The sequence below is a fragment of the Myotis myotis genome, unplaced genomic scaffold (genome assembly GCF_014108235.1).
Source record: "Myotis myotis isolate mMyoMyo1 unplaced genomic scaffold, mMyoMyo1.p scaffold_m19_p_13, whole genome shotgun sequence".
In the NCBI taxonomy this organism is placed as follows: domain Eukaryota; kingdom Metazoa; phylum Chordata; class Mammalia; order Chiroptera; family Vespertilionidae; genus Myotis; species Myotis myotis.
This window is the reverse complement of record NW_023416317.1, coordinates 48210691-48725726: the sequence shown is the minus strand read 5'-3', so window position 1 is coordinate 48725726 and position 515036 is coordinate 48210691. Positions and strand designations below refer to the sequence as shown.

The following is a 515036-nucleotide window of genomic DNA, read 5'->3' as shown; positions in this document are numbered from 1 at the left end:
ACCATAGCTTTCAGCTAAGGGAAGGATGCAAAATATATAAGAAAACACAATCCTTGCCTCCAGGAAACCTTTCATTAAGTAGGGGTGTAAGACAGAAACAAATAACTCCAGTGCAAAGAGGAACACACTCAATGCTATGCCTGGTCCAGGAAGGGGGAGTCTGAGAGAGGAAGACTTCATGGAGGAAGTGGCTTTTGAGCAGGTTTATGAAGGAGGAACAGGATTGGAAAGGGAGAGGATTTGGGAGGCACCTTAAGCCAACGAAATGCCCAATACAAAGATGAGAGGGGAGAGCACGAACATGTGTGGATGGAAGGGTGGGCCTGGTGGGCCGGGAAGGGTCATGAATTTCAGGCAAAGCATCTTGGGCTTTGTTGGGAAGGCAAGGGGAGCTAGTAAAAGGTTCTGAGAAAATTATCAACCTGGTGCCTTAGGAATATAAAGAAGGTCATACACAGAGGATGGAGGGGAGGCCACAGAACCATGCAGGAGATAAGTTAGGGGGCAAGTGCAAGTGTGGAGGCAACGAAAGACCAACAGCTGGGAAGAGAGGTGGCAGGAGCACCCAGAGAAGAACTTGGCCAAGAGACAGCATGATGTTAGAGCACCAGGAGTGATATATGGTTGATTGAAGAAAATCAAAGGCCAAGATCATATGTAAGAGAGAGACTTTCATTGAGAAGTAGTGTCTGCCCTTAGGTAATTACAGTGCCAGATAAAGGTGCTTGTTTATATGCTCCCCTGGTCCCTGAAGGCTTTTAGGAGCTTTGTGACCCACAGAAACTGCCCACAATCAAATCATGGCTTCAGGGTGCTCCACTGTGCTCCCCAGCCCAGCACATCTGCACCATCCAGTGTGCTCACTACCAGCAAGGGCAGCTATGAGCACTTGAAATATGGCTAGTGTGTTTGAGGAACTGAAATTTTAATTTTTATTCATTTTTAATTGACTTTTTAGAGAGAGGAAGGGAGAAGGAGGGGGGAGGGAGGAAAGAAAGGATGGGGGTGGGGAGAGAGAGAGAGAGAGAGAGAGAGAGAGAGAGAGAGAGAGAGAGAGGGAGAGAGAGAGACACATCGGTGTGAGAGTGAAACATCAATCAGTTGCCTCTGGCACACCCCTACTGGGGATTGAGCCCACAACCCAAGCATGTCCCTGACCAGAAATAGAACTGGCAACCTTTTGGTGCACAGGACAACGTCCAACCAACTGAGCCACACCAGCCAGGGGAGTTTCTATTCAATTTTAACAATCACGTGAAGCTAGTGGCTGCTTCATGTGGTAAGTAGCGCAGCACTATTCCCTTCAAATTTGCCTCTTCACCTATACTCTACCTACACAACCAGCGTCCTATAGTCAGCACACACATGCCTTGAACACTCTGCCACAGACCAGGAGGAATGCCGGTAATGCAAACAAAATCAAACGGGACCCATTTCTAGAAAACTCACTCATTGTTCAGTGGAAGAGACCCATCTGACTCAAATGACCATAATGAAATGTGACAGGCGACCCAGGGACCCTGCTGCAGAAAACAGAATGAAGACATTTCACAAAGGACACAGAGAGAGTGACATTCTGCTTAGGTTGGGTTCCCCCAAGAGCAGTGCCTGGGCAAGGATAGGAGAGCCGAGGGTTTATTTGGAAAGTACAAGAAACTCCAGCAGGGCATGGGGAAGGAAAAGGAAGATGCCAACAAAGGGTACATCACCAAGCTCCTTCCACGGGGGGCGCCTGGAGCTCAAAACTGCTAGGAAACTCCGAGAAACAGTGTAGGCCACACCTCAGTTATCCCACTCCAGAGGTAAGGGGGTTGGGGTATTTACTTTGCACGCTTGAGGGCTGCTCCTGGGGGATGTTGATTTCCCAGCACTCAGGCCCAGGGCCCTTCCTAGTTTGGGGAAAGCTCCCGGGAAGCGGGTGTTGGAAACACTCAGTTAAGGCTGGAGGGTAGAGCGTCTGTAACATATTCGAACTGGTTTGTGAACCACTTTTTAATGAAGCAAAGGGTGGAAGTGAGGGTGGTGCCCAGGCAGGGGGGTCCACTGGCACCACACAGTGGCCCAAAAGGCACTACACAGATGGTGGAACCATCTGACCTTGACAATGGCAGGTGATCATGAACACACCACAGTGTGGACTTCCTGTTTCTCCTTCTTTGTGTTGAGCATCATACTCTGCTATTAAACAATAAAATAATAATAAAAAAGATGATCTTTTCCCAGTTTGAATTTCTGGGCTTTCTTCAAATTCCAAAACTAAAATTTTAGTCTTGACATCTGAACAAAGCAGGTTCCTCTCTTTCCTAGCCTGTGGGCCAATAACTTTGCTGGGTTTTCTTCTGTTTCTGCCCCTGGGTAAAATCCCAGTACAGGTAGGGCCACCACTCTCTTTCTCTCTGCACAGATCTGATCCAGGGGTGGGTGTAATGTGAGCCACAGGCCACATCCGGCCCGTGCCTGCACCATGAATTCGCTGGAATATGGCCACGCTCAATTGTTCACCAATTGGTTAAGTGGCTTTTGCCCATGACAGAGTTGAGTCATTATGACAAAGACTGCATGGCCCACACATTTTTTGTCCTTTAGAGAAGTTTCTTGACCCTGACAATCCACCTCCCACAAGGTCTGGGGCTCTGATAGTCATACCTTAACCAGGGAGACCAGGTTGTGGGGGAAAGTCAGGATGTGAGGTCTGTAGACAAGTTGCTTAAATCCCCTGGGTAGTTCTACCTTGACCTTGGGTGCAGTTCAAGGCAAACTAAATAGGGTTAAATTGTGAAGTAGAATAATGTTGTGCCAAGGTAGCAAATTGAAAGTTTCCATGGAAGCAGGAGCCCAGAGATCTGGGATGTGCAGAATTTACAAAGGCATTGTAAAAACAGGTGTCCTGACTCTTGAGACCCCTCACCTGTACTGGGGACAAAGAGATTAGACTGATGACAGTTAGGGGGATATTTCTTTGTTGAGGGCTTCTGGTGCCACCTACCCTGGATTTTGGGGGGTAGGGAAGGCATGGTGGGTGCTAGTCTCTCAAGCCCAGTAAGAGCAATGCCAATGTCACTGATGATATAGTTGTCATGTAAGCCTGAGACAGGTCACCATGGCTCAGGAAGCATTGTGCATTGGGGTCTGACTCTCACCCAGGAAATCAGGGGACAAGAGACTGGCCAGTTGGCTGCTTTGGGGGTGAAGTAGAGAAAAACTGCCACTACTTTAGGATGGATCTACTTTCAGATAGTTAGGGCCACCTAACGAGGGTCATGAGAGTTGATTTTGTGGGATTTCTTTTCCATGGACCAGATGAGAGAGTGCTGACTGGAGATTTCTAACCTTGCCCCAGAAGACTGCCCGGATGGAGCTTGTCTGTGGGACCCCATGAGCAAATGTGTGTACAGGGGATGCCAGTCAACAGAAGCTAGTGGGAAGCGGTCAGTCAGGGAAAATGCATTTCTTTAAAATCCCAGAGCTTATGTTAAAAAGTCCCAGGGATGTGTCCAATGACTACAAGGCAGTCTGTGGGAGAAAGAATCAACTCTTAAACACCTGCCCATCCCAAGGGTCACATCATCTTATGCCGGGGCCAGAAACTTTCCTAACCCCGGCTTCCCTTCCCATCCCAGTGCCCACCCAGTCGGAGGTCTAGAAACCACGCTTAGCAAGCTGGGGGGAGGGAAGGAATGCCAGGGAGGGAGAGAGGAAAGAAGGATGGCACCCCCATTTCTCTCTCCTGCAACAGGTTCATCCCTTAGCCGGCTTGGAGCAGGGGTGGAGAGTAAGATGTCAATGTCAAATCAATTTTGATATCCATATGGGGATCGACTCTTCTATTTCTGAATTAAAACTCTGTCCTTCTGTGACCTCAAGTGGTTAGGGGACTCTTAGGATCTAAGTGTGATGACAGAAGTCGTGGGGCTGCCCAAGTTTTCTCTGGGGCTAGAACTTCACCCTCTAATTCAATTGGAAGGGACATGAGACACAATGATAAAGAGTCTTTCTGTTTATACCACATGGGTCCTGTTGGTTCGACACACTGGTGGCAAATTCAAAACCCCAAAATTTCAGCCCTCTCATGTGCACATGGAGCTCACACAAATTTTCAGGACAAGCCTGCAGGGTTTAAAAAGATGTTAGAGACCCAGATCCTGGCTGAGGAATAAGGCAGAGGAGGGAAAAGCAATTATATCAAATATACATAGAGATATAAACAGATGACTTTCTGAACTGAGGAAAGCCTCTCAGTTTTCAGGTAGGACAAGGTTCTTCCTGGCTCAGTTTGTCCTGGCAAATTGGCCTCCAATGGTCCCTTACATGCTAACACGTTTCAGTTACAGTTGCAGTGGGAAATGGGAACACTAGGGGGCCCTCGCTAATGCTGAGCCACAGCAAGCCCTGCGTAGTCAAGAGAAAACCATGTATGAATGGAAAGCATTGAGATAGAGGGAGAATCCATGGGGCTGGGAATATCGGGAAGGATGCAGAGGACCTGGGAAGCCCTGAGCCTCCTGTGCCCTCGGACACGCTGTCTTCTACACCCCTCATTCCCAACGAAGCCGTTTTCCCGATCATGAGAAAGTTCACAGCTCATCCCATGTACCACTCCTCACGCTCAATAGTAAATAGGGTTTGAATTCAACATGGCCCAGAAGATAACATGCAGAATCAGAGCAGGGAAGGCGATTCCGTAAGGAATTATAGGACTTGTTTCATATGTCGTATCAGAAACCCGAGTTTGGATTTTGAGAGTGCTTCATAAAAGAGGGCAGGACAGAATTTTGGATTGGGCTGAATTTATTGGCATGTGCACTCATCAGAAACACTGAACTCAATGGCTAAGGTCTAAGACAGCCGTGGTCAAACTACGGCCCGCGGGCTGGATCCGGCCCGTTTGAAATGAATAAAACTAAAAAAAAAAAAAAAGACCGTACCCTTTTATGTAATGATGTTTACTTTGAATGTATATTAGTTCACACAAACACTCTATCCATGCTTTTGTTCCGGCCCTCCGGTCCAGTTTAAGAACCCATTGTGGCCCTCGAGTCAAAAAGTTTGCCCACCCCTGGAAGAGGTTTCTGATTGGGCTACTACAGATTTGGACCAAATACTGGTCCATGCCAGGTGAACGGGAAAGGCCAGAATCCCTTGGATTAACTTAAAGGAAGATTGGAACACTATATTACCTCTATCACGTGGGTTCTGATCAGTCTCCCTCACTCTCTCTATATGTAGTGAAGAAGACCCTCCTCTCCTTTGTCATGAAGACAAGATTGGAGAGGAAGGTCATTTGGAATGGCGGTGGGAGGAGCTGTAATTCAAATACAATCCTTGATCTTAGTATTTCAGGGGATATACTAAGTGTGGATGTTGGCCAGAAACAGCATAGGTGTGGCCGTTATAAAAGCCGACAGAAAAAGGATGGCGATCAGGGCGCGAGAAGTCACCTGGCATCCAGAAACCCCTGAGTGTGTTCATTCACCATGGCGACCCCAGGAATTCTATCACGACTTACTCAAGAAAATGCTAGGTCTGGCCAAAACCAGGCCTGTCTTGAGTCTCAGAAGTGGGTCATTTCACAACCATGCTTCTTGCTGATAAGGAAACCACACGTCTTTGAGGAAGAGCTTTCCGCTATCACCACTCATGAGAACCCTCACTCCAGCCTTTCCCAAGTGAGCCATCAGCCACTTTTGCTGGAATCACACGCACTGGGAAAAGCGATACTCAAACTTGTTAGGCATCATTGGATGCCAGTTGTAAATTACAGTAATTCTAAAAACAAACAAACAAACAATAAAACAAAAAAAAAACCAGGAGAGAACCTTTGCCAATAAATAGGAGAGTGTTAAAAATAAATAAATATAAATAAGCAAGTAAATAAATAACCCAGGAAATCGTTGAGGTCAGCACAGAGTAGGTGCTTATGAGAGCCAGGTGATAGAGTTTTGATGTGACTTTGTGCCATTATGGACGGAACCAGCCCTGAACCCACCTCGTGATTTTTTTTCATTAGTCCCCAAGTACAGTGCAGGGATAGATAGAGTCAGCGAAGGGTGGGATCCCCACACTGGCTTTCAGGCAGTAGAGAAAAGTTACTCTGAGAGGATCGTCCATGTGGAAGCCATTGGAGACTTCCTGTCCTGCCAATCAAAACAAACACACTATCCCCCAGGGAAAATAGCAGATTGGAGTCCCCTCACAGATGAGAAAGAGGCAGACCTAGAAGCTCCTATCAAACCTCCTTTTTAACTATGTTTCTATTGATTTTAGAGAGAAGGAAGGGAGAGGGAGAGAGAGAGAAACATCAATGGGAGAGAGAAACCTCCTGTACGCCCCCTACTGGAGATCAAGCCCACAACCCGGGCATGTGCCCTGACTGGGCGTCGAACCGGCGCCCTCTTGGTGCGTGGGACGACACTAAACCAAGTGAGCCACACATTACATAAAAAACGGATGGGTCTTGGAGAATAACAGTAGAGTTATTGCAACTAAATCAGAGAGTGATTCAATTGTGTGTGCTCTTCTAAATTTGGTTCCCTTGCTGAAGCAAGTCATTACAGTCCTATATAATTTCCGGGTCAGGAATTCAGTCAGGGCACAATGGGAACAATCAGAAAAGAGGAAAACACTCTTGGAAATTAAAAATATAATATCAGAAATTTTAAAAGAAAAGTTAACACAGGGTTTGAAAGAGAACAATGAGTAGGAAAACAAGAACAGGAAATCAACAAATAATGTGAAAAACTGATTCACTGTGAGGTCGCATGATAAGCATATTACTTAACAACACGGAGGCCAGCACCAGGAGAAATGGCCAAAAGAAATGAAAGTGGTTGCCTTGGACGAGTGGGCAGGGATGGAGCAGGAAATGCTATTTCTAATTGCTTATTATGCTCTATTATAACTGTCATAAAAAGTATCTTTAAAAATGTGATGTTGCTGAAACTGGTTTGGCTCAGTGGATAGAGCGTCGGCCTGCAGACTGAAAGGTCCCAGGTTCGATTCTGGTTAAGGGCACTTCCCCAGTGGGAGATGTGCAGGAGGCAGCTGATCTATGTTTCTAACTCTCTATCTCTCTCCTTTCCTCTCTGTAAAAAATCAATAAAATATATTTTTTAAAAAATGTGATGTTGCCGAAACCGGTTTGGCTCCGGTCAAGGGCATGTACCTGGGTTGCGGGCACATCCCCAGTAGGAGATGTGCAGGAGGCAGCTGATCAATGTTTCTCTCTCATCGATGTTTCTAACTCTCTATCTCTCTCCCTTCCTCTCTGTAAAAAATCAATAAAATATATTTTTTTAAAAAATGTGATGTTATTAGATAAGAGAATAAGAGCAAATAGAAAATAAGAACAGTAGAGTCAGATTAAGCCATAACAGAATTCCTGTTGCATACACTAAGGCCCTGACCATTGAAAGCAGTAAACATGCACTTGACCATGCACTTCTTAGTAACCCAAACAAAGAGCAAACACTGTCCAATACAGTCACTAAATAATGATTAGAACAATATTAAATTAGAGGCCAAGAAACTATATGTTTTAGGTAAATGCTGAGTGGTCCAGTGTTAGCTAAAACTCAGTACCTGGCCACATCTAAGGCCAAGACTGTTGGTCACCATCACAGGAGAAAAAAACGCTGGGATTTAAGAACAATCTGAGATCTCATTTAAACATGCTATGATAACTGCCATGTCATATTAAAAGTGAGCGCTCTCATTTTAAAGTGTGGCATCGCTTCTCAGGACTGTCGGTGTTCAGTGGCTCCTGTGGTCACCTCACACACAGCAGCATGTGTGAGGTACGATATAGTCCCTGGCTTCCAACCGAGGTTGGTGGAGGAGCGGTTTGGGGTTTAGTTGCCAGTTTGGGAAAGTACTCACAGCCAGGTTGGCACTGAGTTACTCAGCTTTCCTTTCTTTATCTCTCATGGTAATCCACTAAGGTGACAGTTGGTCTCCTCCCCAACTCTTGCAATTAAAGATATCATCATTGGTGACAATGCGATTTCCTTGTGTGCTGCTTGAAGAAGACATGACTGTTCTCAGAAGCTGACTATATGGACACCTCTTGGGAGCCACTTCCCATCCCCTTGGCCTTTTCTGCCGTGGGCTCCCGTTGCCTTGCACAGGTGCAGCCTGACGGCAACTGGTCCGGGCTGGGTCATCCTCTCACCGGTCCCAGGACTTCTCCACTGACACTCAGCACCCACAGGTGCAAACTAGACATGCAGGGGACTTGACGTCCACTGGGGCAAAGCTTTGATGAGTGGGAGACTGGAGCTGATGGAGAAATGTGTCCAGCTCCATCCCCAAGATGGACAGTCTGGAGAAGCGTCTCCTAGCTGTCAGTACCCGGGGTAGTGGCCGCAAGGCATCCTTGTCCTGGTCCTTCCTCTTTCCCTGCTTTCTACCCTGTCCCTCACCTCTGCTGCCTGAGATCACATTCCCGGATGAGACTCCAGCACGTGAGCCTGGATCTGGGACTCTGCCTTCTGGGGACTGCAAGCCAAGACACAGGCTCATGGTTACTGCCTTCACTTTCCTTTCATCCATCTCTCCTAGTTTTCCATGCACTTGGGTTTCTATACAAGCACCGGAGAAAAGCTGGTTCTTAAACCTTGAATCTAAGACTGGGCCATGGAGCAACGTGACCGGCATTTGGTGTTTATTAATAAACTGCCCCAGCTGTCACACACACCCCTCTGGGGAGGAAGGAGGGCAGGGTCCTCTCAGCAGCTCTGAGTCAGCAGGACGGTGCTTCCAAGATGACTTCTTCAGTGGGTTCCAGTAAACCAGCTATTTCTTCACAACTGTTGGTTGTTCGCAAGTTCTACTACCCAGTCTTGTCATCAGTAACGTGCATTACACCTTCTTTTCACCAAACAGCCTTTCGAACCCAGCGTGGATGCCGTGCCACTGGGTGACGTGTGTGTGGAAGCAGTTTCGCTATCTCCATGTGTCGCACGGTTTACCTTCTGCTAAAGCCCGAGTGCTACACCTGGCCTTCCGCCCCTTTTGCGTGTGACCAGCATTTCCGCGACGTGATGCCCTGTTGCAGGTGCTTTCGGAAAGCCCCGCTGAAAGGTGCAAACAAAGCACCTCCTGCTGATGATCCGCAAGTCACTTATCACTCCACCATCGCTTTCCATTTTCAATGGCAACTACAGAACATTTCGCCCTATTGATTTTCCATCCGATACATGTTTTTTCTTTCAGATTCACTGTGTTGCTATCTGTTTGAGACCAGAAATCTCTTGATAAGCTGATAAATAAAAGCCTATTGTGTTTCAGTGTGATTCCTCTGTGCTCTCAAACTTTTACAAAAAGAGATACCTGCCCAGCCGGTGTGAGCTTCGTCCCAGGCACCAAGAGGTCACTGGTTCTTTTCCCAGTCAGGACACATGCCTGGGTTGCCAGTTCAATCCCCAGTAGGGGGCGTGCAGGAGGCAACCAATCAATGTTTCTCTCTCATCGATGTTTCTCTCTCTCTCTCTCTCTCTCTCTCTCTCTCTCTCTCTCTCTCTCTCTCTCTCTCTGTCTTTCCCATTTCCCTCTCCCCCCCCCCCCTCTAAAAATCAATAAAACCTATTTTTAGGAAGGGATACCTGGTTGTCTCTGCATGTCCAAACACCAGGTGCACAGGACACAAGACGAGCAGGACCAGCATGTTCAGTATTGTCAGGAACCCTTTTGTGCACACAATCCCGACAGTCAAATGTCTTCTAGAAGGATCTTTGCATCTAGAATTCACAGCCTGGACAAATCTCAAAATCTTTCCATTTCTGAAAAGGGTTGGCAATCTCTAGCAATCATTTTGACAAGGTTTTTTTTAAATTTTAACCTCTATGCTTTCAGTTGTCTTTTGAAGACAAAGGCTGTGTCTTTAAAGGTAAAACATTCTTGTGAAGACGATTGTTTCGAAATTTGATTAGTGAAATAAAATGCTTTGTGGTTTCTCTCTTTCCTCAACAAGTTTTTTTCTTCTTTATGCCTTATATTCTCTTTATGCTGGGTTCAAAGAAGGTTTATCATGGATATTTTTGTACATTCTTCTAGAGTCCTTTTGGGAAATTTTGAGGTGGGACTCCTGTCATTCTGCTTTAAGATGAGAAGAATTCTCACTTAGAAAATTTCCTGGGAAGAGCCTGGCTGAAATGGAATTGACCAACCTAAAAATTAACTATAGTTCTTAAAGGTCATTTTGTTTAATTTTATGAATAATTCTAGCAAGTCAAATAACTGCAAATATGACAATTATATAATTGAGTCCCCATAATCTCTATTCTACCTTTTAATGTTATTTATGTTTATAAATATCTCTCAGCCCAACACTGACACAATCTGCTTCCTATAGCATTCAGATAACATGTACTGTCTCTAATTACTTGTCTTTTTAAAATATATATTTTTATAGATTCTGAGAGGAAGGAAAAGGGAAAGCAAGATAGAAACATCAAAGATGAGAAAGAACCATTGATTGGCTGCCTCCTGCACACCCCCCACAGGGGACCGAATCTTCAACCCGGGCATGTGCTCTGACCAGGAAATGAACCACGACCTCCTGACTCACAGGTCGATGCTCAACCACTGAGTTATGCCTGCCAGGCATCTTATTACTTGTTTTAACGCCACTCTATCTTTTTTATTTATTTAACCATTTGAAGCATCTTAATTTTTGCACATAATATTGACAGCTTATATTGTCAGTAGCTTTGCAGCATCGTACTCTTGCAATATTTAATGTACACTTGTGTTTCAATTGGTTGACAGAATTTCAACATATAAAACACAGAAAGAGATTTTCCACTCTAAGTTACATCCAAATGCTTAGTTACATTTGGAACTGAATTTTCGGTTATTTACAATAAACGTGTGCTTGTGTTACATGCACTGAAATGATGGAAACCTACATGATCACATGACCACCGATCATACATAAGCTCAGAAATCCCCAAAATGATGTTGATGCCGGCATCTAGCGTTTTTGCCCTTCTGATGACTAAGGTCAAAGCTAAAGCCAACATTAGATTCTTTTAACCATATTTTCCCCCTATCTCCTATTACCTCAACCCCCACTTTGTGTAGCAGTGAATTCTTACATGAGTTATATCTCTACTGGGTGCTTGTCAAAAATCCATGTGCTATTTAGTCTCATGACTCATAAGGTGTTAAAAAAGAAAAGAAGAGAGCAATATTAGTGTGGTTATTTCAAGAACTATAGATGTTTCAGGAAGTCTTAGAAGAAGCCTTAAGATGCGTTGGTGGAATGCTTTTCTTTTTCTTAATGCCTAAAAAGTCCATCAATATTTTAAATTATGGAAACATTTAGCTAAGCTACCAGCAGAGACCATCTGGACGATGGCGATGATCTAGCTCCAAACCACAGCCCGGGTGCACAGGGCCAGGGGCCGCAGGTGGAGATAAGTGGGGAGAGGCAGGAGGTAGTGACACACCTCAAGTTCTTACCTAATGATCACAATGTTACTTCCTGTCCTCACACCGCTAAGTTCCACTGTTTTAAAGTTTTAGTGTCCAAGGTACCCCCCAAAGTTCTCCTTAATTGGAAACTGAGAATGCCACCTGACCAACTGCCATTTCCTTACTCAATTAGAGAAATGGCAACAAAAGGAGGGGGCGGGGGGAGAAAAAATATATATATTTCAGAAGCGCGTATACCATATGTGTGAAATGTAGGAAAACATTTTAGGCATCTCCTTGTACTATTCTACCCCAAAGTTGGAGTTAACAGAACTACCACCATCCTATGCAGGCAGGTCTCAGATGACTGAGGAATGAAAGATTGGGCGACCTCATAAGACTCCATCCATGGAGGCGGTGGCCAAAAGAAAGGAAACAGGAAACAGGAGTGGAGGGTGGATCTTGCATTCCTGTTGCAAAATAAGTATGATTATTTCTGTTGGTAATTCTCTTTCGCCTTTACTCCTCCTGTTATTGTGTATAAGTTATGCTGGTTGCAGTTAACTTTAACATTGGTGCATAGCCTGCAGATGATCAATATGAGCTCACAGTGAAAGTCCAATAGAAATTGACCTCACTGGGAGCACATGGACTTGGATGACCGTGAACTCAAGAACTCATTTCTAGGTGCAGCAGTGGTTGATGACTTTGAGTTGCTCTCCACCCACCACCACTACCTCCAGGTCCCCATGGAGGGTCTGAGTGCTTTCACGTTTATCCTGGTATCCCAGGTCACCTTTGGATATTCAGGAAAAAAAGATCAAGTGTATGTTTGTATGTAGCCAAGGGGTGGACTGTGATAAACACCCAGAGAGCTGTCCATCAGCTCACAGAAATTCCCACAGTGACCATGCTCACCCATTCTTCTGCCTGCCTTTGGGGATGACCCACACTGCATGATCAGATTGAAACGTTTCCAATAAAATAGTTTTGAACCTCTCAATGAAAACAGTCTGGAACCAAAAGTAGACAGAACTGAGTTATCTTGAGGCAGGTTTCCAGGGAACAGGTCCAGGAAGACCCACTGCTGAGGTGCCCAAGTTTATAGTCCCTGTTCTGCCTGACACCAGACAGTCCTGCTTATCCTTCCATTCCATAAACGTAGGGCTACTTTAGGGAGTTTGATTTGGTTACACAGGACACCGTGGATGGAACTGGAGAAAGGAGACTCAGAGAAGCTAGTTACGAACTATTCTGAGATAGGCAACCAGGATTTGGTCAAGTGTGCTGCACAGACAAGAGTTCTGAAAGACTGAAAACTTCCTAAGGAACAAGTGTTGAATGGTGTGTGTGTGTGTGTGTGTGTGTGTGTGTGTGTGTGTGTGTGTTGTATTCCAGGGCAGCTGAGACAGAGAATGCAGGCAGCTCCACTCACAGTTTGGCCCCTTCATAGGCATGGCTGAGAGGCCAAATCTTTCTCTCCCCAGGTGGTCTCAGGGCTCCTCACATGGTGTCTCCAGCTGGGCAGCCGGACTTCTTACATAACTGCCCCTCACTCTGGTTCTGCTATTTCAATGGCATTGATTCCCAGGAGTGGGGTTGGTGGGGCGCAAGGCATATACTTTGGATCTGAAAGACCCTACCAGTTTAGCTTCTGAAACAGCACCAACCACTTCTTGTTCACAGACAGTGTCTGAGGAAAGCTCTCGCTTCTCCTGCCCCTCACTAACTCGTCACGCCAGGCGTTCCACTCCTCTACTGTGGTTCCTGTGATGCGCTCAGGGTGACGGCTCACTTTTAGTGGAACTTGTGTGCTGGCGCACGTTTGTATTATTATTATTATTATTATTATTATTATTATTATTTTATTGATTAAGTTATTACATATGTGTCCTTATCCCCACATTACCCCCTCCCATCCCCCCCACCCCCCTACCCCCACCCCCACCCCGCCATTTGTATTATTTTTGTAACCATTTGGATTTGTTCTTCTGGGAACTGCCCATTCATTAGGGATAAGACAGGGGACATATTCACAAATGTGGAAGGGGTGAATAAGAATGGATGAATTCTACATCCATCACTATGGTGACACATTTGAAAACACTGAGGAAATGAAAGATCTAGAAAATTTTAAATGATCAAAATTCATCCAAGAAGAAGTGGCACTACGAATAGATTAATTAACATAGAAAATTAGGAAGGTAAACTAATTTCTACCTTTTAAAAAAGATATCAGAACCAAATGTTTTCACAGCTAAGGTCCACCTTACGTTTAAAGAATAGGTCGTTTCTATGTTATTTAAGTTATTGCAGCTCATAGAAAAAGATGGAAAACTTCCCATCTTATTTTGTGAGGCCAGTCTATTTTAAAGATAGAAGTCAACTATATATCAATGTTACTTATGAGTTCATAAGTCAAAGTCAAAGCATTAGTGAATAAAATCCAGCAGTAGAGCCAAAGAATACTATTCTTTAGTCAATTCATGTTATCTGAACATGAAAAGCAGCCCAAAGTAGGAGTTCTGTTCTCTTAATGCATTAGACCACTGATTTTCAACCAGTGTGCCATGGAAATTTGAAAACATATAGTCAGGGGCACTGACCTCTTTCCCCTTAGTTTGTCAAATGTAAAAAAAATGACAACAGCCGACACAACGATAGTCATAAGATGTGAATGAATCAAAATTATACCAATTTTTTTGTCAGATGGGCAAGAAATATAATATTTTTGGTATGCCACAGAATTATAGTAATTAGTTTATGAGTGCCATGAAATGAAAGAGGTTGAAACTATCTGTGTTAGATTAACAGATTAAAGAACAAAAGTCAAAGGATTGTATTAAGAGCTAGTGAAAAAATTATTTGATAAAATAGCAGCGATGATTTCTAAAAGAGGGGAAATTGTAGAACAATATGTAATGAAATCAATTGCCAAAGTCCTCTAAAAGTATCACCCCAAATGATAAAGTATTAAAACTAAGCCAATTCATTTCAGGAACCATATATAGATGCCGGCCCCCACCATTATAACTTAATATCATCTTAGAGGGTCTAACAGCCACAGTGAGTACAACAAGGAAAAAATCGGTACAACTTTGTATGTTCCTATGTCTTGAAACCCCAAGAGAAAGAAACTTCTGGAACACACAAATATCGATGGCTTTTCCTTAGACTAACAACAGAGACACAGGAATCCAGAGGCTAGAAAAGACAAACATATTTGCTTATATAGATGCTTCAAAATTTTACAGAACAAAATAGACCAAAAATAAACCCAATATAACATGCTGAAAGGCACACCTTGATGAGATAAGGAATAGACTTCATACCGCAGATAGAAGTTTTCCCCTCCAAATGCTTGCTTCTAACAAAGCAAACCGTTCTAGATTAACAACCAGATTACAAGCCTGCTTTCAGCACATTTTCAAAAGTAATCATATAAAGGTGAAAGCATGTGTCCCTCCTTTCAAACCCACCACCTAAAAGAGCATGTCCCCAGATTCTAGCTCGTACCTCGAGCCAGGCTGCCCTCGTGGGGAGGAAAGAGAAACTCCTCACCCCCTTAGGCTCTGGGCAGTGATTTCCAACTCAGGTTTGATAGTAGCCCCTATGGACTCTAGTTCATCTCTGTAGGGCCCTGAAATCCTGCCAAGCTGTGGAAGATGCTGTCCCCCTGCCCTGGCTGTCCTCGGCCTTCCCAATCTGCAGTGTGGCCCTGGAGGACAGATCAGCTGGGTTTTGGATGCTAGTTTAGATGATGTCTGTCCTTTTACCACCAGGCCCCACCCCTGGGGACTGAACGGTTTGAATGGAATCAGGACCCTGGGTCAGGACACCCCATTGGGTGTAGGGTAAGATGCTACATATGCACCTACTCCTCCAGGTGCAATTCCACAGCCCAGCCACTTTCCTGCCCCGAGTCCAGGCCAGTCCCCAGTTTCTCCCGTTGCCAGCCGATCTGCATGTGTTAGTTACGATGACTTGGACACTGCCTGGTGACGTGGGGTAAGGTGACACCATCATAGAGTGATGAGTCCACCAGTCTCTGAGCTATGTCATGGTCCCAGTCCCTGTGTGTGTAGCCCCCATGACCCATGAGCCTGGATTATATGTGGGTCTCCTGCAGAAAGCACAGCAACCCAAGAGCAGCAGCTGCAGCTGTGCGTGGAAACACCAACAAGGAGCTAGGAAGGTGCGGACCGGGGAGGCATCAACCAGTCTCTCTGCCCCAGAGACAAGGTCGATATGACAGAGCAAGGTGGTGGGGAGTCTCTCAGAGAAACTGATGAAGCTACTGACATGTCGCAGGAGTGGGTGGGCTTGGGGGTGAGAAGGGGACAGGAAATGCAGGCTCTGAACAAGCAGGGGAGAGATGAGTCATGCCGATAATTCAAAACCTGCAAGAAGGGAATTACTCTGAGGACTTAAACTCAAAGGTTGCTAGTTTCGGTCCTTCTGCGGAAGCTGAGGCGAAAAGGCAAAAGGACAGGTGAGGAGAGGGGATTTCAACACAGGAATCAAAACTGAGGTGGGGGTGGGAGGCTGAGAGATGGGTGAAGACATTTTCTTCTCTCCAAGTGCCCATGATCTTGACTCCAATCCATGAAGGTCTGAGGAATTAGGGTTTTTTTGGTGGATTTCTGATAGCTCCCATGGTGCCCACCAAACATTTAGAAAGCAGTGCCATGGATGCCGCACTGAGCAAAGAAAGTATTATGGGATGTGCAGGGGAAATGTAAGACCTGGTCTCCACATGAAGCCACAGCGCCAACTGGTCTGATGTGGGCCCCACTGGTCAATGTGAGGTCGGTGGACCAGCAGCATCACATCACCTGGTTACTTATCAGAAAGGCCAAATATCAAGCCCCACCCCAGACATACCCAATCAGAATCTGCACTTTTAGCAAGACCCCCAGAGAACATGTAGGCACATTACAGTTTGAGGAACACTGGTCAAGGCAATGGGGTAGAAGGGGGACGCTGCCTGGAGTCAGGTTGCTACTGGAAGCTTCATGGACAAGCTGGGTCTTGGACAAATCTTGACTATGGATGTGGAGTGGACTTAGGAGTGCTGGGCTGGAAGAACAGGCGAAGCCCTCAAGGCCCATTTCAAATACTTCACACGCAGGAAGTCAGGAGGACATAGCTGTCCCGCCTGCCCTCTGCCCATCAGACTTCCCTGAGATGATCCAACCCAGGACATGGCTCTGCTTACCAGGCATGAAGCTATAATGAGGAGGCTCTTCACAGCAGAGAAAACCCAGCTCCAGCCCATGTATTTCTAGATGACCACGTGTACAGAACAATGCACTGAGATGACAGCACAGACACCGGCCCTTATACCAGGAGTGGCTGTTCCAGTGCCTTCCGGCTGAGTCTCCCCCACCTGTACACAACAGAAACTCAGCCACAGGGGGTGAGGGGCTTGACTAATTATGGCCTTGTCTTACCCACACTGATGCCCCAGCTGCTTCATCCGGCTCTCTGTTCTGCCATCCTAGAGTAAAGCTTTCGTCTCCCTGGTTGCCACATGGGCTCCAGATGGCTGGTCCACGGCCAGCTTCTTATTTGCATTCTAAGCAGGAAGAAAAAAAGAAGAAATCAACTAAGAGGAGGAGGAAGGAGCAGTGACAATACGAGGAAAGAAAAATTTCCCAGGAATCTCCAGTACATATTCACTTTGGTCTCATTGGCCAGAACGGTGCTGCATGGCCACCTCTAGCTACAAGGGAGGCTGTCCTCAACATAATCACAGTTAGTAATGAAGGAGGGGGTATGGGTGTGGGTGATCAGCTGGTGTGATTGCCAGACAGGACCACCCAAATGCCTGAATTGAGTACAAGATGCAGAAAGTACAAGCAGCAGGGGCTGGAAGGGAAGCACCAGGTTGGAGGCATCTAAGGGGGTGCAGTTATCGTTATGCTGCCCCCAAGGTTCCCTTCAGAGCGATGGGTCCATTCCCCTTGGGTCAGGGAGTGCTGCCAACACAGCCTCAGCTGTCAGCCTTTTATTTTTGGAAGCGCTTTGACTAAAAAGAGTCACTTTGCCCAAAGTCACATTCCCTTTCCAGGACAGCCTTCGTCCATTGCTCCCCAAGGACTTTGTTGAGACTGCAGGGCTGCCCAGCTCTTCCCACCTCCTGGTCCTACTTCCTGTCCATCCCTCCCACCAACATTCTCCCTCAACACTCCCAATAGTCACCACAGACTCATTTCCCAGGGGCACAGACTGCACCAGGTTTAACCTAACAGACTTCTGCTGAATGCCTGTGTGCCTGAGCCCTGGGCAGGGCGCTGTGGGGAGGGGCGAGTGAATGCAAACCCAAACCGGCACCAGGAGCTCACAGCCTCGTGCAATGGAGCTGGGGAAACAGGCGGTTAAGGTGCAAGACAAAGTACAAAGCGCAAAGAATACTCTAAGGAGGAAGGAGTTATTGACTGCCTGGACTGGGAGTAGGGAGACAGCAGAAAATCCGGAGGGGCTTCACGGGAGAGGGAGCCTTTGAAATGGCCCCTGAGGATGACGGAGCAGAGCCCATGGCAGAGAAGCACATAAGCAAAGGCACAGAGGGCTGGGGTGTGGGCGGTGTCCAGAGGGTGGCAACAGACCAGTTTGGCCAGAATGGGAAGTGAAATTGAAGTACTAGTTAAGAACATGTGTTTCCAAGTCTGATGGGCCTGGCTCGACTCCCAGCTCTGGCCCCTCTGAGAGAGGGACGTCAGGCATGTTACTCACTTCCCACAACCAAGGCTTTCTCATCTTTAAAATGGTAATTATACATCCCTCTCCCCAAGGGGCAGGTGGGGATCGAGGAGTAAAACTCCATACAGAGGTACCTGAAAGAGCACGAGGCTGAACCCATACTCTCCAGCTGTTAGCACACAAACCGAGACATGGGTGAGCCAGTGGTTCTCAAAGTTAGGTTCCCAGCAGCATCCGATTAACTGGGAACTTGACAAAAAGGCAGACCTGCCGGCTCAGAAATTCTGAACGACACCCAGCCGTGTATTTTCACAAACCCCTCCCGGGGAAGCCGCTGGTGGGAGTCAAGAGAGGACTTTATTTCAAGGACACAAGGGCTCTTCGGGGAATCTGAAGACAGAGGTGCCGCAGGGCCTGGAAGATGGGCAGCCGACAGAGATGGGCGCCGGGGAAATGGGAGTCTCTGCACTCCTTCACTCCCCCCTCCTCTCTCACCTCTGCCTTTCGCTTCCTGGGCTCAAATGAGCTTTCTTTGTTTCTACTTCCACAGGCTGAGGGCGTCTGCCATACAGAGCTGCCAGACCCAGAGGCGGAACTCTTGCAGTTTCAACTCCAAATTCCCCTGGAAGAGGCTCATTGGCCCCACTAGTTTCAGGCGCCCACACCTGCACCCACTAATTGTGCTTTGGGGGCTGAGGCTCCCAGTCTGATCACAGGTGCCCTTCCCCTATCCCAAGTGGATGGAAGTGAGGTGCTGATTCAATGGGGTCTCCTGCGCTCAGCAAGCCAGTCAGGCACATGGGAAAGAGGTTGTGGTGAGAGTAGGACATTCAGGAGTCACAAGCTTTGAGCCTGGTCCCATAGAGCCGTGGTCGGCAAACTGCGGCTCGGGAGCCACATGCGGCTCTTTGGTCCCTTGAGTGTGGCTCTTCCTGAGCCTTAGGAGCACCCTAATTAAGTTAATAACAATGTACCTACCTACATAGTTTAAGTTTAAAAAATTTGACTCTCAAAAGAAATTTCAATCGTTGTACTGTTGATATTTGGCTCTGTGGACTAATTAGAGTTTGCCGACCCCTGGCTAGGGCATCAAGGGGGAGTCATTTAATTCATTCGACCTGGAGGACAGAACAGTGAACAACACAGTGAACCATGGCATAGAGCCTTGGTTCTCAAAGCATGATGCCCAGACCAGCAGTACCAGCGACATGTGGATAGAAAAGCCGTCTCGGGCCCCACCCACCCAGACCTACTGAGGCAGAAGCTCTCTAGGGGGGCTTGTCAGTCTGGGCGTCAGCCAGGACGAGCTGGAGACCACCCTCAGGGAGGGCTCAGAAGCAGTGCAAAAACCCCCCATTTGACGAGGGAGACAATCATTTTTGTAACCCTGCCGTCTTTCACTCCACTTCCGTCGAGTCATAATGAAATAGGCAAAAGAGACGTCAGAGAAAAAAGCATGCAGGGTGGTGGCTCCTGGCTGCGTTTCTTTCTTTAACGCAGGATGCATAGCAAGAGACAACTTCTCAATTCCATGGGCTGTTGGAGCTGGGAGAGAGTCTGATCCTCCCTCTTCACTTTTGGGGAAACTGAGGCCCTACAGGGTCACAAGCCAAGGCCAGTGTCTCCCATTCATTAGAGGAGTCAGGGCTGAAGCCGAGGCCTCTCAGTGTCAAGCTATCATGAGAAAAAATGGAACTTTTGCCCGGCTGGTGTGGCTCAGAGGGATGAGCATTGTCCCATGCACCAAGAGGTCACCGGTTCGATTCCCACTCAGGGTACATGCCCGGGTTACAGGCTCAATCCCCAGTGGGGGGCATGCAGGAGGCAGCCGATTGATGTTTCTCTCTCATCAATGTTTCTATCTCTCTCCCTCTCCCTTCCTCTCTCTCTAAAATAATCAATAAAAACATATATTTTTTTAATGGAACTTTTGTAGGTCAAAGAGAAAGAAACTGAGAACATGCAGCAAAATGAAACCATATAACAGCCGTGTGAGTAATTCAGACCAACTCGGAATCAGCCAGTGGAGTTAGGGACCATAAGAGTTGCATCGACAATGTCTTTTTGTTGAATCCCCAGTCAAATCATCAAACCCGACATCCCACCTGATTATCATTAGTCAGAGCTGTTCATATGCACCAAACCAGGCAAGCCTAAAACCACCGCTACTTTACAATTAGCATACAGTGGGGCCTTGACTTACGAGTTTAATTCGTTCGGAGACCCAGCTTGTTAAGGAGCTCATTAAGGAGCTCGTTAACTCAAATTACTCTATCAACTCAATGCAAAAAACCAGCTGAGAGACAGCTGGTATCTCAAAAAACTCGCTAGTCGGGACACTCCTAAGTCAAGGCCCCACTGTATTCATACGGCTCTACTAAGAAAGGGAAGGAGAAAGAGGAGAGGACGAAGACAGGACATTTTATAGAGCCGGAGCAAAAGAAAGCCACAGCCCCTAAGTTCTCATATTTCAATGGATCTGGGAAGTATCCAACAGGGGGAAATTGCTAAACCATTGCATACAGAATTATGAAAAGTATGAACGTTAAGAGCCTGAACTTTGTAGAACTACAAAAAGAAAGATGCTCATGGTGGTTAATGTGTCAGTCTTAAGAAAAGGAAGTGGCGAGTCCAGGCTGAGCTGGGTGGGTGTATGTGGCCTGTGTGAGATACAGAAAGGTGAACAGACAGCAAAAAACGTTAATATGGCTTTATTTTAAAAAGAGGAACCAGACCGAACCAAAACAAAGCCATCTTTGCTCCTAGCTCTGGGTTTTACCAACATGCGGATTGGAGGAAGGTGGGCAAGGACAGTTGTGCAGGTCGTGCCCTGACAAGGGTGCTGCCCCTGCCCACGGGGCAGGTGACCCTTGATGACAGCAATCCACCTGGTGGCAGCTCACACAGCCCTGCTCAGCCCAGCCAGGGTGGGGCCTGCTCCTCACCTCACAAGGCTGAATGGCAGCTGGTTTGCTAGTAGTGCTTATTTGTGCTTTTTCACTTGTTTTTCCTTCATCCATTTGGCTAGAGGTGGAATAGTGAAGAGTGTATGTAGCCTCACCTCAGGCTTTGCCACCGAAGGAGTTATGGACAAAGGTTTCCGTTTTCAGAGCCTTTGGGGTTTCAGAATTGTGGACTATGGGTGATGGATCTCGTTTTTCACTTTCATTCGCTCCAATTGCTTTGTGATTTTTGTTCTGCTTTCCCTTTAACTCATAAGGCATTTAGAAATCGACTTTTCAGTCTCACAACCATTTTTTGTTTTGTTTTTATGGAAATAAAAATTATCTTTCATTTCATAAATTATGGTCAGAGAATGTGGTCTGTGTGATACCATTTCTTTCCTATTTGCTAATAACTCTATTATGAACTTGGACACAGTCAGCTTTTATCAAAGGTCTCTGTAGATTCTTGTTTTCAGAATTTCTCCGTTGGCGGGTGAGCCATGAATGCACTTAGGTGTGTGGTAACACGTTGATTTGTTCAGCCCTCAGGTCAGCCGGGCCCGGCAGGGCCTTATCATGAGCAACCTCATCTGAGCTCCTAGAGGGCAGCCCTTCACTCAGGAAGCTCGCCTGGTAGCCCCCTTAGGCAGCGATCGCTCGACCTGCATCCAGCCCTTGTGTCTGTACTAAGGAGCTAAGCCCAGCCAAGGAGGCATCTCTTGGTGGACACCAACGTCACCAGCCAGCGGCAGAGCTCACGGTTGCCCGTGAAGGACAAGGGGCCTGTGGCCTTGTAGAAGGAGTTCACTCGTGCTCCAGGTGCCCACGGAATGAAGCAAGGCCAAGGCCTCTGGTGGAGGTTGGGGGCCAGGGAGGCTCAGGGGGAGCTCCTGGCAGACATAGCCCCAGGCAGCAGCGCCCGCTCTCTGCTTTGTGTATTTCAGCCACTTCTGTCCACCTGTGGCTGATGTGCCCTGTTCGTGGCATCCAAATCAGCTGCCGGGGTGACTGCGCTAACGATGATGTGTGAGTTGTAAAGGAGAGCTGCCTCATTTTTAAAATTTAATATAAAACATTTGATTGCCTTTGATATGCTTTTGTATTTTGATATGATAAGAAATGTCAACATCACATTTGTTAATGAAAGAGAAAGAAGAACTATTAGATTCTCCAATATCATTTCAACTATTGCAACATTTTGTACAGCTGCACATATTTTGCTTTAATTTTTACCACCTACTTATGTGACTAAAGTTTCTCACTGGTGGTGATGATCAAAAACTTGAAATTATTATCATTAAAAATCTTGATCTGAAATGTATCCAGCAATTTCCAGCATTATATACAATAAAGGTTTATGTCTGTGGGTGCAACCTCATTTATCATCTTAAAAAATGGGAAACTATTTTATTTGTGAAATTTATTTAAAAGTCAGTGTGTGATATTTTACATTTCTTATTTTAACTATAATATTAACAAAATGAAAATTACTTTCTTAATAGATCATTCCTTTACTATTATGTCATTTTTCTCATTCTTAAATTAAGCGTTTTTCCTTAAATTCTACTTCGATTTTACTGTATAACCCAGTATTCTTTGGGTTAATATTTTTTCCAGAATACCTCTTTCCATCTCTTTATTTTCAATCTATGTGGCTTTCTTATAGGAGTTCTTGTGAAAGCAGTAAATGGTAATTTGCCTTTTAACAGATGATGTTAATCCATTTACATTTACCTTTTTTTGTGATTACTGATATAATCAGACTTATTTTAGCCATCTTGGTTTTTTTTCTGTTTATCATGTGTGTGTTTTTTCTTAAATCTCTTTTCCTGTCTTTGGTCCTCCCCACCCTCACCCTGCTATTTTAGAAGCTATAGATTGCAGTCAATTCTCTTTGCATTTATTCTTACTTTTTAGCATATTTAATGACACGTTTTTCTAACAGATCCTGAAGTTTTTTACTATTTATATTTTCCTCCTAAACACAAACTGATTTTTTCATATTTCACCCATTGAATAGCCTTTCCTACCATCTAGTCATCACTGCTTTGAGTTTGTTTTGTTTTTACATTTTCAACAACAACAACAACAAAGTTTTCCTCCATTAGAAGTTAAATTTACCAAGACACTTTATCAGGTTTTATCCTTACAGCTGTTTTTTGTGGGGTTTTTTTTTTGTTCGTTTGTTTTTGTTTTTTGTGTCCCATGATTTCCTTCTGGGTTTCTTTTTCTTCTTGTTGAGGCACATTTTTTAACCATTCTATTACTGAGTGCCAATAGACAGTAATATTCCCTAATCTATCCTTCTTAAGATCTCTAATTTGTCTTCACTCTTGAATGATAAATCAGCAGGGTATAAATTCTCCAGGTTGGCAGTCATTTTTTAAAATGCTTTGATGATATTCCTCCTTTGTCATCTGGCATAAAACTAATCTTTTCTCTCTGACAGTTTTGAAGTGTGTATATGGCTGATGTGCTACAGAATAGATATATGTTTAGAGATATCTTGGCTCCATTTAAGATATGCTTACACATATTATGTGAATTACTAAATACAGTTGCCATAAAGCCCTTTTTGTTGCTGTTGTTAATCCTCACCCAAGGGTATTTTTTCCATTAATTTTTAGAGAGAGTGGAAGGGGGGGAGGGGGGCAGACAGAGAGAAACAGCAATGTGAGAGAGACACATTGATTGATTGCCTCCTGCACGCATCCTGACTGCAGCCAAGGATCAAGCCTGCAACCAAGATATGTGCTCTTGACCAGAATCAAACCTGAGAACCTTCAGTCCGGGGGCTCAATGCTCTAACCACTGAGTAACTGGCTAGGGCACCATAAAGTCTTTTCTCAATTAATTAATAATTTCACTTGGAGTAAATTTGAATCATTATGATTTTAGACACAACTAACAGAAAAGTCAACTAATGACTAAAACAATAAGAGTTATCCTATATAATAAAAGGCTAATATGCAAATTGTCCCCTCAACCGGGAGTTGGGGGGGGGGGAGGGAGAAGGGGGAGAGCCAGCTGGCCAACCTCCCTCTGCCCCTTGCCCAGGCCGGCTCCACCCCCAATTGGCCACCCTGACCCTGATTGGGGGCAGGGCTGGCCTGCCAACCACCCCTGGCCCCTCCCCCCGGCCAGCCCAGCCCAATCGGCCTCAATCAGGGCAGGCTGGACAGACCCCACCCATGCACAAATTTGTGCACCAGGCCTCTAGTATCATATAACAAGAGGCCCAGAAGTAAGATAATGACATGACAAAATCAATCATATACAATGTTTTAAGATGAGATCTACCATGTAATTAGTTTATATTACCTTATACATTTTTATAGCTAATAAGGAAATCATACAGGCCCTTTTTATTACAAGTATTTATACCTTCAGAAATCAGAAAAGAAAAAAAAACCAGTTTGAATATTATTGCAAATATTTTCTCCATTCTGTAACTTGTCTTTTCACCCTTTTTTTTTTTTTTAAATATATTTTATTGATTTTTTACAGAGAGGAAGGGAGAGAGATAGAGAGTTAGAAACATCGATGAGAGAGAAACATCGATCAGCTGCCTCCTGCACACTCCCCACTGGGGATGTGCCCGCAACCCAGGTACATGCCCTTGGCCGGAATCGAACCTGGGACCTTTCAGTCCGCAGGCCGACGCTCTATCCACTGAGCCAAACCGGCTTCAGCTTTTCACCCTCTTGAGAGAATCTTTTGCAGACCCAAAAATTTTAATTTAGAAAAAGTTTAATTTATTAATTTTTTCCTTCTATGAATGATGCTTTTGGTGTCAAACCTAAGAGCTCTCTCTGCCTAACCTTAGATCCCAAAGGTTTTCTTTGTGTTTTTTTTTTTTTAATAAAAGTTGTATTGTTTATATTTAATGTTGAAGTTCATGACCCATTTTGAGTTGAGTTTTGTATAAGGTATGAAGGGTTTTTTTGTTTGGTTTGGGGGTTTTATGTTTGTTTGTTTATATGTTTGCTTGTTTGCCTGGGAGGGTTATTTGCTTTCTATTTATTAAAAAGCTTATTCTTCCTCCATTGAGTAGCTTTTGTGCCTTTGTCAACAATCACTTGGCCATATTTGTGTGGGTCTGTTTCTGGATTCTCTGTTCTGTTCTATTTATCTATGTGAGTATATTTCCACTAATTCCATACAATTTTGGTTACTATAGCTATATAATAAGTCTTGAAATATAGTAGACTAGTTTCTCTTACTTTATTCTTCATTTTCAAAATTGTTATAGCTATCTAGTTCCTTTGCCTTCTCATATAAATTAAACAATAATCTTGTTTATATCTACAAATATATATATCATCCCTTGCTGGGATTTTTAAAAGGAATTGCATTAAACCTGTATATCAGTTGGGGGATAAATGATATCATTACTATGTTGAGCTTTCTAATCCATGAGCACAATAAGTCTCTTCATTTGCAAAGATCTTTGATTCCTTTCATTAGCATATGTAGTTTTCTTATGTTTGTTTTACATAGGATGATCAGGGTTTTAATCATACCAGTGGGGGGAATAAAAAACACTACTTTCACTCTTCATCTTTCTGAAAGTTTCTATTTGTTTACTTTTATGCCCTTTTCCCACAGCTAGAATATAAGAGCCGTATCTCATTTATTTATCACAACAATTTCAGGAACTGGTCCAATGCCCAGGTGACTGGGGGCATTCAATAATAAACACATTAAGAAAAAAAAACACTGAAAAGAAATAAAGCTAAATCTCTATAGTGCACATAGATTTTTGATGGTAGAACTATAGATATACTCTCCTCTATATATGTTAATAAATTGTTCCAAAATGTATCACCTTTATAATGAAAGAAATAAACTTTTTAATAGAAGAAATTAAAGCCCAAGATAGATGAAATATATTGAAAACACCCATTCCCCCCCCCCAAAAAAAGCTTTATTCTTTTTATTTATTTATTTAAAATATATTTTTATTAATTTCAGAGCGGAAGGGAGAGGGAGAGAGAGATTGAAACATTATTGATGAGAGAGAATCATTGATTGGCTGCCTCCTGCGTACCCCCTACTGGGGATCGAGCCTGCAACCTGGCATGTGCCCTTGACCAGAGTCGAACCCCGGAACCTTCAGTCTGCAGGCTAATGCTCTATCCACTGAACCAAGCTGGCTAAGGTCCAAAAGAGCTTTATTCAAATAAATCATATTAGAGTTATAGAAGAATTTGCAGGTATGACTGGAAAATTGTTGCCAATAATATTTGAAGAATAAGAGAGAAGGCAAAAGACTGGTGTTGGGTAAATTTTCTTGTTCAGTTCTGGCATATTAACTTATGCTAGAAATTGGCATTGAACTTTCACAAAGGCTGGCAGAATAATGAAATGCTAATTTATGAATATTAAAAGACATAATCATAGCTCAGCCAGCATGGCTCAGTGGTTGAGCGTCAACCTATGAACCAGGAGGTCAAGATTCAATTCCCAGTCAGGGCACATGCCTGGGTTTTGGGCTCGATCCCTAATGAGGGGGTATGCAGGAGGCAGCCAATCAATGATTCTCTCTCATCATTGATGTTTCTATCTCTTTCTCCCTCTTTCTTCCTCTCTGAAATCAATAACTATATATATATTTTTAAAAGACTTAATCATCAAGGGTCAGCCGTGCCAAGGGGCAAGTGGTAAGGTGGGCCTCAGACATGATAAGGATGGAGGGTAGGGACAGAAAGCGGTGGAGGATTTATGAAACAAATGCTTACTCATTAATTCTGGTAAACTCAATGTCTAAAGTTCATGAGCTTATTGAATATCACTCTTTTATTTCCACCCCCCAATCTCTGACCTAAATTTCTCTGCAATAAGTTGACTATGCTTAGGAACTTCTGGTTTATCCCTTCTCATGCTCCTTAAGCAACTTCTCAGTTCCACCTCACTTGTCCACCCCCAGTTTTGTTGTTGCTTAATCCCTTGGCCTTGTGCCACCCAACTCCCCTCACAGAGCAACTAACTCTTCCACTACAGGACAACATAAATCCACTCATGACAATGTATGCCATACCAACCACATTTCCCTTTTTTAACAAAGTTACCCAATTGGTAAATCCAGGAATGCCTGAGGAAGCTCATTAACAACAAGGAATTGGCAGACTCTCTGTTGCCTAGTATATATCTTGGCATTTGGAACTCAAATAACGAGAAATAAATGTGATTGGATTGTACTGAATGATACTTAAAGGAGAATGAAGACCGGTTCAACAATGGTACTAAGAATAATTGATTCACGGGTTCATATTAGGGGAAAGCTAACATGCACCACATTGAACTCTTTTCTATCACTAATTTAAATGAGAACTAAAGCTATGCCTTACTGTTATGTGTACTGGCAAGAAATCGAGAGTGATGCCTAAAAATACATCTTAAAAATGTCAAATGATGATAATAGTTAATGTTTGTAAGTTTACAATGAACATGACAAACACATTCTATTTCAGGTCCATGACCTTACTACTGAGCTTGTTACAAGAACAATTGCAGCTGTAGACACATGAAATGAATCCTACCAGCCGAACTTTTCTCACAATCCTGACTTTAACCACGTAGTTCTGAACCTTAACATCAAAGCAGAGAGGGGCCAGAGGAAGTGACCCATTTCTGTTCGAAGTGAGTTGCAGGCTTCTAATGAGGAAAAGCAAGAGGCACATCTCCCTTCTCTGGTGTGCAAAGCCTACGTCTCCTATATGGATTTGCAATATCAAGCATTGGAGCTGTTTGCAGACAACAATGGTGGTATCATTGGCCATGGAATGTCAAACAAGGATGAAACCCTGTAAAGGTTAAATATCAAAACCCTACCTCCCTCCAGTTTCCTGTGATATGGATTATGATCATGGATGGGACGTAATTGGGATGGAGCAGGAGAAAATCTTATCATTTAGGCACTTAAAAATATTTGTGAGAGCTAGCTTCCTCAAATGAGAACCTGTCTGATTTCCATGGTGACCCACTAGGCATCAATTTCAAGAATCTGTGAGTCAGAAGAGTCCTTGTCTTCTCTGAGTTATTATCCAGGACTCCAAGGAACCCCAACAAGCTAACCTTTTCAGATTCCTTCTTTGTGACTAGCCTAAGAGTTTCTAGTGGACATAACTCTGTTTTATTCATCTTTGTAACCTAGCAACTGGCCCAGAATAGCCATTTTATGGGTCATGAATGCTTGTTTTACTCTATTTCTTCCAGAGTATGAACTCCAGGTACTGATAACTGTATTCCAGTGACCTGTTTAGCATCTGTCTCCCCACTAAACTGTAAACTTCTTGAGGGCGGAATTCATGTCTGACTTATCTCTGTGCTCCCATGAGCCCTGCGTTCAAACCATGCCTAAGTCCATACATTTGTTGAGTGACCGGATACATAAATGAATGTATGAACAAAAATGAGCCTCCCTAGCTTTTGTCAATCATACCTCAATGAAACTAGGGGAGGGGGAAGCAAGTCTCCCTATTTATGACCAGTAGATCAGTTGCTTTGCTCTTCTCCTGCAGCCTAGACCTTACTACCTAGAGCATCTAAAGTTACCTATTAGTGCAGTGGTTCTCAAACCTTGATATATATCAGAATCATCTAGAAGACCAGGGTTTCTGATGTAGGATGGGGTGAGGCCCTTTGTAGATTTACCAAGTTTTCTAGGTGATTCTGATACCTACCCAGACCAGAGAACCAATGCTTTTGTCCAGTATGTCTCAATTATTCTCGTGTTGTACCATCATAGAAAATGCCGCATTCAGTATATTGGCCTAAACAAGATGAAGCTACTGGCGGCTGGGGGCTCAACCTGTTGGCCCACCCTCGATCCTTTCATTCACTGGCAACACCACTTGGAAAGCTCTGCAGAACCTTGATCTTCACACAGTGGGCTGGGGCCCTGCAGCTTCAGCATCAACCAAGAGCTTTTTATAAATGCAAATCTCAGGCTTTCCCCAGGCCCGCAGGAGCAGAATCCACATCCTAACAAGGTCTCCAGAGGACTCGTGTGCACATCGAAGACTGAGAAGCACTGGTTTCAACACCCCTAACTTTGAAACTCCAACTCCTCTCTGACCTACAGAAAAATTGTGTGTGTCCAGGAAAAGGCATGACTCAGAGAAGCAGGGGAAGTGGGGCAGAAATCTGCTGAGCTCAGCTACAATCACTGTTTACACCTCAGGGTGTGTGTGTCTATGTTCTAGTACATGTTCCGCTCCTGCCAGCACCACAGGGCCAGAGTGTAATGAGCACGGTCTCAGTTGTTAGAAAAAAAAAAGTTAAAATTCTAAGAGGCCAAAGTTAAAATTCTAAAAGATGCCAAAGGAAAATTTTGCACTGACCCTTGAGCTCACTGTCTGCGGTTGAGATGAAATCCAGGACAAAGTTTTGCACTCTATTTCTGCTATCTAGTTCATTGATTCACTTATTCATTTATTGAGCATCTATTTTGTACGAGGCACCACATTAGGCACCAGAAATACAAATAAGAAACAACCCTTACAATCCTCACTCAACCCTCTGCCCACAGCCTCTTCTCCTCCCAATTCGTATAACCTCACCTTCTTAGAACGCGCATGTCATGTGGCACTCCCCCAGACCAGATCTTGCCATGGTGCCAACCTTCTTATTTTCTGGCTTCTCTCCCATTTTCCTGCATAAACCCACCAATATCTGAGGCTGGTCATTCACTGTCCCCCTGATGTGCCATACACTTTGCTGCTGGAATCTGATTCAGCAGGTATAAGGAGAGGCCTGGACATCTGCATTGCTATCAAGTCCCTTGACTGGGGCTGGCACACGGCCATGACCGAGAACAGCTTGTTAATAAGATCAGAGACTTGGACCCTGTCCTCTGGATACTCATGGTCCAGCAATGCAGGGGACAAAGGCAATAATAGTGGGAGGTGGGAGCAGTGTTACTCGGTACAGTGTTGGCATCACCATGGGCGGGGCTGATCCTGGACAGGGCATCCCTGAGGCTGCCTGGAGGAGAGGACACTTGAAATGGTGTCTTGCAGATCGCTGAGAGAAGGAAAGGCATTCAGGCAGGGGACAGTGTGAAGCTGGGTGACACCTTCGGAGAACGAGAGAGAGTTTGCTGTGGTTGGAGCTCACGTTGGGTAGCAGCAGGAGGAGAGGGCGGGGAGGCAGGGAGGCAGATCTCAGAAGGTCTGCTAGGCCACACTAGAGAATTTAATCTTCATTACATCACGGGCACGGGGAGTGGCATGGGAGATTTTAATCAAGGGAATACACATCTGAACTTCAATCTCAAATGAGCAGTCCGGAGGTTTTGCAGGGGATGTGTGATAAGATGGGGGTCGGGCTGGGGGCAGGAGAGTCAAGGGCAAGATGGCCAGTTGGGGAAGCCACGTGGGAGTTTAGTGCAGCGCAATAGAAAGAAGACCGACACATCGTGGCTGTGCCACTCGTGGTTATGCAGCCTCGACCAAGTCAGGCCATTGCTCAGGGCTCCGTCTCTGCAGCTGTAACACGGGTGGTTTGCCCCGATAACCAGCAAGATCACGCCCAGCTCTACAAGCCCATGATATGATGAAATTCAGTCAAAGAGATGTTTTGTTTTTTTTAATTGTGGTAAAATATGTAGAACATAACACTTATCATTTTAACCATTTTAAGTGTACATTTCAGTTGTGCAACCATCACCACCATCTACCTCTGTTTTATCTTGCTCAACTGAAATTCTGTGTCCATTAAACATGAACTCCCCATCCCCGCCCCCCTCCCCCCCAGCCCTTGGCAACCTCTGTGCCACTTTCTGTATCTATGAATTTGACTACTCTAGGAACCTCATGTAACTGGATTCACATAGTTGTCCCTTTGTGACTGGCTTTTTCACTTTGCACGTCTTTAAGGTTCATCCATGGTGTAGCAGGCGTCAGAATTTCCTTCCCTTTTAAGGCTGGATAATATTCCAGTGTGGATGTACCACATTGTGCTGATCTGTCCATCTGCTGATGAGCACTCTGGTTACTTCTACCTTTGGCTGTTGTGAATAATGCTGCTATAACCATAGGTGTACAAACACCTGTTTGGGAGGGAGTCCTGCTTTTAATTCTTGAAGTAGAATTGCTGGATCATAAGGTAATTTATATTTAACTCTTTGAGGAACTGCCAGACTGTTTTTCCACAATGACTATAGCATTTTACATTCCTATCAGCAAAGCAAAGTTTTCCAATTTATCCACACTCATCAACACTTGTTATTTTCTGAGTTTTTAAAAATAATATCATTCCCATGGGTGGGGAATGGTATCTGCATTTTGATTTGCTTTTCTCTAAAGATAAGTGATGTAAGATAGCTTTGCATGAGCTTTGCATTTTCTTCTTTGGAGATGTATCTATTCAAGTCCTTTGCCCATTTTTAAATTGGATTGTTTGGGGGTTTGTTGTTGAATTGTAGGAGTTCTTTATATATTTTTGATACTAACTTCTTATCTGATACATGATTTATAATTTTTCAATTCAGTGGGTTGCCTTTTCATTCTGTTATAGTGTTCTTTGATGAAGAAAAGTTTTAATTTTGATAAAATCTAATTTATCAATTTGTTTTCTTTTGTTGCCTGCACATTGGTGTCAGATCCAAGAAGTCACTGCCCAATTCAATGTCAATAAAGTTTTTCCCCTATGTTTTCTCCTAAGATTTTTATAGTTTAATTTTTTTAAATCCTCACCCAAGGATATTTTTTCATTGATTTTAGAGAGAGAGAGAGTGGAAGAGAGAGGGAAAGACAGAGAGAAACATCGATGTGAGAGAAACACATCGATTGGTTGCCTCCTGCATGCACCCCGACCAGGCCCGGGCCAGGGAGGAGCCTGCAACCTAGGTACGTACCCTTGACCAGAATCGAACCTGGGACCCTTTGGTCTACAGGCCAGCACTCTATCCACTGAGCAAAACCAGCCAGGGCAAAGATTTTTAAAGTTTTAGCTCTGGAATTTATATCTTCGATTCATTTTGAATTAAAATGTTTTATGTCATGTGAGGTAATGGTTCGGTTTTATTCCTTTCATGTGGATATCCCCAACACCCTGTTAAAAGTACTGGTCTTACATACATGCAAAAAAAAGAAAGAAAGAAACTAGACCACCAACTTACACCATACACAAAAATAAACTCAAAATGGATAAGAGACTTAAACATAAGACAGGAAACCATAAAAGTATTTGAGGAATCCACATGCAGCAAAATCTCAGTCGTATGTCGAAGCAATATCTTCACCGATACAGCTCCTAGGGCAATGGAAACTAAAGAGAAAATAAACAAATGAGACTACATCAAAATAAAAAGCTTCTGTAAAACAAAAGAAACCATCAAAGAAACAAGAAAGCCCCCTGCATGGGAGAACATATTTGCCAATGTTATCACTGATAAGGGTTTAATCTCCAACATTTACAGGGAACTCATACAACTTAACAAAAGAAAGATAAATAACCCAATCAAAAAATGGGCAATGGACCTAAATAGACACGTTTCAAAAGAGGACATCCAGAAAGCCAAGAGACATATGAAAACATGCTCAAAGTCACTAATTATATGAGAGATGCAAATCAAAATGGCAATGCAGTACCATCTCACACCTGTCAGAATGGCTATCATCAATAAGTCAACAAGCGACAAGTGCTGGCGAGGATGCAGAGAAAAAGGAACCCTCATGCACTGCTGGTGGGAATGCAGACTGGTGCAGCCACTGTGGAGAACAGTATGGAGTTTCCTCAAGAAACTAAAAATGGAACTCCCATTTGACCCAGTGATTCCACTTCTAGGAACATATCCCAAGAAACCAGAAACACCAATCAGAAAGGATATATGCACCCCTATGTTCATAGCAGCACAATTTACCATAGCTAAGAGTTGGAAACAGCCTAAGTGCCCATCAGCAGATGAGTGGATTAAAAAACTGTGATACATCTACACAATGGAATACTACACTGTGGTAAAAAAGCAGGAATTCTTACCATTTGCAACAGAATGGATGAAACTGGAGAGCATTATGCTAAGCAAAATATGCCAGTCAGAGAAAGATAAATATCACATGATCTCACTCATTTGTGGAATATAATTAACAACATAAACTGATAAACAAAAACAGATCCAGAGACAGAGAAGCATCGATCAGACCATGAAACCTCAGAAAGAAGGTAGGGAAGGATGGGGATAAGAGAGAGATCAACCAAAGGACTTGTATGCATGCATATAAGCCTAACCAATGGACACAGACACCAGGGGGATGAGGGCATGAGTGGAGGGGTGGGCGGTAGAGGGGACAATGGAGGGATAAGGACACATATGTAATACCGTAATCAATAAAGAAAAAGAAAGTACTGGTCTTGGTGCCCTGGTTGAAAGTCATTTGACCATACACATGATGGTTTATTTCTGAGCTCTCTATTCTATTCCATTGGTCTATATGTCATCTTTATGCCAAAACCACTGTTTTGATCATCGTAGCTTTATATACTAGTAAGTTAGAAATTAAGAAATGTGAGACCTCCAATTTTGTTCCCTGTCAAAGTTATTTTGGCTAGTTAGGGTCCTTTGAAATTCCATATGAATTTTAGGGTGGATTTTTATATTTTTGCAAAAAAATGAGATTTTTGATGAGGATTGCGTAGAATCTCTAAATCACTTTAGTTAGTATTAGCATCTTAACACAATATTAAGTCTTTCAATACATGAACATGGTTTGTGTTTCCATTTATTTTTGTCCTCTTTAAGTGTTTTATAGTTCTAGTGTACCTCTTTGGTTAAGCTTATTCCTAAGTATTTTTACTTTTTTGTGTGCTATTGTAAATAAAATTGTTTTCTTAACTTTCTTTTTGGTTTGCTCATTTACTATATAGAAATTTAACTAATTTTTGTGTGTTATTTTGTATTCTGCCCCTTTGCTGAATTCATTTAGTAGTTCTAATAGGTGCTTTTTTGTGTGTGGAATGTTTAGGGTTTTCTACATACAATATCATGTCATCTGCAACAGAAATCATCTTACTTCTTTCCAGTTTTGATGTCTTCTTTTTCCTTTCCTTGCCTAATTGCTCTGGCTATGACTTCTAGTACTATGTTGAATAGAAGTAGTAAAATCAGGCATCCTTATCTTTTCCTAACTTTCAGTTTTTCATGGTCTGAAAGATTTTTTAATCTATTCTCAGGATTAAAGAAATTCAGGCATTTGCTAAGTAAGAGACCATTTTATTAACCTCATGGCCAATAATATTGAGAGATCAGAAAAAAAAAAAAAGAGGGAGAAAGAAGTATCTGGTGAGCATAATGTATTGTGCTGCATATACTTCTATTTTCCCAAAGGTGTTCAATAGATCATAAAAGAAGGAAAAAAAGAAGGTACTAGAAGAGGCAAAAAGGTCTTGATCGGAGTTGACTGAGCATCACTGAATGAAATGGCTTTGCCTTTACTCCCATTAGTGACTTCCCAGGAAGACTCCAGCCCTCCAGCTTTGAGTGCAAGCTTCAAAACCAAAAACACTTAAAGCCAGATGCCTTGAGGAAATGGAGAGAGAATTTGAGGACCCACTTCATGTCTCTTCCAAACAGGGTCTTCCTCCGGGGTCCTGCCCCCTGAAGAGCTATGCAAAAAGAACCCTTGCACATCTGTTGAAAGATGGAAAGTTGGTCTAAAAATACAAAAGAAGGAACTGAAACATTTCAGAAAAGGCAGGGCTCAGGACCAAGAAACAAAAAGAGGAAGATAAAATTTTAGTAAAAAAAAAAAAAGAGGAATGGAAATTGAATTTTTTTACAAAGAAAGTCCAGAAGCTTCCCCCTCTTCCCTGACTGCTCCATCAAAAAAGGGGAAAACAGTCAATGGGAAACAGCCCTGAGAAAATTAAGTGTCTGCACTGTGACAGTGGAGAATTCAAACAATCTGAACTGAAGAGTTGGGCAATTTCTTGACTAAAGGTATGTGGAAGCTGAAAGAGCTTTTCTCAAAAAAGTCCACCCCTCCCACCTCAGAGAGGAACGCTGAGGCTGAATGGCCGCTGAGCTCTCTCGGGGTCACAGAGCTATCGAGGGTCAGAGACAGGCCAGAAAGTCATTTCCTGACATCTGTCCTGTGCTCTTTCCAGTGGACTCCCATATCAATATGATGTATCCATTGCACTGAATTGGCATCTCTCCTTGGAGGTTTCCTCAGTACCGGGTTGACATCCCAGTCCATGGTTCTCAGAGCGAGGTCCCCAGGCAACAGCAGCACCTGGGAACTTGTCAGAAATTCATATTCTCTGCCCAACCCCAGGCCTATGGAATCAGAAACCCCAGGCGGCAGAGGCCAGTCTTAACAAGCCTACCAGAGAGTTCTGTGCACTGAGGTTGGGGGATTACTAATGCAAGAATATCCCTTTATGCATTATATTAGCAGGATAATAACGAGCATGTACATCAGGATTTACAAAGGAGCTCTTACTTTGCATTTTTTATCGGTGAGGGAAGGGCGGAGTTCTCTTAATATCTCTGAGAGTAGAAAGTCAGGTACTGATATACCTATTTGATGACCTCCAAGATGAGGTTCAAGGAGGGTAACCAATTGCTGGGTTGGTAGGTCTAGAGAGAAAGGGCCAGCACTGCAACTGAGTCTTCTGCCTTGAAAATCAGCATAGTTACCCCCAAGGAACTCCTAGATAAGACTTAGCACTTGTCACTTGCAGATAAAATAGTGTCAACTAGGGCAACCTTTGAGAGCATTCTCAGAAGCATGGAATGCTAGGTCCATTGTGTCATTGTGCAGATAAGGAAATAATAGTAGGAGCTCCCATTTTTTGAGGCCTTACTATGATCTCACCAGGTGGGCCTGGAAGAGCTGCAATCAGAATGTATGCTGTCTGTCTCCAGGACCTGCCTACCCAGGAAGGCTGCATGGGTTGTGCTTGGTCATCCAGATCATTAGGGGGCAGCACTGAACCCGTACTCAATGTTCACTGCAGATCGAGTGCACTTTCTACTACAGAAAACCTCTTTTTTCTCGACCAATGGTTTTCTAACAAGCTCCAGGGTGTTTGAGTAGCGAGGCTCTAAAATCCCTAATTTGAAGACTGCTCAAGCTGATGTGGAATAAGAAGCTAATGTCTTCACTTCTGCTCCTAATTAGTAACACACACAATCCTACCCATTCTCCCTTTGGCTCTCTCATCTGTACCCACCTATCTTTTCCCCTCCATTGCCTTCCTTTCAGTTACCTCACACCAGGCAATTCTTGTAATGGCCTCCGAGCTCATCCATCTAGTAGGTTTCTTCGGTCTCGGTCTATACTGCCCTCTCCATCAGATTTACCTTATCAAAGCACCAATTCATTTAAGGCAGGTTTGGGATTCAAAATCTTCTTTTCCTCCTCATTGCCTAAGACTCTTGAACTTATCACTCAAGGTCATCCATGACTTCCATGACCCAACCTAGCCTTTTAGCCTTACCCCCAATAAATACAATGGCTTTGGCATATATTAGCCTAGAGAAATTCTGCTAAGTATCTAAAGAGGGCTTGTTGTTGCATTATTTAAATAGTGAAAAACTGAAATCAATTAACATATCCATCAGCAGGAGAACTTTTCTTAAAATTGTGGTTTACTCATGCAATGAAAACTTTCATGAAGTGATTGGGGTTTCATTTCACCAGATGGAAACCTTTTGCACCAGAACCGTTACAATCATGGTCGGATTCCTGGGCTTTTCTCTATTGTGCATAAAAGTTTAAGGTGAACATATTCTTCGATACCGTACTCCTACTTTTAGCAATTTGCCTCAAAGAGGCAATAATACGAGTGAGATAAATCTTAAAAATCATGGAGTTACAGAAGACACAAGCTGTATATCACTCTTTATTTTAAAACACATAAAACAGGCCCTGGCGGGCTAGCTAAGTTGGTTACAGCATTGTCCTGATATGCCAAGGTTTCGGGTTTGATCCCTGGTCAGGCACATACTAGAAACAGCCAATGAAGCATAAATAAGTGGAATAATAAAGCTATTTCTTAACCTCTTTCTTTCTTTCTTTCTTTCTTTCTTTCTTTCTTTCTTTCTTTCTTCCTTTCTTTCTCTCTTTCTCTCTGAAATCAATCAACAAATAAATAAATTAAAAATAAATAAAACAGTACTACAAATGTAGGAAAATAAATAAATTGTGCATAAGAACGAGGAAGTTGACCCTGGAAAGGAAAAGATTGAGAAAGATAAATGGAGACTGGGGGAAGGTACACAGATTAATTTCAGTTTTAGCTCTAAATTTTTGCTTTTTACAAATAGAGTGAATATGTCAAAATAAGACTGTTAAAGTTGGGCAGTAGGTACACAACCATTCTGTCATTATTCTTTAAATATTTCTGTATATTTAAATAGTCCATTTAAAAAATAAGAATCACACATGCATAATTTTCCTAACTAGCTCTTTTCTACTTTCTGGCCTTCACCTGTGTCTCCCTCTGCCTGGATTCTTTAAGAGAGGAGGTGTAGAGCCAGACAGATTATCTCAGCACTGAGTTGACCTCAGGAGCACTGAATCTCTTCGTGCTTCGGTTTCTTTTGCAAAAATTGGGTATAATAATAATAATATTGAGCTCATAGAATTGTTATAAGGATTAAATGTTATAAGGATTAAATGGTCTCAATATGTGAACCACAAAACAGTACCTATATAAGCATTTAATAAATGTCTGCCATACCATCATCACCATCAGTATCCCCACCATCACCATCATCACCATCAATGTCCCTATCAACACCATTATCACTATCAACATCACCATCAATATCTCCATCATCACCACCATCATTATTATATCACCTTGTATATTAAACTCCTATTTGTTCTTCATATTTTAAATATCAGTTAAAATATTACTTTTCAAATAAGTCTACCCTGACTCTCTGATATAAGCTAGATTTCATACAATCCTGTCCTTTTTTGTCCCTGTATGTATACGAGTTTGTAGTTTTATATTAATGTGTTTTTTGTTGTTGTTGCTTAACATCCTTCTACTACATTTGAATGCAGAAGTTTCTTGAGGGCCAAGGATGGGTATATTTCAATTAATTTTTTATATCCATTGTCCAGCCTAACCTGGTACAGACTCTGGATATTCATTTGTTGAATGAATGAATGAATGAATGAATGAATGAATGAATAAATAAATACATAAACCATTTTATCATTTAACCAGAATGCAGCCATTACAATTATGTTTATAAAGAATTTGCAACATGGAAAAAAATTGGCTTGTTTAGTGGAAAGATGAAAAGGTACAAAATTACATATACATATATGAATATGGCTTCAATGCCATATAAATAATAACAACAAAAAAACCTATAAATCGAGGGGCCATAGGGGAGACGTGCATTCACAATGTTGTGCAACCACCACGCTATCAACGTTCAAACCATTTTCATCACCCCAAAATAAAACCCTGTATCCATTAAGCTGGTGCTCCTCTCTCTCTCCTCCCCCAGCCCCAGCAACCACCAGTTTGCTTTCTGACGCTACCTATTCTGGATACTCCATAGAAACAGAGTCACACAATGTGCAACTCTTTATGTCTGGTTTCCTTCACTTAGCATGATGTTTTTGAGGCTCACATATTGCATCATGTATCAGTACATTCCATTTCATGGATAACTGTATGCACAGACCAAAATTTCCTTCTCCATTCATCCGGGATGAACATTTGGGTTGTTTCCATCTTTGGGTTATTGTAAATTGTGTTGTTATGAACATTGGTGTAGCCGTATTTGATTGTTTTCAGTTTTGGAGGGTACATATCTAGGACTGGAATTTCAAAGTCATATGATAATTCTATGTTTCTTTTTTTTTTTTAAGGAACTGTCAAACTGTTTTCTAAATCTGACGCACCATTTTACATTCCCACCAGCAACATAGAGAGTTTCTCCACACCCTTGTCAAAACTTGTTATTTTCTTAAAAAAAAAAAAATTCTAGGTATGAAGTAGTATCTCATTTTGGTTTTGTGTTTCCCCTAATGACAAATGAGGTTGAGTATCTCTTCATGTGCTTGTTGGTCATTTGCATATCTTCTGTGGAGAAATGGGTCTTCAAGTGCTTTGCCCTTTTTTAAATTGGGTTGTTTGCCCTTTTGTTGTTGAGATAGTCTTTATATTGTCTGGACACTAAACCCTTAGCAATTACATGATTTAAAAATATTTTCTTCTCACTTTATTGGTAATGTCTTTTGATGCACAACGGTTTCTAATTTTAATGCAGTCCAATTTATTTTTTTTCCTGTTAATCATGCTTTTTTTTTTTTTTTTTTTTTTTTTTTTTTTTTTTTTTTTTACAGAGAGGAAGGGAGAGGGATAGAGAGCTAGAAACATCGATGAGAGAGAAACATCGATCAGCTGCCTCCTGCACACCCCACACCGGGGATGTGCCCACAACCAAGGTACATGACCTTGACTGGAATCAAACCCAGGACCCTTCAGTCCACAGGCCAATGCTCTATCCACTGAGCCAAACCAGTCAGGCTAATCATGCTTTTGATGTCATACCTAAAAATTTATTTCAAATCAAAGGTCTTAAAGATTTACCTCTATGTTTTTTCTAAGAATTTTATTGTTTTAGCTCTTATATTTCCATCATTGATTCATTTTGAGTTAATATTTGTAAATGATGTGAATAATGGGTCCAGCACATGGATATCCAGTTGTCCCAGAACCATTTGTTGAAGAGACTATTCTTTCCCCATTCAATGGTCTTGACATCCTTGTTGAAAGTCAATTGGCAATAGATGTATGAGCTTATTTCTGGTCTGTCAATTCTATTTCATTGATCTATATGTCCATTCTTACTGTAGATTTGTAGTAAGTTTTGAAATCAGGAAGTTCAAGTACTCTGAAGTTTCTCTTTTTGTTGTTGTTGTTTTTAAGACTTTTGGCTATTCAAGGTTCCATGAAATTTCATATGAATTCAAGGATCAGCTTTTCTATTTCTGCAAAAGATAATTGGAATTTTGATAGGGATTGCATTAAATCTTTAGATAGATTTGGGCAATATTGCCATCTCAACCATTTTAAGTCTTCCAGTATATGAACATGTGCTGTTCTTTCAGCTATGTGTTATAGGTTTAGTATACAAGTCTTTCACCTCTTTGATTAAATTCAGTCCTAGTATTTAATTCTTTTAGATGTTATTGTGAATGGAATTATTTTCTTAATTTCCTTTTCTGATTGTTTGTTCCGATTGTTTCCAATCAGTTGTGCACAAGACCACAACTGATTTTTGTGTATTGGTTTTGTTATCTGTAACTTTGCTGAATTAGTTAGTTTTAGTAAGTTTTTGTGGATTCTTGGGGTTTTCTACATATAGGATCATATCATCTGTGAATAGAGATGGTTTTACTTCTTCCTTTCTCATTTGGATGCCTTGTATTTCCTTCCCTTGCCTGATTGCTCTGGCTACAACTTCCAGTACAGTGCTGACTAGCTGTGGTGAAAGTGGACATCTTTATCTTGTTCCTGATCTTAGAATCCTGAAAAGGTTTCGTCTTTTACGATTGAATCTGATGCTACCTATGGAGTTTCACAAATGCCCTTTATCACTTTAAGGAAGGTTCCTCACATTCCTACTTTTTTAAGTGCTTTGGTGATGAAAGGGTGTTGGATTTTGTTAAATGCTTCTTCTATGTCAATTGAAATGATCATATTTTTTCCTTCATTCTGTTACTGTTGCGTAATTACATTGGTTGATTTTTGCATATTGAACCATCCTTGAATTCTTTAGATAAATTCCACTTGGCCATAGTATATAATCCTTTTAATATGCTGTTTGATTCGGTTTGCTAGCATTTTGTTGAGCGTTTTTCATCTGTATTTATAAGGAATATTGGTCTGCCGTTCTCTTTGTCTGAATTTCCTATCATGGTGATGCTGGTTTCATAGAATGAGTTAGAAAATGTTCCCTCCTCTTCTATTTTTAGGATGATTTTGAGAGGGACTGATGTTAACTTTTCTTTAAATGTTTGGTAGAACTCACCAGTAAAGCCACCTGGTCCTGGATGTTTTCCTGTTGGGAGGTTTTTAATTTCTGATTCAATCTCTTTATTTTTTACAGATTTTTTTCAGATTTTCTATTTCTTCTTGAGTCAATTCTTGGTAATTTATTTGTTTCTAGGAATTTGCCATTTTATTTATGTTATTTAATTGGTTGGTAAACATTGTTTGTAGTATTCTCTTATCTTTTTTATTTCTGTAAAGTCAGTAGTAATATCCCCACTTATATCCGAGTTTAGTTACTTATATCTTTTCTTTTTTCTTAATGTAGGTAGAGGTTTGTCAACTTTGTTGATCTTGTAAAATAAACAAAAAACTTTGGCTTTTAGCATATACTACTTTAGAACATACACATTATATTTGCATTATAATAGACCTGAGTTGCATTACAAATTAATTGTTCTTCCTAATCCTTTCCTCCCCCCCTCTTTATTCCTCCCCCCTCCCCCCAGGTGCATTACAAGGGAATTGTTCTTCCTAAATTTGTCCTTTCCCCACCACCAAATATTTATGGTTTCTGCAAAGCCAGCAGCAGTTGGGTACATCTCCAACTAGCCACACTTAGTTAAGGTCTCTCCCACTGCCCACCAAGTGCAAGGCCTCAGTCATGTCCTCCAGCTACAATCTCTGCCACATCTAGCTTTGTGGATTTCTCTCATGACAGCTATACCCAAATAAAGAGCACTATTTGGGTTGCTTGCAGTTGGCTACAGCATTGTGCCCCTTCCTGGGACATCTCAGAAGCCACACTCAAATGGTAGGTGATGTCAGTATCTATGGCCCCCTGTGCCATGTATGAAACCGCATCCTGCAGGCACTCACCCCATCCTCCTCCTACGCACCATGCCTTGGGCGGGGGAAGGGAAAGGAATGGTATGTAATGGTGGTAAGAATGAATTCTAGCTTCTCATCCCCCAAAACAGCCCCAGCCCACTGTTATCATGTCTGAGGCATGTAAACTAAGATCTAAGTCTAGTTACAGAACAGTTTAAAACATCTGGGCTATAGAAGAACACAAGATTCTCTTCCTAGTACAGGGTTCCAGTGGCACCCCCTAAGTCACTTGAGAAGGCTTTTCAGGAAGTGAATGTATTAAAAATCCTGACTTCACCTCTATTTTCCCAAAGTTCATTGGGCCTGAAAGTATAGAAACATCCAATCTGCTACCACTACACTCTAAGTTAAAAAAGATATAAATAACCATTGTTGATAACATTTTAATTTCTATTTTTCATTACATATTCTTGTCTATTTTTGGTTCACTTGGAGATGGTGATGAACTTGGAGACATTCATACCTGACCTCTGTTACTTAATACTTCCTTTTCAAAAATCGTTTGCATTTTCTGGGTTTTCTTGCTGTGACTATATGCCCTATTATGTTATTTTATCACATGCAATAATAATAGTGATAATAATTTGTATTATTTTTGTAGTATTCTTTATAATTGTGCTTTTTCTATGGGCATTATATTAGTCCAGATCATTGTCTTAAACCAAAATTGAAGATGTAAAATCCTAGAACTCACTAATCTATTTTAGTAGGTCACAGGAAGTATGCAAACCATAGAAACCACAGTCATCAAAAGCATCTGTATTGAAAAAAAAAAAAGTAAGAATTTATCTTCTAAAGGTGTCAACAAATCATCACAGTAAAGAAGTTACAAGGAGGCATAGAAGTACCCTCAGGCTGTTGTAAACCTTGCCTGTCTTCTTGTTGGAGCAATAATTCTCTCCAACCATGCTCTTTCCCATGTTTTTATTTGAGTACTATCATTCATGGAAAGGCAGAGAGATTCTTAGAACAAACCTAACTTTCAGCTTCAGTAATCTAACCCTCAACTCTGCTGCTACAAATAAACAAGAATGTTAAACTTCCCATGGCCAGTGTAGGTCTGGTTCTTCCCTCTTCTTTGGAGAAGCATGAACTATTTTTATTTCATTGGTTTATGGAAGAATTGAGTGTCTCCTCATCCCTGTCCCAGATCATCCTGAGTTGATCACGGCCATGACTTTCATGTGATCCTGCTTGGTCAGCAGGCAAACCAGAAATAGGAGGCTAGTGACATGCTTTCCCCAAAGTCTGCTCAAAGCGCTACCCTCCTCTTCTAGACTGAGAATTTCAGAAACCATGTGCCACAGGTAGATATGGGAGTCTCAAACCTAAGGAAAAGCATCTTTCCTAACTCTTTCCATGTGTATGAAGAATTCTAAGGTATACTTACTCAGGTTCCCAGTTTTCTGACTATCTACATGGACCAGGTGAGAACAAATGGACAAAAAAAAAAGTTTGGCCTGATAGTTGTGTGGTTATTTACCATTCTCCCCAGATCCACTCTGAGCCCCTGCAAGAAACATTTATGGGCTACATCACCTAGATTCCCCATTTATCCCTCTGTCTGGTGCATTCAGGCACTTGTAGGCACTAGCAGGAGATCAGAGTAGAAACCAAAGGTTAGGGTACTTTCTGCTCCTGCTCTTCTCCTGAGTTGCCAATGTCCTAGTATGGCTGCATCCTTTGACTTTCAACTCAACTCCAGAATATTGTTTATCCTATAACCCTTCAAGTATAGGCCTAAAAGCTCCACTGCTGCTAGTCACTGGGCACCTCACTACCCTGGGTATTTCTTGCAGGGCAGGCCTATTGGTAACAAGTTCTATCAGTTTTTATGTATTGTGGAATGCCCTGATTTCTCCCTCACTCTTGGACAATTTTGCCAGATATAGCACTATGTTTCTGATGAGGAATCTGCTACTAATCTTAATGAGGATTCCCTGTATGTGATGAGTTATTTCTCCTTGCTGCTTCAAGATTATCTGTGTGTCTTTGTCTCTTAAAAGTTTGATTATAATGTGTCTTGGTGTGAGTCTCTTTGAATTTATCTTATTTGGAGCTTATGAGCTTCTTGAATGTTTATAGTCATGTCTTTCTTCAAGTTTGGGAAAATTTCAGCCATTATTTCTTCAAATATTCTCTCTGCTCCTTTCTCTCTCCCTCTTTGCCCCTGGAACTCCCACAGGTTCCTTAACCTATGTTCATGTTTCTTCAACGTTTTTTCTATTCCTCAGACTCACTAATGTCCATTATCCTATCTAAAAGTTTGTTGGTTCTTTCTTCTGCCTGCTCAAATCTGTTTTTGAATCCCTATAATTAATTTTTTATTTCAGTTATTATATTTTTCAGCTCCAGAATTTTTTGGTCTTATTTTTTAGGGTTTTCTCTATTTATATTTACATTTTGTTCTTTCATAGTCTTCTTGACTTCCTCCATATCTTCCTTTAGTTCTTTGAGCATCTTTAAGATACTATTTTAAAGTCTTTGTCTAGTAAATTTGCCATCAGATCTTTTTCAGGAACAGTTTCCGTTGATTTTTTTCCTTCGAATGGATCATACTTTCATGTTTCTTGCATGACTTATGATTTTGCTATTGTTGTTGAAAACTGGGCATTTGATTCTAATAATGTGACAACTCTTCTCCAGGGTTTGATGGTTTCTGTTATATTTTTAAATTGCTGTAAGTTGTGTCTGTGCCAAGGATTAGCCTGAGGTGTGAAATTAAGGCTTCTTCGGTCTCTTCTGAGCCTGTGCCTCTCCTTGGGTATGTATGGGTCACTTTCTAATTTTCCCCAGAATTGCAGTTGCTTTTAAATCTCCTGGTCTTTAATGTCTGGCTTCCAAACGAGGAAAAAGAGAAAAATAAAGGACACTGGCCCTTTAAATCTCCTAAAAGTCACTTCAGTCAGAGGAGGATGGGCTTGCAGCAATGGGGGGAAATGCAACGGCAATGACTATCTGCCTCTGTGCACCTCTGAGATCAGAATCAGCAGCCAGTGATCTGAGCACAGATTCCCTCATATCTGGAGAGCAGAGTCCAATTTTTGCCCGCCCTGGCTCCTGCAAGTTGTGTGCCAAGGCCACCTGGAACATGTGCAAGGCCACCTGGAACATGTGCAGGGAGATGAGCAGCTGCCATTGTGTTAGGAGCTGAAATTGACCAAAGCTAACTGCGATTGACCAGGCAAGTCTACTCCTGAAAGTTATCAACAGACTCAAGGGTTCCCAAAGAGTTAAATCAGACTGATTCTCCCAGGAAAATTGTTGTCTAGGTGGGGAGAGAGATTCCTGGTGCTTCCTCCTCCACCATTTCCATAGAATCTCAATGATGTTTTAACAAAACTTCTGAGTAGTAAGACCTATCACCGAGACCCTTCTTACTAAGGATATCTCTGACACAAAAGACCATGGAGCATTTCCTTTCATTAAAAAGCTCTCTTTAATGAAATTTCTAACCTGATCTTAAATCCATGATGCCACTGAAACCAGGGCACTTTGCACATAAAACCTCATTATATTTCCTCCACCATCATCAACAGCCCTGGCTAGCATGTATCCTCATGAAGCTCTCTTTAGCTCGTTTCATGCAAATTATCACTGGCAGGAGAGAGAGTAAGAGATTTCTAGATATAGAGACCCACAAAATAAAGAAGCTCTGAGTCGTTAGACACAGGAGCAGACGTACAGGGTGTGTCTGACTTACTCTCAAGGTTGCATAAGCAAGATTTCAAAATCAATCCTACTCTGGAGACCTCAACCTAGCGGACACTGTTCCCGGCTGGCAAAGAAGAACTGCATGACTCTTCTTGTTTTCTTCAAACCTTTACCCTTACTCTTGTATCCCCGCCTTCTCCTCTGCAGGAAACTTTATTTCCTACTTCTGCACACCAAGTTCCTACCTCCAGATCTGCTTGGGTCAGTTGCTGAGAAACCTGACAGACCAGTGCCACTTGGAAGAAGCCATCCCCTGGTGAGTCGTGCATTTTCCATCACTTTGTGGATCATGGGCTCCGAGCATCTCAGCTCTGGAGATGCAGGGACTGGGAGCTCTCTGAGGGTCAGCACAGCCCAGGAACATGGGGGTGAGAAAAGTGGAAAGAGAGGGGGGAGGGTGGCATCTGCCCCAGAATGTTGAGCGAGACCATGGTGACAATGAGGAAGTGCAAAGCAGGGGGAGACCACCCCTCAGGGCCCAGGTGATTCAGAGAGCTGTGCTGAAAAAAGAACAATCAAGAAAGTGAGGACAGCCAGGCATTTCAACGACTGCTCCTCTCACTCTGTCCCTCCCAACTCCCAAGGGCTTTGAAGAGCTGGAACTTTCTACCCAGAATTTTCTCCCCCTCTAGTCCAGGCTCCAAACCAAAATGTGCCTCTTGCCTTAAACCAGGAGGCCCACAGAGGCCGAAGTGAGGGGCTTACTTTTCTGAGAGGCAGCTTTTCATTGGTTCTGGGTGACGTGTCCTGACACTTGACAATGACACCTCGGCCAGTGCATTCCAGCCACCTCGCTAAGTGTCTGCTGCGGTAGGAGCTAAGTTGCTGGGGTGACAGGAGAAAGCTGGCAGGCAGGCGGCTGGCCTTTGAGAGGCCAGTGCAGGTAGACAACAAAGTGCAGAGAACACACGGTGGAAGGGGTTGAGGCAAGTCACCCCCTCGTATTCCCTCACCCTGATCTGGATCATCAGAGCGAGGGTCTGGGCTAGATAATTCTAACGGCCAGACTTCCTGTGTGATACTGGAGTGCGGCATTGAGTACCACTGCTTCAGTCCACACTTTCCCATATAAAAGAGGAAACTAAACCCTGATTAAATATAGAGCCGCCCAAGAGCTTGCTGCACTTAGGGGCGTGGGTCCCCAGTATACTCATTTTTCAAAGGTCTCTCGCTGGATTACCTGGGCATCTTGTCCTCGGTGGAGCATTTGTTGCTCAGTCACTTGCAGCCTGCTAGTTCTGTTAACCACTTACTCCACGGATATTTATTTAGTAGCAACTATGTGCTGGGTTGGGTTCTGGGACACTGTGATACTTCATGGCAAAGCCGAAGATCTCTGCCCTCATGGAGCCTGTGCTCTGGTGGGAGTGGGGGGGGGGGGTGCAAGGTAAGGAGGGAGGGCATGCTTGTACATGCACGGGTGGACATGCTCATGTGGTGAGTGTGGATTCTCAGGCATGGGGAAATACCTAGAAAATCTGTTACCTGTTCTTCTACACCCATCTCTGCTCTCAGAGCCTGGAAATGAGATGAAAGCCCTGAGCCCTTTGAAATTGAACAGCCCAGGGTCCCAGTTCCAGCCCAGCCACTGCTTGCTTTGTGGGTTTGGGAAAGTCATTTAATCCACCCATGCTTGCATTTCTTCACTTGTAAAATGCATCATTATCTCACACATTTGTTGCCATGAATAAATTAATTAATGCCTGAAAAGTTTTAGCATAGAACCTGGAGCTTAACAGAGGACTAGCAGGCTGCAAGTGATTACAGTTTTAATTCTTTGGATGGATGCACTTGATCAGAGATGTTGGGTAGATGCTGCAGATTTCAAGAATCTGGCTCAGTGATATGAAATGCAAGATCTGTGAAATGTACCAATCACAGGAGGAATTAGAGAATGTATAAACATATAAAAAGATAAGATGTGTATGGAGATACAAACAAATTCAAAGTCACTGCCAGGAAAGAAAGAATAGTCCTGAGAATCAAGCCTGATGATGTTCAATGTCATACTTTTTATTGGTGCCTCCGTTAGCCAGGCGCCATCATAAGAGCTGGAGACAGAAACATGATCTAGGTCTTGCCCTCAAGGCGCTCACAGTGTGTAGAAGATAAGGTGATATGGGCTTACTTAGAGGCATGCAACAATAAAGGAGGAGGCTTCAGAGAAGGGGAATTTGAGCAGGAGGTAGTGGAGGATGAATGGGAGGGAGCTCACCAGCCATTTTAGGCAGAAGGGCCAGTATGTGCAAACCATGGAAGCCTGAAGGAAATGATGAGTCTGGGGAAATGGAGAGAAGAGAGCTACGTCTGGAGCAGAGGGCCTGGCATTTGAGGAGGGATTGGAGGTGAAGCTGAGAAGTGAGTTTAGAAAAAGCGTGATGAGTAGTCTGGGCATGGCCTTTGCAGTCCCATCACATACACATCATGGGGCCACGGGAGGTTTTAAGCTGAGAAGGGCACGATCCAGTTTCAGTTTGAGAGAAGGCAGAGTGAAGGGAGCATGGCCAGGAATAACCTTGAGCAAACGAGAGACCACAACAAAGGCAAGAGTGAGAAGCATCTGAGGCAAGGAAGTGGCCATTGAAAGAGGCTCAGAGGGATGAATCTCAGAGGTAGAAGTTTATGAGGGAGAAGTCATGTGGCATCATCATAACAACACAGAGCGTGTCTCCACACCAGGTGCTGCACTGAGTCCTTGCCTCCAGTCATCTTCATGACAGCCCAGCCTAGTTAATATTTTATACTAGTTTCTTTTATAAAGAAACTGATAGTTAAAGAAGTAATTAACCCCAAGTTACACAACGTGTCAAATCTAGGTCTGTCTGACTCCTAAGACCTGGTTCCTAAGAGCCCAATTCTGCTTCTTGGGTAGTGTAGTCAAGGACAACAGCCAAATAAGAATCCACAGGTCAGAGCAAGTTTCCAGGGCTGTGCAGTGTGGGCGAAGTGGAATTTGAGGTGCCTGTATGATACCCACTTTGCCCACTGCTGTAGCTCTAATGCCTAAACCAGAGCATGGCTCCTAAGAGGCGCTCAATAGATAAGTCCAAGGGGAGATACGCAGTAGACAGTGGAAAATTCCACTCCGAGGTATAGAAGTTGAAAGATGAGACTGGAAGACAGAGCTTTGGGAAGCACTAGCATTCAGGGGACTTAGAACCCTGAGATTAGGTGACACGATTCAGGAAGAACACTGGAGAGAGAATGGAGAGGAAAAAGGTAAAGAGGTGAGAGCCAAGAATGGTGCCTGGGGACTCTTACAGTGTGGGCAAGGGGAGGAGACACCAATGAAGAAAATTCACAAGAAGTGGTGAGAGGAGCTAACCTGTTTTACTCGGAAGGAGTTATCAAAAGGATTGACGGCTCAGTGAGGATGAAACTGAAATGAAGCCAGGGCATTTAAATATCGGGTTGTCATGGCAACCTTAGCAAGAGTCATTTTGGCAAAATGATGAAGGCAGAAAGTTGAGAAGATTATCAGTTAGAATACTTTGGGCTGCAGGTCACAGAAAAGGCAACTCATCACGGCTTAAACACAGGGCCTCACTTTTCTCAGATAACAAGCGTGGGTTTGGGACTTGGGGACGCTGCTTAGATTTACTCCACTTCTCTGGGTCCGTCAGTCTTGGTCTTAAGCACCAACACAAGCTACAAGAGGGGAAGGTCAGGCCGAGGTTTCTCTTGCGCCCCTCTTATCGGAGAAGAGTGCTTGCAGGAGCCTTCAAGCAGAGTCTCCTGGATTATCATCCCGGAATGGGCCACCTGCAGAGGAGGGAGAGAGCAAGTGTGCAGCGTATTCGCCTTATAATGAGAGTCGGGCTCTCTGGGGTGGCCAGTGGTGTTAGCAAAGAGCGGTTGGGGAAGATGACGAGCTTCTCTACTAGGAATAAAGGGAAGTGGCACACTAGCACGCATGCTTTCAAGGAGATGACTTTGAAGCAAAGACAAAGACTGGATGCTGCTTAAGGGGCAAGAATACTTTTAAGACGGAGAATTGGAGCAGTTACGTTGTGTTATCTTGTTCTCTGCTTGCAGGACCGAGGAGGATGGGAAGCAATGACACGTTGATCCAGCTCGGCCACAACATGCTGACCACATCTCACTCTCTGCTTACAACAAACATCCGGGTGGACGGTGCAGACCCCACCACCGTCTTTGACTATGGGGACGACAGCGCACCCTGCGTGAAGGACGACGTGAAACAGATCGCAGGCAGGCTGCTGCCTCCGCTCTACTCGCTGGTGTTCATCTTCGGGTTTGTGGGCAACCTGCTGGTCGTCCTCATCCTGATCAACTGCAAAAAGCTGAAGAGCATGACTGACATCTACCTGCTCAACCTGGCCCTCTCCGACCTGCTCTTCCTTCTGACGTTCCCAGTGTGGATTCATTCCGCTGCGAATTGGTGGGCCCTGGGGAACGTGATGTGTAAAGTCTTCACAGGGATGTACCACATTGGTTATTTTGGAGGCATCTTCTTCATCATCCTCTTGACCATTGACAGGTACCTGGCGATCGTCCATGCTGTGTTTGCTTTAAAAGCCAGGACGGTCACGTTTGGGGTGGTGACCAGTGGGGTCACCTGGGTGGTGGCTGTGTTCGCCTCTCTCCCAGGAATCATCTTCACCGAATCCCAAGCTGACGAGTCTGTTTACTCCTGCGGCCCTTACTTCCCAGTCGGCTGGAAGAATTTCCAAACGATAATGAGGACCCTGTTGGGCCTGGTCCTGCCCCTGCTGGTCATGGTCGTCTGCTACTCGGGAATCCTGAAGACCCTGCTTCGGTGTCGCAACGAGAAGAAGAGGCACAAGGCCGTGAGGCTCATCTTCGTGATCATGATCGTCTACTTCCTTTTCTGGGCTCCCTACAACCTCGTCCTGCTCCTGGACACCTTCCAGGAGTTCTTTGACTTGAGTACCTGCAAGAGGACCAGCCAGCTGGACCGAGCCATGCAGGTGACGGAGACCCTGGGCATGACCCACTGCTGCATCAACCCCATCATCTATGCCTTCGTCGGGGAGAAGTTCAGACGGTACCTCTCCGTGTTCTTCCGAAAGCACATCGCCAAGCACCTCTGCAAACAATGCCCAATTTTCTACCGGGAGACCGCCGATCGCGTGAGCTCCACCTACACCCCTTCCACGGGAGAGCAGGACGTCTCAGTGGGTTTGTAAATGAGCAGCAATTTGCTTGTTACTTTCAAGGGAGATAGCCATCATCTAGGATAATAAGCCTCAGGGGTTTTGAACTACACAGACCTGCAGATCTCTAAAGTGTGTGCCCAGGAACCTCAGGGTTGCGTGTACCGAGACAGACTTATGTCACTCCTTGTACAGCCAGTGTGTACTCAGGGCATATTCCAGAAGCGCTGTGGGTAGAGACTGACTGCAGCCAGCTCGTCTCAGTTCCTGGAAAATGCCTCATTGCCGATGCTTACGCTCTTGCCCCCGCCTTCACCATTTCTTCACTCGCTCTGATTCTATCAGTCTCTTTAATCAAGTGCCCAGTGAGACAACTGTGGGTGAGTGGGCTCGGCCACGTGCAGGGGGAGGGAGGCGTGAGAATGGCTGGGCCTGGGTGGGGATGCAGGCAAGGAGTTTGCTCGCTCAACCGGGCAGGGAGTGGCCCGGAGCCCCACCTCCCACCTCTATTTGACTTTGAAGTCTTCCCAGGTCCTGAGCTAAGGGACTGTACTCACTTTTTGACAGCTTTGCTTGGGTCCCATGATCCTCTTCTGTGTAAGTGCATGGCACATCCTCACTTTATTCTGTTCTATCTACAACAACCAGGCACCCTTCCTTTGAAATCTGTTAAACCTATTGTCCCACTGCCCCCATGTTTCTTGGGCCACACCGCCCTCTATAAAAATGTGCACAGATGTTTGTTTGTGAAATATGCACCTTCCCTAATGAGATGAAAAATAAAGCCCTCGCTTGGTCTTGCCAGGGAAAGGGGAGGGTGGGAGGCAATGATTAGGAAAAAGGGTGGGGACCAGTGAGTTCCCCCATCAGGGGTGCAGGGCCATAGCAAGAGTGAGACCACCCCAGGAAGGTTTCCAGCATCGGCTGAGGGGGAGGCCAGAAAGGACCCTCAGCACCTCCCGAGGCCTTGCGTTGCAGACCTGACGGTGCAGCTTCTGCTGCCTCTGCCTCTCCAGGCCTTCCCCAAAGCCCTTCTCACACCCCCTGCCGGTGGGGCGAGCCTACTTCAAAGGCCAGTCTGTGGAGGGTCCAGGAGAATAAACCTGGGAGACCCTGAAGGCAACTGTACAGCAAGGACCCCTCAGTGGCCGGGAAGCGGGAAGACAGTGGGTGGGAGCCCTGGGCTGGGTCCTCAGGACGGAGAAGGGGCCTGGGCACAGGACAGAGGCCCCCGCACTGCCAATCACACAACAGCCATGTGTCTGTGTCTCCAGACCAGCAGGCAGGGCGGCCTCGATGAAGATGACTTTGTATTGGGGGGTGGAGATACAAATGTTTTCCACGGGGATGGAGGTAGAGTTGGGGGGTGAGATTAACCGGGGAATTTATATGCCTATGCATAGCCCATGGACCCAGACAATAGTGTGGCAAAGGCTTGGGAGGTGCGGGTGTGGGGAGGAGGGGGTCAGTGGGGGGAAAAAACAACAATAGATTAAAAAAGAAAGTTAAAGATGAAAACTGCAACTTGTGAATGTGCTAACCTACAGTTTAAGAGTTATTATTGCGCCCAGCCTGAAAGTGCTGTATTCATCATGGAGACAATTCTGATTTTGAGCTTACAGTCTTGGGCTGCAGCTCAGCAGACACAGCTGTAGGTCAGGGGGGTGGCGGTCTGCGATGCCCAGGCATCCGACCTAAATAGCAGCAGCTGATCCCAGCGCTCCCCACAGCGGGCAGCCCAGCCCAGCCCAGCCCTGTCTTCATTCTCTGACTTGCTGCCAGGCATCTTGTTTTGCAGCAGTTAGTCTAGGAAGGCATAGATGTAATCATATTTGAATGCTTCCAGCTTTGTCCATGTCCATGTCCGTGTTGATGCTTGGATTGTCCCCTTTGGCCAGTGGGAATTCCTAAATCAAGCTGACCCCTAGGCAAAGCTTTAACCTTCTTTGTAAAGAAGGGGATTAGTTCACCTAAGTCAGCAAAGACCTTGTCTCGGGTGAGCCGGGTTAAGAATGTGCATCCGCGGTACCCGGTGCACGTCTGATCTGATGCAAGAAACACGGGCTTTCGGAACCTGGCTCTCAGGAGCTGGGAGCTACTGTGGTTTTGCTTTCTTGTTTCATGGCTAGAGACGGGGGGCGGGGGGGGGGGGTGTCTTTCTCCTTCCGGTATGTGTATTATCCCAATGAATGCATTCAATTCTGTTTTGGTGATGAAATGTAGGTATTGTTATGACTCTGAAAATGAGTCAATGCTCTAATCATATTGTTTTAAAAAAACATGTTGGTTAAAAACTCCATTTCCTCCTCCCCCCAACTCTGGCAACCACCACTCCCTCCATTTCACCTATGAGTCTGACTACTTTAAATATCTCCTGTAAGTGGCATCGGGCAGTGCCTGTCCTTCTGTGCCTGGCATATTTCACTTAATATAATGCCCTCCGGTTCTCCCATGTTACAGGCTTTTCTTCTCTCCTGAGGCTGAAGAATATTCCGCTCTGTACATATCACATTTCCTTTACCCATTTAGCAACATGTGTAAAATTTCAGTTATACAAGATGAGTAAGTTCTAAATGTCTGCTTTACAACATCATGCCTATAAATAACCATCCTGTATTGTACACTAAAAAATCCTTTAAGAGGGTAGGCCTCGTGTTAAGGGCTCTTACCACAATAAAAAATTTAAAAAAAAAAAACTGCCTGCTTTGTTGTTCTGTGGTGTGATGATTGCAACTTTTCCCTCCTTCCCCGTGTGATTACACAAGCCTGTCCTTGCTGTGTGACCTGCAGGCGGGACCCCCCCCCCCCCCACACACACACACATACACACAGGTGGCCCAGCCGGTGGTAAGTGAGCGGAAGGGACATGGGCCGTTGTGAACAGTGGTTGGGCTGAGCCTTTAACTGTCCCTGCTCAGCCACAGACAGGACGTCCCAGACCAGGACTCCTTCCGCCCAGGCATCCTGGGGACCAAACGAGAAGACACAGGGAGCAGAGCACGGCGGCCACACGTCCCCGCAGCAAGAGGTCTGTGTTAAGCCCCTGAGTTGTGGGGGTTGTTTGCTAAGCAGCACCAAAGCCAATTAATACGTATGATAGATAGAGGCTTCCTAAATGAAATCCAATGTGACAAACACACCCGGGGATCTACGAGGTGCCAGATATGAATGCCTGTGCCCTTTCCATTCTATTTTTTAAAATATGTTTTTATTGATTTTAGAAAGAGAGGAAGGGAGATGGAGAGAGAGGGAAACATTGATGAGACAAAAACATCAATGGGCTGCCTCCCACACTGGGGATGGAGCCCACAACCTGGGCATGTGCCCTGACTGGGAATGGTGCCTAGGACGACACTCAATCCACTGAGCCACACCGGCTGGGCAATGTCTGTGCCCTTTGACCTCACTGCTGAAGGGGGGAGCGGGGGAGAGAGTGGGGTGATTTATAAATCACAATGCTCACTGCAGGGCACAGAAACACGTAGATGTGAACATTTCTGGGAGCCCAGAGGAGAAAGTGACTGACAACGATAGACCTGCATCGCAGTAATAACAGCTCCGGCAGGATTTATCCCCACCAAGGAGAGTGCAGTGTGAAAGTACCGACACCTCCAGTTCTGAAGTGGGCACCGCCAGGCTCCTTTCTCCCGGGGGGAGCATGTGAGCGGGCTGATGGAGTTCAGCGGATGCCAGGGAGGGGCAGCATTCCTCGGGATGGGTATCCTGAGACTTTTAGTGGCGTCGGGGGCTTGACACAGCCCGCCCCACGCCATCTTCCTGGTGTGGGCAGCTGGAGGCATGTGAGCCCGCAGCCTCCTGGGAAGAAGCCGTCCAGACCCCATCTTTCCCCCTGGCTTTCTCCCATTATGAAAACGTCCCTGACACATTGAAGTGGCCTCGGGTGAGAGTCCCCAGCAGCAAAGGCCACCAACGGGCACCTTGCAGGACAGAAGAGTGTCTGGGCGGGTGATTGGCCTCTGCAGGGTGACTGACCTCTGCAAGGCAGCCCGTAATCTCCTGGTTCATAGGTCGATGCTCAATCACAGAACTCAGGGGGGTGGGGGGCCTGGGTGTGGTGAGTGACTGTGGTTGGAAACTTCTTGAGACGCTGCTGCGTTGGCAGCAGGTTTGAACTTGACCCTGGGTGCTCTCACATCCTTGGGATGTCCTTGCTGCCCCAGTGCCACGCCCTGTCTCCCCTGCCACTTCTCTCCAGCGCCCTCTGCCCTTGCTCGGCTGGTCTGCTGCCTAGTGGACCCCCTTCAAGAATGTGGGGCCCATCGCTTCTATAGCAGAAAAAGGGTCAGTGACCTTAAGGTTAGTGAAGGCCGTGGAGTCTGTTGATGGCTTCCAGGACTGGGGCTTTATGTAGGAGCCAGTCAATAAACATTCTTGTTGCCCTGACTGGTTTGGCTGAGTGGATAGAGCATCAGCCTGCGGACTGAAGGGTCCCAGGTTCGATTCCGGTCAAGGGCATGTACCTTGGTTGCAGGCACATCCCCAGTGGGAGGTGTGCAGGAGGCAGCTGATTGATGTTTCTCTCTCATCAATGTTTCTAACTCTCTATCTCTCTCCCTTCCTCTCTGTAAAAAAAAAATAAAAAAATCAATAAAATATATTTAATAAAATAAATAAATAAACATTCTTGTTACTCAAAAAAAAAAAAAAAGAAAAAAAAGAAAATGTGGGGCTGGCCTCCCCTTCCTCATATAATTCTCTGGGAGCTCCCTCCTTGGTTCCCCTCACACCTCCCCATCAATCCCACCCACTTCTACCACCCTTTTCTGCCACCAGTTTTCTCCTTATAGGGACAGGAGTGGGGGGGTTGACATGGTGGGCGGCGGGGGGCGGGGCAGGGCTGGTTCTGTCACTCAGCCCTGGGGAAGGTGTGTGACCAGGTGTCAGTGGTTTTCTTAGAACTGCAGGGTACTTAACACCTCCTCGCCCTCAGCCTCAGGGTACAGCCGCCAGTTCTGGGGCAATGGGCAAAGTCCCACCTAATATCCTGTTATGCACAGAGTTGCATAGAGAGCAGATCACAGCGAGCCTACCATGCTCCTGGATCGGCACATTAGCCTCTGTCACTGCACCTACCTTCTGTCACTGCACCTACCTTCTGTCACTGCACCTACCTTCTGTCACTGCACCTACCTTCTGTCACTGCACCTAAGGCCGCATCCACCCCAGGTCTGGACAGTGATTTGAAAAAAATACCCAACTGGTAAAAATAAGTTTTAGCCATTGCAATTAGACAAGAAGAAGAAATAAAAAGCATCAAAATTGGAAAAGAAGAAGTAAAACTGTCCTTATTTGCAGATGACATGATATTATACATAAAAAACCCTAAAGACTCCATCAAAAAACTCTTAGACTTAATAAATGAATTTGGCAATGTAGCAGGATACAAAATTAATGCCAAGAATTCTATGGCATTTCTATACACCAATAGTGAACTTACAGAAAGAGAGACTAAAAAAAAAAATCCCATTTACCATCGCACCAAAAAAATTAAGATACCTAGGAATAAACTTAACTAAAGAGGTAAAAGACCTCTACTCAGATAACTACAGGACGTTGAAAAAAGAGATAGAAGAAGACATAAACAGATGGAAGAACATATCATGTTCTTGGGTTGGTAGAATCAACATCATTAAAATGTCCATACTACCCAAAGCAATCTATAAATTCAACGCACTTCCCATTAAAATACCAATGGCATATTTCACAGACCTAGAACAAACTCTCCAAAAATTCATCTGGAATTAAAAAAGACCCCGAATAGCTGCAGCAATCCTGAGAAAGAACAAAGTAGGTGGGATCTCAATACCAGATATCAAGCTGTATTATAAAGCCACTGTTCTCAAAACTGCCTCATACTGGCACAAGAACAGACATATAGATCAATGGAATAGAATAGAGAGCCCAGAAATCGACCCGAACCAATATCTTCAATTAATATTTGACAAAGGAGGCAAGAACATACAACGGAGTCAAGATAGTCTCTTCAATAAATGGTGTGGGGAAAATTGGACAGATACATGCAAAAAAATGAAACTAGACCACCAACTTACACCATACACAAAAATAAACTCAAAATGGATAAAGGACTTAAATGTACGATGGGAAACCATAAAAATTCTAGAAGAATCCAAAGGCAACAAAATCTCAGACATATGCCGAAGCAATTTCTTCACTGATACAGCTCCTAGGGCATTGGAAACTAAAGAGAAAATAAACAAATGGGACTACATCAAAATAAAAAGCTTCTGCACAGCAAAAGAAACCATCAACAAAACAACAAGAAAGCCCACTGCATGGGAGAACATATTTGCCAATGTTATCACCGATAAGGGTTTAATCTCCAACATTTATAGGGAACTCATACAACTTAACAAAAGGAAGATAAACAATCCAATCAAAAAATGGGCAATGGACCTAAATAGACACTTTTCAAAAGAGGACTTTCAGAAAGCCAAGAGATATATGAAAACATGCTCAAAGTCACTAATCATCCAAGAAATGCAAATCAAAACAACAATGAGGTACCATCTCACACCTGTCAGAATGGCTATCATCAACAAATCAACAAACGACAAGTGCTGGAGAAGATGTGGAGAAAAAGGAACCCTCATGCACTGCTGGTGGGAATGCAGACTGGTGCAGCCACTATGGAAGACAGTATGGAGTTTCCTCAAAAAACTAAAAATGGAACTCCCATTTAACCCCATGATCCCACTTCTAGGAATATATCCCAAGAAACCAGAAACACCAATCAGAAAGGATATATGCACCCCTATGTTCATAGCAGCACAATTCACCATAGCTAAGAGTTGGAAACAGCCTAAGTGCCCATCAGTAGATGAATGGATTAGAAAACTGTGGTACAACTACACGATGGAATACTATGCTGCTGTAAAAAGAAGGAATTCTTACCATTTGCAACAGCATGGATGGAACTGGAGAGCATTATGCTAAGTGAAATAAGCCAGTCAATGAAGGAAAAATACCACATGATCTCACTCATTTATGGATAATAAAGACCATTATAAACTTATGAACAGAAATAGATACAGAGGCAGAGCAGCCTAGAAAAGACTGTCAAACTACAGCGGGAAGGCCGGGGAGGGTTGCGGGGCAGGAGGGGAGGGTAAGAGATCAACCAAAGGATTTGTCGCATACATAAAAGCATAACCAATGGACATAAGACACTGGGGGGTAGGGGAGGCCAGGGGATTGTCAAGGGTGGGGAAAAAAAGGAGACATATGTAACACTCTTTGTAATACTTTAAGCAATAAAACAATTAAAAAAGAAAGAAAGAAAAAAATACCCCAAATCCAAGAGCAGACTTTTCAGGGGAGTTAGGGGGTTTCCACCTTGTCTAACCAAGGGGTGAGGTGGACAGTCTGCACGTGCCTATGTGGCTTGATGATTTACCAGGGCATCGGGGGCATGGTGCGTGGGCTGGAGGACGGGGTTATCCTAGAAAAGGTCTGGAGGACAGAGACAGCGGGAATAGAGGACACCATGGTGCCCTCCCAACCCCTCTTCAGGACGGGTGTCTGAGGCAGAGGGTGAAGGGCGATGGGAGTCACAGGACGCCAGCATCATTGCTGAGGCACACCGGTGACACAGTGTGGCCCTGGCTGGGGTGTGTGTCTGTGCATGTTGTGGGGCGGGGGCGGGGGGGAGTGGGTTCTCCCTTTTTCTTCGAGGACTATAGGGACTCTGGCTCTCCTGGTGAAGGTGGCTTCGGGGACACCCGGAGTGTCTTCCTTGGTGGGGAGATCAGAGACTGACAGCAACATCCAAACAAGCTGTCCATACCAGTGACCAGTGGAAACGCCCAGCTGTCTACTTACAGGGCTCTGTTGGACAAAAGAAGCCGACAGGAAGGAGGCCAGAGTCTGGGATCCAGTTAGAGGAGGTTAAAGGACAGACACATCGAATCCCTGACGATAGAAGTCAGAGTGCGCTGGTCTCTGGGCAGGGCACAAGGGCGCCTTCAGGGTGACAGGGCCATTTCCTGTCATCTCGATCTGGGTGGTGGTTGTGTGGTGCCTCTCCCAGCTGTCCGCCTACGGCTGGTGCACTAGGCCGTATGTCAGTTACACCTCAATAAAAATAACAGCTAAAGAACTATATAAGACCGGGGTCCTCAAACTTTTTAAACAGGGGGCCAGTTCACTGTCCCTCAGACCGTTGGAGGGCCGGACTACAGTTTAAAAAAAACTATGAACAAATTCCTATGCACACTGCACATATCTTATTTTGAAGTAAAAAAAACAAAATGGGAACAAATACAATATTTGTATTTGCATGTGGCCCGCGGGCCGTAGTTTGAGGACCCTTGATATAAGACGTTGAATAATGTGAGCCAGTGCCTACAAAGTCATCTTTAGTCTGATAAGAAAAAGAGCAGCACCCGGAACTGGTACACATGGGAGGGCAATTAACCAAAAAAGTACACATAAGAAAAGGTCTGGATTAAAACACAATGTATGTTGAGAGGGACTGTTTTGAGATTGTGAGAATATGCCTAATTTCCTCCCACTTCCCATTTTCCTGTTTTTCCCAACTTCATACAATGAGCATGTGTTGGATTTATAATTAGACATTTGTTTAAAAAAACTAAAGGATGCGTTTGCTATTTTTACAGCCTATCTCTGTTGACTGACACTGACCTACAGTCCATTTGAGCCCCAGGTATGTTCATGTGAGCTGCTTGTGGCAGGTTTGAGCTCCCTGTGCTCAAGCAGGTGACCTCTCAAACCCCAGGAGAAGACCGATGTTCTCCTCATCCTGTGGACGATGCTCTGAGTACATGGTCCAGAGATGGCCTGGGTATGGAGCGTGAAGCAACTCTTGGAACTTGGGGGCAATGACCAGATGTAGAGCAGCTGTTTAAGGACTGGCCTGAGACACCCTCCAATACGGACATCATACGGAGGCGAGTGGCAGAGCAGTCAAAAGACTGTTTCTGGCGGGAAGTCTGAATGCCCTGCCTCTGAGGATGGGAGCCTTGGAGAGTGGGAGGGACCGAGTGACAAGGGAAGCAGAGACCAGGAAACAAAATCACAGGATACACTGCTCATTTGTTGTCATTGTTATATCCAGAACAGTGTTTCGCTGATGAAATGCTGAAGAAGTTCCCTTCCCACTGGTTCTCACTCCCTTGTGCATCTTGGGACGGACCCCTATCGCAGGCGCTGACCTGAACTCACCTCTGGACCCAGAAACCTGGGAGGGGGTCAGGCACCCTGCTAAGCTGTGATTCCTTGTCTCCACCTTATTCCCATCTAATGTGTATTTTCCAAACCACCGTGGTCCGGAGTCATTCACTATTTAAGTGGGGAGCTGCCTTCCCGGCCCCCAGGCCTAAGACATCACTGGACAGATGAGGAAATGGAAGCCTAGAGAGGAAGTCTCTTGGCCGAGAGCACAGGGTGAGTGGGCACCACAGTGTGGGCGAGGGAGCCTGCTCCTTGCTCCACACTACCCTCTAGGGGTGAGCACGCCATCAGGTCCTCAGCCACCCCAGTGACCGACACGGAGCAAAGCCCCAGCTCCATGTGAGAAAGTCTGAAACAACCACTGTCTCCTGCAGAAACGCAGGGTATGTCCAGCAGCATCTGAGATCCTCGCCAGTGTATTAGCAGGAAACACCAGAACCAAAGCTGCACCTGCCTTCTGTGACATTTTACATCCATTTCTTTGCTACCCGTTTTGTGAACTCTTTCTAAAGCACCTTTATAGTTCACTGCTTAACTAACCCACAGAGGACAGGCATCTGCAAAAGGATCTATACTCGTCACATCATTTGATATCCCCTCCCCCCCACCCACCCGGCACAGAATAAGCACAATAGAAGCGATAGACGTTAACATTATTTTCCTAAGCCCTGCTGAGAAACCACAGGCCACCTAGAATATTCCCTCCCTTGTTTAATTCATGTCCCCACCCAGCTCCTTGGGCAGCCAGTAGCTCGTTCTCTGTGTCTATGGGTCTGTGTATCACTCGATCTTGACCACAGACCTATCGAGTAGGTTTGTGTGTTTGATTTGTTGCCCCATTTCCCAGATAAGAAAACTGAGGCCTGGAGAGTTTCCGTAACTTGCTCAGGTCGCATAATAAATAGCGCTGGGGTTGAAATCCAGCAACATGACTGCGGGGTATGGTTCCTAGTCGTTGCCGCTTGAATGACACACAGGATGAACGGGGGGACATTTTCCTTATGGCTCCCTGTCCTGGTTAGGGTGACCAGCCATTGGGCTCTGTGGTCACACAAACATATGTACCCATGTGGGGCGGTTCTGGATTGGGGGGCTATCCCTGTGCTTTCCCGGCTTCCCCTGGTCTCCAGGCACCAGGCATCAGCTTCACTCTTTCAGCTTCTCATTTGCTGATACTAAGCAGCTCTAAACTAGTACAAGGATCCCAGAGAACCACTCTATCTATCTATCTATCTATCATCTATCTTTGTTGATTTCAGAGAGGAAGGAAGAGGGAAAGAGAGAGAGAGAAACATCAATGATGAGAGAGAATCATTGATTGGCTGCCTCCTGCACACCCCGCCTTTGGGGATCAAGCCCGCAACCCGGCATGACTGGGAATCGAACCGTAATCTCCTGGTTCATAGGTCGATGCTCAATCACTGAGCCAAGCTGGGCGGGCAACAATTGAGGCTTTTAGATAAGTCACCTACCACCAAGAAAGCTTGATGTGACTGCCTAGTATTGTCATCTAGTCCTGAATTCGACCCTATTCTTCTGGCATTTGTTGCCCATTTCATGTTGAAAAGTTCTCACAGCTCCAGATAGATCATATTCTGGGAGTGGGAACTCCGCCGCCGCTATACCTGGCACAGTACACGCACCCACCAATGCCCTCGGGGCCGGAGGGCTGCAAAACAGTGAAGAGGTAGAGTGAAAACTCGTACTGACGTGCCCCTCTAGATACCCCAGAGAAAGGCGGGCAGTGGGGTTCGCTCACAGGTGAGCCTACAGTTAAAATGCTTTAGGTAACCAGTTGTTTTCGTTTACAGAGAAAAACCGTTTAGGGTGCTGAGTGCGTGTGTAAGTTGCAGTAGGCAAGGCGGTGGGGAGACGGGCGGGTGAAGGGGGGCAGGGGGTTACTATGAAGGATTCCCCTCTCAATTTCAAGTCGTTTTGAGTTGGCTTCATTGACAACAAATGGGAAGAGGATGGGGATCTCTCGGCCTTTGGGCCTCACGCTGACAAGCCCTGAGGCCTTGCACACATCATTTGCCCCTTGGACAGCAGGGATTTTGTTTTTGTTTTTCAGTAAAGCAAGGGCTTTTCACTAGATACGTGTGAATATTCTAGTTCCAATATCCTACCGTTCCTTCTGTTTCCTAACAGACGCTGTGTAGTTGGATGAGCAGGGAACCTGAAGAAAACAGTGTAACTAGGGAAGCCTACGTTACAGACCAGAAATCTACTCCCCAGCCTATTTAAAGCTCAAGTGAAAAAGGAAAAGAAAAAGGAGAACTGTTTACTGATTTTTTTTTTTTTTTTGCCCTGCAATATACGTAGGCATTACAACTCCACCCCCCCTTTAAGTAGAAGCTGCTTAAGTTTCCTGTGTGTCTGCTGCTATATGTTTGATTTGCACAGCTCAGCTGGTCAGAAGAGCTAAGACATCCGTCCCCACCAGAAACTTCCCGGTAAGTCACCTCTCAGTCACTTTGCCTATGAGTTAGCTCAGCTTCTGTGATGAGCACAAGCCTTTACAGGAAACCCATAGGGGACATTAGACAAGCACCAGGTGCTCAAAGGACTATCTTAAACGATCATCTCGACGATCAGGAAAGGCTTAGAATTTAGAATGAATTTCAGACGGTGATAACATCGAAGATACAAAACACGATTATGAATGAAAAATTCTAAAGGAAACAGTATTATTTCTTTGGAAGCCCCGACCTTTCAAAAGAAAGCTTTGTCAGAGAGGGGATTCTTGGCGAAATCTGGGTAGCGATTACCTTCTGATCAGGACAAAACCCCCCGGCAGGATGCCCTCTGAACATGCCCCCCACCAGAAGTTGCATCTCAGTCTGGTTCTTTTGGTGTGGTTTTTTTTTTTTTCCCCCAGAAGAGAGGAAGGCTGAAAATTGCCCAAATTAATATCATTACAAATATCAAAGTCTCCCTTTAACATATGAGTCTCACAGCACAGGTTCGTGTGTGCTCCTTTTTCTGGCTCAGAACTTTAAAGGGAGATGTTCTTCCCCAGCTGCCCAGGATTAGAGAGACTTCTCAGGCCAGAAGTGGAACGTGGGGAGCTGGGGCAAGCCGGAGGGTTGCGAAGGAACGGAGCTATGGCAGGAAGGGTGGTGGCAGATGGAACATTTCCCACTTGGCCATTCCTTGTGGATGTGGAGACCTCTTACTCATCGCAACTCAGGAACTATAAACACAAACTTCAGAGGAAAGGGGACATGTTACAAACTTCAGAGGAAAGGGGACAAATGTATGTTACAATTGGATGTTGGCTCTTAGGACCTTCTTGGGGACCCAGCATCCGCAAGCCCATTTTGTTTTGGCAAGAGAGAGAGAGAGAGAGAGAGAGAGAGAGAGAGAGAGAGAGAGAGACCAAGCTGATGGCCCGGCCCGTTGGTTCTCTCACCAAGGAGTGAGGGACAGGATGACATGGTGGGTGAGTGTAGGTTGCCTGGGTTCCGAATCAGTTGCTCCCCAGCCGTGTGTCTTTGGGTAAGTCCTGCCTCCTCTCTGGACTTGGAGATTCTCGTCTGCAACAAGGGAACAGTCACGTGACCTGCCTCCCTGGGTCACCTTGAGGATTAGTTGCCTCAGGGAAGCATAGTGGGTGGCATGCCTGGCACCCTGGGAAACCTAATGACCAGAGCACGCCCGAGGCGATGCTCACGGAAGCCCACTCCAGGGAATGGCAGCTTCGCTGTAGATTGCAAGGCAGTGTTGGACTGATGGTGCCCGACTCCATTTCTTGAAATTGTTATTAAAGTTTCAGCCACTCCATGTGGCTATGGGTCCTTTCATGAGTTTCCCCAACAGAGCGAATAAGCAAGGAAGCTAGTGGCAAGCTTTCCCTTTATTTTCAGAGTTCATTCTGTGCCGTCCCCCCCGCCCCCCCTGCCAAAAAAAAAGGAGCTCAGTTAAATGTAGAAATTTATGTATCCATGTTAGGGCCCCCTTCATGTGTAAAAGCGTTTGCAGTCATGGTGGGCCCCTCGGTGCCTTCTGGGGCTTGATCAGTGATCACTGCTTCTGTATCCACAGGGCTGAGCACAATGGATCACATGCCAACCACGATGGATCAAGTGCCAACCACATTCGATTACATTGATTACAGCATGTCAGAGCCCTGCCAGAAAACCAACGTGAGGCACATCGCGGCCAGGCTGCTGCCTCCGCTCTACTCGCTGGTGTTCATCTTCGGGTTTGTGGGCAACCTGCTGGTCGTCCTCATCCTGATCAACTATAAAAAGCTGAAGAGCATGACTGACATCTACCTGCTCAACCTGGCCCTCTCCGACCTGCTCTTCCTTCTCACCATGCCCTTCTGGGCTCATTACGCAGCTGGCCAGTGGGTCTTCGGGAACACCATGTGCCGGCTTCTGACGGGCCTCTATTTTATCGGCTTCTTCTCCGGAATTTTCTTCATCATCCTCTTGACCATTGACAGGTACCTGGCAATCGTCCATGCTGTGTTTGCTATAAAAGCCAGGACGGTCACGTTTGGGGTGGTGACCAGTGGGGTCACCTGGGTGGTGGCCGTGTTGGCCTCTCTCCCAGGAATCATCTTCACCAAATCCCAACAAGAGGTGTCTCGTTGCACCTGCAGCCCTCACTACCCAACCAGTCAGTATCGTTTCTGGAAGAATTTCCAGACCTTGAAGATGGTCATCTTGGGCTTGGTCCTGCCCCTGCTGGTCATGGTCGTCTGCTACTCGGGAATCCTGAAGACCCTGCTTCGGTGTCGCAACGAGAAGAAGAGGCACAAGGCCGTGAGGCTCATCTTCACGATCATGATCGTCTACTTCCTTTTCTGGGCTCCCTACAACCTCGTCCTGCTCTTGAACACCTTCCAGGAGTTCTTCGGCCTGAACAACTGCACTAGCTCCAATCGGCTGGACCAAGCCATGCAGGTGACGGAGACCCTGGGCATGACCCACTGCTGCATCAACCCCATCATCTACGCCTTCGTCGGGGAGAAGTTCAGAAACTACCTGTCAGGCTTCTTCCAAAAGCACGTCGCCCGCCACCTCTTCAAACGCTGCCCCATCTTCCAGCGAGAGGCCCCTGAGCGCGGGGGCTCTGTCTACACACGCTCCACGGGGGAGCAGGACATCTCTGTTGGCTTGTGACCTGCACTCGGTTTTTAGCCCCAGGCTGGGGGTGGGAGCAGTTATTTCAGAAAGGAAGTGGCTGTCGTAGAAGGCCAAAGATCCACCCATCTATTTGGCATCTGCCCTTCCATTCTGGAAGCAAAACAAGTGGGTGAAATAGCCACCTTGTCATCTGCCCTCCACGGACCTCAGCAATCGATGAATGCTCCCTTCCCTGCAAAAGTTTATTATAAAAAATTGTCCCCCAAGAATTGCTGATGCTTGAGTTTGGTTGCCTGACCAGGCACAACAAAATGAATCAAGACGCGTGCTGTGTAGCTTCTTGCCTGCACAAGGCAGTGGACAGGTTGCAAGTGTGTGTAGAACAGTCCTTGTCTCATGTGGGGAGGAGAGACTTGAACGTGGTCAGTTATGAAAGGCTGTCTCCTCGTGGGACCTCCCTCCAAGGAGGGCAGTAAGTTCCCCGGCACTCAGGCCCAGGTGAGAGTCCATGGCCGGGGGACCCACTGCTGGTGGAAGAGAGGGATGCTGAGCCCCAAGCTGCAGGCGCTGCACGCAAGGGCAGAGCTGTGTGACTGGTTGGGAGGAAGGTGTGGGCTGGGGTGTGAAGAACCTGACAGTAGAGCAGGGGCCTTGGCCAGCGTTGCAGAGGTTCATCCGGTGCCCTGAGGAGGACTTGGGGAGGTGAGCATTTAGGGCAGGGGGACCAGCAATATGCAGGTCAGGGTGAGGAGGCCTCCGCTGAGGTCACAGGCAGGGGTGGGGTGGAGGCGAGTACATTCACAGCATTTAGGGTAAGAGTCAGCAGAGCTGGGCAGATTGGGGTGGGGGCTAAGGGGCACAGAGAGACCCTAGGTTTCAACATGCAGACTGGAGATGCCCCAAAAGAGGCTTCCAGGAGGTTTAGGTGAAAAGCAGGAGGGGGAGGTGGGAGAGGAGGGGTGGGTCTTGTGAGCTTGCACGCCGCCTGGTGCGGACAGACTCTGGCTGTCTCTCATTGATTCACCAGCTCTCAGAGCATCCTTCCCGCCCCAGCGCAGTCACCAGGCATCTCCCGGAGGCTTTGAAGCAACAGGTGTGTGAATGCGTGTGCCTGAGGCCCAGGAACACTGCCAGCTCAGATAGGCAACCTACATAGTCCATGAAAGCCCAGAGCTTTATAAGCATTGAGCCAAGAGGTGAGGGAAGCCCAAGTGACTAAGAGTCTGCCTGCCACGCTCACACACACACCCCACCCCACCCTCCTCCCCCACACTGTCTAAGCATCGTCTTCCGGATTTAACCCTAATAGGCGGAGAGGAGAAGACACACATTCATTTGGAAACAGGCTGCCCCCAGCTGCATAAGCCACAAAAAGTACCATTGATCAACCTCTGTGTTTCGGGCTGCGTGTGGGGCCTTTAGATACTCTTTAACGATGCCTCCTCCAGACAACGCGTACCCAAACTCTAAGAGAGTTACCCATTTGGAAGGGAGAACTATGGGGCTTTTTTTCCTCGCTGCAGTTGCTACTTTTCCTACTTAGCACATGCCTGAGGGTGTTTTGAATTGCGGTAGCTAGGACCATGGTAGTCAACAGTAGGTGAGGAAGCATACAGGAGTGAGAATCACCCGGGAGAGTGTGTCAGAAAAATAGGAGGTGTTAATGATTTTTTCTCAAACTCTGAAACCTGAACCTTGTGGGTTGTGGTTGTGGACAGGAAGTGACTGAAGTACCTAATCTTTCCCTCTTAAGGCAGTTGAGGGGGCATAAGTAGCATCTGATTCCAGCCTCTGGCTTGATTCAGACATTCTGATATCTTTGTATCTATCTATCTATCTATCATCTATCTATATCTATATCTATATATAGATATCTATCATCTATCTATATCTATATCTATCTAGATAGATGATAGATAGATATAGATATATGGTCTTTGTATGTATATAGAAAGTTACAAATTGCTTGGAAGAAAATGTGTCTAATAAAATCACCATCTAAAATAATAAATGATATTCTTGTTCTTTCAGTGAAGAGTCCATTTAGACACTAGCACTTAAATTGTGATAGCATTTTGTAAGTAACTGGGAGAATTTCACACATGTATTAAGAATTGTATTTTTTTAAAATAGTATGAATAGTTTAAAAAGTTGACCCGGTACCTGGGTCAAATTTCCAGAATAATTTGTATTTAACAATGTTACCTCCGGGATGGAGTTTCTGAGCAGCTGACCCTGGAAATGGTTCAATTTCCAATTTAATTCTATGACTCAAATAAAAGAGTTGACACGTTGTTGTTGTTGTTGTTGTTGTTGTTGTTGTTGTTTTAAAAAAAGCACCCCATGTGTGTTGAAGCATTCGGCAGCTGTGTGTGTTTGCAAATGAGCGCGCTAGATAACGGCAAGGCCTCATGGGCCTGCAGTCCTGAGTTGAAGGCAATGGGAGGAGGAGGTTGGTTGCCATAAAGGTTGCTTTTTGTTCACTTACAGTCTCTCTCAAACACCTGGCTGCATGATGGCAAGGATGCCCACGTGGATTTCTGTGTACGCGACCCATCCGCAGAGAGCACAGGTGGGCCAGGTAGAGGTGACGTCTGTGCACACTCACGGTTGAGAACACACTGGTTTCCAGGTTTGCAGCCTGCTGTGCTGTCACCTTCCAGCAGGTGGCAGCAGAGCCAGCAGCCATCCTACTCGGACGTGGGTGAAATGCGCAGAAGACAAGGACAGCTGGAGCTGGCTCTTAAGACAACTTCGCCCAAACAGCATTGAAGGGCTGCCTTCCATCTCCTAGGCCTAGAGGAGGCATGAGCCCAGGAAGGCCAACAGGGGCCTGAAGTTAGAGTAGAGGGACGGGGTCAGGGACAAGGGAGACGATGAAGGCAGCTGTTTGGGCAGGTTGGAAGGTGTCAACTTTTAGGGCTGATGTACATCACTTCTTATCTCCTTTCCATCTTAATAAGTGACTCCGGAATGAACATAAAGAAATAGCTGCCCGAGGTGTCTGCAGCTTTACCAGGGCCCGCCCCCATGAGCTCCTTCCGCCCATTTCCTCACTTCTCCTTGGCCTAGACCAGGGGTGGGCAAACTTTTTGACTCGAGGGCCACAATGGGTTCTTAAACTGGACCGGAGGGCTGGAACAAAAGCATGGATGGAGTGTTTGTGTGAACTAATATAAATTCAAAATAAACATCATTACATAAAAGGATACGGTCCTTTTTTTTTTTTTTAGTTTTATTCATTTCAAACCGGCCGTAGTTTGCCCACGGCTGGCCTAGACCCTACACTGCCTACTCTTCTCAGGAGTTCTGACTCCATTCACCATCCCCTGGGGGAAGGGACCCTGCTCCTCCACCCAGGGGCCCCTGCCAAGGAGGGCACTGCGTACATGCCGTGCATAAAGTCCTTAGCAGGGAGGAATAAGGTACAAATTCATAAATTAGAATTCCGTTTACACCTGTATTCCAAGGGTTCTCAAGTTTAAACAGCTCTTAGTTAAAATGCATTGGCATTTCCACTGCTACGATTACATTTACAAGTCGTTTGTTTTCTATCGGAGGGAAGAACAGACAACCAAACATGAACACCAACCTTTCTGATGGAGGTATTCGACTTGCCACCAGCTACCCCGGAGGCTAGAAGTGGAGATGGAAGCGGAGCATAAGGTGGGCTATCTAACTGCCCTCCCTACTAGTCTAACCTGTCGGCGTACAGTGGCAATGCGAGAGCTTCCCCAACCATCCTGGCCAGGAGGGACAGAAAAGGCAAAACCGAAACGCATTTCCATAGCTCCTTCGCGTTTCAATAAAATCCACTGCAGAAACCTTGCTTGTGTTTTTTCCGAAACATCGCCAAACCTTAATACGTTAAATTATACAGGTCATAATTGTGCCGAATTTTTCTTCAAGCATTTTTACAACTCTTCTTTACGTTTGGCCCCATATTCTTGCTCTTTAATTTGATGGTAAGTTCTGTGTCATTGCAATTCTGTCATGTTTCAGGAATTTATTTTTGCTTCTTTTTCTGAAGGTGGTAACTAGGTTTGTTAAGTATATGTGTAGAAAGAAGTCTTTTTCGAACGTGGTTCAATGGAAAGGCCTTCGTTAAGAACGCTGTGCTATACTGCCCCCTTGTGGCCACGTTAGCAATCAACAAGGGCATCCCCCAACCACCTGGGCCACAGAGAATGAAGATGGAGCCTTTTTCCCTTCAGCGGTTTAAAGCTTGTCTGCTGGCACTCTTGTTTTTCTGAAGAACAAGAGGAGTGTGGACGGGGTCGCAGGTTGGTGCCTGCGGTGAGATAAAAGCCCCAACTGCCCCTGCCAATCTCTGCAGATCGCTGAACTCACGATCTTGCAACAAGGTCCAAAAATGTCTTGTGACAAAGCTTTCTCATAGCCCCTCCCACATTTCTCTTGCAGGTACCAAGTGTTTGTAGGTGGGTTTCTTTTACATCCACACCCTCCGGTCTCCCTTATGGATAGCACCTCGCTTTGATCACTTACGGCGTCATGGAATTTGAAACCGGAAAGGTTGCGAAGATCAGCCAGTCCAACCCCCTCGTTATAGAGAGGAGGGCCCGAGCCCACCTCCAGCCCCAGAGATTCTGGGGTAGTGTTGTAGTGTACCCTGCGAATCACACAAGGACGCCTCAAGACGTCGAATTAAGGAGCCACATTTATGTCAAAGCCGGGACTACGAGAGGGCAATTTGCTCTCCAAATCTCGTAGGGCCCTCTTGGCCGAAACATCAGACTTATGTAGGCAAATATCACAAAGGTATTGATTACATCTCGAGGTTTGGAATGAGGAACCTGGTTTGCGAAAATCAGTTTGTTACAGACGCTTCGATCGAGCAAGTTAGTTACAAAGATTAATTACAGTTTCGGGTCTTGGGACCACTGAGTCAACGGAAGCACATTATCTGGAGCCACTGAGGCCATTTAGAGTAATCGTGCTGTCCTGGTCTCCAGGTGCAGAGGAATGTGTTTCGAAAGACCAGTAAGATCACTATCCCTGAGGGTATTCAAACCACAATCAGTGGAGTGTTCAATCGAATGGGATAACTGATATAAGTTCAGAAAATCGAAATAACTTTTCTATTATTTTAGCAAGCAGATCATTACAGAAGCCAAGTCAGCAGGGTGAAAATAGTAAGCAGCAATTTTTACCCAAGCTTGGTTGCCACCATGCTTCAGTAGCAGATCTGGGCGGGCCAGCGCAGAGGTGTGTTTTCGGTCACGGTGCTTCCCCACCACGCTTGGGCAGCCAGCAGGGAGCCACTGAGTAGGACGGGTGGGAGCAGGGGAGGTGGGTCTGGGATTCAGGGGGGCCGTGCTTCATCTAGCCTGCGCATGGTAGTCACTTGGAGAGCTTTACAAATAGTGACAGCTGACTCCCACCCCCAGGGGCCCTGATTGGGAGGGTGTACAATGCAGCCTGTGGATTTTTGACTTTTAGAAGTTCCTGGTGATTCTCAGTGTGGCCGAGTTTGACAACCTCTGCCTACAGCCTGTCCTGCTGAGCATGCTGGAGCCAGGGCTGCAGTCCCCGGAAGACACCCCCTGCCCTATGGCTGCAAGTGGGGGACACAAAGGCCAGGGAGAGTCTGGATTCAGCTCCAGATTTTCATAACAGAACGTTAGCACTGTCTTCAGCAAGCTGGTTTTTAAAGCATAGGAATCTAGACTTCAGTGGCAGCATAAAGTATCTACAAGAGGCCCTGAGTATTTCACGGTCATTGCTGGTTTGAGATTATGCTTTGACTCATCCATTCCAAGTGAAAAGTAAATAAAAGTGGGATGTCTGGCACCCATGCTGAGCTTGCAGCTGCAAATGCCGGAGAGACTGTCTCTCGTGCAGAAAGGGGGCTGCTGTGTGAGAAGTTTCACAAGTGAATATAGATTTCACTTTGTTGGTGAAAGAATTCCCCCCTGCCCCGCCCTCCCTCCTGGGAACAATTCCTTTAACTCTCCAGTAAAACATCATCCCTACAAAGCTGGAAAACTCTGGAAGTCCGCGTCAGCCTGGAGACGGCAATGATAATTCTGCAGTTAACTTTTCACTTACAGTTGAGATGCGATAGTATATGAATTTCAGGCATATAGCATAGAGGGTTAGACATTTAAATAATGTATGAATTGATCCCGCTTCTAAGTCTAGTACCCCTCTGAGACCACACATGGTTATTACAATATTATTGATTATATTCCCTAAATTGTACTTCACTATTTTGTAATTGCCAATTTGTACTTCTTAATCCCTTTCCCTTTTTCACCCAGCCCTTCAACCCTCCTGAATGGATAAAGAAGATGTGAAATGAAATATTACTCAGCCATAAAAAAAAAGAATGAAGTCTTACCACTTGTGACAACATGGGTGGATGTAGAGGGCATTGAGCTAAGTGAAATTGGTTGGAAAGAGAAAGACAAATCCTATATAATAAAAGCCTAATATGCAAATTGACTGAACAGTGGAACAACCAGTAGAATGACCGGTCACTATGATGTGCACTGACCACCAGGGGGCAGACACTCAATGCAGGAGCTGCTCCCAGTCCGCAGGTCCCAGGCCAGCCAAGGCAAGTGCCAGTGGGGGTCCCCGATCATCCCACCAGTTGCCCCACAGATCGGCCCTGATCACCAGCCAGGCCTAGGGACCCTATCTGTGCACGAATTTCGTGCACTGGGCCTCTAGTACCATATAATTTCACTCACAGGTGGGATCCAAAAAACAAAACAAAAGAACAAACAAGAAAGAAACAAACTCATAGATTCAGAGAACAATCTCTGTGCTCTGTATTTTCTTTGATCTTGCAGTTAATCAGCTGCAGAAATGATTCCTTGGCAAGACCCCTCTGTGGGTGAGGACTTTCCATTGCTCCATATCGCCTGGGCGGGGGCAGGGTGGCCGCACTGTCACCATTACTGTGATATGAACATTGATCAGTGGGTTCTGAGGCTATCAGTCAGATCAGTTACAGAGTCCCCATCAGCCTCTGATGATCATTCAAGGGCCACTGCAGTGACACAAATTAGAGAGGCCACCTGCCTATCATGAAATCCAGGTTAGCCAGACAACTTCTTACTCCCAGAAATCATGTCCATGACCGAGTCCCACAGTGGCTTGCAGTGCCCTGGAGAGAAGACTCATGACCACCTGGGAGAGATGACCCAACACACCCGGACAGAGTAAATAACAGAGTGCAGTGGAAAGTGTCATGAATTCAGGGGAGTTGCATTTTAAATAAATCCTTATTCACCCAATACCTATTGAGAAGCTACTGAGCTGGTGCTAGGGTTACCACAGGCCCCAGTTCCTGTGTTCAAGGAATGATGTAAGAGTCTAAAGACAGAGCCCAGAGGTAAACAGACAACCACAACGTGCCTGGGGTGAGGCCCGCTCCCAACGCCGAGGAGGGCGGCAGCGCTGGGAGGTCAGACTGGCTTCCTGGCAGGGACAAAGGCTCGGCTGGAGCCTAGACCAAGGGGCAGCCTTCTGGCGTCTCATGTTTATATCAGGCCCCGACTCAGAAGCACAAATGAGACCATGTTATAACCAAACACACCCTTCCTCATTTGGGGCCGCATCTGCTTAGAACCCAGACCCATTTCATCTGTGCCCGCCTGTTCAGTGCAACCCCGGGATTGCTCAGTCAGTTTCAAGATGCATAGAATTTGTTTTCTGTTGGGCACGCCACTGCTGAAATATTTTCCCTTTTCTCCCATGCCCACAGTTGATTCTTCTGGGGTAGTGGATCTCAACCACAGGACCATTTTCCTCCGGGAGCCACCTGACCACGTCTGGAGACATTGAGGTTGTCACAATTTGGGAAAGAGGCCAGGGATGCTGCTCAATACCCTCAACACATAGGACAATCCCCCACAAGAAAAACGTGTCCAGTCCCACATGTCAGCAGTGCTTTGTTTGAGAAACCCTGTCCCATCCTCATCCAGGAGGACCCAGGTCTGTGGTGGGCTGTTGGGATCCCAGGCAAGATTGCTGCAGCTTCCTCCAGACTGATGGAACGTTCTGGATTCTTGGCATGGCCACAGGAGACACAACTGTCCCTGGGCACTCTATCATCATCCACCCATCATCTCACTCTACCACTTTGGTCTCGGCCCTCTGTCAGTCCTGTTTTTCCCATCAGATCCTTCTCCTTCCCACAAAACAGCACCCCCTAACACTTTGGATTCTGAATCTACTTTGACCCAGCAGACCACCGACCTCCACCCCCTTATGCGCCCCCTCCCTCACCTGCAGTAGAGTCCTAAAACCCAGACCCTCCTAACCAGCAACCACCTTTTCCCCAGGCCCCTGAGAGCCCAAATCCTGAGAATTTGAGTCCCAATACAGTCTTTCCCCACCTAACCCTCGCTCTCAGGCCACCAAAGACTGCCTTCCTCAATAGCCACTTCTATTCCCATGCCCGTTCTACCCCTGAGAGAGAGAGCAGGAACCAAGGGCATAGTCTGGGTACACATACCATTCTCTATGTCTGACCTTTCCCAGATTGGGAAAGGATTAGGTTCTTTTTCCACCAACCCGACCATTTTTATTAAGGAATTTGAGTACCTGACTCAGTCCTATGCCCTGACCTGACACGACATCTATGTCATCCTGTCCTCCTCTCTCACCCCAGAGAAGAAGGAGCACGTCTGGCTAGCAGCTCAGTACCATTCCCTCCATAGACAGGACGTGGCAGCCAACCCGGTTGGAACTGACCCAAGATGGGACTATCAGGTTAATTCTCCAGGGCGCCGGCTCTGTAGCCAAATAATCACCTGTCTCATTGCCAGACTCAAAAGGCTGCCCATAAGGCAGTCAACTATGACAAACTTAATGAAATCACTCAGGGCCCTGACAAAAACCCAGCTCTCTTCCCCCCCTCCTCACAGAGGCCTGACAGAAATTTACCCCCCTGGCCCCCATCTTCCCAGAGGGGCCCTTTCTTCTGAACACCCATGTTATAGCCCAATCAGCCCCCAACATACACCACAAACTTCGAACAACAGACACAGGTCCACACACCCCTCAAAGAGACCTTGTTAACCTGGCCTTTGAGGTCTTTAATAATAGAGACCATAAGACCCAAATCCAAAAACAAAGGCGAGATCAGGCCAGGGCTGAGGCCCAGGAGGCCTTTCAGCTCCTAGCCACCCCATGCACATACCCCAAACGAAGTGCCGGTCCTCCAACAAGCGTGAGTCAGGGCTGAGCCTCCTCCGGGCCTGTGCTTCAAGTGTAACAAGGAAGGACACTGGGCCAGGTCCTGCCCAAACTTGAGACCCTCACCTGGGCCCTGCCCAAGGTGCAGAAGGGGAGGCCACTGGAAATCAGATTGTAGTCTGGCCCCTCCAGGTCAGACCTCAGCCACTACAGCAAGGCCACCCTCTGGACCCAGTGTGCAGCTCCCAGACCTCCTGGGACTGGAGCTGCCCAGGCCCCGACAAGGACCCACAGACTTACATCAGCAGGACAGAGCCTCGGGGAATGATTGTGGGGGCAGGTAAGCCGATCGCCTTTTTAACTGACACTGGGGCCACTGATTCTGCCCTCCCCAAGTTTGCTGGGACCCTTGTCCCCTCCTAAGGCTCTATTATGGGGTTTGAGGGATTAGTCTCACAGCCATTAGCCACTTCACCTCTACACAGCATCTTAATAGACACCCCCTTCATCCACTCTTTTCTCGTTCTACCTCTGTGTCCGACTGGGGCCACCACGCATCCCCTCATAAAGCTCAGTTGTCCCGAACCACAGTCGCCTACCTTGGTTTCACTCTGACTCTGCACAGCTGAGCCATTACCTTAGACCGTAAATGCCTTATCTCCTCCATGGCTGTCCCCTCAGTTATGGCTGCCTCAGGACCAGTTTTTACCTCCCAAATCACTCAACAGGTTTCCTCAGCCTTGGGTATCACATAGAACTCCACCTGGCATCCTAATCAAACACTGACTAGAATGAATGATCTAGGCATGTGCTAGGGATTTTTTTTCTGCATCCCTTCTTAGCAGGAGACAGAGTTCTACTCAAAACTGGGATGATCAACTGGACAGGAACCTGTACTCTAGTCTCTCACCCAACGTAGACGTAGCCTTCCCCCCCCCCCTCCCCGTCCCCCAATAACTAGTCTTTACCTGTCTCCAGATAATCCATCTCCTCATAACCCTCAGTATCTTGGCAGGTGTCGGGACTGGCACAAGGGGCTTAACCAGGGCTCTATCATATTTTGCAAATTCATGGGACTACTGGCTAAAAAATATAAATTGGTATCTACCTTCCTTCATAGGACCATTAACATCCCTATTCCTCATTCCTATTCCTCATCCATGTTTTTGACCCCTGTATTCTGCACCATTTTTCACCTTTCCTTCAGGACCACCTTCAAGCCTTCACCAACCAGTCTCTCGGGGAATCATGCTGCTGCAACCCCTCGCTCCAGCCAGGAGGCATCTGTACAGTGTTCCAGCCGACTGCTATCAAAGTCCATCCCCATATGATCTCGACGTCCCCTCTCAGCAGAAAATAACTATGGAGGAAATGACCTCTGTCCCTATTCCATAAAACAAAAAGGCTGGAATGTTAGGCCTGATCAAATAATCGAATCAGTACCCTCTCCCCCTGGGAAACTGACATTTAGATCATTTCGCAAGCGACATTCCCTTTCGCTTAGACCACATTGTATTTGCAAAGACCATTAACTTTCCCTTCAGGGCTTGCCCAGAATCTGGACCCGCCCAGAGAATTCCACACAGAAAACGTCTCCCAGAATCTGTTAAAATCTCTGATTCCCCATCCCTGGTTGCTCGGCCCATCTGGTTTCCAGATAACCTAATAAATTTTAATTCTTTATCACTGTCGGCCTCATGTGTACCTTCTGCAGGGACCCTAACAGAAACAAGCCGGCACAGGAGGAGGCAACTTCAGGGAATGGTGAGTAGTTTCATGAGAGAGTGAGAAGGGAGTAGAAACAGGTGGGACAGGAAGCTGGTGAGTAGAGGGAAACTGAGGAGAGACCCCAGGCAGAGTTTTGGCAGTGCTCCTCTGGGGACACAACGGAGGCCTCTGCCACGGTTAAGAGCTCTGAGTGGCGAGTAGCTAATACATTTGAAAGCTTCCAGGGGAGCCCAGCTGGCGTGGCTCAGTGGTTGCGTGTCGACGTATGGACCAGGAGGTCATAGTTTGATTCCTGGTCAGGCACATGCCTGGGTTGCAGGCTCCATCCCCAGTGTGGGGCATGCAGGAGGCAGTTGATCAATGAGATTCCCTCATCATTGATATTTCTCTCTCTCTCTCTCCCTCTCCTTTCCTCTCTAAAATCAATTAAAAAATACATATACTATAGTATTTTTTAAAAGAAAGAAAGCTACCAGGGGAATGACTCATTAGGACTTGGATTTAGGCAGGGAGGGAGGTCAAGGCTGGGGCCCCGGATATGAGATGAGGGATTCAGTGTTCAGGACAGTTGAGTTAGAAATTCATGCAGCTGGCAGTGTCGGGAGAAGCTGGATGTGCTGGCCTTGGACCCAGCAGAGCACAGGGGTTGGGGGGCACATCGGGGGCCCCAGCAGTGGACACATGGCTCAGCACAGAACCCTGAGGAGTGCAGACAAGAAGGAGCCCCCAAGGAGAAGAAGAAGGTGTGTGGGACAGGCAGAGCCCTGCTGAGGCCAGAGCTCTGGGAGGAAGAGGAAGTGTCAACGGTGTCCCGGAGACACCAAGCAAGATAAGAGCGGAAAAAACATCCACGGGGTCTGTGATGCAATCCAAAAAGCAAGATAACCTACCAGCGCCTGCCTGGTCTCCTCCTGCACTGACTCACAGCAAAGGGACAGAGAACCATATTTCCCCTTTGCCCCTAGAAAAGCACAACTTTGTCCCCAAGTTCTGGGCTCTCCGGAGGGGACAGGACCAGCCTTTGTGGTTCGAAGGCCTTGGTTTGCTGGGAGAAGGAGGGACCTTTCCCGAGGATCCTTTCCAGAGGGTATGGCTGAATATGTGAGATGGGAAAGAGGTGGGTACCTCAGACTCCGGTGCACAGATAGCAGCCAGCTCAAACCACGTCCTTGGAGTCTATAGGAAAGGCTCCGGGGGGCCTCAGGGACCCTCCCTGGAGGAGTACTGGGTAGACAGGGAGCACAGCTTCAGTCCCCCTGGGCCTTGACCCCAGGAGGACCCAGAGTACCCACCCAGGCTGAGGACCAGGGCCCAGCCCCGTCTTGTACAGTTAAAATCTGTCACGATTTAATGTTGTTAAAGGGAATATTTTTAAAGTGAGGATGCTACTTGGTTGATTACCTTTTACCTCTGTTCATAAGAAAAGATTTCTTAACTCTTCACAGAATGGTTAATATTGGACCAGGGACTGTTCAATCTTCCCGACCCTCCAAAGCAAGCATGTCAAACTCAGCCCACGGGCCACATGCAGCCCACAATGAATATTTTTGCAGTCCAGCCAATATAATGGTATGTAAGAAACATTTTAATTAAAATTTCACAACTTAATTTTTACAATATCCTGTTACACATAATTATTAATAACAAACTACAGCGTTCGCTAATGACTGATTACTATAATCATGTTGCATTCATTTCCCTTTACGCGCCTTACGTGCAGGCGCACCATTTCTTTCCACTAATACCAGCAGCGAATATTTTAGCAGCCAATTGCCACATCATTAGTCTTGTACTGACTTGTTTGGTGTGTGCAACAGGAAATATTTTGCTTTTGGAGAACAAGAAAAATAGGTTTATTTGTGTTACGCTTATTAATTTGTGCAGTTATTCAGTGTCTAGTAAGTTAATGTTCAAGAAAAAATATTAATTTTTATTAAAATGTTCTATTATTTTTTGTTAATGATTACTCATTTATTTCAGCCCTCTGCATTTAGCATGTCTCTATTGAAACAACCTACGTTTCTATGAAAATTGAAGTTTTTGTTTTTTTGTGGCCCACATAAACTTAAACCTTGTTTATTTAGTCCGTGTTAGCCTTTGAGTTTGATATGCTTGCTCCAAAGGCTAGAGTGTGGCCCATGAAATAAGGAAGGAGAAAGAGGAAAACTGGAGGGTGGTGTGGGGATGGGGACGTTTCAGTTCTCCTGCCACGCTGCGAGCCCTGATGACCACGGTGAGTCAAGAGGGGTAAGTGGACAACGGTCACGTGACTCCTCCTACACAACCACAGCGTGGGCACATGGTCTTATGACATAGTAGTTTTTTACACTTCAGTTTCTGTTTCTTATCTTAGGGAAAATAAAATGTGCAGGGAAGCCAGAGCCCTCAGCATGTGCAGTTGTGGGTTGTGCCCTGATGCCCTCTTTAGGGCCAATGCACTCACTCTCCCAGCTGCTGGGGCTGGGGCTGGGGCAGCTGCACGCCTCCTTGGGAACCACCCTCAGCTGCTGGGACCTGCCTGCCAGGCTATGTCCCCTCCCAGGAGACGGTTGAGGCCGTGCCCTCTTCCCTCAGTGTGGGACAGCGCTTCAGGGCCAGCCCAGCCCAAAGCTCCTCACGGGATCAGCTGAGGCCTCCGTTGGAACTCCCTTGCTGGGTCCCACCTCAGTTGGGTCCCTTCCAGGTTGTCTCCTGGGAGCCCTTTAGATCAACAAGACCACTGCCTGCAACGCCCTCGCTGAGAGCCCTGCATTCCTGGGAGTGCCGTCTCAAATAGTCAAGTTCTTGGCTCCAATTTTCTCTGCCACCAATACTCAGTCACAGGCGCCAATGACTAATAAAATGTCTCCACCCTGCCTTATGTTACTTTCACTTCCCTTGTCCCGTCTCTGAGATACAAGTAAATGGTCCCTCAAGGATCTGAAAAAAGAAGACATTGGGAGGAACAGGGAGGAGAAGAGGCCTGTGCACTCCTCGCCTGGCTAACGCCCACTCGGGCTTTCAGCTTAGATGACAGCTACCCTGGGACACCTCCCCTGGGCCCTCTGGGCTGGCTGCCCCATAGCTCCCATGTGATTCCCAGGCTATCACATGACTCCCTGGGTTATAATCAGTTATGTACCTGACCATATCCCTCTAGATCAGTGGTTCTCAACCTTCTGGCCCTTTAAATACAGTTCCTCATGTTGGGACCCAACCATAAAATTATTTTCGTTGCTACTTCATAACTGTACTGTTGCTACTGTCATGAATCATAATGTAAATATCTGATATGCAGGATGGTCTTAGGCGACCCCTGTGAAAGGGTCGTTCGACCTCCAAAGGAGTCGCGACCCACAGGTTGAGAACCGCTGCTCTAGATGGTCATGTCAATGCCATGAGGGCAGGGAATGGGCATACTTTGCTCATCATTTTCTCCCAGGGCAAAGGTCCTGGCTCTCGGGAGATGTGTCCTGCGATCTTGCTAGAAAACATGTGGCACACTCCAGTGGGGCAACTGAGGGGAGTCTGGTGAGAGGGCTGTTTACAAAGATTGAGACAGGGGATGGGGAACTCAGCACACAGTGCAGGGCTCAGTGCTGGTGAGAGTGGGCCGCCTTTCCCACCGCAGGCCAAGAGGAGGGTGCTGTCTGGGAAGAGCTGCCCCACCAAGAGGGAGACTCGACCAGGAAAGAGCCTCCAGTCTCCTACCTGAAACTCCCCATTGGCCAAACCCAGCGGAAAATCTTAGGCTAAGGGGGGTCTGCTATTACTAGTAATAAGATCAGTCTCTCTGGACATAAAGCAGGGTAGAGGAGAGTGGACAGAGGCGGAGAAAGGAAGGCTTACAGGACAGTTGGCACGAAATACCTGTGAAATGAATAAACGAATGGCACTTTTCAACAAATGCTCATTGAAACACTACTCAATGGATATTTATCCTGTTGATCACCACTGGTGTGGACAAATCAAAGGCCACGTGCATAAAAAGGCCACTAACTGTGACTCCAACATGGGGCAGACGGCAAAGCCTGGGGCTACGTGAGATGGGGAGCTGGAACCGAGATGTCCTGGCATAAAGCTAGGAAAAGGTGGACTAGAAGAGATGCACCCCCACAGGCAGAAGACAATGAGACAGTGGACCAGTCCTTGCCTAGGCTCTAAGCCAGTGATTCTCAACCTTCTGGCCCTTTAAATACAGTTCCTCATGTTGTGACCCAACCATAAAATTATTTTCGTTGCTACTTCATAACTGTACTGTTGCTACTGTTATGAATCGTAATGTAAATATCTGATATGCAGGATGGTCTTAGGCGACCCCTGTGAAAGGGTCGTTCGACCTCCAAAGGGGTCGCGACCCACAGGTTGAGAGCCGCTGCCCTAAGCAGTAGAGGGAAGAATCTCCTCTGGGAATCCGAAACCTGTGCCTCATGCAAATGTGAGGTTCCATTCTACAACACCCTCAGCACAGGAGACCACAAAAGCAGACCAAGAAAACTCATCTCAGGCCATTGATGCCCCTAGTGCTTCCGGCTCAAACAAATGCAAAACTGCCCCCAGAAGGGAGTGCTCCCCCTTCAGGCCACACAAAGCTGATGCAGATAAAATAATCCCCAATAAATTTGAACTCACATGGAGACTACAAATATCCAAGGAAGTGGATCACCAGGAGAGACAGTGGGTAGGCTTCCCAAACCACAGATAAACCCTGACTGGTGTGAGTAAATCATGATTTGATTAAAAATTTTATAAGGAATCAAGATCCTTAAAAAGGAGAGCAAAATATTATTAGCAGAACTCACTCAATGTAGACAAGGGTCTATTCCATTCTTGTGGGTTCCATTCTTTGTCGTATTGCCCTAAGTCAGCACTTGGTCTTAGAATATGAAAAGCCCTAGAAACCCTTCTGGATATGGGAGTTTTTACTCAGTGGGTATTTTTCCTTTTTTTTTCCTAGAAAAGTCTCTGGAAGCGAGTTGAGACAGGAGACGGTAAGCTAGTGATGGATCTTGTCTTCGTGGCTCAATGGTGTTAACCAGCTGGTCTTAGAAACACATACTCAAAGAAAGAATGGAGGGGAGGAGTGGGTTGGTTTAACCGGGGCTTCCAGGGAGGTCAGGGAACGGACCAGTGGATAAGCAGAATGCTAGGAATCAAGCCAAAACAAAATAATACTGAAAGCGAAGGCGCTGCTAATTCCAGGAAGTGAGTGTGATCCTGAATATACACAACAGTGGTTTTTCTTGGGAAACTTCCAGTTTCACACAATCCCGTGACACGTTCGAGGTGCCTGCCTGCAATTTCCCTCCACTTAACCGCATCATGTGCAGGGCGTGTACTCACGGGGTTTTTCAAGTCTCAGCGTTGGACTTGACTCTCATCCCCGGGCCTGCAATCGACCAGTGGGCATCCGGCAATAGAGTAGCAAGAGCCGCCATCACCTTCTCACTCCAGGTTCTGGGGAGGTGGGGGGCAGGTGGGGGGCTGGTGAGCCTCCAAATAGCCCGGCCACAGGAGATGGAGCCCCTGGAGGAAGGGTGGCCTCTGCTGGTCCCAGGGCCGCAGCCAGCACCACTGGACAGAGCTTCCCAGGGCACAGTGACCCTCACTCACAGGAGCCCATGGTGGGGGCGGGGGGGGCGGGGGGACTGGCTGGGAAACGGTCACAGCCCCGGTTCCCACCAGCACCAACCCTTGCTCAGGGAGGAGCAGCCTGCGTCGCCCTTTGAGTTAAATTTAATGCTGGATCACATGTTCGTCTGGGTCCTTCTTGTGTTTGTTTTTCCTTCCTTTAAATGCTTTCCTTATTTCTATTTTAACAGGCCCACGTTCTGGATCGAATGCTACCCCGAACCCCTCTGTGGCGTTAACAGGGTGCCATCTGACCAGCAACATACATGCTAACCAATCCACAAGGAGGGTCCCCCCGGAGGCCGGTCACAGGTGCAAAGGCTGGAGCTGGGAGTTCAGACAGACTGCTCAGTCCTGTCAAGTTCCTCTTCCCAGTTCAGTTTTCTTCCCAACCCTCCCCGTCCTCCCTCCGCCCCAACCGCCCACCACCTTCGCCCACCGCTCCAAATTTGGGCTCTTGTCTCAGCTTCCTCTCTCCGGCCTCGAACCCTGCCTCGTCCCTGCCTTGTCTGGGGTTGAACTTGTCACCCTCACATTCTCTGCCTCCGTGTCCTCACCGTGGAATGTTCCTGCGCTGGGTTCTCCCTCCAGGAGCAGGGTCAGCTCCTAACAGCTCGCCTGACCCCTCGGCTCCCATGGAGTGGGGCTGTCGGTGCTCACGGCAGCCCCACGCTCCCTGCACTGACACCCCACGTCTGCACCCCCTTCCCAAGGGATATATCCCTGTGGCTGCCACTACCGGGGAAATCCTCTCTTGAGACCCCATCCCTCAGCCAAAAGTGACAAGAAACACCCAGCACGGTCCCTGGGGTCCTCACTACAAGTTCTGGGAGCCCCGGGTGGGTTCCAGGTGTGGGCTCTGCAGATGCTAAGAAGCCGCTGCAGGTGGCCATCAGGCCCCTGGGTCTGCAGGCGCCACCGTGACACTTGGCTGCAGCTGGTCCCTGCTCAGTGACACATGTCAGACGGTCCTTCCTAGCCCTCCCTCCGTATCGCCAACCAGCAGCCAAACGCAGTTCCCTTATCTGGGGCAGCCAGGAGGCCCGGGAAATCAGAGGCGGGTCCAGGGGGAGGTGGAGGACTCGACAACTTCCTGGTTTCCCCCGGAGGCTGCGACACAGCCTGGGGGGTCGGGGGGAGCTTTCACGGGGCTTTATTTCAGTTAATCCCGGAGCCCCGGGACTGGGGGGCAGAGCTATCAGGGACACACCGTGGCTTCTCTCACCCCTAAAGGTCAGGACCGCCTACTGGGCTGGAAGGAAGCCGGTGTCTCCCGTCCCAGGCCCGTCCCAGCAGCTTGGCCGGCCGAGGGTAAGTCATCTGTGTATTTTGCCAGCGAGACCATGTGGGGCGGAGGATGCTTTCGCTTTTGCCGACATTTGCTCCTGTCCTTCGAGAGCAGAACTCGGAGCTCCCAGCCTGTCACAGGAAGCTGCCGGGGGTGAGCCAGCTTCCCAGACAGGGAGGAACGAGGACCCACGCCGATCCCGCCACCCTGGCTCTGGGTTCTCTCGCGTGGGAGCTCCTCTCTCTTTCCTACCTATTGCCTTCAGGCGGGCTCCTGTTTCTACCCAGAGAATGAATGAAGTTCTTAGAAGCCGCTTACCTGAGTTCGCCCGGGGTGTCAGCGTCGGGTGCAGCAGCCCAGGCGGGAAGGAGGGACGGGTCAAGAAATGTCTGTTTTCACTCTCTGAGCCGCAGGCGTCCTCTGGCCCCCCGCGTGCTGCCTGGGCCCTCACCTGTTTGCTGTTCCCTCCAGGGCCGTGCAGCTGGCTGCAATAACATCATCTCTCCTTTCTCTGTGCCGGCAGCCGGGCGATGGCTAATCACACCGACGAGGATTATGACGTCCTCATCGACCCTCTGTTTGACAACGAGACTCTCATAAAGGACAGCGCCGAGCCATGCCCCTCCTACGACCCCACCGTCCTCTCGGCCCAGCTGCTGCCCCAGCTCTACACCGCCGTGTCCCTGCTGGGCCTCCTGGACAACATCTTGGTGGTGTTTATCCTGGTCAAATGCCAAAGACTCCGGCACGTGGAACACATCTACCTCCTAAACTTGGCCGTGTCTAATCTGTGTTTCTCGCTCACCTTGCCGTTCCGGGCCCACACTGCCTCCCACGGGGGGACCCTGGGCCATCCCACGTGTACCGTTCTGGTGGCACTGTCCTCCGTGGGCCTGCACAGCGAGGTATTGTTCAACGCCCTCCTGACCCTGCAGAGCTACCTGGTGTGTTTCCACGTGAGAAGCTTGTCCCCAGCGGCCAGGAGGAGGGCCTGTGGCGTCCTCGCCAGTGGCCTGGCCTGGCTGGTGGCTGCTCTGCTGGCTCTGCCCGAGGTCCTGCAGTGCACGGCTCAGGAGGACAGCCGGGGGGACAGGTGCCCCTGCAGCAGGCCTCACTTCCTGCCGGGCCAGGGGACGGCCTGGCAGCCCTTGCTGACCTTGAAGGTGAACGTGGTGGGCCTTCTGGTCCCACTGCTGGTTTTTATCGTTTGCCTTGTGCGACTGGGGAAAATGCTCAGGAAGTCTGACCTTTCCCAGCTGGTTTTCGCCATCATGGTCGTTTTCCTTCTGATGTGGGGACCCTACAATGTGGTGCTGTTCCTGTCTGCATTCAAGGACTCCTTCTTGCTGGGGGACTGCGGGAGCCGCTACCACCTGGACAGGAGCGTCCAGGTGACGGCCATCATTGCCAGCACCCACTGCTGCGTGAACCCGCTCCTCTACGCACTCTTCGACAAGGCGTGTCGGAGGTGCCTCTGCTCTCGCTGCTGTCCACTTCCGTCCACCGAGGACCCTGCACAAGATACGCCATGGGAAGAGCATGACCACTCCACTCAACTGTAAGCCGGCTTCCATCAAGCTGGACAAATAAACATCGCTTTTGTTTCCTGGATGCCTGGTTTTATATATGTTTTGGCTATGGATGAACTGTGCGCTCCCCCCCGTCCCCCACCCCAACCCCAATTTATATGTTGAAGCCCTAACCCTGTTATTTGGGCATAGGAGCGTTGGGAGGTCATTAGGGTTAGATGAGGTTATGAGGGTGGGGCCCTCGAGATGGGATTAGTGCCCTCAGAGGAAGAGACACCAGAGAGCTTCCTCATTGTTTTACAGGTGTGTCTATGAAATCCACACAGTTGAGAAAGGGGGAAGTGAGCAATGGATTTGTCTCAGGTGCTGAGCTAGGCTCCTTATGAGCATAAGCTCCTTCATACCTCACTTCCCAGCCGTGGTGTGGGTGGAATTAGTCTCATATCTCTGAGGAGGAAATGGAGGCTCGGAAATATCTCTAAGATCACACAGCTACAGAGTGGCCGGGCTGGGAAACAAACCTCGGTGTCATTTGCTCCAGAGCCCGTGCTGTGTCCAGCGTGCCAAACTTCCAAATACTGGGCAAGAAAACACACGAGATGAACATGTACTTTCAAAACCAATTGGACTGAATTTCAAATGCGAAGCAACCTGTTTATACAGAAGCCATTTTTTAGACACATTTTCTTGCAAATCATTGAAAGAATGGCTAGCTGGAGGCGCTGGGTAGAGGTGAAGGGACACGTTCTGTGGGAATTCCCTAGGTTTTCTTGGCCGCTCCAGACATCGCCAACCTGTGAGCCTCCCATGTTTCTACTGCTGCTTTCTACTTTCACAATAGTACATATACGATGAGGTTTAGAAATGTTTAGCACAGTGTATGTTTTGTCCTTTTCAGTGAAACAAACACCTCAGGCCTCACCAGCCTGTGACTAACACATCAGAAGTGTTTGCCTGGGGAAACCCAGTGCCTGTGTTTCTGTTACATGGCCCAAGTAGAGATGACAGAGGAAATGCAGATGCCCATGGACCACAACCTTTCACCTCCATCACTGAGGAGGGAGGAAGAGCAGGTGACACTTGGGGAGACCCCATAGGAACGCAGTTTATAGCAAGCACTGGCTCTTCCACATCGTAGTGGGGGGCTATGGATGAACTTTGCCCCCCCATTTATATGTTAAAGCCCTAACCCCCAATGTGATGTTATTTGGACATAGGGACTTTAAGAGGTCATTAGGGTTAGATGAGTTAATGTGGGTGGGGCCCTTGAGATGGGATTAGTGCCCTCATAGGAAGAGATACCAAAAAGCTGCCATATTCTCTCTCCCCACCACGTGAGGACACAGTGAGAAGGTGGATATCTGCAAGCCAGGAAGAGTACTCTCACCAGAACCTGCCCATCCTGACACCCTGACCTTGGACTTCCCAGCCTCCAGGCCTGTGAGAAATCAATTTCTATTGTTTAAGCCCACTCAGTCCATGGTATTCTGCATGGCAGCCCAAGCAGACTAGGACAAGGTTCCTCCAGAATGAAGTTAAATCGCAAATAAAAACACCAAGAGATGTCAAAAGGGAGACCTTGGAAGAAAGTGTCCGAGCAGATATAAAAGAGGGTTATGATCCTGAAGAAGAGGAGAAGGAAAGGGACAGAGACAGTTCCACTAATTGAGACAAGTGGGTCTGGGCTCTCCACCCACCTCTACCACATGCAGGAGAGAATTCAGAGAAAATGACATCATTTGCAGATGTTTGCAGGTGCAGCGATGAACTCAGAGAACAAATCCTGTCGGAATTTTCAGAATGAAAACGTAGAGTGTACAGAGAATAAGGATCTACACTCTGACAGTGACTGAGGGTGAAATGGTTACTAAAAATCAATGCAACAGCCCACACACATAAGTAGTGAGAATGTTAAAAATTCAGTGAGGTCTTCCTCCCATGTCAGACAGTTACCCTAAAGGTTAAAAGAACACATGGCCCTAGCCGGTTTGGCTCAGTGGATAGAGCATTGGACTGCAGACCAAAGGGTCCCTGGTTCGATGCTGGTCAAGGGCATGTACGTTGGTTGCAGGCTCCTCCCTGGGCCGGGGCCAGGTCAGGGCAGGTGCAGGAGGCAACCAACCGATGTGTTTCTCTCACATTGATGTTTCTCTCTCTCTCCCACTCTCTCTAAAAATCAGTGGGAAAAATATCCTCGGGTAAGGATTAACCCAAACAAATAAAAATAAAACAATAACACATGCTTCTCTACAAGCTACCGCATTAGCTAGCAACCAGTGAAAAGAGAAGGTGGCTAATGTATTCAGGATAAGCTGGCAGTGTTTCTGTTCTGACTATAAATTATTTCCTAATGCAAAAAAGTTCCTACCAGCTCCAGGTCATTCTGACTTGGGAGAATAATTGAAATCTCATGAACAACCCCTCTATTCAACTCAATTCTACTTATTTGTGGGCACAAATGGAACACATTTGAAAACAGGCAACAGGATTACTATTGTGAACAAAAAAGCAGTAACATTTGAAGTTGAAAAAAAAATAAGGCTGCCCAGTTAAATTTTAATTTCCATTTCACAACAAATAATCTTGTCTTTTCCTTTTTTTTTTCAAATGTGACGCAGGGACCACCCTTCCCTGGCCGGAGGCTCCCACCCGCAGCCTGAATTTCAGTAGAGCTTTCGCCTCTACAAAGTGCCTCCTCAGACATCTCATCGGCACCACAGATCAGACTTGCAGGGAAAACCGAGGGTCATCGGCCTCATTTTAGAAAAGTGGAAACTGAGGCTTCAATGGCACAGCTGCCGCGTCACAGTCCGGGCTTGTCACTGTCTGACATCAGTGCTCTTTCCTCTCCGGCCCCCCCGCCCCCCCACCCCCCCCCCCCCCCCCCCGCCCTGTACTTCCTCACGTGTCTGCAGCGCCCCGTGAGTTCCTGAATGTCACCACGCTGGATTTTTCACAATAAGTTACAAATCCAGAGGATTGGGGGAAGGCGGGTCCTCAGCTGCCCATTTATAGACCCTGAGAAAAACAAACTTCTCCAAAGCACTGTCTCTGGCACATCTAACAGAAGAACGTCTTTGATCCAAATGTTAGGCTCTGAGCCCCTTGATGTTGCCCTGGGAGTTGGCCTTTAGCTACTTCCCGGGAGGCCATGCTCAGGAGGGGCTGGGAAAGGGGGTGTGTGTCTTCCTGTGGGACTTAACAGAAGCCATCTGGCCTCCCCGAGCCTCCGACAACTGGGGTAAGGCCCGGCCCTCTCAAGGCTGCTGGCAATTGGATGGTCATTGGAGATTTACCTCGGGTCTGTCTCACGGTGGGTCCAGAGGGTCCCTGAAGCCATCCAATAGCTATGTCCCCAGTTACAGGACAAACACACTCAGCAACGGACAGAATCCCTGCATTGATTCTCTGTGGAGTGAGGGCAGCCATGGGGGGAAAGGCCAACTGGAAGCCATTGGAACTGCTCTTCCTGGTAAAATGCTAAACAAACACGACCGCATGTGCAGAGGAATTCCCGCAAGGACTGGGAAGATGCAGGAGGGCACCCCATCCAAATGGCGGAGTTGGTTTGTGCAGGGCCAGATGGGTCTTGGAGAATGCCCAGGGACCACTGGGAACTTAACCAGGCGGGGACTGAGTTGCAGGGCCGTTTCAGCTGTGGTTTCATTGCTGGGCCAAATCGGCATTTCGCCCCTGGACCTGGTGTGCAGTCAACTTTTTTCTTCTTCTTCTCCACCCACCCCCACTCCCCGCCCTCAATCCTGTCAGCAAAGACCATCAGAAGCTGTTTGTTTCCAGATGGCAAGGCCAGTAACACACCCGCAAGGGAGAGCACTCTTCGCCTCAGACCCCACCAAATGCCTGCAACATGGGAGGGCTGGGCGCTCCCGGACCAGGTCAAGGCCCTTCCCAGCAGTTGCTGTAGGAGCTGCCCACATGCTGTGTCTCTGGGCTGGAGAACCAACTAGCCAGCACCTCACAGACCTGCTCGCGCCCTCTCCGCACGGTTTTTTTGTTTTTACCACAGGTATTCATAAGTCAAACATGGTGTTGTTTTCAATGGTTTTAGAGGTTATATAAATAGTCTCATTCTCATACTGCAAGAACTTCTGTTACCAGCTCCTTTTGCATGGCACCAGGCTGTAAGCAAAGTAAGTTTCTGAATGGCCAAGCGAGGAAAGCCATGTAACTAGGCTGAACTAATGGAATTATGTTTGACTGAAGCAATTTTTTAAAATGTGTCCAGAGAAGAAAAACTCATTAATCTGTTAAGCTTTCCACTGATGACAGTTGCTTGAAGAGCTGAGGACATTGGGAACAATACCAATAGTCAATTTTTAAAAATGATGCAAATGATTTTGAGGGGTTTTCCTTTGGCTTTTGATGGGTCGACAGATGTTACAGCTGCTATCAACTGAGTCAATGGTGAGTTTGAAGTGAGTGAAGAATTAGCCTCCAAAAACAGTCTGCAGGCAGTAACTACAGGCAAAAATATTTTCTAAGAAATTGAGAAAATACTAATTCAGAACAATCCAAAGTGAAGTCTGCAAAGATGTTGTTACAACTGATCGTGGTTAAAATATGTGTTAAGCAGAACAAGGCTTAGGTGGACACATTTACAAAGCTTTTGCAAATGGAAGGTGTTTATTTAAAGTCTGTGATTTTTCATTTGTGGTACTTTGTGGAAAGTATGTTAATTCATTGTGTGCATTAAACCACTAGTATCAACATGAACTTCATTGGCTCTCATGGACTTAAAACCACCATCAGTTCTGTGGATTTCTTTTTCCAGAAATAAAAATTTAATATCCTGCTCTGACTGGTTTGGCTCAGTGGATAGAGTGCCTGCGGACTGAAGGGTCCCGGGTTCAATTCCAGTCAAGGGCATGTACGTTGGTTGCAGGCACATCCCCAGTGGGGGGTGTGCAGGAGGCAGCTGGTCGATGTTTCTCCCTCATCAATGTTTCTAACTCTCTATCCCTCTCCCTTCCTCTCTGTAAAAAAATCAATAAAATATATTTTTTAAAAATTTTATATCCTGACTCACCCCACCATACAGCAGTCTGGTGGCTTAGCACTGGGAAGCCATTTTATGATGATATTTAGAGGTCAAGGCCAGGATTGACATTTTTTTGAACAAGAAGGACTGTCCTTATCTACCTTGCAGGACACTGAATGGCTCTGAAAATTAGATTTTTCTGTGAAATGGATTCTGTTTCTTGACTCAACCCAGGATAACAAGGCAAAAGTCGCACTTACGTGTGAAACAGATACGGCATTAAAGTGACTTGACGACTAATGTTTGAATCACAAGAAATGTCAGGCCACACTTCCGGTACAATAAAAGTTCAAAGGTCAAACTACTGGCCCGGGGTTTTGCAGAACTCAGTGCAAGGCCAATAGAGATTGCCATAACTCAGAGTCAGTCTGTGCACCTGAAGCGCATCCATCTAGTCTCCAGTTGGAAGCGGTGTGCCATCAAATGACATGGCAGCTCAAAGGCAAACATCGAGAGAGAAGGGTCTAATGCAAGGCAGTAAATTTCTTCCAGGTGGTAAACATGCACAATTAAAATCATATGCTTGCAGACCGATAGCAGTATTGGGCAGCACCTATCAGAAAAGACATCTTCAAGAATGAAATGTGTACAATTTCACCACAGATCAGTATTAATTGATGAACATTTGCAATCTATTTTAATAATCTATTTTAATAATAAGGAATACTCATTTTGAACCCCAATTAAGCAAAACTTTACCCTCCAAAGAATTTCATTTTTCTCATTAGTTGACCTGTATTACCAAAAATAAACAATTAAAAAAATTGTACCCAGATCATGAGTCTACACTAATACTTCCCATGGCAGTTCAGCCTTGCTTTCCCCATTACATATTTCCATCTCCCTTCCTTCTCTCAGTTACTCCAGGTCCCAGAAACATCAACACATTTACTCACGTTCTCAACCCTGCACACACATCAGAGGCTTCAGAATTGTTATGCCCATACCACTGGGAGTTCCCATGAGACAGATGGAAAAGTGATGAGGACATGTACCCAAACTCGTCCTAGAGACGTGGCCTGGAGTCGGGGCATGACGTCATTGCTGGGCCAGGGAGAGTTTCTGGTGATACAAGGTAAAGCCATGGCCCAGCCGGTGCGGCTCAGTGGGTGAGTGTTGATATGTGACACATGCCTGAGTGGAGGGCTTGATTCCCACTGTGGGGCGTGCAGGAGGCAGCCGATCAATGATTCTCTCATCATTGATGTTTCTATTTCTCTCTCCCTCTCCCTTCCTCTCTGAAATCAATAATAGATATAGATATAGATATAGATATAGATATAGATATAGATATAGATATAGATATAGATATAGATATAGATATAGATATAGATATAGATATAGATATAGATATAGATTTTTTTTTAAATATAAAGCTGTGGCCTGACTGGAGGATGTCTGAGATGAACCGGGAATGACTCCCCAGGGGAGCCCTGTGGTGGAAGCTGCTGCATGGTGCTCTGTATGGGGAAGTAGCATCAATACGAGAGAAGTTGTGAAATATGCAGAAGTCATTGGGAGAGGGAAGGAGGGGTTGGGGCTACCCTGTTGCTGGTCAGTGTTGTGTCTCTGTGGTGGCCGTGCAGCTGTGCAGGTCGAACCCTGCCTACAGCATCCAGATGAGTGAGGGGAACACAGTGGCCGTAATCCAACCCACATGGCTCCCCAGGCCGCCATCCCTGGAAGGAGCTGTACATACCCCGGGAAAGGGGCACCTCCCTTGGACTTTGCCCAGGGGCCCTCTGTGGCCGGGCAGGGCCATCCTCTGACTGCTCTCGGACCAGCCACCATGAAGGGCTTTGCAGCCACTTCTCCTAACACCTTTCCCCTGCACCGCCGCCCTGCCCCGTCCTGCCTGGGCGTCCTGTGTGGGAGTCTCAGTGGGTCGGTTTGTCTGAAGACTCTTGACCTCTATGGAAGGTCAATTCCACCTCAGGGAAGATGAGGAAGGTGGACTTCCTCTGACCAGGTCAGACGCAGTAAAGAGGAGGTGCCTCTACACCATCTGAGGCTTTCTTCTCAGTTCTGTGCAGCAGGGCTAGGCCACCATCCCAGGAGGCGGAGGTGGCGAGAAGAAGGGCAGTGCGGGAGAGGCTCGTCCTGCCTGTGTTTGCTTCTGCTTGTCCATGTCCCTTGGAGCAAAGCCTGCTGGGACAAGAGTGGTCTCACCCTGAAGGTCATATTCGCTTTGCCTGGTCTTCCTCCCCCCCCACTCCCCACCCCCCACCCCCACCCCCTGGTAGAAGAGGATAGAGGAGAAACACTGGAGCAGACCAGGAAATGACCCCCGGCGGCTCTCTCCCCACCCAGTGAGGAGGAAACAGAAAGTTAAGGCTGTTTATTGGATTTTGGTTTTGTTTGTTTCTGTACTTTGCAGTTAAAGTAGCACAACCAGGCTCGAGAAAATTCAACATCTTAGACAAAGGGCCTGGAGCAGAACATTGGCCCGAGAGCACTTCATTCTGGGATTCTGAGGCCTAAGGGCCAACAACCAGGAGGTCAGATTACATTCCTGAGTCTGTGGGACGTCCTCCCCACGGGGACAGTGGGAGGAGGCAGCATCTCCCTGGAACCACTCCTGGCAAAGGCAGTTGCAGGGGGAAGGCCTAGATGGTCTGGTGCATCCTATGGCCCTGCCTGGGCAGAGAAGGGAGACGGGAGCAGACTGCGTGGAATGCAGGCACGAGCTCCCCTTGAAGTCGGTAAGGAACTTGGGGTTGAAGATGCGAGAGCGCAGCCTGCACTCAGTCCAGCGTGAGAAGGAAAGACTGCAGGGCCGAGGGTCTGGTGGGGGGTCAGGGGTTTGAACTGCGTGGCCTGGACAGGGAGGGCCCGAGAAAGTAGCATCTGAGTGGCTTGAGGGCTCTGCACCCGCATCTCCAGCCTTCGCAGGAGCATGAACTGGACTGAGAGCTGTCACTGTGGATGTGGTGTCTAGTACCCCCCCACACCCCGGCCCCCAGGCTATGACATAGATCTCAGCAGCCTTTCAGAGAGACCCTTCTCCTGCTAAGACCAAGCCCACACGCTGGGCCCTGCAATGACTGGAAACTTTCACTGCTGCCCCGGGGAAGCTGAAGCTGAGGAAATGCGCTTTGCCCTTCTTCTCCATCTCTCCCTGCCTTACCCAAGCGTCTCCATGTCCTCTAACCTTCTCCTTTAAAATTCCAATAACACCCCCCAGCATCCATCTCCTGTGCTGCCCAAGGCTCAGGGTCCTCCTTGAAATCCCATGGGCTCAGCCTCCCCTCCCCCAGGATGACTCACGACCACCTCCCAGCTGATCACTACCTCCCTTTCCTTGCTCTCTCCATCCGCCTCCCGCCATGCAAATGCTGCCCTGGATGCCTGTCTGAGGGTGGCTGACCTGGTGACTAACCTGAGGGAGCAGCTCCCTGGGCCCCGCTGGACCCCACGCCCCCAGTGAGGGGACTCTGACTCTGGGCATTTGTAGCCAAAACCCAAACATTTGGTTCTCCCCTAATTCCCTTCTGTGGCATCAAAACAGTGTGTCAGAAACAAAACTCTGGAGAAGAAAATCATGGAGGACACACTTGCAGGACCCCCCAAAATGCAGAAAAGGAGGTGAGATAGGAGGAGGCACGGAAGCCGAGGGAACAGGGTTTCAAGAAGGAGCGGGTGGCCCAGCCGGCGTGGCTCAGAATTGATCATTGACCTATGAACCATGAGATCACAGTTCAGTTCCCAGCAGAGCACATGCCCAGGTTTCGGGCTCATCCCCAGTAGGGGGCGTGCAGAAAGCAGCCAATCAATGATTCTCTCTCATCATTGATGTTCCTATCTCTCTCCCTCTCCCTTCCTCTCTGAAATCAATAAAAATATGTTTTAAAAAAGAAAGAAGAAGGAGCAGGTGGTCAGCAGGATCAGAAACAGTGAAGCGCTCAGAGGGGAGATGGAAAGGCTCCTAGGCTGGGCTGGGGGGCAGGGGAGTCCTTTTCTGGAACCAGGCAGGAGAATGAACAGGTTAAAATAGAAGCACAGAAAAGGCAGGAGCGGCCCACCCACCCCAATGAAGACACTGAAGGCAGCCGCTCAGACTGGTGTAAAGAGGTTGGCTGGGGAAAGGGGTGGGGGGATTAGTGCCCAGAGGTTACCTGGAGAAGGAGGGCCAGTAAGGCCAAGGGTTAGAAGTATTTCACCTTTTCCCATGAAGCCTACACTTGTATATTTACTATACCTGCTGCTATTTACTTAAAATACCAGCTACTCATCATTCTTCTTAATATCCAGTTTCTTCCACTGATCCCTGGATTCCTATTCGCTACTCTCTCCCCCTGCCCTAGAAACACACATGTACTCACTCCACTCATACGCGCACACATGTGCACACACTCTCACACACATGCACAGACACACACCGAGACAGCCAAGTCAATGTCCAGCCACACGTCGGTGGGGAGAACAGTTTCTGGCCTGAGACTCCAGACCATCTGGCATCGCACCCAAAACTGCAGGAGAGAGGAGGCTCAGGACCTGAACAACTTGGAAGCCAAGGTCCAGGCAGGCAGGTGTTGGGTCAGACACAAGATTTCAGCATAAAATTCTAAAAAAGATGAACGATGTTTAATAAGGAATGAAAATCAACAGCATTTCTGGTTTTATTTCTTGGGAGGATGACAGCAGGGAATTGTGGAAACAGGTGTGACTAGCACACTGCCGGGGGAAGGGAGAAGAGGACCCGGGAGCCTGGGGATGCGGGGGGGGGGGGGGGGGGTGCCAGCGAGGGCCGAGGCTCCCTGTGGGACTGGGCCATCTTCTTGGGTTTTACCTCCTCAGGAAGGCACAGGCTTCCAGAAGTGCTGTGGGCACAAAAAAGCAGGAGATTCAGACACTGATTTCTTTTGTAATCAAGACATCAATCAAGGAGGATACTAAAACAGAGGCTTTCTTCCGCCCTTTTCCCACCACCGTTAGTCATGCTTGCTCTGCTCACATTTCCCCACGGCCCACGGCAGCACATGGCAGCTGTGGCCTCTCCAGCCTGGGCCATTCCCTGCTCTGGCCTGAGTGACATGACTCCCACCCAGCTTGTCTCTCACCGACATTGATGGTTCCCTGACTGCAGGAACGTGCATCCTCTGTGTGCAGATTGTGCAATAGAGTGCACTGCTCATTCACTCATTCACTCATTCACTCACACATGAGCCACCGTGCTAAGTGCCGAGGGTTCAGCCTGGACAGACCGGCCCTGCCCTCGGGGGGTGCAGTCTATGCCACCGTGAGCTGGCTGCTCACATGAACGGCCCTCCCACTGGGTTTCTCCGAATGTTGCCTACAAACACGGGCAGCACAGTTCAGTTCCCCGAGACCTCGGCTGAGCGAGAGCAGGGCTCTCCTCCGTGGCACCCGATTTGCAGCCGGGACTTCTGTTGTGAGGGTTGTTCTATGCTCTTTAGTAGCGTCCCTGGCTTCTACCCACAGGTACCAGCAGCGCCTCTAAGTTATGAGAATCAAAAATATCTCCAGGCATTGCCAAGTGTCCCCTCAAGGGCAAAATCTCTCGAGTTGAGAGCCACTAATAAGGAGATTCTTGGTCCTACACCCCACCCGTGGGCCACCACCCCTCCCCCATCGGATGCCTCTGACTCTGGATGACCTGGGGCCACAGAATCTCAGCATCATCGCCTGGAGCCTCACAGTGCTCTGCGGTGTCTTCTTAATGTTTTTAAAGGATTGAATTGTTGTCAGTACATATTTCTGGCTAAAATGCTATTTTGAGCATTTGTATTCTCTATAGTTGGTATTTGGGGTAACTGTCTAGACACCGGAATTTGCCCTTTCTCAATACATATGTGTCTATATACATACATACACACACATTTCATTTTACTGAATAAAATGGTCAGTTTCTAAAAACTGCATGGCCGTCACTATCAGAATGATAAAATTCAGCATATTATCTCCTGCTTTATTTTAGTCTCCATTTCTTTCACCTCATCAATGAGATTGTAACTTGCTGAGGCATAGAGGCATTCCGTTGCCTTAACATTTTTATACCCATCTTCCCTCCAAGGGTCCTGCTTGGCCCGCCAACCTTGACCTTCCCCCATGGTGGTTTCTGGGAGATGCCACTGACAGTCCACTTACGGGAGGTGGAGCATTGTCTCAGATTCCCAACAGCCGTGACGTACTCCGCTCCCAAATATTTCTCATACGTCGTTTTGCCTTGGAGGTTGGCCAGACACTCGGTGTTGTCATTGAAAAGAAGGTTTTTGGTTTCCGACTGGAACAAGCAAAACGTGCCTGGGCAGTCACGTCCATTTCTTCCAAACTTAGCCTGTGTCAAAGGGCAGACAGCACGTGAGGAGCCGAGGACAGCAGGTGAGTATCTGCATTAGGGAGACCAAGGACACCCTTCCCGCCAGGATCAGCCTTGGGACAAACATGGCCAAAAGGAGCTCAGTTCTGGACTTGTTCCCTGCCCCACGTCCTCCTGCTGCCCAGGCCCCAGGTGGCAGACCCACCCAGGGCAGCTCCCAGGCCTTCGACCTCTCAGATCTCACCTCCTGCCACCTCTCCTTCCTTCCTAATCTATGACTAAGTGACAGCTGAGGGTTTGGGGGATCTGCTCCAAATGTCGGTCCCCAGCAGCCTTCTAACTGGCCAGCTCTCCCGGAGAGGCAGTCTGCACTGGACATCATCTGCCCCCCACAGGCCATTGCCTTGGCAGGGCACTTGGCCTCCCTGGGCCACAGTTCCTCCTCCACGCCCAGACCTCCCACAGGGCTGAGCTGGGATACCGAGCACCTCATCGACAGCAGACCTCTTACCAGCACCAGTGCGGGCGCCACCATGAGGGCTCCATAATGCCTCTTATTATGCCTATGGGTACCATTTCAGGGCCCCTATCTTTAAAGTGCACCTGGAGATGCGATGGGTGTTTTGTTTGTTTGTTTGTTTTGGGGTTTTTTTTGGTGTTTTTTTTTTTTAGAGAGAAAGGGAGAGGGAGAGGCAGATAGAAACATCAACAATAAAAGAGAATCATTGATTGGCTGCCTCTGCACGCCTCCCACTGGGGATCAAGCCTGCAACCTGGCCATGGGCCCTGACCTGGAATCAAACCATGACCTCCTGGTTCATAGGACAACACTCAACCACTGAGCCACACTGGTTGGGCATGATGTTTTAAAACGAAACTAGGAGTTCTAATAGAGATGGCAGACTGTAAGGAAGTGGTAGAATTTCCTTCACACCACTCTCAGAGACGGCCTCAAGGCTACCGAAGTTCTGGGGGAGCTGCTTATGGAGATGACAAATGCAGTGGCCTTGTCTAGACATTGCTCAGTTGGCCCAGATTTGGGGAGCGTTGAGTAAGCCACTCTACCTAGTTGTGGGAGGAAGGCTCAGCCACGGTCTTTGCCTGAAGAACTAAAGAAGGGACTGAGCAGGGCAGGCAGTGAGCTCAAGGCCAGGGGCAGGAGACTGAGGGCAGAAGTTAGGTCGGTCCTAGAAATCCCGGGACAGTTCTCACTGAGACTCTGGGCAGCCCCGTGGCCTGAAGCAAATACTCTCACCAGCTTCAGGCAGGGGGATTGGAGAGAAAGGCTTGGCATGGGCTGGTTGACCCACCTGACAGAGCCCATGCAACCGAGAGAGGGCAGAGGGCCCTGGCAGTGCGTACCTGCTGGTCGAGCAGCACCTGCTCCAGGTGCTCCACCTTATCTTTCCGAGATACCACAGCATGATTTGGGGCCTTGGCCAGGTAGCAGCTCTTAGCCTCAGTCACAGGCTTCCGGGTGCCGTTGAGGCACAAGAGCTCGAAGTCCTCCAGCCTCAAATCCTTAGCCCAATCCTCAGTGCCCTTTCCTGGGGAAAGAAGAAGGTGGCATCAGTCCAAGGGGCCTTCTGGATGGGTGTCACCATCCACTGGCCTCTTGAAATGCACCCACTGGGCTTGTGGTGATGTGAAGGGGAGAGAAGAAAGCGTTGTCAAACACATATTAATGCTGTGTCCATACAATGAAATAGAAGTCAGCCATGAAAAGGAGGGAAGTACTGATACACATCAATACATGCATGAACCTTGAAAGTAGCCAGTCACAAAAGGCCACATATTGTAGGATGAAATTTATGTGAAATGTCCAGAATAGGCCAATCTAGGGAGACAGAACGTGGACGGGTGCTGCCAGCTCTGAGAGAGAGAGGGGGGAAGTGACTGCACTGGAGACCACTGAACTGTCCACTCTGAACGGGTAGGTTTATAGTATGTGAATTGTATGTCAATAAAGCTGTTAAATGTTTTTAAATATTGTTTATTGTTTATTGATTTCAGAAAGGAAGGGGAGGGAGAGAGAGATAGAAACATAAATGATGAGAGAGAATCATCAGTTGGCTGCCTCCTGCATGTCCCCTACTGGGAATCGAGCCTGCAACCGGGCATGTGCCCTGACTGGGAATTGAACCATGATCTGCTGGTTCATAGGTCAACACTCAGCCACGGAACCATGCCAGCCGGACAAAGCTGTTAATTTATTTATTTATTTTTTTAGTTTCTAAGAAGAAAACCCTCTATCTGTGCCATATTTCCCAGTGAGTTCCAGAAAAAGAATAGCTGGTTTATGTTCAAGAACAAATTGTTTCCTCTTTCCTTTCATATTCAAATGCTCTTAGTGTAGCCTGAGAAAAGAAGGAATGTCTAAGGGTTTCTCAAATATATTTGGTCAGTCCCAATAAAATACAGTTGTAAAATCCTACAGAAGTTTAAAATTAAACCTGACATCCGATCCCTGGAGACCACTTAGATGAATGGTTCATAAATTCTAAATGGAGTCACATGCATGTCTGTGTGCATGCAAGTGTGGGTTCATGTTCAGGCCTCTGCTACTCTCCTGCCATCCCCCCTCAAGAAAACACTCCATCCATTCTCTTGTCTTTGTCCATTTGATATTGGGTCATTCTAAGTTTACATGTCTGGCCTTGACCCCTCTCCCAAGCGATGTGAGGAGGAAGGAGCGGCTGTGACTGTTGATGTCTTCGAAGGAGGAGGGCAGAAAGCTGGGGCTGTTCTTTCTCAGGGGACGAAATGGGAAGGCACCTGCTGAGCAGGAGGGGAGGGGTGGGGAAGCTGAGTGGGACTGAGGAGAGGGGTGCACTCTGGAGTCTCGAATTTGGTCATTACGCTTTTCATCTAGAGATCAGGAGAGTGATTATTCAACGTCATCTGATAGACTATCCTCTGGCATCTGCATCTGCCTGTGATTTTGTCCCCATTTACTCCCAAGGAGTTTCCAGACAGTGACTCACATGGGGCTGAATGAAGGTCCCTACTTCCTTGTATGAAGGGAAGTTTCATTTGCATATGTTTGATTTTTTTTTTTTTTTTGTAGTATCATCCACATTCAGTCTCCCATAGCCTGGGACAGGCAGATGGTGTGTTTCTGTGGATGTCTAGAGAAAGCCAGGAGACATTAGCTACTGAGCATTGCTGGTGTGTGTGTGTGTGTGTGTGTGTGTGTGTGTGTGTGTGTGTGTGTGAGAGAGAGAGAGAGAGAGAGAGAGAGAGAGAGAGAGAGAGAGAGAGATTGAGAGAGAGAGAGGTGTGGGGGGTTAAAATCAATGTGGCATGCCCTAACCGGTTTGGCTCAGTAGATAGAGTGTCAGCCTGCTGACTCAAGGGTCCCAGGTTCAATTCCGGTTAAGGGCGTGTACCTTGGTTTCAGGCACATCCCTAGTAGGGGGTGTGCAGGAGGCAGCTGATCGATGTTTCTCTCTCATCGATGTTTCTAACTCTCTATCCCTCTCCCTTCCTCTCTGTAAAAAAAAAATCGATAAAATATATTTTAAAAAATCAATGTGACACCTCTAGACATTACCAAAGTAAAAAATTTCCAAGTTAACTTAAGTCTGGAAACCTGTACATCTTCCAGCTGCAAATATGACCAGTAGGAGGCGCTGTGATGCCAGAGACTCTGCTCCGAAGGGGAAAGGGAAACTCCGCTTACCATTCGTGTTCTCCAGGACAGTGGCATCTTTCACAAACGCAACGTCTCCCGCATTCTCCGCCAGGCACCTAACATGGTCCAGGAAAGAAAGTCAGTGCCGGAGAAGAGAAACTATCAGAGTTTTCATAAATATTTGCAATATACATTTCGAAACATTGAAGTAAACATAGAAAAGATAAAGACAAAATATTTCCAGGAACTTTAGGTTTAAAATAAAAGATTGAACACATATGTGTAGCTTCCCACCTCCTAACGTCCCAATAAAATGATATTTATGAGATTTTTTTTTTAAGTTTTAAGCTGACAGGAGAGAGGAGCACAAGGAGAGAAAGAGAGAAGATAATGACAACATTTGGAAGTTAGAGAGCAAGTGGGTGAGCAGTAATTGACCCAGCAGAGCAATAAACAGCTGTAACATAAGTTGGAAGCGGGGGAAGCCCAGAAAAAAAGCTGATGTGAATGGCGAACTCCCGAAAGGCTTGACAACCAGAAACACCATTGAAAGGGACCGAGAACAAGAGTGGAGAGAGCCGACATAGGTGCAGGGTAGGCGCCCTCCTAGCCCGTGCAGCTCCTCCTCGCCCTGGCAAGAGACTGAAGGTTTGTTCACAGGGAGATTGAACCTGAACAACACTATGGACTAGAGAACCAAACCCAGTTGAAGGCAGAGGCCCAATGCTGAAATCATGGAATGGAGTGAAAACTATATCTTGGAAGGTTCATTCATAGCCGCTTACCTCTCCCAGGCTCCCAAGGAAAACCTGATCAACTCAAAGAAGATGCCTATGGGATCTGATACTTAGATGTCCCACAGTGAAATGACACAAACCAACTGCCCGACAGTGAGGCCCATACTCGCCAAGATGTGGCAGCTGATGCAGAGCTAACTGTCAGCTCTGGCGCTTCTCTCTGTAAATACGGACAAGCAGCCACAGGGCACTGCAGATCTGGAGAAATGTCAGGAGGTATGGAGACCGATGCAATCACACCCGGGGGTACGGAGACAATATAGTAAAAGCTACTTTTATATCCTCCCATCCCTGGAGAGAATGCTACTGAATTTATACTAAAAAGTTCCGATACCACCCTTTGACCCATGTTGCTCGCAGATGCATGATGCCACCTGCTGGTGAAATATATTATTGGAGAATGGAGAGAGGGACTGGGCCCTCCAAATCCCTAATGTAGTAAGTGCCACTGAGAATCCTCACAAATGGGATTACAAAAGGTGGGTTGTGGATCATCACTGTAAATAACTAAGTGGTTATCATTCTGAAAACTTTTTTTTTGTTTTGTTATTTTCCACTTAACTAGTGGAGAATAGCCCTGCAATGCTGCTTTTTCTCTTTGCCATCTCTCAGGCCAAAATCAAAGAGAAAAGTGAAATGGGAAGCATGAGGATCTAGCGTGGGGGAGAGAGTGGTGGCTATGAAAAATGATTCTTCCCCATAAATTCGAACTGTAGATAGGACTTAAGGTCTCACGGGCTCTATCCATTTGACTTTGAGGATGAGGCCATTGAGGGCCCCTGAGGTTGACTTTGGCTCCAGGCCACAAGGAGGAGCCCAGCAGAGCTGAGGACAGACTGCCCAGTGCCAGCCCCCACTTCTGGGGTGGTGAGTGTGGGGGAACAGCCCATCAGCAGACCCCCAAGGTAGCCCCTGGCTCTGCTGTGACAGGCCACATGTGGCCCCTTAGAACTCAATGCCCAGATGCTGGAGGCACAGGCCCTCTCCGGGGGGCACTCACCGGAAAGCCCCAGTGTAGCCGTAGTATCTCTCATTGCTATTGGGGGCACACTTGTTCTGGCGCGCTTCGTTGCCAATACACAGCGCGCAGAGGTTGGAGTTCGGGTCGGACCCGGGGGCACAGCTCTGACTGAAGAATTCATCTGTGGGGAAGGCACATGGGAAGTCAGCTCTTCCTACCTGACTTCACACCCACACTTTACCTAGCAGGGGATGCAGCCTGGGTCAGGCTCATTCTAGTGCCCAGGACAGAGAGAACACAGCCATTGTCACAAGCAGTGACGTGTCACCACCAATCCAAGGCCCACCGGAAATCGGGAAAGGCTTCAGACTGCAGGCATTGGCAGGAAATCTGCCTGGGGCTGGGGAGGAGTCTTTGATGGGACCCACAGAGGGTCCCATGGCCAAGCCTTGAGCTGGGGACTGCACTGATGAACTTGGCCATGTGCAGAGAAACGGACTGAGAGTCCAGTGAGTTACCTCGGAGTGGGGTGAGCAGGGCAGGTGTGCAGAGAACCATTCAACGCATCCGGACTGCGAGGCAGCCACGCGAAGAACTTGCTGACACCCATACAGGCTGTGGGCCTGCCAATCCCCACCCTCTCCCTCCCTGAGATTCCTGTGGAACCTTCCACGCCCACCCCAGGGTGGCCCGCCCTCCTCCCTCCGGACTCCTTACCAAATTTGCAGGAGCCTGTCTGGTTGAAGAGCAGACCCATGGGGATGTTCCAGCCTGCAGTCCTGCCCACAGCGGTGTGGCAGGACTTCTTGCCTTTCAGAGAATTCCAGGTGAAGCCAGCATTTGATTTCTTGACAACCGCCACGGCTCGATACCCTTGGACGACAGAAGAGCAAGTCTTCATCTCCAGGGGCCTGGCAGATGGACGCTGGTGCAGCTGTCCGCACCTCAGACCGAAGCTGGTCAAGAAGCACCATCAGCAATGCTTCCTCCCCCTCCCCCGCAGGTACCGCATTGTTAGGTGGGCCACAAGGCTTACGCTGCTGTCCTTGGGGCTATGAAACGAGATAGTAAGAAAAGCTGATTCTTTCCGTGATTGCTGGGGACATCCTTGACCAGCCACACCCTGTCCCTGAGTTATAAACCAGAAACTCACCTTTAACTGTGAGCTACTAAAGCAACAAACACTGAACGTCTAGCACAGCGATTCTCAACCTGTGGGTCGCGACCCCTTTGGCAGTCAAACAACCCTTTCACAGGGGTTGCCTAAGACCATCCTGCATATCAGATATTTACATTACAATTTACAACAGTAGCAACATTACAGTTATGAAGTAGCAACGAAAATAATTTTATGGTTGGATCACAACATGAGGAACTGTATTTAAAGGGCCAGAAGGTTGAGAACCACTGGTCTAGCGTGACCCCAATGGTACATAAATCACCAACTGCACTATGCACTGGGCCAGAGCGATGGCGACCACCAGGCTAAGTGCTGTCTGGACCGCCCGGTGCTGAGTCCTGCGCTGCCAGTCCTCCTCCTGCCAGGGTGCACCTGACAGACTCCCACTGTGGGCAGCGCACAGCTCCTCCGAAGCTGAGCCAGCACCAGCTCTGGGCGGGCAGGTGGGGCTGGTGTGCAGAGCAGGGCATTAGCACAAGGGACGGGAGCTGCCACAGCATCAATGTCCAGGCCTGGCGTGAGATCAGGAGACTCTCTGAGCCACTGTTCCTCATCCATAGGAGATGAAGATGGAACACCTCACCTCCCACGTGGCCAGGACGCAATGAGAAACTCTGCAAGGTCTCTGCCAAGTGCAAAGGTCAATCTAACATCCGTTGTAATTGTCTACGAATTACTTGCATCTTCACAAGAACTTTGGCTGCGTTTCTTTCTGCGAGTTTTTTAAAGTACCTGCCACCTCTTCCTCCAGCAACAAGAACTTACCCTTGACCCTGAAAATGACCGATTCCAACTCACCTTCCACTGGTCTATTCACACAATCCGAGTTACCGCTCTCTTCGGATTCTGAAAGAAGAAAGACAAGCAAAAACGTCATGAAACGCTCCGATTTATTGAGAAGTCGCAAACTTTTAAATCTCAACAGTGCGGACTCGAATTTGAAGACTGTCCCAGTGGCTCCAGGCAGCAGAGCTGCACCCATGTGTTCACCACAGACACAGACTCGGATGTTCCCAAGCAGCGCTATTCACAGGCGCCACCCCCGGGAATGGCCCAGGTGGATAAATAGCAGCGGTAGAGCCACACAATAGACTACCATGCAAGGCTGAATAGTCTACACCACGCACCACAAGGAGGAACAGCACAAGCATAACACTGAGCAAGAGATAAAACAGCATGCGCCGTGCAGCTCCTTGTACATGAAGTTCAAAAATAAATGAACTGATCTGTGCGCTGGGAGGTCAGGAGTCGATACCCTTGCTGGAGTAGGGGGCTGGTGACAGGAGGGCACACAGGGGCTTGTGAAACTTGCTGTGTCTCGATCTGGGCACTAGCGCCGGGGGACGCACCAGTGTGAAATGCCATGGAGTTGTGCACTTATGTGCACTTTTCTGTATGCATATTATACTCTCCTGGAATATTTCCGAAAACGTTGCTCTGTATGCATATTATACTTTCCTGGAATATTTCCAAAACGTTGCTCTGTATGCATATTATACTTTCCTGGAATATTTCCAAAAACGTTGCTCTGTATGCATATTATACTTTCCTGGAATATTTCCAAAAACGTTGCTCTGTATGCATATTATACTTTCCTGGAATATTTCCAAAAACGTTGCTCGCTAAGGCCAGTGCCAGCTCCAGCCGAAGGAGAAGGGCTAAGTGAAGAGGTCTCTATACCACAGCTCATAAAAAGCAGACTGCCTGCAAACCCACTCGTGGTAAAGCACCTAGGAAGCAACTGGCTACCAAAGCTGCTGGTGAGAGTGCGCCCTCTACTGGTGTGGTGAAGAAACTGCATCGTTACAGGCCTGGTCCCCCAGCACTCAGTGCGATTGGACGTTATCAGAAGAAATTGCTCCGGACTTCAAACCAGATCTGTGCTCCCAGGGTGCAGCTGTTGGTGCTCTGCAGGAGGCATGAGGTCTACCTGATTGGGCTTTTTGAAGACACCAACCTGTGTGCTATCCATGTGCCAAAAGACATCCACCCTAGCACACCACATACGAAGAGGATAGGAGCAGACTAAAGGGTCCCGGGTTCGATTCCAGTCAAGGGCACATACCTTGGTTGCAGGTTCCCTAGCCATGGAGGGTATAGGAGACAACCAATCGATGTGTCTTTCTCACACTGATGTTTCTCTCTGTCTCTCTCTCTCTCCCTTCCACTCTCTCTAAAAGTAAATGGAAAAATATCCTTGGGTGAGGATTAACAAAACAAAACAAAACAAAACAAAAGAATATGCTATGATAAAAAAAAAACATTTCATTCTTTAAAAAATTTTTCTCTTTTTCCTGTTATTGGTAGTTCTGAATGTTACATTCTCTGCCATTCCCCTATGGGGTCAAAAGGTACCTAAGTAAAATACTGCAAGTGGAAAACAGGGGACAGAAATTAGGTATTGCAGTTTTTCTATTTTCATTTATGTGCAAATTTCTTAAATATAAAGTGGGGACATAAAGCATTAATGCATGTAAAAATGCTTCAGTAAACAAGTTTCAGCAGTTCAACTTTATAACAATATAAATAAGCCTGTTAAATTTTTCTGGACAATGCCAGCATTTGGATTTTTTTAAAAAACAAGTTCATTTCTTACTGATGGGCAGTAGATCCCATCCATTCACTATACTTTCTGACTGATTGCCCTACATGCAAGTATGTGCTTTTAATGTTGTCTCTTTTCTGTGATGTTCCTGTAAGTTTGCTATTAAAATACATTAAACTAATTTTTTAATAGATTTCAGAGAGGAAGGGAGAGGGAGAGAGAGAGAAAAACATTAATGATGAGAGAATCATGGATTGGCTGCCTCCCGCACCCCCCTTACTGGGGATCCAGCCCAAAACCCAGGCATGTGCCCTGACCAGGAATTGAATCATGACCTCCTGGTTCATAGGTCGACACTCAACTTATACTTAGGCACCTTTTGACCCCACGGGGGAATTACTGGGCCACATTGTAATTTTTGAATTACGAAGAGGAACCTTTGCTCTGTGGAGAACACACAGCCCTTGTGTTCACTCTTCCCCTGATTCTCCTGTTTGAACGTATCCATCCTTCTCAGTGCCTCCACCTGGACCCACAGAGTGGGGTGACTCCTCCACCCCCCAGCCCATGGCCCAGGGGAATAAACCAGAGAGGACACCCCCACACGCACACTTACTTTGGCTCTCTGCCAGCACAGGCACCAAACCACATTTGCCTGCGATGTAGATGAATCCTCCGTCCAAGCTCATGGCGTCAGCTTCTCCTTTCTGCAAAGACAAACAACTCTGCGGCATCAGGGCGAGGCCACTCGTGTCCCGCCTGGCTGGGCCGCTCTCAGAGAGAACGGCTTGATGGCAGCTGTCCCAGGAAAGCAGCAGAAAGAGGCGGGAGTGTTTGAACCCAGCACCAAAGGGCACGCCGTAAGCGCTGCTAATCCTCAGCCAGCCACCGGCCTTTCCTGCTGTCATTTCCACTGGAAAGAGCCTGCACAGGCCGCACTCGCCCTCTGTCCCCTGAACAAGCCCTCTGTGCCCTGGAGTGCCCTTGGGACACCCTCCTGCACAGCCTCACTCCCTCAGGAGACAGATGGGACCAGCTGACTACACTCCAAGGGCTGCACCGAAGTTGATGGACAAATGAGCTGCGATTTCTAATTACATTGGCTCCCGGCAGGAGGAATGTGCGCGGGAGCAGGGAGTCATCAGGGTCCCACGCGCCCTCTTTGGCCCAGTATTAATTTTCTTGTGACAATATTAAAAGTAACTGGAGCCCTAACCGGTTTGGCTCAGTGAATAGAGCGTCAGCCTGCGGACTCAAGGATCCCAGGTTTGATTCCAGTCAAGGGCATGTACCTTGGTTACAGGCACATCCCCAGTAGGGAGTGTGCAGGAGGCAGCTGATCGATGTTTCTCTCTCATCGATGTTTCTAACTCTCTATCCCTCTCCCTTCCTCTCTGTAAAAAATCAATATATTTTTAAAAATTAAAAAAAAAGTAACTGGAGATGTGTATGAAGATTTCTATTCAAGGAAAGGCATCACAGGGTTATTGTAACAACAAAATAAAGGGACAAAGAGGAATAGGGTCACGACCAAGCCACATCCCCATAAGAGATACCCTGAAGTCATTTCTTTCAGAAGTGTTTTCAAAGACTATATATTCACGTGACGTGGCTGGGATATACCATTAAGTGAACAGGACGCAAGTAGCACCTGACAGGTATGAGGCGGTGCTGTGGCCAGCCCAGGCATTGGGGCCCCGGAAGTCCTGGGTGGGAAAGTACCCCAACTTCAGCGGTGGTGTCTCTCTGTGTGAGTCACAGCTGGTTTCTCTTTAATTATTTTACATCACACCTTTCTATCTTTTCCAAACTACCTGCAATGATCGTGCGTTGTTTTTATCATCGGAAGAGTGGCAACCCCACAAAATACAGTTTTCTGACAGAAAGCTGTGTCTGTTTGCACTCTGTGTGCTGGGCTGGAGGAAACCCCCGCCCCGGGTCCCCCCTGCCTACCCTCACCATAGTGCCTCTTAGCGCCCAATCATTTCTAAGCAGATGCCCACGACCTGGGGAATCCTCCGGAGCCCGCTGCCCCACCCACAGGCCACACAGGCTCCCGCAGCAGCAGCCTTACCAGGACCAGGGCAATGCAGTCCTCGGTGGTGGCGGCGGTGGCACAGGCCACTGTCCCATTGCTCTGGCTGCTCCACTGCTGGCACTTGCGCTGCTCCTCGGGGCCCACCGCACACCACACGACCCGTGCGCGCCGTGCCTCCACCTCTGCGGACGCTGCCCAGAGGGACACAGCATCAACAGGGGCCCTGAGCCTGGCCAAGGACACCCCACGCTGCCAACCTCCCTGTAGCCCGGGCTACGCTCTGAGCACCCTTCCTGCTTGGCCTTCCCGTGGGTGCGGCCTAATCCTACTTCCAGATGGAAGAGTCTCCGGGCATCTGCCTCGCCCCCTCCACTGTCAGCGCCCAGCCCCTTCCCAGGGTGGTTCCCTCCTCACCTTGTTTCTCCGTCCCATTCCTCTCCTGGCTTCTAATCCACCCTTCACTCCTTAGTGTAACGACTTGCCTAATATCTCAGTCCCACAGGATAAAAGCTCCAGAACTCAGAGATAGGGACAGCTCCCCAGAGATGGCATAGGGGACCCTGAACCAGCTCTGACCTCGCCTAAGGCTGGCAGTCATCTCTGGGTTCACCCACACTCCACGCCAAGCCCCCCCGTGGGGGAAGAACCACGACTGAGCGGGCCCACTGTGGTCTCCCCAGCCAGGCCCAGAGCCCAGGCACAGGGCAGTGTGCACCAGGCCTCCGGCTTCACCCCAGGGGGGCCCGGCTCTCTTGTCCCGTGTGCAGTTTGCTCACCCCATAGGAGGCAGACTGACTTTTCTGTCAGGGCTGGGGAGGCTGACATGCACAGGGACACGTGGCAGCATTAATCACGGGCTGACACGTTCTCTCGGAGTCACTCCCACACATTGAAACGCTCGCACTTGGTTGGCAGAGACACTCGCACTTGCATCAAACCTACCACGGCGGAGACCTCCAGTGGCTGGGACATGGGGCAGTGACCGCTCTAGGACAGGGCCCCGCCGCCTGTGCTCCAGGGGGTGTGAGGTGCTCTCCCCAGGGACTCAGCTGTGGCTCCCCACCCGCACCAGCCAGCCCTCACTCACTTTCCTTCAGGCCCTTGAGGGCAGTGACGTAGTTGGAACCGAGGTACAGCCCAGCGTCTATCTTCGAGGGGATCCTCAAAAACCCGAGCGCATTATCTTTGAACAGGAGGTCCTTCTGCCCACGCGGGGAGCTGAAGAGCTGGAATGCCGATGATTTGCCTTTTCCAAACTTCTCCTAGTTAAGGACAACATAGAATTGCTGATGTCGCAGTAAATAAGAAAGAAACAAAACCACAACGGTGAAAAAGAGTATCTGGAACTTAGGGGTGATTCTGAGAGCGGGAGGCTTGGTTGCCCTCCTCCTGTAAGGGGCTCAGGCCATTTCTGTGACGTAGCTCAGTCACGGCTTATTCTTTAGGGTGTTGCTGGGGTCCAAGCACCTTGGGGTCCTGAGAATGTTGCATTGTCCTCCCAGCTTTGTCCCAGCCCATGAGACACTGTTAGTCAGTAATGCTGGAGGGGCTTCATAGCTGCTGCTGTCCAGAGGGCAGCCTAGGCAAGCAGCCCACTGGACACGCCTGGCCAGTGAGGCTACAGAGGGGCTTCTAGAAGGGGAGGAAGGAACCTCTGGCATCAAATCCCAGCAGGAGTGTGGATACCTGTGCCTTGTTGAGAAGCCTCCAGATCAAGTCCTCCTTGCCATCCCCACTTCGGGCCACAACAGCATGAGAAGGAACCTGGGCCAGGTGGCACTCCTTGAAGTCATCCACTGACTTCCGAGTATTGTCTAGGCAGAGCAGCTCATACTGGTCTCTCTCAGCCTTGTCTGGCAGGTTCTCTGGGGAAAAGAGGAGAGGAGGGGGTTGGAGGACCCAGAGGAGCCTACTCCAGGCAGAATCATGAGCCCCAATTCCTCTCCCCTCATGGAATTTGAGCTGGAAGAGATATCTTACACAGTTGAAAAAATTAGGGGTTCTGAAAGAAAGACAGTGGATTGCTCTAGATTCTAGAGTCTAGAACACTCAGAAAGGTAAAGACAGTGCCCAGCGAGCCTTAGGGCCCGGCCCAGTGATGCTCTGAGTGGATCATATGGGCTGTGCTGGTGCTGGTGAGCCAAGGAAGCTGAGTCAGACATCATCTGTTTCCATGGCAACCCCACCTAGAAAAGGGTCATGTGGTGGAGACAAACCAAGGGACCAGCCAGGGGGTGCTGCCTTACCCACATCTCTAGAAAGAATAAAAATGGATGGAATGCGGTGGGCCTGTTTCTGGAGGTCCTGGGTGAGTGTGACGGGCCTGTCTCCTGAGGTCCTGAGTGAGTGTAGTGTGTCTATCTCAGGAGATCTTGGAGAGAATGTCAAGGGTCTGTCCCCAGTGTTTCTGGGTAGAATGAGTCATTTGTGCATACCCAGCTACTGTGCTTCAGTGTGTGCTCTCTCAGGGCACTCTCTAACTGATGTTAGTCTATCCTACCTGGGCCGCCCCCCTGCACCCCCCTCCCCACCTTCCGCCCCTCTAACAAGACAGTAAGAGGACACACATAAAGGCATGAGTCGCGGAGCTCTCTGTGGTAAAGGGAAGGAAAGGATGACCCAGGCCATCACTAAGGTGATAGATAAGAAACCCTGGTGGACGGGTTCCATGGAGCATCCACCAGCAGTTAGAACCACTAAACTAGGCATTTGTGCAACAGCATAGAGAAATGTCTAGACCAAAGTGCTAGATGGGAAACCTTGGCAGCAGCATGACTTCTAATGCTCAGTAATGAGGGTTCTTGTGCTCAATAAAACATCTGTGAGCTTAGAACCCAGGAACCCAAACGGGCCCTGGACATTTACAAGACCACGTACATCTGGGAGGGCACATATCAAGCTCCTTGGCATGGAGTGTGTGAGGGGAAGAGAAAGGCAGAAGACACTGATCTAAAGAAAACTGATTGTATAAACTATGAAATTACATAAAATAAGAGCTGTGCCCTGTGGGGAACCTTAATAAGAGTGTGCCATGAGCCCAGCCAATGTGGCTCAGTGGTTGAGCGTGGACCTATGAACCAGGAGGTCACAGTCAATTCCAGGTCAGGGCACATGCCCAGATTGCGGACTCAATCCCCAGTGTGGGGTATGCAGGAGGCAGCTGGTCAATGATTCTTTCCCATCATTGATGTTTCTCTTTCTCTCTCCCTCTCCCTTCCTCTCTGAAATCAATAAATATATATATATATATATATATATATATATATATATATATATATATATATATATATTTTAAAACAGTGTGCCAGGAATTGAGGAATCTAATTAGCTTAGTGTTTAGAATTATCTATCTATATAAAAAGCTAATATGCAAAGTGTCCCCTCGGGAGTTCAACCAGGAGACCGGGAGTTCAATTGCTAGCTATGATGTGCGCTGACCCCCAGGGGGCGACGCGGAACATGGCAGGCGACCAGCAGCAGTGGGGCACTGAGGGAGTGAGGAAAGGAAGAGGGGGGGGGAGGGATGGCGCAGGAGGCAGGGAACCTGATCGCCCTGATCACAGGTCAGGCCTAGGGACCCTGCCCATGCACAAATTTCATGCACTGGGCCTCTAGTGATAAGATAAAAGAAAAGGAGGCAGCACCGCAGCTCCTCTCTCTGCTCTTACCGAACAGTGTACTGTCCTTGACAAAAGCCACGTCTCCAGCCCCATCTTTCAGACACCTGTGAAATGAGAAGGCACGGGAGGGTCAGCCCAGAGCGGCTTCTTCCTCGTGCCCCTAAAACAGGGCTTTCTTCATGGGTGCTGCTCCTTGGAGGGCAGGGCTCGGGGGTTGTGGGGCACCCTGACTGAGAAGGCAGCAGGGGCCCCCTCCAGGTAGAATCTGAGGAGGAAGGACTCAGGTACTGGCCAGAGGCTCCCACTGTTTGCCTTAAGAACCGAGAGGGCAGCCGAAGCCGGTTTGGCTCAGTGGATAGAGCGTCGGCCTGCGGACTGAAGGGTCCCGGGTTCGATTCCGGTCAAGGGCATGTGCCTGGGTTACGGGCACATCCCCAGTGGGGGATGTGCAGGAGGCAGCTGATCGGTGTTTCTCTCTCATCGATGTTTCTGGCTCTCTATCTCTCTCCCTTCCTCTCTGTGAAAAATCAATAAAATATTTAAAAAAAAAAAAAAAAAGAACCGAGAGGGCAAAACCTTGTTTTTCTCCATAAAAGAGAATTTTGAAGCCTGTACACCAGAGGACAAAGTCTCAGTATCCTTGGCCATGTGGTTCTTTCTCCCAAGACTGAGTGGGCAAGTGAGCCCTGGTCAGTACAGAGGCAGGGAGGCCTCCCTCTGCAAAACTGCCTGAGTCCCAGAGGCTGGGGGAGGGCGGGGGGGCTGTCAGTGTCAGCCTCAGCATGGGGGCAGAAAGGCACAGGGAGCCCATTGGGCAGGGCTCGCTGTCTCCAAGCTTTGGGGGGGATGCAGGAGGGTGGGGCCCAGGTAAAATAGACTAACATCAGCCCGGACAGCCCGCCATCCTGCACAGCAGGGAGCCTGGGACTGGCTGCTGTCTCATGATAACACTCCTTCAGCCCATCCATCCGTCCGTGGGAGAGGACAGAAGTCAGCAGGCGGAACCCAGGACGACACAAGGTCAAAGCCAGATTCACAGTTCTCTGGAGAGACCAGGCGGCCACTGCTGAGGACTGTTTGCTCCCCGGCTGGAGTAGGGGTGAGGGGAGCACGCGCTGGGCAAAGTCAGCACCCTCCTTGTACACCGTTTCTCTGTCTGCACTGCACCTCCTCTCCGGTCCCCATGGCAGGCTGAGCTCTACCTGGGGCCACAGAAAAGGCCTCCTGGCCTGAGGACCTGTGGCACTAGGGCCACTGGGGAGAAGAAGAGAGTCTCACTCACTTGAAGGCACCGGAGTAGCCAAAGTAGGGCTCCTCGGAGGAACAGGCACATTTGTTCTGCCCTGTCCCCGCGCACAGGCGACACAGGTTGGGGTACTGAGTCCCGTCCGCACAGGGCACACAGCTGGCCGAGAAGAAATTGGCCGCGGCTGTGGACACAGAGAAACGGACCAGTGTGGGAGGCAGCCCTGGCCACAGCCAGCCTCCCCTCCCGTGTGCTCCTTATGGGCAGCCCCTCCCTCCACCCCTGTGGACCTGTCGCCTCTGTTGTGAGGTTCTGAGTTCAGACACCAGTTCCCCAGGGCAGCTGGGGCAGGGAGCCCGCCAGGTTAACCTTGGAGTCATCTGCACACTCACCCATGTGGTCCCAAAGTGGCTGTGTGTGTGTAGAGACCCCTCCCTGCCTGCGATCACCCCCAGCCCCCAGCCACCTCACCTTCCTGAAGGGGCGTGGGGGGGCCTTCCCAGTTCAGGAACGGACAAAGCACGCCCATGGGGATGTTCCAGCCGGCGGACCTGTTCAGGCCGGTGTGGCAGGACTTCACGCCTCCCATCTGGTTCAGCTGGAAGTTGCTGCCCTTCTTCACTACGGCCACAGCGTAATAGTGGGTCTGGGGCTCTGCGAAGGGCCAGGGAGAATGGAATGCTCATGGCCAGGACCCAAGGGAGAGGAGCCACTGGTGGGAGGGGCCTGGAGCTGCAGTTTCTCTGGGTGCAGAGCTACCCAAAGCCTGTCCTGACCCCCAAGAAGCAACCGGTGTCCTCCCGCAATGGGTCACCTCTGGCCCCAAGCACCCAGGGACTCTGTGCCTTCAAGTGTGATGCTGCCCAAGGCCCCACCTAGGTCACTCATCCACTCTGACTCCACAGAGCTCAGGGCCAAGGCCACGGCCACCCCAGCTCTGGGTTCCAGGGGGAACTCACTCTCTTCCGTCCCATAGACCTCGGCTGCTACAGGCCGCAGCTTGTAGGGTTCCAGGCCGGCCTCATACACCAGCCCGCCGTCCAGGGTCACAGCATCCGCCTTGTTTGCCTGAAAGCAAAGCGGCCAGAAGGTTCTGGGGCTGGAAGGATCTTCTGAAGCGTCAGGTGGCATGAGCCGAGAGGCCCTCTTTTGGGACAAATGGGCACCAGCCCAACTGCTTTAACCCTTGAGGCTGGCACGCTGCCTCTTTCTCAGGTGCCCACCCACCTGTACAGGGTGGGGCAAACGTAGGTTTACAGTTGTGAGTCATGAGACACAGAGTTTATTCTTGTGTTGTTATTTATTAACTATTGGATTCTGTTCCGTATGAACAACTGTAAACCTACGTTTGCCGCACCCTGCATAACTCTGGTGAGCACACCCCTCACAGTGCTTTATACATTTTAATTAAAGAGAGACACAGGAACAATTTATGCTGAGACCCCAGGTTCCCCACACACATGGTCTCTCCACTTTAGAATGTGGATCTCTGCATTCAAAATAGTGCCGTGTCCTATGAGAGAGGCCCACGCCCCACTGACAAGCGCCCAGGAAGAAAAGCAGAGGGAGGAGGGGAGAGCACAGCTTCTCATTTTATCCCATGCTCTTCCCTCCCCTCGCCTGCCCTCCCCTCCCCTCTCCTCCCCTTCCCTTCCATTAATCTGGTCTCACCCAGCATACGGCCCGGACTTACCGCGATGGCCCGGATACACTCCGTGTAGGAGGTTTTCCTTACGCAGGAGATGGAGGGCCCACGCACTCTTCTCAGATTCCGCTGGAATGCGAAGCATTTTGTTGTCTCGGCTGGTGAGATGGTGCACCATCGAACGCTCTTCCTAGGGGCGGCCAGACACAGTCCTGGGAGAAAGGCCAAGGTTCAGCCACTGCCCACGGAAGAGGCTGCCCTACCCTCCGATGGACTTTTCCAGACTCTGCCATCTCTCCCGCTCCGCCCCTTCCCTCTCCACTCTGCCTCTAAGGCAGGCCTCTCGCCTCCGCCTCCGGTGGAGGCATCTCCCTGGCCTAGTAAGCGCGCTGTCCTGGCCAGAGAGAGGGCTGTTGCTCGGTGAACTCAAGGAGACCTTCAGAAGCTCTGGGTTCTTTCCTTCCTGTGACTGACGCGTTTCCCACCCTAGAAAAGTGATGATGAACCCTTGCGTCCGTGGGTGGGGTTCTCCCACCTGCCTGGTCCCACCGGCACTTGTGAGGTGGACAGGCAGGGATTCCTGCTCCTCGTGTGGAAACCGGCTCTTGGCTGGCTGCTCAGCAGCGGCCAAGTCCAGCCTAGAATCCAGGTCCCTCTAGAGCAGCAGTTCTCAACCTTTCACAGGGGTCGCCTAAGACCATCCTGCATATCAGATATTTACATGACGATTCATAACAGTAGCAACATTACAGTTATGAAGTAGCAACAAAAATAATCTTGTGGTTGGGGGTCACAACATGAGGAACTGTATTTAAAGGGCCAGAAGGTTGAGAACCACTGCTCTAGAGTGTCATGTCTATAAGCATCTCCCCAGGGATGCCCAGGGAGCTAAGGATAAGACACCTGACTCCTTGGCAGTAGCTGCAGTAAATGGTGGACCAAATGGGTCGGGGTGCCCCCATTGAGGCTGCTTCTCCTGCCAGCCTGCCTTGGTGGCTACCATCTATGCAACTGGGGAGAAGGCTGCACCAGGTTTGCTCACAGCTCTTACAAGCCACCCAGGTCCCTGGCCGGGTAGCTCAGTTGGCTAGAGCGTTAGCCCAATACATTCCCCAAAGAAATGAAAACAGATGTTCACATAAAGACTCCTGCATGAATATTCAAAGCAGCATTATCCAGAAGAGCCAAAAAGTGAAAACAACCTGGATGTCCACATCCATAGTATGGAATTGGCAATAAAAAGGAATGACTGAGTCTGAACTGGTTTGGCTCAGTGGACAGAGCGTTGGCCTGCAGACTGAAGGGTCCCAGGTTCAATTCCAGTCAGGGGCATGTACCCTGGTTGCGGGCATATCCCCAGTAGGGAGTGTGCAGGAGGCAGCTGATCGATGTTTCTCTCTCATCGATGTTTCTAACTCTATCCCTCTCCCCTTCTCTCTGTAAAAAATTCAATAAAATATATTTTAAAACAAAAACAAAAAAGGAGTAACTGATGGGTACAATATCAATGTGCCTGGTTTATGCTATGTGGAAGGTTCCAGACACAGGAGACCACCTATTGCATGATGCCACTCGTAGGAACCATCCATAAAAGGCAAGTGTATAGAAACAGAAAGTAGGCTAGTGGCCGCCTGATGCCGGGGTGGGAATGAGGATGAACGGTCATGAGGAAGGGATAGAAATGTTCTCATCGGGTTTACAGTGATGGTTCCCCCACTCAGTAGCACTGCTAACAATCACTGAGATAGGAGAATTTTGTGCGATGTAAAATGCACCCAGTAAAGCTGTTAGAAACAAAAACACCTGGTTGCATAAGCCCCTTCCCCTTTGGATGTGCCCTCTGCCTCCCCCACTCGTGAGCCAGCCCTGCACAGTCAGCCCCGAGGTGTTTGAGGCACCGGGGAGGGCGTGTAGGAGACTTGTGGCTCCCAGGGCTCAGGGGCCAAGACAACCAAAGATTCCAGTGACAATGGGTGCAACTCTGAGCCAAAGCCTGGCCTGTGGCCCATGGCCACATCCGGGAAAGCAAGGCTTCCTGCCTCTCGGCCTCTCCAGGGCGCTGCTCCCCTCCCCACCCCCCCGTCAGTCCCCAGCAGGCCACAGGTCAGGGAGCAGAAGGGAGTTGGCCCTGAGCAGCTGGTCCTGGCCCGGCCCAATCCCACCTTAGAGAAGAGAGGGATGCCTAGCACTCATGGGAAGGAGTGTGGAGAAGGGGACCAGAAGGCAGGGACAGGGGGCACCGTGCTCCCTAGGTTGGGGACATAAGTTCACTGCTGCTAACTACTCTTCCCAGCAGATGTCCCAGAGGAGGCTGCATTGGGCTGGCATGGAACTGGGGGCTTTCCCTCTGACCCTCCCACTCACAGCCTCAGTGCTGCCCATCACAGCCCTTTCTGCTGCTGTCTGGAGCCTCCCCTTCACTGAGGAAGCCCTGCCCCTCAGACAGGACATTACTAATGTCCATCACTGGCCTGTGCCCTCAGACACCCCAGAAATTGCTTCAGATGTTTAGGTACAGAGCTAACAATTATTTCATCCCTTCTATGTCGTCCCTTCTAGTCTGGGCACATCTAAAACCAGAAATCTATCTCTCTGCCTCTGAGAAAGGTCTCCTCAGGAGGTCTGGGCCACCACCCCTGCCCCCGGATGGGGGGAGGTGCCTGCCACTGAGCAGGTGGCACCCTGCTGCTGCCCCTCACAGCTGTGTGGGAAGATGTTTGGCCCATTCTTCACATGAAGAAACTGATGCTCAGAAGGGCTCTGCCTCGCCCAAGTCAGCACAGCCCTCGCAGGAGCTGGGATCTTGAGCCCCAGGTCTGCTGTGTATCTTGGGCAAGTCACTCATCCACTCTGAGTCTCATTTGCCTCCCATGTAACTGCCTGTAACAGTACCTTGGGTACCAAAGGTCCTAGTAGGACAAAATGGGACAGGGTTCAGGAAGACCACTCCCAGCAGACTTCCTGGAGGAGGCTGCACTAGGCTGGAATAGAGCTGGGGAAGCTCTGCACAGCTCTAGGCTGCCCGGGACCAGTTTAGAAGTGCTAGCTCCGGCTCCTCCCCAAGGAGCCCTGCACCACCAGTGACTGCAGGCTCTGGGTGCCAACCCCGCAGGATGCAGGGACCAGGACACCCAGCTGGGGGTGCACAGTGACGGGGGCTCCCACCTCATGGGGCACAGAGACCAGGATGCCCACTCGTTGGGGCTCGCCCCCAGGACCCTGCACTCACCAAGGGCCAGGAGGGACAGCAGGGCAGAGAAGATGAGCTTCATGCCTGGGGTCCTGAGGTGGCTCCAGCGAAGGCTCTGCCACCTGCGCCTGCTCGGCAGCCCTTTATGTAGGGCTTGCTGACATCATGGGTTTGTCCTGTGGCCCAATAGGTGCCCCCTGGCTGCCCCACCCCCTGACCAAGTTCCTGGAGACAGAGAAACCCAGGGGGGGAGGGGACAAGGGGGCAAGGGAGAAGGAAAGATGCCTGGGCAGGGCTTGGCACCAGGAGAAGGAGGAAGCCCAGCCCACTGCCACCTGGCAAGTGTGCCCAGGTGCTGCCTCCCACTGATGACTGATGACTCCCCTGGGGAGTCGCAGCCCCTGAGTTTGGTCCTCCCTCTGGTCTCAGTGCCTCCTAGAGCCGGGGTCCCAGGGTGAACATTTGTGGATCATCTTGACTGTGACGCAGACCCACTCAAGTCTTTGAGGCTCTCCAGGAAGCTTTGGGGCCTCCGCCCTGGCGGGGAGCCTGCCACAGATAGTGGGTCTGATCAGGGATCCTGCTCTCCGGGCACAGAGGAGGGCCGGGGTTTGGCACTGGAATCACCAGCTGGGTTTCTGGTGACAGGTCCAGGGTCTCTCACTGTTTGGAAACACAGTATCGCAACACTAAGGATGGCTTTCATCAATAATTGCAATAATCTCTTTCAAAAATAGTGAAGAAATACAAAATTGGCTAATTCTCAGTAACGCTGAAGCACTTTTGTACCTAAGGTAGCAGCTCCACTTTACCAACCCATGATCATAGAAGAATTAAGAAATGTCACAACCCATGTCTCTATCTCTGAGTGCAAATTAGGAAAAGGATGGTTTGGGAGGTCAGAGGCTTCCAGACTCTCTTGTCTGGCACAGCATTGGCAGGAACACAGATCACCCGGGGCCACAACCAAGAGGCTGAACTCAAGGTGTGCCCTGGAGGCAGGACTGGGATTGGCAACAGGGCAGACTCTTTCTGCTGTGTCTGCAGGAGATGGCTCAGCCCCAGGCCAGGGCTGTGCTCAGCTAGACACACGCAGAACAGCCCTCTAGGCCCATCTGCAGAGGAAGCAGATGTAAGGGTAGGTATGCCCAGAAAATGAAGTTCAAACCATCTATTATTAACATTCATTCATTTGTTCATGCCAGAATTGGTGGGGACCATGAGGGACACAGAAGGGGGGTTCATCTTTGCCATCAGGAGCACATGGCACAAGGGGACACAGGTTAGACACTCCTATCAGACCACCTGGGAAAAGCAAGGCAGGTGGGACCCAAAGGAGGAAAGACCAGCCAGTTCCCATCATGAGGGTTCCAGAAGAGTTTGAAGAAGAGCCTTTGACCTGGGTGCCTGAAGGAAGGAGTAGGGCTTCTACAGAGAGAGTATTCAGGCAGAGGAAATAGCCAAGCAAAGGCTTGAAGCACAGACTCAGTGACCAGTGACCCATTACCTGGGCATGAGGGACAACCAAAGGTCACGGTAAGCTTTCTGGCCTAGAACTCTTGTTGGAAAGATTAACATCATCTCCTCTACTTTAAGCTCCATCTCTATATTGGACAGCTCCTCATGCAGGTTCTACGGGCACCTAAATGCAATGCATCTAAAATAGGACTCACCCACTTCCTCCAGCCCTGCATCTTCTCTCATCTTCCTACCACTTTCCACCAGACCCATCAAATGAAGAGCCTCAGGGTCATCCTCAAGTCCTCTGGCCAGCTAGCCCTGTATGTGTGATGGGCACTTGATGGTCAATATTGGTAGAACAAATGAATGAGTGAGGAGGAAGAACCTTTGCCTAGGAAGTGGGCAAAGGCTCCTGCTTGCTACGTGTCAAATTTGAAAAACAGTGAGGCCAGGACTGGCTAGGCCAGGCTTCCCAGAGCCTGTGTACAAGCAGGAGCTGGATCAGATCTTGAAGAGCTTTGAGGGAGGTAGAATACAGGTTTCCAAGTGCTAAGACAGTGGTATGGTGTAAATATAGAGTACAGAGAAGGTGGCCATGCTACAACCAATCACATAATGACAGGAGCTGGTTCACAGGCAGGTGAGGAATGGTCACTCTCTTCTCCCACTCCCTCTCCACCCCTGAAATTCACCCAGTGACCCTCTATCACCTCAAGGACTGGCCCACACTAAGCCCTCCTAACTGATGGGCAGTAAGCCCTACACCCTGCCCGATAGGGAGGCCTCTAGCTTCCAATCCCAGGAGGAGTTGGGAAGGAAGTGTGGGATCTGGGCAGAACCGGCTCCAGGTAGAACAAAGGAGATCTGCCCACTGACCCCTGACCCCTATCCAGTGATCTCTATTGTTACTGATCATTCCTTTGCTGACCACCCTGAAGAGAGGGCAGAGAGTGAAAAAGAATAAGGAAGAGATGGACAGAGGGCTCCCTGCTTCCTGGCCAATGTGATAACCATGATTTCCAGAGCGAGGCCTTCACATTGGCTCCCATGCATAGAGCCAAAGGTGCTGGACAGTCTTTGGGTGTGTCTGTGGGTAGGAGGAGTGGGTGCCACCAGGAGAGAGCTCAGCTGACGGGCAGCAGGCAGGAAAACGGTGGCTTTATTAACTAATATGCCTAGTTGCCAAATGTTGCCCCATTTACAAAGAACCCATAGAGACAAAGAGCGTCTATCTCCTTGGACAGCTCTCTTCCTCCTCCTCCCCCTCTTCACCTACCCACCCTAATCATATCCCAGGTTTCCCATTTGCCAGACTTCAGTTCTCTTGGCCAGGGTAGCACTCCATGCCCCTGGCAGAAAGCTAATCTCCATGGGCATCTAATCACCACAGCCACTGAGATGAGAATGTGCAGCAGGCATGGCCGGGGGAGCTTCCGGGACGGTGCCAGCCAAAGGCACCCTGTATGGTGGAGTGTCTGGCACAGGGCCAGCCATGCAAATTTCTTCCCAGAAAGAATGAGGTCTCTGTTCAGGGAAACCCCCAGGTGGAAGCACTGGCCCTGGGCCCCTTTAGCTGCCCCTCCCCTGGGGCTGCAGTCTGGCAGGGAGGGGGCCTGCTCTGCTGCCTTCTGCATCCCGGCCTATGGGGGAAGGTCAGGTGGTCTTCAATGAGAAGGAGCTTGATCTGGGTCCTCAGAGGGGCAAGGAGCCACCCTCTTTCTCTATTTCCATGGATGAGGCTGGGACACTGACCCAGGGTATCCTGTCCACTCCTCCTTAAGTTCCTGTGTGTTCACTGGCCGGTGTAACCCAGTTGGCTGGGTATCATCCCATACACCAAAAGGTTGCCAGTTTGATCCCCAGTAGGGGGTGTGTAGGAGACAGCTGATTGATGTCTCACTCTCACATTGATGTTTCTCTCTCTCTTTCTCCCTTCCTCTCTCTCTAAAAATCAATTTAAAATCTTTTCTTTTTTTTTTTTTAAGAAAGTGAGTAGGTGGGTGAGGGCCTGTGCTCAGGGGGGAGTAGGCGGGGAGAGGTCAATGGTGGGGAAAGGAGACATGTGTGATACTTTCAACAATAAAGATTTTAAATTTTAAAAAAAAGAAAGTGAGAGGAGGGGCAAAGACTTGGAGCAGGTGCCCCCTTTTCTTGATCCACCGAGCAGATCTTGATCCTGAGCAAAGTCTTTCTCCAAAGAGTATTAATTTCAAGAAAAATCCATTTGGGAAAAGACTCTAAAAGTTTGGCCACCTGGTTGACCCTCTTGAACAGAGACTTGAAGTCCCTGGAGCATTTGGTGTTTGTGGGGGATTAGGAGGAAGCTGAGGGGTTAGGGGGAATGGCTCTGAATCAATAGTGCTGTTGCCCAATGTTGCCCCATTTGTAAGGGAAACTCAGCAAAGGGCTTTTCTCTGCTTGTCCTTCCTGCCCCTTCTTCATGTCTTCCTCTTCCCTCTCTGAACCTCTGATCCTCCTCATAGTCTTCTCCTCACCCCTGTCTGGCAGGGGTAGGCCCAGGCTCTCAGTCGCTGTAGGTCCATATCTTTGTGTCCTTTCCAGTTGCCCCTTCTCCTTCACTCATGACATGCAATCTGGTGCCCAAAATACTATCTTCCTTCATCCTGCCTCTTGTACCCTCGTATCCCTTCTCATCCCATGGTCATGAGATGGCCCTGGACCCCTGATCACTCTCCTGCCACTGCAGTCCATCCCTCGGGGAATCTTTCAAGACCACAGGCTAACAGTGGCCCCAAAGAATTGCTCCATGCCCCTCCTCTCTTCTCCTACACTCTGTCTTTGAGGAATTTCATCCTCCTCCCTCCTCTGGAATAAACTAAGGCTCTCCCAATGAGCCAGATCCACACATCGACCACCATTCACTCTAGTCTAGTTTCTGTTTGGTTTTATTATAGACTGTGTTTATTTAGTAGAATTACTACTCAATTAGAATATTGCCTATTGAAAAAAGAAAAAAGAATAAGAGAAGAAAAGAGGAGCATGAGTTCCTCCCAAGACTCTAAAACCATGACTTTGAATAAGCACCCAGCTAAGCCAAGCCAACTTATTTGAGAAATGCAGATATAAGTGTGTGTGTTTGGGGAGGGTGAGGGGGGGGAGAGGAGAGAAGACCCATTGTTCTTTGGGTAAACTCCCTGTGAGAAAAGATCACTTTCTTCTTGTTCTCCCTCCCACACCTCTCCTTGTCTTCTCACCCCTGCTGTCCTGAATCACGTGGCTCTTTTGATCTGGCTACAGACAACTGACCATTATGGATCACCTAACTCAAGCTGCCCAAATAATATTTTTTCAAAAAATTTCTAAATGACTCTCATACAGAAAAGTGTAAAAACATTCATGTACAATGCAATAAGTTATCTCAAATAAAACACGCATGCAACCACCACCAGGTTAAAAGAGGAAACATTGCCAATGTCCAAAAAGCCTCTGCTCAAACCAGCACCTTCTCCCATCCCCAAAATTAACTACTATCCTAATTTCTAAAGCTATAGTTTATTCTTGCCTATATTCAGACTTCATATAAAGGGAATTATACAATATGAATTCTTTGTATCTGATTTCTTTCATTCAACGTTTGTCAGATCATCTACTTTTTTCATCATCTGACTTCTATTTCATTTTCTAATAATTTATAGTATTAGAAATACAATCTATTTTTGTATATTATCCTTATATCTGGCAACCTCGTTAAATTCACTTATTAATTCTAATTATTTGGGAATTTCCACAAACAGTAATGAGAGCTTCATTACTCCCCCCATCCCCTACCATTTTGTATGGGAAAGACTCTGAGAACAATGTTGAATAGATATGGAGAAAATGGCATCCAGGTTGGAAAGTTTTCAACATTTCCCCCACTAAATATTTATAAATTAAAGCATTTCCCTTCTTTCTAGTTTTTAACATAAATGAATGTTGAATTTTAGCATCTATTGAGCTAGTCATTTGATTTTTCCCTTTTGTGATGAATTGCACTGATTTATTTCTGAATGCCAAACCAACTATGTATATATAATTAGATAGATATAGATATAGATATAGATATAGATATAGATATAGATATAGATATATCCCAGTCTGGTAATATTCAGTTTTTAAAAGTAAACTTTTTTTTAAAATGAAACTTACATAATATAACAAATGCACATATCATAAGTATACAGTTTGATGGATTTTAAAAATCTGAACACCTCTCTAGAGAACAGCTCCCAATTCAAGGAACAGAATAGCACCAGCCCCCAGAAGCCCTACACAGGCCTCTTTCCAGTCACTACCCCAAGGGGTGACCACTATCCTAACGTATCACACAATGTGTTAGTTTTGAGTGTTTAAGGTTTTTTGCCACCCGACTCTCAGGTCCTTCCTCTACTGCACAACATGTCTCTCCCACCTCTAAGGTTCTCTGGGCTGCAGGGGAAGCCTTCCCAGAACCCATGTGAACACTTGGTCACTTCTCCGAGAACTGAAGGTCACTGTATTGGTGACTAAGGACAGGTGATGTGCTTTGCCTATCAGCAGGCATTGGCAGGGGCCATGGAGCATGCACATGAACTCCAACGGAGGCTAAGCTTTGCTCTGTACAGTCATGTCTCCTGCAGAGCCTGCCTCTGCACATTTCACAACTCCGACTTATTTGTGGTTGGTATTGACCACATCGTGGCCTCTCCGTGAGAAAAGGATCAGGAAATGTTTAGCCTGGCTGCAGGGAGAACAATGGGCACGTTCACAAGCCTCAGAAGGGTTTGTGTGCGTTTTGCACAATGTTTATTATTTTACAGATCACTCTGTTGCCGACAAATGTCAGCGCACCAAATAATTCATTGAGATTGGACCTGAGCAGTGACGTGTAAGATGTGACAATCAAACCTGTGAGAGACCGAGCTGGTTCTTGGCCATCATCCCCTGGCTGTCTGGGAAGGTACAGCTTAACGGGGAAGCAGCAGGTGCAGGCTGCCAGGGGACCGAGAGGAGGCTATGAAAGCAGAAGATGGCTCGTAGGATGAGGAACTGGTCGGCAAAGCCTGGGGACCTGGAAGATGAAGCAGAACCCAATGGCTATTTAGAAATGAAGCAAAGTGTCAAGGAAGTGAGCAATTTCCAGGATATTTAGAAATACTCTGGCTTGAGGTTGCTCCTATGAAATAATTTGACCCCCAAAATCAGACGGTCTCAGAGCTGAATGTTTCCTTTGATGCCATTTTACAAGTGGGGTCTCCAAGCCCAAAGGGGGCAGGTGGCCTACTCAGATCTGCCCTGGAAGGGCTAAACAGAATCAGGCTCCTTGCCAGGTTGGGAAAGGGGGTGTCGCTTCAGTTGAAACCATCCTCGGGTGGGGGCTGGCTTTAGCTCAGATGTTCTTTCGAGTCAAGCTGTCGCTTAACATCCACTCTTGCTTGCAAGGGTTCTTCGAGACCCATGGGCACCCTCTATAAACTAACCAATGAGAATGCACCAAGTGCTACTACCTGCTCCGACTGGCTGGATCATCCCACAGATAGATTCCTGAACAGAAGAGGACGGACACAAGGAGCACCTCCCACCTGACTACCTGACCGCATTTATAGGGAGCTCAAGAGCAGGTCCAATGAGCCTATGATGTCACCAGATAGGAGAGGTAACTTTGGGGATGGGGACAGGAAAGTGATAGACAGGGCAAAAGCGGCCCTTCAGGGAGCTGGTAACATGGCGTTTTTCTTTCTTTCTTTTTTTAAATCGATTTCAGATAGGGAGCAAGAGATAGAAACATCAATGATGAGAGAGAATTACTGACCAGCTGCCTCCTGCATGCCCACTACTGGGGATTGAGCCCACAACCCAAGCATATACCCTGACCAGGAATTGAGCCATGACCTCCTGGTTCATAGATCAACGCTCAACCAATGAGCCATGCTAGCTGGGTGACACAGGGTTTTTCTTGACTCGGGTGGTGATTGAATGAAGGTTCATTTTGTGATGACTCCCCTAGCCCTGCAAATCTTAACCCACTTTCTACATGTACGTTACACTCCAGTAAAAAGTTTGTTTTAAAAGGCACCGGCATGGAGGTATGCATATGACTGCAGCTCTCTGGGTAGTCTCCTCAGCAGCCCCCAACATACTGTTCTTGCTTGGGAGGTGTCAGAAATGCTCTTCTGGGGGGCCCCCCTGCAACCCGCAGAACAAAGCTTTTCTGGAAAAACAACCTCCCTCAAACACCAGCCCTTCTCAGTGGCTGAAGAGAGAAGGGAGGAGAGAGGAGGATGAGTATTTGTAAATGGACAAAAGTTTTGGTGCCCAAGCCGACAGTAGGACCCAGGAGCTGTTCTCTCCTGGCCACACCCCACCACTGCGCCTTAGAAAAGGAAGGGACTGTGGTGTCCCTGCTGGGAAGGCAGTGCCCAGAAGGAATGTTCTGCCCCAGAATGTCCTGCCAATGTCCTGCCAATGTTCCCACACTTGCACCGAGCCCTGTCACCTGAGGGCCCCAGCACATACATGGCTGCCCATCAGAATTAGCTGTGGTCGATGAAGCAGGGACATCAAAGGAGCCACAGGGGGAATAAGGAAACAAATGAAAAATGGATTTCTCAGCCAGTGCTGATACTTAAGCTGTGCTATTTGTCTCATGTCACATCCCCACCCTGCCCACCCCCAGCCAGGCAGGGCAAGAGCCCGCCACCCTGGGGCAGAGAGGCCAATTCTCCACACCCTGGGGTCTGCGGAGTGAGCTCAGACTGGAGCTCATGCCCTGTGGGCCCAGCCCCTGAGGCCACTTCCTCCCTGGCCCGCCTCCAGCTCTCCCAAGCCTCTGCCAACTCCCGGAGGAGCAAGCCTTCTTCCTTTCTTTTTGTTGATTAAATTCTGGATCAGGTCAGACCTCAGTCCAGGGTCCAGCTGGAAAAAAGGGGTCTGAAGCTGGCATCAGAAAGTTCAGGGTGCAGCCTGGCTGAACCAGAGCAAGTGGCCTAAAGGTGGTGTGAGGTCTGCTGGCTGGGCTCTGCTGTGCTCTGGGCCCAGACCAGCTCTGAGGGCAATACTGCCCCCTGAGAGGGAAGCAGAGCTCCCTGCTAGGGAGTAACAGTGGGTAGGAACAGGGCTTCTGGGACAAAGAAGCAAATTGTGGCACAGGATGCCCACCCCCAGGTCCCGTGACAGCTGCTGGTGGCAATGGCAAACCGTGTGCTTGCTTAATGTCAATCCTGGGGATGCTGAGGTCACAGGCCAAGGTTGGCAGAGTATGGGGCCTCCTCTAAGGGAAGAGTTGCAGGAGGTGCCTGTCACCTAGAAGGCCCTCCAGCCACATGCTCGCTCCCCTGGGCCCAGCCCTCTCTGCACAGCCCTCTCCTGCTGACTAGCTCCTCTACTTCCTACAGGTATTGGCCATCACACAAATAGTCGCTACCTTTTGCTATGCATAGAAACGAATGACCAGTTAGGACCATTGTCACTGGGGCCAAGGCCTCCAATGGAGTTGGGGTGTGTGCTGTGGCCCCTTTGGTCAAATGTGTGAGGTGGGCTCCAGTCCATGTGCTGGGCTCACATCTCCCTGAACCAAAAGCAGTTGGGTTTTTATAGTGAAGACAGGGAAGCTGAGCAAGGAAGTCATTTCATTGGCTGTAGCTGCAGCAGTTGCCTTATTTAGGAAAGACCAGTGGGCTGTTTGTGATTGGTGGCTCATGAGTTTCATTTTCTCAGTTCCACACATGAACTCTGGCTTCGGTTGGCTTGGCTAGGCTACCAAGGCATTAGAGCCCCTCTGCTACTTGCCTCTTTAATTACCTTAACAGAAGCAAGACTGAAAAAAAATACATACAGTTTGATTTAATATAGTTTAAAGACAAAATTAAAATGTAGGGCCGAGTTGCATACACAAGTGGTAGTTATTACAGCAGAGTTAGCAGAGTGGTTACTTCTAGAGAAGAGGAGAGAAACTGATAGGAAGGGACACTTGGGAGGGGGGCTTCTAGAATAATGACAATATTCTATTTTTTAATTTGGTGGTATTTGATTTATAATTATTCATTATGTGAGTATATGTGTTTTATCCACTATTCTGTCTGTATGTTGCATGAAACATTTTTGAAAAAAGAAAGTCAGGTCTTAAAAACCAGAATAGACATGGGATGCAGAGGTAGCCCCATGCATTTGGGGACAGACCTGTGAGGCAAACAGATACAGACAAATGCAAAGGGAAAGTCATTCCAGCCATGAGAGCAACCTACCTTATCCTTCACTGGTCAAGCAAGGACTGTCCTTCACTGGTCAAGCAAGGCACCAGGAAACATCAGTTGCCGGGGTCCAACCCCAGCAGGTCCAGGGGTCCCCAAAGGCGTAGATGGAGTCGGCGAAGAAGGAAGGACACGGAGACAGTGTTCAGTTGATCAGCAGCCTAGCCAGGATCTCCAGCCAAGTTCTGGTCTGGATCTCCAGAGAGGTTCTGCTTCAGATCTCCAGCCAGTTTCTGTGTCCATGTTCTCTTGCTAGGTTCCCCAGCCAGGTTCTGTAGTCATGTTCCCTCGCTAGGTTCTCCAGCCAGGTTCTGTCCAGGTTCTCCAGCCAGGTTCAGTCACCAGGTTCTAGTCAGGTTCTCTTGCCAATTTCTGCAGTCAGGTTCAGTCCAGGATCTTTTGCCATGTTCCCTCCAGCGAAGTTCTTCTGTCTCTAGGTTCTGTGTAGGTTCTGTCTTCTAAGTTCTGTGTGTAGGTTCTGTCTTCTCTTGGTTCTGTCTTCTAAGTTCTGTCTTCTAAGTTCTGTGTGTGTTACATCTGTATTTATACCAGTTGATTCCAATCCTATCAATCTCTATTCGAAAGGTTAGGGTGTTTCTTATCTCCATTCCAGGGAGTAAAGATTATGTAGCTTAAGCATGATTGTTCGTAGTTAAAGTGATTAATTACCCGCCTGGTACTTAGTTAAGAGGTTTTATTCCCTCCCTAACTTCAGGGGAAAATCCCTACCTGGGGAAACAACCTTTCTCAGAGACCTTGGTTAAAACACATAGTGCCAAGAAGGTGAGCAAACATATTAAGAACAGTATGCCATATATGCCAGGTCCCTTGAAACAGCAAGCATGGACCGGTTCCCGGCAATCAGTAACATAAAGAAAAAAAATTAACAGAACTACCACCTCCAGAGAAAGCAGAGCTGTAGGATAAAGAAGAAGAAAATTATTTTTAACACTGTAATTAGTATCTTCAGAAAGATTTAAGAGTAAGTTTCATTCAAAGACTATTTGGTTAAAAGGTTAATATTGAATTGATCAGCATCACAAATGTAGAACCATGATTAAGTTCAGCTTAAAAATCTCATTATTGCCCTAACCAGTTTGGCTCAGTGGATAGAGCGTCGGCCTGCGGACTGAAGGGTCCCAGGTTCGATTCCAGTCAGGGGCATGTGCCTTGGTTGTGGGCACGTCCCCAGTGGGGAGCGTGCAGGAGGTAGCTGGTCGATGTTTCTCTCTCATCGATGTTTCTGGCTCTCTATCCCTCTCTCTTCCTCTCTGTGGAAAATCAATAAAATATATTTTTTTAAAAAAATCTCATTATTCTGATTATACTTTAAAAGAGGTTTTTTTTAACTTCATAAAAATCCCTTTAATATTTGAAATTGTTGCATTAATAAATATATCATATTGATTTCCTTTGTAAGTATTCATGTATTTACCTGACTCAAAAAACCTTCCAATTACTTCTGCAAGTCCCTATTTACCGAAGGTTGATAAATTTAACCGATTAAACTTATAAATAACACGTATGCTAAATATTCCAATATTGTTTATAAACAATAAATGTTCAGTTTAAGATGACAAATCTAAATAAATTCTTCAATCATAACTTTTAAAATGAATCCACTAAAAAAAAAAACACCACAAACACTCAAAGGTTGAGCTTCCCGAACCTGAGCAACCTTGGCCTCTCACCTTCCTCCCTGAACATGAGCTTCAGCGCCCACTCCAGCTTCTCCAGCACCCAACTCCCGGGCCTGGGCTCCCTGCAGTCACACAGCCACCGGCCCAGCCCCGATGGCCAGCAGCGTGGCCAACATATCCACAGGCGCCAGGGACTCGGGCTCCAGGATCTCCGTGTCCCACTTCAGAGCGGCTGGGATTCCCGGGGCTTGGCTGTGGGGGGTGGCCCGGGGTCTAGCAGGCATAAGGGGCATCCAGAGCAAGAATGAGACTGGGTGCTCTAACCGGCTCAGTGGATAGTGCATCGGCCTGCGGACTCAAGGGTCCCAGGTTCAATTCCGGTCAAGGGCATGTACCTTGGTTGCGGGCACATCCCCAGTAGGTGTGCAGGAGGCGGCTGATCGATGTTTTTCTCTCTTCGATGTTTCTAACTCTCTAACCCTTTCCCTTCCTCTCTGTCAAAAATCAATAAAATATATTAAAAATAAAAATAACAGAAAAAAGAATGAGACTAGGAAGGCCTGAATGACGACCTGGCCTCCTGCCTGGAGAGGGTGAGGAGCCTGGGGCCGGTGACCAGAGACTGGAGAGTAAAATCCAGAACACCTGGAGGAGATGAGACCCTGAATCAGAGACATTCATAGTTGTGATGGCAAACAGGTTTGATGTCATGTGTGAACTCAACCGATTGGCAGTGGCTGCAGAGTACTGAGTTGAGAAGTGTTTCCGTAAGTTGTTTGCATTGAAGGGTCTCACATGTTCACCGCCTCGGTGAATTCACATGTGTGATGTTTGAACACTTTAAAGAATGTAACAACATCCACAAAACCTAACTAAAGAGGGTCTCAAATGAAGGCAGGAGGAAACTGTTATACAAGAGATGGTGTGAATCTCCCCAGCCCTGAGTTCCGAGTTTGGCCCAGGTTCTGACAGAAGCAGAATGCTGGCAGGTTGCCATTTCTGCCCTGGCATCTGTACCGTCACCATGAGGTGATGTTCACATGTGTGGTGTTTGAACACTTCTAAAGAATGTAACAACATCCACAAAACCTAACTAAAGGGATCCCAAATGAGGGCAGGAGGAAACTGTTATAAAAGGGGGACGGGAGGAATGCACCTGCAGCTGCACCCACCCATCCTCCATGGAAAGTATGCGTTAGGCACGGCTATTCCATTTGCCTTTGACATCTCACATTTGGGTGAAGCCCAGTTTTGAAATGTAGTGTCCTCAGAGTGTACTGGCTGGGAGTGTTCACCCATGCGTCACATCTCTGGAATGTTAGAGAAAACGATGCCAGGCAAGCTAGGACACAGCAATCTGAAATGTGTCCATGTGTTTGGCCCCAAAGGCAGTTGAGAGAAAGGCTGGTCCTGAAATGTATTTTCTAGAGTGTTGACAATGTGGACAGTAAAACCAACATGGAGTACCGAATAAAGGGACACATGACTAAATGTTCAACAATGGAGAAAGGGGTCAAACGATGGCATATACATAGGATAAAGTATTACACAGCAATTAAAAAGTTTAAAGGAAATTTTGATGGCCAACAATATAATAGACATATAAATGTAGGCATGTTTGCGCGCGCGCACACACACACACACACACACACACACACACACTTCTTCCATATAGCTATTCATTCTCATTAGAAAAAAATACTCCATTATTAAATGCACCAAAGCAACACTGGTAATAGTTTTAAATCTTTTAAAAATTTTTATTGAATTTATTGGAGTGACATTGGTTAATAAAATTACATAGGTGTACAATTCTATAACACAGTGGGTAATATTTTGGTGGGGGATTCTGGAGGATTGTTTTTTAAATATATATCCTCCAAATCAACTACAATGAGCCCAAATTTCTTCCTCTTTCTCTAAAAATTAAAAGTATTTTTTTTTAAATGTCCCAGACAGATCTGAGACCCCAGCACTGAACACAATGTAAGGCTTTGTCCTTTTTGCCGGAAAAGTAGCAGGAGAGAGTATCACCACTATTCTTAGTCATGCCTGCACTGAGGAAAATGAGCAACTCCTGTTCACTCCTGCCCCCCTCGGTGTCTAAAATCCAGTTTGTGCACTTTCTCAGGTGTGGGCTGTGGGAAGACCCCTGGTCACCCACCCACACAAGCCCCCCACTCTTTATCACAATACGATACACAGCAAGACGAAGGTCCAGACTGTCTGGAAACTGAGATTCCACCCTGAGGCAGAGGTTAGATAACACCTAGAAACTGAACACTGTATTTGCTAGAATATAAAGTGTTTGAAACCCTCTGAACAGTTCCATCTCGTGGTGTCCACAAATGTCTCTCTCACTAAGTTTAAAAGAAATCAGAGGATGGCCTAGTCCAGGAAGAGAAAGCGTCTCCAGGTTGGCAGATCTCTAGCAAATACCATCCGTGGCCATGCTAATTGTGAACATAAAAAAACTTTCCAAATACTCATCTTGACAAATAGTTCATTATATTCACCCAGATAGAAAATAAGTTCTTAACTATTTTGAAGTAGATTTCAACATAGAAAAAAAAAAGCATAATCAGAACATTTTATATAGTAAATAAACTTTATTTATCTGGTTTTCCGAGATGACATTGCCAAGTCACAGATTTGCATACAATAGTTATGTGTTGACTATTTACAATTTACAGTAGTATTTTTTCCTCTGAAAAATATAAGTACAAAAGCTAAGTAAACAATGAGGTACTGCAGTTTGGATTTCTCATATGTCATAACTTAAAGAACTAGTCTTTAGTAAATATTCAACAAATCAATCTGGATAAAATAGTAAATTAAATGCTCTAATTTATCAGAAAAACCCCCACTAAGTTTCACCTCAAAATGTATTGCACAAGTCTTTTTTTAAAAATCACTCTAAAAATAAATAGAAAAGGCAAGCAGTTCTTTTAAAAGAGAGACAAAAAGAATGGAAGAAAGGAACATTAAGTGAGTCCATAAATCAGGTTTAGTTATTTTAAAAATTTTAAACAACATAAAACTCTTCCCAGGAGAAAAAAGAAGAAAGAAAAAACTAACACCATTTCCCACTGATACGACCTATTTTAAAGGCTAACCGTGGGCCAATGCCAGATTTTTCAGGAAGAGCCCTGAACAACAGCTTTTCTCAAAGAGCAGCAATGTGCAGCCTTCCAACCTTGCCCAACACGATTCTCCTCATTTCTTCAAGATGAAGACCGAAGCCATGACTGTAAAAGGAAAAGAGGATAAAGAAAAACACACCTTTAAAGCCAGCCCTTTGGGAGATTAGTTGTTTCAAGTTAAAATTAAATTATCTTCTATGGCCTGGGATTGAAGTAGAAATTTTCTAAGAATTAAGTCGTACAGAAATCTTCTAAAAATCAATGACCTTGGAATGATCTGACCTGGAGTCAGCAATCCTGACAAAGAGTGTTTGTAAGTGACACTGAAGCTCTTGCCCTTCACCACATATTGAATGCTACCAGGTCATAGATAGAGAAAGCCGAGTCACCATGCTGACTCAGCAGTCTCTCTGGGATGCAGCAATTCAGACTGCATTACAGAGGAGAGAGTTCCTCCTTTGCCCTAATGTGTGGTTTTCCTACATACTGCAGTTCTCAGGGATGGCATGCATGGCAGCAAAGGACAAACAGCATTTTGGTGTAAAAGCTATGCCTCACCTGAAATTAACAAACCTAACTTTAAAAATGTAAAATGTTATGAGAAATAATGCCAAACCTTCCTAGTAAGTTGCCTTAAAATGCTAAAATCTCATAGATCAAATATGAGGTTTAAAAAAAGCCATAAAAATAAATTACCAAGCCCTAACCGGTTTGGCTCAGTGGATAGAGCATTGGCCTGAGGACTGAAGGGTCCCAGGTTCGATTCCGGTCAAGGGCATGTGCCTTGGTTGCGGGCACATCCCCAGTGAGAGGTGTGCAGGAGGCGGCTGATCGATGTTTCTCCCTCATCGGTGTTTCTAACTCTCTCTCCCTCCCCCTTCCTCTGTGTAAAAAAATCAATATATAAATAAATAAATTACCAAATAAGATTTAGTAAATGAGACAAACTTTCATATATATTTAGTGGAAAGAGAAAGTTTTAAAGTCTTCTCAATCTGTAAATGAACAATATAATCCACTACTTATGATGTACTTAAAATAGCATCATATTCTTTATAAAACTAGCTCAATGATCATGTTGGCCCTAGAAATCTAGACAAGATAAGAAAAAAAACCTTCTGACTTATATGCATGCATATAAGCATAACCAATGGACATAAGACACTGGGGGGGGGGGGGAGATAAGGGCATATGCAGGGGATAGGGGAGGCCAGGGGAAGGTCAATGGAGAAAAAAGGAGACATATGTACTACTATTTATAATACTTTAAACAAGAAAATAAATTTTTTTTTTTTAAAAAAAACCCTTCTGTTATATTTAAATTCCCATGTCAGTTATTATTTCAAAATCTCAGGTTGAGCTGTTGCAGGAAGAAATTCATGCATGACCCAAAAATGAATGTCAGTATCATGAAAGACAAAATGGCTGGGAGGAGTTCTCTAATTTAAAGGAGAGACTAGAAAAACATGACAATAAACGGCAATATGCAATCTCTGAATGGATCCTGGAATTTAAAAAATTATGAAAGATATTCTTTCAGAAACTGGAAAAATGTAAGTATTACTATATACTAGATAACAGTACTATGTTAATATTAAATTTCCTGAGAGTGATTATTGTATTATGAGTATGTAAGAAAAGCCCTTGTTCTTAAAGATATTTGTTAAAATGTGTAGTTTATGTTTGCAAGCAACTGTCAAATGTTACAGAGGGGAACTACACATGGAGAGAAAGAGCGAGAATGAGATCAAGTGAAAAAATTTGGCAAAATGTTAATAATTGGTGAATACAGGTGAGGGTATATAAGTGTTTATTGTACCATTTTGCAAATCAAACTAAAAGCTGAGATAGTCAATCAATTAATCAGTCAGTAGAAATGCTACACAGTAATCATTTCCAGTGATTAATGACAGTACTTAAATGCAATAATGTAATAAGCATGATGCGATATTTATATTGTTTAAAAAGAAAAATTTGCCCTAGCAGGTTTGGCTCAGTGGGTAGAGTGTTGGCATGTGGACTAAGAGCCCAGGGTTTGATTTGATTCTGATCAAGGGCACACGCCCAGGATGAGGGCTCAATCCCCAGTGGGGGGCGTGCAGGAGGCAGCCAATCAATTATTCTCTCTCATCATTGATATTTCTATCTCTCTCTCTCCCTTTCCATTACTCTCTGAAATATATATATGAAAATTTAAGATGTACTGAGTTTGATATGGGATTTACATGACCAATATAATTCTAGGTAATCACTAAGGCAAGTTACTTGATATATATTAAAATCAAAATGAGCTTCAAATGTAGGCAAAAAGAATTTTTAAAGCTAAACAGTTTTTTTAAATGCTGTATATTCACATTTTAAACCTTGATACTGTTAGCTGAATACTAGCCAAATTAACAATCAGAGGCTTTAATTATAATTAAGTTTATTAATTATGATCAGGTTATTTGTGATTTGTAAAAACTCTAGCAAAGTTTGAGGTAAAAATGTTCTCTAAATTTTTAGGGGGTGCTAAATCAAGCTAATTGCATGAATAATATGTGGAGGTAATTGAAAGGGTATTTAAATAGTGAAGACAGTTAACTGCTTTGAAATATTTTAGATGCCTCCACTTCACTATAATAACATGAAATCTACATAATAAAAGCCTAAGCGACCATTACAGTGGAAAGACCAGAACAACAGGTCGCTATGATGCGCACTGACCACCCGATGCGCACCAGATGCTCAACACAGGAGCTGCCCCCTAGTGGTCAGTGCGTTCCCACAGGGGGTGCACCACTCAGCCAGTACCCGGGCTTACGGCTAGCCAGAGCAGCAGCGGTGACGGGAGCTTCTCCTGCCTCCGTGGCAGCACTAAGGAGCAGCAAGCTGAGCGATAAGGCGTAGCAAGCAGGTGGGCAGCAAGGAGCAAGGGGTCCCGGACTGTGAGAGGGCACAGGCCGGGCTGAGGGAGCCACCCTCCCACTATACAAATTTCATGCACCGGGCCTCTAACTAGAAATAGCCATCTTCAATTAAAGCAGGCTGCCTAAGGGTCTCTACAGGACAAATGTGTTATTTTGTTGATCCCAGGAAGTAATAAAACTGCATTTATTTTTAAATCAACTTCACTAATTTTCATTATTTCAGACTAGCCTTGACTCTAAGTAAGCTTTACAATATTTTAATTTCTGGATTTGTGAAATATATCACTTCATTTTTCATTTCTTTCTTACAATCTTTATTGACTTCAAAGAACATTCTTGGGAATTAAAAAAACTAAAAGGAATATAGAATGCATAAGTACTTTTTTGGATTCTTTAACAAAATTTCAAAAGAGCAATTCTGAAACTTTCAAGTAATATTTAAAGAACTAAAACTCACTAAAATAATATAATCTTACTGATAGAGGTGATTGTTAATCTATTAAACAGAATTAATGGAAAACACCTATATTAACCCATAGCAAAATCATATATTCATTAAACAAAAAAGCAAAAGAATTCCAGAGAAATGGTTAGTATCATGCAACACAGAAGACACAAGACATTATTCTTCACTCACCACATGCTAACTAAGCACAGACTGATGGTTTACTCAGAAGATACCACTGCGAGGTGAAGTATACTACAAAGCCAGGGAGAAAAAAAAGCTTATTGGGTTAGTTTTAAGACTTAATATAACACATGGGTTATATGTGTATATGAGCTTTAAATGATTAAACAGATTCTACTTAAATGTTTCTTAAATCTCCTCAAATCAAGGAAGTATAGGCAAAGTATAAGGAATCTGTAATACCTCCCTCCTATAACACTACGTAGCTGAGATTTTCACTTGTAACTTTAATTTGAAAATTTAAACATAATTAAAAATGTACTTCCCACTTACTCAGTGGATATAGTGTCGGCCTGTGGACTAAAGGGTCCCGGGTTTGATTCTGGTAAAGGGCACATGCCCAGGTTGCGGGCTCGATCCCTAGTGGGGGGCATGCAGGAGGCAGCTGATCAATGATTCTCTCTCATCAATGATGTTTTTCTCTTTCTCTCCCTCTCCCTTCCTCTCTGAAATCAATAAAAATATATATATTTTTTAAAACACATAAAAAAAAGGGACCCAATTTCAAACATAGTTTTAATGCAGCAACTTTCTGCAGTAAATTCTATGTCCTGTTTTAAGATGGTCATAATCCAAGATTATTAACTAGCTTCCTGATTTGCTTTAAAACAGCAACAGGAAAAAACAGGTGTTGTTTATAAGATCTGAGTCTATTCTTGGATAATGTGACCAACCTTATAAGTACCACTTTACTTATTTATTTATATTTAATGTGAAGTTAGTAAAAAGCAGCAAAATCAAAAGGAAAACTAGAAAATAATATTTGCAACACACACAACACAATAAGGTTAATATCCTATTGGAAAACTTGCAAAATATATGTATATAGATGCTCCCCTGGGTCTATGCTCGTAAGTATTGAAAAACTGGACACCAACTAAGTGTCCATGAATAGGAAACTAGTGAATTAAATTGTAGGACATCCGCCCTGACCAGTTTGGCTCAGTGGATAGAGCATCAGCCTGTGGACTGAAGGGTCCCAGGTTCAATTCCGGTCAAGGGCATGTACCTGGGTTGCGGGCATATCCCCAGTAAGGGATGTGCAGGAGGCAGCTGATCGATGTTTCTCTCTCATCGATGTTTCTAACTCTCTATCCCTCTCTCTTCCTCTCTGTAAAAAAAATCAATAAAATATATTTAAAAAATAAATAAAGTGTAGGACGTCCATCTATATATATAAAAGCCTAAGCGACCTTTAGGCTTGACTGGTTGACTAGTCACTATGACATGCACTGGCCACCAAGGGGCAGATGCTCAATGCAGAAGCTGCCCCCTGGTGGTCAGTGCACTCCCACAGCCAACCTTCCACGGCCCCTCCCTCCCCCTGGCTGGCCAGCCCTTCATCCCCCCCGCACCCCACCCCTCCCCGAATAGGCCTGGATCACCAGCCAGGCCAAGGAACCCCACTCATGCATAAATTCGTGCACAGGGCCTCTAGTATAATCATAAAATCAGCCATTAAAAAGAATGAGGTAAAACTATTTGTAATGAGGTGGCATAATATAAAAATAGAGTAAGTGGAAAAAGCAAGCTGCTGCCTACTCTCATTTTTATGAAATAATTAAGTGATGAAGGAGTAATTAATAACATATTAATAAAGCTTAGAAAATCTGGGACAGTCACCACACTATAAACAATGATGGTCTTGGCATGGTGAAACAGCTGGGAGGCTGAAGATCATGAAGATTTCCCCTTCTGTGTAATGCTTCTGAATTGTTTACAATGTGTTTTGACAATGATAACTTATTACATAATTCTTTTAAAAATCAAGAGTCAAAACTACTTTTAAGATTATAAATAAATATTTTACACATGCAGTATCTTTCACTATGCATCAATTTTATGGGTTAGAACCAGAACAAATTGCTGACCACTACAGAAAGGGAGATTTGGGATCAAGGTAAACAAGAACTTTTCTAAGACACACACAGTCTGTCTAGACAAGATGGAATGCTTTGGGAGATAATTACTTATTGGTTTAGTCCTTCTTTCTGGAGATACTCAAATATAGGCTAACCCATCACTAAGGAGAAGATCTTTTCGTGCTTCAGTGAGGAGAGAATAAAAGAGAAGAGTAGTACTGAGATCATGAAACAGGGCAAAAAGAAGTTAGGCATGGAGAATTTTGCATAACTTATGAAATGTGTGTTAGTTCCGATTTAATCACAGCTGACTTCACACAAGGATTTCTAATAATTTCGTTATCTACATTTCCCTTGTAGGACATGTCACAAGCTCAAAAATGCTTAAATTCATGCAGTCAGTTTGGTTCAGTAGTTGAGTGTTGACCTATGAACCATGAGATCATGGTTCAATTCCCAGTTTCGGGCTCGATCCTCAGTATGGAGTGTGCAGGAGGCAGCCGATTGATGATTCTCTCTCATCACTGATATTTTTTTCTCCCTCTCCCTCTCCCGTCCTCTCTCTGAAATCAATAAAAACATATTTTTAAATTCTTTCACTTAGAATTACTGTATATTTGAAAATCAACTAAAATAGAATAAATAACTGCAATCTGTAAAACATCATTATATAATTAATAGTTATACCAGAAAAATGGCTTTTCTATCCTTCCCATAAATAGCCCTAATTCTGGAAATTCAATATAGCATATATGGGCATCAACCTCATATATGTTATTAAATAAGACAGTTCTTTCCTTGAAAACACCCATTCACATATCTGTCCTAAATTAAACTTTCTTATTGTGGATTCACTCTCATTTTTCAGGCTATAGTATAATAAAAAAAAAAAATTTATTTCTTTTACCAACTCAAAGTCTTTGTAAATAAGACAGAATAGAATGTAAGTATATAAGACAAAGTCATCTTCTATTAGTAACCTACTTTTAAAGCTTACCATTGGTCGAGCATCTTCTCTTTCCAAAATTTTCTGAGTCTGATCATCAGGAAACTTCAGTACAGTGGTTATAACTTTTGCCATGGTCTACAAGAAAAGCAAGAGATGATCACTAATAGATGTAGAGCAGAAGTCTTGGCCCGTTCTGACATGTTCTGCTGGTGAGATTCTTAAGTGCTCTCAATGGAAGCCACGACCAAAGAAGTATGATGTGAAGGTATCAATCAAGGAAATAACAGCCAACACTAGAACTTCAATTTGAAAGGACTCCTCACAATGTCTGGCTGACATTATTTTAAGAAGATGCAATTACAATAGCACGAAGCTATATAAAGTTCTAATGCTCTTGGCCCTTTGTCTTATTAACATACAACTTTATTACTCATTCATTTTATGAGGCTTTTTATTTGTAGAAATCTATCTAGTAAGTGATGTATTGTCAATACATATGCTCTAAATAATCAGAATTAGATACTCCCAAGTTCAGCTTAACTAAATCACATCATATATCTCATAAACATGGGCTACTGCATGAACATGAACATGCTTAGTAGGTATTTTAAAACATGCAGCACATCAACCTAATAGAAATACAAATTACATTTTAAATAAACACAAGATGTTTTGTTTGGTAGAAAACATGACGAATCAAACAGTACACATGGTGGCTTGCAAAACAAGATAATAAATTGTGCAGATCTAAATAAATATACCGTAAGTCAGACTGTCACCCATAAGCTCGTGGAAAATTCTCCTCAAAGGTTGAAATTCCCTATTTTGTATCAAGATGAGATGTTTTGAGGGAGACAGAGAGGAAAGAAGATACCACTTATGAAATAAGTAGGACAACAAGTTTAGACCTTACATACAGATTCAGGTGCTAGGGCTCTCCTGAGGATTCCTACAGAGAAGGGGAGGATCACCCAGAGAACTGACTCTAACATTCCTTGTTCACTGCTACACAGACTAAGTGTGTGTGTGGGGAGACGGGGGGGAGACAGGGGGAGGTTGGGGGTGGAGGAGATAGACTAGATTTCACTGAGGAAAAGATGACGTAATGGAATTAACCAAAAATTTTGGAAACTCACATCATTACAAAAAAAGTATAATTATTTCCAGGAAGGAAAGAAACTAACATTTTAAAACTTCCTATTATGTGCTAAAGCCTAGGCAAGGCACTTTACATATTTCTAATACTTATTTCAACTAAGAGATCAACTAATAACACAAACCCCAACACAGCAACATTTTAGTTTCAGCCTCCTTCTTTCTTTTTATTTTGCCTCTGCCATTTTGATGATAAAAAAAAAAAAAAATACCACTTCAAACAACTTAGTTCTTGGAGAATTCCAAAGGCATTTTACAAAATTCCTCATCCTTTAAATTATATTGGTAAACTGCAGTCTAGAAACGAAGCATAAATGTGGCAGGAAATGGCAAGAGAAATATTAAGTAGTAACTATTTTAATATTCTTTTTATTAATACTCTGAAGCAATTTTAAATGTTTTCTGGTATATTAACTATGAAGGCTATTTTTAAGAAATAATAAAAATTTTAAATTCAGGAATTACAGTTACAAGAATTTCTTTAATTTCAATAGCTTATTAAGTTCAAAGTACCCAAAAGTCCATTTATATTCATTATGAAACCACACATACAAGGATACACAAGCATGTCTGTCAAAAAAATAAAAAAGCTTTCGCTAGTGTGTCTTCACATTTCTAAGTATTGGGAAATGGGAAATCCACCTCTAAATTTGTAAGCAATTTCCTCAGAATTTGCAGCTGATCACCCAATAAAGGCTTCAAGCTCTTCCCTTCAAGCCAGAAAACACTACTGGAGAAGCCCACCTCTCTGCCATACCTCGGGAAAGAAGCCCAACTATCTACTCTCTGTACAGTATCCTCAGGCCCTGGGAGTAAAGTTCAAATGAGCCACCTGGTTTGGAAGTGGACTCTAGCCAGGTTTGCTTTAGGGAGAGACTCCAATAAAAGTTACAATGAGAAACAATTTCTATTGAAAAGGAGAACAGGTTGAATTTTAGTGTCAATAGTAGCGCAAAGGATCAAACCCAAGAAAAAGAAAGTGTAACAACAGAAGAAAGAGGGAGCATACTTAACTTCATACTATAAGAAAGTGTGTCTTACATGTGGTCTTAAAAAAATCACCTGCCTCATGAAATCAGAGACACTGTGTGCAAAGGCAGATGAAGAAACAAGTGGGGTGACAGATCCTGCTGGACAAGAAACAACTGCAGATGAAAATCAAATTGCAGAGGCCACTGCAATAAACCAGAGGATTCTCTGGTCTCCATAATCTGGTCTCCATTTCAAATTATTTATTAATGTGTAAAAATTGGAAAAATCAGCCAAAAAGATGTCTAAAACAACTCTGATCTTGTCAACCCCTACTCACAAAAATTTCCAGGGCTACCCCCCAATACCTCCAGGTAAAATCTGAAAGCATTCCAGGCCCTCCACACTGGGCAGCCTTAAGCAGATCACTGCCACCTCACAGATCCAGTGGTTTAGTTGGACCAGACTACATGTTTGCCAAAACCCACCCTCAATTTCCTGCCTTGGACATCCTGTCTAGGTTTTCCCTCCTCTCTGAGCTCATCTATCAAAATCTAAGCCACCGTTTAAAGCCCAGTAGGCACACCTGCTTCTTCATGACATTTTCCTTGGCCTTCGCACACTGTGCTTATCTCATTCTGCATTACATTATGCTTCACTGAGAACAGCTCCCCTTTCCTAGGACTGACGGTCCCTGACTTATAATGATTTGACCTAAATTTTTCAACTTTATGATGGTGCAAAAGCAACATGCATAATTACATCAACACTTTATTATAAAATAGACTTTGTGTTAGATGATTTTGCCCAACTGTAGGCTAATGTAAATGCTCTGAGCATGTTGCTATGATATTCAGTAGGTTAGGTGTCTTAAATACATTTTAGACATGATATTTTTGACTTGTGACAGTTTATCAGGAAGTAACAATAAGTCAAGGAGCATCTGTATATGGTAACCTCCTTAAAATTAGGGATGTCGTCAAATTTCACCTCCCTATCCATCCTGGCGATAAACAAAGGGCTACAGGTAGTAAGTGCTGAATAAATATGCAGTAAATTAAGTCGAAAATCTACTACCAATTTTCAATATTTACCTCTAAAATGTGAATGCAGAATGATAGACTACTCAGCACTTTTAGTGACTAAAAAATGCCCTGTATGCTGAAGATGAAGAGTAGAGAGAGTACTCCTCGACAGGGATTCCCAGCCAGGTACTAGATGGGGCAGGCCATCCCTTTCAGCTGTCTCCCAAGTCACAATCTACAACTACCTGCAAAGCCCTGAAAACACAAGCTTAGACATGGCTGAACTGGCCCTGCCCCAGAATATGCCTTATGTCTGTGCTGGGTCTTTCTTCAGGATTTAAACGCTGTAGAGATTTCATCCCACATATATTCTCAACCTCTAAAAGAAACAGGCTGGGGCCATCAGTCTCTTCATGGCACAGGCCAAGAAAAGGTTAAACAGTTTATTTAGCCACAACACTGGGATCATAATTTTAAATTCACAAATGACCTAAGTTGCTAAAGTTCTGAGAAGCTTTTTGTAAAAAAAACATGCCTTTCCCCTTTCCCTGCAATAATAACAAGACAACATAAACTGTCCTCCTCACCTCAAACACAGGCTACTATCCAATAAAGACGTAATAAGAGAAAGTTATATTTCATTAGCTTTGTTTTAATAAGGAGAAAATTGGTTTTAGCTACCCTTTGAATTAAAAAAAAAAAAAGTCTTAGGAAACAAAGACACTGAATCACTATGAATTAATATATACCTCCAGTGATACATTTCAGACTCACACTAGTTATTATTTTAATTTGAAACTATTTGATACAATGAAATGAGATTTCTATAGGTATTAAGGACTCAGAGGACTTCCAGCCCTGTAACTCCTAGTGTTTAGCTGAATCTACAATCCATAAATTCATAATATTCTTTTAAGAGTTTTTCTTATGCCCTTACATTTCAGGTTTTTAAATATATTTCAAATCAATCCCTAAACTGGCTTAGCAACCTATGACTCAATAAACCCCACAGACCTATAAATTAAAACAAGGATTGCTTCTAAGAATAGCGAACTCACTGTTCCATTCTCGGCCAAGGTATATAGACAATGTAAAAGTTCATGTAAGTAAAAACTTGAAACAATATCAGAAAAATAAATTGCTTTAAATGGAAAATTTTGTTTGAGAAAAGACTCATAAATTTTCCTAAATGCATTCAATTCAATTCAAGATATATTTACCAAAAGTCCAATATAAGGTTATTTTAAATGCATTATAGAGGAAATAAATATGCTCAAAGACCCTACACTAAATTTAACATTCTAAAAAACAAATTAGTCAAGCATTATTACTCATATGATGTGGTAATTTTTAAATGATCAATATTCCTTATATGAAGGAATGATTTTTTTTAGTGATTAATGTAAAATATTTGTAAATATCCCTAAGCAGTCATTCTTAATTATGATCATTTCCAATACTTCCACACTATCCTTAAGTCACCCTGAAAATGAAATCTGTTATTCTAACTTTAAGATCCTAAGTCAAAAATAAAAATAGCCACATGCTTCACAAAGTATTAAGTTAATGAAATCTTAATTTTTAGTATTTAACATCATCCAACAGTATTTTTTAAATTAATATCTTATAAATGTAAGAAATATAAGCAAAATCTGCCAATTAACTTCTGTAAATTAAGAGCAATAACACAAGGTACCTGTCACCCACTATTAGCATGAATGGTCTGTTAATAGTAAACATATGGAATTAATATGTATATTAAAAATGTATTTCCTTTTAAATTAAACCACATGCCAAATATGATTTATACCTTAGTCTCTCGACCCATCATATACTCAAAAAGCACTTTTCGCAAATACTCAAACTCAGTAGGTTCTCCAAAGAGTGAGACATCAGTACGGTACAAATTGCCACCTGTCAAATAAAAAACAGGTCAAATTATAAAGACAAAACCAGATAAACTTACAAAACAGACAAACTAAAAAAAAACCAAAAAAACCACACACACACACACAATTGAACAAAGAGATGCACATTCTTGTATTAATTATATTGTATTGCATGGTATTGTATTGTGTATACATGAAGCATTTCAATTGGTATTCTTCCCTTGTAAGATAAAACAAAAATTATTATAGCAACCTTATTTCTCACATTTTTCCTCTTCCATCTCCTCCTCCTCTTTCTTTTGGTATGAAAATTGTAAAAGACTATATAAAAATTTTTTAAGCCTGAAGTATTATGTGTTGGCTTCAGATATTCTACAATGACGATTAAAATTTAAAGTTAACAATCACTTTTATTTTATTAAGAGTTTAGTATCTAAGAATAGTATTCTAGTTTTCCTAGTATTCCAAACCAAAAAGCACTAAGTTTAAATCAAGTTTTCAAAACTGTTTTGAAACACAGGATAAATAAAATAAGTTGAGAATGCATGCAACATTAATGCCATTATAATGATTTTCAAATATTTTGATTCAACATCTTAAAAAGACTACTATAAAGTTATAGTTCATTTGTTAAGCTCTATTTCAATCTAAAAGTAAAGAACAGATATAGTTCAGATATATAAAATCATACTATGACAAACTTTAATCTGATAAATTCATAATTATGCATTATATAAAGTCTATACTTGCATCAACTTCCAGTAGTATGGCACACTAGATAGTAGATAGTCTGAAAGGCACTCTGCCACAAGGAACATCTAAATGCTGTATGAAAACATTCTAAGGTCATAGGAAATCCCTACAGGGATAGAGGAACACAGGAAAATAAAACCACAGAATTAATGGGAAGGCAGATGGGAATGTGAGGATGCCTGGACAGTAAAAGCCCATGTTAAGAACTTTATCAAGAAGCCAGAGACTAGGGAAAATGTCCTTATGCTATATATAGTAACAGTCATGCCCTTGAGAAAGAACAAAGAGACAGGAGATTACAGAGCAGCACAAGGCGCCTCAGAGGTACGGCAATGTTCCAGATGGCAGCTTCCTAGGTGTTAACTAGTCTTCCTACTTAATATTTACATCACATGGATGTGTATGTTTGGAATACTTCATTTTTAAAATTAAATTCATTGGGGTGACATTGGTTAATAGGATCATATAGGATTCAAGTGTACATTTCTATGACACAAGATCTGTATACTGCACTGTGTGCCAACCACCCAAAGTCAAACCATCTTCCATCACTATATATTAGGCCCCTCCCCTCCCCACCACCCCTTCATTTTTAAAAAGTATATATTTTTAGAAGACCCAATTCACTCAAACCACACTTTACCTAAGAACTAAATAATAATACACTGTTTTCTCTTCAAAAAATAATGTGTTTCATCCTTCTAGATCAGTGATTTTCAACCTTTTTCATCTCATGGCATACATAAACTAATTCCTAAAATTCTGCAGCATAGAATTTTTGCCCATCTGACCAAAAAAAAAAAAAAAGTATAATTTTGATTCATTCACACTGGACAGCTATTGTCGTGTTGGCTGTTGTCATTTTTTTAATCGACAGACTAAGGGAAAAGAGGTAAGTGCTCCTGACAAAATAGTCGGGTACTGCATGTTTTAAAAATTCTTGCAGCACATGGGCTGAAAACTGCTGCTCTAGATCAACAAAATGTAAGAGTTTACAATGTTTTTCACTTTTCAGAAAAGAACTGATTTTATTGTTTTAAACATCAAATTGCTTATTTATAGCTATTTTCCTGGAGAAGCAATTAATACTTTTCCTGCACAGTGGGTGCTCATTTTGCTCTTGCTCTTCAAAGACTCAGCATGGTGAACAGATGAATGTGCATATTCAACCAGACACCTGGGTTGTTGAGAGGATTAAATGAGTTGACACACAAAACCTATCTTATAACAGTGTTTGGCACTTAGTGTTATACCTATATGTGTTGGTTATTAAACAAACTATGTATGATCATCTTATAACTTAAACTGAGAAAAAAATTATGTATGAAATCCTTAAGTTGAAACTACCAAAGAGAAGCTGTCCTGTTTCTCTGCACTGCTGAGCATTGACTTAGCTGTAGCAACTAATCTTTGTAGCAGGAGTCTTCTCTGCAATGAGCCATAAGAAACTTCCAAACTGGTTTTCCCTTGTTTTTAAAAAAGCATTTTAGAAAGAATCCAAAGCAAGTCATTATTTAATCTAATTAAAAATTGTGTTCTATTTCCTTAAATCCTGATTTAAAATTTAGTAATTATATCTTTATTGTAACAGTAAAAAACAGAAGCATGTAAAATATATAACTGTGTATGCCTGCATGTAGTGGATTACATAAATGCTTGCACATGTACAGAAGAGTCTGGAAAAATATACATCAATTGTCAACTAGGTCCATTTGGAGAATGGAGAAAAAAGTAGGAACTTGCAGTTTTACTTATACAGTACTACACTGAATTTGAATTTTTAAACAAGTATGCATTAATTTTGTTTTAGACTGTGCTATTCTTTCCTTAAAACCAGCTGTTATTGGTGAATCACAAAAGTAAATATATTCGTTGTAAAAAATTAGATTGGCAAAGACAAAAATAAAAATCATCCATAAATATACCAACAACATGGTAACATCATATGAGAGAGCTCATTCTTACCTTTGTAAGGTGTCCCCACAGTTGTTGCATATACGTTCTTTTCATATTTCTTCAAACGGTCTTCTAAATTGTGAATCTAAAAATAACAAATATTTTAATCACATCATAAAATTCACATGGAAACCATATGTAAATAAATAAATAAATAAATAAATAAATATGACTGCTGTAGCCACTAGATTTTTTTTAATCCCAAAAACAGAATATAGAGAGATAAAATACAAATGGTTTCTTAGATGACACCAAAAGCACAGACAAATATATATATATTGGACTTGAACAAAAGTAAAACTTTTGTGCCTCAAAGAACCTTATCAAGAAAGGGAAAAGACATTCTACAGAATGGGAGAAAATACTTGCAAATCATGTATTTGATAAGGGACTTGTATCCAGAATATATAAAGAACACTTAAAACTCAACAACAAAAACAAATAACCCAACTAAAAACTGAGCTAGGGACTTGAATACACTTTGCTCTAAAGAAGATACGCAGCAGATGATAAGATACTCAACACTATTAGAAAAATGCCAATTTTGTTGTTGTTGTTGTTAAGCTTCACCTGAAGATAATTTTTCCATTGATTTTTAGAAAGGGAGAGGGACAGAGAGAAGAAGAGAGAGAAACACCGATATGAGAGAGACACATCAATTCGCTGCCTCCTGCAGGGGCCCTGGTGGGGGCTCAGGGCTGGAACCTGCAACCCTTCAGTGCATGGGCTGACATTCTAAAGGTCACACCAGCCTGGGCAGGAAAATGCCAATTAAAACCATAATGAGATACCACTTCATACTAGGAGGGCTATAATAAAAAAACTGGTTGTGAGAATGTGGAGAAATTAGAGTCCTTATACTTTACTGGTGGGAAAGTAAAATAGTTTGGTGGTTCCTCAAAAAGTTAAACCATATGATCTAGCAATTCCACTCCTGAGAATATACCCCAAAGAACTGGGAACAGGTGTTCAAATAAAAATTGTACACAATGTTCCTAGTAGCAATATTCACAACAGCCAAAAGGTAAAACCACCCAAATATCCATCAACTGATGAATGGATAAAGAAATATGGTATATTTATACAACAGAATATTACTCAGCCATAAAAAGGAATGTAGTACTGATACATGCTACAACATGGATGAATCTTAAAAACATCACGCTAACTGAAAGAAGCCCGATAAAAAAGACCATGTAGTATATGATTTTATTTATAGTAAATAGTCAGAACAGGCAAACCCATAGACCCAGAAAGCAGACTAGAGGTTGCCGGGGGCTGAGGGAAAAGGTACTGAAGAGTGACTGCTAAATGGATAAGGGGCTTCTTTTTGGGGTGATGAAATGAATGGTGTTGTGAATGAACTAAATGTCAATGAATTATGTGCTTTTAAAAATGGTTCAAGTGGCCCTGGTCAGTTTTTCTCGGTGGTTAGAGCGTCAGCCCTTGGACCGAAGGGTTGTGGATTCAATTCCTGGTCAAGGGCACGTATCTCCATCAGTTCCCCACCCCTTGTTGGGGCAAGTGTGGGAGGCAACCAATCAATGTGTCTCTCTCACATTGATGTTTGTCTCTCCCCCACCCCCCATCCTCCCATCTCTCTCTCCCCTCCTCCTTCCTTTCCACTCTCTAGAAGTCTACAGAAAAAATATCCTCGGGTCAGGACTTAAAAAAAATGGTTCAAATGGTCAATTCTGTTATATGTATTTTATCACTATAAAAATAATACAAAAACTGTTATGTTAGGACAGTTTGAAGATGTGAGAATGGTAAAGAAGAGACATTTAAAGCAATAAACTTGAGAATAGATGAGAAAAGTTACAACACTAAGAACTAGAAGAAAATAGAGTAAAACTGGAACTGAGTCCTCAAATAGTGTTGTTTCATTCAACTTCTTGTTATAGCATTGATGAGGGGGAAAATTCAATTCCCAGCGGGGCCCACTGTCTGTGTGGAGTTTACATATTCTCTCCATGTCTGTGTGGGTTTTCTAAGGGTACTTAGGTTTCCTCCCACATCCCAAAGATGTGCACAGTAGGAATGTCTACATTGTCCCAGTCTGAGTGAGGATGGGTGTGGGTGTGGGTGTGGGTGTGTTCTGTGATGGAAGGGCATGCTGTCCAGGTTGGTTCCCACATTGGACAGGCTCCAGCCACCCACGACCGTGAACTGGAATAAGAGGGTTGGAAAAGGATTTTATTTGTTTTTATTAATCTACCTTAAATATATGTATAGCTCACATTTATTTCAATTTTCATTATTTGAAGTATTTTGGGTCTTTAGAAGTTTGGTAATATTTTTGTGATCAGAAATATGCCACAGCAACTTAACTCTGATTAAATCAGCCTATGGTAAAACTGGTTTCACTAAATGTCGTTTTGCTTAAAGTTGCACGAGAACCCATTGAAAATGTTAAGTGATGACTTACTGTACCTATCCTTATAAATTTAAAAATGTATATTATGAAAATTTTCAAACATATTCAATACAGAAAGCATAGTACAATTAATGCCCATATATCCATCCATCACCTAGTTCCAATAATTATCAAGATTTTTATATGTTTGATTTTTAAGAAAACTGGAATATCCTTAGAGATTTAGCCTTCAAACTTAGCCTGCTGACCTGACTCACTATTCCTCCAGTTTGGAAAAAGACCACTAAAGATCATGCACCACAGATACACATATAGTGGTGTTTCTATGTTCTGTGCATCCTTCTAGGTGTACACTCATGGTCCTATTTAACTCAAATTACTGGATAACATGTGGACAAATCATAGTAAGTCAAGATAATCTAGCTACTAGAAAAAAGTAATGAAGATTGATGTTAGTATGTTTTCCCTCTGATAAAAGCAAAAATAACTTTTTCAGAACTTGTTATTACAAATTAAACAAACACAAATTTGTATCCGAAATGTTAAGCATTAGAAATAAGATGCAAACGATCTTGTTTAAGTATATATAATCATGAATTTAGAGAAATATCCTCTATAAATGTAAAACAAAATTGCAAAGCCAACTATTAAATCAGTTCTTTTTTAATTAGTTAAAAGAGATCCAAGTACATGCTAACATAAATTAAGGAAGGTAGTTCAAATAAAAGGCACCAATTAGACCTGTACCTGTTCTCTGAACTCCTGCTCTTTCAACTTTGAGTCACTGATCAGACTAGTCTTCTGTGCTAGTTGTGTCTGAAAGAACAAAAGATCATATATGAAATGTGTATGTATGGGTTTCATCACTGTCTAGACACTTTTTGTACTGCTTGGGAATTTTAAAAAATTAAAAATAGTCTCTTCATGTTTTCACTTAAAACACAGAATGCTCCTGAAAATGCACTACCTTCAGTGCAATTCAATGAAGATTTAGTCTTACCTGTAGCTCCAATATTGTTGCCTGAAAATGGAAAAGAAAAAAATGAATGTATACAATGACATTTTTTAAGAAACAATAAAATAGAGTAATATGAAATTACAAGGAAAAAAGAATTCAGTGTTATAGGCTTAAGAGAGTGGTCAGATTTTAATGAGATGACCTTATATATTTACTTTTAAACCTGGTCTATTTTGCTATACAAATTATTATATTGTGGATATACACAAACATTGGTAAACACAAGAAAAAAACTGAAAGGCCACTCACAGAACTTCTAACCATGATTACTACTTGGCAGGGGAGGTGTATTATCTGACTCTTTAACAACAAGAATATATTCATGTATTTGTTTATATAATTTGTAAAAATTAAACATATTAACATCTATTTAAAGCATATAGGCCCTTTAAGGAAATGTCTAAACAACTATTTATGGGAATCCACTCTGAGCTATAATCACAAATTATTTTTCATTGAACTCAATACTCATATGCAATTCAAGATATCATAGAAACAACAAAAGATGCTTGAGAAGGAAGAGGATAAAAATTTATGAAGAATAAAATTTTAAAAAGGTGTTTCTTAAGAGTAGGAATAAAAATTAAGGCTATTTTATCTCCTTTTTTATGACACAAGGTAAAGGACTCAGAAAACCTGAATATTAATCTCATAATCTTTCCATATTCTATGGCATCCCACCACAAATCAAACTGTCACTATATGTAACATGAATACTTATTTTGATACCAAGGAAAAGAACATGTATTCTTCTCATAGGAAGTAATATTTTATAGTACCTGGTTTATTCACATTATGATCAAGTAGGAAAAAACAAACAAACAACTAAAATAACTTAGTAGCTATTAAAGAAACACAGGTACCAAATGGCTCAGAATAGCAAAGCCCTTTATCCAGGCTTCTTTCCAGTTTTGGAAGGTTATCCATGTAAATGGTGTCTGGAAAATTGTTACCTGGTAACTAACATTCTGTAATGAATTCTCTGTAACTCTCAACAATGAACACATGAACAGTGCCCACCTACTTTCTCAAGACCCTCATGAGAGTGCTATGAAAAGACCACACTGGATGAGTGAGAATATTTTCGGAAGTAGAATGGTATACTTACAGGATTCTCAAACTCAAGCCCACATGCCCTGTGAGTGTACACTTATTGGGGTGCACAGTGGGACAGAAAGCCACAGGGTAAATATGGCTCATCTTTCATAGATCAACTTAACTTAAAGACAGGGATTGCCCAGCCAGAGTGGCTCAGCTGGTTGACCATCGTCTGGTAAACCAAAAGGTTGCAGGTTCAATTCCTGGTCAGGGCACATGCCTGCGTTGTGGGCTCAATCTCACGGTCATGGCATGTGTATGAGACAGCAGATCAATGTTTCTCTCTTTCCTTCTCACTTCCTCTCTCTAAGCATGTCCTCGAAAGAGGTTTAAAAAAAAAAAAGATTCGCCAAAACCGGTTTGGCTCAGTGGATAGAGCGTCGGCCTGCAGACTGGAAGGTCTCAGGTTTGATTCCAGTCAAGGGCATGTACCTGGGTTGCAGGCACATCTCCGGTGGGGGATGTGCAGGAGGCAGCTGATCGATGTTCCTCTCTCATCGATGTTTCTGACTCTCTATCTCTCTCCCTTCCTCTCTGTAAAAAATCAATAAAATATTAAAAAAAAAAAAAGATTGGAATTATAAAATGCCTTGATACACAGTACCAGATCTCTTTGAATTCAGTCCAATATTTCAAAATAATCCTATTACATTTGTATCTGACCCAATAACCAAGGAGAAAAATAGAAATTGTTTTTCTTTTTGTAGAACTCACCCAAGGATATGTTTTTATTGATACTTAGAGAAACAGAAACATCAATGTGAGAAATAAACAGCAATCAGTTGCCTCCCATACATACCCCAATGGGTATGTGCCCTGACTGGAAATTGAACCTGACATCTTTTTGGTGTCCCAGAAGATACTCCAAACAACAGAGACACCCAGCCAGGGCAGGAATTGTTTTTCTTAGAGGTATATAACTAAAAAAAGTTCTAAGTGACTACAAAGCTATATTACAGAGTAGCATTAAAATTCACATGAATTTTTAACACAAAAATATAAACACTTAAAATTATCACACTTTCTATAGAGCATTTTAGCTATGCCTCTGGACTATGGGGTTCACTTTCCTCTGCTGCTTTTTCCATGGAACAGGCTGAGAAGTACTAATATAACCAAAATGGCTAGGCTTTAAAGTCTGGCAGGTTGAGTTTAAATTCCCAATATAACATTGTGTGAGCTTGGACATTTTATTTAACCCCCTTGAGCCTTAGTTTCACTGTCTATAAAATAAAGGCCAGGTTTTTGTTAGGATTAAAGGAGGGAGGTATGTGTGTTAGGAAGGGAGTCAAAAACTGGAAATGACATTTTCAAGAAACGTGTGACACAAAGACCTGTTCCACTCACTTTATCATTGCCAGGGTTTTCTTCCTGCTGCAGCCTTTGCTGGCATTTCTTCTGCAGCTCCTCAAGTTGAGTCTGCAGGTCCATTACTTTTGCAGTCATTTCTTCTTCACGAGCCTTTAGAATTAAAAAATGTGTTGATAAACATTAAAAAGAACACAGAGAGACAACACGGTACAGAGAAAACTACCTCTGTAGGAAAAAACAAAAACAAAAAACACCTAAACATTTTTTGAGTCACATCTGTGCTAAGAGAACATTTGAAATTGCAATACTGATCAAATTTAAGTAATGACAACAGGACAAATGTCTGCTAAATAAGAGTCTAAACAGGAAAAACAACCATAAATAGGTTTCTGACTTAACAGATGCTGACTTGCCAGAACCAAGTAACAGTCTCAAAAACAAACAAAACCAGATAGGCCCCATGGCACAAAATAAGGCAATGAACCACCATGGGATACATGGAAAATCTAATTTTAAATACCACTTGTCATGAACTTAGACCACCTGAAAAAGAACGAACCCCTTCTCTCAACAGAAGCAAAGTAGGGAATCTCCTTTAACATCTCCCCAGAGGCACACTTTAACCTAGTCACCATCCCTAAAATACTTGGGTTTCTGTTTTTATTCTGCCATTGCATATCCTGTGTGGATGTCTTTGTCAATGTGGCTTAGCTTTGTTTGAAAGGATCATCTCTTAGCTACTTAATCAGTTAGGCCCAGACTTTAATATGACAATTAGCTATTCCTGACATTTCCTTTGACAGTTACGGGATACCAATCTAAAGCAAGCCCACTAAGAATTACAAAATAATCCTTAATGTGTTATTTCTAACTTAAGAAACAGTTCTGTATATTTCCTTTGTAAAAGCTTCCTAGTCTTCTTGAAGGACAAAAAGTATTGCTTGCTTGGAAATAACAAGAAAATCTAGTTGGACTGAATATTTATGCACATAAGTGGAAATTATGTTTTAAAGACTAGTTATTATGCCAAAGCCAAATCACTAAAATACAATCACTGTCAAAAAGAAACCCAGTTTGTAGCCAATGCAGCTTTAGGAGCTACTTCCTCCTAGTGAAATTGCTCTGAGGTTGGGACTAAGCCATTAGGTAAGCTCTTTTACTGGGGCCTCTCAACCCCTCCTTTGAGAGGTCACCACCTCTCTTCCCAAATAAACTCTTCCCTGCCCTACTATGTGTCATCTCCTTCAAATTTACCCAGTGTCTAGTATGAGCCAAGCATTTGGCTAGGTCCTCAAGACTTGAGATGATAATAAAATCCCTGCCCACAAGATACTTATAGTCTAGGGGAGAGGACTGATACATTAATATATTTACACATGTATATATGCATATATGACAAAAATCAGGTTAAAAGTGAAATAATAAATTTAGATGAGCACCAAAGAAAACAGATGCAACTAATTCCATTTAAGGGGCTTGCAAAACATACTATAAGTGAAAAGTATATTTTATGCAGGAAAGTATACATTACGCAGAAAAATATATTTTAAAAAGCTAACCTTAGGTGGGAAAGAAAAAATAAGAATGTTTCAGTTTGCATAATGAAATACTAGAATATTACACAAGAAACTAATGGTTATCTGTGGAGGAAGAAGGGGCACAGGACATGGAAAACAGAGAACAGGAATAGAAACAATTTTCATTATAGACCATCTCCAACTTTACTGTTTCATATTATTTTGATCTTTTTTATTTTTTTGAATACATTCCATTCAAAAAAAATTTTCTAAGTGAAACAATTTTTAAGCTTTTTTGAAAAGTAAAAAGAGAGATGGTAACAGATGCAATAATGCATGAAGTTTGGGAGCATGCTCTTTAGGCACACAGAAAAGCATAAGCATTGGCTTGAAATATGAACAAGATAATGCTCAGTGTGGATGGAACACTGACTGAACTGGAGGAGGTATCACTGGAATAATGGGAAGCCAATGGAGGCATTTAGGAGGGAAGTGATATGCTCACATGTTTGTTTCAAGATAGAAAATAATGCTGACAGGAAGAGATGAATACCTTAGGGGAAAAAAGATCAGCAGCAAGATCAGGTGGGACATTAATACAGCAGACCAGACCATATGAAAGATGGCAGCCCAGATCAAGGCAGTAGCCATGGACTTAAGAGGAGAGGAACACGAAATGTAACTCAATGAAAAAATCCATCCTAAGAGCCTGCATATGTTGAATACTGTGTTGGAGACACACAACTAAAGGGAGACAGAGGATTTCTTTGCCTAGTAAGTCAGAGAACATAAGCAGATTTCATATCCTAAAGGTGTATGAAAATATACATACATGTGAGGGGCTGAGGAAGGAAGGTAGAAGGTGTGACTCAAGGATGACAAAAGTTCCTAGTTCCTTCACATGGGAGAAGGAATGCTAAGAATGCTTCTAGATAGTAAAGGCAGGAAAATGAAAATGTTTCTGTGCTCCATTTTGCTATTAACAACATCACAGAATTATTTTCATGATGGCAAAAATATAGCATTTTATAATGTCATCATTAAGACTAATCATCAATCTGGATAACAGCTTGAGGGGGGGAGGTGGACAGCACTACATAATACATACAATTCCCATATAAAACTCCAATTCCAGAAATTTCTAAATGGGAACAATGATAACAGAGTATGTCTCAGAATCAAAGCAATATGGTGTTGCTGAGAATTATTAATATCCTCTTCTAGTAATGTTTACATTTTTACAAAGAAATTCTTCAAGACAGAGTATGTAGTTGGGGCGTTTAGATGAGAACTACCTGTTTAATCTCAAAGTCAACCCTAGACCTCGCAGTTGAAAGTCTGGGGCCACACTGTCCAACACAGTAGCTACTAGATATCTTAGAACAGTGGCCAAGGGCACCTGAAATGTGGCTAGTCCAAACTGAGGTGGGCAGTAAATATGAAAACATATTGATATCAAAATTTAATTCACATGTAATTTTTATACTGATTACATGTTGACAAGATAACATTTTTTTAAATAATTAGTTAATTAAAATATTTAAATTAAATTCATCTGCTTCTTATTTTTTTAATGTAGCTACTAAAAACGTCTAATTACATATGTGGCTCACATTTGTGGCTTGCATTATATTTCCAATGGACAGTGCTGGTCTAAGACACAGGAAGGGCTTGGGGGAGAGTGAACCCAATTCCTTTGCCACCCTCCACTTCCTGCCCACTTGCTTTGCTACTCTAAGCCCAAAGCTTGAAGGACCATTCCCTTAATTTTCTGTAGTAAAGAGCAGATTTTCAAGGATTAACCATACCAGAGGCTAACTTCTCTCCCTGCTCCCTCATCCCTCATCCCTCTACCTACACATTTGTTATGACCTCGGAAAATCTATTATCTGCTACCCCACACATTTAGAAACAGAGAAGTTCACAAAGGGAACTCTACAGATGTGGTACAGTTTACCCCTGCAAAGTGCTCTATGGGAGTATAAGAAAATGTGAAATTATTCAAATCTTTTCATAATGAGATCTAAAGCTCAAAAAATATAAAAAGGTGGCATTTATATGCATGTGTCATACCCTGGAATTCCAGCCTTTCAATTACATTTAAAATTATTAGAATCTATTCCTGACTGAGACTTCTATTGCTGCCATAGTCAGTTGAGGCATGATTCTCTGATTTATGCATTCTTAATCATCAAATGGTTCATCAAATAAGGCTTGGAGTAACTAAATAATCTGCAACCCAAAGAATAATAATGTACATTGTTTTACATTTTAAAATGTTCTGGAGTCCCTCACTAGCATTCATAGCTTATCTTCACACACAAAAATAACAATGATAATCCACCATTGGTGGAATAAGTACACTGAAGTATTCTTCCACTAAATATAAAAAATCTGGCTGATGCATTCCATTTTCCCCCCATCTTTTTTGTCCCTTGAAACCAACAAAAAACCATGTAAATTGGGTAGAGATGAAATAAAGCTAACTGGCTCCTCTGGGAAGATCCCAGCCTAGCTAAGTAGCCAAACGAAAACATACATTTACACTTTATCCAAGCACAAGCTCTCATTGCTTAGTATAGTTCTCTCACAATTTAGCCTGACTTTGGGAGAAAGACAAATAAGAAAATAAATTCCTTCTTTAGCAACTCTATTGCTCGAATACCTGCCAACGGGGCTGTACTTCCTAGTTAGCAGAATCTGATCAGGAACTACAGTCTTGGCAGAAATCAATTAGACTCCTTATAAATCTGCATACAGTGTAGAAACATAAATTTGGATAATATTAAACCAAGAAAACAAATAAAAAACCTCTACATTAAACACACACACACGCAACAGGAAATCTGACAGCCCAAGCCCAATCTTCTTTAGCACTACCATGAAATCTCTTACAGCTAAATTTCAAAATAGAGAAAATAAGGTACATCAAGGATTTCTTCATATCTTTTAGCTGTTCTTTTTAGATCATCTTCTTTGTCTGCAATTTTTTTATATAACTGATTTGTCTCTTCTTGATGATTTTCCAAAAGTTCAGCCTCCACTTCCTGGGCTTTATCTAATAAATAAAAAATGGACACACACAAAAAAAACACATTAGGTAAGAATTAATACCTATGTCCCAATTTCAGTAAGAATCCATGTGTTCCAAATAAAATTTTATAAAAATCAACAGATCAATGCGCCCTTCTCACAGAGCAGATGTGTCTTTACAAGGCAATTAATTTGCTAATGCTTTCAGGTTCATTTACCTGCTTCTCCTCTCGGTAAGGCAAGCCATGGCCAGGCAATGAAAGCTCCCTTTACAGAACTATCTTGGGCAAGAATAAATTTTCTTCAATTTAATTACTTAAAGCACTTAGCACAGTGTGAAAAGACTGAGCTTAAATGACAAATAATCTCTGCTGATACTGATTTGTTCTTTATTGAATTTAAAATTTTCCTTACCTATGGTTTCTTTTAGAGTGGTTTCCAGCTCCTGGTCCTTTTGTGCCAGCTGTGTATGGAACTCCCTCATCAGCTGTTTCAATGTGGAATTGTGCTTCAATTCAAGATCTTCCTGTTCCTGCCTGGATAACAAAAATAGAAAGTTAACTAATGCCATACAAAAAAATAAGCTGTAAAGAGTTGACTTTTTCCTTCATAACAGTGCATACAATCTGAGCTCAGTAGGACACACGAGTGAGTGAGTCTGTGTATGCGTGTGTCAGCATGTGTGTCAGTATGTGAGTGCAAGTGTGTGTATGAGTGTGCGTGTGTGTCTAGACACATTAAACTTTGGAAGGATATGTAAACTATGATTACCTCTACAGAATGGTCATGGGGATTAGAAAATTTTTCTGTTCCACTTAAAATTCCTTGGATGTGTACCTAATAACCTTGACCTTACAAGAAAAATAAAGTTTTTCCCCCTAAATGGACATGGGGAAACACTGCCTCTGCCTGGAATTGTTCTTATTTCTCCTCAGTATTTAACTTATTAGATTTATTAATACTTCAGGTAGGTGAAACTTAACTGTATTAGGCACAAAACAGGGGCTTAATTAAGGACTGCCTTAAAAATATTCATGCTTTAAAAAAAACTTACTTGATTTTCTCTTCCATTTCTTGTTCATATTCTTTCCTTGTTATATCCAATTCTTGCTGATGCTCCTTCCGCAACATTCGAAGATCTTTCTTCAACTTCACAATCTCCTTGCTCAGCTTCTGCTTCTCCTGCTCTGCCGCTGCTAATTTAAACTCCAGGTCATTGTGCTCAGTCTCCATGTTACTAAGGGGTTTGGGTTGGACCACATGAGATTTGGACTTTTCTTCAGCACTTTCTTCCAAAATTTCTGTGGCTTTATTTTTTCCATACCTCTGTTGTTGTAAAGCCTGTAGTTTTTCATATTTTGAGGTCAACGCTTCCATTTCAACTCTATGTTCTTCCTTCTCTCGTAATAAGTGGGAATCCAGCTCTTTTATCTTTTGCTCCAAAACCTGACAGGTTAGTTCCTTCTCCTGGAGGGTTTTCTGAACATTGTCAAGTACATTTTCCAAGTTTTGCTTTACCCCTGTGTTATGTGTACCTCCTTCTTCTTCCATGTGCTGGGATACTATCAAGGAATATTTGCTTTTTCCTTCAAGTTCTTCTTGAAGATGATTAATCAGAACTTGATCCTCGCGTTGCTTTGCTTCAGCATGCTCTAACTTTATTAAGAGCTCCTGGTATTTGCACTGCATTTCAGAATGAGAAGAAATAGTCTCTTTTTTGTCCTGCTCTAGCCTCTGCAATAGCTTTCCTTTTTCGATTAAATTTCTTTGTAAAACACTGATCTTTTCCTCACATGCCTTCTGCACACAGCCTTGGGAATCTGCTGCTTCTTGCTCAGTACATGCTGCCACATTTTCTGCTGATCTGGGTACAACCGGTGTTTCCGACTGTGGTGAACTTTCCACTGATTTAAGTTTTTCTTCCAATGTGTGAATTTCTTTTTCTCTTTCCTGCAATTTTGTATTTAGCTCACTCATATGGCTTTCCATATCTTTTTTATACTGCTGTTCTTTCTCTTCCATTTGAGATAATAACTGCTTCTTGATGGAAGCAATTTTTTGTTCAGCTTTCTTCTTCAGTTCTGCTAATTTTGCAGCACTCTCTAACTCAAGTCTATCTTCCAATGCTTTTAACGCCTCTTCTTTGCTTTTCACACTTGAATTCACATGTTCCAATTCTTTCTTCTTATCTTCAAGTTCAGATTTCATGAAAGCCACTTGCTTTTCAAATTTTAAGACCTTTTCTTCAGCTTCTTTGACCCTGTTGTCCTTTTCTTCTCCTAGCTCTTGAATTTGCTTAAGTTTCTGAACCATTTCGTTCTGTTCAACATCCTTTTGTTGATTATAATTTTTAAGAACTTCATTTAAGGACTCAATTTCATTTGTTTTCTTAGTAATATGCTCCTCTAATTCCACAATTCTTGCTGTTTGAATTTTTAACTCAGTCTCTAAATTACACTCCTTTTTCTCCATCTTGTTATTCTTATCTTCCATTTCACCCTTTAAACATTCAAATCTTTTATTTTGTTGATCAAGGTCTTCCTTCAATAAAGTTATCTGCTCATCCTTTTCACTGGCTTCCTTTGTTTTTAACTCAATCTGCATCTGTAATTCTTTAATAGTATTTTGATACTGTGTAAATTTTGACTGTGCTTTTTTCTTCCATTCTGAGAATTTGTTAGACAAGTGATCCACCTGTTCAAGAGCAGAAATTTTCTCTTTACTCAGAGTTTCAACTTTCAAAGATAAATCTTGCACCCGATCCAGCAATTCACGCTGTTCCTCATCATGTCGCTCACTTAGTGATGAGATGGCTGCATCTTTCTCAGTTAGACTGACACTATTCTGAAGTTGAGCATTCAAATCAGTTAGCTGTTTATTAAGACTATTGATCTCAGATTTTTTTTCTTTAAGCTCTTCCTTCATCAATGTGACAGCATTGATGTTTTCTGATAACTCTTTCTTCAACTGTGTGATACAAGACTCTTTTTCAGAGGCAGCCTGCTGCTGACTACCGCCCTCTCTCTGTAAGGCTTCTTTTTCTGTTACAAGACCTTCAATATCGGCCTTCATGCTCTTAATTTGATTTTCTTTTTCTTCTAACTGATGGGTAGCCTGTTGAAAAGAACTGTTGAGTGTATTCTGTTCTTCTGTTAGCTGTCTAAGCTGTGCTTCTAGTTCAGAAACTTTGCAAGTTTTAATTCGTAGTGCCTCCTTAACTTTAGTTGTGTGGTGTTGACAATGGGAAATTCTAGAGAGAACCACATTAATCTTACTATTGCTGAGGTTGATTAGTTCATTTGTTTTAGCTTGTAGTAAGGCTTCAGTTTTCTTAGCATAAATATCCAGCTGAACTGCTATTTCCTCAGACAGGTTTTTGAATTCCAAGCTTTTGTCTTCTAGGCTTTTCTTACTTCTTTCATGTAAAGATTTTAAACTCTGAAATTCTTCATTTGTGGCTTTCAATTTGTTAGTCAACTCGGACACCTTAAGCTTATCTTCTTCTGACAGTGTCTTCAGTTCAACTACATGCTCCTGAAGAGAAGTATTTTCCATCAGAGAATGCTTCAAGTCACCTTCCAGCTTTTCAAGTTGCGCTTTCAGCTTCATTTCATTTTGTGAGAGAGAATTTGTATGAGCAGACTTCTGGCGGACTTGTTCCTGTAACTCCTTTATTACTGTATCCTGCTTACCACCTTCCTCCTTCAGCCATGCTACCTCCTTGCTCATCTCTTCCTTTTCACACCCAATTATGAGGATCTTTTGCTTCAGTTCTACTACCTCTTGTTCTTTTTCCTGTAACTGGATTTCATGCTTTTCCTGAAGTTCTTCAGCTTGCTGATGAAGCTTCTTCTCCCAGACTGAGATCACATCATTGAGTTCTTGCCTATGCACCTCAGTAAGACTTTCTATTTGCTCCCTTTGGTTTGTTTCCAGTCTTGACACTGCATCATTGATTCCAGCTGAGTTAGCCTGTGCCATTTCCAAAATTTTGGCATTGAACTGTTTTTCTTTCTGACTGTGCTCTAGAGCAGTATTTTCAAGCTCTTTTTTATGCTTGGCTTCCTGATCCAACAATTTCTTCTTTAACGTTTCTTGCATCTCCTTTGCTTTCTGCTTAATTTTTTCCATCTTTTTTTCTTGATTTTTAAATTTGGTTTCATATTCCTCATGCAAAACACTAATACTGTCCTCCTTGGCTGATAATTTCTGTTTGAGTGTTTCAATTTCTTTGCTCTGTCCTTCTCTCATTTGTAAAATTACATTTTCTTTTTCCATCAAGATTTGCTTTGTCTGTTCCTGCTCTATGTTACTATCTTTAAGTTGGGACTCATAGAGTTGGGTTAAAGATTTTACTTTTTCCTCCATTTCACTATTCTGTTTTTCAAGTTGCTGCCTTAAATCTTGCACCTGGATTTTGTGAATGTCTAACTCAGTACAAACATCTTTCTTTTGGGTTTCAACTTCAGCTACCTGTTTTGTAAGAAGAAGTCTTTCTGCTTCCAAATTCAACAACTTCTGCTGCAACTGGGCCAACTGCTCCTCATATGCTTTTGCCTGCTCATGTGTGGTGCTCTGGTGTGACTGAAAAAGATCCAGCTTATTAGAGGCCTGCTGGAGTTCCCTTTCTGACTTTTTAATATCTGCCTCTAAACTTTCCACATGAGCCTGATGCTCTTTCAAATGCTTATCTTTTTCCTTCAGAAGAAGCCCAAGTTGATTAATTTCATCTTTTAATGCCTTCTCAGTTCTCTGGATGGACATCTCTTGCTCTTTAATAATATTGTCAACTTGTTGCTGGTGATGATTTTTCTGTTCATCCAACTTGGCCTCCAATTCCTGCTTCACTTTATCTGCTTGATTCTTTAGTATAGAAAGTTCCTCTTCTAGCTTGTCACGGGCTTTTAATACTTCTGACAGTTCAGAAGACAATGATTCCAATTCTGTTTGCTTCACATCTAGCTTTTCTAATGTCCTTTCATTCATCTCTTCTATGTGGGCCTGGAAGAGACTCTCTTTGTCTTTCAACAATGTTTCTTTTTCTTGTTCATACTTTTCTCTAAGTTTTTCCATTTCAGTCTGATGCTGTTGCCTTAAGTCTTGGAGTTTTTCAGTCCAAAGGTTATCCTGCTGATGCTGAAGGCTTTCCAATTCGGTCTTGTGTTTTTCAACCATGATTGTCATTTCTTCATTGTGCTTATTTTTTTCAGCTTCCAAATGAATAGCCAAATCTTTTGATTGAATTTTGCTTTCTTGTAAGCTTTTTTCCAAACAACTTTCTAACTCAAGAATTCTCTGTTAATAAAAACAGATGTATTTTTATTAAGTACAGTCTTGTTTATTAGTAACAATAGACATGACCTGATGTCTACACCTATTTAAAGATTAAAATTTAGATAAATAACTCTACATATCACACCAAACACTAGAAAGGACAAAGAATCTGTCCCCAATTCCTAAATGGATTACATAACAAAGAAAATATTCTATTTTGAGCACAACTCATAATTCCAGACGCTTTCTATCTACATGGATAACTATTTCAACTACCTATATTTCAAGAATATTTTGAATGGATAGTCAATAAGAAATAAATTATAAAGTAGATAACAATAACTATTGGTAGAAAGATGGGTATTTTTTCTGTGCTTTTTAAAGGCCTAAAATAATATTCTATTGCTTACATAACTTAATTTTGGAAGATAAATAACGTATATGATTTTTCAACCCCAAAAATTATTATTCAGGAGATAACTTGAAAAAAGAAGAAACTTACACAAATTTTACCAAAGATTACTATTGCTTCATAAAAAATATCAATCCTGACTCTGAAGGAAAAGGAGCTAAATAAGGCAGAGCCACAGAATGTCAGAGAAGGTCTTTGGGAATTACCAAATCCAATCTCTTCATGTAACAAGAAAATTAAGGTAAAATTAATTTGCAAAGCTAGCAATTGGAAGATCTAGGCTTGAGTAACCATTCCCCTCCATCATGTCATCTTACATAAATGTTGGAAATGGGAAAATAAAGCAGTTTAGAATTACAGGTAAGTGTGACTGTTTCACTATTTAAATCAGAATATAAAGTCTGAATAAATGACATCAATTTATTCAAAACAAGGTGTACATTTCATATACTCCTGAGGGATGGGCCCAAGGGCCTTAAAAATGTACACATTGAGACACATATACAAATATGTTTATTATAAGGCTATGTTTAATATGGGAAAAACTTAAATGTAAAAGTGGGGCATTGAAATAATCAAAATGTCATACAAAGAATAAAATATGTCCAGATAAAGCTGGACAGGCAGGAAGGTACCTCCAAAGTGAGGCCAATTCCTAAGGGCCAGGGTGAGTACGCAATGGAGTGGAGATGCTAACAGAGTGTGAGTGCAAAGAATCAGTGTAAGTGGCTGACAATACTGCAGCCAGTTATAGGCAGAGTCAGGAGCACCCTGCAGCAAACACCAAACCTCTCCCATTAATAGCTATTACTATAAAAAATGAAGTGCATGTATATGCAAATCTAACTCAGTAAAACAAAGCTTCTCTACAAGTGGAGAGAGAACATAGTTCTCATATTCAACCAATTTGAGCTCTGGAACCTGAATATTATATAAACTTACAGTTCTGTAAGTCTCTGCTTCTTGCTGAATGTCCTGAAGTTTATTTTCACTCTCTGTGAGGATTGCTTTTTTCTGCAACTCTAACTCTTCCAGGGCCAGAGATTCTTGCTGTTCTTTTTCTTGGGTGATTCTCAAATGTTCTGATTGACATTTTTCCTGTGCCAAAAGCAATACCACCTTAGACCCACATAAATCTTCAGCATTCCCAAAGTACTTCTATAGCAGTGGTTCTCAACCTTCTGGCCCTTTAAATACAGTTCCTCATGTTGTGACCCAATCATAAAATTATTTTCATTGCTACTTCATAACTGTAATGTTGCTACTGTTATGAATCGTAATGTAAATATCTGATATGCAGGATGGTCTTAGGCGACCCCTATGAAAGGGTCGTTCAACTGCCAAAGGGTTCGCGACCCACGGGTTGAGAACCGCTGTTCTATAGGAATCATACATTTCATTTGATCTGCACAGCAGCCCTGTGAGGTAGGCAGTATCATCACCTCTCTCTTCCCATGCTCTAGTCTACAGGGACAAGACACTGTGCCTTTTACAGTGTGGTCTGGCCAGTCTTTGCCACAATTACTATTGATATGAAAAATCTTATTCCAGTAACCCCACTACATCTACTATTTTTCCACTACTTAAAATGGTGTGGAAAACACTGCTGATGTGAAAGGTCACACAATTGCCACTACCTCTTCCCTGCACTCCAGAGTTTCCTTTTTAAACTCTAGGCAGAGAAACTAGATTATAAATTTATGTAATTTGTGAGAAACAACTCTTTATAATAGAAAGCCCCACATGGAAAACCAGTCAAAATCAGTGGATTACATAAGAATACATGAATTTGCTCTAGCTGGTTTGGCTCAGTGGACAGAGCATTGGCCTGCAAACTGAAGGGTCCCAGCTTCAATTCCAGTCAAGGGCACATGCCCGGGTTGCAGGCTCGATCCCCAGTAAGGGACACGCAGGAGGCAACCAATCAATGATTCTCTCTATAATTGATGTTTCTATCTCCCTCTCCCTTCCACTCTGAAATCAATAAAAATATGTTTAATAAAAAAAGAATACATAAATTCAATCCATAAATTCCTACAAAATTATTACATAATTTTACATAATTATTTTCAATGATCTGGGCTCTTTTACTGTCCCATCAATCCTAAAAAGCTTCTTCTTTGATTGACCTTATTATTTGTCAACATTCATCATTTGAAAAGCTCTGACAGTCCCTTTTCTGCCTCCATCCTATCCCTTCTTGACTCAAAGATCAATGCTGCCAGCAGTCTGACCCTGGAAGTTAGGGGTGAGGAGATGACAACTTATAATGCTGTGAAGTTGACCTATAGCAAAAACAAAATACTTACAAGAGCTGCTTTCATTTGCTCCTGAAATTCCCTTTCTTGGGTCTGAAACTTCTTAGTCATCTCCTGCTCTTTGCTGGCCAACTCTTCTTCATGAAGCTTCTGTAGTTTAGCAATTTGTTCTGAGGATTTCTAAAAATGAGCCAGATAGTTAAAGTGAAACATCCAGAATAAAATATGTAACTCTACAATCAAATAATACTGCTACAGTTCAATTTTCAAGCTACAGCTTTTTAAGAGGAAAAAACAAAAAAAAAAATATTTCCCACATAAGTCAAGTCACCAAAGTCAAAAGTTCAAAGAAAAATCAGTAAAGTATTGCTCATTTAATACTGCTGCTGCAGTAGTCAGTCCTGTGGGGTCGATGCCTCTTTTCCACATCTTGCAGGGATTCCCTTACCAATCAGGTTTGGGAAGTACAGTAGAGGAAATAAGGATAATCACAGAGAGGGCGCTCCACTATGGTCAAGCTGCCCAATCTGCACCCATCTAATTATGTCTAGCTTTCCAGGAATGCACTATTTATCAAAAACTATTGACCTTGCCCTGGCTGTTGTGGCTCAGTTGGTTAGAACATGGTCCCATACACCAAAAGGTTGTGGGTTCAATTCCTGGTCAGGGCACATACCCAGGTTGCAGGTTTGATCCCTGGTTGGGGGCAATCAATCAATGTCTCTCTCATATCCATGTTTCTTTCTCTCTCTCTCTCTCTCTCTCTCTCTCTCTCTCTCTCTCTCTCTCTCCCTCCCTCCCTCCCTCCCTCCCTCTTTCTCTCCCTCTCCCTCTTATTGAAATCAATATTTTTACAAGCTACTGACCTTGTTCTTTCTGACAGAAAGACTTAATCTTATACAAATGTCAAACCTCCCTAAATAAATATAAAATTTTGCCCTGATCGGTTTGGCTCAGTGGATAGAGCGTCAGCCTGCGGACTCAAGGGTCCCGGGTTCGATTCCGGTCAAGGGCATGTACCTTGGTTGTGGGTGCATCCCCAGTAGGGGGTGTGCAGGAGGCAGCTAATCGATATTTCTGATTCTCTGTCCCTCTCCCATCCTCTCTGTAAAAAATCAATAAAATATATTTTTTTTAAAAAAGAAGGCAAAATATAGAACAGTATATATAACATGCTATCTTTTGTAATTAAAAATTAAAGAGAAGATTTTAAAACATAAAAGAGAAATTATATGCAGAGACTACCTCTGGGAAGTATATATAAAAAGATACAAGCATTTCTCATCAAAGTGCTTTTTTCCTATATCTTGAACATCATGAAATGGTCAAGTTCTAAAATACAAAATAACTCTTCTTTATACTCAAATATTGTCAGAATAGTATAAGACTCAAGTTTTCAAATTACTGTAGCCCATTTCAATCTAGGATTATTCTTACTTTCGTTATATCAACAACCTCCTGTTTCACCCGACTTAATTCTTGTTGAAGACTGATGCGTTCCTCCTCACTTGTTTTTTCAAGAGCTTTTATTTGTTCATCCATTTCTGCCTTCATTTTTCTCCGTGATTCTTCTGTTTTTTGGGCTGTACTCAAAGCTTTTTCAAGTTCCTCAAAAGCTATAATGAAAACAGCAGAAAACAAGTATCTCAAGAAATACTATCATTGAGCTAAAGTGTTTTAATTTAATTCAATTTAAAGAACTAAGAGCAGCAGTAGCAGGACAGGTTAAAAAACTCATCAGTGTTTAAGCCAGGAGATACTTCTAAGTGGTTCAACAAAGCCACAAGAAATGTTCAGTCACTGAATCCAATTTGTTATTGAGTTCTGAATTAGGATGTACAATGCGTATACGAACTGAAGCTCAGAAGCCTGAAACAAATATTTAATTACTAATGGTTTCCCACTCTACCCACAATTGCCCTTAGGGATAAGAAACTCAATGTCTTATACCTACTTCTGTACTATGTAATTTTAATTGCTTTTTTGTTTGATATGCAGTTATCTATTATCAATAATTAGTTAATATTATTTATTCACTAGGACATTTTTAATGTAAAAGTTATTCTTTGACTAATCTTACTTTTAAAAACCTGTTAACCATGTAGTAAAAGAACAGATGTTGTTGTTTTTAACATTTACTGACTGAACCACATAATTAAACAATGTATTTTGAAATGAAACCTACTTCCTGTATAAATTTTGAGCTAGGACTGTTAACTGGAAAACTTTATCTAATTCATCGGTGTATAGAAGTACTACCAGCAGGGAATTCTTAGATAAAATAAGTAAAAATCAGGGCCTACAAAAAACAAACATCTAGAGTATTATGATCTTGAAGGAGGCCAAACAGCTCACCCAGATGAAACAAAATTAGATGTGTTGGGTGCAACAGCTGGGTAACTTGGCACCAAAAATATGTATGCATGTATGTTTATGTATATTTGTGTGTACATCTATATGTGTGTTTGTGTAGTGCATGCCCATGTGCAATGTATATGTATGTTTATGTACATGCACACACACTCTCTACTGGCATAATGATACCCTGTAAAAACCTACTGTTTTTATCATTCTAGATTATTTTCTCTAGCCCTCATAGAATAGAAGACATCAGACTTCTCTTTGCCACTGAGATGGACTATAAATAAAACATCAATTATTAAGACAGGTTTTTAATCCTATCAAGAAATGTATGTCAGGGGGGATAGTTCATTGACATATATAGGGCATTTTCACTCCCGGTGGTCTAAGAAATGTGGAACTTTAACCTATGGTATCTCGGGGGGGAAAACGCTTTTATTAACCACACCGTGGCTTAACGGAGAGTTGTTTAAGCACAGCAAGTTCATACCTAAAGGCAGAATCTGTTCTAAAGCATTTTCTTAATAGCAAATTGCATTAGTACAGAAAAAGGCAAGAAAGGCTGAATTCTACTAACAACTGGGAAACATAATTTACATTGCTTAACATTTAAACAAAAACTTCTCTGGACAACCATGTAACTTTGATATAAAAACAAATCTATCTGATTTATTCACTTTATATGTCCAGAGCATAAAACTAATGCTGACACTCTAAATTTCAAAGAAACATTAATTAGCTGAAATTATTTTTAAAGATTCCTATACTGGTTTTACTGGTATTTGTCTGCCAACAACAAGATGGTAACTCTTAGATATAAATATGTTAGAAAATAAAGTATTTAAAAGACAATGTTGTCTTTGTTTAATTTAGATATTCCTTTACTATAAATTCTAGTGCTGCCCTGGCCGGTGTGGATCAGTTAGAGCGTTGTCCTGTACACCACAAGGTTGCAGGTTTGATTCCTGGTCAGGGCACGTACCTAGGTTGCAGGTTCGATCCCTGGTTGGGCATGTTTCTCTCTCACAATTGAAGTTTCTCCCTCCCTCCCCTCTCTCTCTCTTTCTGCCTTCCTCTCTTTAAAAATCAACAAACATATCCTCCCCTGAGAAATTTTTTTTTTTCAAATTCTCATGTCAAACTTAAAAAAAATATCTCACTACTAACAAGAAATTTCATTTCCTAATTTCTTAGAAATCAAGTAAAGTGATCAATTATGGGAAAGAGATTCTGTAAGGGTGCTTACTGCTTAGTTTGTGCTAATGGTTTAAATGTGGAAAAGGAAAACATGGAAAAAGGAATGATAACATTTTTAATGCTTGGATGTCATCAGCATCTTTGCATTACTGTCATTATTCAGCATGTAAAATTATAACTTAGCATTTCGAAGCACTTCTCAGAAATATTTTAAATCAGGCTCTGGAGAACCTGAAGATACTTTTTATATTCTTTCAGCAAAATAGAGTTTTAAATGAAAAACTTTTGTCAATTAAGCAAAATAAAACAAGACTGTATACAGTCAATTCCAAGTGAATTTTCCTTGTTTTTATTTTTAAAATTCCAGAATCCAGTACAATATAAAAACAGATGTAGTGCTCTCACTTTTTCAAACAAAAAAATCCATGCCACGAAGTTTAGATATAATCTTCCAATAATGAAGTTTTCTAACCACAACCAGAAAATTTTAGAATATTCTCCTGCATTAGATTTTAATTTTAGTGTTTAATCCACTGTTCTTAAGTCATTTGATTATCCATCATAATAATTAAATTAGATCTGGTTCCTCAGTTCTTTCCATCTAAATTTAATCTTCTCTCCCATCTTCTGCTACCATGTCAGAGAACCGTATAATTTTACTAGAGGCCTGATGCATGAATTCATGCAAGAATAGGCCTTCCTTCCCCAGTTGCTGGCACTGGCTTCCCTCTGTCACCTGGGACCCGGGCTTCCCTCATAGGCCCGGCTTCATCCAGAAGGTCATCCGGAAGGAAATCAGATCTAATTAACATATTATGCTTTTATTATTATAGATACGTAGAGATCTTTTTTTTTTAAGTTTTTATTTATTTCAGAGAGAGGAAGGGAGAGAGAAAGATAGAAACACTGGCCGAAACCGGTTTGGCTCAGTGGATAGAGCGTTGGCCTACGGACTGAAAGGTCCCAGGTTCGATTCCGGTCAAGGGCATGTACCTTGGTTGCGGGCACATCCCCAGTGGGGAGTGTGCAGGAGGCAGCTGATCGATGTTTCTCTCTCATCGATGTTTCTAACTCTCTATCTCTCTCCTTTCCTCTCTGTAAAAACTCAATAAAATATATTTAAAAAAAAAAAAAAAAAAAAAAAGATAGAAACACTGATCGGCTGCCTCCTCCTGCACGCCCCCTACTGGGGATTGAGCCTGCAATCCGGGCATGTGCCCTGACTGGGAATTGAACCAGCGACCTCCTGGTGCATGGGACAACGTTCAACCACTGAGCCACACCGGCCAGGCTACCTAGAGATCTTTTAATTCAATGTCCTTATTCAAATGCAAGAACTGAGGCACCCAGTTTTTTCCTCAGATGATAAATCAACTTGAATATATAGGCTTGATGATAAAACTTAAAATTGTATTTAACAAACAACTCTTACCTTGCATTATTTTTAAAAACTAAGAATGCTGACATTGATCAAGTTCAAGTGAGCAATAATATATCTTATTAAACCAGAATTTTTGGACCATGCAATTACTGATGGCTTCTAACTCAACAAAATGTAGCATGTTATACCTCAGACAGACATAAAAAAACTCAACTGCTTTCCATTCTCATCTTCCTTTACAAAAATGCTAAATACAAAAAAAGGCATTAAAACACATTGCATATATCCACACATAGGAAACGTACTTCAAACCCATTCAGGATTCTACACTGTACCACAAATGAAGCAACCTCCTTACAGGAAGTCTGTCTTCAATAATGAGTCCCATTTCAATGCTGAAGAGGATACACTGAGAGTTTACTTACTAACCAGAAACATCTCACTTTCTGATGTTGCAAAAACCAGGTACAGTAAATTGGTGTCCCAAATGAAACTATGCTAGGATCTTAATGTGAGTACTAAAGAAGTATGTTCTGAACAACTACATAGTTTATCTTGCAATTACCAATGAAGGACAAGTGAGTGGGGAGAATGAAAGCATACATCAGCACAGCTGACAAGTCTCTGCCAACATGCAAGAGTGCTCGGGAAAACCACGGTCACAGCACACACCAACGGGACGCTAAGCACAAACTGCCACCGAATGTTGCAAGAACACACTGTGTTCTTCCAAAGCAAAATTCAATGTATCTCAGGCAATTTTTATTTAAAAAAAAACTTTGAAAATATTTCTAGGCAAAAATTTAACAGTCCTCCGCCAAAAGTAAAATATGGAGGCCTTTTATTGCTAGCTCCTCACTTTCCACTTCGGATAAGGTTCATTCGCATCTATGGGAACTATAAAAGGGACAAATGCTCATTGCAAGAATTAAATGAGAAATGTTGGCAACAGCTCAATAATCCAACCATTCATTCATCATATATTTTGGATGTCTGCCATATGCAAGGTACTGGGTGACATAAAGAAAAATTTTCCACACACACACAAAAGTTGAAGTAGTAAGAAGGAGAGAGAAATAGAAGAATTAATCCTTAGGTAAAGGTAGGAAGAATGTGGCATTTGCTTTTGCCACTTCACCACCTTTTCCTGTCCTTATCCTTAATGCCCTTACTAATCGTATAACAAAAGCCAGAATTCTGAAATTCCAAGTAGCATTACGGGTTTGTTGCACTGTTCCAGAGGACATGTTACTATAAGAATAACAAGACCCACTTCTACTCCCACTACAGACAATAAACAAACATGCAGAAATGTGGGAAGGTTGCCAGTCCCTCAATGAAATGTTGATCCTAAGAAGCTGATTGAAAACATCAAAATATGAATAAGTAAGCTAGCGCCTAAGTCTTTATTCCAGCAAAAAAAAAAAAGCTGCAAAATGCATGTGATATTAAATTAAAACACAGGTTATACTACAAAATGAATAAAATGCAAATCAATAGAAAAAGCAACCAAAAGAATTTTTATCAGAATTCCCATCTAATCATCAACACTTGTGAATAAAAGCAAATCTAGTGGCAGTTTTCAAAGTGTGATCCAAAGATCCATGGGTCCTGAGACCCTTACAAAGGGCCTGTCAGGTCCTCCCTTTCCAAATACATATCTACATGAGGGGAGATTTTCTTCATATATTTCAACCGAAACAACATATCACAACAGATTAAATGCAAAAACAGATATAAAATCCAGCTATCTTCTATTACACTAAACAATGAGATTAGCAAAAATATAAAACAAGGCCACTCTGCACACAAAATTGTGTTTTGGAAAATACAGGTAATTTTCATAAAAGTATTTAACTAATACTATGTAATAGGCTTATAACTGTTATTTTTAAATGAACTAAACAAACATTTTTAAATTTTTAATACAATAAATATCACTACATATAACCCACATAAACAAAAGCTCTTTGTAATCCTCAGTAAATTGTAAGAGTATAGAGAGGTCCATAAGACCAAAAAATTTTGAAAACCACTCATCTAGAGTTTAAGTGAAAATAAAGTAATACTACCACCCAGTGGCACAAACCAGACACTGCAATATTTACATATAAATTGGGGCCTTCGGATATTTAATAAACATCACATGTACCATGGAGATCTACTTTTTAAACTACTTTCCAAAATGCATAAGAAAATTCATTTTGTAGATCAATTATGCTTTGACTTTTTAAAATGTATAGATCTATCCAAAATTTCATGTACTTTATATTAACCATATAGATTTATCTATTAAAAAACCTTAAAAACATCAATCTGATCTTGGAAAATATTAGGCTAAAGCTGAGTAGATGAAGGTATGATTCTGTAGAAATGTGTTCTTCTGCTTGCTGATGTTTTCCAGAACAGTGACAGTGCCATAAACAAGTGCAGGGTAGCAATGACTACCTAGATATATGGGTGCATAGCTACTACTGTAGCAATGTGTTGAGCACCTACAAATACATGACTATTAAATAAACAATCTATAATGAATAAAACTCTAATTCTATTTAAAATAATACATTTTCCATCAGCTATTCATTTAGTGCCAAAATATGTAACTTATCTAACATGGCAGACTTAACTATACTTTAAAGCATATTTTTTTTTTCTTTTTGCCTGAGAAACATGGAATTTTCTTTGTAAGGCTTATCCTAAGCACCATGATAAGAAAACAAATAGCCCTTACCCCAGTCCTGTTCATACAAGGCTTGGGAAAGGCACCATGATTCACTTATTGGCATGTGTGGATGCACAAAAATAAGATGTTTTGTGAGACTTAAGACTCCAAGAAAACTCTGTTACATAAATTATCAACAACTAACATAGCACTTAAATATACCTGTGATTTTTGTTTATTATATAAATATGCATAAATCTTATACTTTATTTAAATATATAAACTCTTTTAAAGGGTCTTTCAAACATCAAATAAATACATTCTACTGAATGTCTTTGGTGTATCAAACCTATACTATACAAATTAATAAAAAAAACTTATTTCCTCCACAAACACAACATGGCAATAAAAAAGCAAAGAATGTCATAAGCTAATCTAAGTTTTTAAATGCAGCCAGTCATATAAAACACATAACTTCAGCAAAGACAGGGTGCATGAGGGGAAACAGAGCTTGTTACAAAGATAGTGCACTCTGGAAACTTTCCTAATCCAAGCAGAATATTTTATTCATCTTGCATACTTGTAGGCAAGGACATTTTAAAGGAGGGGGTAGGAGTTAACATTCTAACGTGAGTTCTCTTTTTATATTGGCTTTATTTAAATCACTTAAAGGTAACTAACAAAAAAGACTAAAAGTCTATAGGTAAGAATTTACCCTGAGAAAAAATTCAAATATGAAATGGGTTGTATCTCAGGATTGTTATAGTATTATTCATAATAGTGGAAATATAAAATAATCTAGACATTAATCTGTAGGGAAATGGTTAAGTAAATGATGTGCATGCATTCTGACACAGCCATTAAAATGTTAGTACTTTAGCAACGTGTAAAAGTATTCCTAATATAATATTAATATTAAATGGAGAAAAAAGGAGCATGCAAATCTGTATATACAATATGGTAAAATATTATTTACAATAATGTAAAAATAAGAACTAGAAAAAAGACTAAATGGAAGTGTACTAAAACAACAGTGATATACTTTCAATTTTTTCTTTTTCCCAGTGTTTTTTGTAATATCCTGCATTAATAACTAGCCAACTACTCTCACCTCATATCCTCATTGAAACACACACACACACACACACACACACAGACACACACGACCTAGTGTGAATATTAGTAGCATTAACTTTCTATTACTGGTACTGTATTTAAGAGATAATATTCTAGACAATTAGCAATAATACCTAGCACCCATAAAATACAGTATTATGCACTTAAGCTAAATCACCAGATTTTTAAGTTTAAAAATCTGTTTACTTAAAGATATGACTATCTGTTCTTAAGTGGTGTCTAGAAAGAAATACTGTCAACAGTTGTAGTAAAATGATTATAACAAATGTATTTATTTGGCTTTTTTTACCAAATAAAATAAATAATTTTAACAAGGCAAGAATGATATAGTATGATACTTTAAAAACATGCCTAACAATTCCACTAGAAAGTAGAATAAGTACGATAGGTTGATATAGCATCCTAAATTAGGCATGTCACCATGTTCACATAGTCTCAATATTTTATGATAAAACTGTCCTTTTGAAAAATAATAAACATTCCAATTTCCTTTGTCCTCCAACATATGGGCGGCACCACAGTTCATCTAGAAAAACTAAGAAGAGCAGTGCAATAGACTGTTTTCCATTAAAAGTATGGGGAATGTAGTTGAACCAATTTTGACCTCCAGAATAAGCAAGCCAAAGAAATACATGTCAAAAATGATTAAATATATCAGAGTTAAACTTTTTACAGTTGAAAATACATTAGGAGAGTTTGTATTCTTTGGTAATTATTTTATGTAGATACTAAAGGCCCGGTGCACAAATTAATGTATGGGTGGGGTCCAGCGGGCCCGCCCAATCAGAGGGGGGTAGGGGAGCCCAGGGGCGGGACCAGTCGAGGGGAGGGGCCATGGGGGGTTGGCCAGCCAGCCCTGCCCCCTGGTTGAACTCCCAGTCAAACTCCCAGTAGAGGGACAATTTGCATATTAGCCTTTTATTATACAGGACAATTTACTTCTAAAAATCTTAACAACTGCAAGCTTTAATATTATTAATGTTTCCTTCACATGGCCAGCTCTTATGTACAGTAGGTCCTCGGGTTACGTCAGAGATCCGTTCCTACGGCGTGACATAACGCGATTTTCACTGTAAGTCGGAACCCACCTACATAAACACCTACATCACTCACATGGAGCACATACATAGCAGTAATGACGTGAAACAGTAAAAAAAATTTAAAAGAAAGATAACAATTCCTGACCTTTACTTGTGGTAAATAAATAATAAAAAACATAAAGCTCATATGTACATCCGTCGAAATGACGGAACTTTTCTTTTTTATCAATAAATGGGAGATGGCGACATAACCACAAAACGACGTACAGTTGAGTCCAATGTAACCCGAGGACTGCCTGTATTTAGCCTTTGAATTTTAACTCTAAGAAAAAAACAAATATTTAACAGAGCAATTGAATTCTCCAAGAACCAGATGATGTTCACATACTATTTATGGAAACTCTACTTCCTTTCAAAGACCTTTTCTTATGTTTAGCAATAAGTTGGAATTTTTTTTGTCAGTTGGCATATCCACTTTATATGTGAACTGTCTAAGAATCATTTTATATATGAACAGTTCAGTTCAGACTCAATTATGACCATTAGATGAAATGCAGTTGGTGTCCAAAACTAGTTCCCATAATAGACTTAAAAGGCAGTATCTTCAGTGTGAATGAGTTACAACTTCCTATCACAGCCCTCAATAATTATGACCCAAAATAAAATTTTAAATATCTATAAAAGCACTTAAAACTGTAATCCAAAGACTTTCCAAAGGGAATGTATATTAAATAACTTTAAGTCTTAATCCTACCTTTATTAATTTTTAATATTCTGACAGTACTATTAACAGAAAATTTTCTCAATTTACAGGCTATCAATTATTTATAAAAATATAGTCTTATGTAAATCATATTTAAAGACAAAACACATCTGAATTTTGAAGAAGCAAGAGGAGGAAGACTATTATTAAAGAGGTGACTAGAATAGTTATCTGGGAAATTTTTATCCCACATGTGAATTAACTACAATCTAGTTTCTACATTTCTGAAACTGCATCCTGGGAATCAAATCCTCACCAAATTCAAAGACCTTTTTTTTAAGTTTTCAGCCTATCTCCCCCACTTCTGGAAATGCCTCTGATATTCCCCCCAAAAAGTATAACTTTCCATAATTCCTATGACTTCTTGGTGCCTTTTTAATTGATTTCTCTCTGTTAAACTCATCCCTCTGGTTAAGAGCAGACTCTGGACTCAAAATGCCTGGACTCAAAACCTGACTATACACTTACTCTCTGTGCATGAATGTAGGTAAGTTATTTACCTTCTATGTTCTTGGGTTTTCTTATTTGTAAAATGAAAATAATAATACCTACTTCATAGGAATTGTGATGATTAAATATAAGTACACACACAAGTAAATACAAGTGAGGCATTTATAATAGAGCCTTGCATAAAATAACTGCTAGCTATCAGTAGGAGCAGCAGCAGCAGTGCATACATAGTGGGCATATTAATCAACTGAAAATCATTCTGCCACTGGTTTTACTACTGCCAATGCCATTACTACAACTGTAAAATCTCATCTTTTAGAGAAATCAGTCTCTCCTACAGATTGAATCATAGGCTTCGACCTTAAGCTAATGACTCCTGAAAGTTGCTCCATTTTTTTATTTCAAAACTAGAGGCCTGGTGCACAAAATTTGTGCACGGGGGTGGGGGGGAGAAGGGGGTCCCCTCAGTCCAGGACATCCCTCTCACAGTCTAGGACCCCTCAAGGGATGTAGCAGTGTGCCAAGTGGCAGGCAGCCAGGGAGGAGCTCGAATCGAGGACGGTGCCACGCCGCTCGCACTTATCCCAGGCCGCTGCGCCTGCTGTTGCTGCTCAGTAGTGCTGCCGCGGAGTCGGGAGAGGCTCCTGCCGTGGCAGCTGCGCTCACCAGCTGTGAGACCGGCTTCTGGCTGAGCGGCGCTCCCCTTGTGGGAGCACACTGACCACCAGTGAGCAGCTCCTGCATTGAGCGAATGGCCCCGGTGGTCAGTGCACATCATAACGACTGGTTGTTCCAGTAGTTCCACCTTAACAGTCGCTTGGGCTTTTATTATATAGACTAGAGGCCTGGTGCACGAAATCCATGCTCGGAGTGGGGAGGTCTCTCAGCCCAGCCTGCACCCTCTCACAATCCGGGACCGCTGGCTCCTAACTGCTCACCTGCCTGCCTGATCGCCCCTAACCCCTCTGCCTGCCTGCCAGATTGCTCCTAACCATTCTGCCTGCCTGCCAGATCACCCCTAACTGCCTCTGCCTGCCTGCCTGCCTGCCTGCCTGCCTGAAAGCCCCTAACCACTCTGCCTGCCTGCCTGATAGCCCCTAACCACCACTTCCTCAGCCCCTGCCACCACAGCTTCATCCGGAAGGACATCCAGAAGGTCATTCAGCTGTGCAGTCTAATTACACTTTTATTATTAAAGATTCCTACAAGTCAATTCTATTTGAAAAGCTCATGATTGGCTCAAATTAAAAGCATTTAATAAGCAAACTCATCATTTCACCCCATTCCTCAATTTCCCCATTTAGATGTCCTATTCTGATTTCACACTATTAATTCAGTTTCCTAAGCTGAAAATTTGGAGTCATCCTAGATCCCTCCTTTTCTTCTGCCCCTTGGAGTTGATGAAATACCAAATTCTGCAGACTGTACACGTCCTCCTTCCCAGGCCACAATCCTAGTTGAGGTGGCCCAAAGCACTTAGTCCCTCAAACCTGGGTTTCTACCTTTGCTTGTAAGTTTGACTTCCCTTCATTTCTTTTCTACGTAAAACACTAGCTTCCATACATTATACTTTCCTACTACTGGTTTCTTTTTGCCTACACAACAAATCTAAACTCAGCTACTCACCTTTTAAGATTTTAACACGTGAAGCGCCTAGCCTGTTTTGTCTTCCGGACGGAAAGTATAGTGTCAGTCACCGGTGACTGACTGGGCACTTAATGTGTTAATAGTTCCTTCATAATCCAACTTTGTTCCCCACTTCAGCAGCAATAGTTTTCAGTTGATTTACACACCCACTAAGGTCCCTGTGCCTGTTCATGGTCTTGTAGCCTCTGAAAATGTGTGCTGCCCCACCTCACTCTTTAGGCCCATCCTATTCATTTGAAGCCCAACTCAAAACTCACATCCTCACTAACCTAAAGGCACCAGTTCATTCTGCCATCTCCACTTTCTAATGCCTCTCCCTTCTTTCCTAGCATTACTCAGTATTGTATGAGAGGGCTGGTTGGGTCAAAATACTATGCTGGTCCCTACACTTTACAACCTAGCATTTATTATGTCAAAACATAATGCTATTATGTATAACACTGGATTATTCATTATTCCTTTAAAAAGCAGACAAGAGCCTTGGCCGGTATTGCTCAGTGGTTAGAGTGTCAGCCTGGCCAGTTTAGGAGCACATACCTGGGTTTCTGGTTCTAACCCGGCCCTCATCAGGGCACGTGCGGAGGCAAGCAATCAATGTGTCTCTCTCACTTTAATGTTTCTCTCTCCCTCCTTCCCTTCTATTCTCTCTAAAAAAATAAAAAATAAAATAAATGGAAAAAATATCTTCAGGTGAGGATGAAAAAATAAAAAGCGAACTATATCTTATATTTTGTTTACTCTAAAGCTGTAAGATAGCAGTTATTTAAGGCAGTGATCAGCAAACATTTTCTATAAAGAGCAAGACAGTAAATATTTTAGGCTTTGCAGGACACATATGGTCTCTGTCACATATTCTTCTGCCTTTATCCAACTACTTGAAAATGTAAAAATCATTACCAGCTGAGAACCCTACATAAATAGGCCATAGTTTACCGTCCCCTGCCTCCTCTGAGGAACAGTCCAGTGTCTTATACAGAGTCTCTACAGTTAAGCATTTCTATCAATCTTTAATTTTTCTAAATTGGTTGGAAAAGTTGCACTTTACATGACTTTTGAGCTCTAACATAAAATGAGTAACCCCTGAGTTCTTACCAGCTCTTTCAGACTTTTCTTTCTGTTCCCGTAATTCCTCTCCCTGGGTAGTCATCTGTTTGATGCGACTGCGAAGTTGAGCAATTTCTTCTTCTTTCATCTCCAGGGTTTCATGCATCTGCCGTTTTGTCTCTGCTATTACCATTCCCTAAACAGAAGGGAAGACTCTAAAGTGTTTGCATAACAAAACTGCATCATCAATAGCATGTATCAAACTTACTTTAAAAGGCAGAAAACAAAATACTTCTTAGTAAATACAGCATAAGAATTTTTTCATTATTTTATAAACTGAAATCTGTGTTTTTCACTATATACTACACTGTCTACTGTAATAACCTTGGTTATCTGACTTGTCAGTGTATTTTTTATTTACTGATATCAAAATAGTAAGCTTAATCTTTTAAGTATTAAAAACATATTTTAGTTTAAAAACTTATAATCTTTTTATGAATGTTTGCCATATTTCCCCCATCTTAGTAAACAGTTTATAATGAACAAAATACAGCCTTTTGTATTTGGCTCAGACCCTTCATGAACTATAATTATGAATCTGCGCTGTAACGTGGCGAAAGCCTCAGAGGCTCCTGAGAGTGTAAGGTTCTTCTGCCACACTGGGTGGACCAAGACCGTGGGGAAGATCTACCTGTTTTTCTCTTTCCCCTTGTGAAAGTCTATGTATGCACCACTAATTCTTATTATGTCAGTGAGGCACCTCCATTCCTCCAATTTTCTAATTGCTACTGTCTTCCTACTCTCAAATAACCTACACAAGAAATGAAGGCCACCAAGTCAGTCATTCATGACTAACAAAAAAATGGGGTGGTTTAACTTGTCCTTGAAAAGTAAGATTTTGTGACAGCTATTACCTTAAGAATAGCTTTCAGGGTTTATAAACCCCTGCTTTAATGTATGACTCTTTCAGATGGCTAATTAAATGAACAGATAAAAACTGGGTAAGTGAGGCATTATTATATAAAATTTCAAAACAAAATCATGGCCTTCAGTTTCCCCAAAATACCAAATCACAATAGAAAAAGGAAAGAGAAAAAGAGGGCAGTGAAACCTATAGATTAAAAGAAGTTTTAACAGTCATATCAATCACTTGCAATGAAAGAATTTTATTTGAATCCTGATTCATAAAAATGGAAAAATAATGTCTGAGACAAAAGGGAAATCTGAAACTAACTAGATAGTTGATTGTACTAAGATTAAATTTTTTATGTGATCATGATTATGTGGTTATATTTTTATAAAAAACAGAGTCCTTTACTTTAAAGATACATTAAAATACTTGTGGAAGAAATGATAAGATTTCTTGCATTGTTCCAAAGGGTTGAGGATAATGGGGGTTGGGAATGTACAAATGAGATAAGATTAGCCGTGCGATGTAAACTGTTGAAGCTGGGTGATGGGTTCATAGGAATTCATAACATTAATCTTTCTACTTTTGTGTTTTAAGTTTTTCATAATAAAAAGGCTTTTTTTTAAGTGGGCCTTCATACATTGTATAGAGTAGAACCTAGCAAAATGATACTATAGAATGAAAAGATTGCCAATACATTTCAATACAATGGCTTGACATGTTCTTAATTGCATGGCTACTGTAGCTATAAAGTAGCATATTAAAGAAAATGGTGGATGGTGTATATCCAACTGGGAGCTGCTTTTTAAAAAGGACCCAAGAACTTGGAACTGAAAGAGTTAAGTCAAAACTATTTGCCCATGAATGTTTCAGTTGTCATTGCTGCCACAGATACAGCTGCAGCTCTAACTCTACACTACCAATCTCTTTCTATTTATGCTTGTCTATTTTTTAGGCAATTTATCTAAAAGATTCTGTTTCCATTTTATTTGAAAGATAATACTTTTATCATCCATATTTAGCAATGCCTTAATTATAAATAACTTTTCTCTGAAGCATGTTATATACTATAAACAGATTTCTTTTACAAGTTATTCTAATCTATAAATCAAGAAATCAGAGAATCAGCTTCACATGACACAAAACTAATGCTAACAGTTATATAAATCTAGAAATTAAAACAAAAATATTTTTCATGGAAGCAGCTGCAATAATTTTGGAAAGCAGAAGTCTGAATGCTTCCAATTGCTTCCAAAAGTGAATTCAGTATCATAAGTATTGTTTTACCTTATCTTGTTCAAGCTGTTCAATTAAGTTCTTTGCATCACGTAATTGAGTGATAAGTTTAGTCTTCTCAGCCATATGAAGCTCCTAAAAATTTTAAAAATTTTAAAAATTCATTTCCATCTCTAATAAAGCTTCTCCTCATATGAGAACTCTAAACATTTTATCTAATTTGGATACTTCTCATAGTCTAGAACAGTACACAGGATGTCTCAAAAGTATTGTAACTGATATGAAGCCCAGAGCACTTGGGTGCCCTCTCCACGCTGTCTACAGGGGAAGGAAGAAGGCTTTGCAGAGGAGGTGCAGGCCACGCTGGGGCCTGTGCATCTAGCTTGATGGGGCTACATTAAACAAAACGCATTTGCTCTTTACCTTAATCTTTTCTAGCTCTTGAAGTCTTTCATCTAGTTGTTCCTGCAGTGCTTCTTTTTCGCTGGTTAACAGTGTACATTGTTCCTTACGTGACTGAATTGTTTCCTTACAACGCTGCAGTAGGTTCTCTTGACGCTTAACTCTTTGCTGAAGTATTTCCAGTGAGTTAGCAGAAGCTCCATCTCCAACTAGTAACAATAAAGCAGCACAAGCAGGGGCAGTCAGTGAGGAATATAAGGGCTTCATGAGAATAGTTAATTCTGTTAGTACATAGGACTGTCCCAACACTCTGCTATACTCTAAAACAGATCAGCAAGAGAGGGCACCCTTCCTTTGTCTTAGCTCCCATCCCAAAGGATTAATAAAGTATTCCTTCCAATGTATTCTAATCTGTCCCAGGAAAGAGTTCTGGTAAGTACACCTTTATCCATCTCCTTACATTTATGAGTGAAGTTTTCACCCCTCAGGGGAATTTCAGGGCCCTTACAAGATGGTTGCTCAGACAGACAGCTACTGTGGCTCTGGCTAGACCAAAAGTTTATCATAAATCTCTTGGAGACAAAGAGCTTGTAAATAAAAAGTAGAAATTTCATTGAATATGCACCTCAAAGAATAGGGAGGACTATACATGGATTTTAAGAAAAGAATTAACTACTCTTTTCCAGTTAGATAGCAAATAATAGGGCAAGAACAGACACCTTTGAATGCAGAAACATGTAAGTAATATTACTTAAAAACTTATAAACAAACAATTACATATTCATTAATCTCGAGTAGAACTATCCTGTTTATATGAAAACTATTGCTATCAATAAAACAGTATAAAAATTTTTTAAAAGTATAATATATTTATTTCAATTATAATGAAAATGAGGTGCTACTACTCACAGATTGTCAAGTCTTAAAACAATTACTTACTTTCTCCTGAATAACGACAACAAAGAACTAAAAAAACAACAAAAACTCTTGCATCTTCCTGGAAATGTTAGGATCAAGAACACTTTACACGTCTATCTTGGCCCGTATCTATTAGCTCATATCCTAGAGTCTCTCAACAGCCTCCTCTGGTTTTTAAATTAACGTTTTGACAAGATGAAGCTCACCTACTGCCACTACATCACTCTCTGTGTTTTCTTCAGTGACACCTTCGGCCTGTGGTTCCATTTGAGGGAGTGGTTTTGTTAAATCAATATTCATTGGGCCATTTCGTAGCCGTTGTTTCAGCAGAGAAACCTAAGAAAAATGTGCTTCATTAGAAAAAAAAATGATTCAAAAGAAAATATAGCAGTAGTACTTTCTTTACAACAGAGAGGACAGAGTAAAAGATACTTGTTGCTATACCGAGGGAAACAATTAAAATAAAAGTTTACTCCCATGCAGTTGATTTTTTATTTGTTACTTTCAATTATATCACAGTTAGCCAAAGGATAATAAATCAACAATTATCCTTAAAATTAACTGAGGAAAAGCAAAGTGTTTTAAAAATACCCCATTTTTAAAAACATTTGGAACCTATTACATATCCCATCAAAACTCCTTTTATTTTTCTCTATCCAAAAATTTCACACTTTTAATCTCTTACCTGAGTCTGGAGAACACTGATATATTGATCTTTTTCTTCTAAAGATGCATCAAACTCCTCTTGGAGATGTTTCTTTGCTTGCTGGTCCATTTGGAGCTCCTAACACATAAAGGATTTTTATAGGTAGTTTTTAGCATAAAACAAAAAATACAGACTTGAAGTTTTCAAATTTAAAAACATAATCTGGATTTGCATTCCTCTTAAGATAAGGTATCAGCAACAATAATTAAGAGATAATCAGTATTTAAAACATTAGTATTTTAAAAAAACATTAATATTTACACCAGCAAATAAGTTTTGATCCTTCAAGAATATGAAGATCCAAGAATAATATTTTGTAGTTGTAATGAATGCTGAATTGAGGATAAAAAAAATTCCTGAGAATAAAAAAAATTCCTGAAACTTCTACTCAAAATGCTGCTTTCTTTAGGTCCTTAATGAGCCTTCCTAACTGAGTCCAATGATCTTTAACTCTGTGCTATAGCAGTCACCATAATGATCTCCTCAATGTACCTGCTACCTGCTTTCCATGGCTTCAGGGCTCCCGTCTGTATTCCTCTAACAATTTCCTCTCTGCCCTTCCCTGATTCCATTGGCCTCTATCCCTCTGGGCTCAGTCCTGTGGCCTTGGTGCTTTTCCCTTACACTTATTCCTCTGGCATGCTAGAAACAAACTTCTAGAACATTTTAGATATCCCATCAAAACACCTCTATTTTTCTGGGATTCCTACTTTTCTTACCTGAAGTCTTCCTCTGACTTGATCCATCCCTCACACATTTGCTAAAAATTTTCCTCAAACAATATTTTCAAGGACTTATAAGCAACGCCCTCTTCTTACACTGTTTCAAATTTACTAATTCTCAAAACACTGAGGCACTAACTGTCCTCTGTTCCCCATCACGCCCACATTGCCCAAGATCTCTAAGTTCATCTACTGGTTTTTTCACTAAAGACTCCTAGCTTGACTTTCCCTCACAGTAGTAGTTTCCTAATGATGGTCTTCCAGAACATGTCCAGGATGAAGTTTTCATGAATCCATGGTGAAATAAGAAACAGAGGTCAATGTAGAGAGTTTTTCTTAGATTCAAATCTTTTATTTAAACAGCTGTACTTTATTCTAAAAATATGTCTTTCCTAAGACATAGTCTATTGCTAAGACTCCTATTTCACTAATTCCACCAACAATATACAGGCTGTAACAAAAAATGTATACACACTTTAACAGCTGATAGCCCAATTTTGAAAATGAAATACATTTTAATAAACACTGCCTATATAATTATTGAAGGTGTGTATACATTTTGGGGGGCACCCTATATAGCTGAGGAAAACCACGCAAACAAAAACTGTAAGAATTGGCCCCTGGTTTTGTAGGTTGGGCTGGTTAGTTATTGCTATAACTACTGAAGTACATATGAAACTATCCCAGCATGTACAATAGTTCTGATAAAAACAAGAGATTTAATTACTATTCTGAAAGTACTAGTCACTACAACTTACCTCTCTTAATTCTGAAATTCTCCGAAGTGCTTTATCCTGGCTCTGACTTAATATACCCTATAATTAAAAATAAAAATATAAAGTTGGGTCAAACAACTGCATGACATAGTAATACAAAGCAAGTCAAAAAGAATTATTTTTACAATATTACAACTGTTTATCTAAAAATAACCTGAGGATGGAGAGCTGGACTGAAAATCTTAAGGTATAACCATGTTGAAAATCTGTTAAACAAAGTTAAATCATGATGCGACAGAACTGTTCTGCATCTGGCTGTGGTAATGATTACACAAATCACATGCAAACCACAAAGTCAATTCTACTATATGTTAATTTTAAAAATAAAAAAAGTTAATTAAATCAAATCCCTAATGCAATTCAATTTATATCATTGCACCCTATACGTCAATTACCAATCTGTTTAAACGGGGTTTTTTGTAATTTAAAAACAAGACAGTCCTTTTCTATATTAAAAAAAAGAAAAGCCTGGCCAGTGTGGTTCAGCAGTTGAGCATTGACGCATGAACCAAGAGGTAACCAGTTCAATTCCCAGTCAGGGAACATGCCTGGGTTGCAGACTCGGTCCCTAGTAGGGGGCGTTGCAGGAGGCAGCTGATCAATGATGTTTCTCTCTCACCGATGTTTCCATCCATCTACCCCTCTCCCTTCCCCTCTCTCTAAAAATCAATTTTAAAAACATTAAAAAAGAAAAGTCCAGGAGAAAACCACAAAGAGAACTATAGATTGCTAAATTAGTAATCATATATTAAACTCAAGAAGCTAAAAGAGTAATAATGAAAGATGAAGTGATTCATCCTTTCCTGCAAGGGGAGAAAGGGAGTGTGAACAGGAGACAGGTGCTTTTCACTAAATTGAAAATTAAACCTGAAAAGTTATGGTCTGTGGAAACAAAGTAACTATATTCTTGCACAATATATAGTGAGGTAAAGAAATGGGGTAAATTTGGAGCTTTGCTGGTCTGTGTAGGTTAACAACAACAAAAAACAGAGAGATACAGGTAGGCAAATGGTTTGCTTATATGGTCCAGAAGAGTATGACTGGGTTCTATTTGTGGGGCCTGGTAAATGAATAAAACAAAAACCAAAGGCTTTCTCCCATAAAGCCATGAACACAGGTTTTATTTGATTTGGTATAACATAAAAATTTTAAATGCAGGAAAATGCAGTGCTGAGAGCGATGAAAATTGCAGTGCGTTATTTACAAGCACCCGCTCTGCCGTCTAACTGCCAGGAAGGGATCCCAGCTCTCCTCCCTATCTCTTACAAACTGTGCAACAATAAACAAGTCATTATTCCTCATTTCCTCACAGAAGAGATTTAAGGACTAAATACACCATAATGCCTGGCACCCAGTAAGAACTAAATAAATGTTAGATAGTATGAACAGTACTGATAATAGTGTTGGCAGTACTTACAATTTTAATTCCATTGGGTCTACTGAAAGGATGTTTATCAATTTAATAAAGAGGTTTCTAGGCATGCCAATATGGGCATGTACAGCGATGTAGGAAAAAAAAGCAAAAGTTATTGCATTTTATCTCCAACACCCTTTATATTTGGGACTATGCAACCACAATTCTCTACAGCCACTTAGTGATAGAAATACTACACCTAGAAATAAAAATCCATAGACAATTCATAGAAACACAGAATTTGGGAATAAGATGACCTTTTGAGAATGAATTTATGTAATATTAATAATACAATGAATTAAATCAGAACCACCACCCCACCCCCCACCCCCGCCGCCGCCACTTCGATAAAACTCACGTTTAAGAAAATATTCTTAAAAAACTAAAAGCCTGGCCAGTGTGGCTCAGTGGTTGAGCATCAATCCATGAACTAGGAGATCACAGTTCAATTCCCGGTCAGGGCACATGATTCCTAGTAAGGGGCATGTAGGAGGCAGCCAATCTATGTTTTTCTCTCCCCCTCTCCTTTCCTCTCACTCTAAAATCAATAAGAACATATCTAAAATAAAAATTTTAAAAGATGCAACCTGCAAACTAAGACATTAGGAAACATGTCTAAAAGAGCAAAACATGCCTTAAAACGAAACCTCTTAAGCACTTTAGGGATCACAAACTGAAAGACACCCATCCCTACCATTTAAAATCTCTGGGATACCTCCCTTTTTCTCTTTATCAAATCTCCAGTAATAGTAAAGCAGATTACTGCTTTACTATTACTGCTTTACTATATGTAATAATCATATGATTATTACAAGTGAGGATAGAACTATTTTACTATGAGATTCTTTCTAATTTTAACATTATGTATGAATCAATATCATAGCCAACAAATCACTTACTTGTAGCTTTTTCTTCTCTCTCTGAACAGTCTGATAAGCTGTTACAAGCTAAAATAAAGAAAAGGTCATCAATAACATGTCATTCCTAAATAAATGCAATTAATTATTCTAAACTCCACTAAAGCATCTTGTTATGAAAGTCAAAAAAATAAATCATAAGAATTCTCTTATATAACAATTCAACCTCGTTAGATGCATATACAGCCAAACTAAATAAAATAGGAAATAAAGTTCTAAAAAATAAAAGGAGAACTCAACTCTATAAAAAAAGATATTAAATCTCCTTTTGATTTAACCTTAGACATGTACTTCTTTAAGTATCAGGACCTAATTCATAGATAGGAATTAGAGCCAACTCGCCTAAAGGCAGAAGACAGCTCAAACAATAATCATTGACCAGTACCATCAGCAACAGCATCACCTGGGAGCTTGCTAGAAAATGAAATTCTTGGGCCGCACCCCAAACTAACTGAACAGGAATTGGGGGAGGAAGAGCAGGGAAACACAGGAATGTGTGTTTTAACAAGCTCTCCAGGTGATTTTTTGCTTGACTATGTAATTAATCTCTAAAATTTCCTTTTGGTTATAGGACCTGTGACTATGGCTGTGTAAAAATCTGATGAAAAGAACTCATAACCAACAGTTGAAAACTGGTTCCTAAAGAAATGTTTAACCACGTAATCTAACTAGGATATTTACTAGTAAACATTCTAGCACAACTTGGTGAAATTATGTATTGATAAATCTTTTAAACCTGTAAACCAAGCATGTCAAACTCACAACCACAGGCTATATGCCTCATTTATTTGGCCCGTGTTAGCCTTTGAGTTTCACATGCTTGCTATAAACTATATAGCACTACTCATCTGAAAGCTAAGCACGTGGCCTCAATTTAGACCTTACTTTAGAAGTGCTAGTGGCCTGTGAAGAAATAGGCTGCAGCTTTAGGAGGAAGAACTCCCCTATTCTGAACCTTGCCATTTTCCTTGGAAGGCTACTCTGTGCCCCTACATGCCTCTACTGAAATCTTGAGTGAAGAGGCAGATAGCAATGGAAAGTGCATTGGCAACAGAGATTATGAACACAAAAGAACACACAAAATTCTATCTAAGACTAGGACCCTCCCTTTCTTATTACCTTAAGACCAGATAGGGTAGAAAAGGTAAAGACAAAGTCTATAGGCTCTTTTCCCTAATGAGTTGCATAACTCTGCAGTAGCACAAATATCAGAACAACAGAAAGACATAGAATCAAATAGGACTCTGTCAACTGCTACCTATGTGACAGTAAGCAAGTTACTTAATGTCTAAGATTAAGTCTCTATGAGTCTCTAACCCCTATTCTACAAATGAGAGTTAATTGATATCTACTTCACAGAGATGATGCAAAATTAAATGGCACCATAAATATCAAATGCATAGTGTCTTACACACTTAAATATTAATTTTACTGTTGCCCCAGCTTCAAACTTAAAAGCCATAACTAAGCTAGTGAAAATAACATAAATTTAAATAAAAGTAAATACCATTATTAACTCTGATAGAAATAAAAAATAAATTTTAAAGGACAAAGTTGCCTGATTTCACAAGTGCCTCCTGAGATACATGGCTTTCCTGCCCTGTTTACATCTCTGGGTTCCAGCCAGCCTCTAGCTTTTAGCCTAATAATTCCTTTCTAGTTTGCCAGCATTCTATAGTTTAAAAAAAAATACTTTATATATTTCATCTAGGGGTTTTTGTTCTTTTTGGCTGCAGGTTAAAACTATCCATATTGTAGCCATAATTGGAAATAGAAGCTATGGCTAACTTTACATACTAACTTTGAATTTTATTATTCATTAGTTAAAATTAACTATAATGCTGATTTACAAACTGCTAAGACAATAAACTGTTAGGCATTGTAAAAAAAAATATAATAAGCCATAGGCAACTTGCTGTAGAAAGGTTTTCCTTAGGAAAGATCGTTTCAACTGCACAAGATGGGGAGAACTAATAAAATTCAACCTGAAGGGAAGATGCTGAAAAGAGAGATGGGCAGCACTACTTCCTCACTTAGACCTGAGAGTGTCATCCTCAGAGGGATAGAAGTTAAAAGAGTCATTTGAGGCAAAATTTAAATGTAGGTACAATGAAAGTGAAACAAATGTGTCAGAAAATCAAACTACTTAAAACATAATTGGGGTCTGTAATAATGAAAATCTGATTAGCAGAAGAGGTCATGTTGAAGCCACAGCACTTAGATAAACAAGGGAGAGGATGTGAGGAGGCAAGGTGATGAACTCTGCACTGGGTGTCCAAGCAGAAAGGCAGAGTGTGAGAACTAGAAGGCTACAGACAATAAGCTCCAAAACTTTACTAAGAGTCTTGCCACAAAAGACCTGAAACACTGAAAGTCTTTAACGAGATATTGCCAGAGATTACCCATCATTAGTAGCCAGTATATCTAAGGAATTGAGAGTTTTGCCAACCACAGGTATAAAAGCCACACCGTAACATGAATTAGAGAACAAAGGGAAGAAATTTTCCTTTAGGCAGAAAAGGCATGCTCCTACCTCAGAACATTTCCCTTTGTAGCTATTCAACCTTCGTTCCATTCTTCGCAACCACTGAATCAACTGTTCTTTGTTGAGGCTGTCCAAATTCCCTAGCGAATCTTCAGTCTCGCTCTCCATATCAGAGGGTGGATCAACAGTGGCAGCAGAGAGGTCCAGGTCAAGTCGATTCAGGGATTCTCTGGAAGATGTTCGTACCAAAGACTCTTTTGAAGAAGATCGGAATAAAGATTCCTTTATTGGACTTCGAAACAAAGACTCCATGGAAGACACCCGGAGCTGGAGTTTCTGTGCAAAAGTCTGTGTGTCACCTGACTGTAACCAAAAACCACAGAATATGTGGGTTAAAAATACACCTTTAGACTTCTATTATTCCCTATCACCAGCAATAACCTATTAAAAGCTCTAACATATTCAATTAAAATCCCTGACATTTAACATAATACATTGTTTTATGAAAAATAAGAGACACCTGGTTATTTCTGAAAAAGTGCTGGACCTGGAATCAGAGGACTGGGGTGTAGGTCCCAGGTCTGTCACCGAGCAGTGGAATGACCTTCACTAAGTCACTTCCTTTCAGTCTGCACATCTGTAAAAAAGGAAGCCTTCTGTTCTCTTGTCTCAAATCTCTTACCTACAAATCTGCCCCTGTCACACTGTCACCAGCCTGATGGTTGCAATAAGGGAGAGGGTGAGAAGATGGGTGAAAAAGGTGAAGGGGAATATAGTCAATATATTGTACACAACAGTTTAAGTGAACTGAACTTTTCTCAAGACTGAGACTGGTTTAATGAGATATATAACAATTTACCAAACCAACTCCAGGGAAGTTTCAGAAGAGGGAACTATGGGGATTCAGAATGAGTCACCCCAAGATGCGCCTCTGTGCCTCTGGGGTATGCCGAATGTTTTGAGCTAAAGGCAACTTTAACAACAGCACAAGAGAAAATTCTGCCTCTCCCTTAACTACCTAGAACAGTGGTCGGCAAACCTCGGCTCGCGAGCCACATGCGGCTCTTTGGCCTCCCGAGTGTTGCTCTTCCACAAAATACCACGTGCGGGTGCGCACATACAGTGTGATTGAAACTTCGTGGCCCATGAGCAGAAGTCGGTTTTCGGCCTGGGCGAGTCTATTTTGAAGAAGTGGCATTAGAAGAAGTGAGGGGTGTCGGTCGGTTGGGCGACGGGAGACAGACGTGGCGCAGGCGGGCCACGGGATACGCAGCACAGGGGAGGTACATTGCTTTGAGGTACTGAGGTACGTTCCCTGAGGTTGACCCCTTCCAACTCTCCCATCCACACTCGTCTATCTGAAACAAGTATACAAGACAAGTGTGGATGGGAGAGTTGGAAGGGGTCGACCTCAGCGAACTTACCTCAATCAGATTGAGGATGTTTTTAGCAAAGGCCAGCTTAGGAGTACCCTAATTAAGTTAATAACAATGTACCTACCTATATAGTTTAAGTTTAAAAAATTTGGCTCTCAAAAGAAATTTCAATCGTTGTACTGCTTATATTTGGCTCTGTTGACTAATGCGTTTGCCGACCACTGACCTGGAAGAACTTTAATTAGGGGTCTTGCCCATAAGAGATTATCAGATAACCTCTTTTGACCTATCCATAGGGCAGGACAAACTCCTGTTTACTAAGCATCTTCTCTTCTTCTCAACCTGCAATGACCCTTTGAAGTCCTCCAGAGCCCCCTACCTCATTCCTAGCTCAGGATGTCTTATAAGACCATGTTTCCTTTCTATCTCTGAACCTGATGTGAGGTCTCGGGCTCTCTCATGTACATGGATTCTCAACCATATGTATGTATTACATTTGGTCATTTTCTCTTACTAAAAATAAATTTAAAAAATAAAATAGTATTGTGGTAAGTTTGCATTGGGACAGATGTTATTAGACTTAGTGTGGTGATCACATTAAAAAATATATAAATGTTGAATCACTATATTATACACCTGAAATATATACCAACTACAAATAAATAAATAAACAGCATTCCACCTCTTAAAAACAAAAAACAAAAAGTAAATATTGAGAGACAGATAGAGGCATGTATACATAGGTAGGTTTGTGATAAAATAAGTACAGTGAAGTATCAGTGATAAAATCTAGGTGGAGGAACAAAACAAAAAAAGAAAAAAGAATCTAGGTGGAGGGTATATAGTTATTCACTTTAAAGTTCTTCCAACTCATATATATTTGAAAATTTTCATAATAAACTATTGAAAAATAAACGGGCAGTACTCAAAAATAGCAACAAAAATTTAAAATGCAACGTTAATACTGTAATTTATTTTATATTTAAAAATTCACACATGAATTTTTAAATATAAAATAATTTTCCCAATAATTAAAAAAACAACATATGAGAACTGCCATTTAAATCCCTGTATTTTGCTCTACTGAATTTAATCAATTCAGTTCTCATTCTGTTTTAATAGCATACAAATTCAAATGAGGCAATACATGGTAAAAAAACATAGCTGGAGTGATGTTTTGTGTCTAGCAATGATAATTCCATAGTACTATCAGTAACTAGCCACTGGTCGTTGGGCAAATAATTTAAACTTTCATGCCTGATATCTCATCTATACAATAAGTAATACTAAATCCTAGATTCCTCCTAAATTGCTAAAATACTAACACTATGATTCAATAAAACCATTTTACAGCTTCTCAGAAAAATGCTCAAATATTACCTGCTGTTTTGAAAAAATGTATTTTTCTCTATTGTGTGGTGGCATGTACTAATTATTTTCAGAGATCTGAGTTTTATAAGTCTGTTTGAAGTAAAAGGTCAGCTCTCCGCATTCTCTTTTGGAGATAAATGAATCAATTTCATTAGCTGAGTATTATGAACTGCATTAAACAACTTAAAATTTAATAGTATTTAATAGAAATTTTTCTAAAATACACACTTTTCTGCCTTCTTAAATAAGGACAATGAGTAAACCTTTAAAATGATGTCCATGCCACAATTATTATATTGTGTGCCAAAATTATTAATTTACACAAGATGTCCAACCCAGTTTTAAGAGGGTCATAGACAGCTATGCCTTATGAACTCCTGGGCTTGCTTTTACCATCTCTTCTAGCGTGGTATAAACTCTGATTTCCTGCGGCTGTCAAGATGCCCAACCATAATAAGCATTCTACCCCTTCATCAACATACACTGTTACTAATTTGCTAACAACCAATACCCAATTTGTCAGAAATCTGTTTAAAGGTAAACAGACTCTAAGTGAAAACATCTCCTTGTTATGAGAATTAAATGAGATCATATATATAAAATGGTTAATAATGCCTGACAACAGAGTAAATACTCAGTAAATGCTATCTTTTTTTTTTTTTAGGAAAATATTTGTTGTTTTTTAAGGAAGTTCAAAGCCTTTAGTGAGCCTTACTTCCTGAATATCACCCATGTTTATTATTTAACTTAATTAAAACTTAAGTCTCTCTCAAATAGTTATCTTTCATTTTATTTTTTGCATTTGTAACTATATTTAGTCTTTTTAAACTATTCTATAAGAGAAGGAAAAAAGTATTCCAAAAAATATTCTTTAATAATATTCCTTAAAGATCATTGGATCTGTCCAGTACCATTTAGATTTGGTGCCTCTCAATTTTTACCCTTACCTCATGGCACCTATAGAAAATGATGTATTTGTAGAAGACTTGGGATTTATTGGGGATGCTGCTCAAGGCCCGAGTCAACAAGCCCAGGGACTCGGATTATGGCCAGAGCCTTATCAGCCTCCCCCAAAGGATCTCAGATCACAGGTGACCTTTTCATGGAGTTTGGGAAACTGTAATTTATACATTTGCTAGACAATATTTTAGGATTTTTAGTCTACATAATTTAGTTCATAAATCATTTAGGTCATAATTTGTATACATTCATGCTCCAGGTTCACAAAATTAGAAATGTTATTTCCCTACAAAAGAGACAGCTGAAAATAGCCAGGTTAATGATAATAATCATCACTAAAGCCAAAGTAAACAAATGTTCACTTCCGACACTGCCATCATCATGTTTTTCATGAATTTTTTCTTTCTTTTTTGGAAGGAGTCAAAAGAATGTCACTTAGCCCCAATCACAAATAACTTTTGAGTATCAAAGATAACCTAAATTCTCTGCATTAGCACATTTAAGAGCAAACTTTAAAATAAATTTCATTTCTTTCATAATCCCCTTTCAAATTATTTAACGTAACGTCTTTCAATATGACTTTCTCTATTTTCTTTACAACTATAAAGTCGTATTTCTTTTTTCAAAACATTTTCTCTTTACCACCATTAATTTTTTAAATGAGTAATAATAGAATCTTACATGACTGGTGTATATATAAAAATCACAGTTTTTTTCCAAGAAATCATCAACAAACCTAGATTTACCATACATACTGTATCAAATGTTTGGACATCACTGTTCCAATGTAAAGTCAAATGCTACTATTATAGATTGACCAACACTCTGAAAGGACTTGCCATTTTTTTAAATAAAATGAATAACATACCTGAGGAGTCATCAGTTCACTTCCATTAATACTGTCCGGAGATTTTGTGGCTTGGAGAGATATATTCTAAAAAGAACAAAGAGATATTGTAAAGAAAAGGAAAAAAAGACTAAAGTTTTAAAACTGTTAAGAACAAAGGCCAAGTACCAAGCCCTATTAGATACATTTATCAAACAAAATTAGTAATTGTTCATTTATTAGAATGTCTTCATGCAAGGCAAAACTAGTATGGTAAGTATTTTAGAAAATTCATTTTGCTGCAATATATATAACTAAATAGCGAAGATTAGTATGTAGCAAAACTTATTTCAAGCTAATCACATACCTTTCCCATTATAATGTCCCCAGTTTTTCCCCCACAACAAAATTAACATAAGGGTTTCTATTAGCTAAACTCATCCAAACAGGAATCTATCCAGAAAAAGAAATAATATCAATAGTTCCCTATAATAAAAGAATATTCAAATTAAAGATATTTGGGCTAAGCTCTGAAAATTATCTTGGCAACAAGAAATACAAATGCCTCATTCGTTCGAAGCCAACAGTATAAATGACATTGCTGTGACAATTTTCAGAAAAACGTATAATTAAAAATAATCTTATTCCACATGTGAAAGTTTTAATCTTATCCTATTCATATGACAAATGCTCCAAATTAAGCAACATTCTGCTGATTACCTCATAGTAGCATAGGTTCTATGATAATGGATGAGATTCTTTGATATTCAAAATTCTATATTGCATTCATAATACACTAAGTATCTAACTGAAATTACAGCTTTAGAAGTAGCTCATGATAAAATAATCTCAATTTTGTTAACAAAAGCATTTGACCAAATACTAGCCACTACCAGTATGTTTCAGTAACTTGGTCTTTAAATAGCACATTTCCCCTACAATTCTACAGCTGACCAAGAAAAGGTCAAATATCTGACCTTACTTATTCTAAAATACAAGTGAAGGCACTCAGCTTTGCAAAAGTATTCTCAAATTTTTGAGCTCTCATTAGGTATTTGATACTAAGAAATTGTTAATTTTTAGGTATGATAAATGTATAGTGGGTCTATATTTTGTCTTTATCTTTTAGAAATATATACCAAAATATTTAGATACAATAGTAGTTCTGAAATTTGCTTCAAATAATCCAGTGAGGATGAGGTGGGGGTAAGCTGCATGTATGGAAAGGGTGGTAGTGGTATGGTTAGGGAAGTGGGAAGGGATCCTAATAAGATGGGCATGAGTTAATTGTTGACACTGGTAATGGATACTATAGGAGGAAAAGAATTCTTATACCACTATTGCTACTATTTCCACTTTTGTAATATGTTTAAATTTTTCCCTAATAAAAATGTAAATACCTTCTCCCTCTAATATAAAAAGAGTTATCAAATTTTATTAGTCAAAGACATTTTTTTAAAGTTAGACAGGAGAGAAAGGTTTGAGGAACACAGTAATTAACTTTTATCTTCCTGTTCTCTGCCATTTCAAAGAATTAAAAAGTTGCATACATGGCATATATTTGTGTAACATCATAAGTAATGTTTCTAGCCCTAAATATATACTACAAACTATAAAATAAAAAAACATTTTATAGGGATCAACAAATCTCTCAGCCAATCAGTACAGTGAAAAGCAATAATTAAATTATGCAAAAAGGAATGAAAGAACTCCATAAGATATATAGGTTAGAAGGAATAGTGGCAAGAGAGTCCCTATTCTATTTTAAGTAAATTACTTGACACATGATTGTAGTCCACACAAAAAAGCTATTCTACGATTGCTTGAAATATCACCCTATCAAACACAGCATAACATTTAAAAACCTTTCCTCCCTGTGTAATATTTCAGTTTATATGTTATACCATATACGTATCTAAATATATGCAAGACAACTAAGGGAAGTATTGGCCTATGTTTCCCTGAAATTTAAATTAGGAACCTTTAGAAGCAAAATTAGAGATTTTGTCACTACGTGTAATGCCTTCTCTATTTCTGTCCAACAAATGCCCTTTTTTAATGAAGTTTCATTTAACTTGCCTGAAGGACTAACACATTCCCTACATCTGTATTTTCTTCTATTAAGCCTTAATTCCTGTGTATAGTATGTTGATATTTTTATCTTCATATAAACTTATAAAATCTTGGAGAGCAGAAAACCTTGCATTTTCGTCTTGGTCCCAGGACCTAACATCTTGAGGACTGGTAGTACAGGCTCAGTAAATGCTTGTTAAATCCTATACAATTATTTCCTTCAGTGAAAGAAGACCTCTGAAGGCCTTCTCCCACACAGAAGCCTAAAGAACTAGCTCAATACAAGTCAATACTCAACAGTACCAATACTCTCTCCTTGGAGGCAATTCCTAGATACAGGAAAACTCTTCTAAAGTGCATTTAATTTAAAAGCACACACAGGTTCCCTGCCACACTTGTGTTCAATTATGTTTTGTTCAATCTTTGTTCAATATTTATTGGTTGCTGAGCACTAAGGATACAGTAATTTTTAGAATTACAGGTAAAGATACATATTTTTCAAAAAAAAAACTAAATTAAGGAAAAATCAGCAGCTGGTGATTCCCTAATGTAATGAATTAGGCCCTCTCTAAATGTTTATTCTACTATAGGTTATGCTATAGTTTCCCTTTGTTATGTGGGGAAAAATAAGTTTTTATTTGAACAAAACTCAATTTAAATAATATTATAAAGACTTTTAATCTACTTAAATTATTTCTAATGCCTTCATTTAAAATTTTTTAGCATTTCTTTCATGATACACTAGGACTCCATACAAATTACTTTTATATATATATATATTTATTTTTTTTTTATTGATTTTTTACAGAGAGGAAGGGAGAGAGATAGAGAGCCAGAAACATCGATGAGAGAGAAACATCGATCAGCCACCTCCTGCACATCCCCTACTGGGGATGTGCCCGCAACCCAGGCACATGCCCTTGACTGGAATCGAACCTGAGACCCGTCAGTCCGCAGGCCAACGCTCTATCCACTGAGCCAAACCGGCCTCGGCCAAATTACTTTTATATACTTACTAAAGGCCCAGTGCACAAATTCGTGCACAGGTGGGATCCCTCGGCCTGGCCAGCGATTGGGGCCAATCAGGGCCAATCGGGGACGTGAGCAGTTGGCCCGCAGGGGGAGGGGCCATGGGAGGTTGGCTGGCTGTGGGGAGGGGCTGCGGGAGTTTGGCTGTGGGAGTGCACTGACCACCGGGGGCAACTCCTGCGTTGAGCCTCTGCCCCTGGTGGTCAGTGTGTATCATAGCGACCAGTCGACCGGTCATTTGGTCATTCAGTTGTTTGGATGCTTAGGCTTTTGTATATATAGATGGAAGTGGGCCTAGGAGAAGTTCTTCTTTTTTTTTTAAAAAAAAAAAAAAGTCTCTATTGCAGTATCATTTTATTTTTAAACTAGAGGCCTGGTGCACAAGATTTGTGCACTGTGGGGGAGGGGTGTCCCTCAGCCCAGCCTGCTCTCTCGCAGTCCAGGAGCCCTCGGGGGATGTCCGATTGACGGCTTAGGCCTGCTCCCCTAAGCCGGCAGTCAGACATCCTTAGCGCTGCCATGGAGGCAGGAGAGGCTCCCGCCACCGCCACTACACTCACCAGCCGTGAGCCCGGCTTTTAGCTGAGCACCGCTCCCCCTGTGTCAGCGCACTACCACCAGGGCGCAGCTCCTGCGTTGAGCATCTGCCCCCTGATGGGCAGTGCATGTCATAGCAACCAGTCATTCTGCCATTTGGTCGATTTGCATATTAGCCTTTTATTATATAGGATAAGTTGGTAATTTATCTTTAACTGGGATTCCTGTGTCCCTCTCAAACCAGTTTTGAAAATAGTGAGGTGTTATTTGTAACCAGAACCAAGGAAAGGCCTCTTTCCCTGAGACCCAAGCAAAGACATCACCAGAACTCTGAGCTGCTTTCTTTTCTAAAACCAAGGTTAGAATGTACTTTAGGATTGCTAGTGGCTATATACAGACCAAGTCTTTACTGGCTGCAGGGATTAATACAGAAATGTTCCAATTTCATCACCAGCCTAATAAATTAGTTCAACCAATTCTCATTCTTTAAAAAAGCAAAAACAAAAAAAATCAATCCCAGTTCAATGTCCAATTTAACACCAAAAGCTACCTTACTGAGCAAATACCTCTAAATTTTAATTTGCTAAATTAAGAAATTAGATACCTAAAGAAAAAATTCCACTTTCCCAAAATTACATACAAGATTCAAAATTATATGACTTCAGTCAGTTGAAAAATAATGAGATCATTATTTCTTTTCAGATATTTAATAATACACAGAAAACTTGTCCTCTCCCAAAATAAGATGCAATTATTTGTTACTGTAAAATCAACCTACCTACTCAATGTTATTTAATTATGGATTTACACAAAATGCATTTTTCCCCTAAAAATGTGAGTCACATTTCAAAATATTCTTGGCCTACTACCAGGGTTTTCTAACAATGCATACCTTTTTTTAGTCAATGAACAAACATTCCCTAGAAAGAAAACTTAAGAGTTTAGACCAAGTGAAGGTAATCTTCATTACATTAATGAAAAGTGTTATTTTGTTGCTGTTAAAGTGTTACCAGAAAACACACCAGCCATCAGAATTCAGCAATTTACTATGATTTTTTAAAGCAGGGTTAGCAGGGCACTGAAGATGCTTTGAGAGATGGTAAGTGACAAGCAACATGAGATTTGCTTCTAGAATTACCGAATTACTTAGCTTCCCCACAAAGGGAATGCAGAAAGCGGTGGAAGGACTCACCACACTGTCAGCCTGTGTTTTAGGCTGTTTGGAGGAATCCAAAGCAAAGATAGTATACTCAGAGAGAAAAGCAGGCTCTGCTATCATCCCGGCTAGTAGCTGTCTCATTCAGTGTAACAAGCAGATGTATAAAAATAAAACAAATGATGAAAAACAAATCATAAGGGCATGTTGCAAAGTGTTCTCACCACACAGCATGCACAACACTATAATGGCCTTGCAGCACCACTACTACCACCGTCGTTCCACCCCCAAAATAATAAGTTGCTGGGAAAGGTCAGAAATGGAAGAGTTGAACTATTTAGGATCTCAAAGCCCAACTTTAAACAACTTGCTTATTGGCATATAAATAATATATACAACAGGCACCACAGCACAAAATATGTCAGTTGGTATAAGAGTCTATACCAGTGGTTCTCAACCTTCTGGCCCTTTAAATACAGTTCCTCATGTTGCGACCCAACCATAAAATTATTTTCGTTGCTACTCATAACTGTAATGTTGCTACTGTTATGAATCGTAGTGTAAATACCTCTATACAGGATGGTCTTAGGCAACCCCTGTGAAAGTCGTTTGACCGCCAAAGGGGTCACGACCCACAGGTTGAGAACCACTGGTCTATACCAATTGGAACAATACATGATAAAGAACAGAAGCTTTAGCATAAAACAAATACTGTGCCATTCATTTTTATACATTCAAAAACACAGCATGGAAATTTATGGGACGATAAGACACATAAAACTTTGATTTTTTTTTATTTTGATTTTTTTTTTGAGAGAAACACTAATTTCTTGTTCTACTCATCCATGCATTCATTGGTTAATACTGGTTAATTCTTATATGTGCCCTGACTCAGGATCAAAACTGCAATCTTGGTATATCGGGACAATGCTCAAACCAGATGAGCTACCCAGCCAGGGCCAAGACATATAACACTTTAAGTAATCATTTATCTGTACTTATATTCAAAAAAGTTTTCTCCAAGCCTTGGCCAAGTAGGTCAGTTGGTTAGAGCATCGGCCTGCGGGAATCGGGCCGAAACCGGCAGTCCAACATCTGCCAAGGGGTCCCGAGAGGGCGCATGCCAGGCCGAGGGACCCCACCTGTGCACAAATCCATGCACCAGGCCTTTAATGATACATATAAAACTGGTGAAATCTGAATAAGCTCTATGGATGTAAATAATTTACCAATGTCAATTTCCTTGTTTTCACAGTGTTACAAGGTGTTACCTTTGGGAGAAACTGGGTGAAGGGTACACAGGGTCTACCTAAAAAAATTTTTGTAAACTCCTGTGAATCTATGATTATTTCAAAATACATTTTAAAAAATCCTTTGAAACATTAATTTAGCAGTTAATGTGTGTTGTATTATCTATTATGTGATATATAATAAAGAACTTACATCAGAAAATAAATATCTACAGCAGAGTGGAGGGGATCAATGGGGGAAAACAGGGAAACATCTGTAATACTTTCAACAATAAAGATAAATTTTTTAAAAAATAAAATATACAAAAGGAAAAATATAAATATCTGCAAAAGCTTAAGAGCTTACACTTCTCATCTCAGTACTGTAGAGTTATGGGTACTAACTAGAGCCTTTACTAACTCTTCATCTGGTCCTATAATACGAGACCATCTAATAGATAGGGCAAACGTTTTTTAAGGCATTTTTTGTGTGTGTTTATGTTAACTGGTACTCCTTGGGTAGGATTCAAGAACTGACTTTATACTAAATCCTAAAATTTAGTATTAGTACTAAAATATACTATTATGCCTGTTTGGCTCTAGAGAATCATCCAATCCAAGTTTATACTCTTGCTAAAAGTCTACTCCCCTGGGAACTCAACAAGCTTTGAATGAATGTTATTTAAGTTAAAGGCTTATACAAATTTAATTTTTTAAGCTTCCATAATTCATTTTGAAATGAAGTCACTCTTTCCCACACAAGGAAATAATTGCAAATTTAAGAGTATATTGGAAATTTTAAGAGAAAAACACAAAAGCTAATTAATACCCAGTAGAGAAAAACATGTTGACCAAACATTTCAAAAGGTGCTGCCAAACAATTTACACTCTGGCCCCATAGAAAAGCAAAGTACATTAAAATTAGTTCCCACTGACAGCTACATCCCTCCACTTGTCCTTGTCAATTGCTTCTTATGTTCATGAAAGTCCCACCAGCATCAATTCTCAAATATTCCTCCCAATAAAATTCAATCTCAACTCCATCTCTAATTGTTCAAATTCTGATCAAATTGTCCTAAGAATTTAATTTGGCTCTTTCTCACTGAAGCCAACAGTTGAAGTTAGTGACTGAAGTTGTACGTGCCTAAACATTCATGAAGCTACCTAAACACTCATATTAGATGTGTGTTGAAAGCTTTTAATCTATTTCCCATGGCTCTTGCTCTTAGGGGGAAAAAAATTTTTTTCTTTATCTCTATCTCTGTGTTTTGAGTGGGATTATTTAGTATTCTTTTAGAATTCCCTACTTTTCTCTTGAACTGGGACTAATGTGAGTTTTATTTTTACTTATATTTTTACATAATTTTTCTTTCATTAGTAGCATTTCTACTTAGTTCTTTTTCACATCTATCTAGTCCAGTTTTATTTTGGCCTATTTTTCCCCCACAATTTTCTGTTCTTAAGAAAAGTATTAATTCATCTATCTTATTAAAGATACTTGTTTTAAAGTCTTTCCAAATTGCCCTATTTTTTTAATATATTTTTATTAAATTCAGAGAGGATAGGAAGAGGGAGAGAGAGACAGAAACGTCAATGATGAGAGAGAATCACTGATTGGCTGCCTCCTGCATGCTGCCAACTGGGTATCAAGTCGGCAACCCAGGTATGTGCCCTTGACTGGAATCGAACCTGGGACCCTTCAGTCCACAGGCCAACGCTCTATCCACTGAGCCAAACCAGCTAGGGCCAAATTGCTCTATTATTCTAATTTCACCTAGAGTAAATTTATATCCCAATTCCTGTTTTTATTGGCTGCCTTTTTAGCATTTGTTTTAGAATTTTCATTTACAGGCTCATTTTGAGAAAGTATTGTATTTCTCCTTCCTTCTATGCTCATCCTTCCTTATTCCTCAGTCAATCTGATTCCCTAGGCCCCACTTTGGGTGTCCTAACCTATCACAATATACAGGTTATCACAGACTCAATCACTAAGCCTCGATGAGGTTTGGTTCAGTTCTTGATCATGAGGCCTCCCTAGGGACAGAAGCTTCTTATAATAGGCCACAGAGAGCTCTAGGCATCGGTCAGCAAAAGTTTTTTCAACCTCCTTTCACCAGTGCTGGGAGCCCCACTTTAGCCTCTAGCACAGTGATGGCGAACCTATGACACGTGTGTCAGAGGTGACACACGAACTCATTTTTTTGGTTGATTTTTCTTTGTTAAATGGCACTTAAATATATAAAATAAATATCAAAAATATAAGTCTTTGTTTTACTATGGCTGCAAATATCAAAAAATTTCTATATGTGACACGGCACCAGAGTTAAGTTAGGGTTTTTCAAAATGCTGACATGCCGAGTTCAAAAGGTTCGCCATCACTGCTCTAGCATGTAGCCCTAAATCTAACTCTGGCAGCATAGAACCCTTCCATCCTTCTTAACCAGAGTTCAAAGAGAAAATTAAGTCCTAATGCCTGTTTTAAGGCATCTGCTAGCATCCACTGTATATAATGAATTAATGTGTCTCCTATGAATTAATGTCTCCTAGTAGGTAAGGGACCCTAAAAAATTTAGTAGCTCAGGAAGTATATATCTCTCTGCCTTAAAGAGGAGGTTCTGTTTCTGTCTTCCAAACATTGGTATATATATAGCTGCTAGTTTCAGCATTTACTATTTTTTTAATATATTTTTATTGATTTCAGAGAGGAAGGGAGAAAGAGAGAGAGAGAGAAATATAAATGATGAGAGAGCATCATCAACTGGCTGCCTTCTGAACTCCCCTTGATGGAGCCCCCAACCCAGGCATGTATCCTGACCAGGAATCGAATTGTGTGTGACCTCCTGGTTCACAGGTTGACACTCAACCACTGAGCCACACCAGCCGGGCCGGATGCTATTTCTTGAGTTAGACTTACAACTCAAGAATTTGAGTACAAAATTTTTAGTATTAAAATTTAGAAATGAGAGATAAATTTTTTTAAAACTTTAAAACAAACAAAAACATAACCTATTGTAAAGAATGATCAAATATCCCTTTCAGAAAGGATTATTTTGTAAAAGATATATTCACTTAAAACATTTTAAAGCATTCTGATAAATCCTTTTTTAAAATAGTAGTAATCAAGTTATTTTCAGGGTTTCAACTGTACTGTATGTAAATCAATAAACTACTATATTATCAACCAATATCCTGGGTATAAGAATGATACCATTAACACTGATGGTAAAAACAGTATTGGTACTGCAACTTTCATTCACATTGGTTACATCTATAAACTTAAACTAAGTTCAATACCATTAAACTTAAAATCATAAAGAAATGCAAATTTGCAAGTAATGCACAAAAAATGAGATCTCAAAGAAAACTATGCACACTTTATACTTTTTAAAAATATGTTTTTATTAATTATAGAATGAGAGGAAGGGAGTGGGATAGAGAGATAGAAACATCAATCAGCTGCCTCCTGCATGCCCCCTACTGGGATTCGAGCTTGCAACCCAGACATGTACCTTGACTGGGAATCGATCTGGTGACTTCTTGGTTCATGGGTCAATGCTCAACCACTGAACTACACTGACTGGGCCATACTTTATACTTTTATACATCTTTGTCAGATCATTTCAATATATGCACCAATATATGCACAGTATATATGTCATTAAGTTTTAATGCAAAAACTATATTATCAAGTGTTTATTTTGCTATCAACATATACTAAATAAAAGTTTTAAAATATTTGTTTTGAAGTAACCTTCAAGACAATATCTTTCCAATTTTTAAATTTGCCTATGACCTAGCTATCCCATTCTTAGAAATCTATCCTACAGAATAATAGCATTATAAATGTGTGTGTAAAATGCTCAGTACAGTACTACCTCTAATAACTAAGATATTCAAGAGAACAAAGTAAGCGCTATGGACTGAATGTTTGTTCCCCCAAAAATTGATAATTGAAGCCCTAATCCTCAATGTAATGGTAGAGCCTTTGGGAGGTAGGGATAGATGCTGTCAAAAATTCCTCATGATGGAAAAATGCCCTGGCCGGTTTGGCTCAGTTAATAGAGCGTCCACCTTGGGACTGAAGGGTCCCAGGTTCGATTCTGGTCAAGGACACATGCCCAGGTTTCGGGCTCGATCCCCAGTAGGGGGAGTGCAGGAGGCACCCGATCAATGATTTTCTCGCATCACTGATGTTTTTATATCTCTCATTCTCTCCCTTCCTCTCTAAAATCAATAAAAAATAAATAAAAAAGAAAGAAAGAGACATGAGCTGCCCCTCTCCCAATTCTCCCACACCTCCACCTTTCCCTGGGTACATGCACCAAGGAAAGGTCATGCTAGGATATAATAATAAGATAGCTGTCTGCAAACCAGAAAGAGGGCCCTCACCACAGAATCTGCTGGCACCTTGATCTTGGACTACCCAGGGGCACGTGCAGGAGGCAACCAATCAATGTGTCTCTCTCACATCAATCTTTCTCTCTCCCCTTCCTCCCTTCCTTCTACTCTTTCTGAAAAGCAATGGAAAAAATATCCTCATGTAAGGATGAACAACAAAAACAAAACAAAAAAAACATACAATAGAAAGTACACGTAAGTGGTACTATAAAGAGAAGGAAAGAAGCAAATACCAAAAAGTCAGTAATCTTTTTGGGGGAAAGCACTGTAGCTGACACTGTCCTTTTCTAGACCTGAGGGGTGGTTACATGGGGATTTACTTTGTAATAATTCATTGATTTGTGCATTTATGATTTACCTTTTCTGTTATCTGTGTCAAACTTCACAAAAAGTTAAAAGGTTGAAAAAAATCTAAGCTGAGCTATGGTGCCAGGTGCAAGTCACATGGAATGAGTAAAGTTACTTTCACAGTTTCCAATCACTAGCTTGAAACTATAGGACTCTTCCCCATATAATGCAATTGAACGAATTGTTATCAAATTATTCTAAAAACTTCAAATATTAAATTTAGAGCATATTATACTCTCTAATTAAGATTCTCAAAAGAAAAAAAACATTCTCAAAGAAAACACACTTTACAAAAACCTAACTACTATTTGCAAAAAAAGAATACCGCCCGGCTAATGTGGGTCAGTGGTTGAGCACTGACCCAGGAACCAAGAGGTCACCAATTCGATTCCTGGTCAGGGCACATGCCCCGGTTGTGGGCTTAATGCCCAGTGGGGGCCATGCAGGAGGCAGCCAATCAATGACTTCCTCTCTCATCAATGTTTCTATCTCTCTATCCCTCTCCCTTCCTCTCTCTCTAAAAATCAATAAAAATATATTTTTTAAAAATAAAAAAGAATATGCCTCAGAATTAAAAATTGAACTGTCAAAATAATTTTGTTATCAACAGTAGCATTACATTTTAAATTAATAAGCTTCTTGTGAGAGATTTATTAAAGAAGAAACTTAAGACTTACCTCTCTATTGGGTGTACCTTCATCAAATTGCTCTGTAAATGAAGACGTCCTGCTCCTGGTTCCTGTTGGTGTTGAAGAATTGGAGGAAGCCTAGATTTAAAAATTATTGCACAAATTAGAAAGACATTGACTGGTACACTATGTGCTGAGTAGACATTCTCTCAATCCATGATCAAAGAACCCAGGAAAAGGAAAAGAGCAAAAACATGAAAACAGGAAAGGATAACTAACACATACCAACTAAGAAACCCAGGCTACCTACTGGGTCCTTGGTCTGACTCTGCTAGCAACTAGAATTATGATCTTAGCTAAATTAGCTTTTTCAGGGATATATGTACTCATCTGTAAAATAAGGTTGTGATGGTAAAATAAGATGGTAGTATTAAAGGAAACTAAAACCAGTTGAGGAGTATATGAATACTCTCTGTATTATCTTTGCAACTTTCCTATAAGTTAAAATTATTCCAAAACAAAAGGTTCATTTAGCCCTGGCCCATGTGGCTCAGCTGGTTGGGAGTTGTCCGGTGCACCAGGAGGTTGTCAGTTAGATCTCCAGTCAGGGCTCATGCCCCATTGTGGGCTCCATCCCCGGTGCCAGTGCCGGGTCGGGGGCATACAGGAGGCAGCCCATATTTCACTCTCTCCGTCTCCCTTCCTCTCTCTCTCTTTAAAAATCAATAAAATTATTCTTTAAAAAAAAAAAGTTCATTAAAAAAAAATGAGATTGTCAATTCCATCTTTAAAGTGCCTTCCAGCTCTAATATGCAATACTATGCAATGCACAGGTAAGCATCTCTCTGGTAAAGGGCCTTGCTTTGAGCCTACCTTACACACCACAGCTAGATACTGAGAGGCCAGTCCATTTATTTTTTTTCACTAACTAAAAAGTTATTTTTTTATTTTTTTTTATCATTATTGTTGAAATGATTACATGCCCTCTATTTCCCCAATTGACCTCTTCTACTCCGTCACCCCACCTCAGGCCTTCATCACTCTACTGTCAGTGTCCCTAAGAGCCTGTATATGCATACAAGTTCTTTATCTGATCTCTTCCCACCTACCCATCCTCCCCTGCTTTCCTTATGAGGTTCCACAGTCTGTTCTGTGCTTCTATGTCTCTGCTCAGAATGTCCACAAGAGGGTACTATTGCAACTCCAAATTAATTTCTATAATAAAAGCATAATATGCTAATTAGACCGTATGTCCTTCCAGACGACCTTCCAAACGAAGCCGCACCAGCAGGGCCAAAGTAGAGGCAGCTGCCGCTGCCGTGGTGGGGGCCGAGACCCTTGCACAAATTTCATGCATCGGGCCTCTAGTACAAAATAATATTGAATGTAAACAGTAATTGCAAGATAAAATTTTAAAATAAGTAAATTTTTTTAAAAGACAGGTGTCCAGCCCTAACCGGTTTGGCTCAGTGGATGGAGCCTTGGCCTTCGGACTGAAGGGTCCCGGGTTCAATTCTGGCCAATGGCATGTACCTTGGTTGCGAGCACATCCCCAGTGGGGTGTGCAGGAGGCAGCTGATCGATGTTTCTAACTCTCTATCCCTCTCCCTTCCTCTCTGTAAAAAATCAATAAAATATTAAAAAAAAAAAAGACAGCTGTCCAATAAATGGTGTTGGGACAAATGACCATCTATATGACGGGAGAGAGACACCAATCAGATCCTCACTATATTTTTGAGGGCTATGTGTCCTCATCTATAAAATATTAAGCTATATTAAAGCTTTAAATGATCTTTAAAGATTAAAATATAAAAGAATATGTGAGTATATTTCTATAATCTCTGAATAGGACAAAGATTTTTATGTCAAAAGCAGAAATCAAAAAGAACAGTTTAATTGGGAGGAGTGGGAAACTATAAAAAAAAATGACAAAAATTTAATATCCTTTTTTTTCCTAAACAGCTCTTATAACTCCCTAAGTTAAAACTCAGAAAACCACTGACCCAGTCTTCTTTGCATAGAGGGCAGGTGATCTGGGCCAGACTCCACCGAAAAACACACCCACATGAGTCATAAGTGAGTGATGTGAGGAAATAAACATTCAAAACTAAAGTTCACCAGCTGAAGAATATGGGGACGGCTTCATGTAGTTGTACACAGGAGCTGTGCAGTGGAAGACTCAATGCTGCTGCCCAGCTGAGGCAGCTGCAACATTCTTCTTAGTGCAGTCCCCACGTACAGCTGGACACAGCAATCAGCCCAGACTTTCAGGCCATCCTGGAAATCTGTAAGCTACCAAATATTCTTTAATAAATTCCTTTCTGCTTAACTAGCTTACAACTAAATATTCCAACACACACACTTTCTAAAAGATGAACAACAACAAAATCAACAAGTGATAGATGAAATTAGCTATATGCAGAAGTTACCTTAAGAAATAAGATATCCTTTCCCAGGATAAAAACTGAAACAGTAACATCTTAACATTTTAAACAAGAAAATGTTTGAATGTGAAATGAAGCTAAAGCCTAACCAATGTCTTAAATGTCTAGAAAATGTATGACTAGAAATCAATATTGTGCTTAGAAAATGGGAATGGAAAGCAGTCACTGGATAGTGTTTACCCAGGACTGAGACTAAAATGAAAATGTTCAGAGCACTTCAGAAATAGTTTTCACTGAAATTGAGAGAAATTCAATAAATCCTTCCTACACCCAGAGCCATAAATTTCAAATCATGCCCACTTCAAAGGCTGTGGATACTTCAAAGGCTGCCACTATGAGAGGGAGGAGCTCCATTTCTATCTACTTTTAAATGGTCATATCTAATATCTCCTTTAATAAAAGGACCACTGAGGGGGGAGACAAAAAGAGAGGAAAATAACTAGAAAATTACTACAAGACTAGAAGGAATAGCTCTTAACTTCTCTGCTGTGATCCCATCATCTCCAAGTAATCTTTGCCTTAATAATTCAGCTTTCCAATTGCCCAGGTGCCAGAAAGGGCTACTCCAGACAGTGACCTCCCAATCACTTGAAAAGTATACCACCACTGTGAGTTTTAAAAAATTGGCACTAATACCTTAACTAATAAAGAATTTTTAAAAAAAATTTTTTTAAAAATTGGCACTATGTCTTTTTACCATGGCCACATGTGAGCCTAATCAGTAACTGAGAGCCTCTTCAGCTCTGGATAAACTAGCAAAATCAAATGTTGGGATTTATAAATTTGAAGACAAGGCTCTAAAATACACTAGCCTCAGAAAAGTAGTACCACCTGGCAAAGTTTGGCCTGATAACTTGTAAGTCTTCCTCTGGAGTTGCAAGAGTACAGATCACATGAAAGAATGGATGTGACTACAAAGTATAAAACATGCATGAAAAACTAACTGTACTTGAGCATTTATCCCAAGGTCCTGGATCCTTAATGGGTTATCCTCACTTCAAAATATAAAAGGATTTAGATTCGTTCAAAATAAATTTGGTCTAATTAGTTTTATAACCATGAGAAATTTGACCACAAATTTCTAGGCTATTTGTCAAGAAGCCTGATGGTTATATACAAGCTCACAATTAATATTTGTATTGCCAACTGACTATTATTATTATTATAACTAAGGCCCCAACTTCAGTATAAGAAAAACCATTTTAGTCTGCAGTACGTAGAATTCTAAGATGATCCCAAATGACCCTTGCAATGTGAGTCTGATGAGATATCATTCCCCTGATTATCTGACCCTACATAGCAAAAGGGATTTTATAGGTATATTTAAGGTTATCAATCAGTTGACTTTGAATTAATTAAAAGAAGATTATCTTGATGGGCCCAACCTAATCACACAAATCCTTCAAGTATGAGTCCAGAGTGCAAAGGCAGAGGCAGAAAGCAGAGAGATGCAATCCTGCTGTCCTGGAGAAAGCAAATGCCTATGGGGGCCAAATGGCAAGGAACTTTGGGCAGCTCTTAGCAACTGAAAGTGGTCCCCTTCAACAATCAGCAAAAAATAAGGACCTCAGTCCTACAACCACAAAGGACTAAATTCTACCACAACCATCTGAGCATGGAAGAGGACCCGAAACTCCAGATGAGAACACAGTCTGGACGACACCCTGATTTAGCCTTGTGAGATCCAGAGAACCGGGTCAGACTATGCCAGACTTCTGACATACAGAATGTGAAATAATAACTGGGTTATTAGACACTACGGTTGTAATTTGTTGGGCAACATTAGAAAACTAATAGTCACCTTTAGAAATAATAAGGCTTAAATGCCTTGTCAGTATATACTATGACTTTTCATTATCCATCAAGACTCTACTCAGATGTCACCATGACTGACCCTTTCCCAAAATGCCTTCTTACTAGTATACGCTGCCACAACAGCCTGTGAACACTACCACCATGCTAGGAGTACATGTCCCTCAATCCCATGGTAGAGAAACTACATCTATCCTTCAAGGCAAATGTAACACCCAGCATAGCACCTTAGCAGGCTCTAGTAAATAACTAAGTGCTCTATAATTACAAAAGCTTCCAAATACTTATATCTTTTGATCCTCACAACCAATCTGAAAGGTAAGTGGGGCAGATAGTATCTCATCCCCAATTCCTGATGAGAAAATAAGAAGTCAGAATGCTTATGTGGCTTGTCCACGGTGCATACTGCAAGATCTGGGTTAGCACACAGGTCTTCTGATACCCTTATCCACTTCCCCGGTATTCTATAGATCAGTTTCTCAATTTTTTCCCCACTGGGACTCACAGTTAAAATTTTTAACAAATTAAAAAGAAACCACTCCACACAGACACCTCTAAAACAAAAGTTTTATAGAACCTTAATCTTTATGATATAAGATGCCATATTTTCTGACCTAATTTATTCCTTCATTAAAATAGAAAAAAGCTAATCCCAACCCACTTGAACTGCTTTTACCTTTTTATAAAAAGGATATACCAAAATATTTCTCCAGAAATACTAAGATTCAGCCCGGCCAGCATGGCTCTCAGTGGTTGAGCATCGACCTATGAACCAGTATGTCACGGTTCCATTAGTTCAGGGCACATGCCTGAGTTGCAAGCAATCCCCAGCAGGGACGGTGTGCAGGAGGCAGCCAATCGATGATTCTCTCTCATCACTGATGTTTCTATCTCTCCCTCTCCCTTCCTCTCTGAAATCAATTTTTAAAAAGTGTGTTTTTTTAAGTAAAATAATAAAAATGGAAAGACTAGAAATTTTCTAAAATCAAGGGAAAATGAGAATATTCAAAGATCTGTTTAACTAACAATGAATAAAGGTTTGGAATTAGACACAGATTAGGGAGAAATACATTCAACCCCACCTGAGGGAAAATTTTCAACCTAGACCAGTAACAAATAAATCCTCTTGAGTGGAAAAAAAGGCCTTTCACACCCTATTAAATTCTTGAGGGCATGGTGCCTTCAACACAAAATAATTTATAGCCAAAAATGAAGAAATGATAATATACAAATTCAAGAGCCTTTGCTTAAGAAAACAAGAATTTGTGTAATCTGCTGCAAAAGGACTGTCATCAAAAAAGGTTTTTTGTTTTCTTTTTCAATTCATGCATGCAATAAATTCTTAACTCTAAAAACAATAATCCAGAACTACTCATCTTAAAGGGTTCTGAATAGATAAAAATCTGAGGCCAGAACAGAATCCAATTTCTATCAGTAGTTGATCAGTAATGATTTCCTTTTGCAGTTTGGAGATTATATATATTATCAAATGGGAATGTTTTCAATCTTTTGTACACAAAATGATTTTATTTGATCCTGATGCACCATCTCATCAGAGGCAGCAATCTATGGAAACTGGAAACTCTAACATGTTAGCTTGAAACTAGCTTTTTTACTACTATTCTAAAAACAACCACTTTTTACTACAGCATAAAAGCAATTAATTTTCATAAAGAAAAACTAACATTACAAATAAGAAAAAGAATACTTATCTCACCAGCACCTTTGCGCATATCCTTCCTAAACTATTGTCACTGTTTGTATGTAAATATACTTATATACATATTTTTCCCCACAAAACTGGGATCATATGTTGCTTTTTTTTTTTAATCCTCACCCGAGGATATTTTCCATTGATTTTTAGAGAGAGTTTAAAGAGAGGTAAAGACAGAGAGGAATATCGATGTGAGAAAGACACATCGACTGGATGCTTCCTGCAGGAGCCCAAACCAGGGCTTGGGCTGGGAGGAGCCTGCAACCAAGGTATGTGCCCTTAATCGAAATTGAACCCAGGACCCTTTGGTCCACAGGGAGACACTCTATCCACTGAGCCAAACCAGCTAGGGCAGGGGTGGGCAAGCTTTTTGACTCGAGGGCCACAATGGGTTCTTAAACTGGACCGGAGGGCCGGAACAAAAGCATGGATGGAGTGTTTGTGTGAACTAATATAAATTCAAAGTAAACATCATTACATAAAAGGGTACGGTCTTTTTTTTTTTTAGTTTTATTCATTTCAAACAGGCCGGATCTGGCCCACGGGGCGTAGTTTGCCCACGGCTGAGCTAGGGCCATATGTTGCTCTTTAATCTGTCTCTTAAAACAAGTATCTCTGCATGTTAATACTTTTCTGTAGGCTCTCACACTAGCTGTGTGATATTGGGCAACTTACCTCTTTGGGTCTCACTCCTTCATCTATAAAAGATTATCTTCCTCATAGGTTTATGAACAATTAAATAAAATAATCCGTGTGCTGCCGAAACCGGTTTGGCTCAGTGGATAGAGCGTCGGCCTGTGGACTGAAAGGTCCCAGGTTCGATTCCGGTCAAGGGCATGTACCTGGGTTGCGGGCACATCCCCAGTAGGAGGTGTGCGGGAGGCAGCTGACCGATGTTTCTCTCTCATCGATGTTTCTAACTCTCTATCTCTCTCCCTTCCTCTCTGTAAAAAATCAATAAAATATATTAAAAAATAAAATAAAATAATCCGTGTAAAATAGTAAACAAAATGCTTGGCACATAGTAAGAACCCAATAAATGTAGGTATTTTTAAAGGCTGCATAACTGACTAACTGATACAACTTTCTATTTCTACTGAACAGTTTCAGCCAATTTTTATGTATTAAAAAATTGAAATGAAAATCCATGTGGCTAAATCTTTAGCCCATCCTAAATTTTCTTGGACTAAATTTCTAGAGATGGAATCCTGGATCAATGATATTTTACACTTTCCCAAATGTAAACACCTCGTGACATTCACTAACATGACCACTTCCCTACATTCTTCATTGTTTCTTTTTTTTTTCTTTTTTTTTTTTAAATATATATTTTATTGATTTTTTTACAGAGAGGAAGGGAGAGGGAGAGAGAGTTAGAAATATCGATGAGAGAGAAACATCAATCAGCTGCCTCCTGCACACTCCCCACTGGGGATGTGCCCGCAACCCAGGTACATGCCCTTGACCGGAATCGAACCTGGGACCCCTGAGTCCGCAGGCCGACGCTCCATCCACCGAGCCAAACCAGCTAGGGCCATTGTTTCTTAAGTAACTGTGTTTTGTAAAGTCAGAAAAGGCCGCAGTACATGGTACTACTTAAATTTTAGTCACTATGTACATTTTACATGAGAATGAACAAGCCATCACTGTCCTGCTGGCCTGTTCCAATGTGTTTCAAGCACTGTTTTACCCTACACAAGCCTTAAATTTAAGAGAACATCAACTTCATAGTTCAGAACAAACTCAATGCAATACATAGTAGTGCCTAGTTGTTTGATTTAACAGCTGTTAGCTACATAAGATACATGTTATACGTGTATTATAAATGCCGAATTCGTCAAAACTCAGTCTTCCTTGCAAAAATTAAAATTGAGAGAGAAATTTGCTCCATCTGTTGAGCTTCAGAAAGGCTGGGGAGAAATTTTAGCAGAAGCGGCTCCTCTTCACTGTGGAGACCAGGTTCCCTTGGTGCTAAGGGGATGGTTCCTTTCGATTAACACGCCCCCCTTTTCCGGGAAGCTGTCACCTCAAACCGAAGCCACAGCCTTCGTGAAAAATAAACGTAACAAGACGCTCGAAGCAGCAGCAGCAGCAGCCAGGCGGTGGCCAGGCACCAGCCCGGCCGGGCCTCCGGGTCAGCCCCTCCGCCCGCCCGGGATCAACCAAGTTATGCGAAGTGACTAACTCGTGACCGCACCGGGCGCTGGAGCCCGGCCACGCCGCCGCCTCGCTCGGGTCCCGGCGCTCCTGCAAGCAGCCTGGCCCGGAGTGGCCGGACCCCTGGCCCTCACCCCGGCCCCGGGTTGGGGAATCACACTTCCATCTCGGGTCAGGAGTCCTGCGGGATCCTGGCCCCTCGGAGAGGGGACTTCAGCCCAGAGGTCAGCGACGGCAAAGGGGCCAGGGTTTCCCACGCCGCCCTCGCCCCTGCGACGGGTCTCGGCTGGGTGGGGGCACCTTGGAGATGGGTTCAAACTCCTGCAAGTCCAGAGCCCCTCTCGCTTATTCTCAGGCCGGGGGCGGGCATGGGGGACGGGAAGGGGGGTAACTCTAACAGAGGTCAGCGATCGGGACGGATCCGGCCACCCCTACCCACTCTCCTGAACCGAGACCCGGGTCAGGAATCATTCCCAGTCCCGGGTGGGCAGGGGGCGGGGGAGGGGGACATCCTCGGGTTAGAGGTCAAGGGTCACAGAAGAACCGCGCCTCCTGTCAGCCCGGAGCCGGTGTCGAGGGGTATGGGCACGGGGGGAGCGAGGCAGCCATAGTACCTGAGTGAAGGCCAGCGCCTGCTGGGACTGCTGCTGCTCCTCGCTGACCTTTTGCTTCAGTTTCTTGAACATGGCGCAGCGTGGGGGTGGTCCTGAGTGTGAATGAGACCTGAGGGGCGAGTGCCCAGGAAGACCCAGCCGCGGCAGCGACGCCGGCTTCTCTACACGCGGGACCGCGGGGGCCGGGCCTGGCCGCCTACTCCCTGGGCTCGGGGCCGGTTCGGACTCTCGTCCTGCGGGTGTTGGCGTCGCCGCCGCCGCGTGTCTTTCTTCTGGGTGCCCCTGGCTGGCCTCGGCCCCCCATCCAGCCCCGACAGCGGCGGCGGCGGCGGCGACAACGGCAGCAGGTGAACTGGGTGCCCAAGGCGCCTGCGCGGCCGACGTGGAGCTCGCCCGGGGAGCGTGTACGGAGCGCCATAGGGGACAAGCACAGGCGCGCTCGGGTGTCGCTCCGAACGCGGGAGCGTGTTCGCGGGAGAACCCGGGTTCGGTGCGGCCACCGCCAATGCGCGTGGAGATGCGCTCAGAGCGGGGCCTGGGCGCGCACCGGGTTGGGCGGAGCGGGCGCTACTTGTGTCCTTGAGCGGGGCTGGCGGGCCCGCGGCTGCGAACCACGTGTGTGAGCGTTGAGGTGGGAGAGGGGCGATCGGGGAACCTGCTGCGGGCTCTGAAGGACAGTGCACTTGTGTTCCGTATTCATGGTTAGGATTTTGTGTCTTCGGTGCCTAGTACTCCTCCTGTTCCCCAGAAAACTATTCTGCAAACACTGAATTTCACTGTGTAAGGAAGTCTTAAACAAAAATTTAAAACCTGAGGTTCAGAGAAGTTAAGAATCTCACTGAAAGTAGCACAGCTTGGACATAGTAGAGGCAGCATTTGAACCCAGAACCTTCGCGGCTTTAGAGCCCATAGCCACCCCACCACCACGCTGCCTCTGGGTCCCTTACTGCAGAGGCAGAGACTCGCATTAATATTGTTTCTCTATTTTTCAACTCTCCGCTCCCAAACGATCTACCGATTGATAGCATTGATTCTTTCTTGATTGCAAAAAATATATATATATATGTATTTTATTTTCTACCTATATAATCAGAGGGTTATCCTCAAATGTGGAAGTGCTACAGCTGTGTTGTTCATATGCCAGATTTGCCAACATTTGTATAGGATGGGACACACACACACACACACACACACACACACACACACGGGCTGTAACAAGTACCAGAGATCCAGAATAGATAGAAATATTTGTATTACTACATACACTGTGTTAATGTACTTCATTAGAACAATTTAAAACATATTATGTTTTTGTATTTACTTTTGCAAAAGAACACACTATGGCATATAAATTAAAGTTATAAAACCATTGGAAACCTCCCATGAAAGAAAGATCTGCGCCGAAACCAGTTTGGCTCAGTGGATGGAGCGTCGGCCTGCGGACTGAAGGGTCCCGGGTTCGATTCCGGTCAGGGGCATGTGCCTGGGTTGCGGGCACATCCCCGGTGGGAGATGTGCAGGGGGCAGCTGATCGATGTTTCTCTCTCGTCGATGGCTCTGGCTCTCTATCTCTCTCCCTTCCAGTCTGTAAAAAAGCAATAAAATATATTTAAAAAAAAAAAAAAAGAAAGAAAGATCTGCACATCAGTGCCTAAACTTAGATGATGACTCTCCCAGGAGTTTAGCCAATTTTTCAGCCTGAGGCTTTTTTTTTTTTTTTGCCTTCTGTTAACAGGTTTATTTTTTTATTTTTTTTATTGCTTAAAATATTACAAAGAGAAGTACATTTGTCTCCTTTTTTTCCCCCTTGACCTTCCCCTAGTCTCCCCTGCCCCCCAGTGTCTTGTGTCCATTGGTTATACTTATATACATGCATACAAGTCCTTTGGTTGATCTCTTACCACCACCCCACAACCCTCCCCAGGCTTCCCATTGTAGTTTGACAGTCTGTTTAATGCTGCTCTGCCTCTGTATCTATTTTTGTTCATCAGTTTACAATGGTCTTTAAATAATTTTTTATATCTTTGTATATATATAAATATATATATAATTGATTTCAGAGAGGGAGAGAGATAGAAACATCAATGATGACAGAGAATCATTGATCGGCTGCCTCCTACATGCCTCCCACTGGGGATCGAGCCCACAACCCAGGCATGTGCTCTTAACTGGAATCAAACCTGGAACCCTTCATTCCACAGGCCCACGCTCTATCCACTGAGCCAAACCACCTAGAGGTCTATCTTTGTTTTCTATTGAATACCCCTTGTAGGCAGAAAGTAAGCAAACTAGGGGAAAGTGAAGGGCTGCATTATTATTGCTATTGCCCATGGTACGCACAAAGTAAAAGAGCAAAAAATGACTTTCCCAGAGTCATCTGATCCGTGGCAGAACTGGAAGCCAACCTGAGACCTTCTTGCCCTTTTCCTGGCCTCCAACTGAAATATATTTAACACTCCCTTTTCTTCTGAGACATGCCCTGCTTAATTTTTTAACAGTTTTATGATTGTTTACATGACAAGCCTAGGGCTGTTTACACAGCTGATGACAACAGTTTAATGAGAAAAATCATTTGAAGGGAAAACCCAACACTGGGCTGAGAAAAAAAAATCTAATTTCAAGAATGAGGCTTCTGGAAAACTACAAGGTTGATGAAATGGAGGGAGAAGGTGTCAAATTCCTTGCTCCTTACTAAGGACTTGATAATCAGATTCCTGAATAAACAAACATTTGAATAGAGTGTTTGTGTTGTTAAAAAATAAAACAAAACAGCACTTGCCTCATATTCAAGATGTGTGGGTGGGTTCCCCCAAAGTGGAAAGACTGGGTAGTGGAATGAATAAGCACATACACATTAAACTCATCTGCCTGCGTGCAAATCCCGGTTTTGCCATTTATTATTTCTGAGATGGGGGAAATCACTTAACTTCGTCATATTTCAGTTTCATCTGCAAAAAGAAGACATGTCATTGTATCCATCGTAAACTTCCTGTGAGGATTAAATGAGCATTTGGTTAATAAGTTGGTATCATGGAAGAAAAAAAAAGTTGAAGTAATTTCTCACACCTGAAAAATTACTAGAAGAAAACATGGGAGGATTTACTTTATAATCTTAGGTGCTCAGGGCCCTTCTAAGTATAATACAAACTCCAGAAACCATTACAAAGAACATAGTTCAATTCATTATCTAATCTAAATGTTTTTTTAATTCTGCGTGTCAAAAATGCTATAAATATAATGAAATATTGTGCAATTCATTGCTCTATTGTAATCACATGACAACAGGAATAAATGTGGGAGCAAAAATGGCAAGCAAAAGAAAGTATACTACATGATTTCATGTAGGCAAAATTAGTGGAAGTGTTAGAAGTCAAGGAAAATATTGTCTTGATGTATAGGGAAGGCATAGAAATGGGGATGGGGATTGAGGGTACCTGCCAGTAGGTAGTATTGTGTCTTACTGCCAATTGTATTCTGTCTTTGTCATTGGTGGTGATTACAAAGATATGTTTGAAATATTTATTTCCTGATTGTGGTAGTAGGTATACAGACCCAAACATGTGTTAAAACTCACAGATCTGTACATGGGAAGTAAGATTTATTTTTACTGTATGTAAATTGTAAAGTAATAGTTTACCATGAAAACAAAGAAATAGGCACAAAATACAAAAAAGAATGCATTAGCTCTATGCATACAAATATAGGGAAATCTCAAGATTTTTTGTTAAGAGAGAAATCAAATGCAGTGTATATAGCATGCTACTGTTAGTGTGATTAAAAATGCTGATTTTTTTAACTTTAAAAATGGCAATTTCATATGGTTCAATAAATGTACCTTCTAGTATATAATGCTTTCAACAATAAAGATTTTTAAAAAATCAAAAAATGTATGTATGTAGATTTGTAAACACACAGATATTACAGAATATATCTAGAAAAACACATAAGAAACCAGTGAAGTGGTTGCATCAGTGAAGGGCACTAGGCCGCTGGAAGTATCAGCATTGAGATTCACTTTTGTGTCCTTTTTATCTTTTTAATTTGTTGGAGAGGAGAATTCCCCCCCTCTCTACCCTGCTTTAGTTCTTACGGCTGGACTAATCATAAAACAATAAGATTGATACAAGACTACATTAACAGGGGGGAAAAAACAATTCAATACGTGTGCATAGGAGAATCACAATAGATTGCTCAGATCCTAAGATGAGGCGTCTTTTTATACTTTTTAGGCAAAGAAACAATAAGTTTGTGAAGAATTGACAGGACAAAGAGGGGGGGAAAGTTAGTGCTCATTAGAAAGGACTGTAAGCAAGGTTTGGGTATGTGTTAATGAGAAATTTAAACAAAGCAGTAAATTAGAAAAGAGGCAACAAGTCTTGTTTATACAGACTGTTTGGCTCTGAGTTGCTTAACTCTAGCAATAAGAGCTGTCCTCCAGGTGCACGGAGGACACTTGTCACATGAAAGATTTATTTCCTGCTCTCAAAGGACAAGGGAGGGTCAAGGTGCTTTTCTGGCACCAGCTGCTTGTCAGGTAACTTGAATTCAAAGCCATCAATATGCCATTGTGGGCTATTCCCGGTGGCCTGCCTTGGGCCCCAACAAAGTCACATCCCTAGCATGTATTAACTATCCTAAAAATGTTAACATGTTGAAGAAGTAGGCAATGGAGCATTACCTTCAAAATGTTATAGAAAAATTGTTTTCCACCTCAAATTCTTTTTGAGCCAAATAATCAATCTTGTATGTGTCCATAAGGACTTAGGAAAATTTCAAAGGAGACACACCAAACTATTAGTTATGGATAGGTCAACCCTGAGTAGTTTAATTAAACTGTGGGAGTACAAATTTCACTTTTCATTTTGTGATTTTCTTTATGTTTTCAGTATTTGAAATCCTATATTAAAAGCCTAATATGCAAATTGTTCGACCAGGAGCTCTACTGCTCACTATGATGTGCGCTGGCCACCAGGGGGCAGTGTGGAACATGGCAGACGTCGGAGATGAGGCGCTGGCAGCGGGTGGCAGTATAGGCGCTGCGGGCCCCAATGGGCCCCCTTGGGCCCCAACGATCATGGGACCGCGGCAGGATGGTGAAGCAGGCGAGCAGGCGGAGCCAGGCCAAGGTGGGTGCAAGGTGATTGATCCGCCAATCATCCCACAGACAGTGAGCAGCGGTGGTGGTAGGGGGCAGGACCGCCACCTGGTTCCCAGGTGCTGAGGAAGCCGGGCAGGGGGAGTCCGCCCACCCCCCATCCCCCGCCCCAATGGATGGCCCTGCAGGCAGGATGGTGGAGCAGGTGAGGGGATGGTGGAGCAGATGAGGGGACGGTGCCAGGCCACTGAGGGTGCCAGGCAGGGCTCCGGGGCTGGGAGGCTGGGGGTGTGAACTGAGGCTGCGAGCCTGGGGGCACGAGCTGGAGTTTGATCCCCGTAGGCCACCCCGAGGGACCCCACCCATGCACATACTCATGCACCAGGCCTCTAGTCTGTATATAACACTTTTACAGAACCAAGATGTGGCTGAACCCCAGAGGTAGGTGCTGCCCCCTCCCACCTCCATCTCAGGACAGGATAGTACTTTGACTTTCCAAAGGAAAACAGGCTCCCTTGTACAATCGAGAAATACGGATATTTTACTCCAGAGTCTAAAATTTCTAGAGTCTAGATTTTTTAGGGGGAACAAAAGTCATGATTTCCATTGTCTAGTGCGCAGTACTTTACTCCAACTCATCTTATTAAACCTACCTTTTCTACCAAACAAACCACCTACTCACTGACTTAGGGTCGCCATCAGTCTCCCCATGCAGATATCAGCCTTGTTTGGCTCAGCCTTTTCCACCTGGTCCAGGGTGGTCCAGGGCCTCTGGCATCGCTGTGTCTCCTCCCCTGAATCACAGCCTCCTCTGCACGCCTCTCCAATCTTGCTGTCTCATATCTATCTCTTCACTCCATCCTCCTGGGCAGGAAAGGCCATTGTTACAGGGAAGCTGCATTCGCACTCAGCAAACCAAGGATCCTCTGGTTACTAGGCACCGCCTTCTTAGGAGGAAGAAAAGGAATTGTAAACAATAAGTCTTTTTCCAGCATCAATCATTATTTAAAGAATCCCACTTGTAATTTAAAAAAATTAGAGCTAAAAAATAAAGCCTTTTCCTGACCTTTTCCTAACCATAGAAATTTGTTAACACATGAGCTAAGGATCTTTACTGAACAAGGGTTTCCAGGCACTAGGTTCCTATAGGAATAGATGAAGACAATTAAAGTGGATGAGGCATATTAAAAGAATCAGGCTTCGCTTTTCAACCCAGGAACAAGAGGACAAGTGTTGCACATTTGTAAGGGTCTGGGATGCTTGTGGCTGCACCTTTTAGACCCTCAGAGAATGAGCGTGTGTGCCCACCTTGTACGAGGAGCAATTACCCACCAGTTGCTTTCCTTGGTTGCCATGGCAGCCAGAAGAGTCTTGGGTCACTCTCTCCTCACTCCAGGCAGACAATGGGGCCTCTAGTCTCAGCCAAAAGCCCCACCCACCCCGCCTCCAGCAGCTTGTGAAAGGTGGAGAAGCATTCCTTTCCGGAGAGTGCTTTCAACTTGGACAACTCCCCCAACACCAATTCCACAGCTCCCCAAGGGGCACACCCCAGTTCCAGATTCAACCTCCAGAGAAACCAGAGACACCTACCCTGCACTCTGCTTCAGGATCGTCTACCGGGGAGGCCCAGTACAATGCTGATCATCTGACAGCTGAAAGGTGATGGACTTTAACAAACACTCATACGATATTCTGAAAAAGTACATTTTCTTTGTTTTGGATGTTAAGGCTTACATCTCATTACAGAACCAGCCTGCAAAATTCACACTTGGTAAACTGTCCCAGAATTCTGTTCTTGCTCCATTTGAAAGGGCCTTATTCAGAGTGAACTGGCCCCCTACGTGAACAGTCTTTGAGGGGAAAAGACAGTCTCCCTTGTCTTTGCCCACTGTGTATGAAAGAATTGCCTGTCCTCCTGGGCCAAGGGTCAGATGCCAAGGCGAGCTATAGCTCAGCAGTGTGGGATGACTGTGAAAATATTGACATTTGACAATAGGCCCCAACCACCAACTGTGACAATTCAGTAACTGCCCCACCCCAGACAGGTGAGGGATGCAGCCAAAACAAGTTGTTGCCAGAGAAGAGGTTTCTGTTGTGGGACGAATCCTCTGACCTCCATCGTAGGCAGCTGCACAATAACACTGACTTGTTTGTGACTTACTGACAACCAGAGAGAATCAAACGCTGCCATGCAGGGAGCTGGGTTGTCCTCAGTAACCTGCCCTTTTCTCTATTTACACAACTTTCCCACCAGAGTGGAGGACATCAGCTTTCAAAGGAAAGTGCTATTAGATGCCTCCTGGTCTCCATTACTTTCCCTGATGTGCCTTGACTTCAAGGTAGTCTACCAAGTCAAGTAGTGTTGGCCTAGTGCTCAAATGTTCTCTCTCCTCCAACTCCCATTTTCTGATATCTCCATGTAACAGCCAAGATCCACTCAGGAAAACATACCAGGTATGGGGACCTAGTTAGACAGCTATTGGGAAAACCAAAAAGCCAAACAAAGGACAGTGAGGCAACCTAGAGCTTAGTAAGAGCAGGGAGCTGCTCTCATCCCTAGGGCTGGAGGCCCTAGGGCAGGAGGCGGTGTTAACAGAGTCCAGGACAGGACCAGAACCACAGAGGTGGAGCCACCTCAACGCAGACACTCCGGCTCCTCCCACCCTCAGTCATCCCAGAGTTTTCCACTGGCAGCACCCACTTGGCAAAGGAGCCTGGGAACTGTTGTTGTAGGGTCAGCCCCTTTCAATTGCAGGAGTGGAGAGAAGAGCTGCGAACAAACAGAAAATGACTGTCACTCTCTGAAAATGTCATTTCTACAACAGATAAAAGCTCAACATCTTCTACAAGTGGATTCTGCACTCTTAGATTAGTGCAAAATTCATAGAGCAGACCGGCCGGTGTGGTTCAGTGGTTGAGCATCGACCTATGAACCAGGAGGTCACGGTTAAATTCCCAATCAGGGCACATGCCAGGGTTGCAGGCTCAAGCCCCAGTAGGAGGTATTCAGAAGGCAGCAAATCAATGATTCTCATCAGTGATGTTTCTATCTCTCTCTTTCCCTTCCTCTCTGTAATAAAAATTATATATGTTTTTGTTTTGTTTTTATTCACTGAGCAAGAGAGTCAGGCACCAAGATGGAACCAATGACTTGCCCATTGTTAACCAAGGAGATTCTTGGAAAACTAGTTTGGGGAAATTTTAGCAGTTGCAGGAGGGAGGGAGAAAGTGAAAGAATCTGAGAAAACTGGGGTGTTTTTAGCAGAGATTAGATAAGACCTGATTTGCATTTTTACAAGAGAAACCTGGTTGTGATTTAGAGCAAGTTTTCTAAAGCTTTAATGCGCATGCATCACCTGGGATCTTGTTGAACTGCAGGTAACAGCAGGTGGGGCTGGAGCCTGAGATTCTGCATTTCTATCAGGCTCCTAGGTGAAGTCGATACTGCTGGTCCATTGACCACACTGAAAGCAAGGATTGAGAGAGAGACTTGAGTTTATGTAAATGCTGACTGGAAAGGTCCAGGAGGGAGAAAGTGTTGATGCAGAAAGAGGTAAAGATGAAAGACTCCTGAGAATGGGGGAGGGAATATGATGCTGGGCATAGATGAAGGGACTGATCCTCTATGAAAACAGGAGGGAACAGAGATGTGTGTAGAAGCAGGAGGTTTAGTGGGAGGTTGATCAATGTTAAGCAGATTTCAGATCATGTAGGTTTCTTAACTAAGGTTCCTTTCAGGACCTTTACTATATTAAGGTGTATTATGAATCAATCAGAGGTTTCCTAATCATGATTTACAGCAGAACCCCTTTTCATGGATCATCAAGGGGACTTGTGCTCTGGAAAACATACCTTGGAAAACCCTGACCTGCCTAATATATGCCTGAACTTTCCTAGCCATTAAATGGAGACAGTAAGATCTTATCTGACAACCAGAGGCCCGGTGCACGAAAATTCGTGCACTCAGGGGGACAGGGAGGGTCCCTCAACCCGGGCTGCACCCTCTCGCAGTGCGGGACCCCTCAGGGGATGTCCACCTGCCAGCTTAGGCCCGCACCCCTGGGGGATCGGGCCTAAGCTGGCAGTCAGACATCCCTCTGGCAGGCTGGGAGCCCTCGGGGGATGTCTGAATGACGGCTTAGGCCCGCTCCCCACAGGCCTAAGCTGTCAGTCGGACATCCTTAACGCTACCACAGAGGCAGAAGAGGCTCCCACCACCGCCACTGCGTTGGCCAGCCATGAACTGGCTTCTGGCTGAGTGGCGCTCCCCCTATGGAAGTGCACTGACCACCAGGGGGAAGCTCCTGTGTTGAGTGTCTTCCCCCTGGTGGTCAGTGTGCATCATAGCAACCGGTTGCTCCACCGTTGGGGTCAATTTGCATGTTACCCTTTTATTATATAGGATTACTTCATAACAATGTTGTGAAGGTAAGTTTGAAACATATAGATTTCATAGTTAAGGTCTTAGTGTAGAGATTCAAGTAGGGAAAGGCATGTTTCATCAATAGTATAGTCCAGGTGGTCATCTGAGGAAGCAGAGATGGCTGTGGTCCAGGAGGGCATTAATTACCTTGCTGAATTCACCAGAGCTCTCCATCTTGCAGGCTCAGAGACTGTTTCCTCAACACACTGAAAGGAGACAGCTCTCAGAAGCTAGTACACATGAGCTAGTGTCTCAAGATAGAGACATAGAGTGTATTAATCTACAACAATGAGGGCTATCTCTATCACATGGGCCTTTATAACCTTATTCATTCATTCATTCAAGAGTATTTATTTTTATTGATTTCAGAGAAAGGAAGGGAGAGGGAGAGAGAGAATCATTGATTGGCTGCCTCCTGCATGCCCCCTACAACCTGGTCATGTGCCCTGGCCAGGAATTGAACCAGCAACCTCCTGGTTCATGAATGTACACTCAATCACTGAGCCACACTGGCTGGGCAAGAGTATTTATTAATTGCCTGTTATATGCTGGGCTATGAAATGGCAAAAGATCTCAGCAGCATAAATCTGTGTCCTTCATGGGAAATGACAGACAGATCTCATTCCAATGACATGAGAAGCTTGAGAGGCTGCCGGGGGATTAAAGGTGTTGTAAAGGACTGCCTGCAGAGAGAATGAGATGAACATGCAACGAGAAGTGGGGGCAAACTACTTTGAGAACTGGATGGAGAGAGAGTCCTGTTGACAATGAGTCCATGGTTCCTGTCCCTGAGACACTTGGTTCTTTGGCTTTTCCTCCCACCTTCTAAGTTCACCCTCGAACTGATAAATTCTCTCTGCGTAAGCTGGTTTTCGTCAGGTCCCTCTGTAACTGACAGAATCCTGATCTGTATGCGGGGAATGTAACGTGACTGGATCTGGCTACATTTGAAGCCATTTGGAGCAGCTGGTGTTCCCTCATGATTCACGAACATTAACAGAGAAGATGAGAGATACAAGCCAGGCAGGAGGGCTTTCCAGGCTAACATCTGCAAGATCTGAGGAAGGAGACTAAAGAATGGCATTGTCCTCTCTGTGTCTTGACAAAGGACAGTGTTGCCTCTTTACAAACAAGAAGGGTAGACTTGAGCTAGTATTTTATTTTACTTTATGTTATTTGTTAATAATTTTTTTATTTTCAAGAAAAACGGTTTTAAATATAATAATGTTACATGCAATAAACATTCATATTTCAAGAAAAACTATTTTAAATACAAAGTATTACATGCAATAAAAATTAATATTTCAATTGAGCTAGTCTTTTAAATATTTGGTCGTTGAATCCATCAGTACCAGCCTGTTGCCTTAGTAAGGCTTAGCCATTGGTTCTCTCTTGTCCACAGCTGCAACCCAGGTTCACTCATAGCCTGTTAAAGGAGGCATCTGACTAGCTCCGCCCCCCAGGCTATGCATCAGCTCAGATGGTGTTACCTCATTCTGGCTGCGGTGACCCAGGTCTGATAACTGAGCTCTGGTCTCATCAACAGGATCACATCTCCAATGTTCTGATTATTCATTTGGCTTTTGCTTTTCTCCGTTCCTGAATTCTTATTCTAGTATGTCACCTAGCATCTCATTCTCCTTCCTCCTCCTCTATGGACCATAGCCTTGCTCCTTCCCTAAGGCCAGTGACTAGCAGTTTGCCACCCACTGTCCCATCTCCCTGGATTCAGCTCATTCTGAGTTCCTATCTTCCTACCATACTCATTGTAATGATCTCAGGAGGCTCAATTAATAACCTGCTACTCTCCTTTCAGGTTCTGAGCCAACTGAGAGATAAACACAGGAGTCAGGCAGATGGAGGACAAAGTATCAGCTTTATAACTAATGAGAGTGATCAAATGTAAGAGGCATGGAGTGTGCCTCACACCCTTGTTAATAAGCTTCACTCCAGAACTAAACGAACTCTTCAGCAGAGGAGGAGGCATGGCATTCTACTCCAGCCTCTGCGCCCCGATGATGGTGGCAGGGCTTGAGCTGGGCAGCTGCCAGAACTATGTCCATATCACCCAGTTCCTAGTGACAACTGCCCTGGTGGGCTTTACCTGATGTCTTCATTGGGTTCCCCCAGAAGCAGATGCTGAGACAATGACTCAGTGCAAGTCATTCATTTGGGAACTAAAGAAACACCAGGAGGAGGGGAAGTGAAACAGTATGGGAAAGGCAGACAGAAATGGGGACATTATCCAGCCATCTACCCTGGGGACGACTGGAGCTCGGTTGTGATCCTGCGAGCCAGTGTAGACTCACACTCAGGTATCCCACCCAAGGGAGAGGAGCTTTGGTATTTTTATACACTAACTTCCATGAGTCACTGGTTGAAGGCTAGTGGGGATGAAGCAAGGGGAGGGACAGTAATTCTTGGACACCTGCAGCCTGCCACGCAGGTGAGCGAAGTGGGCTTCAGTGGCCAGAGAACTGCCCTCAGACAGAGTGGCAGCAGCTGGCAGTTGGAAGTTGGGCTGCTGTGGGGAAATGGATAAAACACCCCCTCTTTTTTTGGCCTCTGGATTCTATCTCTGACTCCCAGGAGGAGAATCTGAACTCCTCCTGCTTCCTGTTCAGGAATGACTATGACTCAGACTCATGCCACCTCCTCCTGCACCACCAGCACTGGCAGCACCTCCCCACCCCACCCCCAGGGCAGTGAGCATCTGACTGGAGCAGGACCAGCCCCTTTGACAGCAGCTGTTGGAAGGCCAATGAGAGTGCAATCACACGGCTGTTATCAGAGGACTTTCCCCCAGATGAGAAGTAACCTGTAATTGAGAAGCTGAGGAGGAAGGTAGAGATGTGTCATTTCCCATACAAGCTCTGAAGCAAAAAGAAATGTTTCTAAAGTAGCAATAATTAAAAAAACAAACAAACACTAATTTTGATCAACCATGCAAGAGGAAAGACTGAATTACTTCTATTCTCTTTATAGAACACTAGAGGCCTGGTGCACGGATTTATGCACCAGTGGGGTCCTTCAGCCTGGCCTACTGGGATCAGGCTGAAACCAGCCCTCTTACATCCCCCAAGGGGTCCCGGATTGTGAGAGGGTGATTCTCAGATGATGCACCCCAGAATCAGGCTCCCTCCTCTCTGGTTCTGAGTGCACCACCCGAGAACCGCAGCTGCCAAATCACTGCAGCTTGGTAGCTCCTGCATTGAGCATCTGCCCCCTGGTGGTCATTGTGCATCACAGCTACTGGTCGGATGGTCAGGTGGTCACTTAGGCTTTTATATATATAAATGGCGTTATAAAATTGGTGTCATAGGAAGAGGTAACCAAAGAGTAGACAGTCATAAAACAGGAAAATCTACTTATAGTAGCATACTGAGCTCTTAACAATCATTTATATCTTCAGCTTCTTTCTAATAGGACGCAGAAGCTGGATGAGACAGCCCTGGCAGCTGCTCCATGCTCTGCCCAGTGTCACCACCACTCTTTGGCATTCAGGCACTTTATCTAGGTCTTACTCACTGGGCCATTTCCCTTTCTCATTGTCCCCCCGTGAAATCCTAGTATCTTTGGAGTGACCCACCCATCAGATATGTTTATCCAGTTGATATTTGTCTGAACTATAGGGACAGATAGGGATCCAAGGTGCTCCCAGAGAGATTCTGAATTTGAAATGTGGATCAGTGGGAAGGGGTGCTGCCCAATCACCCTGCCAAAAGCACTGCACCCCAGCTCATGCCCGGTGACACCACGATAGTAGTTGCCGTTGGTACTCCACCCAGATCTTTTCACCCAGTGCTGAATTTGGAGCTTTGTGGGTTCTGTGACCTCCTGTGCTCTGCCCTCGGGAATGGCCCCTGACTGACAGGAGCCACCTCTCTGGATCTCCCTGTGAGGTTATTTCCACTCCCCACAGGGCAGCCGATGACTGACCATCACTGGAATGCAAACGCATCAGGGCAGGGCATCTCTGTGTTATGATTTACACTTTACAACGCTGTCCAGTATACTTTCCTGTGCTGATGGAAACACTTGTCTGCTCTGTTCAATATGGTAGCCACTGGCTCTATGTGGCTATCAAGTACTTGACATGAGACTAAAGAAATGAATTTTAAATGTGTATTCATCTTAATTAATTTTAATTTAAATAGCTACACGTGGTTAGTGGCTACCATATTTGACAATGCAGATCCGGAACCTCACATGTATCAGGCTAAGGACAGAGTTTGCCTGAGACCACCTCCTTATTCATCTCTTCCCCTTTTCCTATCCTATTTCACTCCCTCTTTTACTGGCTTCTCATGAGAGCACAACCTCAACCAATCATGTGCACTTGAATCCCTATTTCAGTATTTCCTTCTAGGGAATCTACCTGAGATATTATGTTACATTTTTTAAATAGCAAATCACAGAAAGCTTAAACCCTGAATCAAATGTGCATACATGGCCCTGGCTGGTGTGGCTCAGTTGGTTGGAGCATCGTCCCGTACACCAAAAGGTCTTAGGTTTGATACCTGGTCAGGGCACATACCTAGGTTGCAGGTTTGGTCCCCAGTTAGATTGCATATGAGAGGCAACCGATTGATCTCTCTCTCTCTCTCTCTCTCTCTCTCTCTCTCTCTCTGTCTCTCTCTCTCTCTCCCTTCCTTTCTCTAAAATCAATACTAGGTAAGGATTTAAATATATATGTTTTTTTAAGTGCACATACAAATTCAGTACCAGTCATAATATTTTAGCAGAAAGTATAAAACAATCTCAAGTTCATTGGGTTAAACAACAAGGAAATGGATTATCCCGCATCTGAAAGTTCAAGGAAAGGACAGCTCCAGGGCTGGATAACTAGGTAGCTCAACAACATCCTCAACATTCTTCCCATCTGGTCACCCTGTCACCCTGGTGGACAGCCTTCATTTTTGGACTAGTCTCTCCCTCGCTGTCACAAGGTGGCTGCCCCAGTGCCAGCCTTCACATCTAGATACATCCATGTCCGGGGGAAGGGGCGGGGGAGGTGGGGAATGACCATCTTTTCCAGTGTGTCTCTTTTTGGGAGCAATCTTTCCGGAAGCCTCCTACAGATGTCCCCTCCGTTTCTCTGGTCAGAACTGCATCACATGGCCACCTCCAAACAAATCCTGGCAAAGGGGAATGGGAAAACTATGACTGCCACAGAACAAACAGGACCTGCCCTATGGGTCTGTGGCCAGCCTTTCCCGAAGCACACGGCTGAGCAGAGAAGGGTGAATACCTAAATACAACACAGCACCTGCGTGTATGGGTTAGGAGCTGGTAAAACGGATGTTACAGGATCACTGTCTCCATTACAGGTTTCCTTATGCCAGCTCCTCCTGCAATGTGTTCTGTGAACCAACTACCTGGAAAGCATTTAGAGGGCTTGTTAATATGCAGATTCCTAGGCCCAAGGCACTGCCTGAAACATGGCAGGCGCTTAAGAGACATTTGTTGGAAGGAAGAGGGGGAGGGAGAGACAGAGGCCTATTGCGTAAGAATCATCCTCAGGTGGCTTTTCTGCTCACTAACCCTGGAGACACACTAACCTAAAGCTGGAAACGAAAGCTTCACCTCTGGTCCCTTCTTCATTACCAATCTCCCGGCAGAAGGGAGGCAGCTGTGAACCATGTTGCCACCTGGTGCCTCTTTGCTCTAACACATTCAGTGATGTTACAATGACAAGAGTGCCTATCCGTTGTACTTAGCGTGCATTATTAACACGGCTTTCAGCTTCGCTCGCTGAACCCACGATTCCTGTTACCACGCTTCATGAAACATAAATGAGTGTGATAATGGCTTCCACTTTGTGGACTAATATATTGAGAAACATCTAAGAAGACTTAAGGTTTGTGAAAAGCAGTATCTGGGACTATTTTTTTAATGCAATAAAAGAGCTCATGGGAACCCAGCTAGTGTGGCTCAGTGGTTGAGTGTCAGCCTATGAATCAGGAGGTCACAGTTCGATTCCCAGTCAGGGCACCTGCCTGGGTTGTGGCTCAATCCCCAGTGTGGGGCGTGCAGGAGGCAGCCGATCAATGATTCTCATCATTGGTGTTTCTCTCTCTCTCTCTCTCTGAAATCAATACAAATATATTTTTTTAAAAAAGAGCTCAGGGGTGATTTTGGCACCTGGAAAGCAGCTGCCCCACCAGTAAACTATTTATCTCCTGAATGACTCTAAATCAAGCATGTCAAACTCAAAGCCTAACATGGACCAAATAAACAAGGTTTAAGTTTATGTGGGCCGCAAAAAACCCCAAAAGCTTCAATTTTCATAGAACATAGGTTTATTTCAATAGAGACATGCTGAACACAAATGCCTGAAATAAATGAGTAATCGTTAACATAAAATAATAGAACATTTAAGTAAAAATTAAGTTTTTCTTGAACATTAACTTACCAGACACTGAATAACTGCGCAAATTAATAAGCATAACGCAAATAAACCTATTTTTCTTGTTCTCCAAAAGCAAAATATTCCCTGTTGTGCACACCAAACAAGTCAGTCCAAGACTAATGAGGTGAAAAACGGCTGCTAAAATACTCGCTGTTGGTATTAGTGGAGAGAAATGGTGCGCCTGTGTGTAAGGTATGTAAGGGAAATGAATGCAACGCGATTATAGTAATCAGTCATTAGCGAACATTGTAGTTCATTATTAATAATTATGTATAACAGGATATTGTAAAAATTAAGCTACGAAATTTTAATTAAAATGTTTCTTACATACCGTTATATTGGCTGGGCTGCAAAAATATTCGTTATGGGCCGCATGTGGCCCACGGGCCACGAGTTGGACATGCTTGCTCTAAATGGAGTCCAATACAATGCTCAATCACCAGTTAACCAGCACCCATCACCAGGGCAAAGACACCTGCTCTTTCTTAAAGTTACCACCTCCATTTCACCAATTGTGAATAATTGGACACTTTTTGCCAAGTGCCTGCTTACCTTCTTCATTGGATGTCTAAGAATCATTTCAAATGTAATAGATCCGAAATAAAATTCTTGATAATACCTTCACTGCTAATGTTCCTGTTGGTTTTTCTCCCTTTCTTGTTTCACTGTTTCCACTCTTTTACTTCTGCTCCCCAATCACCTCCCTAATACTAAACTGTTTGCACCTAAGCGCACCCTTGCTTCAGTCTCTGGTTTTGAGGAAACCCAAACTAAAACAGGCGATAGGAAAGGAGAGAGGATTTCTTTAAATATTATTACAACACTATTTCTTCTTCTTTTTTTTTAATCGTTTTTTAAAATTCTCACCTGAGGTTATTTTTCCATTGATTTTTTAGAGAGAGTGGAAAGGAAGGGGAGAGACAAAGAGAGAGAAACATCAATGTGAGAGAGACACATCAATTGGTTGCCTCCTGCCCACACCCCAAACAGGGCCGGGGATTGAGCCCGCAACCGAGGTACGTGCCCTTGACCGGAATGGAACCCCGGTCCCTTCAGTTTGCAGGCCGGCGTCTTATCCACTGAGCCAGACTGGCTAGGGCTAGAAAGCTGTTTTCAAAGGAATGATGAATGTAGCATGCACACAGCACAACTGACATCTACTTGGAAGGACAGACATGATTAAAGAGGCACAGAAACTGGTAACTGGGAGGGGATAGCAAGGGAACTTACTCTTCACGGTGACCTTTTCTAACTTGAATGCTTTTGCCTAGTTAGCGATACTTCCCTATTTTAAATGTCGACAGACACTGTGACTCTGAAACCCAGGGTGAGCCAGCCCAGCAGGGAAATTGCCTAGTGCCTACATTGGGGGGCATGCTTTCCTTCGCCCTGGAATCTGCTTAATGCCAGAACCACAATTTAAATGGCCTTGTAAAGGAGCCCAAATACGGAAAAGGCCTACTGAACTTGGTGGACAGAGTAACAAATAAAAGAGGATTTAGCTTATGTAAATAAAGCTCTATGGCTCTAACTGGGGAAGGAGAGGGAGTGCATTTCATAGTCCCTAGGTAGTTAATGGAATAGGCTGCTACTGTGGTTCCCAACCCATATGCAGTCTCATTACCCTCAAGGTTTTTAGGGGTTTGGTCTGGAAGTGATGGAGACGATGGGAGGATGGAATCTCCATGGAATAATCAGATGATACTTTACTTCAGAATGTCTGCTACAAGCCAGTGTTTCCCAAAGGGTGGGCGGGACACACGTATCTCTGGAGTCCAGGAGGTGACATTAGGTGGTCCTGACCCTCCTTCATGTCCTTTGGGGAGAAAGGGCTTGCCAGTGCTAGACGAGGCTGGCAGAGGGAAATATGGGTGAGCTGGCTCCCTCTGCCGAGGGAGGCCTGGCTCAGAGAGAAGGCTGTGCCCATCACCTCAATCAGGTTTAGAAATGGGGTGGGGGAGGGGCGACCTCCTCCATCCCAGCTACCGGATGGAGGCAGGGAGAGAGCATCATGCGGCCTACCTTCTCTGGGTCTCATACTGAAAGTGGTGCTGTAGTTGGATACACAGGAAACATTATCCCAGAGGATGGAGGAGGGTAACTATCAAGGGTAAGTCTCTAGAAATTATAAAGTTCAAAGCAATCATAGTCCACTCTGGATCTTAGTTAAATACATTCCTGCATTATTCTCAGACACCTCCCCCACCTTCTGCCAAGCTACTAGAAGGCCAAGACTACTATGCTGGTACTCTCGAGTTTTTAGTATTGGTCACCCAGCATTGCTGCCTTAGCTCCCTGGGTTCCAGGCTGTCCTTTGTTGTTGTTTTTTTAATCTTTATTGTTGAGAGTATTACAGATGTCCTCCTTTTTCCTTCCATTGCGCCCCTCTACCTGGTTCCTGCCCTGCCCTAGGCCTTCACCACCCTCAGCCACAATGCCCCTGGTTTTTACAGCCCGAAGTTACAGGGACTTCTCTTCCCAGCTCTGGAACCCTGGACTAGGGGTCTGGTGTGAGGCTGGGACCTCTTGCTTCTCAAAGGAGGCCCCCACAGTGGAGCTATCCCTCCAATTAAAAACACCCTACACGTGGGTGTCAGAACAGCCCGGTCTGCGCCTCTGCCCCTCCTTCCAGGCTTGTGTGCTGTCTTCTTTACTTCTGCAGTTGTAGGACTTCCTTCCAGCCAGCTTTCAGGCAGTGCTGAATGATGGTTGTTCTGCATTTCAGTTGTAATTTTGATGTGGTTGTGGGAGGCGTTTACCTGCATTGCCATCTTCATTCTCCCCCAAGCTGTCTTCTTATCTCAGACTGGGGTTTCTGTTAGACCTCGGCTGACTCTCTCGATCCTGGGCCTCAGGCATTTTAACCAGAGTTCAAAGGGGATGCTAAATGGACTTCAGCAACAGAAAAGCCGTGTGGCATGGCGGGAGCAATGAGCCAGACCTCAGCAGAGCTAGATGTTAAGAGATGAGCAGCCATTAGATGTCAAGAACAGACAAGAAAGTTGAAAGTCACCAAACAGAGACCCTTAAAAGTCTGCAGGTAACAGCAGAGAGTGTTGGTTAGACAACAAAATCCAGATTCAAAGAGCACTCAGGTGGCTAGAATGTGAAATCAAAACAGCAACATGGCATTTTAACATCATAAAAGTGCTTTTGCTTTTGGTATCACCATGCCAGGAGATGTGATGGAAGACTCTTGGGTTGGGAACAATTTTATGTGAAAAACATCTCAGGGTTTAGATTCGCACAGCCTCAAGGTGAGCCTACACTGTTAATGCTGAGCTTCGGAGACTGAGATTTAATGGTTCCCTTGAATTCTACACGTCAGACCACATCTGAGACATGTGGGTGCTGGTCTGGGTGTAACGACTGAGATGAGATCTTACCAGAAGGCACACAGTTCCCCTTTCCTGAGCAGCCATTCTGCACACACTGTGACTGCTGGCTGCTGACAACTCACAGCTGTACCCTGCTCCTAGAAGTCCCTTGCCCAACCCAGCCAGTGGGGCTCAGTGGTCGACCTATGAATCAGGAGGGCACATACCCGGGTTTCAGGCTCCATCCCCAGTATGGGGCATGCAGGAGGCAGCTGATCGATAATTCTCTCTCATGATGGAGGTTCCTATCTCTCTTCCTCTCCCTTCCTCTCTGAAATTATATATATATATATATATATATATATATATATATATATATATATTTTTTTTTTTTTTTAAAGAAGCCCCTTGCCCAAATGGGAAGCACTGTGCTTTGAAGGTTACCCTGATCCCCAAACTCTCAGAGCCAATGACTGAGGGACACACAGTACAAAAGGCTGAGCCACATGTCTCAAGGTGGGATAACTCTGGGGTACCCTTCAGGCTTCAGAGCTGGCCTGCATGAGGCTCATCTCCAGCTGAAACCACATCCTTGCTCTGCTCTGTTCCCTGCCCCATCCTGTATCCCTTATGCGCGCGCGCACACACACACACACACACACACACACACACCTGGAAATCGCTTGCACTAGAATCCTGATCTCAGACTGCTTCTAGGGACTCTGACCTGAGAGAGAAGCACAGAATGAGGGCTCTGAGAATCATATCCTGTAAAGAGATGGAAAGGAGCTAAAATATTTAGTCAAGAAAAAAAAAAGTGGAAATACGATACTAGTAAAACAGCTGCCCTCAAATATTAAAAGAAATAAAAATCAGACAATAGAAAAAGGACAGGTTGGATAGAAATTAGACCAAGGCAGAATTTGGCTCAGCATCAGAAAGAACTCCCTAATAATCAGAGCTTTACAACATAGGTGTAGACTGCCTTAAACACTGGCAAGTTGCATGGGAAGTAGTCACCCAGCATCCAGACGACCATTGGTTAGTTAGAGGACCATAGGGCAGTATGATCCTTAATGGCCATTTGTAAGCTTTCTGCTACAGGAGGACAAAGACCAGGAAAACCGTGCTGGACACCAGGAATCAGACCATATAAGGAACTGAAACTGTCCTACAGACACCTGATCGCACACCCGCATTCCATCCGCATTCCAAACCCACTGATAAGAGCTTTCTGCCAGTGACTGCCTATAAGGATGAAACTCCAGTTCCTGATGCTGTGCAGGCCTTTCCTTTGGATATGCCATCCTCCACCCCCTTTCCTCAAATGAATTCAATTTTTCGTTATCCACCATCTGCGATGGCTATTTAGTCTGCCCGGCACCATGTGAACCTTTCCGGATGGTGCAGGAGGAGGAACTGTGGAATGGCCTGGTGGAGGATTTCATTGGACCAAAGGCATCACTCTAGTTGTCATTACTCTATGTGGCCACGAGAGGGCAGCAACAGAATTCGCCGAGAGGTGATTACATAGAAAACTAGTTGCACAGATTTAACTCACATCTTCAGACGTTATAGGCGGTGGTGTGTATACCATCATATTTATGACACACAAACCTGCAAAGTAATAACATTTCCCCCAAACCTTCTATTTTACTTATTGGCAAAAATGGAATCGTAAAGGTAGAAAGAGGTAATAAACCCTGATCATTCAGGCTACCCTGAGTCAGGGTAAATACACTTCTTTTATTCTGAGAATGATGCTACTTCTATCTTGTTACACGGGTTTCTAGGTCAAGCCATTGTGTACTTTCCAAGGGGTCTGTGTTTGAAATACGCTCCACAATAGGGCTCCGTGTTAGGCCTCAGCCTGTGGTCTATGGTCCTCAGAAAAACATCTCCCTGTGACTCAAAGTCTACAGGAGGGGGTGCTGGCACAGAGGGCCTGACTAACAACTCGGTGGGGAGCCCAAATATACCTGGGATTTCATGAAGCATATCAGAGTCCTGTTTGCAACCCCGAGGCCAATTAACCTCACCAGGCCTACAACCCTGCCATGTCTGGTCCCAATTGTGGTTGCCAGCCTCCAAGATGAACACCCCCCCGCCCGCCCCCCCGCCCCCCCAGTGCTCCTTTTGTCCTGGCATCTATGCGCTGCCATCCACACTGAATCATGGCTGTTCTGTGTGAATAACAGGACACTGTGGAGGTGATGGTGTATGTCTTCTGAACTCAGTGACGGCGAACCTTTTGAGCTCGGCGTGTCAGCATTTTGAAAAACCCTAACTTAACTCTGGTGCCGTGTCACATATAGAAATTTTTTGATATTTGAACCATAGTAAAACAAAGATTTATATTTTTGATATTTATTTTACATATTTAAATGCCATTTAACAAAGAAAAATCAACCAAAAAAATGAGTTCGCGTGTCACCTCTGACACGCGTGTCATAGGTTCGCCATCACTGGACTAGGTCATAAAAGACACTGCATCTCCCACTCTGGATCACCCACTCTGGAAGAAACCAGTTGCCCTATTGTTAGAATATTCTAGAATATTTGTGGCAAGCTCCTCGTGGAACGGCCTTAGGCCTCCTGCCAACAGCCAGCACTGACATGAGCGAGCCGCCTTGCTCGCTAGGTCTCTTAGCCTTAGTTAATGCTACAGGTGACCACGGCCTGGCCAACATCTTCATGGCACCTCATGAGAGACTCCAGGTCTGAACGACCCAGCTGGGCTGCTCCTGAATTCCTGACCCACAGAAGCTAGGAGATAATAATGTTGTTGTTGTTTTAATGACTGTTTACTGTTGTTCTAAGCTACTAGTTTTGCAGTAATTAGCTATGTAGATAACGAATAGCACTCCCCAAATGCCAGCTTCCTCTCTATACTCTGGCTGCTGTTCTCCCCACTCAGGCTAAGTAGCAATAACCTGCTAACTTGGAGATGCAGCAGACACGTTCCAAGCCTTGCATTACTGAGACTCTGCTTTATCCTGCAGCGGGGATCTCCCTGAGAAGTCCTACTCCCTGGCTTCCAGGACAGCGTAGCATACGATTGGTGCTAGTGATGTTCTCTTTGGCGTCTTCTGTCCCCTTCAAAGAGGCTTCTTTCTCACATGGCAGGTAAATGCTGGTGCTGCGTTAGAACCTATCCTTTGTGCCCTTCCTTTGACCCTGAACCAACTCTGTGTGTCATCTTGCTGCTCCCCTGGCTCCAATGACTAGCACTCTGCAGAGGACCATCAAATCCATTTCTCCAGCCCACATCCCACTGTGAGCTTAATACCCTCCCATCCAGCAGCCTGCGGGCAGAGGTGCGCTGGAGCCCACTCACAGCGACTCTCAAGAGCCAACTAACTGTACAGCCTCTCTTCCCAACTCGATATTTAGCAATGCCACATTGGTAGGCTGAAACCAGCCAGGATGGTAGGAGTATTTACACCATGGCATTCAATAAATGCTACCAACCAGGGCTTAGTCAAGGACCAGTGAATAAACACGTTTTAGCACATAGCTGTTCAACCAGATGCTTCTGCCTTCTGTGCTACAGCCACCTGTCCTCCTTCCCTTTCCTTGCACACATTAGGAATACTTCTGCCTCAGGGCCTTTGCTCTGGCTCCTTTGTCTGCCCACATAACCCATGGTTCAGTTGCTGATCTTTGAGTCTTTGCTCAAATGTCACTTTCTCAGTGAGACTTCCCTGACATCTCCATTTAAAATTGCAACTCTTGCTGGGCTGGTGTGGCTCAATGGTTGAACCAGGAGGTCACAGTTCAATTCTCAGTCAGGGCACATGTCCGGATTGCCCGCTCTATCCCCAGTAGGGGGCATGCAGGAGGCAGCCGATCAATGATTCTTTCTCATCATTGATGTTTCTATCTCTCTTTCCCTCTCCCTTCCTCTTTGAAATCAATAAAAATATACCTTAAAAAAACAAAACTCAGAAATCCTGGGAGCATCTGGATGAGGTGGGGAAGGAATGAGATTAGGGGGATTCAGACAGAGTGGTCTGTATTCACTTTTCATATGTCCAATAGACCCTCTGTGGACTGCAGGACCTCTAACTCCCAGATTAACACTTTCTCTATCACTCCACGAGTGACCCATTTTCAGATCTAGTTCCTTGAAAGCACCAAATACTTCATGGACCATCACACTCCTGTCCAAGAAGCATGGGCTGTATCTGTATCTAGTTTTCAAGAATCCCATCAAAACAGAAAGTAGCCCATGTTATTGTACCAACTCTACCAGTCATCTGGGTCCCTGTCCCTTCTATAGCTCAGTGTTGCATTTCCCTTTCAACATAAAGGGAGAAGTTGATGCCTGTTGGATCTTTCCTTTTATGACATCTCATTGGTTGTGTCTCAGGTATATTATTCTGTAATTTCAGGCTGGGCCCTAAGGGTATTTCTGAAGTATAATGGTGTGGTTTGTGGGTGGGTGGGTATGCATGCAGGGATGGTCTGTGGCTTTGAATCTGAAGTTTAACTGGTAATAATAATAACTGTTAATAAACAACTTGGATTAATATCATCACATTTTATTGATAAAAATAATAACACTAAGGTATCATTACTGAGTGCTTGTTTTTTGCAAGCCACTAAATTAAATTGAGGTAAGGAGCATGCAAGGGTAAGGAAATCAATCACAGAAAGTTAGTGATAGAGCCAGGATTCAAACCTGGGCAGACTGACTCAAGAGTCCATTCTGTTCTTTACAAACAATCTTGCATCCTCATATTCTCCCCTTTCCATAGCTCTTGTTTCTCTTCAGTAATGGTTCCCAATTCTTTGCTGCCTCAGCTCACCAGATGGATGATACTTCCAAGCCCATTCCCAGTTTCTCAAGTGCCCTGCATACTTCTCTGTTGGCTTGACTCCAAGCCCATCTGCAGCCCTGGTTATGGCCCAGAAGTGTGTCCAACAACATCACTCTCAGAGAAAGGCCATGTACCTTCAGACAAGTAAAAGGGGACTTCCCCATCTTCTACCTCATTTCTCACACTTCTTTGAAGTCTCCCCTTGAGCCAGGCCAAGCAGAGTTCTTGAGGGGTTTTGCTAATAATGTCCTTCTCACCTGGAACAAGCCACTCATCCTTCCCAGCTATTCATGTAAGGCTCACTCACATCTCACATATTCCAGGGAGTTTTTGTACCAGGCAGGATTCTCAGGTTGCCAGCAATAGAAGCTGACCTTTAAAAGACCGCATTGGAATGATATGGGAAAGCTCACAGAATTTAGAGAATTTGACCTGTCCGGCCCCTCAAAGAAGAGAAATAAGGGTAGTCTAGGTAGCAGGAGTGAGTAGGCAGTCTCTTTAAGGAGCCTACATTGGGATAGATTTCCTACCTTTATGTACCTGTGTTCAAGACTCAGATTTCTAGAAGAAAGAACGTGAAGAGCTTGGTTTGGGTTACTGTCACACATACCCCTTGGCCATTTCCAGCCACTTGAAGGTAAGAAGCCTTCAACAGCTCTCGTGGCTTTTTCAGAGCTAAAATTCTAGAATAATATATGAAGAAACAATAAGGGAAAAAATTGTCTATATCTTGTTCAAGGCAAAGGGGTATCAATATACCTTAAGAGGAAAAGCAGCAATGCCTGACACATCATGAAAACACCTAATAACTGGGTGGATGAATCACTGGGAAAGGGTAAGGAGAGTTAAAGAGTGATTAGGAGAGAGAATTTCCTCACTGATGTTAGGCCCTCACATACACTTCTCTCTCTCCTATCTTGGGAATACTGCTCCTTCAACTTAGCCCCTTCTGTCAGTCCCCTACCTTCTCAGGCATTTGGATCCAAGTGGGGTCCAGGTCTGAAAGTCCAGAACGAACTGGGATCTGTTTCTTCCTGCTCTCCATGATGCTAAGAATAGCCCTGGCTTATTATTGACTCTAATTGGCCTCTCCTTCCCCTAGAGGAAATCTTCCCCTCTTAGTCTTTCTGTTTCTTCCTCAGATAGGAGACTAACACAACCTTCCATGATGGGTTTAGGCCTGGTGCACACAGGAGCACACAGAAAGAAGCCAGGCAGGTAATGTCAGCTGTGATAGACAATAAGGAATGCTGGGAACTGTGGTAAATTGGAAAGCTGAGCCCTATGTGGCCAAAATTATACTTTAGAAAAGTACTGTGTGGGCCAATCGAACCTCATCGGTGGGTGCTCTACAAACAGTGGACCATCAGTTATTAGGAACCTTCCAGTTCCTTTGGCAACTACCAGTTATTAGGAACAAGCCAGAAAGACTTGTCAACTTTTTACTCTTCACTCGGTAGCATGTCTGCCCTGAGACTGGCTACTCGAATGGACGGAGGGGAAGAGGAGGACATGCCCACTGGAAATCAGAATGTAGGCTCATATCTAAAAATATATTCTGGCTATCTCTACCTTTGGCTCAGGTGGAAACTTGTCTTGGGCTAAACTACATGAAACTGGCGTAGAGGCACGATTACTGGCTCTGACAAAAGCTGCCTTTGACTATTGAGAGGAGAGAGTCTGGGTCAGAAGGATCTATTTTCTGAGGAATCAGTGAATAATTATGAGTGGAACTCATCAGGCTTGTGTGGTGTCGCCCTTTCTTTACAACCCTTCACATACTTCAGTGATGTGAAATCTGACCACCCTCCTGTGACTTCCCCACCACCTCCTCCTTCTGCTCTTGTAACATGTACACAAACTTCCTGCATATGGGTGCACACACATGCTCACAAAGAGAACAAGATGTAGAAAAGCAGATTTTAGTGATAAGAAGCCCCAGAGAGATTCTGGAGCCTTCCTGAACAGGACTGGAAACAAAGAGATACACCAGAGGACGATGACCAGTGGAAGGAATTTAGCTCTCCTTGCCTCCAGGGAACCAGAAAGGTCTCAGGGAAACACAACCCTGGGTAACAAATGAGCTCCTAGCAAGGCGAATTCCTGAAGGATTAAAGGATGGGAAGCATTCCCAGCAACACTTCTAGTTACTTATGCCAAAGAAACAGGAGAGTAATCAATTAGCTTTTCCCTGAGGATTCCAACTGATGTTATCCCACCAAGCACTGGGTCATATCTCCAAAGCTATGTTAAGTCAGGCCTGAATCACCCATCTTATTAGTGAAGGTTATATTGGTTTCAGGGAAGAAAATGGACTTGGGCTGACCTAAACCAAAACAAGGGGGATTATTGGAAAGCTCCTGGGGGCTTTTATGAAATCAAAGGAAAGCTGGCAAGGGAAGAAACGGAGCTCCGGAAATTCATGGTTGTGTTGCTATTGACTTGATGCTCTCAGCGTGTCCAGGCTCTCTTTCTTTGGGAAAAAGGATCTTATGATCCCTTTGACTTTGCTTAGATTCCGTAGAAGCAGATAGATTCTGGTGCAAGTGATTTATGGGGGAGTGCTCTCAGTGAGGGAAACAGGATGCAGAAGAAAACAGAACTAAGCAAGTCTAGCCTCAGCCTGATCCCACAGTGAGGTCTAGAGAGTGAGGACATTGTAGTTATCGCATCTTGAAGCAATGAGCCTGCCCTTTGTACCCCTATGACCATCAGTTATTAGCTGAGGGCTTAGTTTCTCAAACATATTGGGGCAAGGCGATTACAGAGAAGAGAGCAGCTGTGAGCTGCTAGCAGCCAATACTCACAGCAGCTAGGAGATGGTGCACTCCCCTTCAAGGAGACCTGGACAGAGTACCAACTGTATCATTGGCACTTGACATGGGTAAGGTGTCTATCCAAGAGCAAGCAGCCACTGAGAGGTAGAGGCAGGACCTTGAACTCTAGACATGGAGGCAGAACAAAAGAGTGAAGGGCGGATATGCCAACGGGGTCCAGTGTATACACTTAAACCACTGCCACTAAAAATGCCCTTCTGGCCAGCAGTTAATACTACTTGCCTGATCCCTCTCTCTGTATGTATTTGAACTTGTGATCCCAGGACTACACCCGTTAAAGAGAAGTTAGGTGCCTAGGTAAGCACCTGAAAGTGGAACCTATAGGTCATAGGGTATGAGTGTGTTCAGCTTTAGTAGATGTTACCAAAGAGCTTTTCCAGAATGGTTGAGTCAATTTTTAATGGACTCACTTGACTCAAATCTAGTCATTGCATATTAAAGCATAACTGTTAATTTCTGTTATTGCATATGCATAAGTTGAATCCATATAATCCAGGTTTATTTATCCTAAGAGATAGCTAGCAACCTACTTTTTAAAAAATGTCTGTCCCTTTGAAGCCTCTAATCTAGGGATAGGCAAGCTCTTCTGTGAAGGACCAGAAAGTAAACATTTCAGGCTTTGTGGACCATATGGTTCCTCTCACAACTACTCAACTGGCCGTAGCAGCGGTAGTCAGTACATAAACAAAACGGGTGTGGCCGAGTTGCAATAAATAGACACTGAAGTTTAAATTTCATATAATTTTCTTGTGTCCTAAAATATTGTTCTTTTGATTTAAAACAAAACTAGTTCAAAATGTCAAAAATAATTCTAAGTTTGCAAGCCATACCAAAGTAGGTGGTGACCAGATTTGTTCCATGGGCAATAGAACAGTTTGGCAACTGTGCTCTAGAAGTTCCCAATTGAAATAGAGGAAATATTGACTTATGAAATTCAGATTATAAAAGAGTAATAGGCATTATTTATGGAATATATGGTAACTTATTTGTCTCTTCAGTTGATGAGAATGTATTCGAGGATGTAACTACTAAGTATTAACTGGATAAGATTTTTGTTATTTCCAGGAATTCCTATGTAACATAGGAGAATTCAGGAAGATCACACTATATGCTACACTTCTCTGTATTTGCTTCTCACTGTCTAATTTTATAATGTACTAATTACACATTCATTGTTAACATAGAATAACAGGAAATAAGGGGCTTTTAGATATAAATCACCTAGTCCCTTAGAGTAGTAATGATGCCTAACATTTGTATAGCGTGTGATAATTCACAAAAATTATAGTTCGATATTTTATCTCTTAAGATCCTCACAACAACCCTGGAGGCAAAAAGGCAAGGTATTTATTAACCTAATTTAGAGAAGAGCAACCTGCCCAAGATTACACAAGGGACAAGGGAGGAGGAAGAATACTCTGGGGCACACCTCTGAATCATAATCAGAGTTAGTAGTTCCCATAAACTGTAATAATACAATTGTGTAATTCAAGAACTGGGTAATGAGTAAATCCTGTTTTACCAACTGAAGAACGTACAACGTCTCACCACAGGGAGGTCTCTGGTTTGTCAGCACAAACCCACAGGTCTAGATCAGTGGGAAATCTAGACCTCCTTTTCTCTCCTTGCTCTACCCTCTTCCCTCACGTGAGGAGCCACAGTGATCACAGTCAAGGCTGACTGCTCTGGAAGGTGTTACCCTAGCTCAATGGTCGGCAAACTGTGGCTCGCAAGCCACATGCGGCTCTTTGGCCCCTTGAGTGTGGCTCTTCCTAAGCCTTAGGAGTACTCTAATTAAGTTAATAACAATGTACCTACCTATATAGTGAACAGAGAGCTTTTTGGACAGGAGGAGAGAGCAGAGAGAGCTTTGGGGACAGGAGGAGAGAGCAGAGAGCTTTGGGGACAGGAGGAGAGAGCAGAGAGCTTTGGGGACAGGAGGAGAGAGTAGAGAGAGCGTTGGGGACAGGAGGAGAGAGCAGAGAGCTTTGGGGACAGGAGGAGAGAGCAGAGAGCTTTGGGGACAGGAGGAGAGAGCAGAGGGCTTTGGGGACAGGAGGAGAGAGCAGAGAGCTTTGGGGACAGGAGGAGAGAGCAGAGAGCTTTGGGGATAGGAGGAGAGAGCAGAGAGCTTTGGGGACAGGAGGAGAGAGCAGAGAGCTTTGGGGACAGGAGGAGAGAGCAGAGAGCTTTGGGGACAGGAGGAGAGAGCAGAGAGAGCGTTGGGGACAGGAGGAGAGAGCAGAGAGCTTTGGGGACAGGAGGAGAGCAGAGAGCTTTGGGGACAGGAGGAGAGAGCAGAGAGCTTTGGGGACAGGAGGAGAGAGCAGAGAGCTTTGGGGACAGGAGGAGAGCAGAGAGCTTTGGGGACAGGAGGAGAGAGCAGAGAGCTTTGGGGACAGGAGGAGAGAGAGCTTGGGGACAGAGGAGAGAGCGAGAGCTTTGGGGACAGGAGGAGAGAGCAGAGGGCTTTGGGCAGGAGAGAGAGCAGAGGCTTGGGGAGGGAGGAGAGAGCAGAGAGCTTTGGGGACAGGAGGAGAGAGCAGAGAGAGCTTTGGGGACAGGAGGAGAGCAGAGAGCTTTGGGGACAGGAGGAGAGAGCAGAGAGGTTTGGGGACAGGAGGAGAGAGAGCAGAGAGCTTTGGGGACAGGAGGAGAGCAGAGAGCTTTGGGGACAGGAGGAGAGAGCAGAGAGCTTTGGGGACAGGAGGAGAGCAGAGAGCTTTGGGGACAGGAGGAGAGAGCAGAGAGCTTTGGGGACAGGAGGAGAGAGCAGAGAGCTTTGGGGACAGGAGGAGAGAGCAGAGGGCTTTGGGGACAGGAGGAGAGCAGAGAGCTTTGGGGACAGGAGGAGAGAGCAGAGAGCTTTGGGGACAGGAGGAGAGAGCAGAGAGCTTTTGGGGACAGGAGGAGAGAGCAGAGAGCTTTGGGACAGGAGGAGAGAGCAGAGAGCTTTGGGGAACAGGAGGAGAGAGCAGAGAGCTTTGGGGAAGGAGGAGAGGGCAGAGAGCTTGGGGACAGGAGGAGAGAGCAGAGAGCTTTGGGGACAGAGGAGAGAGCAGAGAGCTTTGGGGACAGGAGGAGAGAGCAGAGAGCTTTGGGGAGCAGAGGTTGGGAGGGAGCAGAGAGCTTTGGGACAGGAGGAGAGAGCAGAGAGCTTTGGGGACAGGAGGAGAGAGCAGAGAGCTTTGGACAGGACGAGAGAGGAAGGCGAGAGAAGGCTTGGGGACAGGAGGAGAGAGCAGAGAGCTTTGGGGACAGGAGGAGAGAGCAGAGAGCTTTGGGGACAGGAGGAGAGAGCAGAGAGAGCTTTGGGGACAGGAGGAGAGAGCAGAGAGCTTTGGGGACAGGAGGAGAGAGCAGAGAGCTTTGGGGACAGGAGGAGAGAGCAGAGAGCTTTGGGGACAGGAGGAGAGAGCAGAGAGAGCTTTGGGGACAGGAGGAGAGCAGAGAGCTTTGGGGACAGGAGGAGAGAGCAGAGAGCTTTGGGGACAGGAGGAGAGAGCATGCCTATCCCCTCATGTGCCTATTACTAAGCATTAAAACTTATCAGCCCATTTCACCTAATCTTGTTTCATCTGTCCTAACACTCCCCCCATTCCCTATGAAGCATTTTGCAGGAAACTCTGGAGGTCACAGAATTTCATAGTGTATATGTCTAATAGACAAAAGACTGTTTTCAAAAACACAATTACAGTATGACACAGACAAAATGATTAACCCTTATTTAATAATAATTCCTTTCTATCATTTAATATCCAGTCTATGGTCAAATTTCCTTATTGTCTCAAAAATGTCTGTTAATAACTGGTTAGTCAAATCAGGATCCACGAGCTATATTTGGTTGTTAGGTCTCTTATGTATCTTTTAAATTTATTAAGGTAATTATATATTAAAGAAATCCTGTCATTTGTCCTGCAGAACTTTTCATATTATGGATCTAGTTAATTAATTCCATCTTCTTGGTGTTGACACTTTCCTCTATTGTTCATTCTCTTCCTTGTCAAAAATGGATATTTACATGTACAGGCTTGACTGGATTCAAACTCAAAGTATTTTGGGATGAGCAAAAATACTTCACAGGTGATTCGATATATGATTCTGTACTGCATATGATGCATATGATGTACAGCTGTTTGACTTCTAGCGATGTTAAAATTGATTGGTGGGTCCAGGTGCTGCCAACCCAACCCATCCATTATAAATTCTATCCATCAACCTTTCACCTAATGGTTTTATTAGCCATTGATGATTGTTATTTAAATCTATTATTTTATTAGATATTTCTAAAATGGTGATTTAAAAATTTTATCATTTCGTTTATATTTGTTAGTTGAAAATATTTGATACAAAAGGACTTTTCCTTATTAGCTCTTTGGCTATTCTAAAATACAACATGTATAAAAGGGCAGATTAAATATCTTATTCTTCCTCTTCATTTACCAATTACCATTACCATATAATAAAAGGCTAATATGCAAATTGACCAAATGGCGGAATGACCAGTCACTATGATGTGCACTGACCATCAGGGGGCAGACTCTCAACACAGGGGGAGTGCCGCTCAGCCAGAAGCTGGGTTCATGGCTGGCGAGCACAACGGCAGTGGCGGGAATCTCTCCCGCCTCTGCAGCAGCTCTAAGGATGTTCAACTGCCAGCTTAGGCCCACTCCCATGAAGAGCAGGCCTAAGCCGTCAGTTGGACATGCCCCAAGGGCTCCTGGACTGCAAGAGGGCATAGGCAGGGCTGAGGGACCTCCCCCCCACAAGTGCACAAATTTCGTGCACCCGGCCTCTAGTTACCATTTAATGTAGTAACTTAACCATAGCAACTTTTATAGGTGACCTGTAACTTTTCTCAGTATCACTATAAACTTTTCCATGTTAACAATATTGGTGTGATAAATGATTTAGGACATATTCTGTAGGCAGTGGTGAGCCACCACAGGCAGTTTCCAACATTCAAACATAAAGTATACCTTAAAAAATATCTAAAAAGCGAACAATAAACTTACATGTTTTAGGAAGAATATTTCCCTGAAGAACTGAAAAGATCAAAGTCTCTGAATACACCTAAAATTTTAGGTACAACCTTTAATAGTAAATTTTTCTGGGATTATGTTTTTGTTCTCTCATTTCTTCTTTTCCTTCACATAATTTACTGGCCTCATTTCATGCATATCTGGTTATCTGATTGAGGCTAAAAATTTACTGCTTCTGGCACGCCTAATGGTTTCCATCTTTATATCATTCAAATTACATTGATAAGAACTACATTTCCCATGACTAGTATTTACACTTTTGTTTTTATGAAATAAGAGCAAATAAATACTCAAGTAACTGAACACTAACAATTGAACACTATTATGTGAACAAGGATGGGATGTGGCTCAAACTGAAGCACTAAGAGCGAGCACCACTGTGTGGAAGCTCAACGTTCTTGTCAGCTGATAAACCAAAGCCAGATCTGATGTGTAAAAGGAGGGTTAGGTGTTCTGATGCAGAATGCACAAAACTCTGTTATCAGCTGTGACATGCTGGATTGTTCTTGCATCTCCACTAGACAGTTTTAGGAGGGCAGGAGCCACACCTGTATTGTTCATTTACTCCCAGCATCCAGTACATAGTTTTGTTTTGTTTTTTTAAATGAAAGAACAAATGATGTATGCAAGGTAGGAGAAAAAATCTACAATGGTTTTGAGCCGTGAGAATCATAATAGATCTACTTTGTAGTTATATCTTTTGTATATTTTGGTGGGGTATTGGTATTATAAGCTACTTTTCTTTAAAAATTAATTTATCTGAGTACAGATGGAATACATTTCATCTAGGAATATTTGGAAAAGTAAACAATCAAATCAAATCAAATCAAATCACTGATCATTCCATTTCTTAAGGTTAACATTTGGGTGTTTTCTCCATTATTTGCCTATGTCTGTATAATATTAAACAATATTGGCATCATCTAGAACAGTGGTTCTCAACCTGTGGGTCGCAACACCCTTGGCGGTCGAATGACCCTTTCACAGGGGTCGCCTAAGACCATCCTGCATATCAGATATTTACATTACGATTCATAACAGAAGCAACATTACAGTTATGAAGTAGCAACGAAAATAATTTTATGGTTGGGTCATACCATGAGGAACTGTATTTAAAGGGCCAGAAGGTTGAGAACCACTGATCTAGAACATATTGTTTAGTAATGTACTTTTTACATTTAAATGCATAGTTGACACTATCTTATGCTACCTTCTCCTACAATAGGAATTTTAATGGTTATATGCCATTATATTTACTTTTTTTATAATATTAAAAATTCATTGATTGGTTTTTATTTTTATTTTTAAAAATATATATTTTATTGATTTTTTTATCAGAGAGGACAGGAGAGGGATAGAGAATTAGAAACACTGATGAGAGAGAAACACCGATCAGCTGCCTCCTGCACATCTCCTACTGGGGATGTGCCTGCAACCAAGGTACATGCCCCTGACCGGAATCGAACCTGGGACCCCTCAGTCGGCAGGCCGACGCTCTATCCACTAAGCCAAACTGGTTAGGGCCATTGATTGGTTTTTAGAGAGAGGGAAGCAGAGAAAGGTAGAGAGAGAAAGAGAAATATTGATTTGTTGTTCAACTTATTTATGCATTCATTGGTTGATTCTTATATGTGCCCTAACCGAGACTTGAACCCACAATCTCAATGTATCAGGATGACACTCTCACCAACTGAACTACCTGGCCAGGGTTCATTGTATTTAAGGTAACCAGACCCAAATCCAATTTCCAAAACCCAAATTTTGGTGAACAGGACCACAGGACAGTGATTACGATCAGTATTGTGTTTGTTAATGAAAGCTGGCTATTCCAGGGCTTGCGACAGCTCCAGGGGGTGAGATTAACTTCAACAACTACCCATTTAGCTTGGTTTGATTTTCTGCCAGTCTCATCACCAACTTGAAGCAGGTCCTACAACAGAGAATGCAATGTTGTGTCCAGGGAAGCAGCAAACCAGAGGAACCACCCCAAATTCCAGAATAGAGCCAACATTCTCTTTTCACCAAAGTTATCAATTTTCTGCAGCAAAATTTGAACTAAAATGTAAAAATGCCATACAATTCAGATCAGACATCTTGTAGGGTAAGTAACCTGTTAGTATAGAAAGGAATGAAAATGGTGAAGCTGAAACGAAGCTTAAGAGAAAACATATTATTTGTAGATACATTTTGCTTTTAAGATTCCACAGTGTGGGAGAAACTAAGATGGCGGCATAGATAAACACCGGGAAATTGTCGCCTCCCACAACAATTGAAAAATACCGCAAAGGACAGAGCAGACATCATCCAGAACAACAGGAAGCCTGGCTGAGTGTAAATTCTACAACTAGAAGGAAAGAAAAGCACACTGAGAGCCAGAGGAGCTGCGGAGGTGAAGTGCAGAGGTACGGCGGCTCGTGCGCGCGCAGAAAGGGGGTGGCACCTGAGGACGCGGCTGTCTTTTTGAATCACAAGCTCCCGACTGCTCTGAACTCCGGTTCTGGGAAGTCTCTGGGGACCCAGGACTCATGCGGGGAGAGGCTGGACTGTCGGGCAGCGGGCGAGCTTGAGTGCGGCTTTCCCTCAGAGGTGCTTGCAGCAATTGTCGGGTCACTGAGACGCGCGACTCCTTAGGAGAATCAGCCATAGCTGCTTTCTCCACCCTTTGACTCCCCGAGACCCCGCCCCACCCAGGCTGCGGCAGAGGCTTTTGCATGTGAATGTACCTAACTGCAGCCCAACCAGGCAGACCCGGAACTTCCAAGAGAAGGCCCAAGGCCCCGCAGCGGCTTGCATTGCTTCACAGCTGAGTCTCTTCATGGCTCCTGCTGTGTGGCCTCAGGCAGAGGCTGAATTAGCACCTCCTTAGATCCAGGAGCCACTGTACCCAGTGGTCAGAGGGGGACCATCCAGATTGCAACTCCTCAGATCCATAAGGGACACACTCAGGGAGCAGACTCAGTGAGCACCAAAGCCCCACTGAAGCAAGTCTTGCCCCAGAAGGGTGTCTTCAGCACAGAAGTTCTCCCACTTCAGACACAGCTGATTCTCACAGCCAATTGGCCTGGAGGTCAATTCCTCCCAGTGATCCTACAACAACCAAGGCACCAAGAGTGCACCAAGAGTGTCCACCTCAGGTAATTGGGGAGGCTGAGCTACTGGGCCCTACAGGACACCTGGCGCGCAGGGCCACTCTATCAACACAGGGAAGCAGCCAAAATGCGGAGACAAAGAAACAGGTCACAAATGGCAGAAATGGAGGAAAGCAAACGACTGGATATAGAGTTCAAGGCCACGTTTATAAGGTTTTTCAAGAATTTTATGGAAACCGCCGATAAATTTAATGAATCCCTCAATAAGTATAGTGAGACCATGGAGGACATGAAAAAGGACCAACTAGAAATTAAGCATGCACTGACTGAAATAAAGAATAATTTACAGAGATCCAACAGCAGACAAGAGGATCCCAAGAATCAAGTCAAAGATTTAAAATACAAAGAAACAAAAAATACCCAACCGAAAAAGAAAAAAGATAAGAGATTCCAAAAATATGAAGATAGTGTAAGGAACCTCTGGGACAACTTCAAGCGTACCAACATCAGAATTATAGGGGTACCAGAAGGAAAGAGAGGGCAAGATATTGAAAACCTTTTTGAAGAAATAATGACAGAAAACTTCCCCTACCTGGTGAAAGAAATGGACTTACAAGTCCAGGAAGCGCAGAGAACCCCAAACAAAAGGAATCCAAAGAGGACCACACCAAGACACATCATAATTAAAATGCCAAGAGCAAAAGATAAAGAGAGAATCTTAAAAGCAGCAAGAGAAAGACAGTCAGTTACCTACAAGGGAGTACCCATACGACTGTCAGCTGATTTCTCAACAGAAACCATGCAGGCCAGAAGGGAGTGGCAAGAAATATTCAAAGTGATGAATAGCAAGAACCTGCAACCAAGATTACTTTATCCAGCAAAGCTATCATTCAGAATTGAAGGTCAGATAAAGAGCTTCACGGATAAGAAAAGGCTAAAGGAGTTCATCACCACCAAACCAGCATTATATGAAATGCTGAAAGGTATTCTTTAAGAAGAGGAAGAAGAAAAAGGAACTCTTACCATTTGTCACAGCATGGATGGAACTGGAGAGCGGATAAATACCACAGGATCTCACTCATTTGTGGAATATAATGAACAACATAAACTGATGAACAAGGACTGATCCAGAGACGGAGAGGCATTGATTGGACTGTCGGGCCTTGGAGGGAAGGTAGGGGAGGGTGGGGGTAAGGGGGAAAGATCAACCAAAGGACTTATATGCAAGCATATAGGCCTAACCAATGGACACGGACAACGGGGGGGTGAGGGCATGAGCGGCGGGGGGGGGGGGGGGGGGGGGTAGAGGGTAACGTGGGGACAAGGACACATATGTAATATCTTAATCAATAAAAAATATATTAAAAAAAAAAAGATTCCACAGTGTGTAAATGTCCTTCTAGAACAGCGGTTTCTCAACCTGTGGGTCAAACGACCCTTTCACAGGGGTCGCCTAAGACCATCGGAAAACACATATATAATTACATATTGTTTTTGTGATTAATCGCTATGCTTTATGTTCAATTTGTAACAATGAAAATACATCCTTCATATCAGATATTTACATGACGATTCATAACAGTAGCAAAATTACAGTTATGAAGTAGCAACAAAAACAATTTTATGATTGGGGGTCACCACAACATGAGGAACTGTATTAAAGGGTCGCGACATTAGGAAGGTTGAGAACCACTGTTCTAGAAGATAAACTTGAGCGGATGGATCTTCACTGGCTTCTGTAGTGGTTTCCCAGGCATCTTAGCTAGCAGCCACCCTGGCCCCAGGGTATTGAGTGCAAATAAATGTTTCAGGTGACTGACAGTAGGAAAGAATTGTAGGACAAGAAACTACCTGCCATACCTGTGCTGAAATACTGACCCTTCCAGCTGGTTAAGTTCTATACTCAGTCATTTCCTTTTTGTGACGTTCACTCATCAATGACAAGTTAATATTTTCACCTGGTGATTCAGGGGTAAGTGCAGTATTGTGTATGAAATTGGAAGGGAGTCAAAGTGAGTGTCATGACATTATGAACTTCTTTTAAAAACTTACAGGAGGAACAAAGCCTAGGCCTTTGCGTTACTTGGCGTAGTTACTTGACCTTTAGTATTCATTTTCTTATTTTGCTGACAGTACTTCACTTATTTTCTGGGCAACCACCCTCTCCTATAGTCTATGTTCTTCTTTGGGTGAACCAGACGTGAAGCATATGACTCATAACTGGCCAATCACAGCACAGAATTTTTCCAGCTCCAGCTAATTTCTTTAGGGATGGGCGGGTCATCACTTTGGTTCCATTAGTGAATCCAGGAACTACTGGGAAGGATCTCTTTCATGCTGGACTGAAATCTTGCTGGGCATGAAGTCTGAGTCTACTGCCAAAATGGAGGAAGAGAGCTGAGTTTTTTTTTTTTTTTGATAAGAAAATTTCTTTTGTCTGACTTGAAATGAGCACGGGTGGCAAAAGATCAAAAATTCTAACTCTATCCTTATTTTCCCAGGACAGCTAGAAGTGTCTAAATTAAAAATTTGTAAGAAAATCGATGCTTGCCCTAACCGGTTTGGCTCAGTGGATAGAGCGTTGGCCTGAGGACTGAGCGGTCCCAGGTTCGATTCCGGTTAAGGGCATGTACCTTGGTTGCGGGCACATCCCCAGTGGGGGTGTGCAGGAGGCAGCCGATTGATGTTTCTCTCTCATTGATGTTTCTAACTCTCTATCCCTCTCCCTTCCTCTCTGTAAAAAATTAATAAAATATAGTTAAAAAAAAACATACCACCTACTATAAAATATTCTTGCCAAAACTAATTGAACGGATGAATGAATGAATCTGATTAAGCTCTAGCGCCAATTTACTAAAATGCCGAGGAAACTACCCTTCAGTGATGTAGCCAGCAAAATCTGGATGGGGAAAACTAAAGGACAAACAACCCAGTTTCCTCAATAAATACATTGCAAAAGAAAAAAGAGAGAGAGAAAGGGGAAACTTATATAAAAAAAGAAAAAAAAAGAAAATTGATGCTTTATAACACAAAAGAAATAAAACAAAACAAAACAACACAACAACTCTACATTAGACTAGTTTATTATATGAGCATTATAAAATACCTTCCAGGGATATGGCATTGTAAGATCTTTTCTTACGAAATGTGTAATCTGCTTGGGAAGACCCAACATTAAAAGTCTAAACTCTTTAGAATACAAGTGAATTGCAGACGGAAATGCATATAAACATTCTGAAAGGCAGTATAAAGTAACTGATAACTATCTACAAACAAAGCCAGCCTAGAACAAAAGCATGGGTAAGAGGCTTTAGGCTAAACTCTGGGTATTTCTAATTGATTCTCCAGGTATGGTTACTTGTATTCCTATTCTTTATATAGATTCATACATTTCCTACCTGGATATTTTCTCTGAATTACTGACTTTCATATTCAATTGCCTCTTTGATATCTCTGCTTAGATGTCCAATGGGTATTGCAAACTCACCTGTTTCCAAACCTGCTTCAGGGGTCAGAGGCTATATAAAACACACACATACACAGGTTGTCTAAATTTATAGGTTTATTATGACATGGAATAGTGTAAGCAGAAAAAAAGCAAAAATCTTACAAATGAATAATTTTTAAGCATGTTGACCTCCAGAATTTTTTAGTCAACTTGTAATTCCAGATGAGTACCATAGCAAGCTTATTGATGGTAGTTTACTATCTAGGAAAGGGAGAAGAGCCAAATCAAGTACAATAGAAATGAATTGTGGCAAATGGTAATTTTTTGATATAATGAAACAAAAACAAACGAAAAATTTAAAGAAGATAGGCAGATGTCAATTTCCTAGTTTTAGTAATCTATTATTAGAGGTATGTAAGAGGCTACCAATGGGGAAACTGGACAAAGGACACACAGGACCTCTCTACTATTTTTGTAACTTCTTGTGAGTCCACGATTATTTTCAAATCAAAAGTAAAAGAATAAATAGTAAGTCTAGATAAGAAGGAATTTTTAGAAAGAGAATATTTGTTACATTTAAAACAAATATACACAGTTGTAAGGAGTTAACCAAAATTTTGAAAATGCTTTCAACACACACACACACTCTTTACAAATAAAAATATCAGGCTCTGAAATGTGGTAATTATTTTTAATGTTTGAACTAACAATGTTTATCAGAGATGGATATAGAGGGAAACACAGTATTATGCTTGCAAAATACAACTCAATTTTGTGAAAACCATGAAAATGAGAGTTTGCTCTTGAAAAAGGAAAATTTGTTTCCTGACATCATCAAAGAAAAATGTGAAGGACCTGATATGAAAGGAACAAAAACGTACAAATCCTACTACCTCATTCCTCAGAACTGTATAAACACTTCCAAAATTTTCCTTCATCTATTAATTTTTCCCTAAAGCAGCCAGCCCACACAGACTTGAGGGCATACACATGTCAGAATATTCCATCAAGATATGGGAACACATATTTTTGGCAGGAAGGTCCTAAATGTGCAGGGAAAGACTGCCTGTGAAATAATTCAGAGTGATGCATTTAGTCAGAACCCCCTTGCAATAACAAAATGTTAGCATCATCTATAAAAATAAAAGTGTAATATGCTAATTAGACCAGACAGCTGAACGGCCTTCCACATGTCATTCCGGACGAAGCCGCAGCGGCAGGGGCTGAGGCAGAGGCGGTTAGGGGAGATCAGGCAGGCAGGCGAGCAGTTAGGGGCGATCAGGCAGGCAGGCAGGTGGTTAGGGGCGATCGGGCAGCCAGGCGAGTGGTTAGCGGTGATAAGGCAGGCAGGCAGAGGGGTTGGGGCGATCAGGCAGGCAGGCAGAGGCGGTTAGGGGAGATCAGGCAGGCAGGTGAGAGGTTAGCGGCGATGAGGCAGGCAGGTAGAGTGGTTGGGGTAATCAGGCAGGCAGGCAGAGTGGTTAGGACCCCTGAGGGATCCCGGATTGCGAGAGGGTGCAGGCCAGGCTGAGGGACCCCCTCCCCCACCCCGTGCATGAATTTTGTGCTCTGGGCCTCTAGTACTTTATAACATTGTTCGGAATGTTCAAAAGACACATGACAGTATAAACTCATAAAACAAGTGGAATAGTTTTTTGTTTTTTTTGGAATAGTTTTTATGGTGCCAAATAGAAAGCAAGTATCCTATAAGGGGAGAAGTAAAACACAGAGAAGTACCAAAATTGCCTCATGTATAGTCTATGTAAAAGCATATTTCATAATAAAATTCTAAAAGCAACATAGAAATCTGCTTGGCTGGACACTTTGCTTATATTGCCCTCTTAAATAAATACTAAAGTACAGCAACATGGTGTGAAGGGAATCAGGGCCAGAAGATCTGAGTTCAAATTTTAGTTCTTCCATCTACTAGTTTTGTTAACTTAGGCAAGGCACAATCTCTCTGAATCTCAATGTCTTTGTTACTAAAATGGGTATAGTAACCCCCATATCTGAAGGTTGGTCCAGTACTGAAAGGGATATTTAAGTGCTTTCACAATGCTGTGCAAATCACAGGTACTCAATAAGTGTGAGCTCCCTCCCAGATTTCCCAGAAGACACAACAAAATATTTCTCGGTTAGTTTGGTCTGAGCCAAAACAAGTGGTTAGAATAAAGTAAAAAGGGCAAGAGAGTTTCATCGTAATATTATCCAAACAATCTTTGGGTTAATTATGCAGTTATATAAACTGATATTTAATAAACATTGAGGCCCATCATTGTGGCTCAGTGGTTGAGCATCATCCTATGAACCAGGAGGTCACGGTTGGATTCTAGTCAGGGCACTTGTCCGGGTTGCAGGCTTGGTCCCCAGTAGGGGGCGTGCAAGAGGCAGCTGATCAATGATTCTCTCATCATTGATGTTTCTATCTCTCCTCCTCTCCTTTCCTCTGAAATCAATAAAAATATGTAATTTAAAATTATATTAAAAAAAGAAAAAAATCGCCGTAACTGGTTTGGCTCAGTGGATAGAGTGTCAGCCTGCGGACTGAAGGGTCCCAGGTTCGATTCCAGTCAAGGGCATGTACCTTGGTTGCGGGCACATCCCCAGTAGGGGGTGTGCAGGAGGCAGCTGATCGATGTTTCTCTCTCATCGATGTTTCTAACTCTCTATCCCTCTTCCCTCCTCTCTGTAAAAAAATCAATAAAATATATGTCTTTTAAAAAAAGAAAAAAATCATTGAGTTTATTGATATTATTCAGGTAATGCATTATTACCTGAATAGGTGCTCTTTCTTGCAAATCAGCTTTTAATTTTGTCTTTTAACTGATTCAGCAAAATATGTCATTCATCCTTTATTCAGAGCATAAAATAGTATGCTCTTTTGGCAAGATTAATCTCCTCTTGATCCCAGGTAAAAGTTATTTTGCTCACAGATCTGAGAAAAAGTGACACGGAAAGAGAAACCGTGAAAGGTTAATGAAATCGTCTTTCAAGGCCGAGAGTATCATGCAATGAAGCATGTGTTGAGGTCTCACTGTCTGCAGACCAAAGTTCCCTACTTCATGCCTTGAACCTCTCCTATCAATGATGTAGTCCAAACCCCCATGAAATCTACAGGGCGAGCAGGCCTCCTGAAACTACAGAAGCACAGAAACAGCCCCTAGAAGGCTTTGGGGACAGGTTCTTAACATAGAATCCGTGGGCTTTTATCCAGGGGGTTCTAGAACCAACCCTGTAGGTAAAGTTGTGTCTACGTGTATTTCCTTCTTTTTCTCAGGAGGCTGCTCAACTGCCACTTCCCTCTAGTGGTCTCGTCCAGCCATTCTATCCTGCCAAAGGGTACATAATCTCTCTCATCACTGTTGTGTCATTTCCTGCAGAGCCTTACACAATCTGCCATTACCTTGCTTGCTTGTTTAAATCGGTCTACCACACAGAGAGCAGGGTCCTGGTCTTCCTCCAGTGCCTTGGACCTTGTGGGTCTGCAGAGGTGCTTCTGCAATGAATGACAGGTCCGTGTCTAGCAGGTATCTAATGGACTCTGTGTGCATTCCTCCTCCCCACTCCCCACCAGTCTTCTCGGGAAACGATTTTTAAAATCACGCGTTTTCATTTTGGACATCGGGCTGCTAGCATTTCAACCGCACCCACTCACCCTCTCACCCCCGTTTCCTACAGTCGGAACGGCCACCCCGGCCCACTTACCCAAGCCCGTGAGGGTGGACAGTATAGAGGCGACCAGGACAGGTGCAGCCTTGAACAGAGGCGCGCATCCATTCACATCCCTGGCCCTGGTCGAAGACCCGGAGGAACCATCTCTAGGCCGCCCGGGCCTCGCCTACCGGCGGTCGCACTCCGCCCCCTCCGTCCGGCGGGGTCCCCGCATCTCGCGAGGTGGGGCGGGGTGGCCGGAGCCTCGCTCCCCCCCCCCGCCCCTCCCCCCCGGCGGCGCGCCGCTCGTCGCGGGGCAGCCGGGCGCACACGGCTCCGCCGGGATCAAGCCCAGCCATCGCGCGCGCGGCCGCAGCCGCGGCCACAACTACTTCCGGGTGAGCGGGTCGCCGACCCCGTGGCCCCGCCCCTCCGCCGCCTCCGCCTGCCGCTCGGGCTGCGGCTCCTCCCGGGGGCTGGTTCCCGCTGCCTGAGCCGCGGCGCCCCGGGGACACCGGCGTGACTGGCTGACCGGCCGCCGGCACCTGGAGCTGCCGTGTCCAGCCCGGCCCGCCTGGCCGGGGACCTGGGACCGAGGCCGCCTCCGCGCCCCTCGCCCTTTGCTCCCCGCTCTTCGCCCCGGCGGGCTCCCGGCGGGCGGGCCGCGCTCCGGCCCTTCCCGGGCGGCGCCGCCGCAGCCGCTGCCCGCGTCCAGGGACAGGTAAGGGCTGCTCTTCCCCGCGGTCCGGGGGAGAGCGGGGACCGGGACCCCCTTTCCCGGCCTCTGCAGCCCGGGGTCCGCGCCGCCGCTGACCCCTGCTGGGGGCCGGGCTCCGCTGGAGCTGGCCGCGTCCCCTGGCGGGCTCCGGGGTCAGGGTCGCCCTCCGCCTCCCGCGGTGCCCGGCTTCTCGTCTGATGCCGAACGCGCACCCTGCGTCCTCGCGGGGGAAGGTGTTGCTCGCCTTGGAGCTGCTGAGCGGGCTGCTGTCCCTCTGCCCCGGGTGCCCGTGGCGCCTTCCCCTCCTTCCCGGACGCGGCACTCTCGGGTCTGTCCCAGCCGGTCCACCCAGGGAACGGTGTCGGGCCGGTGGAGGGCGTAGCATTCTTTTTTTTTTTTTTTTTTTTTTTTTTTTTAGTGGCCTTTTTTTTTTTCTTCCTCCTTGACCCGAACTGAAGTGCAGGCATAACTGGCGCTGGCTAGGAGCGTCAGGCTTCATGCTTGACTAATAGGGGGTGTTATGCACACCCGGATTATTAAGTTATATAGTCCAGCCAGGCCTGCTTCTCCTGCCTGGGAAGATCCTGTGGGAAGCAGGAAGACCTACGGAAACCCACCTTGTTTCCTTTATTATGGGGGGCAGAGCGGGATGAGCGGGGGGGGGGGGGGGGGGGGGAGCGGAAAAGTTCAGGGGTTGGCTCTACTTTTTTTCACTGCGGGAGATACAAATAGTCAGGCTGCTGCGATGTGGCGAGGGAAATATTTTTATCCTACACTTTAATTTGTAGCTCGTTTTCTTTGAGTTTCCATTTAATGACTCAGCATTTCTGCCATAAATAGGGAAAAAAAAACACCTGTCGAGTAGGTTAATTGACTCAAAGGTGTGTGAGGATAACAGAGTGGCCATTCCTTTTTTTAATCCAGGAAAGGAAGAGAGTGTGGATACAGTGATGGCATCTGAGAGGGAGAGGCAGAGGCAGGGGATGGATGGCTGGTTTTCTTAATGTTTAAAATAACATTTTTTCAAGATAACATTTTATTTTGGGGATAAATCTGTTTTTGGAGGAGGCACAGTGTTGCAGATAAGAGTGAGTTGGCCGGGATTGGAGGCTTGCTGTGGTTTGACAGTCTTGCAGAATTAACCCTGTTTTACCAACATCATGTTCTGTTTAGCAAATACAGAAGATGATGATCTAGTATTCTAGGGATGTAGAATAAGAATTTTGGAAAGGGTGATTCATATAGGAAGTTAGGTCACTACTTGGTGAATCATTGATTTGGATCTTAAAATTGGAGTAGAGGAAAGCTAGGCATTTGTTGCTGCCTGTTTTATTAGGTGCCTTCACTCATTTTATAGAAAGTGTTGTATCACACTTGGTTAAGTTTGTAGCTGGATATTTATTGTCATGAAGTGTGGTAAGGAAATAAAAATTGAACTTTTGCAGAATGTTTGGGTGTCGAATTGTTTGTTAGTTCCTAGGTGGATTGTTGTGATTTTTACCCATATTTTGCTCAATGTGGAAGATAAATGAAGGGCTCCAGAAACAACATCAGTGAAAAGGAGAGCTACCATCCTTAAGGCAGGGACAAGTTCACTGAAAGAACCTGCAGTATACGAAATAGTCTTGAGTGAAAGGTTTCACCCATTTTGCCAATCTATCTTTAAAAATGTGGAATGAGCCGAAACCGGTTTGGCTCAGTGGATAGAGCGTCGGCCTGCGGACTGAAAGGTCCCAGGTTCGATTCCGGTCAAGGGCATGTACCTGGGTTGCGGGCATATCCCCAGTAGGAGATGTGCAGGGAGCAGCTGATCGATGTTTCTGGCTATCTCTCTCCTTTCCTCTCTGTAAAAAAATCAATAAAATATATTTAAAAAAAAAACGTGGAATGAGACTATATCTAGTGACTTCTTTACTTAAGTTCTGGTGTAGAAGAAAGTGTGTACTGAAGTTGTCATTTATTATTGGAATGAATTCATTTAAAACTAGAAATAACTTTTTTATGCTGAAATGTAACTTGATCCTTTTGGCTTTTAAAATGTTTAGCAAAATAACTTTGAATCACAGAGTTCTTGATACTCTTAGACTGTTTTCCTTTTCTTCTTTCTGGAATTCAGCTTATTTTACCTTGATTCTCATTTATAAAGAACTTCAATTATCTGTGATAAAGTAATGGTAAGTTTACCCTGTTGGTCTTGCTTACCAAATTCCTTTAATTCTTTGACTAAATTTTGGCATCTTGTTTCCTAGATTATTGATTCTTAATTCAGAATGTTCCCTAATGCTGCTTTTGGTTTTTGTCCAGCCAATAGTGACATAAGAGTTTCAGTTCCCCGTGATCAGAGATCCCCTTTTGGAAAATCCCCCATGGAAACCACCGTTACCATGCTGATGGTCTGGACAGGTAGAAACTGAAGTGAAGCCTCCTTAGGTCAGGATTTAAGCCTCTCTGCAATGAAAGAAAAAGTGATAGGGAGAATATATTTGACAAAGTAGATTCTTTATCTCTGAAAACAAAAACAACAGATCTTTCCTAGAAATGACAGGGAGGGAGCAGTTTATTGCAAAGCTCTTTATGAACTGGTTACCCTGCTCTTGGTGTAAAAAGGAACAGAATTGATGATGGATAGAAAAAAAATCTCTCTGCAGTGTGCTGGGAATGTTGATGAGGGTCACTTAGGAGGAAATAAATTCTTCAGTCCGCACCATATGATCACTGCACCTACAAAAGGCCCTTTCATAACCTTTTCCTTTTAGATAGTTGCTTTCTCTCTGGAGACTCTGAATGGAGAGATGGTCCTTTAACCAGGAAAACATACTACCGTGTCCAGTTTGCAAGTAACGAGTAGACTTTATGACCATCATTTCAGAACTCTTAAACTTCAGAAGGAAGAAATTATGCAAATTTACCCTGTGAGTAAAATAACTGTCCATTTCCTCCATTTTCCCCTTTAAGATGATAGATAGGACACCTGTGGAAATAATTAAAATATTTTTTTAAAATTTATTGACTTTAGAGAGAAAGAAGAAGGGGGACAAAAAGGGGAGGAACATCAATTTGTTGTTCCACCCATTTATGTAGTCATTGGTTGTTTCTTGTGTGTGCCCTGACTGGGGATCGAACCCGAAACCGTGGCATATCCAGATGATGCTCTAACCAACTGAGCTACCTGAGCAGGGCAAAATGATTTTGTGTGTGTGTTGCCCATTGCACTTTTAAAACTTATTGGCCTATAGTGAATTGGGCCAGAGTTAAAAGGAATCAAACAATGGGCTAAAAACTGGGTTTATCATGTTATACTTTTTCATTTGTTCTATTATTTCTTTATTTTGGTGGGAGACAGAATTCTATTTCTTTTAAAAAAATTAAAAAAATAGATTTGTATTGATTTCAGAGAGGCAGAAGAAGAGACAGATAGGAACATCAGTGATGAAACAGAATCATTGATCGGCTGCCTACTGCACGCCCCTTACTGGGGATCAACGCTGGCATGTGCCCTGACTGGGAACCGTGATCTCCTGGTTCATAGGTTGATGCTCAACCACTGAGCAACACTGGCCAGGTTATTGTATTTCTTGAAGAAACTCTGAGATTTGTTGCATATGCATGCTTTTGTTTTGGTCTAGTGGTAGGGACAGCAGTAGATAAGAGAAGTGGTTAAGAAGAGGGAAAAAATGGCATACATGGAAGGAGAATGCTCACATTATGGATTCAGTAGATTTTTGTAGGACATTTTAAAATTGATAAAACATTTAAAAAGAAAACGTTATATAGTGAAAAGGAAAACTCCTTTCTATGCTAAACTTTTCTCACTCCCCCACCCTCTAATCCAAGCAACCACTGTTAATGGTTTCCTGTGTACCCTTCTCCAAATTTTCTATTACATATGTAATCACATATGTTTAGGAGAAATGTCCTATTCCTTTCATTCTTACCCTTGATATGCTTTAGAGCTCTTTCTATATTAGTATATAAGTCCATCTGATTGTTTAAAACTTTTTAATTGAATTTATTGGGGTGACATTGGCTAATAAAATTGTATAAGTTTTGGGTGTACAATTCTATAATGCAACATCTGTACATTGTATTGTGTGTTCACTACTCTAATTCAAGTCTCCTTCCATCACCATTTATCCCTCCTATATCCTCTTCTACTTCTGCTGAACCACTTTCCCATCTGATTTTTTTTTTTTTTATTGATTTTTTACAGAGAGGAAGGGAGAGAGATAGAGAGCTAGAAACATCGATGAGAGAGAAACATCGATCAGCTGCCTCCTGCACATCCCCCACTGGGGAAGTGCCCGCAACCCAGGTACATGCCCTTGACCGGAATCGAACCCGGGACCTTTCAGTCCGCAGGCCAACGCTCTATCCACTGAGCCAAACCGGTTTCGGCTCCCATCTGATTTTTTAAAAAGACTGGATGTCCTGCCTAATGTAGATGAACCATAATTTATTCATTTTTCGTAATTTGTTTTGCCATTTCCTATTAATAGGCATTTAGATTGTTTGTAGTTTTATACAAATGCTGCTATAGTGAACAACTCATTTATAAGTCTTTGTACTAGTCCATGAGTATGTGTATGGAATGTATTTCTGAAAGTGTGATTGCAGTATTGTGAAATCTAAAAATTTATTTCAATCTTATGTTTGGCTTTATTTTATAATAGAAGTTAACTTATTTCTTAACCTTGCAGAAAGAGAAAGGAGCTCTTAATTACTTGTATTAATTATTCTTTCCATTTAAAAAAATACTGCAACTGTATTTTAAGACAATTTAAAACATTTTAGAGTAACAGGTAGTTAATTTTATTTGTCCTGGTCAGGATAAATATATTGTAGCTTAAGGACTGGTACTATTATGGACAAATCACTTCATTTATAATTGGTAATAGTTAAATGAATACCTTTTGTAGTAGGTTGATTGTTTTAGAACTTTATGACCAATATTGATTAAAAACATTGTATATCGTTTAACTTCTTGCCCTGCTGAAGTCTGCTACTATGTTATTAGTCATGAGGGAAATAAATAACCCAAGTCTCTTTTTCCTTTATCTTCTTCATCCCACTCTATTCATAATAAAATAAACCTCTGTGGAGTTTGAGATCTAAAAATCCTTTTGCAAACCAGAGTGCTATTGATGGGTTAATTTCCCAAGGCAGGAGGTAGGCACAGATTCAGTCTTTACTTTGCAGAGTGTGGTGAGCAGGATAAAGGAGGTTTAAAATTTTTAATTTCTATCTTATGGAGCTCACTCATGACTAGAGGAGATTCAGGAATCTTTGCCCTTTTAACATGAGAAAGACTAGAGAAAAATAAGTGCTACGGGGCTAATGTGTTACGATGAAGTTGGAACTTGTGAGTGGCAGTTTCCCTGGCTGGTGCCCAGGGTCTATTTTGAGGCCTTGTCAAAGCTTGCCTGACAGAACCTACCACATAACTGTAATCTGTCCTGGTCCTGCTGTGAATCCGGAAGGCCTGCGGTTTAGGGAAAGTGGCATCCACAGAAGAGGGAGCCTGTAAAGGACATTTGCCTTCAGAAGATTAAGGCTACATTTTGGGGTGAAAATCTGCTTAGCATGCATACCCTAGGATCCAGTGTTTTGTCTTCCTTTTTAAAGGAAAGAGCATGATCAAGGAAAACTAATGAGGAAAGTGTTTTAGGAAAATGTGCACACACAAGAGCACAGGACTGTATCAGTATTGATATTACATTCTGTTTCTGAGAGTGTTTGCCAAGAATCAGCCACATGTTTTACAACAGGGGAAAAGCATTACTATTACTGGCATAGGGAGGCCATGCCCCTAGTTGAAATAGTTTAATTGAGAGACCGTCACATTTGTCATTGGGATCAAAAGGATGAGCTGTTTTGCAGGATTATTTTGAGTTCATACAGAAATTAGCTTCTGCCCAAATTCTCATTCTCTTCTTCCCATAGAGCTGTTAACAGTGCAATATCATGAAGTTATCTCTTTAAACTCTTGGTTATTATCAGATGGTAGCTCCCAGCATAGCTGCCTGTACCATGTGCTTCTCATAAAAACCTTGGTGTTTCCTATACTTAGACAATGAAGCACTCGAGTTTAAAGTTCTTTAACTGATCTCACTTGTTAGACTAGAAAGCTGTAAAAGAGCTTAGGGCTCCACCCTTTGGACCAAGGTTCATGTCATCATTTTTAATTGTAACCTGTATTGCAGTAAAGATTGTTTGAGGAGTTTGGCATATAGACTTAATTTACAGATGCAAAGCCTGTCCTTTCCTTTACTTTAGGTTAGGTTGTGACTTCAGGAAATTAGTTTTTTCTTGCCCTTGGAAATTTGGTTGGTAGCATTTGATAATGAAGATGTTTTTAGTATTCAGTGTGAGAAGAAAAAAATAAACTGCAGTGTTTTTGGTTTTTACGCTTCTCTATTCCTATTACCTGATTTATTCCTGTTATCTTCCTTCCCTGTTTCAGCCTTTTACTCCCTCTCCCTTCCCCCCCCAAAAAAGTGAGGTTAGAGCAGAGCAGAGGTGAGACGGTGGACAAGAGGTTGGGAAAGCCTCAGAGTACAAGCTTTACTTGTACAAAGCATGCATATGAGCATGTTTTGATTTTCAGAAGTGGGATATTAAAACCTTTTTAAAAGAATCATAGTTCATCTTTTCCATTGTTTTCACTTTGAACTCTGTATATCTTGGTTTTCCTTCATTATGAACACCAACATTTTAACTAGTTGGTTTTTTTTTTCTTCACACAAGGACATGTTCATTGACTTTTAAGGGAGGGGGTGAGGAGAGAGAGAGAGAGAGAGAGAGAGAGAGAGAGAGAGATCAATTGGTTGCTTCTCCTACACGCCCCAAATGGGATCAAACCCACAAATCCTAGGTATGTGCCCTGACCAGGAATTGAACCTGAGACCTTTTGATGTATAGGACAACACTCCAACCAACAGAGCCACACAGGCCAGGGCTTAACAACTTTTGCTATAAATTATACCTACTGCTTTAGGAAACAAATTAAATTTTTTTAAAGTGTGTTTTTATTGATTTTTAGAGAGAGAGAAAGGGATAGGGAAAGAGAAGAAGAGAGAGGGAGGGAGAGAAATGTCTGTGAGAGCGTTGCCTCCTGCACACCCCCTACTGGGGATTGAGCCTGCAACCTGGGCATGTGCCCTGACTTGCAATTGAATTGGTGACCTCTTAGTGCATGGGTGGATGCTCAACCCCTGAGCCACATAGGCTGGGCAACAAGTTTAATTTTTAAGTTACTTGTTCTGATCGCTTTGTTATTCTTTCAACACCCCCCACTTTTTTTAAGTGGAAACATTTTACCAGCTAGGAGCAATCTTTTGGCTCTCTGTTTTCTAAGTTAAAGAGAGTACAGTATACTGTATGCAGAGGATTAGGATGTTTAAATATTTATTTTCCTGTTAAATGGTTTAAATCATTAATAATAACAAACACTACAGTTAGTAAGCATACATCTTGTTGCTTTAAAAAAAAATTCAGTTAAGTGACCCAAGGATTATAAGACTAAAGAAAGAAATGGGGGGGTGGTGGTTGGGGGGATCAGTTTTGGAGTAGATGTTTCTTCTCCTGTCACGGATATTACTATATCTAAGCGGACCGTCAAGGAAATGAGATAGTCACTGTTAACCTCTGTTACCAAACTCACCTTTGTTACCCATCCCAAGTTGTTGTTTTTTTTCCTAAATTGTGGTAAAATATACATGACAAAATTTACCATTTAAGCCATTGTTTAAAAGTATTTTTTTTTGTTGTTGATTCAGAGAGGAAGGGAGAGGGAGAGAGAGATAGAAACATCAGTGATGAGAGAGAATCATTGATTGGCTGCCTCTTGTACACCCCACACTGGGGATCAATCCCGCAACCTGGTCATGTGCTCTGACTGGAGATCTAACTGACGTCCTGGTTCATAGGTTGATGCTCAACCACTGAGCCATGATGGGCAGGCATTTTCTCTCTATTCTTATAAAAAGGAACCGAGTGTTGGTATTAGGACTTTTATGAGTAGAAGTAAGTGCAACTTAAAGGGAACTCATTGTATATATCGCTGGATTGGAGTGGCACTTGGATTAGCTACTCTCACAGCTGTGCTGTTTGTTAGCTCTGCTCTTCTCTGCAATCATTCCCCATGAACATTATACTTATATTGCATTATGTCTCCTTGTTGCCTTCTGGTATCTTGCCTACCATTCAGGATATTTGTTTGCCCTTTCTATCTAAGGAAGGTTTAAGCTACACAAAGCTGACCGACAAGCATGGCTCCAAAGAGGGAAAATGTTGACATCTTCCTTTCTCATGTAAAAACTAGAGGCCTGGTGCACAACATTCGCAGTCCAGGACCCCTCGGTGGACATCCCTCTCGCAGTCCAGAGCTCTTGCAGTCTGGGACTCCTCGCTCCTTACCGGCTTCTGGCTGAGCAGTGCTCCCCCTGTGGGAGCACACTGACCATCAGGAGGCAGCTCCTGCGTCTGCCCCCTGGTGATCAGTGTGTGTCATAGCGACCAGTCGTTCCGCTATTTGGTCGATTTGCATATTAGGGTTTTATTATATAGGATTCCTTTCTCATATAAAAATATCTCATGTTGCTATTATTTTTTCCCCCCAGTGAGTGAGCTACAGGGGGTGGAAGGAATCATAGAGGCCTTCAGGGAAACCTGAAAATTTCAAATAATTTTTCCCTGATAATAAAAACTTGTAGACTTAAAAATTGATGTGTTTTTTTCCCAGAACTTTGAGGACATTAGTGGTTGCTTTTTTGTTCTAATTTGACCTTTTGATTTGAGTCAGATTTTTAATTTTAAAGGTTAATTCAATGTTTATTCTGCTTAAAATTAGCAATGTGTTTTTCATTTACTTCGAATTTCATTATGTCTCTAAGAGTGATGGTTAATGTTAAATCTGGTAGAAAATTATGGTTTTACCAGAGATGACCAACATTAGTTTTTAGTCCTATTTTGTTTATTGAAAACCAAAAAATATTGTGGAATGAAATTAAGAAAATATTCTTTATTGCAGTTCTCAGTTCCTGTGACTATTGTTTACTTAGTTGTCTACCTTCTCATCCAGTTAGTTTTCCCTCCAACATAAAAATTTTCAAACACACAGGAACGTTGAAAGAGTTCTGTGAACATGCATGTACCTGCTATCTGGATTCCACTATAATGTTTTATTATACTTTATCACCTATCTATACTCTATGTTCATTCTTCTTATCCATTATTTCTACTTTTTTGGATGCATTTCAAAATAAGTAGCAGATATCAGTATACTTCAACCCTAAATATTTCAGTATGTGCATCATTGACTAGAGTTCAATATTTGCTTTGAGGTCTTTTTCTTTTGAAGTAAAAAAAATTGTATAGACTGGCTAGGTAGTTCATTTACACCAAGTCCCGATACACCAAGGTTGCAGGTACGATCACCAGTCAAGGCACAACCAATGAATGCATAAATAAGTGGAACAACAAATTGATGTTTCTCTCTTTCTCTCTCAAATAAATAAATAAATAAATAAATATTTTTAAAATTACATAGAAAGGTATGCATAGATCTTAAGTGTACCATTTAATGACCTCTATCTTCTATTTTCTTCTAAGTCAAGTGTTCAAATAAGGCTATTAATAACACCCATTATAAGGTCACAGTCCCAAAACCTGTGTATTCATTTAGATTTTCAAAAATAGACTGAAGACCACAAAGTACCTTAAACATTTTTAAATTTCATTATGTAAATATACTGAATAGTATAATGATTATACTATAGGCATTTTTATTTTTTTAAGGCATTTTTATTTTTTCCAGATTGTTCCATGCTTTAGCAAAATTTCTTACCATGGCTAATGATATCATCTAATGCATGGTGTAGGAAATAACTTGAAGATATTTTTGGTTAGTTAAAAGTATGAAATTGTAAAGAAAGGCAAGGATTGCCCTTTTATCAGCTTTATAAACTAAATATGTAAAAGAGGTAGTTAATTCAAGATACTTTAAACAATTATGGTGCTTTATAAGTTTATTAAGTGATTGCACTTAATGTCTTTGAGCCTCACATTAACCATGTTAAATAGTGGGACAGTTGTTTATGCTCTACAGATGAAGAAACCAAGGCTCAGGCAGTAGGAAGGACAGTGCAGCAGTTGCTTGTGCAATCAGATGAACTCACACCCTCTCACTTGAAATCCCGTTCAGTGGGAACAACTGCAGTCACACTGCCTTTAGTTCAGGTGCCATTCCAGATACCGTGAATTGCTTATGAATAACTACCAAGTGTTTCATTGTGCAGACCAGAGTTATCTGTAATGACAACTCTGATGCAGAGTTGTTACCATGCCAATGTTTTGAGTTTTCCATGATGAAATGCTTAGATATGAGGGAACTGCAACTATCAGTATCCAGACAGAACTAAGTGTGCTGTATTTAGAATGTGACATACTGACATTACATACACATTCTGTTCTCACAAAAGGGAACAATCTCATGATTGAAGTGCCACTTAATGTGGCAAAACGCCTGTTTTTCAGAAATGTGTTATATGAGAAGATCATTGGGGAAGAGAAAGCCTTCCTGATGTATCTATTTTGGAAGGTTTATATTCCACAGCATTCTGAAGGTACTTCCCTTCTTTACCTTAGATCAGTGGTTCTCAACCCTCTGGCCCTTTAAATACAGTTCCTCATGTTGTGACCCAGCCATAAAATTATTTTCATTGCTACTTCATAACTATAATTTTGCTACTGTTATGAATCGTAATGTAAATATCTGATATGCAGGATGGTCTTAGGCGACCCCTGTGAAAGGGTCATTCGACCGCCAAAGGGGTCGCGACCCACAGGTTGAGAACCGCTGCCTTAGATAGCCCAATACGTAATGACAAAACCATCTGGAAAAAATCAGCTTGACATTGTCTGGGTAAAGGACTGGACAAAATGCAGGCCTTTTGTTTTTGTTGGTATAAAGGTTTAGCTCTTGGTCATTGAGAGCTTGTTTGGAGGTTCTAGCAGGGGAGCGCAGCTACTCGTATACCCTTGACCGAAGACTGGTCCTCTCCTCGGGGGGAAGGTCGTCCTCTTCGACCGAGCACGCAGCTTCGGGAGGGACGCACATGGATCTGTGAGGGAGGAGGAGGACACCCGCCTAGCCAGCCAGATCAGCCGAATCAACCCTGGCGATCAATGGGGTGACAGATGTCGCAGCCAGATCGCCCTCACATCCCAAGGTTTAGCTCTTGGTGTAGTCGATACCACTAAGGAAAAGCTGGGAGAGAGTAGCATGGCTCCTCAGGAAAGTGCCCTTTGGGATAGAAACTTACTGAAAGTCCTTTTAGGATAAGAAACAGAAATAATATATTTGAGTTTTTATCCTTATTTTTATCATTTTGTTGAAAAGCAGTTTTCCATTGCCTATGCCAGAAATATTTCTTCTAAGGTTTTCTCCTATCACTGATATAGAATGTTCTGGAGTTATTAGAAGATAGATTGCATAGGAGCTGAACACCTTTAAGGATGCCTGCCTACAGAGTACAAATAATATAATTCTTCAAAAGCACTCGATTGTTTTAATTTTATATTTTATTGATTTCAAAGAGGAAGGGAGGGGGGGAGAGATACAGAGACATCAATGATGAGAGAGAATCATTGATCCACTGCATCCTGCATGCCCCACCCTGGGGATCAAGCCTCAACCCTGACCGTGCCTGGGAATCGAACCATGACCTCCTGGTTTATAAGTCAACCATGGAGCCACACCGGCCCGAAGCACTGGATTGTTTTATTAAATTGGTAATGGTTGGTCTGCCTCTTGTGCAGTTGAAAAAGGTGATAAGACCTGGCCAATCACATAAAAACCTAGATACCCTCTGTAGGTAGGACAAGGAATACAGGCAAGAACTTATTCCCATTTCCTGTTTATTCTCTTCCGCTGTCCCTTCCTTTTGTCATCTTACTCTCCAAACTGGTTAGCCTGAAGCTTGTTGAAACAGTTTTGTTTTGAGGCATTTGTAAGAAAAGATAATTTAAAATTTTTTATTGATTCTTTTAGAGTTAGAGAGAGAGAGAGAGAGAGAGAGAGAGAGAGAGAGAGAGAGATTTGTTCCACTTATTTATGTATTCATTGGTTGATTCTTGTATGTTCCCTGACCTGTGATCGAACCTGAAACCTTGGCATGTCAGGACAATGCTCTAAACAACTGAGCCACCCGGCCAGGGCCAAGGTAATTCTTTATGTAAATCTGTGTGCTGGGCATATCCTGGCAGGTCTAAAGTCTATGGCAGTACTAGTTAAGAAAGAAGCAAAATGGATTCTGGGGAAAGAGAAGAAAAAAGTGTATTCAAAAGTGTACCATCATCATTGGCTTCAGGTAGTATGCCTCAGCTGTATAGTATATTGTGCCTAATTTGGTTGTGATCCACTTTGAGGCCAATTTATTCTTTGAGCCTTGGATTTGAATGTTTTAATTTTTAAAAAATGCATGTATCTTTCTCCAGTGCTATTGAAATTTTAGAGAATCAAGAAAAAGCAAAAAAAAAAAGCATCCATAATCCTATCCTCCTAATGAAACTACTGTTGCATATACTTTCAGCAACATCTTTTTTCTTCTGTAATTATTTTTGTGTGTCTAGAATTAGAAAATGCCTACGTTTTTGTCTCATGCTTCTGTGAAATGTCTTTCAGTGTGTCCTTGAAAAGCTGGCTGAAGGACAATAATTGGATGATACCCAGTAGTATGTTAGCTAAATTGTCATTCTAGTCTGAAAAGGAACTTTGTATTGCCTGCTGCTTTTTTTTCTCAGTAGGTGATTAATATTTGTGCACCATTACTATTAAGTAAGCTATGAACGATCTTTAAAATTATGCTGAGGATGAAGAGGATGGGAGACTAATGAGAAAGTTGTGTTTTTCAGAAATTCTCCTGATTAGTAGCTCAGATTTATCGGCTGCTACTTTTAGACATTCATTCTTTTGTTTGTTTCCATTTAAATGAGTTCTTTTCTTATATCCAGATATATTTTCTATGGCAGAGTAATAAACTATCATCACTCTTCATTCTGATTGACAAACATAAGGGGAATAAGAAATGATGCCAGATAAAATGAGAATGGCTGGAATTTTCCTTGGAGAATACTTTTTTGGAAGAGTGGATAGATTGATGGAGTGGTTTTGTTTTGTTTTGCCTGAATCAAGTAAATTCCAGTACATTAAAGTCACTTATAGTTTTAATATAGTTTATTCTGTTAGGACAAATTTACTTGAGAATTCTTTTGTGACTCACAGTGTAATGAAGTTTTGCAAATTTATTGTGTTAAAATTAGAAAAATTTTAAGTTAATGGGTGTTTAGCTACATGAGCTGTATTTCTCAAGAAGTGGAAGTTCATACAAATTGGGATGCAACTCCCATGAGAATCTTTAATTTCAAATATGTACCTTGTGTTAGAAAGGCAGTTAGATGGTCTTTTTTGTAATCATCTTTGTTATTTAATCTTGAAGGATTAATTTTTCTTCTCTTCTATTTTCTTCTAAAAATAGACCTATAATACTTACAACAATAATGGATCCATAAATATATTCTTAATCATCGGCCTACTTCAGTTTTGTTTATCACTATATTTGGTACCTCCATACTACCTGGCAATAGCAGGGACTCAGATATTTGTTGATGGACAATGTTGGTTATTGTTACTTGCAATAAAATAAACCTTCATTTGACCTTTATGTGGTAATGGGTTAATTGGAATTTTCTAAAATTACACTAAAAAGCCAAGTTACCTTTGTAACTTTAAGGCCTACATTAAAATATTTTGAATGTGTTCTCTCAAAGCTTTAGGCTGAAGGACTTTTCTGAAATTCCTCTCTGCCCTCCCTCTAGCCTCTAGAATGGAAATAGATTTTAGAAATAGCTGTAGTAATTTTAAACAAGTAAAATGACTGTTGACTGCAGTTTTCTGAGGCTAATGTAATAACACGTTCTCATAGGTTGCCATGGGTAGTATGGTAAAAAAGTTTTGAGAGGTTCAGTAATTAGTATAAAATTAAATATTCTAAATATAATTGGAATAATTTGATAATGAGAAAAAGTATTTCATGATTAATTTTAATTTATATGTATATACATAAATATTTCTCTTTTTAAAAAGTGAATGTATATGCCGAAACCGGTTTGGCTCAGTGGATAGAGCGTCGGCCTGCGGACTGAAGGGTCCCAGGTTCGATTCCGGTCAAGGGCATGTACCTGGGTTGCGGGCGCATCCCCAGTGGGAGATGTGCAGGAGGCGGCTGATCGATGTTTCTCTCTCATCGATGTTTCTGGCTCTCTATCTCTCTCCCTTCCTCTCTGTAAAAAATCAATAAAATATATTTAAAAAAAAAAGTGAATGTATAAATGAATGTTAAAACTGCACAAAGAGAAATATCCTAAATTATTCTATTTCTGTTTATTTCAGGGCTGAAAACAGACTGAATTATCTTTCAGAGTTAAAAGACCATCAAGACAAGATGGGGACTCCTGGTTCTGGAAGGAAAAGGACACCTGTGAAAGACCGATTTTCTGCAGAAGATGAAGCTCTGAGTAACATTGCCAGAGAGGTGTGTGTGGAAAACCCCCTCTCAACACTGACATGTACAGATGAGAATGTTGTAAAAATGCTGGGGTTAGAGAGTTATAGACGTTCATTCATTGAGCTAGTTTCAGAATGTTTGCTATAAATAATGTATTTGACTTCTGAAATACTGTATTAGAATAAAATATAGTTGCCATCTCTTTACTTGGATATTTATTCAACTCATTTAAATTAATTTTTCATTTTCTTTTTGTGGATAATGTGAGTTCTAGGTACTAGAACTAATATATTGATGTTTATAATTATAATTATATCCTAATATATTGAAATTTAAAATTAATCTTCATATTGAAACTTAAGGTAATTAGAATCTTGAAAATATGATAACTAGATTATAGATGTCATTGGGCTATATACAGTTAATATGTATATTACACAGGAGGCACTGTATAAATGTTGATAGAAATAATCCTTATTTGGTATCTGCTCAGATTCAGTGTCTTAGCTGTTTTTTTAAATATTGCAGTGGAATTTTTATGTTTAATTTTTAGGTAGTAGCAGGGCTTCTGGAGCATTTCTGTTTCATTTTGTTGACAACTCAGAAAAAGAAAAAAAAAAGGAAGGGGTGTCACCTGTTGAATCACTAGCAACATTTCCTGTTGCATATTAGAAATTTAAGATAACTCCTAGCTGTGATTTCTTAGTGAGGTGCCAACTTTATTTCAGACTCTGACTCTATCTATAACTGCAGACCTGCTCATAAACTAATGTAGTATTTGAATTGTTTAGAGTACTGCATTATTAAATTATATTTTTTTTGTGAGATTTAATCCCTCATCACTTCCTCTTAGTTATTCTTAGTAAATAACTCATTTCGAACTAGTGCTATTTCCTTTTGACATATTACACAGTCTTTTTTGGCCAGTTCATTGTTACATTTTTCCTCTTTTAAGCTACTCAGATAGCTTTTGAATTAGAAGTCAAATTCTGTAGGAGAATATTTGAAGCAAAGAAAAGTAATCTAAAAATTGATGACAAAATTTTTATTACTTTAACAAAATTTAAAAATCAGATATTTTTAAATAAAAAGGTAAAGGATATTTTAAAATGAAATAAAGTAGCTATTACTCTACAACCATATTAAATATTTGCATAAGTAAAGTATTTTGGAAGCCTTGTAGTTTTAGTTGAAAATTGAAACGATGTAAAATGTTTACTTCCAAAATTGGAGGCATATACTCAAATTTCTGAAAGGGGAGAGGATACCAGCACCTGCTAGGCTCTTTTTGTACTGTCAGTAAGTATTTGAACTCTTTTTGAGGGTACGATGCTTCATTTACAAAATTGTTATAAAGTTCTAACATCTAACATTTGAGTACTTATTCTGTGACAAACACTATTCTAACTATTAATGCATTAATTAATTCAATCCTCACAAAATTCTGAGATTGGCTTTATTATTATTTTCATTTTACAGATGAAGAAACCATTGCACAGAAAAGTTAAGTAACTTTTCTAAGGTCGTCACATAGCTAGGAAATAGTAGAGCTTAGATTCAAACAAATGAACTCTGGCTCCAAAGTCTGAGCATACAACCACTCACTCTGCTATACTGGATCTGAATCTTCTCCAGCTCCTTCATTAATTGTTTGTTTTCTATAACTTTTCATGATTTTGAAAGTGCTTCCATATCTTGGTTCTCACAATAACCTTGTGAGTTAGGTAGGGTAGGTTTTATTATTAGTAGCCTTATTTGTAGATAAGGAAACAGATGAAGCTGAGAGATAAATGTCAAAAAGGTTGTTTCCATATTTTGGCTATTGTAAATAATACTGCAATGAAGATGGGGGTGTATATATCTTTTTGAGTTAGTGTTGTTGTTTTTTGTTTGTTTTCATTAGATAAATACCCAGAAATGGAATTGCTGGACCATAAAGTAGTTCTATTTAAAATTTTTTGAAGAACCTCTGTGTTGTTTTCTATAGTGGCTGCACCAATTTTTATTTCACCAGTTCACAGTAGTTCCCTTTTCTCCACATCCTTGCCAACACTTATTATTTCTTGTTCTCTTGATGAGAGCCTTTCTAACAGGTGTTTGGCAGTATCTTATTGTGGTTTTGATTTGCATTTTCCTGATGATTAGTGATATTGAACACCTTTTCATGTATCTGTTGGCAATCACTATGTCTTCTTTGGAAAAATAGCTATTCAGATCTTCTACCCAGTTTTTAATTGTATTGTTGTGCTCTTTTCCACAGCACATATACATAATAAAATTCAGTTGTTTGTTCTAATTCTATGAAATATGCCATTGGTATTTTGATAGGAATTGCATTCAATCTATACATTGCTTTGGATAGTATGGACATTTTAGTTTTTTAAAAATATTTTTATTGACTTCAGAGAGGAAGGGAGAGGGGGAGAGAGAGAGATGGAATTGGTGATGAGAGAATCATTGATTGACTGCCTCCTGCATGCCCCCTACTGGGGATCAAGCCTGCAACCTGGGCATGTGCCCTGACTCGGAATTGAGCCATTACCTCTTGGTTCATGCTCAACCACTGAACCATGCTGGCTGGGCTCTTTTTTTTTTTTTAAATAAATCCTTTCTCCAGGATATGGTTTTCACTGATTCTAAAGAGAGAGAAAGGAGGAGGGAGAGAGAGAGGCATTGATGTGAGAAAGAAACATCAATCAGTTGCCTCCTGTATGCACCATAAAAGGGGATCAAACCTGCAATCTGGTGACCTGACTGGGAATTAAACCCACCAACTTTTGGTGTACGGAACAGTGCTCCAGTCAACTGAGCCCACAGGCCAGGGCAGTCTTCCCTCTTCTTGAATTTTTTTGGAATAGTTTGAGAAGGATAGGTGCTAGTTCTTCTCTGAACCTTTGGTAAAATTCACCTGTGAAGCCATTTGGTCCAGGACTTTTGTTTGTTGGGAACATTTTGATTATAGCTTCAGTTTCATTAGATGTAATCAGTTCATTCAGATTTTCTGTTTCTCCTTGAATCAGTGTTGAGAGATTGTTGTTTCTAGGAATTTATCCATTTTTCCCAGATTGTCCCATTTGTTGGCATATAGTTGTTCGTAATATTTTCTTACAGTCCTTTCTATTTCTGTGGTGTCAGCTGTTACTTCTCCTCTTTCATTTCTGATTTTATTCATTTGGGTCCTCTCTTTTTCTTGACGAATTTGGTTAAAAGTTTATTAATCTAGTCTTCTCTTTTCAAAGAACCAGCTCTTCTTGGTTCAGTGATCTTTTGTATTTTATAAAGACTATTTTGGGTTGTTTTTTTTTGCTCTGATTTTTATTATTTCTTTCCACTTACTTTAGGCTTTGTTTTTTGTTTTTGTTTGTTTGTTTTTTAAATATATATTTTTATTGATTTCAGAGAAGAAGGGAGAGAGAGAGAGAGAGAGAGAGAGAGAGAGACATTGACAGAATGATGAGAGAGAAGCATTTATCGGCTACCTTCTGCATGCCACCTACCAGTGATCAAGCCCGCAACCTGAGCATGTGGTCACAGGTTGACACTCAACCACTGAGCCACACTGGCCATGTTGTTATTCTTTTTCTAGTTACTTTAGGTGTAAGGTTAGATTGTTTATTTGAGATTTATTGTGTTTCTTGAGGTAGACCTGCAATGCTAGGAATTTCCCTCTTAGGACTACTTTCCCTGTGTCCCTCAGATTTTGGCTTGTTGTGTTCTCCTTTTCATTTGTTTCAGGATATCTTTTTATTTCTTCCTTGATCTCATTGTTAACTCATTTTTTATTTAGTAACATGTTATTTATCCTCAATGTGTTTGTGTGTTTTTCAGATTTTTTCTTGTGATTGATATCTAGTTTCATATAATCATGGTCAGAGAAGATGCTTGATATTTGATTTCAATCTTCTTAAATTTATTGAGACTTGTTTTGTGTCCTAACATGTGGTCTATCCTAGAAAAGGTTCCATGTGCACTTGAAAAGAATGTATATTCTGCTGCATTGGGGTGAAATGCTCTGAAGATATTAATGAAATCCATCTAATCTAGTGTGTCATTTAAGGCTGCTCTTTCCTTGTTGATTTTCTGTCTGGAAGATATATTCATTTATGTCAGTGGGGTATTTATACAGTTGTGAGTATGTGAAACACAGAGTTTATTCTTGTATTTTTATTATTTACTAGAAGCCTATTGCACGAAGATTCACACAATAGGCCTTCCTTCCCCTGGCTGCTGGCACTGGTTTTCCTCCGGCACCTGGGACCCAGGCCTTTGGTCCGGCCGCAGTGAGGCCTGGCTTCTCCGCTGCAGCTGCAGCAGAGAAGCCAAGCCTCTTCAGTCTTCACTCTTCACTCTTCACTTTTCACTCCAGCTGGAGCCTTCAGTCTTCGCTCCATGCCTGCATATGCAAATTAACCACCATCTTTGTTGGCTTAATTTGCATAGTCGCTCTGATTGGCTGGTGGGCATAGTGGAGTGACACCAATTTGCGTGTTTCTCTTTTATTAGTGTATATTTTTATATTATTACTTATTGTTTTATTTTCCATATGGACAACTGTAAACCTGCTTTGCCTCCCTCTGTAAATGGGTCTTGTTCTCTTATCCATTCAGCTGTCTTCTGTCTTTTGGCTGGAGCATTTAAATCATTTACATTTAAAGTGATTATTGATAAGTACATATTTATTGGCATTCTATTCTTCATAACTGTGTTTCTCTTTTTTCCTCTTTCTTCTTCTTAATGAAGACGCTTCAGCATTTCTTGAAATACTGGTTTGGTGGTGATGAACTCTTTTAGTGTTTTGTTGCCTGGAAATATCTTTATTTCACCTTCAATTTTTAAATGATAGCCTTGCTGGTAAGGTAATCTTGGTTATAGGCCCTTGCTTTTCATCACTGAATATTTCATGCCAATCCCTTCTGGTCTGATATGTTTTGTTGAGAAATCAGCTGACAGTCTTATGGGAGGCTAGCTGTCTTTTTCTTGCTGCTTTTAAGATTCTGTCTTTGTCTTTGACCCTTGGAATTTTAATTATGATGTGTTTGGTATAGGCCTCTTTGTGTTCATCTTACTTAGGACTCACTGTGCTTCCTGGACTTGTATGTCTTTTTCCTTCATCAGGTTAGGGAAATTTTCAGTCATTAGTTCTTCAAATAGGTTCTCAATTTCTTGCTCTCATTATTCTTCTAATATCCCCATGGTGAGGATGTCATTATACTTAATGTTGTCTATAAGTTCTCTTAAACTATTCTCATTTTTTTAAGTGACCAGTGGCACAATCTCCTTGATCACCTTAGCTGGGTGCTCCAGAAATGTCCCTGGTGTGGGTTATGTGAGTCCTCCTGTTGTAATTGAGTCTTGATTGCTAATAGCCTGTTCATGTGTGGGGTTGACCCTCAGGTTGGCTGATTGAGGATTGACCCTGACCACAATGTATCAGCTGCTGTGAGGTGTAAACCACACTTAGTGGAATTTGCCTCAGCAAGGTTCAGTAACTAACTGCTGAGGTCTCCCTTTGGATGTGCCTCTTGTGTAGCTAATTGGATCCTTCTCTGATGTTGACTGAGGCTTGCCAATGTATGTGTCTGTTCTGGGACTCTTGGGAGGGACTTTGGTGCAAATCAGTGTCAGATGCTGTCTGTGTCTGGTCCTGGGCAACCTGTTTGGAGCTAGAAAGTGATCCACGGTTTGTGGCTGCCTCTGCTGTGCCTGGGTGTACGTGAGACGGACCAAGCTGCACATCAAGGCTGGTTTCCACCAGCACTAAGTCCAGGGGCAGGTCAGCAAGGCACCCCCGAGATCCGCCTAATGGCTGCCTGTTAGGCTCAGTCACTGAAAGAGCCTCTGGTAGTACTTGAGTTGCAAGAGGTAGGTTCTCAGTGAATCACAGAGGTAGGGGTGAGCGATGTTGACTAGATTGATACAGTCTTAAACTTGGTGCCAGTGCTGGATTTGAGGCCACTTAGCAAAAGTCCCAGGGTACATGAAGGCTTGCTGCCATCCGCTGGGTTTCCCCAGACTTTTATGGTGGGACAAGGTCTCATGGAATTGTCAGGGTAAGGGCAGCAGAGTTTATCGGGCCCAAACAGACCAAGATTTGGCCGTGTGAAGGAAGGGCTCTAAAGGGTCAAAGGGATTGAATGTGCAAGGGAAAAATAGCCCCTGTGCTAGAACCACACCAATCAGTCTGGCCTGGATTTTACCTAGACCTCCTGGAGAGCTTGAGCTCAGCAGGGCCGGGCTGTGGGGAATCCACAGGGTGGGGCTAGTGGATCTCTGGTGAGGGGGAGGCACTCCTCAGGCACTCAGCAAGGTGGGGGGAATGGCTTATGTTCCAGAACCACATCTCAGTTTGTTCTGGATTTTGCCTGGATCTCTTGGAGTGCTTTATCTCAGCAAGGTGATCTGCCAGGAATCAGGAGAGAGGGTTTTCTGGGAGTCCAGAGGGTGGGGCTGCTGCGAGTTTGATGGGTGGGACTAGTGCATCTTTGTGAAGGGGAGCCACTGGTAAGGTTCTTGGCAAGATGGGAGAAATAGTTCCCACCCTAGAGCCACACTACTCAGTCTTTGATATCCTCTGAGTCTGCCCAGACCTCTACACCTTGGGCCCAGACAGGTGACTCCCTCAGCAGGGTATGAGTTCAGGTTGAGTGGCTGCAAACAAGATTTTGTGTATTGGCCCTTTAAGAGGATGCTGAGCCCAGCTGGTGTGGCTCATCAGTTGAGCATTGACCCAAGAACCAAGAGGTACCGGTTTGATTCCCTATCAGGGCACAGGTCTGGGTTGTGGGCTTCATCTCAATAGTGGGGTGTGCAGGAGGCAGCCCACTGATGATGTTTCTCTCTCATTGATGTTTTTATCTCTCTCATTGATGTTTTTTTCTCTCTCTGCCTCCCTCCCTTCCTCTCTCTAAAAATCAATAAAATTTTTTTTTTTTTTTTTAAAAAGAAGGTGCCTAGGTTTCAAGCAGACTCCTATCTCCCTGGCGGACAGAATGCCAACTGAACTCCATAGCCAGATGTTATGTGGGTGCTTCTTCCTGGCTCTGGCACTCTGGGCAGCAGAGCCTGGCATGGCGTTGACACCCCCTCGCTCCTAAGGGGGAACCTTGGCAGCTGAGGGATCTTTCCAGATTCTCAGCCACCATCTGTGAGAGTGGGGCCAGCCCACTTCTCATCTCTTCCTTCCTACCAGTTTCCATGTGGCTTCTGTAAATCCTTGGTTATAAGACTTCTGTTCAGCTAGTCTTCAGTTTGGTTATTCAGGTTGATTGTTCTATATTTTAGTTGTAATTCCAGTTTGGTCCTGAGAGGAGGTGAGTGCAACTTCCACCTACTCCGCCACCATCTTGGATCTCTCTCTTTTAGTTTTTGGATGAGCTGAGAATCCTTCCAGCTCTGAAATTCTGTGATTTCTTTCAAGATCCATGACCTAAAGAAAATTAATGCTCATAATGCACAGTTCTTTTAATTCTAAAAAAATCAGTGAGAGGCATAGAAATTGAACATGTTTTATAGGAGTTAGAGTCTAGCAAATAGTGTTTAGAGACATTTTTGTTGAGCAGAATTTACACGTGTACATATTTGGTGCATAAACCTACTTGTAATAATAAGGAGGAAAGAAAGCTCTATGGCTGTTTAACATTTGTGCTGCTAGAACTTTAGGATTTCATTTTTTAATAGCTTAATGAGATATAATTCACATAACATAATTCACCCATTGGAAGTATGTAATTCAAATATACCAATGGTTTTGGTATATTACATTATTAGTTATTTAAAGTTGTTAAAATACATATAACAAAATTTGCCATTTTAACCATTTTTAAGTCTACAGTTTAGTGCCATTAATTACATTCACTCTGTTGTGTAACCATCACCACTATCTTTCTAAAATCTTTTCATCACTCTACACAGAAATTCTGTAACCATTAAGCAATAACTTTCTACTTCCCTCTCTCCCAGCCCCTGGTAACTTTTTTTTTTAAGCATTCATTTTATTTTATTTTTTAAAAATATGTTTGTACTGATTTCAGAAACAGGAAGGCAAGGAAGGGAGAGGGAGAGAGAAATAGAAACATCAGTGATGAGAATCATTGATCGGCTGCCTCCTGCCTGCCCTCTACTGGTGATTGAGCCTGCAATCCAGACATGTGCCCTGACAGGGAATCGAACCATGACCTCCTGGTTCATAGGTATCTGGTGCTCAACCATTGAGCCACACCAGCCAGGCAGACTTTTAATTTACTATAAGTCTCTTGCATTTGACTTTTCTAGATATTTTATAAGTGGAATTATATAGTATTTGTCCTTTTGTGTCTGGCTTATTTCACTTATCATCCTGTCTTCAAAATTTACCCATGTTCTAGCATGTATCAGAATTTCATTCCTGCACCCCCCTTTAAGTGACTTAATTCCTTTATATGACGGAATAATATTTCATTGTATGTATATCCTAAATATGGTTTATCTATTTATTTGTTAATGGACACCGATTAGATTTCATTTTGCTGCCTAAGGAGGTAATAGCCATTGTCGGCATCCAGTAATGGGAACCAAAAATTTGTGGTTTCGCAGCCTGAGAAAGATACAAAAGGAACATTTGTGCTTAGTTTAAAAGATATTGTTCATTGTTATTGTTGTATGGAATGATAGTCTTGATTGCTCAGTAGAGCTAATGATCTTTTCATCGTTATCTTGCTATTTTATTTGAATAATTTATTCATTTTTAGGTCTTGGCAAGTTAAGGATAAAATACAGCAGGGATACCAGCTTTATTATTATTGTTGTTGTTGTTAATCCTCACCCTAGGATATTTTTTCCATTGATTTTCAGAGAGAGTAGAAGGGAGGGGAGGAACCAAAAGGAGGAGGGGGGAAAGAGAGAGAGAGAAGCATTGATTTGAGAGAGACATATTGATTGGTTGCCTCCCACACGCACCCTGATGGGGTGGGGTTCGAATTTGCAACCCATGTATGTGCCCTTGACTGGGAATTGAACCTATGGGAATAGGTACTCGTGCCTATGCTCTAACCACTGAGTCACACCTACCAGGGCAAGGATACTAGCTTTTAAAAATGCAAAGACTCACCCTGGCTTGTGTGGCTCAATTGATCTCTAAAAATCAATAAAAATATTTTTAAAGAATGCAGAGAAGAATTATAATCAGCAGTAATTAAGAACATTAATGCCATGTTTTATTTGAGAATAGGGTGGTTGTTCTTTATTCTTTACCTTAGGATGTTTATTGGTTTGAGGGAGGGAGGGATTGAGGGAGGAGGAGAAAGAGAGAGAGAGAGAGAGAGAGAGAGAGAGAGAGAGAGAGAGAGAGAGATCGGTTTTCTCCTGTACACCCCCTGACCAGGGACTGAACCCGCAACCTAGGTGTGTGCCACGACCAGGAACTGAACCCACAACCTTTTTGGTATACAAGGTGACACTCCAGTCAATTGAGTCACCTGGCTGGGAGAGAATAGAGGTTTTTTTGTTTTGTTTTGTTTGTTTATTCCAACATGGCCTGGCCCTAGCAGGTTTGCTCAGTGGTTAGAGTGTTGGCCCTAAGACAGAAGGGTCTCAGGTTTGATTCTGGTCAACAACATGTACCTAGGTTGTCTCTCTCACATCAGTGTTTCTCTCTCTCTCTGTCCCCCCCCCCCCCCCCTTCCACTCTCTCTAAGAATTAATGGAAAAAATATCCTCGGGTGAGAATTAAAAACATGGTCCTGGCCGGTGTGGCTCAGTTGATTGGGTGTCATCCCGTGCACTGAAAGATTACTGGTTTGATTCCCAGTCAGGGCACATGCCTGGGTTGTGGGTTCCATCCCAGCAGGGGTCGTGAAGGAGGTGGCTGATTGATGTTTTGCACTCACATTGATGTTCTTCTCTTTCTCCTCCCTTCTGCTCTCTCTAAAAATAAAAAAATCTTAAAAACAAATAAACAGCCATGAATTCTGAACGTCATTCATTCAGTAAATGTTTATTGAGCATCTACTCTTCACAGATGGTGTGTCAGGTACAGAGGATATGGGATGGAAAGGGCTAACATGTCATTTCCCTTATGTAGCTTAGAGTCTAGAAAAGATAATAGACATAAAGCAAGTAATTACCTAATGGACTGGTTCCTCAATTTTCAGCTCCTTTTTTCTTTCATAATTAACGTCTACATTTAGTATGGTGATTTCTTTTCTGAAATCGAAAGCTGTGATTGTCAGTGTATGTCAGTATATGTCACAATCAGTGGTATTCTTGGAATTGAGAGAACAATTTAACTGTGTCAAGTGCTTTGCGTGAATAGTAAATGGTTTTATTATAGAGTGTGTGACAGGACAACTCAGGTTTTGGGAAGGCATTCTTGAGAAATGATTTCAAATAGTTTTTGAAGGATGAGTGCAATTATTTAGGTGGTGGGGCAGGGGTGTGGGTGGGAAGGGAATTGTCAGATGTTGGGAAGAGCTTTCCAGTCAGAGGGAACTCTAAGGGACAAGTTTTTGAGCTGAAAGAATATTGAGAATTCAGATAACAAAAATAACAGCTGACATTACTGAGCTCTTGTTATAAGCCAGGCACTGTTCTAAGTACTTTAAATGTATTTAATCCTCATACCTCTGTTGAGTCTACTATTCTCATTTATCAAGGATGAATCCAATGCATGGAGAAGGGAAGTAATTTGCAGTTACTAGAAAGAGGTAGAGCTGAAATTTACATTTGGGCTTCTGCACTCTGATCTGTTGTGCCTCACATAATATCACTGTCAATAACCTAGACAGCAAAAAGGAGAGTAGCCAGAGGTTAGTTACAGGTGCCAGAACATGCAGGCCAGTGGTTCTCAACCAAGGGTCATTTTGTCCCCCAGGGGACATTTAGCAGTGTGGAGATATTTTTGCCTGTCACAAGGGGTGTGGAAGGAGAGACAAGGGGGTGTGCTCCTGACATTTGTGGGTAGAGGCCAGGGATACTGCTAAAACATCCTACAGTGTATAGTAAACCTTCCCCACCACCCCCAAATGAAAAATTAACTGGCCTAATTGTCAATAGGGCAAGGTTGAGAACCCTGATAGGAACTTACAGAATCTGTTTAGGATTTTGGTCTATCATGAGAGCAGTGGAAAAACATTGAAGGATTTTAAGTAGTGGTACGACATGATCAAATTTGTGCCATATGAGGATGACTTTACTGTAAGTTTGATATTATAGCAGAAAGAGGCATCATTAGATGAGGGAGAGGACTCCTAAGACTTGTAGAGGCAGTGGTGGCTTGGCCTAGAGTGATGACAGTGGGGATGATGAGAGGTGGTTGGAAGGAAGAGGTAAGTAGTTGGACAGTCAGTGTGTGACTATGGTTGTATAGCAGCCAGGGGAAGTTTTGGCTTGTGCATCTGGGTGGGTAGTAGGGAACATTAGAGTGGGGAGGAGGTTTGGGGAAGGAAGATCATGTATTTGTGTTGGCATGTGTTGAGTTAAGGTGCCTGTGAGGCATGTAAGTGGAGATTTTGAAGAGGTAGTTTTGGGAATGTCGACCAAGAGGTCAAAGGAGAGGTTTGTGCTGAAGATAGATCTTTTGAGACTTGTCAGCATGTAGAAGGTAATTGAAATCAAGAGGGTGGATGAAATTTCCTAGGGAGAAGGTGTAGAGTTGAAGAAAATCACTCCTCAAGTAGAGCCCTAAAGAGCTAAGATTTCAAAGTCCAGTCTCGAGTCTTTCTTAATTCTGACACTTTTTAAAAATATATATTTTATTTATTTATTTTTACAGAGAGGAAGGGGGAGGGATAGAGAGTTAGAAACATTGATCAGCTGCCTCCTGCACACTCCCTACTGGGGATGTGCCCACAACCAAGGTACATGCCCTTGACCGGAATCGAACCTGGGACCTTTCAGTCCGCAGGCTGACGTTCTATCCATTGAGCCATTGAGCTCTGACACTTTTTTGATCATTGTGTGTTTGGTTCAGATTGCTCCATGCAAATTGGATTCGTCTGAAAAAGTAACTCCACAGGAGGCAGAATTGCTCTTATTTAAAATACCTTTAAATGTTCTCAGTGATGGTACACAAAAATTTTTAAGAGATTCTAAAATGTGAGTTACTTTTTCAGAGTTCTAAAAAGTATATGTTTTTCTTTCCATTTCTACTCAGTTAAAAAATAAATAAAATATCCCCCTCTTTGTACTTATTGATTTTATTAGACAAATACTTTGAAAGTGTAAATCTAAGTTGTTCTTCAGTCATTTGGGATTCCTTTTGTCGGTATTAGTGCATGAATTCAGCCAATGCCCATCAAGGGCAGATCTCTCTTTATTCCATCCAGTGTTACTCTCAAATCTCTCTGTCCCTTGATTTGTCCCTCTAACCAGAATGAAGGGAGGATTATTAAAAGCAAAGACTTAGTTTTGTGTCATTATGATTGGAAAAATATTTGGTATAATGTTCAATGTCATAATCTTCACCATTCCTGTGACTTAGAGGAATTTGGGGGTAAAATTCAAATAACATAGTATCATTAACCTAAATGTGAAGACAATACACTGTACTAGCAAAACCTCCCCTCTACCCCCAGTATATCTGCTAGAACTGATTCATATTTTCTCCTTCGGTTAGATATGTCATTGTAGATTAAAAGTTTCAGTTTTCCTGTACTATCTTTTTATTGGGTTGTACTTAGACCTCAGTACTAAAGTCTATAATCTTAAATTTCCTCTTTGATTCCAAAAGAATATTTTGCTATCAAAAGGTCTTTGAATAAAAGGCAGATATAGTTTGACAGCAGAAGAAAATGGGTTAAAGCTTTTAAAAAGGTGGTGCAATGTAATTATATTGTAAGATCTAAGAAAAATGCAACCTAAGATTTTCTACTAAAGGGATGTTGCTAGGAAATTGAGTGATGATTTTTATTTGTTAATTTGGAAACCATAGCAACACAATAAATATTATGTCTCTTAATTTGACTTTCAGGGTTCTTTGGCATGAGTGCCATGGAAGAATAAACAAAATTAAACACAGTAAACTCTGAGTCTTAGCTACCTGAATTAGTCATTTTCCATGAATGTTTTACTTCTTAGAATTTTGTGTTTCAGATTCCTTGAAATTTAAGCATAGTCTGTAAAGGTCCAGATTATACCTATAACTCATGCCAGTTGCATGGGTTTTATATTATGGATATACATGTAGGCTGACAATTACAGACATGGTTCAGTCAGTGCATTATGAAATTTAATTTGCCTTTCTTTAAAACTGTTACATGATCACAGTAGGCAAAAGCTTTAAAACTAGAGGTTTCCCTTTTTAAAATATATATATATATTTTATTGGTTTTTTACAGAGAGGAAGGGAGTGGGATAGAGAGTTAGAAACATTGATGAGAGAGAAACATCGATCAGCTGCCTCCTGCACACTCCCTACTGGGGATGTGCCCGCAACGAAGGTACATGCCCTTGACTGGAATCGAACCTGGGACCCTTCAGTCTGCAGGTTGATGCTCTATCCACTGAGCCAAACTGATCAGGGCAAGGTTTCCCCCCCTTTTTTTTTTTTTGGATTTTTTTAAATTTTTTTTTTAAATAAATATATATATTTTTTATTGTTTAAGATATTACATATGTGTCCTTATCCCCACGTTACCCCCTTTTTATAAAGATACAGGAGTGTATGTTTTGATGTATTATTCTCTCTGGAAAAATAGTAAATGCTGAAAGGTTTTGATGATAATATATGTGTCCATGAGTCCACCACCCTATATTAACTGATACCAACATTTTATGACAGTTGTTTCTGATCTTTTCTTTACAAAGAGGCAGGAAGAGAGAAAGAAGACATTATAAACCAAGTTCAGGACCCTTTGTTTCACTCCCCACTCCCAGGCCTATCTCCCCACCACAACAGGGGAACACTTTAATAAAATAATAATATATTCTTCCTGTTCATTTTCTAAAAGTTCTAATATAGCCCTGGCTGGTGTGGTTCGGTTGGGCATTGTCCCACGTACTAAAAAGTTGCTGGTTTGATTCCCGGTCAAGGCATATGCCCAGGTGGGGGGCTCAATCCCCGGTAGAGAGCATGCATCGCTCTCACACATCAATGCTTCTCTCTCTCTCTCCCTCTCCCTTCCTTTCTGTTTCTCTAAATTTCAATAATATTCTTTAAAAATAAATAAAAGTTCTCCCTTGTTTTATGGATTTTTGTGTATTGTTTCCTAAGCACTTTACAGGCACAGGGGTATGAAACAACTAGAACCATGTGAGAAACTACCAGAATAATAGTGCAGTATGGTTGGAGAGAGGTAGGGGAATGGGACACACAGCCCCAGTGTTTAAGAGCCAGTTTGATCAGGGACTGTGGAAGAAAGGCTGGTTTGGACATAAAGATTTGCAAACTACCAATATTACTCAGGCCGGGAACATGGAGTGAAAAAAGTGAGATCAGGCCTGGAAGCTTTTATTATATTAAATTTAAGGAGCTAGCAGGGGAAAATGAACCTATATATGAATGATTCTGAGGAAGAGAGGTCAGAGAGTCAAAAGGAAAACCAGGAAAGACTGGTATTGCAGAAAGCCAGGAGGTGAGATTTTAAAGAAGGAATTGAGTGATCATTGATGTTTGAAGTCAGATAGGACAAGTGAGATAAGAATAGAAAAATTTTACTAGGTTTGGTAGTTAGCGGTCATTAGTTACTTTTGCATGAGCAATTTCAATAAAGTGATTTGGACAGAAGCCAGAATGCAGTCATTTGATGCGAGTGAGAATTAAGGAGGGAGGTGCCAGTAGAAAAGTTAGTTATAAAGAGAAGACAAGGTGGAATTTAACCAGATGGTATTTTTCGTTTGTTTTTTTAAAGATAAGAGAACCTACTTATGATGAGAGGAACAAACCAATAGAGTGGGAAAATAAAGACAGAAGAGAGATCAGATAGTTGGGCAAATTCCCTGGGGAGGATGGGCTTTATGTTAGATAACAATATATAAATTTATTAGTTTATTGTTATATAACATAATTCTAAACATAGCTTTTTTCCCCCCAATAATACTCCCAAATGAAATTTGACTTGTGGATTATATTCCAAGGAAACAGTAAGCACTGTCCAGTGGATTGGATAGATCCTGCCTTACTTGTAGACCTACTGGACAAATGGAAGCATTATAATAGGATTGGCCTTAGTTGAGCTTATTTGCAGTACTCCTGGGAACTACAGCAAATTTACTTTAGTTCTGTGTTTATCTGAAGCAGTAACAGAATTCACATTTAAAATTCAGAAAGTATAAGGATGCTTTTGCATATTGGGCATCATAAAATATATTATGGCTAATCAGATTTTACTTTAGGATGTTTTATTTCGATTGTTTCTTGGTGTTGCAGGCAGATTAATTCAACAATTTATAGTATGGAATATCAAGGGCGGAGGAGAGTTGAAATGGATAAAGGGAAGTTGGAATTAGGAAACAGAATGCTTAGAAGAGGAAAAGTGTTGGAATGGAAATGAAAGATTGGATTCCAGGGACCTTGAACAGGAAGATTTGGTTAGGAAGTAGGAGGCCCCGAGAACTTGTGTTTGGAACAAATGTAACACGGGTTTCATTTCTGTAGATTGGAAAATAGAGAAGCAAGCCCTCTTCACTGGGGGAAAAGGAGTTTGCTTTTATTCACTCTAAGTTTATTAATAAGAGACCCACTAGACAGAAATGTTGACTTTGATTTTGGTCAGAGGTTGAGATGTTGGATTTGAGTCATTCTCATTGGCTGGTAAGTGAAAATATGGAATAAGAAGATGAAAGGCTGTGCAGCAAAGGAGATTACCTACGTTGGGGGTAGTAAAGTCATGGTCAAAGAAATAAGAACCAGAATGGTACTATTTCTCTGAAAAGAAAGAATTTATGTTAAGTTGAAAAATCTTAGGATAATTTAACCAAAGTAAACCTTTATTATTTGTCTAAGGATATGCTCTTTCTTATACTTTGGGTTTAAAGATACAAGTGTGGCAACATGGTTAAGAGTGTTAACTAGAGTCAGATTCTTAGGATGTGAATCTCAGCTCCAGTACTTGCTGGCCAAGGACTGTTGGGCAAGTTACTGAACCTTTCCGTACCTCAAGGAGTTAGTTTGTGGATTAAAGACAAATAAGCATCTAGCTTTGCCTAGGTAACTGCTGAAACGGTAGTAGTTATATTATCTTCCATATTATTTTGAAAGTTTGGGTTTTGATTATGAGATTATTCTGATAACGTTAATTTAATTGTATAAATCAGTGGTTCTCAACCTTCCTAATGCCGCGACCCTTTAATACAGTTCCTCATGTTGTGGTGACCCCCAACCATAAAATTATTTTCGTTGCTACTTCATAACTGTAATTTTGCTACTGTTATGAATCGTAATGTAAATATCTGATATGCAGGATGTATTTTCATTGTTACAAATTGAACATAATTAAAGCATAGTGATTAGTCACAAAAACAATATGTAATTATATATGTGTTTTCCGATGGTCTTAGGCGACCCCTGTGAAAGGGTCGTTCGACCCCAAAGGGGTCGCGACCCACAGGTTGAGAACCTCTGGTAGAAATATTAAAATCAGAGGTAAGGTTACCCCTTAACAGAATTTAGTATAGTTTGAATTGGATTCTGGTATACTGCCATTAAGTTTAATCATTATTTCCCACATGTGTTCCTTGGAATACAATCCTTGAAGAATTACTTAGGGTTTATTTCGTAGTGTGGTCATGTAAGTCTGAAAAATGCTTTATTATTTTATCCCTGTCTTGGAAATTCATAAAGACTGATTAAAAAAAAAGTGTAAGTTGGCATTTTCCAAATGTACTAGATCACTAGATAGATTTCTTTTCTCCTGTTTTATTTATTGAATTTTATATACTGAAATGTTGCATATTTTACTATTAGTTTATCTTCGGCATTGTATTTTTTTTATGTACCCAGTACTCTTTGCTAAAAATTTTAAAATTGAGATATAAGTTAAATATCATAACATTTGTTATTTTAGAGTATACAATTTCAGTGGTGTTTAGTCCATTCACAAGGATGTGCAGCACTCACCACTTTCTAATTGCAGAATGTTTTATCAGCACAAAAAGAAAACCCATAACAATTAGCAATCACTCTCCATGTTCCCCATGTCCCAGCCTCTGGATTTGTCTATTCTGCACATTTTATATAAATAGAATTATGCAGTGTGTCTTTTTGTGTCTGGCTTTTATCACTTAGCATGTTTTTAAGGTCATCCATGTTGTAGCCTGCCTCTATCAGTTTTTCTTTTTATAGCTGAATAATATTCCATTGTATGGATAAGACCACATTTTGTTTACCCATTCATCAGGTGATGAACATTTGGCTTGTTTTAATTTTTTTAGACTATTGTGAATAATGCTGCTAATGAACATTCATGTACAAGATTTTGTGTGGACATATGTTCTTAGGTGCATATCTGGAGGTGGTTGCTGGATATTATTGTCAATGTTTAATGTTTTGAGGAACTGCTAAGCTGTTTTCAGTAGAGGCTGCACTTGTTTTAGCATGTGTCAAGTTTCTTTTTTTGTAAGGCCAAATAATATTTTATGTGTCTGTATAGCTGTGTAAAAACACTCAAACTATGGGAAATTTTTGAGTTTGAGTCAAAACTAATAACATATGCTAGAGAGCAAGATTTCAATGCTCCCCAGAATAACAGTTTCGGTTTCTTTTACGCATTTAGAATTTAAGGAGGGAATGTAAGGAAGATTATGTGAAGGCGGAAGAAAGCAAGGTGGGATTGGATTACATGATAGTTAACCAGATTATGTGCTTTCTTGAGCGTGGTTACACGCCTTGGAGGGTATTACTTCTGGCATTTCAAAGTTATGTTCACCTTGATGCGCAAGAACAATAGATAGGGTTTGCTTAAAAACTTTTCACTAAAGAAGTTACAGGTCTGGGGCCTGACTACCCACCATGGCATGACCTGTACAGTAAAGAATTTATGGTTTATTACTGCACCCTTTTCCATACACATGTATAACTCACGTTGTTTATCCATTCATCTGTTGATGGACAGTTGGGTTGTTTCCACCTTTGGACTCTTATTAATGATGCTGCTTATGAATATTGGTTTACAAATATTTGTTTGAATCTTTGCTTTCAATTCTTTGGTCTATGTATTCAGAAGTGGAATTATTGGATCAAATGGTAATTCTTTGTTTAACTTTTTATCCAACTTTGTTTTGTACTTGGGTGAATTTTTGTGGCCTTTTATTGTGATGTCCCATTTATTTTACATTTGTGAGGTAGTGTTAAATCTGTAGCAGCTCTTTCATGTCATTGTATTCTGAGGGGAGAATTCTAGTGTTACTACCCAGGAGTATGCTTTGTGTAGCTATAATTGGTCTGTATAAAAATGTATCTTTATAAGCAGCAATTTTCTTTTTGTTTTGTTTTGTTGGTTTTTTGTTTGTTTTTCTTTTTATAAGCAGCAATTTTCAACTGGTGTGCTGCAAGAATTTTTAAAACTTACAATACCTGACTATTTAGTCAGGGGCACTGACCTCTTTTCCTTAGATTGTCAAATAAAAAATGCCAACACAACAATGAATGAATCAAAATTATACCTATTTTTTTGTCACGTTGGCAAAATATATATTTTTTGGTGTGCTGCAGAATTTAAAAATTAGTTTATGTGTGCCATGAGAAAGAAGAGGTTAAAATCACTGAGTATAAGTATAGAGCACGCATTTTGTCTGCTAGATTGGTCTCTCCTATCCGCGCTGCCTTAGGCATCTGGTAGCAGTGTATCTAAAGAACCAGCTTGTCCAGGGGCCTTCCTTCTTCAGGACTATGTCCAAGGGAAGTAACATCTGAGTTTTGATCAAGTTGACTAAGTGACAAAGGGAGGGAAAGGGTGTTTTTGTGACTCAGAAATCCACGTTCTTTCTGTTACACAGTAGTCATGGTTCCTCTCCCTTTTGTTGTAAAAGAAGTTTTGTTCGAGAATAGATTTCAATGATCTATAATTTCGGTTTGATGAGGGAAGTCCCATTTTAGTATCTATTGTGCAGAAGTGGCTACAGATATTAGAAGAATGAAATTGGCCTTCTTGATAAATTTCTAAGGGAGGCTACAAGTACAAAGCTAATTAATATACATGGAGATGAGAACTCCTACACATTGTTATGGCTTTCTTAAATTAAAAAAAGAGGTTTGAAAAATTTTCCCAGGAAATTGATACTTTGTAATTTAAAAATGTATTTGCTCTCTAACTTAGACTTGTAGTCTTTTTCTGTAAATCCAAACTCTACTAATAAAGTGGTGCTTAGTCATAGAGGGATAGAGAAGGCAGAGCATACTTAAAAAAAATAAAGGAAAGTGGGGGTATAGTCTTTTTTATTTTTATTTTTAATTGATCTTAGAGGAAGTCAGGGAAAGAGAGAAACATCGATGTGAGAAAAACATTGATTGGTTGCCTCCCACTTTCCCTCTGACAGAGGATTGAACCTGCAACCTGGGTATGTGCCCTGACTGGGGATCGAACCTACAACCTTTTGTTACACAGATGACCCTCCAACCAACTGAGCCACACTGGCCAGGGTGGGGATATAGGTTTTTAAAAGATAGAGGCCAGTGTAAAATTTATGTCAGTGTTTAGAGCTGGAGGTTGGTAGACTACAGTAACTTCCTAGGGTTTTTGCTACTGAAAGGCCAATTAAGCTGACTGGGAAATTTCCAAAATTGGGTAGTTGAATAAATGTTAACTATTAAACTGTCTCCTCCTCTTAGAAGCCTGCTATGACCTTGCCAGGCATAACTTAATTGCTCCCTCTTGCATGCTTCCCTCCTTGTAAACATTGTGTTTCTGTCTCCCTCAATTAGATTGTGAACTTGTTTAGGGCAGAGATGTCATATCTTATTCTGTATTTTTAGCATCTAGCATAATAGCTTACACACAGTAGACCCTTTCAAACATTGGCTGAACCACTTCTTAGTATAAGGCTTGGGCACGGATATAACAAATGAGAAGAAACAACTGCTGTAGATATCAGAAGGGGAGATTGAAATCAGAGTTAGGATGTGGCCAAGAACAGAGGAAACCACTACAAGATAGAAACCAGAGAGAAGATTTTTGTTTCATGTGGTGTATCAAGCTATTTCCTGGTCTCATTTCCTTGAGACTTCGGCTGGTGGCTTGAAATTCTTTTGTTTACTTAGCAGACATTGAGGCATGCAAGTTGTGGGGTGACAGAGCATGTCACTTCAATGCAGCGTAGTGAAGCCACAGTAGAGGCATGTGCATACAGCATTACTCAATGAAAGAGGGAATCGGGCCTTCATAGAAGGTAATATTTTAGCTGAATAAGAGAGAATACTTCTGCCAAGCAAACAGACTGAAGAGAGCTTAATAGAGCACAGTAGAGCCCAGGAATGGCCGCAGATGGGAGCAACTGGTACACGTGGGCAAATACTGGAATTAGTAGTGATAGTTGTGCAACCCTGTGAATATACTAAAAAAACCACAGAACCAAACTTTTAATTGGTGAGTTTGATAATATGTGAATTGTATCTCAATTTAAAGAGAGAGACATATGAAGAGTTCCTGAAACAAGCAGAAATAAAAAAGGCCAGGATAGGTTTGTGAGAAACTCAGTGGTAGAGAACTGATAATACTTGGGAACTGGACATTGGCAATGTGCAAAATGAAATAGAGGTTTGTTCTGATGTTTCTAATTTGTATGATTCAATTGCTAGGGAAAGACATTCTGGAAAAGCAAGTTTGGAGAGAGACATAATGAATTGTGTGAAATGTTTTGAATGAGTAATCAAGGCAAGCAGTTAAAGGTGAAGGCCTGGATTTCAGGAGAGACTCTGGGACTGGAGAGAGAAATGAGTATATAAGGAGTTGACTGAAGTCAGTCGAACTGCTGATAGAGGATATCTTGCCCTCCCCAGTCTCCACCCCATGGAAGGTCGTGTCTTATTTGTTCCTTATTCTCCCCCCGGGGTAGAGGTAGTGGTGGTAGCTCTTTTTAAACAAAGCTTAACCTTTATATTATTTTTCAGGCAGAGGCAAGGCTGGCAGCAAAACGGGCTGCCCGGGCAGAAGCAAGAGATATACGCATGAGAGAACTGGAACGACAGCAAAAAGAGGTAATTGAGGGGAATAACCCTAATTTCATGCTAGTCTCAAAAAACATATTTGGCTAGTTTACTTCTGAAGTAGATCTAGTTCCCTTTGAAACACTGGGAAGAGTGTAACCTGTTGTTTGTATCTTAATCCATTATACGTCAGCAAGTTAAATGTGAAATTTGTTTTAAATAATAACGGCAAACACATATAACTCTTGCTATGTTATTTACTATAGTTCTAAATGTCTTAGAATTTCAGTTAATTATATTATGATATCTACACAGTAAAGCACTGTGACGTTACTCAACCTTATAGTTTTTAAGCATATTTAATAACGGCAGAAAATATTCGTGTAAGAAAATGAAAAACAACAATAGCAACAAACTGTAAGATTTGTCAGACTCCAATTTTGTGTTACAAAGCCTGGTACCCATATATAGGATCAAAAACTACTAGAAAGAAGCGGTTACTATCAATACTTTGTCTATGTTGGAATTATGATTAATTGTACTTATACTTTTCTGTAGTTAATAAATTTCAGTATTCTTTTATCACCAGAAAGAAAAGCAAATCAAATTTTAAAAATAGGTATATTGAGATTTGGCTCCTTAAAAATGAAGCAAATGCTCTTTTTTTTTTTAACCTTTCCTCTGATATTGACCTAACTCTGAAAATTCCCATAAACATATTTATGATGCTGTATTAATATAAAGGGGGAAAACCTGCAGGGTAGTACTAAGCGCTTTATTTTGACATTGGTGGTATATCTTCTGCTAATGTAATAAGAGAAGTGTATAGTTTCCATATTGTTATAGCTAAAAACAAAAAGAAAGATCGTTAATATGTTGTAATATTTTTTAAAATATATTTTATTGATTTTTTACAGAGAGGTAGGGAGAGGGATAGAGAGTTAGAAACATCGATGAGAGAGAAACATCCATCAGCTGCCTCTTGCACACCCGCTACTGGGGATGTGCCCGCAACCAAGGTACATGCCCTTGACCGGAATCAAACCTAGGACCCTTGAGTCCATAGGCTGACGCTCTCTTCACTGAGCCAAACTGGTTAGGGCTGTTGTAATATTTTTTAACCTCATATATAGTTTTAAATATTGAATGCAGTTCTTGACTTGAAACGAAAACGTTGCAATGCATTTTCTTTTATACTCCTGAAGTTATAGTAAATTATAAGGAGATAATTATTAAATATAACTTCTATTTATGGTTCTCTAAACTACAGAGAACCATATGTCTCTTATTATTGAACATATTTAGCTTAGTAATTTTCTGTATTTTGAATGTGTAACTTTGAGTCAACAATCTGCACTTCAGGGCAAATATATACAATTAATTTAAGACTTTTCAGAGAATGTAACTCTTGGAAACTCTTTAGTTTATGAAACTTTTGCATTTGTAGCATTCTCATCATTCCTTTGATCGGAAGTGGGGACAGATTCACAAGTGGCTGGTAGGCCAGGATTGCCTGTCCTGCATGTTGTGATCACTTGCTGAAATAATGCAATCTTGAAGTAAAACATTGACTAATAGTTTGCAAAGTAGAAGTGGTTGGCATGTTTGAACATAAAGGTCAGAGATTCTCTCTTCTGTCTTTAGTGATCAAAATTTGTACTTAGAGTCCAACCATTTCTGTTGTAGTCTACAACCTCACACTCATCTAAGGAATACTTCTGACCAAGAAAGATTTTAGTAGATGAGTATTTTTTCTTTCTATGGGTTTGTTCTTCTTTCCCTTCAATTTGTTCCTCTCTCCCTTTCTCCTCCTCTCCCCCTGACTCTTGCTCCCTTTTCCCTCCTTCCCTGCCCTCCTCCTCCTCCTCCTCCTCCTCCTCCTCCTCTTCTTCTTTCTTTCTCTCTCTCTCTCTCTCCCTCCCTCCCTCCCTCCTACTTCTCTCTCTCTCTCTCTCTCTCTCTCTCTCTCTCTCTCTCACACACACACACACACACACACACACACACACTAAATTAGCAGGGTCTTCATTGAGAGTCATTCTTCCATCTCCTCTGAAAATTACTCTTAATTTTTCAGTAATCCCATTTCCTTTTCAAGTCTTCTACCACAACTCCCAAATTAGTTAACTACAAGAGCAAATTGTGAATATTAGTTACTGTGAATCATTCCTAACTTTGAATTTAGTTACTGTGAATCATTCCTAACTTTGAATTTTTTCCAATGTTGATGAGCTTCCCAGTTGTCTCCTATTGTAGGGGTTCTTAACTTGGTATGTGAATAGGCTTGGGACATGAAGTCATAAAATGTCACACAAAATTTTGAAAAAAATATATACATATACACTAGTGTACGTATGTGTGTGTGTGTGGAGATTATATATATATATATATATATATATATATATATATATATATATATATAATCCCCATGTGTATTTTTAGCAACAGATACTCAAAGGACTGTGTGATCCCTAAAGGGTTAAAAACTACTGTCTAATTATTGCTAAGTCAGCAACTTTTATAAGAAAATCCCTTCTATAGCAGCATTTTAGGGTACAACCAGAATTAAAATATTTATGACTATATTGACCTATAAATTTAAAACTTTGTCATACTTCTCCTTGTGCTATTTTAGAGAAGAGAGAAAATACATGTTTGATTATTTGGGAATGGAATCTGTAAAGTATCTTCTGCATGTAACTGGATTAATATTACTAATGGTGCATTGAGAATGTTTTGTGTGAATAAAAGAAATCGCTTTTGCTTGCAATTTTCTATGGAAATATTAGTTTAATTTCTTCTTTTAATTATGTATTATAGTTCTAAAATTAAATTGCCTAAGATTTTAATATCTTAGGGTCAACCAAAACATTATAAGCAAAAAGCCTATATTAAAAGTTTAATATTTGATTCTCATACTCAGAGGCCATGAAGATAAACGTAGTTTCGTCTCTGTGAAATGTGTGCAGTTCAGGCAATGAGTGCGCTAGATTTTCATGGAAGGGGGACAATTTGGGTTAGAGGCTTAGATGCAGGTGTCAGCTAACCCAAGTTCTGAATGATAGCTCAGACTTGGGCATGCAGAGAAGATGGGGTTTAGTTTCAGATAGGAATAATTATCACTTCTAACCTCTTCTGACACTTGCTTTTACTCCTTTCAAACTGATATTTCATCTTACTTTTTATCTTATTCTAGTCTCTTTAGCTACTTTCTGTCAATGAGCGTATAATAGAAGTTGGCATGTGATACTCACCATATGAAATATAAATTACTAATAAATTTATAATAAAATAAATAATGTATATACAAACAATAGGATTATCAGTTATTAAAAGGAGAATCTTCCCATATGAAAAAAATTTCTGAATTCTTTTTGTGTGTGCTGGGGTGGGATGTTGGAATGTGAATAGGGAAAGCAAGGGCATGAGGCTCAGGAATGAAGCTTACTTTGAGTGTTCTGTATGTGAACATTGTCCTAATGTTTTTACATATGTTTTCATTTCACATTATAAGATAGGTATCACTGTCTCCACTTTATAGATAAGATGATACAGGATTGGTGAAATAAACAACTTGCTTAGTCATTGGCAGAGCCAGAATTTGAAGGTATGGGAGAGTACCACATTTGCTAACGGATTGCAAGATGAAAATGTTATCATAGGCCAGGGGTGGGGAATGTCTGGGCCATATTAGGCCTACAAAATAATTTGGTCTGGCCCTGCCAAGGCATTAGGGGTGAGTTAATTAAATATTTGACCAAATATAGCAGGCTCATTTTTAAGTTGATAATTTTGTATGGTCCATGAATGATGTTATAAATATCCAAACAGCCCTTTGGCAGAAAAAGGTTCCACCATCCCTGCCATAGACTGGGAGCCCAGTGAGTGCCAGGGTGTCGCCCTCATTGGCCAAGATGGTGCAGGGGGAGGCTCTTAAACTGAGCATGCCAAAAGCTAGAAAGATAATTGGGTAGATAAAAAAGCCCTGCCTATAAGAACTATAGGCTTGAGCAGGAAGGCGAGATGGTCTTTGAGACAGCAGTCCACCAGTCTCCCAGGTTGCAGCACCCGAATAAACCTCTTTCCTTTTGCTCTAACCACCTGTCTTATGAGTTTGGTTTTTGTTGTGGCAGGCAGCCGAATCTGTGTTTTTCTGTTACAAAAGGACCTACAAGAAAGGCCTAAGTCTTTCTGAGCCTTCAAACATATAATCTTTAGTTTAGCCAATGATTCTCCTTTTAAACAGGCTGTCTTAATCAGTAGCATGCAGCTTAAAAGTGAGTGAATGGCTCCAGCCTGCCTTAAGTGTTATTTCTTGACAGAGAAGATGGCCATGTGTATTCACCGGGCTTTTGGTTTTTAAACAATAAAACCATGTTATTCTCACTTCAAGTGAACTTTTAAAAATAAGAATATGTTTCATTTCCATTAGTTTAATTTAAATGTATCAAAGAGTAATTTCCAGAAAACCTTAAAGAAATATACATCAATTTTTAAGGCATTGACCTATAAGTTCAGCCTAGGTTCCTTTATACTAATAAGGACTCCCAGGACAATGAATACATACTGTTTTCCTGACTTAGAAGAACTGGATATTCTGCCTTGTAATTGGCACGTAAAAAACCCCACAGTTTGCTGAATTTTTTTTTCTGCAGGGCCCTGGTTCTGTTAATTCAAGAAAAGCCAACTGGCAATTTAAATACTACTGTAGACTCCGTCCAGTGTGGCTCAGTGGTTGAGTGTTGACCTATGAACCAGTGGGTCATCCGTTGATTCCCGGTTAGGGCACATGCCCGGGTTGTGGGCTTGATCCAATCCAGTATAGGGCGTGCAGGAGGCAGCTGACCAATGATTCTCTCTCATCATTGATGTTTCTATCTCTTCCTCTCCCTTCCTCCCTCTCTAAAAATTAATAAAAACATTTTAAAATATAAAAATAAATACTACTATAACTGGGAAATGAAACTGTTCTTTCAGATAAGGAGAACTCTCTGAGTATAAATCAGGATACATTGCTATTTTCTTAATGTTCTTTCTATGTAACCAGTATAGAGTTTCCCAGTGTAGGATGGAATCTATATGGTTCAGTTGTCTGGTGAGTAAAAGAACTGAATGCTGGTCCCAGCTTTATAACTTTGAAGGGATCAGACTGTTTGATCATCAAGGACCCTTCTAGCTTCTATGGTGGTGCTAGGGTCTTTTCTTTTATGCAAGGGTCTCCTTCTGTTTGCTTCATATTTACCACTTTGCAGAAGTATTCAAGGTAGAGGGAGTAGTTAAAAACTACCTAAATACCTGTCTTTTTATGTAAGAGTAGTGCTGTGTGGCAGACTCTTAGTAAACTATGTGTATTGGGTCTTTTTGGTGTAATAAAAAGTAGCTTTGAACTTGCCTTACTGTTTGTACAGTAACCACTAGCCATATATGTGTAATTACATTTAGGTTTAAATTGATTAATATTAAAAATTTAGTTTCTCAGTTGCACTTCTAGCATTTCAAATACTCAATAGCCATGTGTGGCTAGTGGCTACTCTATTAGACAGTACAAACAGAACATTTTCATTGTTATAGAGAGTTCTATTGGACAGTACTGGTTTACAGTATAGTTTATGACTAAAATAAGCTATATTCTCTCATTTCAAATTAGCTGGCTTGTATGGGGTTTACATTGTATTCTGTAGTCTTTTAAAGTCTTTTTAGGACATTTTCCAAAAGTGGCTAAAAAGAAAAGCTGTTTAATATAGCAGTATATCAATATGTAATAACGTATTTTTATTTAGGATTATTTTTAATAGATATAATTGAAAATAAATATGAATTCATCTTTAGTGGGATGTGCTTTTTAGAGGTAGGCTTTTAAAAAGTGCTCTTGTGTGGTAGGTGGAATGAAAAGAAAGGACAGAATAAAAAAGGAAGGCTGAATATTAAACCATGTATGTCACTCTAGTATCCCAAATAATATTGAGAGGGGGCATGTAGAATTAATTTGCCTTTGTAGCACAGGCTCTTTAAACTAACCAAGCTAACTAGCCTAGAACTAGCCACCACTTAATAAACTGTACCTCTACTGCTGGGCTAATGCATCTGCCCCCAAAACTTTTGTGGTATCTCCTGATAGTTGAAGAAAGGGAAGAATTTTGCTTGGCTTCTTACAGATTACCTGTTTCTATTATATAACAGAAATGTAAATCAATGATGAATTTTCTTAAAGATAAGAATATCCTGTTGGATATTAAGAGATATTATTGAATCATACGGTTGCTTATGAGTAGACTTCTGAACAGATTTGATCAAATGTGTCAATGTACACAGCAGATGACACACAGGAGTTTTTTGCAATTATACTCGAAGTCATGACTAAACTAAGGCATTAAGTGTGGTGTTTTAGTTGAATTCCTATTTCTGTATTTGAAATGAGTCATCAGACATAGCCACATCTATTTGTTATACCTGCATAATGATCATGCTGTATGGCCACGGGGTGTTGGAGATATTGATTCATCACTGTTATCCACTGTGACCCCATTTGGACCAATTGTATATAGACGTTAGTCAATGCAAATCACTTTAATATTTTGGACTTTGAAAATCTGAAAGATCAGAAGTTTCTTACTGTTTCAGTTGGTTAGGTTCTAGGGACTAGTTATTTGATTTCACATGACTCAAGACTTAATGCTCCAATGCTAATAACTGAATGGAAAAGTTGAGAATTGCATTTAATTTAGTCAACTGTTAGGTTGTGGCCAGTTTTCTTTGCAATCTTCATAAGGCATACCTGTTATTAACTTTATCAATTCTAAAATGTTTATTTAATTGTAATTATAAGTAGTTTTTCATATTAACAATACACACACAGGGGCTATTTCATTTAGCTATTCTTTTCCAGAAAAGGAAAAAAAGAAATTCTTTGTAGTGAGCAGAAAATTGTGACCCAAATCTTTTAAAAGCAATACACTGTCTCTTTATTACATCTCTAACAAAGTAAACATTTCTTGCCTTGCATAAACTAACATTCACAATGAAAAAAAAATAAAAAGTCTACTTTTTAATGCTAAACTCAATTTCTAAGAATACTTTCTTATTTTTATCTTGGTATATTGAGCTGTCTTTGTCATATATAGATTACATTCTTCAAATGGTCAGACATACATAAACTTGTTAAAATAAAACATTTCCAAGATGAGCTCTACTTTCTTTCCCACTGAAGCATGTGGCTGCCCCAGACTCAGCTTTTGAAACCGAATTGTCAATACCTGCTTGCTGTAAGGAATGTGCGGCTGTGCTCTGAACTGACCTGCCTTCGCCCAGTTGTTCCGATAGACAACCCTCTGTTCAGTGATTAATTCTCCATGTACTTTCTCCTTTCCCAGGAAGATTCAGAAAGGGCCAGGTATTCCCACCGGTCCAGTCATCACCGTCCATCTCTGGTTTGTAATAACCTATAAACTTGCCTCTAATACGTTTTCCTCACTAACTTAATGCAGTCACTCACAAACTTTTGTTTTTATTTTTATCAGGGAGTTGAGGATGCATTGTCCATTCGAAGTCTTGGCAGTCACAGGGTTGGTATTTTGTTTACACAATAGCAAAGCTTACCGTATGTGTCTGAGCTTTCTGCAGCACCATAGCTAAGCAATCAGATAATGCTCATATATTCCTTTGCCTTTTTTTCCCCCTTTGCCTTTTTTTTTTTTAAAGAAAATATTGGCAAAGTTCTTTCATTGGAAACTGATGCTTTCTCTCAAATTATTGCTGTAAGTAAATCAATGCTAAAAATCATAAATATGTTCATCTATTTTTTATAAAAGGACCTTTGATTTTAAAAAATTATTGCAAAATAATAAGATTGATTTTATAGAATGACATCTGCATGGTTCTTTCCGATTTTTCCTACTTTCATATTTAAAAAAAAATTTTCCCCTTGCTCCAAAAACCATTTAGTACGTTGTCCTCGGAAAGAGGATATGTGAGATGTTAAACTTGATAAGAACAGATGCCTATGTTTGATCTTAGCCAAAAGGCCAAGAAGTGATTAATATATTTTTAAAATAATTTATTAAATGATAAATGTTTTGAAGTTTGGGTGACTAATTATAGTTTTATTACATGGAAAAATTGAGCTACTGATTTGAAAAATTCCTGCTTGTCATGTTTATAGAAATTATCATGCTTCAACATTTTGATTAACATTTGGTAGTATGTCTCAAGTTTTTAACGTGCATTGTTGTATATTAAGATAAATGGGAAATGTTTGTTAAAAACGCTTGCATATTGTGCTAAGACACTGACCTCTCTGAAAGATTTGTGCTTTAAACGTTAAAGCAATTCTTTTAATGTGCACATTGGTATACTTACACAAAGATGTTTCATCAGTAAAATGATCTATCATGTTAAGGTCTATATTTGTTTATTTCCCCCTAAGTCTAGTTTTCTTCCCATCTTATATAATGTCTAAAAATATACTGTAATGAACTGAGTATCTTCCAGTATGTTGGTTATTGATGTGTTTGTATTCTTAAATAATTCTTTACTCTGGTTATATTACTTTTGGTGAGTATAATCTGTCTTTTTAGAGTAAGATAGTAAGCCAGTTTTTGAATCAAATATTTTGGTTAATTATGAAAGTTTAGGTTTATAATAATATTAACAAGCCTTTATACAAATCTAATCAGCAGCTTCAGAATTATTTTATAGGAGAAAAACTTTAAGGTAATAAGTTTTTCATCTTTCTCCCTGGAGATACGTGTGTGTGTGTGTGTGTGTGTGTGTGTGTATACACACACACATATTTGTATATGTGCACACACATACTTTGAGAAGAATCACACAGGGAGTTAGTCAACAAAAGATTAGAAGTTGAATGTCTTTGAGGGCTTTGAAAATAATCCCTTTTCTCCTCCTTTTTAAAAATGTCTGGCTTTTTCCTTTGCTTTCCATTATAATGTTGATTGATGAAGTTTCACACAGTTATTATCAAGCTGGTTATTTGTAAATTTGTATGGGTTCTTTAGGGAAAGTTGACTATTGTATATTAGCTTAAACCTCTGATAAAATCATCCAAGTTTGACCTAATTTGGGAGCCTTTAAAATAAATCTGCAAATAAAAAAGAAATTTTAAAGTAAACTGATAGGGAATTATTTACACAGAGTGTCTATAAAGTAATGAGTTGATTTTCTTTTTATGGAAATTATATTATTAAGTACATTTAAGTTATAGCTAGAACTCTCATAGTATTTTATTCATTATTGTAATTACGAAAAATTTGTTACTGCGGGAAAAAGAGTAAAGTTCCAATTTAAAAAAATTCAGTGTGCCAACTTAAATATAAATAAAAATTGTAGCCCCAGCTGGTTTGGCTCAGTGTATAGAGTGTCAGCCCGTGGACTGAAGGGTCTCAGGTTTGATTTCAGTCAAGGGTGTGTACCAAGATTGCAGGCTCCATCCCTAACCCTGGTTAGGGTGCGTGCAGGAGGCAACTAGTCGATGTGTCTCTCTCACATTGATGTGTCTTTCGCTGTCTCTCCCCCTCCCTTCAACGCTCTCTAAAAATCAATGGAAAAATATCCTTGGGTGAGAATTAATAAAAAATAATAATAAATAAAAATTAAAATTTAGACTGTAGGAGATTTTAGTACTATACTGTTTGTGTGTACATTCAGCACTTTTTTTTTTTTACTTCAGAGAGGAAGGTAGAGGGAGAGAGAGCTAGAAACATCATTGATGGGAAAGAACCATTGATCGGCTGCCTTCTTCATGCCCCCTACTGGGGATCCAGTTTGCAACCTGGGCATGTGCTCTTGACTGGAATTGAACCCAGGACCCTTCAGTCCACAAGCTGATGCTCTATCCACTGAGCCAAACCAGCCAGGGCATCAACACATTTTAAATATTACACAATAAATCTGAAAGCTCACTAATAACATTGTTTAAAAGAAATATAATTGAGATTAGTTTTTCCTTTTAACTAGATAATATTATAAGTTCTAAGTTTTCATCAGATTTGCTTTTTAAATTATCTTTACCATCTACATTAAGCTGAATGTGTTTTAAATTTTATTCTCTGTAAAAATAAATGTGATGATCTAAAGCACTGACCTAACTTTTATTGGAGTTTGCTTAAATTTTTGGGTTTTGGTATTTCTCTGTCTATCTTTTAAAACATATTTTTCTTATGAGCCGTATATTTAAATGTCTAACATTTTTGGACTTTGTATTTGATGTATGAATGTTAGAAGTACCTGGATGTGAAGCAGATGTGGTTATGTTGTATTTTTAGGACTTTGATGTTTCCTATTGCACAATTAACTTTCAGTAACTACCTTCTTGTAAGGTGGCCTGCCAGAAGCTGTTTGGGTTGAAAATGGTGTCAGTGCTATAAGCGTTCTGTATAAAAATGAAAAGAGCAAACCTAATTCAAAACCCTGGGTGGTAGGTTTAGGTGAGGGAGGATTAAATGAAAACCCTGAGTTTAGAAATGAAACAGTGTGTTGCTTTAAAAAACATCTTGGTCATTGCTTTATATACTGAAATACTGTAAGGTAGACAGCCAAAATTAGAAAGTGAAGTGATCTTGAATTAGGGCTGTAGGGACACATTGGTATTTCTCACCGTGGAGATTTTTACTGTTGTATGTATTAGTTCCTGGTTATGTGTCAGTGACCTCAGTATAATTTTAATACGCTTGCAATCTGTGTGTTTTCATTTACTGTTACACTTTAATTCCTTTGAAGAGCCCATCGAAGGACATACCGGGGACACATTGGAGCAGAGCCAGTATACCCAAAAGGAAAGACATCATGGTGTGTAGCCCAGAAAAATGTGCAGTGTTAGTATTATGCATTCACTGTTGCTCTCAGAGTTCTGGGGGCTTGAGTATTGGTACGTTCTTATAGAAATTGACACTTACTGAACTTTGTTTCTACCGTCATTTTGCTATACTTTCTTTTGATCTTTTTTTTTCGTTTTTCCAAAATGAAAACCTTCAGACAAGTATCGCAGGTTAAAAAAGACTTTTTATGATAGCTTATAATAGCAGATTTGGAACGTTTTAGCTAGACCTTCATATTTTCAGTATTCCCTCCTTTGTGAAATATTATGTTTTTAAGCAATATAAATACAAACTGTCACTTATTAGGGGGATTCTTATTTTACCCAGTTGTTCTTATAGCAATTAAGGTGCCCAAATTATGGATTTCCCTACCAGATATATTCAGCAATCTCTTTAAACCAGCTGAATGAACTCTGCATTATATTTTGGAAAGGGAAAATTGAAGTAGGTTAGTTTCAATTCAGCTTGTTAAGTCCTATGCCTTTGGAAAATGCCATTGGTGCTACAGAGAGAATGAGAAGAAATAAGACATGACTGTTCTCTTCAGCGAACTTATCTGGTTGGGAGGATGGAATAGTTTATATGCTAGGATGTGTGGCTTGAGTAATACATGTTTTAGTCATGGTATTTTTTAAAACAAAAAGAATATTTTGTTGACTGAGAAGAGAAGTAAATGAAATTTCTTTTGAGAAGGAACTTTATTTTTAGGGATATGTCGCCATACAGTGACATTTTACTATTGCACATCATTTACTAGGTGCACACATTTATCTTGGCCTGTGTGGCTGTGTGGTTGAGCATTGACCTATGAACCAGGAGGTCACGGTTCAATTCCTAGGCAGGGCACATGACCAGGTTGCTGGCTTGATCCCCAGTAGGAGGCATGCAGGATCAATGATTCTCTCTCATTGTTGATGTTTCTCTCTCTCCCTTTCCTTCCTCTCTGAAATCAGTTAAACACACACACACACACACACACACACACACATTAAATGCACACCTTTAGACATTTTAGAAAATTTTGGATAAATAAGATTTTTCACATATGTAATAACACTCTATTGCTTGCCTTCTGTGTTAGTTTCAGAGTAATATAAGAAAAGCATTGCTGCCGAAACCGGTTTGGCTCAGTGGATGGAGCATCGGCCTGCGGACTGAAAGGTCCCAGGTTCGATTCCGGTCAAGGGCATGTACCTGGGTTGTGGGCACATCCCCAGTAGGAGATGTGCGGGAGGCAGCTGATCGATGTTTCTCTCTCATCAATGTTTCTAACTCTCTATATCTCTCTCCCTTCCTCTCTGTAAAAAAATCAATAAAATATATTTAAAAAAAAAAAAGAAAAGCATTGCAAATGCAGATATTTTGATACTTTTTGGTATTTATTACAATACCATTTTCACTGAATTTATACCATTGGTAAAATTGTATCACTTAGCCTTATACTATTGAAATACATATTTTGGGAGGTTTTTTTTCGATATCTTTTTGTAAATGACCATGTCATTGGGCATTAAGGGAGGACCTTGTTTTTTGGTTTTTTTTGAACTCTTACTGTACTGCCTTATTAGAGCTAGAATTTGCAATTCTGTCCTCTACAGTATTTCAAACTGCAACCTCTACAACAAATACATTTTATACCGAAATCCAGTATACACATGCAGATAAGTGTCTGTGTGTTTGTATACAAAACATATTGAAAATTTACAAAATAATATTCTTACTGTGCATGATAAACTCTATTTTCTATTTCATCTTTAAAAAATGCTGGTTGAACCCATAAATTGATTTCATGACCCACTAATTAGTAGCAACCTACACTTACGAAAACTTTACTTTAGATCAGTTTTCAGTCTTGTTCCCTAAAATCTTAACTTGGTAGAAGAGTTGCAAAAGAAAGATATTTTATTATTTTATTTTATTTTATTTTTTTATTTTATTTTATTTTATTTTTATTGATTTCAGAGAGGAAGGGAGAGGGAGAGATAGAAACATCAACAATGAGAGAGAATCATTGATCAACTGCCTCCTGCATGTCCCACACTGGCAATCAAGTTTGCAACCCAGGCATGTGCCTTGACCCGGAATCGAATCATGACCTTCTGGTTCATAGTTTGATGCTTAACCACTGAGCCATGCTGGCCGGAAGAAAGATATATTTACCAAAATACCTGAGGAACTTACTCGTTGCTTTTTTTTTTTTTTTTAAATATGCATTGTTCTTCTGGTAAGATTGCTTAAAAAATATAAACTAGAATGCTTAACAAAAGAATGGTAGGAAACCACAAATCTTTGGATTTGAAATTTTTGGATTTCAAATGCGGTGGTACTCACATTATCTTTTCTTTTTTAAAAAAATCCTCATCCAAGGGTATGTTCTTATTGATTTGCGAGAGATAGGAAAGGGGAAAGAGAGAGAGAAACATCGATAGGTTGCCTCCCATATGCGCCCTACTGGGGATAGAACCCACAAACTCTAGGTATGTGCCCTGACTGGGAGTTGAACCCACAACCTTGTGGTGTGGGACAACACTCCTACCAACTGAGCCACCTGGTCAGGACATCTTATTTTCTTAAAGATTATACATGAAATATAGTTTTCTGATCTTATAAATTTTACATATTTTTCTTTGGTTTATATTTAATGCCACAATTATATGTTTACTGTGCATTCCATGCTGTGCACTCACCAACTTTCTAGTTTGTTTCAGTATTTTTAATAGGGAAGGTTCTTGAGGAGGCAAGTTTCTCAAGAGGGTGTCCATGAGCAGGTCTAGGGGAATTCCCCTTATTTTGGTGCTGCCATTGCTTTTTGTAAGTGTGATTAGTGATATGCTCTTGCCTCATTGCCTGTCCATGTTTTGTTTTTGCCTTGTTCAAAGGATGGGAAATGATGGTAACAGTCACAGTGATACAAAGTAAAACATCTTTTGACTTCCGAATGCTTAATTCCTGCATTAAAGCCTTCCTTACTGATTATGAACTCTCTATTTGAAAGAGAAATGCAACTTTACATATTAGTAATAACTTATACTAGGAAAGAGTTTGTGGGGGACTATTCTTTCATTCACATTTAATAGCCTTTATGTTTAATAATTTTGGACTTTTGTTTAATAATTTTGGAGTTTAATAAGTTTCAAATGTTAATTCCCCCCCCCCCTTTTTATAATTCTGATTTTGGAAATGCAACTTTCATCTTTTTCTGAAATCCAGTATGATCCTCTCAAGGACAGATCATCCAGACTTTCATCATTAGTATGTAGTGCATGACTTTTTGTTAAATGTAATTTTACTTTATAAACCCCTGATGATGCTAATAATGGATTGTGACTAACTTGCACAGGTTTGTTATGATGTTTGGGGGGAAACATGTGACTCACAAAGCAAAACTGTTGTTTTGCAATTTTGGCATACTTAACGTTTGAATAATTTTTTTCTTTTAGAATTTTAAGATCAGATAAAAATTATTTGCTTCCCTCTTCAATATTATGATTGGTAGTAATATATTTTCTTAAAATGATGGACTATTTAGCTGGCATGTGCTCATTGCCCTAATAGACATGTTTTGATAGACGCTGAGCTGTGGTAGCACAGGCTTCAGTGTGCTTAGTGCTAGGTGTCACAGCTAGCAGGTGACAGAACGCCCAGCAGTGATGATGACTCCTGAAACATCAGTTATGTACACTAATTTTTTCTTGATTTGGTTTGTTTTTTATGGCATGTCATTTTCGCCAAGTATAGCATGTTTTTATTTGGTTAATATTATGTCAATAGATTGTCTGAGTTTCTAAATATGTAAGACATCTTTTAAAATGTCCAAGGAATTGTATGAAAGGAAAAGTACACATATTCAAAAAAGAGAAATGAATGTATAATAACTGGTTCGTTATCAACTGTGCATGTCAGTAGGTTTGCCTCGAGCAGACTGTTGGTAGGTAGGACACTTTAGCTGCACTTGCTCATTTCCGGTGAGCAGTGCATATCTAGATTGGCTTTCTTGTCTACAAATTGACCTGTTTAGTACTGTTGCTGTCCTATATCCCACATACACCCTTGGCTCTGTACTCCTAGGGGAAGTTCTGTATCAAGACAGTGCTATCTTCCAAGGACTCACAGAAGGTTGTTATCTAATAATGCTGCTGCTACGCAGGACAGCCGTACCATCTGGCTCTGTACCCCTCAGCAGTGCATGCTGTGGGGCCACTCACTGGGGTTAAGAGTACTATCTGGGGCAATGCAATATCATGTTCTTTGTTATCTCAGTCTTATTTTTGTTGGCCCAAAGAACGATTCTTGTCACCTATACCTTCATAACGAAGATAGAGGGACTCAAATGAGGTGTGGGGTGAAGGTCCTCACAAACATCCTCCCTGGCTGGGTGTCCTAATTAAGTTTTTGTTTTTGTTTTTTGGCTGGGCACTGAGCTGGATGGCATGGGGTATGGGAGGGGAAATGCCCATGTGTAGAGAGGTGGTATACCTTAGCCAGTCAAGTTCAGTGGATCACTTACTAACAGATGGAATTGCATGTAGATTACTCTGTATCTCATATGAACCTGTCTATAACTTTATTAAATTATTTTCAAACTTCATTGTATGATCATTAATCTTCAAATATTTAACTTAAAAAATGTATTTCCAGAATCATTCTTACAGTCACTCTTATGGAATGAAGAAGAGATCTTCTGGTTCCCATAAAGACCCACTGGTTAGTTCTGTTTTGTCTCCTGTCACAGTATGTTGTGCTGCTGTAAAGTTTACTGCTTACTTTTAGGGAACTTAAGAATTATGACTGCTTTGGTGTGCTCCTAAGGCATCATTGAAATTTGATAATATACTGAAACATGGTTTATCAGAACCTTATTTAAAAATAAATTTGTTTAAATTTATAAGAATTAATATTAAGTTAATATATGTTAACCTCAGGGACTAGAGTGAGGAAGGTGTTCATCACAAGAAGTTCATTAACAGCATATTTTCATTTATGATCTGTCCTTTGGAATATATCTCACGAATAAGTTTAGTGAGATTCTTATCCTTATTTTAGAAATTTAAATTGATTTAGTTGTGGTACTATAGGCAGTACCAAACTCAAAAATAGGTTTCATTCCGAAAGTTTGTTAGTAGGTCAGATTTTGGGAAGTTGGAATGAATTTTCTGGTAGAAACATTAAGGCATGTGATGGCAGAGTTCCCGTGCTGTCTTGCAGAAAACTTTTAACTTACAATATAATTAAATTGCATAACTAATAGTGCTCTCCATTCCAGCCACATTGCTGAGCAACATTTGTGTGTGTGTGTTGGGGGGGGGGGGGGGGCGGCGTAATCCAGAATGCCCATTTGGGGTGCTAGGAACACTTCTTTTCCTGTTAGGCTGCACAGTACTGCCGGAGGAAGTGTAGTTCCAAGCTCCCTGCTCTGACCGTTCCTGGGGTGGAGAGAGGGTCAGGAGACCTTGGCTGGTAGAAAGGAGAGGGAGGAAGGAATTTAGTGGAGAGGACTTTATTGAGAAGCCCTGGAGGGTGGAGTATTGGGAGCTCTGGGGAGAGGTGAGTCATGGGGCCTCCCTGAGGGGGTGGTACAGGAAGGTAGGGCCAGGAGTGGCAGGGGTGGGGAAGGAGTCAGGGATTGCCTAAATTTCCTTAACCTTGGACAAAAAAGATGGCTGGAGAAGTTAGAAAGAGAATTTTTTCCCTTTCAAGTCACCACAATACATAAAATTACTGTTTTGTATAGTGTATCGAAAATTAACCTCCTTAGATGGTTTAGAGACCAAACCATGTTTAGTGTGCTCTCTCTTTCTCTCTGATAATTTAATTTGATCAGTTTATTTTGACAAATAATGGGACTAGGAGAAGCTTGGAAAAAATGACTGTTTAATAATACCTGTGTCATTGCCAAGTGGATTTAAAAAGTGGTAATTATTCAGTTGTCCTGGGTTTTTCAAGGACATTCCTGAGGATGACATGAGAATATATCACATATTCCATTCAGTTTTGCCTGTGGGTTTATAATCTTGTTTTTACAGTAAAAAATGAGTAAGTACTTGGTTTGCAAACAGTAAACCTTAAGTCATGGTTTTGGAGATACAGGGTTTGGCAATATCAGATTTTGCCTTTCTGTGTTGTTAAATTAACAACATTTAACTTAAGAAAAATGTGTTTAATTTGGTTTTTGCAGAGCGGCCTCTACTTTGACCAGAGAAACTATAGCAGTCTTAGACATAGCAAACCCAGCTCTGCCTACTACACTCGGGTTTGTCCACAGTTTTTTGTCTTCATGTATTTTATCCAACTTTAACACATTTGTAATCTTCTATTTTGCATTTTGACTAGTTAAAACTAACCTGTGAATGGTTGTGTATACTAGTTTGTAGTAACTGAATTCATATAGTTTGTGTGAGTGTAAATTTAAACTGTGGGAACTATTGAATCACTATGCTAGCAAATGAGTACCATTTTTCCCCAATTTTTTTCTAATGAAAAATATTTAACACACAAAAAAGTTCACAGAATTATGTAGTAACCACTTAGTAACTACCATTTAGATTCTACATTAACATTTTACTCTATTTCCTTTATCATATAATTATCTCACTGTCCTATTCATTCATCCATTAATTCAGTTTTTTGGTGGATGCATTTCAGAATAAGTTGTAGGCATCAGTACACATGTGGATGCCCTTTTAGTAACAGCTTACATGTGAAAATTTACACTATAAATGGAATGGGAAGAATGTGATTATTTGTTCAATATTAGAATCTTTTTTTTTTTTTTCAGGGCATTTGGCACACCATACGTTTAAAACACCTCAAATTCATAGCACACGGTACATTTAAAATACTTCAGTTGTCCAAGCCTGCACACACAACTTAGATACTCTTATTTTCCATGTCTGTTTAGGCTTGGTAAAAAAGAACTGAAAATTGTGTCTTCAAATGACATCAGGAAAAGAGAGATTTAATTCCTTTTTAAGAAATGCTGTGCCTTGGTAGTGTATGGATTCATTGTGACCAGTACACTTAACTGATTAAACTAAGGCACTTTGTCCATGGCTTGTTTTGAAATATACGTTTTTCTAATCTTTTCCAAACACTTGGAAAAGAGTGTTTATAGCGATAACTCAGAGTTCATTTTTCTGGTTCCCCAATAAAAAGGCTAAGGCCATTTGGCATGTGTCATGAGATCACTGAAAATATCCCAGGAGCTGCTGGTGGCTGAAATGTGGCCAGTTTGCCACGTGCCCTGTGCCATGGCCCTCGTTCCCCGAGACTTTTCTTAGTGTGCTGTCCCATCTCCTAACATTCATGTTCAGAGACCAATGGGACTTAAACACATTCATAGAAGACAATTCCCAGTGTTTTTCTTTCCTATCCCTTAAAATTCCTATTTGAAACAATTACTAATGATTACGTTTTTCTCACTTTATACATTAAGTACTTTAAGCACTCAGGAGTTGCTAATGAATTATGGAGTATGAAGTAAACATAAGTTTTCTGCTCTCATGATGGTGAGAGCAATTCATTCTCTCTCTGTTTCTGTATAAGGCCATACACTTAAACCTTAATTATTTCGTTTTGTTTCTGTTTCTTAGCAGTCTTCTTCCCTGTACAGTGACCCTCTGGCGACGTCTAAGAGTACCAGGGTTAGTACTTTCTGAGGAGTGTGTTGCCTTCAAAGCTTCCAGCTGCTTTTCTTTGGGTTAAATCATATGCTTTTTTCATAGGCCTCCCCTATTGCAAATTTTGGTCTGCTGAAAAGTGCCAGTCTGGTTTGTATCTTCCTCTTCCAACCTGTGTATTCCTGGTAGGGCCGCTGCCATAGTGCTGACTCTGGCTTGCCATCTTTCCTCCAGAATAGTGAAGGACACATGGCTTTAATGTGATGTGCACTGCAGAATGTGCGGCTTCTGCTTAAAATACAAAACTTCAGGGGAGTAAAAATAAGCATATTCTCTTCACAATGGTAGATACTGCTGGTGTTAGTAGGTTCTTGCTTAGGATTGGTTTCCTATTGAGAAGATAGATTTGCATGAGCCCATTACATTTGCCTACTTTTGTGAGATGGCCGTCCGTGCCTGGGACGTCATAGTTCTCTTTGGGACAGCTGTGGCCTTGGCCACATTAGTACTAGACTCTAATAAAGCAAGCTGACTGAAAAGCAAAACATTAGCTCTGTAATATGCGAGCTATGAGTTGGTCGCTTTCAAGCTGTTGTTTGTTGTGTATGGCTTGTTCTAGTGGGCTGGGTATCTGAGGCTTTATAACTTAATTTTATTGTGACGGGACAAAATGCTTTGGACCTCACCTTTTTTGCTCTGTGTCCTCTTTTAAAAGGATAAATTCATAAATGCTAGTTCTCTTAGTTTCATGACATGATGATTAAAGGAAATACCGTAACCAGTGTGCTTTTTAAATGAAGTGTGAGCTTAAAGTTTTAATGAGACTTGTTTTAATGCAGGAATTTATGCATGAAAACGTATGTTATCACCTTCACAGTCTTCACCTTGGGAGGCTGTACACTTACACCATTCTTCAAAACTTTTTTGGAACCGAGTACTGCAGAGAAGTTAGGACATTTTCCAAATAACTTTGATGCTGAATAGATACATGGTATTTCCTTTGTTCTTTAGGTGTCCTTGTATGATGGTGGACTATATAACCCTTATGGTTCTCGAACTGTAAGTCTAACCGGGGGGAGGTGGTGAGGAGAGTGATGTGTAGGTGGGCACAGTTTACTTACAAAGAAAAGGTCATTTAATCTGAACTGTAATTACTCTATAAGCTACGATCCATCAGCTAGCCAATTGTGACTCTCACCTAAGCTGTGAGAAAGTGCCTGTTGGAAATCATCTTAAAGTGTGAGGGATATAAATAGAGAACCTCTTTTCTTGTTCATCAGTTCCTCAGGAAGAGGATGAGAGTGGTGCTTCTCAGGGCACCCCACCCCCTCTTCCCTCCTGCCTTGGGTTAGCAGATCTTGAGGGTGGGAGTGAGGTGGAATCCCAGACCAGGGAATAACGGTAGCCTTAACCCTGAGAGCCAGGAGCTAGTTAGGTCCAAGGTCACTAATACATTCCCAGCAGGACAAGGAGCTGATCATTATTATAAACCTTTCTTCTTGGAAACTTTATAGCCATCTGAATACAGTAATTACTCATCAAGAACAAGTTCAGCCCGAAGCAGTCCTGTGGTGAGCACTTGGCCTCTTTGCATGCTTTGTAGAGACCTTTGGTTAATCTGTACTCACAGTTTAGAATATTGAGGATGTGGTGTGTTTCACTCTCTGATGCATGGATTGTCGTTTTCCTGCAGTACACAAACTCAAGTACTAATTTGTCCTAATTGGTGGTTTCTGTATGAATGTGACTTAGCATGTAATTTCTTAAATGAGTCTGGAATCAGTGTCATTAGAGTTTTTCTAAATTTATATTTAATTGTCATTTGTGTGGAACTTCTTGTGTCTTCGGTGGTCATAGTTTAGTATCTGAGTCGGCTACCCTCTGTTTCTCTTTGCATCTCTGTTTCCTGCATTGACCCGTTTCACTTGCTTGCCAGCGCTTTAATCGGCAGGCTGGGAGAAGAAATAAAACCAGTCAGCTTTTAAGAATTGTTTCATAAAAGACAAAACTGCAACAATTCTAATCATCTAATTGTTCTGCAATATTAAAGGTTTTTTTCTTAATTTGTAAAAGTAATATTAGCTCAAGAAAAGCCCTAAGTAAAAGCCCCCTCACCTTTCCCCTCTATTTCCATTCCTCAAACACAGCCTCTGTACTTGTATGTCCTTTCAAAGATATTTTATGCATATGTGGGTATTCTTTATTTGAACAGTATGTACATAGACTCACATATACTTGCTCCTCATTTGTTTTATTTATTTAAAGTATCTTTGTATTAATACATAGAATCATTTCATTTTTTTTTTAATTTAAAAGATTTTTTTAAAAAGTAAACCACTTTCCTTAATTTTTCACTGAATGCCTCTTAGAGTTAATTTTATGTCAGGACATTCTTTCCTTTTTTAAAAAAATTGATTTCAGAGAGGAAGGGAGAGGTGAGAGAGATAGAAACATCGATGATGAGAATCATTGATTGGCTGCCTCCTGCACACCCCCTACTGAGAATTGAACCTACAATCTGAACATGTGCCCTTGACTGGAATCGAATCTGGGCCAACGCTCTATCCACTGAGCAAAACTGGCTGGAGCCAGCACATTCTTTTTAATGGTGATATATTATTTTATTAGTGCATGGGCTGTACATTTAAAAAATTATTTTTCCTAATGTTGACAATTCAGGCTGTGAGATTTTTGCTACTATAGACACTTGTACAATGAACATTCTTACATATTTTTGTGTACTTCTATGAGTAGATCTTCAGGGTAAATTGCTAATCATGAAATGGGGAGATCAAAGAGTATATGCATTTAATTATGTATCGTGCCATATTGCCCACCAAAAAGACTGTACTAACTTACAGTTCCAATAGCTAATTATGAATTTAAGAGCTACTTTGTTTTTCTTGGCAGTGTCAAAATTGAAGAAATTACTAAAGCAGTTTGTTAATGGTCAACACATGTTACTTTGTTGAGTGGAATATATGAGCTATGTGGGCTTTCTTACACATATATGTTTGGCTCAATCCTCCTGCCGTTTCCAAGTGGCACTTCTCAAGAATTCTACTCCAAAACGCACAAAAAATTACTCAGAGATATTTAAGGAGATAAAAGCCTTTTCACATAGGAAGGAAGTGTACTTTTAATCCACCCTCTAATAAAATTCTACTTGGCAGTTCTTGGGCCTGGTAGCATTTTTAATGTCTCAAGTATGATGGCCTCTTGCAAACAAAGTTATTATAAATAAGTTTTCATCAAGTATAGAATCTTGTCCTTGTGTGCTGGCTAGATACTGTTTCATTTGCAAGTTGGGTTCAGAGTTATTATCTTAGTGATACCAGAATGGTTTCTTAGTGATGTCAGAATGGAGATAACCTACACATACTGAGCATGAGTCTTGTACTGCTGGTGAAACAGGAAGAAGAGTGTAGGGTGATGATAGAAATGTCTTCACTAGTTGGCTTAGGAATGAATAAAGGAAAATAAGAACATCATTTCAGTGTAATACTGGTAGGAAATTCTGTCTTTGACTTATATTAGTTCATTTGAAAATATTTTTTAAAGTTCTCAAACTAAAACAGTAAATATTTCTATTGATCCTAATGGGATCCCAAAGAGCCTAAAGGTTTTAAAAGCATGAAAGCTGGATTTGGCTGGTTTACACATGCCTCCCACTCCCTTTTTCTTTAACTTAAATAAAAGATAAAGTACTATTTTATTCTTTGTGCATATTGGAAATGTTTTTTATTTTTAATGATCATTCATTATATCTTGAAACAGCTTGTTTATTTAATGGTGCACAGTAGGTGGTGCCAACTATAATGCTCATAGAGAGTGTGTGAATGCTTCCCAAAACCTTACCTAATATACTCACAATCATGTAAGACCTGTAGTGAAATTGCATCTTTTTCATTATCTGCATTTAATATCTATAGTTTATCGACGACACTGCAAGTATTGCATCTTCTGGTTGTTCCAGTCGCCGGCGAAGGGAGAGTGCGGTGAGCGTGGTTTGCATGCAAACACACACAAATTTTAAAATCGCGCCATTGTGGATCACGTGACATCTGTGGGAAAATGAAATTTGTATTTGACAAAATGAGCATTTTCTTCTGATTTAACTTATCTGAATAAGTTGCCTTCAAAAATGTGTTTCTGACAGTACATATTCTCTGGCTACATAACCTTTCATTACTAACTTGCTTCTTCACACCTCTTCTGTGTTAGTCATTGTATATTTGAAAGATTTTCTCTTTTTATTCTTTGTTGCTGTTTTATGCATATTTATATGCACATTGAACCAAAAACAAAATTTCTCAAGCAAAATTAATGTTTCCACATTGTATAAAACTCATAACTATGGAATATAAAGCATGTGGCCATCAGCCTCTTTCTTTGTTGTGTATTTAACCATTGTTTATACATCTTTTAAGACCCGTGAACTTTGTAAGAGATTCTGATGGCAAAATTTTAAAATTCTGGTCTTAGAATTCAATTAGCGTAATAATTGTAAAGACAAAAAAATAGCTGTGTTAAAATAATTATATAATTTCAGGTTACTCTCTTAATAAAGCTGGAAGTTTTATGGAGCTGATGACATTTTTGCTTTATTTAATAATTAATTTGAAAAGTACATTGGTGAGGATGATGTGTCAGCTTAGAGTTAGAAAAAAGAGCCCAATAACTAAGAGGCTAGAATTCCCTAAAGAAAAATAGAATAAGGCCATTTAATGAGTTGTGTTTTATGAAAGATTGTAAACTTGAAGTTTCATAGAGAAGGAAACACCAAGTGTTTGTGAGATTTGTTGTCAAAAACAAAACAAAACAAAACAACAGCGGTCTAGCCCTAGCCGGTTTGGCTCAGTGGATAGAGTGTTGACCTGCAGACTGAAGGTTCCCCGGTTTGATTCCAGTCAAGGGCATGTACCTAGGTTGCAGGCTCCTCCCCAGGCCAGGCCTGGTCGGGTGCATGCAAGAGACAACCAATCAGTGTGTCTCTCTCACATCGATGTTTCTCTCTCTATATCTCACCCCCTCCCACTCTCTAAAAATCAATGAAAAATATCCTTGGGTGAGGATTAAAAAAACACACACACACACACAAAACCCAGCAGTCTAATTAAAGGCAGTCCTGGTCCATTAGCAAGCCAATTTAGTGCTCACACTCAAAGCTGAAGGAGAAAGAAAAGTCCAAAACATCTATCTGAAAGCACCTCAAAAAGTGATGGGGTAGAAAGTCAGGGATTTTATTATTTTTTATAATAAAATTATTTTTTAAATTTTCAATTACAGTTGCCACTGTTTCAGGTGTACAACATAGTGATTAGACATTTATATACTTTATGAATTGATCACCCCAAAAGGTCTAGTACCCATCTGACACTATACATAGGTACTAAAATATTATTAACAATATTCCCTATGCTGTACTTTATATCCCAATGACTATTTTTATAATTGTATTTTTTTAAATAATACGTTTTTATTGATATTTAGAGAGAGAGGAAAAGACAAGGATAGAGAGATAGAAACATCTATGAAAAGCATCATCAATCGGCTGCCTCCTACATGCCCCTTACTGGGGATCGAACCCGCAACCTGGGCATGTGCCCTGATTTGTACTTCTTAATAGAAAGAGAGGGACTTTAAAATAATGGTGCCTGGGCCTGAACCACTTTTACAACTTATTAGTGTGTTAATGTCAGTTTCTTCTCTTTTTTAAAATATATTTTTATTGATTTCAGAGAATAAGGGAGAGGGAGAGAGAGAGAATCATTGATTGACTGCCTCTGCATGCCCCACATTGGGGATCGAGCCTACAACCTGGGCATGTGCCCTGACAGGGAATCGAACAGTGACCTCCTGGTTCATAAGGTTGACACTCAGCCACTGAGCCACACTGGCTGGGGTAATGTCAATTTTTTTATTTTTACAGTGGATGTTAATATCTTTGTAGGTAGGCTTAATATATGGATTAAATGAATTACTATATAGAAAATAACTCAAAATTCTGAGACAGTAGGTACAAATAAAATATTAGGTATTTGCAAATCAAACAAGTATTACTGTTACTATGAATAAAGTTATTACTGCTTGATCATATAACCCTTGGCAAAACTTTATAGTTATAAGCCTTCTTTGTCTCTGTGGATGGGCTTCCATATTTCTTTCCTGGAAGGGAAGAGGTTGTTTTGTTTTGTTTTTTTTCCTCTGTAAGACCATTTATCTTTCTTTGCATTATTTATAATATATACTTATAGTGGGCCCGGCTGCTGGTGGCCCAGCGAGGGCAGCAGAGGGCTCGGGGGCACTGGGTCCCCAGAGAATGGAAGAGTTTTTAAGCAAGGTGATCCAAGCTGAGGTAAGGAATAGCTGATGAGTGAGGGAAAAACTGTCATTTATTAATTCAACAAATGTTTATGAAGTACCTATTATATGCAAGGCACTGTGTTAAGTGCTGGGAATAAGGATAAGCCAGCCCAGATTTCTGACTTCATGGAGCTTATAGCCTAGTGAAAGAAATAGAAAATAAACTAGTAAAGAAAGGAACAGAAAGAAAGCAGCCCTGGGACTGTGAAGAGAACAAGCAGGTGATAAGATAGGCAACACTGGGGGTGTCGGTGTATGTGTGTCTGTGTCCCTTTGGATAGAGAAGGGTTCTCTGGGGGAAGTGACCTTTGAGCTGAGACGTGAAATGTGAGACGCCGGCTGCTTGAAGAACTGGAAGAGCTTTCCCAGTCAGTGCCAGAGTCTAAGGTGGGAAATGACTGGGTGTTTGGGGAACCTAAGGAGGCCATGTACTTCTTTCATTATTGTGTTCTGCAGTTCCAGGTCTTTAGAGGGAACTGTGGAAATGGGGTAATGCAAAAATAATTTTGCATTCAGCATATATGTGCTTAACAGAGTTGATAGTTATAATGGATAATAAATGTGTGAAATGTAGTAGAGGCTTTAGGTAGATATTATACTAGAATCCTCCTGGAGATACATGTCTTAAACACAGGAGAGTGTGCTGGCCTCAGGCAGCAGCATGTGATCTTTATAGAACTCCAGTTGGGATGAATAAAGCTTATTTGAGGGAGCTGGGATTTTATTTAGGAAGCCCTTTACATTTCCTTTTTACTTTTTAGATTAGGCTAATTGCAGTAGTTTTCTTCGTTTCATTTCATTTCATTTCATTTCATGATACTTTATCACACACCAAAAAGACTTCCCCCCATGTGCCAGTGTTCTTATTCTTTTCTCTCTTTTCTTAACTTCTAAAGCATCTCATTTTTTCCTGACTGAAAGGTTTCTGCTGCTGATTATTTCAGTCGCTCCAATCGCAGGGGGAGCTTTGTCTCTGAGGTGGATGATGCCAGTGTCCTGGATTTGAGCAGCGTGAGTGGATTGCATGGGGTGCTTATGTTGTCTCAGGCGTGTAACTAAAGTGTAATATGTTAGCTGTTTTAAAACTAGGAACTCAATTTACTGCCCAGGAAATATTTATTTGAACACACTAGCATGAAATACAGTTACTTGTTTTGTTTTGGAATGTATATATTGATATGTTCTGATTTTTAAAAAACTTTTCTGTTGAAAATTTCCCCCATAAAAAGAAAACCCATCAGCAACTGCAGCAGTTACCAGTATTTTGCCAATTTTGTTTCGTCTTTTTCTTCCCCTTGCCCTTCTTTCCCCCCTGAATTATATTAAAGCAAATCCCATTCATCGTGTCTATTTATTGGGATAAATAGTTCAGTATGTCTCTCTACTGAACTTTTGAGAAGTTTTTTCATACTCACTATACCGTTATTTTACCTAATGAAATTTAAAAGAATTCCTTAAAACCATCTAATACCTAGCCCATATTTAGATATTTCTGATCGATCTTAAAATTTTTCTTCCCTTTTTGCTTTCATGCATCTATAAAGTTCTGGGTGAACTTTAGAGGTTGAACAATAAAATATACTACTTAGTAAAGTGTCACTAATTTATAGTAATTGGGAAGAATCTGAATAGATCTTAAACATTTGGATTATAGCATTGCTGTGAAGAAATGCCTATCCACTGCTTTCACATTCATCATGGACTGACTTTAGGGAAGACTGTCCAGTAGATGCTGTGGGGCACTCGTCTTAATGAAGGACCACCACCCCCCCCCCCCCGCCCCCCCAGCAGCTCTCCACTTGCCTGGTTTATCTAACAGCCTATTACCCCTTATTACCCCTGTCGCTGCTTTAGTGTTGCTTTGCCCTTGGACCAGCACACTCCTGATTGTCAAGCACTTTGAAGCAGAGGAGAGGCAGTGTTTCTTCACAGGAAAGTTAGTTTTTTAATGGAGAGATAATTATTTATGTTCAGAACATCACGGATTGTATTTAAATAGCTATTTCTGAGTGACTTTAATCACAGAAAGTAATTTTCAGTGTAGTCTGTAAGTATTCTGCATTGTTGGCTCTCAAACCTGGCTGTGTAACACTCCCATCTCACCCTGGGTCAGATCAAGGAATCTCTGCATATTAGAAGACTGAAATAATGCCCTTTTCTGATTCTCCTGAAGTAATGCCTTTTCCTGGTTCCCCTGAAATAATGCCTTTTCCTGATTCCCCTGAAATAATGCCTTTTTCTGATTCACGTAGTACCTTCCCTGTTTTTATCAAGATGTAAACAAATTTAATTGATTGTGTTTACTTTATCTCTTAAAAACTTTTAATTCTATTAGTCTCTAATTTGTGATGTCTGAATTAGTGGTCATGTAGTTCTTACATGTATTTCGTGGCAATTTATTTTAGTGCCTGCACAGAAGTGAAAATGTTGACAATTTTAAAAAAATCTCTCCTTGCCCCTACTAATTAAATATAACTTTTCTTTCCCCGGGTAGTTATTTTGATTTATTTACAAGTTTTAAAATAACAATTGTACATATTTAAGGTGTATAATACGATGACTTGATATACATACACACAATATACATGGCTTGTATGTATAGCAAATCATGCTATATACCTAATCACATAAGCAAAAGATTCTCTAGAGCAGGTTGCATATTGGGTCAGCTTCTTGTAATTTTAAAGCTTGTGAGTCAATGGTATATATGTGTATATATATTTTTCATCACTACAGCTAAAATGCTCTGTTTTCATTCAAAAAGTTTCAATTTATTGTGGATTTTATATTTTTAAATGTTTATCTAAGAACCTATACATATAATATCCTTAATTTTGCCTCTTGGCAAAGCCTAAACTATTTGCTGGTCATCTTTCTAGATAAAAAAAAAAAAAAAATTGTCTCTAATATTTCTTTTAAAGGGTATCCTATAGTTCATCTCATTGTAGACAAATAAAAAGTGTACTTAATGTTGGTAAGCTTATTCCCACTCCCAACACACACAGAATTTTTAAAAAGATAAGCTGGAAATAGGCATTTTTATGTGAAATATCCAGATTTTAAAATGTTGACCATAAGTTCAAAAATTTAAAAGGTATTTTCTGGCTTCTCCATTGTGGATCAGATATATGTATATAGTCAGCTAGTTAATGACCGCTAGCTAGGACGCGCTAAAAGAGTGCCAGGCCCTGATTTATACCGTATTATGTTATTCCAACCTCTTGTCTTTTCTTCTACATTGTGTTCCTTTCTGTCCTGTAGGTCAGGCTAGATTAAAGGAAAAGAATGTAAATGTGCTCATCTCAGTTTTACTGATTATTAATAATAAACCATTTCTGGAAAAAAAATAATTAAACCATTTCCGAATGGAATCCTTGGCCTGTTTTCTTTCAGGAGAGTATTAAATTAATTGTTCCCTTCACTCTTTTTTTTTTTTAATTTTGTTTTATTGTTTAAAGTATTACAAAGAGTATTACATATGTCTCCTTTTTTTTCTCCCTTAACATTTCCCCGGCCTCCCCTACCCCCCAGTGTCTTGTGTTCATTGGTTATGCTTAAATGCATGCATACAAGTCCTTCGGTTGATCTCTTACCTACCCCCCGCCCCCCAACCTTCCCTGTTCCCTTCACTCTTACACTTGGAGAATCAGATCTTTTTCTTTTTCCCCAAACAGAATTTCTGAATAGTATTATCAAGTCAGTATATGGAAATTAGAAGTTAACAAAGAATTATAATCTAATGATTATATTAAACAAACTATAGTATAAATACTTTAAATTTTCTGTAAAACTAAGTAGCCATAGGTTAAAGTAAAGTTTAAAGGTCCTCTTAATCTTTGAAGAAGAAGCAGAGTTTCAAAGATTTAACAACATATATACTCTTTTTTATTTTTTTGTTAATACTAACCTGAGGATATTTTTTCTATTGCTTTTCAGAGAGAATGGGAGAGAGGGAGAGAGGGAGAGAGGAAGAGAGGAAGAGAGGAAGAGGGAGAGAGAGAGGGAGAGAGAGAGGGAGGGGGAGAGAGAGAGAGAGAGAGAGAGGGGGGGGGGGGGTTGAGGTTGTTTTCCTCCTGCACATGCCCTGACTGGGAATGGGGATGGAACCTGCAATCCAGGTATGTGTCCTTGACCAGGAGTCGAACCCGCAACTCTTTGGTGTGTAGGTCAGTGCTCTAACCATTGTAGACACTGGCCAGGGCAAGATAAATATTCTAAGAAATATTTCTCACATGTGCTAATTTTAACAAATCATCAAGGAATTTAGATTTCAAGAGAAACAATCTATATAATGTCAAGAGCAAAGCATTTTCAGATGTCCCAGACATACATATTTATCACTGAAATATGGGAAAGATATTTAAGATTTTGTTTACTACTTGATAATTTGAAATTCTTTAAGAAAATATTACTTTTGAACTTTAAAATTGCAATATAAAGTTTGCCATCATGTACACTCGTTTTTTGTACATTAATACTAATATGAAATATTACAAGCCTGTTAGTTGACTCTCTATTTACAACCATTAAGGAGAAAAGTGCCCTTTTCTTGATGGGAAAATTACCTATTTAATTATTTAAGAGCACAGTGGCATAATGTTTACTTGAAATTTTTTGAGACTAGTCGGCTATAGTTAATATTGAACAAGTCCTCAAGGCCTTACTAGGGCAAAATAAAAGCTTTGCTTAGTTTTTTTTTTCTTAGCAATTTGATTATTTTCATTAATTTTCACTATTGCAGTTTAACTTGCTTGTTTTACAGAATTGTGATCATATAGTGCATACAGCCTTTGTTTTCTGATTTCTTACTAATCTACGGTCATTTTTCATATGAGTGCATATTCTTTTTTTCCATGTTACTTACATACAATTTTTAAAATCAGCTGTAGTTGCCATGTTTTACATTAGATCTTCAGAGCTTATTCATCTTATAGCTGAAGATTTGTACCCTTTTTTCAACCCTTCCCTATTTTATACTTTAATACAGTAAACACAATTACATTTTTTTCCTTTAAAAAGCCTTTCAGGATCTGGCATACTCTTTGGGAAATGCAGCTGTGTAGACCTCCTCTCCTGGCTGTTAGAGCACCGGGCTTTAGAATACCACGTTTCAGCTAGCATGTTGTTGAAACGCAGTGCAGCACATAATATAGCACAAGGGCTGAGCACAGAACTGAAGAGTCTCTGGCCAAGTCACTGCAGCCAAAATAACTGGACTGCGGCATGGCTGCTCTAGGCATTTTTTGCTGGCTTTACAATCCCTGAGGTTTGGCACATCACCAGTTTATGTTGCGACAATTGGGATCTGTCAGAAGACAGTGAAAGCAGTAGAATCAACGTTGCGATGGACTAGGTCAGTGATGCAACCTCCAAAATGTAAGTTTATTCCAAGTTGACTATTAAAAAATGGGAGGGTTGGGGGCAATTTTTGTGAGAGGGGAGATATGAGACAGGATTTCAAATCAGCCTAGAAAAATGTTTCTGAATGCTCTGTTTTTCTCCTTAGTTCATTAGTAGAAGAGGGTTGGAAGGTTCTCTGAGGAAAATAAGGCAGTTTATTTAGGTATAGTATTTCTTTCACTCTAAAGAACAACATATTAAATATTAGGCAATGTATTTTACTAGTATAGATGTAATGGAAGATTATTCCTTTTTTATGGCAAAAAATGCCAATATAAAAACTGTCATTGCCTGATTGTTATAAAACATTTCATATGTAGTTTTAAAAAATCAGCGTAAACTGAAATCAATTTCTTCTTAGAGAATTACAGCAAGAAGTAGCAAAAAGAGTTCAAAGTCTAAGGTAGTACTAATATTATTGATATATAGTACTCATAATAAAAGGTATTTACTGAGAAAATGAATGCAATAATGTAATGAAAAAGAACAGAAAAACTTGAAAATATGAGGAAGTTAGAGTGAAGTGGTCTGAAAAGAGCCAGAAATAATGACGTTTTGTATTTTAATAATTAACTAAGAAAGAAGGTTTTTAAATCTCTTCTCTAGATTGGGCTGGGAGGGTTGGTTTGGTAGCTGGAGTCTGGGTATATTTTTATTTAGTTAAATCTCTATGTGACTTTTTCGCACCAGTTGTAATTGGGACAGTATATAGAAGTAAATATGAATACTTGGACTAAAATTCACAAAACAGATCTGGATTCAGATCTGGCATTTTGTAGTTGTTCAACCTTTCACCTCTGAATTTCTCTTTCCTCAGCTGTAAAGTCAGAGTTTTTGACTAAACCTTTAAGGTACCTCACTTCTTTAATATATATGTGTATATATATATATTTTTTAATTGATTTCAGAGAGGAAGGGAGAGGGAGACATAGAAAGATCAATGAGGAGAATCATTGATTGGTTGCCTCCTGCACGCCCCCTACTGGGGATCGAGCCCGCAACCTGGGCATGTGCCCTTGACCAGAATCAAAACCAGACCCTGCAGTCCACAGGCCGATGCTCTATCCACTGAGCCAAACCGACTAGGGCGAGGTACCTCACTTCTTGAAACACTGTCTCCCTAAAACAGCCTGAAAACCTATCAGCATATTAGTGCATATACAACTGTTAAAATAGAGGTCAGTTTACAAGTATAGATGGTGTAAGAGTAATTTTTCATTCATCCAACAAATTTTGAGTTCTATATGCCAGGTGCTATTCTTGGTGTTAGGATTGCAGAAAAAAACACAGACATAGAGCTTATGTCAAAGAGAGAAACATAAGTAAATTATTTAATATCAGTCAGGAAGCAATAAATGCTATGAAGAAAAATGAAGTACTTTCCCTAATCTTTGAAACTTGATAAGGGAAAAAAGAAGATATAGAATGAATTTGGGACAGCTATTGTTAGAATTTTTTTTAAAGACTTGGGAGATGGTTGCTCTTGGATTGAGAATTGGAGGTCAGGATATGATGTAGTAGGGGAAAGGCTTATTTTGAATACTCTTTTGTTGTGCTCTTTGATTTAAAAAAAAAAATGTTTGTATGTATGACCAAAAAAAACACCACAAAACAACAAAAAAAAACACGCCACCCCAAAACAAAATAGAACAAAAAGACAAACAACTGAATCCTTAATGCTGTGGGGAAATTGTTTTTGATGATATATTTAACATGCTTTAGTCCAATCGGAACTTTTTTGGCTAAGTTTACTAGTCTTATCTATGTGTCCTATGTCCTAATAATGTTTAGATAATAAAGTTTTTAGCTTTTGGTTGTATCACACTTTTCCTGTGGATGTGTACACATTTTTTTGTATTAACATTTGCAATACTAAAATTTAAGTTTATGTATAGTTTTCCTTAATGTGTTCAAATTCCATGAAAAGAAAATCTATTTAAAAGTTGTAAACTTGCTAAAGAAGAGCTTGCTTGCTTGCTTGCTTAATGTCTTCCTTATGGTAAGAATTTAAGTTCTTGACATTTTGTCTTATATATTTCAACTTTTATTTCAGTTTTAGCATGTTTACTTTTAGGTTCCAAACATCAGTTGAACTTGGAGAACTCAAATGAGGTCACTTCTTTTTTCCCCCTAAAAAAATCAACATGCCTAAGCATCTTCCCTGATTTTTATCTCTGTTCTTTTCTAGTTGGATGAGAAATCTGACAAACAGTATGCTGAAAATTACACAAGAGTGAGTATATAAAGTCCTAAGGGAATGAAACTCAAGGTCAATTACAGTTACTTTCATTCTTGATTTTACTACAGTTGAGCTGATGGAGCTCCTCTTCCTCTCTTCATCTATTTCCTGTCCTTGACCCCCAAATTCCTCTGAGGTTGAATCATGTGAAGCACTGGGAAGAGAAAAGACACTGCATTTTATTTCCCTGAAAGTCACCTCCTAAGCTTTTGGCTGTTGTTTTGATTTTCATTCCTCTAGAATTTGGTCCTGAAAAGAAGGACCAAAGACACTGCAAATGAAGTGTCTTTAGGAATGGTGGTGACACTCGCTGAGATTTTTTTTCCCCTTTCAGATAAATTATTTCTTTGAAGTAAAATAACTTTTTTTTCTGGGAGTTGCTTTGTGTCAAAGTCCCTAACTTTCTTCCAGAAGTATTTTTTGATAGTCATCTTAAGGAAATTATTAGTATTACTTTTATGCTGTATCCAAAAAAGATATACCAGTTCTGTCCAGTTGAAATATAGTGCAAGCCACCAATGTAAGTAAGCCACATGTGTGTAAGTTTGAATTTTCTAGTAGCTACATTAAAACAGTAAAAGAAAGAGGTAAAATTAATTTAAATAATATATTTTATTTAGCCCAAATATCAAAAATATTTTCACCATAATCAATATGAAAATTTATTGAGATATTTTACATTGTTTTTTTTCTGCACTAAGCCTTTGGAATCTGGTATATATTTTGCACTTTTAAAAAAATCTCCTCTTGGACTAATCACATTTCAGGTGCTCAATAGCTACACTGGGCTTGTGGCTACTGTTTTGGACAGCACAGATCTATGCCATTTTTTAATCCAACAGTGTAATCGCCCATTTCAACTAATTGTGGGAAGAGCAGTCTAAATCATAGTGATGCATAATGTTGTTGTTCTCAGCTGCAAATAGCATCTCCAACTCTAACAAAATATTACAAAAAGAAAAGATCCTAAAGAAGCAGCTTCAGGGAAATAAATAAGAGGACTGCTAATTATCATACCAATTACAAAACTCTAAATCTAAAAATTAACCTGATGTGTTCACCCCAGTATTGTTCACAGTGTAGCAAAGATAAACTTAGAAAACAAACAACTCTTACACAACTATTTCCTTCTTAGTTATCATGAATTCTAGATTCCTTTAAAATGTTTTGAGTGACAGGAGTTATGCTTATAGTGCCTGAGCCCTTCTCTGGGTGCCCCTCCCCAAAGCCAACCTGAACTGCTTGTGGGTGGCACTTTGGTAAGTTCTCTGTCCACACTGTTAGATCTCCTTCACCACCCTGCCTTTTTTCGTTTCTACAGCAAACATTTTTAAAGAAGCAAGACTTAGAAGTCTCATATTTCTTTTCTCTAGCCTTCATCTCGAAATTCTGCCTCAGCAACAACCCCTCTAAGTGGAAACTCATCCAGACGAGGAAGCGGGGACACCAGCAGTTTAATAGATCCAGACACCTCATTAAGTGAATTGCGGGTAAACCTCAATTTTTGGTGGCTTTTTAGAAACAATTTTTTGGCTTCTTTGCAGAATACTAGTATACTGAAACTAACATTTAATGTGATGCAGTAGAAAGAAAAGGAGTATGAGTTCTTTAAGAGAAAATTATTAATACAGTTTGAGAATGTGACTTTGGTCTGAAAGGAAAGAGAGTGGCTAATTTTTCTGTTCTCTTTCCAGCCTCAGACTTTGCTTGTGCTTGCTCTTTACTTGTATTTCTTCGAGAGAATGATTTCCTTGAAGTGAGATTTTTGTAATTGGCTCCTATCAGAGCCTCAATAAATGTCTGTTGAATGAATCAATGAATAAAAGACAGACAAACCCACTGAGGAGGGAATGAATGGGGCAGAGGAAGTACAATACAGAAACTGTGTATATTGGCCTTGGATAATTGTTCCTGCCTATAATTACAGAATTGTATTTAAGGCCCTGAGTCAGTTATTTCCCACCTAAATCAAGCATCCACAGCAGGGCCAGGACTAAGAGAAACAGTATTTTCCATTTAAAATGCAACCTGCTTCACTTTCCTTATAAGGATTATGGTAACATTTGGAGGAAATGCTTGGGGTCCTTAGGATACTCTCATTTGACATTGTGTTGAAAAGTTTTATGTTTAACTTCCCTCCATTTACTTTCTTTCTCCAAAATTAATTGTGATCAGTAACCAAGTTATTGAAAGAAAACTTTGTTGATATCCATTTATTACATTTTAAAAAGCTTCTGCATGAGTCAGTAAAATTTGCTGCTTAGAATTAATTTACTACATATTTTACTAGTTCTAGCTAAAGATTATGCTAAATATTTGTGATTTATAAAATTCTAAAATTTATGTTAAAATGTTATAATTTATGTAGTTTTCTCTTTTCTATATCCAGCCCACCCCCATTTGCTAATGCTGTTTCAACATGGGTTAATGCCAAGAAAATGTTTAACTCCTTAGATACATTCTCCAGACCTTCTCCAGCCCCGCTGTCACCTGATCTGCTTGCCCTTAGTAGTGGTTGGGAATGGCAGTTACGTTTGTGTACTCTGATTTTTTTGGCTTTTATTCTGGAATATTCCATTGCAATTCACATTTTCATCTGAATTCTTTGAGACTTAAGATATGTTTGTGGATGGTTTTATGCAACGGTTCATTCCTATGTCCTGCAGGATATCTATGACCTTAAGGACCAGATACAGGATGTAGAAGGGAGATACATGCAGGGGCTTAAAGAACTAAAGGTATCAGGGCCCATTCTGCAGCCGAAGCATGCTGTCTGTACGCAGAAGTGTTGGTAATGGTGGCTTCACGAGTTCTATTAACCCCACTGCACATAGCTTCACTAACAGTGTTCGTCTTTCAAGCATGTGCTTAGCTTGTAATGCATAGGAAAGGCGAACTTCCAATCTCTGCTTATGTTTAAATGTTTAGTATATGATTTTTGGACTATTAAATAACATTATACCTTACAGTTTTTAAACCTTGTAAAATAGTGTCTTAGCCATACAAAATTGAATTGGGCAAACACCTAAAAAGTATTGTAAGAATTTTTTTTATTTATTTATTTTTATTTTTTTTTTTACTGTGAATTGACCTTAAAATTCTTCCAAGGTAAATGAGAGAGTATTGCCTGTGTCTGTCACCGAATTCTGTTAAAGGCAGAGGGAAGAAGGATCTAAGACAGCCGTGGGCAAACTACTGCCCGCAGGCCGAATCTGGCCTGTTTGAAATGAATAAAACTAAAAAATAAAAGACCGTACCCTTTTATATAATGATGTTTACTTTGAATTTATATTAGTTCACACAAACACTCCATCCATGCTTTTGTTCCGGCCCTCCGGTCCAGTTTAAGAACTCATTGTGGCCCTCAAGTCAAAAAGTTTGCCCACCCCTGATCTAAGAGCATTGTTATAAATATTCCCTCTGGAGGAAGGACTCTGAAGCATGAGGCCTGTGCTTTCTTTCTTTGTTGTTTTTAACCTATAGGTCAAAAAGGATGACTCAGATTCAGTGCCTTAACGAATTTGGAGATCAGTGTAATTGGGCCTTACCTTGTCCAAGCAAGGATGGCTGCCAGTTTTCAGTGCAAGTGATCATGTGAGGCAGACACTTTGGTTGTAAATGGCACTTGGTTATCTTCCCTATGTTTTATTATGAAGTTCAAGCTTAATATGAGGAAATTAAGTTTCTCTGAACATATGCATATCCCTGTTTAAAACCGAAAACACAGCAGGCCTCTAAAAAAGCATAAGCAGGGCATTCAGAAAGCTGACTCTGGATAATGGGCCAGGGTTTCATCTGCCTCCCTGGTGTGATTTGAAGTAGCCCGGCTACCAGCCAAAATCTTCATGCAGGTGATTATTGTTCATAAGGAACTTATAGGTGAGACTCAGATCAGAAAGCGTGGGAAGGGAAGTCCTATGGAGACTGCCCTTGAGGGAAGCCTGGGAGCTGCTGGTGTGACAGTGATGTTGTCAGTAAACATGAGGAGAACTAGGGTTAGAACGCCGCTGTGCTCAGTTAGTCTTATTGCTCTAATTTTCAGGATTTAATCTGCCCCTGCTTTCAAGGTTTTAGATACGACTTTTGGAAATATCTTGGATCAAGGGGAAAAAGCCAGCACATTAAATAAATACATTCATATTAAATCTTGTGTGTAATATAATGTATCAGGAAAGCAAGCAAGCCACTCAGGCATTTTTACTTGTTTATTTATTTTATTTAAAACATTTTTTCTTACCTTAGATCTACCATTTATTGCATTTTTTGAAGGCTACAAAAGAACAGATTAAATTTATCTGAGACTTTAAACAGATAAGATCACTTTTCTTAATTTATGGTCAGTGTATAATTGAACTTCAGGTTGTATTTATCTTGAAATGACTTTTAAGTGGGAGAAAACTCATTTAAAATACCTGATTGAAGCACAGGATGTGATGTATCTGTATCCTATTAAAAAGGATGCTGGGTCATTTGTTCATGACTTTGTTCTTTAAGTATGTCTGCCTTTGGGTGCTTTTCCCCACTTTCCCCCACCCAGAATTATCTGAGTCTTTTTAAAACACAGGTTGCCGGACTCTACTCCCAGATTTTCTTATTTAATGTGTCTGGGATGGCGGTTAAAATTTGCATTTTTATTCAAGTCCCAGATAATGCTATTGTTGCTCCTTCAGAACCTACACTTTGAAAATCACTGCCTTAGGTGTATTTAAGTAAAACTAATTCTAAATGTGTATCCCTGTGTGAGCTAGATCAAAATCACTGCTACTTTGATACTTACATTTGAAACAGTTGTCTGTGATCTTGTTTAAAGGGGAGTACATTACATAAGTTTTATGTCAGATTTCTTGTGTTACATATTGCATCTTGCATTTGCTGCTTGAACTAGCTTAGATTCCAGTGTTCATGCAGTTATGCTTCATTTTATATGGACTGAGTTGTGAGGAGAACTTTGGATGCTATTAGCCTTTAAGATGGATCAGAATCATCCTAAACTCTCCATTATATTAAGATATTACCATATTTAAATTACTATACAGTTGACTTTGCTTATATTTTTTATTTGGATTATATTTGTTCCCAGTTCTAGAATAAATGTTGCCTGTTAATACAATCCTAGTTTATTGAACTTCATTAAGTGTGTGTGTATCTTTACTGAGATATAATTCACATACCATAAAATTTACTCATTGACAGTGTACAAAATTCAGTGTTTTTTGGCAGAGCCACAGAGTAATATGACTATCACTACAACCCAATTTTAGAACATTTTTATTTTCCCAAAAAGAAACCTCTATCAGTCATTTCCCACTTCTTATCTCCCACTCATACACTCAGCCCTGGGTAGTCACTAATTTACTTTCTGTCTCTGTGGACTTGCCTATTCTGACATTTTATATAAATGGAATCATACCATATGTTGTCTTTTGTGATTGACTTTTCATTTAGCTTAATATTTTCAAGATTCATCCATGTTGTAACATGTATCTGTGGTGTCTGTGTGTATTTTTTTTTAATGTGTGTGGGTAGTATTTCATTGTTGGATTTACCACATTTTATCTGTCAGTTGATGTACATTTGGGTTGTTTCCAATTTTTGGCTATTTTGAATAATGCTGATTTGAATATTTTTGTGTACACGTTTTTATATGCACATATCTTCTCATTTCTCCTGGGTAGAATCCTAGGAATAGAGTTGCTGGGTCATATGATAATTCCGTATTTACCATTTGGAGAATCTGCCAAACTATTTTCCAAAGTAGCTGCACGTTCTCACCAGCAATGTATGAGGGTTCTAGTTTTTCCATATCCTCACTGATACTTGGTTTTAGTTTTGCTTTGTTTTGTTTTTGTTTATTATAGCCATGTAGGTTATAGCCATCCTGGTAGCTCTGAAGTGGTTTTAATGTGCATCTCTCTAATTACTAATGATTTTGAGCATGTTTTCATGTGCTTATTGTACATTTAGAGAAATATCTATTCAAATCTTTGCCCATTTTTAAATTGAGTTATGTATCTTTTTTATTATTGACCTGTAAGAATCCTTTATATAGTCTGGATACAAGTCCTTTATCAGACAAGATTTATAAATATTTCCTCCCATTCTATGGGTTGTTTTTTTACTTTCTTAATGGTATTGTTTGTAGCACAAACATTTAAAATTTTTTATGTTCTATTTTTTCTTTTATTGATAGTGCTTTTGTTGTCATGTCTAAGAAAATATTGCCTACTCCAGGTTTATGAATATTTACAGCTATGTTTTCTTTTAAGAGTTTTATAGTTTTAGCTCTTACATTGAGGTCTTTCATTCATTTTGAGTTTATTTTTGTGTATGATATGAGATGGCAGTCCAGCTTCATTCTTTCGCATGTGGATATTCAATTGTCCCAGAACCATTTGTTGAAAACATTATTCTTTTTTCCATCGAGTTGTCTTAGTACTCTTGTCAAAAATCAGTTGATCATAAATATAAGTGTTCTGGACTCTCATTTCAATAGCATTGATCTTGATTTGATAAATATTTGCACTAGTTATTTATTTCCAATAATGATGACTTTTTCTATGTGACATATTTCTTTCTTTTTAGCTTTGAAAAAGTTTCTAGGCATTAGTAACTTAGACATAGTCATTAAAGAAGAGACTTATAAGCTATTTTACGCAGAAAACAGAATATAAAATTTCAGGCATTTTCTGGTAGTTCTTTTTAAAAAACTTTTTTTATTGATTTTAGAGAGAAGGGGGAGAGAGAGAGAGAGAGAGAGAGAGAGAGAGAGAGAGAGAGAGACATTCATTGGTTGCCCCCAGACATGCCCCAATCTGGGAGCAAACCCAAAACCTGGGTATGTGCCCTGACCGGGAATTGAACGTACCACCTTGGATGATGCTCTAACCAACTTAGCCATACCGGCCGGCCAGAGCGTGGTAGTTCTTTTATTAGTAATCATTTTTTTATTGTTTACTTATTTTGATATGACTAAAAGTTGAATAATTGCTATAAATCAATGTTTATACATTTACATTAGCATCATTATGCAGTCCAGGAAAGTACTGAAAACAAATGTCCAGGAAGTAGCAAAATTATAATGAGTACGAAGTTAACTTATATAAAGTGAGGCTGTATTCTATTATATCATTGCATTCTGAATACCAAATAGCTTGTTGTTAAAACTGTAAGAGTAACATTTCTGAAAACCTTGGTGATTCTTCATTTTGTTACTCTGACAAATACAAGTTGTGTACACATCTTTTCATCTTTCAGAGGCGACATTTCTGCTTGATTTTCTTGCCTTGGATAGCAGAGGGCATATAAAGTTCTTACGTTGGCCTTTTTGGCTTATCATCCTCCTGTTGTATGTGCATGTTACTAAACAAGGAGTTCCCCAAACTGCTTGTATTTTGCAAAAGTGCATCTTCATGTGTTTGTGCCAGTGCTATCTTTTCCTGTTATATATTCTATATCGTATATGTATGTGAACATGGTATTTTAGGTATCAGGCTGATGACTTGGACTTTTTTTTAGGAGTCTTTGTCTGAAGTGGAAGAAAAATACAAGAAAGCCATGGTTTCTAATGCACAGTTAGACAATGAGAAGAACAATTTGATCTACCAGGTAGATACCCTCAAGGATGTTATTGAAGAACAAGAGGAACAGATGGCAGAATTTTATAGAGAAAATGAAGAAAAATCAAAGGTAACTGCTCATCTTGTATTACACCTTTCTCTTGGATCAGAAAATTAAAATCTGCCATTTAAAAAATGCTGGGCTTAATGGAAAAAATGTAGCATACTGGGAATGATGTTTCAGTCAAACCAATTGGTCCAAGGAAATTGACAGAACATAACAGGTCCTAAATATTTTTCTTTTTAAATTTTTATAAGATTTATTTTATTAAAGAGAAGCTTGTAACCTTCTTTAGTTTCTGAAAATAGAATAGAACTCAAATTTTATCTTTATTTTCTATCTCTTAATTGGGACAGTTATAGTTAATTACTTATTTCTTCCTGTTTTGACTGGCTAGAACTCCACAAAGCTTCAAAGACTTGCAATGCAATGGTTCAGTTTCTTCTTTTTCTTCTCCCCTCCCCCATTTTTCAAGAAAAGCTGTTTTCTAAATGATTGGAGAGAATTTTTAATCAGTAATTTAGAAACAGCATTGTGGAGACATGGGTCAGAAATCGACATATGTTTTCATTAGAGCTCTATAAACGATGTTCTTAAAATTGCAGAGGAAAATTAAAGTGTAACTCCATCTTTAAAGAGAAATGTCCCCTCATCTCTTACTAATCAGGTGAGACAGTTTAATAGGAAGGGCAAGATAAAGACTTGATTCTTTTACTTTATGAATTTTCAAAATAAGGAATTGGTTGTTTATCATTCTTTTATAGTCATACCTATGAAGTCAAGTATTCAAACATTTGATGATTTTAATCAATTATAGATTTTACTAGAGGCTCAGTGCATGAAATTAGTGCATGGGTAGGGTCCCTAGTGGCTGCTGGTTGCCGGCCGGGGCCTCCCTTCCCCAGCTGCAGGCCTCTGGCTGGGGCCTTCCTTCATTCTGCACTACCCCCTGGTGGTCAGCACGCCTCATAGTGAGCGATCGAACTCCCAGTTGGTCAAACTCGCGAGGGGACACTTTGCATATTGGGTTTTTATATATATAGATTCTAACTGATTTTCAAATTGTCCAACCTTTAACTAATGTGAACCTCTTCAGGTTGATTCCCAAGTTTTGACAAGAGTCTATTTAAAAAAAAATTTTTTTATTGTTGAAAATATTACATATATCCCCTTTTCCCCCTCATCAACCCCCTTCAGTCCGCCGCACCCCTCCCCCCACCGCCTCCTGCCTCCCGCCTCAGGCCCTTACCTCCGGGCATGTTCCCTTGACTGGAATTGAACCCAGACCCTTCAGTCCGCAGGCTGACGCTCTATCCACTGAGCCAAACCAGCTAGGGCTCAAGAGTCTATTTTTGATAGCTTCTTTGCTATCTAGCACAGAAGGTGTTCCAGGCTCACCTGGTACATTTCCTGTACAGATCTGGAATCAGCTGTTTGTCCATACTTCTCTTTTAGTGAAATTAAATTTTCCCTCTGCACATTTTAACAATATAGCTTACTATGATTGCTAGGGTTGCACTTGCCACCAAGTTCGTCACTGTTTTATAAGCTTTTTTAGCATCAGGTGAACATGTATGTGGGATAGTTTTAAAAATAATTAAAAAACAAAAGTTTTTAAAGTCAAAATATGAGTATATGCTTATGGTTCTAGTTCATGTTCAGGAGTCTAGGGTTTTTACTTAGAGTCTTCCTTATATATATGTACATCTCTTTTTTCCCCACACTACCACTTTCAGTTCTTAAAGTCACTGAGGATGACAGTAATTACGTTACATTCTATGCTCATTGCATTATCCCACAGTACCCAGAATAGCAATACCAACGTTACCACCAACAATATAATTACTTAAAATAGTTATGTTTTCGTTTTGTTCTGTTTGGTTGTTATTTGACTGCTAGGCTACGCATAATCCAACTATTGTTTTTAAAAGTTACTTGAAATAGTTTCTGTCCCTCTGCTTATATTGCTAACTGGTTATATAGTTCCCTGCATTTTATTTCAATATTTAGAAATTGCTTTTTTACTTTTTATTTTTAAATTATTTTTACTTTTCATTGTGGTAAAAAAAACATATAACAAAATTTACCACCTTAACCATTTTGGAGTGTACAGTTCTGGACTGTTAAGTATATTCACATTGTTGTAAAACAGATGTCCAAAACTTTTTCATCTTGTAACACTGAAACCTTGTACTTAGTAAATATCTCCCCATTTTCTCCTCCCCCCAGTTCCTGGCAACCACCATTCTCCTTTCTGTCTCTATGAGTTGTATTACTCTAGATACCTCATATAAGTAGACTCATATATTTGTCTTTTCATGACTGACTTATTTCTCTAGCATAATGCTCTCAAGCAAGGTTCGTCTGCACCGGCAGTTCAGGGGTGTTTCTGGAGGTCAAGCTTAGCCTCTATGTTGTTATATTGTAGATGTTCAGGTTTGTTGTGTGCCGTTATCTGTGTAAACTGTATCTTTTGCTTAATAACAGGAGCTAGAAAGGCAGAAACATATGTGTAGTGTGCTGCAGCATAAAATGGATGAACTTAAAGAAGGCCTTCGACAAAGAGATGAGCTTATTGAGGTACGTACATGAACTGAGGAAATATTTAATTTTGAAAAAATGCATTGAATGGGATGAGGGGTATGCATTGGGAGGGAAAGGAGTTAAAATACTACAAAGAGTTTACTACTTGTCTATTCATATTTGGCTGTACCCTACAATTTTACAAACGTGAAACATAAAGGCTTAAACAATTAATACTATGAACCTTATAAACAGTCCCCCTTTTAATAATAGAAGCTTTTGTAATTGTCTTTTATTCCTAAGCACATTCTTTCCTACAGACATCTTAAGAAATGGGCAAAGGAAAGATTACAGAGTACATCATTCTTTGGAATGTAGTGAATGCTGTCTTTTGGAACATGATTCTGGGGGAATAAGAAGCTTGATCCTCACTGAGGTAGATGCATTTCTGAGGTGGCTAAATGAAAATAAAAAATTGTGGAGGCACCTTATATACAAAAAGGCAAAGGCTGGACAGTGCTGAGTTCAACTTTCTCCTGGTGGAGGGACTCTGAGCATCAGTGTTGGCAACCCTTTTAGGAATGGGAAGCAGTGTGGTCCACTAAAAGATCTTTGAAAGCATTTATCATCCTTCTGTGTCTACTACCTCACATGCCATTTCTGTTTTTCTCTAATTGCGGTTTTTCCTTTTGAGTTTGTCGTTTTTTGTAACTTGGTAAGGGATCCTGCCCATTAATCTTAGTGTGTTTACCAAAGAGCTCTAATGTTAACTTAGTATTGACGACATGTGACTGATAGCAGGAAGGCCATCTCTTAATGATCTCTAGGAGATGCCTCACTTACCACACTCACTCATCCACATCCCAGGGCACTCAGACACCTTCACCTCCACCCACACCCACCTCCCACCCCCTTTCCCTCCTTCACCTAGGTACCTGCCTCACTTAATCTCTCTCCCTGTACATGACTTAAAAAAACAACAACATTTATGCCCGGCTGGTGTGGCACAGTTGTTGAGCATTGACCCATGAACTAGGACAGTGATGGCGAACCTTTTGAGCTCGGCGTGTCAGCATTTTGAAAAACCCTAACTTAACTCTGGTGCCGTGTCACGTTTAGAAATTTTTTGATATTTGCAACCATAGTAAAACAAAGATTTATATTTTTGATATTTATTTTACATATTTAAATGCCATTTAACAAAGAAAAATCAACCAAAAAAATGAGTTCGCATGTCACCTCTGACATGCGTGTCTTAGGTTCGCCATCATTGAACTAGGAGGTCATGGTTCTATTCCCAGTCAGGGCACTGCCCAGGTTGCTGGCTCGATTCCCAGGAGGGGGTGTGCAGGAGGTAGCCGATCACGATTCTCTCTCATCATTGATGTTTCTATCCCTCTCTCCCTTTCCCTTCCTCTCTCTGAAATCAGTATAAAACTATTTTAAATAAATAACCATTTAATAGATGAAAAGAAATGACTATTTTTCTGTTTGTGCGTTTGTGTTCTTTTTCTTCATTTTTGAGAATAATTGAATTGAAACTAGCCTACTGAAAGCAAGGAAAATTTGACTATTCTAAATGCAGACACAGATAACTTTTAAAAATATAAAATTACATGGAAATTAGTTTTCTTAGTTTTTCCATATATGGCAAGAAGTATGTTATCCAAATTCTATTTCCTGCTGGTATTTTTGAAAATGTGAATCCTCTCCCTTTTTGTTCTTTTGTATTTTTGTGTGTCGTTGTGCCAGCCACTTGTTACTTCTGTTTCTAAATTAAGATATATACTTTTCCCCTTTTATGATTTAAAAATAGTAATAACGCTGCTTCTCAAATTCAGTAGCTTAGAAATAGTTAAGTATTCTAGTTTTTAATTTGATGATGGCATTCAAGAGGAATTGTAATGCATGATTTCTATAATTTTTCATTGTTGTTTCTTTAAAAACTCGGTGCTGGGTATACAAACTTTAAAAATATTAAATTAATTTTAGGTGTTTCTTATTTTTAGAATTAACATCTCTTAGATATTACTAACCATGTTTATGTATAACTGAAAAATCTTGAGTATGACAAAACAATGCTTTTTGGTCTGCAGAATCGCATGGTAAAATATATAAGAAATGTGTGACTAAGGAAAGTAGGAGATCATAATTTACCAATAATGCATAAAAGAAAACCTTTTAAACATAAAAGGCTAATTGAGCATCATTGCCTAAACAGAAGAGTTGTTTAAGAATTACTAAATACTGATTTCTAGTTTTTCTAAACATTGATGTATTCATTTATAATGCATGATATTCTTTCTAGCATAGATTCTAACAAAAATTAAAATGACGAAGCTGAGATATGTCTCGTATTTTTTTTAGTTCTGCTTAAGAAAATAAAATTTAAAACTGCTGGTTGTTCTTTATGATAAGGATCATAAGCAAATCTGAATTTCCCTCTTTAGAAATGTAAGTTTTCCATGTTTGGAAAAGGCAGTTCTCAGGAAGAGTCCACATGTGGAGCTGGATGCACAAGCCGTAGCTGGCTTGCTGCCACATCGCTGTGGTTGGAACGCTTATTCCCAGCCCCCTTCCTTACTGTTACAGCGGTGAGCCACCGAGAGGCCTGTCTCCACGACGGGTGTCATCCTTCCTTTCAGCGAGCGGCTCCTGCTTTCCCTGTTCCTCGCAGACCTTCCCTTTACCTTTGTTAAGCCAGCTTTCTTTTTGTTCTGTTTTCCTCCGCTCACCCCTCCCTTGTTTCTTTCTGCTCTTTCACTGCTTCTCTCCCCTCTTCCTCTGCAGGAGAATCAGCGTATGCAGCAGAAAGTAGACACCATGACAAAAGAGGTGTTTGAGCTCCAGGAGACACTTCTTTGGAAAGATAAAAGCATTAGGGTATGAAGTGAAATTGGGCTTTGCTCCCAAGCTCATCGACGAGGAATAGACCAATATAATTTACCTTAGAGATTCCAAAAGATCTGTCCTTTTGACTCTCTTTAAGCATTTAGTCAGTGTGAAATATAAGCAGATGACAGAAACTTCTAGAGGAAAACCTGATAGCATGCATGGAAAGAACTCTACTTTCTCGCTGCCTCTGGGCTTGTGAAACCTACGAGTAGGAACTTTCTAAGGAAGTTGTTCTTTATTTCTTCAGGATTCTTATCCAGAAGCAGCCACAGGCATTTAATTCAAACTCTGTGGGTAGCTTTATATCCTGACATTGCAAGAATTCGGATAAGGAGCAAGAGGAAAAGGAGTGGGGCTGGGGGAAAGGTTATTAGCATTCCATAAATCCTTGGTAAGTAAAATAGGAAGAGATTAAATCAGTTTAATTACAGGAGTGGATAAGAATGTCAGATTTGCTAGAGCTGCCAAATTATGACATCATCTCTAATTATAACCTCATAACTCCCCAAAGCAGGGGCCCAGATAAGGAAAAAGTCTTCAGTGCTTTTTTGTTAAACCCTTTAGGCTGAAAAGATTTCCACCAGCTCATCCCGTGTGCCCTTTGACTGGCAGCCCCATCTCATGGCACGAGCTATCTGTACCGCAATTGGGGGACCACATAGCCATAGTGGCCAGAGGCTTACCTTCTCAGGGAAGGGCTGTGGTGCGGGGGCGGGGGGGACAGGTTAGGTGGGTTAAGGAAAGGTAGCAAAGATCCCCAAGAGCACTTGTGACAGATATAACCCTGTGGATCACACCCTCCATTGTTAGGGACGGTCTGTTTAGTATCCAGTTCTTTTCACACTTCCAGTCACCCTATCCTGTCACTAATGAGCACCTGGGAAACAGAATGACTTCTGAAGAGTTTGGTAGACCAAAAGCTTTAAAGCAGTGGTTCTCAACCTTCCTAATGCTGCGACCCTTTAATACAGTTCCTCATGTTGTGGTGACCCCCAATTTCATTGTTACAAATTGAACATAATTAAAGCATAGTGATTAATCACAGAAACAATATGTGATTATATATGTGTGTTCCGATGGTCTTAGGCGACCCCTGTGAAAGGGTCGTTCAACCCCCAAAGGGGTCGCGACCCACAGGTTGAAAAATGCTGCTTTAAAGAAATAAAGCTACCTTTTAGAGTTTCTAATACTTATACCACGTTTCTAAAATTCTACCCAAAACTAGAAGAGCCTTCTGGAGTATAAATTAACAACTCTGTTAACAGTTTTAAAATTGTACGCTACTGATTTTATTTAAATTTTTACTTGGGAAATTTAAAATGAGATGTGAAAAATGTATAGCACAAAGTACGTAATTTAAAAGTTTAAAATCTGGTCCCTGTCTAGAATGGGGTTTTTTTTAGGACCTTACATAATTTTCTTTAGCACCTATTGGCAAGCCTGTGGTTCCTATTTTGCATAATTATCTCAGTATTTTAAACTGATTATTTTGGTCTGGCCAAGGAAAAATTCCAAAACTCTCAGTCCAATAAAATAGCTCTTTAAAATAAAACAATTTTTTTCTTACCAAAAAGCTGAGCTGATGGTTAAGATATAAATTACTTTTTAATTTTCTTGGCATTATTAAATATGGGGTATCTTCCTTCTATGTGGTATATAATAATGTGTTCCTTTGGATTTAAAAAAATTAACTTTTAAAACATTTTTGAGATAATTGTAGATTCATATGCAATTGTAAAAAATATACAAAGAGATCTTGTATGTACTTTACCTAGTTTTCCCCAAATGCAACATCTTGCAAAACAATAGTACAGTACCACATCCAGGATATTGACTTTGAAATAGTCAAGATACAGAACATTTTCATCACTGTTACAAGGCTCCCTCCTGTTGCCCTTTTATAGCCATATCTACTATCTCCCCTACTCTGTCCCAAGCCCTGGCAACCACTAATCTGTTCTCCTTTTCTATAATTTCGCCATTTAAGAATGTTATATAAATGGAATTATACAGTATATAACTTTTTGGGATTACCTTCTTTCACTCAGCATAATTCCCTTGAGATTCATCCAAATTGTTGCATGTGTCAGTAGTTTGTCATTTAAAAAAAAAACTGTGATAAAGTACAAATAACATAAAATTTACTACTTTTAAGTGTAGAGTTAGTTGTGGTATTAAGTACATTCACATTGCCGTGCTTCCATCGCCACCATCTATCTACAGAACTCTTTTCATCTTATTTACAACTCCCAATCTCCTCCGCTCCCCACCCCCTCCCAATTCCCATTCTACTTTCTGTCTCTAAGACTGACTCAAGGCAGCTCATATGAGTGGAATCATTAGTATTTGTCTTTTTGTAACTGACTTATTTCACTTAGCATATGTCCTAAAGGTTCATCATATTGTAGCATGTGTCAGATGTCCCTTTTTAAGATAATAATATTCCATTGTGTGTATCTACCACATTTTGTTTATCCTATCATCTGTTGATAGGCACTTGGTTTGCTTTTCACCTTTTGACTGTTTTGAATAATGCTGCTGTGAACATGAGTTTGTAAATATCTTTTTGTGACCCTTCTTTTATCTCTTTTGGGTATGTACCCATGAGTGGAATTGATGCATAAATGGCAATTCCAGGTTTAATTTTTTGAGGAACTGCCATATTGTTTTCCATGGCAGCTGCACCAACATTGCCATCAACTCTGCACAAGTGTCCCAGTTTCTCTACATCCTTACCAACATGTTTCCTGTTTTGTTGATAGTGGCCATCCTAATACGTGTGATGTGGTCCTCCCTTGACTTACAACATTTTCAACATGGCCAATGACTACCTAATGTATCACTCATCTCTCACTTCATTTTCAAGATTTAAATTTAGTAACTTTATGGAAGAGTATGACCATTATTCTCTTGTTAAAGTTCAGTTTTCTTTAGTTCCTCACTGACCCTAGTGCTCATGTCTTTATCCCCAAGGCTGTTCCAAGCACCAGGTGGCCATGTGCAATATATATATAAAGTACTTATATATCCATATATCCCAATATAAGACTCACTCCCATTCTGACTACCCTGTGCAATTATATGGAGAGTTAACCTGATGCCCAAAGACACTAGAATTTGAGGTTAGGTCAGGGATAAAGAATTATTTAGATTGTCACAAGCATGTACTTTTTACCCTAAAAAAATGCACTGTAGGAACTATTATTGAATGTAGACACAAGGGTAGTGGTTAGATGGTCAGGTAATACAGAGGATTTCAGATCCAGCATGAATACATGTGGTCTAATTATACGGTATTTCAGTCCTCTTGAAACTTTGTGGTGAAGTGGGAGCACTTACAGGATGTATTTTATTTTCCCATCCATAATTATGGGAAGACAAAATTAAAAAGTCCAAAAGTAAAGATAAAATTCGCTGCTGTAAGATGTGGAAGAGGTGCAAAGGGCATATTCGAGCATTTGCTAGAATTCCTAGTTTCAAATTGGTCTGTTCCTAAGAGATCATTTCTGTCCGGTGGTGGTGTTTATATAGAGCATGTTGTGATAGTGATCACTAACTCAGTACATGTGCTGATGCACGGCCTAACTGTGCACGCAGACACCCATAACCACAACTGTCTAACCCAGCAGACAACACCAGCTGTCAACAAGGGTAGAGTATTGCCTGTGCTTTGCTGTCTTGGTGTTACGTTTGGTATTAATGTAGTGGAGTGTTAATGCCTTATGATTTTAGAAAATCATTATTAATTCACAGGCAGACTCCAGACATGTCATACAGTGTGAATTGTTGAAAGGAAGTTAGATTTTGATGTTGCAGTTTGATTGAGGAGTAGGACTTGCCCTGTGGACCACTTTTCTAGCAGCATCTGGACGACAGCAAGGAAACAGAATTGTGGCCTTCATGGTGCTGTCATACAGAAAAAGTATGCAAGAGCTTCAGAACCAGAAAGGACTGGATTCATTTTCTAGCTTTGCCACTTACTGTGACATTGAGCAAAAAAATATAACTTCTCTGAGCCTCAATTTTCTGATTTGTGAAATGGGCATAAGACAAAATACAGGGTATGTAAGGGGGAAATTATATAGATATACTTATTTATATGTGTAGATAACACTGTCTATATAGTTGGAGTTACGCAAATTGTAGTTTGGGCTGTGTAAATCGTAGCTGCTCTTATCCCTTACTTACTCCCAGTTTGGTTGCAGAATAGGATTATAATGTCTTTAAAGATTGTCCAGCTCTTGAGTAACCAGTCACTAAGCAGTTGACCACTTCTAAACCCAATAAACTAAGAAGAAAGTGGCCTGTTGTAGTTTACTCAGATGAATGGGAATGCTGGCAGAAAATGTTAAATATATGAACGAATGGATGGAGAAAGGCTTTTTCAAATAGCCCAGCTGTCAGGCCCCTGAATAGACTGCCTAACGTGGGTATGTTTTGAGGCCCGAGGATCAAAGTGTGTTCCTGCTTCTGCACTGTCCTCAGTTCTGACAGCCATGAGATTCAGGCAGTGGCAGGACAATGCAAATGGAAACAGCAGCTGGCTCCCCTGAGCCCTCCCGTCTCATGCATGGCAGGCGGGGCTTTACACCGAGGCCTCTTGAAGCCTGTGCCCACCCCATGGGAGCTGAGGTTACCCCTGCCCCTTTTTCAGATGAGGAAACTGAGGCAAAGATAAGTTAGTATGTGCCAGGACTCAAAAGCCAGGTTCCTAAATCCGTATTTGCTACCCTCTGTAGGTGGGCTGTATTTATTTTGTTAGTGTGTTATTTTTGTTTTTCACATTTTGAAGGTATATCAGAAAACCAAATTACTCTTAATTGTATTTAATTAAATTAATAAAGTAGGTTCTCAAGAATCCTTTTGGAGATTAGCCATTTTTAATTAAGTGGTATTTGAGGAATATTTTGCCACACTACTTGGAGAAAAATCACTACAGCCTACATTTAATTAAAATACCTTGTGCATACTGGTCATTTTTCTTCCAGAATTTTTTTTTAAATCAAGTATATTCTTGAATAAACTCTTTTAGTTGAAATCTGGGGGTTTTGTTTGATTGATTCGCCAAATGAAAATGTACTAGGAGATCAGTAAGGCCAACTTTATTTCACTATTACTGCTGCCTTCGTTTTCCATTTCCTGTTTGTTCATGAACTGGAAAAGAAAGATTCGTTTTCTTGCCTGATGTGATAAGCATGTTTTGTCGAATTTATGCATGATTTACCAGTTGCTATTAAAACTCCCTTCTGGAGATATATATCCATCTAACTTTGTATTTCCTCCCATCTCTCACTGCTGTTTCCAAGCTCCTAATGTTGCCTTGTCTTTTATGCCTTTATCTTTATTTGATTCGGGTACTTCTCTGCTCCCTTTCACTTGCTTTTTTTTCTGTGCCATTCTGTCCCTCGCTACCCTGTCTAAAACCAGGCCCTAGAGAAGCAGAAGGAATACATTGCCTGCCTTAGGAATGAGCGAGATACGCTCAGAGAGGAGCTGGCTGACCTGAAGGAGACGGTGAAGACAGGAGAGGTATGTTAGCATCAGCCTGCAGCTCATGTCCCTCAGCGCTTTCTTCTTCCTTCCTTTCATTCTGTCATCTTTCCTGGCATGAGTACAAACCACAGTGATCGTTCTTCAGTCCATATTTGGTAGGCTTAAGTCATTTCTTCTACAGAGCTGTATTCCATGTAACTAGCTCTACCCGGTTTTACCTGTGGCAACCTGTTGTCAGTCACCTCACAGAGCATGCCCCCTCCATGTGGGCCATCCTTTGATGCTGGGTTTTTTCTTCCCCACAGAAACATGGCTTAGTTATAATCCCCGACGGCACTCCCAATGGTGATGTCAATCACGAACCAGTGGTTGGAGCCATCACTGTGGTGTCTCAGGAAGCTGCTCAGGTCTTGGAGTCCGCAGGAGAGGGTCCTCTAGGTAAGATACTGGTTGCTACCTTGACTTGGGTTAAGGTGACCCTGTTAGACTTCCAGCTTGTTAATTCCCATTTTGGAAAACATAAACTACACAAAGACTGTCTGAGCCTTATCTAGATCCTTAATGGGAAGAAATCTGGGCACATTATTTTCAGACATCCTTGACCGTGGGAGACCAGCATTTGGTCATTGAAGTCCCCCAGCTGGAAGCACTGTGGGTATACACACATTGCTTTTTCACTTAGAGGTAGCCCATTGCTTTTTCAATTAAATATAAACCTTCTGGTCCCAGGGAACCAGTGGGCCGGTAGGCGACTTTCCAAGTGTATTTTCTTCCTAGAGCATCTGGTTCTGTGTTCTGCTTATCCCAGGGCTCTTGCAGCTCTTGCCGCCTCATTTCTTAAGGCAAGAAACAGATGACCAAGAAGGCAGATATCAGTGTTATTTCTAGAGCAGGGCTTCTGAGCCTCTTAAAGTCCAAGCCTCTTCAATTTAACCCTTTGAGAATCTAGTGACACCTCGCTCAGGAAACCACACAGATGCTACCAATTATCTCCACTAAGAATCCTGCTCTACAGGAAGAAATGACCCAGATAGATACTGTATCATCAGCCTCCTTTTACTTATTTAAAAAATGATCTCTTTTTCATGTTTTCATAGATGTGTAGGTTACCTAGAAAAGTGGGCTATAAGAGTGGGGGAAGTAAAAAAACTCTTCTAAAGTTAGTGAGCACAGTCTCGAATGTACAGACTTTCAGAAATGTGATTGTAGGGCACTTTGATGAATCAGAAGATGCTAGGAGAGAGAGCTGCTCTAGAGAATGGACTGAGGGTATGATCCAGAGCGTTTCCTCTGCTTGTTTGGAAGGTGCTGAAGAAACCGAACACAGTTAGCTGGGATCCTGATTGGTTGTAGGAGGTGCTGGCTAGGTGTCAGCTGCTGCTTTTATTCATCTGTGGGTATCCCCTCAGCCCAAGGGGCCTGTAGTAATATATGTGCTCCTCCCTCCAGGCCAGGAGCAGTCCCAGTGATCCTGCTACAGAGCCTGATAAGCCCTTGATGGCCTGCATTTTAGAGCTGGGCCCATCCTCCCCCCACTTGCTGTTGTGGGCCTTTGCTTCTTCCAGCATTGTGTTCCTCTGTTTTTGTTTTTGTTTTTTTTGTTCCAGCTTCTCTTCTCAGTCCCACTCTTGACCCCTGTCTCCTATCCCATATTTTGTTTTTTCCTGCTAAGGGCTTAATTAAGCTTGTGGGAGCACTCTTAGCATTTGAGTTGTCTACTAGGGAGAGCTTGCAAAGTTTTGAAACAAGGAAATGATCTTTGTACTTCAGTTTGTCTTTAAGTGGAAAATCACTGCTCTAGGGAGCACGTGTATTTAGTGCCCTGATAAATATCAGTTGTGTGGAAATATGTGTTGAATAATGAAGTATTTTTCCTTAACACCATCAAGCCTTCATGTCTTGATAGAGCTGTAAATTGTTTATCAGGTAACATTTGCTCTTTCATAATTTGTAGAATTATTTTTAATTGTTCATATACTACATCATTACAAATTTAAGTTTACAACCTTTTTTGTTTGTTTTAGATGTAAGGCTACGAAAACTTGCTGGAGAGAAGGAAGAGCTACTATCACAGGTAATATTAATTGTAACTAAGTCACATGGTAAAATGTTAGCAAACTGTTGTACACTAGAAAGAGATGTGCTTATTTTAAATATCAGCACTCAAGTCAGATTTGAAGGATAAAAAGATAATTCATATTTTACCTCTTTGTTATTTCCTGTTTTTTAAAAATAACTTATAGGATACATAGTTTGAGGGTGAAACAGTTCTACAAACTTTGTTATGAAGCCGGAAGTGCTCTGCCCTGCCCCCCACCCTTACCCCAAACCATTCCTGCTTGGTGCTTTTACCTGATTCTTTGGTGTATACCATTCTTGTCTATTTGTATACTAGAGGCCCGGTGCACAAAAATTTGTGCACTCAGGGGGAAGGCTGGTTCCTCAGCCTGGCCTGTGCCCTCTCGCAGTCTGGGACCCCTCAGGAGATAACGCCCTGCTGGCTTAGGCCTGCCTCCGGGTGGCAGAGGTCAGGCCCAATCCCTAGGTGCAGCCCCTGGTCGGGCTCAGAGCAGGGCCAATTGGGGAGTTGGGGCGCCGCCCCCTGTCATGCACAGAGCAGGGCGGATTGGGAGGTTGCGATGCCACCCTCAGTCACGCTCAGGGTAGGGCCGATTGGGGGGTTGGGGCACCGCCCCCTGTCACACTCAAGGCAGGGTCGATGGGGAGGTTGTGGCGCCACCCCCCGTCACGCACAGAGCAGGGCCAATCCGGGCGTTGGGGCGCTGCCCCCGTCACGCACAGAGCAGGGCCCATCAGGGGGGTTGGGGCTCCTTACCCTGTTACGCACAGAGCAGGGCCCATCAGGGGGGTTGGGGAGCTCCCCCCTGTCATGCACAGAGCAGGGCCCATCAGGGGGTTGAGGAGCTCCCCCCTGTCACTCACAGAGTAGGGCCGATAGGGGAGTTGGGGCACCGCCCCCTGTCACACACAGAGCAGGGTGGATCAGGGGGTTGGGGCGCTGCCCTCTATCACCCACAGAGCAGGGCCGACCAGGGGGTTGGGGTGCCGCCACTGTCACACTCAGGGCAGGGCTGATGGGGAGGTTATGGCTCTACCTCGTCACACAGAGCAGGGCCCGTTTGTGGGGGGTGGGGGGGGTTGGGGCGCCGCACCCTGTCACACACAGAGCAGGGCCGATCAGGGGGTTGGGGTGCCGCACCCTGTCACACACACAGCCGCAGGGCGATCAGGGGGTTGGGGAGCTCCCCCGTATCAGGCACAGAGCGGTGCCAATCAGGAGGTTGGGGCACCTTCCCCTGTCACGAACAGAGCAGGGCGGATAGGGAGGTTGTGGCCCCGCCCCCTGTCACACACAGAGCCGCAGGGCGATCAGGGGGTTTGGGCGCTGCCCCCTGTCACGCTGATCCCAGTGCCGGGAGGCCTCACGGCTCCGCTGATCCCGGTGCTGGGAGGCATATTACCCTTTTACTATATAGGATAGAGGCCTGGTGCATGGGTGGGGCTGGCTGGTTTGCCCTGAAGAGTGTCCTGGATCAGGGTGGGGGTCCCCACTGGGGTACCTGGCCAGCCTGGGTGAGGGGATGATGACTGTTTGCAGCTGGTCACACACTCTTCAGGGTGTGGGTCCCCACTGGGGTGCCTGGCCAGTCTGGGTGAGGGGCTGAGGGCTGAAGCTCCCAACTTCTTTTTTTTTTTTTTTTATATTCTCGGCCAGCTTTAGCTCTGGCTCCAGCTCTTAGGCCTCTGCTGCTGAAAGCAGGTATCTGGTTTGTTTGGGTTCTATAATCGAAACAATGTATAACTCCAGCTCTGAGATCCCGCTCGCTGAAAGCAGGTTTCTGGGGTTTTGTTTAGCTTCTATATTTGTTACAATGTTTCAGACTGCAGGCTCAGAGGCCGGCAAGGCAGGCGGGGAACGTTGGTTTCCTCCGTCACTGAAGCAAGCAAGCCTCATGTTAGTTTCAAACTGCCTGGCTGCCGGCCGCCATCTTGGCTGGCAGTTAATTTGCATATCTCCCTGATTAGCCAATGGGAAGGGTAGCAGTCATACGCTAATTACCATGTTTCTCTTTTATTAGATAGGATAACATGCTTATATTGCTTCTCGATTGTTCTGTTTTTGGCATTTTCTATTGCCATCCATCTGTGGAAGGTGAGCATTTAGCTTTCTTTCATCCCCTGTTCCTACAACACATGTATACCTCCCATCCCCACATCCACCTAATAAGGGAACAGTGTCTTTCCAGTCCTTTCATGTTATTAGACTCTGTCAATACTCCTCACAGTGGAGCCTTGTAGCATCTAGGACTGCCTCTCATCTCTTCCACAGCTCTTCATTTCCCCCAAAGCAGATATTGTTCTTTTCCTTTCACTTGCTTTTCTATATGTTTATTACTAATTTAGCTGTAGACTTTCCAACGATAGGTTAAATCCATTATTTAGTAGGCGCTATTCTAGGCATTTGAGATATTTCAGTGAACAAATTAGTTTAAAAAAAAAAATTACTGCCTCAGTGGACCAAACATTCTAGTGGTAGGAGACCAAGCAATAAATAAGAAATATAATTAACTAGAGAGGACTGGTGCACAAACTCATGCACCGGTGGGGTCCAGTGGCCTGGCCTGCGGGGATCAGGTCAAAACTGGCTCTCTGATATTCCCCAAGGGGTCCCAGGTTACAAGAGGGCAGCTCTGAGGTGACACACCCCGGAATCGGGCTCCCTCCTTTCTGGTTCTGGGTGTGTCACCCATGAACCTTAGCTGCCAAGTGACCACAGCTCGGCAGTTCCTGCGTTGAGCATCTGCCCCCTGGTGGTCAGTGCCCATTATAGCTATTGGCTGGTTGGCTTGTTGGCTGGTTGCTTAGGATTATATATATAAATAGCAGATTATGTGTTATATTAGAGATTTGTGTGAATGCATTTATTGTGTTTCTCCAGCCACATTAAGCTTTATTGGTGCAGGCATGGAGTAGGCAGTTAGCTTTTATCAGATGAGTATAATAGGCAGAGGAGGCAAGGGTGTGTGCAACAGAGTGGTGATGGACCTAGAAATTAAACTGAGTAAGGAGGTTTGAGAGGACATCCAGGAAGATCAAGGCACACTGGAAAGAAATGGAAGCAATGGATTACAGTGCCAGTGGGATCCAATGATTTTTGGAGTTGGGGTCCCGAGACAATGAGCTGGAAAGATTTGGAGTAGCGGTTAGAGAGGAGATACGTGGATTGGATGTATGTAGAGATTGCAGTTATCTAAATCAGCGGTTGCCAGCCTTTCGGACCTCACGTACCACCAGTGGTCTGCAGACCACCGGTTGGTGACCACTGATCTAAATGGTGAGCTATAGTACATGACTGTGGGAGTGAGTGGCTGAGGGCAAGAAGGGACAGATGCCAAGATCCTTAGAGAGGAGGTGTTCCGGAAACTGAGATATCAGTTGTAGGAGAAATCCATTACTTAGATGTATTTTGAAACTGCCAAAAATTAAGACAGGAATAGTTTTGAGGGAGTGTGAGACAGGAGCTAAAACAGCGAAGAAAGAGTGGGATGATGGCAATGTTGAGGGGTAGTGAGTATAATTGGAAGAGATAAGATTAGGAGTTTTAGGGAGGTTAGAGGGAGAATAGTTTGGCAACAGCAAAAAAAATAAGAGGACACCCATTCCATTCTCAGGCCCAGCAATGGGAGGGCTGTGGGAGAAATACAGGGCTGTGGGAGTACTTAGAGGGCTGCAGAGGAAGCAGGATCCTGTTAGAGCACTGGGGTAAAGGGAGTGCTCAGAGCAGAGATGGAGGACCAGGAGGCATTGCTGATAATAGAATGGTAATCCAGAGGCACAATGGAAGAGTTTCAGGCTTTGGGAAAGATTAGGAGGTGAAGACAGAAAGAGCTGTACAGAGCCTTTGGGGGAAGAGTGTAGAAGTATGACCCTTTTTGAGATGGACATAAACATAGTGTTGGGGATATTGAGATTAGTCTTGGCTCACTCAAGGCAGATAGTGGTGACCCTGTGTGTGTTGCAAGGGCAGAGGTGTCTGGGAAGCATGAATTTAGTCCCAGTGCAGCGCTCGCCCGCCCTTTCCCCGTTAGGGGAGTGGCGAACTTGTTCCTGGTGCTCAGGCTTCCCCTTGACCCCTGCTGATGGAGTTGAGGACACAGTTGGCAAGGCCACCTGGAACTGAGCATGCAGATTCACCTTGAGTGACCCTTGAAGGACGAAGAGGCATGGGAGGCTTTGTCCCTTTGTCCCAGAGGTACCTCCCCTTGTGTGTGGGCGTGGGTAGACTGCTCTGGATTGTGCTTGTGTGATGGTAAGAGTTGTAGGCATTTGGGGAAACATGACTGGTTTCCGAAGGAGGGAGACAGACTCGGGCACTGATGCTCTGACTTCTTGTTTCTCTCCTGTTTTTCCACCTCGCTTTTTGTCTCTTGCTTTACTTTTTAAAAGTTTCTCAACTTTATCTTCTAATACTTTTGTTGAGTTTCTATTTCTGCAGTCATTTCAAGGACGCAGATATTTTCACTAATCTCGGAGGATATCGGCCAACTGGTTGCTTGGTTTTCTGCTGTCTGCAGTTTGTTTCCTTCAGATGCTCTTAGCATGTTTATTTGGTCTTCAGTGTAAGAGTGGGGAACCAGAAAGCTGATGGGCAACTCTGAGGTAATGGGTGAGGCTTGCCCAAGCTTTTGTGAAGATTGATGTGGCTGGGTGTTTGGTTGGGAGCCTGCAGTGTGGAAAGGTCGGTCTTTCATTTTAGGCTAGTCAGAGCTCAAAGAGAGCCTCCGTCTTCTGCCACAGGTACGGCCCAGCTGTCTGGCATTGTGGAGCCTGAGTGTGGTCCAGAAGCCTCAGAATCCAATACATTTCTGTTCCCTTGATCTCCTTGTTTTCCACAAGTGGCACTCCTTTCTCCACTGAGCCTTGCTTTTTTTCTCCAACCCAGAGTCCCTTTTAATTTTAATTTTTAGTTTATTTTGCAAATTTTAAAACTTCAGCTTTACTAGGGTATAATTGGTGTAGAATAGGCTGCACATAAAGTATACAAATGTGCATACCTGTATTACTGTATAGGGCTGTCATAACAAACCGCCACAAACTGGGTGGTTAGAACAATGGAAATGCATTGTCTCAACAGTTCTGGAGATGAGAGGCTAACATGGGATTAGCCCTGCGTTGGTTCCTCCTGAGGCCTGGAAGGGCCATCTGCCCCCTGCTTCTCTTCTGGCTCCTGGGGTTTGCTGGTCATCTTTGGCATTCCTTGGCTTATAGATGGCATTCGTCACATCGTCTTCCCTCTGAATGTGTATCTCTTCATCTGGAATTCTTTTTATAAGACACCAGCCATATTGGCTTAGGGGTCCTCCCTGTTGCAATATAAACTCATCTCAGCTTAACTCCGTGCATCTGCAATGGCTCTATTTCCAAATGAGATCGTATTCTGAGGATTTCAACAGATGAACTTGGGGGGGTGACAGTATTCATAATGTGTCAAAGTTCCTGCACCCTCGGTAAACCTTCCTTCCTGCACCCTCTTCCCTCCCCCTTTCCAGGCAACCACTGATCTGCTTTCTGTCACTCTAGATGAGTTTGCTCTTTATGGAGTTATATAATTGGAATACACTTTTCATACACTTATTTTGAGATTCAGCCGTGTTGTTGCCTGTCAATTGTACTTTCCCCTTTTTTGGCTGAGTTTAGATGTATCACACTCCATTGTGCAGATGCACCACAATTTGTTTATCCTCCTGTTGATGGGCATGTGGATTATTTTCAGTTTTGGCTATCATGAATAAGCTACTCTGAACGTCCTTTATTAATGTATTTCTGTGTATAGAAAATTTTCTAAGTAAGAATATTTAACCTAACTCTAAAACAAAAGAAAAATATCTAACTGCCCATAGAATTTCCATTTTGAATAAAAGTAACAAATAATACTGAAAAGTGATGTTCCAAAACCCTACACAAATAATAAAATAGAGCTATTTTTATGGGTGCTGGTCCTGGCGCTCGCCCCTCTCGATGTTTGCTCACAGCTTCTCCTAGCACCGTTAGGAGTGTGTCCCCTTGGTGGGCACTCAAGGAAATTGCTCCTGAATGATGTTTGTGGCTGACGAGGATCTGCCTCCTTTGACAAACTGGATTTTGCTGACATGCCCATGATTCTCCTGCAGGTTAGAAAACTGAAGCTGCAGTTAGAGGAGGAGCGGCAGAAGTGCTCCAGGGGCGACGGCACGGCGGCTGGTGACCTGGCCGGGCTGCAGAACGGCTCGGACTTGCAGTTCATCGAAATGCAGAGTAAGTGCAGTCGGCCTGGGCTGTGTCCTAGAAGCGGGATTGTAAACTGGCTGCCAGTGTCATGTAATTCACATTTCTCAAGAAGAGCTCTTACAGATTGGTTCGTCCTCAGGTTGTCCAGAAGAGCAGTCAGGGCAGTAATGGGGCCGAACAGAAGCTTCTGCTCACCTGCGAGCTTCAGGATGATGAGAGCACTTCCCTTCTAGGCAGAGTGATTTGTAGGAGCATTTTGCAAATAGTTGCATCCTGACACTGTCCTCTTCCATACCCTCATCAGCTTGAAGCTCCCAAGCAGCACCCTACCTAATGTTGTGGAATTCATCTTGGAATAATTGGAGGGATATATTTGGAACTAACTAACACTAATATTGACTAGTTCCAGAACTTTCTGTTTTCTTGTTAACTCTAATTTTTATTAGATGGAATTTAAAGCAAGGCCACAATGTAAACCTACTCCATTTACCTACTCCAGTTTTTCTCCCTTTCTACTCTTGACCCCATATTATTATAAATGCCTACTGTAGTCAGAGTCATTCCCATGGTAGGGACTGTTCAGAAGCTGTTCTTATGTAGATACTATATAATTCACTAGCAGGGATACTTTTCTTTTCCTATTCAAATAGCATTTCTGAGAACTTATTTTAAAATATTGGTTATTCCATGGCTTTTTCACCTAAATGTTCTGAATTAGGCCAAATAGAAAAGAGTTCTTGGATTAAGGCTTATTAATACTGTTAATACCAACCTTTGAGGTTAGGGATATATCCTTTCTTGGATATCAGTTACAACCCTTGTGATACTTCCTGGTGAATATTTTGTTCCTGAAATGTCGTTTTGGCATGGAGGGTAGATGAAGACTGGGATGTGACAAGAGGTAGGCTGATTGATTAGGAGGTTGTGATGATGAGCTAAACCACTATAATGATTGTCAACAGTCTTAGAGAGGGGACTGGAATAGATTTGGAAGAGATTGGCCTAAAGCAGCAAAATCAAAAGGAATCATCCTGAGGGGGAATGTACTAGACTTATGTGTGAATGCGTCCTAGTGTGGGTAGGCGGTCGCCGGTATTTGCGGAAGGTGGGGAGAAGTACCACCTGCAGCTATACATGGAGGTGAGCTGAGAAGGATGGGCAGGCTGGGCTTGCTGGAAAAGACAAAAGCAGGCAGTACCCTTGCACCAGAAAACCAGGAAAAGGACCCTGTGACTCTTGGGTCTGGACACTGCCTTGACTGTAAAGTATGATGTTGTGGAATGGAATTTCAAAACACAGATGAAATGGCTGAGACAACAGAGTTAGACTTTGGAAAACAGGAAGGAATGGGTGGTTTGGAGAGTGAGAAGGAAGCAGCACATTTTGATAACAAGTTGCTGAATTAGAGAACTAGATCGTGAAGCTTCTGTTTTAGAGCCCAGAATAGGGCTCTGACTCCCAAGGGTGGCTTTTTGGGAGAGGGTTTTATGACCCCATTACTTTTAAGGTGACAGTAACTGTCTACTTAGAACAGCTGTTTGCATTGAGGATATATAGGAAGTTATTTATAATTTATAACCTTAGCTATGTGGAACAGCACAGAAGTTCTTGAGTTAGGTAGATTATATTTGGTTTTCTCCTGTAAGCCTTATAATTCTTACCCTATAATCATTTCAGAGGGATATTTTTATTAAATTTGGCTTGTTGGAGGGATTTTTTTCTCCCCCGTCATTTATAAACTTATTAAATGACTTACTTCTTAGGTCAAATGTATAGCTATTGATTTATATAGCTCTACCCATACCACATTATCATATGTATGGAAAAGCATTTGTTTCAGCAAATATTTATTAAGCATCCACTGTGCAAAGCATTTAGCTAGATACAGAGGTGGATTCAAGAAGGCTAGACAGGGCCTCTCTCCTTACAAATAAATGTTAGGAAAGCATGGTAACTATTATAAAAGAACACAGGCAAAATGCAACAAGAGAAGTTAGGGTTATTTTAAGAGTCATGCAGGAGGTGAAAATTGAGCATAACCTTGGAGGTCAGTTAAGACTTAAGTCGGGGGTGGGGAGCAAGGGGCACTAGAGGTATGGGGGAGCAGAAGGACAGCGGTGGGAAGGTGCAGGGCTGGGGTCCGGGAAAATGGAGGGCCTAGCCTGTGAGCACCGAGGCTCCCTGGGCCATAGGACTGCAGAGAAACTGGCTGACAGGGCTCCTTGCTCAACGCTCTACCTACACGCATCATGGGGCGAAGAGTGAATTTTCCTCTAACTCCTGATCTGAGGGATACTGTTGTAGCATAAGTGCTAGAGCTTCTGTAGTGTCCACAGTTCCAGGGGCTGGGTTGCCGGAGGTGCCATGGTCGCCCTGTGTGCATTTGGTTTGTCTTCTTAGACCGCACGGCCCTCTCCTGTGCTACAGAGGGAGTCATTGCCTGGTGGGTCACACCTTCACCCCTCAGAGGTGACTGATTTTTCTCTTCTGTTCTAGGAGATGCTAATAGACAAATTAGTGAATACAAGTTTAAGCTTTCAAAAGCAGAACAGGATATAACCACCTTGGAGCAAAGTGTAAGTACTTCGAATGGTGCCAAGTGATTTAAAGTCCCTTAAAACACATCTGCCTCCTGCATCTAAATGGCTAACCCATGCATGCCTTTGGGCGGCCATTACACTTGGATCTCTAGAAAAGCTCTATATTAAAGTGGGAAAGCCAGCAGAGAACATCTGGCAAGGAACATCCGCCTTCTGTTTCCTGTAAAAATATAGAAAACTGTAGCTGTAATTCTAGTTGTAGATATTGCATGAGAATTCAGAGAGATCATAGTTTATAACAAAATGCTTTATTGCACATTTCAAAATGTCCAAAAACTTTTCCATTCAGTGAGTCTCCTTCTGTGATGTTACTTTGGCACTTAAACACTATGGTCATCATAAAACTTAACATGGGAAATTGGCTTATAATGACTCTACAGCTGTAATCCTTTGGGGACATTTCTTTATTTATAAATAGCAGTTGGGCTCTGAGAGGACCTATGACTCACCCTAAGGGGACTTGTTAGTGTTAGATTACTTAGAGTTTTAATAACATTGTATTTCCATCTTGGCTGCAAAAAAGTGATGGCTTCTAGTGCTCAGTTCCAGAGGCTGTGTTCTCATATTTACAGATTAGCCGGCTTGAGGGACAGGTGCTGAGATATAGAACTGCTGCTGAGAATGCCGAGAAAGTGGAAGATGAACTGAAAGCAGAAAAAAGGAAGCTACAACGAGAGGTACTTGTTCTAACATGCTTTCTGGAAAACATCCCTAAAAGGAAAATATCCTTGGGAAGTAAATTCTTTGTTGCATAAGGAATTTAATCCTGGGTCCAATCTGAAGGAAACAGCAGTGGAGTCACTTACTCTTTTCTGTTGGTGTTTGACCCACACAGTGACTGCCATTTTATGTTTTGTTCAGTTACATAAGAAAAGGGAGACTTTTTATTTTTTAGATCAGGTCTATTTCTCCAGCTTCTGTAGATCCTGTCTGTGACTAATACTCAGTATTACTGTTTACGAGTGGCTGATTGAAAAAAAAAATTAGGCTGTGGGATCCTATGCGAGCCCATCAGTCAGCAGCGCGTCCACGTCCCGGAAAGTTGGAAATAAGGTGGCACTTGGTTTTGTTTCTGACTCTGTGAAGTGACCAGGTTCTCCCTGCCTCTAGTTACGAACAGCACTGGACAAGATTGAGGAAGTGGAGATGACCAACAGCCACCTGGCCAAGCGGCTGGAGAAGATGAAGGCCAACAGGACAGCACTTCTGGCCCAGCAATAGGGAGGCCACCACCTACCTGGGAGTTCTGGGCCCCACCCAGAGGGACGGACTTCTGCCCATTGACAAACCCCTCTCAGTACTGTTTGAGTTTTGTCATTAATATAGCCACCTTTGTATTTTATAATTTATGAGAGAATGAAATAGGTTTGAATCTTCATGAATGAACACTTTGGATTTTGTTTGTAGTTTAATTCTAGACTAAGAACTGGTCCATGCTATTTTTATTTTGGTTTTTTATTTCCGTAATTTTAGCATCAAGTTTACTCACCATTTGCCCCCAGCTGCCTCAGTGACTGGGCACTCGGAGGCCTCGGCCCGGGCGGTGGAGGACAGCGATTCTGAGTGCTCACTGAGCTGCTTGCCGGAGACCTCAGAGAAAACACAAGTGCCTTCTCCACAGTGCAATTCAGACTTCAGTGATCTCCAGTGGTCAAAGACATGTTCCCTCATGTCAGATAGGTTTATATTTTAGTGAAAAAACAAGTTCACAGGCGGGCAATATATGTTTCACTAAAATTTATATGTTTGGAGAAAAAAAGCCTTTTTTGTAAAATATTTAAATTTATATAAGAAAATGTTAGAAAAAGATATGGGGAGTGTATATAAAACTTGCTTTATTGCATGGGGCAGGGAAAGCCAAGGCCTAATACTCTTAAAGTAAGAGTAGGGTCCTTAGTCTTGAACATCAACTGTGCTGTATCTTTTAAGGTATTTCATCTGCTGCTTCTTTGTGGAATGAAACCTCAGACAAACCCAATTTGGGGGGTGGGGGGACAGGCAGGTGGGACATCTGCCTGGAGAGTCTATTAAACACACCCTTTGGCTGACGACAATTGGCTACTGACACATTCATTTTGTTAGAGGAGCCTTTAAAACAAATCATGGCAACCGTGCCTTATCTTGCCCCTCTTTTCTCTCCTTCTTAAGGAAAGTTCTGGAATGTAGAACTTTGTCTTTTTAAAAGAACTTCAGTTTCTTTTTTTTTTTTTTTAACATATTTTATTTATTTTTTACAGAGAGGAAGGGAGAGGGATAGACAGCCAGAAACATCGATGAGAGAGAAACATCGATCAGCTGCCTCCTGCACACCTCCCACTGGGGATGTGCCCGCAACCAAGGTACATGCCCTTGACTGGAATCTAACCTGGGACCTTTCAGTCCACAGGCCAACGCTCTATCCACTGAGCCAAACCAGTTAGGGCCAGTTTCATTTTTAAGGCACCCAGATCAAGAGGTTTCTATCATCGAGTGCAGCCATTTTATAGAACTTGTGATTCTCTTTTGCTCTCAGAACCAAGGTGGTTTTATGGGAATGATTATTGCATCTTCAGTGTGTTTACACAAAAAGTATTGGGGAAAGTCTAATGAATCCAGGCCACATGAGAATCAAATCAGACCTGAAAGTAGATAATAAAGGGTACTCAGATGTGAATACATTATTGTTTAATTAGCCCTTTTTTTTTTTTTAAATATATTTTGATTTTTTACAGAGGAAGGGAGAAGGATAGAGAGTTAGAAACATCGATCAGCTGCCTCCTGCACACTCCCTACTGGGGATGTGCTCACAACCAAGGTACATGCCCTTGACCGGAATCGAACCTGGGACCCTTGAGTCCGCAGGCTGACGCTCTATCCACTGAGCCAAACCAGTTAGGGCAGCCCTTTATTTTTAAAATATGGAAGCCAGTGTCCTGAACCGAGAGGATTTCCTAGTTGGGGAGGGATGCTCTCAAAAGCAGATGTATCCGAGAATCCCACAGCTGGAACCAACAGACAAGGCCCAGCTATTGTGGCCTTGGAAACAGACTGTGTGTCCAGCTCTTCCACTTCACCATGGCCACTCAGCCTGTGTGCCTTCCAGGCTCACGGACTCTCATTTCTGAGATGCTGGGGTCTGCTTTATGGAAGTTCCACACATTGAACTGGATCTGTCTCGTCCATCCTTTCCACACGGAATGGCTCCACTTCTTCATAAGGTCATTTTCTGTTCTTTCTAACAACTTTCTTCGTTGAGTCTTGTAATGCGGATTTTACCTTAAAAATAGAGGCATTCTTCTTCCCTATGGGGACTGCACATTTCTATTCATGCAGGTTAATATTAAAGTAGCTTATTTAAATGCACCTATAGTTTGTATTTTTACATCATCCTTCAAACAAGAATACCTAGAACTTTAATCATCTTAAGGTAGTAGTCCTAGCCATTAACAAAGTGGGCTTCCTTAAGAATTCATACCAGTTATAGACTGGAGAAGGAGTAATTTTTTCTCTCAAGCTTTTTTAAAATTAAGAATCAATTATTCTTTGGTTATTGAAGGTACTAGTAGATTATCAATTCAGCTTTCTCAATAGACTGTGTCATCAGAGCCTTTTATATATTTAGGACCTTTTTTAAAGTCACCTGACTGATTTGGCTCAGTGGATAGAGCGTTGGCCTGTGGACTGAAAGGTCCCAGGTACGATTCCGGTCAAGGGCATGTACCTGGGTTGCGGGCACATCCCCGGTGGGGGGTGTGCAGGGGGCAGCTGACCGATGTTTCTCTCTCATTGATGTTTCTAACGCTCTATCCCTCTCCCTTCCTCCCTGTAAAAAAATCAATAAAATATATTAAAAAATAAAATAAAAAAATAAAGGCACCTGAACTAACATCATATCACCGGATATTATAAAGAATCAAATCAAAGCATTATCTATGAAACCCTCAAGTCCTCTTTAGAATTCTTAGCAGATGTCCAGGGGGCTTTCAAATTGCTTTTGAGATTAACACTACCAGGTATATACTAGGTGAAAATCAATATAGAAAAACTTTAAAGTGTGATGAAATTAAATAAGAAATCTTAAGACACATCTGACAATTTATTTATAGTCGAGTCACCAAGCATAAGGAGTGCTACTATCTAGAAGGCAAATGTGAGTCTTCAACCTTAGGACCTACCGCAGCAGGGTACAGAGGAAGAACAGCACACGCCGTGTCCGTAAGTGACCGTATTTAACACCTCTCAAAGACTTTGTACAGATCGGGCAGGTTAGCAAGCTGCAGGACATTCCCATCTTCTGTGAAATGCTTGGGAGGCAGGAGGTGTGAGCGGAAGGCTTTATAGACAACGTGTTCCACAGTCCACTTCCAGGGGTTTGGAGTGGAGCCAGGCGCTTCAATCTGGAAAAGACATTAGGTGTCATGTCTCCCTGTTTGCATCCCGGTACATACTGGCTTCCTAGCTGACATGCACTGGACCAGCAAAGTCTTGTTCCTTTATAATGAGCTGTTACCTGATGCTCGTGAAGCATGTATGCCAGCCTCTCAGATCCTTGGTCTGAACCTGAGGAAATGGGGGAAGTGAAGCCAGGCCCTCATGAGGCTTTCTCCCCGAGAACCTCTGTTTCCATTCGGGGGAATGTGTTACTGTGGCAGGATCGAACATAATGTCTGATCCTGACTATGGTGTTTGGGCAGCAAGAGTAGAAAGTAAATTTCTAATTCACCACCCAATTTGGGGGTCTTCACGTAGCCCTGTTTTCCTAGAAGCTCCACAGAGAATGAAATGAAATATAATGGGGATTATTTTGCTCCCTCCCCCCTCTCCTACTGAGCCGTAGCTATTTCATGTGAAGGGAAATGTTTTCTCATCCATCCTTCACTGAAGTACATTTTTCCAATCCAATGAGCTACTCAGCACAGTTCGGTAAGTGTGCTACCTTACCTCCTTCTCTGCAATGAGATATTTATTCCCTAGGGGCTTTGGCAACAGGACTGAATCGCTACTCAACACCTATAGGCTCAGAACTAAGCATGCCAACTATCCCTTGGTTTCCTCCCTATGAAACGAGTGTGTGGCTTCACCTGAGGATGACTAAGTAATCACCGAGGATGGTCATTGTACCATGTACAGCTGCTGCCCTACCCTTGATTCTTAGACCATTTCAACCCCACTGCCCTCACCCATCCAACCTCTCCGAAATAGTTGCTGACTGAAAAGCATTGTCACCTGACTGGAAAAAGTGACACAGAAACAGGCACCTCAGCCATTTTTCTATTAAGCTGACCTTCTGTAAGAAGAGCGGGGCACCTGACCTCAGTCCAGCCTTGCTTTCCTGGCAAAGCAGCGGTCAGATGTAGAGTAAGGCAAAAGCTAAAAGAGACTGGGAGGCTGGTCCAGAAGCTGCTGTAAATGGGGGATATGGACCCACATGCCCTGGACAATCTAACTCAACCTCCCATCTCTCACTGTGTTGACTGTGATTTTATATTTCGCAGTGAGATCACTCTGGAGGTACCTTCTAGGCCAGCAGAAGAGAATAAAAGTCACGAATAAAAGCTGACCATTGTTCCCTTATGTGCAATGAAATCCTAGGAATTTAGAGATGAGCAACTTTCCTCTCCTAAAGGTGGTGTGAGGGCCCATCCCAGTCCTGGGCTGCCAGCAGCAGCACCACAGTACCTGTTGGCCTGAGAGGGTCGACGCCTCGGATATATACTGCTTCCGGATGGAGTAAAACATAGCACATTCTTTACTGAGGCTTTCAAAACATTCCTTTTCCTCGTCCCAGTTCACCTGGTCCAAAGAGAATTCAATACCTCAACATCAGTATGTGCTTTAAACACACTTCACTGTTAAATGGAGATCACCGATGACTTTAAAATGAATGTGACTTTTTACACATTAAAGCCGTAAACTGGAACTGCTGAATACTGCTGGGGTAAGTGAGGAGGAGAAGAGGGCCTTTAGCTACTTCACCCTTTTCATCTTTAGCATTCCGAATGCAGGTGGGCCTGTGCCCTCTCCCCCAGCACACACTCACGTGCCCACCTACTTTAGATCTGGCTCAATCACTTGCCTCAGTGGCTAGTCGAAGAATGAAGATCGGCAGACCCTCTAACGGGGGCACATAGTTGTCGATCAGAAGGGGTAATCCAATCAGGTTCCCTTCCTGCTTGTGGAAAAAAGGGGCAGGACAGGGGGAAAGAAATAATGCGATTACAGTGTAATTTAAACATTCCATTTCCCCCCAGAGCTTCCTCCAGGTCTGTCCTCACACCTGGGATTCTGGTGACCATGTGCTTGACTGGGCGGGGCACAGGGGCCAGGAGCTCTAAACACTTAAAAGAGAGCTTTCTGTCCTGACATGTAGCAGAACAACCTTTTCTTCGGACCAACCAAGGAGCATATCAAGAAGTAGAGTCTCAAAGACTATGGGGTAAGAGGAAGAAAGGGAGAGCAGGTGCTGGGTCACTGGCCTGCAGGGACTGGACGCAGCCTCCCTCCTGTCAGGGCCCTTCACCCTGGGACAGGAATGGCCACGAATGAATGAAAAAACTTGTCTAACCTAGAAATGCAAATGCCGAGTCTCATCCTGATTTTGGACCAACTACAAAACTTGACTCTTGTCTGAAGAATACTACAGAGGCGTAAACATAGCCATCACGCACCTCGTCAATTTCCAAAGAGAAGTAGTCTGCAAGCATCTCAGTCTTCCTTTTCAGGAACTCAACAATGTATTCGGCAAGTCCTTCTTTGGGACCATCTTCCTCTGTCCAGCCACTCTCGGGACTGTCTAAAGCGAGCATGGCGAGGTCAAAGAGCGGGGCTGGCTCCTAGGAAGGAGCGAGTGTTTAGCACCTCGAAATGAAGCCTGCATTCCCACAAAACCATGATCACCACAGGAGGTGAGAACCCACAAATCTAACACTCATTCCCAAGAAAACAACAATAAAACCTCTTCCTCCTCCTCAATGGCCATTTCAACAGAGATGTGACACACAGACAGCCTCCTGAGCAGGTGGGTGGGGTGAGGCGGTGAGGAGGCACTTTCCCTCTGTGTAGCTTTAAGGACACCACTTCCGTATTTCTAGCAAATCACTAGGTAGATTGTTTCTTTCTACTGCCTTACCCATAACTGAAGCTATGGGGAGGGTGAATTAGTTAAATCGAATGACATTTCAGGTCAATCACCTAATTAGGAAGACTGAAATCTACTGTTAAAAATAAAATGCCTCAATTTTCCTCCATTTCTCCCTTTCTGATGTTACTGTGGTCATACATTTTCCTCTTACATGTTATAAACCCACAGTACACTGCTCTTATTTTTGAGGATTCAATCAAAACGACCTAGCAATCCTAAATGTTTATACATTCAATAATAGCTTTAAAATATACAGGATAAAACTAACAGAACTACAAAAAGAAATAGACAAATTCACAATTACAGTTAGAGGTTTCAATACCCCTTTCTCAATAAATGGCAGAACAAGAAGACAAAGCCACCATATAAAAGATTTGAGCATCACCATCAACTTGATGTACATGCCCTTTATAAGGAACATTCTACTCAATAATACAAGTTCCTTTCAAATGTAAATGGAACATTTACTAACATAGGCCATATACTGGGCCATAAAAGATATCATTAAATAAAGATTATCACATTACATAAAGATAGAACAAATGTCAATGAAATAAAAATCAGAAAAATAGAGAAAAGTCAGTGAAACCAAAAGTAAGTTCTTTGAGATTAATAAAGTTGAAAAAGAATAAAAAATATGAACAACTTCATGCCAATAAATTAAAAGACTTAAATGGACAAGTTCCTTTGCTATATATAGCAAAAAACAATTGGAATTTCTTAAAAATGCCATTTACAATAGCATCAAAAGATGTGAAATACTAAGGGATAAATATAACAAAAGATTTCTCCCCCAATTTGATCCATAGATTCAACACGATCCCAATAAAAATTCTAGAAAGTTCTTTTTTTTTTTTAGAGTATGTCACACGTAGAAAGAAGATATGAAACTACATAGATATGTAGTCTAATGATTTTAAGTCTAAAATTAGGCAATGAAAACGTCCTGGAAAAAATGGACTAAAATTGTCATTTGGGGTTGTGTTTAGGTCATAGGCTTTAGAGAATGTTTATTTCTATTTTTATCTCCAAATTTTCTTAAGCAGATATATTAATTTCTATAATAATAAGCATTTGTTTAAGTTGGCTACCAAATGGCTGTTCTTTGTATAAACCTGTATTATCATTAAAGATACCTCCATATGCAAATTGTACAATACAGAAACTCTTCTAAGCATATTTAGAAAAATTTACCACATTACAAATAAGATATTAGGGTAAAGGTATTTTCAGAAATGAGCAGTTGTTGAAATTTCAGGAATGAGAAGCAGGAAAAAAACTTACCGATAACCTCAGGACACCAAAATTGGCAAAATCATATATGAGTATCTGGTAGAATAGTTCTTCACTGAAAATAAAAATGAATTGACTTTAAGGAAAAGCTGAATCCATGCTTGAGAGCCAAGCAGTGGGGACAAAAGGAGAACCAGCCCTTGAAACCTGGCTGGGACACAGGTGGTTCTGCCTTGCTGGGGAACCTTTTAAACCATCTACCAAGGTCTCCTTTTCCTCCAGAGCTGGGATTCCAACGTGTGCTGTGGCCAGGGCTTTGGCCGGCCTCCACGCACAGGTCCAAACACTAAGACCAAGTCTGGCTTCTATCACCCATGCTGTCCCCACCCGCCTGGCGCTGTCAGAGGTTTCTGACACCCTGGATTTGTATCTGAAATGAAAGACCCTGAACACAAGTGTGATTTGAGATTGGGAATCATGCACTTAGATATGCTGGAAAAGAACAAACAAGGGGAGTAAAATCCCCAACAAATTAGTAAGAGCCAGGCCTCCGGACAAGCCCAGCAAGCTTCTCCCAGCAAAGACAAGCTGAAGAGCGCTGCACCCGAGGGCTCCACGCCCAGGCGGAATGAGTTCCAGTATCAAGGAGGAATGTGGCCCACAGTGAGCTCTGGACTGGGGCGGGTTCTAGGTGAAGGGCATCAGATCTCATGTGGCAACTCCAAGCAACATATAGTGGCTGCCCCGCTCACAGGGCCAAGCAGCGCTGTGAGACCACCGCAGGCTTGGTGGGAAAGAGCCCCACAGTGGACAAGTGATGCCTGGCAGAGAAGGTGGCAGCACCCTCCCATCTGTACTACCGATATGACAACACATTTAAACAGCTCTAGACTCAGCAGGAGCTCATCCATCAAGGTCCCTGGAAGCAATCCATATAGATGTCGCTGGCTATGCACTGAGCAAATGGCTCTGCTGGGCTCACCCCCTCTGTGCTCAACCCCCTGGCTTGTCTGGTGGTCACTGTAGCCTTCGCTACGTTACCAAAGGTGGAAGAATGGAGCCATCCGCTCTGCTTTCGGTTACAGCCTCCATCACAGCAGGTGCCAGAATTCTCTTCCAGCACTGCCTTCAGCACCTGGGTCACAGCAGCCAACATTCAGAGAGCTACCAAACACCGGGTTTCTCATGTCATTCTTATACACAAACCCCTGCAAGTTCATTCCAATTTACAGATGGGAAGTCTGAGACGAAGTTTTGGAAAGAAACTTGCCCACCGTCACATCAGTGGTAAATGGCTGAGCCTGGATTTGAAGCCACGTCTGCCCGACTTCAAAGCCTGGGCCTTTCCAACTGTCAGGCTGCTGCTCTCCCTGGCCTTTTGTGCCTGCGCCTCCAGGACCTTTCTGCTAGGAGCTCTGCTCTTTCACTGCTCACTGACGTACCTCAGTTTGGTGGTGTTGAGAAGGTATAACTTGGTCTGGTGCTGTGCCAAGGCCCACTGCGGATTCACACAGCCCACAAAGGAGTGGTTGTGCAGCATCTCCTGCAGGGCTGGAAAACAAAACACAGGTAAGTGGTGCCATCCCACCAACACCGCTGCAGTCCAAAGCACCAAGCCCGAACTAGAGACAGGTAAGTCAAGATGCCCGAACTGAATCTCTTGCTGAAAACGAACACAAACAAGGAATAAAACTAATAACAACTAATCTTTCAGAATGCAACACGAATTGCCCAAGGATTCAGAAATAATCAAAGATCACAATCTGAGACAGCAGGAAGCAGAGAAGTGACGAGAGCCCCGAGGCCACTTCATCCAGAGTGTCCTCAGGAGTCCCGAGCTCTAGTTTCTGCAGACTCTGAGGTGTGGAGAAAGGAGGACAGATGCCTAGGAAGAGTTTGAAGTGGGAGCCTAAAGGAGATCACTTCCCCAACACGTGAGGCTGAGACCCCAAAGGCTGCACCCACGTGTGAAGGACAAGTACCAGCATGTCCCATGTCCACTCCTGCCCCCTCCAAGGGCAGTAAGCAAAGGTGCCCACTGCCTCAAGCCTTGGTGTTGGGAGTAAAGAAAAAGTTACATCCCTGAGAATTTATAACCACAAGCTGGTCCTCACATGCCTTGCAGCTAGGAGTCACACAAAGCAGGTTATGGGAAAACCTTACGTGCACATTTTAGTTTAAAGAGATTCCAGGGCTGACTTCTTCCAGGTCCCTGATAGAATCAAATGCAAATTTCTCTGGGGAAATCCATCTCCAATCCAGGCTTCAAATAGTTCCTCACAGATAAAAAGTACCAGGAACTAGCACTCAGGAGTTACAAAACTCAAAGAATTAGAATCCAGAAGAAATCACAGAATCCTGCCTGCAAAGGTTTCAGAGACTGGAAATATCAGCAAAGAAGATAAAATAAGTATGTTCAATAAAGAGGTATTAGAACAGAAGAAGCAGAGTATCAAAATGATCAAGGAGATTTCCAAAAGAACTAAATAAAATTTCTAAAAATGAAAAATATCTGAAATTAAAAATCAAGACAGAATTAAGAACAGATTAGACAAAGTTGGCAAGGTAATTAACTAGAAAGTCGATTTAAAGACATTCTCTAGAATCCAGCACAGAGAGACAAAGAGGTAGAAACAGAAGTGATGCAAGATACCAAGCCTCAGCTCCACGAGGCCCAACCAAATCCACACCTGGCACACAGAGATGTTGTGAAAGATTCTAAGAGCACTCAGAGACAAAAGAGGGATTACCCAGAAAGTAATAAAATATTTTAAAAGACTGATAGCTGAATTTTCAACAACACTAGAAGCCAAAAACATGATAGAATAACACCTTCAATGCACTAAAATAATAATTTATAATCTTGAATTTTAAACCAAGCAAAAAAACCCCACAAACAACCTTTTCAAAAGAAGAATGAATTAGACAAAGCAAAACTCCGTTTGCCAAAGGCCCCACTGAAGGATGTGCTTAGGGCAGACTCTGAAAGGTCAGAGTGAAAGAATTATGAGCAAATAGTATTTGCTAAATCCAAACACATTGACAATAACAATGTATTAGGGAACATCAGATGTTCACATGAATCTAGCACCATGTACCAAAGATGAATTCCAGGTGGAATGAGATTTAGGTATAAGCGTTTTAGGAGAGTATATATTTAATTATATCAGAATTAGGAATAATTTCCTACATAAGATAAAAGAGCCAATCTGTAAAGTACAATTCATAAAATCTGTCTACATTAAATCTATGAATTTCTGTTCATAAAAGAAGTGTTCATAAGAAAAAAATACCTGATGAGCCCTGAACGGGGGGAAGATATTGCCATGTATCTGATTACTACCTAGAATACATAAAGGACTCCTAAAATCAGAAAAGGCCAAAAACCCAACAGAAAAATGGGTCAGAGACCAGACAGGCACCTAACAGAAGAGGAAATATACTTACTCAGCTTCATCAGTAACTAAGGAAACGTAAATAAAACCACCATCAGATACCAGACCAGACACTGGAGGAAAAGCGGAGCAAATGCAACTTCTTCACATTGTTGGTGGGACGGGTACATGCATCCGACCCCTTTGGAAAGCACTGTCATTTTATGACCCGGCAGTAACTCTCCTAAGTGCATGCCCTGCAGCAGAGCTTCCCAACCAGGGGGCCAAGTTCTGGTCCTCTCAGGAGTGGAAAGGCGATGGGGTGTGAGAGGCAAAGGCGAGGCCATGTGAGTCCTCTAACGAATGAACAGACATGCAGCTTAGTCATGAAGTGGAATCCATTACACAGAAAAAGTAATCAGTATACATAACAAGACGGATGAATTTTAGGAACATCTGTGTATATATTTCTATCATTAAAATACAGTATAAGTGTTTATATAAAGTTTAAAACTTACAAAAGTAGGTTTTTTAGGGCTACAAATGTGGGTGATAAAACTAGAATAAAAAGAAAGAAAAGAATAATAAAATTTAGGGTCATGGTTACTCCAAGGGAGAAGGACAAGGGATGGGACAGGGAACAAAGACATAATAGCTTCAAAAGTGATGGCAATGTTCTGTTTCTTTAAGCATGTGTTCATTTGTTTTCTTCTGTAGAGCCTACCTATATTTTATAAATATGATTTTGCATTAAATATATATAGAAAGGGGGGAGCTGGAGCCCAGAGGGCAAGGGTGTGAAAACAGCAGTAAGCCTTACATCACGTTTTTACTTTGCTTTTTTTAAAGCTTGGGCACCACAGCTATTGTTAAACAAGTCCTGCAACACTCCCTGCTCCCCCGTTTTTAAAAAAAAGCTTGTTTTCTTCATTTCTAGAATAAGTGTTCCCTCTGTTCCCACTGGCAACTCAGTGTCTCTGCAGGATGTTCTGCGTGGGCAGAAAATGATTATTTTAAAAGCTGGAGAACATCAAATAACCCTGACTGATGAGGCACTGGAGGAGAGCGCGTGTGCGCACTGAGGCAGCGGAGTTCCCGCATCTGTCACGGAGGCCCTGGCCAGCACAGGCCGCGGAGGCGGCGCCTGCCCCCAGCCCGAGGCTTGCAGGCTGCTTTCCGCCGGCCACAAATCCACCAGCAAGACAGGCAGGGCTCTTCTCACTGGGTGCCATGAGGCCATTTGGACCCCCTCACAGCCTCTTCTCAGGACCTGAAGGGCCTCCATTTATTCTTCCCCCCAAACACCCAGCACAGAAGCCTGTGGGCATGTCCCTGCCATTCTGCCAGCAGCCAAACGGGACAAAATCCTCCTCCGCTTCCAAGCCAAACACACATCTGCGTTCACAATGGAGGCCTTGGTCCCAGCACTTCCCGGAGCAGCGAGTGAAGCCAAACCCAGGGAAGGGGCCAGTCCTCCAGCTCCTGAGGGCTGTGCACCAGCGGCAGCAGCCCCGACATCAGTCACATTCTGAGCCCACCCAGCGGCCCTCCCAGCAGCCCCCAGCTGGGCTTTGCTGAAGGGCCCCTAGCTCTGTGACAGTGTCTCCCTCTTCCTCCCGCTGCCGCCAGTTCTCGTGAGCAGTCCCACAGCACTTGTGGCAGGGCTCGTGGTTCATTCAGCTCCCTTCCTGCCTCAGGCCTTGGCGTGGCACACTCTGTACCGAGAAGATACTTGACTAGTGTCTGCTGAGCTGATTTCATGTACCAGAGAAACACCCGGGGACAGACAATATGAGTATGTACATCTAGACCCAGGACTGTTCACCGAAGACCAAGAAAAGAAAAGAAAATTGTGGATAAGATGTTAAGCACGCGTTCACATTCAAATGATAGCAAATAACCTAGGAGACACTCCTTGTCCTCATTAATTTACAGACTGAAATGATGGAACCAGCAATAAATAAGTTCAGGCATTACTAACCTGAAATGGGCCCAATTCTGTGGAACATGTAACTGAATACGGGGCCAAAAATTTACCTCATTTGAGGAATGTGCCACCAGAAATGGGTAAATCCACCAGACACCAGAGAGTCGCCTGACGGTGTGTTCAACTTGGACATCCTTTCAGAATAAAAACTGTCAGGCTTCACTCCCAGGCTGCTCCTGTCATTCATTCACTCCTTTGGCAAACACCTACTGAGTCCTCTGCCAGGCACCAAGGATGAGGCAGTGAGCTCAACAGACGCAATCCCTCCCTGCACAGACCATACACAGCTGAAATAACCACGCAAACAAGTGCAACCGGGATGTCGGCACAGGGAAATGGATCTGCTTCTCTCCCTGCAGGGGCACGGCTCCGTGGGGGAGCAGCAGGCTGTTGGTCTATGAAGGGGAGTGGCCTTAGCTCACCAAATCCGAGCTTCCGCAAAACCCCTGTACAGCATTCAACTCAAAGTCAACCGGCTTTCCCTCACCAGACTATTCTAGACTTACATGAGATGATGTGTATGAATACACAATCTCAGAGTATTCAAATTCATCATCTGAGCCTCAGCAATGGACTCCGAACTGCATCAAACCAGACGCACGTTATTTTTATCCTGCACTGAAAACAGTTTGCACCTACTCAGAAATTTATTGAAATTGAACTTTAAATAGCCTGCTTTGCACAAGAGATACAAACCCTTAAAGAAAACTGCAAATTCCAGACCTGAGGGAGTCCACTAACATTACCCGCAGGAAAACTGCTAACTACATCAAGTAACAGCCCACCTTTCTGACATTATTTAAAGTGGTTTTAAGGGCTCCCAGCGGGGAAGCCAATAGCAGGGAAAGCGCAACCAGAGCAAATCTTCATGGAAACAAAAACCAGACGCCAAGTGGCAGCTACTTCCACAACTGGCACGACCCTAGTCACAGGAAGTTCTTACCCTCCCAGCACTGGAGACACACGCAGACAAAAGCCCCGAGTGCTAAGAAAAGAGGGAGCAAATAAGAAAGGCAAATTGAGACCATCCTGACTTCACTCAAACCTGAAAATGTCAGAGGCCAGAGTCAGAACAGCTCTTCCAGGAGACTGTGGATTAGTGGGAAAGGTACCCATTTCCTTTTGGTTGTCATAGTTTAAGACACATTTTATAGCAGTGTTGAAATTTAACTATTTTAATCAAGAAATCTGTTGCAGATGAAAAATGGAAAAGCCACACCCACTCGTGTAGACACAAGGGCAGAGCAATGGTGTCCACACTTGGAACATGACTGTCCGACTCACCAAGTGGGGTCAGTGCTGTGAGGGGCAAGTCGCTGTCACACACCCCAACCCCTGGTCAGTTCATCCCTGGGAGGTGACTAGCCCCCTTTTATTTCCTAAAACCGTAACGTTAGTTTTGAAGTAATGGGGCCCAAAATGGAGCTGTCCACTCAGGCATTCTGGAAAGCTATTTCTGAGGCTTTGTCTCCAGGATATAAAAATATCTACTGATTCCTTACTCTGCAACAAGTGTTTTACTGACATTTCATCTCTAATCAATACAATTATCTTGGAGGGTACAATTAATCTCTTTACAGAATGTTAAGTCATGAGTCTCAGGTCACACAGAAGTGGGAGTGGCAGGAGGTGAAGCCAGGACCCCCAGAGCCTGTCACTTGCAGCAACAGCCTGCCAGTGCGCCCAGGAGTGGAACTTGGTGGCTTCCAGGAGGGAGGGCAGAGGTTTGCTCAGCATGCTGCAGTGGCCATCTCACCTGAATACGTTCTGTATTTCCAAAAACTAAACGTTAGCAGTTTGGGCCTCTGAGACCCCGACAGACGTGGCACTTACGTACTCTCATGTCCCCGCTCGTTAATTTCTTCCCGGAGGCTCAGAATACTGGTGAGGTTAATGATCCTTCTCCGGGGGGTGCAAGCTGCTGTCATTTCCTTCCGGGACTCATCTTCCACCATTTCCACATCGGAGGCTTCCCGATGTCTCTTTCTGCAATGAGATAAGGAACTGGCAGATCACTACTGTTCTTTCTAAATTAACAAAATAATAACAAATCAGTCCAGATGGTGCCCTGCGTCTTGGAGAAGGGGGCAGCCTCTCTGTGCTGGCTCTGCACATCTGGGAGGATCCCGGCAGCAGGCCGGCAAGGCCAGTCTGTTCTCCGCTGCTGCTTCTCTGCCAACCCTCAGGGCCCAGCCCGGGCCTGCACGTGGCAGGAATCTGGAGCCTAGTGTGGCCCTGCAGAGCCGCAGGTGAGCTGACCTTCCCAAGTCTCATTCGTTCAGCGCTCCATTTACCTCCCCATCAGGCACTGTTATAATACCGACTACATTCAGCCATGAACAAGGCCGACAAGGGGTCTGCTGTCACGATCCTTGCTTTCTAGTGGGAGTCAAACAGCAATGAAAAAGAAAGCATTTTAAGTAGCAACAAATGCTATGAAGAAAATAAAACAAGAGAAAATCATAGAATGGTGGGGAAGTGAGAGAGAGAGGACTTTAGATTAAATGGACAAGGACGGCCTCTGGTAAGAGGCGACATCTGAGTTGAGATCTGACTGACAAGAAGCCAGTCTTCCTTGGCCAAGGGAACAGTGAGAGCACAGGGATGCGAAGCTCTGTGAGCTCAGGTCGGCACCAGAGCAGTGCGGCCAGACACCACGCGGGAGAGGGAAGTGGTGGGCCAGAGGGAGGGCAGGGGTTTTATCCCAAGTGCAACAGGAAGCCACTGCTTTTCAGCAGAGGACAATACAATCTGATTTCCGGTTTTAAAAGATTTCCTTTGTTGTGTGGTTAAACAGCTTGTGGTATTAGTTTCCCAACTAATAAACAGAAATGTAATACTTCCCTGGCAGGGCTGTTAAGAGCATGACATGAGATAATGTATGTAAAGTATCTGGCACATAGTGGGTGCTCAATAAAAGTTAGCATCCTTCATTATTCCCGGGGAAACAACCCCTAGACATCGTCTCACAAGACTGACTAAGAAATGAGCAAACAGGAATGAAATAACTTATCCAAGTTCCAATGGCCAGTTAGTACCAGAGCTTTGGTGGTCGGCCACCCAGTGGATGTGCAGCCCTGGGCAGATGACCCTGAGCTCCAGGTTCAGTACCTGAACACGAACAATGAATATCCACCTCACAGACTTCAGCGTGATGTCTTTCAAGAAGCTGCAGATTGTACTGGAAATGCTCAGAATGCAATGGCAGTCATTAGTCCTGGTCCTGCCTTCTCTACCCCCGCTCACCACCAGCCACGTGCTTCAGGGAGGCTCATAGCCTGAACTGGGAAAGTGTGTTTCCTCTGAAAGGAGTGAAAGCGGGTTTGAGGGGGATGAAAGAGAATCCTCAGGCTTCTCTCTAGCCACCGCTGCTGTGAGGCCTTATCAAAAGTCATTACTAAAAATAAAGGGTAAGTCTGATTTTTTTCCTGATGCTGTTAACTAATGCTTGGGATCATGGACATATAAGACAATTCAAAGGCCACTATGATGGGAGACTCTGAAGACATAGTCAAAGGCAGACAGTGGACAAAGCCCCAGCACTGTCCCATCGGAGGCCAAAGGGAGAAGAGACAAGTGGTTCATGAACAGTCCACGTTAGAGGCAGTTTTATTAAGAACAAAGGAGGCAAGTTGCACTTTTCCTGAAGGGCCATACCTTGGGTTGTCCAGGCTGGAGGGGGACCCTCTCTTCTCTGACGTTTCCGAAGTCCCCTTTGTCGCGATCCCCTCCGAGCTCTGACTCTTGGCAGCCCCGTCGGGAGCTGGGAGTTCCGGCATTTCCTCATCTTGCTGCCCGGCCCTGGCGGTGCCTGTGCTGTCCTCCGGGACAATGGCCTGGGGCTGACTGGCTTTGCTCGCAGGCTGCAGAAAGGCATCGAGCTTCTGCTCCCGGGAGTCAGTGCGGACCATGTGGTAGGCATAGACTTTGTCGCCACTTCCAGAAGCAGACGAGGGTGTCACGCCTGTTGTGGATTTAACCGCCTCCCCAGAGGGGCCAGCAAGACTGGGTAGTAAAGTCTGTGACAAAAGAGAAGACAGAAGATTCAGAATCCGAAGTTCAGAAGCCCAGGTCCCAGAGTGGAGCAGTGCTGGGGAAAAGCTCAAACCAGGTATGGTTATCATAATAGAATTATTATTACAGAAGCAAATCAGACCTGAGTTTGAAGTATAAAAATAAAGATATATAAATATAAAAGTAAAAAATTCACTGAATCCTTATAGTCTTAAAATTGGTTTAAAATGGAAATATCAGTGAAAAGCTCTAATATTTTTAGGTTTTTGCTGCTGCTGTAAGAGAATTTTATTTTTTTATTGTGGTAAAATATACGTAACACAAAATTTACCACTTAACCATTTTTAAGTGTATAGTTGAGTGTGAATTAGCCATTCACACTGTGGTGTGACCATCACCACCATTCATCTTCAGACTTTTTATCCTTCCAAACTGATCCCCTGTGTCCTTTACCCTTAAAATTCTCCTCTCTCCCCAGCTCCTGGCAACCACCGTTCTGGTTACTTTTAAATATACATATTTCCTAGCTCTGTCCACTGGAAAGACCCAAAGCAATGACCACCCAGTAGTTATGAGGACCCCTGATCCAGATTACAGTCTCTAAATACCATTCCCTACTAAAAGAAATCAGAGCTCCTTGGAGAAATGGACTGGGAAAGTACAAAGAGAACCTAGAGTATCTTGTCATGCCAGGAACAAATAAGCCATCAAAGATTAATGGAACTGCGTCAAAAGGATAACACCACCAGCTTGAAGGGGCTTCCCTTGGTCTCAGATGAAATAATTTGAACATCAAAAAGAGAAATGAGCCCTGGCCTGCATGGCTCAGTGATTAGAGCATCAGCCCACACACTGAAGGGTTGCTGGTTTGATTCCTGGTCAAGGGCATGTATCTGTGTTGCAGGCTTGATCCCCGGCCTCAGTTGAGGCATGTGTAGGAGGGAACCAATCAATGCATCTCTCTCACATCAATGTCTCTCTCCCCGCACCCCCAACTCCCTTTCACTTTCTAAAAATCAATGGGAAAAATATTCTTGGATGTTTTAACAAAACAGAGAGAGAGAAATGACCATAAATGATTAATAGGAAGAGACAAAGAGGGAGAAAAAAGTCATTAAATGTCATATTGGAGATTACTAGAACACTTTGCAAAATGATAATTAAAGGGATAGAATTCAGATTTATCCTACTTTCTAGTATGAACTGTATTTCAGGATAACCAAATAGCTCTAACAAATGAGGGAAAGTTCTTCTTAACAGAATAATAATTCAAATTAACAGAAAAAATGATAAAATCAGAAATTCATAATCTTGCAATCCTAATGAAGTAATGAATTCAGGTTATGGCCACCCAGGATGGTGAAACCATTAGGGAGAAGCTTTACAATGAAGGAATCAGACTGTCACCAGCTGAATCACCGAAATGACAGAACAAGTCAATGTGCACCTCCTGCTGGGATGCGATAGGAAGTGCATGGCCTCTTCTACCAAGAATTCTTGCAAAACAAGTTTTTTACTCTGAATATAATCATGCCTCTAGAGTTTCCGTTTCATAGGCAACATGGAGGATTAGAACAAGTTAAATGACTCTAAGAAGCAGCCAGTCCAACACGTGCACTATTCCACAGGAAACGAGAGAAACAGAGGTGGCAGCAGCTCGCCTGGGTGAAGTAGGTCCTGGAGGAGTTGGAGCCCAGGAGCTTGCTCTCCACGTGCTGCTGCACCCGCTCCAGGATGCTGTCCTCGTGCAGGAAGTGGACCTCATGCTTCGTGGGGTGCACGTTGACATCCACATTCTGTGGGCTGATTTCTAGGCTGGCAGAAAAAGAGACCAATTACCTCACATGGTGGAGGACTGGGGGCGGGGGTTCACACATCGTACATGTGGTGGCCAAGCTGTGGGGAGGCCCAATGACAAAATGGTCAAAACTTCAGGGTCAAGTCTGAGTGACCTGGGTTCAAAGCTGACTCCACTACGAAAAGCTGTGTAGCTTTGGGTAAGTTACATCATCTTTCTTTACCTCAGCGTCCTCATTTGTGAAGTGGAGATTAATTTCATATAAAGCATTTTACATGTAACTGGCACATTTATTATGTCAGCTGTTATTATCATTCCAGAACTAGTGGAATTTTTTATTATGTGACCTGAGGCAAGTCACTTAACTTCTCTGGGTCGGTTTTCTCATCTGTAAACATGAACCTGTCCCCTACTTTTAGTTGGTATTATGTGAAGATCAAAACAAGAATATATGTGAGAAAACTTTCTATCACTAAAATGTAATACAAGTCCGTTTAGCCCTGGTCGGTGCACCGAAGGGTCACCAGTTCGATTCCTGGTCAGGGCAATTCCAGATTGCGGGTTCAATCCCCAGTTGGGGTGCATAGGGAAGGCAACCGATCGATGTTTCTCTCTCCCCCTTACTCTCTAAAAAAAAAAAAATCAGTTGAGAGGATATGCAAGCTATCAACTTATGCCTCAGCTCCAAATCCATCTTTCATTGCTTGCTCTGTGATAATGGAGCTTTGCAATGTGAACCTTTGTCAGTAGGGGGCACTGGAGGGCCCCAGGAGGCGGAAGGGGTTTCTCTGCCAGGTTAGGGGCAACTTCTGCCTGGTTCAGGAGGCAAGCTCATGTTTGTTTTACCAACACAGCATCTGGCACCTGGGCGGCCCTCAGTGAGATTCTGCTACGGGAGTGAACAAATGAAAGAGAACAGCGCCCTGCACTGTGAGAAGGGACAGAACACCCTTTGCTGGTGGGGCTTGGGGTTCACTCCCAGCAGCTGTTGGCAAGCCGTCTGTTTCAAAGAGGACAGCATGATGGAATTCTGTTTCTTGTGCCTCGTGGGCGGGCAGTTTGGTGCTACATTACCTGAGGTACAGGAACGGGTGTGTGTTCTTGGGTAAATATGCTGCATACACCGTTTCAATGGCTTTTTTTAAGGAAGTTGACTCTACCAGACGATCTAAAATATAAGAGGGAAGGAAGCAGCTCACAACCGTCCTGACGGGTGAGGTGACAGGTGAACAGTCATGCCATGCCATGAGATCACCTCGGGAAGACCACCTCTGGGGGGACTCCCACATCAGACTCCCAGAAGGAAAAGCCCCCTTTCCCTGTGGCTCCTTCCCCACATCTCACAATGGGCCTGGGTGTCCCTCCTCTCGCCAAGTAGCAGTAAGTCCTGCCTGCCCACTTCCCTCCCCCTCAGTCAGTCACGCGGACTGCCTTTGTCCTTGCCGGGCAGTGGGTAGTCTGACATCAGCTCTCAGACTTCTCATCCTGCCAATACACACTGGCTACTGGTCACATGTGCCACGTGCTGGGAGACAGTGGGCTGGTAAACCGCCCTCCCTCGCCTTCTTCCCCCCAAGCACTACTAGAGAGCTGTGTGTGCAAGTCGTCAATTTAATTCCAATCAGAAGAGTGGCCTGATTTTATCAGGGAAGAATTCCTCTCTGGGTGCTCACGACATCCCCCTCAATAACCTCACAGTGCTGTCTCCCAGGCTGCAGCAGGTGTGGGCACTGACAGAGGGACAGCTGGGGGCCCTCTGTGGAGCCTTCTGAACTTGAGACCTGCCAGTGTTCTTTGTCCCTGCCAACTGAGCGAGCCTAGCGTGTGAGACAACCGAATAAGAGCCTGACCCCTCTCTGCTAGCGGGAACTTGGCTGCAAGACCAGATTAGCTAATGTTACGCAGAGCCTGTGTGGTAAACAGCCCACCAGAAGCATGGACGTGACATACGCAGATGGCACTCACAGGGACCTTTGCTTGTCTGTTCGGTAGCTAACCATATGTTACAAAGCAGTTACTCTTCATGGTCAGGAAACAACAAATGAAAACATTTTCTGAGCCTTGGTGAAAGCGAGCTTTGTTAGAAGTCCTTCTAGCTTACGTCCCTCCCAACGAAGCTGGAAAAGACCCTGCCAAATACAAATCAGCCTAACAGAATGTGGCCATAAAACACTGACTCCCTCCTTACTGTTTCTATATTGTTTTGAACAACTGCTGTCATGTATTACTGAGGACATTCATAGCTGGTTATCACTATAAATGGAAGGGGGTGTTATACCATTTCCAGTAGCAAGCAAACAAAACAAAAATTATAAAATAGTTATGAATTGCTTCAAATGCTAAAGGTAAAGGACCTATGGGATAAAAATGGGAAGAACTGAACACATGGAAAGATGCATCTTGTTTCTGGAATGAGACCGTGTTTGGGATTACTTGCTATTGCTCTGTCACCGTCTCTCAAAACTATGTAACATGCAATTAGGTTACAAGAGGCAGAATGCACACTGATATTGGCTTCACAGGCAGCAATCATGTAAACACTACGTCAGCAGAGAGATAAAGAGGGAAAAGAATCTGGGAAACTCCAAATTCCCTTAGTTAATTTTCTCTCTGATTTTTACCTCTGTGCTTTATATTATAAAGAATGCTCATTCTTTAAAAAGAAAGATCTCAGGGGGCTTAGCACTCAATTTCTTTACTCACATTGCCTACCCCTCTGCCCTGCTGTTCAAGTTCCAGCAGTGGCCCTCCACCTAAGGGGAGATCACAGAGCTGCCTAGGGCCTGCTTGGAAAGGCTCCGATGCCAGCAGGTGACGAAGGTGCGCTGGCTCGCGGGGCCTGCCATGCCCTCTCCTGGGCACATCTCAGAGGGCTGAGCAGACTTAGACCAGAAATTAATTATAAACACTTCTAATCAAACCCCATTTCAACACCAGGTGTTCCTGTGTCATCAGACCTGTGGATCAGGAGTGTCCCATGGTCCCTAAACTCCTGTGGACTCATCTCCCTACTTGTTCTTTTGCACTTACGGTTGATGAAGAGTAAGAAGATGCACTTCTTCACCGAGTAGTTGGCATTGGATATGTAGCCTTTCATTTTAAAGGCGAGTGTTTTATCCTCACACCCAACTTCTATCAATTCTCTGGTGGGAAAAGAGAAATTGTGAGGCTTTTGAACAGATCAGAAAGTTCAAACATTATAAAGAATGTGAATTGGAAAAATCAGGGCTCCTTCCCATAAACAAACTATCAAATGAGGACCCGTGACTTGGTTTGCTGAGGTTCTCTGGGCCCACCCATCAGTCCTGTCCGTGTTTTCAAGCACTCCCGCTGTATGCAAGCACTACTCTAGTTGCTGGGACAGGACATGTGCTAAAGCTTATTTATCTTAGTAACTACATCCCAAAGATGAGATTCTTAAAGAACTGGTCTCTGCTGAATCCCTCTCTATACTGAATCACATGGGGCTCCCGTGTGGTGTCCTCACACAAGCCACACTCATTTTTGGCCCGGGGTGTGGGTGTGGGTGGGGGTAAGGATGGGGGTGAGGGGACATCTTCCTAAGTGCGGTCCCTCTGCCTGGAAAACTTCTATTGTCAGCTCATTAGCTCCTCCTTGCATCTCAGGGATTACTTCCTCAAAGAGCCTTCTCTGACTACCTCCCTCCATGGCCCCAAGAGTGTCTCCCACTGTGCCATATATCCTTTGCAGCATCTAGCACAATCACTAATGAATGGCATAATTATTTTGTGTATCTTTCCACTGAGACTATGAGTCCTCTGAGGGCAGGTATCATTTCTGCTCTATTCCCTCCTATGTATCTCTAGCATATAGTGCAGCACCCAGCCAATGGCAGACACGCACTGAGCATGCCTGGCTATAGTGGAAGCTTCCCACGCAGGGCAGTCACATGTGCTCTGGGTCTGAGTACAGGGTAGAGCTGGCAGTGTTTCCCACGCACAGCGAACCCACAAAACCCTTTCTTCCCAAAACGTCTCTAGAGGCTGGTGTCCTGGAGACATGCTTTGGGAACCGCTGCTCTGCAGGAGTTCTCACCTCTTAAGGTGCCAGCAATGTCCTAACAACGAACACTGAGGCTTCTCGTTGGTCAAGGAGCTCTAAAAAGTTTCACCAGAAAGTACACTCTCACTTAAAAGTACACTAGATTACTTTTAGCTCTGGGAGCACAAACTTTAAAACAATTAATTCATTACCATGTAATTAGTAAGAAAAAAGTAATTAAAAGTAAATTGACTGCTCCCTAGTTAGAAATTTGGTTTTGCTCCAAGAATGAGTAATTGGTCCTTCAAAGTGGAAAACGGGGTTCTGTGACTCCTGCTGCTGCTTTTATGATTGTTTGAAAAAGGGGAGTCAGAGGCTGTCTCCTTCATCTCTGTATCCCTAGCATCTGAGGCACACTTGGCATAGAGAGAGAAGGATGTTGGGATTTTTCCGCTCAGATTATGACACTGGCATTTGGACTTTGTACAGTCCTGGGATGCTGGCTGGGTATGTGTGACGGACACGGTGGTTTGGGTGGTGGTGGAAACGGTGGCCGAGGGGATGGCTATCAGGACTCCGTAATGCAAGCAATTCCCTCCGAGGCTTTCCTTGACAGTGAAGACGTGGAGACACTGACAGACGTGCTTGCCACCAGAGAGGGAGTGCTCAAGGGCGGGGAATATTTTACTCGTCTTTACACCCTCAACTTCTGGCACAAAGCCTGGGAGATGGAGGCAATGAGTCAATGTTGAGTGATAATCAATCCTAACGGGATGATAATGAAAATACAGGGAAAAGAGGGAGCACTGGAGGATAAAAGAATCCTACTACACTCTATTTTGCAGACAGAGTCCTAGGAGGAACACACTGATTTTACAGCCAGGCCATCTAAGAGACACCAGCTCCCAGGAGTGTTGGTTACATGAAATAACAACTCTGTTAACAAAGGTGAAGCCTGAGCATTTGATTCAATGTATCTGATTACAGCAAACTCTTAAGGCAGGTGCTGTCTTATCCACAATAATGTGATGGAACGCGGAGGATGTTTTTACAATCACATACCTGCTAACGGCGTTTCCGAAGATGGAGCGAATGTTGTCCACGGTGGTGGCATTGGGCAGTGTCCTCACGTCGGCCACGGTCTCACCTTGCTGGGAAACAGACGATACATGTGACTATCTCCCAGCTGTGATGGCAACAGTGTAACCCACCTCCACGGGCAAACCATAAAAAACCATTTTCCCTGTATGATACGTAACTATCGCCTATGAAATAAGAACTTACTTTTTTAACTGAGAAACTGATGCCTGAATTGTGTATTGAATACCTGGCAAGGAGAAAAACAAAACAAAACAGTCAGCAGAGTGGCCAGGTGCACCAGGCATGTCAGAGCCCCCTTTCAGCTACATACATTGGTGGAGTCAGTGATGTAAACAAGGATAGACACAAAGGGAAACATTATGTGTCCTATTTTAGCCACAGGACAGTAAGCCAGCAGACCCTTCGCGGAGCTTAGCAGTGCTAAATGTGGCTGATGCAACAGAAGACAGGGTTCCACTCTGCATTTCTAGGCTGCTGACCAGACCCAGGGCTATCTCAGTACAATTTCCTCCTCGCCTAGTTTATTCTCATAAACTCAAAAGGTCTGGGTTGCCTCAAGGACAGCTTGAGAACTCAGCTTAACAGCCCCGCACTCTTTACTCTCGCTCAGAGCCTCCCATTACACCGCTCCTCACCCGCATCTTCCCCAACCCGACATCCTACACCAGTGTCTCCCAGCCTCTCCTCCCAGCCCTTAGTCATCACTCCGCCCCCACCTGCCCCACCAAGGGCTGTGTCTAATAAAATGCACTAATTCAATAACAACGAATAATTAGCTCTACCACACCTCGGACCCTAACCACCCACTAAAGCTCCTTTACTTCCAGGAGATAATGAATATTCTGACACTGACTTATGCAATTCCAGGGAATAGTAAAGAACCTTGATGTCTGGGTCCATTCCACTTTATTAGGGGCAAATGTTTTATTCATTTTTGATTTTTCAGAAATGCTGCAAAGTAGTTAACATGCCTGTTATAATCCAAGGAAACGCAGGCTCAGCGAGCCCATGCTGGAGCCACTGTGCCAGCAGATTGTCTATCGTAACGTTGTTTCTCTTGCCTGGAATCCCTTCACCTTCTTCTGTTAACAGCCCCTAGTCTCCTTGTGGGAAACTGCCTCTTCCCCAGCCTCAGACTGCCAATCAGGATATCTTCTCCCCAGGGACATGGGACATGATGGGGGACCCAGGCTACGCCAACCACATGCCCTCCCAGGAAAGAGACCTCTGAGCAGAACCAAGAACAGAATGAAAGCAACTGAAACAGGGTCACGACATGAGACGGCCAAAGCCACCGTGGTTCTTGTCCTCCCCGAGCAGCAGCTGGCCACGCTTCTCCCGCTTGGTGAGTCACTCCCAGCCTTCCAATAAATTTATTCTGGGCTCGGAGAGGAGGGGAGAGAGGGTGGGTGCAGGGGGAGAAGAAAAACATTTATTCTGGGCTCCAGTTAGCCAGTCAGTCTGTTTTGCTTGTCACCAAAGAATCCCCACTGATACAGACACCAACTGCTCTCTCCTGGGGACGTGAGAGAAAAGCCAGAATTAGTGGCTAAGCCTTGGCCTGCAACATTCTGCAGCCAGGACGGCTGTTTCCCAGCCCAGCAGCTGTCTTCAGTTCACAAGCACGGGAGCCCAGCCCGCTGGTGAGATCTCAGAGACTGAACTGTACCTGCCAACAACTTCCAGAATCTTCCCATACTCTTCACTTGGATTTTTTAAAGCTTTCCTCCTGGTGGAAATGTTGTAAAAAAGGTCCTCCACCTGAACAGAAGATTGAGCTTTCTTGTAAATTCATAAATGTGGACATAAAGAACCAAGCAGTCCACCTACAGCTGGGTGTTAAGGCAAAGAATCCAACTATTTACCGACAGCCCGGGCAGCCTTAACAAAGGAAATTAGGCATTATTTTCCTGCCTCCCACTTTCACTCGCTGAGTTCTCAAACAGGTACTGGGGCTTAGCTCTAAGTCAGGCCCTTCGCTTTGTACTGGGAATATGAAGACAAATAATGCACAGACCTGCCCAGAATAGCACAGGATTTACTGGGGCAAACATAAATTTACAGATAATTGTAATATCACACGGCATTCAAACATTTTCAAACTAAGAATAATTACATCATTTCTGAGCTCATTCAGGGTTCTTAGAAATCACAGCGTGGTCACCTGAGAGTGAATCCCTGTTAACACGAACTTGGAAGCACAGTTCCTGCCTCATCGAGCCCAGGACGTGGCGTCTCCAGGGAGCTGTGCTCTAGCTGGGGCTGGAGGCGGAGAGGTGGGATGCATGGCAGTGGGATGCTTTACAGAACCACAGAATGGGAAGAGCCCACATGTGGCATCATAGAAATAGGGCAGCATCATGGACTTTCTCCTGATGACACACTCAAATTACTCCAACTCCCTCTGAGCGGGCTGGTATTCTTTACTCCACTGGCTAGATGAGAAAAGTGAGGTGAAGGGACAGTAAATGACGTGACTGTGGACACACAACCACTGAAGGCAAGGCTGGGACTCTGACATCTTCTGGAGCCAAGCTCAAGGTTCGTCCAATGCCAACTGCCCTGCCATCCCAAGAAAAGAAGCTCCCAGCTTAAAAAAGATGAGGGGGTGGACAAAAGCTATTAATCATTGATCTTGTGTAGAGGGTGATATCCTGGGCTCTCTATTAACTAGCAGAGATGCATTTTGCTGTTTTTTAGAAAGTTCAGAGACAATTTTGTTTCAATATTTCTATGAATTCTTTTCCAACAATCCCCTTCCCTTGGGTTCCAACAAACCCAATTCTCACCGTGATCTGGGTCCCCTGATTGCCTGCACATGGCTTAGGGGGCGCTTTCAGCTTTCCATCGGAGTAACTTGCTCTAATCAGGAAATAGAACAGATTATAAACATCCAATAGAAACAGAAGAGATACTTCCTTATCCAACGGATAAAAAAGAACATTATGCCAATGACACATTAAAATATAGCCAAGTTATATATTTTCTTAATAACCATTTCTTTATTTTTCCACTACTTCCATAACCATTCCAATTGGATACCAAAAAGTGTATATATCCCTTTTCTTCTAGCAAATGTTGCCTTTTAGTTCTTGAGTTCTGAGCTACAAAGAATAGTTTTGCCAGTGCCTAAGATGACAGTCAATTTTTTTCAGTAATTCTGCAATCATTTATTGAGGGGCTACCATGTACCAGGTCTGCACAGACCCTGGCAACAAAGACAGGCCTTAGAAAGCTCTTGATCTAGTTAGGGCACCGACTTTTACCAAAAGTGGAGAACAACGGGCTAAGTGATCTAGAGAAGGAAACAGCCAGCCTGGGGTGAGAGTGGGGGCAGGTGGAAGTGTCACAGAAGAGGTGACAACTCATCTGGCCTCTGGGAGGAATAAGTTTCAGGAGGAGAGGTCAGGGAAGATAACCCAGGAAGAGAAAAATAGAGGCTTTAGAAAACACAGCAGCAGGGGATGTGTGGAGAGAGGGGCTGGAAGGTGGACTGAGAGCACGTTAGGAAGGCGCTGGCTGCCATGATGATGACTGGATTTCATCCTGCCCCAGAATGGGAGCCACTGGAGGTCCTGAGCAGGGGCAAACACGCCCCAGAGATGAAGGAACGGAAGTTGTGCCTCAGGCTCCCCATTTTGTGAGGAGGGATTCTAATCATATCAGCCCTCCTCCACCCAGGTCCTAGGGCAGTTATATTCAGAGTCAAATTCCTCTAGCATCAGTGCTGGATACGCTGAAATGCTCCACCTCCCTCTACTTCACACATCTGTCTGCTCAAGGGACCGAGAAACAGGCAGAACTGCCCACCAGTGAATGGCCAGAACCTAAAAAAAAACCAAAGATGTGATTCTGATTCCTTGAATCCTGTTTTTGTTCTGTTCCAAGGCCGTTCATCAGTTTCTGAAAACTGTGCCCGCAGGACAGATGGTCGGCGGCACCCACAAGAAGGCACGCCAGCCCAGGCATGCACGTGTGGCAGGGAGTGGTGGCTCCCGAGCCAGCTGGGCAACCAGGAGCCTCCAGCACCCCAGCCGCAGCCCTGCAGTCAGCTCAAAGCAATACCCTACCACTTAGAATATGTCTGTGTAATAGACAGCTTGCCAGACACATGTGATATGTCACATCTTATCTTCAAATAAGATTATTATCTAATAACCTCCCCTAATCCAAAGGGAGGCGAGAAAATTTACCCAAGAGCTCAGCCACAAAAGGTAACACTGCTGTGTAGATGGGATTACTTGAGATGCAGCCGTAAAGCACACCTCTGGGTGAACATCGATGAAAAAAGAAGACAGCGCTGTACCTGTACGCGCACTTCCCATCAGCTGTTTTGGTTGTGATAGTAACGTGAGCCACGTGGCTTATGCTGGCCAAAGCCTAGGAAGAAAAGGAAATGGAATGAAAAAAATTCACTGCTGAGTCAACCCCGCCACATCATTCAGGGAAAGGCTATCGCCACTGCCTCTTCCACTCTATCAACACGGCAACAATGCGCACCCTGTTCACTCATTTTGATAACATGTTTTAAAAACAAAGGAAGGTATCAAATTGAATCTGTAGCATAATTACTAACACCAGGGAAAATATATTAAAAGTCCAAAAGGACCCTGACCAGTTTGGCTCAGTGGATAGAGTGTCGGCCTGCGGACTGAAGGGTCCCAGGTTCGATTCCGGTCAAGGGCATGTACCTTGGTTGCAGGCACATCCCCAGTGGGGAGTGTGCAGGAGGCAGCTGATCGATGTTTCTCTCTCATCGATGTTTCTAACTCTCTATCTCTCTCCCTTCCTCTCTGTAAAAAATCAATAAAATATATTTTTTAAAAAAAAGTCCAAAAGGAACACCAAATAATTAATGTATAAATACTAAACTGATAAGAACAGATACTACACTTGATCTTAGCCAAAGGCCGAGAAGCGATTAATTAATGTATAAATAGCAATTCTGTTTAGATGTAGAACATGTTAAATATTCTCAATGATTTGTCTTCTAACAATTTTATTTTTTTTTTAAATATTTTATTGATTTTTTACAGAGAGGAAGGAAGAGAGACAGAGAGTCAGAAACATCGATGGGAGAGAAACATCGATCAGCCGCCTCCTGCACATCTCCCACCGGGGATGTGCCCGCAACCCAGGTACATGCCCTTGACCGGAATCGAACCTGGGACCTTTCAGTCCGCAGGCCAACGCTCTATCCACTGAGCCAAACCGGTTTTGGCATTCTAACAATTTTAAAGCCTGAACTGCAAAAATGGATATCAGAGTCACTCCAAATAGGTCATATTGTACACATTTTTCAAAATTTCTGTAAGCAATTACATGTTTAGAAATATAAATTTAAAATTATGCAATTAAGACAAAACAAATTAAAAATGACCAATTTTTCCCCTTTATAATCAAGATTGGTTTCTCCCTTTGAAATCTGCATCTTCTTTCTTTTTTTTCTTTTTTTGTTTAATCCTCACCTGAGGATATTTTTCCATTGATTTTGAGAGAGAGTGAAAGGGAAAGAGAGAGAGAGAGAGAGAGAAAGAGAGAGGCAGAGAAAGGTCGATGTGAGAGAGGCACATGGACTGGTTGTGGGCCCCAACCAGGGCCGGGAAGTGAGCCTGAAACCGAGGTATGTGCCCTTGACCGGAACTGAACCCAGGACCCTTCAGTCCATGGGCTGACGGTCCATCCACTGAGCCAAACCGGCTAAGGCTGTATCTCTTTCACAAGGATATCATAGCATATAAAAATGCAACCAGGCACTGTGAGGGGGTCTGTGTGACAGCATCTCAGGAGACAGTGAATGTAGCCCATGGCAGGTTTGGTTCATTAATAAGGAATACGGCTCAGGCTCAGAGAATTTCTCTGGTCTATGTAATTGAGCTAATTTGCATTATTAAAAATAATTCTGAGACCTGTGTAAGGAAAGACATTGCATATACACAGGATACAGTACTACATAACGCCAGGGAGAGAGGGTGCCACTGGCAGACGGACTCTGTACTGGCTGGAGCCGGTAGAGAGGAGCACAGGCACTGGAGTCAAACTCGCAGGGTTCCAAACTATGTCAGTTTCCTCGCATGTAAAGCAGGGTAATAACAGAACCCCCCTGCAGAGTGGTCAAGAGTAAAAGAGCTGCCGAGACCGGTTTGGCTCAGTGGATAGAGCATCGGCCTGCGGACTGAAAGGTCCCAGGTTCGATTCCGGTCAAGGGCATGTACCTGGGTTGCGGGCACATCCCCAGTAGGAGATGTGCGGGAGGCAGCTGATCGATGTTTCTCTCTCATCGATGTTTCTAGCTCGCTCTCTCTCTCCCTTCCTCTCTGTAAAAAATCAATAAAATAAAAAAAATAAAAATAAATTTAAAAAAAGAGTAAAAGAGTTAATATGTACAAAGTGCTGAGAACCAGGGTGGCACACAGAAATCCCTCAATAAATTTTCTTCTGTAATTACAGTGAAATAACAACCCAAAGATACCCTACAGCTAGGCAAAGGCTCCAGGAGGTCATGGGCTTAGAAACTGACCCATGAAATTGCAAAGCCAGAAGGAAACTGCTTTGCTAGAACTCGATCTGAGGCATATACTTAAAATCGGGGAGCCCCAGGGTCGTTACCCTAACATTGCCCTTGCCTGTAACAATTCAGGCTCACCGTGAGCCAGAGGGTGCTTGAGAGCATCTGGTTTGACCTAAATTACAGTGACTGGGTCACGGTTGCCTTTTAATTTTAAAAAATTAAATAGAATACATTCACATAAAAAAACTGGAAAACTAATTCTCCTCCCCCAAATAACTACTCCACAACAGCTTCTTGGTACCCCAGCACCTCCAGAAAGGAATACAGCCCTGCCAACACTTGAATTGGGACCGAGTGCCACCCTTTTCTGACCTCCAGAATTGTAAGATAACAACTGTGTTGTTTGAAGCCACTAAGCAGCAACAGAAATGTAATACAATGTGTTTGAAAAGTATACATATTTTACTTATGAATGTTATCTCTATAAATATACCCTAAGAAATGTAATACAATGTGTTTGAAGTATATACATATTTTACTTATGAATGTTACCTCTATAAATATACCCTAAGAAATGTAATACAATGTGTTTGAAGTGTATACATATTTTACTTATGAATGTTATCTCTATAAATATACCCTAAGGAAATAACTGAATAAAACAGTGTATGCACATGAATAGTCACAGAGCATTACACAGGAAAAAGTAGCAAAGAGCATAAACATTCAAAAAGAAACCATCTGAATAGACCACAGTGTATACATGAAATAGAATACTATGTAGTCATTCAATTTTATGTAGGTCTATGAATGAAAACATATCCACAGAATGTCGTCATAAAAATGTAAGATGCTGGGGAGGCAGGGCGGGGAGGGGAAGGGAAAAAAAAGTTAAGATACTATGGTAGTCTCAAAGATATTTTTGTCTATTTTCTATAACATATATTCCAATGCTACATCATATAATTTCATCCACATAGATTTCAGTATATATCTTAAAGGATAAGGACTCAAAAATAACCCATGACTCCATTTTTAAACCAAGCAAATTAACAATAATTTCTTAATACTGTCAAATGACCAATCTGTGTTCAAATATCTGTGCCTCAAAAAAATTTCACACTTTGCTCAAGTCAGAATCCAAGGAAGGGCTATACTTTGGAGATGGTTCCTATGGCTCTTAAATCTCTTGTCATCTACAGGTTCCTGCTCCCTTCTCTACTTTTCTTCTCTTTGCAGTTTATTTGTCGAAGGAAACAAGTCTTTTATCATGTCGTTTCCCAACCTCAGTATCATTTACTGTGCTCCTTTGCCCCCTGTATTTTCTCTGTATTGGTACTTAAATTTAACTACTGATCAGAGTCCCATTTTATTTTTGGACAGGAAGCCTTTGTAGGTGGTATTTCATTCTTCCATCAAGAAATACATAATGTCACAGGGGTCCCTATAGATAAAGTTTATGGTATATTAAATATTTATAAACAAGTCTCAGTTTTGGCAAATTGAATTTAAGTTTGTTTAGATTTACTTTTATCTAACAAGTAAATAGTATCATATCTTGTTTATCTACCGAGAAACATGCTGACAAATGAAGAAATGTCATCACAGGCGGATAGCTCACACATTTATTGAACCCTTAGCTTACCTCACCGCGAAAGCCATAGGTAGAAATATTAGCTAAATCCTCAAAGGACTGAAGTTTACTTGTAGTGAACCTCTCACATACAATATCTAGATCTTCTTTCTAGAAGATACCAAAAAATAAGTAAATTATTATATTACTCATTTTTTTCGAAATCCTTTTGAATCTCCCTCTTCTTGAATGAATCCAAGAAGATATTCCTCTGAGGCGAAGAGTTTCTAAATGAGCAGTAACTTGCTCACTTGGCACCCACAACACCACACTGGCCCGGTGCTCCTTCCTCCTGACTAGTCTCATTTCTGTCTCATTTGCTGGGTTCTGTTACTCCCTGACAGTGGAGTAACCCAGGACACCTCCCTTGGCCCTCTTCTCTACCTGCACACACTCTCTTGACAATCTTATCCTGTCTCATGGATTTTATAAAGATTACCAGTTTTTATAAAACTTCTTTAAAAATCTAGATGTATTTTACAGATATATTTAATTGTAATAAAAAATTATAGAGAAGAGGTTCTTATAAAACTCACTAAACCATGTTATCTCTTTGCTCAAAACCCTCTAACATCATTCCCCCTTAGTCAGAGTAAAAGCCGAAGATTTCACAACCACCTACAGGCCCACAGGCCCACATTCTGCTTATCTTTCAGATCTCATCTCCTGTTCCAGTCACACTGGCCTCCTTGCTGATCCTGAAATATGTTAGGCATGCTTCCATTTCCTGGTTTTTGCAGGTATCGCTCTCTTTGCCCACAACACTCATCCTTTAAATGGCCTCGTGACTCACTCCTTTGACCTCCTTATTCCCCTGCACAGGGCCCAGTAGAGAATAGGAACTAATAAACAATTATTGTTGCTGTTGAATTTTTCAGTCAAACAGTCCCATCCACTAAAGCCCAGTTCCTAGAACAGGGAAAGGTTCTGCCACTTCCTCACCGAGCACGCAAACATCCTGCTCCTCTGAGTCGGAGGTTCTACTTACCCTGATGCCGGTGCCATTGTCTTGGATCTGAATCAACTTCAGGCCTCCCTCTTTTACAACCACTTGAATACTTGTGCATTTGGCATCTAAACTGGCAAATCAAACAGAAAAAGAAATATCAGTCTGTAACTACCTGAAGGCACAAATTTTCCTATGAGCCATGAATAAAAAACAAAGTCCAAATAAATATAAGACTGTCTGATCCATGTTTTCCCTTTGTTTTACAGGCTCTGTGACTACACTGTTATGTTTAGAGAAAGGGGAGAGGCAGAAGGGGCTAATCATCATCTCCAATAGGATGATATTCACCACCATTTCTGTTCCTCTAGGAAAGTGATGTTAGATGTAGGTCCCTTCAGCACATGCCTTTTTCTTACCCTCTTCTCTACTACTTCAACCATCTGTTACTCGAACTTGATTGAGCCTCAGGTTCCTAAATGACTCTATTAAAATGTCGTTAAAAATTCTTCATGTTCCTCTCCACTTTTCCCTTTTCTTTCAGAAAATATATATTGGGGGAAAGAAAATATGGCAATGCAGAAAGTTCTTTAAGAAGCTAATGAATATTTTGTGCCTTCAGAGATTAGCCTACAAGCACAGAGCACCTGCTAAAGAAAACAGACTCAGGCTGGTGCTGTGTGAGAAAGATAAGTTATGGATTCCTCACACGGAAATTGCTTATTTTAGAAATAAGACAATTCGTTACTTAAAGACCTTTCTCAGGAGCCCCTGAGTTGAAGTTGTTTAGCCATCTTGACTTACATATTAAAAGGAGCATAACTGTATGTTCATAGCAGCACAATTTACAATAGCTAAGATTTGGAAACAACCTACTCGTAAGTGCCCATCAGCAGATGAGTGGATTGAAAAACTGTGATACATCTACACAATGGAATACTATGCCGCTATAAAAAAGAAGAAGCTGTTACCATTTGTAACAGCATGGATGGAACCGGAGGGCATTATGCTAAGCGAAATGAGCCAGTCAGAGAAAGGTAAGCATTACACGATCTCACTCATATGTGGGATATAATGATCAACATATTCTTTGATGAACAAGAATAGATTCAGAGACAAATGGCAGGGGAAGGGGGGTTAGAGAGCAACCAAAGGACTTGTATGCATGCATATTAGCAGAACCAATGGACACAGACACTGAGAGGGGGAGGGCGCCTTGCCTGGGGTGGGGATGGCTGGGCTGGGGGGAGGAGGGGAAAAGGAGACATATGTAAAACTTTAGAGCAGTGGTTCTCAACCTTCCTAATGCCGCGACCCTTTAACACAGTTCCTCATGTTGTGGTGACCCCCAACCATAAAATTATTTTCGTTGCTACTTCATAACTGTAATTTTGCTACTGTAAACAATATGTAATTTTATATGTGTTTTCCGATGGTCTTAGGCGACCCCTGTGAAAGGGTCGTTCGACCCCCAAAGGGGTCGCGACCCACAGGTTGAGAAACGCTGCTTTAGACGATTAAAAAAAGCATAACTGGATCCATAAAAAGTCTCTGCTTATGGAATTAATGATAAGCTACTGAGCTAATGTTTAGTTTTGTTGTACAGGATTCTGTCTGGCACAGTACAATAGGCCCAGCATGTTCAGTGTTCATTCTAACACTGCAGACACAAGCCAGCCTTCATGAATTAAAGTCAAAAGGAGAAGCCCGCCCTGGTTCCCTGTTCCCTCTATCGTCTGCCTCCTAATCCCCGCCTGGCCCTTGCCAGGCCTGTCGGACCCACTGTTCTTTCAGTCCCGCCCTCCCGGGCAGTTTGTTTTCACAACAAATCCCTTTAAATGTGCCCTTCTCCGCGGGGGCATTTTTTTTCTTTTAAGGTATGGGTTTCTTTAATAACAATTGACTTTAACACAAAGTTCTTACGCAATGTTAGGAACATGTCTTTTTTGAGGTTTACAGTTTACACCATCTTTCTTTCCATGTTTTTAACCTTTCCCCCCCCACACATTGTGTGGCATTTCCAAACTTCAGAATCCACAGAATACGCCATAAAAGGACAGGAAAGCACCAAGTGGGATCACTAATTTGGCAACAGGAAAATCACAAGTTAAACCCAGAGAAAGGTCATCAGCCTGTCCTAAAATCTTGACTATTTTTAATAAAATTCAAAATTTGTACTCTTGAATGTGCATGATTTTTTGGAAAAAGCATGTAACTGATAAGATGAAGGATGAAAGGAGATGTTTGGGGGCGGGGGGAAGGATACATATGTAATGCTCTTTGTAATACTTTAAGCAATAAAAAAATAAAAATAAATGCTAAAAAAAAGAGAGAGATGTTTCTCCCTCACTGAAAACTTGCATCTTTTGCGACTATAACTTGAGAGGCAATTCCTTTAGTTAATGGCACTATTAAAACGACACTGCGTAGCCCGCGGCGTGCGCCCCCCGTAAGCCTAGAAAAGTCTCGCGACAGCGCGCGGGAAGCGAGAAGGCAGGACCCCCAAAGCCTCCGCCACGGTGGGCATGCGCTGTACACGCCGCCGCCGAGGGCAGGGAGGCGTGTCCGCGCCATCCCTGCGCGGCCCGTTAGGTCGTAGCTTCTAAGGAGGCCCGGCTCGACTCCCTCCGTACCAGTTCTCGATCATCTCCTTGATGGCATTAGCCGGCCGCTGGATAACTTCCCCTGCCGCGATGCGGTTCACCACAGTCTCGTCCAGCCGCCGAATAACGCCCGCTACAAGCGACATTTTGGCGCCAGAGGAGTCCAGGTCACGTCGAGATGCTCACTGGACGTGCCGTCAGCCAATCACTACAGTGCTTCGTGCTTACGCTATTCCCTTAACTCTGTGTACGCGGCGCGGCCCCCCTCCCCCACCCTTTCCAGCGGCAGCGCCGTTTCCGAGCGAGGGAGCTACTGATTGGGCAGTTTGAACGTCAGTCAAGTTCCTTAGGTCCATGGGTTCCTGGGCCTCTTCGTCCCGCCCTAAAGCAGCTTCCGCCCAGCAGCGAGAAGGATTTGCGCTTGCGCGACAGAAATCACTGCCCGCTCTTTCGGCCAATCGGAACGCAGATGCCCTAGCGGGAGCTCGGTGTCGCGCGACTCGGGTGATCTTGCGCAGAGCGTAGGTGGCGTTTGGCGCTTGCTCCTACTCCGCCAGTCTCTCTGCAGCCTCCGGGAGATCTGCTCCGCTCTTCTAACCTCCGGCATCATGTGGATGACACCTAAGAGAAGCAAAATGGATGTGGAGGAGGCTCGGGGGTTCCGGCCCGAGTGGACCCAGCGTTATTTGGTGGTAGAGCCGCCGGAGGGCGAAGGGGCCCGCTGCCTGGTCTGCGCCCACCTCGTCGTATCCGCTAGCGAACGCGACGTCAGGCGCCACTACGAGGCCGAGCACAGGTACTACCAGCGGTATGTGGAGGAGGGCGAGCGGGAGGCCCTGGTGGAGCGCCTGCGGCAGGGCGACATTCCCGAGATGGTCCCGCCCACTCCCGAAGAGAGAGCGGCGCGGGCAGGCCTCGGCATCGCCCGCCTCTTGGCCCTGAGGGGTCGCGGCGGGGGTGAGGGGGACTTTGTGTACCAGTGCCTGGAGGTGATGCTGAATGATGTGCTGCCGGACCACGTAGGCGTCTTGGGTGGCATTGATTTATCCCCAGAGACCATCCGGCAGAGGGTCCTGAACATTAACGAGAACCTCCGCAGCCAGCTTTTTAACCGAGCCAAGGACTTTCGAGCCTATTCCCTGGCCTTGGATGACCAGGCCTTTGTGGCCTATGAGAACTACCTCCTGGTTTTTGTCCGCGGCGTGGACGTGGACTTGGAGGTGCAGGAAGAGCTGCTGACCATTATCAATCTGACGAATCACTTCAGTGTTGGTGCTCTCATGGCGGCAATCCTTGAGGCCCTGCAGACGGCCGGGCTTAGCCTGCAGCGGATGGTGGGACTAACCACCACCCACACCCTGCGGATGATTGGTGAGAACTCTGGACTGGTGTCGTACATGCGAGAAAAGGCTGTAAGCCCCAACTGTTGGAATGTCATCCATTACTCGGGATTCCTTCACTTGGAGCTGTTGAGCTCCTACGACGTTGATGTTAATCAGGTCATAAGTACCGTATCGGACTGGATACTGTTGATTAAGACAAGAGGCATCCGGCGACCCGAATTCCAGGCTTTACTAACTTCATCGGAGTCAGAGCATGGCGAAAGGGTTAATGGACGGTGTCTGAACAATTGGCTGAGAAGAGGGAAGACTTTAAAGCTAATATTTTCATTAAGGAGAGAGATCGAAGCGTTCTTGGCTTCGGTGGGGGCAACAACAGCCCATTTCTCAGACCCAGAGTGGCTTTGTGATTTTGGCTTCTTGGTGGATATTATGAACCACCTCCGAGACCTCAGTGAACTACTGCGATTCAATAGAGTCTTTGCTGCTACTGCATTTGACCATATTTGTAGCTTTGATGCTAAGCTGAATTTACTGCACAGACATATTGAGGAAAAAAATCTCACACACTTTGCTGCCTTGAGAGAAGTCGTTGATGAGCTTAAACAGCATATTAAAGAAGAAGACAAAATTCTTGATCCTGGTAGGTACAAAGTGGTGATCTGTCGCCTGCAAAAAGAATTTGATCGACATTTCAAGGACCTCAAGTTCATTAAAAAGGACTTAGAACTCTTTGCAAATCCATTTAACTTTAAAGCTGAACATGCACCTATTGCAGTAAGGATGGAGCTAACAAAACTTCAAGCAAATTCTGACCTTTGGGAGGAGTACAGAAACAAAGACCTGGGACAGTTCTATGCTGGATTGTCTGCTGAAACTTACCCGATTATCAAAGGGGTTGCCTATAAGGTGGCATCCTTGTTTGATAGCAGTGAAATCTGCGAAAAGGCTTTTTCGTATTTGGTTAGAAACCAGCACACTTTGAGCCAGCCGTTAACAGATGAGCATCTCCACGCCCTGTTTAGGATCGCCACAACTGAAATCGAGCCACACTGGGATGCTCTTGTGAGAGCAAGAAATCCTCCTAATCCGTAAGCTTTTGTAGTACAACACTCAACGAGAATCCAGTCCTAAAAGCAAAAATTTGACTTTTCAAGTTTACTCATTTGGAGCGTGAGAATGCACCAAGTTTATTCATTCAAATTGATAACAACTGAGATTCTTCTGACTTTTTTTTCTCATCTCAAGAGGCAGCATGGGACTGGAACATGAAACACCTCTTTTCAAACTTAATGTCAAAGTCGTTGTTGTCTTTTGCTTTTATGACATAATTGTTTTTAAAGAAGTTTAGTACTGATGATGTGAATTGAATTAGGAGTCTGTTTTTAAGGTGTTCTGAAGAAATTTTAGGTCATATTTTTTAAAAATGTTACAATTCTGATACATATAGTCTAAAAGTATCATCTCCTTAATTGTATGTTTGAGCCTATTTGCAGAAATTCACATAGCAAGTTCAGAAGTTCCTGAAAAGGAAGAACATTCAGTGGAGGTACTTGTCTGTCAAAATGTTTGAAACTTTTAAAAAACATTTGTGAGTCTGGAGTAAATATTGGCAGATTTCCTCCCTCTGACCTCTTCCCTATCCACCACAGTGATAATGATATTCCTAATAGAGGAAATAATCAAAATTTTAGGAGCAAGAATTATTATTTTTTTAATTTTTTATATATCTTATTGATTTTTTACAGAGAGGGAGGGAGAGGGATAGAGAGTTAGAAACATCGATGAGAGAGAAACATCGATCAGTTGCCTCCTGCACACTCCTCACTGGGGATGTGCCCGCAGCCAAGGTACATGCCCTTGACCGGAATCGAACCTGGGACTCTTGAGTCCACAGGCCGACGCTCTATCCACTGAGCCAAACCGGTTAGGGCAAGAATTATTTTTAAATTGCTGATTAGAAGGCTTCCTGCAATTTGGAGGTCAGACTAACCAATTATTGGAGGTTTCCCTGAATTTTTCACAATTGGGTGCTGTTTTACTAGTTCATCTATTAAAGGACTATGGTAAGTATAGAATCTTAATGATTGCCCATTAGTAATGTTTTTTTTCTATTGTAGACAAATGTTTGGCCCTGGCAAGAAGGATGAAGCAAAATATTTTTGCACTGCAGGATCAGGAGGTGTGAGATACTTTAGCTTCTTTGTCCTATCTGCATGGGTGTTACTGCTTTATAAAGAAATCCTGCTTAAAGGGAACTTTTTACTTTATAGTGATAGACCAGATTTTGTTAGCTGATAGAAGTGCATTTATTAGAGATTTTGAAGCTGCCCCACATTCTGTATTTAAGACAGTGCACAAGTAGAAGTATTTAACTCAAGAAGCAGCTTTATTCAGATTTTAGGAATTTCATATTTCTAGTGAGCCATCGGCTTTGTGCTAAAACAGTAATTTTCAAACTTATGTTAACCATGAAAAGGAAATCGTACAGTAAAGCCAAATATGTAAAATGACTTCCAAACAGGACCCAGTTTATAGATCCTCAAGTACAATTTGTAAACGTGTGCTAAAGTCCTGTCTTAACTATTGTTACACATAATTCTATGGTCATTAGTCCAGCAAATTCAAGGAACCAGGATACAACTAGGAATTGAGAAGGAACTGATGCCTCAGCAATCAAAATAGTGCCAAAAGAACCAACTTGTGTCAGTGGTTCTCATTCAGAGGCAGTAAACCCTCTTTCCAGAGGATGTTGGGACATACAGGGGATTTTTTTGGTTGTCCTAGTTGGTGGGGGGTTCTGATGGCATTTAAGTGCATAGGTCATCCTGGCACAGGAATCATTCCTCTCAAAGTGCCAGTAGGACCCCCCAGTGTAGATTATTTTATTTTGAGGGACAGGGAAAATTACCGGTAGAAGCAAAATTAGAAGAACAAGTTGGGCAAACTTGATAGGGGAGACCATTCCAACATTCTGAGTTTGGCTGGTAAGGTAAAAGCCTCGACATGTTCCGGTAGCTCACAATAGCATTTATAAATCTGTAATCAATACTGAACCAGATTAAAGGACTCTATCTGTTATATATAATTCATTGAGGACAGAAAAGCAAGTTTTATAACAAGATACTTGTCAAGAATGGTCAAGTTGAGATTTTGGTAAACGGAGTAGGCTTAAAACAACACAATGAAAATCCAGCCAAACAAACAAATCTACCAGTAATTTCCCAATAGTTTGGAGTATTCTCTTTCATGGCAAGTGCTTTATTGAAAGAATGACTAGAATACCTGAAAGCTGCTTCTGCTTTCTAACCCTGGTTCCTCAAATATTGAAGTCTTGTACATTTTGTGAAGTTCTAGTATATATTTTGCTTACAGTAATAATAAAATTAGTTTGCATCATATAGTCATTGAGTGGGTGGGGAGGGGAGATATAAGTAAAGGATTTTAAATTGACCATGATTAATAGAGAATTTGCTATAAACTAGTTTTATTCGTAGAAGAAAAATGTGTATTTTACTGTTTTCTGTGTTAAGTAATTCTGTAAGTGCATGGCAGGTTTTTTTTAAAATATTTTTTAAAAAGTAGTTGTTACTGGTCTGTTGTGTCAGTGAATACAGTTAAAATAAGTACTATTTTTTTAAAAAACTTATGTCTCTATATTTCCCATTCCTACTAGTTTTCTTTAAAGATTTGTCTGTACTCCTGTTGTCCCACATTGTCACTCAAACTGCTCAATCAAGCTCACAAAGTTTTTGTGAATATTCTTACCCTCTGATACCACCACCGACCACTGTCCTTGAAGTAGATGTTTACTTGGCTTCGGGGAGATACCGTCTCCAGGTATGCATGCTCAGTCGTCTTTGCAGGTACCTCTTTCCCTTAAATATCTGTGTTCTTGGGATAGTTAAGTTTTCTTATTCTCCATCATCTTAACTGATCCCATTTCCTTTCGTGGTTTCACGTATCACCTATATGCAAATGACTCCCAAATTTCTATCTTCTCTCTAAGCCTTTCCTAACTCATATATCTAATTTGCCAACTTACGTCCATTTTGCTGTCTCAGGCAGCACAGTAAGTATGTCATTGATCTTGCCCCTAAACCTGCTTCTGTCATGTTTCCCTTTTGGTAAATGGTACCACCACTACTACCCATTCAGTTGCCCTTGCCTAAGCCAAAACCTGAGTTATCCATGACTTTCCCTCTTCATACATCATAACATTCACAAAAACCTTTCTGTTAAGTCCACCGTCTACATTTTTCTTAATTCTCCAGTGCTACTCTTTGAATTCAGGCCATCAACCTACCTAAATGATAGCGACAGCTTCCTCATTAGTCTCCCTTTCTCTGGTTTTGATCCTTTTCCACACTGCAGCCAGATTGTTCCAAAAGGCATATCTGGTCATATCACTCCACTGCTTTCACCATTGCTGTTAGGATAAGATAAATTTCTGTTCATCCTTCAGGTCTCACTTTATATACCACTTCCTCTAGGAAGCCTTCATTGATGCTCACTAGACTATGTGCCCCTTCTACGCCCTCCCTAAGTACCTTTTTTTCCCCCCAACCATACACTTAAAACACTAAATTGTTACTTACTTAACACACTTAATTGTTACTTGTTAATAATCATTGCTATATTGTAAGCTTTATAAGGGCAGGGACCTCATGCCTTGCTCAATGTTATATCTGTAGTGATTAGCACAATGCCTGGCGTTTCAATAAATGTTTGAATGAATAAATGTTTGTGTAGTGTTTTACAATCTTGGAAGCCCTTTCACAGTCTCATTTGACCTTCACTGTGGTCCTCTCTTAGACTGCTCACTAGATAATTGTTATCCACATATTACAAATTAAGAAATGAAACGAAGTTCTTTGTGACTAAAAATCACATTGTATTCCCAGAATGTAGCTCAGTGGTTGGCATGTGGCTCAAATATTTATTACATGAATGTTGTTGGGGGGATATTTAGATTGCCCTAGTAAACGTAAGTAGTAAAGCCAGGATTCAAATCCAGGTATGCTTACATAAGTCCACTATGTAATATTAAGTCATTACCTTCTTGATATAGAAGTCTTAATATATATTCTTTTAATTTCTAAAGGAACCTGGATGAAAAATACTGGACAACTATGTAGTGGACTAAAACAATAGTTAAGTAACTAAAAAGTTACATCTAGTATCATAAAAAGATAATTCTGCTAGCGGGTTTGGCTCAATGGATGGAGCGTTGCCCTGCGGACCGAAGGGTCCTGGATTCGATTCTGGTCAAGGACACGCACCTCGGTTGCAGGCTCCGTGCAGGAGGCAATCAATGGATGTGTTTCTCACATCAATATTTCTTGCTATCTTTCCCTCTCTCTTCCACTTTCCCTAAAAATCAATGGAAAAATATCCACTGGTGAGGATTTAATAAAAAAAAAAAAAAAAAGGGTTAATGTCCATTTTCCTGTTGTAAGCATCAACCCTGGGAGGAAATAGCATACTATTTATTTGCTATTTTTCTTTACAAACAATTTCTGGCTCTTGGATTTAAAAGTAAATAAATTTAGCAAAATATTAGAGAAGTGACTCAGTCAGCCCTCCTGGTGACTAACTATTTAGTTCACTTGCTTTTCTACCTGCAGATTGTCCTGGACTCCTCCTCAGTGAAGCTAACTCAAAAGTGACATCTAGCCAACAGATGATGGGAGAGCCATACCCTTAGAACCTTCTTGAGCCATGTTGTCCAACTTAAGGGATTAACTAGTGTTAAACTTTTAATTGGATTTTAATCTGAGGCACGTTACTCTTTCAGAGATCTCAACAGTAGGTATGATAATCAGTGATTTCACCCTTGCTGCAAAACTGCATTTTAAGCAACCTTTGGATTAAAGCATTTCTCATTTTTTTAAAATAAATTTTTACTGATTTCAGAGAGGAAGGGAGAGGGAGAGAGATAGAAACATCATTGATGAGAGAATCATGGATCAGCTGCCTCCTGCACGCCCCCTAGTGGGGATCAAGCCTGCGACCCATTCATGTGCCCTTACTCAGAATGGAACCTGGGACCCTTCATTCTGCAGGCAGACTATCCACTGAGCCAAACCGGCCAGGGCTCATTTTTATCTTTTTGTAATTGAGAAGTGGCCTCATCCTAACTCAATAGGTAATTGAATTTGTGAATGTCTATTTCCTTGTATTTCTGCTTGGAAACTTTTCAGTTTATCTCTTTCCTGTCCATTTTGTCCAATGCATCCAATAGCAAGTATAACATACTTGTTTTCTTTAGTAAAGGGTACATTATTGGCTTTCCAGCTTCTCTCAAGGGGCAATTTCGCCTGGCCATAACAGGAATTGCCCTTGCATAAGTTACTTCTTCCATCTTTCAATAGCAGTGTCCTGACTACCAGCCAAGCCATTGTTTAGTATTTTATGTGTTATTGTCTTTTTTAACAACTAGTTTCTGTATAAGGAGGAGGTAGTTTGCCATAACAACCACAAAAATCTCAGTACCTCACAACTTTTCTTTCACTTAGGCAGGAACTTTGCCTTAGGTCAGGGGTTTACCAGGTTAACAGGTAAAATGTGTTTTGTGCTTGTTTCTATATAAAGTTTTATTAGAAGACAGCCTTGCCCATTTATTTGTGTATTATCCATGGCCACTTTTGCTCTACAAATGTCAGAGTTGTATAATTGTGATAGAGTGGCCCACAAAGTCTAAATAAGTACCATGTGACCCTTCATAGACAACATTAACTGATCCCTGCTCTTCAGTTGTCCTCATTGTGAGACTCAGGCCCACCAAGAAGATACCATTCTAGGGTGTGGTTGCTCATTTGGGGGAAATGAAAAGAGTATGGCAATTCACCCAGGTCCTTAAAGCACTTTCATTGGCTAAAGTAAATCACATGACCACACCAAAGTTCATGGAGTATCATCTTCCCATATGCCTGGAAGGAAAAACAAAATTATTTGGAGGACAATACTATTGATTAACACATGATTATATCTCTCCATTTATATAATTTCTTTCAAAATATATATTTTTATATTCTCAACCAAGAATATGTTTAGAGAGAGGAAGGGAGAAAGGGAAAAAAAACAATGTGAGAGAAACACCCATCAGTTGCTTTCTGTATGCACCCCGACTGGGGATCAAACCCAGAACCTAGGCACGTGTCCTGACTGGAAATCGAACCTGCAGCCTTTTGGTGTATGGAATAATGCTCCAACCAGCTGAACCATTTTTTTTATATGTGTAAGGATCCCGTATTTTTTCTGTGAACTGTCTACTCAAATCTTTGGCCCATTTTTCTATTGGGCTGTTGACCTTTTAAAATTTTTAGGAACTCCTTATGTAGTAGGGATATTAGTCCTTTGCCTGTGATATAAATTATAAATATTTACCTAGTGTGTTATTTTTTTCTGACTTTATTTATATGGGTTTTTCCCCCCATGAGAAAGTCGGCTTTTCTTATGCACCCTTAGCTGGATTGACTTATGAAAAAAAGAGAAGACACAAATGACTATAATCAAGGGCCTTTATGATTAAGGTAGAGGAATATTGCCTCCTGGAGTGTAAAAGGAGGTGATTCAAGAGCATATACTCTGGATTAATTGGTTTGCATATGAAAGGTACACTCAAAGGGGAATAGGAATTAAGTAGCAATATCCAGGAATTAGCCAGCCCTAGGTCGCTCAGTCTCTTGGATCAGCAAGGTCCCAGATGCCAAATCATCAAGAATACAGAAAATATGTTTAATACAAGAGGTACCTTCCATTCCTGGCAGGGGAAGGGTGAGTAGAGCTCAAGGATAGCTGACTTAGGCTTGCAGTTGCTTAGAGGACTCATTTCAGGAGTTCCCTATTTGAAGGAACACTGCTCTTCCAACGTGGGCATGTCGATCAAGGGTTTGATGGAGAATTCACTTCTGGCGTTTGTGTTTGGCTTTTGTTCCTCACGTTCTCAGGTAAGTAGGAGGGGTTCCTTTATGGCCCATTAATTGTGGCCTTTCTCTGCTGCTCCTTTACCAAGTAAGTTTGACTGTTATCCCTTGCCTTAAACACAGGCATGAAGAGCACCCGTTACCTACCCTTAGTTGGTAGTTCCAAATACATCTTTGCTTGCTCCTGCTCTCATAGCCATATAGAAGTATGTCCTTCTCTATGTGCTACCCAGTGTCAATAATTTTTAAAGCTTGAGGGTGTGTACATGGAGAGATCTCTTGTCTTTTGTGTATGTTTAAAACTTCCATAACAAAAATGAATCAAGTCAAGTTTATACTCATTTGGATGGCTACTAAGAAAACAAAAACAGCCATAGCTGGTTTGGCTTAGTGGATAGATCGTTGCCCTGGGGACTGAAGGGTCCCAGGTTTGAGTCCAGTCAAGGGCACACCCCCCCGATAGTGGGCTCAATCCCCCGTGGGGGGCGTGCGGGAGGCAGTCAGTCAGTCTCTCTCATCATTGATGTTTCTATCTCTCCCTCTTCCTTTCTGAAATCAATAAAAATATATTAAAACACACACAAAACAAGTGTCAGCAAGGATGTGGAGATACTGGAGCCCTTGTGTGTTTTTGGTGGGAATATAAAATTGTGCAACCACTGTAGAAAGCAGTATGGCATTCCTCAAAACATTAAAAATAGAATTATCATATGATCTAGGATTTCCACTTCTGAGAAGGGGGGTTCAAAGAGGTATTTTTATACTCAAGTGCATAGCAGCATTCACAATAGCCAAAAGATGAGAGCAATGGATGAATAAATAAACAAAATGTGGTATTTACATACAATGGAATATTGCTCAGCTTTACAAAGGAAGAAAATTCTGACATATGCTCCATCATGGATGAACCTTGAGAACATTATGCTAAGTGAAATAAACCAGTCACTAAAAGACAAGTACTGTTTGATCCCATTACATTGCCAAGCTCGACAAATTCATAGAGCCCAGCTGGTGTGGCTCGGTGATTTAGCACTGACCTACGAACCAGGAGGTCACAGTTCGATTCCTGGTCAGGGCACATGCCCAGGTTTGATCCCTAGTAGGGGGTGTGCAGGAGGCAGCTGATCAATGATTCGCTCTCATCATTAATCTGTTTCTCCCTCTTCCTCTCTGAAATCAATAAAAATATATTTTTTAAAAAGCTCCTAGACAGAAAGTAGAAAGGTTGTTGCCAGACGCTGGGGGTTATTTAATGGTTACAGTTTCAGTTTTGCAACATGGAAACAATCCTAAAAATGGATAGTGGTGATTTTTGCTCATCAACTATACACTTAAAAATTATTAAGATGGTAAATTTTGTGTTGTGTGTATTTTACTACAGTTTTTAAAGAGAATCAAGTTTCACTACCCTATAAAGTTAAACATAAGCCTACCCCATGACTCAGCAATTTCACTCCTAGGTATTTATTCAAGATATGAAAACGTGACAAAAAAACTTAATTGTTAAAGGATGTTCGTAGCAGCTTTATTCAGAATAACAAAAAACAGGCAACAAATTGAATGTCCATCAATAGGAAGTGGATAAACAAAATGTATCCTATTCATACAATGGAATACTAATCTGATACACATAGCAACATGGATGAATGTCAAAAACATCCTGAACAAAAGAAACCAGATACAAAACGGAAATACTATTTACATGAAGGTCAAGAACAGAAAAATTCTAACTATGGTGATACTGTGGGGGTAGAAATTAGAGTAGTGGTTGGGGATAGGGTGAGTGGGATGCAGAGAGGTCAGGGAGATGGGAGTAGGGCGTGTGTGTGTGTGTGTGTGTGTGTGTGTGTGTGCACGCACGCACACATGCACGTGTATTATTGACTAAAAAGGTCCAAGAAGGCACTTTCTGAGTTGATGGAAGTAGTGTGCATTTTGACTGGGCTTTTGGTTCGTCAGGTGTATAGATTTGTCAAAACTCATAAAACTATACATGCTTAAGACCTGTGCATCAATATACATTATTTGTATATCAACATAATTAGTATCTTTTTAAAAAGCCCTCTCTCTGCTTTCCCTCTCTCCCCCTGGGGTCACTGAAGCAAGTATGGAAACAGTCATGTGGTTTTATGCTATTCTCTGCTTTGATGTATATCATTTAAAAACACAAATGACTGCTACTCATTTCTCATGAGCAGATTTGCTTGTGACAAAACAAGGGCAGCAGATCATGCTCACTGACCAGCGTCCCAGGCAACAAAGAGGGGAGTGGGAGACAGCAGGTGTAAGCTTCCTACAGCTGGACAGCATCAGACCAGAACAAGAGAGAGTTCCAGAAGGTGATGCGTCTCAAGAGAAAGGTTGCTTGGTGAACAGCAGGCCTCTCAGCGTTATCTTTGGTATCAGTGAAAAGCTGGTTTCCCTGGCAACAGGGGCCTACTTAATGAATGGTGCCGGGCAGCAGGCATGAACGTGTCCATAGCAAGTGTACATAGAAAAAGAATGCCTCCTCACCAAAGACTCCCCTTTAGTCTGTATATTCAGATCTATTAATGGTTTACAGAAAAATAAAAAATGCCAAAAGGCATAATACAGAGCTTTGGTGCCTTCACTCCTCCCTCATTGCTATGCTCTAGTAATAAACACTTGGGACCTTTTCTTATATTAGGTCTTTTGGTTTCCTATATCTCCAAATATCATTAATTTATTAGCTCTAAACATTCTCTCTATGGCAGACTGTGATAAGTAAGAACTTAGCAAATTCATACCACCCCATTTCTCCTATTCTTCTTGCTTCATTTTTTCAGAGTTGAATTGGTTTTCGTTCCGTTGGTTAGTTTTGCAAATTTAGAGTCTATTCTTAAACGATTTGTGTTGCCCCTGCCTCTGCCTCCGTCCCTCCTCCCACTTCTACCTCTTAGTCCTTTGGACCACACAGTCTGTGATTAGGGTTAGGGGACTCTGCTTTTATATTTATACATTGCCAAGGTTAAAAAAGGTTTATAACATTCTGTTTGGAAATCGTAACTACCCCACACACTTGGTCTCCAGGTCTATGCTAGAAGTTTAAAATTAATAATAAATTGTGACATATTTATTACATTTTTTTCCTATATTTATAAATGTCACAGCCCAGGACCCCTCAAAGGACAATGTTCCTAGCAAATCATCAAATGCAGTCTATTTTCTTAAGCTACCATAGTTGCTGGAATTCATACCACATTTTAGTTTGCTTCAAATTTGGATCCTAACTGTCCTGTCTTCTTGGACTGTCTTATTGTGCCCTGCCCCCCACCTTGGGAAAAGTAAAAAAAGCCTTTTGCATCATAGCACTGAGAGTTGTTGTTTTTTATTCTAAAATTGCTCCCGGTCTATTTTGGTATTCTGTAGGACATCTTTTTGGAGGCCATTTACCTGTTTTAATTTAGGCAGATTTCTTTCAAACCCTGCTGCAAGCTGTTGTCTTGGGATCTCTTTTCATTAGATTAACGCGTTAGTTCTATCATTGTTTTCTACACACTCCTCACACTTGATTTCGTGGCCAACATCTTCAGTTCATCTCCTTCAGAAAGGGTAAATAGTAGATAAACTCTCTGAATCTTTATAGGTGTAAAAATGGCTTTACTCTGCCCTCCATCTTGATAGCTAGCTTGGCTAGGCATAGATTTCTAGGTTCAAAATTGTTCTCCCGCGGAACTTTGAAGATATACTCCACTAATTCATTTTTTAAAATGTTTTTAATTGTGACATAGAACACATATGCAGAAAGGTACATTAACACAAAGTTGTCTCTTAATGAGTAGTTATAAATGTTCATATAACCACCACCCAGGCCATAAAATAAATCTTGTCAAAACCCTTAGAGATATCCACAATTCTGTAAAGGAAACAACTCTATTGCCTTTAAGAAATAATGTTATCACGTAAATATGCATCCCTAAACATAGTCTAGTTTTGCTTATTTTTGAACGTCACATAAATAGAATAATATAGTGCGTGTTATTTTATGTTTGACCTCAGTTGCTCAACATTGTATTTTGAAATTCCTCCATGTTGTTGCATGTAGCTGTAGCTCACTCATTTTCGTTGCTGCGTAGTATATTCCATTGCACACATCTAACACAATGTATTCATTCCTTCTACTATTGATGGATATTTACATTATTTCTAGTTTGGGGCTGTTGTGAATAATGCTGCTATAAACATTCTTAAGCATGTTGTCTGGTGCTGATGTGTAGAATTTTTGACTTCTGTTCTACCAGTTACCAAAACAACATTGCTAAAATCTCTCACCAGCATTGTGAATTGCTCTGTGAGTCTGACAGCTTTTGCTTTACACATACCAGTTATTTGGACCATACTACTACGCATTTAGAATGGTTAATTCTTCCTGATGACTTGAACCTTTTGTCATAGTGAAGTGGCCCTCTCTGTCCTCCAGATTGACCTAAATTCTATTTGTCTTATATTAATAGCGGTAGACCCGCTTTCTTTCTTTTTTTTTCACTGCGGTAAAATACACACAAAATAAAATTTCCCATTTTAGCCATTTTAAAATATACAGTGCAGTGGCACAAGGTGCACTCACAGTCACCACTCTCTCCTTCCAGAACTTTTTCCTCGTTCCATTAAACAAGTACCCCTCCCGTTCCCCCTGGGACCCTGGTAACCAGTATCCTGTTAATTGTGAATTAGCATATGGTGACTCACATAAGGGGAATCATACAACATTTGGACTTTTGTGTACAGCTCATTTCACATGTTTTTGGATCTTTAAACAAACTTGCTGTAAGATATCTTCATATAAATGCACTAAGCAGACATTTAAAACAAAACAAAACAAAGAAACATTTGCAGTGTGCAAGGGCCTGTGGGGGGAGCAAAGATGAATAAACCTCTGCCCTAAAAGGGTTACAGACTAGTTTGGAGGAAAACAGGAGACAAAGAATGAGGATCAGGGAGGGGCCTGGTGGTTGCAAAAGGAATGACGTATGGTCTTCCTTTTGCTTGACCTCAACTGATGTAAAGGACCTTTGTGAATGCTATTTAAATGCTCTTAAATTGAATGGGTAAAAGCGCTGGGCTTGAATAGGGTTTCCTCTTGGAGGTGAAATTTGAGCCTGTCGCCTACAGGTGTAACTGCACACCCCAGCCTCAAGGTGGCAGCATACCGAAATGAAAGCCACAGCTCCCGGAGTAGCAAGTCCCTCCAGGAGTGCAGTTGGGGAAAACAACCAGCATGGTCAGGTCACCATAGGAAACAAAAGCCTTTACAAGTGCAGCACTCCTGTTCTTACCATCCCACCCCCTGAGTTTTCCCTGCACAACCCTCTCCCCCTCGGCCCCCTTTACCAGTCTCCATTACCATCGCTTAATTTCATTCGTCGTCTTGCTTCCCCTACCGTCCTCGCCGTTGGAGCCCACCATAGGCTTTCTGTCGGTCCTCCAATCATTTCTGGGTTGTTCTTCTTTTACTCCCCCCCCCCCCTCCCTCATGAGAATTATTTTCCCCGTTCAAATGCAAATTCCTTGGTCATCCTGATGAATATGATTTTGCCTTATGCCTAATCTCTCATAAACATCGTCCATACATTTATTGTCAGGAGTACCAATTTAGCGCTGACGCTGGTTTCCTTACTGATATGCATTGTTTATTCATTCATTCCACAAGCATTGTGTCAGCTCAGTGCCAGGGAGCTGGAAACAGAATAAAGGTCAAATCCTAGGTGCTCGCTGTCTAGTAGTAGATGACAAGGAAACAGTTATAAAACTATGTGATATGGGTTGGAACAGAAACATAAATAAGGAACAGTGAGCAGGAAGTGGTGAAAATGGTGATGATTGGGTTGGGCAGATGGGTCAGTCCAGGCTTACCCATGGGAGGGTGATGTTGGAGATGAGTCATGTAGGGACTGGTAGCGTTTACCAGGTGGAAGAGGGCGGAAAGGCCATATCGGGCTGCAAAAATAGCAACACGTGAAAACACCATCATTAATTCCTCAAACTGCCTGGAATTCCACGAGTTCAGGGCAAACTCCATGTGGGGAACCTCCCAGCTTGCCTCAGCTTGCCAACCCAATCTAGAATAGTGTTTAGTTTTATTGGTGGCAATAAACTTGGCTGACCTAGCTGGCCTGTCAGTGCCTGGCTTTTATTTGGTGTGCACTGTATTAAAATGATTAGTCAAGTAGGAACTCCACATAATAAAATCAAGATTTCTGGTTTCTATTTAAAAAAACAAAAAACCCCAAAAGATTTTTTGAAAACGTTTTATTGATTTTTTACAGAGAGGAAGGGAGAGGGATAGAGAGTTAGAAACATCGATGAGAGAGAAACATCGATCAGCTGCCTCCTGCACACTCCCTATTGGGGATGTGCCCGCAACCAAGGTACATGCCCTTGACTGGACCCTTCAGTCATCAGGCTGATGCTCTATCCACTGAGCCAAATCGGTCAGGGCCCCAAAAGATTTTTTTTTTAAATATATTTTATTGATTTTTTACAGAGAGGAAGGGAGAGGGATAGAGAGCCAGAAACATTGATGAGAGAGAAACATCAATCAGCTGCCTCCTGTACACCCCCCACTGGGGATGTGCCCGCAACCAACACACATGCCCTTGACCGGAATCGAACCCGGGACCCCTGAGTCCGCAGGCCGACGCTCTATCCACTGAGCCAAACCGGTTCTGGCCCCAAAAGAACCTGTTCTGTGAGGGTGAGATAGATTTACCTCGATCATCTCGGGGGCGAGGGCAGTTGTACAAATGGAGGTCTGGGGCCCACAGCCTGCTGTCTTTCTCTTCCTAGTCCCATCTCTGTCCCACGGCATGACATGCACATGCGTGTGCACACCCCAGCCCACAAGTTAAGTTCTGTCACAGCTCCGCATGCTCCTGGCAACAGCTGCCCTTTGCTACCCCTTTACCTAGAAGCTTGGTCTACTCTCAGAAAGACAAACTCAAGAATCAGGCCTGGCCAGACTCTGAAAGCAAGCTCAGAGCCATTTAGGGAGGGAGTTATGACCCAGATCATGGTCGGGGTGTGGGTTGTGGAGGGCACATCCCTTTGGGCCAGTGGACTCCTCACCTCCTAGAGAGGGGCATGGTCCGAGGAGAGCCAGAGTTCTGGAATCTTCCAAAGCTCACGGTCAGGGCCAAAGAGTTAACATAGATGCACTTAGGTTACCTTAGGTCATGAGGGCTATATTCCTTTGCTAGGTCTGTTGTAATAAAGTACTACAAACTGAATGGCTTAAAACAACAGAACCATATTCTCGCGGAGTTCTGGGGGCTAGATGTCCAACCAAATCAATGAGTCAACAGGGTCGGTTTCTTCTGAGGGTTCCGAGGGAGAATCTGTTCCATGCCTCTCTCCTAGCTTCTGATGACAGGTGTTAATCCTCGGCATTCCTTGGCTTTAAACATATCATTCTCATCCCTGCCTGCATCTTCACATGGCATTCTCCCCATGTTGCTGTGTCTTCATGTGGCCATCTCGTTATAAGGACACCAGTCATATTGGATTAGATGCCTACCTGAAACCAGTATGACCGCATCTCAAACAATGTCACATTCTGAGGTACAGGGGCTGGGAACTTCATATTTTTTTGTGTGTGGGTACACAATTAGCCCACAACAGGGTCTATCATGAAGTCATAGGCAGTAACAAGGGTGAGGCAAGGCTCACAGGTTTGCAGAAACCATCTTTCAGCTGGGCCTCCTGAAGTTGGGAAACAAAGTGGATGTTTCCTCAAGATAACCTGGTTCCCACTGACACTTGCTGACAAGCACTTACTGATCATTTAGTATCAAGATGTCCCAGTCTCTCTGCATCTGTGTCCATCTCTCCGGCTTTCCCAGCCAACTGCTTTCACTCTGTGTATCTCTTTCTCTACCTGACACCTTTGGCTGCCTCTGGCCTTATGGCCAGTATGGCTGCTCTCTCTCTCAACATTTTTCATATCTTGCTTCTATCAGTTGCCCTGGCTCTCCACTTAACCTCCAGTGCAACTTGCTGAGAAGTGGTCTGGTCCAAGAAAATCACCATGGCCCCTGTTCTCACCAGTTTGCCTGAGTAGGCACTGGTTAGTCTTCATTGACCGCACACCCTGATCCAAGTAGCTGTGTCCGGGGTTGAGGTCTTGTGGTGTAAACCATGGCCAGTTAACAAGGAAGAAGCAGCGCCCAGTGGTTTATTAGCAAGTTGCAAAGGGCAGGACAATTGCCCACTCCTTCTTCCAAGGTTTCTCAACCTTGGCACTATTGTCATTGTAGGCTGGATAATTCTCTGCTATGGTGGGCTGACCTTGGATGTTTAGCAGCATCCCTGACCTCCACCTAGTAGATGCAAGCAGCATTCTCTCCCCTCTCCCACTGAGTTAGGATCATCAAAATGTCTTCAGACCCCTGGTTGAGAACCACTGTTCTAAGGGTATGGGAGGCCCCAGGATTAGCCCTTCCAGGTGGGTGTAGTCAATAGTCAGGAGTATGGGCATAAAGGCTACTGATTATAGTATATCTGCCTCTATCAGGACTGACTCAGAGGCTCTTGCTATGGGGAGGGATTGGATGGCGCATTGGTGGGTTCAGAAGTGAATAGCTATGCTCAATTAAAGTGAAGATACCAAGGAAGAGTATCATTGTGAGTGTGTTTTTGGAGCTGTGTGAATTTGAATGAGCATGTTCATTGGTTTACTCTTTGTGTATACGTGTCTGAGAACGCACAACTCTTGGTGTGGGTGTACCTCTGGGTGGATCTGTTTGAGGGCATATATATCTGTATGTTTCAAGTTTGGACTGTACATAGTTCATGCTGCCCTTCCTCTTATGTTATCAAGCTAGATCAGTATCATATATGGCACAATTAGTATTCTCAGAGTGCTACACAGGGTAAGAAACAGCTCTACTGAAGTGGAAATGGAAAACAGGATTTGCTTCAGCGTGGTTTTTCCTATTGTGTAAACATGTCTGCCTCTAGGCATATGTAATATGTTATGAATATATAATGCCCTCAATGACATCATTTTTTAGCACCAAAACCCAGGATGGACCTAGCCCAGGGTCCAAGAAGCACAGCCAAACCCATTCTGAGCACAACAGTGTTTTCTAGTCTCAGCCCTTTGACCAACTGATTGTACAAAAAACTGCTTAACATTTCATTTGTGTGTGTGTGTTTGTGTGTGTATGTATATATATATATATATACATATATACACACACACACACATACATATACACATCCTATCTAATAACAGACAAACATGGTAATTGACCGTACCTTCGCTACGCCTCCCATAGGCTAATCAGTGTGATATGCAATTTAGCCGCCAACAAAGATGGTGGTTAATTTGCATACGTAGGCTCCAAGTGGTGGAGCGAAGCCTGACGGCCTGGTGCCGGTGGAGCAGCGAGGCCAGATGTTTCCGGGGCCAGCGGAGAAGGAAGGCCTCACGGCCACGGGGCCAGTGGAGCAACTAAGCCTGACGTTTCCAGGGCTGACTCCAGCCAGAACTCGGCCAGAGCGAAGGCCTGGGGCCTAATATATATATTAGAGGCCCGATGCACGAAATTCCTGCAAGGGGTTCAGCCCTCGCAGCCCCCTGCAGCCCCTCACAGCCTTGGTCAGCCCTCACAGCCCTGGCTTCCTCCGGAAGGTCGTCCGGACGGTTGTTCTGCTGTTCGGTCTAATTAGCATATTAGCTCTTTATTATATAGGATATCAGAGCATGTTCAAGTCCTTCGTCATCTCACAGGAACTGGAGAAGAGGCAGTTTTGTGTGTGCTGGGGTGGACGACCACTTTTCCCTGATGCCACAAGAATAAGAAAGAACACTTGGAAAAAGTATGATATAAAATTTTTTTTTAACGAAGAATCAGAAGATAAAGTTGAGGAAATCTTAACTTTAGGAGAGAAGTGATTTGAAAATCAGGGGAGTGTATTACAGGGACCAATTCTGGAAGTTCAATATTGGACTAATAAGATTTCCCAAAAGACAAAAGAGGGAAAATGGAGAAGAAATAACCAACAAAAAATTTCAAGACCATTTCCCAGAACTAGAGAGCTTGAGTTTTAAGACTGAAGAACCCATCCATTCCATTGGAATGGATGAGCAAGCCCATGTCAAAGCACATCATTGTGTAATTTGAAACTTTTGGGGAGAAAAAGAAGCTATCTCAGGCTTCCAGGAAAAAAACTCCACAACAAACAACAACAAAACCCAGAGAGGTCACATAGAATGGGTAATTGGATGTTTTCAGAATTCTCAATAGCAGTACTGGAAGCTAGTGGTCACTGGAGTAATAGCTTCAAAATTCTGAAGGAAAATTATTTCCAACCTAGAATTTTATATGCAGCCAAACTATATATAGAGGGTGAAGGTTTTCAGACTAGCACAAGCTAAAAATTTTTTGCCTGAAGATTCATAAAACTGGGGGTAGGGGGTGGGGTACAAAACATTAAGTAGCAGTGTTGCCCTGGCCTGGGTAGCTCTTCCTTGGAGCATCATCCCCGTAAGCCAGGGTTGTGGGTTCAATCCCCGGTTAGGGCACATACAGGAATCAACCAATGAGTGCATGGACAAGTGGAACAGCAGGTCAATATTTTTTTCTCTTTTGCTTCTGTGGAGTGTCTCCCCAATTTCACTTCATGTTATAATCGCCTGGGGAACTTAAAGATCCCCATGTTATGTCCCATACCAATTAAATCAGACTACCCGGAAGTAGGAGCCAGACACCGGTAATTTTAAAAAAACGCTCAGGTGATTCCGATGTGCAGCCAAGTTTGGGAACCACGGAATCGTGTTCGAGGCGGGGTAACACTGTCACCGGATGAGACGAGCCTCCGATCTGGTCTGGAGGAGGCCGTGGGATGCCAAGGGATGCTTCTGAACGGGAAGGGGTGCACAGCGATATTGGGGGGAAGATGAACGCACAGGAGAAATGGGAGGAAGTGAGACCCCAGACGCAAGAAGACCACTAACTGGACCAGGGGGCTAGTTCTGGACTCGAAGTCCTCGGGCAGCGCGCCTGGGGTTCACGGTCCTCGATTCTCTGGAAACGTCTGCAGGGGCGGGTGGAGGGCGTGTGGGAAAGGGATCCCAAGACACTGAGACATGGAGGACCTGATAGGGGCGGGGCGGTGTGTGTGTATGTAGGTGTATGTATGTATGTATGTATGTGTGTGAGAGCCGCTCCAAGCGCCCCATTGTGTATGTATGTATGTGTGTATGTATGTGTATGTATGTGTGTGTGTGCATGTGAGTGTATGTGTGTGTGTCTGTGAGTGTGTCTGTGAGTGTGCATATGTATATGTGTGTGTTTGTATGTGAGTGTGTGTATGTGTGTGAGTGTGTTTATATATGAGTGTGTGTATGTGAGTGTGTGCATGTATGTGCGTGTATGTGTGTGAGAGCCGCTCCGAGCGCCCCATTGTGTGTGTATGTGTGTATGTGTGAGTGTATGTATGTGTATGTGTGTATGTGTGTATGTGTGTGAGAGCCGCTCCAAGCGCCCCATTGTGTGTGTATGTGTGTATGTGTGAGTGTATGTATGTGTATATGTGTGTATGTATGTGTGTGCATGTGAGTGTATGTGTGTATATGTGTGTGTCTCTCTGTCTGTGTATATGTGTGTCTGTATGTGAGTGTGTGTATGTGTGTGAGTGTGTGCGTGTATGTGTGTGAGAGCCGCTCCGAGCGCCCCATTGTGTGTGTATGTGTGTATGTGTGAGTGTATGTATGTGTATGTGTGTATGTGTGTATGTGTGTGAGAGCCGCTCCAAGCGCCCCATTGTGTGTGTATGTGTGTATGTGTGAGTGTATGTATGTGTATGTGTGTGCATGTGAGTGTATGTGTGTATATGTGTGTGTCTCTCTGTCTGTGTATATGTGTGTCTGTATGTGAGTGTGTGTATGTGTGTGAGTGTGTGCATGTATGTGTGTGAGAGCCGCTCTGAGCGCCCCATTGTGTATGTATGTGTGTATGTGTGAGTGTATGTATGTGTATGTGTGTATGTATGTGTGTGCATGTGAGTGTATGTGTGTATATGTGTGTCTCTCTGTCTGTGTATATGTGTGTCTGTATGTGAGTGTATGTGTGTGAGTGTGTGCATGTATGTGCATGTATGTGTGTGAGAGCCGCTCCGAGCGCTCCATCGAGGCCGGAAATGCAGCCCGAGGTTGCCCTAACTTCCCCAACTCAGGGTCCCTCTGCCCTTCCAGGAGGTTCCATGCCACTTCCGGCTGTGCCGAGAGGCGCCCTCGACGGCAGGCGCCATGGACGCTGCCGTGAGTGTCCAGAGGCCGGAGGCCTCGCTGGCCTCTCCCCGCCTGGCTCCCCGGGGCTCCGACGACAGAGGCGCGGGCCCAGAGTGAGTGCTGGGCATGTGGGGCCGGTCTGACAGGAAGCGGCCGCGGTGGCGCGGGCCGCGGCCTGGGGGTCTGTGGGAGGGACGGAGGGGACTGAGGGGAGGAGCGGCCAGGCGCTCGCGCTGAGCCCGCCGAGGGCAGCTCACGGGTGACCGCGACGGGTGTGTGTGTGTGGGGGGTGCGCCCAGGCCCTGAGGTGACCGGCCCGGAGCACCGTCCGCCCGCGGCCCCTCCACGGCCGCTCACACGCGCCGCCGGAGGGACGTCGAGACGCCTGGAGCCCAGGACAGACCCCCGCCCACCAGCGGCGACGCGCACGTGACAGGCCTCGGCTCCCGCAACTACGTGGAAACTTGGACCCGGTCTGCACTGCACACGGCCGGCCGCCGGGGCCTCGCGCCGCCGCCCCGCTCCTCACGGCCCGCGCGCCGCGCCTCCCGGAGCCGGGCCCCGCGCTGCCGCTGCACGCGCCGCCCCGCCGCCCCCGCCAGGGCCGCGCTCTCGGGCTTCCGCGCCGCCCGCCGCGCCCTGCCCGCCAGCCAGCGGCTCCCGAGGCGGCGGCGGCGGGCCCCGCGCGGGCGCTCAGGCCCCGGCCATGTGGGACCCGCGGGCCATTAGGTGCGTACGCGGCGCGGGAAGCGCGGGGGGAGCCGCCGGCCTGGCGGGCCCCGCGCCGCCTCCGGGCGGGCAGCGGCCGCGCGCGCGGGGGGCCGGCGACCCCCGAGACGGAGGCCGGGCGGGCCCTGCGCTCATCCGGGTGCAGACCCGGGCCTGCCTGCCTGCCTGCCGCGCGGGGTCGGGCGGGGGGCGGCTCCGGCCTTCCGGGCCCCGGGGGACGAGGGCACGCGCTGCGACAGGGCTGCGGGGGCGCGCGGCCTGCCTCGTCCCCGCCCGGGGACCGAAGCCGCGGCTCCCGGGCCCGCCGCCCGCCCCCTGAGGGGACCCCGGGGCCGCCGGCACCTTCTACCGAGAAGCCCCGCGGACGCGCCCCCGGGCACGCTCCCGGGCGCGGGGCGGCATCTGCGGGGAACTTGGAGAGTGGCCGCTGGCAGGCAGCGGGAGCCTGGCGGTCCCAGCCCCGGGCAGGCCTCTTGCTCTGCCCTCCACCCCGATCGCGAGCGGGGCTGGGCCGACAGGGGCTGCCCCGCCCGCCCGGCGTCCTCGGCTAACGGGCTAACCGAGGCGAGGGCCTCCCGGGGAGCTGCCAGGCCGAGCAGGGGAAACCCCCAGAAGCCCGCAGGCTTCTGCTCCCGATGGTTTTCAAACGTGGAGCCCGGGCGGCGCGCTCCGCACCCCCGCAGCGCGCACCTCGGGGAGCCCCGAGCGTTCGCCACGCCGCGGGAATAGCGCTGCTTTGGGCGTGCAGCGCGGGCCAGCCCCCTTCCAGGCCGGGGGTGTTTCTGGGAGGCTGCAAGCTATGGTGTTTCCTGGGGAGGGTTTTGAGGGAGATGTGCAATTTGGAAAATAATGCTCAAAAGAGGAGAGCGAACGGGGGCTCTGAGTTCTCTAGTCCCCAGCCCAGTTGCTGTTTGCCCAGTCAGTCCTTAGCTGGAGGAGGTATCAGGGAGCAAAAGGGCCTTCCTTGCATGCTGGGCACCCAGATGCTCCCCCGCTGCCGAGCCGCCCGGGTGCCAGGCACCTTTCTCGGGCAAAGCTGTTGCACGGATGGCTTGGTCTTTTATGGAGCATCTGTTTGTGCCTTATGGGAAGGACCGCCTTGAAGGGGAGTCAGAAGTTTGTTTCCACTGTTTTCCAGTTAGCTGTGTTTTGTGGAAGAGCGGGGCGGGTGCTGGAGTTCTCAGTACCCGCTGCTGGCCCTTGCATCCTCCACAGGGGATGGAGGTGGCTTGGGGGGTGTGGCATTCATCCCTGGAATCAGATCCCACTTAGGCATATGTTGCTTAGTCTGCTTTTGACCAAGACCAGCCATGGAGACCACATCCACCCACATACATATACAATACGAAACTGCCACAAGAGTTCTGCAGTATATTTATTCTCTCTATAATAAGGCACAATGATATTGTGTGTGTGTGTGTGTAAGCTAGTCATAACCCATTAACTTGATTTTATGACTGACTAATCAGTTTAGGTGGCAACTGCAGGCTCTCTTTGGGACATCTCCAGGGAGGCGGGGAGAACATCAGCCTTTCCCTGGGAAGTAACTTTGGAAGGGAGAGGTTGGTGTTGGAGAGATGGAGACTGATATTTATACTTGATAAGGAAATTCCTACGTGAATAATGAGAGTGCCACAGGACATGGTGGTGTGGTTCACACCATTAGCGACTGCAAAGGCAGGCTAGGGGATGGATGCGTCTGCTCCCTCCCGTTCTGTCTGTCCACACCAACCTGGCTGCTTGCCATGAGCCAGTGAGTGCTGCAGGGTGGGGGATGGGGATTGGGGATAGGTTGCTTTTCTTTCTTTCTTTTTTTTTTTTAAGAAGAGTACTGCAAGGCTGTCACAGACTCTGTATTCATACATTCCAAAGGCGGTTCTTTAAGTCTCTGCTCAGAATTTCACACCTACAGTGTCAGGGCTGGGCCATGAACATATTATAGATGAAGAAATAGGCCCATCAACTGTCAGTCACTAGTGGGATCTGGGATTAGATACTGATTCTCTTGACTTCCCAGCCCATGGCTCTCAGGGCCCAAATAGAGAATTTGCTTTTGTGGGATTCTTGGAATTCTCTGTGCTGATTAGTTCTGTTTTTTGTTGGCTGCTACCAAAGGCCCATTGCTGTGGTGTATGCCCTCTTATTATTTTACCTTTGCTTCTTGGGATGAAGTTTCCTTTAGAAGCCAGAGTAGAGCCTGCAGACCCCATGTTTGGATGGGGAAGATAAAGTGATCTTGGGATGTTTTTAAGAGCTGGAGTGAAGGTTGAGGTGTGGGCCTCCAGCCATTGTCAGGAGCGTGGCATTGTTTTAACTGACCTTGAGGAACCAGCGCTCCTCTGCCTTTTCGGATGGGGAAGTGGAGCTGACAGGTCAGTGCCTTCCCTGCAGTTCTCTAGCCAGTGATAGAGCTGGCTCATGGCTTTTGTAACAAGTTTCCTTAGAGTGCAGCCTGAGGTTCTTAAGGCCAAAAAATCCCAGTTATTAGAAATGAAAGAGAAATTCAAGGGGAAATAGTCTCCTTAGCAAAGATGACACTTTTTAGCAGAGAGTGGGAGCAGTGGCAGTGGCAGGGTGAGCATTCAGGTTTAAAATGTAAAAAAAAGTACTAAACCGGCTAAACCGGCATGCTGGAACCTCCCGGCACCTCAGGACACTGACCAAGAGCAATGTTCTTCCTTTGGTCAGTGAGGCTGTCCATGCTGCCAGATCAGACATTTTTCTTGGTCTAAGTTTCTTAACTAAGCCTTGCCTAGTTCCTTGTTTTTGTGGAAAATCTGGAAACATGAATGAGCCTTACATCTGATACCCTGGCCCAGGTTTCCTGAATCGACTCCCTCATTTGCCTGGGTGTTGTTGAACTTCAGTATCGCTGCTCACCTGTAGTCACTATGGGGCCTTATTCTGAGCTCCCGTGAGCCTGATGAGCTGGTGGGACTCCCGTGCGTCTGTCAGAGCCAAACCAAGTCTAGGTTCAGCTATGTCGGTGTTTGAAGTTCTAGTCATTTAGATTGAGATGTTTTTATTTTTTTAAGCATTGGGTCCCCTGTCAATGGCAGCATTTGGAAGGGTGTTTGTGAGGGGTGGGGTGGGGGAAGGCAGAATTGCTATCCCTAGAAAATGGTGATGACGTTTTGGAGGTATAGGGGTGGAAACATTTTTCCCTTCTTCCCTGCTAGTTTCTTTGGCTGTTCTGAGTTAAATTGATGGAAGACAGGTTAACAAGAGAAAAACAAATTTAATTTTATACACAGGGGAGGCCCATAGAAATAGGAGACTCAAAGAAATGACCGAAGCAAGAAGCTTTTATATCTTTTAGAAAAAGAAACAATACATTTGTGAAAAGTAGACAAGACAGAGGGATTTGGGTTTGAGGTAATAGGTGAAGAAGTAACAAGGTTTGTTTATGTGGCTTTCTCTGCCCTAAACTCCCTGTCTGTGGTGATAAGAATTCCTTCCTCCCTCCTGGTTCAGGGAGATTACCTTTCACATGGGACCTCACAAAGGAGGGTCAGAGTGTCCTTCTTGCACTGGCTCTTTCTCAGTACCTTTAATTCAAAATAATCAGTATGCCAAAGTGACATATTTTGGGGAAACCAGGCCATTTTGGAGGAAACTGCACAACATCAAGAAGAGTGGGCAATTTGATTCACTGTGACAAGAATACTCAGATCATAGCCTTGAACTGTGATAAGCTTCATGTCCAGTTGTGGCCTCCAGGGCACTCTTCTTTGGCCACCCTTGGGCCAGCTCATCCTCCGCCCATCCGGGTCCACTCTACCTGCAGGGTCAAAATTTGGTGACAAGTCTGAACTCCCCCTTAATCTGGCCCTCAGACTTTCTGTCTGTTATGCCTCTTCTCCTCTCAGTGTCTTACCTCTTCTCACCTCTTGTTGCTTTTTGTTTTTCAAGGCAGTGTCACCCTTCACAGAACTCAGACCCTGTCTCATGGAGGATGTAAACATATAAGACAGGCACTGCTAGCGGTGGTAGACCAGGCAGAGCCGTGAGAAAGGATTAGAGGAGATGCAGACAGCACTTCAGGAATTCCCAGCCCTAAATCCTTCCCAGCAGAAAGATGGAGAGGTGTTGGGAAGGAGAAACAGACATTCCAGGTAAAAGGAGCAGCTTCTTTTTAAGAATAACATTGCACAAAAGGGCTTATATTTTAAACATCAATATAGTAATCTTATTACTATATTGATGTTTAAATATGGCTCTATGTTAAGTGTGTTTCATATATTATTTAATTCTTACAGAAATATTATGAGAAATCCTCAAATGATAGATCTCTCTTCACCAGAATGTAAACTTCATAAGGACCACAGTGTTTTGGGTCATTCTTGCTCATTCACTCAATATTTGTGGGTCATTCTTGCCTGGCACTCAGTATTTGTTGACTGACTCAGGAAACGGGAGTCCAGTCACATAGGTGATACTGTCCATTTTCCAAGGACACTGAGGCCCAGAGTTAGGTGAATTGGGTCCCTGATAACAGGCCTAAAGTGGGACTTGATCCCAGGCTTCTGGATTTTGTTTTCTATCAGGGGGACACATTCATATCCTTCTACCCTCCTCCTGACACCGTCCCAGCCCTGTTACATTGCTGTGCAAAGGCATGGGAGAGGGAGGGAACCAGATGAATTTGAGGAAGCGTGATACAACATTGTGGACACATAGTATTGGAAAATGCTGGAAAGATAAGTTGAGGGTGTGTGTATGTAGGACTTAGAATGGAATCTGAGCTATTTGGGCTTTATTCTAAATGGAGTTAGTAGCCGTGGAAAGTATGGTGTGTGTGTGTGTGTGTGTGAGAGAGAGAGAGAGAGAGAGAGAGAGAGAGAGAGACAGAGACAGAGAGAATGTGTGTGTTTTAACAGCTCTGAGTTTTATTTAGAAGGCTGGGAGTATGGATGAATAGATCTTTCAGTCTGGCCACTTTTTTCAAGACCAAGTTGAAGGCCCCATGTTTCAGGACACTGTTAGGTGGTGTTAGAAATGGTGTTAGAAATGCTTCTCCCAGCACTGCTGAGGGGCTGCCCTTCAGGAGTTCCTGTCTGGGGGAGACTGCTTTGTTTATGGGGATTTCCTGGGCACCTCTGGATCCTCCCCATGTTACAGTGGATGGTGTTTTAGCCTCTTTGCTGGGTTGTCTTGCCCTTCATTCAGATTGAGGGAGAAGTAGATTACTCTGGTCTTGAGGTGGGAAGTGAAATGGAGGCCATTAACCAGCATTTAAAGCATCGCAGAGGGGTTTGGGGAAAGATCTGGAGGGGAGGATGGCTGGCTGCTATTCAACTCAAGTTCTCCTGTGAATGAGAAAGCACCTTTGTTCAGGGGCTGCCAACTTCTGTGGCGCTGCCACCTTCTGTGGGGTTGCTCCAAACTTTACAATCATCTATAGCTCTCAGATGCTTTAGGGAGAGTGGGAATATGAAAGGAATATGGCACTTGTTGGGCAGCCTGGAGTCAAGATTAATGAGCGACCTGTGCTGGCTGATGCTTAACTTCCTTGTTTGTCTTGAGGCAGAGTGTGGAATGCTAACTTCTTGGGCTTTCTGCCTTTAGTGATATTTGGTTTTAATGTTAAAGCCCATCCTTCCTGTTTCCCCCAGTTCCCCTCACCCTGTGTTCACCTTGTCTCTCCTAGGGCTTGTGAACACTGATTTTGGTACAGACTTGGATTTGTGCTTTGCTTGGAGAAATCTCTTCACCTTGATTAAACCTGTTTTCTGACCTGGGAAACTGGGATAATAATTATACATCTCTCGCTGGCATTGTTAGGGACATTCAATGAGCAAATGCCCAAGAAGAGCTTAGTATATGGAACATAGTAAGTGCTCAATAAATCTTGTTATCATGCAGCTGCCTGGGACTACTCTCATTCAAATAGCAAAATGGGAAAATGCCAGTCTGTGGCATACACTGAGGAGAAATTGTGCCCATCACTAGCCACCAACTGGGAGGGAGGCCTGCTTGCAGCCTTTCTCTTCAGAGGTCCTGTGATTGAAACTCCACTGCAGAACCAGGAGTTGAAATTGATCCATCTGTGCCCTTTAGTGATGTTTCTTGAGCATCTTCCAGGGGCCTGGCATGGTCTTAGGGACTTGAAACATCTGCCTTTGAAGGTCCAAACCATCTGCACACTGTTCAAGACTAACATGTGCTGTAAGGTTCTTAGCTCAGTCTTCCTTGAGAATGGCTTTCTTTAGACTGAGTTTACATTTTCCTCCCTTTTTTTGGGGGGGGGGAGTTAAAATATTCCTTCTTTTGTGAAATTATGGGGAGAGAAGATGGTACACTTGAAAAAAAAGTTTTTATTTGGCAAAATAAAGAGCTGGCAACCTTAATTAGGTTCCTTTCGATTTCTTTTCTTTGTCTACAAATGTTATCGTTGGCCAGCTCCAAACTAATCTACGGGATTATGCTTTGCTTTGAACATTTTTGATATCTGGGACTATAATTTCACATGGGAATTTGTGGCACTATTTGCTGACCATTGAATTCTCAACAGATAACTTACAAATGTGTAAATATCTTTCTCCATTGTTTTCCCAGAGTAGCTGGCAGCTTTGGCAGTTTTATTTTGGTTGGATTTATCTGGTGGTTTCTGGTTTGTACTTTGCGTGGCTGGCTTTTATTAAATGTGTGTCCTCCAAGGGAATAGATGACAGTTAAGCATTTCTTGGCTTTCCAGGAGATGGTCAGAAATCCAAAACCACCAGTGAAATTACCGCCCCACTCCACCCCACAAACAATCCTTCCTTTCCCATCCTCCAGCTTAATCATCTGTCCCTGCTAAAAAGCCAGAAAATCATTTATTCATGCAACACCGCTGAGCCCTCGGGTTGCAGAAATAATAAGACTTAGTAAGACGCAGTTCCTGCCTTAAGAGCTCAGTCTACTGGGGAAAGCAGGAAAACAAAGGTCTAGCTAGCATGGAGCTTTGGAGACACGGCACAGGGTAGGGACAGGGCACCCTTAATAAAGACCTTGTTTAATGTGAAATTGTAGGGAGGGGTGAAGTAGGCGATCCACTCTCCTTTTCTTTCTAGTGAATGAATGAAAAAACAAACTACTTAGGCAAAAAGAGGAATGTTCTGGAAGGCTGCTGATGACTGATAATTAGGGAAGGGGCAGGGGAGCCGCTGGGCCTCAGAGGCAGTGGCAACCCTCTTTCTGCCTCTCCTGTCTCTGGGCATAGTATTCCCTCGCCCCAAAGTGGCTTTTTCGCAGGGTGGGGGGCAAGGCCACCCTCCTGGAGCCTCTTGCCTCAGCTCCCACCACCGAAGGAACTTCTCCTAAAGTTCAAACCTGCCTGCAGGTCGGAGGCACAGATCACGGATCACACCCCAGGCCCTGCCTCTGGGCATCTCGCTCTCTGAGAAGGCCTCTGTGGTGAGCTGAGCAGCCATCCCAAAGGCTGCTTCCCAGGGTGACACCCTCCCTCTGAAGAGGGTTCAGTAGGGCCTGGGACCAGGAGCTGGGCCCTTTTCCCCAAAGGAACAATCCTGAAGAAAGAGTTGGGGCCCTTTTCAGATGTTGCAGCACTGACCCTTCTCTCCCTTCATCCAAGGCCTGAGTCTCTCAGATTCTCTTAGCCGCTTAACTGACTGGTCATTTCAGGAAAGCCCTGAGAAAACAGGCAAATACTAGGGCTTTGTTTTTAACAAATATTTTCACTGCTGAGTCAACAAAGCAAAGGTTCTGTAAATGTTGCAGGGTTTACACTCAAATTACATGCAGGGGCGGCTGCTGCCGATACCATTACCCTGAACCATCACCCCAGTTAAAATGTGGTCATCACCCCAGTCAAAATAGAGAACATTTCCATCCCCCAGAAAGTGCTTTCGCATTCCATAGCCTTCCCTCCCTTTGATTTCTTAAATTTGCCAGTTCTGGAACCTTATCTCAGGGGAATCACAAGTACATACTCTTTTGAGCTTGGTTTCTTTTGCTCAGAATAATGTTTTTGATATTCTTTATGTTGCTGTGTGTCAGCAGCTTGTTTCTTTTTATTACTGTGGGTTTTAATTTTTTTTTTTTTTACTTTTTAATTACACTTGTTAACGTAAAAAAACCCATTAAAACCTGTAAAGAATTTTTCTGAGTTTATTTGAGCCAAACTGTCGACATATGCCGGGAAGCAGAACCTCAACAAATTGAGATAATGCTCCGGAGAATGGCAGGTTACATTTGTATTTATACATTTGCAATCAAAGGAGGGACGTAGGTGGGTTACGTGAAATTCATTGGTGATAGATTAAGGAGGAGGGATAAAGCAAAGCAGGGGAAACCCCTGGGATTGGATAAAAAGTAAAATGATGGACACATACTTAGGTGGGTGCAGGATCAATTAACATGATAGTGAAGGAATCTGTGGTTATCTGTCCTGGCGCCCAGCACATTTGGTTGTGCCCCAGGGAGTCCAGAAAAAAGGAGAGTTACAAGTTACCCAGACATTTCAAGGGTATGTTATCATAGATGCAAAAAGACAGATAGGCTCAGGTAAGGTAAAGGTTGACTTTGTCAGTGAAGATACCGGCCTAGGACGTAACTGCCCACCATAACTGCTTTTAAAGTTTAATTTCAGACCATCCTTTGTGGCGACTTTAGGTCTCTGAGTCTGCAAGTCTGCCATGCAGGCCTCCCCTGAGCTTGTCAGGTCAGCATGTGGCCCCTTTCGTCTACACACTTGACATTCAGTATTATTTTCATATTAGTTTCAGGTGTACAACATAGTATTTAGATAAACAATTTATGCTGTGGTGTTTTCTTTCTTTTTTAAAAAATATATTTCTTTATTGATTTCAGAGAGGAAGGGAGAGGGAAAGATAGAAACATCAATGATGAGAGAGAATCATTGATTGGCTGCCTCCCGCACGCCCCCAATTGGGGATCAAGCCCGCAACCCGGGCATGTGCCCTTGGCTGGAATTGAACCCAGGACCCCCCAAGTCCGCAGGCCGGCGCTCTATGCACTGAGCCATATGGGCTAGGGCATTGTGGTGTTTTCTTTAAAAATTTCTATCATTCTATTTTTTAAAATATATTTTATTGATTTTTTTACAGAGAGGAAGGGAGAGGGATAGAGAGTTAGAAACATCGATGAGAGAGAAGCATTGATCAGCTGCCTCCTGCACACCCCCTACAGGGGATGTGCCTGCAACCAAGACACATGCCCTTGGCCGAAATTGAACCTGGGACCCGTCAGTCTGCAGGCCGACGCTCTATCCACTGAGCCAAACCAGCTAGGGCTTTCATTCTATTTTTAAAAAAATCTTTATTGTTGAACGAATTACATATGTCCCCTCTTCCCCTCCCCCATTGATTCCTTCTAGCTAGCCCGCCCCCCCCCCCACCCCCCGCCGCAGGCCTTCACCACCCTATTGTCTGTGTCCATGGGTTATGCATAGATGCATACAAGTTCTTTGGTTGATCACTGTGGTGTTCTTTTTTTTTTTTTTTACATGAACATTTTTTCATTCATTTAGAACGAATTTTGGTATAGGATGTGTATTCGTTTTCTATTGTTGCCATAACAAATGATCACCAATTTGGTGGCTTATATCAACATGAATTATGTAATTATCTCACAGTTTGTAGGTCAGAAGTCTGGGTTGGCTTGGCAGGTTTCACAGGGCTGAAATCAAGGTACTGGTTGGCTGAGCTCCTAGAGAGAAAGCAAGGAATCCTCTTCCGGGTTCATTCAAGTTGCTGGCCGGGTCCAGTTCCCTGTGGCTGCAGGGCTGAGATCTTGAGAGCCTCTTCCCAGTTTCTAAGGCCACCTCCATCCTCAGGGCATCACTGATGGGTCCTCTTTCTCATGCACATCTGCTGCTGCGCCTCTCCCACCCCCTTCCCCCGCCCTCCTCTCCCCTGGCAGCTCTCCCCAGGCAGAGGAAGTGCTCTGCTTCAAGGGTTCTTGTGGCTAGAATGGGCTCGCCTCATCTTCCAGGATAATACCTTTGTCTTAAGGTCTGTAATCCTAATTACATCCACAAAGTCCCTTTTGCCATATAATATAGAATTTTCTGGGGTTCTGGGGGTGGGGGCATTGACTTTTTCCGGGGGGGGGGGCAGGGAGGAAGGGGGAGGAGAGGTGGATGAGAGGTCTCCATTATTGGTCTACATTACAACATGGTGTGAAGGAGAAATTTAACTTCTGTTCCAAATATCTAGCCAGTTGTACCAACTGATTCATTTCTTCTCTATCAATTTAAAAAGCCCCCTTTATCATGGATGAAATTCTTTTATAGTATATATTATTTCCTTATATTCTGTTTGTTCCATTGATCTCCCTACTCTTATGTTAGTATTACAATTTAAAATTAGATATGTTTGAGATGCATTTTAAAATGGTAGAGAAAATGTTTCTCTTAATACTTATTTTTTTTAATAAGTATTTGGCTATTCTGGCTTGTTTATTCTTTTCGATGAAGTTGAGAATTCTTTCACTAATCTCCTTAAACATTCTGTTTTCTAAATAGAAATTTTATTGAAAATATTAATTCATTAATATGGAGAAGATTTGACATTTTATAATAGTGAAGTTGTTCAAACAGAAACATGTTGAGTATTTTTAAAAGTCAAGACTTTTTAAAAAATATATTTTATTGATTTTTTTACAGAGAGGAAGGGAGAGGGATAGAGAGTCAGAAACATCGATGAGAGAGAAACATTGATCAGCTGCCTCCTGCACACCCCCTACTGGGGATATGCCCGCAACCCAGGCACATGCCCTTGACCGGAATCGAACCTGGGACCCTTGAGTCCGCAGGCCGACGCTCTATCCACTGAGCCAAACCGGTTAGGGCAAGACCTTTTTTTTAGTAAAGTTTTTTTTAATCCATGTAAGTCTTTCAATTTTATGAGTGTTATTGGATATTCTGTTAGGAGCCCTTAAGAAAAGCTATGAGAATTTTATATATACCTATGCTTACATATTTTTTCATTAAAATGTTTATTGCCTGTTTTTTCCTTGAAAATCGGTGTCTGTCCCCTCAGGTTGAACAGATACAGGTTATTTTATCCCTGTGTTAGTTTAAGCCTATAAACATGACATTGTGAAGCTGTGTGAATGTAATTAACCTTCCTAGGAGTCCTCTTCCTGCCTTTCTCCACATAGTGAAGGGTTCCACTTATGATCTGGAATTGAACAAAGAACATGTTTTTTGAAATACTTGTTGGTTTGAGAGACAAGAGTGAGTCACTCTGAGGTGAGTCAGGTCTTAATGTGAATATCCAGGGAAACAGGGCTTTAGAGTTGGCTGAATCAAAAATTCTAAACAGTTACTCAGCAGAGATAAAGCTGCAACAGCAGAATACAGCTATTTTATCCCCTCTCAAATAAAAAAAAAACAAGTTGCTTTATGAAATCATGTCAGGAAGTATTTTTCATGCTTGCTTTACAAGGTCAGTAGCAGTTTCTTAGGTTGGACCTTGGCTTTGCAGGTCTTTGCTCTGTTAAGGGAATAAGTAGGATAGAAACGGAAGCTGTGTTTATGGGGGAAGCTATGGAGCAATGACCTAGTTTCTCGTTGTACTACTGCGAGCACTGAGATGCTTGGGGGAGATGTGACTGGGTTCACTCAGCACGACCTGTGGCCCCACATTCTATCCAACACATGCTGCAGAAGTAATTCCAAGAGAACTTGTAACCCTGATTGCAGATATTATTAATCCCTGTGTGTTAGATATTGTGTGGGCTAGAAAATTGGCACGATGCTCAGTGGTGGGACTAGGGTAATGCAAGAAAGGTGGGGCCATCCAGTCCCTGGGCAGAGACGCCGCACACCAAGATTTGGGGCAACAGCCCTCACATCTGCCACTCTCACACACAATAAAGGCTACGTCTTTCACCGAGTAGAAGGTAGTATTTCAGATGTTGCACCGAGGTTACTATTCTGTCTGGGACTTTATTCTCCAATAGAACTTTCTCAGGGCTGGTGATATTCTGTATCTGTCAAGTATGGCAGCCACACGTGACTATTGAGCACTTGAAACGTGGCAGGAGCGACTGAGGACCTGAAGCTTTCCACTGAGTTTAGTTTTAGTTATTTTTAAATATGTTTTTATTGATTTTTTTTTTTTTTTTTTGAGAGAGGAAGGGAGAGAAACAGAGAGATAGAAACATCAATGATGAGAGAGAAACATCGATTGGCTGCTTCCTGCATGCTCCCCACTGGGGATCAAGCCCATTGGCCGGGCAGTTTTAGTCATTTTAGATTAAAATGTAAATAGCCACATGCATAAGGCAGGCCTCAGGATTGTCTCAAACCAGTGGCTCCCATGTCTTGTCCTGTGATTCCCTGGGCTCTGGCCTCTTCCATTTGGTGTTGGCTTCATCCTCAGGCTGAAGTTCGGGGCTGCACATCTGCACGTGCAGTGTTGAGATTCACAGCCACACTTCTACACTGGCCGGTGCCTCAAACGGCAGGCAGATTTGCTTCTGGAAGCTTATTCAGAAGAGTGAGAAAAATGTTCCCAGAAGCCTCTAACAAACATCTCTGTAAGTTTCAAGGGCCAAAATTGAGTCCCACACCCAGTCCTGAACCAGTCCCTGGCAGGGAGATAGGATTTGCTCATCAGACCCTCAGGAACTAGGGCTGGGATGGGCTTCCCATAAGGACAATAGCTCTGGGGGGAAGGAGTGGTAACAGAAACACAACTGGGATTCAGTTAGGCAGGTGTGGCTACTTTGAAGGCCCCAGGATGGTTCACTGTAGCCAAGTGGGTAGTGCTGAGCTTTCTGAGTTATAAACACCACCAATTGATATTCAGGACCAACTTTCAAGTTTCTGCCATAAAAGTTTAACCTGATTTTGGTTTTTACAGTGACACCATGCTATCATACTAGAGTCCAATGAACTCTCATTAGCCACTTACTTTAGAAAATGTATTTCCTGAGCTTGTTATCATTTGTGTGCTGTTTAGTTGAGTAATGGTTGTTGGGTGTCCAGGCCAGAGTCCACTCCTCTCCCTGCTGCCAAGCAGTGATATTATTGATTAAATAATGAGCTAAAGTGGGTCTGGCATGTGGTCATCTATGGTTACTTATTAAAAACAAAACAAATAACCCTTTACTTTTAAGATTGGGTCTTTTGGCACTCCATAAGAGCGGACATTCATGTGGCTTTATGTAAAAGCACACATCATTAGTCATCAGGAAAATGATAATTAAAACCACAATGAGATACCACATTGGTTAAAATTAAAAAGACTGATACTACCTACTATTGACAAATGTGAGCAGTTTATACTCCCAACACACTGCTATTGAGAGTAAAACTGGTAGTATCTACAAAAGTATATAGTACCCTGTGACCCAGCGATTCTACCCCTGGGTTATGTACTCAAAAGAAATGCAGACATATATTCATTGGAAGACATATACAAAAATGTTTATAACAACTTTATTCATAATTACCTCAAACTGGAAACAACCTAACATCCATCGGTGGAATGGCTAAATTCTAGTATAAATCATGCAGTGAAACACTGCACAGCAACAAGATAAATCAACTACTGATACATGATACACACAGTAACATTAGTGAGTCTTATACATACAATGTTTAAGGAAAGAAACCAGACTCAAGAATTGCCAGTGTGACTGCGAGGTTCAGGAACAGATAAACCTAATCAATAGTTTAGAGATCAATATAGTGGTGAAGGTATGTTTACAGGAGACAGGGGCAAGAGGGAACCTTCTGGAAGCTGACAATGTGCTGTATATTGACTTGGATGGGGTTACATGGATTAATAATTAACTGATCTGAGCACCCAAGATTAGTGTTTGTAACGCACATTACTGTATTTTACTTCAATGACAATGTTAAAATAAATAAATTTGGTCTTTCCAAGGAAATGGGTTAGGACATCCCTATTAAATATATCTTTTCCTTATATGCAACTAGTGACCTGGTGCACGGATTCGTGCACATTGAAAATAAATTAATTAGAAGATGCCCGGTGGGGTGAGGTGGGACTGGGTTAGATGGGCCGGACATGCCCTGGAGCCAACCTCCATAGTCCCTCCCCGGCGTCTGTGGAGTGAGCGGGGTCCCTCTGGCAGGTGGAGTCCTTTGGCCTGGCCTGCAGGGATTAGGCCAAAACTGGCTCTCTGACATCCCCCGAGGGGTCCCAGAGTGTGAGAGCACTCTGCAAAGTTGCTGTTGTACAGGGTGTGGAACACAAACGCAAGTGTGCAGTAAACCAGATTCGAGGCCAGCAGTGCCCCAGTAACAACATAACCCATGCCGAAGGTGGGATCACGCATCCCCGCGAGGAATTGGGCTCTCTCCTCGCTGGTTTTGGGGTGTATCACCTGAGAGCTGCCACTGCCTAGTTACTGCAGCTTGGCAGCTCCTGCATTGAGTGTCTGCCCCCTGGTGGTCAGTGCACATCATAGCTACCGGTTGGATGGTAGGAGGGACACTTAGCATATTAGCCTTTTATATATATATATATAGATTGAAATTGTTGATGTATGTTGTCAGACAATTTGACTATAAGCCCAAATACATTATTTGTATAATGTAGGGTTGTTTTTTTTTTTTTTTTTTTTTTTTATAATCATAGAAATTACCTTTGAGTACTGCCAACCTCATACATGTGATACCTTCTGGATGATGTTTCCTCCCAGCTTTATGGAGGTGTAATTGGCAAAGAAAATAATAAGATATTTAAAGCATATAGTATGATGATTTGATATATGTATATGTTGAGAAAGGATTCGGAGGATTTTTTAAAAAGGGATTTTGTTTTATTGCCGTGGCCAATGTGAGCATCAGCCCAAGCATCAAAGGGTCTCGAATTTGATTCCTGGTCAAGGGCATGTACCTGGGTTGCAGGTTTGATTCTTAGCCCAGTCGGGATGCGTGTGGGAGGCAACCAATTGATGTGTCCCTCTCACATTGATGTTTCTCTCTCTCTCTCTCTCTCTCTCTCTCTCTCTTCCTCCCTCCCTCCCTCCCTCCCTTCTTCCCTTCCTCCTTCCCTCCCTCCCTCCCTCCCTCCCTCCCTCCCTCCCTCCCTCCCTCCCTTCTACTCTAAAATCAATGGAAAAATATCCTCCGGTGAGGATTAACAACAAAAAAAAGTTTTAATTTTTATTTTTCAGTTACAGTTGACATACAATATTATAGGTAGTTTCAGGTGTACAATGTAGTGATTGACATTTCTATGACTTATGAAGTGATCACTCTGATTGGGGGATGGGTTTTGATTGCTGTCATTACCGTGGGGCCAGCACATTAGCCTGGCTTTGTCAGTTAGCATCTTGGCTGCCTTCCCTTTGCTGGCTGTGCATGTAAATCTGTACTACCATGAGACAGGAGGTTTGGGTACACTACCATATTTTGGGTATTTTGGCATATAGCATAGTATACATAGAGAAAAAAAATATTTTTTCTGTCAAACTTGGAGTAGAAATAACATGTTTGGAAAATGTTCTTTTACACTGGTGTATTCGTGTTTCATTTTCTTCCTTTCTGGGTTTTTGGTTTGTTTTTACTTTTATTTGTTTATCTTTTTGTTAATCCTCACCCGAGAATATTTTCTCCATTGATTTTTAGAGAGAGTGGAAAGGAAGGGGAGAGACACAGAGAGAGAAGCATTGATGTGATGGGGCTGGGGATTGAGCCTACAACCAAGGTACATGCCCTTGACCGGAATCGAACCTGAGACTCTTCAGTCTGAGGGCTGGTGCTCTGACCACTGACCAAAACCCATAGAGCTGTTTATAATTTTTTTTCTTTAACAATATTTTATTTTATTTTTGTTGTTGTTAATCATCACCTGAGGATATTTTTCCATTGATTTTTAGAGAGTGGAAGGGAGAGGGAGAGACAGAGAAACATTGATGTGAGAGAGACACATCGATTGGTTGCCTCTTGCATGCACCTGGACCAAGGTTGGGGAAACCTGCAACCAACGTACGTGCCCTTGACTGGAACCGAATCCGGGACCCTTTAGTCCGCCGCCGATGCTCTATTCACTGAGAAAAACTCCTATGGCTGTTTTTACTTTTAAAAAATTTTAATTGTGACCCTAGCCGAGTTGCTTGGTTGGTTGGAGCATCTTCCTGTGCATTGAAAGGTTGCGGGTTCGATTCCAGCTCAGGGCACATACCTAGCTTGTGGGTTTGATCCCTGGTCAGGGTTCCTGGGAGGGAGGGGCAACCGATCGATGTTTTTTTTTGTCACATCATTGTTTCTCTCATCCTCTCTCTCTTCCTCTCTTTCTAAAAATAAGTCAATAAAAAATATATCCTCAGGTGAGGATTAAAACATTTTAAAATTGTGTCAAAAACCACATAACATAAAAGTTACCATCCTAGCTATTTTAAGTGTACAGTAATGTTAAGTGTGTTCACATCTGTTGAGCAACAGATTTCCAGAACTTGCAAAACGGAAACTTGAAGTCATCAAACAATGACTGCCTCCACCCCCAGCCCCTGGCAGCCACCTGCTTTCTGTAGATGGCAACAGTTCTACTTTCTGTCTCTGTGAATTTCACTATTCTAGGTACCTTATGCAGGTGGAATCAGACAGTATTTGTCGGTTAATTTCTGGCTTATTTCACTTAGTATATGCCCTCCAGGTTCATCCATGTTGGTAGCATGTGTCAGAATTTCCTTCCTTTTTAGGGCAGGATCCTGTTGTATGTATATACCACATTTTGTTTATCCATTCATCCAAAGATGGATCTTTTGTTTACTTTTAACATTTTTTTTATTCCTCAGTTTCCATTAGGGCTGTGATTCTTAACTTTTTTTGTTTTCATTTTAGCCACACTCCAACCTTATAAGCTTTTTTTTATTGTTGTTGCTAATATAGCTCTCCACCCCCATGACATTTTAACACCACAGTTATGCACATTGTTATCTATTTGTGCATTTACATTATATATATATGTGTGTGTATATATATATATACACACACATATATATACACACACACACACACACTCTCTCTCTCTCTCACACATATACATATACATACACATATATATTCTTTGTACATAAAAAGAATAAAAAAATTCACTCCTCAACCTTTTGGGGGACGAATAGTTCCCTTGAGAGTGTGTGCTATAAGGAAAATTACTTCCAGAATAATGTAAATGGAGCCAGCCCCAAATTTCCTAAATATCCTGATAATGAAAGAAATGGCACTTGAAGAAAATTTTAAACTCACCTCTGGTCTCTCGTCTCCAGCTAACTCTTCAACCTCCTCCATTGTGTGTCCTACCCCTTAAACAGACAGACAGACAAACAGAAAAGGGCAGCAGAGAAATAGCCTTTCCAGTCCTGGTGTAGGGATGGCCTCTGTCCTAGAGGGGAGAATGGCTCTCCGTATCCGACACTGCCCCCAACCCTACCCTCCACCTGCCGCTGTTGCTGGAACACTAAGGGGTTCATGATGCTACATTGGCTCACAGGATATATTTTTCTATGGGATACAGTTCTACTTGGTACATCCTGACAGTCACAGGTGATCTGTGCTCAGGCTGTCATGTATTTCCCCCAATTATTTACTTCATAGAGCATATACTTTACCCCATTAGATGCAAGGCATCAGAATGGTTATTCTCAGAGGCTAGGCTGTGCGTGTGTGTGTAAAAGTTCAATATTATATGCATTTATTTTGAAACCAAAGCTCCTATTTCTGTAATGCAAAGTAAAGTTTGACTAAAAGCTTTGGAGTTGATTGTTCGTGCCCTTTACTCTCATGTAGTCCCATCAGTAACTCTTACTGACTCCGTGTCCTGTATTTGTTTTGCAATGGCCTATTTCTCTCCATCTGGCCGGCAGCCAGTATAAGCCAGTTCTTGTTAATCCCAGCTTAAAACCCTCTAGTGCTGTACTGTCCGATAAGGTAGCCGCCAGTCACATGTGGCTATGCAAATTAAAGTTAGTTAAAAATTAAGTAAAGTGAAGAATTTAGTTCTTTAGTAGCAGTAGCCGTATTTTAAATGTTTAATAGCCCCGGTGGCTAGTGACTTCCATATTGGGTAGTACAGAATAGATCATTTCCATCATCACAGAACGTTGTCAGGGACAGGGCTGCTTTCCCAGTTGCATTTAAGATGAATTCCAAGACCTTCTGATGTCCCTCAAGATCTCAGCTCATCTATCTAATGGAGCCCTTACTACTCTTCCAGCCTCACTTCTGTTCCCCACCCACCTGACAGTTCTTGAACTGTGAAGCTCAGAGCCTTTGCATATACTGTTCTCCTTTCTTGGACATCTACCCATACTATTCACTGGACTAATGACCGATTTTCAGGATCTTTGCTTAACTATCACTTCTAAGAGAAACCTGCCTTCCTCCTACAGTTTAGGTTATATTCTCGTTTTACATCCTTCCTTAAACCCTCTACTTTTTCTTCTTACGAAGGAAAATCTGTTAACTATAATACATGTGTGATTATTTATTTAATGTTCATTTCCCTAATAGACAGTAAGCTTCTCAAAGATGGGTTGTCCTTTCTCAGTCAACCTCCCTGTCCCCCCAGTGCCTAGCACAGGATAGACCAGTGATGGTGAACCTGTGACACGCGTGTCAGAGGTGACACGCGAACTCATTTTTTTGGTTGATTTTTCTTTGTTAAATGGCATTTAAATATATAAAATAAATATCTAAAATATAAATCTTTGTTTTACTACGGTTGCAAATAACAAAAAATTTCTATATGTGACACGGCACCAGAGTTAAGTTAGGGTTTTTCAAAATGCTGACACACCGAGCTCAAAAGGTTCGCCATCACTGGGATAGATGCTATGTAAATTTTAAAATTGGAGTATTCTGAGATACCTGTGTGTTGAGTGAGTGTGAAAATTTCATCAAAAGAGGTATCGATTTAAAACCAGTCAAGAGACCCTGCCTGGAAGACCGTTATTTATTATATTTACTTTTTGCTGGGAATATGAGTTTTAGGATGTAAATTTTACAAGGGCATTTCAGAGCCGGACTTGTCAACTGGTTTTAGCATCACCAACTTGACTTTGCTTTTCTGTGTGGTTGGGGGTTAATGAGACTATAAGTTGGGGCAGAATAATTTAAAGTTGATGGATGAAGGAGAGTGGATGGACTGGGACATCCCTAGGTTTATGGCAGGCTGGTGAAACAGCTGAGGTGGTGTGGCAGGATGATCTGTTTTTTCTTGTTCTATTTTGATACCCAAGTGGAAAAGTCTTAGGCCTAATGCTTCAGACTTTTCCTGAGGCCTTTTGAAGGATTTTGAATAAGTTTCTTAAGAAAATCCCTACTCTTCTCCTCCTGTGTTTGTCCCCTTCCCTCCAAGAAAAAAAAAAGAAAGAAAGAAAGAAAGAAAAACAATGAAAACACATTGGAGTCCCCAGAATGAGTCTGACTTTGGATTCTTATCCTGGCTGACTTCCTGTGGCGAGTAGGAAGGAATCAGCTTTGCGAATTGTTTTCTCTGGTCTCAGTTTGGAGCTCTCTCTTCCCCTAGCATTCCAGAGTTGATCTTGGATCACTGACTGCATTTAGGGTCTTTTGAAAGGATTTTATAAAAAAAACAAAAAACAAAAAAACAAACCCACCAAAAACCAAAAAAGGAAACTAATTTGCTTTCAAGATTTTCAAGTAGTACCCAGATCAGGTATGAAGGTAAAGCCCTCTGCTGCCCATTTCAGCTGCCCGCGAGCCCACTCCTGTTGGTAGTTTTTGCTCTATTCCTGTAAGTTAGTTACACAATTTCATGCGCATACACACAGTGACTAATAAAAACCATAATGACCCGGATCTGTTTTCCTTCAAACGTGCTTGTTTCAAAATCTGCTTGGTGCATCTGTATTTTTCTTGCTTCTGCTTCCTTCTGTGTAGCTAGGCAGCCCAAGACACCTCCCAACAGCTGGACCTTGAGTTCTCTTAGGGATGTACTGAAACTGCCGAAAGCCAATGTGGCAGCTGTGAAACCTGCAGCTGTGAAACCGTCTCTGTTTATCTTTTAGTTTTTGCATCATTATCAAAACCGAAAGGGCAGGGGAGTGAGTGCTCAGTGCTGGGCAGAATGTCACATACCGTAGTGATTTGACCGGGTGCTGGCCTTTGGCCTCTGTCTTGGCCCTTCAGAATGTAGTTGAACCAGTCAGGCCATCTGGGTTTGAGTCCAGCTCAACCACTTTCTGTGTGACCATGGTAAATAGCTTGACCTCTCTTTGCCTCATTTCCCCTATATGTCAAATGGGGATACAATCATACCTATTTCATGGGGCTTCTTGTAAGAAGAAAATGACTCGATGATGTAAAGTCTGTAGTTGGTGCTCAAGCGTATTGTCATTTTGTTAATTTATTATCACTTGCATTTAATAATTTCATCTTATAAATAGACCACCCAGTTGTTAAAAAAAGTGGACTCAACAATGGAGCCTTCTGTGTCCTAAGGCAGAGGTAAAGAGCATTCTTCCCTATAATGAGAATGTAACTGGCAAATCTTACTTAGAAGTGAAAAGCCTTCTGGGTTGGCAATTCACTTTCCCCTGTGACGTGATGGTACCAAGAAAAACAGAAATATAAGCACATGAAAACGTGATGTTTGCCCACATAACAGTAAGAGCTCACTCTTGGTTTCTAGAGGAGTATAACCTCCCCCCCCCGATTCTGACGTGAATAATTTTTATTATAGTTGTAAGCATAGAAAATATTTTGTGTTTGAATTCTTCAGGTAAGCCCTTAAAGAATCTTGTTTTGATAGCATTGATTAAATGTTATTTAAACTAGTAAATAAAACGGCATGATATTGGTGTAAAACAGGTATATAGATCAATGGAACAGAATAGAAAGCCCAGAAATAAACCATGCCTATTGGGTCAATTAATGTATGACAAAGGAGCCAAGATATACACTGGGGGGAAGGATAGTTCCTTCAATAAATGATCCTGGGAAAACTGGACAGCCACATGCGAGTTTGTGTGTCACCTCTGACACGCGTGTCATAGGTTCGCCATCACTGAACTAGATCATGCTACAAAGGGTCTGTACAGCAAAGAAAACCATCAACGACCTTTTGAATGGGAGAAAATATTTGCAAATAATATATCTGATAAGGGGCAAATATCCAAAATGTATAAAGAACTCATACAACTCAAAGCAGAAAAAACAAATAATCTGATTAAAAATGGACAGAAGATCTGAATTGATATTTCTTCCAAAGAAGACATACAGACAGTCAGTTACATGAAAAGATGCTCAACATCACTAATCATCAGGGAAATGCCAATCAAAACCACAATAAGCTACCACCCGTTAGAATGGCTATTATCAAAAAGACAAGAAATAACAAGTGTTGGTGAGCACATAGAGAAAAGGGAACCCTTGTGCACTGTTGGTGGGAATATAAATTGGTGCTGCTACTATGAAAAACAGAATGGAGGGTCCTCAAAAACTTAAAATAAACTACCATGTGATCCAGCAATTCTACTTTTGATTATTTATCCAAAGAAAACAAAAACACCAACTTGAAAAGGTGTATGCACTCCCCTGTTCATTGCAGTTATTTATAGTAGCCAAGAGAGAAACAGCCTAAATGTCCACCAGTGGATGAATGGATAAAGAATACTATTCAGCTATAAAAAAGAAGGAAATCTTGAAGTTTGCAACATGGATGGACCTCTGAGTGAAGTAAATCAGACAGAGAAAAACAAATACTATATAATCTCTCTTAGATGTGGAATCTAAAATCAACCAACCAACCACAAACCAACCCAGCTTATAGAAAACAAATTGGTAGTTGCCAGAGGTGGGGGTGGGGATTGGGAAAAATGGGTGAAGGGGGTATGAATTTATAAAAAGTTAAATGTAGCCCTGACCAATTTGGCTTAGTCAGCCTGTGGACTCAGGGGTCCCAGGTTCGATTCCGGTCAAGGGCATGTACCTTGGTTGCTGGCATATACCCAGTGGGGAGTGTGCAGGAGGCAGCTGATCGATGTTTCTCTCTATCCCTCTCCCTTTCTCTCTGTAAAAAATCAATAAAATATTTTTTTTAAAAAAAGTTAAATGTAGACTAGCCACGTGGGGCCAGTGGCTTCTATATTGGACAGCACAGATCTAGAGCAATTGGGGGGGGGGGGGGGCGGGAAGGAGGGTTCTATTGAGCTAAGCTCACTCTGTGCATAACTTATAGTTACACTATCTCATTTAACCCTTAAATCAGCCCTGTTTTGTTGACAAAAAAGTGAAGCTCAGAGGGGTCAGGTAATGTGCCCATAGTTTCACAGCTAGGAAATGGCTAAGTGGGAACCACGTGGGATGCTGTTACCACTATGAGATGAAGCCGAAGCACAGGCAGGACCAGGTTAAAGGCTTTGGATATCAGAGAGTTCCCTCCCCAGTTGACCAACTAAAAAGTAGAGAACCATACTCCACTGCCAAGGACACTGATGTCGGGAAGCACATCCCTGGCCCCATCTGGGTGTCATGGAACTCACAGGCTACACATCGCTGAGTTCTAGCAACCAGACCTCTCAAGGGGCTGAGGGGTCAACATCAGGACTTTAGCCCAGTGAGTACCAAATAGCTCACCAGTGATTTGGCTCAGATAGAAGGTTCTAGAGCAAAACCAAGGCAGTGTTTTGGAAGGCACAGTGGGGGAAGCCCATTGGGGGCTCACTGGAGAATTTGGGGGTTTGCTGCTCAGATTTGCTTAGTCCAGCCGTGGGCAAACTATGGCCCGCGGGCCGGATCCGGCCGTTTGAAATGAATAAAACTAAAAAAAAAAAAAAAAAAGACCGTACCCTTTTATGTAATGATGTTTACTTTGAATTTATATTAGTTCACACAAACACTCCATCCATGCTTTTGTTCCGGCCCTCCGGTCCAGTTTAAGAACCCATTGTGGCCCTCGAGTCAAAAAGTTTGCCCACCCCTGCACTAGTCAATCAACTCTTTAACTGTTTTCATGTTCAAAGTCACTTGTGTGTCAATGTGTGAGCCATAGGATCGAGAGATTATTTAATGAAAAATGTCGGTGGAATTTCGCCTTCTGACTGCTTATGAATCATGTGCCTCATTCTGCTACAGCTCTGCCTGAGGAATGCAGCTCAGTTAAAAAACCCCATTTCCAATACGCTCAGGCGGATTTAAAATAAGCCATCACTTACATCTACGTGCGTCTGCTTTCCCTGACCCGAAATTCCTCATCAAGATTTGAAACTAGCCCTGGTCAGTGTGGCTCATTTGGTTGAAATGTCCCACGCACTGAAGGGTTTCGGATTCAATTCCCGGTCAGGGCACATAACAAGGTTGTAGGTACTGTCCTCAGTTGGGGTATGTGTGGGAGGCAACCTATAAATGTTCCTCTGTCTCTCTCCCTCTCCCTTCATCTCTCTCTAGAATCAGTGAAAACATATCCTCAGGTGAGGATAAAAATAAAGATTTGAAACAATAAAAATAAGAATTATTATGTGTCTAAGAATTGTGTTGGTCAGTAAGACCCCCAATGGATTGTACATCCCCACAGATACATGGCATTTGCAAACACCTGAATCAGCCTTATATTTAAGACCTCCCCCACTGCCTTCCCTTTCCCGCTGCTATTTTGGGAGGAGGAAATCCTAAAGGCTCCCTGCTGTCCCTCTCTCCCCCTTCGCTTACCTCCTGGAGGCTCTCCAAGCTGCTCTCTTGAGGCCCATCATGTGGACAGGGCTACAAGCACTTCTCCGACTACCCAGGCCACGCCAGAGAGAATCAGGAAGTGAGAGTCGACCTCTGGGTCTGATATTCAAATCTGTTACACAAAAATATTAAAGTACCCATGATATGCTAGGCCGTAGGGGCACAAAATGAATAACACAGAAAGTCACGACTTGAGAGAACCATGTGCTTCTTGCGAGGCGCAGGCGAGTAAGCAGGCGAAGGCAGAATCAGGCACAAATCTCAGACACGAGTGCTCTGCCACGTATTTTATAGTGTTTGAGGCAGAGTGGGGGACGGGAGAGGCAGCGATGGTGGCCCTGTGACTTAGTCCCTTGTGTATTGTGGCTTTCTGCGCTGCACCTCCTCCTCCCCTTTCTGAGAAGGACCATCAGCTGAGTTTTGCTTGTACCATCAGGTGATGTGGCATAGTGGTCAAGAGCAGAAGCCTGAATTTGGGGTCTGAACTGGGAAATGCCATTAGCAGATCTTAAGGCAAGTGGCGTGAACCTCTTTGAGAATTGTTTCCTCATCTGAACAGTGGGGACAGTGCATCCTTATGGGCATAGTGATGGTAATGAGAGCATAATAATCGTGCCAGTTATAGGAACCACTGCCACTTATTGAGCCAAACTACCTACCGGGTTGATGCTGTCGGGCATCTGGAAGCAGCCTCCTTGCTCAGTGCAGAGCTGATCATTAACACAGGCTAAGTGGCACTGTTCTGGCTTCTGCCCCTGAGGTCAGAAAAGAACTGAGGAAGAAGTGACCTAGGCAGACTCTGGTCCCATGCTGGCGAGAAGTGTTGTCAGGGTGTGCCCTCTACAGGTGGGTGGAGCCAGAACTAACAAACTGCCTCTCCAGACTCTCAGCAGTGCAGATGGGAAGGGGACCGAGGCCTGTGCAGGCCTGGCAGCCAGCCCTTTCCTATGTTTCCTCACAGGATGGACCCAGCAACTTATGCTGAGTTGTTGAAAGAATCCGGCAACCAAGTTTTTAAGAATGGGAACTTCTCTTTGGCCATCAGAAAGTACGATGAAGCCATCCAGGTTCTTCTGCAGTTATACCAGTGGGGGTAAGTGTTTGTATTTTCTTCCCACCTTTTTTTTTTGTTTTAAATATATTTTATTGATTTTTTACAGAGAGGAATGGAGAGAGATAGAGAGTTAGAAACATCGATGAGAGAGAAACACCAATCAGCTGCCTCCTGCACATCTCCTACTGGGGATGTGCCCGCAACCCAGGTACATGCCTTGACCGGAATCGAACCTGGGACCTTTCAGTCCGCAGGCTGACACTCTATCCACTGAGCCAAACCGGTTTCGGCTTCTTCCCACTTTTTTTTTAAGTAAAAGGGAACTCAGTTGCTTAAGTTTTCTTGTCATTTATCACACTGCCTGGTTTCTGTTTTCTTCTCGCTCACTTCCTGTTGATCTTCTCTACATAGTCAGCCCAGAAACTGAACAGAATACACTAGATCAGTGGTTCTCAACCTGTGGATTGAACGACCCTTTCACAGGGGTCGCCTAAGACCATCGGAAAACACATATATACTTACATATTGTTTTCGTATTTAATCACTATGCTTTAATTATGTTCAATTTGTATCAGTGAAAATTCATCCTGCATATCAGATATTTACATTATGATTCATAACAGTAGCAAAATTACAGTTATGAAGTAGCAACGAAAATAATTTTATGGTTGGGGGTCACCACAACATGAGGAACTGTATTAAAGGATCGCAGCATTAGGAAGGTTGAGAACCACTGTACTAGAGTAATAAGGGAAATGGAAAGTGAAACTTGAGGGACTGTTGATAAACATTACAAAGCTTTCCCTTCTGTCTGATTATGGGATCAGAGTTCCTGGATTGAGAGAAGTCTCCAAACTTCTCAGTTGTCATTCGTTTCATCTTCTGGAGTACCTATGCCATATACCCCCTGGCCATAGTGCTCACCACTCAGGAATGCGGCTCACCTCTCTACCTGCCCCTTCACTTCTAGTAGACCTGTTCCCAAACATTTTTATATTATGATAATGCTTAAAGTCATAGAGGACCCAAAGAGCTTTTGTTTATGTAGGTTTTTAGTTGTCAATATGTAGGTTTTAAGTCTGTATCAGAACTTAAAACTAAGAGAAATTTAAAGTTTATATTTATTAATCTAAATAAAAATGTCAATAAGAAATCCATTACTCGTTAATATAAATAAAATATTTTAAAGAAAAATAACTATATTTTCCAAAGCAAACAATTTGGTGAGAAGACTGGCACATTTTACATTTTCACAAATCCTTTTAATGCCTGTCTTAGTAGTAGACATCTGGCTTCTCACATCTGCTTCTACAGTCAATCTGTTTTGATAGCACACGTCATGTAGCCTCTGAACATCCCCTGAACACGTGAGAGAATGAGTGTGTAAAGGTACAAAATGTCTTAGCATTATTATTGTATAAGTTTCCTGTTGCTGCTGTAACAAGTTACTATAAACTTAGTGGCTTCACACAATACAAATTTATTATCTTACAATTCTGGAGGCCAGAAGTCCGAAATGAGTCTTAACAAGGCTAAAATCAAGGTGCCAGAGGAGAATCCATTTCCTTGCCTTTTTGAACTTTGAGTGACTGCCGTTTTCCTTGGCTTGTGGCCCCTTTCTCCATCTTCAAAGCATATTATTTCAATCTGCATCTGTCATCACATCACCTTCTCCTCTGCCTGGTTTCATTCTCTCTCTCATCCTTATGTTTGTGATTGTATATAATCCGGGACAAACTCTTCTCAAGATTCATAAATTAAATACATCTGCTTTTGCCATAAAAGGTAACATTGTTGGGGGACCATTATTCAGTCTACTAAAGTTTGACCTTGTGGATTACCTTAAATGGTCTTGGGGAACCCTTCCCCCCTGAGGTTCCCAGATCATATTTTGGGAACAGCCATAGCAGAAGAAGCAAGGGCTTGGCATTTGTGGGTACATACAACCTAAACTTGTACTTAGAAATGACACCGAATTAAATTACTGAAACATGGCTCCCAACCCTACCTCTCTATCACCATAGTATTGCACTCTAGCTGGACTTGGGTTGAGTGTAATTGGTTTGGGCCTGTATTTCTGTTATTCTGCCCCTTCCTAGGTCAGATCAGAACTGTCATAGCTGGGCCTAGAGCTCCTCATTCAGGGCAAAACATCCAGCTTTCTTAAAGAGGAAGCATTGGAAAGTGGTTATGATCACAGACTGACCCCAACTGTGAGTGCTCAAATCTTAGCTCCACCACTTACTGGCTGTGTGACTGTTAATGGGACTTCTGCCCGGACCCTCACATGTTGCCTTTCATGGACCTTCCTGACACTGTGTCTTTTGCCCGTCACTTGCTGCCTGTCTTCCTGCTGATATAGAGATTTAGGTGCATGGGGTTTGCAGAGCAAGTGCTCTCAGGAGATGGGGACTGAGGGAAGCAGGATGGGGCAGGGGAAGGCTCCAGGCAGGGATATTGTCTCACCTGGAGTCCCCTTCAGCCTGATCTCCAGTGAACTTGGGAGGATGAGTTGTCCTGCAGAGCTGGTCCCACTTTGGGACAAGGGGCTGACCCTTTGATTCCCATGTTAGTCCATCATTGGTTGTAGGCTGTCCAGCCTCTGGGAGTTGTCCTAGGGAGGGAGGCGGTATTAGTCAGCATGGACTGTCATAACAAAATACCATAGACTGGCGGTTTAACCAACAGGAATTTATTTCTCACAGTTCTGGAGCCTGGGATCCTGCTGGCCAGTACGGTGCCTGGTAAGAACTCTTTTCCTGGTTTGCAGATGGCCACCTTCTCACTGTGTCCTCATATGGTACAGAGAGAGAGCAAGGAAGCTCTCTGGTGTTTCTTGTTATAAGGCAGCCAACCCCATCTCGAGGGCTCCACCCTCACCACCTCATCTAAACCTAATCACCTCCCCAAAGCCCCATCTCCAAACACCATCACACTGGGGACTAGGGCTTCACCATATGAATTGGGGGTTGGGGCACACAAATCAGACCCTGGGAGGAGCATAGCTTCCTGGAGCGGATGCTCCCATTAGGCTGAGGGTAAATCTCTGGAGCCCTAGCTGCAGGCAACACTCACTGCAGGTGGGGATGGCTGCACTGGCCAGGGTATCGGGCCTGACACCAGAGCATCTGCTACACTCCAGTCACAGCTCCCTTGCCAGTCACCCCCTGGGTGCCCCACTGCCTCTTCTGTGATTTTGGAGTCTCATCTCTTGCCCTAGAGGGAATGATGGGTGCTGAGAGGAGCCGGGCACATAAAGCACTGGGGTGGGGACAGTAGTAGAGGTGATTTTTTCCTTTGCTTTATTTTTGTGCTTATCTGCATCACCTATCTTTTCTTTAATGATTGGTATAATTTTCACAATTGAAAATATTCAATAACATAGAATTCACCTTGTCCCTCCCACCCCCCCAGTGTGTCTTGAATTCAATGGCTTTTGAGCTTTTGTTAACATATTGTGATATATTTTGTGTTTTCCTCCTTCTTCTGACCTGATTTCAGCACTAACCTTGCAGCTGTATTACTCTGAGACCCAGGCAAGAGAGGCCCCACCCTGCCCATGCTTTACAGGGACCTTTTGACCTTTCCCCAGCTGAACCCCTCCCCACAGGAGTCTGTTGGGCCAGGGGCTTCATCCAGAACCCTTTCAAACCTTTTGGTCCACACTGTGGGTACTAGGGCCCAGGAGTTTCTGCCCATGGACCCTATTCCCAGGCCCTGCATGAGCCTCCTACCTGTATCCATTCTTCTGCGGTCTGGCCAAGGTCAGGGGTGTGGACAGAGCTTGGAATTGTATCTCCTACAGGGCAGGATGAAGGCTGAGGTGAAAATAGAAGAGAGAGTGGGCAGGGGCACAGGCCTGGCTCACCCTGCCCTGACACAGTGCCGGCGGTTCTAAATTTGAACCTTGCCTCCCAGCAAGGTTCAAATTTAGGAGGGTAGGATGTGTTTTACTGCAGTTTGTGAGCTTGAGTTATGGCCTTCAGATCCTTGACTAGCACTGTCCAATAGGACTTTCTGTGACCATGAAGACGATCTTTAATAAGAAGGTGACTACTGAGTACTGAAATGTGGCAAATATAACTAAGGAACTGAATTTTACATTTTGTTTAATTCATTTAAATTTAAATAGCTACATGTGGATAGTAGCTCCTCTATTGGGCAGTGCAGATTAGCCGCATGGTGTGTGGGCCTTGTTTGTACTCTGGGTCCTGCCATGATAGAATAGTGCTTGACCTGGGTCTCTCCCAGTGGGTCCGTGAGGATGCTGTGGTCACGTGTTCTGAACAGCCCCTCCTGTGATAAGCTCTGCCTCCAATCAGGAGGAGCATGCATGTGGAGCGGTTCACACCGTGTCTGAACTCTGCTCACGCTCAGTGGGAAACTCCCATCCTCTCCATCCTTAGGAACAGCCTCTAAAAAAGGAAGAGATCTGTGGGGATCAGTAGGAAATGGAACCAAGGTGTTGAGAACATTTGTCATTAAAAGCTGGGAGCAGAGGATTTCGAAGTGAGGAAGGACAGATTGTACCTTGCAAGTGCCCCAGGATTTCTAGGGGCCTACAAGGGTCAGCTCTGATAGCCATACCTGGCACATTTCCTGCTGAAACCCCATGGGCATGACAGCAGTCAGGATCAGAGTGCTGGTCTTTAAGGATTGTTTTCTGTATTTGCAGGAAGATAGCTTTACGGACCTTCAGCTTGTTCTTTCTCACAGGGTTCCCCCCAGGGACTTGGCTGTGCTCCTGTGCAACAAGTCCAATGCCTTTTACAACCTTGGGAAATGGAACGAGGCATTTGTGGCTGCCAAGGAGTGTCTCCAGTGGGATCCAACCTACGTGAAGGTATGGTGCAAGGGACACTGGGACAGCTGCTGCTTCCTTCCTCTTAGCCTGCCTCCTCCCCTTCCTTCTAAAATGGGAGTACTTCTCATTCAACTCCCTTTGCACTTCACGCAGGTGCTCATGGGGCATGTGAGTGATACCCAGAGAAGGGCGGAACCAATGATGGCCAAGTGTTGAAATGCCTTTGTAGGGGAGAGCAGAGCTGGGCTCTTGGTGGATGGAGTGCAGTGGAGATCCTCTGAGCTCATTTTGTCCTGAAGTAGTGACACCAAATTCATAGTCTGTTCATGTTCTTTGCTGTTTACAGGTTTCATGATAGCAAAGCTTTACTTCAGATGCAAGCTTTACTTCAGATGCAAGTACTACATGACACCGATTCTTTTATATATATACTAGAGGCCGGGTGCACGAAAATTTGTGCACTCGGGGGGGAGGGGGGCCCCTCAGCCCGGCTTGTGCCCTCTCACAGTCTGGGACCCCTCGGGAGATAACGACCTGCTGGCTTAGGCCTGCTCCCGGGTGGCAGAGGGCAGGCCCAATCCCTAGGTGCAGCCCCTGGTCGGGCTCAGAGCCGGGCCGATTGGGGAGTTGGGGCGCAGCCCCCTGTCATACACAGAGCAGGGCGATCGGGAGGTTGTGATTCCACCCTCAGTCACGCTCAGGGTAGGTCCGATTTGGGGGTTGGGGCACCGCCCCCTGTCACACTCAAGGCAGGGTCGATGGGGAGGTTGCGGCGCCACCCCCTGTCATGCACAGAGCAGGGCCAATCAGGGGGTTGGGGCATTTCCCCCTGTCACTCACAGAGCAGGGCCCATCAGGGGGGTTGGGGCGCAGCCCCCTGTCACGCACAGAGCAGGGCCCATCAGGGGGTTGGGATGCCGCCACTCTCACACTCAGGGCAGGGTCGATGGGGAGGTTATGGCTCTACCCCGACACACAGAGCAGGGCCCGTGTGTGTGTGTGGGGGGGGTTGGGGCGCCGCACCCTGTCACACACAGAGCAGGGTCGATCAGGGGGTTGGGGCGCTGCCCCCTGTCACGCTGATCCCGGTGCTGGGAGGCCTCGCGGCTCCGTTGATCCCGGTGCTGGGAGGCATATTACCCTTTTACTATATAGGGTAGAGGCCTGGTGCATGGGTGGGTGCTGGCTGGTTTGCCCTGAAGGGTGTCCTGGATCAGGGTGGGGGTCCCCACTGGGGTGCCTGGCCAGCCTGGGTGAGGGAATGATGGCTTTTTGTAGCTGGTCACACATCCTTCAGGGTGGGGGTCCCCACTGGGGTGCCTGGCCAGTCTGGGTGAGGAGCTGAGGGCTGTTTTCAGACTGGGGGTGACTGAAGCTCCCAACCGCCCCTTTTTTTCTTTCTTTTTTTTTTTTTTATTCTGGGCCAGCTTTAGCTTTGAGGCTTGGCTCCAGCTCTTAGGCCTCCGCTGCTGAAAGTAGGTTTCTGGCCTTTGCTTACAATGTTGCGATCCTGCTGGCTGAAGCCCGGCAGGTTTCTGGGGTTTTGTTTAGCTTTTATGTTTGTTACATAGTTGCTTGCAGCTCAGAGGCCTGCAGCGGCAGGCAGGGAACGTTGGAGTCCTCCGTCACTGAAGCAAGCAAGCCTCATGTTAGTTTCAAGCTGCCTGGCTGCCGGCCACCATCTTGGCTGGCAGTTAATTTGCATATTGCCCTGATTAGCCAATGGGAAGGGTAGCGGTCGTACGCCAATTACCATGTTTCTCTTTTATTAGATAGGACTAGAGGCCCGGTGCACAAAAATTGTGCACTGGGGGTGGGACGGGTCCCTCAGCCCGGCCTGCGCCCTCTCACAGTCTGGGAGCCCTCAGGGCATGTCTGACTGATGGCTTAGGCCCTCCCCCTCTGCAGGGAGTGGGCCTAAGCTGGCAGTTGGACATCCTTAGCGCTGCCACGGAGGAGGGAGAGGCTCCTGCCACTGCTGCTGCACTCGCCAGCCATGAGCTCGGCTTCTGGCTGAGTGGCACTCCCCCTGTGGGAGCGCACTGACCACCAGAGGGTAGCTCCTGCGTTGAGCGTCTGCCCCCTGGTGGTCAGTGCGTGTCATAGTGACCGGTTGTTCCGCAGTTTGGTCTATTTGCATATTAGCCTTTTATTGTATAGGACTAGAGGCCCAGTGCATGAAAATTCGTGCACTGGAGGGGGGTGTCCCTCAGTCCGGGCCTGTCCCCTCTCACAGTCCAGGAGCCCTCAGGGGATGTCCTACTGATGGCTTAAGCCCGCTCCCCAGAGGGAGCAGTCTGGCCTCTCTATGCGGGAGGTGACCACGCCAATCATGGGAAGGTGCTGCCCCCATCACCCCACTGCTGCTGCCACTGCCCTCCGCCCACTGGTGGGTGAGGCCAGGTCGGCTGGGGGAGGAGCTGTGGGAGGTTGAGGCACAGCAGGTCGCACCCCATCAGCTTCTGCGGAGGCATGGCGCCGGGATCGGGCCTGCGCCACTGCCTCTGTGGCTGCCTCTGTTGAAGGGGGCAGCACTGGGACCCGAACCGCACAGTTCTCTCTCCCACTGCCTCTGCAGAAGGGGCCACGGTGCTGGACCAGCCCGCGCAGAGGCCTCTCCTGCGCTACCTCTGTGAAAGGGGAGGTGGCAGCAGTGGCTCTGTCTCCTCTCCCACGGCAGCAGCAGAGCCACCTTGGCTCCCGCTCCTGCACTGCTGGCCCTCGGCCCTTGCAGCTGCTGTGGCTTTATCCGGATGGACGTCCAGAAGACGTCTGGTCTAATTAGCATATTACCCTTTTATTAGTATAGATATTTTATTGGTTTTGGAGAGGAAGGGAGAGGGAGGGAGAGATAGAAACATCAATGGTGAGAGAGAATTGTTGATCAGCTGTCTCCTGCACGCCCCCTACTGGGGATAGAGCCCTCAACCCAGGCATATGCCCTGACTGGGAATCGAACTGTGACTTCCTAGTTCATAGGTCAACGCTCAACCACTGAGCCATGCCGGCCCGACCAGATTTTATTTGATGTTACTTTCTATGTGACATGGGGTCCTTCTGAGAAAAGAAGTAAAGACTCCAAAGAAGTGGGTGGGTCGGAGCGTTTATATATCATTTTTAATGAAGCGTGATACATTGTAGAGACATGACAAGACAAAGGACAGGGTTTTAAAGACTTTAGGGTCTGTGAACTGTGGAGAAATAAACATACGGAGAAACTAATGGCAGATAAGGGCTATCAGCGAGGTTTGTTTGTGCAGGCTCATCTCAGTGCTGACTTTCTATCTCCTTCAGGCCATAAAGACTCCCTGGAGAGGGGATTTATGCAGTCCTCATGTCCCATATTTTGGGGTGACATATTCTGATACCCCCTAATCCCTGTGTCCAAAATAAAAAGATGAGACTTAAATCTGAAAAAGTCAGAGAAATGGGAAATTCTGTACCAGCTTGCCTGGTTGGAAAATAAAACACTTTTTCTGATTGTTCTCTAAGGTTTAGAAGAGCTTTCAAATGAAAGTTAAGACAAATCAAAAAATAATTTGTTAAGTGGAATTATAAATGCCAATGCAGTTGGATGGTCAAAGTGGGGGGCGAGGGGGGACGGGGAGAGAGAGAGAGAGAGTAGAGAAAGAGAGTTGAGAGAGAAATATCGATCAGTTGATTGATGGGCTGCTTCCCACATGCACCCTGACCAGGAATCAAACTCCCCACCTTTTGGTGTATGGGACGACAAGCAAGCCACCCGGCCAGGGCATGGGAGGCCGTTTGCATCACTAATCCTTGTAATTTTCTTCTCTCTACAGAAATACATTTTTTTTTTTTTTGCCTATAATGTGGAGCTTCATAATTCTCAATGCTTGTAATTACAATTTTTCCCTCTAAATCCCCAGTGCAAATTGTGTTTACTTTGATTGAAAGGAGCAGGAAACAATTTCTGAGTTACATGACAAGCTCATTCTTTCCCAGAACACTGTAGTCGCAGGATTTTTTTCATTCCTCTCTTCTTGCACAGGCTGTGATTTGAGTCATGGATAAATAAATTACACATGTAATTGGAAGCAGGCCAGCTTCCTTCTCTCTGTGGCCTACGTCATAGATTTGAAAGTGATTATTTTCTTAGCAGTTAGAAAATGACAGAAAAAAATGTTGCACAGGACATCACGTGGCAGTCTGGTGGGCAGTGACTGTTAGAGATCTGTGTTTACACAGAAGTGAGATTCTAGGGTCTCCGCCAGCCCCCCAATCTTGCTCATCCTCTCAGCAGCACTTGAGGAGAGACGGTAAGGTTTTCCTTTTTTCGTTCCAGGGATACTACCGCGCTGGTTATTCCTTGCTGCAGTTGCTCCAGCATTACGAAGCTGCTCGCATGTTCTTTGAGGGCCTTCAGCTTTTGCAGGGCAGTAGTGATCAGAGCCAGTTTGCTGATTTCCTTGTGGGAGTCTTCACCACTATGGGCAGTAAGTCTGACTCGGGGGAAGCGTTCCCTCCCTTCTTCCCTCCCTCTTTCTCCCCTCCCTCCTTTCCTTCCTTTCTTCCTTCCAGTCCTAGTTATTTTATTTGAATTCCTCCTGCAGAACTCAGGCTCCTGGGGAGATGATTACAGGGTGTTTTTTGTGGCTGATTTATGTAGTTTGAATAAAACTGGTTTTCACATTAGAAAGTATTTTGAAAGCTTTGGCGGCTCATGCCTTTGTAAAGATGACTAATTCCTATTGCTATTCATAGAGTTTTCCCGATTTATACTACTACTTGCTTTATGTGTTTTTGTGCTTCCTTATGATTTTTGCATATTTCTCCAATGTGTTCAGAAAATATTCTGGTTTGCTGTGAAAATAACCCGAAAGGGCTGGCAGAGTCCTGTGAAAGCTGTCAGTGGTGTTCAGTGTCGCGGCTGTGATGCTCACTTCAGCGGTGGACCCACTTGCTCAGTCTGGGAGTGATGCATGGGAGGCCTTGAGCATCACCACTAGATTCTTATTGTAATCACCTGGCCCATGGGGTGGCTTTTGTCAGTGGCCTGGACAGAAAACCAAAAAGCTCAGTGTAGTATACTCCTTGCTAGTGACAAAGGGGCTCCTTCTGAAGTCCCGCCAGTAACCAGGCCGTTGTTTTCAAATATTACGCTTGATCCGATTTAAGTTCTCATTGATTTAAGATGAGCCACTAGTTTATGTTCTGCCACTGAGACACGACATCGATTGTAACACATATCCCGATTCTATAGGTGTTAGAGTATGAATAGCAGCACATGCTAGACTTGGTGGAGTGTGGTTTTTGGCTTTCAGAAGTGGGGAAATCACTGCTGGCCACAGACTCACCTGTTAGGTATCCAGCTGTTCCACTGCGATGGTGGGAGAGTGACTTCTGTGGTCTGTGGGTGGAGCCCTACAGATTTTGGCACAGAGAGGGGTAAGAGCATGTCAGACAGTGAGTGACGGGGTTAGAAGTGGGCACCACCGTGTCCCCTAGACAGAGAGGTAGGAGATCTTCAGATTTCCAGCTGGTCACTTCCGCCAGGGCCTACAGCCTGCATCCCCTTTCAGAACCACGTGGCTTGTCCCCTGCCTACACTTCCCCATCGTCTCTGCGTGTCCTCCGAAAGTCCTTCTCCTGTCAGAGCCCGGCTGGATGCACAACCGTTCTTGGTGACCATCCCTGGAGAAATCAGGGTGGTTTCCCTCTGCCCCCATCTTAGAGGGAGCAGTTAGCGGGACTTCTTGGGGTGATGCAGCCCCAACTTTTCTACCAAGGAGAGTATGCCCATGCCCAATTTTTAAATTTTGGAAAATATACTTGTGGAAATTTTGTAGCCTTTCATATAATACTAGTACATGGTTATTTTGATATTTATTTTTGGAAATGAATAACTCTCGAAGAGGCGCTATATTAGTCTGTCTGTCCTATCCCCTTGGATGTTCTTCTCATCCGTGAGTTTGAGAACTGTGGTTTGCAAGGTTGATGGGCTACCAGGTTAGAAGAATGTGTGTTGACTAAAAGAGTTGTTAGATGTGGATTCCAGTCTTGTTTTTGGTCATGAACTAGCAGCATGACATGCCACGAAGCCTGACCTCATTTGTGATAGTGCCTCATCTGTTGGGTGAGAATACTATTTGTCACATTTTTCTTCAAGGAAGTGAATTGTGTAACTTCCCTTAAGCTTCCATTTCCTTCTCCGTAAATGGAGGTAATAGCCACTGCCCTCTTGGTATGTTTGAGGGGTTAAATGTAAACACATGTTGCTGGACTTGGTGAATAGAAGGGCTAAGTGAATGGTGGCTCACATTATGCTCTCTGACTCTTAGGGGATTGATTGTCACCCAAATTGAAAATGATTGCAACTCCATACATCTTTAATTTTTCCTTTGTCTATGTGTGGTCTTAATTAGGGGACCTTTGCCCAAGTGTTCTAGACTTTCCCCAAGTTAAAACTTCTAAATGATGGCATTTTTTTTTTCAGGTGACCCCATTGTTTTGCAAAGTTTCTTGCCCTACTTTGATCACATTTTCACCATTGGATTCTCCACAGAAGTGTGGCAATCGGTAATAGAGAAGTTGGCAAAGAAAGGATTATGGCATGTAAGTAAAAGGAGATGGTGGCTCCCTTGTGGAGAAAAACCTTCTACATTAACTGGTTTCTGCTGGCCCTGGGGCATTGTAACTTAGCATTTGTTTATCTTGATGCCAAAATAACTTTTTTCTCTTTTTTTAAATATATTTTTGTTGATTTCAGAGAGGAAGGGAGGAGAGAGATAGAGAAACATCAATGATGAGAGAGAACCATCGATTGGCTGCCTCCTGCACGCCCCCCACCGGGGACCAAGACCGCAACCCTGGCATGTGCCCTTGACCAGAATCGAACCTGGGACCCTTCAGTCTGCAGGCCGATGCTCTATCCACCAAGCCAAACCAGCCAGGGCGCCAAAATAACTTTTTAACTAGAACATCCTTAAAGATGGAAATTCACTAAGCTATATTAATTAGCTAGCTTCCATTTTTTAATTTTATTTTTTGTTAATCCTTAGTTGAGGGTATTTTTCCATTGATTTTTAGGGAGAATGGAACAGAGAGGTAAAGTCAGAGAGAAACATCAGTGTGAGAGAAACACATTGATTGGTTGCCTCCTGCACACACCGCGACCAGGGCTTGGGCGGAGGAGGAGCCTGCAACCAAGGTACATGCCCTGAACCAGTCTCTGATTATCATGGCTCAGGCTGAAAAGCTTGGCAGCTGGCCTAAAAAAAGGAGACAGGTTCAGAGGGTATTTTGTTTTGTTGTTTGTTTGTTTTAAAGCTTAAGGATACTTTGGCTCTAATAACCTATGTGGAGAACATCATTATTCTAATCTTTTATTTTTCTGCCTTCACCAGTCATTTCTCCTTCTGTCAGCGAAAAAAGATCGACTACCAAGAAATATTCACGTCCCAGAGTTATCACTGAAAAGTCTCTTTGAGGTAAGGTGGCTTTTTGAAGGATATGGTTTTACTTCGGGCTTGGATTTGGGACCTTCTTTTTCAGCTGCCCAACTGCAAATTTGTTATTTATGATAATCGTTTGCTTGGGCCACAACAAGTCCAGGTTTTACTGATTCTGAGCTTTATGGGTGAAGGAGTTGAAAGTTTCATGTTGCTACAGTGACTTCCATGGTTGTTCCTGTGTGTTTTCTTTCCCAGAAATATGTCTTCATTGGACTTTATGAGAAAATGGAACAGGTGCCCAAGTTAGTCCAGTGGCTGATCTCCATTGGCGCGAGCATCGAGACGATAGGACCATACCCTCTTCATGCCCTCATGCGACTCTGTATCCAAGCAAGTGAGTGTTCTCCGGGTAACACCCTCCCAGCTGCCCCGGACTCTGAGCTTTTGGTGCTCCTCTCAGCTCAGGTGAAAGAAGAATTTAGCCACGTGAATGGAGACTGTTCAGATGTTTTAAATATTCAGTGATTGATTATTCATATGCATGAAGGCAGCAGGGCAACAGCATCCTTTTTATTTCTCCCGGGACCTTGTAGGTACAGGATGCCCGGATTGAAAGGGTCTGTGTTCCCAGACAGGTCCTGGCAGTAGGGTGGAGCCCGGGACCCACAGCCTTGCTGGGCAGAGCTCCCAGGAGAGCTGTGGAGTGTCCTCCCACCGCAAAGGCAGATGTGGTCTTTTCCCAGGTTCAGGTTCATTTTCTGTAGCCTAGAGGGCCGACTGTGGTGGGGGTAGGATGGGAAGCACTGGCTGTTGCCGACACAGATGGCTGGTGGTTCTTTTAAACTTTAAAGGACTTTAAAATTTCAAGGACTTCTATTTCCATAAACATCTTAAAAATGTTATTGTTAAAACTCTCTCTCTCTTTACACTTCAGATGGGAGCTTGTTTTTCTTTTCCAAGCAGGTGTGGCATCTCTGATGGACACTTACCCATATCATTTTAGAGCCGGAAGGGCCAAGAGAACTTGTCTAGGCAGTCCTCCTCTTCTAGGCCATATCATCTCCCAGAATGAGAGAGTGGTGGTGGCCAGAGGCTTGAAGACTTGGGCCCCCACCTTTGCTTTAGCCAGGTTTGCCCTGCCATCATTCACTTCATGTATTGAGGAATCTGTAAGAGACTTTATTCTTACACGGGGATTGTTACATAAAACACCAAGTAAAGTTTGATTCAGAGCAATCTGATCCATGTTCCCAGCTTCAAAGTAGGAATCTGGAACCCAGAGAAGTGTGCCTCTGGTTATGAAAGGCACGATTCCTCATCCTGTCTACTCTTCAAGGCGGCTCCTATGAGAATAGGCAGGTATCCGTGAGATCAGGTCTTCAATCAAGCTTATCCCTGTTTAGTTTCTGAGAGGAAAACTCTGACATGGTGATAAGTAGTGTTACCGAATTGGCAGAAGAGTGGGGCTTTCCTCCATCCCAGGAGCTACAAGGAAAGGAGTCTGTGAAAAGAATTTAAAATATATGTCCTATGATAGTAATGTAGTAATCTCTTCAGAATACTGACTTGATGGGCGCTCTTAGGCCCCGCCCAGATCCTCTTTATTTTTATTTTGTTAACAGAGGAAGGGAGAGGGAGAGAGAGATAGAAACATCAATGATGAGAGAGAATCATTAATTGGCTGCCTCTGGCATGCCCCACACTGAGTTCAACCACTGAGCCACGCCGGCCGGGCCCAGGTCCTCTTTAGACCATGCTTACCCCCACCTGTTATGAGTGCTGGAGGCTTGGACAGAGAACTGCTCTCTGCCAACAGGCACCACATCCCAGGGACGTTCTCCCTCAGCCTCACCTTCCTCCCAGGGGCCTCCTGCAGGTCTCAGGGACTGACGTGGGGGTACAGAGGTCAACCTCTGCCTCCAGGTGGGCCAACTCTGTGGTACAGTTCACACTCCAGAGCTCCCCCTGGGGTCAGGCCCGAGTGGACGCAGCTGGGACCACATCTCTGTTTGCCTCCTCCCCCTGTCCTGTCCTGCTCCCCTCCCTCGGTCTCGAGCTCCCTCTCTAAGTCACATGGCCAAGAATTTATGTCTTAGGCTTTGCTTCTAGGGAAGCTGACTTCAGTGCATTGTGAATAACTTTCTAAAACTTTCAGTTCACAAGCTCCCGTGTCTCCCACACCTGTGTGTGGCATTGGCAGCATGTGTTGGATTCCCCGCTCGGTTGCCTCAGTGTGGTACACATCGACTTGCTCTGCTGGTGTTCTGTAAGCAGAAGAGAACATCAGTAACTCATCTTAATGCCCTTCAGGGGAAAACCATCTGTTCAGGTGGTTGATGGAGCAGCAGCCCGAATGGAAAGGCCGCGTCAACCAGAAGGACCAGGATGGCTGCACCGTCCTGCACGTGGTCGCCGCCCACTCCCCGGGATACCTCATCAAGCGTAAGTGGCGACACCGGGTGCAGGGCGTGCTGTGGGCTGGAGGACCTCAGGCATCTGCGAACTCACTTAACAGGCCATTGTGTTTTCCCCGTCCATCCTGTGACGGGCTCAGGAGTAAACTTTTCCATGAATTAAACATGATTAGGAGGGTAAGCTGTGTGCAGAGAGGAGGTGGAGCGAGAGAAGGAAGAATTGCAGGGCTCTTGGCTTTGAATGGCTTCTGTGGGGTCGAATGACTCAAGGACATGGGCTTCCATCTGCATTTGTTCTTGCCCCCATCAGGTGGTTACTAAGGGCTTTATTTTATGCCAAATCTGTGCTCCACCAGAGATAAATTGTGAACCAGACAACAGACATAATCCTGCCTTCCTGGCACTTAGGAGCTAACACAGGAATTGCATCCTCCCCTGCCCTCCAGGGGGAGACAGGCTTCCTGAAAGGGGCTGACACGTGGGAGGAAAAGCTGGCTCCTTGACGCAGATGTACCTTGTTAGCCTGTGAAACAGGAAGCTGTGAGCACGCCCACACAGCTCTGGAAAAGGGGTCGCTGTGATGATAGATGGTCATGGACTCTCAGCCCCAGTGGAAGGGAGGCGACGGAGCAGTGGGAGCTTGTGTCTGGGCTGGCTGCAGTCAGTGCTGATCGTGGGAACCAGGCCTTGCAGCTGTCTTCTGATAGCAAGAGACGTTGGAAGGCTGGATTTTTAAAAAAATACGAAAACTGATGATTATAACATGTCGGCTTGGAATTGAATGTGCCTGTGGACTGGCCACAGCCTAAGTCTAAGTCCTGCTGTTGGTCTGGAGGGCCCTCCTAGGAAATTGCAGTGTTCTCTCTCCAGTGGTCCCAGGAGCAGCCCGTGAGGTTTGTTTCTCTATTGCTATCCCCCGCTGACCGGGGCGCCGGGAATCCATCTATGAATTTTATTGTGAGATTTATTTATTTACTTATTTAAGTCAGGACATTGATGAAATTATTTACCTTTATTAAAAATAGGTTTTTTTAAATTGATTTCAGAGAGAAGAGAGAGAGAGAGAGAGAGAGAGAGAGAGAGAGAACCATCGATTGGCTGCCTCTTGCATGCCCTCTACTGGAGATCTTCATCAGCTCATTTGGGACAATGCACAAGGGTAGCTGCGTTGGTTTTCTATGCTATGTAACAAACCACCATAAACTAAGGGGTTTAAAACAACACCCATTCATTAGCTCACAGTTCGGTAGGTCCAGAGTGATGTGACTGAGTTTTCTTTTTTTTTTTTTTAATATATTTTATTGATTTTTTATAGAGAGGAAGGGAGAGAGATAGAGAGTCAGAAACATCGATGAGAGAGAAACATCGATCAGCTGCCTCCTGCACGCCACCCATGGGGGATGTGCCCGCAACCCAGGTACATGCCCTTGACCGGAATCAAACCCGGGACCCCTCAGTCCGCAGGCTGACGCTCTATCCACTGAGCCAAACCGGTTTCGGCGTGAGTTTTCTTTTCTTTTTTCTTTTTTTTGTTGGGGAATCAACAGAGAGAATTGCTTTAATATACATATGGATGTTTCAAACATAATTGGTATCTCAGTAAACAAATCATTTCATGATATATTTTTTTACATTTTAAAAAACCTTTATTGTTGAAAGTATTACATATGTCCCCTTTTTATCCCCATTGACCCCTTTTAGCCTGCCTCCATGCCCCCCCCTGCCCCCCCTACTCCCGCCCCAGGCCTTCACCACACTGTGGCCCGTGTCCATGGTTTATGCATATATGCATACAACTTCTTTGGTTGATCTCTTCCACCCCCGCCTTCCCTCTGAGATTTGACAGTCTGTTCCATGCTTCTGTGTCTCTGGATCCATTTTGTTCATCAGCCTATTTTGTTCATTAGATTCCACCTATGAGTGATATCATGTGATACTTGTCTTTCTCTGACTGGCTTATTTTGCTTAACATAATACTCTCCACGTCCCTCCATGCTGTCTCAAAGGGTAAGAGATCCTTCTTTTTGGTGCTGCATAGTATTCCATGGTATAGATGCACCACAGCTTTTTTATCCACTCATTTACTGATGGGCACTTGGACTATTTCCAGATCTTAGCTATTGTAAATTGTGCTGCTAGGATCAGTGTGGAGTTTCCTCAAAAAGTTAAAAATGGAACTGCCAGGGATCCCACTTCTAGGAATATATCCTAAGAAGCCTGAAACACCAATCAGAAAGAACATATGCACCCCTATGTTCATGATATTTTTCACTCTGCAATATGTACCCCTTTTCAGTAAAAAAGAACAAAAATGGAGATAGGTGTGATGTCACCTAGTGGCCAGGTTCAGCATTGCAGCTCTGAGAATCTCAGAAGGGGGCTTGCAAGGGTGAAGGGAAGTAGGTTGGAAGCTTAACTTTGTGGGCACAGCCAGTGTTTTCTAGATTTTCACTTAATTGGAGCAATACTTCTGTATCCATCACTTTTCTAGGATATAAAAGCCCATTTTCTGGGATATCTAAACTTGAGATTGGAAGCCCAGCTCCAGCCTAAACTGAGGAGAAAGCTCCAACTGTGAGCATGTATTTCAAGTGATAGAGCTAGAGGGAACATAGATACACACACACACATAGGCAATCCAGTGTTTTTAAATCTACTTTGTATGTGTAGAAAACTTTGAACTGAAGACATGTCTGAGAGATACTTGCTTCCTTCAAAAAGATACCTATATTCTCATTAGGAGAAACAACGAGAAATGACTTTCCACAATGCCAGCCTTGGCCCTGAGGCTCAGCCAGCCCCTAACTGTGTCTCAACAGTTAAAGGGTCATTAAGTTCCACCAGTGTCATGTACCCGGGCAGGTTTTCTCACTCACCCTCAGGGACAGCTGTGAGGAAGGTATCATGAGTCCAGCTTCACAGATGATGGCGCTCAGGCCGCTAGAACCCATGCCACTCTCCAGATCAGTGGTAGGATGGGAATGGGGTTCCATCCCTCGTCCTCCCTACAGGACCCGGAGCAGCCTCCCTTTTAGAAGATGGGCTTCCATGTGAGTGAGTTTTCTGCTCATTGTCTCCTGAAGCTGAAATCAGGTGTTGGCTGGGACTTTGCTATTATTATTATTTTTTAAATATGTTTTTATGGATTTCTTAGAGAAAGAGGAATGGAGAGGGAGTGAGAGATAGAAACATCAATGATGAGAGAGAATCATTGATTGGCTGCCTCCTACAGGCCCCCCACAGGCATGTGCCCTGAACGGGAATCGAACCGAAACCTCTTGGTTTCTGGGTCATCGCTCAACCGCTGAGCTATACCGGCTTGGCCATGAAACTGTATTCTTATCTAAAGTTTGAGGCCTAGCCCTAGCCGGTTTGGCCCAGTGGATTGAGTGTTGGCCTGTGTACTGAAGAGTTGCGGGTTCGACTCCAGTCAAGGGCACATGCCTGAGTTGCAGGCTTGATCCCCTGTAAGGGGTGTGCAGGAGGCAGCTGATCAATGGTTCTCTCATCATTGATATTTCTCTCTCCCCCTCTCCCTTCCTCTCTGAAATCAATAAAAATATATTTTAAAAAAAGTTCGAAGCGTTCCTTCAAGTTCACATGATTGTGGCAGAATCCAGTTCCTTGTGGTTGTAGGACTGGGGTCTGAGTTTCCTTGCTGACTGTCAGGCAGAGGCTGCTGCCAGCTTCTACAGACCACACACATTCCTTGTCATGAGGTCCCCTCTATATTCAGAGTGGGGAGAATTTCTTGTGCATCAGATCTCTCTTGTATTTTGAATCTCTGACCTCTACACCTTTGACCTTTAAGGTTCAAATGGTTAGGCCAGGCCCATCTGGAAAATCTCCTGATTATCTTAAGGTTAACTGCTTTGGGACCTTAATTACATTCTCAGAGTCTCATCACAGCAGTCCTTGGATTAGTATTTGTTTGAAGAACTGGGAGAAGGTGTATGTATGCCAGGTGCTAGGAATCTAAGGGATTCTGCTTACTACTGTGAGATATTTGATGGGAAGAGAAAAGTAGGACTTTAATTTTTTTGTTAATTCTCACCCGAGAATATTTTTCCATTGATTTTTAGAGAGTGGAAGGGAGGGGGAGAGACACACAGAGAGAAATATCGATGTGAGAGAGAGACGTCGATTGGTTGCTCTCAACCAAGCCAGGGATTGAATCTGCAACCAAGGTAGGTGCCCTTGACCGGAATTGAACCTGGAACTCTTCAGTCTGTGTGCTGATGCTCTATGCGCTGAGCCAAATTGGCTAGGGCAGGCCTTTTAAATTTTGTCTTATTTTTGTAAAGTGGAAGAAGGGCAGCTGTTATTGGGGAGATGGGGAAGGAGAACACCATGAGTAGGACAATACCTTGAGTACGGGTGCTTGGTCAAGGCAGTGCATTTTAGGAAAGCATGGGTATGAACGTTGGGAATCGGGCATTGATTCATTTAACTCTCTATGCCCACATAAGTCTTTGTACCCCAGAAGTACACCTGTTCCATTATGAAGACTGCTGCATCTGTGACCACAGAGACACCTTGATGCTTGGCAAATAGATTTGTCAAAGCAGCAAACGGAGCTGGCAGCCAGAGGGTAGGGGCTGGGAGGATGGAAACAGTGACAACAAAAAGACCCCGATTGGAGAGCAATTGCCACTTTTTTCTCCTGTCCCCAGACAGGCTTTTTTTCTGGAAGAATATTTTGTTTCCTCTCTAGGGAATAAAGAAATCTGAAGTCACAGCTTGCTGTTATCCTTACAGCTGTAACAGTTGCCTAGTAACCAGATTCCCCATCTCCTTGCTTGTTGCCAAGGAGAGGGGAGAAAGGTATAGAGGAGCGCACTTCTGAACCTCTTAAAAGCTATTGTCCTTCCCACTCCACAAAGTCCGCCTTGCTTCGGGGACTTTGGTGGGTTGCCCAAGGCCAGCAGTTTAGGTTCTGCAAGCAGAGGGACCGTGGTCCCCTTGCCCCGGGCTGCTCAGGCAGGAAACTGGGAGGACGAGCACTCATGGGGACATCTCCTTACGGAAGGAACCATGACAATGCCCCCTTTTCCCTTTGGCCTGCCCTAGGACAAACAGAGGATGTGCAGATGCTCCTGCGTTTTGGGGCAGACCCCACCCTCCTAGATCGACAGTCCCGGACCCCCGTGGATGTCCTGAAGAGGAATAAGAACTTTAAAGCCATCGAGAAAATCAATAGTCACTTGGAAAAACTGGCTGCGTGTTCTAAGGACCTATCAGGTACAGCTTCCAGTGAATTAACTTTTTTTTTTTTTGAGGGGGGGCTTGTAAAAACTGGTTCTGTGATGTTAGATACAAATTGATTAATCTTTTCTTGGTATGTGAAGATGGAAATGAGACTCCCAATCTTTGGAAAACTTGTTTCCTTTTTTTTGGAAGATAGAATGAGACAACTCTTATTTAGAGAGCATCTGCAATATTCCGGGAACTTCGCCAGGTTGTCCTTTAGATGCTATGGGGGATTTATTTTCTAACGCATGCACACAGTAAAAAAGAAAAAAAAATAGAAGGAATAGGAGATAACCAAAATCATTCCTACCCTCAGAAACAGCCACAGCCAACAATTTAAAATACATTCATGTTGCACTAGATTACACTATGCACTTACATATTAACTTCTATTCCTATTTCTTTATCAGTTTAGGACAGCATCCATTGACTGACTGCTGTATAAGATGAAGTTAAACAAGTCAGCCCCAATTGCTGAGGAATGTCTAGTAATGTTATTTGTGTCATTTACATTCTGTTCCTCTACTCTTAAGTTTCTGTGCTACATCTATAGATTGATTCTAAAACTTAAAAACCAGTAAATAGCATTGGCATGATAGGATGAGTATATAAATGTTATATTTTCTACAACAAGTAGCATACCTGGACCCATAGGAAAGAATTACCCAGTGTCCTGAAACCTTTGCTCATTAAATATTATAATAACTATGTATGGCATTGGGGGGATCACTTTGTAAGTTATATAAATGTCTAACCACTATGCTATACACCTGAAACTAATAGAATATTGAATGTCAATTGTAATTGAAAAATGAAAAAAAATTTAAGAGATGTGACACTTAATGAAACATACATATACATTATTGCATATGTGTATATATGCATGTGCACACACAGTATATGCTTTTTAGACTTTACTTAGGCTCTAGTCCCCACATGTATACAGTATGCTGCGTTTAGTTTTGTTACTTCTATATGATTCTTCTGGATCATGTTGTCTATTTAGATTTCTCTCCTGTTCTGCTAGAGCACCAACTTGTACGTTTTTCGTGGAGGGAGGAGACATGGGTAGTAGACTTATGGAATTTGGGAAGAGTCTTTATTTTATTCCTATTGGTTGATAATATGTCTGAATATAGGCATTGTATTTCATTGATTCCCAGTTACCCTTTCCCCCCACATTTTAACATCTTCAAAACTGGAATGTGTTCCGTCATCACTGACATGCCTTTTTTAATGGTATATTAAATTAAGAAAACGAAACTATCTTTGCCAATTTATTGTTTATTAATTCTAATATTAATTCTTATAATACTCTATATGTATGCTATATTTAGTGTTACAGACTTTAGCATGTCATTCGTTTTTATTTATTGTTTAAAATATTTTCCGATTCCTTGTACAATAGAATTTTTGAAAATCTGCTGATCTTACAAACATCTCATCTACTGAGACAGGGTCTCACTCTCCCTTCCTCTCTCTGCTCCTTCATCAACTAATTCTGGTCCAGGTTTGAACCAGGAGGAGAGACTCAGAATTGCAGCTGGTCCTTTTTTACTTACTAGGACTCAACTGCACTCGCTTGGCTGAAAAGCCCATTAGGAGGGGTGTGTCATCCCAGGGCTGACTGGTAGTTTGTGATGGCAGTGGAGGCAGTCAAGCCTAAAGTCCCCCAGTGGTCGTTGGTAAACGTATTGGAGGTTTGATTACCGCAACGTTTTTCAGACCATCAACCAGGAAGGTTTCCTTGCTGCGCTAGAGGAATATTGAATGACCATAGGAGAACACTGAGTGAAAAGAAAGCAAAAGGAACTGATACAAATCAGAAAAGAGCAGGATGACAATTATCAGGAAGAGCTAGCTAGTGATGGTGTCTGTGGATAGGGTGGCTTTTGCTTCTGGGTGAGAAATCTCACTGAATATTTCTGCTGTTCTCTAAACCAGAGCTTTCCGACGTAACTGTGCACACAAATCGCTGGGGAGCCTGTTAAAATGCAGATTTTCATTCAGCAGGTTCAGGGCAGGACTCAGGATTCTTACAAGCAGCCAAGGGAAGCCAGAGTCCACTTTGAGGAGTCAGGGTTCACTCCTGAAGAGTCAGGGTTATGTAACTGTTTTACCTGCCTTTCACCACCAGATGGCAGCATGTCCACCTTCTCTGGAAGCTCAACTTTCCTTAGGACCTAGACTAGAACAAGATTGATTGATCTTCCTTCTCTCACTCACTAATGCAGGGCCTTTCAAGTGAGAACAGATCCAGCCCTCTGAAGCTTTTCTCTCTGGTCTCTTAGGCCCTGCAGTGGTTCTCAACCTTCCTAATGCCGCGACCCTTTAATACAGTTCCTCATGTTGTGGTGACCTCCAACCATAAAATTATTTTCGTTGCTACTTCATACTGTAATTTTGCTACTGTTACGAATCGTAATGTAAATATATGATATGTAGGATGTATTTTCACTGTTACAAATTGAACATAATTAAAGCATAGTGATTAATCACAAAAATATGTAATTATATATGTGTTTTCCGATGGTCTTAGGCGACCCCTGTGAAAGGGTCATTCGACCCCCAAAGGGGTTGTGACCCACAGGTTGAGAACCGCTGCTAGGGGGAGCCAGCTGCTTTCTGCTCTGTGCTGGTGCAGGCATCTCTAGCACAGCAAGCACTTGGAGGATACCGGAACTTTCCCTCACAGACAGAGCCTGTGATTCGAGGTTTCCCGTCTTCGCATCCCTCAGCACCAAGACAGGCCTTGTATTCAGTAAATGCAGGGATGCAGTGCTTACTTAAATGTGTCCATGATATGTTTTTTCTTATTATAAAAGCAATATATTCTTTTTTAAAGGAAATTTACAAAATAGGAAAGGAAAGCAAGAAAATACTAATTCTCTGTAAACCAACCTCCATCTGCAAATTCATATATTTGTGACTTGGCTATTTAGTCTTATCTCATGCATTTATAGCTATATGTTTTTATATTTTTCTTTTATGAAGTGAGATGGTTGCATACATTTAAACTGATTAAAATGTGTGTAATAAAATGTACCAGTTTGTATGATAAATCTTACCAGTTTGTCTTTTTTAGCTTGGGAGAAAGATTTTAGGCAAAAGCGAAATCTCTTTTTGAAATGATTTATTCTGTTTTCTAACACTTCTGAGCACTGTTGCAACTTCAGAAGACCTTTTTTAGTTTTAATTTTTTTTAAAAATATATTTTATTGATTTTTTACAGAGAGGAAGGGAGAGAGATAGAGAGTTAGAAACATTGATGGGAGAGAAACAATCAGCTGCCTCCTGCACATCTCCCACTGGGGATGTGCCCGCAACCCAGGTACATGCCCTTGACCGGAATCGAACCTGGGACCTCTCAGTCCGCAGGCCGATGCTCTATCCACTGAGCCAAACCGGTTTTGGCTAGTTTTAATTTTTTAAAATATATTTTTATTGATTTCAGAGAGGAAGGGAGAGGGAGAGCTAGATAGAAACATCAGTGACGAGAGAGAATCATTGATTGACTACCTCTTGCACCTCCCCTACTGGGGTTCAAGCCTGCAACCAGACATGTGCCCTTGACCAGAATTGAATGGGACCATTCAGTCCTCAGGCTGGTGCTCTGTCCACTGAGCCAAACCAGCTAGGGCTAGTTTTAATTTCAAATCTCCTAATATATATCCACTAAATATGATCATTGAAGGAAGTTTGTAAAAATATGGTTTTATATAAAAACAAAAATTTATTATAATCACAGTTTAGCATATTTTCACCCAGTGTTTCTGTTGTTGTTTAGTACTTATATAGTCACTTTTTTTTTTTTTAGATCCAAAGGTATTTTTTCCATTGATCTTTAGAGAGAGAGAGAGAGGGAGGGAAAGAGAGAGAGAAAAACATGAGAGACACATCCACTGGTTGCCTCCGGAAGGCATCCCCACCAGGGTCAGGGATCAAACCTGCAACTGTGGTATATGCCCTTGACTGGAAATCGAACCCACAACCCTTCAGTCCTCGGGCCTACGTTCTAACCACTGAGCCAAACCAGCTAGGGTCCCAAGAGAGCGAATGGAACTAATAGGCCTCTTGAGGCCTAGGCTCAGATCTTGCACTAAAACCACAGCCACTGCATTCTACTGGTTGTAACTGGTCATGGAGCCAGGCCAGAATTGGGTGGGAGGGGAATAGGCTTCACCTCTTGGTGGGAGGAGCTGCCAAGGTCATGGCAAAGCATGTGGGTGGGGTGCAGAATTGTAACTTTTCCATCTCCTGCAGCTGTGATCTCTATTTGGAAGCATCACCTGGTTCTGTTTTGCAGGACTGAGCCATGGCGAAGGACCCAGTAGCGAGAGCAACATTTTCCGGGAGGCCTCTGCGCAGCTGGTGAAGTACCTGAACTCAGGAAACCGGTTGCTGCATAAAAACTTTCTGAAGCAAGATGTAGTCCAGAAGTTCTTGCGCCTCCTTTCTTCCCTGCAAGGTAATTTTTTATTTTTATTATTTATTATTATTATATTTTTAATATTTTTATTGATTTTTTTACAGAGAGGAAGGGAGAGGGATAGAGAGTTAGAAACATTGATGAGAGAGAAACATCAATCAGCTGCCTCCTGCACACTCCCTACTGGGGATGTGCCTGCAACCGAGGTACATGCCCTTGACCAGAATTGAACCTGGGACCTTTCAGTCTGCAGGCCGACGCTCTATCCCAGAAGTTCTCAACCTGTGGGTCGCGACCCCTCTGGGGGTCGAACGACCCTTTCACAGGGGTTGCCTAAGACCACCGGAAAACACATATTTTCAATGGTCTTAGGAACCGAGACACTGCTCCTCTGTCCGTCTCCACGCGGGTCTGCCCACATGCAGATACACCCACATACGAGTTGCAGCATTAGGAAGGTTGAGAACCACTGCCTATCCACTGAGCCAAACAGGTTAGAGCCCTGCAAGGTAATTTTTCTCACAAATTCAATTGTGTGAAAGGTTATTTATGTTCATTCAGACTTTTTGAATATCTTTTAGAAATGGATTTAAAAATGTAATGATCTGCCCTAGCCAGTTTGGCTCAGTGGATAGAGCGTCGGCCTGTGGACTGAAGAGTCCTGGGTTCGATTCTGGTCAAGGTTACAGACCCTGCTCGGGGCGTGTATGGGAGGCAACCAATCGATGTGTCTCTCTGTATCCCCCTCCCTTCCACTCTCTCTAAAAATCAATGAAAAAATATCCTTGGGTGAGGACTAACAACAACAACAAAAAAGGTAATGATCTACATGTAAAACAGCCAGCACAGAACGTCAGTTATCTATCAGTGAAAAGTCCATCATCCATCTGTGAACTTCAGTCCCTAAGTCCCGTCCCTGAGGCAACCTCCATTATTAGTTTTTCATGCATCCTCCTAGAGTTACTCCTTGCTTAGGCTGTCCTTTTAAAAACACCACAGATGTTTCTCTCTTCTATAGATACTGGCTAACATTGGGACATTTGGTTATTGTAGAATGGAATGTTAATTTTTTTCATTATGGGAAAATCGGAAGGAAAAGAATTTTGGATGACAAACTTTAGATAATCAGGGACAATTAAAAATTCTGTTCTCCTAGACCAGGCTGTACTCACCTTAGGGTATTTCTTTTTTTTTTTTTTTTTTAAATGGAGAACTTTTTTTTTTCTTTTTAATATATTTTATATTGACTTTTTGCAGAGAGGAAGGGAGAGAGATAGAGAGTTAGAAACATCGATGAGAGAGAAACACCGATCAGCTGCCTCCTGCACATCTCCTACTGGGGATGGGCCCACAACTAAGGTACATGCCCTTGACCGGAATCGAACCTGGGACCTGGGTTTGATTCCACTGAGCCAAACCGTTTCGGCCTTAGGGTATTTCTGACCTTCCCAAGGAGCTTTGCCACGAAGGCACAAAGGGCATGCCAGGGCCACACAGCTCGCAATGGCATGGGTAGAGGTGGGAGGTGGCAATGCCTCGTAATTCATTATTTGCTTATAGTTTCTCCAGTGCTTCAAACTACTGATCAGTAACGCGTTAATGACGCATCTATGAGCTAAGTTGTGGTTGGGGACAGAAACCGTATGAACCTTTTTTGGAGTGTGGTGTGTGCTTACTTTTGAAAGAGATTCCTCCTGACCTGGTCTGTGACATTAACCGCGACTGCGCCAACGCCTTCGTCAAGTGTTTACTGGAGAAACAGAAATGGCCCGAAGTGCTTCTGCTGCTGACCCGCAAAGCGAGCGGGGAGCCTCCGCTGGGAGACTGCCTCATCACGGACTGCGACTTCTCGGGCCTCGACCTCTGTGCCATCATCCCCCCGCTCAGCACCTGGGACCAGCGCCGGGTACAGCTCCTGGGCCGCCTGGTAGACAGCGGAGGTGAGCATGCTGAGATGCGGGGCTCCCCTCCCATGGGAGCTCAGGCCGTGCCTGGCCTGGTGTTTTTCACTTGATTTTGAAGGCTCCTTTAAATCCTGCTCCTTCTCTTCCTCCGTATCTCCTCACTTGGAAACAGCGAGGCCTGCCAGTGGGTGGTGCCCTGTGGGAAGCCTGCATTTCTGTGAATTACAGTTATGAGAAACCTCAGGTACGTGGAGGGAGTGCTTTGGCCCGCAGCGGTCACTTCCTCCTGGCCTCAGGCTGGACCCTGCACGGCATCTGCTGCGTGGGGCCTCGTCAGCTCTGCGGCATTCTTTTCTAATCAACACATTGGGATTCAAGATGCTTGTTTTTAAAAGAAACAGTGAAATAATTGGTTGGTGGAAGCACCTGCCGCGTTAATCAGCACAATCGCACTTGGCTGGGTGGACGTCTGGAGTGTGCAGCGTCTTGCTGGATTGGGTTTTATTTTAAAACGAATTTGGAAATACCAACCTGCTCTGGCAGCACCTCCCACCCCTACTCATGCCATGGCTAGCTGTGTGGCCTTGGCATGCTCCCTGTGCCTTTGTCTGTTCACTTATAAAACGGGAATGTGAATAGTCCCTCTTCCTTAGGGGTGTTTTGAATGTGAAGTGAGCTCACTCGGAAGAGCACCCTGGCTGTGGGTTTTCCGCTTGCTTTGCTGTTTAAGGGGAGTGGTGACACATCGGTCCTCGGCTCTCCACGTGCCATACAAAGCCCCCAGGCATCGGCTGTACCCACAGGTTTCAGGAGGTGGATGGATGCCTCCTATAGTTTATTTCTTCAAACCTCTCCCCTAAATGGAGTGTTACTCCCTTAGCCCAGAAACTGTGGCTGCAGTGGGATTCCAGTTTTATTCCTGAGTCACCGAGCACTTAGGGAGCAACTCCTTGGGATCAGGTGCTTGGGCCTAAGGGCAGAGAGTGAAGGTGTGGCTGCTGGAGGTCTGGGCAGTGCCGAGGGGAGGGGAGGACTGAGCTAAAGGAAGGGAGGTGGGGCTGAGAGGTGTCAGGGAAGATGGCGATTGACAGTAGATGCGCATCCTCTGGAAGCAGCGTCATAGAAACAAAGGATGTTGGTAGTGGAGCTCACGTCCTGATCACTGGCTGACTGTGCGGCAGGTACGGTGTCAGGCCAGCACCCGGGTTCAGTTGTTTGCAGGCCCTGTTCTCCTCCCCAGCAGGGCTGATGCTGGGGTCCATGTCCTGTTCTGGGACAGCAGGGGGAGCCAGAGAGCTGGGGGAGAAAAGGCCCACAGACAGGGCACTGGAAGGAGCTGGGCTTTCACTCTGAGGGTCTGGGAAGCCTTTGCCTGCCAGGCGGTGGTAGCGGGCCCCACCAGTCAGGTGAGCATCAGCTCTTCCCTGGGAATAATGGCAGAGGCTGCCCTGCCTCCAGTGCCCAGGCTGCACCTCGTCATGTGAATGCAGCTCACGGTGCCCTTCTCCCTCCCCCAGCCTTGCCCGAGGGCCTCCAGGACAGCCAGGCGAGGCCGCTAGCCATGTGCCTACAGCACCAGGACTTCGAGTTGGCGTTTCTGCTCCTGACCAAGGGTGCGGACCCCCGCGTCATCTCTCTCACGGAAGGCGACACACCTCTGCATGCAGCTCTCCGCATCTTTTTGGATGTCAATGGTAGGCCTCTTTTTCAGACCGGTTTTTGCCTTGGGGAGGAGGCTGGATATTAGAACCGATGCTCTGGTTTTTTTCCTGTTGGGCAAGCCAGCCAGTGATCTGGAAAAAGCCCCTTCACTGGCAAGGCCTGCCCGTAGCTTGACAGGAAGGAGTGACCATCACGGTGAATGATCAGGGTGGGTTGATTGAGGAGGATTCTTAAGTTTCAAACTTGGCTCCATAGCTAAGAATACTTTATTTACATCAGGGATCCTCAAACTACAGCCCACGGGCCACATGCAAATACAAATATTGTATTTGTTCCCGTTTTGTTTTTTTACTTCAAAATAAGATATGTGCAGTGTGCATAGGAATTTGTTCATAGTTTTATTTTAAACTATAGTCCGGCCCTCCAACGGTCTGAGGAACAGTGAACTGGCCCCCTGTTTAAAAAGTTTGAGGACCCCTGGTTTACATGGTTTTCAAGGGTCCTGGCATAAAGGATCTGACTGGAATATCATAAGGTTATTTCGGGGTTTCTCACCCTTGGCGCTGTTGACATTTGCGCTGGGTAATTCTTTGCTGTGGGTGCTGCCCTGTGCTCTCTGGGATGCTTAGCAGCATCCCTGGCCTCCACCACTCGATGCCAGTAGCATGTCCCAAATTGGGACAATCAGAAATGCCCCAGACATTGTCACATGTCCATGGGGAGCAAATTTCCCCAGTTGAGAACCACCGAGTTGTCAAATACTTGGGGAAGTTAGGTGCTCTACGACACCCCTGGCCGGCATCTCTCTTAAATCCAGGGGTCCCTGTTCCCCGGGAAGAGGGGCTCAGCACTCAGAGTGTTGTTTGTGTCTTTCAGCTGACATCGGTTTTAACTTCCTCAACCACCTGCTGGATCTCTTCTGGTCCAACCCCGCCAAATTTGACTACCTCAACCCCAACACCCAGGACAGCAGCGGGAACACGCTGATGCACCTGCTCTTCCAGAGGGGCACGCTGAAGCGCATGAAGAAGCTGCTAGACCTGCTCGCCAAGTTTGACATCAACTTCAACCTGAAGAACAAAGAGGGCAAAGACGCACGGCACCGGATTAAGAAGAACGCCCCTCTGCTCTTGGCCTGGAACAAAGCTGTGGCGGAGAGCCGGCGGAGGAGCCGGCAGGACCCCGCTGCCCACCCGGGGAAGCTCCCAAAGAATGCTGTCCCTGGTCAGACGGCTCAGCTCAAGTCCCAGGTTCCATCTGATTCGCTGCTGTGCGGTGACCCTGACAGACCCCTGCCCGAAGGGGCCATGGTTCCTGACAGCTGGGAGATTCTCTCGGATGCCCAGATGGCGAGGCAGGAGTCTGGAGTGGCCAGGCCCTGTTCTCAGAGGGACCGCCTTGTGCAGCACATCACGCGCCTGATCGAGAAGGTTGAACTGGACATGTCCCTCCCGGAGGACTGTCCTCAGGACTCCAAGCCCCTGGAGATAGGAGCTGTCACAGAAACGAAGAGGGAGGAGCTCCAGCGAACCCTGGGGGTGGGGGGCTCTGACTGTGGTGGAAACAGCCCTGCTGTCCCTGAGGCAGGGGGTGGACACGCTCAGGCGGGCCTCGGGACTTCACAGCTCACGCCCGCTGGTCACAGAGGCGGGGAGGACACTAGCGATCAGGATAGCTGTCAGGAGGTGGAGGCCTGCCTCCAGGACTTCGAGAACATGACCTGGGAGATCGAGTGTACCTCTGAGATGCTGAAGAAGCTGTCCAGTAAGGTGATGACCAAGGTCATGAAGAAGAAAATCATCCTAACCATCCATCAGCTAGGGAACGGCGAGTGGACGCAGGGCCTGCAGAAGCGGCTGAAGCACCTGAAAGGAAGCATCCAGCTCTTCGAGGCCAAGCTGGACAAAGGAGCCCGGATGCTATGGGAGCTCGCCATCGACTTTTCCCCTCGATGCAGCGAGAACCCTGAGAAGATAATCACCACAGAGCGGAGCTCACACCCCATGGAGAAGTCGGGGCGGGTCTACACAGAAATCATCCGGATCTGGGACATCGTCCTAGATCATGGCAAGCTAACGGACTCCATCCGGGCCATCTGCAGCGCCTACAACCGCGGCCTGTCCTGCATCCTGCGGAAGAAGCTGAGGGGCATCAACAAAGGCCAGGTGTCGGCCAACATGAGAATCCGAAAGCGGATACCCCGCTGCTACGTGGAGGACACGGAGGCGGAGAAGGGCAGGGTGCCTGTGGAGCCCCAGTACTTCCCCCCGGCCAGCGCGGTGCAGACGGAGTACAACGTCATGAAGTTCCACAGCTTCAGCTCCAACATGGCCTTCAACATCCTCAACGACATGACGGCGACAGTGGAGTACCCCTTCCGGGTGGGCGAGCTCGAGTACGCCGTGATCCACCTCAACCCCCGGCCGCTGGAGCCCATCATCCTGATCGGGCGGAGCGGCACCGGGAAGACGACGTGCTGCTTGTACCGGCTCTGGAAGAAATTCCACATCTACTGGGAGAAAGCCGAGCAGGCGGGAAGCCCGCTGCTGGCCAAGCAGGCCTGGCTGAGGAGAAGGTTGGAAGTGGAACCCAGAAAGGAGGGTCCCGGTGGGGAGGAGGAGGAGGAGAAGGAGGAGGACGAGGAAGAGGAAGGTTCCATCGAAGTGGAGACAGTGGACAGTATAGATGAGGAGCAGGAGAGCGGAGCCTGTGCGGGGACAGCCAGTGAGGACCCTGGGGGGCCCAGCCAGGTGGCAGAAGTATGTGCCCCAGAAGGTCCCCAGCAGCTGGAGCATTTACACCAGATCTTTGTGACCAAGAACCACGTGCTATGCCAGGAGGTGCAGAGGAATTTCATTGAGCTCTCCAAGTCCGCCAAGGCCACCAGCCACTACAAACCCTTGGAACCCAATGTCCACAAACTCCAGGACCTGAAGGACGAGAACTTCCCTCTGTTCGTCACTTCCAAGCAGCTGCTCCTCCTGCTTGATGCTTCTCTGCCCAAACCATTTTTTCTGAGAAATGAAGATGGCAGCTTAAAGAGAACCATCGTTGGGTGGTCCACGCAGGAGGAGCTGACCATCCCCAACTGGCAGGAGGAGGAGGAGGAGGCTGAGGGGGATGGGGACAACGTCGAGGAGGATAAGGTTGCGGAAACACGTTCATGTGACATTGACCCCCGGGTGTACGTGACATTTGAGGTGTTCACCAATGAAATATGGCCCAGGATGCACAAAGGGAAAACCTCCTACAACCCTGCACTGATTTGGAAAGAAATAAAATCTTTTTTGAAGGGGTCTTTTGAGGCCCTCAGCAGCCCCGAGGGGAGACTCACGGAAGAAGAGTATAAGAAATTAGGGAGGAAGCGGTCCCCCAATTTCAAGGAAGACCGGAGCGAGATCTACAACCTCTTCTGCCTGTATCAGCAGATCAGGTCCCAGAAGGGCTATTTTGACGAAGAGGATGTTCTGTTCAACCTGTCCCGGAGGCTGTCGAAGCTCAAGGTGCTTCCGTGGTCCATCCACGAGCTCTATGGCGACGAGATTCAGGACTTCACGCAGGCTGAGCTCGCGCTGCTGATGAAATGCATCAATGACCCCAATGCCATGTTCCTCACCGGGGACACAGCCCAGAGCATCATGAAGGGCGTGGCCTTCCGCTTCAGCGATCTGCGCTCTCTGTTCCACTACGCCAGCAGAAGCACCGGGGACAAGCAGTGTGCCGTCCGGAAGCCCAAGAAGATCCACCAGCTGTACCAGAACTACAGGTCCCATTCGGGTATGTCCAGAGCTCGGACTCACCTACGAGGGAGGTGCTTGGGAACTGTCCTTGGGCTGCTTTGGAAGCTGTGGCGTAGATTGTTTTTTTTCTTTTTTAATGTATTTTTATTGATTTCAGAGAGGAAAGGAGAAGGAGACAGAGATAGAAACATCAATGATGAGAGAGAATCATTGACTGGCTGCCTCCTGCACGCCCCCTACAAGGGATCGAGCCCGCAATCTGGGCATGTGCCCTGACTGGGAATTGAATCATGACCTCCTGGTTCATAGGATGACGCTCAACCACTGAGCTATGCTGGCTGGTCTCATGATTTCTTTATATTGTATATCTTAATAAGTATTAGTAAAACTTCCTTTTACTACTTGGTAACAGCAATGGACATATAAGCCCATTTCATGGTCATCTACCAAGAACATAGTGTTCTGTGTGGTGTTAGGCAAAGGGCACTTGCGCCCAAGACTAGTGGAGAGACCCAGGGGGATCTGCGTGCATTGGAGCTTCATGTCCTCACAGGTGTTGACTGACTCCTCGGACCTCGGAGTCCCTGTTTGTCACAGTGGGATTATCTGGCCTGTCTCACTGGGCAGTTGTGAGGATAAAATGGGGTGATTTCTGTGAATGTGCCTGTTGAGTGGTAGCATTCAGTCAGCATCACTGTCACTATTACCTTAAGCTTAGACAAAAAATGGGACCCAGGGAGAAAGCTCTTCAGAATACCTTTTCTTCAGCTCTGACAGTGTTTCTTGGTATAGCTCTCTCTCAGCTGGCTATAAACCTGGTGGAAAAGGACGATGGAGGCCTTGGTTGCAGCCTCAGCTGACCTCCAGCACTGCTGTTACCATGGCAATGTTGTCTCCAGTCCTCTAAGCGGCAATGAGAGGGGACAGGATAAGTCTCGTTTCCTTACCATCTATACTGGCCCCTGATATTCGCATTCTAACAACTCCCATTGTTCAGATTACATTTCTGCCTTGACTCTTCTTTATGAGGCAATTTTCTCTAATGTGAATGTAGGTCAGGAATGAGATTCTACAAAACCTCTGCCTTCATCCACTGTGCCTGGAGTAAGAACGGCTCAGGGCCAAAGTGATCATCTAATGAGAACTGGAGATTGGCTTGCAATTATATGTATTATCTGGACCAGTACTGCTTCTCAGGAAAAAACTCCCACACAAAACCCCCAAATCCCAGCCATTTTGTCATGTTGTTCAATATTGGACATGTATTTTCTGTTTTATCCCAGGAATCCTCAATCTGGCCTCAGGAGTAGTGGATTTACTTCAGTTCTATTTCCCAGAATCTTTCGATCGCCTTCCAAGGGATTCTGGCCTCTTTGATGGTCCCAAACCAACGGTCCTGGAGTCTTGTAGTGTAAGCGACTTAGCAATTTTGCTCCGAGGGAACAAGAGGAAAACCCAGCCCATTGAATTTGGGGCCCACCAGGTGAGCTTCTTGGGATTGTTTTGAAATAAAAGGCAGTTTGCAATTGAAAAAAAGGTTTGAGAGGCTAAACTATTCTACAGGGTAGAATTCAATAGCCCTTCTCCCAGAGTGGGTAAATTTCAGAGATGGGTGAGTGACTAATTGTTACTAATATTTCCACTAGCCTGGCCAACCAAGTCCATGCTGGCTACTTCTTAATCACATTACTGCCTCCTATAGAAAAGGACTGAGGTGCAGCTGATTTTTCTTTGTAGAATTTGATGTTTTTTTCCTTCTATCTTCCTTTTCTTTTTCTAGGTGATCCTTGTAGCCAATGAAATGGCAAAGGAGAAAATTCCAGAAGAACTGGGGTTAGCGCTTGTGCTAACAGTTTATGAAGCAAAAGGCTTAGAATTTGATGATGTCCTCCTTTATAACTTCTTTACTGATTCCGAGGTATGTCATACTGACTTCTTTTCACACAATGCATGTGTATGTGTGAGTTACCCTGCCACTCTGGGAAAGAGAATTTGGAGCTGAGTAGAAGAGAGTTTGCCAAAGGTGCCTATTTCTGTTTTGGAGTATCATCCCTTTAGTGTGGGGCTTGGAGTGTTTGATGTGGGTTTTGACAGTGGCTATGAGTTGTTTCACCGTGTGTTATGGGCTGGTTCCCGCCCTTCCTTATTTTCTTGTATTCACCTTCTTCTAAATGCCTGGTACCCAAGTGCCAGCTGCCAGTTTTCACTAGCTACTGTTATCCTTGACTCCCAAGGATGCTCAAGTTGGAGTGAGCTCTAAGGAGAGCTTTACAAGTGAAGGCAAGGGTAGCAGAGTCCACCCAATGAGGACAGAACTGGGCAAGGTCAGTCCATAGAGAGAGACAACTCCAGGAAGACAAATGAGGCTTGGTTCCTGCCCATTGGATCAGGTAATGTGGGGGACAAGAACAGCCGCCTGCCTGGGGGCTCCCTTCTGGCATGGCTTCGCCACCACTGCTTGTCACCCATGCAGACAATGGCAGCAAGAGTGTCCCCAGATTGACCCCCAGTGACCTCTGTGCCAGCTCATTGCTTTGACTTGATGGTCTTTCTCAGTGCATTATGGGTAGAGCCACTAACTCAAGCCCACTGTCCTTGGTTTTCTAGCCACTGATTTCTCTTCATCACTGTCTTTGGTGGGGACTCAGGCTGGCTGCTGACTGTGCTGTGGGTCTCCTTTGGGGACGTAGCTGGCTGTGCCCTGGTCCCTGTTGCAGACGTCCACTGCACATGGCGCATGCTCGGAAGGGCTGTTTCCATAGCCAATTCAGGAGCACCGCTAGCTTTGACACTTTAAAATCTGCCCCAGAATTGACCCTTTACATGGAATCCTTACTCTTTTTGTGATCTTTGAAAAAATGTCATGTTTGACTTGATAATACCTATAGCTAAGGTTGCCATGGGTGCTTTACAGTTTGTGAAATACCTTTTGAATGCATTGCCTCACTTTATCTCCCACCAGCCCTCTGAGGTTGTGTGTATTTTTATTACCCTAATTCTGCAGATAAGGCTGAGTGTCATGGAAATGAAGTCAATTGCCTATAGTGAAAAGTGGCAGAGCCTAGACATGAACTCAGAGGCTTTGAGTTCTAAATTTCACTGTACTCCCTTCCTTTTAAAGCCCTGCATGCAAATCAGCTTCTAGAACCTTCCACAGAGTGTATCTTTGCCATACCTTAAGTGCATTCCTTTTCTGTTGACTTTTGCTAATAAAATCAGATGCACTCGCATTAACCCTGGAACCATTTTTAATCTCTGAGGACTAACTTTTTTTTCTCATAATACATCCATTGGTCATGGTTGGACCGAGGCTCTCCTAAAGAGGAAGGGGTAAGAGTTTGTTGTTCCTGTCCTTTATTAAGTGCCAGTTGTGTGCTTGTGCCAGTAAGAAGCTCAAGGAGCTCTGGGCTTATGGATCTGTAGCTTGTGGTCGCCTCTGTTTGTGAAAGAAAAACCCAGTGATTGTCTCACTTTGATCCTGGAAATGGCAAAGGCCCGCGATACCTTGACCCTGTGCTCCCACCAGTGGCTCAGTGAGTTGCACGAAATTAAAACAATCACAAGTGGAATCTTTTGGTAACATCCACTCCCTCCTTTGTGCACAGTAAGACTTATAGAAAGACCTCTGATGTGCTTCCCAAGGTACCAGGCAATGTAATTCTGCATTCCCAGAATGGAGCATACCCTTAGTCTGTCATTTACAACCTCAAAACCCCAACGTGTGCATCAGCACGTGAAAGGAAATGCATTAATCAAAGCAGAGGAAATACAAGGATCACATGAGTCCCCAGTCGCCTGTGGGCTGGCTGCACAAGTGGGGTTTCTTTCGGGGTGACTGGCAGAAGGCTGTTGAATAGTAATTGCTGTTTGAGATGGGGGACTGTGGAGGGCTCCTCCCCATCCCTGGCCTCCTCTTCCACCCATCCTGGCTTGTGTTTCTGGCAGGCACTCCCTTTGCAGAACCAGCCATGTGGGTGAGCATGCGTGTGTGGGCATATGTGCGTGTGTGTGCGTGCGTGTGTGAGGGGGTCTCACTGCCCTGATTGGTGAGTTTTCTCTCTAGAAGATTTACTGTTTACCTGTTCAACCACAGGTCATCAGGGCCATCTCCTGAGATGGGGAAGGAGCCAGGGAATGTTACACCAAGTCCTTCTGTAGGATTTCGCCTCAGTTTGGGGAGGGGCAGTCATTCTCCCAGTCACTCCGAAACTCTCCTCCTGTGGGGACTTGGAAGGGTGCCTGCCATTTATATTCTGCCCCAGTGGGGAGTCCTTTCCTTCACACTCATGTGCAAATAGGACAGGAAGGACTTCAATAACCACAACCTTTGTGGGTTGCAGGCCCCACAGTGGAACGGTAGGCTTGCAGTAGAAACAGAGCCTTGTTCCTTCACTGTGATGAGTCCCAGAAGAAGCTGGAAGATTTAAAGGCTTCTTGCTTGATTGCCAGAAGTGCTGCAGGCCTGTGGTCTTGTGTCTTTGTGCACAAATGCACGGACTCACTTTTAAAAGGCTTGTCTCGAAAGTCGAATGTGTTTTATTCATGGAAACAGTTGTCAGGTGCCATGCGAGCAGCTTTTCTTCCCACTCAGCGGTTCTAAAATGCATTGTGCTTCACCAGCCCTTCCAAGACCAGCCAGTCTGCACCCCATGCTGTCTGCTGGGAGGTCCTCCCAAATGTCAAGTATATATGTCTCTGCCTGCTTTCCTTGGCAGACAGTTTGGTTGTGTAAACACCTTTACAGAGAAGACAGTCATAATATGCCCTGAGAGGTTTTTGTAACTTCCAGCTACTTAAATGATTACATGACTCACATCTCTTTTCAGAACCTGGTGATTAATTCCATAATTGCTTACTAGCATAACCATTCTTATTTAAGAGATAGTGTTTAAAGCATTTAACCTGAAGTTTATATAGTTTAAGTCATGGAATAACTGACAAGAGGCAATGAGCAGTATCCACTCCATTTTACCTTGAAGAGATACACAGGTGGCAAGTAGCACCACTTTAGGAAAAGCAAAGCAAAGTAGAGGAGAGTTAACAAGCTACTCTCACAAGTCACGGTACCGTATGAAATCTGAAATGTCGTAGGAATTCTGGACTCTAAATACTACATGTGACCTGGGTACTTTAGCCACACAGGGTCTGCAAACCATGCCCCCAGGGCCCAAGTCCAGCCCACTGACATTTTCGAATGGCCTGTGGGCTAGAATGGTATTTACATGTTTTAAAATGGTAAGAAAAAACAATTAAAAGGAAAGTAACATTACGTGGCCCATGAAGATGATATTAAATTCAATTTTAGTTTTAAAAAAGACATTTTATTAGAAAACACCGTGCCCGTTAATTTACATATGGACCGTAGCTGCTTTGGTGCTGTCGTAGCAGAGTTGAGTAGTAGCAAGAGAGACCATAGGACTCACAAAGCCAAATATTTATTATCTGACCCTTTAGAGAGAAAAAATTGCCCATTCATAGTCTACAGAGTCAGTATGGTTTGAGTTTACATAAAGGGGAAAGCTGGCTAAAATATTGAACTCTATCAGCCATAGTATTAGATACTCACCATTAATGATCTGCTTTTATTTTCCCAACAAACTTGGGTAGTTCTAGCATTCTCATTTTATAGAGCAAGAGAATGAGATCAAGAAGAGACAAACGGTTTGTCCAAGATCATGTAGCTAATAAGTGAAAGGACTGAGATATGAATTTGTTCTGTCTGAGCTCAGAGTTTACCTTGAACCATGTACCTCACAGCTCTGGAATATTCTTCCATCCTCGGTGAACAAGTTAGTTAGAAAATGCTGCCTCATGTGTTTTAGCAGCTGACCTTAAGTGGCATCTTTTAAACATGTAGTGAAAAGAGGCGAGGACACTGGGCTCCTTTCTCCAGTGCCTGTTGAAATTCTTCCAACAAGAACTTCTTGGGCCCTTGGCATTCCTCTGGAAGTGGGCACAAGTGCCTGGCTTCCCAGCTGTCCTGACCACATCTGTGGGAGATTTCCTGGAAGCTTCCCTGACCCCTGCCTGCGCAACCTGAGACCCAGCCCATCATTTGGAGGCCATAGGATGGCCCCCTCCTCCTAGCTGGGGCTGACGGCCTGGTCCCCAGGCCAGGAAAAGGGGGGCTCAATTCTCCATGAGGCTCGGGGTGGCTGTGTGTAGAGTTGGAAAGCATGTTCTGTTGGTCTTTAATCTGGCCTTCTTGTTCAGGCTTACAAGGAATGGAAGATCATTTCCTCGTTTACACCTTCATCACCCGACTCCAGGGAGGCAAGCGGGCCGCTGATTGACGTGCCCCTGAACAAACCCAGCTCCTCTCAGAGTCGCTCTCTCGTGAATCCAGAAATGTACAAGGTGATTTTCTGCCATTTGTCCACACAGGTATTTGACAGGGAGCCAGTGACCCAGGCTGGGATGAGAAGATGAGATTGAAGATGAATGCTTGCTTTTGGCTCTTCCCGAACATCAGCCCTGGGGAGTGGAGGCAGGCGAGGGAGCGGCAGGGATACCCGTGTCCGAAAAGTCCCTGGTCTCAGCAAAACTGGGCCTGTTGGGTGGGCACTGTAAGAAAGTGAAGGGAGTGGTTGTACCTTCTGTTCCCCCCAAGAACTGTTCAGAAATTTTGATGTTGCTGATGGCAACTCAGAAGTGAAGTCCAGAATCCTAGTTAGTGGAGGCTATTGTTCAGCAGCCTTGACTGTTAAGAGGCCCGGCTTTCCTTGCCCTTCACATCTCAGCTACGTCACTGAGGAGGCATGCCGGGGTCCAACCCTAGCAGGTCCAGGGGTTCCCAAAGGCGTAGACGGAGTCGGCGAAGAAGGAAGGACACGGAGACAGTGTTCAGTTGATCAGCAGCCTAGCCAGGATCTCCAGCCAGGATCTCCAGCCCCGTTCTGGTCTGGATCTCCAGAGAGGTTCTGCTTAGGATCTCCAGCCAGGTTCTGTGTCCATGTTCTCTTGCTAGGTTCTCCAGGTTCTCCAGCCAGGTTCTCCAGCCAGGTTCAGTCACCAGGTTCTAGTCAGGTTCTCTTGCCAATTTCTGTAGTCAGGTTCAGTCCAGGATCTTTTGCCATGTTCTCTCCAGCGAAGTTCTTCTGTCTCTAGGTTCTGTGTAGGTTCTGTCTTCTAAGTTCTGTGTTCTAAGTTCTGTCTTCTTGGTTCTGTGTGTAGGTTCTGTCTTCTAAGTTCTGTCTTCTAAGTTCTGTCTTCTTACATCTGTATTTATACCAGTTGATTCCAATCCTATCAATCTCTATTCCAAAGGTTAGGGCGTTTCTTATCTCCATTCCAGGGAGTAAAGATTATGTAGCTTAAGCATGATTGTTCATAGTTAAAGTGATTAATTACCCGCCTGGCACTTAGTTAAGAGGTTTTATTCCCTCCCTAACTCAGGGGAAAATCCCTACCTGGGGAAACAACCTTTCTTAGAGACCTTGGTTAAAACACATAGTGCCAAGAAGGTGAGCAAACATATTAAGAACAGTATGCCATATATGCCAGGTCCCTTGAAACAGCAAGCATGGACCGGCTCCCGGCAGAGGCAAAGCTGAAAAGTCCCATGGAATTCCCCACTGAGGGGTAATGGGGAACTCAAGAAAGTGAGGGTGACATCACCGAAAATTGAACCAGCAAAACCAAAAACTACTTTCTCTTCAAGTACAACCCTAGTTTTATGTCTCAAAGTATAAAACAAACAAAATAGCAGCTATCAGGTTATTTCTGTAAATGCCTCGAAGGCTCTTGGAAATAGAAGTTAAATCCCCTAAGCTTTGCAAACTTCTAGGTAGCCACTCATCTGTTGTTGTCTTGAAAGATGCACTATTTAATCAAGTAGGCCGTCCCTGGTCCAAGTCATAATCACCTTGCAGCTACAGTGCTCAGTCATGGGGTCAGTCATGGGAATTTAGTACTTGGATAGTTATAATAGAAGTGTACGACTGGTTTAATTTTTAAAAATAAGTTAGAGTCATTGTGTAAGATAGGACCATTGGGGTAAACGGAATGGAAGGTATATGGGACCTCACTGTACTATATTTTTCTTAAAAATATATTTGTATTGATTTCAGAGAGGAAGGAAGAGGAGGGAGGGAGGGGAGGAGGGAGGGAGAGAGAGAGAGAGAGAGAGAGAGAGAGAGATCAATGATGAGAATCATTGATCAGCTGCCTCCTGCACACCCCCTACTGGGGATCAAGCCTGCAATCTGGGCATGTGCCCTGGCTGGGAATTGAAGCATGACCTCCTGGTTCATAGGTTGATGCTCAACCACTGAACCACACCAGCAGGGCTCTCTGTACTATCTTTGTAACTTCCTATGAATCTATAATTTATTTTGAAAGATAAAACTACCGTATATTCAAGGGAGGTGCTGAACTAATGTGTACTCCCTGCTGGAGCTGTTGATCAGTGCCGAGACCACAGTGAGCTCCTCGTTCTTCATCGCCTTGCTGGACTTCTCTGTAATTTACTTCCTGTATTTCTCCAGAATCAGGGTTAGCCCATTGAAGTGTGTCACCTTGTAGCTCTAGGCACAAGACTTACGGTCTCTGTCCTTATCCCACCTTTAGCTCCTCAACGGAGAGCTGAAGCAGCTGTACACAGCCATCACCCGGGCTCGCGCCAATCTCTGGATCTTCGATGAAAACCCGGAGAAGCGGGCTCCTGCTTTTAAATATTTCATTCGAAGAAATTTTGTCCAAGTTGTGAAGACAGATGAAAATAAAGGTAAGATCTCATTAACATATTCTGTCTGTGGGATAGAAAGTGTGTTACTCCCACTTGTTCTTAGGGTCAGATATAAAGGGCATAGATTTTGAGATCTCTATTCATTTATTGGTAAAGTGTGATGGGCAGTGTGTTGTAGTGGGATTGGGAGGGTTAACTCCTTTAGGGAAGATCTTTTATTTGTTCTTCACCAGTGAGGGCCATGGTCAAGGGTTAGAGGATATAGGCTCTATTGGGAGAATACAAATTGCTGTGGGCTTTTGGATCGCTGATTGGCAATATCTATAAAAATAAAGAATGAGCATAGCTTCTGACCCAGTAATTCCTCTTTAGGAATCTATCCTAGGATATTCTTGTTTAAAATCTCAAAGATACATGAACTAGAGTGCTCATCACAGCCCTGTTTATAATGATAAGAAGCTAAAAACGACCTATGTGTCCCCCAGTGTGAAACCATTCATAGTGGCTCCTACGGTGCCAGGAGGACTGGTGGGTGTGGAGATGTGGGCACCGCTTCTCAACTTTATGCCCTTCCAGGCTGTTTGCAGTGTTTGCATTTTTTTAAAGAAGAACATTTTCATAATTTACAGAGACTAGTTATTAAAAAATGGAGTGAAGGTCTCCTGATAGGATAACTCGGGAGAAATAATCAGCCCTGCATAAAGGAGAAAATAGTGATCTTTCTTGTGGGTTAGCAGTTGAGTTGGCTTGTCCAGGTCTTAGTTAATTTCTCCAAGGACAGGGCCAAGTGCTGGGCTCAGCTGCTGCACAGAGATGTTTGCTGGCTTCCTGAGCATGTTTCATCCAGTTGTATGGAGGCTCTTTCTGGTTACAGCCAATGGCTCAGTTGGGAACCAGAATTAGATGTTCTGTTGTGGCCCTGACTGTTGGGGTATAGTGGGAAGAGTCAAAGGCTTGGGTTAACCTAGCATCTTATTAGTGTTCTCCGCCTGTGTAGCCACATGACCTTGTTCAGGTCCCACTTTCTCTCCCTGGGCCTTCGCTTCCTCAACTGAAAGGAAAATGAGTGGGTTAGCCTACTGTGGGCATCCTTAATCTTTCCTGCATGCCATTATTCTCAAAATCTGTTCAGGCATCCCATTATAAGAGACCATCAAGATAGGCATTTTACAAATATAAAAATTCAAAATGAAAAAGGATTACAATTTATTATGTCTTGGTAGCATTAAGAATACGAGGAAATGCCCTAGTTGGTTTGGCTCAGTGGATGGAGTGTCGGGTTCCAGGTGCAATTCCAGTCAACGGCATGTACCTAGGTTGCAGGCTTGATCCCCAGCCCAGTTGGGGCATGTGCGGGAGGTAGCCAATTGATATGTCTCTCTCACATGATGTTTCTCACTCTCTCTTCCCACTCCCTTCCACTCTCTCTGAAAATCAGTGGAAAAAAATCAATGGAAATAAAGGATTAACCAAAAAACAAAAGAAAGAAAGAAAGAAAGAAAGAAAGAAAGAAAGAAAGAAAGAAAGAAAGAAAGAAAGAAAACAAGAAAAGTACAGTCCTAATTGTGTTATAAATAGCACATGGTCAAATCTTTGAGAACATCTGTTCCCACTGTGCCAGGGAGCTGGGGATGAGTGTAGTGACTGATTCGGGTTTCTTCAGCACAGTGTGGCAGCGTTCACTGGCCTTCTGCAGAGAAACTGCAGCACTTGGCTGTGAGTTAAATGTCACCAGGGCACTGGTAGTGCACACCGAGTCAGAACAAAATGCTACGGAGTCATCTTTGCACAGTGTTGTAGGGACAGCAGAGGACCCGCAGGGAGGGGTCAGGCTGCAAGGCTTAAGGCATGGTTTTGCACTTTCTAAACAAAGCTGGCATGACTGCCTGGCTCCCCGGTTGACATCCATTGTCTTGGGTGTCTCTGACCCCTTCAGCTCGGATCCGGCTGTCTGTGTTGTCCTGGTAGTCACTGTCATCATGTGCTTGATGAAGCTATGGCTCAGACCCGCAGAATGCTGCCCACTCCTGGTGTCGCTCAGGGGGCGGTGGGTGGGGGAGCGATACCCTCACCAGCAGGCTAGTGAGGCTAACAGGTGGGTCTGACAGCAGGTAGTTATAACAGTCTATGTTCACCAAGGGAGTGTCATACTGCTCACTATGAGTGCAAAGTTGGCACATTTGGGAACACTGTGAAATCCCATCACCTTGTCCCTTGCCAAAGTCTCGACATGTGAGTTTGCTAAGAGGTACGTGGCTTTGGATTTTCAAGGAGGAATTAGAATTGCTACCTGTCTTCTAATCCATAGTCATAGAAAAGGAAGGTAGGGCCCTAACCGGTTTGGCTCAGTGGATAGAGCGTCAGCCTGCAGACTGAAAGGTCCCAGGTTCGATTCCGGCCAGGGGCATGTACCTTGGTTGCGGGCACATCCCCAGTAGGAGGTGTGCAGGAGGCAGCTGATCGATGTTTCTCTCTCATCGATGTTTCTAACTCTCTATCCCTCTCTCTTCCTCTCTGTAAAAAATCAATAAAATATATTTAAAAAAAAAAAGGAAAAAAAAGGAAGGTAGGGCCAACCAAGTTCAAAAACCAAAAAATATATTTTCTCACCGCCATCCCCTCCTTTCGAAACCCACAACAACCGGGTCTGGTAAGCTATAATATATCTTTAAATGAGTGCCAGAAAGACAACGCATATGTATTCTTTTGCTAGGGGTGCCGTAATAGAATATCACAGACGAGGTGGTTTATACAACAGAAACTTATTTTCTCACAGTTCCCAAGGTTAGAAGTTCAAGATCAAGCTGTCAGCAGGTTTGCTTCTTCTGAGGCCTCTCTTTCTGGCTTCCAGGTGGCCTTTCCGCTGTGCGAGCCCCTGGCATCAATCTCCTTTTCTTTTCTTTTTTTTTTAAACATATTTTATTGATTTTTTACAGAGAGGAAGAGAGAGGGATAGAGAGTTAGAAACATCGATGAGAGAGAAACATCGATCAGCTGCCTCCTGCACACCCCCCACTGGGGATGTGCCCGCAACCAAGGTACGTGCCCTTGACTGGAATCGAACCCAGGACCCTTCAGCCCACAGGCTGACGCCCTACCCACTGAGCCAAACCAGTCAGGGCTCTCCTTTTCTTATAAGGACACCAGTTGGATTGGTTCCGGGCACACCAGAACAGCCTCATTTAGGCCCAATTTCTAAATATAGCCACATTCTGAAGTACTAGCTTAGGGCTTCAATGTTTAAATTTTCAGGGGTTGGTGAGGGGGGGGGACAAAATTCATCCCCTAAAAACAGGTTTAAGTGAACAAATGCCCAGAGAAGCAAATTTACTTTTCTTTTTCATTTTAGACTTTGATGATAGCATGTTTGTTAAGACCTCAACTGCTAAGGAGTGGATCGCACAAGGGGAATACTATGCCAAACACCAATGCTGGAAGGTAAGGGGCTGGACCAGAAGGCTGGGGAAGTCTTGGTGACTGGTGGCCTCATCTAGCCTCACTGGCATGTCTCTTACCATCATGTTTCCCACCAGGACAGGGTCGGGGTAATGGTGCTTTTGCCACTTCCTGCAACATCAAGTCACCCCTGGATGAGGGTAGTTCCCTGTCATACTCCTTCCCCGATGCAACCATGGCAGCCCTTCATTTTGGCCAAGGGCCAGCGTGTGGTGATACAAAAATGGAAGGTTTTTGCTCCACCAAGGAACACAACTAGTTATTTTCTTTCCCTCCTGTGTTCTATGCTTAAAAGCTTTTGCTGCAAACACGTGACAACTTTTTTATCCTCACCTGAGGATATGTGTATTAATTTTAGAGAAAGGAAAAGGGAGAGAGAGAGCGCCCTAGAGAAACATTGATGTGAGAGACAAACATTGATCAGTTGCCTCCCCTATGTGCCCTGTCTGGCGACTGAACCCTGACCCTTTCAGTGGATGGGATCAGCTGAGTTCCAAACAACTGAACCACCCAGCCAGGGCAATCAAATGACATTTTAAAACAGTAATGGATTAGTCCTTTTTTTTTTTTTTAAGTTGCTCAGACATAGACTTCACTGCCCATTTGAGTCTGATGGGCATAGGCTAAGCTTTTTCACTAGACTGAGCTGACTGATTTCTAGCCACAGGACATCTTAGTGAGCCTGAGCAGTGCTCTTCTGAGAAATGGTATCACTGGCAGTCCTCTCAAAATACTGAACCAGCTTAAAGAGCCCCATTCTTTTCCCCACAGTCATTATCCCTCCAGATCACATGGTCTCGGGTGGGGCACCATTGAATGTGTGTCTGCTGTGATGCAGTGTTAATGACATCTTCACCTGCAGGTCACAGACACCTCAGCTCAACCAAGTCCACATGGGCCCAGTCTCATTCCGTCTGCTCCTTCTGTCACCTGCAGCTTGTCTGAGATGTCCCCCTCATGGTCACATGATGGCTGTGGCAGTGCCAACCATCTCAGCAGCATCCCAAGCAGGAAGGAAGGGCAGGCACTTTCTTCTCCTGGGTCTCTTTTTTATCATGAAGTCCCCAGTGGACTTTTCCTTACATCTCATTGGTTACTACTCAGTCACATGCCCATGCCTGGCCCTATGGGAGTCTGGGAGAGCTATCCTATCTGGCCTTTCATGGGAGGCAGGTTCTGCCATTAGGCAAGAAAGGTAGGCGTGGGTGTGGGTGACTGACAATAGGGCTGGCCACCACAGGCATAGCCACACGGAAAGGCACATTTCCCTCAGATCTGGCTCCCGCAGGCACCTGGAGTGCCCCGTGCTTGCAGGCGCAGGCAGTGCTTCCTGAGAGAACACCGGAACTGAGCCTGGGCCAGAGCACGACTTTTCCTTCCATGCCGCCGCGCTCATGCTAGGCTTGGTCCAGCTCCTCACACGTTACCGGAAAAGTGCCTGCAGTTTCTCTTGCTAATCCCGAAGAAATGTTCCGAGACAGTGATATCTCTGAAGAGCTTGTCCTGCCGCTTTAATGATCTTTCTTTTCATTGGAATTTCTTAGCGTTGGACCCGAGTGAAGGTACTGGGAAGTGATGAGTGCAATGAAAATACAAGTCAGAACTTACTGGGAGTCACTGTTGGAGGTGTCTTCCATCTGACATGCCTGGAGAAGGAATTCCAAGAGTTTTCTTTCCCCAAATTCTTAGGAGAATTTTGTCTCCTATGGCAGAGAAAGTGGTTTTAAGTCTACAGCAAGTAAGTCATATGTAGGATTCACCTTTTTTCTGCATACTGAACACCCCAAAACTTAAGTGGCTTAAAACAAGTCACTTAGGCAGCTCACAGCTCTGTGGGTTTGCAAAGCTGAGTTTAGCTGAGTAGTTCTGGTCTCAGCTGGGGGCCTCACGTGTCTGGACGCAGCTGCCAGGTGGCAAGCAGGTTGCTTCTGGCTCTTGGCTCAGGTGATGGGGTGATGGGGTTCCTGGATCACATGCCCTTCAGCCTCCAGCAGGCCAACCTGGGCTGGTTCATATGACACCTGAGCAGGGTTCAAAGAGGGCAGCAGACACACTCAATCCTCCTGAGGCCTGGCCTGGATTGCTCCAGTGTTGCTTCCCTGTGTCCTGCTCACCAAGCAAGTCACAGCTGAGATCAGAAGGGCGGGAACATGGGCAGCCTTTATAATGGGAGAAGGTGCAGGGTTATTTGATAAAAGGGCATGGACAGATACAGGGAGGAATGAAGGACTGTGGCCACCCTTGAATCCCAAGGGGTGAGAAAACAGAATTTGCACTGTTGGGCGTATCTGGAAAGTATTTTCGTAAATATGTAGTCTTTAGCTGCAGAAGTCTTTTTAGGGGAGCCAGCACAGATGAGAATGTTATAAAAAGCCTTCTCCTCTTCGACTTTATTTAGACTCCACTAAAGGACTTCAGGACTCAGGTGGTTTATTGAGTTTCTGGCTGCCTGTCAGTGAATGTTCCAGAATCTCAAATGAGAACTACTTGAGATTCATTCCTTCAACAGATTCCTATTAAGCTAGGGGCCAATATTGTGTTTAGGTTGTGGGGATATGATGATGAGCGAGGCAGACAAACAGAAGATTGCACTGTCCCAGCTGTTGCAGATGTCAGAGGTGAGAGACCAGCTGCCCCCAGAACGACCTGTCCTGGACAGGGAAAGCTGCTTCGAGTAAGGGAGTGTTGAGCTGAGACCTATGGGATGAATGAAGTTAACCAGGCAGAGAAGGGATGGAAGAACATCTCAATCGGGAACAGTATATGCAAAGGCCCTGTGGTGGTAAGGGGTATGGCACAGATCACAGGAATAAAAGGAAGCCCATGGGGCTGTGGGTGCTGCAGCAAAGAGCTTGAGCAGAAGAGATGCCATCCTGTCCATTTTATCAGCAAGTGCCACTTAACCCTTCCCTTGCCCATGAGACCCAATCTCTACCTGTTGGGCAGAATGTGAACTTTCTGCTGTAGCCTGGGCTTGCAGACATGGTGTCAGCATTTCTGTTGGAGAACAGCAGCTTTCTGCTGGCAGGGATCGGGGTGCAGGCTGACTCCCCTGTGACACTTGTCTGCCCACCTTCTGTTTGGTTTACACAGATCTTCATGTCCCAAGGGTCTGGTCAGTTATCTTCTGGGATATGTTTGGTACTGTCTCTATCCCCATTTCTACCCCCAGTGGGTGCACTGAGGCTGTTCCGCCAACACCACCGGTTAGCCGTTACAGTCACCAACTGGGAGAACCTGTGTTGAGCCCAGAAAAGCCACCGTGTGCCTTTGGGCCAATTACTCTGTGTCTCTTACCTGAAGTTGCTACTCTGTACAAGAGAAGGATGTAACCTCTCATGCGTGACTGTTGGATGATTAACAGAGGGTGTTATTATGGTGGCCTGTAAAAGTATGCACTCTGTACCCTTCCCATGGCTGCCGGGTACTTTGAGAAGGAACCTTTGAGTGTGAAGTGTTAGCCGGTAACACTATTGGACTTGATCCTTGGAGGCCGTTTTCTTTAGCTCACCAGCACCTCCCTCTCCTCCCTCTCAGATTGGGCTGGGGTGAGGCTCATGTTTTGTCAGCTCAGACACTCTGGTTCTGTTGGTCACCTCCATTCCCTTGCAGGGAATCAAAACCTTTCGCCTTTTCCAGGTTGCAGCCAAGTGTTACCAGAAAGGAGGTGCGTTTGAGAAGGAGAAACTGGCCCTGGCCCACAACACCGCCCTGAACATGAAATCCAAGAAAGTCAGCCCCAAGTAAGAGCCTCGGTCCTTTCAGGTTTGCTGTGGTGAGCTCAGCAGGTAAATACATTGGTGTTAGGTCAACGTCCCATGGAAACTCTGTTTTGTTTCCCCCTCACAGGGAAAAGCAGATGGAGTACTTGGAACTGGCTAAGACCTATTTGGAATGCAATGAGCCAAAGCTGTCCCTTAAGTGTCTGAGCTACGCCAAGGAGTTCCAGCTCTCCGCTCAGCTGTGCGAGAGGCTGGGGAAGGTACAGTCTGGCCCACGGCTGCTCCTGGGAAAACTGGGCTCCCTGTGAGCAGATGGGGGGCGGGGGGAGCATCTGCCTCTCTTGCTTCAGGAAGGGGCTCCAGTCCTCCAAAGAGGGAGAGGTTGGCCTTGTCCACTCTAGGATAGTCCTTCTTTCTCCATTTGCACAAATGTTCAGAGGGCTCCAAGGATATGCGTGTGTGTGTGTGTGTGTGTGTGTGTGTGTTCATGTCTGTGGGAATGTTTGAGACCTGATATTAACCATGGGGAGGCCATATGTTCAAACCAAAGGGAAGGCGGGCTTTAGAATATTCCTCTTCTCTTTCTCTGTGTTCGCAGTCTGGCGTCTGTCTGGGTGAATGGCTTGGCATTTCCATGGCGGTTGTTCTGTGCTCCCTGTACTTGCTCTAGATCTGCACCGACCATTCTGGCAGCCACTAGCCTCATGTGGCTATTTATTTTAAAGTTTAAGTTAATTAGAGAGTGAGAAAATTAACAGTCCATTTCCTTAGCCTCACCAGCCACATTTCAAGTGCTCGCGGATACAGAACATTTCCATTGTTGCAGAGAGCTCTGCTAGACAGACTGCTAGCCTAGGGCACGACGACTCACAGTGGGCAGCAGGCTGGCTGAGGCCACACACTATGGCTTTTCTGCAACAAGATTGGCACAGAAGATGAAAGTAAGCAGTTAGACATTTTTATAACAATTTAGCATTGCTATGCATCCAACTGGTGATAATTTTCTTAGTGAACATTTTTTTATTGAGTTAGAATAGAATATGACATTGTATTAGTTTTAGGTGTACAGCATAGTGATTTGATATATGTACTAGTATATATTGTGAGGTGACCACCACCATAAGTTTGATATCACCACACAAAGTTAAGATTTTTTTCTTGTGACGAGAACTTTTAGGATTTATTCTCTTAGCAACTTTCAAATGTGCATGACAACATTACTGACTATAATCACCGTGCTGGAAGTTATGCAATTTGTTTTAATGAATCAGTGGCGATGGATTGGACGTGTAAAACCATTGAGTCCTTCACTGCCGATTGTCTGAGAAGCAGTGCTCTGCAGTGTCCAGCTGTGGCTGGTGCATTTGCCCTGGTGGGTTACCGTGTTGCTCCAGGAGGGAGGTAGGTTTCCATGTCTGTATGTGAAATGCATTAACTCCTGGATCCTCAGAGCACCCCGAGCATTGGGTGGGGTGGAGGTGAGACCTGTGGGGAAGTTTGAAGTGTGGCTCCCATGCTGCCTGCCCTGCCCCATGTTTATTATGGGATGTGACTTAGGATGTGGGAGATGGGTTGGAATAGGAATTTCAGTGTGGCTGGAAGTTCTGGGTGCTAAGATTTCAGGAACTAGAATAGTTTCCAAACTCTCCGTATCCCTTAGTCTCTAATGCCATCACCCTCCAAACTCTAATGCCACCACTTGGACCCCAAGCGGTGACAACTGCAAGCCTATGCCTACTGCTTTCCCCTTTTTGCCTACCAGTGCCAGTCATGACTGAGCCAGAGACCCCTTCCTATCTGTCACCTCACCTTCCCAGCCTGCCAAGCTCTGCCTCTGAAAGTGGTGGGGAGGGGACCCAGGCAGCCATAGCACAGCCCGCATTCTCCCCTCCAGGACGTCAGTGCCCACAGAGTGTGGAGACCGCCTGCTCCCAGAGCCACAGCCTCCTCCTCCTTTCCACTGCTGCAGGCTTGACCAGAACATTCCAGTAGCTCCAAGCCCCACCCAGGGGAGAGTCTGGGCCCTTTTTTTTTTTTTTTTTTTTTTTTTGCTGAGGCTCCTTCCTGGAATTGGGATTGGACCCTCAGCCAGCTTCTGGCCTTTTGGGGGCATCCCACCAAATCACCAGCTTTACTCAAATTGACCAGCTTGGCAGCAGCCTTTGTGAGAATCCTTCAGCCACATTGCCTCCCTGCTCCCAGCCCCACGTGTGTGCTGCCTCCTCCCCCACGGAAGAAATGCCTGGGAGGGGCCGTGGGAGTGCGAGATTTCCTTTCAGGGATTCCTCTGCCTTGCCTGCCTCCAGCCTCTCCAGAGAGCAACATTGGTTTCCCTGGAAACCTCTCAGAGCCCTTGCTCTGGATGGCAGTGGGGACCCCCTCATGGAGCAGAGCCGGCCTAGTGGGGAGCTGCCTCTTAGAGTCATCCCCTCTTTTCTTCAGCTGGGGGCACATTGGCATTTATTGGGGCCTTCACTCATACTCAGGGAAATGTTTTCAGAGTAATCAGCATTGTCGAGGAGTGGCAAGGAGACAGCGCGGTTAGATGTACTGGTTATGGAGAGGCAAGGAGCCAGGGCAGTTAGATGCACTGGTTATGGGGTTTTATCAATGTGAAGGTGGGTCTAAGAGCTCTCAGGTCTGTGCGGTCTCTGGACACAGAGGAGGCTCACACTCAAATCTTATGCATATTTTGGTCTTTCATGGAGCTTGTCGCACTAAATTAGACCCAGCTGAGGTTTATCAGAGGGCCTGGCATATGTACTTGGTTTTTGTTTTCTCTTTGGACCTCAGGTACAGCAAGTAGAGCTATGAAGTTAAATGTTCAACAAATCCAAGGACCTCTGCTGTGCCAGGCACTGTGGGTGCTCAGCAAGCAGCAGGCGACAAAGCAGGGGCTCTGTCTGCAGAGCTTCCCTCTCTGGTGTGAGGAAGAGATGACACATAAGCCAGTGAGTGTAAGATGTCAGCGATGGTGAGAGGAGACAGGGTGGTAGGTATTGCTGTTTTAGACAGGGGGTGTCAGGAGCTGACTTTTGAGCGGAGACTCTGAGAACAACTGCTGGAGGGCATGGCAGGCCAAGGATCCCTGCAGGGGTAAGGCCACAGATGGGAGCGTGTGGGCGAGGTTGAAGAACAGCAAGGAAGCCTTTTGGCCAGAGCAGAGCGAGCCAGGTAGAAATGGTAAAATGAGCAAGAGACAGGTGGAAAAAAATCATGTAGGGCCTCAGAGTCCATGGTAGGGGACTGGACTTTGTTCACGTGGGGGAGGAGGGAGGGTGGAGAAGCCGGTAGAAGGTTTGGATTGGAGGACTGACATGAAGCTAATTATTTGGATGCTCTGTCAAGAGGTCTGTAGGCAGCAAGAGTAGAAGCAGAAATGTCAAGAAAGTCTAGTGGTGGCTGAGGCTGAGATAGGTGGCCTGGATTGCCACCGTGGTGATGGAGGTGATGGGAAGGGGTCATATCTGGGAAATGTTGGGAGAGCCAAGCAGGCAGGATTAAGTGATGGGTTGGATGGGGAGTGTGAGAGGGAGAGGAGTGGAATGCTCTTCTGTTCGTGGCAAGCCCACCAATGAACGTGGTACAAGTCCATGCTCGTTGCATTTCATTTTGTTCATCCTCTTCCTCTTCATAGCCAGTCTCCATTCCCATTCTCTTCTTATTGGCAGCCATTCCAATGCATTTACTATATGTCCTCGTGTGCATGCGCAATGGAAGAATAAATAGTAGTATTTTCTGTGCATGTATATTTTAAGCTTATCTAAATACATCTATTCTGTTTTTCATTTTTTTTTCCACCTCCTGCTATAGTGTTATGTCTGGCCAGGTTGCTGATCACTGATAGAATTCCACAGTGGGCATCTTCAACATTACTTATCCATTTCCCTAGTGGTGGACACCCAAGTGACCACCAACTCCTGGCTGCCAGACATGGTACTGTAGTGCAGGATGTCTCCTCCAGTTCTGTGTGAGACCGGGAGATGTGATGTTAGAAATGAGATTACTAGCCCCAGGGTATGCATATACTTAGTATCAGCAAGTGAAGGTGAGAGCTTTCCAGAACAGTCATGCCACTTGGTGCCTGTGGGTTCCACATTCAGTGGGTACTGATTTTCTGAATTTTGCAAACCAGATGGTTGGATCTCATATTTTAATTTGCATTTCTCTGATTATTAAGTTTCCCCCACAGTGAACTGCCAGTTTATATCTTTGGCTTAGTTTTCTGTTGTGTTTTTAGGAAAGTCTTTTTTTTTCTTCTTTCTTTTTTTAATGGCTGCAGGAATCCATTTTATGTTCTGACCTGCCTAGTGTAGTACAGTAGCCACTAGCCACATGTGGCAATTAAAATTAATCAAAATTAAATGCAATAAAAAATCAGCTCCTTGATTGCACTGCCCACATTTCATTGCTCACTATTCACACCTAGTGAGTGGCTGCCATGTTGGATAGCATAGATATGGGACATTTCCATCTTCACAGAAAGATCAGTTGGACAGTGCTGATCTAGATGTCAGTGTTTTTCTTCTCTCTGTTAACTGTGTTTCACTTGTTCATTGTTGAACAGTTTTGATGTAACCAAATCCATCCATTCCTCTCCTGAATGTGTGTTTCGGGTTTTGCTGAAGACCTTCTTTACCTCTCAAGTCACAAGAGATAGTTTCAAACATTACCCCCAATAGCTTTCAAACTTATAGCTTTAACCCATCTGGAGCTTCATTTTGTGTATTGTGTATGGTGTGAGGTTGGGGTTTACATTTATTTTTCTACCTATAAGGCAGTGATGGCGAACCTATGACACATGTGTCAGAGATGACACACGAACTCATTTTTTTGGTTGATTTTTCTTTGTTAAATGGCATTTAAATATATAAAATAAATATCAAAAATATAAACCTTTGTTTTACTATGGTTGCAAAGATCAAAACATTTCTATATGTGACACGACACCAAAGTTAAGTAAGGGTTTTTCAAAATGCTGACATGCCGAGCTCAAAAGGTTCGCCATCACTGCTATAAGGAATTAGTTTCCCCCACATTACCTGTGTTTTAGTCGTCCCCCTGCCCCTCCAATGGATTCTAACAATTAGCAAGACATATGATTATTTTATTCATCACTCAAGATGTTTGGTTTATTTTTAAGATCAAAAGTGTTATGTTCTGAGTATTCAGAGAAGAAAATTGTATTCCATCTTAGATAAAAGATGCCGCCTATTTCTATAAGCGAAGCCAGTGCTACCAAGATGCTTTCAGATGCTTTGAGCAGATTCAGGAATTTGATCTAGCACTTAAAATGTACTGTCAAGAGGAGCTCTATGAAGAAGCTGCTGTTGCAGTGGAAAAGTAGGTGGTTTTATTCTCTCCCTCCCCTACCCCTGCTTCCTGGGGCTGCCTGCCTTGGGTGATGTCACCCTGTTCTTCCATAATGGCTTGACCATGTCACCCTTCTTCCACTTGAGTGGTGGTCTCGGTGCTGGCTCAAGATCTTGAGAACAGGACTCTGTGTTCTCCATGCTCTTTATAAGCTTTGACTCAGGGTCATGAAGAGAAGGGGCTGAAGAAGAGGTTACCAGTGTGTATATAAAATGCACAGCAATTTTGTGCTTAGTGACGGTTCTGTCCTCTCACCTTTACCTGCTGAGATGACAATTTCACTGGTATGTGGCTATATAAAGGTAAGAGCACTAGTGGGCAGTTAGGATTTTGCTTCATTGTGATCTACTGGTAGATGCTCAGCTATGTATTTATAAATAGGTATATGATAGGTATGTGCACATACCCTCAGTTTTAAAATACATAGGTTTCATACATGACCCAGTGGAGGCCTCCTGAGCCTTTAGCCTAGTTGCTATTCCAAAGGGGAGGAGGAAATGGGTGGGTTTAAAACTTGACAAGGAATCTATAAACAGCATGTGGTTGAGGCCCCCAGAGATCTCCCTCATGGTATTAGAATCTGTTATTCTGCATTTCTGCTCAGCAGGGGTTTGGATCCCCTCTCGGCTCCTGGAAAAGTAGGCTATATACTACATGTGGCAATTTTACTTAAGTTGCCCTGTGCTGTATTTTGGAGGAAGTTTTCTATTGGTGCATGACAATGAGTTATGATTTGGGTCATCTTTCCCTGTAGGTATGAAGCAATGCTAAGGACCAAGACCCTTCCCGTATCCAAGCTCTCCTATTCAGCCAGTCAGTTTTACTTGGAAGCTGCAGCAAAGTACCTGAGTGCAAATAAGATCAAGGAGATGATGGCTGTCCTCTCGAAGCTGGACGTAGACGACCAGCTGGTGTTCCTGAAGTCTCGGAAACGGCTCGCAGAGGCCGCAGACCTGCTGAACAGAGAAGGCCGGAGAGAAGAGGCTGCCATGCTGATGAAGCAACACGGCTTCCTGCTGGAGGCCGCCAGGCTCACTGCCGACAAGGACTTCCAGGCCTCGTGTCTGCTGGAGGCTGCCCGCCTCAATGTGGCTAGGGACTCGGAGGTAGAACATACCAAGGCCATTCTGAGAGAAGCCCTGGATCTCTGCTATCAAACCAATCAGCTGTTTGGCATTGCTGAGGCCCAGTTCCTGCTGGGGGTGATCCTGAAAGACTTTCAGAATCTCAAGGATGCCTTCTTCAAGTTTGACACTCTCAACCACTCGGCTGGCGTGGTAGAAGCGCTCTACGAAGCCACCAGCCACTGTGAGGCTGACCCTCAGAAGGTTCTGGCCTTGGCTCCAGGGGGCTTGGAAGTCCTCCTCAATCTGGTCAGGGCCCTCAAAAGAGTCACCAACAACGCAGAGAAGGATATGGTTAAGTTTTGCTTTGAGTTTTTTGGGATTTCTCAAGTGGATGCCAAGTATTGCCAGATAGCTCAGAATGACCCTGGACCCATATTAAAAATAATTTTTGACCTGGATTTAAACTTGAAAGAGAAGAAAACAAAAGATCATTTCTTGATAATGACTGACCAAGTGAAACTGGCCCTAAACAAACACCTCTTTAGCAGGCTGTGTCAGATCACGCAGAGCCTGCTGGGGAAGACCTACCCGGGCATCTGCCTGCGGTTCATTGTTGGCTTAAAATGTGAGGACGGAAACTGTGAAGATTACCACAGGCCTCTGCGGCGTTGTGAGGCCAAGTGTTTGGTTCAGTCGAAAATGCACCAGGTGGCCATCAACGGGCTGCTTTTGGAAGCCAAGAAAGTATTCCCTAAAAGCTTAGCTGAAGAACTGGAACAGATCGATTATATTCTGTCTGCAGATAAGTATGGCCATTGCAAGTCCTTCCTGAGTGTAGTCTTCCCTAAACATTTCCATCAGCGAGTGTTGTCCGAAAACCCCATGGCGTGCAAAGAGATCCTCAAACCCAATTACAAGTCCTTCCGGTCCTACAGGTTTGCTCTGAAGGAGTACATCTACTTCCTGTTTCAGAACGAACGGGCGCGCAGCCGCCGGGAGTCCACCGACCTGTGGCTGAGCGCCATGCAGGCCTTCCTGCTCTCGTCCAGCTACCCCGAGGAGTTCGGGAAGCTGCTCCACCAGGAGGAAGACAACTACCACCGGGAACTCAAAGCTCTCGCGTTGGAGAAAGAGGAACGGGGCCGGGGCCGAGGCAGCAGGATGAAAGGGATAGAGGGGAAGTTCGGCATGCTGGCACCCAACAAGGATGATGAGAGCACCGAGAAGACCCACCTGTGCTTCATCCGGCTGCTGGAGAATTGCATCGACCAGCTCTACGTGTATAGGAACCCAGAAAACTACAAGAGGCTCTTTTTCCGTTTCATGAACGTCCTGGTCAAGAGGTGCAAAGAGCCGCTCATCCCCAGCATTGGGAACACGGTGGCCCTGTTGGAGTTCCAGTTCGTCCACTGCGGGGTGGTCCTGGCCCGCCTCCGGAAGAGTGCCATCCTGTGCCTCCCCAAGAGCTACATCGCGCTCTTGCACTACTGGGAGTTTCTGTTCAGCAAGAGGGACAAGGAGTTCGGGGACGTGTTCTCCATCATTCAGGACTACAAGCCGAAGGATGTGACGAGAGCCATTCAGGATTTCCGGTTCCACCTCTCCTACCTCGTCAAGGTGCTGTGCGGCTACGAGAATGTGAACTTCAACGTCCTGCTCGATGCCTTCAGTGACATAGACTGTGTGGTCTCCGGGGAGGCGGAGCGGACCCTGGTGCTGTGCTTGGTGATGCTGGTGAATGCCGAGGTGGTCCTGCAGCCGTTCTGCAAGTCGCTCCTGCACCGCCACTTCCAGGAGATCGAGAAGAGGCTGCAGCTGATGAGCGTCGACTACCCAGACCAGGTGCCCGAGAGGCTCCGGGATGTGGTGAAGCGGGTGCTGATGGCGGCCGATGTGAAGTCAGTGGCCGAGGCGCTGCAGGACCTGCTCTTTGAGCGCGATGAAGAGTACCTGATGGACTGCCACTGGCGATGGGACAGCGGGCACACCAAAGGGGTCACGGTCCGCGGCCTCTATCACGAGGAGGTCAAACTAAACCGCCTGCTCTGCGTGGACCCCGTGGGCTACTTTGCCGAACCAGAGTGTGAGTTTGGTCAGGATGAGACGGATGAGCTGGCCTTGGAAGACCGAGACCACCTCCTGGCCACCATCCTGTCCCAGAAGCAGTGGAAGGCTTCCATCCAGCGGAAGTTGAGGAGAGCGTGCCTGGTGGTGGCCCTGTGCATCAGCTGGAAGAGGAGGGTGAGTGCCCAGATGGGGTGTTCCAGGGAGGAGACCAGGGAGCCTGGGACCGGGATCTTCAAAAAAGCCGACGTCGACAGGACCCAGTGCGACCTGTGCGGGGTGAAGTTCACCCGAAGTCCTGAGAACTATTTCAGCCCCAGTAAAGCCTTTGAGGGAGAGACTTCAGAGGCGGTGGCCCTCTCCGAGGCTGAGCTGGGTGACAAGGAAGGTCGGGAGAGGAATAGCGAGTCTTATGAGCATCACATCCACCTAGAAGGCCACCAGAGGCAGCAAATGGCCTACCAGAAATACTCTGAATTCTTTCATGAGAAGGTGGACCCGGCCATCGACGAAGGCAAGCTGGTGGTGCAGGACATCGAGCAGAGCGTGTGGATTCGTAGTCACCTGGGCTCCAAGGAGCACAGCCTCATGCTGCAGAGGAAGGTCCAGGAGAACATCAGGAAGGTTTCAGATGCGGTGGAGGACCTCTACAGGCAGAAGGCCTGGGCTGGCGGTAAGGGGCCCTCGGGAATGGGGGCCCAGGCCGTGGTAGAACCTGGGCTTTGAGAACAGAGGTCAGAATCAAGCCCTTTGTGTTGAGGTCTGACCTGGGGTCATGGAACTTGGCGTTTGCAGAAATACAAGTAAGGACTGTGTGTTCTCAAATTAGAGCAAGGCACCATGGTTTGGACCACCCTTTCCCCAATGAAAAACTTCCTGAGTATCTTGGGCTGGGCTGGTTCCCCTGGCCTTACAGACAAGGATAGGGCTTACTGCCTAGTTCTATGGAGATAATATAGGGAGAATGTTTAAAGTCTTGAGCTTCTGATTCATTCATTCATGATCATTTCTTGAGCTCCCACTCTGTGCTAAGATCTGTAGGTGTGTAGCTGGTCTCTTCCCTTTAGGAGGGTCTTTAAGCCATACCCAGTGTGAGCCCTTAATGATAAGAATGCTAATGGGTCTTTGAATCAGATTTCCTCTAACTTCCTAATTAGCTACTTCTTAGCAACACGGAATGGAAGTTATGTTCCGTACAAAGTGAGTGAAATTGCATATTTTAGAATCATTCCATAATTCAGACACTGCAGTTTAAGGTTTAACAGACACACAGGAATGATGCCGGGCTAGCATTTAATCGCAGTTTATGCTGCTGGTGGCAGAAGTGGGCTGTGGGGCCTTGTCTGCCGTTTTCCTCGGGAGAAGCAACAGAGACAAGCTCTGGGGAGGTGGGGGCTTTGGCTCTAATTCTGGGTGTTCGAGGCCCTATGGCAGCCCCTTCACTCAGAGCCCTTGTTCTTTGGTTCCCACAGCGAAGGAGGTGATGACTCGGCTGGTCAATGTTCTGATCCCGTCAGTCAAGGATGCGAGGGAGTGGCTGAAGAAAACAGAGCTGCACCTGAAGGAGGAAGGTAAGGAGCCCTTTGTCTTAGGACCGTGCTCTGGGTCCCATGGTTCTTGGTTCTGCTGACGTTCAGGTCAGGCTGACGTGGGGCTGTCTAGGACATCAGCATTGACCACTGTCTGTCTAGCACCATTGCTCCGCTGAGCGAGATTTTTTGTCACACAGTATCTGAGCTTCTCCACCAGACTGAAGGTTATTCTGGGTTTATGTTGTTTTTTTCTAAAAAATGTTTTGCCACTCGAGCTGTTATCAATGCTGGTCGGTCACTACTCATACTCAGAACAGTGACTCCCAAGGATGCACAAAGCATTGCAGAGCCATTCCTTGATAAACATGTTTGCATATAAGTTAATGATTATTAATGTGTGTTTAGTGTGTGTCAGTGCTGTCCTGGGCTTGGGATAGAAAACAAACTGAATCATTGGGGCAGCTTGCAATTGTCTTCCCACAGAACATTGAGGGCTGTGTCGGATGAGTCAGGCTTCTCTCCCGACAGTCAGAATCATCTTGCCAAGTTCTATTTGATCTGGAAAGTCTTCTCTCTTGCCCATTCCAACTGCTGCCCCCTCCCCACCTGCCCACATTTCTTCTTGCTCTGAGTATTTTGCCCGGCCCAGGTGGCCCTTCTTTGAGTCCTTTTAATCCAGACGCTACTGGAAATTGCAGACTCCAGAGCTGGGGGGAACTGGAGGGCCCTTGGCACAAATGTCTATGCCAACAAAAAAAATCTGGGACTATTATTTCAAGATGGAGGTAACTGATGTATCAACTCTAGTCTGTGGTTGAGTTTGGGTTTTGTTTGGTTTCTTTCATTTAAAGGGCCTCTAAAAGAAGGCCAAAGGAGCCAGCCTGTAAGAGAACTTAATTCCAGAGATGAGGGCTTCCCTTGGCTTTGGCTCATCCTGGGAGGCAGCATCTGTGCTCAGATGCATCCTCACTTTCTGTCACCCTGGCGGGAGGCCTTTTCCCCTTTAATTTAAAACAATTACAGAAACACGAGGTTTTACTAGGGTGTTCTGTTTTGCAGTGGAGTGGGGAAAAATCACCATTCTGCACATTGTTTTTCTTTCTTTTTTTTTTTTGGTTTTGTTTGCTTTTTAAATAGGAATCGTTCAGGAAGATGAATATGAAAATGAAATTGAGGACTTCGGTGAGCTCCGTCCTAGAAGGCGTTCACGGAAATGTGGAAAGCAGAGAAAATACTAGGATCCACACAGCTGCTGCTGCCTAACCTTCAGAACATTCCGTCCGGACTTAGAATCCTGAGTGCTGGAGCAGAAGAGAAAAGAATGTCAATTAGCATAAAAAAGTAGGGGAGTCTAGCAACCTCTTTGCTTTGTGATATTGCTCCTTCCAAGGTGGCTTAGGGTCTGACTGCTCCCTCCGAGCGGGCCCTCTAGTGCTTTCCCAGTTCAGGCCTAGCAGTATTAGCTCCCCTGAAACTCGTCAGATGAGAGGAGCCATCACTGAAGGGAACCTTGGGTCTCCTCCCCCAAATCCCCAGGTTCTCTGGCTCAAAACCATCACGACATGAGCAGTAGGAGGGACACCCCTCACCTCAGAGTTGCGGCTTCCCTGGGCCAGGACATCCCTCCAGGGGTTCCCTCATCCCCTTCCACACGCTGCAGCCAGGGCTGTGCGTGCCCAGGTCTGTGTGAGCCCTGCCACCGGCCTCTCCTGACCCCAATCCAGTCTGGTCATCTCCGAGCCTACTTGTAGCATAGTTTGTTTCGTCATATAGGTTACCTTTTCTCTTTGGCAACTTTTCTGCTCGCCACCCCCCCCCCCCCCCCCCGCCCCGCCATGCCCAGCTACATGTGCAAGTCATGGTTAGACTACCTCACAATGTAGTCAAGAATCCCCCCGTGTCCTTTGGGCGGCCAGGATGGGGATGATGCTGGGGGCCTTCCAGCCTGCCTCGCCAAGGTGGCCCTCACTCCGCCTCGGCTGTGGGAAGACATCTCTAAAAGCGTTTTGTGTGTAGCCGGGTATGTTGTTTCCTTGGTTCTCCCTGGCAGCTTGTCATTCTAGCTCAGGTTGACATTCTGATGAGTTTTCTCCCACTGAGCTCACCCCGTGGGACAGGGGCGGCCTGCAGCGATGCAGGTTAGGAAGGTGGACAGAGTAGTAGGCCGGTCGTACAGTGCCAATCCATAGGGACTCAGCTGTGAATCACTGCCCGAGGCTGGGAGGCCCGTAAAAGGAAGGGTGGTGGTGGTGGTGGGGGGTGTCGGTGTACAGGAGGCATTGCTCCCCCCACCCCGCTGGGCCAGCGGCCGTCAATAGGGTTCCATTCTGGAGGCCTTGGTGCCTCTCTCGAGATCACTGCCCGCCGCTTCCCCAGCCTCTCAGCTGGGCTAGAGCGGAAGGTCAGGCTCCCCCTCGGCCCTTCATTGTTTTGTCATCACAACGGAACCGACTTTCCACCCACGTCGTCGCTGCTGCTTTTGCTGCTCATTGTTGTCACTGTCTTTCTAAATGACTATTTCCTCAAAATGTTTATGTTTCTAACTTTTATTAGTTACGTTTCTAATTTTTATTCCAGGTGTTTTTTATAAACTTCACTTGCCAGATAAACAACCCCAATCAAATCTTGCTGTATTATCACATTTTATAAAGTTAAATCATTTCTCTTATATGCTGCCGTCCATTTGTTTATTTCCAGTCCCTGCGCAGAGAGTGAAGGGGTCGGTCTTGGGCTGGTTCTTTCTGGTAGCTGATTGATGTGGGCCAGAGCTTGCTGTGCCTCCCAAAACTAAGGCAGGGACAGACAAAGCACAGCCCGGCACTCGCAGCTGGTCGCAGTGTCCCTTGAGGGCCCGCCTGTGCAAATTCTTTCCCATTTGGATGCTCTGAGCATGCACATGTGGACAGTTTGGTCAGTGCGGTCAATTGGGACCACCCCCTAACATTGCCCTGGGGGGCAGGGGACCTGGAGTCGAGTCCTTGTCCTGCCCCTAATGAGCTAGTAACCTGGGGTGAGTCAGATCCATGAACACCACCCTGGGGGGGCGGGGGCGAGAGATGGAGATGGGGAAGCAGTGTGATGGACATGTGGGCCGCCTGGGGGCATAGCCAACTGGCCCCAGTTTCCCCCTTTCAGAAATGAATGGTCTAAGGCTTGAATACCCTCAGGTCTTGGTTGTGTGATCCCAGTGTTTCCTTGTGTTGGGTGAGCAGGACAGCTGAGTCTAAGGAAGCAAAGTGTCCTCTGGTCCTATGCCTCAGGGTCCCAGAGGCTCAGGTCTGGGAGAGACGGTGCTGCTCCTTCTATGTCAGCACCTTCTGAAAGAGCCGCCTGGAGAGAACTCCCAGGGAGCCATGTCCTCAGCTCGTCTGGCCCTTAGAGTGTGGGTGTGGGACTGTGGGGCGGAGAATCAGTAATTCCCATCCATGACCCAATCCTGAGGCCCAGTCCAGTAGCAGGCACTTTGGTGCCCGGGCCTTGCCTTGATGTCCAGGATAGGGGTGTGTGTCAAGGGTCCCCAAGACCCTGTCAGTCTGCCTTTGGAAGGATAGGGCTCCAGCCATCTCACCTGTTTTCCTGGCCCGGGCGGGAGGGTCCTAGTGCCCTAGTACCCTGAGGGATCCTAGGACCCACCCGTGGAAACATCCATTTGTCATCTTAGCCACGTCCCCTTGGGACCCTGACATCTTGCTGGCCCGGAAGGGCTTTGCCAGCAGTGGAGACTTGGTTGCCAGGGCAACTGGCAGGAGGCATTACTCTGACTAATGTTACAGGATTCTCTCCACTCAGCTCCTGGGTCTGGTTCCTCTGGGACACTGGCAGCCAACACTGCCAGCTGTCACATAAGGACAGTCTGCCCCTAACATTTGTGGGGCATGAGGTGCGAAAACAAGAGGCCTCTGCCCCATCCCTTCTCTTCCCACCCACCCTTTGCTTCATCCTGCGCTATGAAAGACTTCCCTTGTGTGAGTGTGGACATTCCAGCCTCACTGCAAGCTCATCATGTATCCGCACCCCCCTCCCCAAACAGCCACCCTTGACCACCCCTGCACCCAGCACATCGGCAGGGAAGAGGCTCAGGAGTATTGGGGGGAGGGGAGGTTCCTGGGTACTGGATTGCGATCTGCAGGGGGCTGTGGATATGTCCTGTTTTTGCACATTTGGGGCACAGTATTTAGCTAATGGCACAGCATTATGCCGTTTTTCTTGGCCATTTTTCCTCCTATGTCTGTCTGCTTCAGGATCCTTGCAGGACAGGGTTCCAGCGTTCATAGATTCTCCAGCCATGATAACCATCTTAATCTTCTCAACGCCTAGCTTAGCGTACATTCTCTCTCCCCCTGGCCTTCTCCTGCAGGCCGATCCACGGTATAGGATGTCTCCAATGTGTTCCTGGATCAATGTCATGTAATTGCCAGATACCTGTGTCACTAGGGTCATCCTTAAGTGTGTGACCCAGAGGATGGGAGCCATCTCCCTACCCAGCAAGCACCCTAAGGGCACAGAGGTTAAAGTTCATTCTTTCTCGCAGCTGAGACACAGGCCTGCCCACAGCTGCAGACAGTTGCTTCCCACTCCTCCCCACGTGCTCCCTGAGGGGGAGGGAGAAGCCATCAGCCAGGTAGCAGGCGTTGCTTAGGTGGGTTGTTTAGAAATCTGTCTCCGGATGCTGCTGAATTCTAACCCTGTTCAGAATTCTGTGTTCTCTGCTTAAAGCACCTGATCTTACCCTCCTCAGTGGTGATGGGACCTAAAATCTAATGGGACCTTCTTGTGGGATGGGTTGCCCTGGGGAAACAGTACTTTCATCACACTATCTTTGAAGTGAGCCATAAGGTTGAATTTAGCTTCTCACACTGGGAATTCAGATACATTTTTTAAAAGTCTCTGAAAAACAATATAAATGAGCAAACAAAACAGAAACAAGCCCATAGATGCAGAGAAGATTTTGATGGGTGCCAGATGGGAGGGGATTTAGGGGAATGGGTGAAAAAGGGGGTGGACAGATTGCCAGTTATGAAAACAGTCACCAGTATGTAAAGGAATATAGTCAGTAATATTGTAATAGCTATGTATGGTGTCAGAAGAGGGGATCACTTCGTAAGTTATATAAGTGTCTAATCACTGTGCTGTACACCTGAAATTAATATAGTATTGTATGTCAACTGTTACTGAATTTTTTATAAATCTTTATTGTTGAAAGTATTACACATGTCCCCTTTTTCCCTCATTGACCTCTTCTAACCCACCCCCACCCTCCGCCCCAGGCCCTCACCACCCTATTGTCTGTGTCCATGGGTTATGCATAAATATATACATACAAGTTCTTTGGTTGATCTCTTCCCACCCACCCACCCTCCCCCACTTCCCTCTGAGATTCCCCAGTCTGTTACATGCTTCTGTGTCTCTGGATCTATTTGTTCATCAGTTTATTTTGTTCATTAGGTTCCACATATGAGTGAGATAATGTGATACTTGTCTGAAATATTTTTAAAAATTAAAAAAACAAAACACAATGAAGAAGAGGCTGTTCGCATGCAATCTTGACTTAGGTGTTGGAAGTGGACAACAGGGAAAAAAGTCCCTGAGCCCGTTTGGGGATTTATAAAATGGAAATAGAGACAAGCTTGTAGCTTGGCTGTGATAGTATCACTCTCCCTCCCCTTCCTGTCTTCCCGAGACGGACCACGGACGGGACAGGAGCTCAGGGCTCTGCTTCCAGGGCAGGCGGCGGCGGTCATGAGTGATGACGAGCCCTGGGGACAAAGCTGGGTCAGCTTTTGGTGCCCTTTATGGAGGTGGGGACGTTCCCAAGAGGGCTTTGTTCCCAGGGACCCAACCTTCTTTCAGGGACTGAGACTATTTTTAACCCGAGTTTTTGTGATTCTGCAGGACAGCTGTTTCAGGGAAATATGTAGGCCAGTCTGTGATATTTGGAGTCATCGTTTTAAGGTTAAGGAGTGGGATGGGGGAAGAGAGTGAGAATAATTGTGGATTTCCGGAGGCGGTGTCACGGAGTTCTACAACTGCAACTCCAAGTTACTTCGAGGCCACTTTTGAGGGTCTGGAGGGGCTGAGCACATGAACATCTTTTTGTTTCCCTGCACGTTGAGTGTCAATTTCTGCCCTCCCTCAGCCCCCATTTGCCATTTCCAAATCGTGATGCCGACAAGATTGACAACGCCAGGGTCGGAGCGCCAGGAGAAGGGCGCCCTCACAGTGCAGTGGGAGCAAACTCCTTACCGCCCTTCCCAAGGGCACTTCAGTCTCTACTCGAATTAAAAAAGGGACTCACCTTTGGATTTAGCATTCCCACCTTTTTGTTTATTATTTTTTTAAATTGTGGTAAAATACACATACAACTTAGTTTCTTAATCATTTAAAAATATTTTTATTAATTTCAGAGAGGAAGGGAGAAGGAGAGAGAGAGAGAGAAAGAGAGAGAGAGAGAGAGAAACATCAATGATGAGAGAGAATCACTGACTGGCTGCCTCCTGCATGCCCCCTACTGGGGATTGAGCCTGAAACCCGGGCATGTACCCTTAACTGGAATCAAAGCCGGGACCCTTCAGTCCCCAGGCCGATGCTCTATCCACTGAACAAAACCGGCTAGGGCAGCTTAGCCATTTTTTGCACATACAGCTGAGTGGAGTTGAGTACATTCATGTTCGTTGTGCGACCGGCCTCCAGAACTATTTTTTATCTTACAAAACGGAAACTCTGTCCCCATTGGACATCTCCCATCGGTCCTGTCCTCAGCCCCTGGATACCACCATTCTACTTTCTGTCGCTGTGATTTTGACTACTCTGGGTGCCTTATATAAGTGGATTCATATGGTATTTGTATGTTTGCAACTAGCTTATTTCATAAAGAATAATGTCCTCAAGGCTCACCCATGTTGTGACATGAGGCAGAATTTCCTTCCTTTTTAAGGCTGAATAATGTTCCATTGTATGTATATTACCAGCACTCCTACGTTTAGGGATTTATGTTAGAGAGACAGTCTTACAAATGCCCAAGTAAATGTTCACTGCAGAGTGCCTAGGAGAGTCCAAATTTGGGGACAAGCATTCAGCAGGGGCATGGCTGAATACCATGGCTGTGGTCTGGGGTTTAGAAAGATCATGTGTCCTTATGGAATAGGGCAAAGGTCAATTTCTCACTGAAAACTCAAGCTAAAGAGGAGGCTCTAAGGTTCAAATCATTTTTGTAAAATTAAAGTACTTCCAAATGGTTGGTGGTAGTGGCCTTGAGTACTCTGTAAGACTTGGACTTTTAAAAATAGTCTGGCTGGTGTGGCTGAGTGGTTGAGCGTTGACCTATGAACCAGGAGGTCACGGTTCCATTCTGGTCAGGGCACATGCCCGGGTTGCAGGCTTGATCCCCAGTGGGGGGTGGGCAGATGGCAGACAATCAGTGATTCTCTCTCATCATTAATGTTTTTATCTGTCTCTCCCTCTCCCTTCCTCTCTGAAATCAATAAAAATATATTAAAAATAGTTTGGAGTATATTTGTGGTCACAAAAAGTAATGAATGTATTTTTAGAAATCAAAATGGAGAGGTGCAGGAGGGTGAATATTTGTTGCTCAAAGAGGTGGTCGGATATGAGCATGCTCCACCCACTCAGGAGTTTACAGAGAGGGATGAAGAGCTAGTGTTGTGTGTTCCATGGCGATGATAACGCAGTAGGAGAGGATGCTCTTCTAGGCGCCCCTGGAGGTCCTTCCCAGGTCTAGCCTGGTCCTCTGCTTCTCATCGAACTGAGCCCTGCCGAACTGGTGTGTATCTGCAGCCAGCTGTGAATGAGGGAATCTCAGCTTCCTAGGTGTCCATCATTTACACCTTGAACTTTGTCACCTGATCCTTGTGTGCCCTGCTCTTAGTAATCTTGGCTCTAGACCAGTGGTTCTCAACCTTGGCTGCACATTAGAATCACCTGGGAATCTCTTTAAAATCCTGATTTCTGGGCCTCATCCTCCGGAAATTCTGTTTCTTTGTTACTAGTGTTGTAGCCTCACCCCATAACAAAGAAACAGAATTTCCGGAGGATGAGGCCCACAAATCAGGATTTTAAAGAGATTCCCAGGTGATTCTAATGTGCGCCAAGGTTGAGAACCACTGCTCTAGACTTACCTGACTCCCTGAGAGCATTGTTGCCCTTGAACCTCACAAGTGATGCTATCCTCCTGCTACCTTCCCTGGCTTCTTTCCTGAGCCGTGAAGACACACTCATCAAACCATGGGGCTCAAGACAATGCCATAGTCACTGCCATTAAGTGAATGAGACTTCGGTACTGGCTCATTCAGGTGCCACCCCATGAATACTCATAATGCCCAGAGAGAGATGCCAGGTCACACCCATCAGACAGATGGAAACTAAGGCTCTGAGAGCTTTAGCCAGCCTGTCCCTCGGGACACCTCTCCAGCACTGGCCCATCACAGGTAAGTTTGTTTGAACTGTACAGAGACAGAGAGGATGGAAGTTTTCATGAAAATAAAAAACTTTTTTAACTTCTATTCATCAACTTCCTCCTCCCTTTAGGTTTTTTTTCCAAGCAGATGTCAGGTGTTTCCAGTTTCCTGGAGTCCTTTGGCTATTTGATTGCCCACCTTGCAGGTGCTCACTTGGAAGTGGGAAGCAGGTAGGAGCGTGTTTTTTGTTGCTTTGCACACAGTCCCTTTTCCTGGGTGAGAGCTACAACGGTGAACCAGCGTCAGGGATTCTTTCCCACCATGTCACTGGGCTTGTCAGCCCAGGAGTGGGACCCTGGGGACAGTACACGGCTGGGCCACATCCAAGAGTCCCTCCCATGGAACGTTCCTGATTTCACACGGGAGGAAACAGAACAGACCACACTGGTGACTTTTCCAGCTTTACTCAGAGCTCCTGGGTCAGAGCTTGGGAAAACACTTGGTTCCTTCCGCTGGGATATCTGTGAGATGTGGGACCCTGTGGACGCAAGGTGAGGATGCGGTCTGCTGTGCCTGCTGCGGATCATCTGAACCTGGGACCAACCGCAGGTGGGCCGACCTTGGTTGTCAATTCTCTTGGCTCATCAAAACTCAGCACTTAGGAACCCAATCAGGTTAGAGTTTTCAGGGATACCTGAGTTTCCAACTACGTACTTTCTCAGGGGAACTCCTATTGAGGTCTTGCAAATAAAATTTTAAAGCAGCAGCAATCCTGTTGGAAGAGAAGTAGGCACTGCAGATGCTGGGCTGTCAGTCCTGGGCCCCAAGGGCACAGCTTGTGAGTAGGCAGCACATAGCCCGGAGAAGAGAATGGGTCTGTGTGTGCATGTGTCCGCGCGCGCGCGCGCGTGTGTGTGTGTGTGTGTGTGTGTGTGTAGGGGGTTGGGACATGGGGGATGACGGTGCAAGTGGCTGAATTTCTCATTCCTTCTGTTTCTTCTTTGCATTTAATTAAAAGGAAAAGATGCACAGGCTCCCCAGGGGGAGTCCAGGTGGAACTAAGTCCTGGCAATTTAGTCCAAGGGAACTGCAATCCGAAAATATGTTTGAGAAGGAGTCTTTGCCAAAGGACCAACACTGTTTACCCTTCTTCGAGGAGATATTTTAAAAACGAAAGCAGGAGCCTGCATTCTCAAAGGGTGAACAAACCCCTTTCTGATCCTGCACTGATGGGAGTAGGTGTGTGTGGGTGCGTCAGGCAGGGAGGGGCAGGGACCTGCGCAGTGAGGGGGGGACGACCTATTTGATGTAAGGAGAGGAGAACAGAGGCCTTCTTGATTAGGGCCGTCACCCCACTAACAATAAGCAGGTGTGTTTTTGCTCAGCCCGCTCTGACAAAGTGCAGACTTACCTTAGTTTATTGTGTTTCACAGATGTTGGCATTTTTTTGTAAATTGAACGCAAACCCTCCACCAGAAAAAAAGATTACGATTTGCTTTATTGTGACGCTCTCCTTATTATGGTCTGGAACCAAACCCGCGGTATCTCCAAGGTCTGCCTGTGCCACAGGCTGGGGCTTAACCAACAGAAATGTATTTTCTCACAGAGCTGGAGGCTGGAAGTCCAAGGTCAAGGTGTTGGCAGCTTGTTTTTTTCCTGAGACCTCTCTCCTCGGCTCTTAGGTGGCCCTCTTTGCCCTGTGTCTTCACATGGTCTTCCCTCTGTACGTGTCCCTCTTTCCTAATTCCTCTTCCTATATTGGACTAGTGACCCAGTGCACGGATTCGTGCACACTGAAAGGAAATTAATTAGGAGGTGGCCGGCAGTGTGGGACTGGGTAAGATGGACTGGACACGCCCTGGAGCCAGCCTCCTGAGGTTCCTCCCCAGGGGGATGGGGCTGAAATCGCCTGGCCAGTAGGGATCAGGCTGAAACTGGCTCTCCAACATCCCCCAAGGGGTCCCAGAGTGCAAGAGGGCACTCAGCAAAGTTGCTGTTGTACAGGGTGTGGAAGGTAAATGTGAGTGTGCAGTAAACCAGATTCGGGGCCGACAGTGCCCCAGCAACAACATAACCCATGGCTGAAGGTGGAATCGTGCAGCCCCGCAAGGAATCAGGCTTCCTCCTCTCTGGTTTTGGGGTGTGTCACCCAAGAACTGCAGCTGCCAGGTCACTGCAGCTCAGCAGCTCCTGCATTGAGCATCTGCCCCCTGGTGGTCAGCGCATATCATAGCAACTGGTTGGATGGTTGGACACTTAGCATATTAGCCTTTTATATATATAGATTAGGACCCATTAAAATGAAAGAATGTTTTGTGCCCTCCAACCAGGCCTGCAGTCTTCCTAAGTGAACTGGCACCTGCCTCTCTGGCAGGAGGATGGGGAGAAAGGAAGGAAAGGCCCAGAGATGAGCACCTACTACTTGCCAGGCCCAATGTACAGCCCCCAGATCTGTGGGGCCTGGTGGGTTGTGTGCACAGGTGCAGACAATTGCTGTTGTAGACACATTTCTCCCTAGAGATGAGACACATTTTTGGCTCACAGCTTAACGTAGAATCAAGGCCAAGAGTGTGCACTTGAGTGGGTGCGTCTGAAACTGTCATAGTGTTTGTTTGAGCAGGGCCTCCTGTGCACCTGCCCCACTGTGCTGCCCTGCCAGTCCACCAGCAGGCTCCCCAGGGCCCGGCCACCCTTCGTCCACATGGGGAGACTAGAGAGAGTGCGGAGGCCCTGAAGAGCGAGCAGAGCGAGGCACCTGGCTGCTTTCCAGCCCGGATCTGGGGCTGTGTGTCAGTCTCAGCTTCAAGCAGAGGCACCTCCCTTGCAGTGGCAGTGAGCTAGTTTCTCTGGGAAACCCGTCTCCAGGCCCTCTGACAGCCCGTGGGTGGCTCTGAGCTCTGCCAGGCTCACATCAAGAAGTGGATCATCTCTCCTATCAAACTTGATTGCCTTCCCATAGGTGCCCCCAGGAATTAATATCACAAGATGATTTTGACACCTGGGACTCCATCTATTCCTGGTCTCAAATTGTCACTTAGTCCCTTTCCCTTTAAGAACACTCATGAGCGCCGAAACCGGTTTGGCTCAGTGGATAGAGCTTCGGCCTGTGGACTGAATGGTCCCAGGTTCGATTCTGGTCAAGGGCATGTACCTTGGTTGTGGGCACATCCCCAGTAGATGTGCAGGAGGCAGCTGATCAATGTTTCTAACTCTCTATGTCTCTCCCTTCCTCTCTGTAAAAAGTCAATAAAATATATTTAAAAAAAAAGAACGCTCATGAGCTACCTCAGCATAGCGATCATGGGGTCTGTGTGGTGCACCCCCCAACGGCATTTGGAACCAGGTGTCTCATGGCTGTCATTGTATGTGAGTTTCCTAGTAACGTTGAGAAGCCAGTGGTGTCCGCTTTGCAAATGTAGAGACGGGTGCGGAGAGGATAAGCTGCCTGCCCTTCCCTCACCACTCTCAGTGCCCTGCTCTGCCCCTCGCTAGCACAGCATCAACACAAGGAATGCTCTTTGCTGCCCCACCATGTCCTTGACAGCTCTCAGACTTGCCCTTCCTGCCAGCCAAGACTGAGCCGTGCACCCATCTGGGATCTGGTACAGCATCATGTACCACTGACTCCTGCAACTCCAGTTAAACCTTTCACCTGTCCCACCACACCCCAGCATCCTCAGCCCTAAGCAGCACACAACACAGATGCCTCTAAAGCAGCCGTGGGCAAACTACGGCCCGCGGGCCGGGTCCGGCCCGTTTGAAATGAATAAAACTAAAAAAAAAAAAAAGACCGTACCCTTTTATGTAATGATGTTTACTTTGAATTTATATTAGTTCACACAAACACTCCATCGGTGCTTTTGTTCCGGCCCTCCGGTCCAGTTTAAGATCCCACTGTGGCCCTCGAGTCAAAAAGTTTGCCCACCCCTGCACTAAAGGAAGATGACAAAACTGTCAGGCAGGGCATGAAACCACCCTCTCCAATCTCAGCCTCCACGCTGGGCAGGCCACTGATCGCTTGCTCTTTCTCTCAGGCTCTTTGCAACCAAGCTCAATCATGCCCCTACTCACTTTCTCGCCCAAGAGACACCCCTACCTCATTTCTCCTGTGCCCCCTATTGTCTCCAGTTTTCTTCCCCTCCTCTCCTGTGATAGATTATATTTTCCAAAAACTGGCACAGCAATGTTTCTAGTCCCACATACTCTACCGGGACTTTGACAAATCTCATTAAGAGATAGTCTATTTTCTCACCCCTTGAACTGGGTGGAACTTTGTTAGTTTCTTAAGGAACATAATATGGCAGAAGGAAAACTGCATTATTGCCAAGGCTAGGTCATAAAAAGTGATATAGCTTCCACCTGACTCCTTCTCTTGGAGAGCCCAGCCACCATGTTGTAAGGAAGCCCAAGTAGCCATTGGGAGAGGCCTCCTGTTCCAGCCAATAGCCCAGCTGAGTGCTCAGCCAATAGCTGCCATCAACCACTAGACATGTAAGTGAGCAAGCCTCTAGGTGACTTCAGCTTCTAGCCCTTGCCCCTGTGATGTCAAATAGAGTAGGGACATATACTCACTGAGACCTACTCAAATTGTAGACCTGTAAGCAAAATAAATGTTGTTTTAAGCCACGATGTTTTGGGGTAGTTTGCTATGCAGCCATAGTAACTGGAACACTGTAATGGATTTTCAATCCCAATAATAATAATTGAAAATCCCTTTTCTGATCCCCCCCCCCCCCCAATATTTCTTCACAAGCTTTTAGGCTGGTCTATTGTTTGTTCCAACTGTTATTTTGGGCAGCAGCAACTAATATGTTTGTCTTTTAGCCTATAAGTGTTTTCAAATGCCGCAGGATCCCTCCCTCTGGCTGCTGCTTAGTACATATCTTGTAGGATAAAGTCCATAAGACCACAGGGACTATGACCTTGTGTGCTGTAGTTTTAAAAAAAGACTGTCTTGATCCAGTTTTGAGGCCATGCCTAGAGGCTGGTAAATTCTCTTTCCTGAACAGCCAATTCAGTTCCCACACCCTCACCTCCTCCATTAGGCTTTCACATTCATGGCCACTGTACATCTGCCCTAGGGGCCCAGGGCCAGGGAACTCAATGAAACCAGGAAAACAATATCTCAAGGCAGAAGGAAAACTGTGTTATTTCTAAGGCTAGGTCATAAAAAGTGATATGGCTTCCACCTATCTAGAGAACAGCAATCAAAAGATAGAAATTATATAAAGGAAACAAATAGAACTTTTGGAGTTGAAAAGGACAACTGGAAATGAAAAAAAATCACATTTAGACACATCATAATCAAACGGACACAAGGGCTAACCAGCTGAAAGGGAGGGTGTAAACAATAGAGACATGGAACAGTCTTTCTGGCCAAGATTTTCTTAGTCTCGTGCTTAGCGTTGCTGTGGTCGACATTGTTCTTTTTGAAAAGATGTTTCAGTTTTGTCTTCTTCCATGGACCAAAAGTTAGGACTCTATCCCTCATGACTTCTCTTCCTTTCTCTCCTTCAAGGACCTACTGGGCAAGACCATCCAGACACCATGGTGCTCTGGGTGAGAGCTGTCTTGCTTGGCAACAATTGGCTTTGCTTACCTGGGTACCAAGCGCTCTGTGAGGTTTGCCTGAGGCATGTCTGGGTTGCCTGGCAACAGGGCTCAGATGACAACAATCTGCTGAAATGACAGAGGGATCCACCCCCACTCCCCAAGGTGCTTCTCTTTTTCCCTCGAGGATGAGGACTGTAGTCTTCAGTTGCAAAGACCATGCCAGGCCAGCAGCACTGGAGAAGCTCACCTTTCTTAGCTCCTTAGTCACTTTCTGTCACAGCTTTCTGCTTTATTCACTTTATAGCATTTATCACAATTAGTAGTTATCTCGTTTGTTTGTTTTCTCCTTTATTGTATGTCTTTTCACATGGGAGCATAAGTTCCTTGAGAGCTGGAATTTTGTCTATTTTATTCAACTCTATACCTTCAGCACCTAGATCCGTACCTGTCCCTCTTTACCAGAAAAAAAAAAAGGAAGTTAATCACCGGAGAAAACTCCAGACCAGTATCAACCCAGAGAGGACACCAAAGGAGTCACCTAACCTTACTAACTAGCCCTTACCTACCATTAGTTTCCTCATACATTTGCCTCCCCACAATTTGCTGCCCCAGACACACAAAGTCCTTTTCCCTCATTCTGTCACTTCTCTAGAAATGCACTCTTATTTTGAAGATGCTATAAGCCCCAGGTCTAACCACCCTTTTGAGATTCTCATCACTGAGTGCTCCCCTGTTATGAGAGAGACACATGTTAATAAACATCTGCTTGTTTTTCTCTTGTTCACTTGTCTTTTGTTAGCCTAATGTACAGGCCCCAGAAGAACCTAGGATGGGTAGAGGAGAAGGATTTTCTCTTTTCTCCCCTGCACCACCAGCCTTAAACTATAATGTACTGGGAAACTAGATTAAAAACAGAACCTTCTGACCCAGAAGTCCTTGTTGCAAAGGCAGTAGAGAAAGACAACACTGTCATTACTGTATAATCAAAATGTGATTGAATAAACTAGCACAGGCAATTCTCTAAGCCATTGCAAAGACAGAAAGAAATCCCACCTCTTTCTGTCTACAACCCATGACTTACATGGCCATTGGGGAGACTCCTTGTGTTGGCTTTATTGGAGAAACACTCTTCTCAACCTCTTCCCCTTCCTGGAGCCATCTTTTCGAAATCTCCTGATCCGGTGTAGTTATTTATCATTTAATATAAAAGTGGGGAGAACCAAGATGGCGGCATAGGTTAACGCCGGAGTTTGCTGCCTTGAACAACTACTTCAAAAGTGAAACTAAAAGACGGAACGGACATCACCCAGAACCACAGGAACGCTGGCTGAGTGGAAGTCCTACAACTAGGAGGAAAGAGAAATGCATACGGACACTCTGAGGAGGCGCAGTGCTGAAGTCAAATTCTGAGGTGCGGAGTGCGCGGTTGGCGTTTTCAATCGGGAGGGAGTCGCAGACTCTGAGCTCCAGATACAGGCGAGTCTTTAGGGACCCAGACTCAAACGGGAGAAGTGGGACTGTCTGGCTTCGGTCAGAGCGAGTGCAGCTTTCTCTCCGAGGTTTGCAGCGGTTGCTGGGACTCAGAGAGGCAGAGCCCCTGGGGACAGGACTGAGAGCCGCCATAACTGCTCTCTCCGGCCCACCCTGTTGATCCTGTGCGACCCACCCCGCCCAAGCCCTGCACAGAGGCATTTGCCGGATAGCCTCAGGCAAAGGCTAGATTAGCACCTCCCTAGAGGACAGAAGTTCTCTCACTGCAGACACAGCTGATTCTCACAGCCACTTGGCCTGGAGGTCAAACCCTCCCTGGTATTAGCTATAACAATCAAGGCTTAACTACAAGACTGTGCACAAAGACCACTAGGGGGTGCACCAAGAAAGCATAACAAAATGCGGAGACAAAGAAACAGGACAAAATTGTCAATGGAAGATATAGAGTTCAGAACCACACTTTTAAGGTCTCTCAAGAACTGTTTAGAAGCCGCCGATAAACTTAATGAGATCTACAAGAAAACTAATGAGACCCTCGATGTTATCATGGGGAACCAACTATAAATTAAGCATTCACGGACTGAAATAACGAATATTATACAGACTCCCGACAGCAGACCAGAGGAGCACAGGAATCAAGTCAATGATTTGAAATGCGAGGAAGCAAAAAACACCCAACCGGAGGGGCGGAATGAAAAAAGAATCCAAAAATGCAAGGATAGTGTAAGGAGCCTCTGGGGCAGCTTCAAGCGTACCAACATCAGAATTATAGGGGTGCCAGAAGATGAGAGAGAGCAAGATATTGAAAGCCTATTTGAAGAAATAATGACAGAAAACTTCCCCCACCTGGTGAAAGAAATGGACTTACAGGTCCAAGAAGCGCGGAGAACCCCAAACAAAAGGAATCCAAAGAGGACCACACCAAGACGCATCATAATTAAAATGCCAAGAGCAAAAGACAAAGAGAGAATCTTAAAAGCAGCAAGAGAAAGACAGTCAGTTACCTACAAGGGAATACCCATACGACTGTCAGCTGATTTCTCAACAGAAACTTTGCAGGCCAGAAGGGAGTGGCAAGAAATATTCAAAGTGATGAATACCAAGAACCTACAACCAAGATTACTTTATCCAGCAAAGCTATCATTCAGAATTGAAGGTCAGATAAAGAGCTTCACAGATAAGGAAAAGCTAAAGGAGTTCATCACCACCAAACCAGGATTATATGAAATGCTGAAAGGTATCCTTTAAGAAGAGGAAGAGGAAGAAAAAGGTAAAGATACAAATTATGAACAACAAATATGCATCTATCAACAAGTGAATCTAAGAATCAAGTGAATAAATAATCTGATGAACAGAATGAACTGGTGATTATAATAGAATCAGGGACATAGAAAGGGAATGGACTCACTATTTTTGGGGGGGGAAAGGGGTGTGGGAGATGCGGAAAGAGACTGGACAAAAATCGTGCACCTATGGATGAGGACAGTGGGTGGGGAGTGAGGGCGGAGGGTGGGGCGGGAACTGGGAGGAGGGGAGTTATGGGGGGAAAAAAGAGGAACAAATGTAATAATCTGAACAATAAAGATTTAATTTAAAAAAATATATATAAAAGTGCATCTCCATTTCCTCATGGCCTGCCACCTGGTATATGACCTGCTCTGTCCCTCAATGCTCAGGGTTGGCCTGTCACTCCTCTGCCCCTTGAACTCACCCATGGCAGCTGCAGCGTGAGGAGGTGGTATGGAGTTCCCCCAGGGGAGAAGCAGACTCTCGGCCTGATCTGGAAGGACCCCCTCTGAAGCAGTGCAGGTGATGCAGGGAGCTGAGCCCACAAGCATGCTCTTCTCTAAATTTCCCGTATGATGTGGAAACTAGGGTCTGGTTAAGTGTGGCAGCCATCTGCTGGAGGCTCCAGGTCCCCTGGGGTGGGGGTAGGGTGTGACTTTTGCTTTCTTTTCTTTTAAGTCTGTTCTTTTAGGGCCAGTAAATGTGGAAAGGTAAATATATGGGGAAACTAATGGAAGATAAGGATCATTTATTAAGATTTGTCATGTAGAGTTATGCTGGTGCCTTTTCTATTGGGAAGATTGGTGATTAAGAATCTTCCTGGTAGGGGAGAGGGAGGAGATACCTGTACAAATGGAAATTTATGTTGCCATTAGGAAGGGAAATTTAAATCCTGTCTTTAGGCAGATAGCGTAGGGTATTGGGTGTTCTTTATGTCTGTTCTCTCTCAATTGCCTTCAGCAGCAAATAACCAAGTGGCATAATTTAGGATGGCACATTCTGATCCCCTTCAATGGTGTTTTATTTCCTAGAAGATTATCTAATTAGTTTTTGCTTATGTAAAGAAATGAGGTTATCTATTTTAAACATATGATACAGAGAAGTGAACCTATCATCAGAGGACAACTCAGTGAATTTCTATAAGCTGAGCATGTCAATGTAACCAGACCCTAGAGCCCGCCCGGTTCCCCCAGCCTCTTTCTAGTCACAACTCCCACAATGATAACTACTACTACCCTGCCTTCTAACTTCCTCTATTCGTTTTGCCTGGTTTATACCTTACTAGAGGCCTGGTGCATGAAATTTGTGCACAGGTAGGGTCTCTAGGCCTGGCCAGCAATCAGGGTTGATCGAGGCCTTCCTTTGTTCCTCCCCGCCCCCTAGTGGTCAGCGCACATCATAGCAAGCGATCCAACTCCCAGTCTCCTGGTCGAACTCCTGAGGGGACACTTTGCATATTAGCCTTTTCTATACTGTATATACTAGAGGCCTGGGGGGGGGAGGGGTTCCTCAGCCTGGCCTGTGCCCTCTCGCAGTCTGGGACCCCTCGGATATCCCTCTTGCAGTCCAGGACCCCTTGCTCCTTACTGCCTGCCTGCAGCAGAGGTGGGAGAGGCTCCCGCCACCACCGCTGCGCTCGCCAGCCATGAGCCCAGCTTCTGGCTGAGCGGCGCTCCCCCTGTGGGAGTGCACTGACCACCATGGGGCAGCTCCTGCATTGAGCGTCTGCCCCCTGGTGGTCAGTGCACATCATAGTGACCGGTCATTTCACCGGTCGATTGATTTTCATAGTAGGGTTTTATTATATAGGATATAGATATAAATGGAATCAGATAGTTTGTACTTTTGCATCTGGCTTCTTTTACTCAATAATGTGTTTGCTAGTATGAGATTCATGCATATTGTTGTTTCTGGATGTAAATCATTCATTTTTGTTGATGTATGGTACTTCATTGTGTGAATGTATCCCCATCTATTTAAACCATTCTATGATTGATGAGCATTTGGGTAGTTTGTGGTTTATGGGCTATTATGAATAGTATGGCTTATAGACATTTTTTTTTCATATCTTTGGGTGAACATATGTACGTATTTCTATAAACTAGGAGTAGAATAAGTTTTGCATATGGTCATTTTTAGTAGATACTGCCCAATGATTTTTCCCCAAATGGTTGAGTTGCTATTGATTTTTTCTTTGATTTTTAAAATTGTGGTAAAATACACATAATATAAAATTTATTATATTAACCATTTTAAGTGTCCAGTGAGTTATATTAAATACGTTCATAATGTTGTACAACCATCACCACCATCTATCGCCATAATTCTTTTCATTTTGTGAAACTAAAACTATACTCATTGAAAAATAACTCTCCATTCCCTCCTCCCTGTAACTAATTTTTATGTTAATGTTTCTGAAAACCATGATAAACTCTATTGTTTATTCTAATAGTTGATTCTGTTGTGTTATTGTTCATGAAACCTTTCCTTTCATTGAAAAGTTTTTAGATCATTGCGTAGGAACACTTTTGTGTTGCTATATGATTTGGTGTGTTCATTATATAATTTGGATGAGAATTACCTCACTTTTCAGAGTTGCCCACTAGTCTTCTAATTAGCACTAAGTAAATCATTCTTTATATTTGTGTGAGGAAATAAGCCACACTAAGTATATCCTTTCTTAATGTATTTCCTTCAAGCTCTCTGCCATTTTTCAATTTTTTTGTTTGTTTTCTGATTCCCATAGTGCTTCTGTTTTTCTATGTAGCTGATAAAAGAGTCTCATGTGGGGAAACTGGCATTTATTAAATGCCAGCTCAGTAGGAGGCATTAAACAAGGTACATTACCAGGGGGTCTGGTATACTAAACAGGCATAGCTCATATTTTTTACTGCCAGCTGCTAATTTTAAGTTTGGTAGCTGGCTGTTCTCATTATTGGTCCCTTGTAAGTAAAAGAATGTCTGAAGCTCAGTGTCACTAGGTCCATAACCACAGACAAAGCCCTCCTTACAAGAAACCTGTGCTCCAGCCTCTCATTTCTTACTTCTTCCTTTTTTTTTTTTTTTGTTAATCCTCACCCAAGGATATTTTTTCCATTAATTTTTGTTTTCTTTTTAGAGAGAGTGGAAGGGAGGGGAGAGATAGAGAGAGAAACACCAATGTGAGAGAGACCATCGATTTGTGGCCTCCTGCATGTGCCTTGATCAGGGCCAGGGATGGAGCCTACAACAGAGGTACATGCCCTTGACCAGAACCGAACCCAGGGGCCTTCAGTCTGAGGACCAATGTTTCTTACAGGGCACTTTGGGATAAAGCCTTCATCCCTGGTGAACCCATAGTTCTCTCCAACCAGTCAAAGGCTTCTTTATTGCAACTGCTGACTCCTGGTTTCTCAAAGTCAGCTAAGATAATGCAGGTCAAGTCCCTGGCACAACGTTAGACTCTCAGACAGTCGGCTCAGCCTCTCCAATCCTAAGTTCTGCTTGTCCTTCTAGGGTGGACTCCTAGACAATACATAAGGCAACCAACCCACAGACTGGCTGTTTCTTGTGCATCCCCCAAACTAGCCCATGGGAAACAAGCTTTGGGAGTATAGAATATAACCTCTCCTTTATCCACTCCTTCCAGCCCATTTTTGTACATTATATAAATAGAATTGGACAATATGTACTCTATTATCTGGCTTCTTTCACTCAAAATAATGTCCATGAGATTCATCTGTTGTAGTTGTACCTGTAGATTGTTCATTCTCATTGCATGAATATACACATTTGGTTGATCCATTGTAGTGTGGATGAGCATGTGGGTAGTTTCTAGTTTTGGGCTGTTATGAGTTGCAGGGAATATTTGTGACAGTGCCTAGATAAATATGTATTTTTGGAATACATTGATGGCATAATCCACAGGATGGATGGATGTTCAGCTTTAGTAGACACTGCGAACTTATTTTCCAAAGCGGTGGCATCATTTTACATTCTCACCAGCAGGGTATGAGCATTTCAGTCTCTCTCCAGACTCCCCTATAGTTTGTGTTTTGCATCTTTTTAATTTTAGCTATTTTGTGTGCTTTGTAGTGGCATCTCGCTGTGTTTTTAATTTGTATTTTTCAAATGAGTAAACAGGGGAGCATCATTTCAAATGTTTATTGGCCATTGAAGACTTTTATGCAAGAGCATGACTCAGTCACATTTGCCTTCTAAGAAATCCTCTCCAGCTTCTGATGTGGAATAGCTGGGTGAAGAGCAAGATTCTAAGCGGAGATAAGAATTAGGGGCTCATGGCAGTGGTCCAGGCAGGATGTGACAGTAGGTTGAACTAGGGTGCTGGTAGCTGAGATGTGGATGGATTTGCTACTTTAGAGGTTACATTGACAGGACCTGGTGAAGGAGTAGGTGCAGGGGCTGCGAGAAGAAAGTATACAAATTGTAACAGTAAAATTTCTGGTGAGCCCCATCCCTTTCTATCTATATTCAGGTTGCTATCATTATGTATATTTTCTTTAAGATTTTTTTTGTTACTCTCCAAAGACTGCAAAAGCAAACTTTAATTGGAAAAAAAAGAAACACACCTTATAAATGTGTGTTTAAAAAAGAAACACAATTCATTTGCATACGGTCATTGAAAATGACCTTGTCATTATTCATTTTTTATTTGACTTCTCTTATTTTCTAGGGTGTGTAAATTTTTAATTTTCAGATGACTCAGAAGTGAAACCATGCAAGGATCTAGATAAATATTACCTTGGTGGTGAGAGAATTCTCGGAAGCGCAGAGAC

The 515036-nt window shown here is 43.3% G+C and overlaps 9 protein-coding genes, 1 long non-coding RNA gene and 2 pseudogenes across 83 annotated transcripts; 6 read left to right on the top strand and 6 right to left on the bottom strand.

Moving 5' to 3' along the window:
* The first annotated feature begins 45601 nt into the window (after positions 1-45601).
* CCR2 (C-C motif chemokine receptor 2) lies at positions 45602-53469 on the top strand. Its single transcript, XM_036333050.1, has 2 exons — positions 45602-45897; positions 49677-53469. The coding sequence occupies exon 2, from the start codon at positions 49688-49690 to the stop codon at positions 50810-50812; it is 1125 nt and encodes a 374-aa protein (XP_036188943.1). The 5' UTR covers positions 45602-45897; positions 49677-49687; the 3' UTR covers positions 50813-53469.
* Positions 53470-62340: 8871 nt separating this feature from the next.
* Positions 62341-67401, top strand: LOC118668296 (C-C chemokine receptor type 5-like). Its single transcript, XM_036333049.1, has 2 exons — positions 62341-62463; positions 64055-67401. Exon 2 carries the CDS (start codon positions 64066-64068, stop codon positions 65140-65142), a length of 1077 nt encoding a protein of 358 aa, XP_036188942.1. The 5' UTR covers positions 62341-62463; positions 64055-64065; the 3' UTR covers positions 65143-67401.
* A 13932-nt stretch (positions 67402-81333) lies between these two features.
* On the top strand, positions 81334-84514 carry CCRL2 (C-C motif chemokine receptor like 2). Of its 6 annotated transcripts, none has more exons than XM_036333044.1 (4): positions 81334-81438; positions 81807-81927; positions 82849-82926; positions 83427-84514. In XM_036333044.1, exon 4 carries the CDS (start codon positions 83434-83436, stop codon positions 84463-84465), a length of 1032 nt encoding a protein of 343 aa, XP_036188937.1. In that variant the 5' UTR covers positions 81334-81438; positions 81807-81927; positions 82849-82926; positions 83427-83433; the 3' UTR covers positions 84466-84514. The 6 variants fall into 6 exon arrangements, with proteins under 6 accessions (XP_036188937.1, XP_036188940.1, XP_036188939.1 ...); XM_036333047.1 differs by having other exon boundaries at positions 83375-84514; XM_036333046.1 differs by having other exon boundaries at positions 81807-81989.
* Positions 84515-94086: 9572 nt separating this feature from the next.
* On the bottom strand, positions 94087-116803 carry LTF (lactotransferrin). Of its 2 annotated transcripts, none has more exons than XM_036333040.1 (17): positions 116667-116803; positions 113486-113649; positions 112752-112860; positions 112264-112446; positions 111829-111976; positions 110595-110650; positions 108613-108791; positions 108014-108188; positions 106963-107117; positions 105505-105595; positions 103142-103189; positions 101881-102036; positions 101203-101344; positions 99454-99521; positions 97134-97318; positions 95600-95789; positions 94087-94311 (listed from the first exon to the last, which is right to left on the bottom strand). In XM_036333040.1, exons 1-17 carry the CDS (start codon positions 116707-116709, stop codon positions 94277-94279), a joined length of 2127 nt encoding a protein of 708 aa, XP_036188933.1. In that variant the 5' UTR covers positions 116710-116803; the 3' UTR covers positions 94087-94276. The 2 variants fall into 2 exon arrangements, with proteins under 2 accessions (XP_036188933.1, XP_036188934.1); XM_036333041.1 differs by having other exon boundaries at positions 106963-107108.
* A 13742-nt stretch (positions 116804-130545) lies between these two features.
* On the bottom strand, positions 130546-212757 carry GOLGA4 (golgin A4). 11 transcript variants are annotated; one of them, XM_036333031.1, is made up of 26 exons: positions 212394-212465; positions 203701-203790; positions 197085-197183; positions 192296-192361; positions 187769-188083; positions 185218-185265; positions 182887-182943; positions 181386-181484; positions 180907-181036; positions 179804-179991; positions 179432-179515; positions 177283-177430; positions 164990-165168; positions 163604-163732; positions 162237-162392; positions 156663-160903; positions 156023-156144; positions 155503-155633; positions 151095-151208; positions 148632-148652; positions 148379-148447; positions 145264-145339; positions 142467-142570; positions 137556-137642; positions 134646-134708; positions 130546-131204 (listed from the first exon to the last, which is right to left on the bottom strand). In XM_036333031.1, exons 1-25 carry the CDS (start codon positions 212463-212465, stop codon positions 134679-134681), a joined length of 6855 nt encoding a protein of 2284 aa, XP_036188924.1. In that variant the 3' UTR covers positions 130546-131204; positions 134646-134678. The 11 variants fall into 11 exon arrangements, 8 of the variants coding, with proteins under 8 accessions (XP_036188924.1, XP_036188925.1, XP_036188928.1 ...); XM_036333032.1 differs by lacking the exon at positions 134646-134708 and having other exon boundaries at positions 212394-212754; XM_036333035.1 differs by lacking the exon at positions 179432-179515 and having other exon boundaries at positions 212394-212754.
* Positions 212758-215173: 2416 nt separating this feature from the next.
* On the bottom strand, positions 215174-254814 carry LOC118668292. Of its 3 annotated transcripts, none has more exons than XR_004971616.1 (5): positions 254585-254814; positions 254283-254375; positions 253654-253814; positions 218142-220258; positions 215174-215341 (listed from the first exon to the last, which is right to left on the bottom strand). It is a non-coding gene; the product is annotated as an uncharacterized LOC118668292 (long non-coding RNA). The 3 variants fall into 3 exon arrangements; XR_004971617.1 differs by having other exon boundaries at positions 218171-220258; XR_004971615.1 differs by lacking the exon at positions 215174-215341 and having other exon boundaries at positions 217339-220258.
* A 140-nt stretch (positions 254815-254954) lies between these two features.
* Positions 254955-354782, top strand: LRRFIP2 (LRR binding FLII interacting protein 2). 50 transcript variants are annotated; one of them, XM_036332976.1, is made up of 30 exons: positions 254955-255251; positions 258005-258160; positions 269698-269839; positions 290829-290915; positions 292312-292362; positions 298235-298291; positions 298382-298426; positions 301596-301664; positions 304904-304945; positions 306332-306397; positions 307869-307943; positions 309283-309333; positions 309415-309459; positions 310321-310368; positions 310824-310880; positions 313242-313307; positions 316597-316686; positions 323264-323308; positions 324688-324804; positions 325981-326052; positions 330830-331000; positions 333419-333511; positions 336245-336337; positions 341777-341878; positions 342148-342280; positions 343867-343916; positions 350035-350158; positions 352628-352707; positions 353304-353408; positions 353842-354782. In XM_036332976.1, exons 2-30 carry the CDS (start codon positions 258102-258104, stop codon positions 353950-353952), a joined length of 2346 nt encoding a protein of 781 aa, XP_036188869.1. In that variant the 5' UTR covers positions 254955-255251; positions 258005-258101; the 3' UTR covers positions 353953-354782. The 50 variants fall into 50 exon arrangements, with proteins under 50 accessions (XP_036188869.1, XP_036188871.1, XP_036188875.1 ...); XM_036332978.1 differs by having other exon boundaries at positions 255117-255251; positions 309286-309333; positions 353842-354779; XM_036332982.1 differs by lacking the exon at positions 292312-292362 and having other exon boundaries at positions 255117-255251; positions 353842-354779.
* Positions 298773-298897, bottom strand: LOC118668705 (annotated as a pseudogene).
* A 1770-nt stretch (positions 354783-356552) lies between the features above and the next one.
* Positions 356553-389307, bottom strand: MLH1 (mutL homolog 1). The gene is made up of 19 exons (XM_036332973.1): positions 389084-389307; positions 386493-386583; positions 385517-385615; positions 381667-381740; positions 380150-380222; positions 379030-379121; positions 377544-377586; positions 377322-377410; positions 375288-375400; positions 373332-373425; positions 372121-372274; positions 370103-370464; positions 368283-368431; positions 362527-362635; positions 361136-361199; positions 359379-359543; positions 358787-358879; positions 358390-358503; positions 356553-357107 (listed from the first exon to the last, which is right to left on the bottom strand). The coding sequence occupies exons 1-19, from the start codon at positions 389197-389199 to the stop codon at positions 356940-356942; spliced, it is 2262 nt and encodes a 753-aa protein (XP_036188866.1). The 5' UTR covers positions 389200-389307; the 3' UTR covers positions 356553-356939.
* Positions 382076-382282, bottom strand: LOC118668698 (annotated as a pseudogene).
* A 200-nt stretch (positions 389308-389507) lies between the features above and the next one.
* On the top strand, positions 389508-395130 carry EPM2AIP1 (EPM2A interacting protein 1). 2 transcript variants are annotated; one of them, XM_036332975.1, is made up of 3 exons: positions 389508-391942; positions 392514-392575; positions 394070-395130. In XM_036332975.1, the coding sequence occupies exon 1, from the start codon at positions 389662-389664 to the stop codon at positions 391486-391488; it is 1827 nt and encodes a 608-aa protein (XP_036188868.1). In that variant the 5' UTR covers positions 389508-389661; the 3' UTR covers positions 391489-391942; positions 392514-392575; positions 394070-395130. The 2 variants fall into 2 exon arrangements, with proteins under 2 accessions (XP_036188868.1, XP_036188867.1); XM_036332974.1 differs by having other exon boundaries at positions 392514-395130.
* A 16110-nt stretch (positions 395131-411240) lies between these two features.
* Positions 411241-496184, top strand: TRANK1 (tetratricopeptide repeat and ankyrin repeat containing 1). 6 transcript variants are annotated; one of them, XM_036332966.1, is made up of 26 exons: positions 411241-411303; positions 415216-415418; positions 435906-436037; positions 438704-438742; positions 440715-440841; positions 445109-445259; positions 447260-447378; positions 448170-448253; positions 448473-448611; positions 450528-450659; positions 455702-455872; positions 460188-460349; positions 461996-462250; positions 463732-463908; positions 464753-467653; positions 468900-469099; positions 469397-469534; positions 473830-473973; positions 476185-476341; positions 479652-479740; positions 483398-483501; positions 483608-483740; positions 488678-488823; positions 489608-492657; positions 493457-493555; positions 494654-496184. In XM_036332966.1, the coding sequence occupies exons 2-26, from the start codon at positions 415330-415332 to the stop codon at positions 494752-494754; spliced, it is 9039 nt and encodes a 3012-aa protein (XP_036188859.1). In that variant the 5' UTR covers positions 411241-411303; positions 415216-415329; the 3' UTR covers positions 494755-496184. The 6 variants fall into 6 exon arrangements, with proteins under 6 accessions (XP_036188859.1, XP_036188861.1, XP_036188865.1 ...); XM_036332968.1 differs by lacking the exon at positions 438704-438742; XM_036332969.1 differs by lacking the exon at positions 415216-415418 and having other exon boundaries at positions 411250-411303.
* Positions 496185-515036: the final 18852 nt, after the last annotated feature.

Bases quoted from the DNA above. Each gene is read 5' to 3' on its own strand.
- CCR2 (XM_036333050.1), top strand. From the start codon at position 49,688: ATGGGAAGCAATGACACGTTGATCCAGCTCGGCCACAACATGCTGACC.
- LOC118668296 (XM_036333049.1), top strand. From the start codon at position 64,066: ATGGATCACATGCCAACCACGATGGATCAAGTGCCAACCACATTCGAT.
- CCRL2 (XM_036333042.1), top strand. From the start codon at position 82,959: ATGTGGGGCGGAGGATGCTTTCGCTTTTGCCGACATTTGCTCCTGTCC. The intron at 83,057-83,426 runs GTGAGCCAGCTT...CTGTGCCGGCAG, and splicing joins GTCACAGGAAGCTGCCGGGG to CCGGGCGATGGCTAATCACA.
- LTF (XM_036333040.1), bottom strand. From the start codon at position 116,709: ATGAAGCTCATCTTCTCTGCCCTGCTGTCCCTCCTGGCCCTTG. The intron at 113,650-116,666 runs GTGAGTGCAGGG...CCTTTCTCCCAG, and splicing joins GCTGTCCCTCCTGGCCCTTG to GACTGTGTCTGGCCGCCCCT. The intron at 112,447-112,751 runs GTGAGTTCCCCC...GGCCCTTCGCAG, and splicing joins GGTCTATGGGACGGAAGAGA to AGCCCCAGACCCACTATTAC.
- GOLGA4 (XM_036333031.1), bottom strand. From the start codon at position 212,465: ATGTTCAAGAAACTGAAGCAAAAGGTCAGCGAGGAGCAGCAGCAGTCC. The intron at 192,362-197,084 runs GTGAGTCCTTCC...TGTTCTTTTTAG, and splicing joins AAACACAGGCTGACAGTGTG to AATATATCTCTCCAAGCCAC. The intron at 162,393-163,603 runs GTAAGTATTTTG...CTTTTGGCACAG, and splicing joins AGCAAATGAAAGCAGCTCTT to GAAAAATGTCAATCAGAACA.
- LRRFIP2 (XM_036332976.1), top strand. From the start codon at position 258,102: ATGACCATCATTTCAGAACTCTTAAACTTCAGAAGGAAGAAATTATGC. The intron at 316,687-323,263 runs GTGAGTGGATTG...GTTCTTTTCTAG, and splicing joins GTGTCCTGGATTTGAGCAGC to TTGGATGAGAAATCTGACAA. The intron at 342,281-343,866 runs GTAAGATACTGG...TGTTTGTTTTAG, and splicing joins CGCAGGAGAGGGTCCTCTAG to ATGTAAGGCTACGAAAACTT.
- MLH1 (XM_036332973.1), bottom strand. From the start codon at position 389,199: ATGTCGCTTGTAGCGGGCGTTATTCGGCGGCTGGACGAGACTGTGGTG. The intron at 361,200-362,526 runs GTACGTCAGTGA...TTTTATTTTCAG, and splicing joins CTCAACACCACCAAACTGAG to TGAAGAACTATTCTACCAGA. The intron at 357,108-358,389 runs GTACTGTGGTGC...TGTCTTTTCCAG, and splicing joins CGACCCTCTCAGGCCAACAG to ATTGAAGCGCCTGGCTCCAC.
- EPM2AIP1 (XM_036332975.1), top strand. From the start codon at position 389,662: ATGTGGATGACACCTAAGAGAAGCAAAATGGATGTGGAGGAGGCTCGG.
- TRANK1 (XM_036332966.1), top strand. From the start codon at position 415,330: ATGCAGACAGCACTTCAGGAATTCCCAGCCCTAAATCCTTCCCAGCAG. The intron at 415,419-435,905 runs GTAAAAGGAGCA...GTTTCCTCACAG, and splicing joins AGGAGAAACAGACATTCCAG to GATGGACCCAGCAACTTATG. The intron at 493,556-494,653 runs GTAAGGAGCCCT...CTTTTTAAATAG, and splicing joins GCTGCACCTGAAGGAGGAAG to GAATCGTTCAGGAAGATGAA.